Source organism: Ambystoma mexicanum, chromosome 7p (genome assembly GCF_040938575.1).
Source record: "Ambystoma mexicanum isolate Mex_15411 chromosome 7p, UKY_AmexF1_1, whole genome shotgun sequence".
Classification (NCBI taxonomy): Eukaryota; Metazoa; Chordata; class Amphibia; order Caudata; family Ambystomatidae; genus Ambystoma; species Ambystoma mexicanum.
Genome location: NC_090939.1, coordinates 946980892 through 947557607, shown reverse-complemented (window position 1 = coordinate 947557607; position 576716 = coordinate 946980892). Strand labels below are relative to the sequence as shown.

The window sequence follows — 576716 nt, the reverse complement described above, 5'->3', positions numbered from 1 at the left end:
GTTTGTAACAAAGTCATGCCTAAATTCTCTGTTCGATAATTATTGGTACTGGTTCTGAGTTTGTATCAGATTCTCCCATTCCAATTCAGGATAAGGCCTCTGCTTTGCCGTTCTTGCAGCCAGGTCGATAGGTAATCACGAAATCAAATTCAGCGAAAAACAAAGCCCATCGGAGCTGCCGTGATGACTGAGCCTTGGCGGTTTTCAAATACTGTAAATTCCGGTGATCAGTGATCACCGTGATGGTATGTCGAGCGCCAAGCAGATAATGCCGCCAGGCTTTAAAAGCGGACTTTATGGCTAACAGTTCTTTGTCAGTGATTGCGTAATTAATCTCTGGTGCCGAGAATTTTCTGGACCAAAACGCTACGGGATGCAGTTGGTTGGTTTCAGGATCTCTTTGAGACAGAACTGCTCCCATGGCTAGGCTGGATGCGTCAGTTTCGACGACATACGGGAGATCTGGACGTGGGTGTTTCAATATAGGTGCGGAGGTAAACTTAGCTTTTAAATCCTGGAAGGCCTGCTCGGCTTCTTCAGACCATTCAAAACGTTTATTTTTCCTCAAGAGTGCAGTAATGGGTTGTACTATGCGTGAAAATTCCGGGATAAACCTGCGATAGAAATTGGCAAAGCCGAGCATGCTTTGAACCCCTTTTACAGAGCTAGGTGATGGCCATTTGAGGATGGCATCCACTTTTCTTGAGTCCATTCAGACTCCTTTGGGTGTCAGGATGAAACCGAGAAACTCAACTTCTGTGGTATGGAAAACACATTTCTCCAGTTTAGCAAATAGTTTGTGTTGGCGCAGTTTTTCCAGAACTGCCCTAACGTGTTTTCTGTGATCAGATTCCGAAGAGGAGTACGCTAGAATGTCATCGATATAGACGACAACACAAACATCGATGAGTTCCCGAAGGACATCATTCATGAAGAATTGGAAGGCAGCAGGCGCATTGCACAACCCGAAAGGCATTACCTGGTATTCGAATAATCCATATTTTGTACGGAACGCTGTTTTCCATTCGTCGCCTTCTTTTACTCGCACCAGATGATATGCCCCCCGGAGATCTAACTTGGTGTACATGCAAGCGTCCTTCACCTGGTCAAGGAGTTCAGGAATCAGAGGCAGAGGATAACGGTTTTTAACCGTTATCTGGTTCAATGCGCGGTAATCGATCAAGTTCTAAGGTCGCCTTCTTTTTTAGGCACGAAGAACAAAGCCGAGGATGCCGGGGACTTTGACGGGCGAATAAAACCATTGGCGAGGTATTGATCCAAATATTGTCTCAAATGCAGGTTCTCAGGTTCGGTAAGGGCATAAATCCTGCTACAAGGGGGTTGTGCACCGGGCACCAGATCGATTTGGCAATCGTACGATCGGTGAGGAGGTAACGTGTTGGCCTGTTCCTTTTGGAAGACGTCCTGAAAGTCCTGGTATTCCGGAGGTAATTGCATGGAGGCAGAGGTTACAGATGCTAGATTAATCTTCAGGTTTTCTGGGTAGCATGTTTGTGCACAATCCAGGAAGGTTATTCTCTTAGCTCGCCAATCAATTCGAGGATTATGTGTCTCTAACCAAGGAATTCCAAGAATAACCTGAAACTGTGGAGCCATGATTACATCAAACACAACTGCCTCCCGATGGCCGTCAGGACCAATAAGAGTCACCCCAGTAGTGGAATGTGTTACCGGTCCAGAGGCAATTTCAGTTCCATCGACTGTGGTGATGACATCTTTGCTGGTTTTAGGACGGAGAGGGAGGTTAATCCTAGAGGCCAATTCACGATCCACATAGTTTCCAATAGCCCCACTATCGATGTATGCCTTTATTGCATGCAACCGCTTAGGCTTTTCTGGATCTACGAGAACCATTGGCACAATGAAATGCAAGGTCTGAGAGTTAGTTTTCAAGCTCGGCAAGCGGACCCCTACGCTTGTCGGGCTGAGTCGTTTCCCGAAACAGAGTCCTCATGGTTTTTATCAGCGGCTCCTACCGCTTTTCGGGGCGGTTTTGCCGGGCAATCTCGTAGAAAGTGTCCAGAGTTCCCACAATAAAGACATCATTTTAACTGCCGCCTCCTTTCACGTTCCTTTTGAGTTAAGGGTTCTTTAACCCCTCCAATTTGCATAGGCTCAGAGACATCAACTCCCTTGGGGTTAGCATGGGTCTTGACCAACACCCGGGTCTCAAACCTGGACCGATCTGTTTTTCTGTTTTGAAGTCTGTGATCCAATTGGACCACTAAGTCTATATATTCTGTGCATTCTTGGGGCGGATTTACAACTTGGGCCAAGACATCTTTAAGTTCTCCGCGTAGACCTCGATAAAATAACGTGACTCTTTTATCCTCTGGCCATCCCGTTTCCACAATTAGTCTATTAAAGGTTGCAATATAGGATAGGAGGTCCTGATTGCCCTGTTGCAGGGATAGAAGTTCGTTATCCAGAGCCTGCCCCTGAGAGTGTCGAGCAAATAACCTTTCCATGCCTGCTTGAAATCCTTGAAAATCACGGAGAATCGGGTCATCTTGAGTAACCAGTGGAACTGACCAATCGGCAGCGCAGCCGCTGAGATATGACAATACAAAGGCTACTTTGGTCTGATCATTAGGGAAGGCCCCAGGTCTGCATAGGAAGTGCAAACGACACTGATTCATGAATACGGCGAATCGTTTGGGGTCCCCAGCAAAGCGTTCAGGTGGGGCCAGAGGCATGTTTCCAGGTAGATTAATCTGCACAGGGTTACTGGGAACCACAGGAGCGGGGTTCCCTCCGGAACAGGGTAGAGGAGTTTGTCCAGCTTGACCTTGCAAAAGCTGTCTGGCCAGGTCATCAGTTCTTTCCTTTGATATTATTAATTCCCTCTTGAGGGCATTAGTCTCTTGACGAGCGGCATGTACTTCGGCTCGTAATACCCCCAGTAATTGGGACAACTGATCAGTCTCAGAAGTTTCCATAGCGCCTGGGTGGGAATTTGTAGGAAGGCTTCGCGTTCTGTAACGCTCACCTGACTCCCACGGGGCCGCTGGCCAGGTTCGCGCTGCTGTGTCCTCGTCTAAGGTGATGCGCAGGGTTCGGAAGACGGACTGGACCGGGCCCCAGATCTGGCTTGTCTGACTCGCAGAAGTATCCTTCTTAGGGTCTGGAAGGACCAGCTCTCCATCCTGCTTCTGATGCAGGGGCGCGTTGGTATCCAGTTACGTCACTGGATTTTCGGATGGGTGAGAACCAAACTTGCTTGGCTTCCAGGTAGGTTTTCTATAAGTGGTTCCCCTTGTGTCCATGCATTAATGTTCTAATGCTAGTGTCTTTTTCCCCATAGGGGCCGGGGTACGGAATGTCGGGGAACAGGCACCGACCCGAGGTGAGCGGTGAAATCCTTGTGGAAATCAGGTAAGTCTTTAATGAGTGTTTTGGTAATGTCTTTTCATTCACTCATTAACGCTGATGTCTTTTTCCCCTTAGGGACCGGGGTCCGAAAATGCCTGGATACGGCGCGGACCCGAAATGAAAAGGGAATGACCCAACAGGTAAGTCTTGACATGGAGTTTTAGCTTCCCTTTTCCCTTCTTTCGCTCACCTTTGTTCTTGTCTTTTTCTCCCTAGGCGCTGGGGCGCGACTGCGAATCCGGATGGTCGCTGCAGAACATGGAGGCGCCCTGTAAAGGTGAGTAGAATGCGGCGCTGCAGCGATTGATGCGATGTCCTTTTAAAAATAAATGTCTTCCTTTTCAGGATTGTCGGCGAAATGTCTCTGGGATGCAGATTTAGCAGGTGAGGCCTTTTCCTTCTTCTGTTCTCTTGTTCCCTTCCTTTGCAGGTGATTCAGGATGCTGGCAGGTGTGGCAGAAGTCAAGATGCAGGAGCAGACACGGTGAGCGTCCAGCTGCTAGATGCAGAACAACGCGAAGCACGTGTGGCTGATCGGGTGTGGTTTAAATAGCCTTGGAAGAAGTTCCTAGAATGTGTCCTTCCTCCAATCAGGTATGTATCCTTCCCCGACCACGCCCGGGTGGTAAATGAGTCCCACAGGTAAAGTAGTTCCTTTCAGGCCTCAAGGAGGCCGGGGTTCTGCAGCATGGTCTGCATCAGGTAAGTGCACCCTAACACTTTCATAATGAGCCTGGCGCCTATGGCGCCAGGACTGACGTTTTCTATGAGCCTGGCGCCACAGGCGCCAGGACGCTGTCCAAAGGGCCCCTATAAGGGGTTGCTGGGACCTTCCCCGGGGACTTGATGTCCGCTTTCGGGGACGCAGGGCCTGAGCCGGCTCCGCGGGAGCGGGCATCGTGACACGACCCTTCTGTATTCGGCCGGGCTGGACGTAATGCGCATCTACGAATCACTCACCCTGCCAGTAGTCACTTACAACACTGTCAAGACTGCGCTAGAAAACCACTTCATTCCACAGTCGAATGTCGACTATGAAAGATTTTGTTCTGCAGAGAGAAGCAAAGGGAGGAAGAATCTCTCGATCAATTCTGCGCCAGACTGAGAGTGATGGCCAGCACATGTCGCTGGGACAATGACGAGTTGATGATAAGAAACCAGGTCCTCCAGGGCTGCAGCTCAGGTAAATTGCGGCGACAAGTGCTGAGAGATACTAGATAGTGGCCGGACGTACGAGCTGGCAGAATCCAGAGGAGCGAGCATGGACGCAGCGGTTAGGCCAAGCGCGCGGGAAGAAGCTTTTGCCATAAACAAAAGGACAAAGCTGAAGGACAAGTGGGTCCCGAAGACAACGGAGGACAGAGATCCTACAACTCCCGGATCACTCTGCCAAGACTGCGGATATGACCTGCCACATGTAGAGGAGTGTCCTGCTAAAACAAGATCCTGTGGACGGTGCAATAGACCGGGGCACTATGCCCGCATGTGCCGCGCCCCTGCTCCTGTGCCTACACAGAGAGGCCCCGCGAGAGCAAGGGGCAGCGGTTTCAGAAGGCAGCGCAGCATCGCAGCTCTCGAACAAGAGGTACGGAGGTTGCAACTTGCAGAGGAAGAGGAAGAGGAGGAGGAGGACGAAGAAGAAGTATTTTTCATTTCAAACATTGCCTCAGAAAGCAAACGGAAGAGACAACCCAGGTGTGTGGTGAACATACTGGCGTGCCGACGCAGATCCTCATCGACACCGGAGCATCCGTATGCGTGCTGGCAGAGGAACATTATCTAAGACTCCCAGGCCCGCCGGCACTGGACAAGTCCATGGCGAAGATATTCACTTTCGGAGGAGACACCCCGTTGCCACTCAAGGGTGTGTTCGTGTCACCGGTATCGAGAGGGGAAAACACCATCACTCGCTACTCAGCTGCGCTGCATCGGAGGCCCTCAATTTGGTTCACTTTGCATATGGAGTATACCAGATTGACATCGAAACGCTGCTGGACAAGTTCTCGGGCATCTTCGAGGGAATAGGGAAGCTGAAAGCACCCCCAGTACGCCTACATATCGATGAGTCCATCAGACCGACAGCCCTCAAGCACCGTAGGATTCCGTTCCACCTAAGGGAGAAGGTGGAGGAGGAACTCCGATCACTCGTGAATATGGACATTATTGAGAGAGTGGAGGGGCCGACACCCTGGGTGTCACCGATTGTGGTGGCTCCCAAGCCGAAACAGCCCGGGCGGTGAGAATTTGCGTGGACATGCGCCTCCCAAACTCCGCAATCAAGAGGGAGAGGCACATTACTCCAACTCTAGATGACATTATCGGAGAGCTTCAGGGGGCAAGAGTATTCTCAAAGCTGGACCTACGAGCGGGCTACCATCAGCTTGAACTGCACCCGGACTCCAGATTCATAACAACCTTCACGACGCATGACGGCCTATACCAATTTAAACGCCTGAGCTTCGGTGTTTCGTCAGCTGCCGAAGTATTTCAGAACACCATCAGGGGGGTGCTGGCTGGCCTTAAAGGTGTGTTGAACATGAGCAACGACATCTTAGTTTTCGCGGACTCGGAAAGGGAGCACATGAAGAGGCTGGAGAATACGCTCCAGAGACTGAAGAATTTAGGGCTCACCCTACATCGACAAAAGTGCGAGTTCTTCAAGGACCGCATTGGTTTCTTCGGATTTATCTTCCATGCGGCCGGTGTATCACCTGACCCGACCAAAGTCAAGGACATTAGGGAAGTAAGGAGCTTCCTGGGGATGGTAACTTACTGCGGGCGTTTCATCAAAGGGTTGGCGTCGCTGGCAGAACCGCTCAGAGTGCTAACAAGGAACGACGCCGCGTGGAAATGGGGTGCCAGTGAACAAGAGGCATTCCAGACCCTGAAAAACGCCCTATCCGATGGGGACACCATGGCATACTTCAACCCCAAGGTGGACTCGGAGGTAGTGGTCGATGCGAGTCCAGTGGGAGTAGGGGCTGTGCTGCTGCAACCCGATGAACGCGGGGACATGCGTCCCATAGCCTATGCAAGTAAGGCCTTTTCAAACACGGAAATGAGATACTCGCAGATCGAACGGGAGGCGTTGGCCATCCTGTGGGGCTGTCACCATTTCCGTTTATACATCCTGGGCAAACCTGTCGTGGTGGTGACCGACCACAAGCCGCTACTACCCATAATGGCAGGCGTGTCATCTAAGCCGCCCCCCAGGATCGAAAGGTGGATGCTGGCCCTGATGGAGTATGGGGTGAAACTAATTTATCGACCAGGAACCAACAACCCGGCCGACTACCTGTCACGCCACCCCAGCAAGGAAAACTGTCACCGACATTGGGGCGAACGAATGCCACGGGCTGCTGTGTCAGGTGGTGGATGGGTCCCTTCCAATGGCACTCTCAAGAATTCCAATAGCGACGGAATGCTCCAAAGACGAGGTCTTTAGCATCATCAAAACCGCTGTGAGGAGCAGTGATTGGAGGGAGGTGCTGCGCAACAACTCGCGCCTACAAGTAGAGGCCCAGAGAGACCTCCAAGCACTCTGGAAAGTGAGAGATGAACTCTCTGTCTCAGACGATGGGCTAATACTTCGAGGGAGAAAAATCGTCATCCCACGGGCACTGAGGACAAGGGTGCTCGAACTCGCCCACATTGGTCATCAGGGGGTTGTCAAAACGAAGGCTTGGCTGAGACCCAAAGTATGGTTCCCTGACTTGGAGGGGAGAGTGGATAGCTTTGTGAGGACATGTGTGGCATGCCAGGCAGCGGCCCCAGGAGACAGAGCCCCGCCTATAAGGTTGATGGAGCGCAGTAGCAAACCATGGGGGACTGTCCACGTGGACTTCGGTTCGACTGGTCGTGGCATGTACTTTCTGGTAGCAGTTGACCAATGGTCCAGGTACCCCGAGGTGGAAGTGGTCGAGTCGACGGCGACAGAGTTCGCGACGAAGGCGTTGAACAAAATGTTCGCCACACATGGATTCCCGGACCTCCTGTGCTCAGACAACGGGCCGCCGTTCACGGGCAGCCAGTTCGCAACTTACCTCCGGGAAAGGGGGATCCGGCATCGCAGAGTGTCCCCACTCTGGCCGCGAGCCAACGGGGAGGCCTAGAGAATGATGCGGACTCTTAACAAGGTCCTAAGAATTTCCGCCAGTGGCGGTGAAGACCTGGAGAGAAAATTAGTGGAGTTTCTAAGAGAATATCGCACGACGCCCCACCAGTCCACGAGAGTGGCTCCCGCCGAAGCACTGTTTGGACGATGCCCGAGGGGAATGCTACCGGAAGAGGAGGGCTGTCTGCCAGGGATAATCAACAATGAGGGAGTCCAGGAAGAATGGGCCAGGCATAACGACAAAGAAAGTGAACGGAGGGGTCTGCAGGAAAAGGAGGTGCGAGTAGGGGACACAGTGCTGGTCAGAAACCGGCACCCCGAAGGGAAGCTGTCCCTGCCATTTGAGCCGCGCCCATGGAAGGTAACGCATGTGAAGGGCACGATGGTGACGGCAGCCTGCGACCGAGGAACAGTCACGCGCAACCGATCGTTCTTCAAGAGACTCGAAGTGCCCGCTGAGAACGGGGCTCCGGAGGAATCCGTGGGTCGGGAGGAGCCACCTGGAGATCAGGAAGGTGAGCAGAACAGGGACTCCACTGGCTCTGAACGGGAGTGTGCCACTCCGCCCACCACCTCGCCAAGGTACCGGGTCCGCCGGGAGAGATGGCTACCAGGGCATCTCAAGGACTACGTTCTGGACTCAGGTGACTGACATGAGAAAGTGAGGTGAGACTTCAAGTTGTTAATGCGACCGCCCACATGGTCACCAGTTGTGCAGGGGTGCACACCCCGAAAGTTTACACTGTTTTGGTTAAAGTTGAAAAGGGATGTGACGTCCCAGTTTATGCTACCGCGCATGCTCGGGCCTCGCTGTGGACCCGCGCATGCGCAGTAAGAATAAACTGCGTCCGTGCGGCAGTTGCCGCCGGGACGCGTAGCAAGCAACATCGCGTCCCGTGTTCTCCTTACATGAGTGAGTGTGCGTATGCATCTGAGGGCCGCGGAGCCATATGTAACAAGAACTAGCACCAGAGATTTCCTACCTAAAGCATTGGTGCAATGGTAGAACTTCAGACTACAGTGCACAAGGTTCAAAGTCACATTTTTCTTTTTTTTTAAATTTGATTTATAACATCTTCAATGATTGTGAGGCTTTTTACTCACTTGTTTAATGTCTTTAAAGTCATTTAAACAGTAAATTTGGCATCAGCTAGTCCCGAGAGGGGTGACATGCTGTGGCATGCTGGATTTCCAAGTGCTTTCAACCATTCAATTGCTGAAAGGTATGAAACATAAGACAAGAGACTAAGAGGTAAGATGCCTGAAGTAATTTTGAAGCAATTAAAACACTGATTTGAAGCAGATATCTAGGTTTCATGCCACGTTAGAATTGACATTGAAAAGGGACTTTGTGGCCCTGCTGTTTGAATAGGTCATAAGAACTAGCACGAGTGGATTCCCATCTAAACCATTAGTGCAATGGTAGATCTTCAGACTACAGTGCCTGAGGTTGAAAGTTCTAGGAAGCTGTTGGAATTTATATTCTTGTTTTTTTTTATTTGATTTATAACATCTCACAATGATTGTGAGGCTTTTTATTCACTTGTTTAATGTCTTTGAAGTCATTTAAACAGTAAATTTGACATCAGCTGATCCCGAGAAGTGCTTAAACCATAGCTCTCAACTCACCCGCTTTTGGCGGGTGTCACCCGCCTTGCAAAGGGCTGACTCACCCGCCAAGCCTCCTGCACGCCCATTCATTCCAATGGGCGTCTCACCCGCCAAAAACAAAATCGGGTGATTTCACCCGCCTTTGCGAGACAAATGGTTGAGAGCTATGGCTTAAACTATGCATTTGCTGAAAGTGTTTCAATATAAAACAATCCCACAATGATTGAGAGGGTATTTTTCCCTTGTTGAATGTGTTTGAAATCCTTAAAACTGCACATTTTACATCAGCTAGTCCAGAGATTGGTGGCATGCTGTGGCACGCTTGTGGCATGTGCCACATGTCACATTCGGCTCCTACCCCTTCTCTTCACGGGATCACAGGCTTCAATGAGCCCCAAATCTACTGTTTAAGAAAATAAAAATACAAAGTGTAAGAGGGTTAATTTGTGGAGATGCCACTTCTTAAAAGGTATAGTGGTTTCATATGCCCTCCTCCGTTCATACACGCTTTCCTGCTAAAGCTCTTTTAGTTTTGCTACTGTCCGCTTCTCCAAAAACTATCAAATCGTGTCTCTGGCCACCCATGGTATTCTTGGTTCATTCAAACAAGTCCGGGTCATGTGGTCCGATGAAACTGTCGCGTATATGTGTAGCAATTAATGAGCACGAAAAACAGACTCTCTATGTGTTTCCTTAATCGCCCATACTTGTTGCCTGACCCCCACTTCTACACACGCTTGTGCCAACACATAGCACATGTTGGACACGGAGGACAGACTATGGCCTTCCATTGCTCAGAAATGCTCTGATTACTTACCGGTAATCTTTTTACTCCTAGTCCTACTCTTCCTCGTCACAGTACATACATCATGAGGCCCCTGCCTCCGACACAGGACCTTCTTCTGTTTCTTTTGTTCTGTATAACTCCTGCCCTTAACCCACATCATCCAGTTTAACATATCCAAGCCGGAGCATGGGACGTCCCCCGCAGGGAGGGAGAGGAGGTTCGTCAGTACTGTGACAAGGAAGAGTAGGACTAGGAGTAATGAAGATTATTGGTAAGTAATCGGAGCATTACCTCCACGTCCACTCTTCCTCATTCCAGTACTTACATCATGAGGCATACCATAGCTGCAACGGGGAGAGGTCCCAATGAAACACAGAGACAGAAAGTGCAGTACAAAAACTCACTTTTAATTACTCCCAAATCACATCCCAACAGACAAAACCCCAACCCCGAAGGAACCATCCCCACAGGAGGAGACGTTCAACCGATAGTGGTTGAAGAAGGTGCTCTGATCTGCCCAGTTGGCGGCCCTACAAATCTCCTGTAGAGAAACCCACCTAGCATCTGCCCAGGAAACAGCAAACCCCTGGTAGAGTGACCATGAACGTGGGCAGGCACAGGCAGGCCAGAAGCCACATAAGCCATGGAGACAACAGCACAGATCCACCAGCTAATGGAAACCACAGAGGCCTACCGTCCCGCACCAGCAGGGCCAAACGTAACCAAGAGACTATCAGACTGTTGCAAAGGGGCAGTCCGAGCCAAATATTCCAGAACCACCCGCCGCACATCAATGGCATGCCAAGCCACCTCGTCCGGCGTCTATGGATCCTGGCAAAACGATGGGAGAACCAGATCCTGAGTGGTGTGAAACTGAGACACCACCTTAGGCAGGAACTTTGGAACACACTGCAAAACCACAGAGTCTGGCAGAACCCTGAAAAAAGGGGGATGACACAACAGAGCCCCAATGTTCACCAGCCTACAGGCAGACGCAATAGCGATCAGGAAAGCAGTCTTTAGTGTAAGGTGCTGGTTGTCAATTTTTGATAGGGGCTCAAAGGGAAGTCCCTGAAGGTACCTCAAGACAGGGGGCGATCCCAAGGGGGAAGGCCCTTATAAGTACAAGGAAGGGAAAAAGAGAGACCCCGCAGAAACTTCCCCACCAAGACCTCCCTATCCAGGTGACCATCAGAGTCCCCCAAGAGGAATTTAATGGAGGCCCATTGGGAGCGAAGCATGGAGATCGCAAGGCCCTTGTCAAAACCCTCCTGGAGGAATTGGAGAATAGCGGGCATTCCGCAACTCGGGGGGAACCCAGATCACCCACACCAATTACCGAAAGTTACCCCAGTGTCTGTCATATGCCTTCAGAGTAGAAGGTCTACGAGCATTAATGATAGACTCGATCACAGGACCCGAAAAATCCTGGAAGATCAACCGAGACCGTGCAATAGCCGAACCACCCATTGAATCAGTCTGACCCCAGAAACGCCTGCAGGGGACAAGGCCACCTTGGAATCAACCAAGGTTCCCAGGACTGAAGCTCCAAAGGGAGGGGAACCAGCTCCGGCGGGGCCAGAACAGAGAAACCAACAGCACAGTCGACCCACTCTCCCTGATGCACGTAACCACCCGGGGAAGAAGGTGGAGAGGAAAGAAACATAAAGGAGACCCCAAGGCCACTCCACAGCGAGAGCATCCACCCCCTTAGCCCCCTCGGCCAGGAAGTGGGAGCAAAAGAGAGGAACCTCCGCAGAGGGCGGAGAGGTAAAGATGTGTAGAACCGGGAGCTCAAACCGGACACAGATCTCTGCAAACACCCTGTCTGACAGACCCAACTCCAAAGAGGAGGGGAACAGGCGGCTGAGCAGATCCGCCCGACCATTGTCCACCCCCCTGGCATGAGAGTCCACCAGGGACAACAGGTGAGACTCCCGTCAGGAACCTATCTGAATTGCCAGAGCATTCAAGGAGCAGCCGGACCCTCCCTGGCAGTTAACATATGCCAACGCAGTGGTATTGTCTATCCGGACCAAACACTGCCCGGCCTTCCAGAAACACCCTGAAGTACAACAGGGCCCGGAGAATGGCAAACAGCTCTCTCCAATTGGATGAATGATGGACCTCCTACGGAGCCCACAACCACTGGGCTGAGAGGACGCCCAATGTGGCCCCCTAACCCCTTACTCTGGTGTGTGTAGTAAGAGTGGTCAAAGGTGGATGGACCAGGGACACCCCTGCCCAAAGATTCAGAACCTGCAACCACCACAGTAAAGAGGCCCTGAAATCATGACACACCGGGATCAAGGCCTCGTAAGCCTGAGAAGCCAGGAGCCAGTGGGCGAGAAGATAAGACGCCAGAAAACGCAGATGAGCCCAAGGAACCAGGAAGATACAAGACGCCATGTGCACCTGAAGCATGAGCAACAGGCGAGCCGTGACACATTGCCTCCTGAGAACCCTGCCCAGAACAGACAGCAGACGCTGGACCCTCTCCCGGGACAGAAAAACCCTCCCCATCCTGGTGAAAATCTGAGCCCCAATGAAAACCAGATCCTCAGAGGGCTCCATATGTGTCAAGGGCCTGTATGCGGCCGGGGACAGCAGGGGCGTACCACGCGCTCGCGGGCCTCGCAGCAAGTAATACGCAGGAGCCAAGGTGAACTGCAACCTTCTTTATTCATACATAAGCGGCAACTGCCGAACTTCCCTTCCCCGCCCCTCCCCTTCCCCTGACGTCACGTCCTGGACGTCCTCGCGTAACGGCCGCAACGACGGCCGGCCCACACATAACGATGTGGGTGGGCTGACATCTCCCCCCTTTTTAACATGAGGGGTGCTCCCATTTCCTTACCCCATCTCTTCTATCAGGCGGAGCGGCTTGATGCGACTCCTTTGGGGGCGCCTTACCCCGCACGGTGTCGAGCAGTCTCTGGCCTGGGTTGCACCGTCCTTTTCTGTCTCTGACTCCTCAGCGTCTCCCTGGTAGGGTTCCTCTGCGAGATCATTTCCGTCACTGTCTCTGTCCCATTCCCACCGCTCTCCATGATGGGGTTTTACTCGCTTGAATTGCGAGCTGTTTCGGGTGATGGACGTGCAGTCACTTCTTTGTGCTGTGATCATTGTTCCTTTCTTATGGGTGATGACGAGTGGTTCGGGTGCGAATGTCGCTTCTTCCTTCCTGTGTTTGGGTTGTCTGACCCATACCTCATCGCCTGTCTGCATCGGATTTTCTCTCGCCCTTCTCTTTCTGTCCGTTGCTTCCTTCATTTGCGCCTTGTTCCTCTCATCGTTGACTCTTGCATCGCGTTCAAGGCTTGTCGTACCCTTGGGTCTTGGGTCCTCTGGTAGCCTTGTGGTGATTGGCCTCCGGAATAGCAGGTCTGCCGGGCATATGCCAGTGGTGCTGTGTGGTGTGTGACGATACTCCCTGAGTAGTTGATTGAGAGCCTGCTCAAACGGTTTGTTTTGGATGTGGGCGATCTGTAGTGTTCTCTTGATGTTGGTCATGAATCTTTCGACCATGCCGTTTGCCTGAGGCCATCGGGGAGTTATCTTTTGGTGTTGGAATCCCATGTATCGTGCAAACTTCTGGAACTCGTGGCTTATGAAAGTGGGGCCATTGTCTGATTTTATCACTTTGGGGATCCCATATGCTGACAGCATCCGGTCGAGGGCGGGGATGACACTCGATGTTGCACTGCTGTCCACGATCTGGGCGTCAGGGTATCTCGAATGTTCATCCATGCGTACCACGACGTGCGTTCCGTCGTTCAATGGTCGGAACAGGTCCACAGCTAGTTCCTCCCATACTTTGGTGGGAAGCGGAGACATTTGTAGCGGATTTGGGTGTGGCGGCGGAGCTACCTGTGCACATATGTGGCATCCTCCTACTATTGTTTCTACTAGGTTGTCGAGTTGCGGGAACCACACCTTCTGCCGAAGAAGCCGTTTCGTGGCCGCTATCCCACGATGTCCTTCATGGGCCAGGTGTATTGTCCTTTCCCGGAGTGCTCTCGGTATGACGACCTTGCACCCTTTTAATAGTACCATGCCTTCCACCACTGTCAATTCGTCACGGACTAGATGTAATCCTTTGACTTCTTCCTTGACTTCGTCTGTTTCTGTCTTCGCCTGCTGTCTCATGAGGGTCCTCTTGTCCGTTAGAAGGCAATGTCTGACGATGCGTAGTGCGGGATCGACTTCCGACTGCGCCGTTATCTCTGCCCATCCTATGGGTAGTGGCTGTAGGTGGTGAATGACATAGTTAATGTACGCATCTGCGATAGAGGGGTGAGATGCCGTGGATGTCGTGGGGTGACGAGAGAGATAGTCGGCGGGATTGTCCTCCTTTCCGGGCTGGTGCTTGACTGTAAATTGGTTGTCTTGTAGCCTCAAACCCCATCTGGCTATCCTTGGTGGCATGACGGCTTTGGGGTTTCCATAGATGGTCAGGAGGGCTTGGTGGTCCGTGACTATTGTGAATTTCTTGCCGAAGAGAAACAGGTGAAAATATTCGCAGGCCCATACTACCGCCAGGCTTTCTTTCTCCGCCTGTGAGTACGCCTGTTCTGTGGTTGTCAGGCTCCTGCTGGCGTACGCGACTATGTGGGCATTTTGCGAGTCCTCCGGATCTTTTTGTGTCAGGATGGCACCAAGGCCTACCGGGCTGGCGTCTACAATTACCTCGGTGTCGCGCCGGGCGTCGTAATACGCCATGTCTTCTGCCTGTGAAATGGCGCTTCTGATGGCTTCAAACGCCTCTTGACACTCCTTGGACCATACGAACGGCGTGTCCTTTCGCGTGAGCAGTCGAAGGGGGTTGCTGACTGTTGCGTAGTCCTTCAGATATCTAGAACAGTAGCTGGCTAGGCCCGAGAATGAGCGCAGGTCCGTTGTGTTTGTGGGGGGGGTGGCGGTGTTTAGCGCTTCAACTTTTTCCGGGTCCGGCCTCATGCCTTTCTCCGAGAAGATGTGACCAAAGAATCTCAGCGACCCCTTGGAGAATTCGCACTTCGCCTTGTTTAGCGTGAGGCCAGCCTCTTCCATTGCCTGACATACTTGGTGTAGCGCCCTGTCGTGTTCTTCTTGCGTTTTGCCATATACCAGGACGTCGTCTGAATAGTTCAGACACTTCGGTATGTGTCGAATTACTTTGTGGATCTCTTCCTGGAAGATCTCGGCCGCCGACGAGATACCGAAACTGAGTCGTTTGTACTGAAATAGTCCAAGGTGGGTAACGAAGGTGGTGATGTATCTGGATTCGGCTGCGATTTCGATCTGGTGGTATCCTTTGGTTAGGTCCAGTTTTGAAAAGACTCTTGACCCATGTAGAAGGTGGATCATGTCTGTGATCCTGGGCGCCTGGTGTCTCTCTCTCTCGATGGCGGTATTGGCTCGTCGCATGTCGACGCACAAGCGGATGGACCCGTCTGGCGACTTTTTGGGGACTGGGACGATGGGTGAGACCCAGGGGGTGGGCCCAGAGACTGGTTCAATAACGTCCATCTTGATCAGTTTATCCAGTTCTTCTTCCACTTGTCTTTGGATGTTGAATGGAATGCCACGGTAGTGTTGGGCCACTGGTTTGACGAGTGGGTCTATGTGCAGGTGTAGTTTCCGGTGTTTTAGTTTTCCCAGACCGTGGAATAGTTTAGGGAAGGTCTGTTCAATTACATCCGGCTTGGCAAAGTACTTGTGGGCCATCAACTGATAGAGGATGTGTACCAGTCCCATCTCCACCGCAGTCCGGAAGCTTAGGATGCAGCCACTGTCTGCTTCCGTTTTGAGGATGTGCAGTGGGATTCTTGCGGAGTGCTGCTTGTGAGAGCACCACGCTGTTATGGTGCCCTTGCACGGTAGAGGCGTCGTGGATCCATATGGATAAATGTCTATTTCAGCCTTCTTGATTTTGGGAGGTGGAGTTAGTGCTTCATAGGTTTGTTCATTTATGATATTCACCGTGGCCCCGGTGTCGATGAGGAATTTCACTGGCGTGTTGTTTACCGTCAAAGTGAGTATGGGGCTGTGCTGAGTGGCTGTTGTATTGGTCTTGACAGCCCATACATAGCCCTTTTTCCTCCGGTCATCCCCTGATGACGGGGTGTCGCTGCTGGTGGGGGATCGCGTTTCTATGTATCGGACGTATCGTCTTCTGTGAGAGCGACGCGTGTCCTCTGACGATCGCCTATCGTCCCTAAAGTAGTGGCTGGATCTGCTGCTGTCCTCTCTTTTGGTCGGCTTCCTGTCGCTCTCTCCTCTGGATTTGGGCGGGCTTTGTCGGCTGTATCGACGTCTGTCTTGAGTTCGGGGTCTCCCCTGTGCATTCATGGGGGCGTTCTTGCACGTGGCCCTGAAGTGGTCCATGCCTCCGCATGCCGCACATTGCTGTCCCAGGGCCGGGCAGTCCCCGACGTGCGGATATTCATACCCGCACTTGTAGCAGGTGGCCTCTGCGCGTCTCGCGCCCTGGCTGGGGCTTGTGTACAGCTTGTTGACGGATTCTGCGGGTTCCCCTGGCTGTTGTATGGAGACTTTCCCCAGGTTGTCTAGTTGTGAGTCCACGGCGGCCTCTATGCGAGCCAGTGCTAGGATCTCTTCGAGTGATCTTTGTTTTTGCAGGAGCTGTTTGCGAAAATGTTGCGAGATGCAACCTGCAATCACCTGCGATCTGAGGGCTTCTTCGTTTGAATACCTGTGGAATTCGCAGTGTTTTAGTTTTATGCGCAGGCGCATCACGAAATTGTCGATGGATTCACCCTTTTCCTGCCTGGTTGTATGAAATACGTGGCGTTCGTAATCGACGTTAGTGTGTGGAGCGAAGTATTCGGATAGTTTGGTGTGGAGTTGACCATAGGTTACTGTGTCGACGTCGAGTAGCTCTCCGGCTATGTCTCTCACTGCTGGCCCAACCGCCATGAAAAGAGTGTTCTTCAGTCTTGCATCATCGGTAAGTCCTATCGCTCCCGTGTAGAACTTGAAGTCCCTGAGCCATATCGTCCAGCGGGGCCCCAAGTTTGAAGTGTCCCTAATTTCAAAAGGGTTTGGCATGTGGATCACCTGCGCTGCTTCAGTATGAGGGGGCTGATTGTCGCCACTTCCTGGAGCGGCCGCTGCGGTGCTTGCGCCTCCAGTGGACGAGGCGGGTGTGCTAGCGGTGTCTGACATCTTACCCGCTTGCCGCCGTCCGGTGTGCCCTTATCGGTGGTGTGTGTCCGCCCCGCTTTGGCAGCTGCTGGGCTGTGCCTGCTGGTCCTGCTCCTGATGAGGCTGTGGTGCCGTGCTGGCCGTTCTCGTGACCCTGCCGTGACCGTGGGGCAGGGTATTTGCGGCCGTGGGGGCAGTGTCTTCCAGTGCAGCACCCTTGCTGTGTGTACGGGGCGTCTGCACGTGTGGTCCGGCGCCGGCAGCTCCCAGCCGTCGCGGAGGTGCGCCGACGCGCCGAGCCGCACGACTGCGGGCCTCCCAACGGCACACGTGGGCCATGTTATCTCGTCGCCATTGTCAAGGGCCTGTATGCGGCCGGGGACAGCAGGGGCGGCCGGCCCACACATAACGATGTGGGTGAGCTGATAATATGAAACTTCTGCCAGTTCGCCAGAAACCCCCAGTTCTGCAATGACTGGCAAACCAGCTGGAGATGAGCCAGGACCATCGACCAGAGGGCCGCATTGACCAACCAGTTGTCCATGTAGGGAAAAATCTGAATGCCCCTCATGTGCAGATGCGCCACCAGGTGAGCCACCAGCTTGGTGAACACCCTGGGGGCCAAACGCAACCCGAACGAGAGCACTCAGAACTGAAAATGCTGGGATCCCACTACAAAACGGAAGAACTTCATCTGGCAGGGGCGGAGAGACATGTGGTAATATGCATCCTGGAAATCCAGAGACTCCATCCAGTCCCCCCTGCGCAACATCGGGAGAATGTTCTGCAAAGTCTCCATTTCAAAGCGTTCCTTCCGGACAAAGTAGTTCAGAGCCTTGAGGTCCAAGATGAGGTGAGAAACAGCTGTGAGTAAAAACCCAGACCCCGGTGCGGCAAGGGAACAGGCATGATAGCCGCCTTCAGCAACAACTCGGACAGAGCTGTCAACATAGCCAACCTCTTGAGCAGTGAGCGGGGAACAGCAGCTCAAATCATGCAACCCTGGACAGGGGGAGACAGGAAGTTCACTCGATAACCCCTCCGACAGTGTCCAGAGCCCAAGAATCCGAGCACCACCAGTCCCATACCGGAAAAAACAGCCAGAGACGTGCTCCCACCGGGCCAGCCAAACTGTCAGGACTTCTGGGCCGGGCCCAGACGAGAAGAGCGCGGAGGACCATGGCCCCACCTAGGCCTCTGAAAGGAGCGGGAAAAGGAACCAGGGAATGACCTTCCAGTCATTGCACCTGCACCAGAAGATTTCTTGACCGTCAAGGTACACTTCCGCCGTAATTTGTCAGCGTGTTTGTCAACACAAAACACCTTATGCACTTTATCCTCAAGCAAATCACCAAAGAGTTTGGGATAGTCAAAAGGAAGTTTAAGGGCAGCCGCCTTCTGGGAACCCTCTGTTTTCCAATCCTGCAGATGCACATGCCTCCGGGCCGACACACCAGAACCCATGGCCAAGGCCGAGCCACGCACTCCATCAAACGCCATATCGGACAAGAGCAGTGGGGAACAGTCAGAGCCCCTTCCACAGCTCAACTTCCTGAAACCACTCAGTACAGTCTCTGCAGTGTAGGAGCCATAGATATTCGCCCTGAGGGCCAGATGTGCACCAGCATGAACCTTCTTCAGGCTGCAATTCACCCTACGGGCAACCGGCTCCCGGACAGCTTTCTCCTCGGCCGACAAAGGAGCGACCCACCAGACTGGCGAGGATATTATCAACTTCAACAGAGTCTGAGAGCAACGCCTCACCCCCCTTCAACGGGTAGAGCTTGGCAATAAAACAGGCCATGGCAATCTTCTCTGGATCACGCCACTCACAAAGGATCTTAGCCCGGATGTCGGAGACCAAAGGCAGCCCCATCCTCGGGGTATGCTTATACTGTCGAATAGTGGGGTCAGCCCCATCCACCTATACCAAGGGCTCCCAAAACCCCATGCAGTTGCAAACTTGTGGAAGAACTTCCTCCATACCTCTTCCCTGTCCAGATATTTCCCTTCTGCATCAGCCAATGAGGAATGTGAAGCGGCAGAGGAGGCCTGCGCGCCACAAGATGAGGATGATGATGAAGACGACCAACGCCGGCACTCGTGAACAAGCGTGTGGCCATGATGCCGAAGAAGCAACTTTTTTATGTCCTTCTTGGACAAGTAAAAGTGCATCAATTTTTTCTTCTTCCTGCTGTGAAGCTCGGTTGAAGAGGGAGACGAGGAAGAGGAAAGGGCAAGGTGCCTGAGTTTAGCAGAGCGCTTTCACATGGTGTAAGCAGAAGCATAAACAGCAAAAACAGGAACGCCAGACAAAAAAACCTGTTGAACCACGATATTTAACTGCAGGACCAGGAGAAAACCACCAAAGAGGGAGAACAATCACTTAATCCCCCTGGCAACGGGCCGTTACTTCATTGATTAAGTCCAGGCTCCTCCAGAGAAACACTAACAAACCCCCCTGCCCCGGAGGCGGGGTCAACCCGCCCCCAGAAGGCATAAACACCATCAGACCGCTGGACTTGTTCGATCCTGGAGACAACAGCATTCTGTTGAATGGACAGCTCCTGGGGCATACACAGGGCCCCAAGCCAACAAAACACCAGGGCAGAGCCCCTTACTTTAGCCCGGGCCTGCAGGACCCCGAGCAGTGACACCTCTACTCCAGCCCAATGCCAGGCAAAAACCAGGAGAGGCTCTAAGTCCATGCTCAACTGGAGTCCAAGCCCAGCAGGGGAACCGGGAGCATGACGCACCTGTAGGGGCCAAGACCCCACCACACAGCCTCACCAGGGGGCCAGCAAACTGTAGCTCCCCAGAGCCCCGCGCCGGGAACAGCCAACCTGCCGCAGGCAGGAAAAAGAAAACTGGATGACGTGGGTCGAGGGGAGGAGTTATACAGAACAAAAGAAATAGAAGAAGATCCTCTGTCGGAGGCAGGGGCCTCATGATGTAAGTACTGTGATGAGGAAGAGTGGACGTGGAGGTAATGTTGCCTATGGGGTTCTTAGTAGGAACCATATTTCTCCATTACTCTGCCTGCCTATTGCATTAATGTTGAATACATGCTACTGCCTAATGTGTCAATGTTTCAAATCCTTCAAGAGAATCCCCTAGTGGCCACATGAAAAAATGAAAAACCAATAATTCTAAATAAAGTCAATTGAAATGAAATAAAAAGAAATGAAAAGGGCACATCTGCCCAAGTCTAAAGACAGCCATGTGCATCATTGTTCCAGAAAGAATTTTTTTTTTCCTAAATGCAAGCTAGGGGATGCCACTCGTCCCTGTCGTTAAGGCCATGCTGATGGCTCTGGAGAGTGTAGAGCCAGTATTTCTCCTTTTTAGCAAGCTGCACAAATTGAGCATACACATTTCCAATTATGACATGAGGAATGTCCTCATTAGCCTTTCCCCCTTCATTTTATAATCTATCCATTGTCAATGTAAATCAACCCATAATTGCTGGTGTTGTCTGTCTCCCAAAAATGTATTTGTTTTATCCTCTTGTTTTTAACCTGGCATCCCACCCGACCCAGCAAAGACCATGACAAAGACTGTTGAAATTGCAGTGGAGCAAAAGGGTGTGGAGCTAAGCAGGGTTCTTGTACCTTTTTTTTTTTTATTATTAGTTTTATATGGTTTACAGAGAAGAAACCTTTAAAACAGATGGCAAGAAACACTTCTTCCTACTTCTTTCGTCAGCCATATGTTGTTTAGACATTTTGTCAAACAACTCCTCCTACTATCTCGGTCGGTTTTTTTAGCCGAATTTTCAGTTCTTTCAACAGTTGAACTAGACTAAACATGATTTTACGATCAACACCCTCAAACATAGCTTTCCACCAGTCATCAGCAGTGTAAGTGCTTCGTGCCTCAAATAGCGGTCCGAATAACTTTGTTCGCAAGGAGCGAAATTCAGGGCAGAACAGCGTCAAGTGTTTTAGTGTCTCTATCGAGCGTTTACAGAAGCGACATGTTAAGTCGCCAGGTTCCTTATTTAGCCAAGTACTTGTGCGATCTTTTGTCATGAACAGATTGAGCCGGAAGTGCAGATATATTGATCTTGAAATTTGATCGGGGAATTGCATCAGATAGGGTTGTAATTTATCTAGCTCTCTTGCCTCTGGTGGTACTTCTCTTAGAAGACGAGAGCTGAATCTATCGTTACAAGTTTGATGCCAGTCCGCACTCCATAGTTTTCGTTTGGCCTTCTCGGGATTTTCAAGTAAGGTTGTAATGTTAATGTCATTTGCATCCAAAATTTCAGTACATTGCCGATTCCATTTAGCCAGCGTTGTATATTCGGGCTCTAAATCTGGTTTATGTATTATGTTGAATGGAGAGGCTGCGTTAGTGAGTTGTGACTTCCTGTATAGAATTAAAGCATTCCAGCAAACTCTCGCTTGTATGGAGGTCAATCCTAGTTCGAATCTTATGTTGCTAGTCGGGCATCCTTTAGAGATGTGTAGCGCTCTGGTCCAAAAGTTGTTTTCAAGTGTGCTCCATAACTCATATGAGCAGCCAAACATGTTTTCGGCACCATAAATCAGGGTCGGTATTACTTTTTGTCTGTAAAAGTTAATCACCGGTTTTATAGAAAATTTCCCGAATTTTTTGTTTATGCACGCAGCCTGACAAGCCAATTGTTGACATTTCCTTTTGGTGACCTCCACCCAAGGATTGTCATTTATGTGTGCACTTATTATGGATCCCAAATATTTTATATGAGTGGAGATCCTGAGGGGTATTTTTTCCAAGTGCCACACAAATTGGGTTGCTCTCTTTTTGGAGGCCGATAAGTTGCGCAATATCAAGATTTCGCATTTCTTCTTGTTTAAGCATAGCTTATTTTCCGTTACGTATCTTTCTAAGGCATCTAATTTTCGCTGTAGTCCGACCGGTGTAACGTCCAGGATTAAAAGATCATCCGCATACAGCAAGTGACCCAAATGCGAGCCGTGAATTTTAGGTGGAAAAGCCTTTACCACATTTAATGCGTCTCCAATGTCAGAAATAAAGAGGTTAAACACAATTGCAGCCAAGGGACATCCTTGTTTCACTCCTTTATAAGTTGGAATTAAAGGAGATAAGGAGCCTCCTTGGTCAAGTCTGACTTGCATAGTAGTGTTAAGATGGAGCTCTTTTATTGCGTCTATAAGATCTGCTGGACACTTCCAATCTTTGAGTTTTTCCCACAGAATGTGGCCGTCAACACTATCGAAAGCGTGTGAAAAATCGATAGATGCGACGTAGATGGAAGTGTTAGTTCGTATTGACTCCATTTTTAGTAAGTTTAGCAGAAGGGTGTTAAGCCCGCAACCTACGCCTTTAACAAAGCCCGCTTGCCGAGGGTCATTACGATGATTTTTGTGTGCCCATGATTTTAGGGTTTGTTGAAGTTGAGTTGCGTAGATTTTACCTATCACATCTAACAAGGCGATCGGTCGATAGTCTCTCGGGTCAAGTCTGTTTCCCTTTTTGAAGATTGGCACAATTATGGCATTTTTCCAAGATCTTGGGGTAGCTCGTTTTATTTTTATTCGTTCGAAGAGGAGTAGACAGAGCTTTGCCCATTCTTCCGGGTTTTGTTTCATTGTGTAGTTCGTGAGGCCGTCCGGCCCTGGAGCTCTGGATGCATTGGAGTTCGTAATTGTGTTTTTGATGTCATTTAAATCGAATTCCAGAGTCCACGGGATTTTATGCTCAATTGTGCTTTTATGTTCTACTTCAAATGAATTAAACAAGTGCGTATAGTGTTTTATCCAAGTTTCTTGGCAAATCGGAGATACTTGTAGTGCTGTTTGTGGGGCGGCAAGATTGTTTATTACACGCCAAAATTCAGCTGAGTTTTTATTTTTGAGTTTGCACATCATTGCTTCGGAATCATTCTGCAGGATTGTAGCGTAGTGATTATTTCTCCAATTTCTATATTTTTGCATTAAGCGTTTTTTGGTTGCGACGTGTGATTCTTTGTTATTTCTAGGTAACATCCTTATGTCTTTGCGTAAAATTAGTTTTTGTTGCAAGACTTGGAGATCAAACTTGTGTTTGTGCTGTGTTTTTTGTTGTTTAAGCCCTTGTTTGCATTCCACGAATTGGAGCAACAGATGTTGATATTCAGTCTCCCCTGGGATGTTCTCCAAAGCAGATGTAACCGCATTTATATCTTTTGTTTTCAAATTGAGGCGAATTCTTCCAGATCGATACGTGGTATCGTGAGGCCATAGTTGTTGGAAAGTCTGGCTATGGACATTGAACGACATCTTTAGCATGTCGTGATCACTATGTTTCATTTTGGTGATCACGAGTTGATGTACTTTGGCTGCAAGGTCTTCAGACACGAAAAGATAGTCTATCGTAGAAAATTGATTGTCGCGTCTCCATGTGGGCTGTGCCGGGATATCACCCGGTGTGTTCCCATTCAAAAGTGTGAAGTTTCTCAGATTCATTTCGTTCATCCAAAGCTGTCCTGTTTTTTCGTTGACCTTATGATTCACAAAGTTTCCCTTTGATGCTAGATTCAATTTTAGGCAATCAACGTTGAGATCACCACAGAGCAGAACCAAAGGTCTATTTGAATTTTCCATTATGTTATCCAATAAGGCGGTCACCTGGTCTATGAACTTGACGACGCCAGTTTTAGTGTGGTTCCAATAGAGATTAATTATGTACATAGATTCAGATTTGTCTAGGGAGTTAATGCCCACTTTAGCAGTTTGTATATACGGTGAAACATTTTCTGTTTCAATTATTCTGAGTCCACGGTCTTTTTTGACCGCTATCAATAGGCCAGACATAGGCCTACCTTTGGATGGTTTAATGGCTGGATTTGCCACTATCTCAAAGGCAGGCAACAGCGGACAGGTTGTCAGCCAAGTTTCTTGTAGACAAATCAGATCTAGATTGTTCGTCCAAGGAGAGTTGAATAGATGAACAAAACCACGTGTGTTCCATGATCCGAGAATAAAGCACTGAGGTGAACTTCGGTTTGAGCGTTAATCATGGTTTTTGTTGTTTAGGTTTGCAGCTAGCCATGCCCAGTTTCCATCTTCTGTATCGTTCTTTTGAGTTATTCCAGTATTTTTATTCAGCCCATCGACAGTTATTTGAATTTGATCGTTTAAATGTAACTGAGTTATTTCTAGGTCCTTTGGTTTGGTCTCAGTTCGAGATGGTGTGCCAGATTTCAAATCTTTATAATCTTTGTATTTTGTACCCGAAATAATTATTTTCTTTGGAATTTCCAGTCCTTTGTCGTGTGTGTTATTCAGACAAGGCTCTGGAGTTTTATCAACTAGGCTCAATGGATATAGGTCAAAGCCTAGGGACAGCAGTGCAGGTACTGCATCCAGCAGCATCTCGCGAATAATTTTGGAAGCAAGGTGTAGAGTCACCGTGTCGTTTCTTTCTTCACAGTGAAACTCCACTATTTTCACATCATCGGAGTTGAGTGTTCGCAGACTCGGTATTAAGTAGAATAGTTTGGATAAATATTGTCGATTTAAGATCATATTATCACAACAGTCGAGTCTTTCTAGAATAAGTTTTTCAAGAGAAGATTCTTTTTTTGTTGTCTTTGGTTTGAATGTCTTATTTTTAGAACTTAGTTTACAGTCGTCTCTCAACTGTTTGAGCACAGGTAGTCGTTGGGGCTTTGAGCGACCTAAATTAGTCAAGCCACTTATTCCGGTTTCCATGGGTTTGTCGGAAACCTCCGCTTGGCTGGAATCCCGTTCGTGGTCCTTCTGATTTTTTGACACCAACTTGAGCCGCCTTTCAGCTAGTGTTTCAAAAGGTGAGTCAGGATTACCGATTGCCTCAGTGATCGTTCGAGTGACCTTTTTTTCATGCGTGTGAGAAGACGTTGATTGACAAACTACCGATTCGGAATCCGTAGTGCGTAAGGCCGCCAATTTAGATCGTCTTTCACCCATTGTTACGAATGGTGAATCCGGGTTGTTATTTCGATCAGAGCTTGTATCGACAGCACTGATGATCGTGCATGTACGTCGTGTCTTTGTTGATTTTTGAGTATCTGATGATGCATCGGGCCGTTCTTTCTCCATGTTGTCGCTTGGATGGAAAGCTTCCACTCCTGGATGTTTAGAGGGTGAGCTCTCGTTTGCAAGATCTATCAGCTCTTCTATTTGGCTTGTTTCATCACCATCATATATTGATAGATTTATCAGCTCTAGATCATCATCTAAAGTTCTTTCAGGAGAACAGGTTTTAACGTTAGTGTTTCCCGTTCTTTGGGAGGTTTTTGGATTAGCAGGGATGGACAAATTACATCTCGTACCAGCAACTGCTAAATTTACTGTTTTCAGATTTCGCAGAAACTTTCTGGAACCATTTGCACGTCTCGTATTATTGGATGGTAAGTTTTTAGATTTTTTCTCACAGTTGGCAGGCTTCACCACAGCGTGTGTGGGCATTGAGTTTAACGGCTGTTTGTTTTTTTTGAAGATGTCATATACCTCCACTCTAGTGGAAGTCGGTACAGCACTCGGTCTTGTCGGTATTCGGTTGTCGTTTGTGTCCATTTGCTTTGGGACCAGTTTACTTCCAGAAGATGATGCCAATTGGGGGTCGGCGCGTGCAGGATTGCACGGATGGCTGCTAATTTCGACCATCTCGTCAAATGTGGCTATCATTTGCAAGGAAGAGTCCTTGTCCTGAACGTTAGGCAGTGGGATAGCGCACTCATTCTGTGAGTGTATACCAACGGTCTTATTAGCGTTCATATCCGACTGAGTCGTTGTGTTTTGTTTTTGGATCTCTGAGTTATAACTCAGTGTATTTCGGTTTCCTTGTTGTGTTATGATTGTTGCATCAACCGTTCTGTCAGTGTCGCTATGCGTCTTAACAGGGTTGGTTGCTACCGAATTTATATTACACACCGACTTCCCAGGCTGATCTTTGAAAAGTTTTAAAGCTTCTCGTGCTACTTCTGCCAGTAGTTTTTTGTCTTCCGTGTTGTTTGCAGTAAAGCTACAGACCGAGTTTAGAATACAGTCAATTTTGTCGTTAGTAGAGTTGAGTTTAGTATGCTGTTTCGTTTCGTTCCTTTCTAGTTCGATTATTTTTGTGTTTAGGAGGGCAATTAAAGTTGTGAGATCTTTTATGTTTTCGTTCATCTGCTCGTAAAGTTTTAAGAAAGGTGCAATGGAGATTCCCATGGATGCAATGATGACAGCTTGTAGGTCTTTAGGAACAGATGCATTTCGTGGTAGCTCTTGTTTTTTGGACGTACGTGCTTGTTTTGAGGAGTTTGATCGTCTGGAAGATCTAATTTTAGGGTAGGGGCGCTCCATGATCGAGGAGTCAGATGACGAAGTTTCTGAATCAGAAGCATTTTGTGAGTGTAGGTGTCTAGCTATTTTAGAGCGTTCGACATGTTCGACTGAGGAGGGGTCGGAGCTCATTTGGTCATTGAGAAAAACTGCAGTAGAGGTGACTTTTGGCTTTTTTACCTGAGAGCAGCGCAGCGGTGATAGACTATCTGTATTAGTCCAACTGCGTTTTGTTCCAGCAGTTGCTGTGCGGGTGCTACAATGGGGTCCACTTTTTGTCGCTTCATGGTTCACTTGTTCTAGCCGTTCATTTCTAAACATGATGTGCCCTTGATTCGCTGTTTCGACATGTCGATTGTGTTGGAGTTTAGTCATTAGTGCTAGATCAGTAATTAGCTTGTTGGCGATGTCTAGTGAATGTCTACGTGTCTCATGCCCTTGTATTGTAAATGCCTCAGTACAATCTTCCAAGTTAGGTAATGCAGAAAGTATAGGTACATTTCTGATCATGTCGTCTCTTTGTGGAATTTTAGCACAAAAGGTATGTGCTGTTTTAGTTGTTGGTAAAGCCGATACTTCATAGACAGCCAAGCTGTCCTGTTTGAGCAATGCCACTGCATCAGTGGGCATACAACAAGGAGGTAGTGAATTCCCTCTGACACTATCGACCATGATCTCAGGGTTGATGTGTAATTCGTGTAGTTTGCTGTTACAGTCATCTAATTTCATGGGGTTCGTTACACCATTCTCCTCGATGTTTGAGTCCTCATAACACAGTGTATTCAAACGACTTTCATCAATGAGGCTGTGTTTTTGAGTGTGATCAGTAATCATCGTTGTTACTACTGCCTCTTCCGTGAAGTCCGGCGTTGTATTTGCAGAAGAATCATGATTAACATGACAAGCACTGTGCAATAAGCTATCTGAGATGGGGTCAGGGCTGTTAGTTGGATTATGTGGTGGGCACTGCTCAATGGAAGTATGTGTTAGGGCATCATCAGCGTGCTCGACATTTGTTTCCATATTGTTAATATCAACCTCGACCATTGTGCGAGTAGAGTCACCTATCTCAGCAAAGGCTTGTATGTTCAGAGTACTTACAGTTGCTATGTTCAGCTCCCCGCGGGGAGTTACAGCTGTCGTCTCGGAGTTAGAATGTGTATCCGTTGAAGACCATTTCCTGGTTTGTGCGCGTGTCTTGGCGAGGTGCATCAGGGTCGATGAGAGTGGAGCGGTTTGTTTCAAGGAGTCGGCGTACATCAAGCCGCAACTAGCGTATTGTTTGATTCAGGCGGCCCGACCGATTCTCCAGCCGCAGGAACACGCAGAACAGCAAAACAGCACAGTACTCGCCCTTTCGCCGAGGGCTTACGCCGCAAGGGCGGGGAGGCGGCTCTTTTAAAGTCAGCTGATCCTCCTCGTACAGCTGACTTAAAGGCACACGCACCTCCGAAAAGTTATTTTCCACGTCAACACTCCACAGCACACGCGGGACACCGGAGGGGATTCCGCAGTGATTTCCTCAGCAAAACAGCACAGTACTCGCCCTTTCGTTCTTGTACCTTTTCAATGCAGCAGCCCATCTCCAGGCAAAAGGTCAGCCCCTGCGTCTGATGAAGTGCCTAGTCAATGGAGGTAAGGAGAAGAATAGGAAGACATAAGAGTGGAAGACGTCAGTAAGACACCCGAGAAGATACATGATGTGTGGGGTGTTCATGAGAGGTCAGTTGGTGGACCAAGACCAGGAGGACGGAAGATGGAGCGGGGTACTGCAAAGTAAGTGGAGCAGCTGGGTAGGAGTGCAGGTGAGGTATTGTGCATGAGAGAGAGGTACCTTGTGGAAAGAGTATAGCTGCGATTGTGAGAGTGAATGGTAATGGAGGGCAAGTGTAAGAGCTTACTATAGGGGTGAAGAACGGGGAGTAAGAGTGTGATTAGCAGGGAAGAAAAAGAAAGGGAAAAAGTGTGAGAGTAGCAGGGGAAGGGCAGAGGGGGAAAGAGATTTCGGATGGTGGCGTAGTGGAGGGTATACAGAGTGGAAAGGGGAAGTTGAGAGTGGAGGGATGAGGATGAGGAAGGTGCTATAGGTGACAGGAGTATTTGGAAAGCCTGAAGGGTCAGAGGAGGAAAGAGGTTGAAGAGATGGAGTAGGAAGAATGGAGAAGGGGGTGCGTGGGGGAGGAAGACCGTAGAGGAAGTAGGGAGAGTAAAGGATAGGGAGACGTACGATCAGGGAGAGGTGTGAAAGGAAATAAGTGCGTAGGAGAGTTTCTGACAAAAATAGAATGTATTAATTCCTGTGGATCAGTTGGGGAATATTAGAATAGGGCATCAGGAAGGAATCAGATTGCGCAGCAATTTCCAGAAGAGAGGTTATTTTTTTTTTAGAAAATAGGGTTACCGATCTCTAATGGTCCAGACAACCTTGGGTATCACATTGCCCAGCAGCCGAAATGAGCATCGAACAACAACTCAAGAACTTGTTAATAGTACTCTTGAACCATCTATCGGATTTCTGAGTTTTCTTTTTTAACCATCTGTGACATATCCTCTCAGTTCTATTCAAGATTTTTTTTTTTTACTTTCTATAGTCTTTGATGGGGTTTAACGATTTTTCTTTTATTCAAGCATGTCACCATACAACCTACACTGCGATAAATTTCTAGCAAGTTCAAATACAATACAATTTTTAACATTGTATTTACCAAATGGTGCTTATCTTGTTGGTTTAGGGCTTACATTCTATGACAAGACAGAGACGAGCATTATGCTTTACTTTATTACTGTTCCCACAGCAATTCAAAGAAAAACGTATGTATAACATTTTATTTTTATTTTAAACTTTGTAACTTTTGTTCCTTCCAGGGTCTCCTGGAAGTGTAGCAACACAACATAAGGTTAACATAGTTTGAAAAAATGTCCATAACTTATCAAACATTGAAAGAAAAATGTCTTTGAACTACTAGTACCCATAGTCCCCTGGGTTCTCTGTAGTCCTGTATCACCTTCCTTAACCAATCCGGGCTAAGCTGCCCTTATAAAACGGTCTTGTCCCCTTCTATACTCCTCTTTCTTTGTTGCTGATTCCCCAGAGCTAAGTACTTTTGATATTCAGTTAAATAGCTTGTTTGTCAGAAGTTGTATGGAAACGTATCACATTTCTGATTACATACGCTGATGCTTCAACGTTTTATATGCTTGAACTTATATACATAGCTGCTTGCGCACGCACGCATAATTAATACTTAAGTTAGGCAAAGTTACCTTAGTTTTATCTTCCGGGAGTGTCTCCGCTCCACGACCGCGTTCTAGGAAGGAGAACAGGGGCCGGAGCCGGGAGCGAACGCACTTGCGTTAGGTTTCCGGCCCCTCCTCCTGTCGCTGCAGTCTCAGTATTAGGTCTCCATCCTCCCGCTCGGTGGAGTTAGGACCCAGAGGGAGCCGGCAGGCTCAGATCACGCCCCAGAAGTCACTGCACGCGCGCTCAACCGTCATTCCATACAGAACTTTTGGAAAGATCGATGGAGCGGGACGCGAACAGTGGCATTCTGAACATTTTTGCTAAGAAAGCAGTACACAAAGCTCTTCGCCACAGTGCTTGAGCGGATTGGCTTTACACCTGTGAGAGTGACCGAGGCTGCAGCACAGGCAGACCTCTATACACGTGAAGCGGCAGAATCCACTCTATTGAACGTTCGATTTGGAATATAACTGGTGGAGAGGTCTGATAACAGGGCATGGTAACTGGGCATGAAAAAATAAATAACACAAAAAAACAAAAAGAAAGTATTAATAAATAGAGCTGAGGTGCCAGCAATGCAGGAATATGGCACAGTTTACAGAGCCCAGGGGTCTAGGTCTACTACCCCGGAATGGAGTTCAGATGAATGGGCGGAGGAACCCATACACAATGAACAGGATCTCTCGCAGAGCTTTAAGATGGTCCTGGGAGACTCACTCTCTCACACAGTAGCACAAGGTGTGCTCCCTCTTACACAGGGATTAGACCACCTAGAGGCCATTCTGAATAGACAGAAGGCAGAACAGGAGAGATCTAAGAAGAGGACGCTCAGCCCCGGCGAGGGCACCTCAGCGAGACACCCTGACCGAAGGGTTGATCCCAAGGGCAGTAAAAAGGCTCGGCAGAGCATAGACTCTAAGACGCCCCTGAGCCAACCAGAAGGGGTAGGTTTGATGCCCCAAGAGTCAGTTGACCCGGTGAATAGGCTAAAGGAAGCCTTCTTTAAAAGGGCAACAGTGCCGGACTCTCGACCCCTGACCCCAAGGGTGTACAATGTGGGGGAAGAAGTGGATGCTGGGTACACACCGGATGAGGAAAGCTGGGAAGAAGAAGTACCCCCGCATCAACTGACAGAACAGATCCCAGAAGACGACAATTTGGGAAATAGGTTCGGTCCGGAGGCAATCCGGCATCCAAGATCTACAGACTGGGTACCATCACCCAGAGTGGCCCAATATATGACCCTCCACATGAGAAAACCCCTCGACCGAGAGATCAGGTCAAAGATGAGAGCGGAATGCCCCAGGCCCAAGTTGCCAGGTAAGGTCGCAGACACCCCGGATCTTGACCCTAAAATGGTCACTTTTGTCACTAAATCCACCAAAGACATAAGAAAAGGGGTGGACAGAGCTTGGTGGGGTTGCAAAGATAAGCTTTTAGATCTTTCCGGTCCACTTGCAAAAATTATGGACTTAGCCGAAAGGGCTATAGATACAGGCACTCCCGTAGATCCCCAAGTGCTGGCCAACTGGGCCCAGCATGCAGTTTGCCTTCTGGGAAACGCGAATTGCGCTCTTTCGTCAGAAAGAAGATGCGAGGTGCTGTTGAAAATAGACAGCAAATTGAGCGACCTGTCCTCGTACGAGGCAGGGGAAGGCGCGAAAGGCATGCTGTTTGGAGAGGCCTTCGCCAAAGAATTGAGCCAATTTGTGGGCACGTACTCCGCCCTGGAGAAAGCTCAATCTTCTATCAGAAAAATCTTTCCCGGGCGTGTTTTTGCTGGGACAGGGCGCCAGAGGGGTCGGACGGCCGGTCGCTTCTCCGCTCAGAGAAGACCCCAAGGACCGAGGTCCCAGTACTGGGAATCGCGGCAGCAAGATAATTTCTTCCCGACACAAAGCCGCTTTCCGAGGAACAGGGGAGGAAGAGGAGCTCACAGGAAACCCAATGCTCAGGGCGCAGAGCGAAGAAGCGTTGCTACACGGCGAATTATCCAACTTAGCACGCAAAGGGGCGATAGGGCAAGAGACGCGAAACGACCCAGGGTTTATCAGCAATATGTTCCTGGTGCACCGAGGGGACAAAGTCAGGCCTGTAATAAATCTGAAAAGCCTGAACGAATGGATAGTGTATAGGCACTTCATGATGGAAGGGATTCACCTTCTATGGGATCTTGTCAGGACGGGAGATTGGCTAGTCCATCTGGACCTCAAAGATGCCTATCTTACGGCATGGCTACTCCCAAACTCGGGTCCGGGTACCGAAAAATGGGAATTACCGGGCCATGCCAACCTTTGCGGGCCCGGTAATTCCCATTCGTGGGACCCGGACCCGGTGCGTCCCCATCCCAATGATTTGCAGAACATCACCGGAAATATCTTTGGTTCAAATGGAATGCGGAGGTGTGGAGGTTCACATGTCTTCCCTTCGGTCTAGCGTCTGCCCCATGGGCGTTTACCAAGCTCATGAGACCCATACCAGCAGCTATTTGAGAAAGAGGAATAAGAATGATCATCTACCTAGACGATATTCTAATTCTAGGGCAGAGCGCAACACTCCTTCGAGAGCAAGTGGCATGGGTATGCAGCCTAGTGACCTCCCTCGGCTTCATCATCAACGAAGCTGCATCCCGCCCAGCGGATAGAATTCCTGGGGTTCATAATAGACACAAGGAGGGCTTCACTGGAATTACCAGCTCGGAAAGTTTGAGAGATTCGGAAAGAGCTGAGAACAGTTTTAGCGAAGAGAGTTATTTCTCTCTGCAACCTAGCCCACATAGTAGGTCTGTTAGCAGCCTCTATTCAGGTGATATTTCCAGGGCCCTTACACTACAGAGCCCTACAGAGATTGAAAATCAGACATCTCGGAGGTGGACTAGGTTATCACCAATTAGTTTCGCTAGACCAAGACGCCATTACAGAGCTTCAGTGGTGGTTACAGAATATGGAGGCCTGGAACGGCAGAGCAATAGTCGGAGACACGCCAGATCTAGTGATAGAATCAGACGCCAGCAGACTAGGCTGGGGAGCCTATTTGAGGCAGTAAATGATTAAACCTTCCTAGGAGCCCCATGCAGAGGTGCAGGGATCCCGGGCATGGGATGAGAAAACAACCATTAACAATGTTTGGTTTTTAAAGGCAGCCTTATTTTTATTTCTTAAATGGCTTTTTCTTGTAAATTTTTGTCAAAAAAAATTTCAATTAGAATCAAAGGTATAGAGAAAGAGTAAAGCATGGAAAGCACAGTCAAGCACCAGGGTTTTAACGTCACATAATTCAATCAAAAACTGGTAAAGAACTGTGTTGTAGCAACAAAAGAGGAGTTTCACAGTTTTCTAAGTCAGCTTATCACATGTCTGCGTAGCTAATATGCAGAAACTCCTTATGTTTAGCAAGAGAGTGGATTAGAGGTATATGTCATATTACTTCATAATAAAACATAACCTTTTAGTTACAATGCTGTCCAGTATTATATTTTGCGATTCGATTCTTTGCATATAGTAGTCTGGATGGGTTATTGTCACTTCTGTGTAGAAATAGTTTTAATGATAGTGGCCAGCCAAGGCTGGTCCAAGACCGAGAGAGACTGGTCCGACGTCTGTTTAAAGAATAAAGAAAGTTCAGTGTGTTCCCCAATAGTGGTCTTGCAATGGGGAACACTGACGTTTCGATTGATGTTTATTCTCAATCTTCTTCTGGGGCCTTAAATATACAGGTCTCCCTGTCCCCGGAAGCTGTGTGGAAACTCCTTTGCTTTCAGTGGTAGATGGAGGTGCATTGTGCAGTTAGTGTCTTGCAGGAGTGGTCAATGCATCTAGTTATAAGGCATCCACGTGCGTATCTGGTTGCCAGGTTCCAGTGTCTGGATCAAGCCCTGAATGAGGAAAGGCTTGAGTACGGCATGGCTGCGTCCGCCGTCTGCGTGTAGCAATCGAAGGTCCGCGATGTGCTGCTTCCTTCGCAGTGAAGGCATTCACCGAGGCCGAGTGAACTGTTGTGTCCTTCTCAAGATGGACAACATCTCAGCGGTCCGGTACGTGAACAAACTCGGAGGGACATCTTCCAAGATGCTAGCAGAACTAGCCAAAGACTTCTGCCATCACTATTTGGATCAACAGATATCTGTATCAGCAGAATATATTCCAGGCATTCAAAACACGGTAACGGACTGGAATTCGAGATATCTGGTAGACTCCAGCGATTGGAGACTGCTCCCGAGCATATTCGAGCGCATCCAACAGCTGTGGGAGCCCTTAGATCTCGATTTGTTTGCCACCAGGCTCAACACCCAGCTCTCCAAGTTTTACAGTTGGAGGATAGACCCAGAGGCGGCAGGGACAGACGTGTTCTTGCAACAGTGGTCAGGATCCCTCCACTACGCCTTCCCCCCATTCATCATGTTAACAATAGTAGTAGCGAAGGTGAGGAGAGAGCGAGCAGAGCTTGTGCTCATAGTCCCATTGTGGAAGTGCCAGCTGTGGTTTCCAGTAGTGATGGAACTTTCTACGGATTTTCCGAGAGTGATTCCTCACAAGATGGACATGCTGCGGAACCCCGACAGCCAGTTTCACCCGCTCATAGCGGAGGGTTCACTCACCCTGCTGGCATGCCGGGTTTCATGCAACGTTGGGAGCTGCCAGGAATTTCGCAGCTCGCTGCAGATTGCATCAGGAGCTCATGGGCGCCTTCCACCATTAGGAGCTGTGGTGCCGCTTGGGAACGGTGGGAAACGTACTGCACAACCATCAGTGTTAATCCCATTTCAGCTCCTCTAGTGCATATGCTGAATTTCTTAGCACAAAGGTTCGAAGACGGATGCGCCTACAGAACGATAGGAGTCTACAGGTCCGCAATTTCAGCGGGACATGACAAACTGGAGGGTCATCCGATAGGAGAACACCCGGCCATAGTCCGGCTATTGAAAGGTATTAAGTTAAGGAAGTCACCCGAGCCCAAATACTCGGTTCTATGGGACGTATGGAAAGTTTTTCAGTTATTCTCAGATTGGCCAGAGAACGGAGATCTCTCAAGATCACAACTATCGGGCAAACTAGCTATGCTTCTATGTCTCATAGCATGTAGGAGAGTATCAGATGTCAAAGCCCTTGAGATCGATAGAAAGATCTTTTACCCAGAGGGAGTAGCATTCAATGTAGCGAATAGAACAAAATCCAATTCAACGATTATTTCTTATCCATACTTCCCGAAGAATCCAAAATGATGCGTAGCACTGTGTATTAAAGATTATGGGAAAGCCACAGCAGTGTTAAGACCTTCAGGAGTGACACAACTATTAATTGCGCGTAGAAAGCCCTTTCATGCAGTATCGACAGCCACCATAGCAAGATGGGTCAGAGAAGTGATGCAGTGGGCTGAAGTAGATTTATCACAATTTGGCGCACATTCAGAGAGAGGCGCGATGGCATGCAGCGCATTTGCAGCAGGCGTTCCTCTACAAGATATTATGAAAGCAGCTGATTGGTCCAATGAATGTACCTTTAAGACTTTCTATTTTAAACCTGTATCTCAAATTGCAAACAGAGTAATTGATAGCTTTGAACAAGCATAATGCTCGCCTCCGTCTTGTCATAGAATGAAGATTGTCCAGGCTTATAGCTCAGGCAGTCTTAATTCTATTAAAGACAAGGAGGCGAGCATTATATCCCACCCTTAGGAACAAATTGAAGTCATGGATTGTATGATGACCATGTGTCAAGCAAGAACCCACCCTTATGATCACGTCTCTATTGATTGCAGGCGAAGACCAGAAGACGTCTTGATTTCAGCCAACTCTGCAGTATTGTAAGTTGTATAGCGCAGTGTGCAAGGTGACAGTGCACAGCCAAGTCCCTACAGAGACTCGCAGTTGAAGTTGTGGTTGCAATGGTTTTCAAGTTAACTGTTAAAGACACTCAGGCACAGTCTAGCGGCCAAAGAAAGAGGAGTAGAGAAGGGGACAGGACTGTTTTATAAGGGCAGCTTAGCCTGGATTGGTTAAGGAAGGTGATACAGGACTACAGAGAACCCAGGGTACTATGGGTACTAGTAGTTCAAAGATATTTTTCTTTCAATGTTTGATAAGTTATGGACATTTTTTCAAACTATGTTAACCTTATGTTGTGTTGCTACGCTTCCAGGAGGCCCTGGAAGGAGCAAAAGTTACAAAGTTTAAAAAAAAACATTTTTTATATATAAGTTTTTCTTTGCTTTGAATTGCTGTGGGAACAGTAATAAAGAAGTAAAGCATAATGCTCGCCTCCTTGTCTTTAATAGAATCAACACTAGTCTCAGAAAGAAAATCCAGAGGATACAGTTTTGAAATTCTCGTATTCAGGAAGTTATTAAACCTAATACATTTTTTATTTTGTGAGCTTAATCACAATTTAATTTGCACTCAAGCAGTTATTTATTTAACATAGCAGGAAAAGTATTTAAAAACACATCATAATTCCATAAAATTCATACTAATAAATCATTCACACATTTATACTCAACCATACACCATACATCAACCCATTTGTACACCACATCAGTAAATACAAGATAAAAATACATAATCAATATCACAATTCATTAACACTACAATTATTATACAGAAAATATTTTGTATAAAGCACACAGCCCGGCCACAGTAGTTTTTGAAAGTGGTCAGCAATTTAGGATAGGCAAAGGATGGTAGATCTTCACAAATAGCCTTATCCACAATGTCTCTACCGGTTTCGACGTATAAACGTTGTTTTTGTTACGTCTTCATCAGGAGATAACAATATATTTTCTAAAAAATGAAACAAAGAATAAAACATAAATATTCCCTGCAGGAATATATGGACAATGGTGAGAGAGACTCACAGAAAGTGCAAATACATGGCTTCACCGTGCTCAAATTCAAAGTAGATAAAACTACTACTATCCTGCTTATAACTCCAAATATATATATATATATCCGGGGTAGACAGAAGGCGTCGTGTGAGGAGTGCTACCAAGTAAAAATGGTGTCCCCAGGTTAGATGAAAATGGACTAAGACTCAAGAAACCGAATTTTGATACCAAATAAAATGCAAATACAAAAGATAAAGGATAACCTCCACCCATGCACAGAGTCGCAACCCAGATGATGGAGTCTATACAATTGGAGTTAAGGGACAGCCTAAAGTACTGACCTTCAGTGCACCATCCAGAGTAAATCCGTGGTGTGTATTTGTACAAGACTGAAACAACTGTCATGGGAATTGGCAGTGTTCAGAAAGAAGATCCTGCTGTTCAGAATTTTATTGCTCCGATCTATAAGGTGAAAGTACAAATAAGGGAGTCAACAGCTTCAATCAGAAAATCCCAGACTCTGGCCTACAAAGGAAATTCAAAAAATGGCCAGAATGACAAGAATGTATGGGACAGCAGTATTCTTACCCCGGAAAGTCGGGTCACAGAGGATATGTGGGAAGTGCTGATGACGCCCCACCAGATGTTATTAGAGGGGATTGCTACAATGGCCGAGAGAATGGTACCTGCATTGGAAAGGAATGGAACTAGTAAATAATTATATAAAAATAAAAATAATTGTATGCCAATTTAAGAAAGAAAACAAGAAAAGAAAAGAAAAGACAAAAAGAAAAAGAAAAAGACTCTTGCTATTAATTAGGAGTCATAATTTAGCATATTATTGTGAAATGGGAGGGCAAAAAAGGAAAAGAAAAAAGCAAAAGCCACAATTGGAGTTTAAAATGCTCAGATGCACGAAATAACCCATTAGGCTGACTGAGTAATGCCACAGAAAAAGGTTAACCATTAAGCAAGGAGTTCAAAAAGCGAACCAAGCTTACCTAACACCGGCAACAGCTAATGTCCTGGAATTATCCTCAGATGGAAAAACAGGTGGAGAAATGCACTCGAACTGTCCCAGAACTCCACTATAGACCGGAGACTCGCGTCTGAGACTCTGCACTGTTTGAGCCTTTAAATATCCAAACCAGTATTCTACATAATCCCACGTGATCTTATTAGGCGTCTCGCTGTGTTCTATTAAGCGTCCTCACGCTGAATAGCAGCTGACGGACGCTTGCTCCTTGCTCATCAAGGGAAGCACTGAAATTGCTGACCACTCGGGAGCGTGTCAGATTACACACGTTAGCCTCCAGAGTCTACTGCTCTCACTTCTGTGGCTTGGAGGAAACACAATAGTTTTACCTCAGCCCCTATTGCATGCACGGGCTTCACTGTCCAATTAGGACTCTCAGTGAGTCGCAGCTGGCAGTCGCTTGTGGCAAAGAGTATACGCAGCTTGTACTCCTTGCTCATCAAGGGAGGCACTGCAGTTACTGACTGATCAGGAGTGTGTGAATAAATACACGTTAACCTTCAAAGTATACTACTCTCATTTCTACAACTTGGAGGGAACACGGTAGTTTTTTTTCCTCGCCCCTATTACCTACACGGGCTTCGCAATCCAATTAGTCAGGCAACCACATGTATTTACATCATAGCAAACGGCGCGGCCATGGCAATTTCATGCATAATGGCCTGCCAATTTCTAGGACTAGATTTTAAAGCAACCCTCGCCCTACAAACGTGCAGACTGCATCTGGGAAAAGGCGAATTATGTATAGTGCCCTTATAGAATTACAAGATGATGAGAAGATGTATTAGTACCAAAGGGCCATGTCCCAGTATGGTGGTGGTATACCAACAGTCTCCTATATGGGATTTCCCCAGTGGGTGTATCAGCCATATTAGGTGCCTGTGTGCCAGGGTTCTAAAGTATTAAGTCCCTCTGTCAGTGCTTTTAAATTAAAAATCCATAATTCCTCTTTGTAGGCTAGATTTTTTTAAAGTTGTGTCAGATTTTGACCGAATACCTTCTCCACACAAAACCATTCCATCTGTTCTGCTTTATGGCCCATCTCCACATAGTGAGTAACCATTGGGGCATTTAAGTTCCGGGTTTTTATCTTTGAGCGATGCTCATTGATACGGATACTTACCTCCCGAGTGGTTTTACCTATGTATATCCTTTTACACGGGCAAACGATGGCGTAAATTACGTTTTTACTCTTACATGTTGTGAAAGTGCGAAGATCCCAGCTTTTATTTTGCATAAAAAAGTAGGTAGTCTTTCTAGAGAATTTACATGCTATACATGTGGTGCACGGGAAATGACCAATAACTGGTTTTTGATTGAGATCTCGAACCATGGATGGTTTCGAGTGACTTCTACTGGCACGAGTAATTTGTTGTTTTAAGTTCTTGCTTTTCTTGAATGCAAAGAGAGGTTTTTTCAATGTTGTTCCAGATGCATTTAAGATGCGCCAATTTTTTAATATGATTCCCTTGATGGTTTCACTGTGCTGGCAAAAAGTCGATACAAGAACTAAGTCCTCCTTTTTCTTTGCTTGGGTTTTAGGTAGCAATAGTGCCTCTCGATTTGTAAAACGTGCTTTTTTTCTAGATTGCTTTATAAGTCTTCTAGGGTATTCCCGCTCCAAAAGTCTTTGCTCCAAAATCAAGGCATGTTTGGTGAAATTATCGATATCTGTACAATTGCGGCGAGAGACTAGCTGGATGTTGGCTCTCATATTTCAGGGTAGTATTTCTTTCTGTAGCCTTTCTGTGTAATTCCGTATGGAGGACACCTCCTTCGGAAAAGATGGACAAATCCAGAAAGGCAATTCTAGAAGTGGAATATTCAAAGGTGAAATGAATGTCCACGTCTACTGAATTGAGCCATGCTCTGAATGCCAGCAGTGACTCGAAAGATCCCTCCCAAATCATAAATATATCGTCGATATATCTACGGTATATCAAGATTTTTTCTTTATATGGGTTCGAAATATGTAGAATCTTTTCTTCTTCGAGTAGGGCCATAAAAATTATAGCCAAATTCGGAGCAAACGTGCACCCCATGGCCGTGCCCTTGCTTTGCAGGAAGAAATCTTCCTTAAATTTGAAGAAGCTAGTGTTCAAAACCAATTGGGCCGCTTTGCACAAAAATTCTGTTGGAACAGATTGTGGATGAGGTCGCCTATCTAGGATAGTCTTTAGGCTCAGAATAGCTCTATCTTGTGGTATATTAGTATATAAGGCCTCTATGTCCAAAGAGACCAATATTTGTGTGGATGGGTCAAATGGTCTTAATTCAACCAGGTTAATTACATCCCGTGAATCCAATACAAATGTGGGAGTAGCCATGGCCAAAGGTTTTATGAAGAAATCAATATATTTGGATATAGGCTCCAATAAGGAACCACAGCCAGAAACTATTGGCGGCCCGGGAGGATTTTCTACATCTTTATGTATTTTTGGCATAATGTAGAAAAGGGGCGTCCGTTCTTCTGAAAAATTAATATATTCAGTTTCTTTTGTTGAGCGGAACCCTAAACGGTTGCCTTCATCAGTGAGAGCCAAAATCCTTTCCTTAATGAGTTTGGAAGGATCATTAGTGATTTTAGTGTAGTGGCCTGGGATGGACAAAAGTCTCAACACCTCTTGATCGTATTTGGAATCAAGACTGCTTAAGCTGTAAGCCTGGACAATCTTCATTGGCAAGCCTTCATTTTGTAAGTTAAAATGTCAGCAGGTCTGGCTCAGCCCTTTAACTTTTGGAGGTTGATTAATTGTATACCATTCGGTTGGATAAACATTACAGCTATTATTACAGCACTTAGAAATGGGAGCGATTTGGCATGAAGCACAATAGATTACAACTTGACAGTTTTATTAATTGAAACATTCTGAAGTTCATATTTGAATTACTAAGATTTAAAATGTATAAAGGGTAACTACACGCCCACAGGGACACCAAATCGCTGGCTCAAACTCAGTTGATCAAAATGATACAAATAGGACAGTACCCTTAGCACCTTACAAGGAAGGTCTTGATTTTTTGACCATCAATATTGCATAAATGCATCAGCTTGATAGAAAGCTTTTGCGCAATACACAAAGCCTTAAATTTAACTCTGCTCTGTTTTGACAAGCCTGGTGAAACACTAAATCTTTTTGGGGGTGACTATGACAGTAAACAGATGATTCTTTCATTTAAAATAATGAGAATTGAGAGGAGCCTTATTTGGTAATTAAAAACTGATGCTACCCAACTGTGATCAATATATATAACACATCAATTGGATGCAGAGCAAAGCAGATGCTATTGTGCAAGTGAATTATTTCTTACACTATTGTGTGAATTTTTGCTGCCAGACTGGGCCCATCTCCAAATACAAATTAGAAACCGGGTTCATAATTTAATTTACTGGGTGCACACAGGTATATCAGAACCTACTGCACTGATTTAATATAGGAAATTAAGATATTGGATGCATCTTGCTGCAACCCAAAATGTCAAATGTGTCTCACCTGCATCTACGCTCTGTCACAACTAATCTAAAAATATGAGCACTACTTGTTACGCTGATCCTTGAACAAGAAAAATTCATAGTACTCAAATACACATTATTTGCCACTTAACAATATGCTCAAATATTTTCAATTAATGTATTTGAACACAAATTGTGAATTTTGTTTCAAATTAATGTCAGATACAAGGTTCATGATAAGCCGTTGATAGTATGTAACTTGTAACTTGGTGAAAACATGTTCCATATGTACTGCTGGATATGTATGTTGAATTGTAACTCTGGGATCTATATGAATCCTAGGGTTGTCGAATTTTCTTTGTTTACAGTGTTTGCGTTCATGATTAAATTGAATGCTCGAATGGAATTGATTTTGTATCAGTTAAAAAGTGTACATGTAATAATAGGAATTTCGTTTTTTGCACTAATTTGAGAAGATTGTTACGTGGTCAATAAAGTAAATAATATATATTTGATTATTATATATTTTTCATGTTCAAGTATCAGCGCATCAAGACCTGCCCATATTTTTAGAATAGCACAAAGCAGTTTACTCCTACAGACCTTTAGTCAAATAATAAAACACAAGCTTCTTAGCTACACTGTCCTTAGTCCGGAATGAATGTGTGCAAGAGCCTGTGTGCGCAAGATGTACAATTGCCCAAGTGTTTACCTATGCACGAGTTTATATGCTTGTGCCCAAGACATAACATACCTCCATCCCTTCCTCAAGAGTTCCCAGCACCAACTTTCACCTCTGATGCCCAGCTGATTGCTACTGTGGACCAATGAGCCCTCTAATTATTTTTCTTTAAGTGCAGAAATGTTTGCTTTTGTGCTCACATTATTTTCCATGTGCGCAACTGACTAACGATGTTATGGACATGGCCCAAGATCAAACACATGCATAATTAGTGAGCTATCCTCTTTGAAGAGCGTTTTGAAGGGAATTTCTTAAATTCTTTACAAATCAGTGTCACAGCACTTTTTCCAAAAATATATGTAAAAAATAAAAAAACTATATTTGATATGCTATTATAAAAAGGGAGTTCATCACTCAGTCCAAGAATTCAGGATTTGCCACAGTACCTACCAAAGGTTTTCCTGTGCAGAGAATACTGTGTATGCACCAAGAATGCGTTGTATGCTCAGTATAAACACTAGGTTTATTTGTGGCTATTCATTTGTTGACCCTGCTCAGAGACAATGCAGAAAGTGTTTTATGCCATTGGAAAAAAAAACATATTTATTATAAAAAACAAATATCACTTCTCATAACTAATGTAGCTGGAAAAAAAATCAGAGATGATGCACAATGTGCAGATGGAACACTTGCTATTAAAAGGAACGTGTCATAACACCTGCCAATGGGAGTTCATGTGCAGGTTTAATGAAGTAATTAATGGGCCAGGAGAACATGCATCTCAATTTGTGTAAGGATTACAATACCATCAGAATAACTGCATGAGAATATGATGATCAGAATACATGTTGCTATGCTTGCTATTGTTCTATGAGCACGGTTGCAACAACACATTTTTACTCCCTAAAAATGGGAAAATGTGCTCAACAAAAATGGGAAACAACGAACATATAGGAGCCTAACCTCTGCTCCTACCCACAATGTTCCTCTATTATTTTCGAATCTATGACCAGCAGAGAAGTCACATACGAAGGACGACCTCTAATAATATTACTGCTTGATCTTATGAGGAATTTTAAGGAACAAGTTACTTACCTGTAACTCCTGTTCTCCAGCATTGGTATCTTTCACAGATTCATATGCTGTAAATATTCCCCATCGTCAGGCTGGGAATCCTCTGTAAAATAGAGCAGTTTAAATTAAACTCAAATGTCAGTCACTTTAGTGCTCCATTGTTATTGTTTTGGGCCATACTGCCCACAGCCAATAGGGAATACTCACGTACTTCCTCGCCTGTCGGACATATTCAGATTTTTTACCGCACGTTAGTGTTGGGAGTTCTCAAAAATCTTCAACAAATTTATTCTAATTAAATAACATCATTTTGGTATTTCAACAAGAAAGTAGCTTTGTCTTCGATGTCGTTCGACAACCAGCAATGCGGTACCAACGAGACCTCAGTCGAACATTCCTGCTACCGGATATCAGCGAAGACGAGTCAACTACACAGTTGGACCTAACTCATGGTGGTATCCACAAGAAAGTGACTGTTCAGGGCGTGTGCCCGGTGTGGGCTGAAAAACGTTTGTGGGGAGGATCACTACGAGAAATGCCTCTATTGCCTTTACCTTCGCCCGCAACATGTCAAAGGACTGCGAGATCTGCCAGTCTTTCCATTCGAAGACGCTGAAGGACCGTCACTGCCATCTCTTCACTTGGCTGGAAGACGCTTGTGAGGCCTCTGACTCAGCTTCAGTACAAAGTCACGCCTCGTTTCGGCAGGGCAGGACGGCCCAGTGAACCACCTCAAGTAAAGGGTTCAGATGGCAGGACGACCAGGCCATAAGCGAAAAAATGCCAAAGGAAGCCTCAGACAATGGCTCAAGGTCGTCTCACAAGGACCCACCCCCCTCAAAGGTCAGTACCCAAGAAGAGGCAGGGCAGGAAAAGGACCAAAGCCCTTTCCATTAACCCAAGGAAGCATCTACTTCAAGGTCAAGCTCCAACTCTGGTGAGCATTCCTCTCCGACCTTATCGCAATCAGCTACGAAGTCGCCTTTGTCACATTACAGGTCATTTACACCAAAGTCATTGTCCGCAGCTTCTTCGTCTGTGAAGTCAACAAAATTCAAGGACTTGTCATTGACGACAAAAACATTGCTGGCAAGGAAATCATCTACTTTGTCGTCTACGACACCAGCACCGTCATCAAGCAAGATGATAAAACCGTCATCTACTTCAACCTCGACGACTGCAACCACAAGCGTATCGCTGACGAGTGCTTCGTCGACCATACAATCGTCGACATCACAGTCGACGAGTCAAGAAGCTCATCAAACCGCTGTCACCGCAGTTGTTGCCTCATAGTCCCAGAGCCAAGTCTTTCACAGTCAGAAGATGAGGAAGCTGTTGTGTCACACCAGTCATCTTCCCCTAGGGCATTGCCACTGAGGAGTCCATCTTGGGGTGAAGCAAGCCTCATTAGACCACCATCTTTGAACCACTTGTCGTCAGCAGGGGTGCTACAGCCTCTACAACCTTTGCCCCAATGGGATCCTATGCTGTCAACAGCAGTCCAGCATCAGCAGCCATGTCCTCAAATGAATGCATCATTGGGCGTTTTGTCAACATGGACAACATTGGTGGCAACCTTGCATGCACTGCCTTTGAGACCACCGGTTGCCGACATTAACAGGCAAATGCCGTCTGACAGAGAAGGAGATGAGATTCCTTGCCCCCCCCTACCCAAGCCGCAAAGACACCGGTCGGTACCAGAGGTACTGACGGATGAGCGAGCGGAGACTTTATTACTTTAATTTGGTTGCGTGTGAAACTGACATTACATTTTCTCATTCACTGTGGACGTTGCCGGCTGTGGAACAGTCCTTTTTTGATTACTTCTAGTGGGCGTTACCTGCATCACTATCAGTGGCTTCCGGCATCTTAAGTGCCGTCCCACTCGCCCGCGCAGCGGACGGGTGCAGCGTGTGTGCCATCAGCATGCCAAAGACACGCTTAGGGCAAGCCCGTCTGTGCCCGTCCATGCACGGAATGTGCAGGATGCGCAGTACACAGCAAATACTACTACGGTACTATACGGGCTGGAGCGCAATGTGTTGTTATCTTGTGGCCCTCCCAACACCAGCTGGCTCGCAGGCTTTATAAAATCCTCTACTATCTTAAAAACTAAACAGCCTGCTGCGCTGCAGTGTGGACTACTCAATACCCGTTCCCTAGTTGCACACTCAATGGAATGCTATGATTTGTTATCCAATAATGGACTCAACCTTCTGTTTTTAACAGAGACATGGTTGAGAGAAACTTCTGGGCCCACCATTGTCCAGGCTCTCCCTGTCAACTATGAACTGGAGCATGTGGATCGTATGACCCCCCCCATCCTGGGGGTGGGGTGGCCATGATCCATAAAACCAAATATAAGGTGGTATGTACGGTCCCTAAGCATTCCTTAAAAATGGAATGCATTTTGACCTGCATCTTTGCCTCGCCTAGGTTTACTTTTACAGTCCTGTTGGTATATCAGCCTCCAGGGGCTGAGAATGGGCTTCATTACGACTCTGGCGATAGAGTGATAACGGTGCCGGTAGTGCTGCCGGCGCCGTTATCACTCTACCGCCACATTACGAGTTCTGCAAGTGGGGCCGCATTGTACGCCTGGTCAGACCAGACGTGCAGAGCGGCACCTGCTAGCATAACAGGATGCCAACAATGGTCCCATTATTAACGGGACCATTGTTAGCATCCTCCCCATTCCCATTGAGCCCTATTGGGGCTCAAATGGGAATGGGGACGCACCGGCTCCGGGTCCCACGAATGGGAATTACTGGGCCCGCAAAGGTTGGAATGGCCCAGTAATTCCCATTTTTCGGTAACCGGACTAGAGTTTGGGAGTAGCCATGCCGGTAAAAACGGCATGGCTACCTCCAAACTCGTAATGAGGCCCAATGTGTTTTATGCTGAGTTCCCTGTATTGTTACTGGAGCTTAAAAACAAATATCCTGATCTGCTTACTATTGGTGATTTTAATTTCCTTTTAACCCTGCCACTGCGGGGCAGGTTGCCAATTTCATGGCCCTGATGCTGGATTTAGGACTTCCCCAGGGAGTTAATGAACCAACTCATCAACGTGGCAACATTTTGGACCTTGTTTTTGCCCCTTTGACCTCTATTGGCATAGCCTCCCCAAGTCCAGTAATGTGGTCAGAACACTTCTTGGTGCCCTTTTCGATTCTCCTTAAGGTTCCGCCCCCCATTCTGGCTAAGCCTGCTATTCGTAAGCGCAGCTGGCTCAGGGTGTCCAACCCCGAGTTGATCACCTCTTTGCTAGCGCACTGTGGTCATGCTGCGAGCTGTTCCTTGGCCGCACTGGAGGCCTCATTTACAGCTACGGCTGACTCACTGGCCCCCGTAAGGTTATGTAACCAGAGAAACTGCCCCCCAGAACCTTGGCTCTCGAAGGAACTTAGAGCAAGTAAACTGCGTTGCAGGCAGGCAGAGAGAAAGTGGCATCTCAGCTACTCCTGTGAAGCCAAAATCGTCTTTCGCAGTGTTCTCACTGCCTATCATAAAGCAGTCATAAATGCTAAGAAAGTCTATTTCAGCCATATGGTAGAGGGGGCCCTTAACAAACCGAAGGCCCTATTTGACCTGGTCCAGTCGCTTTCCACTCCCGAGAAGGGACGTGCCGTGGTGCCGCCCTCACAGGATTTGTGTGACTCCCTCTCAGCATTTTTTGTGGACAAAATATTTATAATTCTGGATAATATAAAGGAGGAGGCGCCTTTGTCTACTGCTGATATGGCCTTTGTTGAACCCCTCCCTGCTAAGGGGTCATGGTCCACATTTCCCCTTTACTCTAACTCAGACATACAGTCAGCTATACAGCGACTGAAATCTGCTTCCCCTGCAGATGCTATACCTTTGGCTCTTCTGAAGGAAGCGTCTGGTGATCTGATTGCCCATATCACCAGGGCAGTTAACGCCTCATTTGCTACTGGAGTGATCCCGTCCTCACTTAAACATGCTTTGGTCATTCCGTTGCTTAAAAAACCTTCCTTGGAACCCAAAGTGCTGGACAATTATCGTCCCATTTCACTTCTGCCATTCCGGATGAAAGTTTTGGAAGCACTGGTATCCCCCCTTTTGTCCAATTTCCTGGAGTTTTCCCAGTATTGTGACTTGTTCCAATGCGGTTTTCGGAGCAGTCTTGTTATTAGATCTGTCAGCTGCTTTCGACACGGTTGACCAATCACCCTAATCCCCCGTCTCGCTGCGGCTGGCTTGTCTGGCCAAGTCCTGGACTGGTTCTCGGCCTTTCTGGCAGACCTCTCCCAGTCAGTTTCTCTTCCTCCCTTTAGCTCGGCTCCTGCTTCACTCTTCTGTGGGGTCCCTCAGAGATCAGCGTTGTCCCGTATTTTAATATTTATATTAGATCTCTTCTGCGCCTCATTCAGTCGCATGGATTTCGCTACTATTCTTATGCGGACGATACCCAGATTTTGGTCCGACTGGACCTCACTCAACCTGAGACAGCTGCTCGGCTGAGAAAGTGTCTTGAGGAGGTGGGGGCATGGATGACGACTAACTGGCTAAAGCTAAATGGCAGTAAAACCGAGGTCCTGGTTGTAGGTACTACATCTCCCCATTTGTTCTGGACTGCTGATTTTTGGCCCTCATCTCTTGGCCCTCTCCCCATGCCTGTCTTGTCGGTCAGGAATTTGGGGGTAAAAATGTCTGCTTCTTTGGCCATGGAGGAGCAGGTTGCAGCAGTCTGTAAAACCGGCCATTTTAAGCTTTGTGTCCTCCGGAAGGTCCCCTCCTTCATTCCTACAGCATGTCAGGCCCTGGTGGTCGCAGCTCTGGTTCTTAGTGTACTGGATTATTGTAATTTGCTTTATCTGGCGCAGCCTCGTTATTTGATCAATCGGTTACAACTACTCCAGAATGCTGCTGCCAGATCTATTCTTCGCCTGCCTTTTGGAGCCCATATGACCCCACTGCTGAGAAAACTGCACTGGCTTCCTGTTGCAGAGCGGGTCGTGTTCAAGTCCATGTGCATTGGGCATCAGGCTTTCTATGGCATCGGAGCGGAATATTTTCAAGCTAAATTCATGCACTATGTGCCCACCTGTTCTCTCCGATCCCAGTCGGCGTTTCTTGTAGTGGTCCCTCGGTTCAGGTTTTCTCGATCAGGGGGGGCGAGCATTTTCGGTGGCAGCTGCTAAAGCCTGGAACAACCTTCCTCTTGCCTTACGGGGGACCACTGACACTTCGTCTTTTGTCAGCTACTGAAAACAATACTATTCTGAATCAGACATATCTCTAAAATCCTCTTTCATGCTACCAGCGCCATGATGCTTTTGGGCGTACATGCGCTCAATACATTTTGTTAACATAACATAACAGACTGAGCCTGAAGAGGTCATCACTGCAAATGGTGAGCCAGATGAGGTGCCCCTCATGGATTCTCCCCTGATGAAGTAAGAGCTTTCCATGCGCTCATGTCCAGGGTGTCCACGAGAGCTTTTTACATCAACGCAGACAGCAGCGCAGAAAGTTCATCATGGCAATACCTCTACTGGAGGACATCTGGGAGGACGGTCTGGTTGCCATGGCACACCCTGCAACTGCACCTTCAAAGAAAGATTGTTTCGACAAAAAGTACAGGGCTCCAGAGATCGCTGCTGCCTGTCTCTGCACACAGCCTATCACATACTCCGTAGTTTCTGCGGCAGCCAGGAAGAAATCGCCCAACCCATCTTCATCCTGCTCAGTGCCCCCAGACAAGGAGGGAAAACACCTTGACTCCTTTGGCGAGAGAATCATCATGACAGCTGCCACGACTATCAAGGCAGTGAACGCTATGGCCTTATTTGCCCACTATAGTCGCGAGTTATGGTTCGAGTTGGGGCCCCTATTGGAATTCTTGTTGAAGGACAAGACGGAAGAGGCACTGGACATTCTCCATGAGGGTGAGCGTGCGTCTGACCACGTCATCACTGTTTTCGTCGACATCGCCAATACTGGCTATCACCAGATGGGTAATGGAGTGGTCCTACACCGACATGGCTGGCTTAAAAACACAAACCTTAGACCGGATGTCCAATCCCAGGTTAATGAGGCCCTACAGGCCATAAAGACAGACACTAAAACCATTTGCTGGAGTTCGTAAAGTATCCTCCAGACATTCCTCCTGTATGAAGACCAGAAAAATTGCAGCTCCTCCTGATCCAGGAAGTGCACTCTCTGCTATGGAAGGGCGCTATGGAAAAGGTACCCAGGAACAAGCTACAGAAAGGCATGTATTCACACGACTTTCTGGTAAGCAAAAAGGGCTTGCTGAACAAACCAGGGGGTTGGAGACCCATTCTAGACCTAAGGGTGCTCAACAAGTAACTGAATATCAAACCTTTCGCATGGTAACACTGCAACAAGTACTCTCCTAGCTGGAGCAGGGGGATTTCCTAGCGTCCCTTGATCTCGATGTCATAAATCTCCCCCTGTCTCACCTGGGATCGCTTCTTGCTCTGTTCCGTGGGAGGATTCCTCTTGTGGACGGATAGGGTCTTGTATAGACTCGCTCGAGTCTCGTCCGGCTGCAGAGCGCGTTCAGAGTTCTGGGAAGGCCGCTGTTCCAGGATGTCCAGGAAAGTAGATGGCGGTCGCTAAGAATGGGGATTCCAGGAGTCGAATAGAGGGAAAGGGAGAAGGAAGGAGGAAGGAAACCAGGATCTTGGATAGAAGATTCGCCCAACAGCACACACACGCAAATCACTACCTAATGATAGCGTTGAGACGCGCGGGGCCGCGGGCGCGTGACCAATTCATAGGACGTGCCGTGTGCGACGTGAAAAGCTGGTGTGAGGCAAGTCGCTTGTTGCGGCCATGTTGGGAGTAACAAGGAATACAAGCCCCGGCACGATAAGGACCAGGAGGTCCAGAAGGGGCAAGTTCTATGGGTCATGACACTCGAAGATGCATACTTCCAAATTCCTATTCACCTTTCACACCGGCGCTACCTTTGTTTCATGGTGGCAGGAGAGCACTACAAGGCTCTTCCTTTCAGCCTCAGATCGGCCCCTCAGGTGTTCACCAAATGCCTTGCACCAGTGGTCGCTCACCTGCGATGGAGAGGAGTCCACACCCATACTTAGATGACTGGTTAATAAGAGCCCCTGCTGCTCTCTTGCAGAGTTCAACACCGCAGTCACTATCCAATGTCTCCGACAACTAGGTTTCTCTATAAACTTTCCGAAGTCTCAACTGGCCCCCTCTCAGAGAGCACTGTACCTTGGAGCACTGCTAGACACTAGCACTTGCAGAGCCAGGCCCTCACACAAGAGAGTGACGGCCCTTCTTCAGGATGTGCATTGCCTCAGCAAAATCCGGATGACCACAGTCCGCAGCTACAAGTCTTTGCTGGGGATGTTGTCTTAATGCAGCCCACTGGTCACCAACTGCAGACTATGCATGAGACCAGATGGGTACAAGCTTCAGGCTCCTGGGAGGAACGCATTACGCTGACTCCAGCCTTCAGGAAGGGCCTGCTCAGGTGGTCAGTGAGGGAACACATCCTGCAAGGTGCCCCTTTCAGGCTCTTGGACCATCAGATCTCCGTCACTACGGACACTTCCCTGGAGGACTGGGGAGCCCACTGCCAGAACCAGTACAACAGGGGTTTGTGGTCAGAGACGGAGAAGACCCAGCACATCAATCTGCTAGGGCTACAGGCGATATTCTGGGCACTGAAGTCTTTACTCCCGTAGCTCGGAGGGAAAGTGGTCTGGATTTACACAGGCAACACGACGTCCATGTATTACATCTGCAAGCAAGGGGTGAGACTTCTAAGCACTATAATTCAAACAAAGTAGAGCGTCTGAGACAGAGTTTCAAAATTGCAAGCTAAGATTTATTTTTCACATATCATTCACTCGAGCGGACTGCAGGTTCATCCAAGACCAGTATTTCAGGGAGAGTAGAGAAGTGAAGTGCCTGAATGATACATAGCGTCACATTTTATATAGAAATGAATAACATAGGTCATTTGGTATTCATTTGCAGAAGAAATATATATATTTTTTATTGTTTATTGGTTAAACAAGTTAACCTTTAACAAATACAAAAAAAGAATTTCGTACATGATTTCACAACAATTATACATCTGAAAGGAGGAAATGAAAAATAAGGTAAAATAAGAAAAAAAATAAGAAAAAAAACAATTTATTATTCAATTGCTACAATGCTAAAATCAGGCAATACTAAAATTAATTCTATCAGGAATTATTGTTATTTTTTAAATAATTACTACTTATACATAAAATCATACCAAGGAAAGGTGGTGGTCACCTACAACAATGCAAGCACAGGTTTCTTCATAATTAATTGCTAACCTCATCTTCTATACTTAGGGCTTTTATGAAAGTAACAACCACTATTACTGTCGAAGTAGAGTGGCCGGATAAACAAATATCCCAGGAGTTTTCCAACAGATCCGTATCCCCCTCTCTCAAAAACCTTCCTAGGTGTTTCCCCTCATTTCAGATACAGCCGGACTTACAGCAAATATATGGTTCATTGTTTCGAGAATGGATGCATTTACACAGAAACAACAGCCCCCTGATGTCAGACCCAGCAGGCCCCTTCATATAAGGATCTGCTTAGTCGGAATAAGGTTCCATAGAAATCGCAGAAAGGCTCTGCGAACCCATTTCGCTGGATATAGGGCCAAGAATGGGGCTAAGAATCCTAATTTTTTATGGTCAAATCTAAGATGCTCTAAAGAGGCAAAGGAGTGCATTTTTTCAACTGTTGCTATCCAAGCTAACTGGTAAATTCTTTCACCCTTTCAGGGTTGTCACACAATTCCTCAAGGGAAATATGTATAGTTTTTAGAGTTTTGCAGACATATTCAAATAAGCTATTCAGCCATGAACTCTGTTTTTCCTTGAGGATGGTATTCAGATCAACAAGCAACTAGCTGCCCACTGAGCATACAATGTTCCTTATCAGCAAAATACATTTCCACTTTGTCCTTGTCTGCAGGGAGAGGATACCCAAATCGTACCTAATTGCGTCTATAGGGATTGCATTAGGCACTCCCAGCACTCGCTGCCAAACCGAGGCTTCCAAACGTGGGCAAATAGTCAAGAAGGGCTAACAGATCAATATTCATGCCATACAAGATGTTAGGGACTAATTTGCCCGTGTAATATTTGAGTGCTGGTTTGAGGGTTTATTTCCTGTAACGTCCATCGACTCTCATAAATTGATTGGTGAGTAACATGGTTCGATCTTTAACCCAATCCAAGAGCCCTGAGGAGTTCTCTGAATAAGGAACCCCAGGTACACCAAAGATTTGACATTTGTAATGGGCTTTTTTCACAATCTGCCATTTAGGGAAGATCTTTCTTTTACTTTTGGAACAGCACAGAATTTTAGTTTTTCAAGCATTTATCTGGAGCGAGGTTTTCCTCAAATACACTTTGAATTCTGTCAGTAGACGCTACATCCCCACTGGGGTACTGGCAAAGAGGAGGAAATCGTCCGCATATGAAAGCCAACAAGGTCTTTGCTAGCCTATAGCGGGACTAGTCAGTGTTACAGGGGTTAGATGTTCACCCACATCGGACAGGTAGAGGTTAAAAGGGTAGGGTGCTAATGTGCAACCCTGCCTAACGCCCCTACCTGTAGGGATGGTGATGAAAGGCCATCCATACCGTTCAGTCATATCTGAACTTCGGTCTTCTCAAGCAACCCCACCAGGAGTCTTAATAGAGATCCCGGGATTCCCCTCTTCTTTAACTTAATCCACAAACGTTGGCGATCTACAGTATCAAATGCTGCACTTAGATCTATCAAGGCCACATATACTGTCCCGTATTTTCCAATCAAAGCCAGTTGTTGGATCATACCAATCATTGAACTGTTCAGGGAAGTACCCAGACCCCTCCGAAATCCGGTCTGCCACTTTTGTAATCTTCTAGCAGATATGGCCCAATCCTCTAGGTGTGACAGCAAGATGGACGCAAATATCTTGCTGTCAACATCCAGAAGAGCAATAGGTCTATAGTTCAGGGGGTTTGTTCTTACTCCCCTCTTAAATATCAGAACGATAAGGGCTTTGGACCAGGATGATGGAAACTGCTCTCGAGATACCACCTCCTTGAATAGAACACTTAATACTTCAGCCCAAAGAGTGGGGTCATTTTTCAGGAGATAATTGGTGAATCCATTAGGGACTGATTTTTGTTATCACTCCCAAGACGATGTCTGGATTGAAAGCTGCAAGGCTCTTTTCTGCAAAAATTGGAAAGATGCCAAATCCAACTCCCTCGGGAGGAGCATACATGGTAGCAAAGTGAAGATACCAGTCTTTCTCACAGATGGCACTCATCTGCTTTTCTGCCTGAGAGGAATCAATAGAATTCATAAGTTGCCAGAATGCCCTAGAGTTATTTCTCAGGTATCGCAGGAGTGCCTCTGCGTCTTCCCTGAATCTCCTGGCCCTAGTAGATTTCACCCAATTTTGATAAATTTGACATAGACGCCTACGCTGCAAACTGACAGCCTCTGGAGTCAAATCCGGGCGACATCTCAGTTCTTTTCTGAGTCATTTTCTTTTTTGCAGCAAGTACTTAGGCGTGCATGTGCTTAACATCTATCTTGACCCACCCACCCCTTCCCTTGAAGCTTACCAAGGGTCGGATCAGGTTCTCCACAAACTCCTCAAAGCTTGCCATGAACAGTGCCCAAAACTTCCATTCTGATGTTGATTTCTCTAAAAAGATCTCTAAGGAGCATTCTATTATCTAAGACTTAATTCCAGGATAAACAAGTGCCAGATGCATTGGTGGTTAAATTAATCAGATTCAAGTTCACCACTCAAGAACAGGAATTAATCTTAGAGAAGGTGGCTACCAGCCTGTAAATGATCACTCAATGGGGATTAGGAGCTCGACAGTAGATTACATTTCTCAAAAAACCAATCTGTCACAAACATATAATCAATGTTTGGCCATGAGGAGCCATTTGACCATGTCAGGTTTTATGGAATGTCTCCCTGCATTTCCCCGTTAAGGCGGTGCAAGCCAATTCTGCCCAGAGATTTCATCCATTTTACTCCGTTCTGGATTTTGCTGTCACTTCTGGGTGCTTCTGAGGTAACCCTGCTACCCTTCGGAATCATGCAATTTGAGTTCATGTCTCCTGCCACTATTATTTGTTCACCTGATTCGCTGAACACCACTCATTTATTACAGAGGATAGATGTTGCAAAAAGCGGGATAAGTTCAATATCTTCTTGTGCCAGAATTAATAAATGAATGGATCACTCATCGACCAACTTCACGTGGGTTTGGAGAATACCACAAAGGTCATTGACTATATCAATCACCCTGATCTCCTCCTCAGAACGAACCATGGTCAAAAGGACTACATATGGTCTACCATGATCGCCTCTTTTAGCAGGTTGATGATGAATCACACAGTCACCCATAACCGGAGGCAACAGCAACCAGGTTTCTTGCAAGAAGACCACCCCTTGTGCTCTAAATAACTGCCCGACTTCCTGGTTATGAACAACGCCCCTGTGCCCGCGAGTGTTCCATGATGGTATGGAAAAAGTATCTGTGGTATCTGCCTTATTAGATAAACCTATTGGTGGTTAGTACTGGACGTTGTTGAGTAGCCAAGACCAATCATTTTAATTTTCTGAGTCCTTCATTTTTGTGTTTAGAACACTGATGTTCCTTTTTAGTTGCTCATCTGGACCCATAGGCATCTAACCAGACTCTGCTGTGGTGTCAACCACTATTTCATTCACATCAAACCCGAAAATTCTAATGGCTTCTCTTTCATGCATCACCAGCTCGCAGATCAACCTCGAATTGAAGTAAACCACAAAGCGGTCTATGCGCTGTCTCTCAGGAAAGTGGACTCTTCCAATGTCAGAGATTGAGATTCCCTTTAGGTTAAAAACTTCCAAGAGCAATAATTAAACATTACAGCAATTTAAAATGATTGCCATATTTTCTGGGATAACACTTTCAAACAATACAGCCGTGCCCTTATTTACAAGTGGTTTGGATTGTGTATGTTTCAATCCAATAGATTTCGGAATGTTCTTTAGGCTCACCCCAGACGCAGCCCTTATAAACTCCCTCCACGCATTTACTATCCCATCTTGTTGAACAGCCCCTGGTTGTTGCAAGTGACCGGGGCAGGACTACCCCACCCAGGGGGCCCTGCAGTCACTCACATTTCCATCCCCGGATGGGACAATGTGGTGTAGTTCTCTGGGGTAACTGGCACCCCCTGGAGCCTACCAGATATCGGGCTGGCTTCCCAGACACTAGGTTGAGGAACGCTAGATGTCAGGTCGACAGCAACAGGCACGTCATTGGGTGTTGGTGCTAGTACAGGCTGAGTGTCCAATTTGAGTGTCTCCAACACATTGTTCATGATCAACTGGGGAAACAAGGACCCAAGGAAGAAACACAATGCTTAAGAATTCAAGTTAACAATATGTTGCTTTTTTCACTTCTTCTAGATCCTGTCTTTTCCTTTCCAGGGCTTCCTACCAGGGGGTTTAGTGACAGTCTTTTTTTTAGGTTCTGAATCCATGCTAGGCACTGGTAATCCAGTGACTTCTTGAAGGGCTCTATTTCCTGGGACGAGTATCACTTCCCTTGGGGGCCGTAAGTAGTTGTACTTCAGGAGGTGATAATTTCCCCTTTTCTTCTTGGCTATTTGCGTTCTTATTAGTGCCCATAGGTACCAAGTCACACATCGTAATGCTGTCCATTAACTTGATCTCACTAGGGGGCTGAGGCCAAGTTCGATTTGCCAGCTTCACCCCCTTGATGGGCAGACCAACACGCAGATCTTTAGTTCTGCACAGAGGTTAGCTTACATCCAAGATGTCAATGACTTTAGCATTTTGATTAGGGTTAGACAACCCATGAGTAAGCAATAACTCCTTAGCAGTAGCGTGGAAGTTAGCGTTATCAAATTTAGAGAGAAATGATTCTATTAAAACAGCGTTAGATTTTGTCTTCAACTTCAAGCTCTCGTACAGAGAGACCAGTACGCACAGGGCCTGGTTAATTGCCACTAAGGAGTCTGCCCAAGGGGACATCTGGTCATTTTGCCTCACAAACGGAACATCGTGGATACCCTTAATGTCTCACAATGGCGGGGAACTGGTGGTAGAAAGGGCAGAATTAAAGTCTGGTGTGTACCTCCGCCTGTTACGCTCACCTGGTCTCTGCGGAGGCGTTGGGGCACGGTCGTAGCCCTCCCAAGGATAAAACTTCTCTTATCTGTTCCTCCCTCTTTGTCTGTGTGGGGAACTGCGATGATGAGCAGTGCGGTTCCTGCGTGAATATAAGGGGGGGTTGCACGAGTATACAGCCTGTGGTCTCTGACCCCTTCTCCAGACCTCTTCTCCCTGGATGTGGCTTCCCTGGGGTTGCACTACTCTTGAGGCTCACCTGCTGAATGATGATGAGCTCTCTGTCCTGCTGCTTCTGGCAGGGGCGCTTGTTGAAGGGAACCAAATTCCTTCACTGGTCCCTTGTTGTGGAAGTCCAGGCCAGCTGCGACTAGTCTACTTCTCTTGTAGGTAAGTGTTTCCCTTGTTTCCACTTGCCCGCTTGTCTTCCAACTGTTGTAATTATATTTGTAAAGTTTGTTCTCTGTCCTTTGTATGTAATGTCTCTTTTCTCTGCTCTCTCCCCTTGCAGGTGGTGAAGTGGTGCTGGTGGTATCTGTGGTAGAAGAAGCGAGCCAGCGATATGGAGGAGGGAAAGCTGAGGTGGTCTGACAGCTGGTAAGTAGCCTTTAATGGTGCCTTAGGGTGCGCGTTGGGTTTTAAATGCGGTGCGGCCCTCGGTTGGGTGTTTTTGGGAGTTCTAATATTGTCTTGTCTTCTTTTCTTATTTCAGGACTTTGGCTTTGTGGGACAGAGAGCGCAGGTGCTACGGCGTTGATTCGGGATCTACCAAGAAGATGGAGCATTGCTGAGAGATGTGAGCCAGGTCCAGGTAAGGATGCTGTTGTTGCAGGATCATGCACTAAGTAGCTTGTCCAGGCTGCGGTGAGCGTCACGTTGCACGGAGGTGCAAAGTAACATGAAGCGTTTGCTTGAGGAATCAGTGGGTTTATATAGTCTTGTTCCCGGCCACGCCCAGTAGCTCTTGCCTGCCTGCTGCCACGCCCTGCCACACCTGATGAGTTAGCACCTGAAGACCAGGCCTAGGGAGCCATGCCCAATGAGTCAGCACATAGGGATGTTCTCTGGAATAAAGGCTTTCAGTACCTGGAAAGTTCTTGTAAAATAAAAGCACTCCAGCACAGAAGTAAAAAAAAAGCACTCCTGCACTGAAAAAAAGTGTGCACTGAAATAAAATAAAAGCACTCCTGCACTGAAATAAAGTGTTCCTGCTCACATATCTACATGAGCCTAGCGCCAAAGGCGCCAGGACTGAGTCCAGCCAGGGCCCCTGTGTTTATGAGTCCCAAAGGGATGTGAGTCAAGTGACCCATTGCCCCCGTCACTAGATGGTGTGGTTTTTGTGTTGTGGGGCCCGTGACCATGACAGCACTCCCCCTCAAGGCCCCTCTCAAGGGGGTTCCCCCCCTGACCCTGGTTTAGTGGGGTTATTGCAGTGGAACTGCCTGATTAATCGTGGATTGTGAACATGTTCACTGGGCTCCCAGGTCCGGTCATGGGTCCATAACCTTCCAGTCTATAAGGTAGTATAGCTTGGACAGGACCATGTTAGAGTCTAGGATCCTTTTAACTTTGTATTCTGGTTCTCCTTCAACTATTTTGGTATCCGTTGGAGTATCAATCCGCGTACCTGGTCTCCATGGTTTTAGGAGAGAGACATGAAACACCGGGTGGATCCGCATGTGGGCCGGTAATTCTAATTTCATGGCTGCAGGGTTGATCACGGCTTTGATGGAATAGGGTCCTAGGTACCTGGGACGGAAGATTCGTGGCCCCTTCAGAGAAATGTTTTTGGAAGCTAACCAAACCTTATCCCTGATGTGATAATTTGGAGCCTCCTTTCGGTGACGGTCTGCAAACCGTTTCGGCTTTTCTTTGGATCTGGTCAAATGTTCTGCTGCCTGCTTAAGGACTCGAGTGATGGTTTCATGTAAGTTCGTTACCGCTGGCATCTCCAGAGCTTCAAGCGAATCAAAGACACATGTTCGTGGATGTCGACCATATACTGTGTAAAATCGTGCTTGTCCTGTACTGGTGTGGATGGAATTGTTGTATGCATATTCGGCCAACCAGAGTATGTCCTTCCAGGTATCTTCGGTTTGTTGTAACATGCACCTTAAGTACTGCTCTACAGTTTGATTGGTCCGTTCGTTTTGGCCATCGGTTTGGGGATGATGACTTGTGGACAATCGAAGGCCGATTTTGTCGATTCTGCAATATCTCCTCCAGAGTACCGCAGTCTGATATCAATATTGATATGAGTCCATGTAGTCGGACAATTTGTTCCAAAAAGACGGTGGCCAGAGTAGAGGCCATCGGGACCCCTTTTAGAGGAATGAAATGGGCCATTTTAGAGAACAGATCTACGATGACCAGGATGGTGTTGTATCCATTGCACGGGGGAAGATCAGTAATAAAATCCATAGACAGCATATGCCAAGGCGCCGGGGGCACAATCAAAGGACGTAGAAGGCCTGCAGGACTTTGTTTTTGAGACTTGCGCTGAGCGCAAACACCACAGGTTATGATGAACTGGGCAATATCTTTTTGCCAAGTTGGCCACCAGTGATTTATCTTTATCTTAGCTTGAGTTTTAGGCATTCCTGGATGTCCTTCTATTAAAGAGTCATGGAAGTTTGCTATAATTTGGTTTTGCAGGTCTTTATCCGGAACGTACAGTCTCCCTTGAAAGTGCAGTAGATTATTCACGATAGTGTATTGGTCTTCTCTTGACAGCCATTCCTGCTGTTCTGATTGGTTCATCAAATTTTTAGGTCGTCCAAAGTGGCAGTTGCTGTAATCGTGTTCAGGATTCGTTCTTCAGGAATGATTGCCACGGGGTCTGATGTGGTGAACGCCTTTTCGTCTTCGCTCATTCCATTGCGTACTCTGGGTCTGTAGGTAATGACAAAGTCATATTCCGCAAAAAAGAGAGCCCAGCGGAGTTGACGTGATGATTGTGATTTCGCGGTTTTCATATATTGTAGGTTACGATGGTCTGTAATGACAGTGACTGTGTGGCTGGCTCCAAGAAGGTAATACCTCCATACCTTGAATGAGGCTTTTATTGCTAACAGTTCTTTATCTGTGATCGCATAGTTCAATTCGGGAGCGGAGAACTTACGAGACCAGAAAGCCACAGGATGTAATTGTCCTGTTAGGGATCTCGCTGAGACAAAACCGTTCCCATTGCTACGTTGGAAGCATCGGTTTTGACGACGTATGGCAATTCGGGCTGGGGATGCCGTAAAATGGGTGCTGATGTGAATGCTCGTTTTAGGGTCTGGAAGGCTTCTTCTGCTTCTGTGGTCCACTGAAATCGTTTGTTCTTTCGCAGCAGGGATATGATGGGGTGAACAATCTGGGAGAATCCTGGACTGAACCGACGATAAAAATTGGCGAACCCGAGCACACTTTGTACACTTTTCATGGAAGTTGGTGAGGGCCATTGGAGGATGTTATCTACTTTGTGCGTGTCCATGTGTACCCCTCGCGGTGTGAGTATAAACCCGAGAAATTCAACCTCTGTCACGTGAAAGAAGCATTTCTCCAACTTGGTGTACAGCCGCTGTTGTCGAAATCTTTCTAAAACAGCCCGGACATGTCTGACATGATCCTCCTTAGTGGTTGAGTAAATGAGGATGTCGTCGATATAGACGAGTGCACACACGTCCAATAGTTCACGGAGCACGTCGTTCATAAAATATTGGAACGCTGCGGGGGCATTACATAGCCCAAAGGGCATAACTTGATATTCGTAAAGGCCATATTTTGTGCGAAAGGCTGTCTTCCACTCATCCTCCTTTTTGACTGTTACCAGATGGTAGGCCCCTCGTAAATCCAATTTGGTATAAATTTGCGCGTTTGTTACTTGATCCAGAAGTTCTGGAATGAGTGCCAACGGGTACCGGTTTTTTACTGAGATCTGATTGAGGGCTCTGTAGTCAATGCAAGTTCTCAGGTTTCCCTCCTTCTTAGGCACAAAAAATAAGGCAGTGGAAGCAGGGGATTTTGACGGGCAAATGAAGCCGTTGGCTAAATACTGATCCAAGTATGTTTTTAAATGTTGGTTTTCTTGCTCCGTTAGGGCGTAAATCCGACTGCAACGAATCTGGGCTCCGGGTACAAGATCAATTTGGCATTTGTACGTTCTGTGCGGGGGGTAAGGTATTCGCTTGCTCCTTTTGAAATACATCTTGGTAATCCAGGTATTCAGAGGGTAAAGAACTGGTGAGACCTAATACGATTCCTTTCTTTGAACTTGGTTTAGTGTGATCTTTCACTAAGCATTCTTTGTTGAAACAGATGTTAGCACAGTCTGGGGGAAAAGTCAGAACTCTTTTACACCAGTTGATCTTGGGATTATGGGTTTCCAGCCAAGGCATCCCTAATATCATTTGGAACTGAGGAGCACCAATGAAAGGTGATGTCCTCTTGGTGACCTCCCTAACACAGAAGCGTAACTTTTTCGGTATAATGCGTCACTGGGCCAGATAACTGAGATCCATCAACCGCTGTAACATTTTCTGATCTCTGCTTCTGTCGGAGAGGAAGACCTATCCGGATAGCCAAATCTTGGTCAATGTAATTCCCCAAAGCACCACTGTCAATATATGCTTCTAAAGCATGCATTTTTGATGGGTGTTTGTGGTCTACCAAGAGCACCGGGAGAACTAGGTGTGAGGTCTGTATTGGTTCCTTTTCACCGCTCGACAAGTGGACCCCTACGCTTGCCGGGTGTTGGAGTTTCACGAGTCATTCTCAGAGAAATTATCCTGCTTTGCCACAATACAAGCAGAGCTGTTGCTGTCTTCTTTTTTCCCCTTGGTGAGAGGGCTCTGCAAGCCCCCGATCTGCATTGGTTCCGACCATTCATGCAGCTTGGCCTGATTCTCACGGGGTCGCACATAGACCGACCGCCTCTTCAACTCTGGCTCTATCTATTTTCCGATTCTGCAATCTATGATCGAGTTGAATTGTTAGGTCAATATATTTAGCATACCCCTCTGGGGGATTTACTACTTGGGCTAGAACGTCCTTAAACTCCCCTCGTAATCCACAGTGAAAGAGCGTAGTTGTCATGGTCACAGGCCCCAGAACACTACAACCACACCATCTAGTGACGGGGCAATGTGTCACTTGACTCACTTAAGTCCCTTTGGGACTCAAGCACAGGGGCCCTGGCTGGACTCAGTCCTGGCGCCTTTGGCGCCAGTCTTACATAGAAATAAGTAGCAGGAACACTTTATTTCAGTGCAGGAATGCTTTTATTTTACTTCAGTGCACACTTTATTTCAGTGCATGAGTGTTTTTATTTTACTTCAGTGCGGGAGTGCTTTTATTTTACAAGAACTTTCCAGGTGCTGAAAGCCTTTATTCCAGAGAACACCCCCATGTGCTGACTCATCGGGCATGGCTCCCTAGGCCTGGTCTTCAGGTGCTGACTCATCGGGTGTGGCAGGGCATAGCAGCAGGCAGGCCAGAGCTACTGGGCATGGCCGGGAACAAGACTATATAAGCCTACCGATCCCTCAAGCAAACGCTTCGCGTTACTTTGCACCTCCATGCAACGTGATGCTCACCGCCGCCTGGACCTGCTACTTACCTTGTGATCCTGCAACAACAGCATCTTTACCTGGTCCCGAATCGACTCCGCAGCACCTGTGCACTCTCTGTCCCACGAAGCCAAAGTCCTGAAATGAGAAAAGAAGACAAGACAAGGTTACAACTCCCAAAAACACCCAACCCAGGGTTGCGCCACATTTAAAACCCAACGCGTACCCTAAGGCACCATTAAAGGCTACTTACCAGCTGTCAGACCATCTCAGCCCTGCTCCTCCGTACCGCCGGCTCAGCTTCTACCACAGCTACTGCTGGCACCGCTACACCATCTGCAAGGGGAGAGAGCAGAGAAAAGAGACATTACATACAAAGGACAGAGAATTAACTTTGCAAATACAATTACAACAGTCAGAAGACAAGCAGGCAAGTGGAAACAAGGGAAACACTCACCTACAAGAGAAGTGGACTAGTCGCAGCTGGCCTGGACTTCGACGACAAGGGACCAGTGAAGGAACTTGGTTCCCTTCAACAAGCGCCCCTGCCAGAAGCAGCAGGACAGAGAGCTCATCATCATCATCATTCAGCAGGTGAACCTCAAGAGTAGTGCAACCCCAGGGAAGCCACATCCAGGGAGAAGAGGTCTGGAGAAGGGGCCAGGGACCACAGGCTGCATACTCCTACGACCTCCCCTTATATTCACGCAGGAAACGCACTGCTCATCACTGCAGTGCCCCACATAGACTCAGAGGGAGGAACAGACAAGCGGAATAGGGCTTGGCCAGCCTGTGCTTGGAGCATCTGCCTTGCTAAATCATGTGCTGTACTTTCTTTGTCTCATAGTAGGTTGATAAAATGATTGGGATAGAGCACGAGCCCCTCCGTCTCCAAGGATAGTTATAGAATTAATACTATGATGATGGAAGAAATGCAAATTCGGAATTTAATGGACATAGATATTGAAAGTCTAACTGATTTGGGTGAAAAGGACTTAGCTTAGGCTGGAAGGAGGGTTTGTTAGAATATAATAATAATATGCATCTTTCTTAGCCCTACGCTAATACCCTTTTTACGTTAAAAAAGCCCATTCTTTTGGTAATGTTCAAAATGGGGTTGCATTTGTCACTCTTCGAGTAAAAATAAAATGGAAATGTATTCATGGTTTCCTCCTGTCAGTCATTTCAAGAAAAGACTGGGTCCATGTAGAGGGCATGTTTTAGCCACCTGGCCTACACTGATTAACTTAGGTTAAACAACATTAAGGAGAGGTCCTCCTATTCCGTGAAGTTAGAAAGGTTGTTCCAATATGGTTCCATTCTCTTAACTAAATGCCATGTAAAGACTGACTGCATGCACTAAGCATAGGTTAGTTACACATTGAGTCATAGTGTTTAGCCCTTCCACTTTGTTAAACACATGAAAGGTATCTTTTAAAGGTTGTGCAAATAGGGTAACCATTGTTGGGACGAAGGGAAGGTGGATTTTGTATTTAAGGCCTGAAACATAAGTCACTTTCTGTGAACTGGCAGAAAGACTTTGTAATTAACGCCTTAAGCAAAGTGGAGACTCTTGACATAACAATAACATCAGTTGAATATGCAATTTGTTCTGCCTTCTGGGGATTAGGTGTAACATTGTGTATGAGGTCTGAACATATTTTTGTTATTATCTTTGGAAATGGGTAACAAATGACCTATGTTGATGCAGGCTTCATTTCTGTATAAATTGTGACGCTGTGTATCATTCAGGCACTTCACTTCTCCACTCTCCATGAAATACTGGTTGTTAATGAACCTGAAGTCTGCTCGAGTGTATGATATGCGCAAAATAAATCTTACCTTGCAATTATTTGAAACTCTGTCTCAGACGCTCTACTTTGTTTCAATTTATAGCGCTTAGAAGTCTCAAAATGGCACCTGCATTTGAAAAAAGTGTGAGAATACAAGTACCAGAATCCTTAGAGACATGAATGTGAATTAACCTGAAACACCTGAAAAGGAAATGTAACTAGACCCGCCTGAAAAGGAAAAGAAACAGCCTCCCTGATGATTGATGGAGTCAAGAAAACGTTTGGAGGAGAAGACAATTTGTTGCTAGAGCAGGAAAACTTGACTGGGAACCAGAGTGCGCGCCTTGCCATCATTCTTAACATTATGTTCCAGAAGTCCCGGGCTCAAGAACTGCAGCACTAGGGCCATTATGCCTTACTATGGAGAGCCATAAACCTGGTTTTCCCCCTCCCCCTATCAAAGGTAAGATTTGTGCTTTGGAGGGAGTTGTTTCCCAGTTACCTGCAATTGAAAAAAGTGCGAGAATACAAGTACCAGAATCCTTAGAGACATGAATGTGAATTAACCTAAAACACCTGAAAAGGAAATGTAACTAGACACACCTGAAAAGGAAAAGAAACACAGCCTCCCTGATGATTGATGGAGTCAAGAAAACATTTGGAGGAGAAGACAATTTGTTGCTACAGCAGGAAAACTTGACTGGGAGCCAGAGTGTGCGCCTTGCCATCATTCTTAACATTGTGTATGAGGTCTGAACATATTTTTGTTATTATCTTTTGCAAATGAATAACAATTGACCTATGTTGATGCAGGCTTCATGTCTGTATAAAATGTGACGCTGTGTATCATTCAGGCACTTCACTTCTCTACTCTCCATGAAATACTGGTCGTGGATGAACCTGAAGTCCGCTCGAGTGTGTATCATATGTGCAAAATAAATCTTACCTTGGAAAATTGCAATTTAGATAAGATATCATTAAATGAAGGGAAGTCCTGATGACACACGTTGGTGTGTCGGACTGTGTGGGGTTTGTTTTTGGTTTTCGCTGTTGTTGTGGGTTTTGTAATAAAGGTTTGAATAAACTAAATGTTACAAATAAAAATAAATAAATAAATCTTACCTTGCCATTTTGAAACTCGGAGTGACGAGCGAGTGGCAGTCTGTGCAGAAACACCTCTGTTCTGCTATTGCAATCTGTTTCCAGTTGCCCTTGATGCGAGAGAGGAGTTTGAACATTAAAACCACTAGCCATTGCAGGGCGGTGCGGAGTGACCAGCGAGTGGTAGTCCATGCAGTCAGTGTGGACAGCGAGGGCCAAGCTGCTCGAGTGGCGTCTTGCGTCCTACAGCTACTTCCTCTTCAACCTTGGTCTAAGGCGCGGACTGTTATAAAAAAGGGGCGAGTTATGGAAACCCCACGGCTGTTTCCACACGGCCCTGCTTAAATTGTCAGGCTTAAGAACTAGTGACTATAACAAAAACAAATAAGACCTCGCCCCTCCTCTATGTACGGCTTGCGAAGCCGCAAACCTGTAATGCCTGTGACTGATGAAGAGCTACTGCCAGTAGCTAACATCTCACTGCCAGCATCTCCACTGGAGGCCGTATTAATATCTTTGATGCCTGGGAGTATGGAGGGAGAGAGGGGGAGAAACTGATCTTGATCATGCTCCGGCGAGTACTTGTGTTCAAAGTACATGATATTGATCTATTAACTAAGACTACATATCCACTCTGCGGAACATGTGTACAAAGCCAACAATTCAACCTATTAATAGCTTTCTGAACTTTATCCAAAACCTGTAGGTATGAATTATTACAGTAACCATATCTTTTAAACACATCCAAGGGATGAGTATGGGTTACAACATGAGGGGTAAAAGGGAGCTCGGTAGTAGCTTCGGTGTCATTGGGAAGAAGTGTCTTTAAAATATGCACTACCACTAAAATCGTACGAAATGCCAATATTACTATTTGATCTTCCTTTGTCCATAGTTTTTGTGAGCGAGAAGGTAAGGTCACTTCATTGTTTTTCATTTGAATTTGATCACCAAATGGATGCAACTCCATAATGCGGGTTATCTTCAAACCTTATATACCCCATTACCTCCTGGTGTGCACAGGGATCCGTTGCGTAGTTGCAAGGCTGACCCCAATCTCAAACCCGTACTTGTAGGTTTCCAATGAGCACAGACTGACATCAGTAGCAGATCTGCACTTTGTAGGTTTCCAGTGTGCACAGACTGCCATCAGTAGCAGATCTGCACTTTATAGGTTTCCAGTGGGCACTCCTATTCCTTTCTGGGTCTTAGATTATATCTGGTCACTCCCGGGATAGTGTGATCTTCGAACAAGATGGGTGTATTAAAGACTTTTTTCTCAGATTTTGACAGTCTCACAGTGGTGAAAGAATCCTTCATTTCAGACGAAGGAGGTTGATCTCCATCAGAGGGGTAGGGTAAAGGAACCTAAGTGAAGCTAAGTGAAGGAATCCTGAGGGGGTCTTGCCACATCGCTCGCAGGCCACCGATATAGATGGACGCTGTCTGTGAAGTCTGGCTGGTGTATGGTATGCTTGATGCACATAATTAAAATGAATTAGCTTGTAGCTTGAGTTTAAGGATACCCTTTGTGTCTGCCACAGTGTGTATACCCAACTGCCATCCGCAATCATACTCTCCAGTGCCCTTTCCCATTTTTCTTTTGGGGTTGCCTGCCTGCGTGTGTTACAATGATATGATAGGTTATTTAGAACACGCTTAATACCCAGAGGTTTCTATGCGCGGACCCAGGGATCGAACCTGTGTTGCTCCATGTCATCTTGCTTCCTAGGTGAGAACGTTGCCGCTGAGCTATCCTCCTGAGACCGTGTTAATCATGAGTAGGTCCTTATAGATACTGTATACTATCCTCCCTCCACCTTGAGTTTGAATTAACCTGTGTAGGAGTTGCCATGTCGGTGGTTGTTTTGGAAATTAAGGAAATAGTGATTTGGGTGTGTGTCGGAGTCAGAAATATATAAATATGTCTAAAGCTGTGTCAGCACCCCATTCCGGTGCCTGTTGGATCGACAGAAAACTTCCTTCCACAAACAGATCTTGTAGTGTGTCTATCTTTCTAATTCAATAAAGTCAAAATGCAAAACTGCCTTTATCTCTTTTTCACTTTCTTCTTTTTCTGTTTCTCTCTTTCTTCCTTCTCTCGCGCCCCTTATTTCTGTCTACCCTATCCCATCTTAATTTTCTAAATACGGCGAGTTTTGTATATACTGCTAAAGAAACTGGATGTTATTTTTTCTTGCATGATTCCGGTTTTGCTTATTGATTGTTTTACTGTACCGTTTTCTTTTTCTTCTGTCATTCATGTTAAAAGTACAATAAAGAATGTTTAAAAAAAAAAAGCAAACTTCCAATGGGAAGGTAGGGGGATCAACATTTCCAGGGGAGACCGTAGTGCCTCATGCTACATTATGTCCTAGGCATATTATACCATTTCTAACCACATTCTCAACTGTTGCGGTAATCAATGAATTTCACCAAACATTTTCCAATTGTTTACAAATAGCTTTAGCGTGTATGTGGGCAGGTTCATGGGTCACACGCACTACCAGAGGTCCATAGGCATTTGTTAACATTCATTGTTTTTCAGACCCTGTGACCCAAACGCCTTCATCCTGTATAGCAAAGCTGTCTTCACATCCCCTTATTTCCTCTCCAGTGGTCATTGCTTGTATTTCTTTAATGCTAACAGAGGTTTCCTCCATACATCGTAAATCCCGAGCTCTTCTAATATTCTCAGCATTATACATCCCGTGGTATAATCTAACGCTGTTTGTTTAGCTATGGGGTCAGCAAAATCATTTCCTTTATGAATTTCAGTCACTATTTTCTGATGGCCAGCACATTTAAATATTGCTCATTTTTTTGGTAGCGTTCGAGATGACAAGTCGTGATATTAAGCAACCACACTGTATCTTAGTTCCATGTGAAGTCAAAAATCCCCTTTCTGCCCAAAGTTTTCCAAAATGATGTGCTACTCCAAAAGCGTACTGACTGTCAGTAACAATATTTACAGAAAGGTTTTCTGCTAATTCACAAGCACTAGTCAAAGCTAAGATGTCTGCTGCGTGTGCTAAATTAAAGGGTATACGTTTAGTCTCTACTATAGTTTTTATAGTAGTAACCGCATAAGCTGCAGTTGTAGATCTATCAGGCATTTTGAAACATAACCCGTCACAATAGAATTCTCCTTCCGCCTGCGGAAGGGGTGTATCTTGCTTATCAATTCGGCCCTTGGTGTCTTCTTCAGTTGCGAAGATACAATTATGGTTGGCTGCCTCAGTGTCCCCAATACCCTGATTTGGTATGGGTAATAGCTCAGTAGGTGTAACACTTATCTCTGGTGCCCCGCAGGAGTGTCTGGTCCAGATCGCCGGGGATGTGGTCCTTAGTGGTGTGGGGCTTGATCCAAACCACTCCCTTTCCACTGGTCTGCTGATCGGCTAATGGCCCAGTGTACATTGTGGTTGGGAGTGATTTGGTGGTACCTGTCTGCTTAGAGCAGTGTTCTGGACATCAAACTGGCATTAGTCTTCAGTTGCTTCACTGAGAGGGGGTGGCCAAGTCCAGCTGCGGCGCACAATGCATATGAGTATGTGTCCTTGCTTCCGCGCTGCTATGTTCTTCCCAGTAGCGATGGCATGCTTCATTAGAGCTCCTCTGCACTCGTATTGTCCTTGCCTGCTTTGGTCTGTAATAGGGCTGCGCAGAGCGCATTGATAAGCGCCTCTTTAACGCGTCCTTTGGATTGTTCGTAATGTCTTTTCTTTCAAATGCAAGCCGCTCCTTACCCAAGCGTTTATAACGTTCCTTTTATCTCACTTTCAGGAGAAAAGCAGCGCGATGCTCCAGAGTTGCTGCCGCAGAGAAAAACCTCCCTGATGTGCAGATCAAGAGCGGGCGGTTCCGGAATTCTGCCAAACGTAATCTAATCCGAAGTGGGATGTGGGAGAGGGCTGGAGCGCACCGTGAGCACTGCTGTTTGCTTACTTACATTGTCTTACTTTCCTTGGGTGCTGCGGACAGCTGCGGTTGTACCGAGGGCCCTTCTGAGAGTCCAGCTGCAGTTATGGTAAGGTCTCATAAACGTGGATGACTCCCGGATCCTGTTCAGGTAAGTGAAGGAACTGCAACGCTGGTACCGTTGCACGTGGATTCAGGATCGGAAAAGCAAGCATTACACTGATTCTATTCCAGTCAGAGAAAACGCTAAGCGCTGGGTGTGGCCCAGGGTGGGGCTTATATAGCCCTGGGCTGCACCCAGCACCACTAGATCACTAAGGATACTTTATGTGACATGGATTGCCAGGGGGCCATCTTGGTTTTAATGTAGCATCCTGCTTTGGGGGCCATCTTGATGGAAGCTGCTACAAATATTAATACACTGCAGCCTGTGCAAGCCAGCAACCCTTAGAGTACAGTCTCTGCCTGCACTACATGTCTGTGTTCCATTAGGGGTCCTGCTAGCGGGGTTCAGTGTGTTGCAGTGCTTACTTTTGATATGTGGTACAAACAATATCAATTCATATCTGGTAAGTCGGGCTGTAGTCATATATTGGGTCTGAGTCCTATTTAAAAGGACATCAACCGAGTGAGGTATCATTACGGTTAAAGAGTGACCTAAAAGTATACTTTCACATTGTTTTACAGACAAAGTTGCAGCTGCTACTGCGCGCAACCATTTAGGCAATGCACATGCAACAGGGTCCAACGTGGAGGAAATATAGCCTGTGTCAAAACAGCCAAAGCACATCCATTAATTTCATGCACAAACAGAAAGGATTCCTCATTGTAATCCAATGTTCCTAAAACAGGAGCCGAACAAAGTGCTGTGCACAATAAAACAAATGCCTCTTGATGTTCAACAGTCCATGGCACTGGATCCTGTACATTTTTAGTCGAAAGTTGTATCAAAGGTTTGACAATAAGCGAGAAATTGGGTATCCACTGCCCACAATAGGAAGCAGCCCCTATAAGCGCTGTAACTTGCTTTTGGCTGTGGCATTTTAGAACTCGCTTGTACTCCATCAGGTGCTAGATTTCTACCCTCCTTAGATAGGAGGTAACCAAGATATGCTACCTACTGTCTACAATACTGAAATTTATTCAAAGATGCTTTGTGGATCTACCCGAAGAGAAGTGAAGAGAGTGACCAGCGGGCACGGAGAGGACGCAAGAGCAGCAGCTCCGAAGTGAGTCAGTGGACGCCCGGTTCCTCCCCCGCACCTGTCCGCTGCAAGGGACCTGGCACACTAGTGGGGAACGTAGAGTATCTTGAACGACAGTGGCAACCCCAATTTGGAAGCCCAACCTCGCGCCAGGCAGCGGATCACTGGAGAACTGGTGCAGACATTCTGTTGTATTCGGCAGTGGTGCAACCGCGCAGGGTTCTCCGGCGTTGCATGGGTGAAAGGAGCAGTCAACACCCACATCATTCCTGCGAGCCCCGGGGGGGGTGAGTACCTGCATGCCAGATATCCCGTCGACCACACAACTGCCAGGAAGGTAATCTGCTGCATGCCTCTCTGGCGTTAAGAGACCTGCTGCATTTTTGCACTGACGGCGGTGAGCCGCAGCGTGAGCTCCACTCCACCACCCCATAATACGTTTGATCAAGAAAGCCTTGAGGCAGCATGGGTGAATCTACCCTTCCACGAGGGAGACCCAGCTGGATAGGTTGGGCTAAAGAGGCCCCGAACGCCCGTGAGGTGTTCCACGGAGCACTGAAGTGCAGGACAATCGAAGGAACACTAGCAGGGCACTGCTAAAGAACTGCTGGCCCCCAGTAAGCAGTCAATTGCCAGCTGATCGACGCTCCCCAAGTGACTTAGCACTCCAAGGTGAGCCAACTGAAGGGAATGGAAAGCGCCCCCCACCCCCTGCATATACAAGCTCTGTGTTCCCAGGCCCTGCAGCAGGGTCTGCATTTCTTCATATCTGTCCTGATCGCCTGGGGAGCTTGACCCTCCCATTATGCGGCTCCAGCCAACCTGAACATGCTGGGGAGCACTGCCAGAAATGGCTCCAATGCTGATGAAACAGCAAGCTTGTCCCTCTCCCGCTGCAGCTCCAGCCAACCTGAACATGCTGGGGAGCCCCGCCAGAAACGGCTCCAATGCTGACGAAACAGCAAGCTTCCCCCCCCCTCCAGTCTCTGTTGGCTTGACACAAGGGGGCTGAGGGATATCGTAGTTCTCAAGATAGCCTGTCGGTGTATCCCTCCCCCCCAGCCACAAAGAAAGCAAGGGCACCCATTCAGACAGAAGCGAACGGAGCGAGCGTCCCCAAGGCCGGAGAAGTAGCTTTTAGTGACCTTCTGCAATAGCTGGGATCCCCCACTCCATAACTGACACCCACCATCATGTCCAAACACCTCAAGACCCCAGTGGTGATATTTCTGCTATGTTACTCACTGGTTATAAAGGGAAAAAACTAGAGTCAGCGAAATCACCCACACAAGCCACAGCAGGGGGAGTTGGACAAGTGGCCTCCACAGAGGACATCCAAGCGTTCATGATGGATATCAAAGCTGAATTCTGCTCCTGTATGTCGGAACTCACCTCTAAACTCGAGCACACTGACCAAAGAGTGATGGAGGCAGAGCAGCGGCTGGGAGAAGTAGAAGACTTGACTCGGGAGCACTCAGCGTCGCTGCTCGAAGTTCAAGAACGATCCAGGCCCTGACAGATAGAAATGAAATCTTGGAATACAAGCAGGAGGACTTGGAGAACAGAGCCCGAAGAAATAATTTGCGCATCAGGGGGGTGCCCTCTACGGATCCAGACCACAGCCTGGCAGAATATGTAGGTGATCTATTTCAATCCCAAATCTCGAGAAGTCTCAACTCTTGCTGGATCGCACCCACAGACTACGCCCCCGGAGACGACTGGAGACAGAATCTCCCCCGGATGTGATCACCCAAGTTCACTTCTTTACAACGAAGGAGGCAATAATGGAGATAGGCCACTCCCAAGATGAACTGTCGTTTCAAGGATGCCCTTTGCAAATTTACCAGGATCTAGCTGCAGTGACAATGCAGAAACGCAGGGCCCTCAGGTCGCTGACGCTATTTCTACGGGACCAAATTATCTGATATCGCTGACTGTTTCCAACGGCAGTTCAATTCGCGTTCAAGGGGGTCTCTCGTATGATCGCACACCTAGATGATGTAGAAATGATCCTGAACCCCTATTCACCGGAGAAGAGATGGCTCCTCAACTGACTCTCCCGGTGGCACGGAAACCCTCCACACAAAAGCGAGACGAGCAGCTTGGTCAAGAGTCCAGAAGGGTTGCAATACCAGATGATGGGCCCCCGCAACTCAAAGCTTCGGATCATGACTGAGTTGGCGGAAACAGGGAACAAGATGAGTGTAAGAATGGGCTTCACACGGTTGGTGCCCAACTCCAAGGCGGATGTCACCTGAAGGCCCTTGGAGAGTCCTGCCGATTGTTTGGGGCAGGAGAGTAGTTGGAAGTCCACGGTTCAGACTCGGTTCAAGGTTTCTTGTTGTTTTGTTGGAGGAAAAGACAGTTGGAGCACGTACGCAAGAACTTCTATTAGATAAATGGCAATTACTGATCATTTGACTGCCCCCCACTCCCCACCCAATGACACCAGTGGTCAATTTAGAATCTTCTTTTCAGTCACTTTGAATGTTAAGGGCCTCAATTCACTGGTGAAGTGAAAATCCATATTGAAGTGGCTGAAAGACCTAGATGGAGTGGTCATATTCCTTCAGGAGACTCACCTACTTCCAGAAGACTACACCCGTCTTCAAAACAGGGATTTCCTGAAGCAGTTCCTGGCCTCGGACGGCTCCACGAAGGGAGAGACAGCAATCTTGGTGGCCAGGGGCATCCTATTTGAGGAACTGGACTCCATCATAGACCCGGGCGTACGCTTCATAGCGGTGAAGGGGAGGCTCCTGGGCCAGCTGCACTCACTGGTCTCGATCTATGCTCCGAATGAAGGGCAGGAGTGCTTTCTGTCTGACCTAGAATCCGTCCTCCTCCCATACTTGGAAGGCTAGGTCGTCATTGTAGGTGACTTTAATGGGACCCCTAACCCAGACAAGGATAAAACTCATGCGCCTTCCCCCAAGGACTATAGAATTGCTCTGGGAATTGTCCACATGTGCAGAGCCCTGGGAATGGAGGACGCTTGGAGGGTGCTTCATCCAGGGGAAAGAGACTATTCTTTCTTCTCACATGTCCAACGCACATCCTCACGCATTGATCTGCTCCTGGTTTCGCCCCAACTCCTGTCCTTCACAAATAAGGAGGACATTGCCCTGAAAGTGCTCACAGATCATACTACGGTGGTGTTACAGATTAGATCCCGGATCTCCTCTCTTGTCTCCCGACCACAATGGAACCTCTATGATCCAATCTTGGACGATGTGGCGTTAAGAGATGAGGTGGCGAAAGCAATTAAGAACTATTTTCAAGATAACCCCACCGAATTAACCTCCTCGGCCACAACGTGGGACGCCATGAAGGCGGTTATCAGAGGGGTCCTGATAGCGCACACGGCAGCATACCACAGGAGGAAGAAACAGACGAGAACTTACTTGGAGCAAGAGATGCAGGCTATGGAGGATAAATACAAAAAGGGATTGTTCCCGAGGTTCCACACTGCCGTACGAGTGGCCTGTAACAAAATAGAGGCCCTGTATGCGGAGGAGATGGCGCAGACCCTATTATCAGTAAAACAGGCTTACTATGCTAAAAGTAACAGGGCGAATCACCTCCTGAAAGCAAAACTGGCAAAAACCAGGAAGCAGAATTATATTGTTGGCCTCTGAGACCGCGAGGGAGTCATCCACTACGGAGCGCAGAAGCAAATCCAGCTAGGACAAGCATACTTACTGGAGAATATGACCAGTGGGGACAGATCGATTGAGGCACAGAGACAATATATCATGGAGGTTTCCCTACCTCAATTGGCACAGGAAGAAAAGGAAGCGTTGGAAGCCCCGATTCAACAGGAAGAAGTGTAGGCCGTAATAAAATCACTGAAAACCTGTGCCCCGGGTCCAGATGGTCTCTCGTCTCAATTTTATAAGCTCTTTAGATCCCAGCTCTAGGCGCCCCCAACGTCCCTGTTTAATACGTTTTGAGAGACGGGAAGTGTTACCCCCTCAATGCAAAACTCCACCACAATGCTAGCGCTAAAGCCTGGGAAGGATCCGAAGGATTGTGCCTCGTATAGGCCAATCGCGCTCCTGAACATCAATGCTAACATCTACTCTAAGGTGATAGCGAATCGCTTAGCCCCTCTCTTCCCGTGACTGATTAATCCCGACCAAACGGGCTATATACTAGGTAGGGAAACGGGGGATAACCTCAGGAGGGCATTAAATTTCACATAATTGGATACAAGGAACAACCTGAAACTGGCTCTTCTTGCCCTGGAGGCTACAAAGGCATTTCACAAGGTGGATTGGTCCATTATGCACCTGACGCTGGAGTCATTCGCTTTTGATCCCCAGTTCAGGAGAGCGATAGCCACCAACTACTGAGCCCCGAGTACCTTACTCCAGGTTAATCGGGAGCGCTCACCCCCAATGCCTCCAACATGGGACACGTCAAGGATGCCTGCTCTCATCCCCTTATTCGCACTCATTATGGAGCCAATGGCGCAACACATATACGGGGAAATGAGACAATTCAGAGCCTGTGGTACAGGACTCTCCTCATAAGATCTCATTATATGCCGATGATGTACTCTTATCTATTACCAACATCATCCCCTCCCTACAGGCGGCGTTACAGGAACTCTGAGGGTTTGGTCGAGTAGAAGGGTTTGACATCAATTTTGGGAAATCAGTGGCACTGGGGGTGGGCCTCATTACACAGGAGTTGAAGGGCCATCCGGGCCGTCTGTCCAATCCACGGGGACACAACTTCTATAGGAGTACACTTAACGGCTGCTCCGAATGACCTTTATGGGACCAACTTCCCTCCCCTGGTTAAGACCTAGAACAGGACCTGGAAAGGTGGGCGGGTCAAGAAATTTTGCTATTGGCTCAAATCACTGCTGTCAAGATGAACCTCCTCCCCCGGCTTGTTATATTGTTGTTCATCCCTCCCAGTGGAGGTCCCAAAGCCTTTATTAGAAAAGCTACAACGTAAACTGTTGGGCTTTATTTGGCAGGGGAAAGAATCAAAGATCCCGAAGAGGGTGGTGATGGGGGGGTGGGGAGGGTGAGGTCTGGAAGTCCCTGACATACTGAGATATGCCGAAGCAGCCCAACTAACTCATTTGCCCAAGTGGATGGCTGAGCCACCAACACCAAGGTGGATGGAGATATAGCAAGTGCAATATCCTTTACCCTTGCGCTTCTTACCCTTTATTCCGCATCAATCACGTAAGCAATTGCCTAGCCTGCTCTCGACAACAAAGCGTATTCTGAAGGTATGGGATGGGGTCCTGCGGAGGAAGAAGATTGCTAGGGAAATGCGTTCACTCTCTCTGGTTTTTGGTAACCCCAACTTTGCTACAGGCATCCCACCAGGAGCGTTCAGGAGCTGGAAAGAAGGAGGCCTTCTCACGCTGGGTCATTTATTCGCAGAGGACCAGCCGGGCACTTTTGAAGAGTGTGATAAAGAATTTAAATTCACAGAGAAGGATAGGTTCTCATACGCTCAGATCCGCCACTGGATTACGCACCCCGAAACAAGAGAGAAAGCCACACAACCCCTAAGCCCACTTGAACTTAACACGGGGGAAGACAAACATAAGTGAGGGATCTCAAATCTATACAGACTGTTACGAGAGGACCTCCTGTCTCTGCGTCGCCCGGAATATATGTCCTGCTGGGAGACAGACTTAGGCTTGCAGCTAGATGATGTAGCCTGGCTGGAGATATGGGCCAGAGCCCGCGCCTCATCTAAAAGCGGGACGAACAATGAGTGTGCGTTGAAATTGCTATTCCTGTGGTATTACTCGCCCGTACAGATCCACCACATCCAGACCCTGTTCCCCCCTACCTGTTGGTGAAAGTGTGGGGCCCAGGGCTCGTACTTTCATGTGTGGTGGGAATGCCCCCTGATGCATGCCTTTTGGGAGAACATAGTGCAACTGATTCACGACATAACGGGTATTCGCCTACCCCTGTGCCCGAAAACTATATTGCTCTGTGTGAGGAGGTATATCCTAAGGTGGGTGCCCAAGCAAAGCTAATAACTCACTTGCTGCTGGTAGAACGCATCACTATTGCCCGGTGCTGTAAAATAGAGGGCCCGGACATAGGACGATGGTGGATTAAGGTTTGGGATATATTAGTGGCTGACAGAGTATCGGCTGCAAAAGAGGGAAAGTTGCTTCAATTTCAGGCAGTGTGGACACCTCTACTCGAATTCTATCAAAAATTCCCAGCCCTGACCTTTAAGCCACGTCTGGTGAGACTTTATTTGGACCGGAATGGGGGCAATGGAGTGTGATAGAATAACAGGTGATGTGGACAACTGGATACCTGCGGGGGAGATTGGACAAGCTTGAATGTTTTGTATCGCTACAGCGTTTGTTATGTAGTTACATGTGATGTTGATGCTCCAACTATAAAATTATAAAAATAAGTTAAAAAAAGAAAGTGCCATTAAGGTGATGAGTTGCTCCGAGATACTCATTATGGATGCACTATCTATTATTAATTTCAAGTGTTGTAACTCTGCAGTATTCTCTAACTTGCCTTCATCATTTTGTTTCACAATTGCATCCAAAATTACATTCATATCATGCATCTACATATGGGGGGCATACTGACAAAAGGTACTACAAATGAACAAACGAGAAGTCAAGAGTGGTGGCCCATCTAAGAGCAGTACGCGTAATTAATTGTAATTCCTCATCCAACACAAGAGATTCTTTACATGCTGTGATGATAGCTAGTTATTGGACATATACAGAAGTATTATTTTCAGTTTTTAATTCCAATCGAGCTTTCTCTAGTCCTTTCATTTAAACAAATACCTCCCAAAGTCCTTTACCATGTGAAAAGGCATCCTTTTCCGTATGACAAGAGAAGGCAGCTAAATTCAAATCTTGCAATTCCCTAGGAAGTGCCGAAGGCAATTTATGTTCCCACTGGATTCAAATCTTGTCACCCAAACATTCTAACAAAATTACTCTGTAAGGACCTTGGGTTTCAAGTACTCCCTCATTCACATTCCGTCTGACTCTACTCGATATTAACCGAATAGCCTGCTTCCTCAATTTCCTTCGTTGGTAGGCATTAAAGCGCCTCGTGTATTCCTAATAAAAGGTTCTAATTGCTGTGCCCTTTCTTAAGTCAATGGGCCATGTATATATTCACTGGGAGGATCTATGCTGGCATCTGATATGTCATCTTCTATTTCAGGGGCATATTTTGGGGATCAGGAAGAGTGGGAGGAAGTTTAGGGCCTGCAAGCCCTATTACTAATGGGCTCTTTGGTGGACCAATATGGAGGAGGAGGTGCAGAGGGAAGGATATGTTGGCGAGGGTTATTAAGAATATGTCTATTACGGGATCTTGGGAAGTAGTAGGTATAACGGGGTAAATTCCTGTTCTTTGCAAGGGACAATCTCTGTCTATCTCTCGATTATTTCGTGGGTATTTTTGCTGATCATGAACTAAAGCTTTATCAGCCTGTGACATTTGTCTTCGAGCAAATTTCTGTTCAGATTTGACTTTGTGTGGCTTCCTTGCACCAATCACAGATAATATCAAAGGCCGAAGGTCTAGCCTTATTCTTTAATAATACAGATTCTAAATGCTGAATTATGGATACATCAAAAGAGCCATTTTCTAGCCATCGTAAGCTAGGCATATCTTTAGTCTGTTTGTGCCATGAACTGTTGAATACAATTGCCCCTAACCCATATGTGACATACATTTCGTATGCCGGGGTACCTTCTGGGGTTGCAGGATGAACAAATTCTAAGTCTTTCACAGAGCGAATGCAAAAAAGTCTGGAGCAACATTTACAATGTTTACTGGGACCAGACATTATAAAACATTCTGATTTTTCCTGGCAAAAGAAGGTATTTGCAAATTCAGTTTAACCCTACCAACCTAGTCTTATCTGGCAAACAGCTATACTTACTGACAAAGTTCAGTCTCAGTTGCCCTGAGCGAAATATTGCGTGCAATTCGAAGAGCCCCAGCTAGGAGAGGGCGTCTATGGAGAGAAGTCCGCCGATGGAGGCTAGTGTCAGCTGCATGTAATTAAATCTCTATGATGGCAGGGATCCCCGAAACCAATCAGTCCATTTGGCAGGTTCATTTCTGTCACGTCTAGCCAAAGAGCCCTCATCCTCGGTGGAGCCCCGCTTTTGGGTGCGATTTTGAGACTTCTAAGCGCTATAATTGAAACAAAGTAAAGCGTCTGAGACAGAGTTTCAAAATTGCAAGGTAAGATTTATGTTGCACATATCATACGCTCGAGCAGACTTCAGGTTCATTAACGACCAGTATTTCATGGAGAGTGGAGAAGTGAAGTGGCTGAATGATACACAGCGTCACATTTTATACAGAAATGAAGCCTGCATCAACATAGGTCATTTGTTACTCATTTCCAAAGATAATAACAAAAATATGTTCAGACCCCATAGACAATGTTACACCTAATCCCCAGAAGGCAGAACAAATTGTATATTCAACAGATGTTATTGTTATGTCAAGAGTCTCCACTTTGCTTAAGGCTTTAATTACAAGCTATTTCCGCCAGTTCACGGAGGGTGACTGATGTTTGAGGCCTTAAATACAGAATCCACCAGCCCGTCTTCCCAACAACGGTTACCCTATTTGCACAACCTTTAAAAGATACATTTTGTGCGTTTAACAAAGTGGAAGGACTAAACACTATGACTCAATGTGTAACTAATCTCTGCTTAGTGCAGTCAGTCTTTACATAGCATTTAGATAAAAGAATGGAATCGTATTGGACCAGCCTTTCTTACTTCACGGAATAGAAGGACCTGTCCTTAATGTTGTTTAACCTAATTTTATCAGTGAAGGCCAGGCGGCTAAAACAAGCCCTCTACACAGACCCAGTCTTTTCTTGAACTGATTGACAAGAGGAAGCCATGAACACATTTCACTTTTATTTTTACTCAATGATTGACAAATGCGACCCCTTTTTGAATATTACCAAAAGAACAGAATTTTTGATCGCAAAAAAGGGATTAGCTTATGGCTAAGAAAGATGCATATTATTATTATATTCTAACAGGAGGACCAGGTCCCCATAGCTTTCCAGGGAGTCCTAAGTGCTCTGGCATTAGGCCCTGCAACAGAACATGTTCTGGATTCCCATCCATCTACCGGGGATCCACAACACCCTGGCGGACCCCATCAGCAGGAGTTGCGCTCTTGTCATGAATGAAAGTTGCATAAAGAGCAGCTACACCTGTTGTTTCAGGAATGGGGATCCCTGGAAATAGAACTGTTTGCCACAGGTGACAACAGCCACTGCAAGACCTTTGACAGACGGTTTCCTCACCTGGACAGTTTGGGGGGGGCGCCTTTGCGTTCCCATGAGAGGGGACATTTCTGTATGCTTTTCCCCCCCGATTCCTCTTGTGCCACGAGTCCTACACACATTCAAACAGTTTCGGTGCTGACTGATATTAGTAGCCCCTGTGTGGCTGAGGCAGTATTGGTACTCATAGCTCCTGGCTCTGTCAGGGGCAACTCAAATCAGGCTGCCCCCGCACCTCTCGCTCCTGTCCAGGAACCAGGGAACAGTTCTGCACCACGACCTGGCCTCCCTCAATCGGACGGCCTGGCTCCTGGGTTCCTAGAATTTGGGACCCTTTCCCTCCTGCAGACTTGCCAGGGGGTGTTGGCTAAAGAAAGGGCCCCAGCCACTCTAAAATGCTACAACAGCAAGTGGAAGCATTTCCAGGTGTGGTGCAGAAGACATCACCTGCATCCTGAGACCATCAACCCAGAGAAGCTTCTGTCTTACCTCTTGTCGCTAGCGGAGTCAGGTTGACACACTCCATTGAAGTGCACTTTGCCGCAATCTCCAAATACTGCAGGTTCTCTGGAAAGCCTTCCCTCTGGTCTCATTGGCTAGTGAAAGAATTCCGGCGAGGATTGTTTTGTTCATTCCTTCCAGTACAACGCTCCGCACCAGCCTGGGAACTCAACGTACTGCTCATGAGGCTTATGCACCCCCCTCTGAGCCCATGCACCAGGCATCCATCAAGCACCTGTCGTGGAAGACAGCTTTTGTGGTGGCAATTACTTTGACGATACGGGTGGGAGAGATACAGGCATTTTCTTCAAAACCGCCTTATTTGACATTCCACAAGGACAACGCTGTATTGCGGACTAATCCAAAATTCATACCTAAGCTGCCTTCATCCTTCCATCTTAACCAGCAGGTGGTGTCGTCAGTGTTTTTTGGATCCCCCACATCTCCAGCAGAGCGCACCCTGCACACACTGGATGTGGTGCGTGCTCTCAAGTAGTTTGCGGCCCGTACGAAGTCAGTCTGTTTAACAAATCAACCGTTTGTCACATTTGGACCTAGAGGGCAAGACAAGGCTGTCTCCAAATCTTCAATTGCGAGATGGATTGTGACCTGCACATCATTTTCCAACCAGCAGGCGGGCAGACCCCGGGTGCACTCCACTAGGGCAGTGGCTGCGACCAGTGCATTTCTCTCTGGGATACCGCTGCCAGACATCTGCTGCCAATCTACTTGGAGGTCGGTGCACACATTCACCAGCTTCTACTGCATTGACAGTGATTCCGTAGAGGAGTCTAGAGTCGGCAAGGCAGTTGTAAGAAACCTGTTTGCATAAGGTTGATAAGTCTCCTGTGTTAAGTGATACAGGAAGCTCCTCCACCCTTGTGTATTGGTTAATGTTTTTACTGCTTTGTAATCTATTCACAGCATGTGAATTTATGAAAGATCCAATACTGGAGAAGGAACAAGTTACTTACCTGTAACTCCTGTTCTCCAGCATTGGTATCTTTCAGAGATTCACATGCAACCTTCCCTCCGTCCCCTCATGGCTCTTACTGTTACTTCACTGCACTTGCCAAATCTGAAGATGGCCAACAGGGGCAGCGTTAAGGGAGTATTCCCTTTTGGCCATGGGCAGTATGACCCAAAACAACGACAATAGAGCACTAAAGTGACTGATGTTTCAGTTGAATTTAAACTGCTCTATTTTACCGAGGATTCCCAGCCTGACGACGGGGAATATTCACAGCATGTGAATCTATGAAAGATACCAATGCTGGAGAACAGGAGTTACCAGTAATTCATGGGTTCACACTCTCATGAATATTCCCCGTCAGGCTGGGAATCCTCTGTAAAAAGAAAAAGAGTTTCACTTTTACTTCAAAACTGTATTTCTCTAAACCAATCACTAACCTCTGGGTCATACTGCCCCATCCAATGACAGTCCTCTCTCTTAGCTCCACCCCTGGTGGCCATCTTTAGATTTGGTAAGCACGTAAAGTGGCAGTATGAACCAAGAAGAGCCACAATGGGGAAGGCGGGAGGGTTCGTATTTGAATCCATGCAAGATCCATGCTGGAGAACAATAGTTACAGGTAACTAACTTAAAACATCTCCAGCATGGGGTGTGGCATGGATTCACATGCTCATGAATAACAATTCCACAGCGGTACATATATACAACCATGGTAGGCGGCAAGGCTCAATAGAAGTAAAACACTCACCTCTGGAAACAGACTCACCTCAAACAGGTTACGTAGCACCGCTTGGCTGTCTCGGGACTCCTCCCTGAAATCCCTGTTGCTGCAGTAGAACCTTGTGAAGGTTGCGTGGGCACACCAGAGAGAAACGCTGTTGTTGCTGCAATGGTTCTGGTGGAGTGGGCTCTCGACTGGCCAGGAAGCGCCCTGCTAGCCTGTCGATGACAGTGCATGATGCAGCCGGAGAGCCATCTGGAGATGTAAGCCTTCAACAAGGCCTTTCCTTCATTTACAGGTTCAAAGTACAACTGAGTCTCAGAAAATTCTTAATTCGTGCCATGTAGAACTTCAAGGCACAAGCAATGTCCATTGAATGCAAGGCCCTTTCCGCTGGCGATGACGGATTCGGAAAGAAGACAAGTAACACCAAAGGTTTGTTGAGGAGGAATTTCGACGGTACCTTTGGCATAAAGGTGGGGTGTGTACGCAGTGCCACCTTTGAAAAGTTGAAGGACAAGTAAGGCTGCTTGCAAGACAGGGCCGGAATCTCCCCGACCCGCCTGGCAAAGGTGATAGCTACAAGGAAAGCTGTCTTCCACGAGAGAAACTTGAGTGGGGCCCGATGCATAGGTTTGAAAGGCGCTCCCATGAGCTTAGTTAGCACAACATTGAGCTACCAAGTCGGGCCAGGGGCCTTCACCGGTGGTAAAGTCCTGAAGAGTTCCTTGAGGTTCTCCTTGACGAACCTGTGAGACCACAGCAAGGGTCTGCCCAGAGACCTGGTGTACATGGATATGGCGGCGAGATGCACCTTGATAGAGGCGTTAGCCAGTCCTGGTTTGGCCAAGGAAAGCAAGTATGGTAGAAATTGCGGAGCTGTGACACGTACAGGGGTAATCTTCTGCATCCGGCAGCACACAGAGAAGCATTTCCATTCACGTCACGTAGCACTTCAACATGGATGCGGCTCTGGCCCTGGCCAGGATGTCCTTACATTCCGCAGGCAAAGCATATCCTCCAAACTGTAGGGCTGCAGGAGCCATGCCCTCAGGTTCAGACAATCTGGGACGTGATGCAGAATTGCGCCCCCCATCTCTGGCGCGAAGGTCCGGGGACAGCAGCAGCTGGATGGACGGGGCCACTGACAGACGTAGCAGCACTGTGAGTTTGTTGACCACACGTAAGAGGAGTGGAAATGGCGGGAAGGCGTACAGAACTGTCCCTCTCCTGGGAACAAGAATGCATCTCCCATGCTCCTCGGTTGAGGGAACCTGCAGGCAAACCTCTGCCACTTGGTGTTCACCACTGTCGGGAAGGGATCAATTTGGGGCTGGCCCCATTTGCCGAACAGAAAATCCACCTGGTCCTGGCCATGTTCCCACTCGTGGCAAGAACGCATTTCCCTGTTGAGCGAGTCTGCAATGGTATTCTTGACTCTCGCTAGGTGAAACGGGACGAGGAGAAAAACCACAATAAGTGATATTAGTAACCCGGCGAGAGACAATCGGAATGCAACAAGCATTCTGATTGGCTCTCTCCAGGTCCCTACCCGGCCGGGAATCCCTCCGTCGGGATTCCACGGCCTTTGGCCCCGGCGGGGGGCATGGCAACCCCTCAGCCAATGAGGAGGCTCGAAGCGGGGCCATCCCCGCTCCGAGCCTCCCCGCGGCTGAGAGGCTGCCTTTGCCCCCTGCCGGGGACTCGGGTATGTTTTTTTTTTTTTTAAATTCCCTTCCCTGCCTCCCCCACCCACCCCCCCAACTTACCTTCTTGGTCCTGCGTCCCCGGCGGGGGACAAGGGAAGCTTCCAGCTGGGTGGAGACTCGGAGCGGGGCCATCCCCGCTCTGCGCCTCCACACGGCTGGGGACTTCCCTCGTCCCCCGCCGGGGACGCAGGTATGTTTTTTTTTTCCCTTTTCCATCCCGTCCCACTCCCGCCCTCCCAACCCTACTTACCTTCTTTTTGATCCTTTTTCGGGAGCGGACGCGCTGGGAACACTTGTGTTCCCAGCGCGTCCGTTCCCGATGGCCGCCATGGAAAGGGAAAACGGACTCCATTTTCCCCTTCCATGGCGGCGGCCATTTTCTTTTTTTTTTCTCTCGAAACGCTGCAGCGTTTCGGGACAAAAAAAAAAGCTTTTAGTGCCCCAGTCACGCAATTTTTGCGGGCCGGGGTACTAATACCAATAGAACCCTCGCGTCGGGGGCATTACCGACTCTGGTAATGCCCCGGGGTCCATAGATAGGCTTCGCTCGGGTCCTTACCTATGGGCCCCGGGGCATTACCTGAGTCAGTAATGCCCCCGACGCGAGGGTTCTATTGCTTAAATATGATATGGCATTTATAACCCGCCTATACACAAGTATTTTATGGAACAGTTGTTCAATCAAATCACTTAATATTAAGGACTCCAGACAGGCGTGAAAAGAATGCGATGGGTCAGTGTGGGCTAGTTAATTCATAATAAAATCCATGTTCCTTATTTAAGAATACATTTTTTCAGAAAAAAGAAAAAAGAACAAAACAATATGCCATTTTCAAGTACTGAGGAAGACGGACATCAGCTCTTATGGACCTAGATGATATACCTGTTGAAACTAAAGAAAATGGAGATTCACTAATTGAGAGTAGAGGAGTTTGTCAATCTCCACTCTCCTCTCAAATACCTTCAGTTGACCAACACTTAATTTTGCCATAGTGGTGTAAAAGAATTCCATCTTTCTTCCGCTTTCGAGTTGTTATATATTGCTTAAAGCAACTGTTGTCATATATTGTTCCAAACCAACCGCTGATCGGGTGTACAAATTCTATTGTGAATATATTTTGTTATATTCACATTTGCACATGCATATTTTGTATTTTTGTATTTTCTGCACATCACAATAAGAGAATGTTTTTGATATATGTATTAAATTGTTTTAGAACTATGAATTGTTTAAGAGAAACTTAAAAGGGTCTACCATTTGCCTTTAAAAAATCTTTATTAAAGAAATTATTATTCTTAAATAAAGAAGGTGGAATGTATTATGAATTGACTAGTCCACACTGACCCATCACATTCTTTTCACTCATGTCTAGAGTCCTTAATCAGAATTGATTTGATTGAATGACTGTTCCGTGAGGCAACACTTCTTGTGGTTTTTCTAATCGTTACTTCCCCGATGCTCACGAAGAAGGGGACAAACACCCTTTTTTTTTTTAATGTGACGGGGAACATGCCTCGACGAACAGTCTAGTGCCATAGGTCGTGGGCCTCCTTGGAAAGCGGGTCCCCCTCCCACCCGTTTCTGGATGTGGAACATGGTGGTGGGGTTGTCTGTTAAGATCCTCACCACCTTAACCTTCAAAGATGGGAGGAAAGCCTTGAAGGCCCAGAATACAGGCCGAAGTTCCAGGACGTTGATGTGGAGGCCATTCTCCTCTGGTTGCCAGATGCCTGTGGCATGCAACTGTCCGGTGTGGGCTCCCCACCCCTCTAGAGGGACATCCGCGGTGACCGTCTCCTGGTAACGAGGTCCCTGAAACCTCTTGACGAGTTGTGAGCATACGTCCCACCGCTGTATCACCCACCGGAACTCCTCGTTGAGCGAGATCTTGTCCACAAAGTTCTCCGACACCAGCATCGACCTCGCATCCAGGAACTCCTGGAGAGATCTCATGTGATGTTTGCACAGGCGAACAAGGCAGATGCAGAAGGACATCATGCCCAGTAGTGACTTGATGGACCAAACAGTCACTGTCTGCATCGACAAGCACATACTTTGCCTTGTATAGCTCTCACCCTCTCCGAGGGTGACATCAAACACGTCACTGTGTTGAGTTGGGCACCTAGAAACAGCACCTCCTGAGATGGCATCAAAAAAGACTTTGGATAGTTTATGGAGAACCCCAACTACGTTAGCATATGTACGGTCTTTGATGCAAATTCGCCTGCCAGAGCGTATGAGCGAAAATGCACTAGCCAGTCATCCAGGTAGGGGTATAAGTGGATGCCTTGTAGGCGGAGATGTGCTGCCACCGGGGCCCGGCACTTTGTAAAAAGCCCTCAGCCCGATTTCAGGCCAGAAGGCAGAGCCTTGAACTGGTAATGCTGACCTTGAAGTACGAATCACAGGAACTTGTGGTGTTACTTGTGAATGGGGATGTGGAAGTAGGCTTCCTCCATCCAACAACGTCAGAAAATATCTTTGCTCCAGCTGGCTAAGCGCATGTTGCAACGTGGCCATCTGGAACCTTTGGGACGTATTTGTTGAGATCAGCCTCCAACCCCCGGTTTTCTTTCAAACCAGAAAATATCTTGAGTATACTCAGGAGCCCCGTAGACACTGGGGAACGGGCTCTATTGCCCCCTTCTGTAACATGGTCTGCACCTCCTGCAGAAGCTGTGGTCCGTGTTCTTGTAACTGAATCAGCGGAATACAGGGACACCTGCGTTGGAACTCCAAGGTTTGCCCCTGTCCCAGAACATCCAGCACCCATCTGTTTGTGTTGATCTTTTTGTCCAGGGTGTTCTTTTTCCATATGCTGATGAAGTTCACCTGCCTGCCTCGCACAGGTGTGCATTAAGTGGGGGCCCCGAGCCCACGGCTGGTTCAGGCCTGCTTGGTGGGGTAGGGAGAACAGAGCTCTGCACTGAAGGTGCCGCTGCTGTCCTCCGCTGCCTTCAGAGCAACCCCAGTATGCCTTTTGAGTGGAGGTTTGTGAAGGTTGTCAGTATGGTGTATTATAACCCTTGGAAGATCTTCCGGGTTTTCCTCTGGAAAAGAGAAAAGACCAAGGCCGTTGCTGCTGCAAAATTCCCAGGGAGCTTGTTTTTTCCGTGTCAGTCTTTATTGCTTGTAAAGACTTGTTGACTGCCTTTATGAAGAGGTTCTGCCAATCTAGCAGCTTCATCGGAATGTCAGGGCAGATATTTGTTGTCTTCAACCCACCTTGAAGACACCCAGTTCCCCATTTAGTGGAAACCTGTGTCCGCGATGTATAATGATGGCATGATCCAAAGCCGCTTCCACTTCCTGAAAGAGTTCTAGTGCCTCGACCTTCTTGTCTTTGGGCAGGAAGTCCAGAACCGGACCCAACTTGAACCATAGTTCCCGGTCGTATCGGGACAAAATGGCTAGGGCATTCGCTGCCTTGATGGTAGAGGCTGCTGTATAAATTATCCTCTTGCCCATTGCATCCAGCTTCTTCCCCTCCTGGTCCGGAGGTACCATGGTGTCATGATCTCTGCTTCCAAAAGGTCAGGGTTTTCCCAACTCCCTTGGAAGCAGATTCATAACCCAGGTTCCGAGTGCCAACCAGTCCCAATTGGGACCTTTTGGACCCAGTCCTGGCGCCAGTGGCACCAGGCTCATAAATATGCCCAGTCCCAGCGCTGGAAGCGCCGGGCTCATAATGCTTGGGTGGACTTACCTGCAGCAGACCATGCTGCTTACTTGCCTGCCAGTTGAGCCTCTGATCCTCTTCTGTTTGGAACTACTTTTCCTGTTGGGTGGGGCAGGAGCCACTCCCTAGGTTCAGAATACTGGAACTCTTCTGGAAAGCAGGAACTCTTTTCTTACCTAGGCGTGGCTGTGGAAGGAGACACCTAAGCACTACAGGAGGCTATTTAAACCACACCCGATGGATGAATCTTGCTTTGCATTATTCTGCATCCTCTGCAGCAGAACGCTCATCGTGTCTTCTGCATCTGATCCTGGGCCTAAGGAAAAAGGCTTACCATCCTGAATCCAGTCTTCAGCAACACCTATAAAGACAAGAAAGAACAGGTTAGCATTACGGTCTTCAGTGACAGCTCTTCACTTACCTGGGCCATCGGCTGTCACCAACGCCTCGCGCTGCATTCTGAAAGACAAAGGCTTACCTACTCTTCGTGCGCTCCGGAGGTCTTCACACTGCATTCCGGCATCTGAAAGACAAAAGCTTACCAACTCTTCGCACGCTCCGGAGGCCTTCGGCGCTGCATCCCGCATCTGAAAGACAAAACAAGGTGCGTTTAAAGACATTGGGGAACTTTAATACTCACGTGCCATTACTCCTTTCCACATCTAACCCAGTGGGTATTCCGGCACCCTGCAGCCGCTCCGAACTTGTACCTGCAAAATAAAAAGACAGTTAGAGCGCATCGTGAAGCAGGCAACAAGCGCTTACTTACGTGCTTCCAGGCGCTTCTATTCATCACACGGGCTCCATCTTCAACTCACTTTAGCCCGCCATCCACCATCGCCGGAACCCTGCAAAACAAGAGACATTATTACTAAAGACTTTAAAGACATTAGAATTACTCGAAACTTACCGTTCGTGCAGTAAACGACGGACAGCAGTCCTCTGAAGTTAAGAGGCCTGCTCCCCTTATCCAGTGAAGAAACTGGTTACAGCACCCTGCCCCGAGGCAGATGGAGAGCACAGCGTTCACTTACCTAAGGTGAGAGCGTTAACCTTCGGGGTTCTACAGGAGAAGAGAAAGGGAAGAAGAGAGAGACATTCAATAACCCAGTTCATTAATCCCATATTTTCTATCTGCAGACATCTTACCCTTCGAGTCAAACATACAGTGCACAGAGGTCCAGCCCAAAGAGCCAGCCGTGTGTTACACATCACCTTTGAAGATACGGTATACGCCCAGTCAAGACCGGCGCCTCTACGGGAATCAGGTGAGTGTTACAGAATGCAAAGCCTACCACAAAACTCCCGTCCAGGCGCTATGGAAACCTCGGATACCGACCAACTAGCCCAGTTACTTGGGGAACTAAGGGCAGAAGTGCATGCAGCCCGTCAGGAAACGAACGCTCTAAGAAGGGAACTGATTATTTCCAAGGAGCGAACAGATGATCTTGCTAGACAATTGCTACAGTCACAAGCCGGACAGACCCCGTTACCCGCATCTGGGGGAAATCTTTCTTCTACATCCTCTATGAATCCAGTGCAGATCAACCTACCTAGGAATGTACCTCTGGCTCCGCCCGAACGATTTTCTGGTGACCCAAAGAGGTTTGCAGTATTGATCAATCAGTGCCGGTTGCATTTCTTATGCCGGCCAGCAGCCTTTCCAACTGATCAAGCTAAAGTAGCTTTCGTGCTTTCGTACCTTAGTGGCAATGCGGCAGACTGGTCGATCCCTCTAGTAAATCAAGATGATCCGGTCCTCCATGATTTTCAAGCTTTTCAGCTCAGTATGGAAAAACTGTTCGCAATACATTCACAGGGGCAGGCCTTGGACAATGAGCTTCTTTCGTTGCGACAAGGTAATCAAGTCCTTTTGGCTTATATTGCGTCTTTCAACAGACTGATAGTGGAAACTCAATGGCCTGAGGACAAAAGGATTACGCTGTTTTATAGAGGTCTACGTGGAGAGCTCAAAGATGTGTTAGCCCAAGTAGTGAATCCCCCACAAGATTGTTCGGACTATATAGACTTAGTCGTTCAAATAGATCACAGACTGCAGAACAGGAAGGCCGATCGTTCCAAGTTTGATGCTCGAGTATTTTCCAAACCGCCAACTCCTTCCAAAGGAGTAGACTCCGGGGAACCCATGCAAATAGGGGGTCTGAAAGGTCCTCTAACACAAAAGGAGCGGGAAAGGAGAAAACAGTTGCAATTATGCCTCTATTGCGGAAACTCAGGGCACTTTCTTCGAGACTGTCCGGTGAAACCTGCTAAGAAGGCAGTAGGAGCTGCAGTTACCAAAGTTACAAACTCTGAGCAGGGAAACGACCTCGCCCGACAAGAATAGAGGTCCTCTTGCCGAGCGTGAAAACCAGTTCCGTGACCTTGCATTTCGTGATTCCTATGGTCCTCATTAGCCCTGATAATCCAGATCGATTACATGCAATTGAAGCTTACGTCGACAGCGGTGCCATCGGCAATTATGTGGATCATGAAATGGTTTTGAGGATGAATCTAACTCTTTGTCCCAAGGCTGTAAAGGACGTCATTACTACGGTGGATGGTACGGAGATAGCCTCCGGGCCAGTAACGCATACCACTCAAGAAGTGACACTAATAAGTCAAGATGGACACCATGAGAAGATCGTGTTCGATGTGATCAAGGCCCCTCAGTTTCAGATTATCCTAGGAATACCTTGGTTAGAGAAACACAATCCTCTGATCGATTGGCGAGCAAGAACGGTCCAGTTTCCAGAATGTGTCTCTACTTGTCACCCTCCACCTGGTGTTGCACTGGCAGCAATTTCTTCAGAGACTCCCCAGTTACCTCCCGAATACCTAGAATACCAAGATGTTTTCCGGAAGGATCAGGCTAACTCTCTACCTCCTCATAGGTCTTTTGACTGCCAGATAGACCTGATACCTGGATCTACTCCTCCTTGTAGTAGAATTTATGCCCTCACCGAGCCTGAGAACCTTCACCTTCGACAATACCTGGATCAATACCTGGCAAATGGGTTTATTCGTCCTTCCAAGTCCCCTGCTTCTTCAGCTTTGTTCTTCGTTCCAAAAAAGGAAGGAGACCTTAGAACTTGTATAGATTATCGCTCCCTGAACCAGATCACCGTTAAGAATAGATATCCGTTACCTTTGATCCCTGAACTCCTGGACCAAGTCAGAAAAGCATGCATATATACAAAGCTGGATCTTAGAGGAGCTTACCACTTGGTACGAGTAAAAGAGGGCGATGAATGGAAGACGGCCTTCCGCACCAAGTATGGGCTATTTGAATATCAGGTCATGCCCTTTGGACTTTGCAATGCCCCGGCCGCCTTTCAATATTTTATGAACGATGTCCTCAGAGAGCTCATAGATGTGTGTGTTGTTGTTTACATTGACGACATCCTCGTTTATTCTTCATCGGAATCTGAACATCGGAAACACGTAAAAATGGTCCTCGAAAGATTGCGTCAACACAAACTTTTCGCTAAGTTGGAAAAATGTGTTTTCAACGTGACTGAAGTTGAATTCTTGGGATTCATATTATCACCTGGCGGAGTGCGTATGGATTCAAAGAAGGTCGATGCAGTTCTCAAATGGCCATCACCATCCTCCGTAAAAGGTGTGCAAAGCATGTTAGGCTTCGCTAACTTTTACCGCAGGTTTATCCCCAAATTCTCTCGAATAGTTCAGCCCATCACTGCCTTGTTAAAGAAAAACAAACGTTTTGAATGGTCTACCGAGGCGGAACAAGCTTTCCAGGATTTGAAGACTAAATTTATCTCTGCACCAATCTTAAAACACCCTCGCCCCGAACTCCCCTACATCGTGGAAACTGATGCTTCAAGCCTTGCCATGGGGGCAGTTCTATCACAAAAGGACCCAGTAACCAATCAGTTGCATCCCGTGGCATTTTGGTCCCGCAAATTCTCGCCTCCTGAAATCAATTACACGATTACTGACAAGGAACTTCTGGCTATCAAGTCTGCCTTTAAGGCTTGGCGGCATTATCTGCTGGGGGCCCGACACACCGTTACTGTGATTACGGATCACCGAAACCTGCAATATTTGAAAACCGCAAAAGCCCAATCCTCTAGACAACTCCGTTGGGCATTATTCTTTGCCGAGTTTGACTTCATATTTACCTATCGACCTGGTACAAAAAACGGTAAAGCTGATGCCCTTTCTCGGATGGGAGTGGAAGAACACTTGATCAACCCTAAACCTGTACCAATCATTCCCGAACAAAGAATTCTGGGTGTAATCGCCACACAATCCATAGAGGAAGTTAAGGATAAAGCCAGGCAACTTGTAACCCCAGCAGACATACAGAATTGGCATCTGCAAGGAAAAGACTTTGCAGTAAAGGACAACTTATTGTATTTTCAAGAACGATTATACCTACCCAGCACAGATTTACAGAAAGAAGTAATCTCTTGTTATCACGATTCTTTAATGGAAGGACATCCCGGTATAGCCAAGACCTCAGAAAAGATCAAGCGCTACTTCTGGTGGCCGTCTTGGAAAAAAGATATCAGAGACTTTATAATGTCCTGTGGAGTATGCGCCCAAAACAAGAGTCAAAAGGAAAGACCAGCAGGCCTCTTACGCCCTATTGACATCCCACCTCGCCCTTGGCATACGCTTTCTATGGACTTCATCACCGATCTACCTCCATGCTCCGGATACAATACGATTCTAGTAATCGTGGACTTATTCTCCAAGATGGCGCATTTCATTCCGCTCAAAGGCTTGCCAACAGCAGCAACTCTGGCCCGAGAATTTCTCGAAAACATCGTCCGACTGCACGGTTTTCCTTCGGTTCTAATTTCGGATCGAGGTAGTCAATTTATTTCTCATTTTTGGCGAAGTTGCTGTCGGTCGGCTCAAATTGATGTGAGACTATCGACCAGTCACCACCCTCAGACCGACGGACAAACCGAGAGGACCAATCAAACTCTGGAACAGTATTTACGCTGCATGCTGCAACAAACTGAAAAAACTTGGAAAGACATCCTTTGGATAGCCGAATATGCCTACAATAACTCTGTCCATTCTGGAACTGGGAAAACCCCGTTTTTTCTTTTGTACGGCAGTCACCCTCGAACCTCGGAGTTGGATCCCCTCCAAGATCTTGAAACACCAGCACTAGACTACCTGCATTCTACAATCACCCAAGCCTTTAAGGAAGCTGTTTCTCACCTTCAAAGGGCTAAAGAACAATACAAGAAAGGAGCAGATCAACATCGGAAGGAAGCCCCTCAATATCAAGTAGGGGATCAAGTCTGGTTATCCACCAAATATCTACCTCTAAAAGGGCCACGCACATTCAACCCAAGATACCTTGGTCCCTATTCCATCACTACCATAGTAAACCCAGTAGCGGTCAAGTTGGACTTGCCCCCGCACATGAAGATACATCCGGTCTTCCACGTCTCTCTATTAAAACCCGTGCAACTTCAAATCCGACTAACTAAATCTCCAAAACCTATCTTAGTTGATGGGGAACTCGAGTTTGAAGTCAAAAGCATTCTGGACTCCAAGATCTCCAAATCTAAACTATTTTACCTAATTGACTGGAAAGGCTACGGCCCCCAAGAGAGATCCTGGGAACCTGCTGAATATGTCCACGCTCCTCGCCTAATCAAAAGATTTCACCGAACATTTCCTGACAAGCCAAAACCCCCGGAGAAGCCCGGTTTGGGAGGGGCCTTGAGGGGGGGTACTGTCATGATCTCTGCTTCCAAAAGGTCAGGGTTTTCCCAACTCCCTTGGAAGCAGATTCATAACCCAGGTTCCGAGTGCCAACCAGTCCCAATTGGGACCTTTTGGACCCAGTCCTGGCGCCAGTGGCACCAGGCTCATAAATATGCCCAGTCCCAGCGCTGGAAGCGCCGGGCTCATAATGCTTGGGTGGACTTACCTGCAGCAGACCATGCTGCTTACTTGCCTGCCAGTTGAGCCTTTGATCCTCTTCTGTTTGGAACTACTTTTCCTGTTGGGTGGGGCAGGAGCCACTCCCTAGGTTCAGAACACTGGAACTCTTCTGGAAAGCAGGAACTCTTTTCTTACCTAGGCGTGGCTGTGGAAGGAGACACCTAAGCACTACAGGAGGCTATTTAAACCACACCCGATGGATGAATCTTGCTTTGCATTATTCTGCATCCTCTGCAGCAGAACGCTCATCGTGTCTTCTGCATCTGATCCTGGGCCTAAGGAAAAAGGCTTACCATCCTGAATCCAGTCTTCAGCAACACCTATAAAGACAAGAAAGAACAGGTTAGCATTACGGTCTTCAGTGACAGCTCTTCACTTACCTGGGCCATCGGCTGTCACCAACGCCTCGCGCTGCATTCTGAAAGACAAAGGCTTACCTACTCTTTGTGCGCTCCGGAGGTCTTCACACTGCATTCCGGCATCTGAAAGACAAAAGCTTACCAACTCTTCGCACGCTCCGGAGGCCTTCGGCGCTGCATCCCGCATCTGAAAGACAAAACAAGGTGCGTTTAAAGACATTGGGGAACTTTAATACTCACGTGCCATTACTCCTTTCCACATCTAACCCAGTGGGTATTCCGGCACCCTGCAGCCGCTCCGAACTTGTACCTGCAAAATAAAAAAACAGTTAGAGCGCATCGTGAAGCAGGCAACAAGCGCTTACTTACGTGCTTCCAGGCGCTTCTATTCATCACACGGGCTCCATCTTCAACTCACTTCAGCCCGCCATCCACCATCGCCGGAACCCTGCAAAACAAGAGACATCATTACTAAAGACTTTAAAGACATTAGAATTACTCGAAACTTACCGTTCGTGCAGTAAACGACGGACAGCAGTCCTCTGAAGTCAAGAGGCCTGCTCCCCTTATCCAGTGAAGAAACTGGTTACAGCACCCTGCCCCGAGGCAGATGGAGAGCACGGCGTTCACTTACCTAAGGTGAGAGCGTTAACCTTCGGGGTTCTACAGGAGAAGAGAAAGGGAAGAAGAGAGAGACATTCAATAACCCAGTTCATTAATCCCATATTTTCTATCTGCAGACATCTTACCCTTCGAGTCAAACATACAGTGCACAGAGGTCCAGCCCAAAGAGCCAGCCGTGTGTTACACATCACCTTTGAAGATACGGTATACGCCCAGTCAAGACCGGCGCCTCTACGGGAATCAGGTGAGCGTTACACATGGCTGCTGATTATGGGTTCGCCGAGCGCTTCCTGGCTGCAGCCAAGACCAACAAATCGGGCGAAAGCTAAGACCTTAAGCTTCTGTTTGCTGAGTCTGGAGCCCTGTACATCTTGTCCAACCTATCCCGCTTCATCGGGGCAGTACTTGTGTTCGTCATTAGAGCCAGGCCTTCCTCCCAGATGTCATCCAGGAAGGGAACAGACAGGATAATCTTTCTTCCGACTCGGCCCACGGCTGAGCCAATGGCCTTGTTCGACTGGAGCAACGCTGAAAGTCTGCTGTAGAGGTCTTTTTGGTTTTCTTTGAGAAACCACGGCACACCTCATATCCCTCCTCATCTTGGTCTGGATGCAGGTAATAGAAGCATTTATGATGGCGATCTTCCACCAAGACGTTTCTTAATCCACACTTCACACAGATTTTGAAGAGGCTTCAACTTTCCTTCTCTTCAGACAAGGCTGAAAGGTGCAAAGTAGGCCCAAGGCCGGGACTTCTGGAAACTTCGATGATGATTCGACATTGGATGAAGATCTTCACTGGTAGCGGATCCTTGCTTCCGGTCTTTGTCCTTCGTCAAAGATGATCAAGCAAAAATGTTCAAAAATCGAACTATTTCAGACAAAAATATTAAAAAACAACAAAATTAGCTCAGAAAACAACGCGAGGACTCCCAACACTGAAGCATCTGGTAACATTCTGAAGATGGCCACCAGGGGTGGAGCTAAGGGAAAAGACTGTCATTGGATGGGGGCAGTATGACCCAGAGAACTGCGATTGTTTTAGAGGAGAGATACAGTTTTGAAGTGAAAGTGAAACAGTTTTTCTTTTTACATAGGATTCCCAGCCTGACAACGGGGAATATTCATGAGCATGTGAATGCATGTCAGACCCCATGCTGGAGAATTATGGGGATGCTAGAGGCAAAAAACGCAGAACACATGATTATATTGGAAAGCCTTCTGGAGCTGAGAATAGATGTTAGGCAGAAACCTGTGCAGTTCCCTTAGGGACCACTGCAAAGGATTTAGGACTACAGGTGGTTGGCAGTAAACCCAATTGGTAGCAGTCTGTACCACCCAGATTTACCTGGTAGCTGTGGCTGAACAGTCAGACTTCTCTCAAGATGAGTTAGGCAGTATATATAGTATACACAATAGGTACAGAGATACAGTAGCACAAGCAAACACTGACCAGAGCTTTGGTGTAAAAGTATATAATTATTTATTTAAAGACACACTTGTAAATTACACTAGCACAAAGAGGTAAGTAAATTCAACACACAGTCACTATTATATATATACAACCCTAATTACTTATTAGACAAGTCTTAATGAGAAAGACCACTTATTCGCAGACAGAGGTGAGCGCTTAACATAAGATGGCACTAATAAGTTATTAAAAAGGGAGGGAAAAAGGCAGAGTTATGAAAGCACACAAATTTCAATACTTTTCAAAGAACCACAGTGAAGCAGGTTAGGCAAAGTCTACTGGAGAACAAGGAAGTTCAAATGCCAGGCCCACTCTTAGAGAAAGCAAGCAAAATGTGTCCAGGATCACACAGTGCGGTTATGCCCAAAGAGTCTTTGTAGAAAGTTCACAAAAGTTTGAGATCAAGTCAGGAAAAGTTAGTTAACAGGTCCCAGGCTAACCCAGGTTAGAAAGTCGAGGATTTACTGTCACCCCGAACGATCTGTCGCAAGGGAAGCCAGGCGGGACACAATACCTGAAAGTGGGAAGAACGCTCTCCAGACTGGAGATCTCCTCAGTCGTCGGGAAAAGTGGTGAGACGGTTCAGCAGGGCTCCACCGGTGGTGTCGTCATTGCAGGTCGTTGCAGGTTGCCTCGGCTTCTCCCTCCTCAGATTCTTTAGGTCCTGTGGCGACTTCTGAAGTTCCAGTCCCCAAAGCCCTGCTTTTATGCAGAAAACCCCCATTCATTCAGCCTAGCTGTCACTCAAACATGCTAAGTGGTGAGCCGGGTGGCTCACCACTTGGGCCAATCACACAAGAGTGCGACTGAGTTGCCGAGGCAACTCAGTCCAGGGTGCCTAAACCCCCTCCACACCCCCTGTGGTACCCAGACAGAGTGGCACCTCTTTTGGAGGCTTCTGTGCCGAAGCCCGCCAAAAAGTGGAACAAAGGGCTCGACTTGGGTTGGAGTCACAGAAGCAAACACAAACCCCATTTTGGAACCAAGTTTCGGCAACCAGTGAATTTATATTAATCTAATAAACCGGCGGTATGTTCGAGGCTATTTTAAAAAGTGGTAGCCTCGAACAATGGGAAAATTCCATAGGAATATATTCGCGGTCCAATATAAAAAGTAGTATCCACTGCCACCAGCCAAAACTCAGTCAGGGGGACTGGACAGTGCCCCCTCAAAAAACAGACCCCGGGGCAATCGAATTGCCCCGACCAGTACGTCCACAATAGGATGGTTTGTACTGGTTCTGTTCACGATTTGAGACTAGTAAAGCCAATGGTGACTTTACATGCCCTGGGAGACAGTAGTCAGTCCCAGGGTATGGAGTCTATGTTTGGGGGTTGCTACGACACCCCCGGGTTACGGCACAAAAACACATGAAGCCCTATGGGGTAAAGGATCACATAGCCCATAAAACACATACAAAGTCAAAGGAACACCTCAAATCATGTCCAAGAGTGGGAGGAAAAGAGTCTCACTCTTAGCAGGAGAAAAAATAAACCCCAAAAATCCAGGAAAGCTGCTGGGGGACTCACTAGGTTTGGGATATTAGCCTTTACAGAGAATTCTCCCTAACAATAGAAAGAACAGAAGGTGCAGTTTTGTCGATTGTTGCTAGTTTCTTACCTTTAGCAAACACACATTCCTTTTACTTTACTACTGAAACGTCTGGTTTTAGTATTCAACCCCAGGGAGTGTTAACCCTTGCTTTTGCCCAGTGCCCTTCCTTGGCTCCTGTGTTAGCATCCAATTGACAAGACTCTGTAAAAGTGAGGGATTGTAACCATTAAACACTCACTGGGATATTTGCGTACACACAATACTTTACAAGGAAAACTTATATTTTAGGCCTCATCATCATATCATGGACAATTCAAGAATATCCTATATTGTTATGTGGAATTGTACAAGTGTTCAGTGCAACTGTTTTTGTATAGCAGAGAGTAACTGTATAATTTGTTAAGGTCTATGTCCACTGCATCTCTGAAAATGTTGCTCTCACAATTACAGGCTAATGTAAGTAATGCTAAAGTAGGAGATGCTGAGCATGATATTTGCCTACTCAAAATCCTTTGAGGGCAAGTGAATACTTAAAATGCGTTATCTTGCAAGCATATGCTTCAAAGTGCTTGTGTGACATATGTACAAAGAATAGGAAGCATGGGATGAGATTACCCATCCAATTAGCCTGCTTACACGCAGTCCGTATCTGATATTTCAGCTGAAAGTAGGGTTACATGGTGTGGGTGACACCTTTGCTAAAGCACCATGAGGCACAGAAATTAATGGTGCTTGAACACTATTCATATTACAACAAACATAAAAGAAGTGGATTTAGGTCCACCTTTCGAAGAGCCAAGGCAGGCAGAGTCAAAGTTGTCCTGTGATGTCTAGATGTGGCCTTGGGCAGAAGTTAGTCATATGGTACAAGTGTGGTAGAGTCACGTATAGGCATCATAAGTGGGAGGGGAAGTTATTTGGTTAATGTGTGCAGGTATATCTTAGTTAGATCTTCTGTTCATGGGGTCACTTTTTCATATTAGTTTTTAACTTCTTGAGAGTGTATTCTGTTTTTTAGGGTTTTTATGGTCACACTAGTTACAGCAGGGCAAAGTAAATGAGGACTAGTTAGTATAATTTAAACTATTAATAGAGAAAATAAATGTCATAACCGCTGTGGTTTGTGCCTTATTAATTCTTGAGAAGAATGGAATTGTCAGTGTGCGCTGCTATAAAACTCTTTTGACCGGCACCTTGAAGGAAGCTGGGCAAGCGTACATGCACACAGCTTAGAGGGAACATTGCTGTGGACTACCGTACACTAAATACTCTCCTTTGAGGCTTGAGAAAAGCAATCCTCTCACTTTGTTCTAGACTTCTCCAGAATTCAACCTGACAGAACTTCTGAAATCTTCTCATACAATAATCTTCTGGGAAAATGTACTCCGACCATTCCGGACGGCTCAGGGCAACATTACGCTTAATTCACAACTTGATTTTTATTTCAATATCTTTGACAGAGTTCAGTCAAATGTATCTTAACTTGGCTTAGTGTTCACATTCACCACTTTTGCCCCTCACCTTTTGTACATTCACATCCTTCAACATGACTTTCATGTGTGTTCAACATGACTCTCATGTGTGACATGTGCAAAAGGAATGTGTGTCGTAAGTGCCTGTGTGCATACAAGTGTAAGATGTACGATTGCCCAAGTGTTTACCTATACCTGTGTGTCTGTGTTTTACAAACAAGAATGGAGGTCCCTTACTACACTCTCCCAGAATCATGCACTACAGAATACACCACACCTGCCCTTCACCATGCACCTTTGCACCCTCTTTCCCGAACGCACTACTGCACACACCCAGAATCCTTCACATATACACACACCCTCTCAACACACTACCCTACTCTCATACACACCGCGCTCTCGGTCATTCCCATTTACACCCCATCCAACCTACATCCTCCACCCTCATTCCTAAACCCACATCACACCCCACAATACCTCACCACCTCTGAGCCATCCATTCGAATCCCACATACATACCGATCCATCGCCACTACCACTCACCGCACACCCTCCTACTCGCAGACCAGAGCAGGTCACTGGCCCACTGCATACCCCCCTACCAACTACTGCTGCTGATCCTCCAACCTCTTTCCTGCCCTCCCACATCCTCTCAGCGCTGATCCTCTAACTCTCAGACCAGAAGGGCACTCTGGCGTGGCCAGAACCAACTGTTCCCTGCACCGTTCTCACCAACCCATGGCAATTCCCTCCCCTGTGCTCCAAAACACATGCCCCTCTGTCAGCTCAACCCTTGTGCCTACTTTCGGAAACACACCCTGCACCTCTCTCGCCACACCCCAGTCCCTTGCTCCCTCAGCTACAAACCCAGAGACTACCACACAAGGGCCTCAGACCCTCTTTGATATATATGACATTAATAATGCGCCTATACACAAGTGTTTCAAGGCGCAACAAGGCAAGGGAGGGGAAACAAAGGGAGGGCAAGACAACGATCTTAATAGGCCTATTGACATTGAGATCGTGCAAGTGCAGGGGAGAGGGAAGGGGAAAATGTGCCAGGGGAAGGGGAGGAGGAGCAAGTGCAGGAAATAGGATCAAAAACAAGTAGTGCGGCAAGTAGGTGGCAGTGCAAGAGTTAAGTGCCGACAACAAGTGTCTGATAAGTGCAGGTAAGGGACTGCAGGGTTGCAGATACAGACCCAAGTGCAAGGGTTGCCAGGAGGCAGTGCAGGTGTGCAACTGGGCAGACAGCGACCTAGGCCTGAAGTTCAGAGGGTAGCCAGGTGACCAGTGCAGTATCAGACAGGAGATCATCAGGGACGGGGAAGATAGAGAAGGCAGAAGCAAAGAGGAAAGTCTTGAGATGCTTCCGGAACCAAGATGGTTCTGCTCAGGTTTCAGAGAGGCAGGGAGGCGCCAGCCGAAGAGAGAGATCAGCCTCCAACTCGTTGCTTGGAGAAGCGACTGACCCTCAAGGAGGTGGAGGTGGAGGAGCAAAGAGCTCAAGTAGGAAGATATTTCCAAAGAGAGTTGGAGGTATTGCGGTCCCAGGCCCCAGAAGACCTTGTGGACAATGCAAGGGGTCCTAATCTTGATCCTTGCAGCCACTGGGGGCCAATGAAGAGATTTCATTGCTGGAGAGATACTATCCCTGGGCTTGAGGCCAAGGACAAGTCTTGCAGTCCTGTTGTGGATGAGTTGTAGAGGACGGAGAGTAGAGGCAAGCAGATTTAAAAAGAGGCTGTTGCAGTAGTCAAGCCTAGAGAGAGAACCAGAGCTCTAGAGACTGTGAGCTTCTGGGGAAGGAGAGGAAAGGAAGAATACCTCTGAGGAGGTGCAGTTGGTAGTTTGACTTGTTAGAGATGTGAGGAGCGAAGGAGAGAGTGAATCGAAGATGACCCAGAGGTTCTTAACCTCACAGGTGGGAACAGGAAGAGGGCCAAGGGAGGCCAGCCAGAGAGTGGCAGAAAAAAAAAGTGCAGGTGTGCTGCTGAGGAGGATCTACGTTTTACTGGCATTCAGGCAGAGATCATGGGCGGCATACCACTCCTGGATTGCAGACAGACAATCCGGGATGAGAAAAGGAGAAGAGGCGGCAGAGGGGAGTCTGAAAGCGAGCAGAGTGTCGTCCGCATAGCACTGAAAGTTGGAGCAGAGAGCAGCAATGCGGTGGGCGAGAGGTGCCAGGTATTGGTTAAACAACCAGGGAGAAAGTTTAGACCTCTGGGAACACCACAGGTAGAGAGCGAGATAGCGGAGAGGAAGGACCCAAGTTGGACCTGGGAGGGTCGGTCTGAGAGGAAAGAAGTCAGCCAGGCCAGAGCTTGATCAGTGATAACCAGGTTATCACTGAGCCGGTTGAGCAGGATGGCATGGTTGACCGTCAAGGGCAGAAGAGAGATCAAGTAAGATGAGGACAGAGAGGAGATTAGCATCAAGGTTAGAAAGCAGGTCTTCACGGGTGTTAAGCGGATAAGTTTCCGTGCTTCTGGCTGCTCTGAAGCCAGACTGATGGTCATGGAGACAACCAACAGATTCTGTGTGAAGATTAAGCTGGGAGAAGGCCAGTTTTTCCAGGAGTTTGTTCAGGAAAGGAGTAATAGAGATCGGGCGATAGTTAGCCAGACAGGAGGGGTCGGCTGAGGGTTTCTTGAGAAGAGGGTGCACAAGAGAACGCTTCAGTGGCAAAAGAGTGGTTGCAGAAGTCATCCAAGGATGGACCGAGGGTGTCAATGTGGTCCTTGATGGTTTTGGAAGAACCCATTTTGACGTGGCTTTCATAGATCAGACTTGTCTAGAAACCTCATCAGGGGCAAAGAGAGGAAAGGCAGAGAAGGGGGGTGGTGTGGCAGAAGAGGAGAGCGTGGAGAGAGAAGCAGGAGAGGACGAGAGGGTGGACAGGATGTCCTGGGTTTTAGAGATGAAAGGAGAAGCCTGGGCCGCACAGAGGGCTTGAGAGGGGACATGAGAAGTAGAGACTATGGCAGGATTGGCCAGCACCTTGCAGATTTTAAAGAGTGCGGCCGAGTTGTTAGATGCCGCAGAGACACGAGCTTGAATGTGGACTCTCTTTTTGGCGAGTACAGAGAGTCAGTATTGCCTTTGGAGCAGGCGACAGGCCAGTTTGTCAAAGGATGTACAAGATGCCAACCATTTCCGCTCAGCCACCCTACACTTTCATTTAAGGGTGACAAGGTTTTAGCCCATACCAGGAGTTGCCCATGGCTTTTGGCTTCATGCGGATCCTCATGACAGGGGCAAGTACATAAAGCTAGTCAGAGACAGCAGAATGGAGCATGGAAGGGCCTGTGTCAGGGTGTGAGTCAGCCAGAGGAGCAGGAGAGAGAAAGTGGCGACGAAAGCCTCAACTGACACATACTTCGTGGGTCGAATGACCGAGAAGGTGGGTGGCAGTGTGGGGGTTGGCTTTGCTTGAGGGGTAGAGAGAGAGAGAGATGAGAGGAGAAATTGTTCACTCCAGGAGAGAGGAGTTGTGTGAGGTTTAGAGAGGGGAAGGTCTGAGGAGATCAGAACATTAAGAGTGTGCCCTGCAGAGTGAGTTGGGCCATATGGAAGAATAGAGCGAGAAAGTCGCAAAAGAGTCCAGTGGCAAGACAGGAAGCATCCATGTGGATGTTGAAGTCTTCAAGGAGGAGGAGTTGAGTGGTGGTTGAGGCTAGGAGGGAGGAGGAGAGGTCCGTCCATTCGGAGAGGAAGGAGGTGATCTGACCAGGTGGCCAGTAGATAGTAGCCACTGTGAGAGAGTGGCCAGGAGAAGCGAAAGCTTACAGACCAGGCATCCGAAGGAGGAGTAGGCCTACATAGGGATGATGGAGGCAGGAATCCACTCCGGGAAGATCAAGGTTACACCCCCCCCCCGGAACAGTTGGATCTGGGTGGGGAGAGGATCTTGTAGCCATCAGGGAGGAGAGTGTCAAAGCTCGTGACAGAGCTGGATGTGAACCAAGTCTCAGTGAGACCAAGGACATCAAGGTCTAGTTCTTCCAGGAGACAGCAGATGTCAAGAGTGTTTGACCATTGAGCAAGAGTTAAAAGTGGCAAGGTGGAGAAGGTTGCCATCCTTGAAAGACTTCCAGTGAGGGAACACATCAGAGATACTCCCTGCAGAAGTGTAGAAGGAGCCCGAGGATGGGCAGAAGAGGTAGGAGAGGGCAGAGTAGCCAAAGAGCAGGAAGAGGACGCCAGAGGGCACCTTTCACATAAGGGGAGGCTCCCCTCAGCCCAACTGCCCATCCTGTCCTCCAGCACCCTCCAAACAAACACCCTACCTCACACACACTCTCAACCTGTCCCACACTCTTGTCACAACCAACCCAGAGGAATTTTGGGGGCGCTGTGACCAATTATGCACAATCCCTCCTCTGTCCGGCACTACCTCCACCTCCCTTGCCCCGACCACCCCTCCCTCTGCAAGCATTGTCCACCTACCTACCACCATTTCCATCACACCGACCACCCCCAAAAGGCCTACCAGGGCAACCCCCTTCCCCTGAGCTTGGCACGTCTGGCCCTTCTCCGAACCATCGCCTCAACCACCTTCCCCGCTTACCCCCCTGACCCTCTTGCACACTTCCTCAGCACCCAAAACGCATACATTTCAGAGAGAGGAGAAGACCATTGCCCTCAACTCTGAATTCCTCACCAGCCCTGCACCTCTCAATCCACCTCTCCTCTACCACTTCTGCCTCCCATCCCCCCTACTTGAAGGCAGCATCCCTCCCGTCCCTCTCCTTCAACCCTCATCCTCTCCCCCTTTCCCAGCCCCTGTGCACAATCCCAAAACACCTAGCCAGACACCTCTGATCTACCCGCCACCTCTCACCACTACGCCTCAACCCTCTGAGCCTTTCGCTACCAACCAAAACGCCATCACACACCACTACTAAGTCGAAGACCTGTGACCGCCCGCCCTCTCTTCCCAGTCCCTAGCAACCTGGGACCCTCTACACACCCCAGTACAGTACCCCTTGACTACCTCTGTCTGTCATATTACACTGCCCTTCCCAATCGACCCTCTCCCCACCTGTTCTGAGAGTGTCGTGTAGACCGTTGATACCTCCGTCCCCAAGTGACGCACAGGGGAACCAAAAGAACCCCGCTGTGCGACCTTTGGAGCCACAGGTGGGAGATGTTGCTTCCCGGATCCACGGAACCTCAGGAACACTGATGCTGCTGCAGAAAGAACGGGGTTAAGTACTGTGATGCTGGAAATGCATCAGAGGGACAGGGCCTCTGAATCCTTGTCATTCACTGCCTTTTATCGTGTGTTCTGTCATGTTTTCTGCCCAGGAGTCCATTTGGGACTCCTGGCAGTGCAGCTCTCTCTTTTGGTTTTGTGAACAGACCCATGGGATACCCTTATGGCACCCATGGGTAGGGGTACAACCCTGTGCCCCTAGTGTATGTTTTTGGGCACCTGTGGGTGGCCCACAGAGCAGGGTATGGGCTGGTGGCAGCTCCATGCTGAATTTGACAGGTGCTCTGGGTGTCCTCCATTTTGGGATACCCAGGCCCTGCCATTGGGATCAGTTGATGCCTGATAGGAAACAAGATGGCCCCTGTGGCCTCTTGCTTTCTATTGCCTGTTACCTTGTTTTCCCAAAGTCCTGGGAAGCCCTGACTCTGTCCCTTCCCCCTGCCTGGCTGTTGGGTGGAAGTTCCATATATGGTGTTGTTGTGAAGGCCCAGCTAGACTGACTGGAGCCTTCCCAGTGACTGTATGTTGTGGGTACCTCCTGTGGGTGGGACCTGGGTGAATGGAGTGTGTGACCAATATACACTCCTTGTTGTGGTTGTCTGGTTTCTGGCATGAGAGACAAAGACTGAGACAGCCCTGCCCGAAACTGGCCTGAATGCAGTGTGTAGTGTTGAATGGCTGGGTACTTGTCCCAATCCACATTCCTTGTTGTGAGTGTCTGAAAGGGAGGAGTGTGGCCTGAATGCACTGTGCGCCTGATTGGCTGACTGACTGCATGAATGCCCTTCTGTGTGATTGGCTGCTGTGTGTGTGCCAGCAGTGTAGATGAGAGACAGAATAGTATATCTGGGGACCTCTCACCACTGGAAATTGTTCAGAAGCGTTCTGGAGCTGAGTCTCCACTCTAAGAGTAACTGGAACTGCTGATCCTCGATGTCCAGCTGGAAGAAGAAGACTTGCTGCTGCATTTGCTTCAACAGATCTGAAGGTTGCCGAATTCGTCGAGGACTGACCCGAGAGAGGACCTGGTAAGGCGCCCTCTTCCCGTGCTCCGAGGGATCATCGAGCACCGCTACATCTTCGCCGAAGCACCCTGGAAGACAGAACCTCGAAAGGCTGCCGACCCGAGACGGGACCGCCGAGGAGATCGAAGTGAATCACCGGGACATCGCTGCCGTCGAAGTCCATTGCCGTCGACCAGGGTTCGCAGGTTTGTGTAACCGCTGGAGGCCCGTCGAAGTTGTGTTGCCCAGCCGTGGGAACCACTTGACGCCATGCCGCCGACGACCGGAGCCGTCCGCTCCTTGCCTAAGAACATTTGAATCGAAGGACTTCCTCGTCCGCACCGTCGATCGCTTTATCCTGCCGGAGAAAGTCGAGGATGACCAACGCGCCGAGGAGAAACCTGCTGGTGGGTTTCCCGCCACCCAGAAGACCACAAAGACTCGAACGACTCGACGCCCTTGCTGGGCCTCCGTCTCCACAATCTTTGCGGTCCAGAACTATTGTCATTGAGGTGCCCCGCACGCCTCTGCCTTGCAGGACGCCGACGCTCCGACGCCGACGAGCACCGCTTGGACGAAGCTGCCACCTCATCGACGCCGTTCTACCCTGTTTGTCGACGGACGTTCGACGCCCCGTGTCTCCCGCTTGAAAGGGAAGGCATTCAAGAAGGGCCGTCGATTCCCCGTCGCCGAACACCGAGTTCCTCGACCCTTCTCGACGCCTCTCGACGATCCGTGACTCCCGCTTGAAAGGGGGTCGCTCAAGAAGGATCTGTCGACGCCTCTTCGAAGAACTCGACTCCACCAGGTACATTGGGGGGGTAAAAACATTAATAGGAGGGAATAAGACTTGCAGAACAATATATGGACTGGGCTTGTGTTATATCTTCATTTTACAGGTTGCCCAGGTGGGGGGATCTCCACACAGAACTGTGTCTAGTGGTAGGGACCAGTATTCTGCCTATTGCTCAACCATCTTATTTTCTCTCCTCTCTCTATTGCTGGTTTCACTCTATTGATTTGTGTGACATTGTTACAGTATTGTTGATGCACTTTTAATGAGGTCTAATACAAAGGGTGGTACCACTTTAGAATGGTATATATTTGCCATTGTTGATTTTCCTAAGTACAAAGTGAGTTATTATGACAAGTGTACATAACCTTGAATATTGATTATATAAAGACTGTGTTCTAACCAATACAGTGTGTGGACATTCCTTTGTGGGGGCTTGGGGACTAAACTGTACTTAAGAACCAGCCTGCATAACCTCCTGAGAAGCTAGGCCTTGATTGCTTGTCCATTGCTACCGTAATAGATCATCTTGGCTGGGGTCTTCTGTCCCTCTCTTCTACCATATAGGGAGCAGAGGTACAGACACCCCCTACCAGTCTTTACAGCTGGTGGCAGCGGTGGGATGCTTATGGTTTTAAGAATCAGTGTATAACCGTGCCACTTACAAAATATCTGCACTTTATTAAATTAAGGTTTAGTTGTGTACAAGATAACTGCATTACAAACGATGGAGTCTATTGCAAATGGCAAATTGACTCGGATGAGCTTGGAGGCTCTCCAGAGTGCTTGTGAAGCCAGGGAGTTAGACTTTGTGGATAAGTCTAGGGCTGAGCTGATAGCTGCCCTGGTGGACTACCAGACTGATGGTGAAACTCTTGATGAGGGGGGGAATGCAACCAATGAGGACTCTGCCCCTGGGGTTTCTGCTGAATCTGTTTCTGGGAATGCCGCCATTCCTGCTGCCTCTGTTCCAAACCACAGCAATTCCTTGGAGCTTGAGTTATTAAGGATGAAATTGGCCTTTGAATACCGCAAGTTGGAAATAGATGCTGAGCTTAAGAAAGAGGAGTTGGCTCAACAAGTGGAGCTCAAGAATAGGGACCTTGAACTCAAGACCCAGGACACTGAATGTCAGAGAATCCAGCTAGAGAAAGCTAGAGTGGAGACTTCAGCTAAAACCAGTGAGAGTGTCAGGTCCCCAGCCACCAAGTTTATGAAAGATTTGGTTGGTGTATTTGTGGAGGGTTCAGATATCCTCCAATGATTGAAGCGTTTGAAATGGCTTGTGCGATTCATGAGGTTGATAAAAGAGATTGGGCTAAGTGTTTGTTAAGCAGAGTGCCTCAAACTGGATATGACTGTATTCTGAAGCTGAGTGTGGAAGAAAGGGGGCAGTATGAGTGTATGAAATCTGCTTTGATTCCCAAGTTTGGCAATACACCTACCCAATACCCTAGAAGGTTCAGGGATTTTAAGAAAAGAGAGAATGTGTCTTGGGTCGACTGGGTGAGTGCTGCGCACATAAACATGATGGGGTGGATTGATGGATACAAGGTTAAGACTTTTGTTGAATTGTCCCACCTCTTGTTTTTTGAGCATTTTTCTGAAGCCTGTTCACCAGAGCTGCGTCAGTATGTGGCTGACCAGAACATTTTGGACCCCTTTAAGCTGGCTAGGTTGGCTGACAAGTGGGTCTCTCTCCGGGTGTCCCCTAAGGACTCCAGTGGGAAGGACAAGGACAAAGAAAAGGGGGCCTCTCAGAAAGCTGAGGAGTCCCACAAGCAGTCACAGTCGGGTAAACCTAAACCTTCCTCTCCCAAGACCCAAAAATCTAGTGGGGATAAGTCCTCTGTGGGTGGGAATAAGAGTAGTGGTCCACCTGCTGCAAAGCAGGCTCCCAGTGGTTCCAGTACCGTACCCCGCACACCTGGCACTTGTTGGGACTGTGGGGCTCTGGATCACAAAAGGGGTGACTCCAAGTGTAAAGGTAAGGCACTTGGAGTACAGGCTGCTAGTCTGACCTACCCTTACCCAGTGTCTGAGGTGGAGGACACTGTCCTCCCCTCCTCTACCGGGATCACATTTGGTGCTCCGGTAGAGATTTCCTTAGTGTCCCTTGGGGCCTGGGACCAGTATGCAGAAGTACTGGCGACTATCCCACAGAACACCTGTAGGTTTTTGAGAAGTGTCCTCTTGAATGGCCAGCCTTCTACTGGTTTGAGAGACACTGGGGCAAGCATGACAGTGGTGGACAGGACCCTGCTCAAGCCAGAGGACTATGTAGGTACTCCTCTGAGAACCACCAGGTTAGCTGGTGGGCCTCCCAAATTATCGCCTGTAGCCCTAGTCACACTCATGATTGGAGACAAGACAGCAAAGCTTCCTGTCCTAGTTCAGGACAATGTCCCTGCTAACATTCTGTTAGGAAATGATCTAGTAGAGTTGGGGTTGATCTCGGATGGTCTTCCCATGACTGCTGCTGCAGTCACTAGGTCACAGGTGACACCGGGTCTGGCTGTGAGTCAGGTATCCGAGCCAAAGGCGAGGCCTAAGGCAAGAAGAAGGAAGACCAAAAAGGCCACCTCTGTGGAGGGAACACCTTCTCTTCCTGCTGTTCCGACAGCACCCATTGGGATCCATGCTCCGGACGGGCTGGGTCCAGTGGAAAACCCAAACTCAACTCCTATGGGAGAAGAGACAGAAGACTCTCCTGTGGGAGAGGTTCTCAACCCGGAGGATCATCCCGACCTTCAATGCTTGTTAGCTGAAGGGGGACCCTCCCGGGCAGACTTCTGCAAGGGACAGAGAGAGTGCCACTCTCTCGAGGGACTGAGGAAACAGGCCCTGTCCCAGGCACAAGGAGAAGTGCCTAGGACATTCCGGATTTATTGGGAGGGTGAGCTCCTTGTTAGTGAGCCCACTAAGCCTGAACCTGGTGCCCTCAAGAGGTTGGTGGTACCCCAGGTTTACAGGCCCTTCCTACTGCAGTTGGCGCATGAGGTGCCCTTGGCTGGTCATCTTGGGACCAAGAAGACTAAGCAGAGGCTCTCTGCCCATTTCTACTGGCCACGGATGGGAGTAGAGGTGGAGTCCCACTGCAGGACCTGCCCAACTTGTCAGTTGTCTGGCAAGACTGGAGGCAGGGTCATTGCCCCACTACAGCCATTGCCAGTGGTTGGCACACCATTTGAGAGGGTGGGCATTGACATCGTCGGTCCCCTTGACCCTCCCACTTCAGGTGGACATCGGTTCATCCTGGTCTTGGTAGATCATGCCACCAGGTACCCTGAGGCAATACCCCTTTGGACTGTTACTGCCAAGGTGGTTGCCAGGGCTCTCCTGGGCATTTTCACCCATGTTGGATTCCCCAAGGAGGTTGTCTCTGACAGAGGATCCAACTTCATGTCTAGTTACATGAAAACCATGTGGAAAGAGTGCGGGGTAACCTACAAGTTCTCCACCTCTTACCACCCCCAGACCAATGGTCTGGTTGAGAGATTTAATAAAACTCTCAAGGGCATGCTAGGGGCTTTGGAGGAACCCCTAAGGAGGAAATGGGATCTCCTCCTGCCATGCCTGCTGTTTGCTTACAGAGAGGTACCTCAAGAGGGTGTTGGTTTCAGCCCCTTTGAGTTACTCTTTGGACATCCCGTGAGGGGGCCCCTCGCCTTGATCCGAGAAGGCTTGGAAGCCACCCCTCCAGGTCCCGCCAAGCAAGTGGGGGACTATGTGTTAGGCCTCAGACGGAGGATGACACAGATGATGGGTCAGGCAACAGCGAATCTCAAGGCCAGCCAGGAATTGAATAAGTACTGGCATGACCTTAAAGCCTCGCAAGTGGATTGGACTCCGGGACAGGAAATCCTTGTGATGGAGCCTACCAAGCCTAGAGCTTTGGCAGACAAGTGGACGGGACCCTTCAGGATCATCTTCAAGATGGCCGAAGTCAATTATCTGGTTGACATGGGAGCCTCTGGGGTAGCCCCTCAAGTATTCCATGTCAACAGGCTCAAGCCTTTCCACCGGCGAGCAGAAGTCTCATGTCTCTTGCTAGCTTCAGGGCAAGAAGAGGATGAGAGTGAGCCCCTTCCTGATTTGCTGCATAGCAACCCTCAGGATGGCTCAGTAGAGGGAGTACATCTCTCTCCGGATTTGACAACAGAGCAACAGAGGGCCTGCAGGGCTTTACTCCAACAGTATGCCTCTCTGTTTTCACTGACGCCAGGCCTTACACCGTGGTGTAGGCATGAAATTGACACTGGTGACAGTGTGCCTGTCAAAAGCAGGTGCTATCGTATGTCAGATACCATCAAGAACCACATCCAGGCTGAGGTCGCCAAGATGTTGGATCTGGGTGTTATTGAACCCTCAACCAGTCCCTGGTCCAGTCCAGTGGTCCTTGTCCCCAAGGCAAGTTCCCAGGCGGGTACCAAGGATTGGAGGTTCTGTGTGGACTACCGAGGAGTCAATGCCGTCACCAAAACTGACGCGCACCCATTGCCCAGGGCTGATGAGCTCGTGGACACCATAGGTGCTGCCAAATTTGTGAGCACCTTTGACTTTTCCTCAGGCTATTGGCAAATAGCTCTGACGGACCATGCCAAGGAAAAGACGGCATTCTCCACACCTGAGGGACTCTACCAGTTTAGGGTCATGCCTTTTGGGTTGAAGAATGCCCCTGCCACCTTCCAGAGATTGGTCAACCATGCGCTCAGTGGGCTGGAAGCCTTGTGTGTGGCTTAGACGACATTGCCGTCTACAGTTCCACCTGGGAAGAGCATTTGACACATCTGGATAAGGTGTTGCAGGCCTTGAAAAGGGCTAACCTCACTATCAAGGCCACCAAGTGCCAGATAGCTCAGGGGAAAGTTACCTATCTTGGTCATGAGGTAGGAGGGGGTCAAATCCAACCTCTCTCCAGTAAAGTAGAGGATGTACAGAACTGGGAGACTCCCACTACTCAAACCCAGGTGAGAGCCTTTTTGGGCCTCACTGGGTACTATCGCAATTTCATGGCAGACTATGGAACCATAGCTGCACCCCTGACAGCTCTAACTTCACCCAAACAGCCTAGGAAGGTTAATTGGACCGAAGACTGTCAGAGGGCCTTTGATGGTTTGAAAGAAAGTCTGTGTAGGGCACCTGTGTTGTGTGCGCCTGACTACAGCCGACCCTTTATCGTCCAGACGGATGCCTGCGACACCGGAATTGGAGCTGTCTTGTCCCAGTTAGATGACAAAGGGAGAGAACATCCTATCATATTCATCAGTAGACAACTCAAGGGTAGAGAACTTAGGTGGGCTACTGTTGAAAAGGAGTGTTTTAGCATAGTTTGGAGCCTTAGGCGTTTTAGGCCCTACCTCACGGGGTCTACCTTCAAGGTCCAAACAGATCATAAGCCCCTGAAGTGGCTTATGCAGATGAAGGGTGAGAATCCAAAATTGCTCAGGTGGTCCATTAGCCTGCAAGGGCTAGACTTCACCATAGAGCACAGACCAGGGAAGAGTCACGATAATGCAGATGGCCTTTCCAGAAGATATGTTGACCGTCTGGATGAGGGTGTCTATCCCGTGGGAGATTAGACACCCTCCACCTCAGTCTGGGGGGGGGCGACTGTGATGCTGGAAATGCATCAGAGGGACAGTGCCTCTGAATCCTTGTCCTTCACTGCCTTTTATCGTGTGTTCTGTCATGTTTTCTGCCCAGGAGTCCATTTGGGACTCCTGGCAGTGCAGCTCTCTCTTTTGGTTTTGTGAACAGACCCATGGGATACCCTTATGGCACCCATGGGTAGGGGTACAACCCTGTGCCCCTAGTGTATGTTTTTGGGCACCTGTGGGTGGCCCACAGAGCAGGGTATGGGCTGGTGGCAGCTCCATGCTGAATTTGACAGGTGCTCTGGGTGTCCTCCATTTTGGGATACCCAGGCCCTGCCATTGGGATCAGTTGATTCCTGATAGGAAACAAGATGGCCCCTGTGGCCTCTTGCTTTCTATTGCCTGTTACCTTGTTTTCCCAAAGTCCTGGGAAGCCCTGACTCTGTCCCTTCCCCCTGCCTGGCTGTTGGGTGGAAGTTCCATATATGGTGTTGTTGTGAAGGCCCAGCTAGACTGACTGGAGCCTTCCCAGTGACTGTATGTTGTGGGTACCTCCTGTGGGTGGGACCTGGGTGAATGGAGTGTGTGACCAATATACACTCCTTGTTGTGGTTGTCTGGTTTCGGGCATGAGAGACAAAGACTGAGACAGCCCTGCCCGAAACTGGCCTGAATGCAGTGTGTAGTGTTGAATGACTGGGTACTTGTCCCAATCCACATTCCTTGTTGTGAGTGTCTGAAAGGGAGGAGTGTGGCCTGAATGCACTGTGTCCCTGATTGGCTGACTGACTGCATGAATGCCCTTCTGTGTGATTGGCTGCTGTGTGTGTGCCAGCAGTGTAGATGAGAGACAGAATAGTATATCTGGGGACCTCTCACCACTGGAAATTGTTCAGAAGCGTTCTGGAGCTGAGTCTCCACACTAAGAGTAACTGGAACTGCTGATCCTCGACGTCCAGCTGGAAGAAGAAGACTTGCTGCTGCATTTGCTTCGACAGATCTGAAGGTTGCCGAATTCGTCGAGGACTGACCCGAGAGAGGACCTGGTAAGGCGCCCTCTTCCCGTGCTCCGAGGGATCATCGAGCACCGCTACATCTTCGCCGAAGCACCCTGGAAGACAGACCCTCGAAAGGCTGCCGACCCGAGACGGGACCGCCGAGGAGATCGAAGTGAAGCACCCGGACATCGCCGCCGTCGAAGTCCATTGCCGTCGACCAGGGTTCGCAGGTTTGTGTAACCGCTGGAGGCCCGTCGAAGTTGTGCTGCCCAGCCGTGGGAACCACTTGACGCCGTGCCGCCGACGACCGGAGCCGTCCGCTCCTTGCCTAAGAACATTTGAATCGAAGGACTTCCTCGTCCGCACCGTTGATCGCTTTATCCTGCCGGAGAAAGTCGAGGACGACAAACGCGCCGAGGAGAAACCTGCCGGTGGGTTTCCCGCCACCCGAAGACCACAAAGACTCGAACGACTCGACGCCCTTGCTGGGCCTCCGTCTCCACAATCTTTGCGGTCCAGAACTATTGTCATCGAGGTGCCCCGCACGCCTCTGCCTTGCAGGACACTGACGCTCCGACGCCGACGAGCACCGCTCGGACGAAGCTGCCGCCTCATCGACGCCGTTCTACCCTGTTTGTCGACGGACGTTCGACGCCCCGAGTCTCCCGCTTGAAAGGGAAGGCATTCAAGAAGGGCCGTCGATTCCCCGTCGCCGAACACCGAGTTCCTCGACGCTTCTCGACGCCTCTCGACGATCCGTGACTCCCGCTTGAAAGGGGGTCGCTCAAGAAGGATCTGTCGACGCCTCTTCGAAGAACTCGACTCCACCAGGTACATTGGGGGGGTAAAAACATTAATAGGAGGGAATAAGACTTGCAGAACAATATATGGACTGGGCTTGTGTTATATCTTCATTTTACAGGTTGCCCAGGTGAAGGGATCTCCACACAGAACTGTGTCTAGTGGTAGGGACCAGTATTCTGCCTATTGCTCAACCATCTTATTTTCTCTCCTCTCTCTATTGCTGGTTTCACTCTATTGATCTGTGTGACATTGTTACAGTATTGTTGATGCACTTTTAATGAGGTCTAATACAAAGGGTGGTACCACTTTAGAATTGTATATATTTGCCATTGTTGATTTTCCTAAGTACAAAGTGAGTTATTATGACAAGTGTACATAACCTTGAATATTAATTATATAAAGACTGTGTTCTAACCAATACAGTGTGTGGGCATTCCTTTGTGGGGGCTTGGGGACTACACTGTACTTAAGAACCAGCCTGCATCACCTCCTGAGAAGCTAGGCCTTGATTGTTCGTCCATTGCTACCGTAATAGAGAATCGTGGCTGGGGTCTTCTGTGCCTCTCTTCTACCATATAGGGAGCAGAGGTACAGACACCCGCTACCAGTCTTAACAAGTACCAGGCAAATACAATAGAATACAAGAATCACAGGGTCTGAATAATCTTACCTATCCGGTGATTGGAAAACCCTGGAGACCTAGTGAGGGAGGTTCGAGACTCAGATGAGAGGCAGTCCCCAGAACAACGGGGACCGGAGTCACACGTGGATACAGGACAGCCCACCTGAACCAAGGGCTGGAGGCGTAGCGTGAGTCCCCAAAGGGCAATGGCATAGTGAAGACAAACAAAGTTCAAAGGGATGATCCGAAGGCAGATGAGGGACGGGCCGAGGTTCAGCGATGAGTCAACAGTTCCAAGCAAAGGTACAAAGGATAATCCGAGGGAGTCCAGGTGAGTGATCCAAAGTCAAGGTAAATCAGTAGAGCAAAGTCCAGACGTAGCGCCAAACAGAGTTGAAAGACAGCTGAGAAGCGGTGAGTGCTCCGTGCATCAAGCGTTATGTACTATGCGCTTCCGGGTCACGTGACGCCTTCCATCGTCATGTGGGAAACGCCGCTCTGAATCACGACTGTTCGATGCGGAAACGTACTGCCGCCCCTTCTGCTGTGTGCTCTCCTTGGCAACTGCCAAGGCAGGAAGGGCTGCAACCGGACACGTACATTGTACCCGGTACGGAGCTTTCGGTCTTTTGGGGCTGTCATGATCTCTGCTTCCAAAGGGTCAGGACTTACCCAACTCCCTTGGAAGCAGACCCATAACCCCGGTTCCAGGTGCCGGCCAGTCCCAATTGGGACCTTTTGGACCCTGTCCTGGCGCCAGTGGCACCAGGCTCATAAATATGCCCAGTCTCAGCGCTGGAAGCGCCGGGCTCATAATGCTTGGGTGGACTTACCTGCAGCAGACCATGCTGCTTACTTACCTGCCAGTTGAGCCCCTGATCCTCTTCTGTTTGGGACTACTTTTCCTGTTGGGTGGGGCAGGAGCCACTCCCTAGGTTCAGAACACTGGAACTCTTCTGGAAAGCAGGAACTCTTTTCTTACCTAGGCGAGGCCGTGGAAGGAGACACCTAAGCACTACAGGAGGCTATTTAAACCACACCCGATGGATGAATCTTGCTTTGCGTTATTCTGCATACTCTGCAGCAGAACGCTCACTGTGTCTTCTGATCCTGTGCCTAAGGGAACAAAGGCTTACCATCCTGGAATCCACTCTTCAGCAGCACCTATAAAGACAAAGAAAGAACAGGTTAGCACTACGGTCTTCAGTGGCAGCGCATCTCTTACCTGGTCCAGCGGCTGTCACCAACGCCTCACGCTGCATACCTGCATCTGAAAGACAAAGGCTTACCGACTCTTCGCACGCTCCGGAGGTCTTCGCGCTGCATTCCGGCATCTGAAAGACAAAAGCTTACCGGCTCTTCGCACGCTCCGGAGGCCTTCAACGCTGCATCCCGCATCTGAAAGGCAAAAGAAGGTGCGTTTAGAGACATTGGGCAACTTTACTACTCACGTGCCATCACTCCTTCCCACGCCGAAATCAGCGGGTATCCCAGCACCCTTCAGCTTCTCTAAAGCTCCGAACTTGTACCAAGGTAAAAGAGACAGTTAGTGCGCATCGTGAAGCAGGCAACAAGCGCTCACTTACGTGCTTCCAAGCGCTTCTATTCCTCACGCGGGTTCGATCCTCAACTCTCTTCAGCCCGCCATCCGCCATCGCCGGAACCCTGCAAAACAAGAGGTATCATTACAAAAGAACTTTACATAAGTCAAAAGCCATACTCACGTGCTCCTCGGCACCGCTCCACAGCAGCTATGCCTTACGCACTTAAAGACTTTTAAGACATTTGAAGTGCCCAGAACTTACCGTTCGTGCAGTAAACGACGGACAGCAGTCCTCTGAGGTCAAGAGGCCTGCACCCTTATCCAGTGAAGAAACTGGTTACGGCACCCTGCCCCCGAGGCAGATGGAGAGCTCTGCGTTCACCTACCTAAGGTGAGATCGTTAACCTTTGGGGTCCTACAGGAGAAGAGAAAGGGAAGAGGAGAGAGGCACCCAATAACCCCAGTTCATTAATCCCATATTTTCTATCTGCAGACATCTTACTCTCCGAGTAAGACACATAGTGCACAGAGGTCCAGCCCGAGGAACCAACCGTGTGTTACACATCACCTTTTAAGACACAGCATTCACCCAGTCAAGACCGGCGCCTCTGCGGGAATCAGGTGAGCGTTACAGGGGCAACCAAATCAGGTGAGTCTCGAAACCTGGGGGGAGTAGTGTGGGAACCTGGGGAAGGTGTTGTGGAGGTGCTAGCAGTGTTCTGATGTGCAGAGGAGCATCTAACATAGCCCCCCCCCCAACGGCCCACGACCCCGTGGGCAGGACGGGTGATCCCGATGGAACTGGGACACCAACCGAGGAGCGTTAACGTCCAGGGCGGAAACCCAAGAGCTCTCCTCCGGGCCATAACCCGTCCAGTCCACCAAATACTGGAGCCCACCCCTAAACCAACGGGAACCCAGAATAGCCGACACCTCAAAGACATCAGGGGAGGCCAGGGCCACCGGGGCCCGGAGACGGGAGGAATCAGGGCAAGGCTTGAGAAGGGAAACATGAAAAACGGGGTGGATGCGCCAAGAGCTCGGGAGAACCAGGTGAAAAGCCACTGGATTCACAACCTGGGAGATCACATACGGTCCAACAAAGCGAGGCAGAAGTTTCCGACAACCAACCAGGTGAAGGTGACGGGAAGACAACCACACCCGGGAACCCACCGCAAGGGAAGGAGCAGCCAAGCGCTTGCCATCAGCACGGGACTTCATGGGGGCCTTTGCTTCAGTAAGGTGGATCAGAGTACGAGCATGAACAGCAGACAGATCCCTAAGACAAGCTGTGGCTGCAGGATTCAAAGAGACAGAAGCGTCAGGGACGGGCAAGACCTTGGGGTGTTGGCCATAGAGGGCGTAGAAAGGAGAGAGACCCGTAGCAGAGTGAGCCGCGTTGTTGTAGGCGAACTCGGCAAGCCGTAAAACACTCAACCAGGGGGACTGCTGCTGTAAGATAAGGCACCAGAGATACTGCTCCATAGATTGGTTCGTCCTTTCAGTCTGCCCATCAGTCTCAGGATGATAGGCCGAGGAGTACCTGGTATCGATGCCAAGCAGCTTAGTCAAATCTCTCCAAAAACGAGATGTGAATTGCGACCCTCGTCAGAGATAAGGACAGAAGGGAGCCCAAACAACGAGAAAACTGATTCGAAAAACAAGTCAGCCAGGACCGGGGCCGAAGGGATCCCCTTACAGGGGACAAAGCGAGCCATTTTGGTGAATGTATCCACCACCACCCAGATGGTATCAAAACCCCGCACCCTGGGGAGATCGGTCACAAAATCCATAGTCAGTGTGTGCCAAGGTCTTGGGGGTACCGGTAGTGGAAGCAGCAGGCCAATTGGGCAGCCCCTTCGGTGTTTGGCTTGAGCGCAAACAGAGCAGGAGTTGACATAACATTCCACGTCGTGCTTCATAGAGGGCCACCAGCACCAGCGCTTTAGGAGATCCATGGTACGCTTCTGGCCGGGATGGGCGTTAAAGGGGGCATTATGAGACCATTCAAGGGCCAGGTTACGGGTATCGGGCGTGGGAAGAAACAAACGATCATGCACGAAAGGCAAGCTGTCACAATACACCGGATCCCAATCCCGCAGTTGGTCAGAGTGACTGCTCGTCCATGCTCGCACAGAATCCAACAATGAGAGAGAGGGAGTACAGAGACAGATCACGTGACTCTTGCCTAGAACAGTATCAGGGAAGGTTGGCAACGAGACCCCACCCGGAGAGCGTGACAAGGCATCCGCTTTTCCATGAGTGACCCCAGGACGATGAGTGATGTGAAAGACAAAGGCGGAAAAGAAGAGATGCCACCGGACCTGTATGCTGTTGATGCACTTCAGGGAGGCCAAGTCCTGCAGGTTCTGATGATCGGAGTAGACAGTGATTGGATGCCTAGCCCCCAGGAGATGATGGTGCCAGACACAAAAGGCGTCCATGACAGCCAGAAGTTCCTTCTCCGGTAAAGTATAATGGGCCTCAGTACTGGAAAACTTGCGGGAGTGGTATGCCACCGGGTGCAACTTGCCCGTGGTCGGACAGGTCTGAGACAACACCGCACCGAGGGCGAAGGAAGAGGCGTCTGCCTCGACTATGAATGGGAGTTCAGGATTGGGGTGCTGAAGGATCGGTGCGGTGGTGAAAGCGGTCTTCAGAGTCTCGAAGGATTCCTGATGTTCCTTCCGCCACTGATAGGGTACCTGAGGGCTAGTCAGAGCCGTGAGTGGGGCCACAATTGTGGAAAAGGACAAAATAAAGCGCCTGTAGAAGTTGGCGAAACCCAAAAAGGCCTGCAAGGCCTTGAGCGTCTGAGGTATAGCCCATTCTAGGACCGCCCTCACCTTGGATTCGTTCATGGACAGGGCCCCAGGGGTGATGTGGAAGCCCAGAAACTCAACAGACGTTTTATGGAACTGACATTTCTCGGGTTTAGCAAACAGCGAATGTTTCCTTAGACGGGATAAGACCTCCCGGACATGCTGCACGTGGTCATCAAGATCTCGCGAAAAGATCAGGATGTCGTCCAGATAAACAACCATGTACACGTCCAGAATGTCCCTGAATATGTCATTCATAAAACGCTGGAATGTGGCCGGGGCGTTGCATAGGCCGAAGGGCATGTCTAGGTATTCGTACAACCCGTAACGGGTGCAAAAGGAAGTTTTCCACTCATCGCCCTCGCTGTGGCGCACTAGGTTGTACGCGCCCCGAAGGTCCAGCTTGGTAAAAACGGAGGCATGGGATAAACGGTCCAGGAGGGGGGTGATCAAAGGGATTGGATATCTTTCCTTTTTAGTGATGGCATTGAGGCGCCGGTAATCCACGCAAGGACGTAGATCCCCCTCTTTCTTGGGAACAAAGAAAATAGGGCTTGCGGCTGGTGAAGTAGAGGGGCGGATGTGGCCTAGTCGTAGGGCATTCTGGACATACTGCTTCAGAGCCTGTTCTTCCGAGGGGGACAGAGAATAGATCCTGCCCGAAGGAACGGCAGAACCCAGGATTAGTTCAATCGGGCAGTCATATGGCCGGTGTGGGGGAAGCACCTCGGAAGAACCGCGATCGAACACTGATTCAAATGCCTTGTACTCAGGGGGAATTCCGCTAACCACCCCTCCAACAGTATGGGAATCCACAACCATTGATCCACCATCATTCAATGTGAGATGAGCGAGAGCTCCCAGGGCCCGTGATGGAGTATCTGCTTCCTGATGGGCTGGGAGACAATAGTTCTGGCAGATATCTGACTCAAAGAGGACTGTGCCTGTTTGCCAATTAATGAGAGGATTGTGCTCATGCAACCAGGGTATCCCTAATATGATACCGAACTGGGGTGTGGTAATCAGGTCAAAACTTAGCGTCTCTGGGTGAATGTCTTGTATAGTCAATAAGAGGGGGGCAGTTTGGTGCCTAACGGGACCAGAGACTAGGGCAGTGCCGTCTACAGCCTGAACCGGTTCGGGTCGGGTTTTCACCACTAAAGGCAGATTGAGAGAATGGGCTAAGGCAATGTCTACGTAGTTCCCCGTGGCACCAGAGTCGATGTTGATCATGACTGCGTGGGAGATACCCGCAGAGGGACAAAGAGTGGCCTGTACAGAGATGGGCTGAACACGAGCAAAAGCAGGAGAAGCACCCGGAGGTGAGGGCTGGAAGCTCGACCTGGTCTCCGGGTCAAGGGTCGAGCTGTCGGAAAAACCTGGGACTTCTTGGGATGCCGGGGGCATTCCTTAACATAGTGTCCCGTGATGCCACAACAAAAGCATGCATTATCCACCCTCCTACGTTCTCTCTTGGATGTCGTGATGGGACTACATAACCCTCCCACTTGCATGGGTTCCTCAGTGCTGGAGGCGGGAGTATTGACCGCTGTAGGGTGGGAAAAGCCCAACTCAGCCCTGCGCTCTGAGCGACATGCATCTACCTGCAGGGCAAGATCCACTAGTTCTTGATACTGAGTGGGTACGGAGGGGACCACTGATAAGGCATCCTTCATTGGATTACTCAACCCTCTATAGAAGACGACCGCCCGCTTGCTTTCTGGCCATGATGTCTCGGCAACCAATTGGTTGAAGTGGGTGATGTAGTCTATCAAGGCCCCTCTACCCTCGGTTAGTTGTAACAGCTCCAGATCCCTGGATTGTGCCTTGTGTCGGGTGTCGAAGACTCGGGACATCTCGGTAACTAGCAGGTCAAAATCATAGAGAACCGTGCTATTGTTCTCCAGTAAAGGATTAGCCCAAGCGGCAGCCGTTCCGGCCAGGTGAGACAGGGTAAAGGCCGCTTTAGCAGTGGAGTTGGGGAAGGCCAGAGGTCTACACAGGAAGTGTAACTTGCACTGATTGATGAAGGTCCTGAACTTCTTGGGGTCGCCTTGGTAACGTTCAGGAGCAGCCAGGGGAGAAGGGGCTGGAAGGACCACCGGTGTTGGGGCTGGGATACTTGCCACTGGAAGAGGCGTGGCTGGAGCGGCAGCATCCCCGAATTTAGAGTCTGCAGGGAGGGAATGCTGGACACTCTGTATGGAATCTAACCTTTGGTGAATCACGGTGTTTGCCGCGGCCATATCTGCCCTTAATATTGTAATTGCCTGTACTAAAGCAGCTATGGGTTCTTCCGTGGACTCCTGCATTGTTCAACACGACTATACGGCTTCTCAGTCTGTTCTGGCTTGAGTGTCGTGTAGACCGTTGATACCTCCGTCCCCAAGTGACGCACAGGGGAACCAAAAGAACCCTGCTGTGCGACGTTTGGAGCCACAGGTGGGAGATGTTGCTTCCCGGATCCACAGAACCTCAGCAACACCGATGCTGCTGCAGAAAGAACGGGGTTAAGTACCAGGCAAATACAATAGAATACGAGAATCACAGGGTCTGAATATACTTACCTATCCGGTGGTTGGAAAACCCGGGAGACCTAGTGAGTGAGGTTCGAGACTCAGATGAGAGGCAGTCCCCAGAACAACGGGGACCGGAGTCACACGTGGATACAGGACAGCCCACCTGAACCAAGGGCTGGAGGCGTAGCGTGAGTCCCCAAAGGGCAATGGCGTAGTGAAGACAAACAAAGTTCAAAGGGATGATCCGAAGGCAGGTGAGGGACGGGCCGAGGTTCAGCGATGAGTCAACAGTTCCAAGCAAAGGTACAAAGGATAATCCGAGGGAGTCCAGGTGAGTGATCCAAAGTCAAGGTAAACCAGTAGAGCAAAGTCCAGACGTAGCGCCAAACAGAGTTGAAAGAGAGCTGAGAAGCGGTGAGTGCTCCGTGCATCAAGCGTTATGTACTGCGCGCTTCCGAGTCACGTGACGCCTTCCATCGTCACGTGGGAAACGCCGCTCTGAATCACGTGAGCGGACGACTGTTCGATGCAGAAGCATTCTGCCACCCCTTCTGCTGTGTGCTCTCCATGGCAACTGCCAATGCAGGAAGGGCTGCAACCGGGCACGTACATTGTACCCGGTACGGAGCTTTCGGTCCTTTGGGGCAACCAAATCACGTGAGTCTCGAAACCTGGGGGGAGTAGTGTGGGAACCCGGGGAAGGTGTTGTGGAGGTGCTAGCAGTGTTCTGATGTGCAGAGGAGCGTCTAACACCACCACCAACACCAACCTTCCAACGACCATGACCATCCCAGCCCGGCCAACCCCAGACACCCGGGAAAACACTGTCTCCACTACATCTCACAAGGTCATTTGCCCCTCTTCAATGCCCCCTCCGTAGCCAAGAACACATTATGATCTGCTAACCTCCGATAACCCCCATCTTATCTTCATCACCCAAACCTGGTTCTCAGACGACCTTAAGCCTATCGCTCATGTAGCATTCCCACCTGACTACTCACTCATCACCCACAACAGATCTTCCTGAGGAGGCGGATTAGCCATCCTGCACAAAAGTCACATCTCGATTACTTCCACTGAAACACACCCCAGCACAGCTAACTGTGAATCCCTCCTAGTCAAACTCTCTCTTGCCTACTCTCTCACAAAGCTTCCTACTCATCTATAAACCTCCACGCTATAACAGGCACTTTGCCAACAGCCTATGTTACTCACTAGCAGCCATTCTAGTTTACCACCAGCACTCACCCTATTGGGAGACTTTAACATCTGGATCGACCTCCCCAACAACTCCATGACTCTACCCCTGATCGACAGCCTTGAGGCACTCAACCTCACCCAGCATATCAGAGGACCAACACATACTGCTGGCCACACCCTCAACACCATTTTCAACTCTTCCAACATCGACACATCCACCCCCTTACCCCACATCTGGACATACCACTCTGCCATACCATTCTCCATCCTCACACGACCGCCACCCCCCAAGCAATCCTCAACCCTACATCTCACTTCAAGTGCTGGAACAATGTCAAAGTACTAACGGACCTGGCTGAGGCACTGCTAGTGTCCTCTTGTCACTCCCGACCACAGCTAGACCCTTACCCATAGAGCTCTTAGACTTCTGGCTAATAGACTCCCTCATTCCCATACCCCTAAATGGTTCACCCTCCACAGGAGGACTCTAAAAACCCATAACCGCTCTCTTGAGTGCAAATGGAGAGCTTCTAGAACCCCGCCAAGCAAATCAGTACTCGCCCCCACCACCACAGAAACTACAAATCAGAGATCTGAAAGGCCAAAAAAGCGGTTATAATAAAAGGATCCTGAACTGTCGTAGCGGCAGCAAAGAGCTTGACATGGTCATCAGAGAATTCCTGAACCCGCCCTGCACTACAGCCCCGACTGACTCCTCACAAACGGTCCGCAACTCCCTGTCAGGACACTTTCATAAAACCGCCCTAGACAGGGCAGCTACCCTCAACGCCGAACTCTTCCGCTTTTCCAGCCACTCTACACCTGCTCTACCAGACCCAACCTCCCTCCCCCCACCCCCAAGAACCACTTTCTGCTCTTTCAAACCCTATCTCAAGCAAGAGGAGTTTGCAAAACTACTATCCGTCAGCCAACCCTCCGGCTCAGCCCTTGACCCTTGTCCTGCCTCTTTCCTCAAGGAAATCTTCATCTCCACCTGTGCAGGAGTTTGGCGAGGTCCATTCTCAACTGCACCCTCACCTCAGGCAACTTTATAGACTCCTTCAAAACTGTGCATGTCAAAACTCTGCTTAAAAAAGAATCCCTTGACCCTCTACTACCAATCAACTACAGGCCAATCGCCAACATCAGATTCCTGGCAAAACTCATCAACCCCACTGCTTACTCACAGCTCAATGGTTTTGTGGAATCTAACAATCTCTTAGAGTCTGCACAACCAGGCTTCTGTCCTGGCCATGGAATGGAAACCATGATGATCTTTATCTGGGATTACCAAAGTGACAGCAGACTCAGAAGGATGCGCAGCTCTTATTCTTCTTGATCTCTCTGCAGCATTTGACACCATCAACCACATGATCCTCCTTGACAGACTGCATGCCTTAGGAAAACGTGATTCAGCTCCATCCTGGCACCTAAAACCAGGGATTGCCCCAAAAGTGGTACAGCTATGGTGGGGGTCCAAAATATTATAACAAGAATTCCAAAAGCTGTAAAAAATCAATTTAACCTAATTTCTTTTAAAACTCATTCATAATAGGTATCAAAGATATCTAAAAGTTATTTAGTTACCCTGAGTAACCCAAATATATAATCTAACGAGGTAAGAGAAAAAAAGGAAAAAGGTTTTAGTATAGAAATAAATAGTGTGTTTTATTAAATAGAAAGCACACAAATTTACAAAATATTGAAAAAAGATTTTTGGGGGTTGAAAATCAATATAAAGGACAATGCATAAACAAAGAATACCCTACAAATAGATCATCTAAACAGTGAAATACATGTGAGTAAACAAATCAACCCAACAAAGAAGTGAATGAGAAACAACAATAAAATACAAATAATGAATAAATGTACTTGCACAATACTATAATTTTTCAGGTCTGCCATCCTGGAGCACCTCATTCCTCTCTAATAGACAGCAAATCACCCACCTCCCCCTTTTCTCTCTGCTGCATGCCCAGTAAACACTGGAGTACCCCAAGGTGCCTGCCTCTCTCCTTCAACCTTTACTTGACCCGATGGCCAGGATCATCCGCTCACACCACCTCACTTGCTATAACTATGCAGGTGACACAGATCATCCTGAGAATTCCTAAATCGACCACCTACCCCAGCCCTGAATTAGCAGCATGTCTCTCAGACATTGACCGCTGGATGACAACCAAATCTCCTTCTGACCTCAAGTAAAACGGAGATCATTGTATGCATAAAATCTGATCTATTCCTCCAACCGACTCCCTGGCCACCATCACTCAGCCTCCACCCCGCAACCACCACCAATGTCAAAAACCTTGGCTGCACAATGGACTCTGTCCTAACTCTGTCTCACCACATCAACAATACATCCAAAGCCTGTCATTTCCGCCTTAGGATCCTGAAGCGCATCTTCACTTACCTTATCTACCCAATAGACTTGCTGCAATTATGTCCATTCTCATGTCCAGGCTTGACTATGCAAACTCCCTTTACCTGGGTGCACCGGCCTACCAGTTAAACACCAAAGAGTACAAAACTTAGCTGCCAGACTAGTTTTCGCCTTGGGACAAAAGGACCACATGGAATGGAGAAAAAAAACCTTGGCTAGCCAGCCAGTGATGTGGGCTGCACACCCAAATGTCCACCTAATGGTTTCCAATGTTTGTTGTAATTGAAAAGAACAGTAGTACAACTCTAAACACCAGTCTTGATTTATTCACTAATAAATATGATTTTAGTCAATAAATTGCTCACAATTTAGAGGCAGATGTGTGATTAGGCCTATGCATTTCAGACAAACGTGTCCTTCATCAGGGCCTGTACAGTCATCAAGGTAAGATTGATAATTTCATATCATTACACCAACCATGGTACATCATCAAAGTGAAAAAGCAAGATAATGTATCGGCACAAAATAATTGCATTGCAAACATTGCAGTTCACAGACATTTTACAAATGTGTAGCAATACATCATACGTACAATGTGAGAAGCAGGAGAAAGGAAGAGGAAAAAAGGGAAGAAAAAAAAGATGCATGTTAGCTTCAGTGGTTGCAATGGTTTATGAGTCGCAAAGAAAAGAACAAGTTACTCTCTTACCTGGTAACGTTCTTTCGATGGGATGGTCCGACAACGTATTCCATATCCATGACAGGTAATCAGCACAGCTGTGGTGATTACCTGTCATAGATATGGAATACGTCAGAGGACCCAATCCCCTCAAAACTCAAAATCTAATCAAATGTGTGCTAACCTGATGGGGCTATTGGAAGGTGAGGATTTCTGTAGTAGTGAAGAAAAATAATGAAACATTTCTGTGTTGATAGTAATGTTTCAAATTACACTCGCTGCAAGCTGTATGCAACATGGCAGAAGAATTGTCAATGAGTCTCCTCTATATATCTTACCAGTTATGCACAGCTCTATTCTTCAAATGGAGGTCAGTGGTAATTCACGGCAACGGCGTGCGCAAGGCAAATCATCACAGGCATATGATGAGAAACTGACAAGTTCCAGAGGGAATGCTTGGGACTGCTACCGTTAATCTGGAAAGATGTACAAATGTGTGTCAGGGCGGATCATGTTGTTAAATTGATCTGTGCGTCGTGATTCTCACATCAGGAGCAGAGTCTCAGAAAAGTGCTTACCTTAGTACTAAGCAGCATGTCCTTTCGTGTGTACCGCAGTATGCGTGTAGGCTGGTAAGTAATGGAGTGACAACAAGCAGTTGTCATGGAAACCAGAGGAAAAAAAATCTCACAGTTCCTAGGTCGGCCATCTTGAAATGGCTCTACCTATGTGTTACCGGTGGGACATCTTATGTATGGCATTTCACTCTTAAACTGATAGCTCATAGCGCTCCATAAAAAACATTCCGTTTTGTGACCGGAAAATAAAATGGCATATCGTGAGAGGTACGATCTAGTATAACTGCGCACATCAGTGAGACAACTTCGGATATGCATCAGTGTGAGTATGCTAAAAGATGTGAGAGGTATGTTGAGGCTAGTCACAATGAGGATGGATGCAGTAAGTGGTAACTAGTCAGAAGAGGTACGCTATATGTGATAATTAGACACATTCAATGTCTAATTCACTTGTGTGCTAGACTTTTATAGTGGTAAAGATATAATCCTGCTGACTGAAGTTGATACATAATTCTAATGTGCAAAGTAGAAAGGCACCAGGGTATCGTCCATAGGCCTACATATATGTTCAAAATTTGAAAACAATACATAGAAGATGTTAGCCTGATTGTGTCATGATCCGTCGATCACGCCCTTTCTGGTCTTCCTGGTCCCTGGCACATCGGGGGTTACTCACTGTAGTACACCCAAAATGGCCGTATACACGGAATGCAGTCTATCGACCTTTACGTCCTATGCAGCACGTTCTATAAATTAGCCACTCCCCTGCGGTTCCGCGCGTCTCAACGCTACCGATAGCTGTGGCCTGACGTGCTCCGTAGTTTGTTCTCCTGAAATGTGTTGCTTCCTGGTTCCCGGACCTTCCTCCTTCTCCTTTCCTTCTACCTTCCTTGATCCTGTTTCTTCTGCGTTTCGCGCAGACCGCCTCCGTGTGCTGCCTCCATTCCTAGCTTCCTGGAGTTTCCATAGATCCCGGACGAAGAAGCTGAACGAATCCTGGAATCCGAAGACGGCCGAGCGGGCTTGTACAAGACCCGAGCTGCTTGGAAGAAAACCCCGACAAAGGACTCCGCAAAACAGAGAAAACTGGTGAGAAAAGGGGAAACCTGTGACAGATTGAGACGCCACCTGACCGATCTCAATACAGACATGGAAGCGGCCGTCCTTGATCTTATGCGTGGCATGCAAGAGCTGACGACTGAAGTGCAAAACTTAAAGGCGGAAAACGTGTTAAAACAATTGGTGTTATCCCGTGATTCCGCCACGAAGGAGAGTGTAATTCTAGGCGGTGTCATTGACAAGTACGACGGTTCAGCAAAGAGCCTTCGTGGATTCCTAGATTCTTGTTTGGTCCACTTTACATTTAAGCCTTATTATTTTTCTACGCCCAGGGCTAAAGTGGGCTTTATTATTTCACATCTTTCCGGGAATGCCTTGACCTGGGCCACCCCATTGGTTAACTCTGGTGATGCTCTCCTGGATAACTACGGCGGCTTTATAGAGGCCCACAAGACCATGTTCGTACGCCCGGAACAAGTTTACAGTGCCCAGGAACGTTTACTCGACTTTCATCAGGGTACCCAGGATTTGCTCTTGTATGTCACATGCTTCAAACAGTTGGCTAGCGGATTGGTCCTCTGAAGCTTGTTTTACTTTATTTCGAAGAGGGCTAAACGAAGAGATCAAGGACGAACTAGCCAGAGTGGCACACCCCGGTTCCTTTCAAGCCCTAATGGATCTCGCTCTACAGATTGACCTTTCGTATTCAGGAGAGAAAGGCAGAACAAAAGAAAACCAAGTTACCACTCCAGAAAAACCCCATTGGAACCCCTTCGAGCTCAGAAGGCATTTCTACTCCAAGCAATGAGCCTCAACCTATGCAATTAGGGGCCTTTCGTGGACCCGTTACCCCCCAAGAGAGGATGCGAAGGATTCATACTGGATTATGTATGTATTGTGCATCCGACAAACATTTAGTAAGAGAATGTCCGATTGCCCCCCCACGGCGCTCGAGAAACGCCAGCTCCCGATCCTAAACGGAGCGCAGGTTTGGGAGAGAGATGTCTGCTCCACCTTTATTCCATCCTTGAACTCTCCTGGACAAAATTCCTTGGTAATCTTACAGGCCTTCTTGACAACATCCAAGAAAGAAATATACCCCATCCTGGCACTGGTCGACTGTGGAGCTATGGGGGTATTCATAGATCATGAATGGGTCCTAAAACACCATACTCCTTACGAATCCCGGACTATCATGCAACCTGTAGACGCAATTGATGGAAGACCCCTTTCTTCTGGACCTATAACCCTGCAGACCAAGGAGATCGAGCTTGCTATAAATCAACATCGAGAAAGGGTAAGATTTGACATCATCAAGTCAGCCCATTATCCCATGGTTTTGGGAATGCCCTGACTTCAAAGACACAACCCCTTTATCAATTGGGCAGCGGGATCCTTCTTTACTGGGTTCTGAGTTTTGTATGTCCCACTGCTTACATCCAGACCTTGATCCTACACCATTGAAAGGATTTCCTACAACTCATCAGAACACAATCTCAGTCTAAAACATCATCCGGGTTCCGGAGGCTTACCAGGAATATTCCGATGTTTTCTCCTCTGCCATTGTTCAGGCCTTACCTCCCCACAGACCTGAAGATTGTGCTATTGAAACGGAACCTTCCGCGGCGATTCCTTTTGGAAGGATGTTCATCCTATCAGAACCTGAAAAGAAAGCCCTTCGTGAATACCTGGATACAAATCTTGCAAACGGCACCATACGACCATCTAAATCTCCATCAGGGGCCTCCCTGTTCTTCGTTCCTAAAAAAGACACTAAAGAACTCAGACCGTGTCTGGATTATCGAGGTCTAAATCCATGTACTCTCAAGGACCGCTATCCGTTGCCCTTGATCTCAGACATCCTGGAGGCAGTAAGAGGCGCAGTTGTGTTCACCAAGCTGGATCTCAGGGGCGCCTATCATTTGATTCTTATCAGGGCAGGTGACGAGTGGAAAACAGCCTTTAGAACACCCTTTGGGCATTTTGAATACTTAGTCATGCCCTTTGGACTTGCTAATGCCCCAGCGGTGTTCCAACGTTTCATGGATCAAGTGTTCTCGGACATGCTGTTCCTTTTTGTGATTGTCTATCTGGACGATATTCTAATATTTTCGAAGGACCCTCTCAAGCACGAAGAACATGTGAAAGCAGTATTACAACGCTTACGCGAAAATAAACTCCTGGCGAAGGCCGAGAAATGCATCTTCCATACTTCTACTGTTCACTACCTAGGGTTTGTCCTTACTCCCGATGGTATCAGTATGGATCAATCCAAGGTTAAGGCTATTTTATCCTGGCCTAGCACTGCCTCTGTGAAACAGATACAATCCTTCCTGGGCTTGGCTAATTTCTATAGGAAATTTATAACTTCCTTTTCCGAGATTGTCCAACCAATAATTGCCTTATTGAAAAAAGATGTTCCCTTCCATTGGACCATGGCCCAAGAGAAAGCCTGGCCCAACAGTTAAAGTCTGAATTTACACAAGCTCCCATTCTTGCTCAGCCCGATGTTAATCTACCATTCATAGTGGAGACAGACGCGTCCAATTACGCCAATGGAGGCGTCCTAAAACAGCAATTCGAGGATAGCTTGGAACATCCCATCGCCTACCTTTCCCGGACATTAACTCCTAGTGAAACCCATTACTCCGTCCTAGAAAAAGAGCTGCTAGTCATCCGTCAAGCCTTCACAGAATGGCATCATTTACTTCTAGGAGCCAAATTTCCAGTCCATGTCCGCACGGATCATCGAAACCTACAAGTGTTGCAAGCCCTGGAATGTAGGAATAGTCGCCAAGCTCGGTGGGCCTTCTTTTTTGCCCAATATCAGTTTCAGATTCACCACGTCCCTGGAACCCAAAATGTAGTAGCTGATGCACTTTCTCGTCGTCCAGACTATGAACCTCCGGAAGATTGGACGTATCCCAAAATGTTTCCTCAGACCATATTCGTAGTTCAAGCAAACAACCTCCTGGAAGAGATTTGTATGCAAACTCAGACTTCGGAACTTTTGAAAGGAATTACAGAAAGGAATCAATGGAACTTGAGAGTCAAGGACGGATACTTGTTCAAAGATACCAATCTGGTCATTCCTACACAAAAATTACAATAAAGAATAATAAATCTCTGCCATGATACTCTTCATTCCGGTCATCGTGGTATTTCCAACACCCTCCATCTAATACAAAGACAATTTTGGTGGCCCAAGATGAAGACCGATGTACAACTATATATTCAATCTTGCTCCGTCCGTAATCAGAACAAACATGATAACCAGAAACCAGCATTTCTCTTATTACAGCCTACACCACCAACCCGACCTTGGGAAATCATTGCTACTTCATTGTGGAATTGCCGCCTTCTAGAGGTTATACCACTATCATGGTCACCATTGATCTATTCACTCATATGGCTCACTTTACTCCTCTGTATAAATTACCATCCTCCTCAGAACTTGCTGGTATTTTCCTGGAACACATCTTCCGACTGCATGGACTTCCTTCCAAGATCATATCGGACAGAGGACCCCAGTATATCTCTCAGTTCTGGAAACACCTCTGCAGGATACTAGGGATTCAACGAGCTCTCTCCTCGGGATATCATCCCCAAACCAACGGTGTCACAGAACGAGTAAATCAAACCCTTGAACAATATCTTCATTGTTTCTCTACCAAAGTCCAGGATGATTGGTCACTTTTAGTACCAGTAGCCGAATTCGCTTACAATAATTCGGACCATTCGGCTGTTAAGACCAGCCCTTTTTTCTGCAGCCAAGGATTTCACCCTTCGGTCTTACCTTCTGTTCTTCCACACCCTACACCTGTTCCTACTGTCGATTCCTGGATTGAAACACTCATAAATGTTCAGAGAGAAGCCAAGGAACATCTCGAAAGAGCGTGAATCCAAACCAAACACTATGCAGATTCAAGGAGAAGACCAGGGCCTTCATACTCCATTGGGGATAAAGTATGGCTATCCTCGAAACTTCTACCCCGACATCTCAGACCGAATAAGTTGGCTCCCCGGTATTATGGACCCTTCTCTATAAAAGAGATCATCAATCCTGTGGCCTTTCGACTCCAACTCCCGGACTCCTGGAAGAAGATACATCCAGGCTTTCACAAATCCCTGTTGAAGCCTTTCATCCAAACTACCCGGACTACTCTTCGACCTGGACCTGTGCTTGTCAATGACGAGCTGGAATATGAAGTTTCTCGCATTTGTGATTCCCGATATAGATGAGGCAAACTTCAATACCTGGTGGAATGGAAAGGTTATCCACCCAGCGAACGTACCTTGGAACCAGTCTCAAATTTGAACTCCCCCAGATTGCTCAGAAGGTTCCACCGAATACATCCAGGTAAACCCGGTGGAACAGGTTTTAGAAGGGGGCATGCTGTCATGATCCGTCGATCACGCCCTTTCTGGTCTTCCTGGTCCCTGGCACATCGGGGGTTACTCGCTGTAGTACACCCAACATGGCCGTATACACGAAACGCGGTCTATCGACCTTTACGTCCTATGCAGCACGTTCTATAAATTAGGCACTCCCCTGCGGTTCTGCGCGTCTCAACGCTACCGAAAGCTGTGGCCTGACTTGCTCCGTAGTTCGTTCTCCTGAACTGTGTTGCTTCCTGGTTCCCGGACCTTCCTCCTTCTTCTCCTTTCCTTCTACCTTCCTTGATCCTGTTTCTTCTGCGTTCCGCGCAGACCGCCTCCGTGTGCTGCCTCCATTCCTAGCTTCCTGGAGTTTCCATAGATCCTGGATGAAGAAGCTGAACGAATCCTGGAATCCGAAGACGGCCGAGCGGGCTTGTACAAGACCCGAACTGCTCGGAAGAAAACCCCGACGAAGGACTCCGCAAAACAGAGAAAACAAGTGAGAAAAGGGGAAACCTGTGACAGATTGTGCAGGATGGTTAAACAGGATTGTGTTATTACGGATAACTCATTAGGACAAGTATTTACCGATACAATCATTATACATGTAAAGACATTATGAACTACAAAGTGTCCATGAGTCTCCGCTGTAATGCATGGAGTCGCTAACATCAATCAAAATAAATGACTACGAATTATGGCCATTTGAAGTTACATGACCATTTAGTGAACTACTTAGGTCTGTAGTCTGTAATGTATTGACTCGCTAACATCAATCAAAATAAAAAGCTATGAATGATACGAATTCTAAGTTAAATAAACATTCAATGTACTACATTAGATCTGTGATCTGTGATCTCTTAGTATAATCATAAAAAAACAGTTAAGGTCCCATTCTTCATTCATCCCACCTGGAGTGAAAGAATCTAGTCTTTCGATCCAAAAGGCTTCTCGTTGGGCCCTTTTTTCTTTGCATGGATATGTTGACTCTTCAGTTGAACATCTTCGAGTCCTTGGAATCTAAGTTGGGCCACTAAGTGACATTTTTCTATAAAGTGTCTTGCCACTGTTGATTGTGACATCCCGAGTTACGGATAGCGTGCATGCGCGAGCCTCGTTGTGGCCCGCGCATGCTTGGTTGCAATAAAGTGCGCCCGTGCGGCAGTTCCCGCTGGGACGCGGACGAGACAACATCGCGTCCCGTGTCCTTCCTGTGTGCCTGCATGAATGCATGCGTGTGTGGGGTCCTGGGGCCACATAACAACTGGCGACGAGGCGGGACCACCGCCGCAACGTGGGCCCAACACGTGGGTGCAGCGGAACAATAAATCTGCGTTGCTACGCGGTGACACGGAGCGGACCCAGCGGTAACACTCCACGTGGAGTGGCAGTAGCGGCCTGAGAAGGTGCTCGTGCGCTGCCATTCCAAGAAGACGCGACAAATTTTTGAAACCCTGACCGCCCCCAACAATCTGGGGACGATCACAACAACACAGAGAGCGCAAAACGTTTGGGCAGAGACCAAGGAATGAAAACAACCTGATATACCGTAGTCTGAGGTACGTGGAACCCCACCCCAGTCAGGTTTGCGGCCTCCAAATCACCGAGAGGTGCCTGTGCGACCTGTGAGGATGGCGGGAAGTGATGGCGAAACAGAAGCTGCGACAAGAGCGATAAGGACTCAACAAGGGTCACTACTGCCCATGCAGGAATTTGACACTTCTGGCCCCCCGTCCAAGCTAGGCCCCAGGTGGCTACTATGGGTGAAGAAACTAGAAATGTATTTCACAGCCACAGGAACCACCGATGATGACTCAAAAAGAGCGACGCTCCTATATTCGGCTGGGCTAGAGGTGATGCGCATATACGAATCATTCAACTTGCAGATAGTCACATACGCCACGGTAAAGACTGCATTGGAAAACCACTTCATACCCCAGTCAAATGTAGACTATGAAAGATTCCTCTTTTCCAAGGAGAAACAGCGGGAGGAGGAATCCCTTGACCAATTCTGTGCCAGGCTGACATTAATGGCTAGCACGTGTCGCTGGGACAACGAAGAGTCGATGATACGACACCAGGTGATCCAGGGATGCAGCTCAGGCAAACTGAGACGGCAAATACTGAGGGAGCCAGGATGGTCACTGCAACAAATACAAGACAGTGGCCGGACATATGAGCTGGCAGAGTCCAGAGGTGCTAACATGGACGCAGCAGTCCACCCCAGCACACGGGATGTGGCGTATGCCATAAACAAACGGTCCAGGCCGAGAGACAAATGGACCCCAAAGTCTTCTGAGAATAACACCCCTGCCACCTCTGGACCTTCCTGCAACTACTGTGGATATGTCCTGCCACACACGGAGGAGTGCCCAGCCAAGGGTAGGTCCTGCGGACGGTGCAATGAACCAGGACACTATGCCCGCATGTGCCGCGCCCCTGCTCCGGTGACGGTGCAGAGAGGACCCGCGAGGGCACGGGGTAGCGGTTTCAGAAGACAGCGGAGCATCGCAGCGCTTGAACTAGAAATCCAAAAGCTACAGCTCGCGGAGGAAGAAGAAGAAGAGGAAGATGAAGTCTTTTTCATCTCTAACATCGCATCGGGGAGCAAACGGAAAAGACAGCCCAAGTGCGAAGTGAATATATTGGGGGTGCCAACACAAATCCTCATCGACACAGGTGCATCGGTGTGCGTTCTCGCGGAGGAGCACTACCTGAGACTCCCAGGCCCTCCAACACTAGACAAATCCATGGCGAAAATGTTCACGTTTGGGGGAGATACTCAGTTGCCTCTCAAAGGTGTATTCATGGCACCCGTGTCCAAGGTGGAAGTATCAATTAAGGCCAGATTCTTCGTCACAGAGGTTAGCCCACACTCCCTACTCAGTTGTGCCGCATCCGAGGCACTAAACCTCGTCCACTTCGCATACGAAGTATATCAGATAGACATTGAGACACTGCTAAACAAATTCTCAGGCATCTTCGAGGGGATTGGGAAATTGAAAGCGCCCCCGGTGCGACTCCACATAGACTAATCAATCAGGCCCACGGCCCTGAAACACAGACGGATACCTTTCCACCTCAGGGAAAAGGTGGAGGAAGAACTCCGATCCCTTGTCAGCATGGACATCATCGAGAGAGTAGAGGGGCCGACGCCATGGGTCTCCCCGATCGTGGTGACGCCCAAACCTAAACAACCCGGGGCGGTTAGAATATGCGTGGATATGCGGCTGCCCAACGCGGCGATTAAGAGGGAAAGATACATAACACCGACATCATTGGAGAACTACAAGGCGCCAAGGTTTTTTCCAAATTAGACCTAAGAGCAGGGTATCATCAGCTGGAACTCCACCCTGACTCGAGGTATATAACAACATTCACGACGCACGATGGCCTCTACCAATTCAAACGCCTAAGCTTCGGGGTCTCGTCAGCCGCCGAAGTATTCCAAAACACCATCCGGGGAGCCCTAGCAGGCCTCAAAGGCGTGTTGAACATGAGTGACGACATCCTGGTGTTCGCAGCCTCGGAATCGGAACACTTGAAGAGGCTGGAAAGCACCCTCCAAAGGCTGAAAAATCTAGGTCTCACGTTACATCGACAAAAATGCGAGTTCTTCAAGGACCGCATAAGCTTCTTTGGCTTCATCTTTCATGCAGCAGGCGTGTCCCCTGATCCGGCCAAAATCGAGGACATCAAGAACGCTGCCGCCCCACAATCCCCCACCGAGGTGAGAAGCTTCCTGGGGATGGTAACATACTGTGGGCGGTTCATCAAAGGGCTAGCGTCAACGGCAGAGCCGCTCAGGGCGCTGACGAGGAACGACACAGCATGGAAGTGGGGCGCCAGGGAGCAAGAGGCGTTCCAGACCCTGAAGACCGCCCTGTCCGATGGCGACACCATGGCGTATTTCAACCCTGGAGTGGAGTCCGAAGTGGTGGTAGATGCGAGCCCGGTAGGGGTTGGGGCCGTACTGCTGCAACCTGACGAACGTGGGGATATGCGCCCTATCGCATACGCAAGTAAAGCCCTCTCCACTACCGAAATGAAATACTCACAGATTGAAAGGGAAGCACTAGCCATCCTGTGGGGCTGCCGCCACTTCCGCTTATACATCTTGGGCAAACCTGTTGTGGTGGTGACGGACCACAAGCCCTTGTTACCAATACTGGCCGGCGTGTCATCCAAACCACCACCCAGGATTGAAAGGTGGATGCTGGCCCTGATGGAGTATGGGGTACGACTGATGTACAGGCCAGGCACCAACAATCCGGCAGACTATCTATCACGCCATCCCAACAAAGAGGGTCCAGATACAGACATTGGTGCGAGTGACTGTCACGGACTACTATGTCAAGTGGTGGAAGGTTCTCTTCCGACGGCGATATCAAGAGCAGTCGTATCGACGGAATCAGCCAATGATGAGGTCTTCGGCATCGTCCGGGCTGCAATCAGAAGCGGCGACTGGAGAGAGGTGCTGCGGGACAACTCGCGCCGACAAGAAGTGGCCCGGAGGGACCTCCAAGCGCTCTGGAAGGTGCGAGAGGAGTTGTCCATCTCGGACGAGGGGCTCATACTGAGAGGACGCCAAATTGTCGTGCCAAGGACGCTGAGGTCCCGGATACTAGAACTAGCACACGTTGGTCACCAGGGAGTGGTCAAAACAAAGGCACGGTTAAGAGCAAAAGTATGGTTCCCGGACTTGGAGAAAATGGTAGAGAACTTTGTAAAAAGATGTCTAAAGTGCCAGGCCGCGACCCCAGGGGACAGAGCTCCGCCGATCCGATCTATGGAGCGCAGCCAAAAACCATGGGGGACAATACATGTAGACTTCGGATCAACAGGACGGGGCATGTACTTTCTGGTAGCGGTGGACCAATGGTCACGATACCCCGAAGTAGAGATAGTTGAATCAATGGCGACTGAATTCTCAACGAAGGCACTAGACAAGATGTTTGCCACACATGGGTTCCCAGACCTTATATGCTCGGACAACGGCCCGCCGTTCACTGGCTACCAGTTCGCTACCTACCTCAAGGAAAGAGGAATCCAACATCGCCGGGTGTCCCCACTCTGGCCACGGGCCAATGGGGAAGCCGAAAGGATGATGCGGACCCTCAACAAAGTCCTAAGAATATCCGCCAGCAGCGGGGCAGACTTGGAGAGAAAACTCGTGGAATTTCTAAGGGAATACCGCACGACGCCTCACCAGTCCACGGGAGTGGCCCCCGCGGAAGCACTATTCGGACGATGCCCAAGAGGACTGCTACCGGAGGAAGAAGGCCGAACACCCGGAATTATCGACAATGAGAAGATTCGGGAGGAGCGAGTCAGGCGCAACGAAAAGGAAAGTGAACGACGAGGGTTGCAGGAAAAGGAAATGCGGGTAGGGGACACGGTGTTGGTCAGAAATCGACACCCGGAAGGCAAACTGTCCCTCCCATTTGAGCCACGCCCGTGGAAGGTAACCCATGTGAAGGGCACGATGGTAACGGCGGCCTGCGATCGAGGGACCATCACACGCAACCGGTCGTTCTAAAAGAGAATGGAAAATCCAGTCGAGAATGAAGTACCGGAGGAAGCCACAAGCACGGAGGAACCACCCGCCGACCAAGGCGAGAACGGGCAACACGCCCCAGCTGGAGCCGAACCCGGCTGTCCCATGCGGGCCGGGACCCCACCAAGATATCCCGTCCTCCGAGAGCGGAGGTTGCCAGGCCATCTCAAGGACTATGTACTAGACTCGGGCGACGAAGCCGAGAAGACCTGATGGGACGTAAGTGTAACTGCTAACGGCTGTGTTCAAGGCCACTAATTGTTTTGGGGTCCATGCACCCCGCAAGTTTGTGTTCCATTTTTGTTAAAGTTGAAAAGGGATGTGACGTCCCGAGTTACGGATAGCGCGCATGCGCGAGCCTCGTTGTGGCCCGCGCATGCGCGGTTGCAATAAAGTGCGCCCGTGCGGCAGTTCCCGCCGGGACGCGGATGAGACAACATCGCGTCCCATGTCCTTCCTGTGTGCCTGCATGAATGCATGCGTGTGTGGGGTCCTGGGGCCACATAACATTGATGTTTGGTTGTTCCTGATGCAGGTCTTCTGTTCATTCATCCTTATTCTTACTTTTCTTGCTGTTTCTCCAACATAGTAAATGATGGACAAGCATTTGATACTGTTGAACATGTCGCATGATGTTTCAATTGGATTTTTTCACCTGTTCTTGGATGTGACACAATTGGTCCTTTGTTCACATTATAACAATTGCTGCAAGTTAAACAGGGATGTGTTCCCGGGTGCTTATCATGACTTTTAGTTTTTGTTATGTCTTTGGTGTCTACTAGCATGTTCCGGAGATTCTTACTTTTCTGATTGGCAAAAACGGGTGGCTGAGGAAATAGATCTTTTGTTCTCTCATCACTTGTTAAAATCTTCCAACGTTTAGTTATACTTTGTTTGATGTGTCTGTTCTGTATCGAGTATTTTGAGACAAATACTAATTCTAGACTTGCTCGTTTAGGCGTTTTAGATTCTTGCTACACTTTTTATTCGTTTTAGATAGTGCTTTTTGTAAATCTTCATCTGGGTATCCCCTGTGACGTAATTCCTGTTGCAGTATAGCTAATGGTTGTTCACATTTTTCAGGATCGCTGACAATCCTTTTGATCCTAAACATTTGCCATAAGGTAAATTCTTTAGAATATTGGGTGGATGGAAACTTAATCTGTGAAGTAAATTATTCCTATCTGTGGGTTTGGGGAAAAAAGTCATTGATATATTGGATTGTCTTACTTTGGTTGGAACATCCAGGCAATGTACATTTGGGTTACCCGTCTCCATGGTGAACTGTATTCGGATATCTAGGACCACATCTCACTTGCTTTCCAAACCCAACCACTGGCGCCTAATTGAATGCAGGGACACCTTCAAATTCCTATGTAGTGCACACTGAGCGCTGCACAAAGCAGGCCCCAAATTCCAACAAGAAAAAATTACGCCTTGCTGTAAAGACTGGAGGGGGGATGTCTGTACTCCTGCTCTCTATATGGCAGAGGAGAGGCACAGAGGACCTCAGCCAAGATTCTCTATTCGGTAGCTATGGTCGAGCAATCAAGGCCTGGCTTCTCAGGAGGTGTTTCTAAAGTGCAGTGTAGTCCCCAAGCACCCACAAAGGAATGTCCACACACTGTATTAGTTAAAACACAGTCTTTATATAATTAAGGTTCAAGGTTATATACACAATCACATAACTCACTTTGTGCTCAGTTAATCCACAATGGCAAATATATACAGTTCTAAGTGGTACCACAATTATGATCAGATTTCATTAAAGTGCATCAACGGTACTCTGGTCAAATGTCACACATCACTTAATAAAGGTAACCAGTAAAAGACATAGGAGGGAAAGCAGTTGGTTAGAACAACTGGCTGAACACTGGCCCGTTACCTGACACAATTCTGTGTGTGGAGACCACCCCTCCCACCCTGTAAAATAAAGATATATCACAAGCCCAGTCCATATATTGTTCAATTAGTCTTATTCCCTTTAAAATGTTTCTACCACCCCAATGTATCTGGAATAGCAGAGTTTGACGACAGGTCGACGGATCCTTCTTGAGCGGATCCCTTTAAAGCAGGAGCCACGGATCGTCGAGATCCCTCGAAGAAAGTGAACTCGGCGTCGAAGCGGCAGCTTCGGTCCCAGTGGTGCCAGTCGACGATGGAGCGAAGACGTCCTGCAAGGAAGAGGCATGCGGGGCACCTCAATGTCGATAGTTCAGGACCGCAAAGAGTTTGTGAAGAACTAGGGCCCAGCAAGGGCGTTGAGTCCTCCAGCGTCTCTACGGTCGTTGGGTGGCGGGAAACCCACCAGCGGATGCTCCTTGGCGCGTCGACAGTCTGCCCTTCTACAGCGGGATAAGGCGGTCGGCGATGTGGACGAGCGTGTCCGGGAATCAAAATGTCTCATCAATGGAGCGTGCGTCTCCAGTCGACGATGGCACGGCGTCAAGCGGTCCCCGCTTTTGGGCAACACAGCTTCGACGGGGACCCAGCAGTTATGCAAACCTGCGAACCCTGGTCAACGACGGTGGACGGAATGTCCGGTGCTCATCTTCGTTCTCCTCGGAGGTCCCCGTCTCCGGTCGGCAGCCTGTCAAGGGTCTGACTTCCACGGAGCTTCGGCGAAGGTTAGCAGTGCTCGATGGTCCCTCGGAGCATGGGAAGAGGGCGCCTAACCAGGTCCTCTCTTGGATCAGCCTCAACGTCACGGCGGCTTTCAGATTGCGGTGAAGGTAACAGCAGTCAACCTTCTTCTTCGGACTCGGCTTCGAGATTCAGCTTCAGTTTCAATGGCAGTTTCTACTTCAGCTTCTGAACGATTTCTAGCAGTGAGAGGCACCCAGATATACTAGTTGATCTCCCATTCATTCTGCTGGGTCACACTCAGGCAACCAATCACTCAGAAGGACATTCAGCAGTCAGTCAGCCAATCCGACATACAGTGCATTTAGGCCATTCTCCTCCCTCTCAGACACTCACGACAAGGAATGTGTATTGGGACAAGTACCCATCCATTCAACACTACACACTGCATTCATACCAGTTTCGGGCAGGGCTGTCTCAGTCATTGTGTTTCGTACTATAAACCAGACATCCACAACAACAAGTGCATATTGGTCACACACTCCAATCACCCAGGTCCCACCCACAGGGTGTACCCACAACATACAGTCACTGGGAAGGCTCCAGCCAGTCTGGCCTGGACTTCTCTACAATACCATATATGCAACTTCCACCCAACAGCCAGTCAGGGGGAAGCGACAGAGTCAGGGCTTCCCAGGTCTTTGGGAAAACAAGGTAACAGGCAACAGAAGGCAAGAGGCCACAGGGGCCATCTTGTTTCCTATCAGGAATCAACTGATTCCAATGGCAGGGCCTGGGTATCCCAAAATGGAAGATACTCAGAGCACCTGTCAAATTCAGCATGGAGCTGCCACCAGCCCATACCCTGCTAAGTGGGCCACACACAGGTGCCCAAAAACATACACTAGGGGCACAGGGTTGTACCCCCACCCATGGGTGCCATAAGGGTATCCCATGAGTCTGTACACCAAACCAAAAATAGGAAGAGGACAAGGACAGGGAGGCCCTGTCTGTCAGGAGACGGGGTTGGGGCAGAAAGAGGTGCGTGGTGCACCCATGAGTAATGGAACTACAATTCCCAGTAGGCCAAGGGAATTGGGTGTAGTTCTTGATGCGCGCCACTAAGCAGCTGCAATTAATTGCAAGGTGTGCTTATAACGGCCGTCCGCCCGTGCTCCAGTGCTGATGATTGTTGTTGGAGACCACGGGCGGCGACGGCAGTAGCAGCGGCAATGACAGCAGCGGATACAGGCTTATGAGAGACAACGGTGAGGCGGGCATGTGGGCACATTTCACGGCCTCCGATGGGAATGCGGAAGTTAGCATTTCCAGTCGCGTGAGGAGAGTCATGTGTGAACAGACCCGGCTCGCGGCGGTGAGAAGAGCCTGCAACGTTGCCATTTCTGCATCATGTCTTCAGGTCTGGGTGCCTTCTAAGACGCTCGACATCCAGTGAAGTGGTTTCTTCTGCCTTCTTTGTTGCCATGGCTTTGGGCTCGTAAAACCCCACTTCGGTATTTCGGAAGCAGGCATTACGTGCCTTTGGGAGATCCGGTGTCTTTTCAGAGCCTCTATGCATACAGATCTTTTTGGTTTACTCCCACAAGACCTTTCTTTTGGTGAAAACAAACATTTAACAGACCTGTGCGTCTAAGGAGTGGTTGGAAGGGTTGGAGGTGTTGGGACAATCATAAAGGAGTGCCGATAGTACTACCCCACAATTGGTTCACCTCCACATTGGTTACGCTCATGTTATGTACTGTTCTATGTGTATTGTCTGTTGCTTCTGCTTGCCCGTTTAGGGCCATGTGTCCTTGTCACAGTCATTGCAGGGAACTCCCTGTGTTTGTGCCATCCTACTTATGCAATATTATGGTCTGTGTATGAGAAGTTGGTTATTTGTGTTTCCTGTGATTTGAAGTCAAGGCCACTAGCCTCTATGTTACACTTCTTTTGTAAGTCTATCATTGAGTCCCAAATATTCTGGTGTAGAGTAGGCTTGAGGGAGTATTAAGTCAGGAGTATGTTTTCGGCAGGAAGGTTACAAGGGTAGTTTTGGGTTGTTTTGCTATATATGCTTGTTTCTCTCCCCTACCTTACCTTTGTTTTTCCATCCCCTTTCCCTAACTCCGTCTTCCCCCCATTGGCTGCCACGTGGTTCCCTGTATTATTTATATTCAGGCGCCCGTGCCAACCACGGTGGGAGGGTCGATCTATTCGGCTTCTATGGTCGGGAGAGGGGATTGATTTCCCCCTCCATATGCAATATTGACACTGTCCCTCCAATGCATTTCCAGCATCACACTTACCACCCGACTCGCACCCTTCGATCAAGCACTGCCTTCCTCCTAGTGGTCCCTACCTCCAATTCAGCCAGGATCCGAGGATCAGCCTACTCAAACCTGGCGCCAACTTTGTGGAACTTTCTGCCTCCCCGGATTAAACACAGCGAAGACTACATGGCTTTCCAGAAGGCACTCAAAACCTGGCTCTTTGGCTAAAAACACATAAGGGAATGCAGTTAATCATTGGGCCTACCACCATGACCGAGCCTGCCGTGGTACCCCGCTGATTGCAGACCGGATCATAGACCCTCAGGCCTGGCTATATCTAACACCACTACCTGGAGCCTTTGCCCAGACACATGTACCTGACAGAATGTATTCATCACCTCATCCGCAGGAATTCCGGACGCTCTGAGGCCTAGTTATCGATCACCATTAATCAGGGCTGATTGTGCCAGACTCAAAACCCAAGCACCAATAACACTCATAAGCTTGATCAAGGCTATGCAATTAGGCACTATGCAATCAGTCGAAGGAGCATGCCTGCTAATCCTACGCACATGGAATTCCAAGAGCAGAACTAGATACCGGGGGGCCGTCTAGCAGTTATTCTGCTAATCACACCTACCAGTGAATGTATATAGAACTACTTATCGGTAATCTATCTAACAGAACAAGGAATCCAAAATAGCACTTATGAACTTGATCATTTCCCTGCAAACACGCACTACGCTTTCAGTCCAGGAAATGCCCCTGCTTGCTAATCCTACATATCTGGAAATCCTGGAGGAGGATTATATAGTAAGGATGGTTCTAGCAACAATTCCTTGCTAACCCCAGCTATCTGAGAATGTCCTGGCAGAACGACCTATCGTGGATTCCATTTAGCAGAACTGCTGACCGAGGACGTCGCTAACACATGAATTTTGGGACAGATCTGCCTGTCACCACCTGTCAGTCTTCGCCAAAACAATCTGACCTAACAAGAAACAGGGAGTTACCACCCCACTCGAGAGGCACTGGAAGCTCAACAGGAATTAGGTCCCCCGGGAAAACAGACACTCAAATACATCACTATGCCAACTCTTGCCTCTGCACCAAAAATTGGTAGAATGCAGCTACACCCCTCGATTAATTCAGCCTAGCTGCACACATATCATTCTTAAACACCTGCGCCGCCAGAATGCAGATACACAAGTCCATTGGTCTCACTGAACACATTCTACTGATCTTACAAAACCACTGCATCATACCTAGCAATAGTATACATTTAAACATTTGTACAGCACGCATACAGCACTTAGGCATCGAGGCGCTGTTACTTGTGGAGTACTTAGTTATAGGGTGCATACAGCTGGGAAATGCCTTTACATGTTGTTCATTGAAACATTAGGATAACATTGTCAATGTTACAACATTTTGAGGTTTGTCAAGCGATGCATGTGATTTTTGGGTGTGTCAGCCGAAGAGCAGAGTTTTCATAGCTTTGCAGAATGACATGAGAGATACCTCACCTCGAAGCGTAGGAGGTAGGGCGTTCCAGTGTGAGGGAGCGAGGTAGGGGAAGCTAGTGCCCTCTGCTCTGGCTCTCTTCACCATGGGCACACAAAGCATGTTGGCGTAGGGAGTTCTAGTTGGCCTTGTGGAGGAGGCAGCTACACACACCCTATTGCACACTGGCTGCACACATACTGAGTGCACCCAAGCACATTTTACTACATTACTCTCTCTACTGACGCAGAGAATGTTCAACACACAGAACTTTGGAATCATACCTATGGTAAAAGGTGCTATACAAATGCCCAATAACAACATATAAATTAAAGTTACTCACGGTAGTGACTAGAGTACTCAGTCCATAGTACCCTTTCCTCCATCCTTTTGTGCGTCCCCCAACACAGGGAAGGTACCGGAACCTTTTGCAGTGAAAAAAATGAGCTATAGTCACTATGTTGAGTAACTAATTACTCATACGTCCCATCTGCTTTCCTCCATCCTTGTGGGTGATTCCACCGAACAAGAACATAGGGTGGAGCTGCGAAACATGCCTCATATCTAGGACGAAGCAAAAGGTTCTTCAGAACCGCCTGATCAAACTCTGCATCGCGTCTGGAGTGGATGTCCAGTGATTAGTGCTTACAGAAGGCCAACAGAGGGGCCCAAGTAGCCGCCTTGCTGATAACATCCCAAAAAGCATGTCTCTGAAACGCGACTGCCGTGGCCTTGGCTCTGACTGCATGAATCCCCTCACGAACAAATTTGCCCATGGCAGTATACATCTCAGAAATGGCCTGCTCCATCCAACGGGCGATGGAAGCCTGAGAGCAGGGGGAGGAGCCCCCAAGAGCCATGAACAATGCCTCAGACTTCCTAAAGGATTTTGTCTGAGAGAGATAAAACTTGAGGACCCTCTTGAGGTCCAAGGAATGTAGGGCCCTGCGGGTTTGGGAAGAACACCAGCTGGCAGGTCTCCTGATTTAGATGAAATGGAGAGACCCCCTTGGGCAAGAAGTTTGGCTAAGTGCACAAGATGACCTTGTCATTGTGAAACGTGTTGAAGGGCTCGCACAAGGACAACGCCTGCAGCTCACTAACCCTGTGTGCAGAGGTGAGAGCCACCAGTAAAAACATTAGTGTTACCAAGCCATCGGCTCAAAAGGATTGCGCTGCAAAGCTGCCAGGACCACATTGAGGTCCCAGACTGGGTGCGGCCCATGTACCAGCGGGAAAAGCCTAGACAAACCCTTAAGGTGGGCCTTAAACATCGCGTTGGCCGCAGAGAAAACATACTCAGGGGAATTCTTGTAAGCCCCAATGGCCGCCAAAAAGGGCGGCAAGTGCGCACCTGAACTCCAGAACGAGACAGGTGCGTGAACCCCCAATGCTGTAACATGGGCAACAAGGAGTCGTTGTGCAACTCCCACTCATAGGTGTTTAACACCAAGCAGCCAAGCTGGTCCGCTTCTGCATTGCTGTCCCCGTGAGGTGGACTGCTGAAATCCAAACCCCTCCATCAGGGCCCATTCCCAGATAGATACTGCCTCCATGCAGAGGAGGGGGGCGGGCAGGTGCCACCCTGCTTGTTCAGGTAAAATTGTAGAATTGTTCATCATGACCAGAACAGACCTGTCCCTGATGAGGGGTGAAAATGCCTTGAGGGCCAGGGCCACTGCCCTGACCTCGAGCAGAATGATATGCAGGAGGGCCTCCATCCTGCACAATGCAACATTAATCGCATAGCCCTCCAGAATAGCCCCCCATCCCGAAAGGGAGAGTCCTTCATCACCACCAGGATCGGGTGAAGCAGGCCCCCACTGAAACATTGCCCTCTATCAACCACCAGTGAAGACTGGGCAGTAGGAGCGGTGGTATTGGAACCGTTTGACTGAGACCCTGGCTCCTGATCCCAATTGGCCGTCAGGTGGAACTGGAGCCGCCTCGTCTTGAGGCGACCGTGCTGAACAGTGACCGCGCAGGAGGCCATCAAGCTCAGAATGTGCTGGAACCATCATGCCAAGGTGGTTAAATTTGCCAGAAAGTGCCCCAGGCCTTGCAGAGGGACAGAAGCCTCTCAGGTATAGGGGAACACCGACTGAACGGTAGAGTTCCAACGCATCCCTAGGAAGACCAGTTCCTGAAATGGGCACAACTGCGACTTTCTCTGGTTGAGGAAGAACACCAGCTGATGAAGGATATCCACCAATCTCTGACAGGAGTGCACCACCCCTTCGTGTGACCCCACCCACACCAGCCAGTTGTCCAAATAAGGGTACAGATGATGGCCCTCCAAGCGGAGAAGGCCCGCCACTGCATTCATCAGCTTCGTGAAGACACCAGGTGCCAAGTTCAGGCCAAAGGGCAGCACCTTGTACTGAAAGTGGTACGAAATAATTGTGAACCGCAGAAACTTCGATGTGGTTGGTAAAAGGGTACATGGAGGTACGCATCCTTGAGGTCCAGGGAACATATCCAGTCCGCTTCACACAGAGGCTCAACAATGTGCGCTGGAGTAATCATCTTGAAGCGTTCCAGCGGTAAAGACAGATTTAGAAATGACAGGCCCAGGACAACTCTTAGGCTAGCCTGGTTGTTCTTGGTTACCGCACAAATCCTGGTATAGTACCTGGATCCCCAGTCTACAAGAGGAACCAATTCTATCGCCTGCATCTCCAATAGCAAAAGGACATCCCGGAAAAAAGCCACAGATCCGATCTGACGAAGAGGAGGAGAGGATGTTAGAGGCAAAGGAAGAGGAAGACTGAAGCCTGTGGAGCCTACGGATAAGATCCATGGGTTTCTGAAAAGATGGTTTCCAGGTGTCCTGGAACAGTGCTTAATGGCCCCCCACAGGCGAGCTGCATTCCCCGACCTTGACGCCACTGCTTCTTGGCATCAGAGGCGGGGGCAGACGAGGGGAAGCGGAAAAACCTGTGCAACCGCCTCTGCTGCTTCCCTCCTGTTGTCGCTGGGAAACCTGTCTGGCCTCTGTGTACCACGGTCCCAGAACCCCTTGAAGCCAGAGAAAGCGTGTGCTTGTACTCGGTCCTGCCCTGGGACTGAGGTAAGGATTTATGTCCAGGACTTGTCGATTTGAGTGGAGGTTTTCTTCTTTGCCAACTCATCATCGGTTGACGAAGATAAAAGGTCCATGCCCCCAAAGGGCATATCCAGGATCCGCTCCTGCACGTCAGATGAAAACGTAGTGGCGTGCATGCCGTGTGCCAACGGGGTCCCCCCTAAGTCCGGAGCCAAGGACAGCTCCAACAGCTGTTGGTGGGGAGGTGTTGGTGGTACAGGATGAGGTGGAGGGGCCTGAACAACTGGCAGGGCATGGGCTGGGGGAGGGACCGGCACTGGAACCGGCAGTGCTGAAGGAACGGGAGGAGTACCCATAAGAGGGGGCCAGTGCGCAGTCACCTGTGGGATGACCTCCTTCACTATATCCTTCAGGAGACCCTTCATCTGAGGGAAACGCATGAGGAAGAGCAAGCACTCAATAAAGAAGTCCTTGCAAGCCGCTGGGGACCAGAGGCTCGGACCTCCAAAGCATTGGGCCTCTGCTCCTGGTCAAAGCGCTGAGGTGCCTGGGGCATGTAGACGTAAGCCTGCGATGGGTAGATGCATCCCTGAGGAGAACCGATGCTTGTACCGTACAATCCGCTGCCGCTTCCGGAGGGAAGGGGACTGGGAGCATCTTGCAAAGCCCATCCGATGGACGAAAGCACAGGCGGGCCCTGAGCTGGAACCAAGATGGCCGTCAGCCTGGCAGGCTCTGCCACTTGCCTCTCCACCATTTTGAAGCCTTGCACCATGCTCTGGGCGGGAGGGCCCAGAGGCTCTAAGCCACGAGAGGCCTTAGGCCCGGGAGGATACAGCTTGGGTCTTGCACCCAAAGCAGAAGTGTTGACCTCAGATCACTCTGGTAGGCGCTGAGCCCTTGGCCGGCTGGAAGTCTTTACGCCCTGACTCACAACCTCAGAGCGAGCTCTGGTACGCTGGAAGCCCTCAGCACCTGTGCCCGTAGCCATGCTGAATCGTGCAGAGGATAGACTCTTGAAGGTGACACTGGATGATCCCTTACCCCCTGAGAGTCGAAGAAGAGGACGAACTTGATCGCCCTTCCGAGGACACCCCGGTAGGGTCCCTGAGCCCCTCAGCTTGGGAGCCGGTAGCCAGGATGGCCTCAGGTCTGTCCCAGAGCGCCCGTAAGAGCCCCTTGGCTTGGTAGGCAGAAGCCTCAGAGGTCTCGGGCCTGCATGAACCTGCATCTGAGGAACCCCGATCTGTGGGAAACACGGGTAGGAAACGCCACGCTGTGGAGCCAGGCTGAACAGAGGGCCTACCTTGTTTTAACGAGAGGTCCTGGAGACAAAGTCCTTAGGTTCGGCAGAGGAGAAGTGTGGAAGATTTCCCTCCACTGGGACAATAGATTCTTCAGTGCCCTGCGACCAAGAGCGCTGCAAGCCGTCCCAGCAGTGGTCAGGCCCCAAATACTCAAGATGGAGTGCATAAGGGTCCGAGGACGGGAATGAGCAGTTGCATGAGGCACATCTCAAGAATCCTCCTGCGGCCGACATCCGCCGGGTGTTAGAGATTTATAATTTTTATGATTCATCCCCTCCTAGTGTTAAGACGGATTTCTGAACTCTGTCCTGGTGGCGCAGAAGTTCAGAAGGCCAACCTAATTACTTGGAACAGGGTAACCTCTGGACAAGCCAGACCAATCAGGGTAGCGATCGCGGCGGTCAAGACTAGGTCTCAAGAGGGGTGAGGGTGACTGAAAGCCCGCAATGAGCACACAAAGCAAGGACACTTACAAACTACTCCAAACAGGTGTTATATTAAAATATATACACATTTATTCCAAGGCCTTTAAAACAATGACCGTAGCGAGAAATCACAATACAACTCTAGTAAACCACATATACCATACCAATACAATATATATACAAATACAAACAAGTCTCAAGCGTTAGATGCACGAAATGTGTAGTCCACCTAAAAGGGAAGGAAAACAGGCAGTGCGAAATAATGCTTAGACCCAGTCCACCTTCAGATGCACCTAACTAAAAGGAAGTCCGAGCCCTACGAAGAGTGGAGCCTTGTGCTCAAAAGTACCTGCACACGCTGGTACCAACGGGCAAAAAGGGGAGTCTCTTCGAGGGAATCAGGCAGTTCATTTTAGTGCACAAATGAAGAAGAACAGAGTTCCGCGACTCAAGCGCAGCCTCCACTGTGGGCAGAAGCAGAGCGCGAGTACGGAAAGGCGTGCTGTTTTGACACAGCGGGGAAAAGCTATGGGCTCCTGCAGGAGGGCGACCAGTTCCTAGCTATGCTACTCACCGGTCCCCGATGCAAGCAGACCCAGGCTTCTCCGCGTCAGTTTCAGTGCTGGCAGGTTCAGGAGAGCAGGGGACGTCTCGTCGTCATGTAGATTCTGCAGCAGCAGAGTTGAGTTAAAGAGGTCCCAAACGAAGTGAACCCGCACAGTTTGTTACCACAGCAGGGCAACGGAGCGGCCATGTGTATCTCAGCCAAATGTACACTACTCACTTCAGACCTGGGAACGCCAAGTGTACGAATCGTGTGAGAGTGACAAGGACTAGAAATACAACACTACCTGGCGGCGGTTGCAGAGCAAGACTCCTGTGTAGGCTGGTCAGTCTGCTGGATGGCCCAGAGACACTTCCCAAGGCTTACGTGCAGGAGATGGTGAAGATGCCGAGAATAGCTGTTCCCGCTATTCCAAGGGTCGAAGTACCAGTACAGGCCTTCTGGTTCGATCAGAGGTAAAAAGGGTTTCACAAGGCGACAGCAGTGCAGAGGAGCAGTCCTTCAGCGGGTCACCAGCGATTCCTCAGTTCAGCCTCGTGGTTGCAGGATACTTGGCTCCTGTATTCCTTCGTTCGTGAGAACTCAGGAGATCGACATGGTAGTGGCGTTTCCAGCCCCCTCTTATCCACGGTTCCCTTCGCGCCAAAACGGAGGGGACCCAATGGGAGATCCGCTCATCAACACTCACACCATACGTGGACCTATCACGGACCACGGTGGTCCCAGGCATTCACACCACCCTAGACTCTCTGGCACCCAGGATGTGTATTGGGACCAGACATCCCAGCCCACATCCTGGAGGCACACACAAGGCCTGTAGAAGCCCGCGAAAGCATCTGTGTTTCGCAGGAAAGTACATGCCCAAATAAGGAAGGTCCTGGGTCGGCTCGACCTGGGGAAGGTGAAGGGAGCAAGACAGTCAGCGGACAGGACAAAGGAGCCTCGTGGTCTGGCCATTTTGGGAGCCAGGCCACCATTTTGGGCTAAGTGCGAGAAACGCACTTAAAACGCCAAAAGGAGCTCAAAACACAAGAAACGATCGCTGCCACCATTCCCGTCCGTGAATCACTTGCACCGATCAGTTACAATCCAAAAAGAGTATCTAGGGCCTGTAGAAGGCTAGAGACCCAAGAGAGCAGTAACTTAGCTTACAGTGCCCTCTTGTGTCATGTTGCACGAAAGCCGCAACATGATAAAAGAAACTACGGAAAACAGCGTTTCCCGGTACTGACTGTCTTAAGGGCATGTCGGTTTCCCCGTAAGAATGGAGCGAAAGCCCAGAGGAGTGCGGCAGAAGGCTGCACTTCTCTGGCAAAGTCTAGATCCTGGTGAAAACAACAGCAAAAAGTTTAGGGGTTGCCACATGGAAGGAAAATTACCCACAATTACGGAATCTTTACTAACACTCGCCCTTCCCAGACTATGGACAGGGGGAACTAATCCACCCCTGGATGAGTCTCTTGTTCAGGTCGGTTAAACATTCTGGACAACCCATCAGCATTGCTATGTTGGACACCTGGCCTATGCTCAATAGTGAAGTCGAAGCCTTGTAGACTTATGGACCACCTAAGCAACTTTGGATTCTCCCCCTTCATGTTCATTAGCCACTTTAAGGGCTTATGGTCAGTTTGCACAGTGAAGTGGGTCCCATAGAGGTAGAGCCTCAGCTTCCGTAGGGCCCACACAACAGAGAAACATTATGAAACATTCTTTCTCCACTGTGGACCATCTGAGCTCTCTGTCCTTAAGCTGGCGACTAATAAAACCAATAGGGTGTTCCTTACCCTTCTCATCTACTGGCGATAGTACAGCTCCTATCCCAGTGTCAGAGGCGTCCGTCTGCACGATAAAAGGTCTTTGATAATCAGGGGCCCTGAGGACAGGGGCCTGGCACAAGCGGTCTTTTAAGCCATTGAAGGCCTTCTCACACTCGTCGGTCCAAGTTACCTTCTTGGGTTTCTTCGGAGTGGTGAGGGCAGTCAGAGGGGCAGCTATGGTGCCATAGTCTGCCACGAAGTTGCGGTAATACCCCGCGAGTCCTAAGAAGGCTCTCACTTGGGTTTGTGTAGTGGGGGTAGGCCAGTCTTGTACTGCTTGTACTTTACTGGGAAGAGGCTGTATCCTCCCTCCACCTACTTCATGTCCAAGGTAAACCACTGAGCCTTGTCCAATCTGGCATTTACTAGCCTTTATGGTCAAGTGTGCTTTCTGAAGAGCCTGGAGCACAATCCCGAGGTGTTTCACATGGTCTTCCCAGGTGGCACTGAAAACTGCTATATCGTCCAGATATGCAAGACAGAATTCGTCCAACCCATTCAACACATGATTCACAAGCCTCTGGAAAGTGGCAGGTGCATTTTTCAACCCGAACGGCATTACCCTGAATTGGTAAAGGCCGTCTGGAGTAGAAAACGCTGTCTTCTCCTTGGCATGTTCTGCTAAAGCTATTTGCCAATAGCCAGCAGTGAGGTCAAACCTGCTGAGGTACTTGGAGGCACCCAAAGTATCCACCAGCTCATCTGTTTGAGGCAAGGTGTGTGCATCTGTCTTGGTGACAGCATTCAGAGCCCTGTAATCCGCGCAGAACCTCAATTCAGAAGTGCCTGCCTTTGGAACCAAAACCACAGGGCTGGACCAAGGACTACTAGAGGGTTCAATCACCCCAAGGTCTAACATCTTGTTGACCTCGGTCTTAATATAAGACCGTACTCTGTCTGACATCCTGTATCCCCTACTTTTGGTAGGTACACTGACTCCTGTGTCTATGTTATGTTTGCACCAAGGTGTCAAACCAGGCGACTGTGAAAACAGGGGGGAAAACTGCCTAAGCAAACTTTTCACCTCAGCCTGCTGATCAGAAGTCAGGTGAGGGGCCACTCGGACACCCTCAAAGGAGCTATCTGAAGGACCGCTTTGGAACAGGTCGGGGAGAGGTTCAGACTCCTCTTCCTCAACATCTGAAGCCAGTAGCAGTGCTGCGATTTCGACTCTTGGGACGAAAGCCTTCAGCCTATTTACGTGAAACACTTTTGGAGCCTGTCCAGGCCTTCCAAGGTCCACTAAATAGTTAACCTCACCCAGGGGCTCCACCACTGTGTAAGGGCTTGACCATTTGTCCTGTAAAGCTCGAGGCCTTATAGGATTCATGATCAGGACTTGCTGACCAGGTGTAAAGTTGATGAGGGAAGCTTTCTGGTCGTACCAATGTTTCACCAGCGCTTGTCCTGCCTTCAATTTATCACTAGCCAAGCCCATCAGAAGTACCATCCGTTTTCTGAGCCCCAGCACATAATCTACTACGTTGGTAGTAACAGGGGGAGTGGGCATCTCCCATCCCTCTTTGACTATGGCTAAGGGTCCCCGTACAGGATGACCGAACAGACGTTCGAAGGGGCTGAAGCCAACCCCCTCCTGTGGTACCTCTCGGTAGGCAAACAGTAAGCATGGTAAAAGAAGATCCCATTTTCTTCTCTGAGGTTCTTCCAGAGCCCCAAACATGCTCTTTAACGTTCTGTTGAAACGTTCCACCAGACCATTGGTCTGGGGGTGGTATGCAGAAGAGAACTTTTAGGTGACCCCACATTCTTTCCACATAGCCTGCATATACTTTGACATAAAGTTGCTGCCACGATCCGACACAACTTCTTTAGGGAAGCCAACCCTAGTAAATATGCCAAGTAACGCTTTTGCAACTGACTTGGCAGTTACAGTTTTCAATGGGATGGCCTCAGGATATCTGGTTGCATGGTCGACCAGCACCAGGATAAACCTATTGCCTGAGGATGTTTGCGGGTCAAGGGGACCAACAATGTCGATCCCTACCCTTTCGAATGGTATTCCCACAACTGGGAGTGGTACCAATGGAGCTTGGATTGTCGAGCCAACCTTACCAGATAACTGGCAGGAGGCACACCTCCTGCAGTGACTTTCTACTTGCACCCCCATCTTGGGCCAGTAGAAGTGCATGGATAACCTTTGCTTGGTCCTCTTAATACCAAGGTGACCAGCAAGGGACACTTCATGCGCCAACTGCAGGAGGAAGGGTTTTACAGCAAGGGGAACCACCAACCTCCTATGGTCTCCTTCTGTAGACTCTGTGGGCTCACTATACAGGAGTCCACCTTCCCAATGAATCCGATGCATCCCAGGAGGTTCACCCTCAAGCTGGGAGCAGGCCTATCTCCTTAGGCCTTCCAGAGATGGGCACTCACGTTGGCCTTTACTGAATTCGTCCCTATCAGGACCACCTTCTACTAACAAGTCTTTTAGTTGAGGATGGTCGTTGGGGTCAAATACTTCAGGCATCGCCACCTCCTCGTCAGGCCCGGGCGATTGACCAACTTCCTCCACCGCAGTGGTAGGTGAGCTCGGGGGAATATTCTCTTTCCCTCGTCTTGACTTGTTTACTCCTTTCGCCTTGGGTTTCCCCTTCGGCTGGGGCGGCGTATTGGTCTTGGCCAATGCTGCCCGTGCTTGAGACCGTGTGTAGGGTCTTTCGGCAGTGTCTCCTAAGAGCCCTAAAGCTCTGAGATCATTACCTAACAAGACCTTTCCTGGGACGTTTCTCTGAATGCTCACTGGAATCCTGACTGCTGTACCATTTAAAGTAAGATTTACAGGTATTACTGGGAACATACGGAGTGGGCCGTCAGCCAACTTAGTGGGCATCAGAGTAGCTCTGGCAACTTCCTCTGAGTCTACCAAGGTAGAATCCACTACAGTTCGACTGCACCCACTATCCCCAAGAGCTGGAGTATCTACTCCATTGATCAGCACACTGTCTTTAAAGTAGTGTTTGGTATTATCTGGAATCCTAGCATAAGCCTCTGCGACTTTAGGCTCCCAGGAACCCAGGGAAACTAAAACTACCTCAGCTTCTATCCCGCTGGGAAATGAGTCCGAGGAGAAGGATGCTCCTGTAATCTCTTCTTCCTCGTAGGAGTAGAAGGCCAGATTAGCGGAGTGGACCCCCAAACGTCTAACCTTACACCGGGGATCCCCCTTCACGTGGTCAGTTGCTCCACAAGCAAAACAAGATCCATTGGGTCTGTTTACATAGGGAGGCTTATTGTAACCAGAGTTCTGTTTCGGAGGCTGACCTCCACTACCCTGTGAGTTCTCTTGTGTCTTACCCTTATTTTTCTTTTTGTGGCCCTTTTGGGAAGAAGATTTATCAGATTCTCCACCCTCCTTATCTTTGGACTTTTTCCCTTCCTCCTGCTTACCAGGAAGAGTTTTGTCCTTATGGGACACTCGATGTGACACCCATAAATCTGCTGCAATGGCCAGCTTCTTAGGATCTATCTCCTTCGAATCGGCCAAATGCTGCTTAAGCTCCGGGGAAGAAGATGCAAAAATGTGTTCCAGCATGACAAGATTTATCATGCCTTCAAAGGTAGAAACCTTAAAACCTTCGACCCAGCCAGTTAAGTTTTTTAAGGATTCAGTTACATAAGATACCCAAGTACCACCTTCTTTTTTTTTATACTCTCTGAATCGTTTTAAATATTGGGCCGGAGTCTTTCCAAACTTTAAAATGAGAGTTTGCTTTAACATTGCGAAATCAGCTCGCTCAGCCTTCGACATTTCCATAATGGCACTGCAGCCAGAATGGGGCAGTCTGCTGAGTAACCAGGCAATCTTATCAGCATTGTCAACTTGTTGAACTTCGCATGCATACTCAAACGCATTCAGCCAGTCCATAATGTCATTCCTTTCCTCATACACACTGAGCAGATCTTTCGGAAACCGTGGATGAGAGGAGGCCCCAGACCCATGTCCAGGACTCTTGGACCCATTTGCAACCTGAAGCTTGGCCAGTTCCAACTGGTGATCCCTGTATTTCTGTTTTTCTGCCGGTTCGATTTTTAGCTTGACCCTATTGAACTCAAGCTCTTCCTGTAGTTTGGCCATATTGAACTCAAGCTCCTTCTGCCTAAACAGCAGCTCTTGCTTCTTGAATTCAAGCATGGCCTCCCCATCGACACTGGCAGAGGAAACATTAGACATCACATCCTCCCTGTCCTCGTGGTCGCGGTGGATCAGGCCAGCGGCAGAACCGTCGGTTCTACCAGTGAGAGCAGCCCCACCTCCTTCCGCACTGTCCTCAGAAGTTATAGCGTCCAGCTGCGCTTCTTGCCACGCCACGATTCTTTGGATCATATCCAATTTCGTGCCTTGAGAGGAAACACCTCTCTCCGCACAAATCTTTTTCAATGTTTCTGATTTGGAAGCATTTAAAGTTAACAAGGTATTTGTTTCCATACTGTTAGATAGGACTATGGCCTTTTCAAAGTTATACTATAACAATTCACTACGTGTCCTGGTAGGAATAACTTGAAATGCCTTAGTTTGTGCGCAACACTGGATACCTTCAGTCGTATCCCACCGCTGTACACCAATTTGTTAAGACGGATTTCTGAACTCTGTCCTGGCAGCGCAGAAGTTCAGAAGGCCAACCTAATTACTTGGAACAGGGTAACCTCTAGACAAGCCAGACCAATCAGGGTAGCGATCACGGCGGTCAAGACTAGGTCTCAAGAGGGGTGAGGGTGACTGAAAGCCCGCAATGAGCACACAAAGCAAGGACACTTACAAACTACTCCATACAGGGGTTATATTAAAAATATATACACATTTATTCCAAGGCCTTTAAAACAATGACCGTAGCGAGAAATCACAATACAACTCTAGTAAACCAACACATACCATACCAAAACAATATATATACAAATACAAACAAGTCTCAAGCGTTAGATGCACGAAATGTGTAGTCCACCTAAAAGGGAAGGAAAACAGGCAGTGGGAAATAATGCTTAGACCCAGTCCGCCTTCAGAGGCACCTAACTAAAAGGAAGTCCGAGCCCTACGAAGAGTGGAGCCTTGTGCTCAAAAGTACCTGCACACGCTGGTGCCAACGGGCAAAAATGGGAGTCTCTTCGAGGGAATCAGGCAGTTCAGTTTAGTGCACAAATGAAGAAGAACAGAGTTCTGCGACTCAAGCGCAGCCTCCACTGTGGGCAGAAGCAGAGCGCGAGTACGGAAAGGCGTGCTGTTTTGACACAGCGGGGAAAAGCTATGGGCTCCTGCAGGAGGGCGACCAGTTCCTAGCTATGCTACGCACCGGTCCCCGATGCAAGCAGACCCAGGCTTCTCCGCGTCAGTTTCAGTGCTGGCAGGTTCAGGAGAGCAGGGGACGTCTCGTCGTCGTGTAGATTCTGCAGCAGCAGAGTTGAGTTAAAGAGGTCCCAAACGAAGTGAACCTGCACAGTTTGTTACCACAGCAGGGCAACGGAGCGGCCGTGTGTATCTCAGCCAAATGTACACTACTCACTTCAGACCTGGGAACGCCAAGTGTACGAATCGTGTGAGAGTGACAAGGACTAGAAATACAACACAACCTGGCGGCGGTTACAGAGCAAGACTCCTGTGTAGGCTGGTCAGTCTGCTGGATGGCCCAGAGACACTTCCGAAGGCTTACATGCAGGAGATGGTGAAGATGCCGAGAACAGCTGTTCCCACTATTCCAAGGGTCGAAGTACCAGTACAGGCCTTCTGGTTCGATCAGAGGTAAAAAGGGTTTCACAAGGCGACAGCAGTGCAGAGGAGCAGTCCTTCAGCGGGTCACCAGCGATTCCTCGGTTCAGCCTCGTGGTTGCAGGATACTTGGCTCCTGTATTCCTTTGTTCCTGAGAACTCAGGAGATCGACATGGTAGTGGCGTTTCCAGCCCCCTCTTATCCACGGTTCCGTTCTCGCCAAAACGGAGGGGACCCAATGGGAGATCCGCTCATCAACACTCACACCATACGTGGACCTATCACGGACCACGGTGGTCCCAGGCATTCACCCCACCCTAGACTCTCTGGCACCCAGGATGTGTATTGGGACCAGACATCCGAGCCCACATCCTGGAGGCACACACAAGGCCTGTAGAAGCCCATGACCAAATAAGGAAGGTCCCGGGTCAGCTCGACCTGGGGAAGGTGAAGGGAGCAAGACGGTCAGTGGACAGGACAAAGGAGCCTCGTGGTCTGGCCATTTTGGGAGCCAGGCCACCATTTTGGGCTAAGCGCGAGAAACGCGCTTAAAACGCCAAAAGGAGCTCAAAACACAAGAAACTATCGTTGCCACCATTCCCGTCCGTGAATCACTTGCACCGATCAGTTACAATCCAAAAAGAGTATCTAGGGCCTGTAAAAGGCTAGAGACCCAAGAGAGCAGTAACTTAGCTTACAGTGCCCTCTTGTGTCATGTTGCACGAAAGCCGCAACATGATAAAAGAAACTACGGAAAACAGCGTTTCCCGGTACTGACTGTCTTAAGGGCATGTCAGTTTCCCCGTAAGAATGGAGCGAAAGCCCAGAGGAGTGCGGCAGAAGGCTGCACTTCTCTGGCAAAGTCTAGATCCTGGTGAAAACAACAGCAAAAAGTTTAGGGGTTGCCACATGGAAGGAAAATTACCCACAATTACGAAATCTTTCCTAACACCTAGTGAGACCCTCAGCACGTTTTGTTGGACTTCTGGACCTTTTTCTTTAAACCTGAATGAGTGGAGCCTTCTTCCGATCATTTATTCTTTTAGGCTGTCTTTTGGAACTCTATTCTTTGGATTTTATCTGTTCTATGGAGTCTATTTTCTCCATAACTCTTAAAGGCATCTGTATTTTACTATTGCAGAACACAACTCCTTTATGGGCAGTGCTGCTGGGGAGCCTTAGGGTCCTCCTTTGAGATTCTTTTCTTTATCCTAGAGTAACTACAGTTACTAAGGATAGAGCGATATTTTGTATCTCTCCTAAAACAGAGATTGGCACACACCACCTTATTTGGAGTGCCAAAGGGACACCTAGTATCCCCCTTCTCTCTGCGCCTGTGACTTTTTAGTCACACAGACAATCTCCTAGTTATGGCTGGTGGCAGTGGACGTGTTCTACCAACTATTGTGTGATTTTACTACCGCAGGTCATAGCCCCGGTAGTGCATAATAGGGGCACCCCAAGTATCAACTTTGGGGCCTCCCTTCTTTTTTCGCAATTTCTAGCGTGGTTCTACTTTGGTAGAGAACCCACTGGGGGTCTGGCTGTCCTGATTGGACAGCCAAACACCCCTTTCTGTAAATTGCAGAGATTGCAGAGGAGTGTGTGCTGGGACTGTATAGAAATTGAGGCTCCTGGATGAAAAAAAGTCAACCACTGGAAGCTGAAACTGCCTCTAGAACCTGAAGCTCTGCTAGGATAACACTTAACAACAGTTTTCCTTACCAAAAATCACTATCTTGTATGTGTGCAGACTAAATACAATTACTGTATTACTTTGACAGTTCCATCGGTATTACTGTGCACCCACAAACTCCTGTAACAATTGTATTTGTTCAGCAGCTACCAACTAAAAAGTGACACTTTGAAAGTATTCTATTTAACAGTGACTCTTGTGTAAACATAATAAATCTATATTTATTATAAATGTAAGTTTAAGTGTTTCTTTGATTTGCAATTCTAATTGGGTTCAGAGTATTTACCCACCGCTCACATCTTCCTCTTATAAGCCTGACTTCTCTGCCACTCTACCAAGGTCCTTGGGTACTACAGACTGATAGTAAGAGTTGGGGGATCTACAAACCACTGGGGTCTTACCTCCAAGTGGGACTTTAGAAAAGCTCCCCTAACACCACAGGAGGCGACGCACTGAAGGGAAGTTAAATAAGATTGAAAAAAACAAAACAAGGAGAAAAATGGAAAGCTTAAAGTCTCAGTGCTGGCTGCCAGGTCTGACACCATCCGTGTGGAAAAGGGGACTGAGGTGAAGCACCTGAGGGGGGATGCTCACAAGGATGGAGGAAAGGGGACAGGACGTATGAGTACACAGTGGTCATTCTACTGGGAGCTCAAACCAGATCTCCAAGGTAACATGAAACTTAAGTTGCGTCTTCCCAAACCGTTGCATGAGGAGAGGTCCCTTAGGAATGATATAACCTCAAATGTGTGCTTGCCCCTTCTGTCGCTTGAACTTTCCGTGGTACACAACCACCCAAAATATGTAGATTTCCATTTAAACTGTGTGGCTTGTTTTACAGCAGCTTACGGAAATGAGACTTCTTGTGTAATCTGCGGTCCAACAGTTTTTTGCTTTGCTCCACTTTTGAGGAAGATCTTCATGTTGGCTATGGGAAGAGAGGCGGATTACATTCTCCCACCTTCTGGGATACATATGGAAATCCAAAAAGTAAAGTTAAATCAAAGGGCTTTCATAGTGCAAGGGATGATAGATGGTGGGCACTCCAGGCAAGAGTGAAGATTGGTGCAGGAAAAAGCACTGCTAAAGAACATGCAGCATTTGAACCCTAAATCATGTTGTAGAAGAACAAGTTACTTACCAACTGGTAACGTTCTTTCGACTGGATGTTCCTCCAACGTATTCCACATATTTGACATGTAATGTCCACAGCTGTGCTACTTTGGACATTTTTCGGCAGGGGCGTCCTACGTTGATGGTGTCGGTTCGATGTCCCTCGAAGGCCTCCGTCGAGGGCAACGTCACCGGATGTTATAAAAAGGATGCACGGCGCTAGTAGCCTCAGTTTATGTGTTTTCCTCCATAAGGTGTGAAATGCTCGTACACAATGCCTGCTTGACTGCACATAGCCTAGAGGGAACGCAAGCTGCAATAGCATAGGAAATTCTCCAGAAGGGCAGGCTGGTAGGGCGATGTGGAATACGTTGGAGGAACATCCAGTCGAAAGAACGTTACCAGTTGGTAAGTAACTTGTTCTTCGAATGGATTTTGTCCTCCAACGTATTCCACATCTTTGACAGACTCCCAAAGCAGTACCAGAAAATGGAGGAGAGAGAAGAATTTAGAATACCCATTCAGATGGCAGAATAAAGAACCGCTTTACCAAAGGGCATATCTTGACCATTTCAAAGAAGGTAGCAGGCGCTCCTCTCCAGAAAGAACATGGCATGATAACCTGTTCTGAGATGAGAGTTTGCAGCACACGCTTTTTGCTCACTGTACCTTATATCTTGACCATGGAGAGTATCCAGGGAGTAATGTTTGACAAAGTTGTGGATAGAAGCCCATGTCGCTGCGTCACAAATATTCCCAACAGGAACTCCCCGCTGCAGGGCTGTGGAAGTAGCCATGCCCCTAGTGGAGTGAGCTCGCAACCCTTCAGGAGGGTCATTGCCCGCCAATCTGTAACATTCAGTAATGGTGAGGATAATCCACCTGGACAAGGTCTGTTTGGTAACAGCCTGGCCCAATCGGTGTCCAGCGTACCCCACAAAGAGTTAATTGTCCACTCTGACCCTGGACATCCTAGAAATATAAAAGCTCAGATCTCTCTCCTAGGGTCCAACCTATGGAGTCGCTCCTCTTCCTTACCAGGATGAGGAGGAGGATAGAAAGCAGGAAGTACCACTTTCTGGCTTAAATGGAACTCCGACACTATCTTAGGTAGAAAGGAAGGACGTACCCTCAGTACAACCCTATCCTTGATGAACACAGTAAATGGTGGTTTATATGAAAGTGCCTGCAATTCATTCACTCAGCGAGCGGATGTAACCACAACCAAGAAAACCGTGTTGAAAGAAAACAGTCTCAAAGGACAAGAGGGCAAAGGTTCTAATGGAGCACCCATCAGGAATTTCAAGACCAAATTCAGATCCCAAACCGGCACCTGAAACGGGGACGGCGGGAACACCGTAGTGAGCTCTTTTAGAAATTGGGAAATCAAAGGAATCTTACAATAAGAACATTCTTCAGACGAGCGCTTGAAAATAGCGTCGCCAGGTAACCTTTAATGATATCTACTTGAAAGCCCCTGTGTGCCAAAGAAAGCAAGAAAGACAGAACCATGAGAATGGAACACTGAAAAAGGATCGACATTGTGTCCTCTGCACCAGTCCCAAATCGTATGCCAACGGTACAAGGATTTGGTTGCCAGTCGTCTGGTCGAAAGCAACACCTCCATCAAGTCATCCGGGAGGTCCCAATCCTTATATCTCAACCTTTCAGATACCAAGCGTGAAGGTTGAGAATCTTCACCTCTGGATGAAGAACCCCGACCCCCGTCCCTCATGCGCACGAGAGACAGAGAGAGAGAGAGAGAGAGAGAGAGAGAGAGAGAGAGAGAGAGAGAGAGAGAGAGAGAGAGAGAGGATCCTCTCGGTAGGTAAGATGGCATGGAGGGCAGATGGACATTTCTAGAAGGTCCGGGTACCACGGTCTCCTGGCCCAATCCGGAGCAATGAGGATCATGTGGGATCCAAACCTCCTTAACACTTGAGGATTGACAGGGACCGGAGGAAACGCGTACAGAAGTGGGAATGACCAATCGACGACGAATGCGTCTCCCAAGGCTCCTCTCGGGGGAAATTCCCTTGAGCAGAATCTCTTTCACTTCCGGTTGGCACTGGTCAAAAGAGATCCACTTGCAGGGTTCCCCAAAGGCTGACTATCTCCAGAAGGACTTCCTGAGCCAACTCCTACTCGTGAGAAAGCGTGCTCTGCCTGCTCAGAGCATCCGCCGCCGCATTCTCCTCTCTGGCCAGATGTACTGCCGAGAGTGATATTCCTTGCTTTATGGCCCAGAACCAAAGCTGCATCGCCTCTCTGCACAACGGGAGTGACCCTACCCCCCTTTTTTGTTGAGGTAATGCATGGCTACTGTGTTGTCCGTCATGATCAGGACACTTCCCCCGCACAGACGGCAGAAAAGCCTTCAGAGCCAGCCTGATGGCCCTCAGCTCTAACAGGTTGATGTGGAGTTTGGACTCCGACGGAGACCAAGACCGCTGGTGGTCACATCGTTGGCATGAGCTCCCCATCCTGTGGGGGAAGCATCTGTCATTACTGTCACCTCCAGCAATGGCTGCCAAAACGGCTCCCCCTTTCATCAGATTCCCATTGTTGGCCCACCGCAGAAGATCCTGTGAGACCGAGAGTGGAATCTGAACGGGATCCGACATCTTGCCTGAGAATTGTGACCACTGCATCTTGAAGACCCATTGCAGGGATCTCCTCCTCAGTCTGGCCTCTGGCACCCGAAAAATGCAGTATGCCATGAGGCCGAGCAACCTTAAGAATTTGAAAGCCGGAAGACGCTGGGTATGTTGAAATTTGTCCACCATCTGAACAACGTGATGAGCCCTCACCTTGGGAGGCGAGCACTTTCCCCAAGGACGTGTCCAACACAGCCCTGATGTACTGGAGCTGTTGGGAAGGTGTCAGATGTGACTTCTTGAAATTAAGGGAGATGCCCAGCTTGTGGAGGGAGCGGCAGGTGAGGCTGAGATGATCCATTGCTTGCTCGGGAGAACACCCACTGATCAGCCAGTCGTCCAGGTACGGGTAGACGTGAATCCCCCCCTTGCTTGAGATACGCAGCCACTACCAGCATTAGCTGGGTGAAGACCCTCGGGTGGAGGTCAATCCGAATGGCAGGACCCGAAACTGAAAGTGCGAGCAGCCAGCTGCAAACCTCAGGTACTTTCTGTGCTTTGGATGAATCGGCACATGGAAGTAAGCATCCTGTAAGTCCAGAGACACCAACCAATCCTGAAATCAAAGGGCCTGGAGGATCTGAGAAAGAGTGACCATCTTGAACTTGCCCTTCCAGAGGAGTTGGTTCAACCAACGCTAGTCCAACATGGGTCTCAATCCCGAGTCTTTGTTTGGAACCAAAAAATATGGGGAATACCATCCCTTGTTCCTCTCCGCTACAAGCACCTGTTCTATAGCACCCTTCTCCAGCAGGGTAAAGATTTCCTGCACAAGGAGCGGTATCCGGAAGCTTCAAAGAGACAGTCCCTGGTGGATTGTTGTGAGGCCGCTTTAGGAAGGGAAGGCAGAATCCCTAGGCTATTGTATCCAGAACCCATGCATCCGAAGTAATAGCTCGCCATTCTTTGAGATGCTGAGACAGTCTGCCTCCAACCGGCGAACAATGGAACATGGCCTCATAGTTGCTTTGGAGCAGCTGCGGCTGAAGTTACTTCTTACCTGGTAACGTTCTTTCGATGGGATGTTCCTCCGACGTATTCCTTATCTTGATAGATCATCTCCAGCTTGCTGGCCTCAGAAAAAAAAATGTCAGAGGATGCTGCGCGTCGATGTCCCTCGAGCCGATGTCCCTCGACAGCCTCCGTATCGGCGCTGACGTCATCATGCGTATAAATAGACTCGCGCAGCGTCCGTTGCTCAGTTCCATTTTGACGTTAACGGTTGTTTTACATGAATTGTTAATTGACCCAGAAGGAGCGCAAGCTGTAACCACAAGGGAAGTTTTACTGAGGGGATGGATGGGAGGTGGCGATAAGGAATACGTCGGAGGAGCATCCCATCGAAAGAACGTTACCAGGTTAGAAGTAACTTGTTCTTCGAAGGGATTGTGTCCTCCGACGTATTCCTTATCTTGATAGACTCCCATAGCAGTGGTGTGTAACTGGAGGTGGGAGTAAAATTGCCATGTTTCCCTTCAAGAATGGACAGAGTGCAACACAGCTTTGCCAAATCTAGTCTCTTGGCTAGAGGAGAAATCCAGGTTGTAAAATATTGTGAAGGTATGTGCAGACGACCATGTCGCAGCCGCACATATGTCTCGAATCGGTACCCCTCTTTGGAGGGCCGAAGAGGCTGCGATACCCCTGGTTGAATGAGCCCTAAGATTTTGAGAAGGCTCTTTCCCTGCCAGTTTGTAACATTCCAGAATGGCCAAAATAATCCATCTGGAAATGGTCTGTTTTGTTATCGGTAATCTCAATTTGTGTCCCGAGTAACCTACGAACAGTTGGTCTGCTTGCCTAATCCTAGCAAGTCTGCTGATGTAAAAGCTCAAAGCCCGCCTTGGGTCCAGCCTATGCAGCCTTTCTTCCTCTTTCCCCGGATGGGGAGGGGGATAAAATGAAGGTAAGGTAATCTTCTGAGTGATGTGGAATTCAGAAACCACCTTTGGGAGAAAATGAGGTTTCACTTGTAGGACAACTTTGTCTTTATGAAAAATTGTATGAGGGGGTTTACAAGATAGAGCTTGTAATTCGCTCACCCTCCTAGCAGATGTCAATGCCACTAATAAGACAGTTTTAAGGGTGAGAAACCTTAGTGAACAAAAGTGGAGTGGTTCAAAAGGAGTACCCATCAGGACATTTAAGACTAAATTTAAGTCCCATAAGGGAACTTGGAATGGTCTTGGAGGATAGACATTGGTTAATCCCTTCAGAAATTGTATTACTAAGGGTAACTTGAAATACGATGGTTCCTCTGCAGTGCGCTTGAAGATCGATAGCGCTGCGAGATAGCCCTTGATAGTGCCAACCTGAAGGCCCGAATTTGCCAAATCGAGTAGAAAAGATAACACCATTGGTGTACCACATGAAAAGGGGGTTGATAGTCTTTTCTCTACACCAGCTGCAAAATTTGTTCCAACGGCAGCGGTATAAAGTCTTTGTTGCTGGCCTTCTTGCCGAAAGCAACACCTCCATGACGTCATCTGGGAGGTCCCAATCCTTGTATCTCAACCTTTCAGATACCAAGCGTGAAGGTTGAGGGTTCTGATGTCTGGATGGAGAACCTGACCTCCCTTCTACGAGATAAGATTCTCCTTGAGTGGAAGACGAATTGGAGGGCAGATGGACATGTCTAGAAGGTCCAGGTACCACGTTCTCCTGGCCCAGTCCGGGGCAATTAGGATCATGGCTTTCCGGAACCTTCTCAACCTCCTGATCATTTGAGGAATGACAGGGACTGGAGGAAATGCGTACAGAAGTGGAAACTCCCAGTCCACTACGAACGCGTCCCCTAGAGCTCCTCTCGGGGGAAATTCCCTTGAACAAAAGTGATCGCATTTCCTGTTGATGCTGGTGGCGAACAGATCCACTTGAGGGGTTCCCCAAAGGGTGAAGATCTGTTGAAGGACTTCCTAAGCTAGTTCCCACTCGTGGAAGACTGTACTCTGCCTGCTCAGAGCGTCCGCTGTCAAGTTCTTCTCTCCGGTTAGGTGGACTGCCGACAGAGAGATTCCTTCTTGGATTGCCCAAAACCAGAGCTCCATCGCCTCTCTGCACAGAGGCAGTGATCCTACGCCGCCTCTTTTGTTGCGGTAGTGCATGGCCACTGTGTTGTCAGTCATTATGAGGATATTTTTCCCCCTGTACAGCTGGCAGAAAAGCCTTCAGCGCTAGTCTGATTGCTCTCAGCTCTAACAGGTTGATATGTAGTCTGGACTCCGATGGAGACCAACGACCGCTGATGGTCAAGTCGTTGGCATGGGCTCCCCACCCCGTGAGTGAGGCATCTGTGACTACTGTTATCTCCGGTCATGGTGGCCAAAACAGTTCTCCTTTCAAGATGTTCTCCTGGCAGGCCCACCACTGAAGGTCTCGAGCCACCTTGTCTGGAACCTGAAGGAGATCTGTCATTCTCCCTGAGAATTGCGATCACTGAGTTCTTAGTGCCCACTGAAGAGATCTCATTCGCAGGCGAGCCTCTGGCACAAGGAAGATGCAGGATGCCATGAGGCCTAGCAACCTCAAAAAGTCGAAGGCTGGGAGACGTTGGGCATTTTGAAACTTGGTGACCATCTGCAGAATATCTTGAGCCCTCACCTCTGGTGGCAAGGCTTTTCCCAGGGAAGTGTCCAGGACCACTCCAATGAACTGGAGTCTCTGTGATGGTATCATCTGTGACTTCTTTAAATTGAGGGAGAAGCTCAGTTTGTGAAGGAAGTGGCAGACATAATCTAACTGGATCTGAGCTTGTTCTGGAGATACAGCTCTGATCAGCCAATCGTCCAGGTAGGGGTAAATGTGAATTCCTTCCCTCCTTAGACTTGCAGCCACTACTGACATTAGCTTGGTGAAGACCCTCGGGGCAGAGGTCAGCCTTAATGGCAGAACGCGAAATTGATAATGAGAGCCGCCAATTGCGAACCTCAGGTGTTTCCTGTGTTTGAGATGGATTAGCACATGGAAATAAGCATCCTGAAGGTCCAGAGATACCAGCCAGTCCTGGAGCTGGAGGCCCTGAAGGATCTGAGAAAGAGTTACCATGTTGAACTTGTCCTTCCTGAGGAACTTGTTCAATTGTCGTAAATCCAAGATAGGTCTCAGTCCTCCGTCCTTCTTCGGTATTAGGAAGTAGGGGGAGTACCAGCCCTTGTTCCTCTCCGCTACAGGTACCGGTTCTATGGTACCTTTCTCCAGCAGGTCTACAATTTCCTGCAAGAGGAGCGGATCTGGAACTTTCCGAGAGCTGTTCCCCGGTGGATGACTGAGGAATGCGTAGAAAAGGCAGGCAACTTGGCAGGCAACCTTGGGCAACTGTGTCACAAAGGTCGGTGATGTCCTCTTCGTCGGACGAAAAGACAGATTCTCCCCTTTCCCCCAACTCCTCACCTTCCACTTTCTTCTTGGGTTTCCCTTCCTTGCTTCTTGGAGGCTTCTCCTTTTTTTTGTGCAGGTAAGGACGCCCTCGATAGGATGCCACCGTGCCTCTAAAAACAGGGGCACCGGGGTATCCCACCGGGAGCGCCACTCAGGGGAAAAAAGCCAGGAGGCACAAAAAAACCCCTAGAAGGTGTCCTTCTTGTAGGATAAGCGAAGATGATAGAGTGCGCTGGAGGAAGTTCGGTAATGGGAGAGCAATCCAGATGGCAGGCACGGGTCTGGTAGACAGCAGGTCAATAAAGTACCAGGGATAGGCTAAGGCAGTCCGGTAAGCAGGCAAGGGTCTGGAAGGCAGCAGATCAATCAGGTACAAGGGCAAGACACAGGCAGAGGAGAGAGAGGGAAAATGCAGACGAACAGGGAAGGACGAGGAAAGAAGGTACAAGGCTAAGAGGCACAGAGTGAGGGTAAGAAGAAAAGGAGGAAAAACAGAAAGCACGGGAACAAGGGGCGACAAGTAGACGGCGGAGTAAACACCAGTAGCGGGAGAGGCAGCAACACAGGAGGGAACCCGGAAACGTTGCAACGCGTACGTGACCCGGAAGCGGAGTAATTTATACTTCCGGTCGCGTTCGCGTGCAACGACTAGAACGGTGCGGTGATTGGCAGTGAGGGGAAACTCTATGACGGACAAAAACACCAGCAATTCCACACCCGCCAACCCTGCCGCGGCATGACAGTATGCCCCCTCCTAGGCCCCCCCCCCCCCGGTTTGCCAGGGTGAAAGTGATAGAATCTGTGCACTAAAAGTGGGGCATGGACATGAGAGGCTGGTTCCCAAGAGTTTTCCGACCAGTGATATCCCTTCCATCGCACCAGGTATTCCAGTCTTCCCCGGCGGTATCGGGAATCACAAATTTGAGCCACTTCAAATTCCTCCTGGGTCGAAGTAGCGGGCAAGGGGGCTTTTATCTTTTTGCGGGACAAGATGTCTTCATGGAAAGGTTTTAGTTGTGAAGCATGAAACACGGGGTGACCCTTATGAAGACGTTTGGGTAGTTTTAAACGAAAAGCCACCGGGTTGATAGCTTGTATGATCTCGTAAGGTCCCAGAAATCAAGGAGAAAGTTTGGAAGGGTGTGCCTATCGAGGTTGCCTGACACCAAAGGGAGCAAGGGTAGGTCAGCAGAGGGCCGATCTCATTCAGTCACTCTTAGCTGCAAGGCTGCGTTGGCTGCCTTGAGGTTCTGGACCTCCAGGTTAAGATTTTAGACGGCAGCTACAAGTTCCTGTACTTGCTGGGGTGTTGCCATCTCAGTTTCCTGCAGGCGTTGCAAACTGTCACAAAGGTCGGTGATGTCCTCTTCGTCGGACGAAAAGACAGATTCTCCCCCTTCCCCCAACTCCTCACCTTCCACTTTCTTCTTGGGTTTCCCTTCCTTGCTTCTTGGAGGCTTCTCCTTTTTTTATGCAGGTAAGGACGCCCTCGATAGGATGCCACCGTGCCTCTAAAAACAGGGGCACGGGGGTATCCCAGTGGGAGCGCCACTCAGGGGAAAAAAGCCAGGAGGCACAAAAAAAACCATAGACGGTGTCCTTCTTGTTGGATAAGCGAAGATGATAAGAGTGCGCTGGAGGAAGTTCGGTAATGGGAGAGCAATCCAGATGGCAGGCACGGGTCTGGTAGACAGCAGGTCAATAAAGTACCAGGGATAGGCTAAGGCAGTCCGGTAAGCAGGCAAGGGTCTGGAAGGCAGCAGATCAATCAGGTACAAGGGCAAGACACAGGCAGTCCGGTAAGCAGGCAAGGGTCTGGAAGGCAGCAGATCAATCAGGTACAAGGGCAAGACACAGGCAGTCCGGTAAGCAGGCAAGGGTCTGGAAGGCAGCAGATCAATCAGGTACAAGGGCAAGACACAGGCAGAGGAGAGAGAGGGAAAATGCAGACGAACAGGGAAGGACGAGGAAAGAAGGTACAAGGCTAAGAGGCACAGAGCGAGGGTAAGAAGAAAGGAGGAAAAACAGAAAGCACGGGAACAAGGGGCGACAAGTAGACGGCGGAGTAAACACCAGTAGCGGGAGCGGCAGCAACACAGGAGGGAACCCGGAAACGTTGCAACGTGTACGTGACCTGGAAGCGGAGTAATTTATACTTCTGGTCGCGTTCGCGTGCAACGACTAGAACGGTGCGGTGAATGGCAGTGAGGGGACACTATGGCGGACAAAAACGCCAGCGATTCCACACCCGCCAACCCTGCCGCGGCATGACAAACTGTCTCCAATGCCCAAGCATCTGGCGTAATAGCATGCCATTCCGTCAGATGTTGAATTAGCCTGCCCCCTACTGGTGTCTTGTGAGGAGAGTCCTCAGAGTGATTTAGAGGCGGCTGATGCAGGTGCCGAGGGTAAAGAGGCACCTGCTGCTGCGGCTTTTGTATTTTTACCCCGTCCACCTTGGGTGAATCTTTTTTGACCTCTTTGAACTGACTGTCCTCTGCCTTTTCCGAATGCAGAATAAAAGTGAAAGGACTTACCTCTCCAAGAGGTTCCTGAGGGGTGATATGGCGTTTGACAGATTGCAGCTTCCAGGGATTTTGCTGCTGCTTTGGATGTCTGTAACTTTTCTAGGCTGTCATCCGCCTTCTTACCAAACAAAGAAGAGCCGTCAAAGGGCATATTTAAAAGTCTGGCTTGTACATCTGGAGCAAACCCAGACTTTCGCAACCACGCAAATCTGTGGGTTGTAGTACTTGCCGCCATGGCCCTACTGATGCTGTCAGCAGAATCAATGCCAGTTTGAAGAGATTCGCACATTGCGTCTTTACCATCCTTAATGATGTTTAGAAACGCTTCCCTTTCTTCTCCCTCTGGGAGGCAGTCAGCCGCTGATGAAGCACACTCCCAAAGTGTATGGCTGAACCTTGCGAGCGTACAAGTAGCATTAATAGATTTCAACGCCATGCTACATGCAGAAAAAACTTTTAGCCATAGAGTCGAACTAGTTACTCTTACCTTGTAACGTTCTTTCGATGGGATGTTCCTCCGACGTATTCCTTATCTTAGATATAAATCCTTCAGCTTTGCTGGCCTCGGAAAATTTTTTCGCCAGAGGGCGCTGCGCGTCGATGATCGCCGAGTCGATGACCCTCGACGGCCTCCGTGCCGACGTCGACGTCATCCTGCCTATAAAGGCCGCGCGCAGCGTCCGTTGCTCAGTTCCGTTTTGTAGTCCCCAGTAATGTTTTTGGATTAGACTAATCACCTTGAAGGAGCATAGGCTGCAAACCCACAGGAAGTCATACTGCGGGGATGGATGGGAGGGTCGATAAGGAATACGTCGGAGGAACATCCCATCGAAAGAACGTTACAAGGTAAGAGTAACTAGTTCTTCGAAGGGATTGTGTCCTCCGACGTATTCCTTTTCTTAGATAGACTCCCATAGCAGTGGTATTGTGACTGGAGGCGGGAGTAATAAAAGTTATGTTACCCTTCCAGAATGGACAGAGTGTAACACAGCCTTGCCGAATCTAGTTTCTTGACTAGAGGAGGAATCCAGGCTATAGAATTTGGTAAATGTATGTGCGGACGACCATGTGGCAGCCGCACATATATCTCGAATTGGCACCCCTCTTTGAAGGGCTGAGGATGTTGCGATACCCCTGGTAGAATGAGCCCTTAGATTTTGAGGAGGCTCCTTTCCTGCCAATTTGTAGCACTCCAGAATGGCTAAAATAATCCATCTGGAGATGGTTTGTTTTGTTATTGGAAGGCCCAACTTATGTCCTGCATAACCTACAAAGAGTTGGTCTGCTTGTCTGATCTTAGCCAATCTGCTGATATAGAAGCTCAAGGCTCGCTTAGGGTCCAGCCTGTGCAGTCTCTCTTCCTCCTTCCCCGGATGAGGAGGAGGGTAGAAAGAAGGTAATATAATCTTCTGAGTGATGTGAAACTCCGAGACTACCTTCGGGAGGAAGTTAGGCTTCACCTGAAGAACAACTTTGTCCTTGTAAAAGATTGTATGTGGAGGTTTACACGATAAGGCTTGCAACTCGCTAACCCTTCTAGCAGATGTCAATGCTATTAGCAAAACAGTTTTGAGGGTGAGAAGCTTCAATGAACAAGAGTGTAGTGGTTCAAAAGGGGCACCCTTTAGGAAGTTTAAAATTAGGTTTAAATCCCATAAGGGAACTTGAAAAGGTTTCGGGGGATAAACATTAGTTAATCCTTTTAGGTATTGTATTACCAATGGAATTTTGAAGTATGAAGGCTCCTCTGCAGTGCGCTTAAAGATTGATAGCGCTGCGAGATAGCCCTTAATTGTGCCAACCTGTAGGCCTGAATTAGCCAGGTAAAGTAAGAATGACAACACCATAGGTGTACCACAAGAAAAGGGTTCAATATTCTTTTCTCTGCACCAGCTGCAAAATTTGTTCCAACGGCAGCGGTATAGAGTTTTAGTTGCCGGTCTTCTGGCCGAAAGCAACACCTCCATAACATCATCCGGAAGGTCCCAATCCTTGTACCTCAACCTTTCAGACACCAAGCGTGAAGGTTGAGGGTCTTGATGGCTGGATGGAGAACCTGACCTTCCTTCTGCGAGAGAAGATCCTCTCTGTATGGCAGTCGAATTGGAGGGCAGATGGACATGTCTAGAAGGTCCGGGTACCACGTTCTCCTGGCCCAATCCGGGGCAATTAGGATCATGGTCTTCCGAAACCTTCTCAACCTCCTGATCATTTGAGGAATGACAGGGACCGGAGGGAACGCGTACAGAAGTGGGAACTCCCAGTCCACTACGAACGCATCTCCTAGAGCTCCTCTCGGGGGAAATTCCCTTGAGCAAAATCTGTCGCACTTCCTGTTGATACTGGTGGCGAACAGATCCACTTGAGGGGTTCCCCAAAGGGCGAAGATCTCTTGAAGGACTTCCTGAGCTATCTCCCACTCGTGAGAGACTGTGCTCTGCCTGCTCAGAGCGTCCGCTGTCAAGTTCTTCTCTCCGGCTAGGTGAATTGCCGATAGAGAGATTCCTTCCTGAATTGCCCAAAACCAGAGCTGCATCGCCTCTCTGCACAGTGGTAGTGAGCCTACGCCTCCTCTTTTGATGAGGTAGTGCATGGCCACTGTATTGTCCGTCATTATTAGGACGTTTCTTCCCCGTACAGACGGCAGAAAAGCCTTCAGCGCTAGTCTGATGGCTCTCAGCTCCAACAGGTTGATATGTAGTCTGGACTCCGATGGAGACCAACGACCGCTGATGGTCAAGTCGTTGGCGTGAGCTCCCCACCCCGTGAGTGAGGCATCCGTGACTACTGTTATCTCCGGCCATGGTTGCCAAAACATTTCTCCTTTCAGGATGTTCTCCCGACAGGCCCACCACTGAAGGTCTCGGGCTACTTTGACCGGGATCCGAAGGAGATCTGTCATCCTTCCTGAGAACTGTGACCACTGAGTTCTCAGTGCCCACTGGAGGGATCTCATTCTCAGGCGAGCCTCCGGCACGAGGAATATGCAGGATGCCATGAGGCCTAGCAACCTCAGAAAGTCGTAGGCTGGGAGATATTGGGCATTCTGAAATCTGATGACCATCTGCAGAATATCTCGAGCCCTCACCTCTGGTGGCAAGGCTTTTCCCAGGGAAGTGTCCAGGACTGCTCCAATGAATTGGAGTCTCTGTGATGGTATCATCTGTGACTTCTTTAAATTGAGGGAGAAGCCCAGCTTGTGAAGGAAGTGGCAAACATAATCCAGTTGTCTCTGAGCCTGTTCCGAAGATACAGCTCTGATCAACCAATCGTCTAGGTAAGGGTAGACATGAATCCCTTCCCTCCTTAGACTTGCAGCCACAACCGACATTAGCTTGGTAAAGACCCTCGGGGCGGAGGTTAGCCCAAATGGCAGAACTCGAAATTGATAATGAGAGCTGCCAATTGCGAACCTCAGGTATCTCCTGTGCCTGGGATGGATCGGCACATGGAAATAAGCGTCCTGGAGGTCTAGAGATACCAACCAGTCCTGAAGCTGGAGGGCCTGAAGGATCTGAGAGAGAGTCACCATCTTGAACTTGTCCTTTCGGAGGAATTTGTTCAATTCCCGTAAGTCTAAGATGGGTCTCAGTCCTCCGTCCTTCTTCGGTATTATGAAGTAGGGGGAGTACCAACCCTTGTTCCTTTCCGCTACAGGTACCAGTTCTATGGCACCTTTCTCTAGCAGGTCTAAAACCTCCTGCAAGAGGAGCGGATCTGGAAGCTTCAAAGGGTTGTTCCCCGGTGGATGACTCTGAGGGATATGTAGGAAGGGCAGGCAGTAACCTTGGGCCACTGTCTCCAGAGCCCAAGCATCTGACGTAATAGCCTGCCATTCCGTCAGATGGTGAGTTAACCTGCCCCCTACTGGTGTTCTGTGAGGGGAGACCTCAGAGTGGTTTTGAAGCGGCTGATGCAGTTGCCGAAGGTAAAGTGGCTCCTGCTCCTGCGGGTGCGGCTTTCTTTCCCCTACCCCGTCCACCACGGGTAAATCTTCCTTGGCCTCTTTGAGCCGGTCGTCCCCTGCCCCTTCCATATGAGGAATAGTAACGAAAGGACCGTCCTCTCCACGATGATCCCGAAGGACGAAAGGTATTCTGACGGATAGCAGCTCCCAATGACTTGGCTGCTGCCTTGGACGTTTGCAGTTTCTCCAAACTGTCATCCGCCTTCTTTCCAAAGAGGGTAGAACCGTCAAAGGGCATATTCAAAAGCCTGGTCTGCACGTCAGAGGCAAAACCAGACTTCCTCAACCACGCATGCCTGCGGATTGTGGTACTTGCCGCCATGGCCCTGCTGATACTGTCAGCAGAATCTAGGCCAGTTTGTAGGGTCTCGCACATCGCATCTTTACCATCCCTGATGATGTTTAAAAATGCGTCCCTTTCCTCTCCTTCTTGGAGGCAGTCAGCCGCTGATGAAGCGCACTCCCAAAGGGTGTGGCTGAACCTAGCGAGCGTACAGGTCGCGTTAATAGACTTTAACGCCATGCTACAGGCAGAAAAAACCTTCTTAGCCATGGCATCATACTTTTTGTCATCCCTATCCTGCGGAGCAGTGGGGTATGCAGATGTGCTGCCTGATGAGGTTGCAGCCTGTACAACCAAGCTCTCAGGAGTAGGGTGTTTTGACAAATATTCAGGGTCAGAACTAGCCACCCTGTATTTTGTTGACAGTTTTTTATTTACTGCCGGGATAATTTCTGGCGTTTCCCAGTTTGTCAAAATCCTTCTCTGTAGAGCAGAGTGAAATGGAACCACAGGATCCTCCTGTGGGCCCTTGTCCAGTATGTCAGTGAGGTCATCCTGCTGAAAGGCAGGAGAAGGTGCAGACCAACCCATAAATTCTATGATTCTAGACATCAGAGCTCTATATGGAGTCTCCGCATGTTCTCCTGGGTCTGGTTTGATAAATTCTGCTTCAGGAGAAGTGTCCAAGCCACTAGCTTCCTGAAGTGCATCCTGAAGATTTTTTAATCTTCCTTCCTCAGAGGCGAAAGTCTCTGGCTCTGGTGATGTGGTCCTCTGTAAATCAATATCTTGGTCTGAATCCTCCCTTTCCTCAAAAATCGAGGTTAAAGGGGGATACATTGGTTTTTGGAATGGTATAAACCCCATTTCCAATGCAGAAGGAGCCATCATCACAGGCCTTGAAAACGTCGATGTCGTCGACACCGACGTGAAAGTACTCGAAGGCGCCGTGAAAAGCGTCGAGAAATGTGTACTAGGCCTCGAAGAACTCGAAAGGATCGGAGTCCTGCTCGAGAACGACGTCGACGTTCTCGGCGTCGAGTCGGAGGTCTTTTGTCTAACCGTTGGCTGTGGAGTAGCCGTGGTTCTTTCCTTCACCGGCGTCGATATCGGCGTCGACGTCGGCGTCGACTCGATCGACTGATGCGCCGATGGATCCTTCGACAACGGCGTCGATGGCGCCGACCTCTGTTTCGAAGGAGTTTTCGACGATGGCGTCGATGATGCTTTATCTCCCGATGGCTCGAGGCGCTTTCGGGTTGACTTTTCCGCCGGGTACTGCGACTCGCGGCGTTTAGATTTTTTGGGTTTTTTACCCGGGGTATCACCCTCAGCTGTCTTCGAGGGGGACGAGGCCGCTTTCTCGAAGACGCTTAGCATCTTTTTCCTGAATTCCTCCCACTCAGCTTGCGAGCTGCGTTTTGTGGGGCAATGAACTCTCTCAGGAGAACTCGACGAAGATGACGAAGGGGATCTCCTACGTCTCTTCTTCGAGTGTCTCGATGTCGACGAGTGGTGGGAGCCACTTCGTGATCTAGATCGAGAGTGTTTTTTATGGTGAGGAGACGAACGTCTCGACTCTACCGAAGAAGCTTTCGAGGAAGTTAAAGTTGACCTACCTCTCTCGAGCTTCCCCCTACGCTCCTTCAAGGCTTTCGCCGTCATGGAAAGGCATTCCTCACACTCCGAACTCTGGTGCGTGATTCCCAGACACCACAAACAGACCCTGTGAGGGTCCGTCAACGACATTTTCTTCCCGCAGTCTCGGCACTTTTTGAAACCGGACCGAGGGGTCGTCGGGTCGGAGGAGGATGCCATCGATATCGAGGTAAATAGTAGTTATTATATACGTTATCTTGACGAGAACTGAGCAACGGTGTTCCGAGGCACAACGAAGCGCGGAAAAACGGAACTGAGCAACGGACGCTGCGCGCGGCCTTTATAGGCAGGATGACGTCGACGTCGGCACGGAGGCCGTCGAGGGTCATCGACTCGGCGATCATCGACGCGCAGCGCCCTCTGGCGAAAAAATTTTCCGAGGCCAGCAAAGCTGAAGGATTTATATCTAAGATAAGGAATACGTCGGAGGACACAATCCCTTCGAAGTATCTTTTGTCATCTTTGTCCTGTGGAACAGTAGAGTATGCCGATCTACTGCCTGATGCAGTTGCTGCTTGAACAACCAGGGTCTCTGGAGTTGGATGTTTAGACAAAAATTCAGAGTCAGTAGTAGATACCCTATATTTGGCTGATAACTTCTCGTTAACCACCAGGATAACCTCAGGAGTTTCCCAGTTAGCCAATATTTTTCTTTGTAATGCAGCGTGAAATGGAACCACAGGATCCTCCTGTGGGCCTTTAACTAAAATGTCTGTAAGGTCATCCTGTTGGAATGCAGGTGAAGGTGTAGACCAACCCATGAATTCTATAATTCTTGCCATTAAAATTCTGTAAGGGGTCTCAGCATGTTCCCCTGGGTCTGGTTTGGCAAATTCTATTTCTGGGGAAGTATCTAACCCACTTGCTTCATGTAAGGATTCTCGAAGGTCCTTCAACTTATTTTCCTCAGAGGTAAATTCCTCTGGTTCTGGTGTTGCAGATCTCTGCAACCCAAAGGGTCTTTCTTGATCCGAATCCTCCCCTTCCTCATAAATTGAAGATAAAGGTCTAAAATGATCAGACCTTGGAAAGGGCTTAAATCCCATTTTCAGAACAGAAGGGGCTAAATTTGTCATAATTGGTTGGGAAAACGTCGACGTCGTCGGCGCGGACGTTAAAGGCTTCGAAAACACAGAAAAAGGCATTGAGAAGATTGGAAGAGGCCTCGACGAACTCGAGAGGATCAGGATCCTACTCGAGGTTGTCGATGACATCGAAGTCATGTTAGAGGCCCTGGGTATGACCACTGGCTATGAGGTAGTGACGGGCGTGGGTTTGTTGTTTTTCGGCATCGATTCGATCGACCTATGCGTCGATGAGCCCTTTGATAATGGCGTCGATGACGCAGATTTATGCGTCGAAGGGACCTTCGACAATGGCGTCGATGGCACAGTGCCTTTGCTCGAGGGTTTGTGACGCTCTCGAGTAGTTTTGTTCGCCGGGTGCAACGACTCGCTGCGTTTAGATTTTTCGGGTCTTTCACCCAGGGTATCACCCTCAGCTGTCTTCGAGGGGGTCGAGGCCGCTTTCTCGAAGACGCTAAGCATCCTTTTACGGAATTTCTCCCACTCAGCCTGAGAGCTATGTTTTGTGGGGCAGGTGACTCTTTCCGGAGTAACAGAAGAAGACGAGGAAGGGGATCTTCGACGTCTCTTACTTGAATGCTTGGATCTCGAAGAGTGGTGGGAACTGCTTCGAGACCTAGAACACGAATGTTTCCTGTGTCGGCGAGGAGACGAATGTCTCGACTCTGCCGAGGAAACTTTCAAAGGAGTTTTAAGGAACAAGCTACTTACCTGTAACTGTTGTTCTCCAGCATGGGTCTGGCATGGATTCACATGCTCATGAATATTCCCCGTCGTCAGGCTGGGAATCCTCGGTAAAGAAAAAACCATTATTATTTTTGTTTCTGATCTGTCTTTCGTAGTAGTAACCAATCACTGATCTCTGCGTCATACTGACCACAGCCAATGACTGCCCTCTACCTAAGCCCCGCCTCTGGCAGCCATCTTCAGATTTGGTAGCACGTGAAGTGGCAGTATGACCAAGTGAAGAGCCGCAGAGGGGTAGGCGGGAGGGTTCGCATTTGAATCCATGCCAGACCCATGCTGGAGAACAACAGTTACAGGTAAGTAACTTGTTCCTTATCCAGCATGGGGTCTGGCATGGATTCACATGCTCATGAATAAAGAATACATAGCAGTACACACATGCACAACCACAGGAGGTGGCAAAGGCTCAACATTAAGCATTACATCAAACTCAACATTAAGCAAATTTTACCTCCTCACCAGGCTCACCTTAGGCGAACAGGTTGCGCAGCACTGCTTGGCCGACCCTGGACTCCTCCCTGGAATCCCGATCGACGCAGTAGAATTTCGTGAAGGTGTGCGTCGACCTCCACGTAGCAGCCCTGCAGATGTCCAGCAAGGGCACACCAGATAGGAACACCGTGGTAGCTGCGATCGCTCTGGTGGAATGGGCTCTCGGACGGCCAGGCAGCGGTCAATTTGCCAACCGATGACAGTACATGATACAGCCGGAGAGCCATCTGGAAATGGAAGCCTTCGAGAGAGCCTTCCCCTGATTGACAGGTCCAAAGTTCACAAAGAGTTGTGACGTCTTCCGAAAACACTTCGTGCGGTCCACGTAGAACTTCAGCGCTCTAGCCACATCCAGCGAGTGCAAAGTCCTTTCAGCCGGCGACGAAGGCGACGGGAAGACAACAGGCAACACCAAGGGTTCGTTGAGGTGGAAGTCCGACGGCACCTTGGGCATGAAGGAGGGGTGCGTCCTGAGCACTACCCTCGTGTCGTGAAAAGTCAAGTACGGGGCCTTGCAGGAAAGGGCCTGGATCTCTCCCACCCGTCGTGCGGAGGTGATGGCCACAAGAAATGCTGTTTTCCACGACAAGAACTTCAACGGAGCCGAGTGCAGAGGCTCGAAAGGAGGTCCCATGAGCTTGGTCAGCACCACGTTGAGCTCCCACGCCGGGGCCAGAGGCTTCACCGGCGGGAACGATCTGAACAGTCCGTTCATGAACTCTTTCACCAGACGATGAGACCACAAAGACGTCCGCCCCGTGGTTCTGGTGTATCGGGAGATCGCAGCAAGATGAATCTTTATGGACGCGTGCGCCAGTCCAGCCTTGGCCAGCGTCAGTAGGTACGGCAGTACTTTGGGAGCCGTAATCCGTAGAGGGTTAATCTTCTGTGCGTGGCACCAGACAGAGAACCTCTTCCATTTGTGTCCGTAGCATTTAAGAGTTGAGGACGCCCTGGCCTTTGCAAGAACCTCTCTGCAGTCGGCCGGTATGTCGCATCCTCGAAACTCTAACGCTGCAGGAGCCAGGCCTGCAAGTTCAGCGACTTCGGGTCGTGATGGAGGATGGTGCCTCCTTCCCTGGAGAGAAGATCCGCGTCCACCGGCAGCTTGACTGACGGGGACTCTGACAAGTCCAGAAGGTCCGGGAACCATATCTGCCTCGGCCACGCAGGTGCGGCGAGGATCATCCTGCACCGTGACCTCTTGAGCTGGTTGATGAGCCGGATCAGCAATGGCAATGGAGGGAACGCGTATAGAAACAGGCCCTCCCAGGGGAACGAGAAAGCATCGCCCATGCTCCTCGGCTGGGGAAACCTGCTGGCGAACCTCCGGCACTTGGAGTTCGTCGCTGTCGCGAACAAATCGATCTGGGGTGTGCCCCACCGTCGGAAGAGGCGGTCCACTAGATCCTGTCATAGTTCCCACTCGTGGCACGAGCGCAGCTCCCTGCTGAGTGAGTCGGCGATGGTGTTTTTTATCCCTGCCAGATGAAACGGCACCAGAAACATCCCTTGGGCGACGGCCCAATGACACAGATCCTGCGCCTCCCTGGACAGTGCTGGGGACCTGGTTCCGCCCTGTTTCCTGATGTAGAACATGGTGGTGGTGTTGTCGGTGAAGATCCCCACCACCTTGCCCTTGAGGGACGGAAGGAAGGACCTGAGGGCCCAAAACACTGCACGGAGCTCCAGGACGTTGATATGGAGGGACTTCTCCGTCGGGAGCCAAAGGCCTCTCGCGTGCAGATTTTCGGTGTGCGCTCCCCACCCTTCCAGGGAGGCATCCGTGGTCACTGTCTCCTGGTGGCCGGGGGTCTGGAAGTCCATGCCCGCCGTCAGATGCGCGCGGGTGCCCCACCACCGGATCGCTCGTCGGAAACTCTCGTCGAGTGTGATCCTCTCCTCGAAGCTGCCAGTCGTCTGGATCCAGCGCGCGTCCAGGAACTCCTGCAAAGGGCGCATCCGGAGCCTGCACAGGGGGATGAGGTAAATGCAAGAAGACATCATTCCGAGGAGGGACTTGATGGACCTCACTCTGGCCGCATCCGCAACCAGCATCCGCTGCACCTTGCCCAAAATGGCCCTCGTCCTTTCCTCCGACGGATAGGCCAGAAGCGACACTGTGTCGAGCTTCGCTCCCAGAAACAGTGCATCTTGCGCGGGCACCAGGTAGGACTTGGTGTAGTTTATGGAGAATCCCAGGTCCGTGAGAAGTTGGACGGTCCTTGCCGTGTGCTCCACAGCAAGCTCCTTCGTCTTCGCTCGGATGACCCAGTCGTCCAGGTAGGGGTAGACGTGGATCCCCTCTCGGCGCAGATGCGCCGCCACCAGTGGGAGGCACTTGGTGAACACCCTGGGTGCCGACCTCAGTCCGAAGGGAAGGGCTCTGAACTGATAGTGACGCCCTTGGACCACGAACCTGAGAAACATTTGGTGTCCCTTTAGGATGGGAATATGGAAGTAGGCATCCTCCAAATCCAACGACGACAGGAATCGCCCTCCTCCAGCTGACCCAGGACGTGTTGGAGGATGACCATCCGGAACTTCTGTGCCTTGATGAATTTGTTCAGTCGTCGTAGGTCCAGGATGGGACGCCATCCTCCCGTCTTCTTCACGAGGAAGTATCTTGAGTAAACTCCGGAGCCCCGAAGCCTCTTTGGGACGAGCTCGATGGCGCCCTTCCTGAGCATCGCCTTTACCTCCAAGAGAAGTTGAGGGACGTGATGTTCTTTCCTGGCCACAGGGGGGACGCGCGGGCACCTCTTTAGAAACTCGAGCGCGTGACCCTGGGCTAGGGCGTCCAGCACCCAACGGTCGGTGGAGATGGACTCCCACATGCTGACGAAGCTCGCCAGCCGGCCTCCCACCGGGGTGCTTCGGTGGGGGCCCGACCCCACGGCCGGTTGAGTCCTGCTTCGACGAGGCTTTGCCGCCTTGACCTCCTTGGCGACGACGGCGGGGTCCGCCTGACTTGCCACGTCCCCTGTAAGCTTCCTGCGACGACGAACGGGCCGCTTGACGGTAGGTGGAAAATCCGCCGCCGGAACCTTTGGAGGCACCCTGTTTGCCTCCGCCGCTCCGAAAGGGCGGCCGCCTTTGCTGGAGAACCCCAAGAGCCCGGGCCGTCTCCGTGTCTGCCTTGATGGCTTGAAGGGAATCGTCCACTGTTTTCCCAAACAGGTTGTTTCCGTCGAACGGCATGTCCAAGACTCTGGTCTGCATGTCCTGACGGAAGTCAGTAGCCTTGAGCCATCCACGCCGCCTAAGGCACACGCCGTTGCCCAACTGGCGAAATCCAGTGTCAGCGATGTCCGTCGCAATTGTAATGGAGTGGTCCGACGCCACCTCTCCTTCCTGCAAGATCTCTAGGGCATCCGCCCTCTTGTCGTCCTGTAGAAAAAGTGCAGCACGGGGGGCCAGTTTGTACCACAACTCCCTGTCGTAGCGGGCTACGATAGCCAAGGCGTTGGCCGCCTTAATCGTCGTCGCTGCAGACGAGATGACCCTGCGTCCCATCGTATCCAATTTCTTTCCCTCGCCGTCCGGCGGGGAGGTCGATGTAGAGGCCGCGCCCCCCCGCTTTCTTCCTGGCCGCCGAGGAGACGACCGAGTCCGGGGTCGGCTGTGCCCGAAGGCACAAGGGGGCCGCGTCCGGGACCCGGTACTTCTTCTCGTACCGATCCCTTCTAGCCGGCGTCGTGGATGGGTTCTTGAGGAGGGCGAGGCCCTCATCCCAAATATCGTCCAGTAGAGGTACGGAAAGGACCATCTTCCTCTTGGCCTTGCGCCGTTGATAAAGGAAACCTTCCTTCTTCTTCTCTTCCGGTGTAACGCTCACCCGATTCCCGTAGAGGCGCCGGTCTTGACTGGGCGTATACCGTATCTTCAAAGGTGATGTGTAACACACGGCTGGCTCTTTGGGCTGGACCTCTGTGCACTGTATGTCTGACTTGAAGGGTAAGATGTCTGCAGATAGAAAATATGGGATTAAGGAACTGGGTTATTGAATGTCTCTCTCTTCTTCCCTTTCTCTTCTCCTGTAGAACCCCAAAGGTTAACGCTCTCACCTTAGGTAAGTGAACGCTGTGCTCTCCATCTGCCTCGGGGCAGGGTGCTGTAACCAGTTTCTTCACTGGATAAGGGGAGCAGGCCTCTTGACTTCAGAGGACTGCTGTCCGTAGTTTACTACACGAACGGTAAGTTTCGAGTAATTCTAATGTCTTTAAAGTCTTTAGTAATGATGTTTCTTGTTTTGCAGGGTTCCGGCGATGGCGGATGACGGGCTGAAGTGAGTTGAAGATGGAGCCCGTGTGATGAATAGAAGCGCCTGGAAGCACGTAAGTAAGCGCTTGTTGCCTGCTTCACGATGCGCTCTAACTGTCTTTTTATTTTGCAAGTACAAGTTCGGAGCGGCTGCAGGGTGCCGGAATACCCACTGGGTTAGATATGGAAAGGAGTAATGGCACCTGAGTATTAACGTTCCCCAATGTCTTTAAACGCACCTTGTTTTGTCTTTCAGATGCGGGATGCAGCGCTGAAGGCCTCCGGAGAGTGCGAAGAGTTGGTAAGCTTTTGTCTTTCAGATGCCGGAATGCAGTGTGAAGACCTCCAGAGCGCACGAAGAGTAGGTAAGCCTTTGTCTTTCAGATGCCGGAATGCAGCGCGAGGCGTTGGTGACAGCCGATGGACCAGGTAAGTGAAGAGCTGTCACTGAAGCCCGTAATGCTAACCTGTTCTTTCTTGTCTTTATAGGTGTTGCTGAAGACTGGATTCAGGATGGTAAGCCTTTTTCCTTAGGCCCTGGATCAGATGCAGAAGGCACGATGAGCGTTCTGCTGCAGAGGATGCAGAATAACGCAAAGCAAGATTCATCCATCGGGTGTGGTTTAAATAGCCTCCTGTAGTGCTTAGGTGTCTCCTTCCACAGCCACGCCTAGGTAAGAAAAGAGTTCCTGCTTTCCAGAAGAGTTCCAGTGTTCTGAATCTAGGGAGTGGCTCCTGCCCCACCCAACAGGAAAAGTAGTTCCAAACAGAAGAGGATCAGAGGCTCAACTGGCAGGCACGTAAGCAGCATGGTCTGCTGCAGGTAAGTCCACCCAAGCATTATGAGCCCGGCGCTTCCAGCGCTGGGACTGGGCATATTTATGAGCCTGGTGCCACTGGCGCCAGGACTGGGTCCAAAAGGTCCCAATTGGGACTGGTTGGCACTCGGAACCTGGGTTATGGATCTGCTTCCAAGGGAGTTGGGAAAACCCTGACCTTTTGGAAGCAGAGATCATGACATCCGGGCAGAGCTGGAAAAGCTCGGATGCCCTGGCGATCATGGAGTGAAACGATCCAATCTCGTCGGGCGGGGAAGCCCGGGTGGGAGGCGACGACGGCAGATCCTCGTCGTAAACCTCGTCGTCCGTATCCGTCGCGGCCGTGTCAGACCCCATATCATCCCGAGTCGTGGACGGGGAGGAGGGCTGAACAGGGCGCGATGGCTGAAAAGGAGGTGGAGGATGAATCCTTCTTCTCTTAGGGGGAGGGCTCCTAGAAGGGCCTGGCTCCGGGTCCCCCGTCGGGAGCGGTTCCTCCGCTGGTGGTAACGGCAGTCTCGTCCTTATCTCCGAGCATAAGGACTGTATAGCCAACAAAATGGCTGCCGAGTTGTCTTGCGGCACTGGTTGAGGGGATTCCGACGGGCGGTCAGGGGCCCCGTCGGCACCCTCGACGCTATCGTCGTCTCCCATGTCGGGGTCCCTCCCGACAGGCTGGTCTTCTTCCACGCCAACGCTGTGGCTTAAGACTTCGATCAGCTCTTCCTCAGAGGTTGAGGCCGAATCCACGACGACCTCCTGCCCCCCCTTTTTCTTCTCCGTCGGAGGTTTCACGGGGGTCCTGTCGATGGGCACAAAAGAGGACTCCCTCCGCGGTGGCAGGGAGACTCTGAGCCCCGAGGTCGCCACCACTGGTGTAGCCTCCACAGGCTGAGCCAGGGCCGCCGCGACTGTCTCGATAGAGGCCTTGGCCGGATGGATTAAGGCTTTCACCACCTTAGGTGCGCTAACCGCCTTCTTGGGGGGAGGGTCACTGCCTCGCTCTCCCTCCGATGGGGCCTTCGAGCTCGACCGGGGCCTCTCCAGGAGCTTCGCCGGGTGCTCGGCCTTCCTCTTACCCGAACCAGAGCGTTGGCTCGTGGTTGATGGTGCCGGGGAGGATGCGCCCTGCCTGGCGCCCGTAGAGCCCGACCGTTCGGCGCTCCCGGTGCCAGCGGACTTGCGGTGCTTGGCCTTGTGTTGGACCCCTGTCGCCGGGGCGTCCTCAAAGGTCTTAGAATTCCGCTTGGATTTCTTCTTCTTCTTCTCGCCCGACGGGCTCTTCCCTTCCAGCCAGTTGGTGAGATGTTGATGGCGGTCCTTCAAGGTCCGCTCCGACATATTGCCGCAAAACGCACAGTCCATCTCCACGTGCGTCTTGTCCTCATGTAGGCAGTACAGACAAAAGGAGTGTTCGTCTCCTTTAAGACATTCTGAAGCTGGCATCCAGGGCAGACCCTGAACAGCTTTCCGGGCGTCGAGCTTCCCTTCTCCTGGGCCATGACCGAGATGGGCCTGAGAAACTCCTGGAGTCCTCCAAAAGCGTGGCTCGACGAAATCTTCACCCTTGAGGGGCGTAGACGAATCCGACACGGGTCCCCGTTGATCGGATGAAGAAACGGTGGAGCTTGAGGCTCTTTTGACCGAAAAATCGAAGTTTTTGAGAAAAAAACGTGAAAGAAATAGCACTAACGCTCGAGAGCAATAGCACGAGGATCCCAACACTTGAACGTGCGGTAAAAATCTGAAGATGGCTGCCAGAGGCGGGGCTTAGGTAGGGGGCAGTCATTGGCTGTGGTCAGTATGACACAGAGATCAGGGATTGGTTACTACTACGAAAGACAGATCAGAAACGAAACTGATACTGGTTTTTTCTTTACCGAGGTTTCCCAGCCTGACGACGGGGAATATTCATGAGCATGTGAATCCATGCCAGACCCCATGCTGGAGAACTGTCTTACCTCTCTCAAGCTTCCGCTTACGCTCCTTCAAGGCTTTCGCCGTCATGGACATGCAGTCCTCGCACTCCGAACATTGGTGCTCCGATCCCAGGCACCACAAACGGATCCTGTGAGGATCTGTCAACGACATTTTCTTTCCACAGTCTCGACATTTTTTGAAGCCGGACCGTGGAGTCATCGGTTTGGATGAGGAAGCCATCGAGTAAGAGTTGGTATTCGAGGAATAATGAAGAATATATTTTCTGACTAACGAACTGAGCAACGCGATTCCGAGGCCCACGAAGCGCGGAAAAACGGAACTGAGCAACAGACGCTGCACGAGTCTATTTATACGCATGATTACGTCGGCGCCGATACGGAGGCTGTCGAGGGACATCGGCTCAAGGGACATCGACGCGCTGCGCCCTCTACTGAAAAGAAATTCCAAGGCCAGCAAGCTGGAGATGATCTATCAAGATAAGGAATATGTCGGAGGACACATTCCCTTCGAAGAGCAGCTTTGGCACCTCTATTTCCCCAACCACCACGTGTACTTTTACGTTGACCCCTTTGACTGGAAGCTCATCGTGTCCTACCAAAAGAGGAGTAGTAACAAAAAGGAACCTCTCCTCCACTGCTGTCCCATAGGACGAAAAGGTGGAGGTTGACTCACAGCTGCGTTCAAAGATTTAGCAGCAGCTTTTGAGGTCTGCAACCTCAAGGCTCTCGTCAGCCTTGCTGCCAAACAAATGCACGCCATCAAAGAACAAGTTACTTCTTACCTGGTAACGTTCTTTCGACAGGATGTTCCTCCGACGTATTCCTTATCTTTGATAATACGTTACCAGCTTGCTGGCCTCGGAAATTTTTTCTGTAGAGGGCGCTGCGCGTCGACGTCTGCCGAGTCGATGTGCCTCGATGGCCACCGTATCGGCGCCGACGTCATCATGCCCATAAATAGCCACGCGCTGCATCCGTTGCTCAGTTCCGTTTTGTAGCATAAGAAAAGTCATGCCTGAATTGGTTATTGACCTTGAAGGAGCGTAAGCTGCAACCACAAGGGAAGTATCACTGCGGGGATGGTTGGGAGGGGCGATAAGGAATACGTCGGAGGAACATCCCGTCGAAAGAACGTTACCAGGTAAGAAGTAACTTGTTCTTCGAAGGGATTGTGTCCTCCGATGTATTCCTTATCTTCCATAGCAGTGGCATGTAATTGGAGGTGGGAGTGAGAATATTATGTATCCCTTTAGGGATGGACCGAATGTAATACAGCCTTGCCAAATCTGGTCTCTTGAGCAGTGGAGGAATCCAGATTGTAAAATTTTGTGAATGTATGTGCGGACGACCATGTGGCAGCCGCACATATGTCTCGGACCGGTACCCCTCTTTGGAGAGCCGAGAGGCTGCGATACCCCTGGTTGAATGAGCCCTGAGATTTTGGGGTGGCTCTTTCCCTGCCAGTTTGTAACATTCCAGGATGGCCAAAATAATCTGCCTGGAGATGGTTTGTTTTGTTATGGGTAGTCCCAACTTGTGACCTGAGTATCCTACAAACAGTTGGTCTGCTTGCCTGATCCTAGCCATTCTGCTGATGTAAAAGCTGAGAGCTCGCCTTGGGTCCAGCCTATGTAGCCTTTCCTCCTCTTTCCCCAGATGGGGAGGAGGGTAGAAAGAAGGTAAGGTAATTTTCTGAGTAATATGAAATTCAGAAACCACCTTTGGGAGGAAATTAGGTTTCAACTGTAGGACAACTTTGTCCTTGTGGAAGATTGTATGTGGGGGTTTACAGGAGAGAGCTTGTAGCTTGCTCACCCTCCTAGCAGATTTTAGTGCTACCAATAGGACAGTTTTAAGCGTGAGAAATCTCAGCGCGCAAGAGTGAAGTGGTTCGAATGGAGTGCCCATTAGGAAGTTTAAGACTAAATTTAAGTCCCATAAGGGAACCTGGAATGGTTTTGGAGGGTAAACATGAGTTAATCCCTTGAGAAATTGTACCACTAGAGGAAGTTTGAAATACGATGGTTCCTCCACAGTGCGCTTGAAGATAGAAAGCGCTGCGAGATAGCCTTTTACAGTGCCAACTTGAAGGCCTGAGTTTGCCAAGTAGAGTAGAAACGATAACACCGTTGCTGTACCACATGAAAAAGGGTCGATATTCTCTTCCATACACCAGCTGCAAAAATTGTTCCAACGGCAGCGGTATAAAGACTTTGTTGCTGGCCTTCTGGCCGAAAGCAACACCTCCATGACGTCATCAGGGATATCCCAATCCTTGTACCTCACCCTTTCAGAAGCCAAGCGTGAAGGTTGAGGGTTCTGGTGTCTGGATGGAGAACCTGACCTCCCTTCTGCGAGAGAAGATTCTCTGTGTGTGGAAGACGGATTGGAGGGCAGATGGACATATCTAGAAGGTCCGGGTACCACGTTCTCCTGGCCCAATCCGGGGCAATTAGGATCATGGTTTTCCGGAATCTTCTCAACCTCCTGATCATTTGAGGAATAACAGGGACTGGTGGGAACGCGTAAAGGAGTGCAAACTCCCAGTCCACTACGAACGCATCTTCTAGAGCTCCTCTCGGGGGAAATTCCGTTGAACAGAACAGATCGCACTTCCTGTTGGTGCTTGTGGCGAACAGATCCACCTGATGGGTTCCCCAAAGGGCAAAGATCTCTTGAAGGACTTCCTGAGCTAGCTCCCACTCGTGGGAGACTGTGCTCTGCCTGCTCAGAGCGTCCGCTGTCAAGTTCTTCTCTCCGGTTAGGTGGACTGCCGATAGAGAGATTCCTTCTTGGATTGCCCAAAACCAGAGCTGCATCGCCTCTCTGTACAGTGGCAGTGATCCTACGCCTCCTCTTTTGTTGAGGTAGTGCATGGCCTCCATGTTGTCCGTCATTATCAGGACATTTCTCCCCTGTACAGATGGCAGGAAAGCTTTCAGCGCTAGTCTGATCGCTCTCAGCTCCAATAGGTTAATGTGTAGTCTGGACTCCGATGGAGACCAACGACCGCTGATGTCAAGTCGTTGGCATGGGCTCCCCACCCCGTGAGTGAGGCGTCTCTGTGACTACTGTTATCTCCGGCCATGATTGCCAAAACAGTTCTCCTTTCACAATGTTCTCTGGATAGGCCCACCATTGAAGGTTGCGGGCTACCTTGTCCGGAATCTGGAGGAGATCTGTCATTCTCCCTGAGAATTGCGACCACTGACTTCTCAGTGCCCACTGAAGAGATCTCATTCTCAGGCGAGCCTCTGGCACAAGAAAGATGCAGGATGCCATGAGGCCCAGCAACCTCAAAAAGTCGAAGGCTGGGAGACGTTGGGCATTTTGAAACTTGGTGACCACCTGTAGAATATCTTGAGCCCTCACCTCTGGTGGCGAGGCTTTTCCCAGGGAAGTGTCCAGGACCGCTCCAATGAACTGGAGTCTCTGTGATGGTATCATCTGTGACTTCTTTAAATTGAGGGAGAAGCCCAGTCTGTGAAGGAAGTGGCAGACATAATCTAGCTGGACCTGGGCCTGTTCCGAAGATACAGCCCTGATCAGCCAATCGTCCAGGTAGGGGTAGACATGGATCCCTTCCCTCCTTAGACTCGCTGACACTACCGACATCAGCTTGGTGAAGACCCTCGGGCGGAGGTCAGCCCAAATGGCAGAACTCGAAATTGATAATGAGAGTCGCCAATTGCGAACCTCAGGTATTTCCTGTGTTTGAGATGGATTGGCACATGGAAATAAGCATCCTGAAGGTCCAGAGATACCAGCCAGTCCTGGAGCTGGAGGGCCTGAAGGATCTGAGAGAGAGTTACCATCTTGAACTTGTCCTTCCTGAGGAACCTATTCAATTCTCGTAAGTCCAGGATGGGTCTCAGTCCTCCGTCCTTCTTTGGTATGTGAAAGTAGGGGGGAGTACCAGCCCTTGTTCCTGTCCGCTACAGGTACCGGTTGTATGGCACCTTTCTCTGGCAGGTCTATAATTTCCTGCAAGAGGAGCGGATCTGGAACTTTTAGAGAGCTGTTCCCCGGTGGATGACTCTGAGGAATGTGTAGAAAGGGTAGGCAGTAACCCTGGGCAACTGTCTCCAATGCCCAAGCATCTGGCGTTATAGCCTGCCATTGCGTCAGATGGTGAGTTAACCTGCCCCCTACAGGTGTATTGTGTGGGAAGGCCTCAGAGTGGTTTGGGGGCGACTGATGCAGATGCCGAGGGTAAAGAGGCACCTGCTGCTGCTGCGGCCTTAGTACTTTTGACCCGTCCACCTCGGGTGGATCTCCTTTGGCCTCTTTGAGCCGGCTGTCCTCTGCATTTCCGGAATGCGGAATAATAGCGAAAGGACTTTCCTCTCCCAGAGGTTCCTGAGGGGCGAAAAGGAGTTTGGCGGATAGCAGCTCCTAAAGATTTTGCTGCTGCTTTAGAAGTCTGCAACTTTTCCAGACTGCCATCAGCCTTTTTCCCGAATAGTGAAGAGGCGTCAAAGGGCATATTCAAAAGTCTGGCCTGTACATCTGGAGCAAAGCGAGACTTCGCAACCACGCATGCGTGCGGATTGTTGTACTTGCCGCCATGGCGCTGCTGATACTGTCAGCAGAATCGATGTCAGTTTGAAGTGATTCGCACATGGCATCTTTGCCATCTTTAATAATGTTAAGGAAGGCTTCCTTTTCCTCTACTTAGGGTATGCAGTCAGCCGCTGATGAAGCACACTCCCATAGTGTGTGACTGAACCTGGCAAGCTACAGGTGGCATTGATGGACTTCAACGCCATACTACAAGCAGAGAAGACTTTCTTCGCCATAGAATCGTACCTCTTGTCATCTCTATCCTGTGGGACAGTAGGGTAAGCAGACCTGCTGCTTGATGAAGTTGCCGTTTGAACCACCAGGCTCTCTGGGGTCGGGTGTTTTGATAAGTATTCAGGGTCAGCAGCCGCTACCCTATACTTGGCTGACAATCTTTCATTGACCGCAGGGATAACTTCAGGAGTTTCCCAATTAGATGTAATTTTCCTCTGTAAGGCTGCATGGAAGGGGACCACAGGGTCCTCCTGTGGACCTTTGTCTAATATGTCTGTTAAGTCATCCTGTTGAAAAACAGGTGAAGGCGCTGACCAACCCATAAATTCAATAATTCTTGCCATAAGGGTTCTATAGGGTGTTTCGGCATGTTCCCCTGGGTCTGGTTTAACAAATTCCACTTCTGGGGAATTGTCCAGCCCACTTGCCTCATGTAGTGACTCCTGTAGGTCCTTCAGCCTTCTTTCCTCAGAGGTGAAATCCTCTGAAATAGGCAGTGTGGTCCTCTGTAACCCAAATGTTTCCTGGCCAGAATCTTCCCCTCTTCATAAATTGAAGATAGTCCAGGGTACTCTGACCTCTGAAATGGTGTAAAACCCAAGGCAGAAGGAGCCAAACTCGTCATTATTGGGCGAGAAAACGCCGATGTCGTCGACGCCGATGTGACAGGCTTCGAAGGCGCCGAGAACGGTGTCGAAAAAACTGGAAAGGGTCTCGAAGAACTCCAGAGGATCGGGATCCTACTCGAGGACATCGACGACGGTCTCGGCGTCGAGCCGGAGGCCCTTGGAATCACCGTTGGCTGTGGAGTGGCCTTGGTCTTCTCTTTCATCGGCGTCGATGTCGGCGTCGACGATGGCGTCGAGTCGATCGACGCATCGAGGAACCCTTCGACAACGGCGTCGATAGCGCCGATCCGTGCATCGAAGGAATCTTCGACGACGGCGTCGAAGATGGTGCCTTCTTACCCGATGGCTCGTGGCGCTCTCGGGTGGAATGTTTCGCCGGGTGCTGCGACTCGCAGCGTTTTATTTTTTGGGTCATTCACCTGGGGTATCACCCTCACCGGTCTTCGAGGGGGTCGAGGCCGCGTTCTCGAAGACGCTTAACATTTTCTTTCTGAATTCCTCCCACTCAGCTTGAGAGCTGTGTTTAGTGGGACAGGAGACCCTTTCTGGGGACACTGAAGACGAGGAAGGGGATCTTCGACGTCTCTTTTTTGAGTGTCTTGATCTCGACGAATGATGGGAGCTACTTCGAGATCTAGAATGGGAATGTTTTCGACGGCGAGGAGACGAATGCCTCGACTCAGCCGAAGAAACCTTCGAGGAGGTTTTGACTGACTTACCTCTCTCGAGCTTCCCCTTGCGCTCCTTCAAGGCTTTCGCCGTCATGGACATGCAGTCCTCACACTCCGAACAATGGTGCTGGGATCCCAAGCACCACAAGCAGATCCTGTGTGGATCAATCATCGACATTTTTTTACCGCAGTCTCGACATTTCTTGAAGCCGGATCGCGGCGTCGTCGGTTCCGATGAAGATGCCATCAAGAACGTGAAGTTATTATTCAAGTAGATATATGTAGTTATCTGACTGAACTGAGCAACGACGTTCCGAGGCCCCACGAAGCGCGGATAAACGGAACTGAGCAACGGACGCAGCGCGTGGCTATTTATGGGCATGATGACGTCGGCGCCAATACGGTGGCCGTCGAGGGACATCGACTCGGCGGACGTCGACACGCAGCGCCCTCTACAGAAAAAATTTCCGAGGCCAGCAAGCTGGAAACGTATTATCAAAGATAAGGAATACGTCGGAGGACACAATCCCTTTGAAGGGCATCGTAGGCCGTGTCCAATCCTGACTGAAGGGATTCACACATGGCATCCTTGCCATCTTGCACAAGAGCAAAGAACCCATCCCTTTCTTCCCCCTCAGGAATATGCTCAGCCGCTGGAGAAACAATTCCACAGTGTGTGAAAATCTTGCTAAGACACAAGTGGAGTTGGCCGATTTCAGCGCCATACTCCCCGCAGAAAACACCTTGCATGCCCAACCATTAAAGCGTTTGTTGTCCCTATCAGGAGGGATGGTAGGGTACGCCGCCTGAACCACCAAACTCTCGGGAGTGGGGTGAGAGGAAAGGTATCTGGCGTTGCTACTGGAAGGGTGGTATTTTTAGTTAACGCTTGTTAACCGCAGGAAGAGATTCCAGGCTCTGCCAAGCAACCGCCACCCTTTTCTGCAACGTCAAATGAAAAGGTAACACTGGGTCAGTGGATGGACCTTGATCCAAAATATCAGTTAATTCATCCTGAACAAATGCCTCTGGAGGACTAGACCAACCAAGATATTCAGTAACCCTAGCCATCAGTCTCCTACAAGAGGACTCAGCATGAGCCCCACGCTCAGGCCTGCCAAACTCCACCTCATGAGAAGTGTCCAAGCCACTGGCATCATGGAGTGATTGACGTAACTCTTCAAACTGACTGTCCCTGGAAAAGACAGGAGCCACATCAGGCTCAAATTACAAATCTGACCTCTCCTCATCCTTGTAGATATTATCGAGAGGAAGAAAGAACTCCTGGGAGGGTCTGGAATCCTTAACAAGCATCACAGACTTGGAAGTAGCCTTCCTTGGAGGAACCACAGTACCAGGGACCTCCTTCGGCAAATTCTGGCCAAAAGACCCGAAGGTGTCGAGGGCGCCGACGGCTTTGGCGTCGACAACAGTACAGAGGGCTGGCGGGAAGGCAAAGCCTCGACATCCGTATGCCGGAGTTGACGCCGACCTCGAGCCCTTACTCGATTTCGGCGGTTTCACCGTGGATGAAGACCAAGACCTGGATGCAGCACGTCTCTAGCGATCAACCTGAACCTTGTCCGAATGGGACCACAAAGGTTCCCGATGAGTTTCGCGCAGAGGACCCAGGCACGAAGGCGCACGAGCCACAGACCAAGACCGTTCCCTGCCAGCTTCTTCCAAAGGCGTGGACGGAACTGTGCCCTGGGATTGAAAAATCACCTGCATCTGCTCCCTGTGATCTGCCCATTCCTCCGGAGTCGAGGACTTGGTGCGACAAGCCACGAGGAGGATGAATTTCAGGAACCACTCCGGGACCGAGATCCCCAGGACTCCTTCTGAATATTCGGTGGATATCCCCTTTGCAGATTTACGGGACTTACTGGGTTTAGAACCCATACCTACCTGTAACTTCCGCCTTATGCTCCCACAAGGCCTTAGCAGTCAGCGAGTGGCATTTCGAACAGTCGTCGGTGTCATGACTCTCGTCCAGACACCACAAACCAATGTGGTGCTGGTCCATAATGGACATTTTAGACTTACAGTCCCAGCTAGTCTTAAAGCCAGACCGGAGTCGGAGGGGTCGAAGAAGACGACATATTCAGGAGGAATACACAAGGCACACCGAGTTCTGGAAGCAAACACGTTTGCGGAAAAAACGGAACTGAGGCTAGAGGCGCCGTGTGTCCTATTTATAACATCCGGTGACGCCCTCGATGGAGGCCTTCTAGGGACATTGACCCGACACCATCGACGCAGGACGCCCTCTGCCAAAAAAATTCCTAAGTAGCACAGCTGTGGACATTACATGTCAAAGATGTGGAATACGTTGGAGGACACAATCCACTCGAAATGCAGAACTGGAAAAAACATTTATGGGTGTAACTGCACATCCGAAGTGTAATGCCCTTGTTTGGTTTGAGCGTAGAGAAGGACTGAGACTGAGTCGGGACAATGGTGACCTCTTACATGTGCCTCCGCACATTTTTCAAATGTTATTCTACTGCACAACATGATCCCAGGATCACAGCCTACAAGCATGTGGAAAGGGGACGAGAAATAGGAGTAGATACATTTAATATACAATATGAGGTTGCTAACAAATATGAAATTTGACAAAAACTTTTTTTTAGGGCTACACCAAAACAAGCTATTCAATTGCTATGGAAGACATCAAAAAAAAATTTTCATTTTTATTTATTTTTTTACACTTTATGATCAAGTACAGAGTTACAATAATGCAACATATTCCAAATGATTTTTCCTTTTTTACAAAGTTTACAGAGGAAGGGATAGACAATATTTAACAGATTTTGTTTTACAGAACAATAACTTAAATATCGTGTCCTCGTAAAAAATAACCTGTACCTTTTCAAAACATTCAACTGAAACATCCAATTTAGATATATTTATTGAACAGATTTTTTAAGGAATTAATTCTAGTTGATAACTTAGGTCAATACAATAGCAATAACTACAGTATCATTTTGCCTTATACAGACGGATTTAATTTACAAAACCCATTTGTACAAACCTCTTTTACTGTTCTGTATGGGTTTGAACATTGTGCCTTACAAAGTATTTACAAATGATCTGAATGTATATCGAATAAACATATGGTATATTTTAAAACCTATGCATTTTCCTTGTTTTTCAGCTTTCTTTGTGAAACGAAAAACATGGTTGAGGAAAAAATGGCAAACAGTTTACCTACAGCTTGTAATATAACCATGTGTTGTGTACTAACCTCAAAGATCCAGCGTACATCCATTTGTTTTCAGGAGAAGGTAAGTTAATGAAATAACCATACACAAAATTAAATTGCAAACACTAATTTAACAAAATAAAGCAACACTTTAATCAGCAAAAGCAGTGTTTCAACTAAGCATCAAATAGGAACAAAGACATGACTAGCAATCACAAGCACTAGATCAATAATCTCTTTATTCTGAATTATTTTCCATTTACCCCATTCTGCTTTCATTATGAAGAGAAGACTAGGGTGAGAATGACTGAAGTACAAATGCAGCCTTCGAAGGAAATGTTCTGTACTTTACCTGCTTTTTAACTAACATTTAAAAATGAATTCAATGACATTTGTGAAAACGTTCTTATTTTAATATGTGGAGACATAAAACACTTGGCAATGCATATTCAGTGTCCCTCTGATTTTTTTCACTTTAAAATAGCTATGCACTGGGTAAGCTATAAGCCACAGTGAACTATGAAGCATACTTTAACCAGAACTTGCCTGCACAGCGATCTTCTACCGATACACATGCTAAGATTAATATGCTGTCAGGTTAAGAATACTTTGTAAAAATGAGAATTTTTTTAAGGGTAAGCCATGCTTATCCACACTATGGGGCTCATTACGACCCTGGCGTTAACCATGGCGCTATTAGCGCCATGGTTGACGCCGGTATTTTACCAACTCCGCCATGGTGAATGGCGGAATTACCGCCCCATTCCAAGGTTGGCGAGGCGGTAATTCCCCATTCACCATTGGCCCTTCCCCATTCCCATTTTTGCCCCCATAGGGCTCAATGGGAATGGGGAAGGCGGTAATTACGGTACTGCAAAATGTGGTACCGTAATTACCTCGTAAGTCCCTTTGCGGTTTCCTTCGTTAACGGCTGGTAAAACCAGCCGTTAAGGTCGGGACACCCAAAGGGACCTCGTAATCAGGCAGTAAGGGTTTAACGGCCCCAACACCTTTTACGGCGCCGTTAACCCCTTACCGCCTGGGTCGTAATGAGGCCCTATGACCATAACCTGCTGACATTTTTGTTTGCTTTTGGAATTAGAATAGGAAAGCTTGAAAGAGAAGGTTTGAACTCCTTTAAATTAAAAACGTTCAGCATAGAAATGTATTTCAAGTAAGTGACATTTTGTTCTTCAGGATTCCGTGTTGTATTGATTCACATGTCTAGGACACATCAACCCTCAGTAAACATACAAATGTAGCAAGGGTATTGCAGAACAACTGTTCACTTGCACTGGATTTTAAGAACAAAGAAATATTCTCCCCTTTAATATCCTAGTTGTGAAGCTTATGAAGAGGTTTTAAAAAAGCTATAGTCATATTTCCCTTTTGTAGCATGATCTTTAGGACAAAGGTGGTTTGCATTTTGAGAACATGACGCCAGAGACAACATGATAAAAATAGCTTTTTTCGGAATCCTTATGCATAAAAGATGGTGTTGTTTCATGAAGATTTGGCCATATTGGAAAAAAAAGCCTTTTTATCATCAGTGAAATGACAAAGCTGAGAGGCACAAGGCATTTGATTAGGTAATAAAATGGAGAAATACGGTGACAAATATCAAAAAATGATTTGATTAAGGAATTTTCAGAGGAACTCTGAATACACATCACCCAATTTGTCATTGTTTCAACAACTCTATCTTAATTGAAAGTTCAGAAGAAAATGCATATGTACGTTAAAAAAAGAAATGCCTCCATCATTTCTCAGAAAGGGTAAAACAAAACAGTGATCACCATCATATTATAAACATTAAGAAAATAAACAGCGGTGAAAGATTTGACTGTAGCTAGACATCCTATGTGTTTTTTCAAAGTGGCTAAATGACAGGAACATAGAATAGAAACAAAATTGGTGCCCAGAATGTAGGCCTTTTGAAATCTTTTCAACGTCAAAGATAATTAAATGAACGGGCTACCACTTATGTTAATAGACTAAACTAAAAGAAAATGTACAAACGGTTGCAAGAGTCTCCCCCTGTCACTGTAGCCATTCTTAGCATGTTCATCTATTGATAATCCAATGCCAGCAGGTACATCAGTGTGCAGCTATTCCACAAGCCCTTATTTTAATCAAACATGAACATTTTGTAGCTTTGCACTGCCCATCACTTAACAAGAGCTAATGTTTTTGTTTAGCAAGCATAGAAGTGTGAGAAGCCTCAAACACATTTTTTCTCAAGACCAAAGCAGGATTAATAATCTGCAAATCAATTAAAGCCACTGCACGTTTTGGCAAATCAGCTCACTCATCACAGACAGCCCATCCCCCCCAGACATTGCTTTAGCCCCCCCCCCTCACTGCTAACTGGATTCAATCGATTAGGGTGCTCTTGAAAATTGTTTTCCTACACCTCCCTACCTGTTGTAGAATGCCCTTTACTTGGGGAAAACTACAAAGGATGGGATTGCCAATTTAACTTGAATCTCACAAAGTTCTCTTAAAGCCAGGAGCAAGTGTACTTAACTGGCAAGCTGTGATACAGCTGGACATTGGTGTATTGCCTTTCTTTATATGAAGAGCACCAACAGATGCAAGGCAGCCACACCAGATATTGGCTCTCTGCTATCACAGTTCCCAATAAAATGGAACCGGAACGTCAAAGTATCAAAGGTTAGCCACCGTCTTCCTCTGACAAATGATTTTGGGAAGTAACATCACTGTTTGATATCAGAACCTTATTTTAAAAGACACTAAGTTCCAAGTGACCGGCGAAGGTTATAAAGAAGCCTGCCTCATGACCACAAGGTCATTCTTATGGAATCTTTATAGAGAGCATCCAGGGCTACTTCCTCTGTGATGTCTAGTGTAGATCTACAGAGACAGACCACCTTTACAGGAAAGAGTTACATCCAGCCATAAATTACTGTACCCAAAGCCATTTCCAGACTGCCAACTCGCTTCCTATTTTCTTAAGGTGTATTTTGTTCAAGGAGCAATGTGAATATTTTACATTTTAATATATAGGGATTTTATTCCCCCCCCCCAGTTAAACAGCAAAAACAATTAAAGTTGAATACAATCTGGCCTTGCAGGTCAAAGCAGGGCATGCTCAGTAGAACAGCCCTGAGCAACATTTAAGAGTGTCAAACTAACATGGGATTTTCCCATGGGTGAATGGGACCAGGGGCTTTACTGGTGATGGGGCAAGTAAACATAACATAATCCAACCTGTGTCGGGATTTGTTTAATTTCATGGATATGACCAATTTAATTGATTGACCTATGATTTAAACTGTTGGTTTTGGTAATTGACAAGACATAATTAGAAGGCAACAGAAGTTTAACTTAATAGGTTTCGATTTGGGGAATCAGCAGTAATAACTGTTGGTCATGGTTAAATGGTGAGGCTTTTGTCACTAAAGGGTGATTTATACGCTGGAATTCACTTTGGTAGGATGTTAGGTCATAGGTGAAACAATGTATTTAAAAGTTATTTCAATGTGTATGCCATTACTACAAGAACATAAGGCAATTGTGACCCTATAGTCTCCTGTTGAAACTAATGTTCATTCTGACTACCCTATATGACCCAGTGTGAATTCTGTCATAAATCAAAGAACACATTTAACATTTTCAATAGTATGCAGTACTAGACTATTTATTCATTGGTGCAAAAAGTCACTGGTGTTCATGCATTTGAAACACTTTTTGGTGACTTGCATGTATTACCATTTGGAGAAAATACTTACACATGCAATGTATACCCCCTGCAAACTAACCATCTTCCAAGCCATGTCTGTAGCTACAGGTATCGGAGACAACAAAAATACAAAAGAATGTTTGCAACATTCAAGAAAAGTAGGAGAACTACTGAGAACGTTTAACTACCATAAAGACCTAAGAAAATTGAAATCCTAGCAAAAGCATGCCCTTAACACCTTTCAAGGCAAAAAGTAATCTGGAATCAAATTGAAAAGAATATTTCTACAGAAAGAAAAACTGTTACTGTATGAATATTGGTGGTTTGGGGTTTACTGCACTTCGAAATAATGTAGAACGCCCATAATCTTCAATCAATGAGATTTTTTAGACATTTTATTAATGACAGCTAATTTAAATGTACAATTGGAAATTGGAACTGGAAGGTAGACAAATATTGCAGTTAAAAACATATTTGGAAAATTGAATATGAGGCATACGCTCATTTGTTTTACATATTGTTGCCATCTTTTCCTCATCTATTAAACAAACTGAAGTGGAATTCAAAGACATGTTTGACAGAATTTGAATTAAAAAGTTTAACTTAATCAATTATCCACGTTTATTTCAGCAATGAATTGAAATGCACAGTATTTCTTGTTTTCATTTTGTTGATTTGCTTTAAAATAATTTCTCACTTTGCCTCATCCTTTATAAGATATTTCGGTCGTTAAAAAAGTCTGTGGGGAGAAAACTCAAGGTGTTCCAGCATCTTTGTTGTGATGTCTTATAATATGCTGGTTTTTCTCTGATGGTCGCCGAAAACCTTTCTTACAGTAGTCACAACGGTGAGGGTAGTCTTTTGTGTGAATGGAAATAACATGTCGTTTGAAGCCAGAGGCATCTGTAGTGCTATACTCACAGTGGTCACACTGGTAAACCTTTCTGCCGGTATGTATTTTCATGTGTTTTTTTAGTTCGTGTTGGTGCTTGAAGCCTTTTCTACACTTCTTGCACCTAAATGGAATTTCCTTGGTGTGAACAGACAGAATGTGGCGACTGAGAACAAATGGATCAGCAATTTTGAAGTCACAATGTCTGCACTGATGCATTTTTTTACCTTTGTGAGCGGACATATGTTTTTTCAGTTCCGATGGACGGTGAAAGCCCTTGTCGCACATTTCACAGTTATGTGGGTAATCCTTTGTGTGCACTGAAATGATGTGCCGTTTCAAGTCACTGGTGTTTGCGCTTTTGTGATCGCAGTGCAAACATGGATGTAATTTACTGTCTTGGTGTACAAGTATGTGATCCTCCATGTCTTTGGTATCACTAAAAGTCTGAAAACAAATGTCACATTTGAAAGGTAGCTCCTTGCTGTGTCTAGTTTTCACATGAGTTTTCAGATTGGAAGAGTCTGCCGACCTGTAATCGCAATGCTGGCACTGGTAAGGCTTTTCGCCTGTGTGGATGCGCATGTGTTTTTTGAGTTCCGAAGGGTGGCGGAAGCCTTTGCCACACTCCACACATATATGGGGAAAGTTCTTGCTGTGGACAGCTAATAAATGACGACTAAGCAGTCCTTGCTCTGCTGTTTCATAGTCGCAGAACTTGCATCTGTTCATTTTAGTGGCTGCCTTGTCCCTGTGCACCATCTGATGTGTGAATAAAGCACCAGCATGAGAGAATTCTTTCCCACACTCGTCACACTCTATGGACTTTTCAGATTTGATGGTCAACTTGTGGCTCTCCAGGTGGTTATGTAAACTTGCCTTTTTGTTTGTAGTGTAATCGCAATCGGTACAGCGGTACTTTTTTTTGGTGAGATACTCCGGGTGGTTTTTCATATGCCTCTTTAAAAAACCTCGAGATTTAAACTTCTTTCCACAGATCATACAAGGATAAACAGTCAGTGGATGGCCATCCGGACCAATGATTATTGCTGTTGAAAAGAAAACCAAATAAAAATAAAATTATTGAAACTGTTTGCATCTTAAGAGTTCAGTGTCACATAACAGGAGTAAACATAACAGAATACCCAGAGAACATTCACTTTTCTTACATAAGTACAGAGCTGACGCAATGGGCCTCATTAGGAGTTGGTGGGTGCAGTATGAACGTGCTGGTAATTCTGTTTACTGGAACGTTACTGCACCGGCCAACTCCAGGTCTGCTGGTGGAGTGGCCGGAATTACCTCCAACTCAGAGTTGAAGTAATTCCGGCACCCCACCAGCAACAATTGCAGTCATTACTGTCACTGGTGCACGTAATACCAGCAACTCTCCCCATGGAGTCCTATGGGGAGTGCCCTTACTTGCACTCAGAATCTGGTGGTAATTCCAAAATGTATGAGGTCCAACGTCCCAGAACAGTTAGTACATTGCAGGAGAGGCATGAAACAATGCTGATTATACTTATAAAACCAAAAGTATTTTAAGAGCATCCCCAAAACTATCCTAACAATCGTGGCAAAACTAATAAAAACATGGAAAATCTATAGAGAAGCACCAAAATGGGTACTGTGCAAATGAATAGGACTTAGCTGGTTGCCAATTTCTTGGTCTTAATTCTGGGATAATCTCAGCAAGAAAAAATGTGATGGCTTATAACAATCCCAGCCTTCTTTGCTTTGGTGAAGATAAATACCCTGGATCCCCAAATTCCTTTTTTCGCGAACAAACCATTACCTTAAAATGAAAGTTTTCCCCCATTTACATTTCAAGCAATGCACACTCAAAAGAATTGTGTAAGTGTAACTAGGTGCACTTGTAGTATAAGGAGCAACTATAAAGATGGCAAACCCTAACAGGTGTGCTCTGAATGTGGTGCGAAACCAGGTGGCACTAGTATGTAATTGTGCGTTTTATAGAGAACCTTCAATAGAAACAGTTTTTTAAGCTTTATGCAGGAAAGCACTACTTCCAATGTGGGAGCTGAACAGCGGTCTTAAAGCCCCTGGTAGACGTAAAGCAGATTAGAAATGGTTACTAGAACATATCCAGAGTGGTAAACTAAATGAAAACATTCATTTCATTAGCTCAAATGGACCAAAATTGCACAGTGTATTTTCTTACCTAGTAAAAAAGGTACCAGACACCTCTTTTAAGCACAAATGGTACCGCTTTAAGAAACTGTGCAGAAAGGTCCACATACAAGGACTTCCTGTTTAACTGTGAAACTGAAAGTTGGGCCAGCAGCTAGCCTTCAGACGATTTGTCCAGTGTCAGAAATCTGGTAGAAAGTTAGCAGCTGCAAATGTGAGATGCTCACAGGCATCTCCTGACTTGCTCCAGTGCAAATTCTTGCGAATGAGGTATATTACTTTTGTGAAAAAGAAGCAATAAAAACATTTTCTGATTACAAAAATGCATTATACTTGCTATGAAATCATACATGTGGATCAATATACAAGAGATAACCGCATAGGCTTTATTTTTTATCATGGATATTTGTAGTATTGTATGTATACAGTACCCATGCCACCAGGCTAGGGTACTGTATACAGTACCCATGCCACCAGGCAAGGGAAAGGAAGTCAAAACATAGGTTGTGCAGGTAGGATAGGTGAGGAAACAATTTATTTCACTGAATAAAGAATGCTGATTGAGCTTAAAAAACAGACTTCATCGCGGTTTGAAATGTCAGAGCATCATATTCTGAGAGGTGGGGACAAGCAGTGTGTAGGGAATCGGTTACAGAATTGGGAGGGTCCTTCTCCCGAAAAGTTGCATCTGCTCTGGGGCCCTCAGGGTTTTGGAGGCAGGACTTTGACGCCAATGCACAGGCTTCTGGACCAGGAAGCAGGCCTTTAAATCTGTGTTCTCCTAGACAGGTAGTAATTTCAGTGATTTTATGACTGAGATATTGGAATACCTTTTAAGGGTGCAGACAAGCAGGTCACATGGCTTTCAGGCATACAGTGAGAGTATGCATTTAGACTTTAGGCCACTGCAGTCATCAAGGTTGGCCATTACTAATGCAAGAAGAAGCATTATCTATCATGCGTGGAAATAGTGGGCAGGAACCTTTTGCAGATACCATGGGTTGTAGCATGCCACTCTGGTCACCACGTTTGCTTGAAGCTGTAAGGGCAGGTCAGCACTGTAGATCATACCCAGTTTTCGCAGTGTTTTGTTTCAGGAGAAGTGGGAAAGGAAAAACTGAACAGTAGATGTGGAGCTAAAAAGTTATTTAGAAAAACTGGAAATCTGTACTCCCCTCAAGGTATCTTTCAATAGACACACGCTTTGCATATTTCATTATTCCATAGACTTGAAATCAGTGGTACTTTAAATAGAAAGTAAGATTAAAAGAGCATTTCAACTACTACACTTTGGGTGCACTACAACAACCCTGACCTCCTGGCAATAGGAACCCAACCTTTGGTATAAGTCTGTACTACACAGGTTGGTAGTGTGTTGAGCAGCCAGGTTTATCTCAAGAGGGGTCAATGTGAGCTGTAGGGGAGTTACAGAGATTCACAGTGACACATATTCAAACAAACTCTTACACAAAAGGATCAGTGCGAAAAGGAACATATTTTTTTTCCACCGCCCACGGGGACTGGCGTCAGCCTCCAGTCGCCTCCTTTGAAGAAAGGGCTTATAAGGTACTACCAACCATGAAATGGTAGGTCTTTCTGGCGCAAGAAGGAAACATTTTACACATTTCTCAGCCCTTTCAGGAATTGAATAACGTAGGGCATTTTAAAATAGGATATCTCTTCTGAGGAGCGCTTGAAAATAGATAGTGCTGCTAAGTATCCCTTTATAGTGCCAACTTGGAACTCCAAATTGGCCAAATGTAACAGGCAAGAGAGTACCATAGGAGTATTACATAGGAATGGATTCACATTCTTGTCCCTCCACCAGTTACTGAACTTGTTCCAACAGCACAGTACAAGGAGTTTGTTGCTGGTCTTCTGGCCGAAAGCAAAATCTCCATTACGGCATCCGGGAGGTCCCAATCCTTATATCTCTGCCTCTCAGAAGCCAAGCGTGAAGGCTGAGTGTTGTGACCTCCGGATGGAGAACCTGACCTTCCTCTTGCGAGAGGAGATCCTCTCTTTGTGGAAGACGTATTGGAGGGCAGATGGACATTTCTAGAAGGTCCAGGTACCACGTTCTCCTGGCCCAATCCGGGGCAATTAGGATCATGGTTTTCCTGAACTTTCTCAACCTCCTGATTACATGAGCAATCCTGGGTACTGGAGGAAACGCGTACAGTAGTGGAAACTACCAGTCCACTACGAACGCGTCTCCTACAGCTCTTCTTGGGCAGTACTGACCGCACTTCCGGTTGACCCTGGTCACGAACAGATCCACTTGAGGGGTTCCCCAAAGGGCGAAGATCTCTTGAAGGACTTCCTGAGCTAGTTCCCATTCGTGAGACACTGATCTGCCTGCTCAAAGCGTCCGCCGCCGTGTTCTGCTCTCCGGCTAGGTGAACTGCTGACAGAGATTCCTTCTTGCATTGCCCAGAACCAGAGCTGCACAGTGGTAGTGATCCTACGCCTCCTCTCTTGTTGAGGTAGGAACAAGTTACTTACCTGTAACTGTTGTTCTCCAGCATGGGTCTGGCATGGATTCACATGCTCATGAATATTCCCCGTCGTCAGGCTGGGAATCCTCGGTAAAGAAAAAACCAGTATCAGTTTCGTTTCTGATCTGTCTTCGTAGTAACCAATCACTGATCTCTGGGTCATACTGCCCCCAGCCAATGACTGCCCTCTCCCTAAGCCCCTCCTCTGGCAGCCATCCTCAGATTTGGTAGCACGCCAAGTAGCAGTATGACCAAGTGAAGAGCCGCAGAGGGGTAGGTGGGAGGGTTTGCATGTGAATCCATGCCAGACCCATGCTGGAGAACAACAGTTACAGGTAAGTAACTTGTTCCTTCTCCAGCATGGGGTCTGGCATGGATTCACATGCTCATGAATAAAAGAATACATAGCAGTATACACATGCACAACCACGGGAGGTGGCAACAGGCTCAACATTAAGCAATACAAAAACTCAACATTAAGCATCTCTTACCTCCTCACCAGGCTCACCTTAAGCGAACAGTTTGCGCAGCACTGCTTGGCCGACCCTGGACTCCTCCCTGGAGTCCCGATCGACGCATTAGAATCTTGTGAAGGTGTGCGTCGACCTCCACGTAGCAGCCCTGCAGATGTCCAGCAGGGGCACCCCAGCCAGGAACGCAATGGTAGCAGCGATCGCTCTGGTCGAATGGGCTCTCGGATGGCCGGGCAGCGGTCGGTTTGCCAACCGGTGACAATGCATGATGCAGCCGGAGAGCCATCTGGAAATGGAAGCCTCCGAGAAAGCCTTCCCTTGATTCACAGACCCAAAGTTCACAAACAGTTGTGACGTCTTCCGAAAACTCTTCGTGCGGTCCACGTAGAACTTCAGCGCTCTAGCTACATCCAGCAAGTGCAAAGTCCTCTCGGCCGGCGTCGAAGGTGACGGGAAGAAAACTGGTAACACCAAGGGCTCGTTGAGGTGGAAGTCCGACGGCACCTTGGGCATGAAGGAGGGGTGCGTCCTCAGCACTACCCTCGTGTCATGAAAAGTCAAGTATGGAGGCTTGCAAGATAGGGCCTGAATCTCTCCCACTCGTCGTGCAGAGGTGATGGCCACGAGGAACGCTGTCTTCCATGACAGGAACTTCAAAGGCGCCGAATGCATAGACTCGAATGGGGCTCCCATGAGCCTGGTCAGTACCACATTAAGCTCCCAGGCCGGGGCAGGGGCCTTCACCGGCAGGAATGATCGGGATAGTCCTTTCATAAATTCCTTTACCAGGCGATGAGACCACAAGGACGCCCGTCCCGTAGTCCTGGTATATCGGGAGATGGCAGCCAGATGTATTTTTATGGAGGCGTGAGCCAGTCCAGCTTTGGCCAGCGACAGTAGGTACGGCAGCACTTGAGGGGCCGTAATCCGCAGAGGGTTAATCTTCTGTGCACGGCACCAGACAGAGAACCTCTTCCATTTATGACCGTAACACTTGAGAGTTGAGGACGCCCTGGCCTTTGCAAGAACCTCTCTGCAATCAGCTGGGATATCGTACCCTCCAAACTCTAGTGCTGCAGGAGCCAGGCCTGCAGGTTCAGCGACTGTGGGTCGTGATGGAGAATGGCACCTCCTTCTCTGGGGAGAAGATTCGTGTCCGCCGGCAGCTTGACTGGTGGGGACGTTGACAAGTCCAGAAGGTCCGGGAACCAGATCTGCCTCGGCCACGCCGGTGCGACGAGGATCATCCTGCATCTGGACTTCTTGAGCTGGTTGATGAGGCGGAGCGGCAACGGAGAGAACGCGTATAGAAACAGGCCGTCCCAAGGGAGCGAGAAAGCATCGCCCATGTTCCTCTGCTGTGGGAACCTGCTGCCGAACCTCTGGCACTTGGAGTTCGTTGCCGTCGCCAACAGGTCGATCTGGGGTTTGCCCCATCGTTGGAAGAGTCGATCAACTGGTCCTGGCACAGTTCCCACTCGTGGCACGAGCGCAGCTCCCTGCTGAGTGAGTCTGCGATGGTGTTTTTTATTCCTGCCAGGTGGAAGGGAACCAGAAACATCCCCTGGGCGACGGCCCAGTGCCACAGATCCTGGGCCTCCTTGGATAGGGCTGGGGATCTGGTGCCTCCTTGCTTCCGTTTATAGAACATCGTGGTGGTGTTGTCGATGAAGATCTTCACCACTTTGCCCTTGAGGGACGGAAGGAACGACTTGAGAGCCCAGAACACTTCTCGGAGCTCCAGAATGTTGATGTGGAGGGACCTCTCCTCCGGGAGCCAAAGGCCTCTTGCGTGGAGGTCTCCGGTGTGGGCCCACCAACCCTCCAGAGAGGCGTCCGTTGTCACCGTCTCCTGAAACGCCGGGATTTGAAATTCCGTGCCTGTCGTGAGGTGAGCACGGATGCCCCACCATAATATCGCCCGACGGAACTCCTCGTCGAGAGGGATCCTGTCCTCGAAACAGCCCCTCTCTTGGAGCTAGCGGCCGTCGAGAAACTCCTGTAGAGGATGCATCCGAAGTCTGCAAAGGGGTACAAGATAGATGCATGAGGACATCATCCCGAGGAGGGACTTGATGGACCTCACCCTGGCCACGTCCGTGGCTAGCAGGCGCCACCCCCTTGCCCAGGATGGTTTTGGTCCTCTCCTCTGAAGGGGAGGCCAATTGCCCCACTGTATCGAGCTTCGCTCCCAGAAACAGTGCTATCTGCGATGGAACCAGGTGGGATTTGGGGTAGTTGATGGCGAACCCCAGCTCCGTGAGCAACCGGACGGTCCTCACCGTGTGTTCGATGGCGAGGTCCCTTGTCTTTGCCCGGATTAGCCAGTCGTCCAGGTAGGGGTAAACGGGGATCCCCTGCAGACGCAGCTGCGCCGCCACTGGTGCCAGGCACTTGGTGAAAACCCTGGGTGCGACTTTAATCCGAACGGTAGGGCCCCGAATTGGTAGTGGTGTCCCTGAACCACGAACCTGAGGAACTTCCTGTGCCTTTTTAGAATAGGGATGTGGAAGTTAGCATCCTCCAGGTCCAAAGACGATAGGAAGTCGCCTTCCTCCAGCTGTCCCAGCACGTGCTGGAGGGTGACCATCCTGAATTTCTGCGCCTTGATGTACTTGTTTAAGCGACGCAGGTCCAGGATGGGGCGCCAACCGCCTGTCTTCTTCTTGACGAGAAGTACCTTGATTACACTTGGAGCCCCGGAGCCCTCTGGGGACGAGCTCGATGGCACCTTTGAGCATCGCCTTTATCTCCAACAGTAGTTGAGGGACGTGATTCTGCTTCCTGGCCACGGGAGGAATGCGAGGGCACTTCTTTTGGAATTCCAGCGGGTGCCCGTTGGCCAGGGTGTCCAACACCCAACGGTCGGTGGAGATGGACTCCCACACGCTGACGAACTTCGTCAGCTGGCCTCCCACCGTGGTGCTTTGGTGGGGGCCCGACAACCCTGGAGGCGGCCTTGCCGCCTTGGCCTCCTTGGCGACGGCGGCGGGAACCCCCTTGCTTGCCGCGACCTCTGTAGGCCTCCTGGGAAGAGGAGCGGGCCGCCTGGCGGTAGTGGAGGAGCCACCGCTGGATCCTTTGGAGGCACCAAGTCTGCCTCCGGAGCTCCGAAAGGGCCACCGCTTTTGAAGCACTCCCAGGGCCCGGGCCGTCTCCGAGTCGGTCTTGATGGCCTTAGTCGGTCTTGATGGCCGAGTCGGACTCATCCACCGCCTTACCAAAAAGGTTGTTGCCGTCGAACGGCATGTCCAACACCCTGGTCTGGACGTCCTGGCGAAAGTCTGTCGCCTTGAGCCATCCTCGTCGTCGGAGGCAAACCCTGTTGCCCAGTTGGCGAAATCCGGTATTGGCAATGTCCCTTGCCACCGGTATGGCGTGATCCGACACCACCTCGCCATCCTGCAGAATTTCTAGGGCCTCTGCCCTTTTGTCATCAGGCAGGAAGTCTAGCAGGGGAGCTATCTTGAACCAGAGCTCCCTGTCGTAGCGGGCCACGATCGCTAAGGCTGCCTTAATCGTCGTCGCCGCCGACGAGATGACTCGTCGTCCCATAGAGTCCAACTTCTTGCTCTCGCTGTCCGGCGGGGAAGTGGAAGTTGAAGCTGCCGCACCCGCTGCCTTCTTCTTAGCCACTGCCGAGACAGAGTCCGGCGTGGGCTGGGCCCTGAGGCACAAGGGAGCGGCATCGGGGACTTGGTACTTCTTCCCGTACCTGTCCCTCTTGGCTGGTGTCATGGAAGGGTTCTTGAGGACAGCAAGTCCCTCCTCCCAGATGTTGTCGAGTAAAGGCACCGCGAGGATTGTCTTCCTCTTGGCCTCTCGTCGTTGGTACAGAAACCCCTCCTTGTTCTGTTCTTCAGGGCAGAGCTGTCATGGCGTGGAAAGAGCCAATTTCGTCAGCTGGAGACGCCCGCGGGGGCGGGGGGATGTCTGCTGTGTCATTGCCGCCGTCATCGTCCGTCTCCGTCGCTGTATCCGGCGCCGTATCCTCTCTAGGGTCCTGCGAGGGGGATGAGGGGTCCACCGGTCTCACAGGCACGAAGGGCAGAGCGGGGTGGACTCTCCTCCGCTTGTTCGGAGGGCTTCCCGACGAGCCTGGTTCTGGATCCTCCGTCGGGGTCCGTGGTAATCTCGTCCTTATCTCGGTGCATAAGGATTGGATTGCCAACAAAATGGCCACCGAGCTATCCTGGGGCTCGGGCAATGGCTGCGACGGACGGGATGGCCGCTCCACTGGGCCCTGTTCGTCGTCGTCATTGCTATCTTCGATCACGTCAGCAGGGACCCCCCCTGGGATCGAACCTTCTCGAACCTCTCGTTGAGGCCTATGAACCTCTCGTTGAGGCCTAAGGACCTCTCGTTGAGGCCTATGGACCTTTTGTTGAGGCCCTTCTCGGTTTCCACCAGTTCTTCCTCAGAGGCTGATTCCGAGTCTGTAATGGCCACCGGCCCTCCCCCCCTCTTTTTCAGCCAGGGGCTTCACGGGGGTCTTAGCGATGGGCTGGAAAGAGGAATCCCTCCGCGGTGGCAGGGATACTCTGGGCTCGGCAGGCGTTTCCACAGGTGTAGTCTCAGCCGGCTTCGCCAGGGTCACAGCGACTACTTCGGTAGAGGCCTTTTCCGGGTGGATCAAAGCCCTCACCACCTTAGGTGCCTCCTGGGCCTTTGCCTTGGGGGGGTGTCAGCGCCTCGCTCCCCCTTCGAGATCGACCGGGTCCGCTCCAGTGGCCTACCCGGTTTCTCGGACTTCCTCTTCCCCGAACCAGAGTGCTGGCTCGTAGTCGAACGTGCTGGGGAAATAGCGCCCTGCTTGGCAACCGAAGAGCCCGACCTTTCGGCGCTCCCGGTGCCCGCGGACTCGCGGTGCTTGGCCTTCTGTTGGGCCCCCGTCGCCGGGGCGCCCTCACAGGACTTGGAAGCCCGCTCAGACTTCTTCTTCGCCTTTTCACCTGCTGTGCCCTTCTCCAGCCAGGCGGCGAGGCGGGAACGACGATGTTTGGTCCGTTTCGAAAGGTTCTTGCAGAACGCAGTCTTTCTCCACATGCGTCTTGTCCTCATGAAGGCAGTACAGACATCGCAAATGCTCGTCCTCCTTGAAAACGTTCTGTAATCCGCATCCAGGGCAGCACCTGAACAGCTTGGATCCGGGCGTCGAGCTTCCCTTGTCCTGGGCCATGTCCGTTGAGGTAGGTCGCAGATCTTACGGAATCCTCCAAGAAGTATAAACTCGACGAAAACTTCACCCTTGAGGGGCGTAGAAGAATTCCGAAACGGGTCGCCGTTATCGGAAGTAGAAACGGTGGAGCTTGAGGCTCGATTAAACCAAAAAATTGAGAAAATCTCCTGAAAAAAACGTGAAAACGCAGTAAAAAACTCGAGAGCTAAACACGAGGACTCCCAACACTTGAGTGTGCGGTAAAAATCTGAGGATGGCTGCCAGAGGAGGGGCTTAGGGAGAGGGCAGTCATTGGCTGGGGGCAGTATGACCCAGAGATCAGTGATTGGTTACTACTAAGAAAGACAGATCAGAAACGAAAATTATACTGATTTTTTCTTTACCGAGGATTCCCAGCCTGACGACGGGGAATATTCATGAGCATGTGAATCCATGCTAGACCCTATGCTGGAGAAGTACATGGCTACTGTGTTGTCCATCATTATCAGGACATTCTTTCCCCGTACAGAGAGCAGGAAAGCTTTCAAAGCTAGTCTGATTGTCCTCAGCTCCAAAAGGTTGATGTGCAGTTTGGACTCCGATGGAGACCAACGACCGCTGATTGTAAGATCATTGGTGCGGGCTCCCCACCCAGTGAGTGAGGCGTCCGTCACTACTATTATCTCCGGCCATGGTTGCCAAAAAGATTCTCCTTTCAGGTTATTGTCCTTGCAAGCCCACCATAGCAGATCTTGATCCACTATGGCCGGAACCTGCAAAAGATCTGACATATTCGCCGAAAATTGGGACCATTGAGTTCTGAGGGCCCATTGAAGGGATCTCATCAAAGTCTATCAAAGTCTACCTCAGGGGACGTATCAAGGCCGCTGGCTTTTTGAAGGCATTCATATATATCAGCCATTTTAGAATTAGGGTCTACTAATTCTTCAGGGACATCCCTAGTCCCAAATTTTACTCCAGCCGGAGTAACATCCTCTTCAGAGGATTGCTCCTCAAAAATGGAAGACATTGATCTAAAAAAATCTTGTCTAGGTTGTGGCTGGTACATCGGTCTCGGCTTCGACAAGGGTTTCGATTTTGGTGCCGGAATTATCGATGGCCTCGATAACGGCTTTGAAGGCATCGAGGTCATCAACGCTGGCTTCGATAACGTCAAAGGAGGCTTTGATGCCGTCGAGGGAGGTTTCAACGTCATCTTCAAGGTCGGCTTCGAGAGCGCCTTCGCAGGATGTGTCAAAGTAACCTTCGACATGGACTTCAATGGCGGGTGGATTCCCGACGCCATCTTGACAGCTGTAACCTCTGATCCACCGGTAGGTCTGATTTTTTATTAGGAGGGGGGGAAATATCCTCCGATGACACCCTTGACGACTTGTCGTCGGATCTCGCACGTCTGGTCTTTGACCTGCCTCTGTCACTTTTGGAGTGAGTAGGGCCATGGCCTCCACACAATTTTTTTGAGGGGGTCTGGGCCGCATTCTAGGGGATGACTCTTGTGTCAGCCGACGAGGAGGAGGAAGGAGGAGATCAGTGTGGTCTCTTAGGTTTTTTCAACGAAGACGAGGAAGATTTCCTCGAACGACTTCTCAATCTCAATTTCCTCGAACTATGTCGAGACGTTCTACCCGATTCCCTCGATTCCTTTAGTTTTCTCGAAGAAGACTTTGAGGATTCCTCCTACACCGCCAGTTCTCCTCTACGTTCCTTCAGACCCTTGTTGGTCATTGACTGACAGGAGCCGCACTCGTCGACCCGATGGTCATGGGCCAAACACCAGAGACAATTTCGATGGGGGTCGGTGATCGACATTTTCTTCCTGCACTATTTTTTTTTAAGCCAGTTTTGGCCATGGAAGGATTCGACGATGAAGGCATAATGACTTGAAAAACTGAAACGCCATTTTCGTGCCACGAAGCAAGCTATCGGAAAAACGGAACTGAAGCTAACTGGCGCAGCTCGAGCCCTTTATACTACGGATGACGATATTCAACGGCAGCCCTCGGCTTCGAGCACAGTGCCCTCTGGTGAAAAATTCTCGAAGCAGCAAGCTGGAAGATACGAATATCTAAGATGAGGAATATGTGGGAGGACACAATCCTTTCGAACAGGGTTTTCCAATCCTGGACAACCACTAGTCATCACATTCATCCAGCAACAGATGTTCAGGCGCCAGAGAATGTGGACTGGGACCAGACAGCCCCAGCCTCTGGCACACCACACAAAGCGCACTTGTCCACGAAAGCCACAGTTTTCCTAGGAAGGGGATTTCCATAAAAGAACAATTGTAATTATACAAGGCATTGCCTAACCTGAAAAGGCAGGAAGAAGGCCACGGAACAATATGGGCAAAGAACAATCGAAAAATCTTGTGGGCTGGCCATCTTGGGTTGCTAGCCATCTTTAGAAGCAATTTGCTGTACATGCAAAAGTGCACAAGAAAAATATGAGAAACTAACAATCATACAGCTGCCACAAGCTTGTCTTAGGCACATTGTCAAAGTAACCAAAAAGCTATTATCTAAAATGTAATAAGGATACACAGTATGCTAACCGCACTTCACTATAAGGTGATGTGTGCAATTGTAAAAATACAAGAATTCATAAAAAGAGAGAGAGTCTCTCAGTACTGACTGTATAAGGGACTAGTCCGTTTCCTCACAAGAATGAGAAAAACAGGCAAGGGAAGTAAAGCAGAAGGCTTTACTGACCTTCAAAACGTCAGGACAGGGAGCACACCAAGCAAAAAGAATGGGGCTACATAGGAATCCATGGATGCAAAGGTACAAAAAGAAGATCTTTCCTAACAGTGGGAACAAACAGTCTTGACCCATGCTCGAGGATGCATGCCCTCTCACCCTTAGGAAGGTGTCACTGGACCAACAGGTGGACTGACCAGCTCTCTCCTTGGCTACCTTGCTGCAGCAGTTGCCATTCCGAGTGCATCCTTGGAACATGGAGCATTTTCAACTTGTACTACAAGATGCCCACTCCTGCATTTTCACCCTTTGTGCATCAACTGGAGCCGTGCAGGGCCTGCACATTTGTTCATCCATTGAAGATTGCTTGATCATGGTGACACACGTTGGAATCAGTCTTCTCTTTGCTCCCTGGAGGGGCCATGGTTGTCGCCTGCAACACAGAGACTTCATCTTTTCTTTGCAAGGGTGTCCAGCTGGAAGGTGCCTGGAACCAAGATCTAAGCATCGCAACCGATCAAAACTAAATCCTGCATCCGAAAGTGACCTCTGCTCCCGTGACCCCTGTGCCTTCTTCAATCAGACCAAGAACAGAATACGGTCTCCTCAGCATATTCAGGAACCTTAGAAGTTGTCTCTGGACAAATCGTAGTAAGTGGGTAAGTTACCATAACTTTTCCTTACCCCCCTCCTGCCCATAGGGTAACATAGGCGTAAAGTAATGTCCCTAATTCACTCTTTAATGGCTGTGGTCAGGGCCCTTTTAGGCGTATACAAGCTTATGGATTGAGCGAGTTTACTTATTTATTGGAAATTTGTATGGCGCCAAGTGTTTCAAGGTGCCACAAGACAATTGCGGAGGAGGTGGCAAAACTTTGCTTATCTTTTGGAGCTATATCATAACCACTGGCATTATCCAATAACATAGTAGACCTACTTGATAACTTTGGAACTCATGACTTTAGGACACAAAGCCCAAAACCATCTTGGGCTGGACTTATTAAGCGGTAGGGAACTGTTTGTAGTTGCCTTACAGTGTCTCCACTAAACTTTATGCATCCAACTACTTGCCTGGTTTACAACGGTCATTGAATCAAATGCAATTTTTTCTTCTCCTAAGGGTGAATGTATATATCTCTTTTATAGTAGGTGTGCGATAAAATTTGGCAAGAAGGTTTCCTTCCTTCAATTTGTATCTTTTTATACTTACCCCTCTAATTGCAATTATTGCCGGTGCTCTGTCGATTCATTGTAGTCTTAGACCACTCTCACACACCCTCCTAAGTCTAAGCCTTACTGCTCTGCTACCTACCTTAATTGGGTTTGGCTATAATTCAGCATCGCCCCTGTGCACCATAACAGGTTGGACTGCCACTATTCCCCCCATGGTTGAATTTGGAAATCCATCTTAACAGGCAATATAATCTAAAATGCAATGTTCAGAGATGTGGCAAATTGAAAGAGTGAAAACCTAGTCTTAAGAAGTCTTTAGCCTTGCAGCTAAATCCAAAATAAAACACAAAATGTTCCAAGCCAGCAGAAGAGCCAACACATCCTAGTTTTAAATGTCTAGCCCTGTTCTAGAACACAAAAGAAATGCATTTCTCCAGGGAAGGTTCTGCCAGGCCTACTCAGTCTCGACTCTCCCTCAGCCGTACAGCTTTCATTTTAAACATCTGGAACTCTCTCAGCTATCTGGTTTCTCAGACTTCTCTTGAAGGCTTCTATTCTGCCTCTAAGGTTGCACTGAGCATTCGTTCAGCGCTGCCCTCTACTGTTGGGCTTCTGCCCAATGTCTGGTACTTCACATTACCAGGAGGGTCTCTTGCAGACCTCTCACTTCTCAACAGTCCTGTCAGGTCTCTCCCTGACCTCAGGTTCATTAGTATTCAGAGTTTAGGCCTCCCATACACACCTGGTTTCTCTTGGATTCCCTTGTTTAAGCCTGTAGACCACTGGGTTTCTCAACATCTCAGATTTAGGTCTCTCCTAGACCACTGGCAGGAGTTTCACACTTCTTTGAGTGTCATGGTATTGTTTGTTTATAAAGCACCTATACACAGGCAGTGTTTCAAAGCGCTAAAGGAGGTTGGGAACATGGGGAAAAAACAATAGTCACGCAGAGCCCTTGAAATTCTGAGACGATAATGGAGAGAGCAGAGAGTTAGGTTAGCAGGGTAGGGGCAGAGAGAAGGAAGAGGAGACGAAGAAGGTTTTGAGTAGTTTCCGGAATTTAAGAAGATTAGGTTCGAGACTGGAGGGTGGCAGGGAGGTTATTCCAGAGGAAGGCGCCTGCTGAGGATAAGGATCTACCTCCAAATCTCTATTTTTTATTTTATTTTTATTTTGATATTTATATAGCGCATAAAGCCTAGAGGCATCTAGGCGCTTTAACTTAAGAATATGGTTACAGTAAGTTCTTGAAGAAAACAAGTTACAATAGTTACAGACCAGGCATACATGGACCTGGATAGTGTAAAAATACATACTTGGAAGAGCTCACCTCTTGTTGTGGGTAACTACATCAGGGACATAATAGTTACATTTAATACATACTTGGGAGAGCTCACCTCTTGTTGCAAGGAACTAGGGCAAATACACAGTGCCTACCCCATGTTGCAGGGTGGCAGCAGCACACGGATGCGAAGTCCAGCAATGGGCAAAATAAATGGTGCCTACCCCATGTTGCAGGGCAGCAGCAGCACACAGATGCGAAAGTCCAGCAATGGGCAAATACGTGGTGCCTACCCCATGTTGCAAGGCGGCAGCAGCATGCAAATGCAAAAATGAATTGGGGGCACTATCGGGCTTGGAAGAATGGGATGCGGGGAGGAGGCGGGAGGACATCAAGGGCAAGAAAAGGTGTGGGGGCACACACAGCATCACTGGCAACCAGGGGGGGGGACAGCCTCACTGGCGACCGGAGGGGGGGGGGTTCACACACATCATCACAGGCAACCAGGGTGGGTGGGGGGCACACAGCATCACAGGCGACCAGGGGGGTGTGGGGAGCACACAGCATCCCAGGCAACCGGGGCGGGCTGGGGGGCACACACAGCATCACAGGCGACCAGGGGAGTGTGGGGGGCACACAGCATCACAGGCGACTGAGGGGGGTGGGGTTGGCACACACAGGGAGACCGGGGGGGGGGCACACACAGCATCACAGGTGCCCAGTGGGGGTTTGGGGGTGGGAAGTGTACCTCTAGCGGACAGGGGCTTTAGAAGTGCATAAAATGCGACTGGGGGGGAGGGGGTTTAGCACACACAGCATCACAGGTGACCGGGGGGGTGTGTGGCACACACAGCATCACAGGCGACCGTGGGGGGGGGGGGGTGGACACCCAGCATCATAGGCGACCGGGGGAGGGTACGCACAGCATCACAGGCGACGCGACCGGGGGGGACACAGCATCACAGGTGACCAGGGAGGGCACACAGCATCCCAGGCGACCAGTGGGCGTGTGGGGGGCACACACAGCATCACAGGCGACCGGGGGGCACACAGCATCAGAGGCAACCGGGGGGGGGGGCACACAGCATCACAGGTGACCGGGGGGGGGGCACACAGCATCACAGGCGACCAGTGGGAGTGTGGGGGGCACACACAACATCACAGGCGACCAGGGGCAGAGGGCACACACAGCATCACAGGCGAGCAGGGGGGTGGGAAGTGTACCTGTAGCAGACAGGGGCTTTAGGAGTGGGCCTTGGTCAGGGGGGACGGCTAAAGCCTGCCAGTCCTCAGTTGGACAGAAAGAGGAAGTCAGTAGCCAATGGCAAAGCAGATGAGGGGTGGAAGGCTGCTTACCCCCACTGCCTCACACAAAGGGATCCAAGTCGGCCATCTTGGAAGTGCCGTAGGTCGCAGTGAATGGCAAGCAACAATCAGGGCAAATCGAGAATCAAGACGAAAAAAGGCAACCACCGGTAGCCTGAAAGAAAGGCAGGCAGCGCGCTTGTAATGCGCAATAAATGCAGTAATTTTTTCAAAAATAAAAGCTTTACCAAATATCTGATTTTCAAGTTGCAAATTCCTTCTTTGAGGCCCAGGATGTGTAGTGAGATTCCATAATTCCACCTACCTCGTTGCAGCTCTGCTTGGAGAACCGGATCACTCGCAGACGTTTGGCAGTAGAGGGACAGTAATTAGGTAGGAAACATTGCAGGTAAGTAGGTCCCAGGCCCCGGAAAGCCTTGTGGACAATGCAGACGGTCTTGAATTTGATCCTTGAAGCCACAAGGAGCCAGTGGAGGGATTTCAGCACCGGAGAGATGTGATCCCTGGGTTTGAGGCCAAGGATAACTCTTGCGGTTCTGTTCTGGATGATTTGTAGAGGGCTCAGCCCAGACGCAGGGAGGTTGAGGAAGAGGCTGTTGCAGTAGTCCAGCCTAGAGAGAACCAGGGCTCTGGAGACAGGGAGCTGCTAGGGGAAAGTGAGAAAAGGTAGAGTGCCTCTAAGGAGGTGTAGTTGATAGTTAGATTTATTTGAGATGTCAGACATTTGAGAGGAGAAGGAGAGAGTGGAGTGGAAGATGACCCCAAGGTTTTTGGCCTCACAGGTGGGGGTGGGAGAGGGGCCAAGGGAGGCCGGCCAGAGTGAAAGAGGAAAAGCAGAAGCAGGGTTCCCCATTGCAAACAATCTCAGTTTTACTGGCGTTGCGGCAGAGGTCGTTTGCAGCACACCATGATTGGAGAGCAGACTGACAGTCAGATATGAGTGAGGAGGAGGAAATGGCTAAGGATAGCCTGAAAGACAGTTGCGTGTCATCCGCATAACACTGGAAATTAGAGGTGAATATGGCTATCACGCGTACCACGGTAGCCATATAGACCGTGAATAACCAGGGGATAGGTTTGATCCCTGGGGAACACCGCAGGTTGAGAGAGTGATGGAGAGAAAGGCTCCAAGTTCCACCTGGGATGGGTGGGCAGAAGAGAACAGAGGTTAACTGTGCCGGAGCCTGACCTGTGATTCGCAGGGTGTCACGAAGACGTGCGATCAAGGTTGTTGTGGTTAACTGTGTCAAAGGCGGAGGAGAGATCAAGGAGAATGAGGACAGAGGGAGTGTTAGTGTCAAGATTTGAGAGCAGGTCTTCACGGGTGTTCAGAAGAGCAGTTTCAGTACCTCTGGATGCTCTAAAGCCAGACTGATGGTTATGGAAGCAACCAATTGATTCAGTGTGGAGGTTCAGCTGAGAGATAGCCAACTTCACAAGGAGTTTGCCCAGGAAAGGAGTGATAGAGTTTGGACGATAGTTTGCCAGAATGGAGGGGTCAGCAGAGGGTTTCCTGAGCAGAGGGTGCACAAGGGAGTGCTTAAGAGCAGTTGGGAAAACTCCAGTGGAAAAGGAGGGATTGCAAAGGTCTGCCAAGGTTGGGGCGAGGGAGTCAATGTTGTCCTTAATGGTTTTGGAGGGGCAAGGGTCCACTTGTTTGGATGACTTCTTCATAGACCGGACTGGTCTGGCGACCTCTTTGGGTGTGACGGGTGAGAGAGAGGAGAGGTGAAGTGGAGGTGGGGCCAAGGCATCCACCAGTGTTGGTGTGTGCTGTGATGTGGGGGGGAGGGAGGAAAGTTTGTCTTGGATTTTGGTGGTGAAGTGTGCTGCCAGGGTAGAGCAGAGGTCCTGGGAGGGAGTAACAGAAGAAGAGGCAGCTCTAGGATTGGCCAGTATCTTACAGACTTTGAAGAGTTTGGCCGTGTTTGATGCCGCAGAGATGCAGACTTGAATAAAGGCTCTTTTCTTGGAGCGGACAGCAAGTAGGGACTCTGTCAAAGTGGCCACCTTGTACCAGGTTTCCGTCTCCCCGTCTAGGTAGGGAGCGTAGAGGAGCATATCATTCTACAGGTCGCCTGCTGCTGGATTCATCCAGCATCAGCCTTCTTTAAAATGCCTTAACGGCATAGGTCTTTTTGCAGCACCTCACAATTGGTTGGAGTTACTAGGGTATTATATGAGAAGTGGGCATTTCCCCTTAATTGTCTTTCAAACATATAAAAAACACCTTCTCCACATTGGTTGTTTGCCAGACTTCTTCTCTACTGGTGGTTCTGTGGCTTTATAGTTTCAGTGTGAAGCTGGTGCCATCTTGAATTTCCCCAGTAGCAATTCGCTGGCTTGCAGTGTTCTGTGTTCCACCAAGCTTGGGGAGTGTAATGCACCAGCTTTGCTGTTTTACTTTGCGGCCTGGCCCTTCCGCTTTTTGATTCTTCTTCATGGGTAAGCACAAGAAATGTTCCCATTAAGGTTTGTGGGCTGTGTGTTTACTGGAGCAGCCGCAGTACTTTTCTTTGGGGTCTAAATCCGCGTGGGTTAATACCATGTCTTAGAAGAAGTAGCGAGACGGTGGAACTCCGCCTCTTTCACTCTCTGGGAGACAAAGGATAGTGGTCGGAGCAACCCAGTTCCTAGGGTAGGTATCTGCAACCAGTTGTTTTGGACTGCAACTCCCATCAACACTTGGCAGCATAGTCAATGACGAGAGTTCATGGAAGCCATAGTTCAAAACATCTGGAGAGCTACAGGGTGAAAACCCTACCTAGGGGCTTGCTTCCCTCAAATAAAATGTGGGGTTGTTTACTCGCCAAACATGTCAAACTGAATACTATTGAACACGTTGCAGTAACAACAGAAGGTGGCACAAGTTTCACAAAAGTTGGAAACAATAAGGAGCTGAAGTAAGAGTAACCCTATTGTGTGTTAGAGGGTTTCCCATGCACATACGAGTGTGAGCATGGGAACAGGAGATCATACGAATGTAGTAAGCAGCCTGGCAAATTTAGTACCACATAGTTGTTGTTCCAAGGATTGTTGCTCCAGAAGCTTTCAAGAGAGATCTGTAAACCAAAATGAACACTTCTTGTGCATGGTCAGTCTCTCTTAGCACAGAGTTTATTTTACAAAACTGCTGAAAGTTATGATGGTGCTGTAAGGAAGCATGGTATCAAACATTGAAGACAGACACAAGTGATCACAGTTCAAGAGTCTTTACTGTACTTGAACAGGTTGGTTGAACGCCTATCTAACCCTAAATCTAAGGATGGGAACAAGCTAGGACCATCAAATAATAATAACGCAGTACTAGTGGAGTCTCTATCAAAATAAAAGGGTCTTTACTAATGACAGGGGAGTTTTCCTAAAGTCCTACTGGCAGTAAGACTTTAGTAAGCTAGTCCAGTGGTTTGTAGATCTGCAACTCTTAGTATCAGTCTGTACAAGCTCAGGACCTTGGGAATGTGGCAGAGTAGTCAGGCTTACCTTAAGAGGAAGATGTGACCTGTAGGCAAGTACTCTGAATCTTAGTTAGACAGGCACAGCAACGAGGTATTTACACATAGATTTATATAAAAGATACATATGTATTATATTTACACAGGAATCATGTTAAATACTTCAGACATTTACGGTAGAACACTAAGGAATACTAGATAATACACTTCAAAGGGCACTTTCACTTTTGTGTTTGTTTGCAGTTACAATTGTAGCAACGTTAGAAAGGGAAAAGACAAGGTTATTGTATAATCGGTAATTGCGCACTCATGCGGTTTTCAACCGTTCATACAGTAATGCATTTGCTCTACAAACAGATATAGAAAAGTCACTTAAAAAGGGAGGAAAATTATTGGTTAGTGCAACATAAACTTAATTCAAGGTTCTAGAGACGGTTTCTATGCCTGGCAAGTATTTTAAGTCCTAAAGGAACTTCGGAGAGGGCTTGATGTCTTGACAAACAGCAAATGATGAAGAGTTCCTGTGGATTTCTTCCAGTGTGTAAATATATTGAAGCAGCAAGTTAACAACTAACAAAGGAGACCTAAAACGGACTTGTGAAGGGGGCACAAGCAGCAGCTTGGGTCAAAGGTAGGAGGGCGTGCACTCCAACACTTGGGAACAACTTCTTGGAATCAGGTAAGCAATACCTTTTTCCCCACAAAACCTGTGGTTTGAAGAAACTGTTTGTGTTGGCACCTCTGTGATGTAACAGCTCGGAACCCGTCCTCTGGATTCCTTGGTCTGGTGACGAAAAGCAGGACAATGGACGGTGGGAGGACCTGTAGCACGACTTTCAGCAACTTCTTGGTTCACTATGCGGTTTTGGCATCTTTTCAGCAGCACCAACAAAGGATACGGATCGACCGGTCAATCATCTTCGCTTCCTGCAGTCCCACACTCTGGTGGGGGGGTCTCGGCGAGTTGGATCGGATCTATGGAGTGTGCTTACGGGCTCAGCAGAGATTGGGACAGATTCAGCCTTTCCACAACGATGCACTTGAAATGGGGAGCTAGTCTCCTGGTATTGGGGTTCCGCAGCTTTGGAAGCTCGTAGGACCTCGGGAGATGGCTTGTTTCTAAGTTAGTCTTGGGACTGGTTGTTTCCACCAGCCAAAGGGAAGGAGTCATCCTCTTCGGAGCTCCGCTGACACATAGAAAACAGGGTCAAGACAGCAGTGGTCTCTTCACAGTCTTGCAAAGGGTCTGCAGGCACCTGTTCGTCGTCTTCGGTTACTTCCGTTTCCTGTGGTCGACTACACTCCAGAAGCCTCACCTTTAATACAGTTCCAGCACACACTCCCCTGCAATCTCTCGCAGCATTTTACAGAAGAACAAGTTACTTACCAACTGTAACGTTCTTTCGACTGGATGTTCCTCCAATGTATTCCTCATTTTATGATAATTCGTTATCGCCAGCTTCACTGCTTCAGAAAATATTTTCAGCAGAGGGTGCTGTGCTTGAGGTCGTGGCGTTGATTGTCCCTCGACAGGCTCCGTACCCTGTCGATGTCACTGATAGTAAAGTAGCTTGAGCCGCGCCTGTTGGCTTCAGTTCTGTTTTTTCGATGGAATATTGGAGGAACACCCAGGCGTGCCTCATGACTGATGCACTCTTCGTGAGAGGAAAGTGGAAGAAAACGCAAACTGTACTGCGGGGTAGGTTGGGAGGGGCGATGATGAATACGTGGGAGGAACATCCAGTCGAAAGAACGTTACAGTTGGTAAGTAACTTGTTCTTCAAATGGATTGTTTCCTCCCACGTATTCCTCATTTTATGATAGACTCCCATAGCAGTGGCAATTTTGGTGGTGGGAGTACTAGATACTGTTTTCATGGACGGAATGAAGTACCGCCTTGGTAAATAACCCCTCATTGGAGGAGGAAGCATCTATACAATAATGCTTGATAATGGTATACATTGATTTCCATGTTGCAGCTGAACAAACATCCGCCGCAGGAACTCCCCTCTTCAGACCCGCAGAAGTAGCCATCCCCCTAGTGCAGAGGTCTTCAATCTGCCCTGCGGGCTGATGTTAAGGCCACAAGAAGGACAGTTTTTAATGTTAGAAGCCTCAAGGGACAAGAGTCTAGAGGCTCAAAAGGTATACAAATTAGAAACTTAAGTATTAGATTTAAATCCCAAGTTGAGACATGAAAAGGTACTGGAGGTTATACGTTAGTAAGCCCTTTCAGAAATTGAATGATTAATGGAATTTTGAAGTAGGAAATCTCTTCCGAGGAGCGCTTGAAAATGGACAGCGCAGCAAGACATCCTTTAATTGTTCCAATCTGGAGCCCCAGATTGGCTAGATGTAATAGGAAAGAAAGCACCATTGGGGTCTCACATTGAAAAGGGTCCACATCCTTATCTTTGCACCAGTTACTGAACTTGTTCCAACAACATCGGTACAAAGATTTCGTTGCTGGCCTTCTGGCCGAAAGCAAAATCTCCATAACATCATCCGGAAGATCTCAATCCGTGTATCTCAACCTCTCAGAAACCATGCATAAAGGTTGAGTGTCTTGACCTCTGGATGGAGAACCCGACCTTCCTCTTGCGAGAGAAGATCCTCTCTTTGGGGAAGACGTAATGGAGGGCAGATGGACATGTTCAGAAGGTCCGGGTACCACGTCCTCCTGGCCCAATCCGGGGCAATTAGGATCATGGTTTTCCTGAATTTTCTCAACCTCCTGATTACTTGAGGAATCACGGGGACTGGAGGAAATGCCTACAGCAGTGGGAACTTCCACTCCACTACGAACGCGTCTCCCTAGAGCTCCTCTCGGAGGAAATTCCCTTGAGCAGTACTTTTCGCACTTCTGGTTGATCGCGGTAGCGAACAGATCCACTTGAGGGGTTCCCCAAAGGGCGAAGATCTCCAGAAGGACTTCCTGAGCTAGCTCCCACTCGTGGGAGACTGTGCTCTGCCTGCTCAGAGCGTCTGCCGTCGTGTTCTGCTCTCCGGCTAGGTGAACCGCCGATAGAGAGATTCCTTCTCGTATTGCCCAGAACCAGAGCTGCATTGCCTCTCTGCACAGTGGTAGTGACCCTACGCCTCCTCTCTCGTTGAGGTAGTACATGGCCACTGTGTTGTCCGTCATTATCAGGATATTCTTTCCCTGTACAGAGGGCAGGAAGGCCTTCAGCGCTACTCTGATTGCCCTCAGCTCCAATAGGTTGATGTATAGTTTGGACTTCGATGGAGACCAACGACCGCTGATCGTCATATCGTTGGTGTGTGCTCCCCACCCTGTGAGTGAGGCATCCGTTACTACTGTTATCTCCGGCCATGGTTGCCAAAAAGATTCTCCCTTGAGGATGTTGTTGCAAGCCCACCATAGTAGATCCTGAGCAACTGCGCTCGGGACTTGCAGAAGATCCGACATATTCCCTGAGAACTGGGACCACTGAGTTCTGAGTGCCCATTGAAGGGATTTCATTCTCAATCTGGCCTCTGGTACTAGGAAAATGCAGGATGCCATGAGGCCGAGCAACCTCAGAAAATCAAAGGCCGGTAGATGCTGGGCATTCTGGAACTTTGTTACCATCTGCAGAATGTGGAGAGCTCTCGCCTCAGGAGGCAAGGCTTTTCCCGAGGAAGTATCCAAGACTGCTGCGATAAACTGGAGTTTTGGGATGGTACCATGCGGGACTTCTTGAAATTGAGGGAGAAGCCCAATTTGTGAAGGAAGTGGCAGGTGATCGAAAGATTTTCCTGAGCTTGTTCGGGAGAACGTGCTCTGATCAACCAATCGTCCAGGTAGGGGTAGACGTGAATTCCCCCTCTCCTGAGACTTGCTGCCACCACCGCCATTAATTTGGTGAAACCCCTCGGGCAGATGTTAACCCGAATGGCAGAACTCGAAACTGATAGTGAGAATTGCCAATCGCAAACCTCAGGTACTTTGTGCTTGAGATGGATTGGCACATGAAAGTCAGCATCCTGAAGGTCCAATGATACCAACCAGTCTTGGAGTTGGAGAGCCTGAAGGATCTGAGAAAGGGTCACCATCTTGAACTTGTCCTTCCTGAGGAACTTGTTCAAGTTTCTTAAGTCCAAGATGGGTCTCAATCCTCTGTCCTTTTTTGGGATGAGAAAGTATGGGGAGTACCAACCCTTGTTCCTCTCCGCTACAGGTACTTGTTCTATAGCACCTTTCTCCAGCAGGGTTAAAATTTCCTGCAACAGGAGCGGACCTGGAATTTTGACAGAGTTGGTTCATGGTGGATGGTTCTAAGGCCTTTTTAGGAAGGGTAGACAGTAACGTTCAGTTACTGTTTCTAGTGCCCAAGCATCTGAGGTAATGCCCCGCAATTCCTGGAGATGCTGAGCGATCCTGCCTCCCACTGGGGTTTTGTGCAACAAGGTCTCAGAGTGATTTGGAGGCGGCTGCAGGAGCGGCTGAAGGCAAAGATGCTGATCCTGAGGCTGGTTTCGCACCTCTTCCTCGTCCACCACGAGGGACATTTCCTTTGCCTCTTTGAAAAGCCTGTCCTCTTCCTATACCAAAAGAGGAGTAGTACCGAAAAGAACGACCCCCTCCAGGAAGATGAGCCGGAATCGGGTTTTTGAGGCTGACGCATGGAGGCGCTAAGAGATTTAGCTGCCGCTTTTGGGGTCTGAAGTTGTTCTAGGCTTTCATCAGCCTTACTACCAAACAGCCTCGAGCCATCAAAAGGCATGTTGAGAAGTCTGGCCTGTACATCTGGTGCAAACCCAGACTTCCTCAACCACGCAAATCTGCGTAATACAGTGTTCACAGCCATGGATCTGCTGATACTATCGTATCGGCAGTATCCAGTCCAGACTGGAGGCATTCCCCCATTGCCTACTTCCCGTCTTTGACAATATTCAGGAAGCTTTCCATTTCCTCGCCTTCCGGAATATGATCAGCCGCCGCTGAAATGCAGTCCCACAGGGCATGGGTAAAACTGACCAGGGTACAGGTAACATTGGTTGACTTAAGAGCCATACTACCTGAAGTAAAAACTTTACGGGCCCAAGCATCAACTTTTTTATTCTCTCTATCCGGGGGGATAGCAGGATATGCAGTCTGTCTTGAAGTAGATGCTGCTTGAATAACCAGACTTTCTGGAGTGGGATGTCTGTTAAAATATTCAGGATCAGAATCAGCTGGTCTATATTTTTTTGGGAAAATTACTGTTTACAGCAGCAATATTTTCAGAATTTTCCCAGTTCTTCTCCAATGTTCTCTGAAATGCCCAATGGAAGGGGAGAACTGGATCCTTCCGAGGACCCCGAACAATTATGTCCGTCATATCGTCCTGTTCAAAAGGCTCTACCCCAACCCATTTATTCTATCACTCTATTCATCAGACTCCTGTACCCTGAATCTGCATGTTCTGCAGGGTCAGGTCTAGCAAACTAATTCCGGTGACGTGTCAAGGCCACTAGCAGAATGCAGAGTCTCGCACAGGTCTCTCATTTTAGATTCTGGGTCTATAAGTTCTTCTGGAACTTGTCTGGTGCCATATTGCACCCCAAAAGGAGAGATTTCCTCATCCTCAGAGCCGGATTCTTCATAAATCCAAAACATAAGACTTACAAAAGTCAGATCTTGGTAATGAAGTAAATCTCCTCTCTTCCTCGTGATTTTTCGTCGAAGTAATGGAAAGATTCTTCGAAGGTGTCGAAGGAATCTTCGACGACCCCGATGAAAGCTTCGACACAGGCATCAAAGACGCTTTTGGCTTCGATGTCGAAGCTGCTGGCCCAATGGCGTGGACGAAGTCGTGGAAGTTTGATGTGGTATCGGAGAGGTACTTGACTCTCGAAAAGTCTTCGACGACTTGGCGTTGACTCGAGTTTTTCTAGTATCCTCTATACTACTGGGTTTTACCACAGTAGTTCCCGACTCCCCTTTGTCGTCCAATAGATAGACAGGGGTACGGCTCTTCTGAGGTTTCTTTGAGGGGGTCAAGGCCGCATTCTCAAATACCTCCATCATCTTCTTTCGAAATTCCTCCCATTTTCTAGGGGAATCCGATTTTGTCGTGCTTCGTACCACTTCGGTTCATGAATCGGAAGATGAAGGAGATCTAGGTCTCGTTTTCACTCTCTTAGAAGAGGAAGATGAAGAGCGCCTCGACCTACTATGAGATCGAGATATCTTAGAGTGTCTATGACAATCCGATTCTTTCGAATCGCTGTTTTTTTTTAATGTTTTTTAGCCGAAGCCTTCGAAGAGGCCTTGGAAGCTTCCCTCCCCACCGCCAGTTTACCTTTCCTCTCATGAAGGGCCTTCTCCGTCATTGACTGACAGGAGCCACAGTCGCCGATTTGATGATTAGAACCGAGGCACCAGAGACAAACGCGGTGAGGATCTGTGATCGACATCTTCGATCCGCAGTCAATACACTTTTTAAACTCAGTCTTGGGTGTTGAAGACGACATTTTCAGAAGAAAATTTCAAAGCGCGCCCTTCGAGAGCAAAGCAATCGGAAAAACGGAACTGAAGCCAACGGGCGCGGCTCGAACTACTTATCTTATCAGTGACGTAGACAAGGTACAGAGCCCATCGAGGGACAATCGATGCCACGACCTCGAGCACAGCTCCCTCTGCCGAAAATTGTTGCCGAAGCAGCGAAGCTGACGATAACGAATTATCATAAGATGAGGAATACGTGGGAGGACACAATCCATTCGAAAGGGACGTTTGGCTGTCCAATCAGGACGGCCAGACCCCCAGTGAGAGCTGGTCCTATTCAGGCACTATGGCAGACAAAGGACAGGGGGTGGAAGACTCCTCCCCCACTTCCTGCCTGCCCAGACACTCTGGATGATAGGCAGAGATACCTACCAGTTCCCGCCAAAGGTAAACACACATACAGACCTTCCCCCTCCCCGGAATGCTAGAAGAAGGACTAAGAAAGAACAACCACGTTAGTAATGGTGGAAAAAGAAGGGAGACCCCAAGTTGGTACTTAGGTGCCTCTATTGATATGATAGTTTATTTATATATAGCGCCTATACACAATTTGTTTCAAAGCGCTTCAAGGCAAGGGAGGTAAACAAGGGAAAATACAATGACATTCTTACAGGCTATGAACAGTAAGAATGTGAAATTAACTATCGTACTCGGCCCGGCGACATTTCAGATAGTGCAAGAGCTAAGGAAGGGAGGGGAAGAGTGCACTACCGAGGCTATGGATATAGCCTGTGGTATAAGAAATTCATAAAATATGGTAGAACATGTCCACTGCCACCAGCCATAACTAGGTGATTGTCTATGTAACTAAAAAGTCACAGGAGCAGAGAGGAGGGGGATACTAAGTATTCCTTTGGCACTCCACTGAAGGTGGTGTGTGCCAATCTCTCAGCCAATACAGTTTTGGAAGAGATACTAAATATCTCTCTATCCTCAAGAATTGTAGTTTACTTAAGGATATAGGAAAGTAAACTTAAAGGAGGACTTTAGGGGTCCCCAGCAACAGTGCCAATAAGGAGTTGTGTGCTGCAGTAGTAAAGCACAGATGCCTTTAAGATCTTTGGAGTAGACAGACTCCATAGTACACATAGATGTATAAAGGAGAGTTCCAAATAAGAATGAATGAGTGGAAAAAGGCTCCACTCATTCAGTATTAAAATAAAAGGGTCCAGAAGTTCTGCAAAAAGTGCTGGGGATCTCGCTGATATAAATGGTGTGGGACAACAATGTATGCAAAAAGAAAAGTGTTCAAGAAATGTTTTCAGCATGGGACAAGGCGGCACGCGCGAGTTTCGCACACACTCTGGCTTCTCTGCCACGAGGATATGGTTCAAAGCATAGGTATCAGCGCCTTCCGCCAAAGTCTCTTTCCCAATAAAAGCCTCTTATTGCAGAGGGCCTGACGTACCAAACAAGCACCAAAGTTCCTTTCTTATCAGGATTTTTACATTCACAAGTTCTCTGGTCCACTGTTCACCCTGGGTCTCCCTCCTTCAGGTTCAGAACCCCTTTTACACAATGTTCACAATTGTTCTCCCTTGTTCAAGCTCGGACCCCTTAAGCACAATGTTCACAATTGGTCTCTGTCATTCGGGCTTCGGACCATGTAATCTCACTTTCTAAGCTTTCCTCTTTGCAACAAAAATGAAAGACTTTCGATTGCGTGATGGATTTTGCTTATAACGTCACAGGGCCATTTCGATTCACTTAATTTCTCATTCTCATCTTTTACGGTCGCTTCTGCCACCTCTTGTATTGATACCTCACAGAGACCTTCGATTTGGCACACTCTCAGTGCTGCACCACTCTGTCACTGGTATTGTAGCTTTCTCTGTTAAAGTTCAAACATCCATCAGCAATTAAGCTTTCCTCGCTTCTTTCATCACACACGTTACTAATCTTCGTTCTTGCGCTCTTTATACAACGTTGCTGCTTGCAACCTTGACTTCAACAAAGACCAGTCTTGCATCAGTCTCCCCAACTTATTGGCTGTGTTGATCTTTCTACTGCTGCTTTGATTCTGGAGCCAAGGACGGAACCACAGCGGCTGCTGCTCCTCCCAGACTAGGACAGCCAGGCAGGAGGGCCATCTGACACACAATGCAGTATTCTTCGGTTTGGTTTCCTGGCCTTACGCTTTTTAATCTGAAGGATTCTGGAAAGTAATGTTTTCTCGCCGGAAAGGTCAAGGGTATCTCCCTCCTTGCGCACCCTTCTTGGTATGCAGTCTTTCTCCCCTCGTTCAGCTAGCGTCTGGAAAATGCTGTTCCTTTGTGTGCTTTTCCTTGCTCAGAGTGTGCTCTTGTGCGCCACCTTTTATCCATGTGGGGAAGCTTAATGGAAGTCAGGTTTGAGTGGTTAGTAGTAATTGCCTGACCTTGCCTGACCATAGTAATGGGACATGTCAGGTACAATGCTCGGATGCAAGTGTTTTCTACGGGAGCGGGCTGTCCATGTGTGAAAGTTTTCTTGAAGGGAAAGGGGGTTGGGGAGGGCGGAGGGGTAAAGTTGCCAAATATCCTACCGGGTAGGAGGAGTAAAGGTGTTACAGGGAGGATACCGCGTATCGCCATCAGGTGTCCCACTCCTTGACCCCACACCCAGGTGATCCTGCCGCACTTGTCCACCACAGTGTCTGGATCTAAAGGCGACCACCTGAACGAGAGATCCCTGGGGACTAGCGGGGGAGACACCTTCTGGTTTCTCACAGTGTTACCAAGAAGACTAAAGCATGTTTGTTATCTCTTTCTTGAAAGAACACCATCATGACCCTATAGAAAAGCATTTTTCTCTCTGTGATCTACACTAAAGATGATTTACTGGAGTATCTTTAATGGAATGACAAATAACTCACCTGTCTGGAATTGTCTGTTCTCAAGTCTCCTCCTTTTTTTAGGCCTTTGTTTATCCAGTCTCTCCAGATCATCAGACTCATCAATGTGCAAGAGAGCACTAGCAGTTCCGTTCCTGTTCTCAATTCCATCCGTATTATTGCCTGAAGAAAATTAAGTTTTCAATGAGGAACACAGATGACTGCTATGAACTTGATCAGTCATTAACAACAATGTCTAGAGGAGCAACATTGCACGTTTACCAGAAATGTTGTTATCCACAATAACCACTCAAGACCCGCATAAAAATATTTATGTATTTAAATTACAATCAAATGAGTAATGTTTTAAAAATAAACTCCCATTATATATTTAGAATGCAAACAGTACAGATATACACTGAAATATTCATGCTAACAAATATTTGCTTGTTGCTGCTTTCATCCTATAGACTTCTAATGGACACTCTTTCTTTTTGCTTGTTTTGACTCCTGACATATAGGAGGGAAGTAAAGACTTCTGCTTTACTTTGTGCTCATTTTTTGGAGAGACTGATCAGTCCCTAAAACCATCAGTGCTAATAGACTGTCTATCTTCATAGATTTCTTGTATATTTACCTGCACAGTGAAGTGTGGTCAGGATACTTTGTAAAGGTAAAGGCATAGAGTCAGAGGTAAAACGAGTTTCCCAGGGAGCCAGAACAGCCAAGGTTAGTTGAGAAAAGTCTAGGGGAGCTAAAGATCATCTTTGCAGGTAAGTAAATGCCTTGCACAATGTTTTTAGAAAAGATTGCTGAAATAAAATCACTTGAAGGGCCACAAGCTGTGAGGCTTGTGAGGGGCAAGGCTGCAAGCAACTCTGCAAGGGCAACCAAGACAAGTCTCAAATGAGAACAAGTAAGGCTACACCACAAGAGGCAAGTCCTCTTAACTTTACAGTACCTTGGGTTAGAAGAAATGGTTCTAGCTGGCTTCTGTTCCTGTGTGGCTCTGCAGATCCTGTTGTTCCTGGGCCTCAGTCGTGGGGACAAGAAGGAGGATGTCTGGGGACTCCTGCAACACAATGGGAAGGTCGGCGGCAGCAAAGGCCAAACTTCAATTCAGAGTCACTTTGCGGTTTCAGCTCCTCACGTCTACAGAAAATAGCAAAACTGTGGTTCAGCATTCTGTTGATCTTCCTGGCGCTTGGGCCTGACTTAAAAGCAATGCACTTGATGTGTTCCTCTCCCTAGCACTTCGGTTCCAGCAGCAGCAGCAGTGGAAGTACAGCCAGCTTCGAGAAGATGTCCAGACAAGTTCACTTTGGGGTTGACTGGTCCCACCAACCCAAGGGGAGAAGTTGTCCTTGCAGGGCTTCTCTAGTCGAAACAAATTTGGAGCTTCAGCACAGCGGCAGGGCTTCAGCGGGCAAACCAACGGTCCAGGAATTGCAGCAGGCATCTCTTCCAAGTTCTTCTTCGGATTCCTTCGTCCAGTGGTCGACTCTGCCTTCCAAGCCAAAAAGCCTCACCTTTTATGCAGGTTTCTCCCATTCATTCCAGCCTAGATGTCAATCACACAGTAGGGTGGCTGTCCTACAAGGACAGCCACCCGGCCAATCACCTGTGGGTGCATTCCTGTAACCGAGGGGATTAAGAACAGGGGGTTTTGGGCATCTAAGTCACTTCATGCCCCGGCCAGACATACTGGAGCCAGAGGCGGGTTTCACTCGTGAATCTTGCCAAAGACAATCCCAACAAAGGGGCCAAACCTGGTTTGGCGCACGGAGTAAATCTCAAGAAGGACCTTTCCAACAAGAAATTGCGAAGAAGACTGGGGCCATTTTGACAAAATGGGCACCCATGGGTGCCTTACTGCAGCTGCGGAAGCAGCCCGCTGTAAAAGAATACAATGGTTGTAAAAAGTAAACCACTGCCACCAGCCATTAATCATAGAAAGGGTAACATAAAAATGTTACATGAGAAACTAGACAAAGGGGATACTAAGTACCCCTCCAGCACCCTATGGTAAGATAGTGTGTGCTCGGTCTAGAAAGTTACAAAATATAAGTAAAGTCAATTTCACTTCATTGCTCTTGGAAACAGTAGTTTCATCAAGAGAAGGTATTTAAACATTTGGGAAATCTAACAGACTTCCCTGTGCCACTGCACTGAAGGTGCTGTATGCCACAATGCAAAGATGATGCCTATGGAATTTGTCAGACTCCAAAGTCAAAAGAAACAGAGACCAAATCACAGAACAATACATTAGAGTGGGGAAAAAGGTCTCGCTCTCTCTAGGTTAGAAATCAAAAGTCCTAAAGTCTGGCAAAAGAGCTGGGGTCTCTAAGGTAGAAGGGAATTAGCACATTTCTGAGAATTCTCCCTAACATGCACCATATCACAAATCTTTTCCACTTATTAAAATAACAGTGCCTGGTGTTGGGTTTTCATGCCTCCTTAAGGATATCCATACACCGTTGTGGAAGGTTTAAGTGGCCAAACTCTATGACTTCAGGAGCCAAGCTGCCAAATTCATGGATTGTGGGCGTGGGTGGAGGGATGCCCCCTTGTGTTCTGTCAACATGTTGTAAGGGCACAGGAGCTTGATTGAGTTGCATATCGGCAGTTTGAGCAGATGTGGAAACGAAGGCTGTGCCACCCACATAGGAGCAACCAGGATCAGAATTACTTGTTCCTCGTGCATCTTGTGCACTATCCTGCTGAGTGGTATCGAAGAGCCTTGAGCACTGCCAAGAGTTCCAGGAAGTTGATATGTCTTTGGGCATTAGCATGTCTCCACTGTCCGTGGGCTATGTGGTGAAGGAAGTGAGCTCCCCAACTGGCGAGTGAGGCGTCTGTAGTTAGGATCGCTTGTGCTGGTGGACCGCAAAAAGGTTTTCCTTTTAACAGGTTGTCCTTGGACCACCAGCCAAGAGCCCAAACCAGGGTTAGCGAAACAACAACTCTCGTTGATGGAGAAACCCAGATTGAAGAGACGGTCTATTGTTCTTTGTGTATTTAATCTGCAAATTTGAGGAGATTCCCCGGTGATTAGCCAGTCGTCCAGATAAGGGTATACTGGGATGGACTTTCTTTGCAGGTGTGCTGCCACTACTGCAAGCACCTTTGTGAATACTCTTGGTGCTGAGGCGATGCCAAATGGGAGTACTTTGCACTGGTAATGCACTCCCGCCATCCTGAAACGCAGGTACTTATTGTGAGCAGGGTGCATTGAAATATTAAAGTATGCATTTTTAATATCCAAGTTGCCATTTAGTTCCCCCGTTTCAGGAGTGGCATCACCTCCTGGAGTGTGGTCATACGAAACTTTTGTGGTTTGACATATTATTCGGAGGGCACAAATCTAGTACTTTGGCACAAGGAAGTACGTTGAATAAATACCCTTGTTTACCTCGTTTGCCGCAACGATCTCTATGGCGTTCTTGTCGAGTAGTGCCCTTTTTTCCTCCAGCAGTATTTTTTGCTATTCTGCTGTCTTCTTTTTTTATTTGATTTGCGCAGGCTTCAGGGCGCCAAAAAGCCCAACAAGGGAGGGATGAGAGCAGCAGAAATAAGGTACAACCCTGGCATCCGCAGGAAGGGCTTAATCAAATAGGCTAGTTTTCAGCCCCTTTCTAAATTTTAATAGGTCAGTTTCTGAGCGCAATTCCTTAGGCAACTGATTCCAAAGCATGGCACCACAGACAGTAAATGATCTGCCCATGCCTCTAGCTCTTCTACTTCTAGGAATAGAAAGACAAACCAACTCACTTAGTAAATCTATAGTGATGTTGAACTTTGACACATTCTCTCAAGTAGTCGGGAGCTTTACCATACAAACATTTGTGGACGATTGTCTTGGCGGGCAGTAGGGTGGTCTTTGTACCAGTTCGATACAATAGCCGCCTGCCACGGTGGACAACACCCATTTGTCCGTTGTTATCCCCTCCCATGCGTGGGTCAGTTGGGAAATTCAGCCTCCTACTGGAGTGGCATAGGAGGGGACCTGAAACAGCATGTCATTGTTTGGGAGGGGTTGAGACTCTCCCAGGTGAGTTCTGTCCCTTTTATTCCCTCTTTGAAAGTTGGACGATGAACCTTTTCCTTGTGACCGGGCCCAGAACGAGGACTGTCCTCCTTGAGAATAGCCTGAGAAGCCTTGTGCATTCTGGTCCCGAAATCTCCTAAAATTTGGGGAACCCCGTTGGGAATAGGATTTGTTTGTTTTCTGCCCAAGGGATTTAAGAGTGTTGTACTCCTCCATGGCACTCTTGAGGACATCCTCTATGGCCTTCCCAAATAATACATTTGGGTACACTGGCATGTTTAAGAGGGTTGCTTGAGTCTCTAGCTTAGATCCTGACTGCCTAAACCAGGCATGCCGCTTAATGAGTGTTCCCTCCGCTATGATGGGTCCTGCGTTATCCGCGGCATCAAGATTGTTCTTCAGGATGCAGTTCAAGATTTGCTTTCCTTGTGAGATAGTTTCAAGCAGTTGAGCCTTCAGTGGTTCTGGGACGGTTTCCATTTGGCGTTCCAGCTCATCCCATTTATGGCAGCCGTAACTAGCTAACAGTGTTGTATTGTTAGCGATTCTTGTTTGGTATGCTGCAGAGAAGGTGACCTTTTCTCCCAAACGTGTATATATATCTTCTTGCTCTCCTTGTCTGGCAGGGCTTCTGCCAACGCCAGGGGAGTGCCTGCCCTTTTTCTGGTGGTGGTGACCACTAGAGAATCTGGTTTGAGCTGACCCCTACTGCAGGGGCTCGGTGGGTGCAGGTCTGAATAGCTTCTCTATTCTCGGGTTGACCGCCCTCATAAAAGTAGGAGTTACTAGGGATGGCCGGATACGTCTCTGTACTGGCTGCAGGAGAGGTATAAACTGGGTGGCGGACCTCTTGTCCACCAGGATATCTTGTCGACCTGCGTTTCCTGAGTGTCGATATTGAAATGTTGCGCTGCCTCTAGTAGCAGTTGGTTGTACTGGAGTTGAGTGTCAACTGGCAAATCTGCTACAGGCTGGTCCTCATGGTCCGGCGACTGAATATGTAAAAGTCGTCATCATCATCATCGTAAAACTGGTCTTGGCCATAGAGGTCCCCTTGATACCCTTGGTCTGCTTGGTCATCATAATAGGAGTCCTGAGAGGGGCTTGATATTGAGACGTTTTGGAATACTGAGGCAGGATTGCCTTAAGCAGAGGTGCTTGGCTGGGGCTCAAGGCGAGACTTTTTGGCAGGAGATGGCTCTGCTGATGCCCCTGGCTGTGAGACGTCTCTAAAAACTGTCAATTGGTCAAGTTGTTTGCAAAGACTGGAAGGGGGTTATCTGTACTCCTGCCCTCTATATGGCAGAGGGCTCTAAGCGACTGTGCCTTCCGCCATGTTCCCACCCTCCTTGAGCGCTTCGAAACACTTGCCTGTGGAGAGGCGCTATATAAACCAACAATACCATACCAATACCATACCAGAAGCACAGACCACCCCAGCCAAGGTGCTCTATGTGGTAGCAATGGACGAGCAACCAAGCCTTAAGCTCTCAGGGGGTGATGCATGCTGACTCTTAAGTACAAGCGCCCCACAAAGGAATGTCCACACACTTATGTGCTAACACAGTTCTTTAAATAAAAATAAGGCTCAATATATATATAGACAATTTAATAACACACTTTGCACTTTGGCAAATCTAATAGGGCAAATATATACAATGTCTATGTGGTACCACACTTAACTATTGACTCCTTTAAAATGCACCAACTCCTGACAGTTCTAATGGTATACAAATCAAACAGGAATGTATATCAGCATAGGACATAGGAAGGAAGACAAGTTATTTTAAACAATGGCAGAATACTTTGTACAACTACCAAGACACAGTCCTGTGTGAGGATTCCCCCCAACCCCCCCACCTGGGCAACCTGTAATAAAGTGTATTAACAAGTCCAGTCCATATATGTTTAAATAGTCTTCTTTCCTGGTCATAAATGTTCCACTACCCCAATGTACCTGAGTTTATCAGAGTTTCTTCAACGGCTCGTCGATGGGTTCCTCGCGAGTGGACTCCCTCTAAAGCAGGAGGCACGGCAGTCGAGATTCCGCTAAGAAAATTTGAACATCCATCGTCGTTCAGACAGCAGCTTCGAAGTTCGCGGTGCTGGTTGACAATCCATCGTGGACGTCCTGCGTAGACGAGGCATGCAGTGTACCTCGATGACAGAGTTCGGTGCCGCAATGAGGACTCTGTGACGAGCGTAGGTCTGGCAGCAGGCGTCGAAGATCGGGACTCGACCGCAGCTGGATCTTCACTCGTCTGCGTCTTTGTGGACTTCAGGTGGCGGGAAACTCACCGGCGGATTCTCTTCGGTCGTCAGCGACCCAGACTTTCTCCGTGGGACAAAGCAGTCAACAGTGATGGCAAGGGAGCCCTTTGTTTAAATGTTCTTAGACAGTGGTTGAGTGTTGCGGGTTCGGTCGTCGAGCAGCTGAGCGTCAAGCTGTCCCCGCTTTTGGGCAACACGATTCCGCAGGCTTCCATTGGTCACGGAAATCGACAGCCTTTTGAGACCGGCTTCCAGGGTACCTTGATGAAGATCAGCTTCTGCACGATGTTCCCTCGTAGCTCGGGTAAAGGTCTCCTAGCCAGGTACTCTCTTGGATCAGTTCTTGACAGACACGACAGCTTTCGGATTTCGTCGACAGAGAGCAGCTGCAAACCTTCTTCCAGCTGGGCTTTAAGGATAAGCAGCTTCAAGTTTCAACTTCAGCTTCTGAACAAAATGGTGAGAGGTCCCCAGATATACACATTGGTCCCTCATACACACTGCTGAGCCAAGCTCTACCAGACAATCAGACAGAAGGGCATTCATGCAGGCAGGCAGCCAATCAGGCTCACAGTGCATTCAAGCCATTAATTTCCACCCTGACATCCATAACAAGGAATGCGGATTGGGTCAAGCACCCAGCCTTTCAGCACACCACACTGCATTCATGGCAGTTTCAGGCAGGGTTGTTTCATTTTTTGTATCACACACACAGATACGAGGCACCCATAACATGAAGTGCATATTCGTCACACACTCCATTCACACAGGTCCCACCCCAAAGGTTATGTTAAAGGTACTTATAAAGCAGACCGTCACCAACGGAATTGGTCCCCAGGCGGATCTGTAAACAGGAAGGAGGGCAGGTAGGGTTAATCGGGAGCAGGGGAGTAGGAGAGTGGGAGAGGTGGTGTGCTGTTGGCATCTTCAGCTCGGTATACACCGGGTGCTGGGCTTTGGTGCATGTATCGAATAGAGCGAGACCTCATGTGCTGTAGGTGCTGTTTATGTGTTGTTGATGCGATGTGGTGAAGTGAATGCAGATTGCTGGGAGAAAAATGGTTGTGTGAGTTTTGTGTGGGTTGAGTATGCAGAAAATTGAGGGTTGGGATTAGAGTGGTCTGTATCCTGATTCTGGTACTTCTGGTTCCGTTTGAGCTTTATTCCTGTGGGTGGGCCGTCTCGTTGTGGTGGTGCTGTGCGGATCCAGCTGTAACATAGTGAATGTTGTATGGAGTGATGGGTGTGTCTGAAGCTTTTCTTCGGGTGTAGAGCTAGGTTGGTACTATCTATTCTCTTGTTGTCTAATGTAACACTGGTCAGTTGAAGCTTTGAAAGGTTCAGGGTCAGAGTGCTGTTGATGAGGCGTCCTAGTGCATCAGTCTTGGTCGGCCTGCGTATTTAGTTGTTAGTTTCCCTCTATCATGACTATCTGTCAGTTAGTTCTTTCGTTTCCGTGGGGTGATTTCCTTAGGGCTATTTAGTTGTAGTTTGCGTGTGATGGCGCATTGTGCTTCTCGCTGTGGCTTGATGAGTATTGTGTAATGTGGGCGCCTATTCCGTTTCTCACCCTTAGGATGTGAGCTAATGGTAAGGGTTTCCTATTCCCTTGCTGTCTGCCGAGAATAGGTCTGTTGAGAATGGCTATAGTTTAGGGTCAGGGTCCTATTGTACCCACAACATACCAGTCACTAGGAAGGCTCCAGCCAGTCTGGCCTGGACTTCCCCATAATACCATATTTGGTTCTTCCACTCAACAGCCAGTCAGGGGAAGGGACAGTGTCAGGGCTTCCCAGGACTTTGGGAAAACAAGTTAACAGGTAATAGAAACCAAGAGGCCATTTTGTCTCCTATCAGGAATTCCTGATCACTGATTCCTATGGCAGTGCATGGGTATCCCAAAATGGAGGATACTCAGAGCACCTGTCAAATTCAGCATGGAGATGCCACAAGTCCATAACCTGCTCTGAGGGCTACACACAGGTGCCCAAAAACATACACTAGGGTTACAGGGTTGTACCCCCTACCCCAGGGGTGCCAAGGGTCTCTGTTCACCACAACTAAAAAGAGGATTGGCAGCCCTACCAGGAGTCCCACATGGACTCCTGTGCAGAAAACAACACAGAACACACATAAGGGAGTACAGGACAAGGACATGGAGGCCCTGTCCCTCCAATGCAATACAGTGTTTGTCCATGAAGTCCACGAAACAGGACATTCTCCCTAAAATCTTATTAAACTGTTTTTGGTGTAAAATGGCATGGGGGCGGGAAGCTCGAAATGACAGGTCTGGGAGGGAGTGACACCCTTTACAGTGGTGTCTTTATGGCGCATAGTCCCAAGGAGGGTCTCTATGGGGTTAGAAAAGTATCTAGGTGTCCTTTGCGGTCAAGGGCATCAAAATGTTGTGTTTTTTCAGCGACATTGCTTTAAGTAGTGAAGAACTGACGGGTTACTTAATTATTGGTGGTATTTTCGGCATTTTCGTTGGAGACACCTGTTCTTCGTCACGCAAAAGGAGGGCCTTTTTATATGCGGTGTCTGAACCGACCTTCACTTTCGGTTTTTAGGAAATGCCATGAGGCGAAAGCATGCACGATGGGCCAGAGGACAGTGAGGAACCTGAGACTTTATCCCCGGTCACCGCATGGGCCTCGACGGTGTCGCTGTGAGTCGGCCGTGGGGTATGTCCTTAGTGTGTTTGCATTTGTGTGCCTTGGCCGCTGGGTGTCTTCTCCATCAATAGATGAAAGGAGAGGATGAGATAAACATTCTCTAAAAGAGGTCAGTATAAAGAACCTCCCCCCTCTCTCCCAACTCTAATGGGCTGAAGCCCGAAGAGGCCGTAAAGGTCACATCTGGTTGTCGATCGATCTGTTGGCGATGTTCGTCAGGAGCCGTTGAGTGGTTGAGCAGTCGTGCGGCAAGGCCAAAAAGGAAAGGAAGCAAGTCTACAAGTACAACTTTAGTTAATCAAAGGCATCAGCCTGGAAGAGAACTCTGCATTTGCGACCGACTTCGATGGCGGAAAAAAAACAATCTGAGGGACCTCGACGCGTGAAGGACCATGGGCACAGTACACATCACACGAGGGATAGTAATATTGAACATGCCCTGTCGACGTCTGTTTTTGAGTTTCGAAAACAAATCTTGTAATACTCTGCCACTTCCACTAGATGTCAGACTATGCAGAGCATGTGATCTAAGCAGATCCACAAGCTCCAGAAGGGAATAGTTTCTTACCTGTAACTCCATTTCTCCAGCATTGGTCTCTTTCATGGATTCACATGCTTAGAATATTCCCCGTCGTCAGGCTGGGAATCCTCGGTAAGTTATATAGACATTTTCCATAGGAAAAATTCTGACACTTTTGTGTCCTATCTATGTCGTTTTGGGCCACGCACGCCGGCGCCACTAGGACGTAGGGGTGTATATATAGCTTCGCCCCCGTGGCTCTCTCAGATTTCAGCCCCCAAAATAGTATGGGGGGGATCTCTGGTTTGCATGCTCAGGGGAGGCCGGAGGGCGCATGTGAATCCATGAAAGATACCAATGCTGGAGAAATGGAGTTACAGGTAAGAAACTATTCCCTTCTCCAGCATTGGATCTTTCATGGATTCACACGCTTAGAATAGATTGTATTGCAGTATCCCCCAACATTGGAGGCGTGTATGCAAACCAACATCACAACAAGCACAGTGCCCACTTACTATGGCACCCCATTACATTATAGCATGTTCACTGAAAAAGACACACTTTAAAGCATAGTTGCCGAAGGATGCAACCCCACTTGGGGCTTACCTTACTGGAACAGGTGACATAGTACTGCCCGCCCCATCTGTGTATCTTCAGCATGTTGCTGTGCGAGACAGTAATGTTGGGTAAATGTATGTGGTACCGACCAGGAAGCTGCCTGGCAGATATCCCCCAGCGGAATTCCGGACCACAAAGCCATCGACGACGATGTAGATCTTGTCGAATGGGCCCTTGGACGCTTTTCTAGCGGCTTTCCGGCCTTGGAATGACAATAAGAAATGGCCGAAGACACCCATCTGGATAGTCCTTGTTTTGAAATCGCTTTACCCCTAGCTGCAGGACCATAAGCTACGAAGAGTTGTCTCGTGTCTCTGAAGCTTTGAGTGCGATGGAGATAACATTTCAAAGCTCTTTTCACGTCCAATGTATGGAGAGTCTTCTCTGCCACTGAAGACGGTGTTGGAAAGAATGTAGGCAACACTATAGCAGTGTGTTTATGGAACACAGAAGGTACTTTAGGTATGAAGTGCGGGTTAGTGGTCAGCACGACTTTATTACTGAAAAACCTCAAAAACGGAGGGTCGATCACTAGAGCTTGTATTTCCGACAGGCGACGAGCAGAAGTAATGGCCACCAGGAAAGCCAATTTCCAAGACAAAAATGTTAATGATGTCGATGACATTGGTTCAAAAGGGGGTTTCATCAGGGCTGCCAGGACCAGGTTCAGACTCCAGATCGGAAGAAACTTCTTCTTGGGAGGAAAGGTTCGAAACAACCCTTTAAGGAAGTGTTTAACTAGGCGGTCACTGAACAGTGGAGTGGAATGTCTCTTCCGGGTAAATCTCGAGATGGCAGCTAGCTGCACCTTCATGGATGAGACAGATAACCCTTTATTTGCCAGGAGCAGCAAGTATGGTAGGAGTTGTTCCGGTGTGATCGCCCGCGGGACCAGACCTGGTTGACCTGCGCACCATATGCAGAACCTTTTCCATTTGTATGTGTATGAAGTGTTCGTGGAAGGTGCCCTTGCGGCTTGCAAAATACGACGGCAATCCGCTGGAATCGCTAACGCGCCAAACTCGGCGAAATCAGGAGCCAGGCCGTCAGACCGAGGTTGTCCGGGTCGTGATGCCAAACGGTCCCTTTCTCCTGAGACAGAAGGTTGGGGATCTTCTGGAACCTCATTGGTTCTGCCGCTGAGAGGTGAAGTAGATCGGAGAACCACACTTGTCTGGCCCAATACGGGGCCACCAGGATGTCAAGGATATCTGTGGATCCATTGCAGAATCCGACGGATGAGAGTGAATGGGGGGGAAGGCATATAGAAAGTTGCCCGTCCACGGGAAGGAGAACGCGTCCCCTAGCGAGTCTTGTTGTGGCCACCTGCTCACGTATTGGGAGCATTTCTTGTTGTCTCTCGTCGCAAAGAGATCGAGGGCCGGATGACCCCATTCTGCGAAGACACGGCGCAGTTGCTGATCGTTCAGTTCCCATTCGTGTAGACAATTCATCTCTCTGCTGAGAGCGTCTGCTTGCACATTTTTCCCTCCTGGTAAGTGGAACGCCAACAGATGTATGTCGTGTTGTAGGGCCCAATGCCAGATCTCCTGGGCTTCCGTCGACAGGCTCCTGGAGCGAGTTCCTCCCTGCTTCCCTAGATAAAACATGGTTGTCGTGTTGTCTGTCATAATTCTCACCACTGAGCCCTTTATCTGTGGCAGAAAGGATTTTAGGGCCCAACGCACCGCCCTCAACTCTAGCAGGTTGATGTGGAGGGAGGACCCTTCCGATGAACAACGACCCTGAACCTGTAAGGAGTCTAGACGCGCTCCCCACCCAGTTAGAGAAGCATCTGTGACCACTGTCTTCTGGAACACAGGCTCCACTAAGGGCATTCCCTTCGTTAGGTGTATGGAGATTCTACACCATTGAAGCGCCTGCACGAGCTGGCCGTTGATGGTCAACTTGTCCGACCAGCGTCCTCGACTCTGTGCCCATCGATCCGCCAAGAATTCCTGAAGAGGCCTCATGAAGAGGCGACAGTTGTCTATCAAGGGTATGCAGGACGACATGGTCCCCAGCAGAGACATGTACCTTCGTACTGACACTCTGGGGTCGACCTCCCATTCCGATGCCTTTTGTTGCAGTCTGTGAATCCTTTCGAGGGATGGCTTCACCAGTCTCGACTGTGTGTGGAACTCCGCCCCCAAAAAGACCAAGGTCCTTGAAGGCTTTAACGAGGACTTGTCGAAGTTCACTGCGAAGCCCAAACGTTGCAGGAGGGACAGGGTGGCATCCAGGCTTTCTTGTGCCCTTTCTGGAGACAGCCCCCTCACTAGCCAATCGTCCAAATAAGGGTACACATGGTGACCTTCCTTTCTTAACCAGGCTGCTATTGGGGCCAGACATTTGGTGAACGTCCTGGGGGAAGATTTTAGGCCGAACGGGAGGACTTTGAACTGATAGTGGGTTCGTCCAATGACGAACCGCAGAAATCTTTTGTGCCGTCGACGCATCGGGATATGGAAGTATGCGTCATGAAGGTCTAGCGACGACAAATAATCTCCGGGTTGTATCGACCGGATCACCTCCTGAAGCGTCAGCATTTTGAATTTTAAATTCTTGAGCAGTTTGTTGAGCGCTCGTAGGTCCAGAATGGGACGCCATTTTCCATTTGGTTTCTTGACGACAAAGTACCGGGAGTACACTCCCTGTCCTTTTTCTGCCACCGGGACCAGTTCTATAGCCCCTTTCTGCAGCATAAGCGCCACCTCCTGTAGTAGTATTTGAAGGTGGGGCTGGGCCGAGAACACCGGTGGAATGTGTGGTGGCTTGCCTTTGAACTGTAGAGAATGTCCCAGATGAATCGTGTCCAAAACCCATCGGTCTGTTATGCGCTCCGACTCGTCGATGCGACAAGACTCTCGGCTCCCCAGGACGCCCTGAAGCACGTCATTGTTGGCTCTTGGTTTGTTTATCTTTCGTCGACGAAGGGTAGGCACCCCGCCGTCTGGAGGTTTGGTAATCTCTGCCTCTACGAGAAGATTGGGCTGCACGCCTGTAGCCTTGGGACGAGTAGGAGGGTCTGCTGAAACCTCGGTCTCTGGATGAACCAAACCAGGAGTTACCAGAGGCCCCTCTGAAAGGACGAAAGGAACGAAAATTCCTACCACTCTGGAGGGCTCCGAGTGACCGTGCCGTGTCAGTATCCTCTTTCATGCCCTTCAAGGCCTCATCAACTTTTTCACCGAACAGTTGCTCACCTTCACACGGCATATCCAAGACTTTATATTGCACCTCCGGTCTGAACGTAGTGCACTTGAGCCAGGCTTGTCTACGTAGAACTACGCCATTATTGATTTGCTTAAAACCGGTCTCGGCTAGGTCGACGGCAATGTTTATAGCATGGTTGGAGGCCTCCTCTCCTTCCCGCACTAGCAACATTGCGGACTTTCTATGTTCCTCGGGCAAATGCTCCAAGATAGGAGCCAGTCGGTGCCACATTTCCCTGTCATACCTAGACATAATCGCCAAGGAGTTGGCTGCTTTAACTGTAGTCGTGCCGACGGACAGCACCTTCTTGCCGAAAGCGTCCTGCCTCCTGGCCTCGTTGTCTGGAGGGGTCGTGCATTTATGTTGAGACCTGGCCTTTCTCGCCACCGCCGCCGATACCACCGACTCCGGCGAAGGTTGAGACGTCAGGCACTTGGGAGTTGATTCCGGAGCCTTGAACTTCTTCTCCAACTGGCCTTTCACTGCCGGTTCAGAGAACGGGTGCTGCATGGTCTTCAGGCCCTCTTGCCAGACATGATCCAAAATCGGGATGGCGAATATGGATTTCCTTCTCTTGCCCATATGATCAAAAAGAAAACAATCCTTTTTCTCCTCTTCAGGGACTAGGCCAAACTCTGAACACGCCTTACTCATCATGGCATGGAATGGACCCACGTCGTCAGGTGGCGATGGCTGTGCTGGGCGTCTCTGAGCTTCCATTTCCGCTTCAGAGTCCCAAGTTGGGTCCCTTGAGGGGGATAATGAAATGTCTGAACCTGATCCCTCATGGTCAGAGTCCTGCAGTTCCCCTTCTTCTTGCAGGTTAGGGCAATCTTCTGGCGCGTGGGAAGCGGCCGTAATCCTGGTCGCCGAGCGAGGAGCCGGGCCCGGCTCGTCGACGAATGGCGTAGACTGTCTCTGTGTCGGGGCCCCAGGCTGGGGTATTTGTGTGTCCAAACGCTGTAATAGTTTTTGTAGCGTATTTAGCACCTCCAAGGACAGAACGCCTGGGGGTTCAGTAATGACGAGGAAGTAGGGATGGAACCCACACCCAAGAGCGACATCGCGCTGGTTGGCTGCAGACCCAGATCGATTGGGTGCGCGACTGTGTCGCGTTCCTCGTCAGCCGACGAGATGGAGAAAGTCGCCTCTGGTTGAAGCAGGGCCTCCGGCGGGACGGGATCGAAAACCTCCGGTTGCCATCCCATCGACGGGACCACCGTCAACGATATGCTTCCTACTGCCGCAGCCTGACACGTAGGAGGAGCCGCCGATGATGCAGAAGTCGATGAGCGGGTCGTCGGCGAAGCCAGTGGCCTAGGGCCTTGAGGTGTTCCCGCCGCTTTTGGGGCTGACTTGCTGGCCGCGGCCTCTCGACTCAAGGTAGACTTATGACGGTCTCCTGAGGAGGATTTAGATGGATCTTTTCTCTCCTTTTTAGATGAGGAGGAGGAAGATGACGCCTTGTGTGAAGAGGAGGAGGCCTCCGAATATTTCTCCGAGGGTCGTTTTTCGGCCGACTCCGAGGTTCATTTTTCGGCAGCACGTGCCTTCTTCGTCGGGGGTTCCGACTTAGTTTTTGAGGCCGTGGAGCCCACCTCCGATGCCGGGTACGCACCCGCTCCGTCATTGAGCCAATCAACCAGGTGTCTTTTTCGATCTTTGAGGGTTTTCTGGTAGAAACCCTGACAGATTTCACAAGTGTCCGCTGTGTGGGGATGATGAAGGCAGTAAATGCAGTCCATATGACCATCCCCTTCGTACACCTTCTTAAGGCCGCACGTAGCACACGGACGAAACAACGCCTTTCCAGACATTCTCTTAAGAAGAACAAACAGTCGCAGAAGTAGAAAGAACAACCTAACAAAATAGCAGATACGCGAGGTAATCCCACCACTTTGGAAGACGGTTGAATCTGAGAGAGCCACGGGGGCGGAGCTATATATACCCCTACGTCCCAGTGGCGCCGGCGTGCGCGGCCCAAAACGACGTAGATAGGACACAAAAGTGTCCGAATTTTTCCTATGGAAAATGTCTATATAACTTACCGAGGATTCCCAGCCTGACGACGGGGAATATTCTAAGCATGTGAATCCATGAAAGATCCAATGCTGGAGAAATAAGGTTATTTTACTCACCTGTGAATTGGTTGTGCACCAAAGGTAATGCTGTTGGTTTCACTTCACTATTCCTGTTAGGATAATGTATGAGTGTCCCCAACTGGGTCTTGCTTCCCCAGTCCAGAAAAAGTCTGCGAGTCTTGGAATAAGTGTTCCACTGTTTTGAAAAGTATATTGTCGTGTTGATCTTACTATGTGTGCTAGTTTGTAAACTAGTTTATTACTAGTTTGTAGTTTACTAGTTTGTATGCAGTACCCTCTGGCACCACTACGCAGTACCCTCTGGGACCACTACACACAACTAGGAATACAGATGTAAGCAAAACCAACCTTTGGTATAAGTCTGTACCACACAGTTTTTGGTAGCGAGCTGAGCAGCCAGGCTTATCTGAAGACGGAATGTGAGCTTGTAAGGGTGTTACACAAAGGTCTACAATGACAAGTATTCAGATAGACACTTCTACTCAAGGTTTCTTGGTAAAATACTTCTTAATTTATTACACAATCATTTATAAAGCATTCACTAAATGAGGCAACCACTATCACAAAAATTAAACTACAATACTGATTACTAAGCAGTTGAGCTCCCTTGAAGTTGGAGTCAAATAGCATTGAAGTAGGAGCAAAAAGGCATAAATTAATAAAGCGAATATTACAGTTACTTTAAAACAGTGCAAATAATTTGAGTTCATCAGAGGAGTTGAAGAACAAGATGAAGCTGAAGACTTCTGTTCCTGGCAGTTCCTGCAGATCTCGCTGTTCCTGAGCCTCAGTCGTGGGGACAAGAGGGAGGACGTCGGGGACTCCTGCACGGGGACGGATCACAAAGCTGGCAAATTGGTAAATCTTCGATTCCGGTTGCTGTTCTACAAGCACACAAGCTGGTGTCCTTCTCCCTGGTTAATCCTAACCAGCTCTGAGAATGGTATCTAGGTGGCTTACGAGTTGATTGGTCCTACCAACTCAAAAGGAAGAAGTCGTTCTTGAAGGGGCTTCTCTGTCGAGATGAACTTGGCGATTCGGGCCTGCAGCAGGGCTCCACCGGGCAAACAAACGGTCCAGTAGTTGCAGCAGCCGTCCTCTTCCAGCTCGTCTTCGGTTCTTTCATTCCAGTGGTCGACTCTGCCTTCCAAGCCAAGAGACTCGCCTTTTAAACAGTTTTCTCCCATTCATTCCAGCCTAGCTGCCACTCACCCAGTAGGGTGGCTGTCTTTGCCAGACAGTCAGCCAATCACGCCACAGTGCATTTGGGTCTCCTAGGAGACTAAGCACAAGGAGTTTCAGGCATCACCCTCACCCCAGACACTCAGATGCCAGAGGCGGTCTTCAGTCCTGAAGCCCGCCAAAGGCATAGAAACAAAGGGACCAAACCTAGTTTGGCGCACAGAGACAAACACTAGAAGGACCTTTCCAAAAAGAAATGGCGAAAAAAGAAGACCGGGACCCGTTTAAACAAAGGGGGCTTAGGCGCCATCTTGAAAAACATGGCACCCGCGATTTTTAGCTACCGGTGTTCGCGTCAGGAAAAATCATGGTAGTTTGTTGTAAAACCACTACCACCAGCCATTTCAATAGGAAAGGGTAGAATTGGACTGCTACATGAGTTTCTAGACACAGTGGATAATAGGTAACCCCTCCAGCGCTCTATTGTAAGATAGTGTGTGCGGGGTCTAGGAATTTAAAAAGACTAGTAAAGTCAATTTAACTTTACATTCTCTGGGAAACAGTAGTTTATCCCAGAGAAGGTATTTAAACTTTGGGACAGCCTAAAAAGCTTCCCTGTGTCACTGCACTGAGGGTGCGGTGTAACCCACATGAAAAAATGATGCCTATGGAGTTATCTTAAAACACCAGGATCAAAGAACACAACAGTAAAACACACATCAAAATACACAAGAGAGTGGGGAAAAAGGCTCACACTCGCTCCAGGTAAAAAAAACCAAGTCCTCAAAATCCAGCTGGGGGTCTCTAAGGTGAAGGGAATTAGCACATTTATGAGAATTCTCCCTAACACTATGTGATTTCTTGCTGAGCGTCATGGTACAACTGATAGGGTCTACTACCCTGGTATTACAGAAAGTAATCTAAAAGTAACTGTTGGTTTTGACTCCCCTAGAACTAGTGTTAGGTGTTCCAAATTGCTTTGGTCTGTTTATCTTCGAGCACAGTGTTGTGCGTTTCTATAATGTGTTTATATGATCTTTGATATTACTTATTTGCCCAAAGATTTATCTGGGCCTACTTGTATTTTTACTTTTACAATACATAGTGTCAGTGTTTCTTTGGACCATTTGTATTACAATTTCATTGTACTGATTCAACAGCCCTCTCTCCCTCCTAAGATAAGCCTGGCTGCTCGGTCTACGCTACCCTGAACTCAGGTGGTACACTTAAGAGTTGAGTCTTGTACTGCCTGAGTAGAATGGTTTTACTAAGCCCTTAGTGGGACTTCAGAAAAACTGTCCTGACACTCTGGACACGGATTTCTTGCTTCTGTAGGGTCCTCTGTATGCCCATGAACATCTGGCCCAATTCGGACTTTGGAGGACCATGCACTCACAAGTGGTCGAGGTATCCCGGGTATTGGGCTTCTGCAGCCTTGGAAAATTGGGCATAATAGAGTTTGTCTTGAGGCTGGTTGGTCCCACCAGCCTAAGGGAGGAAGTCGCCCTTTACGGGTCTTCCCTGTCGATTCGAAAACTGGCACTTTGTGGTCAAGGAGGGTGCTGCTGGCATCTTCTCTCATCTTCTGCTTCGAATGTTGTCCTCCAGTGGTCGACTTTGTCAATCACCCAGCAGGGTGGCTGTCCTCCAGGACAGCAGGCGGCCAAATGGAAATGGTTTCAATCAGGCACACCTAGAGACAAAGAAGTTTCGGGGCCCTCCATCACTTCCTGCATTTCCAGACGCACTGTAGCCTGGTGGGTTCCAGGGCTGAAGCCTGCCAAAGGCAAATCACACAAAGGACTCAAACCTGATGCCAACAACAGAATAAAAGCCCAGAATAAACGAACAAGAAATGGTGAAAAAAGAACACAGGGGACATTTTGAGAAAATGGTCACCCTGGGGTGCAGTACTGCAGCTGAGGTATCAGCCTGTAGATACATGTCACAAGGTAGAAAAAAGGAAACCACGGCCACCAGCCATTCAAGTGAGTTAGTGTAACAAAATGTTACACAAGGAATGGGTTAAAGGAATTACTACATAAACCCAAAGCACTCCACATAGGGTGGCGTGTGCTGGACCCATAAAATAAAGGTAACTAAGACAGTGTCATCTTACTATTCTTGGAAAGTTCACCCAAGAAAATGTAGTTAAACATTAAGAGAAGTTCAAGGGACTTCTCAGTGGCACTATACAAAAGGTGCTGTGTGTTACAATGCAAAAGCAGATGCCTGTGGCGTTTACCACACTCCATAAAACAGTAAGGAACATAGAAAATCATAATCAGGAAAACACACGAGTGAGTGAGAAAAAGGTCCCACTCACACAGGAGTAAAAAATAAAAAATCCCAGAGTCCAGCAAAAGAGCTGGGGGTCTCTAAGGTTAAAGGGAATTGGTACAGAAATGAAAAATCTCCCTAACACCTTGTGAGAACTACAGTTCCCAAGGGTAAAACGGATCTTTGGCTCCCTTTTACATTGTATTAGGTGAGACCAGCACCCCCACCTTATGTGGAGTGCCGGGGGATACTGGGTATCCCCTTTCTCATTCTAAATGTAACATTTATGTTACAAGGCCAAACGTACCTTTAATGGCTGGTGGCAGTGAACCTTTTAATTAATTTGGTGCACGTTTACCGTGTGCTGTTTCCACAGCCCCGGTAAAGGCATCCATGGGCGCTCATTTTACCAAAATGGCCCGGTCTTTTTTTGCCACTTCAGTGTTCCTTGTCCTTTCTTGTTCCTTCCCCTGACCTCCAGGGGGGGGAAATTCCTGTGTGTTAACTTAATCTACGGCGGAAGTCCTGTGGACTCTCCGCAAAGTCTATAGAGAGTCTGTGAAGGCAGGAAGGGAGGGAGGAGTCCAACTCTTTGTCTTCCAGCCTGACTGAGAGAATCCAGTTCAAACTGGGCGGCTGGCTGTCCTGAAATGACTACCCCACGCCCCGCAACCCCTACCCCCAGGTTTGAATGATGCATGGCTGTTTGATTGGTTGGGTTCCTGCATAAAAGTCTGATCCTGAAAGCTGAAGAGAAAGTCAACCACATGAAATGAAACCGAGGAGGATGAAGAAGAAAACGTGGCTGAGACGATTTCCAGAGACCGGAGAGTCTGCTATTACCCTTCCTTCCAATCTACCTGGGGACTCTGGTGACTCCGACCCAGAGACTGGTGAGACGCATTAGACTCAAGAAGACCTGCATTCTGAGCCATCCCACATCAAGCTGCGACCTTGTTGGGCAGCAATACCCAGATACCCTGGGACCTCGAGCCATTGTGCGGTGCACAATCTTCCCAATTCCGAATCTTGCTGAAATTTTTTGGGCATCCTGTTGGACCTCCTGTTAGGAAAGATTGTAAGCAGTACCCTTTGGGTGCACTACAACAACCCTGACCTCCTGGCAATGGGAACCCAACCTTTGGTATAAGTCTGTACTACAAGGGTTGGTAGCGTGATGAGCAGCCAGGCTTATCTCAAGCAGGGTCAATGTGAGCTGTAGTGGGGTTACACAAGATTCACAGTGACAAGTATTCAAATAAACTCTTACACACAAGGTTTCTTGAATACACAATTATTAATTTATTTATCAGTCAGGTACAGTAAGCCTTCTTCAGAAGGGGGCAATATAATAGTAACACTCCAATATACGTCACAAAATGCACACTCTTATTTCTAAATCAGTACGTACCCTTTTGGGATGTCCTACATACACAAACTACACCCTCAGGTGACTTCAATAACTAGGGTGCTGGCTGGGGACATATCACTGCTGCATTTAGAATGTTCTTAGACTGTCAAAAGGAAAAGGTTATTAGAACAAACAAGAGACCACAAATATTATCAAGCAGGCAAATACTTTGGGATCCTCCAATAAAAGTCATTCAGTGAAACAGGCCAAGCCAAAGTCAATGGGCAAACGTCTGTATGGGCTGAAGCACTTGCAGGTAAGAAAAGTCTTTGCACAATGTTTTAGAAGTCTTTGAAGCAAAAGAAGAATCAATGTAGGATCACAAGCTGTTTAGACTTATGAGGGGTAGAAGATGCAAGCAACTCTACCACAAGAGGTAAGTTCTCTCAGACTTTTACAGTACCTTTATATTGAAAAAAAAGGGCAGCAGATGACTTCTGTTCCTGAGCAGCTCTGCAGATCTCACTGTTCCTGGGCCTCAGTCGTGGGGACAAGAGGACTTCTGCTGACTCCTGCACTGCAATGGGATGGTCACTGCTCGCAACTGGCAAACTTTAAACAAGTGGCTGTTCGGTGTTTCAGCTCCTCGCGTCTACCGCAAATAGCAACACCGCGGTTCCTGGCTGTCGAGATGGGCTTTCCTTGCTTCTGGGGTCCCGCACTTTGTTGAGGGGGCTCAGGCTCGGTCAGTGCTGCTCCTGGGAGTCCCGGAGTATCTTTCTGGAGCTCTTGGCCAGCTTAAAAGCAACACACCCAAATTGGTGTTCCTCTCCCTGGCTATTCCGTTTCCAGAAGCAACTCTGTGGAAATTCAACCAGCTCTGAGAGGATGTCCAGGTGGCTTACTTTGGAGTTGATTGGTCCCACCAACTCAAAAGGGAGAAGTCCTTGCAGGAGCTTCTCTGTCGATCCAAATTTGGAGTTTCAGCACAGCAGCAGGGCTTCAGCGGGCAAACCAACGGTCCGGGAGTTGCAGCAGGCATCTCTTCCAAGTTCTTCTTCGGATTCCTTCGTCCAGTGGTCGACTCTGCCTCCCAAGCCAAAAAGCCTTGCCTTTTATGCAGCTTGCTCCCATTCTTTCCAGCCTAGCTGTCAGTCACCCAGCAGGGTGGCTATCCTTGCGGGACAGTAAGCCGGCCACTCACCACAAAGTGCATTTGGGTCTCCTAGGAGACTAAGCACAGGGGGTTTCGGGCACCTCTCTCACTTTCTGCTCCCGCCAGACACCTTGGAGCCAGAGGCGGGTTTCACTCGTGAAGCCTGCCAAACACAAAGCGAACAAATTGACCAAACTTGGTTTGGCACGCAGAGTAAATCTCAAGAAGGACCTTTTCACAAAGAAATTGATGAAAAAGAAGACCACGGCCATTTTGACGAAAATGGCACCCATGGGTGCTTTACCGTGACTGCGAACGCAACCCACTGTAAAATCCCATAATGGTAGTAAAACGTAAACCAGTGCCAGCAGCCATTCACAGTGAGGAAAGGGTATAAAAATGTTACATGAGAAGCTAGACAAAAGGTATACTAGGTAACTCCTCCAGCACCCTATTACTGCTCTAGGAAACAGTAGTTTATCCCAGTGAAGGTATTTAAACCTTTGGGAAATCTGAAAGACTTCCCTGCGTCACTGCACTGAAGGTGGTGTGTGACATAATGTAAAATATGATGCCTATGGAGTTTGTCAGACTCCATAACCAAAGAGAAACAGTGTACAAAATCACATTAAAATACATGAGAGTGGGAAAAAAAGGGTCTCACGCTCTCCAGGTAAAAAACAGCAAGTCCTCAAAATCTAGCAAAGTTGCTGGCAGTCTCTAAGGTAGAGAGAATTGGCTAATTTCTGAGAATTCTCACCAACACCTCCAAAGGTGTGAATCGAGTCCGAAAAGTTCCCTCATCAGAGTACTGGACCTTGCAAACGACAAGAATACGACCAGAGATATGCAGTCTTCTTCCTAGCTCATGAAAGGGTGCCAAAACCACAGAGCCGCATCCAGCAGTGAGGAGACTCTTGGTTGGAGCATTCTCCAGTGATCCCTGCTGCAAAGTTCCTTCCAAAGTGTTAGGGAGATATCATTTTTATGCTTCATCCCCTCTCCTCGTGAGACCCCCAGCACTATTTGCTGGACTTCTGGGCTTTTTTCTTTCAAACCTGAATGAGTGAAGCCTTTTTCCACTCATTCATTCTTGTGGGCCCTGTCTTTTGGAACTCTATTCTTTGTATTCTACCTGCACTGTGGAGTCTGTCATATCCATAGCTCTTAAAGGCATCTGCGTTTTCACTACTGCAGCACACTGCTCCTTATGGGCAGTGTTGCTGGGGACCCTTAGTCCTTTTTCTGTATCCTCAAGTAACTACAGTTCTTGAGGATAGAGAGATACTAAGTATCTCTCCCAAAACTCTATAGTATGAGAGACTGGCACACACCACCTTCAGTGAAGTGCCAAAGGGATACCTAGTATCCACCCTCACTCTAGTCCTGGGACTTTTTAGTCACATAGACAATCTCCTAGTTATGGCTGGTGGCAGTGGACGTGTTCTACCAACTATTGTGTCATTTTAATAGCGCAGGCTATGTCCATAGCCTCAGTAGTGCGCAATAGGGGCACCCAAGTACCAACTTGGGGCCTCCCTTCTTTTCACGCCATTACTAGCGTGATTGTTCTTTGTTAGCCCTTGTTTTACCATTCTCGCCAGTGTGTATGTTTTGCCTTTGGCGGGAACCCTTGGGTATCCCTGCCTATGCTCCAAAGGGTCTGGGCAGGCAGGAAGTGGGGGAGGAGTCATCCACCCTGTCTTTTGTCTGCCACAGTGCTTGAATAGGAGCAGCCCCTACAGGGGATCTGGCTGTCCTGACTGGACAGCCAAACGCCCCTTTCTATAAAATGCTGGAACTGTATAAAAGGAGAGGCTTCTGGAGTGAAAAGCTGAAGTAACCGAAGAAGACGACGACCAGGGATGCCTGCAGACCTTTTGCAACACAGTGAAGCGATCACTGCTGAAATGACCCCATTTTCTGTGCGACAGACAAACTCCGAAGAGGACGACTCCTTCCCTTTGACTGATGGGAATAGTCCTAAAACAAACTTTGAATTGAGCCATCCCCCAAGGTCCTAAGAGCTGCGGAAGCCCAATACCAGGAGACCTTCTGTCCATTTGAAGTGCATCATTGTGGAAAGGCCGAAACCGTCCAAATCTTTGCTGAGCCCTTAAGGACACGCCAGAGATCTGATCCAACTTGCCCAGACCCCCTCATCAGAGCGTGGGGGTTCCATGTGATAATTTCCTCGCAAAAATGTCACCATGCAAAAAGTTTGCCGAAAAATTGCAGTTTTTTGCTGAGACATTATTACATGAACAATGCTTTTTTTGTTCTTCTCGGGTAGCGTGGTGTCCTTTGAAGTATATTCTAAAGTATTCCGAAGTGTTCTAGTGTAAAGATATGAGGTATTTAAAGTGATTCTGGTGTAAATATAATATAATGTTTTATATAAATAAGTCTAAATTGAAGTGTAAATGCTTCTTTGATGTACATGTCTGGGTTCAGTGTACTTACCTATGGCTCACATCTTCCTTTTAAGATAAGCCTGAATGCTCTGCCACTCTACCAACATCCTGAGTTAGTACAGACTGATAATAACATCCCGAGTTAGTACAGACTGATAATAAGAGTTGGGGATCTACAAACCACTGGGATAGCTTACTAAAGTCTTACTGTCAGTAGGACTTTATGAAAACTCCCCTAACAAGATTAACAGCTCTTTTGGGAAAACAGTACATATTTGACATTGAGGCCCTCTCAAACAGGCCACTGGCGTCTCTATTTCCACTTTTATTTCAGAAATTAGAATGATGTGGACCACCATGTGTATTTTGTAATAAAAACTAGTCAAGAGTTAGGAATTAAACATTGTACAATGAAAGAAAACATTATTTGTCTCCATTTCTTTCAGTTTCTTTTGTACAATTTGGACATTTCCGTTCAAAAATAAATAAATAACCTGATTTTGGATGCAAACGTTGCAACGCTAACCCCATACTTATGTCTATCAAATATATCTTTAAATATTATTTAACCCAAACCCAGTTTTAAAATTCTAAAACATACCATATGCTGCAGCCCAAGCTACAGGCATAAATGTTTTATTAGAATCGTTATCCATCTGCTGTTCATGAATCGCAGCTGCATCCTCCTCTCCAACAATAACTTCCATGTAAACCTCGTCAGCAATTTCCGTGACGTCTAAGAAGAAATGGAAACATTAATTGGTAATCAAACACTTCCTATGCTAGTTCCATTAAAACTACACACTCCTCAATGCAATGTGGTATTTATACTGAATATTCAATACCACTTTTATGCAAGAAGTATTTTAAAGTAGCATAAAAATAATATGTGAGCACTAGAGGTAACACTCAGAGGGTCCTAAAAAATCTCAACGCACAAGTGGAGCCAGAACTAAGAGGACTACTCTGGATCGGCTGTCCATCTCAGCAGATATCACACAGTTTTCACCTTCAGAATCCACAGACCTCTGAACAAATGTAGATCTCATACCTTGAGGCACACATACCTTGAGACACACATACAAATATGATTCGATGTTGCTCCCATTGTACTGTATTGTATTTGTTATTTATATGATAGGATAGGTTTTTTATAATGTGCTTAATACCCAGGGTTTGAACCTGTGATGCTCCGTCTCGTCTTGCTTCCAAGGTGAGCATGTTGCTGCTGAGCTATCCTCCCAAGACTACAGCACCCTTTCCCCATTTGTATGGCCTCAATGGGCATTGTGGTTGTAACACCCTTGGTGACCAGTCCATATGTGGGAGGTTCTAAGAGTTAAATTAAAGATGCATGTGTGCCTTTTGCCATAGCATGTTGGTGCTGGACTGCCCATGTGGGCATGACAAGGACCGATATGCAAATGGATATTTCCCATCTGTGAAAGGTACAGTGAGCAAAAAGTGTTGGCTGCGAACTCTCAAAGTGGGGAAAAACCACATAACAGGTTATCATGCCATGTTCATTCTGGAGAAGGGCGCCTGCTACCTTTTTTAAAAATGTGTTGCCAGGTTAGGACATCGGTGGCTGGCTAGGCACCAGTAAGCAGCCCACAGGTCAGGCATGTGGGCAGGTGCCGTTGGTGGTTTAGGATAGACCGATAGTGCTGGAGAATCGATGTGTGCCCAGCTAGACTGAAATTTGTAAGCTGACCTTGTCAAGAGGGGGTAGAAACCCCACACAGCTTGGCGCAGGAGGCCTACCACAGAGAGATCCAGAGGTAGATGGGGACAGTTGAGAGGGCCCAAATTCCTGTACCACCACCCTCGTGTCTGACTGTCTGTATGCAGACTGCGGTTATCTCAAGCCTTCCTCCAAAATCAGATACTTTCCAGTAATTTTCAGTTGCTTTTAGAGACCCAGCATCCGAGCCAGAATGCTAGAAAAACCATCGAGATGTAAACCTAGAGAAGAGAACTGAATTTTCACCAGACCACAACAGTGATTAAACAACCACAGAGAAGGAAGATGAGACAATGATGCAGATGCTCACCGTGATGGAAAGAGGGAAATCTGCATGGAGAGACGGCCTCCCTATGTTGCAGACAAGAGGACCTTGTGGAGCTGCCAAGCAACACAAACAAGTCTGCCTGTGAGAAACCTGAAGGAGTCTCACTTACTAGTCCCAGGGGATCTGCCATCTAGGTGGCCAGGACACGCCCATCGCTATTGGGGGCGGACCAGTGCGTGAGGATCACCTGGATGGGGGTCGAGTGGGAGGCTGACGGGTGAGACGCAGTATCCCCTTCCTTCTAAAACCTTTTCCCTATCATACCCTGTAAGATATTTTGAAGCTCTACCCCGCCTCCTTTTCGGATACAAGCACTTTCTTACACCGTAATAGACAATGGACTGACACCAGAGCTGTTTACCAGACATGTCCCAACACAAGGCTCAGGCAGAGTCAGGCAACTGACAATAACCACGCACACCGGACGGCCCTTTATCTTCCACACAGGGACAAAAGGCCGAGCACGAGAGCACACTTCGAGCAAGGCCGAACTCACAAGGAGACCGCTACACCAAACCAGCAGTTCAAACGGAGGAGAAAAGCAGCGAGATTTGGAAGGACGACAAAGAGGGAACTGCCCTTGCCCTTTTCAACTCAGACCCGTGAAGCCTCCGAAAAGGGAATTACGAGACCGGGAAGTGCACCTGGCATGTGGAGTGACCAATGTTAATGGTGCAGAGAGGCCGCCCACATTGGTAACACAGGCAGGGAGGCACGCTGGCTACAGTAGTACCGTTCTCGACTCCAGAAGCAAGCCAAGCCAGCGGACCCGACACAAACGGTGAGTCAGTAGAAGCTGATAACGAACCGAATAGTCTAGAGCCCAAGGTTGCAAGCAGCAACATTAGATGAACGCAAGAACTTGAGAACAAAGAACTTGTGTGTGTTTGAACTTTTGGGGGAAGCCCAGTGAAGGGCCAGCTGCAGAGTGATCAGGTGCTGCAGCGGTGCTCATTTGAAGGACTCTTGCTGGCCTCATTTGCGTTGAAACACAAGTACCAGAAGGCCCTAGGAAAAGGTGGCGTGAGGTGTCAGAGTGGTCCTACAAGGGTCATGTCAAATCCCTTGTACACTCGAAAGTCTCTGACCCATTGCCAAGAGAAAACTAAGGGAAGTGAATTCTGCATCGTGATAAAATAAAGTGAACTCTATATTTGGCAAGTGTGAACCTGAGAGAGGGATGCCGACAGAAAGCTAGGAAAAGGGAATACACACTTTTTGTTGAGATTAAGCAAGTCATGAACTGTAATAGAAAATCATGAAACTGTGTTAAAGGTTCTTTATTGCAAGCTACATTTAAAAGGCTGTAGTGAACCCGACGGAGGGAGGCTTATTTAGCAAGAAGGATCCGAGCCCAGCAGAGGGAGATCTAATGGGCGAAGAGCAATCACCAAGGTACAAGGTTACCTGTTTGTTTTTTACGAGTAGGGGTGAAGAATAAACCATCCTTGAACTTTGATCACTTGTGTCTGTCTTTACTATTGCCACCATTGTTCCTTACACGCCCCACAGCCCACTGGGTATGAAACAGAGAACCCAGCATAAGACTCCGGAACACATGCAGGAAGAAGTTGGGGGGGGGGGTGGGGTAGAAAGAAGAGAGAGAGACAGACTGAGAGACACGGCCCTAAGGCCCACAACAACACAAACATCCTTGAACCGCCTCTGAGACAGAGTGATTCTTGTGCCATCTGTGAAAAAAACCATGCATAGAACATGCCGGCCGCCAAGATCCACCTGTTGAATTCCACCTGATGCTCCACTGAAAAAGAGGTTTTTGATTCAGCTCTTTCCCATGCCAACCCAGTTCTTATTAGGCAACTTTGAGTGCAAGCGTTTATTTGAATAAATGTAATTGTGAAACTCTGTGTTACAACCTTTCAGCTCACATCGACCCCTCTTGAGATAAGCCTGGCTGCTCAGTCACTACCAACTTGTGTAATACATGCTTATACCAAAGGTTGAGATAACTATTGCCAAGAGGACAAGGCTGGTGCAGTCTCCCACAGGGTACTGCATACAATCTTGCCTAAGTTGAGTCTGTTACTCTTTTTAGGTATGCAGTAATAAAAATTGCGGCAAAAACGTCGCCTTTACAAAAAAATCACGGCACAAATGCAGTGGTTTAACCCGGTAAAGGTGTACCCCATTATACCATTTAAGGGGAGATGGAGTTGCGGGGGTTTCCCCTGCTCCCCTTAAATGGTATAATGAGTCTGGTGGTTGCAGGGGTGTCCCCCGCATCCTTTACATGGATTGCGGCAGTAAAACCACAGCCTTTTTGCCACGATTTTAAGACATGGAACCCTCTTTTTATGGGGGTCATTTTTAAGACTCTCCATAGGGTCCTTTTAATATTATCCTCTTTGACAACTTTTGGTATATACCTTTTTATTGTCACAGTGTTGTCCTTTTACTTTCTCTGGCTAACCTTGTGAGAACTACAGTTACCAAGGGTAGAAAGGATATTTCTATCACTTCTACATTTTGTTTGATGAAATCAACACACCCCACCTTATGTGGAGTGCTCAGAAGATACAATAGATCTCCTTTCTCACTAGCAATGTAACAATTCTGTTACAGGGACAAGCTTATCTTAAATGGCTGGTGACAGTGAACCTTTTTACCAATTCGGTGTACCTTTACGGCAGGCTGTTTGCACAGCTGTGATAAAGGCACCTATTGGTGTCCATTTTACCAAAATGGCCACCGTCTTCTTTTTTTGGTTGCCATTTTCACGCTTCTTGTCCCTTGTTGATCTTTCCCCTGGCCTCCAGGGTGGGAAATTCCTTTGTGTGATTTTTATCTTCAGCGGGAGACCTCGATCAAGCCCACCCAGGCTCCAGAGTGTCTGAAGGCAGGAAGCGAGGCAGGAGTCCAAAACCCTGCAATCCTTTGTCTTCCAGCCTACCTGCGAGAATCCAGTTCAAACTGCGAGGCGGGCTGTCCTGAAAGGACTGTCAACCCTGGGTTTGAATGTTGCACGTCTGTTTGATTGGCTGGGTTCTTGCATAAAAGGTCTGATCATGGAAGCTGAAGAGGAAGTCGACCACTGGAACCAAATCCAAAGAGAAAGATGAAGAAAACGTGGCTGAGACGATTTCCAGCAACCAGAGATCCTGCTTTGTAACCAGAGCCTGCCGTTACCCTTCCTTCCAAGCGACCTGGGGACTCCAAAAACGACTACCTGACCCAGAGCCTGGTGAGATCCACTGAACGCAAGAAGACCGGCATTTTGAGCCATCCCACGTCGTGCTGCGACCTTGCAGGTTGCAATACCCAAATACCGTGGGACCTTGAGCCAGTGTGCGGTGCACAATGTTAGGGGAGTTTTCCTAAATTCCTATTGGCAGTAAAACTTTAGTAAGCTATCCCAGTGGTTTGTAGATCCCAGAACTCTTAGTATCAGTCTGTACTAATTCAGGACCTTGGGAGAGTGGTAGAGCCGTCAGGCTTATCTTAACAGGAAGATGTGAGCTGTAGGTAAGTACACAGAATCTAGTTAGACATGAACAGCAAAGAAGCACTTACACTTATAAGTTATATAAGAATATATATTTATTATATTTACACCAGAATCCTTTTAAATATGTTAGATGTTAATACTAGAACACTTAGAAATACTTGATAATACACTTCAAAGGGCATTTTCACTTTTATTTTTGTTGGCAGTTACATTTGTAGCAACATTTGAAAGGGAAAAGACAAAGTTATTGTATTATCGGTTACTGTGCACTCATGCAGCTTTCAACGGTTTATACAGTAATACATTTACTCTGCAAACACACAACACACATAGTAAAGTCACGAAAAGGGACGAAAATGGTTAGTGTAACATGAGCTTGGTTCAAGGTTCTAGAGAGGGTTTCTTCGCATATAAGTCCTTTAAGTCCCAAAGCGCAACCCTAGCTGAAGGAAGTCCGGTGAGGGCTTGAATTCTTGACAAGCAGCACATTATGAAGACTTCCTATGGATTTCTTCCAGTCTCTAGTATTAATGAAGCAGCAAACTAAATAACAAGTGCGACCTTAAAAAAGGGACACAAGCAGCGGCTTGGGTTGGAAATAAGAGGGGGTTGCCCTGGACATCTCTGTGTACTCAACGCTCTGGGGCGACTTCTTGGTATCAGATAAACAATACCTTTTCCCCACAGTACCTTACGTTAGAAGAAAATGTTTGTGCTGGATGCTCTGCGATGTTGCAGTTCTGGACACGACATTCAGATTCCTTGGTCTGATGACTGAAGGCAGGACATTGGACGAGGATCTCTTAGCAGGAGCCTCCAAAGAGGACCGGTAGCACGACTTTCAGCAACTGCTTGGTTCACTCTGCTGTTTTGGCGAATCTTCTGTAGCACCAAGGACACAGATCTTCCGGTCAATCTTCTTTGCTTCCTGCAGTCCCACACTCTGCTGAGGGGGGTCTGGGCGAGTTGATCGGATCTCTGGAGTGTCCTTACGGGTTCAGCAAAGATTTGGACGGATTCGGACTTTCCACGACGATGCACTCGAAATGGGCAGCCAGTATTCTGGTATTGGGGTTCTGCAGCTCTGGAAACTCGTAGGACATCAGGAGGGTCCCCAGCAAAACTGCCCATAAGGAGCTGTGTGCTGCATTAGAAGAATACAGATGCCTTTAAGAGCTATGGAGTAGACAGCCTCCATAGTACAGGTAGAACACAAAGTACAGAGTACCATACGACTGTGCTCCACTCATTTAGGATTTAAAAAACAAGGTTAAGAAGTCCAGCAAAAAGTGCAGGGGGTCACACTAGGAGAGGGGATGAATGAAGCATAACAATGATAAATTCTTTCAGATAGACGGAAACGCCATCCCAATCTCCAAATCAGTAAAAATTCTAGGAGTTTGTGTCGATGCCTTCCTCATCAAACAGGTTAACGCAATAGCTGCCTTATCAGCCTACACAACAAAATTAATGTCAGCAGACGCTTCCTGTTCACTGATAGCTGCCTAACCCTAGCCAGAGCCCTCATCCTCTGAAGACTTGACTAACGTAATGCCCTCTTTGCAGGAACATCCACCAGTAATGTAAAGAAAAAAAATCAAAGTTTTCCAAAATAATGCTCTTAGAGCAGCCCTGAACATCCAGAAAAAAGACCACATCTCTGCCGCCAGAAGGAGTGCCCACCAACACCCTATCCGCGAGAGAACCTACTTCAAAAGCCTCACCATTACACATAAATACCTAGCCAACACAGCCCCCAAATACCTCACTACGAAATTCAAGAAAAGCCAAGCAAACAAACCAACCAGGACCGCCTTGTCCAACATGCGCCTTATACCCAAATTCAAACTGCAAAAATCTAGAGGCTGCAGCTTTCCTCTAGTCGCATCTAAACATTGGAACGCCCTTCTGACACTTCTAAGAGCCAATCCTCCTATTGGTCATTCTGCAAAAAACACAAAACTTGGCTGTTCTCACTAGATAACTAATGCCCTTAGCATACCCGCTCAGATCCTGTTTGCCAAGAAATGACTTACTGCCAAGAAATGTTAACTTGCTATCTGTAACTGAACTATGCATTGTATTCCTAAACTCGCATTGTATAATGTAACCTAAGAATGTCGATAAATGTCTGTAACAGCGCCCTGATGCCTACAGGATTGGTGCGCTATACAAATATACAAATAAATAAATTTCCCTAACACACCCTTCCTGAACCTAAGCCTTGACTGCTCTGCTACCTCACCCAGGTTTGGCTAACCTCTAGGTTTCTTCGCTGTTCACCATAATAGGGTGCCCTCTCAAAATCATCCAAACTGATAGATAACCAAAATTAGCCCAAACAGTCTGCTATGAAATTCCAGCAATACCTAGTGATGTCAAAAAAGACCACTGCCTGGGCAGGGATCAAAAGATTAAATATGCAGGAGCTAGAAGCTGCCCCTGGGTATTATGATAAAAACTGTGGAGTCATCACTGATTGTTAGGATAGTTTTTCTGTAGTCCAACTAAGGGCTTAGTAAAACCATACAACCGAGACAGTACACAATTCCACTCTTAGTATATTATTTTAGTTTTATGAAAAACGTTACACATTTACATCAACAGATTACATCAACAGTTACGCTAAAAACGTTAAAAATGTTCAAATTTTTAAAACTTTTTTAAACTTTGGCTTACTCACATTACATCATCTGATTTTCTATTCATCATAATTCAATTCGCTAAGTGCACCAAGTACACATAAAATATACTCAATTTACACTCTCATTTTACACTCAATCATTGCATCATGAATTCAGTCCATCTCATCATCTTCAATCTTTTACAACTCATAACTATGGCACCTTTAGCCTTGGATCGAATTGGACCTCTTATTTGTTAACATTCCCACTCTTGCCATTATACTTGCGTTACAGTGATCATTAATTGGGCTTAATAAATTTTGAATGCTTGTCCACAATTGATAAAGCCTTATATGCACTTCTTGTGATTCAGAATTCAAACACTATATGCAGAAAGAATCACTTTTGATGTTATCATAGTAATGTACTAAGTGGCCCATGATTGTCATGTATTCAGTTCCTAAGACGGGACACTGAGAAAGTACATGTTGTGGTGTCTCCAGATTATTTTGTTTCTTGCAGATTCTGCAAATTTTCTCGTCCCTCAGTATTTTTAGTTGTGCCCCAATCACCGCTAACAGAGGCAATTGATTGGTTCACAATCTCAGTCGGAAGGATCTAAATGCTGTACTTGGACATTTTCTTAAATATGCTTGGGTCTGTAGATACGTATGTACCATTCCAGCCACATATTTGTGGCTGCTTAATGATTCTAAGTGTTCATAATTACGTACCCAGTCCCAGGTCTCAATTTTCCTTATAAAGATTTGCTTCAGTGTCTCATATGAGTCTTTTTTGAGTAATCCGGATACCAATCTATTGTCATAAATAATGCCTCAGTTAGCCTCTCAGAACTATCATTCTTACTATTTCTATCTTCCAGCAGTCGCAGCAGCTTACATTGTGGGGTCGAGTGGATTTTTAAATGGAAGATACTGCAATTCTTCAACAGAGTGCCTTTCAATGATGTTAATCCCAGTTCCAGGCGTATGTATTGAAATGGGTTTGTTGGTTTGAGTCCTTCTCCAAAATCGGCCTTCCATTACGTCTAACCAAGATAGGTCTTTCATTGCAAATACTTCCAAACCATATAAAATCATAGGGCAAAAACACTGTTTATATAGTATTTTGATACCTTCACATGTGAAACCAGCCGTGTCTCTAGCAAATTTTACGATGTGCTTGGTTAATCGTATTGCTTTTATTTTATTTTCAACTCTGTTTATATAGCGTATTATTACTCCCATTTAATCCAAGATATGGATAGGTATTCACATATTCTATCTTGCCCAACACAGTTACAAAATCAGGGTGAGAAGCACTTTTTGTTGAAAAGACTATTATTTTGGTTTTACCCATATTTATTTTTAATTTGTTCTCAATTGCATATTTATTTAAGGAGGTGAACATAGCTTTAATACCAAAATATGTATAATTCATCAACACTAGGTTGTCTGCGTAAAGCAGACAAGGTACGGACGACCCTCCTCGTTTAGGGTAGCATCCAAGCATAGGTGCTAGCCCACTCTGGCAAGTCAACCATATATAGGTTGTAAAGTGTTAGGGAGAATTCTCAGAAATTAGCTAATTCCCTCCGCCTTGGAGACCCCCCAGCAACTTTGCTGGATTTTGAGGACTTGATTTTTTTAACCTGGAGAGAGTGAGACCCTTTTTCCCACTCTCTCGTGTATTTTAATGTGATTTTGAACTCTGTATTTCTTTTGGTTGTGGAGTCTGACAAACTCCATAGGCATCATCTTTTACATTGTGTCACACAGCACCTTCAGTGCAGTGGCACAGGGAAGTCTTGCAGATTTCCCAAAGGTTTAAATACCTTCTCTGGGATAGACTACTCTGTCCCAGAGTAGTAAAGTGATATTGACTTTACTTACATTTGTAACTTTCTAGACCCAGCACACACTATCTTACAATAGGGTGCTAGAGGGGTTACCTAGTATCCCCTTTGTCTAGCTTCTCATGTAACATTTTTTATGTTCCCCTTTTCCCATTGAATGGCTGGTGACAGCGGTTTCGTTTTAACTACTGTGGTGTGCATTTACCGCAGGCTGCATTCGAGGGAGCTCCGAAAGCAGCAGCCTTTCTGCCGCCTGCATACAAAATGGCAGGCGGAGCTCGAAAGCCTGGCAAGTGGGGGATGCAGACCTCTGCGAATGACTGACCAGCGTTGGGGGCAGACCGGACCACACAGTGACGGACCTGACTGGGGTCCCCCACCAGCCCCCACATGCAGGCTTAACAGCGCTGCACCTTCCTGAGGCCCTCCGGTCCCGACGCGGCACCCGCATTCGTTCCGGTGCCTGCCGGCGGCCCCACCCCCGCTCCGAATGGGCTCCTGAGTGCATGCGCTGGTGCGTGCCCCACGGGCGTGTGACAGCGCTTGTGGGGAGGAATCCCTCTGTCCTCTGCAGCCCCCCGGATGCCTGGAGGCTCGTTCTCAGGTGCGTGCAGTGCAGGGATCTGAGACGGGCTCTGTGCCCTTACAGCAGGATACACGCCTGAAGGGCTTGACCTCCCGAATCGGCCATCCCGGATCTCCCAGGTGGGACCCCTCAGCGTGGCAGGTGTGCCCCCCTTCCCACCCCCCCCCCCCCAATACCACTCCGGAACACCTCTGCTGCAGAATAGAGGGGGTTGCAACTGGTTCCGCTGCTAGCAAAGAGAACTTAACCTGCGGGGGGCCCCACTCCTCTGCCGGGAATCGTACCCTGCCCATCAAGAACCGGACTTGGCTGGCCCTGCCTGGACACCCCCGCTGGGAGCTAAGATCTTTCAGAAGCGGCCCTGCCCTCTTTTGGCAGCACTTCCCCTCCTGGGGCGCCCGGCCCACCCTGCCTCCCCCACCGCCTCTACATAACGGTGGGGCCCTCAGTGCACGGACTCTCTCGCCCAGGCAAGGATTGGCCGCGGTGGGCAGCAACATCCTCCACGCACAAAGCGAAGCTAGCAAGATCAAAGGGTCCATATCCTTCTGCCCACCTCAAGTCTCGGACGGCCTTCCCCGGTCACCCAAGCTGAACATTGAGAGTCATTGGTAGCCCCCCCCCCAGCTCTTCTCACTCTGCAGCCCATTCTTCCTGGGGCGCCCCGGCCCACTTTGCTCCCTCTCTCATCGTCACAGCAGAACAGCGATCTGCATTCCAAGGCAGGGGACTGCAACCAACGGAACCAGTGAGACTGCCAAACACCAGCGGCAGATCCGTGCTGCCCGCCTCAACACCCTCCACCCACACTTCGGAGGGACCTCAAGTCCACCTAGGGAACCAGATCTGTAATGATGACGAAGCAATCGAAGGCGGGCAAGAACTCAGACATCGTAGCCATGTTCTCGACGACAAAGGGAAGAAGCTCGACCCTCTGAAAGCCACCCCAACAAAAGCTCAAGAAGACCGGGGCTCCCAAGCTACTAAAAAGGACATACTGGCCTTCATGGCCGACATTAAATCTGAAATCAGATCCTGCATGACGGAGCTTACTACCAAGCTAGAACATACGAATCAAAGGGTGAACGAGATGGAACAAAGGCTGGGGGAGATAGACAACCGCTCTCAGAACCAGGCAGTCGCGTTGGGGGAAATCCAAAGCTCTATACCATCCTTACAGGACAAGTACGAAATCCTTGAGTTCAAGCAAGAGGATTTGGAAAACAGAGCGTAACAACCTCTGAATCCGCGGGGTTCCATCCTCTGTGCCAAAGACCTAGCTGAATACGTGGGGGACTTCTTCCAAGCCCAGCTTCTGCACCTAGATAAACCACAACTCCTTCTGGACCTCACCCACAGATTGCACCCACGACGAGGGGTGGACTCGGATCTCCCTCCAGGTGTGATAATAAGGGTACACTTCTTTACCACAAAAGGAGGCAATCTCAGCTATCAGCCGCACCCGAGATTAACTTTCTTTTCAGGGGTCACCTCTTCAAATATACCAAGAACGCTCTCTACTCACCCTCCAGAAGAGGAGGGCCCTCCAGCCCCTGGCGCTCTTCCTGCAGTAGCAGCATATTCGGTACAGATGGCTGTTCTCAACCGCTCTACATTTCTCATACAACAGCACTCTACGCAGAATCAGCTACCTTGAAGACGCGAGCAAGATCATGCGACCCTCCGCACCTGCGGAGGACACATCACCAAGATCGGAGGACCCGGTGGACCGGGAATCAGAGGCTCTTCCAAAGCCTAGACATTCCTCATAGTCCAAGGTCCCGCGAAACAGAAGGAGAAACTAGAGCGCAAATAGAGTCCCTGCTGGAGGGTTGCCCCTCCTGGGGCTGTCCTCCAAACATCGTTGCGGAGATGCCTCGCCGTCCTTCATACAGCTGCAGATGATCACGTTCGACGCAGCGGGCCCCGCCCCCGGCCCATGCCCAGTACCAAGGTACATTCCATCTTCTGAGTCCTTGGAACTCCATGACTTTTGTATTTCCACAATTGGCCCTGTTGGCCAAGGGGATGGCTACATTTACAAAATTGGGCCCTCCACCAGTTAAAGTTACGCTCCTCCGTTGGGCGCACGTGTTAAAACCCCAAGGGCAAGGTGACTTAGGGCCAACATTCCTCCGGGATGCCGGCTAATCAACATCTCCCCAGCACTACCCCCCCTGAACATAACAGCAGGGGCGGATCAAGCACAGGGACACAGACCCTAAAGTTCCTTACGCTGAATGTTAATGGATTGAACTCTCCCGCTAAACGGAAATCGATCCTGAAAAAGCTCCAGGACGAGGACGCAGCAGTAGCTCTGATACAGGAGACCCATTTACTTACCGAAGACTGGGGACGGCTCCGCTCTAGGTGGTTCCCACTACAATTCTTTGCTTCAGGGAACTCCAAGAAAAGCGGCACGGCAATTCTTTTCAGAAAGGGCCTGAACCCTCAAATCCTGGACACCAAATCATGCCCGGAAGGCCGATTCATGGCTGTCAAGTGTCAACTGCTGGGAGATATATACTCCTTTGTCTCAATATACGCCCCCAACACTGGACAATCGGCTTTCGACGACGCAGTGGGCGCCACCTTATCTCACTTTATCGAAGGCCAAACTATAATCGGGGGAGACTTTAACGGAGTGCCGGACCCCACGAGGGACAGATCCCCCCTACTCCCGGAGACTGCCCTCAAGCACTTAGCCTCAAACGCCTGTTTAGAACACTCGAAGTGGTAGACTCATGGCGGATCCTCAATCCCACTGAAAAAGATTACTCCTTCTACTCCTATGTCCATCCGAGGATAGACCTCCTCCTGACGTCTGCTCAGGTGCTCACCTACACCGTAGAGTTAGCCATCGGCCCCCGGATTCTGTCAGACCATGCCCCAGTAACCATGGAAATCCAAGCACACATTCCAAAGCCCAATCCCCCCCCAGATGGGCACTATTGTTACGCTCACCTGGTTCCCACAGGGGCGTAGATCGAACCCGGACAGCTGTGGCCTCCACCAGCGTGAAGCCTAGGGCAAAGATGACCATCTGGACGGACCGCCTTAGTCTTGTGAGCTTGACTCGTAGAAATATTCTCCTGTAGATGGAGAAAGGTATTTAGCCCCGTGGGTGTGAATGCAGACCCCCTCCCTGCTCCCGTTCTCCCTCTTGCCACCTCCGATATTCCCAGTCAGTGTCCTCACCTTATGTTTTTGATTGGTGAGCTCTCCATCCTGCGTGGCATGCAGGGGCGCGTAGATACCAGTTACTTCACTGGTTTTAGGTGCTGGAGTTCTGGACGATTATGGAGTCCGGAGTTTGCCAAGTTTAAAGAGTTCAAAATGTCCAATGTTCACTCTTGCACTTCCCTGTTGATTTGCGGGGACAAATTCTGTTTGGAGGTTGCTGGCGGCGTTCAGGTAAGAGTCTGTATCACCCAAACTATCCTGTAAAGGTGCGTGAGATTAGCTCACTGTCTTTTCCTTTTTTCCCAGATGCGGCGTATTGAAGGATAAAGCCTCCGGTGATAATCAGGTAAGTCTTGAAATATAAGTGATTGTCTTTTAGTCTCTTTAGGCTCACCTTGCTATTTCTTGTCTTTCCCACAGATGTTGAAAATCACCAAAAAAGGTGACGGAGGTAGCGCCGAGTCGGAGATGCTGTGGCCTGTGAAAATGGAGCGGCGCTGCAGCTGGGATGCGACGCATGCCGGAAGAATGTCCCTTCAGGCTCGGAGTGATGCAAGATCCGAAATCAGGTGAGGAATCAGATTAAAGTCTGTAATCTAACCTCTTCTCCTATTTTCCTTTCTCTCCAAGGGGCTCCGTGTTCGAGGCGGGCGTGGCTGGATGCAGGTTTGCAGACACGGTGAGCGTTACACTGCTAAATGCAGAATAACGCGAAGCGTGTGTTGTAGATCGGGCGTGGCTTAAATAGCTTTCAAAAAGTAGTCCCAGGTAAGAAGTCCCTAGAACCACACCCGAGTGAAAAGTAGTCCTTGTGGAAAAATAGTCCCTTTCAGGTCTCACGTTGGCCTGGATGCATGTGCAGCATGGTCTGCCTGAGGTAAGTGATGACTATGAGCCTGGCGCCTTAGGTGCCAGGACTGAACCCTGATAGCCCCTAGCGCGGGCTTCTGAGGTTTAAACAAATGTCCAGATGCCTGCTTCCGGGGCGGATGGGCTTGGTCCAGCTGCCCGGGGGTAGGCATCATGACAACTATATGACCCAATGCTTAACGAAATCCCGCTCAGGGACCTGATTGCAAAAGCGATCATAAACTTTCTTAAGGAGAACCCGGTGGAAGACACCTCCCCCGCAAATACTCGGGACGCCTTAAAGGCGGTGATCATGGGTGAACTAATCGCACAAGGGGTGGCATTTCAGCGCAACAGACGCCAGGCCTGCCTAGCTTTGGAGGAGGAACTCAAAACAGCGGAAGAGACTCATAAGGAGAAAGGCTGGTTCCCCCAGGACACAGCGAGCCATCAGCATCGCCAGGAAAAAACTAGAGGCTCATTAGGCCGAGCATACAGTCCACCTTATGGCCAAAGCCAAACAATTCTACTACGCCAAGAACAACAAGGCTAACAAGCTGCTGGTAGCCAAACTAGCTAAAGCAAAACGTACCAGTACCATCGTCGAGACTCACAGGGGATAATAAAATATGCGGAACCCGAAAAACTACACGTGGCAGCAGAACATCTGTCCCAGGTAATGGCGGCACCCTCCCAGAACCGGAGCAAACAAAGGGAGTACCTACGGAAGGCGGCCCTCCCCCACCTGCACGACTCGCCTAGAGAAAGCCTGGAGGCCCCAATTACAGGTGAGGAGGTTGATGAAGCTATTAAGTCCCTCAAACCCCGATCCCCAGGCCCGATGGCTTCTCCACGGGATTTTACAAAATCTTCAAACCCCAACTGAAATCCCCCTTGGTAGCACTCTTCAATTCCTTCAGGGAAACGGGGACGGTCACCCCTTCAATGCAAGAATCCACCACAATCCTTCTGCCTAAGCCAGAGAAAGACCCGAGAGACCCGGGCTCTTATAGGCCGATAGCCCTCCTAAATATCGACGCCAATCTATATTCCAAAATCCTGGCTAACCGTCTGCCCCACGTGCTACCGGAGCCAATACACACAGACCAAACAGGTTTTATCTTGAATAGATCTGCAGGTGATAACGTGCGCAGAACCTTGAACCTGGTTGACCTAGCCACGCGCAACTCCCAAGGGATGGTGCCGATGGCCCTTGATGCCACCAAAGCCTTTGACAAGGTGGACTGGTCCTTCATGCAGCTTATGCTGGAGGCCTTTGGATTTGGTCCGACTTTCCAGACAATGGTCCTGGCTAACTACAAAGCACCAAAAACCTCCTTAGGATTAATGGTTCCTTCTCCACCCCGATCTCCCTAACCTGCAAGATCAGACAAGGCCGCCTCCTATCCCCATTGCTGTTTGCGCTCATTATGGAGCCATTCGCCCAAAGGATCAGACAGAACACCCATATCAGGGGCCCTCACTCCATTCGGTCACAGCACAAAATCGCCCTATATGCAGATGATGTGCTGCTCATGAACGCAGAACCTCGCACCTCACTACAACATGCCCTAGCTGAAATAGCGATTATTGCGAGGTCACTGGCTTCACCATTAACTTTTCCAAATCGGTGGCCCTGGGCATAGGTCTCACCCCGGAGAAGCGGGAGGCCCTGATCCCAATGTGCCCGATTACATGGAAGAGAAAGTCCATCCCCTACTTAGGGGTCCAGATTCCGGCAAACCCGAGGGATACATTTCAAGCCAACTTTCCCAAACTCTTCAAAGATTTCGAGGATGACTTGAAATGCTGGGCATCCCAGGAAATCTCCCTAATGGGTCGTATAACGGCCTGCAAAATGAACCTCTTACCAAGATTCCTCTACGCCTGTTCATCCCTCCCGGTAGCAATCCCAACATCCGACCTAAATGAGCTGCAGAAGAAGATGCTCCGGTTCATCTGGAAAGGCAAAAAAGCCAGAATCCCCCAAAAGACACTAACAGGGGACGAAAGACTAGAGGGCCTGGGGGTCCCCGACCTGCAGGCCTATAGGGCAGCTCACGTCCGCGCCTGGCAAATAGCCTTGGACCGCCCAAGATGGGTGGAACTTGAGCAGGCACGGCTCCCGCTCCCCCTCAGATTTCTCCCACACATTCCACCAGCCCTTACAGAACACGGGGAGGGTCTTCTGCTGGCAACCAAACCTACCCAGGCCTCCTGGGACTGGGTGTTAAAACGTAAGGGGGTCCCAAGGGGACAGGGCCCCCTATCTTCAATTTTCCACAACTCAACCTTCTCACCGGGGACGCACCCGTGAAACTTTCAGAAATGGATTGAGGGAGGCCTCGAAACCTTGGGCCAAATATATGAGGAGGCCCTCCCCTGTACATTTGAGCAATGTAAGTAGCGGTTCCAACTTCGAGAGGGACAGGTTCACATACTTTCAGCTACGCAATTGGTGCTCACATCCGCAGACCCTCCAAGCAGCTACGCGCCCCCTCACAGCCTTTGAACTAACCCTCAAGGACCTCCCATCACGAGGCAGAATATCTACTCTATACAGACGTTTTTCGGAGGACTTCCTGACCACAAGGACCCGGGCTATGGCTCCGCGGGAGACGGACTTGGGAGGCCCATAGGATGACCAAGCCTGGGTGGATAGCTGGTCACCAACTCACAAAGCATCTACCTGCATCACAAATAGAGAATGCACGTATACAATTTTACTGCGCTGGTACTACTCTCCGCTCAGGAGGGGATGTGGCCGCCCGGGCTCCTTCTTCCACATGTGGTGGGCATGCCCAAAGGCCCAACAGTTTTGGAAACAATGCCCGACGGTCATCGAACAAATCACCCGGACCCCACTCCCTCTCGACCCTGGACCCGTTCTCATGGGGACCCCGATCCCAGGGACATACCGGCGCTTGGGAAACAAAGCTAAACTATTAACCCAATGCCTCCTGGCAGGGAAAATAGTGACTGCCTGCTTCTGGAAGGCCCCAGAGGGCCCCTCGATGATCCAACGGTGGGGAAAACTATGGGACATCCTGATTGCCGAAAAGGTGACAGCAGCAAAAGCCGGAATCCTCCACCGCTTTCAGAACATTTGGGCCCACATGCTGGAATATGACCCGAAATTCCCCGCTCTGACCTTTAAGCCCACTAACGCCCAGCGAGTCCTGGGGGACCACGACGCCACCTGAAAGGAGAAACACAAAACAAGGTGAACAGTCCGAAGCACAAGCGTTTGGGAAACTCATCGGTACTGTGGGCAGGGGGGGGGCCTCGGGAGGGGGGACATCGAGGGGGAAGAAATAAATGTCATGCTATGTGTTGCATTTGCTTGTAAACTTGTTACCTTGCCTTGGTTTAAAATAAACATATTTAAAAAAAGAATATTTGTGGTCTCTTGTATGTTCTGAATAACCTTTTCCTTTGACTTATTACTATCCGATTCTAAATGCAACAGTGATATATTAATGTCCCCAGCACCCTAGCAATTGAAGTCACCTGTGGGTGTAGGTAGTGTATGTGGGCCATCCCAAAAGGGTATCTACTGATTTAGAGATATTAAGAGTGTGTATTTCCTGAATTGTATTTGATTGCTACTATTATATTGCTCCCTTCTGAAGAAGGCTTATTCTAACTGACTGATAAATTAATAACTGTTTATTCAAGAAACCTTGAGTGTACATGTTTATTTGAATCCTTATCACTGAATCTCTTCCCCTACAGCTCACATTCACCCCTCTTGAGATAAGCCTGGCTGCTCAACACGCTACCAAAACTGTTTAGTACAAGCTTATACAAAAGGTTGGGTTTCCTATACCTGTAGTCAAGAGTTGTTTGTAGTGTTCCCAAAGTGCAAACTTTGCCTAACAAAATGAAGCGCTGCCAGAGGACAGCCTTGTCGCACTCCACTGTAATTATCAATGGATACTGTGGTGCTGCCATCTACTGATAGCCTTCTGTACCTTGGTGTATACTTTCCAAAATATTTACCAACCAGGGTAGACATCTCCAACTCTTAAGTTTACCCCAGAGTCTTTGCCGATCTACACTATCAAATGCGGCGGAAAAGTCAATAAAGACAACATATACAGTTGTTCCTGCAGCATGATGTGTTTCATTGATGATAGAATCTAGTATTCTTAAATTATGGGTTGTGCAGGCACCTGTCCTAAACTCTGTTTGCGTGAAGTGCAATATGTTTCTATTGTTTAGCCACTTCTGTAGCATTTGACAGACAAAACTTGAAAATACTTTACAGAGACATCAAGTAATGATAATAGTCTATAATTTTCTGGGAGGCAACGTGCTCCTTTTTTGTATACTGGAAGTATTATCGCCTGATGCCATGCCTTAGGTATTTGTTGGGTCTGGCATACTTTATTAAACAAAACACACAATATCATCGCCCATTCGTCTGGGTTTTGTTTAAAGATAACATTTGCTAGGCCATTGGGTCCTGGTGCTCTGGAATGTTTCAGTTTATAGATAGCTATCTTTACCACGTCCACAGTGAATCTGATGGATTCTTTCTGCACCTTCTGCATTATGGTTTAGTCTACAATTCACCTCATGTTTATCCTGTTTCTGCTGGAGGTAGGCTATCCATGTACTTTCTTGGATCGGATTCACCATGGATTTGTTTGCCTCTCTTTTAGCTCCAGTCAATTTAGCCCATATGGTCTGTGTTATTGCTATGGAGTATTTTAATCATCTGTTGCCAGTTTTGATTATGGATGAAATGTTTCTGGTGTTTTAACCACGTTTGGTAGCAACTTCTTTTGTTCAGTGATCACACAATTCTAGCCCTGTGTTCTATAGCTTCCGCAACTTTTAACGCATTTTATGTTTTGCGTCACAGATCACCTCATTGGATATGTAAGGGTTTTTGTTGCATACCACCTGCTTCTTTATATTGCTAGTGCCCAACTTCTTTGTTATGTTGTAAAACTTGTTTTCAATTTCGTCTACTGTAAAATTACCAGGTGACTCACCGTAGTGACCACCTTACTCCTAGTCCATAGTCCCCTTTCCTCCATACTTGTGGCCATCTGTCCGTCCTGTGGGATGGGACCGGAGCACTTTGTAAAAAGCATCCACATTTTGTTTCTAAAATGTGTCCCTCCTCTCTTTCCTGCGCAGGGCCCGGCACATGGCCGTAACCCCGCCCACCTTGGCTCCGCCCCGCGCATCACCCACTTGCATCCTCGGAAGATTTTCTTCCCTTTTTTCCTCTCTGGCTCTCGCTAGCGTTCGTTTACGTCTGTCTAGGGGCCTCATTACACGGATGGCGGAGAACCATGGCGCTATTAGCGCCATGGTTCATGCCGGTAAAATACCGGCACCGCCTTGGCGGAAAGGGGAATTACCGCCCCATTCCAAGGTTGGCGGGGCGGTAATTCCCCCTTCCACCATTGCCCTTCCCCATTCCCATTTTTGGCCCATAGGGCTCAATGGGAATGGGGAAGGCGCTAATTACGGTACCGCAAATTGCGGTACCGTAATTAGCTCCCTGGGTCCCTTTGCTGGTTGGTTTTTAACGCCTGCAAAAAGCAGGCGTTAAATCCCCCAACCCGCAAAGGGACCTCGTAGTAAGGCGGTAAGGATTTACCGGTACTGGTATTTTACTGGTACCGGTAAATCCTTACCGCCATCCGTCTAATGAGGCCCTATGTCTTTCAAATTAGACTTTCCAGACTGTTCTTCGTGTCACCGTCGCTTCGCGAGGGCGGATCCCCATCCTCTTTGTTGTGTTTGGGTCCGGAACACCGTTTGGACTCCTGTTTTTACTGTGACCCCCTTTCGGTCCGGACACTTCAACGTCGGTTGGAGCGGGGGGAGAAGGTGTTCCGACAAACTCCTCCTTCGCATTTTCAGGCTTTCATCGACGAGAAGAAAAAACGTCCAGTAAGTTCTTTACTTTTCAGAGCACCCCGACCGGGGGATACCTTCCCGGGTTCCTCTCGGTCCGGGAGGGGCGTTGATCGCTCTGTTACTGGGGTTCGCCCTGAGGTGCCCGTTGGGCCTAATAAGGGTCTCCGTAAGGGGCCTGTGAACACTGGAGTACACTCCGAGGCCCCCTCCTGTGGGGGCTGTTTGTAGACCCTGTTCTACTGAGTCGTGGGGGACCGGAGTTCGCTCTGAGGCCTCTGTCGGCTTCCCTCAAAAACAAAACCGGGGTGCGCCCCAAGGCCTTGGCTGGGCTTGTAGTTACCGAACGGATGTTCGAGGCCCGCACAGAAAAGGCTTTTACCGGGCCTGGGTCCGAGGTCCCTCGTACAGAGGCTAAAGCTACCAACAGTTCTGAGAGGCCGGTCAAGGCTTTGTCGGTGAAAGCGCACCGTTCCCGCTCTTGTGGTGACACCAGATCTGTTGAGGGGGCAAAGAAGCAAAGTTCTTCTTTTACCTTGCAGTGCCGAGGTCCTTCCTTCGAAGGCTCAGTTGGCGGTTGGTATGTCACAAAAACATTCCAGGCCTCATAGTACCGGCTCGGCCGATGTTCCTTATGTTAAGGCTAAGATTAAGACCCCTGATCCATCGACGGGGCCCCCTGCCTCACTTCCTCATGTGCCGCAGTTCCCCTCAGATGAGGACAAAATGGCGCCCGTTCCCGCCACGACCACGGCGGCCATTTTAGGTGCTACCCCTACAACTACGCCATCGGTTTCTGGTGTAGGGCTCAGTCTCTTGGGTGCACCCAAGGTCCCTTGTGCGCATCCTTACTGGCCGGTTTATGACTGGAATGCCCGTATGCCTCTTCCGCACAATGTTTCGTTGCCTGCGGGGCCGGCTCCTTTGATTTATGTGGAGGTCCCGAAACAATCTCCCAAGGATGCCTTTTTCGGTAAATTTCAATCGCTTATGCGCACTGACCCCATGAGGGAATATTTCAAAGGGCTTTTCAAGGAGATTTGTCCACCGGCACCTCCGGCTCCACCTGTCTCTCCGGTGGTTCCGCCGGCGCCTCCCTTGCCCGTGGTGCCCCCCCCCCTGCTCTCCTGCCTTTGCCTCCGTTGTCCCCAGTGGACAAGGCAGTGCCTGACACGGCTCAGCAGGATCCTGACCTGTCAGAGGACCCTCAAGGCAATCAGGACAACGAGGACCTTCCCCGCTCTATCAGAGCCTTCCATGACCGGGTACTGGACATGATGAGTTTCTTAGATGTTCCGGTGCCCGAGGCACCCGCTCCGCAGGAGGGCGTGCTTTCTAGGGCATTCACCCTGTCTCCTTTGGAGCGTACCGGCCTGTTCTTGCAGAAGGACGTTCTGGCCGAGGTCGGACGAGTCTGGGAAAAGCCACACTCGGGACTTTTTGTCAATAAAAAGATTGACGCGAGTTACAGGTTGCATTCTTCGGAAGAGGTGGCCCTGTCGTCTTGTCCGCCTCCCTCCTCCACAGTGGTGGCTGCGGCCACCTTGCAGTCCAGGCCTGCAGCATCCTCTTCCATGACGGCTACTCAGGTACTGGGAAAGGAGGACAAGCTCCTCGACTCCCTCGGGAGGAAAATCCTCACCAACTCGGCCTTGCAGCTCAGGCAGGCCAACGCCGAATTGATATTGGCGGGAGCTAACATGCGGATGTGGAAAGGTCTGTCGGAGTTTGAGGAGCACATCCCGGTCGAGAAGCTGGAAGATTTCAAAGGAGGCCTTTCCGATGTCAGGGTCTTGGCCCAGGATCTCCTGGAGGCTGCGGCTCATCACGTAGACACCTCGGCTAGGGGCCTGATTCTTGGGGTTGATACCTCACGGCAGGCGTGGCTGCATGCCAATAAATGTTCTTAGGAAGTGCAAGACAAGCTGTTGGACCTTCCATTCAATGGTAAGGAGCTTTTTCATTTTACTGATGTAGAGCTCACCAAAACCAAGGATAGCACTCAGACGGCTAAATCATTGTCTGTTCTGGTTAAAGCTCCTTTCAAATCCCAGAGACCGTTGTCGCAAAGTCGACCTTCCTCTGGGTTTAGGGGCTTCCTCAATGCAAATCTCGCAGAGTGGATACTCCTGCGGGGAATAACTGCCGTAGACAACAGCGTACGCGGTTTTTCTCCCGCTCCTCAGTCTCCTCATCAGGTTCAGGTGGCACCGCCACCGATAAGCCTGCCAAATGAAGGTTTTCTGCGCTTGCACGAGACCCCGGTGGGAGGACGCATTGCGTCTCATTGGGAGGCGTGGCAGACCATCACAGAAGACAGATGGGTCTTGTCAGTCTCTCGAGCGGGCTTCCGCTTACCTTTACCCCCACCCCAGCCCTCAACCCTCCTTTTCAGCTGTCGGGCTCACCCTCCCTCAAGGCCAAGGTTCAGAAACTTCTGGACCTCAGAGCTGTGGAACCCGTTCCCCTTGGGGAGCGAGGGGAGGGCTTCTACTCCCGGCTGTTTACAGTGCCCAAACCCAACCAGGCTGGCCTGCGCACCATCCTAGACCTTTCCCAGTTCAATCTTTTCCTACCCCAAGAGAAATTCAAGATGATCACGCCCGGCCAGATTCGCTCCTCTTTGCAGATGGGCGATTGGCTCAGCGTGGTGGATCTTCAGGATGCGTACATGCATATCCTGATTTCGTCTCCAGGGTATCCATGTGTATCCTTATTTGGACGACTGGCTCTCACGCAGCCCTTGCCCGTTGGCAGCAGCGGGCAACCTCCAGTCTCTCCTTCAGCTCCTGTTCCATCTTGGGCTGTCGGTGAACTGGCGGAAATCCTCCATGACGGTCTCACAGTACCTGATCTTCCTGGGTTTTCGTTGGAACACGATCGACTGCAGAGCGTATCTGACCGGGGACAGAATGACAGATCTGTTGGCCACGTGTCAGATGTTTGCGCAGTCGGAGAGCATCTCGGCCTGGTGGTTCCAGAGGCTTCTGGGCCTCATCGCCTCGTGTGTGCTGGCTCTTCCTCTTGCTTGTCTCAAAATGAGACAGACCCAGATGGCTCTTCGGAATTCATGGCGTCAGGCAGTGGATCCGGATTCCATGCGGATAATGATTCTGGATTCCATGAGAGTGGACCTGGATTGGTGGTCATCTCTCAGCAATCCTTCTGGGGGCGCTGGGTTTTAGGACCCGGTCCCCACAGTGACGATCACAACGGACTCCTCCCTCCTCGGGTGGGGTGCGACGTTAGATCTTCTTCAGGTCTCGGACCTCTGGTCGCCTCAGGACAAGCTCCTGCACATAAATCATTTGGAGCTTCTGGCGATCTTGCTAGCGCTCAGGGCGTTCAGACCGCTCATTGTCAACAAGGCGGTCCGCATAAGAACAGACAATGTGGTATCAATGTATTACATAAACAAGCAAGGGGGAAACAAAGTCTCCCCCCGCCCCCGTGGACCTGTCCATCCAGATTTGGGAGTGGGCCGTGCTTCATGGTGTCTGGCTGCTTGCAGTGCACATCCCGGGCCAGCTGAATGTCACAGCGGATGCCCTCAGCCGGCGGACAGTGGTCAGCTACGAGTGGGAGCTGAAGGCGGAGGTCCTCTCATGGATTTTCTCGCGTTGGGGCACACCGGAGGTGGACCTCTTCGCTACGGCTGTAAACAAGAAGCTTCCTCAGTATGCCTCCAGAAGGGGGCTGGGAGCCTCCTCTCTGGGGGATACTCTCGAGATTCCATGGCACAACATGAGAGCTTACGCCTTCCCGCCTCTGCCTCTAGTTCATCGAGCAATCTGGAAGTTGAAGAACTCTGAACTGTTCCCTTCTACTGATAGCCCCGTGGTGGCCATCCAGGTTTTGGTTCTCAGAACTTCCCCCCTGTCGGTGTATCCGCCGATCAGGTTACCAGTAACTCCCGATCTTCACCAAGGGGAACAACAGATGTGGCACCCCTCCCCACAATCACTCAGCTTGGCGGCATGGTGCCTGAGTTCAAGTCTTTAGAGCATCTGAGTTTGTCTGTGGATAACATGCGCATTATCCAGGCAGTCAGGAAACCCTCGACCAGATCTCAATACAGGAGTAAATGGCTCAGGTTCTGTCATTGGTGTTTGGAGAAGAAGTTGGATCCAAGGGTGGCCACGATTGACACGGTGCTGTCCTTCATGTCCTCCCTAGCAGAGTCAGAGGTTCATGTTCTCTCATGCAGGACTTATCTCTCAGCGGTTTCCGCTTACCTTTCTACAGACCGGTGTTCTTATTCTCGAACTAACCCAGTGGTGAACGCCTCTACCCTCCGGTTCGTAATCCGCACCCGCCATGGGACCTAAATGTAGTCCTGACGGCGCTGTGCCATAAACCCTTTGAACCAATGGCTACGGTAGACCTCAAGTACCAATACCGGTCTTGGAAAGTGTCCTTTCTGGTCACCGTTACGTCAGCGAGGAGAGTGAGTGAGCTCCAGGCATTGTCAGTGGAGCATCCTTTCTTGGTCTTTCACAAGGACATGGTAGTCCTTCGGACAAACCCGGTTTTCCTACTGAAGGTAGTGACCGATTTTCCATCTGAATCAGTCTATCTCCCTTCCGGTCTTTTTTCCGAACCCTGCCTCAGAGGCTGAAAGAGTTCTGCACTGTCTTGATGTCCGAAGAGCTCTTCAGTTCTACCTGGACAGGACTTCCGAGTTTAGGAGTTCTTCTCAACGTTTTGTGACCTTCGGTAACCCTCAGGGCAAGCCGGCTTCTAAGGCAACTATTTCCAGGTGGATTGCCGCCTGCATCACGGAGTCTTTCATCGTCCAAGGGCTGAAACCTCCTAAAGGTATCCATGCACACCTGGTGCTTTTCACTCCAGAAGCCTCCCCTTTTCTACAGTTCCAGCGCAAACTCCTCTGCAATCTCTCTCAACATTTTACAGAAAGGGGTGTCTGGCTGTCCAGTCAGGCCAGCCAGACCCCCTGTGGAAGCTGGACCTATTCAGGGAATCTGGCAGAGAAAGGACAGGGGGATGGAAAACTCCTCCCCTACTTCCTGCCTGCCCAGACATTCTGGAGCCTAGACGAGTATACCTACTGGTTCCCGCCAAAGGCAAAACACACACACACTGACCTCCCCCTCCCAGAATGGTAGAAGAAGGGCTAACAAAGAACAACCACGCTAGCCATGGCAAAAAAAGCTTTGGCGCCTTTTCTGCAGCACCAACAAAGGACACAGATCGCCTGGTCAATCTTCTTCTCTTCCCAGATTCCAGCCGAAGACAAAACTTCCACTGAGGTCGTTCCTGCACAGAATGGCAGGGAAAGACCTCAGAAACAGCAAACACACAAGAAATGTCGAGAAATGAAGGATCCCACCATTTTCAAAAAACGGTGGCCCTCCTGTCCTTTGTTGGTGCTACAGAAAAGGCGCCAAAACCGCACATTTAGAAGTTGCTGAAAGTCGTGCCACAGGTCCTCCTTCGAGGAGGTCGGGTCCAGCGCTGCAACATCACAGAGCATCCAGCACAAACATTTTCTTCTTACCTAAGGCACTGTGGGGAAAAGGGTATTGCTTACCCGATTCCAAGAAGTCGCTCCAGAGCCTTGGAGTGCACGTATAGGTGTCCAGGGCAACCCCCTCTTACCTCAGACCCAAGCCGCTGCTTGTGTCCCGTTCTCAAGTTTTAGGCAGAATTGCATGCAGTACCCTCTGTCACAGGTTTCCCCTTTCTCACCTGACTTTGATGTTTACTGGAATTCTTGGAAGGAGTCTTCTTGCGTATGGTTCGGGATTTGTCCAACCCAGCGCGAGCGTCTTCGGGTTCCAGCGTGTGTTCAGCGTTCTACATACAGGGATACTTGGAATCTCCAGAAAGTCCAGGAAACGAAGGAGGTGTACTCGGAGGCGGGTACACAAGATCCGGGATTCAGGGCAGAATAAGGAGGAAGGGACGATTGAGGGGGGAAGCAAGGGTCCGGGAACCAGGAATCAAAGAGTTCAGCGACAGCGAACTACGGAGCACACGTTTAGCCACTGCAAGCGGTACCATAGAGGCGCGGGGTCGCGGCCTCTTTATAGAACGTGCTACGTCTGACGTGGAGGTTGGTGGAGAGCGTTCTATGTTAGACGTCCATGTTGGAAGTACTACGGAGTGCAAGCCCCGTTGTGTCAAGGACCAGGAAGTCCAAAAGGGACGCGTCCTATGGATCATGACAGCAGGCCTCCTCCAAAAACCTGTCCCACCAGGTTTGCCCGGGTGTATGAGATGATACCTTCTGAGTAATCTGGGGGTATTTAGATTTGAGATAGGTTCCCAAGTGCGTTCACTAGGAGGATATCCTTTCCACTCAACCAGATATTGAAGTTGACCCCGTTTGTACCTGGAGTCGCATATTCTGGATACTTCATATTCCACTTGGTCATCCACAACCACGGGGTTGGGTCTGAGGGACTTCCGGGAGGACTGGATGTATGGTTTTATTAAAGAAGTGTGAAAAACTGGATGAATCTTCTTCCAGGTGCCTGGTAGTTTGAGTCGAAAGGCCACTGGGTTTATGATTTCTTTTATGGAAAAAGGGCCATAATACCGGGGAGCCAGCTTGTTCTGTCGTAGATGTCGGGGCAGTAGTCTTGGGGAAAGCCAGACCTTATCGCCTACTGCGTAAGGGGGTCCTGGTCTTCTTTTGGAGTCTGCATACTGCTTGGTACGGTTTTGGGCTCTTTCTAGGTGCTCTTTGGCTTCCTTCTGTACATTGATGAGGGTCTCGATCCAAGAATCCACTGTCTGATATGATCTTGGAAGGAAGTCCAAGCCAGTACTGAGGAGGACGGAAGTTTATATGAGGGTGTAAAGTGAGCCATATGAGTGAACAAATCAATGGTGACCATGATCGTCATGCATCCCCTGGAAGGTGGCAATTCCACAATGAAGTCCGTAGCAATAATTTTCCAGAGCCTTGTTGGTAGCGTGGGCTGTAGTAAGAGACCCGCCGGTCTCTGGTTGTCATGTTTGTTTTGACTACAGACTGCGCAGGCTTGTATGTACCGATGTATATCAGTCTTCATTCTAGGCCACCAAAATTGTCTTTGTATCAGACGGAGGGTGTTGGTGACTCCACGATGTCCGGAGTGAAGGGTATCGTGGCAGAGGTTTATGATCTTTTGCTGCAAGTTCTGCGTAGGAACGACTAGACCATTGTCCTTGAATGGATATCCGTCCTTAGTTTTCAGGTTCCATCGATTCCTTCCTGAAAATTCCTTCCAAAGCTCAGAAGGCTGAGTTTGTATTCTAATGTCTTCTAGGAGACTGGTTGCTTGTGCCACGAAAATCGTATGGGGAAACATCTTAGGGAATGACCGATCTTCAAGAGGTTCGTAGTCAGGACGTCGAGATAAGGCGTCAGCAATTATGTTCTGTGTCCCAGGGACGTGATGGATCTGGAACTGGTACTGGTCGAAAAAGAAGGCCCAACGGGCTTGACGGCTATTTCTACATTCCAGAGCTTGTAATACTTGAAGATTTCAATGGTCTGTGCGGACCTGGACAGGATGTTTCGCTCCTAGAAGTAGATGACGCCACTCTGTGAAGGCTTGACTGATGGCTAAGAGTTCCTTTTCCAAAACGGAATAATGGATCTCGCTGGGAGTTAGAGTCTGTGAAAGATAAGCAATGGGATGTTCCAGATTGCCCTCGAATTCTTGTTTTATGACTGCTCCAATGGCGTAATTAGAAGCGTCCGTTTCCACTAGAAAAGGACACTTTATGTCAGGTTGAGCCAGGATGGGAGCTTGTGTGAATTCTGTCTTTAGCCGTTGGAATGCTTCATCTTGGGCTATTGTCCAAAGGAAGGGAGTATCTTTTTTCAACAATGCAATGATTGGTTGAACTATCTCTGAAAAGGAAGATATGAATTTCCGGTAAAAGTTAGCAAGCCCCAGGAAGGATTGGATTTGTTTTACGGTAGTCAGAATGGGCCAGGATAGAATGGCCTTTACCTTTGCGTGGTCCATCCCGATTCCTACTGGGCTAAGGACAAATCCTAGATAGTGAACAGAGGAGACATGGAAGAGGCACTTCTCGGGTTTAGCCAGGAGTTTGTGTTCACGTAGCCGCTGTAACACTGCCTTAACATATTCCTCATGCTTAAGATGGTCTTTAGAGAATATTAAGATATCATCCAAGTATACTATGACGAAGAGGAACAGCATATCAGAAAACACCCGATCCATGAAGCGTTGGAAGACCGCTGGGGCATTTGCAAGTCCAAAGGGCATGACCAAGTACTCAAAGTGACCAAACGGTGTTCTAAAGGCGGTTTTCCATTCGTCTCCTTCCCTAATACGGATCAGATGGTAGGCTCCTCTGAGATCCAATTTCGTGAAGATTACGGCTCCTCTTACTGCTTCCAGGATATCTGAGATCAAGGGCAATGGATAACGATCCTTCAGGGTGCATTGATTTAGACCACGATAATCAAGACAAGGTCTGAGCTCATTAGTATCCTTTGTAGGAACAAAAAACAGTGAAGCTCCAGCTGGAGATTTGGATGGTCGCATGGTGCCATTTTCAAGGTTGGTATCCAAGTATTCACAGAGAGCCTTTTTCTCAGGTTCGGATAAGATGAACATCCTTCCAAAGGGAATCACAGCTGAAGGTTCAGTATCAACAGCACAGTCTTCAGGTCTATGAGGAGGTAGGGCCTGAACTATGGCAGAAGAGAACACATCGGCGTATTCCTGATAGGCTCTAGGAACCTGGATGATATCTGAGACTGAGTGGGCCTTGCTGGTCTGCCGATGTACATTCCGCAGGTGTCGGCGCGGAATCCAGGAGTAGGCAATGAGACATGCAATGTTCGGAACCCAGGAACAAGGAACCTGCTGCCCAGTTGATGTATGGATTGTGCCTTTGTAGCCAGGGCATACCCAACACCATTGGGAAATGGGCAGACTTTATGATGTCAAATTTAATCTTCTCTCGATGGTGGTTTATTGAGAGCTCTATTTCCTTGGTTTGAAGGGTTATGGGTCTTGAAGAAAAGGGTCTTCCGTCAATTGCTTCTACAGGTTGCATGATGTCTCGGGTTTCATATGGAATGTGGTGGTTAAAGACCCAATCAAAATGTATGAATATCCCCATGGCTCCACAATCCACCAATGCCAAAATGGGGTAGGTTTCATTCTTGGATGGCAATAAAAAGGCCTGTAAAATCACTACATTGTTTTGTCCAGGAGAGTTCACCGATGGAATAGATGTGGAGCAAACACCTCTCTCCTGAAGTCGTGCTCCATCTAGGATCGGGAGCTGGCATTTCCCAAACGCTGTGGAGGGGCTAAAGGACACTCTCTCACTAGATGTTTATCTGAGGCACAATACATACATAACCTTGTGTGGATCCTTCACATCCTTTCTTGCGGGGATATGGGTCCACGGAAAGCCCCTAGTTGCATGGGTTCTGGTTCATTAACAGGGGCAGGAGTAGGATCAGACTCCGAGGAGGTCTCTATGGGAATTTTCTGGAAGGGCATCTTGGTTTTCTTCTTCTGTGCCTTCCTTTCCTGGATACGAAAGTCTATCTGCAGAGTGAGAGTGTTAGGCAGAAACCTGTGCAGTTCCCTTGGGGACCACTGCAAAGGATTTAGGACTACAGGTGTTGGCAGTAAACCCACTTAGTAGCAGTCTGCACCACCCAGATTTACCTGGTAGCTGTGGCTGAGCAGTCAGACTTCCCTCAAGAAGAGTTAGGCAGTATGCAAAGTATACACAATAGGTACTCAGATACAATAGCACACGCAAACACTGACCAGACCTTTAGTATCAAGGTATATAATTATTTATTTAAAAACACACTTATTGAAACACTCCAGCACTATTATTGTAAATCACTCTAAACACAGTTACTATTATTAAATATACATCCCTTATTCCTTATCAGACAAGTCTTAGTTAACACCACTTATTTCCAGACAGAGGCGAGCGCTTAACTATAGATGGCACTCCAATAAGTTAACGAAAAAGGGAGGGAAAAAGGCAGAATGTAGGAAAATACACCACACTAATATTTAAGAACTCTTAAGCAAGGCAGGAAAGTCAAAAGTTACTTGTGAGCCAAAGTCCATAGGCCGGGCCCACTCTTGGAGAGAGCTGGGCACAAATGCACACAAGATCACACAATGACAACAGGCTAAAAAAGTCTTGCAGGGAGTTCAGAAAGGTTTTAGGTAGGCTCAGAAAAGTTTAGCCAGGGTGTCCCAGGCTAACAGGTTTGTAAGCCGGGGGCTAAATCTACCCCGTCGAAACACGGTACCATAAGTGGAAAGGATCCTCCAGCGGGGGCAGTTGTTCCTGGCAGTGGGTGCAAGTCGCGGCGTCGTCCAGAGGAAGAGAAGATCTCGACGTGGAGGAAAGATGAAGGTCGTTGCACTGCCAGGGAAGAAACCAGCCGTGGAGTTTTCCGGTTAAAGGTACTACCAATTGATTCGCGGTAGTGGTAAAACGTGGTATCACGGTTGCCGGGGTGCTTGGCACAGGCAAGGCGGCCACGAGATGCTCCAGGAAGCGAAAAAGGAAGCAGACTGGTTATCCCCACCAGTCGAAGGAAGAAGACTCTCCGGGCTGGAGTTCTCCTCTGTCGTTGGGAAAAGTGGTGAGACGGTCCAGCAGGGCTCCACCGGTGGTGTCGTAGAAGGTCGGCTCAGCTCCTCCCTCGTCGGATTCTTAGGTCCTGTGGCGACTTCTAAAGTTCCAGTCCCCAAAGCCCTGCTTTTATGCAGAAAACCCCCATTCACTCAGCCTAGCTGTCACTCAAACATGCTAAGTGGTGAGCCGGCCGGCTCACCACTTGGGCCAATCAGGATGGAGTGCGACTTGAGTTGCCTAGGCAACTCAGTCCAGGGTGCCTAAATCCCCCTCCACCCCTCCTAAGTACCCCAGACAGAGTGGCACCACTTTGGAGGGCGTCTGTGGAGAAGCCCGCCAAAAAGTGGCACAAAGGGCTCAACTTGGGTTGGAGTCACAGAAGCGAACACAAACGCCATTTTAGAACTGTGTTCTGGCAAAAAATACCAACCGGAGAATTAATATTAAATAAACCGGCGGTATGTTCGAGGCTATAGGAATTAAATAATTAAAGTTGGTAGCCTCGAACAATGGGAAATCCCATAGAGATATATTCGCGGTCGAATATAAAAAGTAGTATCCACTGCCACCAGCCAAAACTCGATCAGGGGGGACGGAGACGTGCCCCCTCGACTAACAGACCCCGGGGCAATCGAATTGCCCCGGCCAGTACGTCCACAATATGATGGTTTGTACTGGTTTGAGACTAGTAAAGTCAATGGTGACTTTACATGCCATGGGAGACCGTAGTCAGTCCAAGTGTATGGAGTCTATATTGGGGGGGGTCACTATGACACCCCTGTGTTAGTGCACTGAGGGTGCTGTGTAACACACATCACAAAAACACATGAAGCCCTATGGAGTAAAAGACCCCATAGCCCATTAAACACATCTAGAGTCAAAGAAACACACTCAAATCATGCCCAAGAGTGAGGGTAAAAGAGTCTCACTCTTGGCAGGAGAAAGAAATAAACCCCAAAAATCCAGCAAAGCTGCTGGGGGCCTCACTAGGTTAGGAGGTTCAGCCTAAACAGAGAATTATCCCTAACATATGGGTCCACGGAAAGCCCCTAGTTGCATGGGTTCTGGTTCATTAACAGGCGCAGAGTAGGATCAGACTCCGAGGAGGTCTCTATAGGAATTTTCTGGAAGGGCATCTTGGTTTTCTTCTTCTGTGCCTTCCTTTCCTGGATACGAAAGTCTATCTGCAGAGTGAGATCCATAAGGGCCTGAAATTAACCTGGGCGCGCCACTCTGGTTAGTTCATCTTTGATGTCTTCATTTAGCCCTCTTCGAAAAAGAGTAAAGCAGTCTTCCGAGGACCAATCCGCTTCTTTAGCCAATTGTTTAAAGCATGTTTCAAACGTAAGCATGTCCTCTGAGCCTTTTTGGAACTCAAGTTGACGTTCCTGGGCACTATACACCTGTTCTGGGCGGTCAAACATGATCTTAAGAGCCTGTATGAATCCATCGTAGTCATCCAGGAGGGCATCTCCGGAATTAACTAAAGGTGTGGCCTAGGTTAATGCATTCCCGGAACGGTGCAAAATTATAAAGCCCACCTTAGCCCTGGGGGTGGGAAAGTAGTAGGGTCTAAAGGTAAAGTGGACTAAACAGGAGTAAAGGAATCCATGAAGGGTTTTTGCAGACCCATCGTATTTATCAACTATGCCGCCCAATAATACACTTTCCTTAGTAGCGGAATCACGGGACAAGACTAATTGTTTTAATGCAGCATTCTCCGCTTTCAGATTCTGTACTTCAGTCGTTAATTCTTGCATGCCGCGCATGAGATCTTGAACGGCCGCCTCCATGTCCGTACTGACTTCAGTTAGAAGGCGTCTCAATCTGTCATAGGTTTCCCCCTTTCTCACCTGACTTCGATGTTTGCTGGAATTCTTGGAAGGAGTCTTCTTGCGTACGGTTTGGGTTTTGTACAACCCCACGCAAGCGTCTTCGGGTTCCAGCGTGCGTTCAGCGTTCTACATCCAGGGACACTTGGAATCTCTGGGAAGTCCAGGAAACGGAGGAGCTGTACTCTGAGGCGGGTACACAAGATCCGGTATTCAGGGCAGAATAAGGAGGAAGGGAAGATTGAGGGGGGGAAGCGAGGGTCCGGGAACCAGGAATCAAAGAGTTCAGCGACGGCGAACTACGGAGCACACGTCTAGCCACTGCAAGCGGTAGCATTGAGACGCGCGGGGGCGTGGACTCTTTATAGAACGTGCTACGTCTGAAGTGGAGGTTGGTGGAGAGCGTTCTATGTTAGACGGCCATGTTGGAAGTACTACGGAGTGCAAGCCCCGTTGTGTCAAGGACCAGGAAGTCCAAAAGGGACGCGTCCTATGGATCATGACACCCTCACGGACCACCACATACAATTAGGACTACAGGTGTAAGCAAAACCAATCTTTGGTATAGCAGCCAGGCTCATCTCAAGAGGGAATGTGAGCAGGTCAAGAGGTTACACAGAGGTCTTTCAATCACAGTGGTTCAAGTAGACACTTACTCTCAAGGTTTCTTGGTAAAACACGTATTCATTTATTACACAATTTAGAAAACATTAATTAGAAGGAGGCAACTTAATATTATACACAAACACACTTCAATAGCAAACCAATATGTTTCTGAACAAATTAGGCTCCCCTGAAATAGGAGCAAAATGGCATTTCGGTTACTTTCACTGGAAGTAAAAAGGCATAAGTTAGCAGAATAGATCACAAATACTTTCTTAGGCAGTGCAAATAATTATAGTTCACTAGAGGACTCGATTCAGTTCAATAGGCCTACGCTAAAGTCAATGGACTAGTGTCTTGGATAGGAAAGAGCAGTTCTTGTAGTAAACGGTAAAGTATTTGCCAAAGTTCTCAGAAGTAGTTTGTACGAAAAAGAATCATATGTTGGGTCACAAGCTGATTAGGCCTGCAAGTTGTGAAAGTTTCACAAACTTTCACCGCGAGACAAGCGTTCTCTCAATCAGGTTGGCACAGTACCTTAGTATGAAGCAAAAGATGCAGCTGAAGACTTTGGTTCCTGGCAGCAGTTCCTGAAGATCTCACTGTTCCCGAGCCTCAGTAGTGGGGACAAGAGGGATGACGTTGGGGGGGGGGGGGGCTCCTGCACTGCACATGAGTGTCGGAAAACTCTGGCAAAATGGAGTCACTTCAGTTCGAGTAGCTGTTCATCAAACACACAAGCTGGTGTCCTTCACCCTGGTTAATCCTAACTAGCACCGAGAATGGTATCCAGGTGGCTTACGAGTTGATTGGTCCCACCAACTCAAAGGAAGAAGTCATCCTTGAAGGGGCTTCTCTGTCAAGGTGAACTTGGCAATTCGGACCTGCAGCAGGGCTTCACCGGGCAAACCAACGGTCAAGGAGTTGCAGCAGCTGTCCTATTCCAGCTCGTCTTTGGTTCTTTCGTTCCAGTGGTCGACTCTGCTTTCCAGTCCAAGAGACTCGCCTTTTAAACAGTTTTCTCCCTTTCATTCCAGCCTAGCTGCCACTCACCCAGCAGGGAGGCTGTCCTTGCCAGACAGTCAGCCAGCCAATCACGCGAGAGTGCATTAGGGTCTCCAAGGAGACTAAGCACAGGGAGTTTCGGGCACCTCCCTCATTTCCAGCCCACCCCAAACACTCAGACGACAGAGGCGGTCTTCAGTACTGAAGCCTGCCAAAGGCATAGAAACACAGGGACCAAACCTGGTTTGGTGTGTAGATACAAACACTAGAAGGACCTTTCCAAAAAGAAATGGCAAAAAAAGAAGACTGGCACCTGTTTAAACAAGGGGCTTAAGGCGCCATCTTGAAAAACATGGCTCCCGCGATTTTTAGCTACCCGTGTTCGCGGTCAGGAAAAATCATGGTAGTTCGTTGCAAAACCACTGCCATCAGCCATTTTGATAGAAAAGGGTAGCATCTGACTGCTACATGAATTTCTACACACAGGGGAGCTAGGTAACATCTCCAGCACTCTATTGTAAGATAGGGTGGGCTGGGTCTAGTAATTTAAAAAGGGTAGTAAAGTCAATTTAACTTTACCTTCTCTGGGAAACAGTAGTTTGGAAGTCTACAAAGACATACCTGTGTCACTGCACTGAGGGTGCTGTGTAACACACATGAAAAGATGATGCCTATGGAGTTATCTAAAACTCCATAATCAAAGGAAACAAACAGACAAAAAACAGAATTAAAAGTTCAAAGTCCCAAAGGTCAGAAAAAGAGATGGGGGTATCTAAGGTAGAGAGGAATTCGCACATTTATGAGAAATCTTCCTAACATAAAGGCCGTTTTGATGTCTTCTTGGCTAGTTATTAACTTGCTGCTTCAATAACTCTAGACACTGGAATAAATCCACAGGAACTCTTCATTATTCGCTGATTGTCAAGACTTCAAGCCCTCTCTGACCTGCCTTTAGCTAGGGTTGCATTTTTGGACGAACTAGAACCTTGAAATAAGATCATGCTACACTAACTAACCATTTTCCTCCCTTTAAGTGACTTTACTATATGTGTTTGCAGAGTAAATGTATTACCGTAAAAAACCACGGAAACCCACATGAGCAATAACCGATAATACGATAACATTGTCTTTTCCCTTTCTAGCGTTGCTACAAATGTAACCGCGAACATACACAAAAGTGAAAGTGCCCCTTGAAGTGTATTATCAAGTATACCTAAGTGCTCTAAAACGTCTGAAGTATTTAAAGTGATTATGGTGTCAATATAATATATACTTTTTATATAATTATAAGTGTAAGTGTAAGTGCTTCTTTGTTGTGCCTGTCTAGCTAAGATTTAGTGTAATTACCTACAGCTCACATCTTCCTCTTAAGATAAGACTGACTACTTTGCCACTCTACCAAGGTCCTGAGCTAGTACAGACTGATACTCAGAGTTGAGGACATACAAACGACTGGGATAGCTTACTAAAGTCTTACTACCAGTAGGACTTTAGGAAAACTCCTCTAACAGTAAGGACTTAATCACAGCCATACACCATAGCTACGAAACGCCATCAAACACTGGTGAGCCTAGACAGAAGCAATGGGAGCCCCGGGGCAACCGACAGGTGTACAAACAATTGGAAACTTGTTTTGAATATAAAATGAATATAAAATCAAGTAATATAGAAAGACTGAATTTACACAAGTCTCCATATATGAAATGTTGTTATGGGGAAATGTTATCATAAGCAATTGCACACTAATGAAGAAGTTGAAATGCAGGATCTGTAAAAATGTTCATATTCTGATATGTCAATATGGGGACAATTGAAACAAGTATTGCCACAAGCCAATGAATACTAACAACAATATTTAACAAACAAAACTTGAAGAAGTCTTCATATATGAAGTTGGAACACGTAAACACTGAAGCCAATAATGTATAAACAGTGAAGGAGTACAACTGTGTTATACTGTGAAAAGGGTTTCTGGCAGGAGAGTATACCAGGAGATCATCTTTAAGAGCTTGCTGTGTAGAAGAGACACGTTTGCCATCATTTAAAACATCATTGCTGGGAAAATATAATTTTCATCATTCTTAAGAAAGTGAGACATTTCTACTACTCTTAAGGAACCATTGTTTGGAAAATACTTTTTTCTCATCATCCTTAAGAAAGTGTTAAACCACTATTACTTTTGGTTGCTGTTTAGAAGAGATATGTTTGCCATCCTTACAAACACCATCGCTTTGAAAATGTACTTTATCATCCTTAAGAAAGTGCTATGTGGAGGAGACATTTCTACTAATCTTAAAGAAACATTGTTTGAACAGGAGACTGTTAATATTCTACACGAGACAATTCAGCGGAACTGAATCATCACTTGGATGCAAGGATTGTTTTGCAGAATGTATATACTTAGTTTTTGCACACGTTTTGGCTGAATCTGAAGCAGAGACATTTACCATGCACCTTTTGTTATTCATTTTTAGTGAGAGGGTCAGATATGTTTTGGACACAAGAACAGTTTGCCTAATTTTAAAGACGAGACACAGATGGATCTTTAGTTTGGATTTCATAGGCAGGGAAACTCTCTTTAGGATAGGGAGAGAAAGGCCTCTATCCAACCCCTTTTATTTTAATAAAATGTCTAATGTCGAAAACATTAAAATTTTGTGTCCACCTCTCATTTATGACCTCACAGTATCCAGCAATACCCAGTGACCAGGAGCTACCACTGAGGAACAAGGAGCTTTTACACAGAATTCTGCAAATCTAACATCGACATAAGATGCAAACGTATCATTTGTCCATTATTTATGTCCCCTTCTGTTTTAAATGTCATGTAATGTTTATTTATAGATTCTCCCAAATGCACAGTTAAGTTCACACAGGTGTGCCCAGCCCTACAGATAAGGGGTGTATCTGCCACTTTGACTCTCTAAATATAGGCAAATACTCCCAAAAAATGAAAATAGGGAGTAAAAAAATGGGAAACGGATGCATATGACCATGTGCCACTGCTTTCACTCGCACAACTCCATGGATATGTTTGGACCATCAGTGCACATAGTAGCACAGTAAGAAACTATTATTACTGCGTGATCGGAAAAAGTGAACATGTATCTTTTAATCCGTATTCAAACTGGGTGTCAGTTTCTCAGTTAAAACATTTTTATTTGCTCATAAAATACTCCCATTGGGAATTCAACGTACATTTCTACCCCCTAATTCTACTCCCAACTTTAAAAAATAGAAAGTAAAATACTCCCACTTCAAAATCTTATCTGGAGCACTGGGTGTGCCTGTTCGGCATCAGAAGGCCTTTTAAGCCAAAGGTAGCTCCTGGTAGATGTAGAGGTCAAGCTAACCAGGCTCGTCTATGCTACAAGAAGGAGCTACATATCTCCGAGCTCCCCTCAGTGCTGGGTGTGGGTTGAAGTGGGCTCAAAGTCTTGAACCACCTGTACTCTATTGGGTAGAGGCTACATTGTGTCCTCACTGACCTCATGCTTTAATTAAGGCATTGATTATTAGAATTGTTTTTGCTGGTTTCCTACCACATATTTCTGGGATATCCTTTTTCACTTTGTTTGGACCTTACTTTTTGAAACTAACAAAAGCCTTTACTTCTCTTGATTTGTGCTTATTTTTATGGGGAGACTGATAGTCCATACGACCATTAGTTCTGAGAGACTGCGTCTCTCTTTATTGATTTCTTGTATTTTTACAACTGCACACATCACCCTAAAGTGAAGTGCGGTTAGGATACTTTGTATCCTTATGATTCTTTCTTTTGTAACATTTTTTCTTTTGTAACTTTTGTGTTACAAATACAAAATGTCCAGGATGGGCTGATGGCAGTGAATATTTTCCAACAATGTTTGAAACGTTTCCCTGGTGCACATTTTCAATTACCGCAAACTAAGCGTGCCTAGCACTCTAAAATGTCTGTACCACAGGAATGTTAGCCTGTCCATTGGCCATATTGCTTTTTGGCATTCTTCCTGCTCTGTCAGGGGGGGTAAATGCATGATATAGAATGCCCTTTCCTGTGGAAAGCTGCTGCTTTAACAGGTAAAGGGGTGGTCTGTGTGTGTGGCCAGGTGGGGGCTAGGACTGTGTGGTCTCAGTCCGCATCTTGATTATCTGAATCTCTGTTGCTGGGCAGATTGTGTGGCCAGTGGCTATACCATTCGTGGACCTGGGCAACCTTCAACTCTGAATGTTGGATAAAAGGAAGACTCCAGCAGCCATTCACAGATGATCATTGGACAACCCAACGAAGAAGTGCAGCCGCTGATGACCCGAGGATGAATTTTGCAGCTGAACAGCATCAACTCCAGTAAAGTCCTGTTGAAGCCCTGCTCCTTTGCCTGATGTGATGAAGACACTTGACAGTGGTTCGACACCTGGAACTGTGGGAACAACCAATCTCGACCCCCTGCTCGAGGCTCTGTGCATTCTGAGTATTCAAAAGTGTCCCAATTGGTGAACTGATCAACTCTATCCTGGGATACTTTGCTGCAGATGTCGCTTTTACGAGTACATCCTTGGAACTTAGAGAAACTTCAGCTCGAACTACAAGATGCATGGTTCCATGTGTTAATATCCCTGCAAAAATGTCGCAATACAAAAATATCACCATATTTGTGCGGCGATATTGACCCATGGATCCTGCGGGGGACACCCCCGCAACCCCTGCATTATTTTAAAATGTGCAGTTGACACCCCCGCAACTCCCACTCCCACAAAATATCCTCCCCAAAAATATCGCCTATGGCGAGACAAACGGCCATATGTACGGTGATATTTTTGGTAGGGATACCGATGCATGCGCCTGCATTTCAGCCTTTTTGCATCAATGGAAGGCATGCAGGACCTGTTCCTTCATTCGTCCATTGAAAATAGGCTGCCACAGCTCGACCATGGTAAATCCTGTTGCAATCTGTCTTATTTGCTTCCTGGAGGTTCCCAGTGTCGCCTGCTCCAGAGAAGTCTTCTTCATTTCGTCCCAAGGGTGTTCAGCTGGAAGGTGTCTGGAACAGATTCCAAAGCACTGCGATAGATCCCTGTAGAGGGAAACAACCTCACGTTGAAACCAACAAAACGTCGAAAGCAAGAAAAGGCCAGAACATCAACAAATCAACAAGAAGGAAAAACATAATGGATAAAAAAATCTTGCAACACAAAAAAAGAACTAAGGCAAGGAATCGGGCAAGGACACACACACACAAAAAAAAAAAAAAACTTTTCTATCCTTTTTAGCCATTAGTTAGAAGGAGACAAGCAAGGATGCATGGGGCAGGCCAAAAGCAGCAAACACACTGATCCCGGTTTTCGGTTTTCAAATCTTTAAAGGTGTATGGCAAATGACAGTTCTGAACCCACTAGTTTGGAAAGTGAAAGGATCAGATTTAATATTAAGATACACAATTGTTCCCTTATTTTCTATATCAGGAGTTGATGCTGAGGGTACGACGGTGGGATGTTTTTTTGTGTTTTTTTTTTAACCGCAAATCACATTTTTTGGGGAGGTTAGAAAAAAATATAAATTGGGTGTTCTGGAATATATAAATAATTAAAAAGGGATGGAGGGTTTAGGGGCACCCCCCAAAAATAATAAAATAATAAAAATTTGATGAGTTTTTTCATAAACAAATCTGCGGTAAAACACCCCGCGAAAGAACATCCCGCAATGAATTGACATGGAACCGATGCTGAGGCTCACTTCCAATGCTCTTTTAGAAATGTCAGGGTTGTGCATTCAAAAAAATCCTGGGTCAATTAGATCATTTTGTTCTAAACCAAGGTACTTGCCTAAATCTTCATCTTCATGTTGGCCATCATTCACAGTCATGTAAACCAATTTTTCTCGAGATACGCGTCCAACTGTGTTTTTCTCCAGCAATTCAACCCCGTGATCAAGCTCAGAGTCACTCTCCACAATATCTACTGTGCCACCTGCATGGAAAGAACAAAACTGGGGGCTTGTTGAATTTGTCAAGCAAAAAAATAAAAAAAATTACACACCTAACAAAATGTTAAAAACATAGCATTGCTTAAACCCAAATCTGAAAAGATACCGCCTCTATGCCACCTTATCACCTGTGTCAACAATGAGCAAATATGATTCATCAGCCATAAAACTCAAGAAAGTAGACTGTGGCAGATTTTCATTTGGCTCAACAGGTCAATATAAGCACGTCCTTTGACATAATGTTACCTTATAAAATGATGTGCACAACAGTATTAATCCTTGGTATAGGCAGGGACACTCGTCCTTTAATAATACTAAGAAAAAAAAAACATTGGACAAAGGAGATTGAAAAACTATGCCCCTAATGTTGTACAGTCACAAATAATAAATTGTAAAATGTATCATTACATAGGTTTACCTTTGATGTTTGGTGTGTGCATATATATATATATATATATATATATATATATATATATATATATATGCGTCTAACAGTACTGTGCCAATCCTAAACATCCACTCTACCAAATCACTCAAAAAATATTGCCACAGACATGCCTGAAATGGAATACACCACAAAGACTACATGATTAAATACTTTCTGAAAGGATGGTCAAAGAAAGTTAAAAATAGTCTCTTGTTTAAGTTCCTCTTTGCTTTGTTTATTAACTGTGCATTTTACAAATATTTTTATTTAGTTTTAATAAATTTCAGGGTGGTGCTATTAATATATACATTTTCTATTCCCCATAATTTTACGTTGCTTGTGGTCTGAGTTTTCACTGCCCTTAGGGATGCTATCATAATCAATAACTCCACTGTCATAGTCACACAAACAATCTAAAGGTGCCGTATGCCAAAGACCATTTGTGATGATTTTGTCACTGGAATGACGAGAAGTCCTGCGTCATATCTGAGGTATCTGTTTGGCCTGTAGCGTGCACGTTTATGCTGCAGGTATTCCGGTCCTATGTTGTGGAGAGCTTGGGGTGTGATGCACATTGCCTTGAAGGTGGATTGTCGCCTGATCTAAGGATACGAAGGGCGGTGTCATGTGTTCTCTAGGACCTAGGGCTAGGAGGAGCCTTGCAGCGATGTTTTGTACCCATTGGGAAATGTCTTAGCTGTGACGCATAGTCTAAGCATAAAAGAATGATAGCAACGATCGCGGAGGCTGTGTGTGGGAAAGTCATATAGGGTAAAAGACGGCAGAGAATGCAAATGTGTAGGTAGCAGTTTTTTGTCGCAGAGCTGATGTGATAGGGTCAAGTCAGCGTCCATAAAGCATCGGAGCATTTTTACTGTGTTGGAGGTCGTGGGCAGTGGATCTGGAGGAGAGGGCGGCCGTGGGGTGCGTTGGTTTTGCCTTGGTTGAGTAGGAGTTAGATGGCAGTCATCCAGTGTCTTCTGAGAGACGTTTTGAGAAATCACAGGAGGAAGAAGAGTGGTCGTTTGGGATTTTGAAGACGATTTGGGTGTGGTCTGTGTAATTATAACAGGATAGGCCATGGGATTGGATGAGTGCGGGAAGGCGTGTTAGGTAGAGGTTAAACAGCAAAGGGGACTGTGACAAATCAAGGATTCGTCCGTTCCACCCAAGGGGGAGCCTCCCCTTTAAGGCTAGGGGGGTGAGCCCACTCTGCAAGACCCTCCCTGGAGGTCTAGGCAAGTGTGACGTTACTGGGAAGAGACCCTTAGAGGACAAGGACTCCCGTTCCTGTGAGGAACTCCCTAGATTATCCACCATAGAAGCATATATGGGACTATCAGATATGAAGAACATTATCAGATCCAGAGATTTGGATGAAGACAAACTAAAATACATCATTATATACAAAGAAAAGGATCTGTCTCTGTAAGGAGAGCGACGTACATATAACGGAGACTAGTAGACTAAGGACGGACAGCATGCCTAGGAGAGAGACGAGCATAAGCTGGGGAAGTCCCCTGACAGCATGATGCCTATTGGAGGCGGAGCCAAGGAAAGTTGCGGAGCCTGCGAGTCAGAGAAGTCCTGAATGCCAGAGGAAAACACTGGAAGCAAAGCGTTTTTGGGTAGAGAGAGAAGCCGAGGCAGAGGGTGTCCTAATCACGGTGGTGGCGTGACCACGACAACTTCGTGGTGGGCCGTGTGCATGTCAAACAGCGTCAAAACCACCCAGCTGGGGAGTCAACAATACACCCTGCTACACGCACCAATACATGGTCGCAAGAGAGAATGAACAGAGGTCGGGACACCAACATTGGGAAGCACGAGAACCAAAGCAGAGGAAGAGAGCTCGAGCGATCGCTGAGCCTGATAACATTCCCCTGCAGATACTAACATGGAGAGCAGGAGAACCGGGAGGCCGGCTGGGGGAAACATTATGGAATGGGAGAAACCCGTCCCAGTGAAACTAACGAGATACTGAACATAAAGCCATTTAAGTGGAACTGTGTTACTGCAAGAAAAAGACCAATGAATATGCCTGAAAGTCATTGAGAACTGGGCACAAACACCATGGGAAGAGGAGAACGTACCCCATGGTTTGCGAAGTAAAGAGGAGCAAACCAGAGAGAGAATTTTATAAATATGAATTTGAAGTGAAATCAGGGGAACCATATAAAAGTATCGATAATCCAATGGAGCAACCCCAGGAGAGGGGGGAGGTAAAGTCACAAGAAAATATACCCAACTCAAGTAGCCCTGGGTTACACAAGTCAGAAAGGCATACACGCCTAGATAAGTATAAAATAGAATGCTAAAAAGGAGAGTCTAAAAACTGTACCTAAACAGAGGATAAAACCAAAGTGTATTGTGAAAGAGTTACATGAACATATCAAGATAGTGGCAAGAGACTATTTAAAGATATCACAATGGAGAACTTCGGAGTAAATAAGACATTGCCATAAAAGACAGTCTCCTAATGTAATTCAAGTTAGTTAAGATAGTGGTAGGGTCAGGTAGAACTAGTTTTGGACAGTGGACGACTGACTAGCACCTTTAGTTATTTTTTTATAGGCAGGGATACCCCTTTACCAATAGGGAAGCATAGGCCTTATCCTTAATATTTTAATAAACACCAGTAAAAATGTCCCTCAAGTGTCTTGCCTCCTTTTTCTGACCCACCACAGGACAGAGGCACGGCACTCCATGGGCGACCGGACGGATAGTCAAGGAGAAAGGAGGCATGTGTACTATTTGGAATCTGTTGGAAAGGAAGGAGGATGTCCACTAAGAGCTGCGTCCCTTATGCCAAGAGTGTGTAGTCTGTCCATTGGGGTGGAGTGAAACAGAAATGTGATGGCTGGAAGGTTTTGAATGAATCATAACCACGGGGAAAGCTCTGGGCAACCCTCCAGACCATCGTTTTTCAGCCTGCCAAGCCATTACAGAAGGGGAAAATCCATATGCAAATCAGGCTTGGTCCTACCCCAAAAGGAGCAGTCCAGCCCGAAGTGCTAGGTCACATCCATTCTGCATGAGACCACAAGCACCCCCAGACATGTTTCAGCCTTGTTGGGCGTCATCAGTGAGGAGTAGGTCAATGGTGTTGAAGGCTGCTGAGAGGTCAAGTAAGATTAGGGCGGCACAGTCTTCTGTGTCAGAGTGTCTTTTGAGATCATCCCCGATGTAGACAAGGCACAATTCAGTTCCTCCCAGGGGTCTGAAGCCGGATTGGGAAGAGTAACAGATCTGGTTGGTTTCTGTAAAATGATATAGTTGTGAGTATGCTGCTCGGTCGGTTAGTTATTATGGGTTCATAATTGGTCAGGACAAGGGAGCTGAGTGAGGGATTTTGGAGCAGGGGCTTGATGTAGGCGTTTTTGAATGGTGCAAAAGGTAACACCCATAGGTGAATACCAACTGCCACTACAATACTTAAAGCAATAACTTGTTTTTTCAGATTAATTTCCACATGCATAAACAACAGGAAGACATTGATACTTTAGAGAATAGCGGATTCAAGTATCCCAGAGGCTAAATCTGCACTTGAAAAAATGAACACAGAAATGTCAAAATTTCAAACTTTGACATTAGACAAAAAGATCTGGAAACTAAAGGATATTGCCAATTACAAAGAAGAAATTACATATCCTTATCTAGTTCCGGGTTTCTTTCAACAATATAACCCTAACCAGACCAGTTGGAATGGGCAGTCGTAGTCAAGACCACAAAGAAATAGAAAGTTTTTAAGTTTCTCCAATTCCTCCAACAGTAGCGATTCAGACAGCTCTGTAAATGCCCCAAATGCTAGTGGAACTATCCAACCTCAAAGGGGACAACATCAGTTTTTTCAACGACGGGGAAATCGGGGAAGAAACAGACAGTGGGGCAACCATGCCATGCGCACCGGGAAATGGATCCGGACACAAACCTGGTGACTCCCATCGTCAATCTGAGCAAACATACACTATTGCCAGACGAAATACAAGTTCTGTCTAAAGGGTTATCCTTTGTTCCTGTGTCAAGAGCAGACACTTTTCAAACAGAGGTTGAAATGCGCAATTTTTTCCGTATGATCAGACTTAGATATTTCTTCCATGACAAAAACGACCCAGTACCCGATAAGGACAATAGATCGGGAAAAAAACCTCCCTCCAAATTTACACCATTATCCTCTATGGTATCCCCGGAAATATTAGCTTTTGAAAACAAGATCTTGAGAGAAATGAAATTTCTATGTGCTAATAAAAACAAATGCCGAGATAATCTCTCTAAATCAGAACACCTAGCTTTGAAAAATTTGGAATCTAAGCCCCTTTTCATAATAAAGCCGGCTGATAAAGGAGGAGGGATTGTGCTTTGGGGTTCTGACCTCTATAAAAATGAGGTGGATAAACAACTATCTGACCCTTTAGTGTACAAACTCATTCCATCAAATCCGACGTCGAAAATCATGGAAGAAATAGTCAGCCTGGTTACATATGCGGCAGATCAAGGGTGGATCAATGATGAAGAAAAACTTTTCCTGATCAATAAAAATTCAGTCACCCCGGCCTTCTATTGTTTGCCCAAGATACATAAGCATGTGACTACCCCTCCGGGGCGACCGATAGTGTCAGCCATTGGCTCACTGTTAGAACCCCTGTCCGTATATGCCGATGTGTTCCGGAGACCGTTCTTGAATCAAATGAAATCATTTATACAAGACTCGACTGCAATGATAAAAATTTTGGATTCACTCACAATTCATTCCGAGGATATTTTCAGCACAGTTGATATAACATCTCTCTACACGAACATACCACAGATGGAATGCATAAAGCTTATGTTAGTACTGCTTGAAACACGGGCAGGTAAACGACATCCCTCAGCTTTTATAGCTGAATGTATCCATATTGCCTTGATGAAAAATGTCTTTATCCATGAGAATTCTTTCTTTCAACAGCTGAACGGTACCAGCATGGGGGAAACTTTTGCCCCTGATCTGGCTAATTTATATATGGATCACTTTGAGAAAAATCATGCAGGACAATGCATTACTTACCGTAAAAGCATTTCTGATGGTTGTATCTGCTTAGTTTCACATGCTGTGCATAGTCTGACATCCAGTGGTCACTGCGGAGTATTGCATTTTGTTTTTCGTAGTCGAAAAGGGGACGTCGACAAGGCGTGTCTGTAACACTATCCCTATAGTGACTTGGGGTGTACCCACAATCCCTCACGCGTAGAGGTGCCTCTGTTTGTATTTTTTCTGCCCTCAGGGAGCCTTCTAGACGTGAGTGAGTACAGAAAAGAGAGATATAAAAAGATGTCTATGTTCCTTCCATCCGAGCGGGGAGGAAGGGTGGGCGCATGTAAATCTAAGCAGATACAACCATCAGAAATGCTTTTACGGTAAGTAATGCATTGTCTTCTGATGTTTGTTAATCTGCTTAGAATCACATGCTGTGCATAGACTAGCGAGCAGTACCCGGAGTTGGAGGTGGGTTGTGAGAAGGAACAGTAGAGAAAAGATGTCTTAATACTGCTTGTCCCACCTGGGAATCAGATCTAGAGTGGGCATCTAGACAGTAGTGTTTTGTAAAGGTGTGTACAGAAGTCCAGGTTGCCGCTTTGCAAATGTACTCAAGGGGAACATTTGCAATGAATGCTATGGATGTCCCAGTGCCTCGAGTAGAGTGTGCTCTTGGCTTGAAGGGTAGTTCTCTCTTAGCAAGAGAGAAACCGAGAGTGATGCATTGAACAATCCATCTAGATATAGTGGACTTTGAGAGTGCATCTCCTTCTCTTCCTGCTGCCACCGAGACAAATAACTGATTAGTCTTTCTCAGTGGTCTAGTTCTTACCATATAAAACACGACAGCTCTGTGCACATCAAGTGTATGCAGGCTTTTTTCTCCCAAATTTGAAGGGTTTTGAAAGAATGTTGGTAGTTCTATTGACTGGTTGACATGGAATTTCGAGATGAATTTCGGTGCAAACCTTGGGTGTGTGCGTAGAACCACCTTATCTTTGTGAACTGTTACAAAGGGGTCAAGAACAGAAAGAGCCTGTAGTTCACTTACTCTCCTAATGGAGGTGATAGCTATTAGGAAGGCGGTCTTAAGAGTGAGGTCTTTAAGAGTTGCCTTGTGCATGGGTTCAAATGGTGAGCCCATGAGCCTGGTAAGTACCACATTTAGGTCCCAGCCGAGAGCTGGGTTTGCTATCAGAGGGTGTATTCTCTTTACTCCCTCCATAAAGGCTTTAATAACTGGGACTCTCCACCATGACCCTTTAAGTTGGGAAGTGGTGTATGCAGAAAGTGCCGCTAGGTGGACTTTAATAGAATTGAATACCAGACCTCAGTCCAGTAAATGGGTCAGGTACAGAACAATTTGTGTGGGAGAGCAGTCAACAGGGTTGATGTTTCTTCCTCTACACCAGATGACAAATCTCTTCCATTTGCTAGAATAACAGTGACGAGTGTTAGGCTTTCTAGCCTCCCTGAGGATGTCCATGCATCTCTGCGGGAGTTGTAAATGTCCAAATTCTATGATCTCAGGAGCCAGGCTGCTAAATTCATGGTCTGAGGGCATGGATGCAGTGTCCTGCCCTTGTCCTGTGACAGCATGTTGTACGGGCAGGGAAGTTTCACTGGAGGAGATAGAGACATCTCCATCAGGTGAGTGAACCATGGCTGCCGGGCCCACATAGGGTCCACTAGTATCATGGTAACTTGTTCCTGGTGCATCTTGTGCACAATCTTGTTGAGAAGGGGAGTCGGGGGGGGGGGGGCGTAAAAAAATTTCCCTGACCATGGAATCGATAGACCGTTCCCCTTGGATTGGTTCTGGGGGTACCTGGAGGCGTAATCTAGGCATTGTGAGTTCTCCAGGGTTGTGAACAGGTCTATTTCTGGGAATCCCCATTGTGTGAAAACGTTGAAGACGATGTCTTCGTGTAAACGCCATTCGTACTCTGAGGGCAGAGGGAAGTCTCTGCTTAGTTCGTCTGCTAGCAGATCGAGTTCCCCTGGTACATGCGGTGACAGTAGGAACATGTGTTTGAGAGCCCACTTCCAGATGTTCTGGGACAGCTTGGACAGTCCTTGAGAGTGAGTGCCCCCTTGTTTGTTGAGGTAGTACATGGCTGTGGTGCTGTCCGTGAGGACCGTCACTGTCTTCGCTTGTAGGGGTGTCTGGAAGGCTTTTAGTGCCTTGAACACAGCAAGTAGCTCCAATAAGTTTATGTGCTTGGAAGCTACGCTCGGAGTCCAAACTGCGTGAGCAGTCTGATGGGATAGGCGAGCCCCCCATCCTGTAAGGGATGCGTCTGTGGTTAGAGTGGCTTCCACTGCGGGGGTGGCGAATGGTTTCCCTATTACCAGGTTTTCCTTTGACCACCACCGTAGCGAGAGAACCAAGGCCTGCGAGACGACCACTAGATCGTCCCATTGTCCGCTGGCCTGACATCACTGGCTGTTGAGCCACTCTTGCATTGGGCGCATGCGCAGGCGCGCGCGGGGTACCAAATAAATACATGACGCCATCATTCCTAGCAATCGCGTTGCTTTGCGTACCGTCACCTCTCGACCTGCTACATATTGAGAGATCTGAAACAGCATGTTTTGGATCCTCTCGTTGGAGGGGAAGACAAGGCCGTCCTTTGTTCGAATTAGAGCTCCTAGGAATTGTTTGACTTGGCTGGGGTCTAGGCTGGACTTCTCGTTGATGGAGGAGCCCAGTTGGAACAAAAGGTCTACAGTCTTTTGGGTATTTGAGAAGCATGTTTCGTAAGAATCCCCTGTTATGAGTCAATCGTCGAGGTAAGGGTATACTGGGATGGACAACCTGGCAGGTGGGCCACTGCCAGTACTTTCGTGAATACCCTCGGTGCTGATGCTATCCCGAAGGGTAGCACTCTGAACTGGTAGTGTTTGCCCTCTATCATGAACCTGAGTTATTTTATGTGCGCTGGCAACATTAAAATATGAAAGTATGGATCTTGCATGTCCAGTGCTGTCATGTAATCTCCTTGTGATAGCAGGGGGATCACTTCCTGTAAGGTCACCATACAAAACTTTTGAGGTTTGACAAATTTGTTCGCGCAGATCTAATACAGGGCGCATGGTTAAGTCCTTTTGGAGTACAAGGAAGTACACTGAATAAATACCTTCCGTTACCTGAGATAGAGGCACGACCTCTATAGCTCCTTTTTCCAGTAGCTGGTCCACTTCTTGTAGAAGGATGGCGAGGTGTTCTGGTTTCATGCTTCGTCCCCTTGGGGGTCTGTATGTTGGGGAACTGTTGAATTCTATACAGTAGCCGCGGGCTATGGTTGATAGTACCCAGCGGTCTGAAGTTATTTCCTCCCATGCTAGAAGAAAGGATGTTAACCGGCCCCCGACCAGCGATGCATGGGAGGGGACCCGAATCTTCGAGTCATTTGGTGTTGTTGGCTTGGGAACCTCTAGGGGTAGAACCCCGACCTCTCCCTTTGCCACGGCGTTGTCCTCTCTGGTTGTATTGGCCACTGGTGCCTTGGTTAGAGGACCAGTTGTTTGCAGAGTATTGCTGCTGCTGATTTTGCTGCTGGCGTTGGCCTCGAAAAAGCGCCTATTGCCATAGCCACGTTTGTTAGGAGGCCTAGAAATCTGGTCTAGGGTTTTGATGGTGTCAAACTCTTTCTTTGCCGTTTCTAGTGCCTCATCAACCGCCTTTCCAAAGAGGTTGGCATCTTCTATAGGCTTGTTGATTAGAGATGCTTGTGTTTCAGGTTTAAACCCCGAATTACGCAGCCAGACATGGCGTTTGAGGAGTATACCTTGGACTAGGGAACGGCCAGCCGTTTCTGCAGCATCCAGAGTGTTTTTCACAATGCTTTGGTTGACTAGGGTCCCTTCAGTAATCGTGGCCAGAAGGCGTGTACGTAGGGGTTCTGGTACCTCCTCGGCGTCGTTACATAGCTTGCTCCATTGTGCGTCTGCGTAACTTGCTAGCAAGGAATTGTTGTTTGCAATCCTTGCGGAAAAAGCAGCAGAGGCTGTGATCCTCTTCCCCAGGGCATACAATTTTTTGCCCTCCTTATCTGGTGGTGCTTCGCTGGTAGACAGCGGGACCCCTGCTCTTTTCCTTGTATTTGTCACCACTAGGGAGTCTGGTACAGAGTGGCCCCTGACGTACAACGGGTCTGAAGGGGAGGGACTGAATAGTTTTTCTATCCTCGGGTTGACCCCTCTGACAAACGCGGGTGTAGATAGTGAAGGGATAATTCGTCTCCTTACTGAGGCGAGGAGGGGAATGGTTTGGCTGACAGGGGGTTTCTCCTTGATTACCTTCTCCACAAAGTCAATGTCAGGAGAAATCTCCCCAGTGTCTATTTCGAAATGTGCTGCTGCCTTGCGTAGTAGTGCATTAAATGTAGGTTGATCGTCTAGGTGACGTGTTCCTATTAGGCGAGTTCTCGGGAGGGGACAGGTTTAGTACATCAGGGTCTGAAAATGCTGATGGGGACTGCCAGGGCTATGAAGCACCTTCCTCTGGGTCTTCTCCGAAGCCCCCCCCACCTATATCTGGATTTTCTTCAAAACCCTCTTCCTCTAGGTTTTGTTCCTCTTCGTTGCCTAAAAATTCGTCCTCCTCCTGAAAGTGGGGGTCCTCTTCAGTGAGGTCATATAAATGTATATCCACTTGGGAGGGATTAAACATCCTAGGGAATTTAGCACTGGGGTCCATCTGAGGTCCCTCTCTTGCCCTCTTGGGTGGTGGTAGGTTTTGAGTCTCCATAAACCTCTCCATATTCTCCATACAGAAGGAGTCTCTCCAGGGTCTCATGAGGTACCCCTGAGCAGTCCGAGGGGAGGGCTGGTAGGGGGGGGGGTCTTTGGCCTGAAAACGCTTTGACCTCTCCCGTAACGTCGAAGAAAGGTCTCCGTCACCGTCTGAAAAGCCTTCTGGTAGGCTAGGAGTCCCTTTAGATGAAGGGGGCAGTTCCTGCTTCCTTCAGGCCTTTTCAGCGTTTCTCTAGCCTTCTGAGCAGTATTCAGCTTTCGCCGTCCGCTTCTGGCTATCGGCGGAAACGATCCTCGCCAGGCTCTCAACGACTAATCTGTCTGTGGAGGGCTCTGGTATTGACGTTACGGGCATCGCGCGTTCTACGGTGACGGGCGCTCTCTGACAGAGCGCTCCGTCTGGCGGTTTGGGGGTAGCGCCCTTATCTGGGGGAAGCCCAGTCGCTGGTCGCGTCTGCGGTTGCGAGGGGGGCTTAAGACTCTTACGGTCTGAGGAGGACGCCGGTGGAACCTGCGTCTCCATTGGCGCTGATGGTTTCTTCGTCTTCGACGAAGAGGAGCCGTGGGTTATGTGTTTATGGGAGTGTTTTTTGTGTGCGTCAGTGTCGCCGGGGTGTTCATCCCCATAAGCAGGGCGTGAGCCGAACTTGTCGGGGCCGGGGACAGACGAGGAGCGCTCCTTAGAGAGGTCTACGACTTCCATAACGGATGTCGGATTATCACATTCCTCGTCACTTTTTGCGGCGGTGGGGGCTGAGGAATCGGACCTCGACATGGCGTAGGCCGCCCACCTTTTGACCCTGCGGTCCTTTAAAGACTTAGGCGTAAGAAGCTGACAAGCCGCGTAGCCGTCTTCCTTGTGGTTGAGGGGCAAGCAACGGTTACACCGTTTATGCTGGTCTTTCCAGGTAAGCTTGCCCTTGCAACGCAGGCAAAACCTAAAGGGTGTCCTCTCCATAGCTGAGGAAATATTTCACTGTGATAACAACCCCGAGGGAAATGGAGGGGAAAAGGAAAGGCATTCTCAGAGAGAAACAAGAAATATCCCACGACCCCTCTCTCCCTACTGTCTATGGCCGGCGAGGCCAGGCCACGTGTTCGGCAGCGCCGAAGGATCTCCTCCGTCTCGTCCCCGCCGTTGAAGTTCTTACTTAGCGGAGAAAAGGCTTCGCAGCTACGTCGAGAGAGGGATCTTTTGTAAATATATATTAATAAATAATGACCAAAGGTCGAGTAAATGAATTTGCAATGTCTCTCGAGGAGCTCTGCGTAAAGGCGACTAATATCTGGGCGGAAAAAAACAATCTGAGGGACCTCGACGCGTGAGGGATTGTGGGTACACCGCACGTCACTATAGGGATAGTGTTACAGACACGCCTTGTCGACGTCCCCTTTTCGACTACGAAAAACAAAATGCAATAGTCTGCAGTGACCACTGGATGTCGGACTATGCACAGCATGTGATTCTAAGCAGATTAACAAACATCAGAAATATTGATAACAATCCTTTTGAAAATAATATCCGAGCTTGGTATCGCTATATTGATTATATCTTTATGATCTGGCGAGGCACAATGGAAGAATTAAAGTCCTTTGAAATCTGGTTGAACCAGCGTGAGGTGTCCTTGAACTTCACTTGTGAAGCTAACAACACAAACATTTCTTTTCTGGATCTGTTGAAATATCGCAGACCAAATAATCAAAGTGGCACCAGTTTATACAAGAAACCGACACAAAAAAACACCTTGCTCCACTTTGGTAGCTTTCATCCGGAATCACTAAAAGAAAATTTACCTTTTGCCCAATTTTTACGTATCAGACGTAACTGTTCGGAGAAACAAGACTTCAAAACTCATAGCGAGGTATTGAAAAACAATCTAAAATTAAGAGGATATCCCCCTCGTACCATCAGACGATCCAATAAAAGGCCGGCCAACACTCAGAGGATTGATTGCCTCACCAAACAAGATAGCACCAAACTGGACAAAATAACTTGTGTAACATCATTCACTCCTGTGAGTAACAACCTGAGAAAGACCATCTTGAAGAACTGGAAGATGATTAACACCGAGTCCTTTTCCATTCTTCCCCCCCGTTTTGCTTTCAAACGGTTACAAAACATTGGAGACAAACTGGTACACACATATCCTAGATTGCCCACTAACTCACCCACACAATCGACACTCTGGAGTCTCCCCCCAGTTGTGGGCCACTATAAATGTGCTAAATGTCTTATGTGTAATTATACCAAAAATACTAAGACTATTTATTTGAAAACTGGTTTGGAAACTAAATGCCTTCACCAATTGTACAACAAAATGGGCCATTTATTGTATAATTTGCCCATGTGGTCTTGTATATATCGGAAAAACTAAAAGAACTGTGCGGACCAGAATAGGAGAACATCGGTCCTGCATAAAAAATGGCAGAAAAGACAAACTGCTAGTGGAACACTACCAAAAAATGAAACATTCTTACAATGACATACTATGGTATGTGTTACAAACCGTGGATGCACACCCCGGTGGGGGAGATAGGGACTTAAAACTGCGAAAGTTGGAACAAAATTGGATCCACAAACTGGACTCTGAAATGTGGATTAAATCTATATATAGAGTGGAAAATTTTTGTCCTCATATAAAACTCCCCTTTACTAAACCAATAGGGCATCAATATAGACAATCTGTTCCCCTCTCTTAAAAAGACTGAAATATCCCCATTTCACTGTACCTTGTTTTGGGATAGAGCAATTTATATTCTAATCCCTATAGTGGGAAACCAATATTCCGGACATTTAACAATGGCCGCCATGTTAGATCACAATCACTTACCGCGTACACCTTGTCGCGATGACACCAATACGCAGCGTATTAGAAATACAAGGCAGGTCATGTGATCGAGTAGCGATCGTTTGTACCTGCACACGGATTTTGAAACGCTGCAACCGCGCCTGAATAGAAGTAAGTGCGTCCGTGTCATATAATCATTGCCTCACTTAGGGAGTTTTTCATTATACAGCTTCACTATATGTCGTTTCTTTGAATTTATTTCCACAGAACGCTCGAATTATAAGAGCATTTGACAAGAGAACTTCCCATACCAATTTGGTAACAAGAAGCATTTTCTAAGTGTACCCACGAATAAACACATCTGGGAACACATAGCCCCACGGGCTTAGCAGGAAGGTGAAGGTAGGAGTAAATACCCACCATTCGTTTTCCATTGGAACAATTACGCTAGCTGAAACATATAGTCACCTTTCCCTTGTATACACTGTTTCCAATGCAGCTCGATATGGTGCCGGCTGACACTTGATGCATTCCTTTGTCACTATGGACACATCCGTTGCAGAAAAAATAGATACCGCCCCCATACTTCTTGGAGCGTCGGTTTTGAGGAAATATGAAGGTATGATTATGGTTGGAAACCACCACTACACAGATACACATATAAGGTATTGTTTCTTGTGGATTACATTAACGTACGTATGCTCCACAGTTTGGAGTATATAATCAGCCATTTTTTGACTTTAATATAATGAAATTACTATTAGACGAACTAAAGAAGAAAAATAGATTAGGGCAAGCAAATCGGGTCCAAATAACACCAAGTGGTATATCTATTATTGAATATCGATATATCTATGATGCACATGTAACAATGAGTGAAATGGTTGGAAATATTAAGAAAGATGAGGCAGTATTTTTAAATGATCATCCGTAATGAAGTTGGTTTTTAAAAATGATATATTTGTGTTTTTCTGTTTAGATACACTGGCTAATATAAAGCATTCCTTGTGAAATACATGACATCAAACACCAGTTGTCTTTTGGGTGTCCTGACGAAAGCCTTAGTTGGATTACTAGACGTCCATGCGACAACAAGCTTATGCATATCATCTTGCGGTTTGACGTATATAAGGCTGGAAACAGAGTCACTTCTGGCGACACTTTCCCCATGGGGGCTTTGTGCGAAATTATAAACAAATGCCTGCTTATTGGGAGTCACTTTGTTTTACTAACACCACCTAAATGAACTTTGACAATTGCTAATATTTAAATGTTTTTGTATACAGTGTTCAACTGATTGTCGTTGTATGTTGTGATATATTGTCTTTTTAAATAACTGGACTCTTTGGTGGTCCTTGCTTTTTAGCATACATCAAAATAATAAAACGAAAAATATATTTTTGCAAAAATCTGCCTTTGTGCATATCTTGTGATATTTGTTGCTACACAAGATTTTGACCTATAGGTGCCTCATGTTAATCTAAATTTCCTGCCTACACTTGTCACATCAATAGGTAGCTTGTTTTGGGACACTCCTGTGCTGCTTATGTATTACAGGCCACATCCCACAAGCCCCTAACAAAAAAGTGGTCTCCCTTTTGCTCATATAGCACTACCCACATGCATAAGAAGACATACTTAAAACTCCAGGAAGAATTACCCTTACTAAACCTGGGTCTCATCGAAAATAGTCAACTCTGGAGTAAGGGAAACATGTTGTATACAAAACTGTACGTCATCAACAGTGTATAAAGAATTGACTAATCTATATAGAAAAAGTATCATTCATCCAGATATAGGACCATATAGGGCTATAAAAAAGAAACTGTGGTTCTGAATAATGCTGTTCTCAAAACTAATATTCAAAACAAATTTCTTTATACAACATACAAATAAGACAATTCATGGAGTAGTTTTGCTTAAGAGACATCACATATGGAAACCATCCAAATGATACATTTGAGACGCATATCAACTCAGTTAAAATAAAAACAAATGGATCAATTGAATTAAACATTTACAGCACACCAAAAAATACCAGAGAATCATGAAATTATATGATTCACAGAAAAGTGACAGGCAATTCATTACTATTGATAGGACTGTAATAATTAACTTATGCCTTTCAATTTTCAATATAAATATTCCCTCAGAAGAATAGTCTCTATGCACAACAAGACAGAAAATGAGCTGCTGGTCTCACCTTTTCTATTATACATGAATAATGTTTTTATTACACTTGCAATGCATTTGTTGAAGGGTTTTGCATTGCAAATATTTATCATACAAGCTAAATGAAGGTGCAAAACCCACCTGAACCAATCCATTAGAGCTTTTTCTTAGTATACAGTAGATTTTAAAAAATATATTAAAGTGAGACAATGATAGGACAGCTTGTTCAACTCTCACCTATATCTTCTCCTGGATCAGCTTTGAAAATGTAAACTTTAATGACTTCAGAGCAACAGTCGTCTAACTTCGAAGGGTCATCCTCCGATTCCATGGTCATTTCTGCAGAACCATTCTGGTCAATTTTATCTGCATCGTCCACTACAAAAGGCAAATACATTATACGTTAACAGTTCTAGACAGCACAAATTGGCAACAGCGCTAGGAGATGCAAAATATTTTAAAGTATAAATCTTATTCTTTCTCAGTTTGTGAATGTAGGTTTCGTTAAACACATCTAGCACATCATTTACTTATTACATTATTACTGGCTGGTAAGTACTTAATGGGAATTCAAAATAGCATCAACAATTTTCATTAAGCCCAGAAGGCAGACAAACAACTTCTACTATCCCAATTAGCCCAGCATTACCCATTTCTATCATTTACAATCAACACAAAATTGACAGCATTCAAAGTATCCAATTAGCCCATCAATACCAGTTTGAGACCATAAAAGCAACCGTATAGTCGAATGATATAGGCCAGAAGCGAATCACATCATGTGACAAACATCGCAATCCAAGAATCGTCAATGTAACAAAAGGGCGTCCATTTTGTGAAATGTCGGCCATTTGCTTTTTTCTTTTCTGTCAAAGCGCTTTGCAAATGTACTCTATGTTTTAGACTCGCACACCGTGCAAGGCCACGGCTTGAACACTGAAATACTAACACAGACAGGAATGTCTGTCAAACTGTGCAGAAATACATCGTTTTCCTCTCTCACCAAGTCCTTGAAGTCGAGCAGAAGCCGCATCTAATCAGTAGTCCAGGTGCCGGTTTGTCGTGCAAGCGCTGTTGTAAAAGGCAGTTAAACATGAATTATATTCTCCTAGCGGTGCTCCTTCGCGGAGAGTGGTATTTTCTGCTTCAGAACTATCTAACCCTTAGCTCATGAGCCGAAACACACAGATAACGTAGTAAGGAATGTTTCCCTGCTAAGAACACAAAATCCTTGCTGAGCCAGAGCTCCATGTTCCCTATAACAGAAAGCTGTGTCTGCTGCCTTTGCTAGAATAACTATGTTTTGACTGAATGAAGACTTGTCATAATTGTCAATCACTGAACCCTAGCCTGTATGACATGTATGAGGGTGGGTCAAATTGCCTTAACAAAGGATAGGTCTAATGTATATATTATGCTGCTTGAGCACTGTTCACTCTCACGCATCTCACAGTGTTTGGGAACACACGTCGTGAGGTGTTGAGACCCAGTCGGCCGACTGAGAAATCTATGAAATAAACCAGACTTGTTTGGAAAACGAACCTTGCGTCTGACATGTCATTGATATATGGCTATTGTGCCTTAGTTTCAATATGCTGTCTTTATGGACTAGCAAATATGGCACCCGAACAGGGACGCTCCTACTAATGCTCCATCGTATACGTTGAAGTTGAAGGCAAAAACGAGTCCAGGACGAAGCCGTCGAACCGGGATCGGAATGTGTTCGGGTCGCCCCTCTAGAAGTGATGAGACTCCTCCGCAGATCTGTACACAGCTGATCCCTGATCGACGAGCAGCGCCCAGAGAGCATCAAGGCTTGGGTCCTGGAACGAGGCAGATTGAGCCCCAGGTGAGTTGTGCCGCGATTCTTAAACGCCCTGATATTGGTAGAGAGTTGCACTTGCAAGTTCAAACGCCCAGTGTTAGAAAAGGGTAAGAATTAACCATGTCTGGGAAATTTAGTCTAGTGAGTTTCTTTTCACTGCGGTAGACAATCTTTGGAAACTGGCCAGGTCGTGCCACCCGAAGGGTCGCCGGCAAATGAAATGTATATCAAGTATGTTATAAGGGCAATAGTGTTTAATGCGATTTGGCATAGGCAGACCAGACGTGCATCAGACCTTCAGTGGCCTAGTAATGGGAGCTTTGAATTAGCACAGATAGAACACCTAGAATCAGTATTGCTACGCAAAAAAGGCCCGACCCGCAGCGTTCGACGTTGTAAGAGACTGGAGGAAGGAAGCTAATCTCTGTTTGAGAAGTAGGGAGAAAGACGCACACAGACATAAAACAAATGTAGAGAAAGCGCTAGAGCATGATCAGCATCAGCAGAAGGAAGCCATTAGGAACATGGACAGGGCTTTTCAATTAGATGTACAGAAAACATATCCATCGCAAGATTTGCATACATCAGATGAACTAATAGACAAAACATTAAATGAGCGAAGAAATGAACATCAAAATACTGACCCAGTTGCACCTCCTCCTTATGTACCTCCCATTCCTGTTATTCCATCTGCACCTGCAGTAAGCAGTTCCTCTCCCCTGTGCCTGTGACATAATTTCCTCCACTGCCTCCAGAGCATGAGTTAGCCATTTTAGCAGGTACTTCTACAGAGATGGGGCCTGCTCAAGGAAATATTAGACAGACTCGTAGTATGATTAAAGGAAGTAAAGAAGAACTGAAAGAATGGGCCGAAACGTATATTGATGAAGACAATGAAGTGGCTGTGCAAAGTTCCATATCTGATCATAGAGGCCTTGGTGAACAGCAGGTATTGTTGGAATGCATGGGGAATTATCCTGTGAAAATATGGGGTGATTTGACCGATACAGTGGTACCGCAAGAGTTGCGCGATTTGGTTGTTCTTTCGAATTTGCGAGATAATGCGACGAAAGTATGAGAACACGTAGGCCGAATATTTGTGTTTAAGTGAGAACTTGATAGATTGCATAAAGAATTATTAAGAAAAGATAAAGCGCATAGGTCGTATGTCCAGCAACGGTTTTTACCACCGTTGAAACCCGCTAGTGAAGAGATGCAAATTTGTACGCAAGATGCACTTAGATGGATTACGGATGCCGCCATTTCCCCAATTGAAGTGCATGATACGTTTAGTCAGTATATACCAGAAATGCAGAGAAAGGTATTAGAGGTTATGGTAGAATACCTACAGGATGAATGTATGAAGAATAAGATATGTTGTGCCGCTGATCTAATGACAATTTATAAAATAGCATTATAGCCTGAAACTGGAACAACTGCTTGTTCACTTGATTTAGCTTTGTTGCTTAATAGACGAACAAATGTAGAATCCTCTAGTTTGCAATTACCCATGAGAGAGGTGCCTCCCACGTTTGTCCCGAAAGTAGAGATTGCTGCTGATGGAGCAGCTCCAGCGCGAACGATAGAAGCTCATTATATCGCACAGTTTGTACATGTCCTTTTTTCTAGGCAAGAGGTAAATAGTATAAAGCAGACGATCCCTGATATTAGGAAAAACCCGGCAGGATTCTATAAGGAAATTTTATCTGTGGTGAATTCATCTGTTTTTACATTGAGGGACATTGATTTACTGCTTCCCGTGATTCTTCCTATAGACATATGGAAACAGGTTACTGACACCAGTAGGAAGTTTTGGCCCACCATCTATGCCATTTGAAGTCATCCATTTTGATTTCATAGAAATGGAGAGGTGCCAAAACTATAAGTATGTCCTTGTGGTGGTCTGCGCATTCAGAAAATGGGCAGAGGCCTATCCCCTGAAAGATTGCACAGCTATGTCCACAGCTAAAGCCATGCTTAAAGAATATTTTCCCCGATTCGGGCTACCCCGTGTCATAGGGTCAGACAATGGGCCGCATTTTATTGTGGCCGTGATATTGCAAATTTGCGCAGGTCTTCAAATTGATAAACAATTCCATTCGGCCAGACACCCGATGAGTGCCGGTATGGTAGAACGCCAAAACGGTATCTTGAAAAACAAGCTGAGCAAAATTTGCGCAGGGAGCAATTTGAAATGACCCGATGCACTACCCCTAGCTTTACTTTGCATGTGAACAGCTGTATAAGCGAGGACTGGTCCCTCCCCTTACGAGATCGTGATGGGGAGACCAGCGAATGTCTGGAACGTGCCCCAACCAAAATGGTTGAGGGATATTGAATACCCATTACTTATGGATTACTGCCAACAGTTGTGTTTGATTCATGAGCAGGTGCAGGAGGCGCTTCCTGTCAGATATACTAGCCCAGGACATTGTCTGCAGCCTGGCGACTGGACTCTGGTGAACATTTTGTAAAGAAAATCTTTGCTTGCACCGCGCTGGACGAGACCCTTCCAGGTGCTACTGGCCACGCAGACTGCAGTCCGAGTGAATGGCCGCGAGCACTGGATCCACGCAACACACACGAAAAGAGTTCCGTTTCCTTTGCCACGTGAGAAAGAGATTGATGATCCTGATGTCGAAAGAAAGACAGCTGTACTTGATCACAAAGATACCATCGCCAGTTCCCTGTCAGAAGTACTTCCTAAGCCCGAGAAAGGGCCTGGTGTTACGCTCACCTGGACCCCACAGGGGCGTCGAACGGAACTGGACTGCCACGGACTCCACCAGCGTGACTCATAGTGTGGTGATGGCTGACTGGACTGGCCCTCCTAGTTTCGTATGCTTGACCCTTAGGAATAATCTCCTAAAGGTAGGAAAAAGGATTTAGCCACCTGTGGGCGAGAGGATGCATGCACTCAATTGTTCCCCACTGAACACCTCCTGTATTCCCTTTCACTAGCCTCACGTTATTGTTTGAAAAGATGAGCTCTCCATCCTGCATGGGGGGCAGGGGCGCGTAGAAAACCAGTTACTTCACTGGTCTGAAGGAGTTGGGCGAGTTCCAGACAACTGATGACTCCGGGGTAAGTAGCATATAGTTCTTTAGAGTTCAAAATGTCTGTTATTTACTCTTGCCCCTCTTTTCTGGAAGCAGAAGCGCTTAGGTATGAGTCTGTATTTCCCAAACTGTCTGGTGAAAAATAATGATCCAAATATATTTAACTTACAACCTTTTGTCTCCCTACAGGTGTGGCGTAAGAAGAAATGGTGTGCAGAAGAAGAATGCCTTCGGCGATGAACTCAAGTAAGTATCTTGCGGTGAAAGAAGATTGTCCTTGTTGGCTATTGGCTCACCTTGTTATTTGTTTTGTCTTTTCAGATGCCAGGATTTTGGCCACGAGGAGATGGAGACTGCGCTGGGTCGCGGAGATGCTGTGAAGACTGGCGAGTATGGTGCGGCGCTGCAGCTGGCGAATCGACGCGTTTGAATTCAGGGTCTCTTTCTCGATTCGATGGTGCGGCAGCTCTGAGAACTGCTGCTGATAAAATGGTAATGTCCTTGTTCTAACTTTTCCTTCTTCCCCTTCTTTCTAGGATCTGGTCTGAGGTCGAGGCGGGCGTGGCTGAAGACAGGATGCTCGGCTTGCAGGCACGGTGAGCGTTACCCTGCAGAAGGCAGAATAACGCGAAGCGTGTGCTGTTCATTGGGCGTGGTTTAAATAGCCTTCAAAGTAGTCCCAGGTAAGAAGTCCCAAAACAACACCCAAGCAAAAAATAGTCCCTAAAGAAAAGTAATCCCTTCCAGGCCTCACGATGGCCTATGCTTAAGTTTCTTGCAGCATGGTCTGCATGAGGCAAGTTTGACAATATGAGCCTGGCGCCGCACCCATATAGCTCCTAACTGGAATGGTGGGAATCCCAGTGGGTGCTTGGATGCCCGTTTCCTGGGCAGATGGACTTGATCCTGATGTCCAGGGGCAGGCATCATGACACCTGAGGAGATTGCAACGAAGATACAAAGGCCAAAGTTGCCTCAACTTTGTCCGACTGCTGCCTCATCATCACTCATTGCATCACAAGCTGGCACTGATCCTGCATCTGGAAATGAGAGTGCATTGTTCATACTGTACCCGAGCTGTAAGGTACAATCTACGTTAACAAAATCGGAAGTGATTAGCTTTTTTTCCGCCTTTGTTCCTAGGTCATGGATGAAGCTGGGAACGGAGGCCTAAGGAAAAGGAGCGTATGAGCTATATCAGTTGAAAGCTCTGACACAGTTTCCCAGTGCTACCATTGAAAGTGAAGGGTGTTGCAACCTGGCACAGACAAGCGGGGGCAAATGGTACCGACACTATAAAATTGATACTTGCTCCTGCCTTTTGGAGCTCTGTGAAATCTAACATCGGCTTGCTGTCATCTATAAGAAGGCTAGCCTGGACTGGCCTGAACGTTTGTTGCTAACGTGTGTTGCTGTGGAGAACTTTCCCGACGGACACTGAAAAACTTTTCCTGAAGATAAATATTACAGACAATGCCTATATTCACTCCTGCTTCCTCCTGCACCAATGCAGTTGATGATATAGAGATAGAGATTAAGCCTACTCCAAGAACGACTTGGTTCGGAAAGAATGTTAATCTAATGTTTATGATACCGCTTTGCATTTTGATTACACTGATCCCAATATTTTGGTATCTGGAGAATGTGCTTCCCTTAACTCTCTCTTGACTGCTACCAATGCTCCTACTATGAGCAGCCCAGTACATGTGCTCTTTTATACTCTTACTTCACAAGAAGTGAAACATAGAAAAGGGTATGCTAATAATACATTATTGCTGATTATGAATATGACTCATGCTATCTTGAATAGGTCCAATTGTTGGGTTTGTTTCTATTTATCCCAGCACAGGGAAAAAGGAATGGGTTGGTATGTACATCCTTTGACACTTATTACCGCCTGTTATGCTTCATTAAGAGCGATATTTTTTGGAAAATGGAATGATAGTGTCACTGGTTAGTTTGATAGAACAAACATAAATGAATTTGAAAGATTGGTATTGGAACTGTTGGGTTGTTCTGTATTTACAAGCAGAAGCAAAATAACACTGGTAACAACAAGTCCAGTAGATTCTCTAGGCCTTACCCGTCCCTAATCACTTTTAAAATGGCTCCGGTAGGAAACAACGATGATGTGCCTCCCTCCTTTACTATTAATCATAGCCCACGTTCTGTCCCATTTTGTTTACGGAAAAAAGGTTCCTACCCAGTGGGAACATTTACTAGATGCATGAATATTGCTGTACTTGAACAAGAAGAAAAAACATTATATATAGGAGGTTCTGTCTATTTTATATGTGGAGATCAGGCCTGTCCATGGTTACCTAGAACTTGGGAAGGGACCTGTTATTTAGGTATACTTTTACTTGGTGTATTTCTTTTCAAAACTTTTGAAATAGCAAAATTATCTAGATCTCAGCCACGACGAGATGATACCGCAGGACAGATTACTGGGGATATAGCGAAATCACTTATACCATTTTGGGGACAAGTAATAAACTCATGGACTATAAGAAAACTGTCCAGTCCAGGGTGTTAGAAAAAATGATAAATGGGACAACAGATAAACTCTATAATATGACATTAGAACAAAAGGCAATCAGATTAATTGCACTTCAAAATAGAATGGTGCTTGATATAATTTTGGCTGATCGTGGAGAAGTATGCAAATAGGTGGGGTCAGCGTGCTGTGTATTCGTAAGTGACTCCTCCCCCACGATATTTGAAGCAATTAAAAAATTGCATGTCCTAAGCTCTGAAATCCATATTCGCATAGGTGGTTGGAATCTGAATACAAGTTCATGGCTTTGGGAACTGCTACGATCATGGGGATGGAAACTAATTGCAATTTTGATTATGATATTTGCTGTTGCATACAATGCCTGCCAGTCCTCTGCTCTCAACTTTCAAATGAGTGTGTACATGCAATTAGTACGAAACCTCCTCGCATGTTAAGTGAAGGTGCACAACACGAAAATGAAATAATGAAAGAATTTTTGGCAATTGATATTTCTGAGGATGATTATAGCGACATGGGTAGTTTGGAATTGGACACGTGGTCCGATGAAGACGCGATGTATGGATGATGCTATTGGCTTAAGGCCAAAAGGAGGGTTTGTTAGACCAGAAAAGCAACCCTATAGTCGAATGATATGTATAATATGTTGGCCAGAAGCGAATTGCATCATGTGACAAACATCGCAATCCAAGAATCGTCAATGTAACAAAAGGGCTTCCATTTTGTGAAATGTCAGCCATTTGCTTTTTACTTTTCTGTCAAAACGCTTTGCAAATGTATTCTATGTTTTAGACTCGCACACCGTGCGCGGCCACGGCTTGAACACTGAAATACTAACACAGACAGGAATGTCAAACTGTGCAGAAATACATAGTTTTCCTCTCTCACTAAGTCAAGTCGAGCAGAAGCAGCATCTAATCAGTAGTCCAGGTGCTGGTTTGTCTTGCAAGCGCTGTTGTAAAAGGCAGTTAAACATGAATTATATTCTCCTAGCGGTGCTCCTTCGCAGAGAGTGGTGTTTTCTGATTCAGAACTATCTGACCCTTAGCTCATGAGCCGAAACACACAGATAACGTAGTAAGGAATGTTTCCCTGCTAAGAACACGATATCCTTGCCAAGCCACAGCTCCATGTTCCCCATAACAGAAAGCTGTCGCTGCTGCCTTTGCTAGAATAACTATGTTTGGACTGAATGAAGACTTGTCATAACGTGTCATAAGTGTCAATCACTGAACCCTAGCCCGTATGACATGTATGAGGGCGGGTCGAATTACCTTAACAAAGGATATGTCTAATGTATATATATTGCTGCTTGAGCGCTTTTCGCTCTCGCGCATCTCACAGTGTTTGGGAACACACATCGTGAGGCGTTGAGACCCAGTCGGCCGACTGAGAAATCTAGGAAATAAAACCAGACTTGTTTGGAAAACGAACCTCGCATCTGACGTGTCATTATGGTATATGGTTATTGTGCCTTAGTTTCCATATGCAGTCTTTATGGCCTAGCATTTCCATCGTGCTTAGTGAACCTACTATTGCCAGGCATTCACTCCATTTTCCCTTGAGCGTTGTCCTCTTAGTTGCTGCTGCCAGCTCTGAATTGTTCCAGGACTCGACATGCAGCAATGGGAGGATAGTTTTCATGGCACTAGCTCCAGGACACAATAAGGCATGGTCAACTCCTACCAATAAAACGTTTCCTGAAGGCTATAGGGATGGCAAGAGGACCAACAATGTCAACTATTAATTAATTAATCTTTTATAAACACGCATAACACCCGGGACCAGTTTCTAAGAGCAGAACTGGGATGCTGACCTGTGTTGCCCTGTGATGTCTTGCTTCCAAGACAAATGCCTTGCCCCTGTACTATCCTCCCGCCCCTAACACTACCACTACCTTCTCAAATAGAACTCCAACTAAAGTGCTCTGAGGGTCCTACTGCAGAAGGCAAGGTCTAACTCAACCAGCCATCAGTGTTCCCAAACAGCTGAATCTATGCGTCCTTTATACTAGCCTCCCAATAGTTTCTATGCCACAAAGGGGACTTGCTCTCTAACACGGAAAAGGCCTGCCTGCTCAGTCCTTCTGGAAAGGGACGCAGCACTGGGCTGGTTGACGACCTTCCTATCTGACGGACCTTCCCAGGTTTAACTGGGCCCTTTCCGCTCCTCCACCACACGCTCCACCTGTGGCGTCCCTCAGGGCTGCATCCTCTCGCCATGGCTCTTGAACATCTACCTTGCCCCTCTGGCCCACTTGATCTCTACCTTCTCTCCTCACTTCCTCGGTCTACCTTTAACTTCTCTTTGCCCCCTTCAACCTGCACTTGCCTTTCTGGGCCACTGACTAGCCTGGTGGGGTGTGCATCCCTACCGAGCCTGGTCCAACCTCGTCCTTTCACTTAGCATGTGGTCTTCACTCCCTGCATCCCCTGGCACTTGCCCACCTGCACTCCCCTTAGCACTTGCCTACCCCCCAGGGGCCCTTTTCTCCACCCTCGCACTAATCTGCCTCCACCTTCCTTCACATCTCCCTCTCACCCCAGCATTATCCCTTCTCCCATTCTGGCACCTCCCTCTCCCCGCCCCTCCCGATTCACCTCCCCTCTCCCCGGCACCTCTTGCTACTGCACTTGCATGATCTGAATCACACAAGGCCTAGTAGGACCGTTATTGTTGTTTTCTTCACTGCCCCCGGCCCCTTTTTATGTCTTGTGGTCGCCTTGAAACACCATTTGTTGTACTGGCGCGTTATAAATACCCAACAAAATAAATATAATTAAACTCTGTAGTTCTGGAAAGTCATTGGGGGGGGTGGGGGGTAAGGTCTTCTAGGTCAGTTCGAATCACTTTTTCCTCTCCAGAAAGATTTCTGAGCAGGTTCACAAATCTCACAAAAACCTTTAGGCTTTATGTTTAGAGGAGATTTCTTTCCTCTCTTGGCATTGCATTTACCCATTGACTCAGGCTTAGTCTTTGCCACAGACTGAGGTTTCTTGGTTTGACATCAAGTAATCTCCAGTGGTGTTAACCAGTACCACCATACTAGATCATTACAAACCACTGCCTGAAACTACTGCACACTGACAGGTAGAGTTTGAGTCATACCATTCACTTTAAAAAGGACAGGTGGAATTTACAAGGGGGCAATCAGCAAGCTGAATATACAACAGAGGAGCCTTAGCACACTTCTCTCTACAGTAGCACACTTCTTTTCTGAAGTGCTGGGCCCTGTGTCTCCAACACTGGTGGTTTCCTAGCCTTCTGTACCCCATAATGTAGTCCCTAATATTCAAAAGGGATTCAGTTGTAACTATTACACTTGCTTGCCGAGGCCCCCCCAGACACCAAGTTAACTTCTGCTTTAGTAGGAGAGAAGGCTGCGCCTGTCAATACTACTCTATTTTCGTGAAAGAAAGCAAAGTTGATGGTAGACCCCAAGGCTTTACCCTTAACACGTGGGGTCTTCCCACATAGACCTGCGCCCAACTTAATAAGTAATAACCAAATAACTTGGTATATGGAGACTTACTAGAACCAGTCTCAGCTTTTGCAGCCAGCACATTACTAATCTTATTCTAATGCCAATGCAATTTGTGTTTGAGGGAGGCCCTGTTTCAAAAGGATTTTTATCTGACCCAGCTGTATGCTTCTTTATCTCTCAAGAATTGTAAAAAAGCAACTGTGTCCTTTTGGCTAACCCTATGGGACACCAACAGGTCAAATGCTACTGCTTCTGATCTAACTCCTCTGAAACATCCAAACAGTTATATGTGATCTTACTGACCACAATTACAGAGTGGTACATTTCATTGTGGAAAGAACACTTGAAAACTCTAATTCAGTGTTGTGGACGGGGGTGGGCATAGGAGGGGAGAGGTAGAGGGATTGGAGGATTTCCCCAACAAGCCCCCCCCCGTTTTTTAACCCTAAAATGTCACCCTAATACCATCCATTTTAACCCTTTTAACCCACTACCCTTTATTTGTTTAATTATTTAATTAATTAATGGTTGCCGGGTTTTTCAGGGTTTTTGTCCACTCTGAAATTTACCAATCTGTTTTGTTTCAGATATTTTGACTGGATACCGAGTCAAACATGTGTTTGACCAGGACCATGCCTTCAAACATAGAACCCTTGTGGCCATCACTACACACATTACATTCCTGAAGGAACAATTTATCCGTTAGGGGGTTTGAGAAAAGTACTGTCTGAGACAGCACTTCGAATGCCCACCTTGGATGAACATGGTTACACTACTTCGGTTTAGTCAGAACCACACAAGGGTTTGGTAGAATGGCGCATAGCAAGTTTTAATCTAAGGAGGGAGGAGGGTTGTAGTAAGGTGCAAAGAATTTAGAGCATACACTTGGCTCCAAGAAAACATTAACACTCTTAGACGTTATATAAAAAAAAATTGTTATTTATGTTTGCACCGTTGTAACTTTCAAGTCAAGTAAGTACTGGTAACACAGTAAAACAACAGAAGACCACTTGTAATATTCTTGGGAGAATAAACTACAGTTGTGATCACACAAGAATAGCTTTTTCAGTAACACATCACATAGTAAAACCATCTGAAACATGCATGAAACATTTCCCAAACTCTTACAACTTTTAGTAACTTTGTTCCAGCCTGTCTTAAAGAGTCCAACCCTATTTTAGGATAGTCTCACAATGTTCAGAGGGGACAATATGCCAAAAGTGACCGGTGGGTGGGCAGAAAAGGCAGGGAAACAGAGTACAAGGTTCAAAGTGGCAAAGTCCAACAGGATCTACTCTTGGTTTTGAAAGTAAGTAAAACTTAGTTTTCACAGGTCAAGGAGGCCAAGATGTTTCTCCTTGAAGGGTTGCCCCAAGGACCAATGTCCTAAGGCAGGATTAGAGGCAGGATTAGAGTACAATGAGTTTCCCACACCAATGTAACTATGGAAACCTGGAGGGGTGCAATAAAGTCCTACTGGCAGTAAGACTTTAGTAAGAGACTGGCAGAGACCGAGGAGGATCAGAACAGAAGGAGAGAGTCCAGATTAGAAAGTAGGTCTTCTCGGGTATTAAGGAGCGCAGTTTCAGTGCCTCTGGCTGCCCTGAAACCGGACTGCTGGTTATGGGGGCAGCCAACCGATGTTCTGCTGATGTGTTCTCTGGGAGGAAGGCCAATGAGCAGGCGTGCTGCTGCGTTTTGGATTCCTTGCAGTTTCCTTAGCTAGAACGCTGGTGCGCCTAGATAAAGGCAGTTTACAGTCTAAGCGGGAGAGGACGATTGAGTCGGTGAGGAAAGGTCAGGTATGGGAAGATACGCCTGAGGGTGCGTAGGTGGAAGAAACAGGTTCGGAATACGGAGTTGATGTGTTGGGAGAGGGATGAATCCATGTCCAGCATGTCTGCCAGGAGCTCCAGGAAGTTGATAAGTCTTTGGGCAGTATCAAGTGTCCACTGTCTGTGGGCTGTGTGGTTGAGGTAGTGTGCCCCCCAACCGGCGAGTGAGGAGTCTCTAGTTAGGATCCCTTGGGCTGGTGGAGCGCAAAAAGGTTTTCCTTTTTAACAGGTTGTTCTTGGACCACCAGCAAAGAGCCTGGACCAGGGTTAGCGAAACAACCACTAGATCATCCCACTGTCCACTTGCCTGAGACCACTGTTTCGCCAACCATTCCTGCATTGGACGCATGCGCAGGTGCGTGTGAGGATCTAAACAAATGCCAAGAGGCCATCATCCCTAGCAAGCGCATTGCTTTAAGTATCGTTATTTGTCAACCAACCTTGTATTGAGGTACCTGCAGCAGCATATTTCGTACTCTCTCACTCAAGGGGAATGCTAGCTCCTCTGAGTCTACAATAGCCCCCAGAAATTGTTTTGTTTGACTGGGGATTAGACTTTTTTCTCGTTGATGGAGAAACCCAGATTGAAAAGGAGGTGTATAGTTTTTTGCGTATTTAGTCTGCAAATTTGAGGAGATTCCCTGGTGATCAGCTAGTCGTCCAGATAAGGGTATACTGGGATGACTTTCTGCACAGGTGTGCTGCCACTACTGCAAGCACCTTGGTGAACATTCTTGGTGCTGAGGCGATGCTGAATGGGAGTACTTTGAACGGGTAGTTTACTCCTGCCATCTTGAAAGGCGTGCATTTTCTGTGCGCAGGGTGCATTAAAATATGAAAGTATGCATCTTTCATATCCAATGTTGCATGTAGTCCCCGTTTCAGGGGTGGAATCACGCCCTGAAGCGTGGTCATGCAAAACCTCTAGTTTGACATACCGATTTGCAGGGCACAGATCTAATACTGGGCGCATGGTAAGGTCTTTCTTTGGCACAAGGAGGTAAGTTGAATAGATACCCTTGTTTTTTACCCGGTTCGCCAGAACGATTTCTATTGCTTCCTTTTCGAGCAGCGCCTTTTTTTCCTCCAGCAGTATGGCTGTTTCTTCTGTCTTGGCAAGAGGTAAGGTGGTTTCTGAATCAACGCTATGCAGTACCCGCTTGCTACGGTGGACAACACCCAATTGTCCAATGTTATCCCCTCCCATGCGTGGGTGAATTGAGAGATTGGCATCCTACTGAAGTTGCATGGGAGGGGAGATGCGCCTATCCCAGGTGAGGTTCTGCCTCTTTCATTCCCCCTTTGAAAGCTGGACGGGGAACCCTGGCCTTGAGACTGGTTCCAAGACGAGGACTGTCCTCCCTGAGAGAAGCCCAAGGAACGTGGACCGCTCGGTCCACAAAATCTTTTTGAGTTTGGGGAACCCTGTTGGAAATAAGTTCCGTTAGCCAGCTGCCCAAGGGATTTAGGAGTGTCGTACTTGTACTTGTCCTTGGCACTCTTTAGGGCGTCCTCTACGGCCTTACCGAATAGGACGTTTGGTTCTACTGGCATTTTCAGGAGCAGAGCTTGGGTCTCTAGCTTAAATCCTGACTGCCTAAGCCAGGCATACCGCTTAACGAGGGTCCCTTCGGCTATGATGCGTCCCGTGCTGTCCGCCGCATCAAGGTTGTTCTTCAGGATGCAGCTTGAGACTTGCTTGCGTTCTGAAACAGTTTTAAGCAGTTCGGCCTTCAGTGATTCTGGGACGGCCTGTAGTAGTTGTTCAAGCTCGTCCCATTTGTGGCAGCCGTAACTAGCTAACAAGGTTGTATTGTTGGCAATTCTTGTCTGGTATGCTGCAGAGGAAGCTACCTTTCTTCCAAATGTATACATTTTTTTTACTCTCCTTGTCTGACAAGGTCTCTGCCAACGGGCCCCTAATGTACAGGGGGGTTGGTGGGAGTGGGCAGGAACAATCTTTCTATTCTTGGGTTAACCGGTCTTGTAAGACTAGGTGTTAAGAGGGATGGTTGACTATGTCTCTGTATTGACTGCAAGAGAGGTATGAACTGCATTGGCTTCCTTTTTGTCCCCCAGTATGTTTTGCACAAAGTCCTTATCGACTTGTGTCTCCTCGGTGTCGATGTTGAAATGTTCCGCCGCCTTTCAGTAACAATTCATTATACTACAGTTGGTTGTCAACTGGCGAGTCTGCAACCGACTGGTGTTGATGGTCGGGCGACTGTACTACATAAATGTCTTCATAGTCATCATCGTAGTACTGGTCTTGATCCTGGCTATAGAGATCCCCCGGAGACCCTGCTTGGACATAATATGGGCTATGCGATGGGTCTTGATATTGAGAGATGTCTTGGGGTGCTGAGACCAGAGTGCCTAGAGCAAAGGTGCTGGGCTGTGGCTCAGGCGAGATTTCTTGGCAAGGGGTGGCTCTGCTGATGCCCCCGTCTGCGAGGCATCTCCGAGAACTGTTAACTGATCTGGGTATCTGTCCATAAAGTCCACGAAACAGGACATTCACCCTAAGATCTTGTTAAATTGGTCTGGTGTAAAACAACATTCTGGTGGGAATCCCAAGATGACAGGGCCCTGGGAAGGGGTTACATCTTTAGTAGGGGTGGCTTTTGTGTGAAGGCTGTCTTTATGGCACATAGCCCCAGAGAGGGTGTCTAAGGGAGTGGAAAACTCCGTCAGGGTGGCCTCGGGAGTTAATGGCATTGACATTTTTTGTTTTTTTCTGCAACCTTCCCTTTAGAAGAGATGCACTAACCCGTTTTTGAATTAGCGCTTCTATTTTCAGCTATTTTTTAGGAGACGCAGAGATGCCTTTCGATGCCTGTTCTTTGGCGTGGGAAAGGAGGGACTTTTTATTTGCAGTGTCCAAACCAACCTTTTTTTCGGTTTTCGGGAGCTGTCAATAGGCGAAAGCTTGCACGAAGGCCCAGAGGACAGCGAGGAACCGGAGGCTTTATCCCCAGTCACTGCAAGGGCTTCGAGGCTGGACACTGTCTTCGAGAGTCGACCGTGGGGTATGTCTTTAGCGTGTTTACGCTTATGTGGGCCGCCGGGTGTCTTCCCCATCACAGGACTGCCAGCCTGCTTTTTGGAGTCGGGGGGCCTACACTTTGGGTCCGGACGGATCCTAATCACCCTCGGCACCACTCATGACTCCGTAACTGCCCTCGCTGGAGTCTTCCGTCACGTCTATGGAAACCTTGGCCTGCATAGCTCGAGCGGCCCAGCGTTTCGTACGACAATCTTTTCGGGTTTTCGGCCGGAAATGCGGACAAGATTTACAGTGCTTTTCGGCGTGATCATTCGGTAGACATTGGTTGCACACCAGGCGCGTGTCTTTCCACTGACATTTTCGACGGCAAGAGGGACAAAATTCAAATGGGGTTTTGTCCATTATGTATAAACAGGGCAGTTGGGCGAAAAGAGAAGAAAGGGGTTAATAAGATAAACATTCTCTAAAAAGGTAGAAAACCTCCCCCCTCTCTCCCTACAATACTGGGTCAAAGCCCAAAGAGGCCCGTAAGGCCACATCTGAGCATCAATCGATCAGTCGTGGACGCTGTGGGTGTTCGTCAGGAGCCGTCGAGTGGATGAGCAGTCGGAAGAAATTCGACCAATATTAAATTTTAGTAAATCAAAGGCATCAGCCTAGAAGAGAACTCTGTATTTTCAAACGACTTCGATGGTGGCAAAAAATTATCTAAGGGACCTCGACGCGTGAAGGACCATGGGTACAGTTGACGCCACACTAGGGATAGTATTACTAATCACGCCCTGTCGACCTCAGTTTTCAAGTTTCGAAAACAAATCTGGTAATACTCTGCAACATTTACTAGATGTCGGACTATGCAGAGCATGTCATCAAAGCAGATCCACAAGCTCCTGAAATGTTTATTACTGAGTAGTGTGTGGTAAGATCACCTGCTAGTTTCATTTATTTTACTGTGTTTAAGGCTTAGAATAAATATTTGTATTTTTATACATTCCTGTCTAAATTGAAATATTGGGTGCTTCAGTGTGAGGACTCATTGTGGATAACCTCTCGGACTTCCCCGTTCCCTATAACTAAGGTTGCCTCCTAAAATAGATCTGCCAGAATCTAGAAATCCATTTTAAAAATGGCAACATCCTTATCGATCTTACTCCCTCCAGGTAAATCATAGCCTGGGGTCTCACAAGAAATAGTATGGTCAAACAGAACATAATGTCTTCCAACCGCCCAAGTCTAACTTGCTCTTACCCCTCTTATATTACGAACCCTTATATTCTTTCCTTCCTTTCCTTCTACTTTCCTCGTTCTCCTCCTCCCACTCTCCATTTTCGCTCTCTCATATGTCCCTCCAATGTGATCTACTTCTACCCTCCACTGTCCACTCCCATTACTCTCCACTCCCACTACTCCCCTTCTATCGCACTCACCATCCTCTCACTCTCTCATTTCTCACCCAGTCTCACTTACTCCCCTACTCTCTTGTTAAGTCTCACTCTCTCACCTTACTCGCCATACACACCAAAGTACCACTTTCTCTTACTAACCAATGCCTCCCGTTGAACACTCTACTTGTTGCCTCTATTCTCTGCTTAACATTCTTTCCACTGCCATGTATCTTGGTCCTGCCCCTTGATCTCACCCAAAATACCCACACTCATCTCTTTCACCTTCCCCTCTTTATACTGATTGATCTGGAATTAAGCCATCTCCAGCCCATCCTATGCTCACCTGCTCCCGTGGGCCAATCCCCATCTGCCTTTTATAAAGGCCCGGGGAGGGATGGGGTGGCCGCACAGAGCACAAACTGGGTGGAATGGGCTCCACTCCCCCCCTGCAGGTGATATATGGAAGCAGGGTGGAGCACAAGATCACAGGACCTTGGGCTAGCGTGCTAGACTCCCAAAAGAACACTTTAAAGGCAATGGGATGGGGAGGAGTAGTGACTAAAGAGGCACCCATCTGGGGAACGCAGATTTACCAGAAGTGTACAAACTGGGTATGCAAAAGAAGTGGCAGGAGAAGGGCATTCGACAAAGATATTGTGGCACAACAACAGCAAATATGGTTACAACACACAATGTGGGGTGAGTGGGAGAGAAAGCTGGAACATACAGGAAAGGTTGCCAATAGAGGCCAACCTCTTGGAGTGGGAGATCAAGGGGTAAGTGATCACATAGGCATACCAGATACTTAATAGTTTTACATCCAAGCCGATGATCAAGTTGAGAGGAGCATGGAAAGGGAATCTGGGACCTTTGGAAGAAGACGATTGGGTGGAGTCACTGGGGTCACCAATAGAGGCAAGCATAACCCTACAACTACGACTGATACAGTACACAGTATTACATAGGGTGGACTATAGCAGGAACCGCCTGCAACAAATGGGGCGGGCAGCGGACCCCTTGTGTCTGAAATGCGGGGTGGGAGTGGATTCCTTTTACCACATGGTCTGGGAATGCCACAAGATTGAGTGCCTTCTGGGATCGGTTTTGACATAAGATAGGGGAAGCAATACAGGACTGTCCTAGGGTTGTGCTGTACATGTATGGGGGAGGCCGATTCAGTGCTTGGGACAAAAGTCCTCACCAGGACGGCCCTGACGCTGGAAAAAAAAATGCTGCCGACAGAATGGGGTACCACTACACCCCATAACTTTCACAGGTGGATGAAGGGATGGACTACTGCGAGGAGTTGGAGAAAACGGTGCCTCAAAAATGTCAAATAATATGGGACCGATGGCGAGATGAAATACCCCCGATACGCAACTGTCGGGAGGGTGAGATAATTGAGGTGAAACAAGGGTCAGGAGAGAAAGGGAAGGTGGTATGGGAAGAGTGAGGTGGGGCTGTGATGCACAGAGAATTTGTATCTGATGTGGTCGACCTTTGGTTTATCTGGTTAAAGTTGATGATTGTAATACTTGTAAAGAAAATAAATAAAACTGGTTTCATAAAGTAATGATATAAAAAGGGTCCGGTATACACTGAGAAACATAACGTGTCATTTTACCCCACCCCTTCCAATGCAGACCTATTGGTGCTTTGTGATTTCAGCCTGATGTTAGGATCGCCATTCTCAGCGCCCCCAGTATGCCATGGAGAGGCAGTGGCGTTGTATGTGTGTTGTAAGCTGTGTGCTTCATAGCTTTGGTTCTCGAGTGTCACACTCTCTTGTAGGTTGTAGAGTATCTCCCCTGCTGTCGGGACTTGTGGTAACTGGAGTCCTTGAAGCATTCCTCTCTCTCGTGGGTCGTGTAGTGTCTGGTTCGCCGCAGAGGGGCCTGAAATGGGGGGTGGAACGATATATGATATGATTTTTTATTTATAGCGCGCCTATACACAAGTGTTTCAAGGCGTGAAAAATCACACACTTTAATACTATAATATTAAAAGATATAACACATCTTTAATATTAATATTAAAAGATGTGTTTATCTAATAGGGCTTGTACAAATCAGTTAACACAATAGTAGAGCTCCTCTGTGTGGCATGTGCAGCTGATGCTTCTGGACTGGATAGGTTAACGCAATAGTGGTGGCAGACACATACGTACTTGGTTTACTCCTAATTTTTAGGGAGCTCTGACAATATATCCTGCCTGAAACATGTCCTCTGTAGGGGATTGGGTGCCGCCACCTGCTCCATGATGCAGGGTACAGGGTGTGGTTGCAACACCCCCCATATGAGTCAGGGGATTGTCACATGGGCCTCAAGGCACCTACTATAACTTTAAGGTGGAAACATTGTGAAGCCACAACTGGAAATGTAACAATTGCGAGGCCCACTGGCTCTGTAAAAATGCCCCCTGCACTGCAGAAGGCCCAAAGACCTGCGATCAAAAACTGAGTGGGCCTCACCTTGTTATTACAGGCAGTTAGAAGCCGCAGGGGGAAGACGGCACTGACTGTCGCAGTCTTTCCCACACAGCACAGAATGTAATCTCCAACATGCATGCAGAAACAGAGTATCGCAAGATGGAGGAATTATCTTGTAGAGGCGCGGTCCCCATTGGGGCAATGACAACACCTGAATGTGTTCAACCTTTTAAGAATAGCCTAGCACATTCAAACACATAATAGCTCACAGATGCAACTCGCTACAGATGGCCCGGCCACAGGGGAGGGTTAATAGCCTTATGAAACTCGTGAGGAGAAAAAGGTTTTTGACATCAGACGAGCAATTTTGGAGGCACTTAGAAATGGGAGAGGCTTGTATTAAGCGAGACCAGCGCTCCCCACCTTATGTGGAGTGTTGGGGAGATACTGAGCATCTGCTTTCTCATTTTAAATGCAACATTTATGTTACAAGGACAAACTTATCTTTAATGGCTGGTGGCAGTGAACCTTTTTTAATTACTTCAGTGCACCTTCACCGTGGGCTATTTGCACAGCCCCAATATGGCACCTATGGGTACTTATTTTACCAAAATGGTCCCAGTCTTCTTTGTTCGCCATTTTAGAGTTTCTCGTCCTTTCTTGTTCCTTCTCCTGACATCCAGGGCGGGAAATTCCTTTGTGTTAACTTTATCTTCGGCGGGAATCCTGTGGATTCCCTGCCCAGGCTCCAGAGTGTCTGTGAAAGCAGGAAGCGAGGGAGGAGTCCAAACCTCAGCAGCCATTTGTCTTCCAGCCTGACTGCGAGATTCCAGTTCAAACTAGGAGGCTGGCTGTCCTGAAAGGATTGAATGTTGCAAGGCTGTTCGATTGGCTGGGTTTCTGTATAAAAGTCAGATCCTGAGATTCCAAGATGGCCGCCGGACTGTGAGGACGCACTCCTCAAGTCCTCCGTGCAGGCCGAGAAAAAGGTGAATATAGCGGCGTACGAAAGCCCCCTAAGCAACCGAGGGGGAAGCACAGCAGGACGTGGACCGTGCACCCAGACGACATACGCCTGAGCGCGGTGTCCGGCGCAGGCGACGGGGCTTGCTACACCCGGGCACACACCCAGCAGCGAGGGCGAGCTAGCCCTCTGGAGGCCCCGGAGAGGAGCGGGAAGACCCGAAGCGGCAGCAACCGGCAGATCCACTTGCTCGGTCGCAGAGGACCAGCGGAGGACCAGCGGAGACAACCCCGCCACCCCTCCCCCCAAGCAACGTAGCCTCGAGCCCTGTTAGGGGCCAAACCTGTGGCGGCAAAAAGAAGATCGGGGGTGGAAGTTCCCCTCCTTCCGCCCCGCAACACATCTAGGCGGCGCGGAGAAGCCCGCTGGTGGCCTAGGAAGGAGACAGAGGTGACGGACAGCCCGACACGCTCGGTCGAGGACGACCAGCGAAGACACTCCCGCCCCCGGACAACGCAGCCCCAAATCCCGTTACGGGCCAAACCTGAAGCGGGAAAAAAAAAAAAAAAAGGGCTCGGAGGTGGAGGTTCCCCTCCCCCGGCCCTACAACACTTCTAGGCGGTGCGGAGAAGCCCGCAAGCCAGGACCAGTGGAGGATCAGTAGAGACACCCCCGCCCCTCCAAGCAACGAAGCCTCGAGCTCCGTTAGGGGCCAAACCTGTGGTGGTAAAAGAAGATCGGGGGTGGAAGTTCCCCTCCTCCCGCCCGGCAACACATCTAGGCGGCACGGAGAAGCCCGCGAGCTGCCCGTCGGTGACCCAGAGAGGAGACGGCAGTGACGGGCAGCCCCACACGCTCGGTCGCGGGCGACCAGCGAAGGCTCCCACATCCCAAAGCAGCGAAGCCCCGAGCCCGGCCACACCAGGGGCAGTGAAGGATGATCGGAGGTAGGAGCTCCCCTCAACACGCCTCAGCGGTGCGCGGAGCCCGCAAAGTGCCAGCGGGAGACCTCGGAGGGAGGCAAGAGGTACTGAGACAGCGGTGACGGGGGCCCCACGCGCTCGGTCTCCCCCGCCTCCAGACAACGAAGCCCTGAGCCAGGCTGCACCGAAGGCAGCGAAGCTGATCGGAGCAGCGAGTCCGCCTCCCCCCGCCCTACAGCACGCCTCACTGGTGCAGAGAAGTCCACGTGGGGGTACCTTTCCTCCCCCCGCCCGACAACGCACCGCGGCGGCGCGGAAGGGCCCGCGAGTGCCGGTGGCCCCTGCAAAAGGAGCACATACTGAGGGGTGAGTGACCAGAGGGAGAGAGCGGTGTGAATATAGGGGGGAGCTGTGGGCGCTGGGGGAAGGCCCGGGATACGGAATCGGTGGGGTGCGGTGGTGGGGGAGAGGGAGACACTGCTGAGGTTGGGACCCTTTCTCCCCCCGCTGTGGAAGCACGGGAGCGGACACCGGGCACATCCAGTGCCCCAAGTTCTAGAAGTTTCCAATCTGAGCGCGACATGCCCCCCCCCCAGGTTGCTGACACCCCTGAAGCCGTGGAAAAGCGAACGCTCGCCCGGAGGAGCGGTGAGATATAGGAGGTCGGATTTGGACCAGAGGAGGTAGCACATCATGAGGCGCCAGGCAGTGGGTGACTCCCACCCATGATATTACACAAGGTGTTTGGGCTAGAAGGGGTGCTGTGAGCAGAGCACGCTAAGAGCATTTAAAGGTTCCCCCTAAGTCTGCGCCACGCTAGCAGCCCATTAACTGGCCACTGGAACCATGAGAGGCACGGAAATTTCCGCCTAGGCGCCCAAAAGGAGCTGTGATCCAGACCCTTGATCCACAATTCCGCAAGGGACACCTAAAACGGAAGAAGGCAACGGCTGCAACACCGAAACTCGCACTGCCTCGGGCAAACTAACCGCCGACAATAGCTGCCTGCCTCAGATGCCAGGTACCAAATCCAAAACGGGCCCATCAAGAGCACGGACCCCGGCCAGGCCCCAGGAGGGACAGCTTGAGAAGTGCTGGCGACAAAGAGGCTGTACGCAGGCTGACTCGCCCTCTCCTCCCCCAGCGCCACTCACTGAAGCACAGGCCCATCCTACTAGTAACCGACAAAGACGAACTGTTAAATTGCTTGAAAGGTATGGAGGCTAGGATGACAAAAGCCTTCCACTCTCAAATGGAACAACTTGGGGAGGACCTGAAATCGTCCCTCCAGGAGGTTAACACGGATATGGCAGAGATGGGTGAAAGTGTAGACATAGTGGAAAGAGGCCTCTCGAACATCACGGAGGAGACTAATCAAAATAGCCTGCTTCTAGACCAGCTGGCAACCGCAACAAACAACTTGGAACTCCAGGCGGAGGATCTAGAAAACCGCTCGAGAAGATCCAATATCAGGGTAAAGGGCCTGGCGGAATCAGTACTGGACAAGGACTTTAGAGACACTATGCAACTCTGCTTCAGCAGCCTACAAGCTGATGCCCAACCTGAAACTATAGGCTTCGACAGGATTCATTGAGTGGGCCCGATACGCAACGAACCAGGGTCACGACCCAGAGATGTCTTAATAGCAATGACATCGTATGGTCTGAAGGAAGAGGTGCTACACGCGGCAAGGATGAACGGGGACCTCACGATCAACGGGTCCCGCATACAGCTATACCAAGACCTCGCCCGAATCACTCTTCATAAAAGGTGGCTAATGCAACCACTCATGAAAGCCCTTCGGACACACCAAATCAGATATAGATGGTTGCACCCGTTCAGCCTTTCATTCACATGGGAAGGCAAACAGAGGAATATCGGGAACTGTGCAGAAGCTCTAGCTCTCCTATACTTGGAGGACGAACAGCAGGAGGCACCCGAGCGCCCTCGGCCAAACGCACCTGGCCAGTCAAGCAAACCATGGGAATGGTCGACGGGGAGAAGGCAAAGACGAGGAAGAATGGGTAGAACTGGCAGCACCCAACCGGTTCAGGTTTGTGAACCCAAAGGCACACCAGACCCGAAGGCAGCCAAGCACACAGACAATGAGTGAAGCGCCACCTAAAAGTGAGAAGACCGCAAAATGACTCTGAAGCGCCTGCACCGAGGTAGGAGGTCATTCATCTTGGAAGCAGGGTCAGAGTAAATCTACTCCTGACCATTGTGAACTGGGGGGACCCTAGAGGCCTTACATCTGTTGGTTCAGCGGAGGAGCCCATTTGGGGCCCAGGCCTCATACTCTCCCAGGATGGAGGGGATGGGAAGGGGGCGGGGGATGTTTGAAGATTGGGAAAGCAAGGAACCAAAAAACTATGAGCAAAAATGAGCCACCTCCACAACTGGGTTTAAAAGAAAGACAACAGACAGTGGGAAAATTCTGTAGCAGGATACAAGATCCAATATGCCGAACCACATCTCCTAGAGAGCAATGGTAGAAGTGAATATAATCTCGCTTAATGTCCAGGGCCTGAATTCCCCTGCTAAAAGACGATCGATTCTGAGTAGGCTGGAAACCATGCAAACGAAAATAGCGATCCTACAGGAGACACACCTGCTCCAGCAAGATGAAAGAAGGATGCGTAGTAGATCATTCCCTTTCCAGTTTTTCGCCTGAAGCCAGTCTAAAACGAAAGGGGTGGCAATCCTATGTAGCAGGGAGTTGGACTGCCACAAACAACATGTCATGAAGGATCGGAAAGGCAGATACTTGGGTGTGAAGGGTACCATCAATGACCAAACGTACACAATTATATCAGTATATGTCCCCAATGAAAGACAGGACCAGTATATCCCCAAACTACTCCAGAAGATCGGGAGCTGGTGTGAGGGCAGAGTGATAATAGGTGGAGACTTTAACTGCGTCATGGACCCAAAAATAGATCAAATACTCCCCCCGACAGCTGCAGACCAGCGAAATAGACAGGCCCTGAGAAAACTCTTCATAGACTTGGAGGTGATAGAGCTGTGGCGGTTCTTCCACCCAGAAAGCACGGAATATACACACTACTCGGCGGTACACAGGGGATATTCTAGAATTGACATGATCCTAGTGTCTTCCACCCTGATCCCCTATATCAAGAAAATAGAAATCGTGGTCCAATACCTCTCAGATCACGCCCCAGTGGTAACCTGCATTGAACTGCAGAAAATAACGAATAGGCCCCGCCCACAATGGAGGCTAAATGAAACAATCCTGAGGGACATAGCGCTCAGAGCACATATGGAGGAAGTCATAAGTAATTACTTCCTGGAAAATGACAATGGAGAGGTGGACTGGCGGGTAGTATGGGATGCGGGGAAAGCAGTTATTAGAGGGGAATTCATAGCTCAAGCAACGCAATACTACAGAGAGAAAGCCCTTACAACGCAGAAATTAGAAGAAGAGGTAAGAAATGCTGAAAAGCTCCATAAAACCTGTCAGACCCCCAGAACCTGGTGAGACCTAAAAAAAGCTAGATCCAAATTAGAAAACCACATGGCGGACAGAACAGCGCAAATACCGCTAAACATTAAACAATCATATTACATACACGGGGGAAAGTGAGCAAATTCTTGGCAGCCAAATTACGCAAACAGAAGGCGCGTAACCACATCACCCGGTTAAGAAATAGTAGTGGGGATTTGCAAACGGGAGATAATGAGAAACTAGAAATGATGGTCTATTTTCACAAAAACCAGATGTCTAGTGGGAACCTGAACGCGGCAGAACAAGTGTCCTATCTGTCAACCATAAAACTGCCACAGATTTCCGAACAGCAAAATGAACAATTAGGAGCCCCTTTCACAACACAAGAAGTGAGTGACGGGATTGCAGCATTACCTAGAGGAAAGGCACCCGGCCCAGATGGTTTAGGGAACAGGTTTTACAAAGTATTCCTGACACAGCTGACAACCCCCCCTCACTCGCCGTTTCAACTTAATTAGGGATAAGGGAGCGGTCTCAAAGGATATGGGACACTCAGTCACAATCCTTCCCCTAAAGCCGGGGCAAGACCCGGTGGAATGCTCCAGTTACCACCCCATTACCCTCCTCAATACTGACGCAAAACTATATGCAAAAATACTCGCAAATCGGTTGGCGACAGTATTGCGTGGGATAATACATAGAGACCAGGCGGGCTTCGTACGGGGAAGACACACTCAGGATAATGTCAGGCGGGTAATTGACATCATAGACTGGTGCACCAGGGGCGTCCAAAAATTCGCCATCGCTGCACTTGATGCCACACGAGCATTTGACAGCAAAGACTGGGAGTACATAAGTCTGGTTCTAGAGGGTTTCGGCTGCGGGCCGACATTTACTAAGATGGTTCTGGCTAATTACCAGCATCCTTCTACACACCTAATTGTAAATGGCTACACATCGGAAAGACTTAATATCCGGAGAGGTGCATGGCAGAGGTGTCCCCTCTCCCCTCTTATATTCACCATGGCAATGGAGCCATTTGCCCACAGGATTAGGGAGGACCCAAGTATTAGAGGGGTGCGTACAGGGGAAACCCAACATAAGATTGCCCTATATGCAGACGATATTATGCTCTACATGGCAGATCCAAAGCACACGTTACCCAGAATAATCAAAGAACTGCAGAAATTTGAAAGAACATCAGGGTTCACAATAAATTATGCAAAATCCAAAGTACTGAATGTAACCGAGGGTAGAGAGAATATAACTTACCTAGAGGAACGCTACCCCCTGCAGTGGGAAAAACAGTCCATAGAATAACAAAAAACCTGCTCAAAGCGAATATCACTCCCCTATGGAAGCGCCTGCAAGGAGACTTGCAGAGATGGGACGTCCAGGAATTAGCATGGTTTGCTAGGATAGCGGCTATAAAAATGACCTTGTTACCCAGACTACTGTACGTGGTAAGTTCCACCCCGGTGGTGATCCCCCCCGGCAATGATCCAGCAACTCCAAAAAGCAGTGTTTAAATTCATCTGGGGGAATAGGAAGTCGAGAATCCAAAAAAAGATCATGATGCGCCCAACACTTATGGGGGGGTTAGGAGTGCCGGATATAGGGAGATATGTCTTAGCTGCCCAGTTGGTGCCAGCACTGAAATGGGCAGGTAGGGACCCCCTCCCAGGGTGGGGGGAAATAGAACAGTCCGCGACGGACATCCCACTAAGTATGCTACCATTCCTCAAGCCAAAAGCACGAGAGAGAGGAGGTATCCTATTGGAAGCGACAAAAACGACACTTCACACCTGGGATACGGCAATTCACGGCAGGGGGCTCAAACTAGGCCTCAAACTAGGCCTGGGTCCAATGTCCCCTATAGTACATAATCCTGATTTTACGCCTGGGCTCCAACAAAAGTTCTGGGACGGTTGGCAGGGAGCAGACACATTGTCCTTACGAGACTTGTACCAAGATGATGCCCCACTTTCCTTTGAACTATGCAAACAAAGATTTGGCATCACCAAGCATCACAGATTTAAATATATAAAAGTGCGTCACTGGATCTCACACCCAGAGGTAAAACATGCTGGATTACGCCCCCCAGTAGGTCTAGAACTCATGATACGGGAGGGGACACAGGAAAAAGGGATCACTAGACTGTACAAGTTACTCGATAAATCGCAAGCAGATGAAACCCTCCAATATATGAAGGACTGGGAGCGGGACATAGGGGAGGAAATCACACAGGAAGAATGGAGTCAAATCTGGAGAAGGGCTCACAAACTATCCAAATCCACGGCAATCAAAGAATCAGCATATAAGATATGCTACCAGTGGTATCTGCCCCCAAGTAGAATTCATGAAATGAACCCCACGTATCCTTCAGACTGTTGGCGCCAGTGTGGAGAAAGAGGTGACCTATTCCACATGTGGTGGTCATGCCCGAGGATAAAAGTGTATTGGAAGGAAATACTGAGTCTAATCAAAGACATAACAGGCGCAGACCTACCACAATCCCCTAAGGTCATTCTGGTGGGCGCAGTGTCAGAAGGAATATACGCAGCTTCAGGGAACAGAGCGGCTCTTATCACCCACCTACTGTCTGCAGCAAGGATGACAGTGGCCCAACGATGGAAGACAGTGGAAGGTACTACAACCCCATGGTGGTGGATGAAAGTATGGGGAGTTATGGCGATGGAGAACATTTGCGCCACAAAATCAGGGACATACCTGAAATTCTTAGCCATATGGGATCCACTTCAAGACTATGTGGGGGAAAGGGAGGCTCAATTCTTTAAACCCAGGACTCTAAACATTCATATCAGATAGAGAAAGCAGTAAACATGGAGGAGCGATGAGCTCAGGAAACGGCTCTGCTCTGGTTATAACCTTGATTCAGTTTGGTTCAGATAAACTCTAAGGGAAAGGGGTGGGATGGGTGGGCGAGGGTGGGGATACTCGGGGGGGGGGGGGGGAGGAGTTGGAAGACAATAATAGTCTTGATGCCAAAGTTTAAATAGGTTAAATAATTTGTTTACACAGATGATAATGGTTGTAATACTGCAGTAACCAAAGGCTAAATGTTGTCTTTCGTATAAAAAAGAACAAAATGAAAATAAAGTTGGTTAAAAAAAGTCAGATCCTGGAAGCTGAAGAGGTAGTCGACCACTGGAACCAAAACCAAAGAGGAAGATGAAGAAACGGCAGCGGAGACGATTTCTAGCGACCGGAATGCCTGCTTTGTAACCAGAGCCTGATGTAGCCTTTCCTACCAATCGACCCAGGAACTCTGAAAAGGACGACCCCGACCCAGAGCCTGGTGAGACCCACTAGACTCAAGAAGACCTGCATTTTGAGCAATCCCATGCCGTGCTGCGACCCTGCGGGCTGCAATACCCCAATACCCTGGGACCTTGAGCCATTGTGCAGTGCACGGTCTTCTGAATTCCGAATCTCGCTGAAACATTGTGGGCACCCTGCTGAATCTCCAGAGGCACGATTCAGGTCTGAAAAGTCCCATCACCAGGGTGCTGCACCTTGCAAACAACGAGAATCCGACTAGCGATATTCTGTCTTTTACTGTGCTCCTGAAAAGGTACCAAATCCACAGAACTGCATCCAGTTGCGAGGAAACTCTTGCCTGAAGCCTTCTGCGTCGATCCCAGTTGAAAAAGCACATCCAGAGTCCTGTCTTCTGTCCTTCTGACAAGGCATGCAGTGCCTGGGATTTTGGCTACAGATCCTGAAGTCCTCCTGCTGCAAAACAATCTGCTGTGCCGGGGTACTGTGCTGGCTTGGACCTCAAGTCTCTTGTGATTCCTGTGTAGTTTTGGGGTGTTTTGTGTGATTGGGAGGGCTCTCGTCCATGTCATCCAGACCCACTGCTGGAATTCTCCTAGGGTGTCTACTCTGAAGTCCCTGGATCCTCAGTTTACTCTGAAGTAAAATACTTACATGTTCCAACAGTGGAACTCTGAACTTTCCCTGCAATTGAGCACCATCTCACCTTGCCTATAGCTGGCTCCTAGACCACTAGGGTCCCTCTTCTGCCTCTGAGAGAGCTTAAGTACTAGAATTGGGAAGGGTTGGATACTTTAAAGGGTCTGCCTTGAAAAGTAGAACAAGTGTTGAAAAGTGTACTTACTTGTACTTACTTACTCGAAGAGTGAATAGTTACAAAAAGTTATTACTTACCTCAGATATGTTCTCCCATTCTGAAAAGTATATATAGGATTTACTTACCTTAAATAAGCGGTGTTCCGTATTCTCAAAGTCATACTTTCCTTAGAAACTGTCTCGCCATTCTAACAGAAAGTAGAACGAAGGTTAACTTACCTGTGAATTGGGTTCCCCTCCTCACAAAAATAATGATGTTGGTTTCACTTTATTATTCCTGTTAGGATAATTGTAGGAGGGTCCCCAATTGGGTCTTGCTTACCCTGACTGCTGTTAGCCTGTCCAGAATAAGTCTGCCTAGGTCATACTTTTAGGTTCCTGGTAGCTCCTTACAAAAATATATAGAGGTTTTACTTAACTTGCATAGCTGTGTGCCATCCAAAAATAAGTTAACAAGTTATTGCTTCCCTTAGTCTGTGAACTGAAAAGCAACTGTCATTGAATATTATATCAAAAGGGTTTACTTACCGGGGGCGCTGTTGAGCAGCCATGGTAATGGCTGCTTAATCCGAGAAGCTCCGTGACACGCATACCCTGACCGAAAATCCTTTTGTCCAGGGAACTAACTATTTACAGCAACTGCATCACACTGGGTCAGAACGTATGCGGCACAATCTTGCCGAATCCTGAGCACTGCAGCCAACATACATGCCAGGCAACACGCGACTTATCCAGCACCGGCCCGTTGCTAATATGAATGCTGAGTCACTAAATGTAGAGGCAATACACACCCGACTGTGAGAACATTCCGGACCACCCACCCAGATTTTAACCACCACCTGTCACTAACAGGACCTTGGCCCTACCACAGGACTGAGCAGGGACCGGCCGCAGTAAAATTCAGCAACATAAGGATCGGGCCTGTAGTAGCCATCAAGTTAGGACGGCTGGGAAGAAGGACTCAATACACACGCCAAAAACCACGCGAGATATCCGGTACTGGGCCGTTACTAATGCAAATACTGAACTCAACTATATAGGAGAGCGCTGCATACCGGATTGCAGGCACATTTATATACTTAGCCAGATTTCAACCGTTTCCAGTCATCAATGTGACCCCGGCCCCATCAGAGGGCTGAGCTGGTACCGACCTCAGCAAAATACAGCAGCCTACCCTACATGTAGCCACTCTCATAGATTGTATTCAGACCACGACACCCAAGCATAACAGCGACAAGGTGTAGGTGGATCTCCCCCTTCATGCATGGCTAAGTATTGGTCACCCACTAAGGCAATGCTCTGAACAAACTGTGAAACCAACATACTCGCTCAGCATCATTACTAACAAAGCTGGTGCCAGTGCCTGCGTTACTCACTGTGCGAATAGGGTATACTAACCTGAAACACCACTAGGGCCGCAATAACACTGCTCCCCAATAATAACCTAAATACATATTGGTTGGGGACACCTCTCTGGTAATGACCCGAGGGGGGGCCAAGGGCAGCAAGAAGGGCCCTATGGATGCTTTTGCAGGCACCTCTCGGCCTGGTACCGACCCCGCCAGCCCACAAGACCCACCCTCTGATGCCTGCTCCTCCACCAACACTGCAACTGACCCATACATGACCGCAATGCAGGCGCGGTTCGTGGCAGTGAACGCCAAACTGGATGATATTGGTTCAACAGTGAATTCAATCAAAGCAAAGCTCAAGAAGAAGAGTGGTCGCATTACGCAAGCCGAGATTCAGGTTGGGGACCGGGAAGACATGGTTACCATTCACGGAAAGGACATTGAACAGATTAAAAAAGAAGAGCTGAAAACTGTACGGGTGAAGTGTGATAATTTGCAATTGCGGTTGCGTCGCAATCATGTCAGGATAGTGGGCATAGTGGAGAAACCACTGAATACTCCTATGGAGACGTTTATAGAGGACATGCTATGCGCCTTATTCCTGGAGGCTCAATTCTTTGTGCAATTCCTCGTAGAACGGATACACTGCTCACTGGCTCCAACCATCCAAGCCTGGCGCCAACCCCCACACACAATTACTGTCCACCTCCTAACTTACTAGGTCGACTTGATACTCAGAACGTTACGTGAAAAAGGTTCCCTACAATTTGACTCAACCAAGATACAGATCTACCAAGACTTTTCAACTGGAGTCCAGATGGTCCTGCACAATTTTGACCAAGTGAAGCACGCTTTACGAGATAGAAAAATACCATATGCCATTATTTTCCCTGCTAAATTACAAATACAACACGCAGGAAGATCCCTCTTCTTCGAAACTCTGGAGGACGCCTCACCCTACATTGAACGCACCATTCCAATGCCTCCCGACATTAACCGATTTTACCTACATGAAACTAAATCTATCTAAATCTATTACCTACATGAAACCATACGAAGCTGCTCTAAGTTCCCCACTATACAATAAACTATACCTTGAGACTCACCATATTGTGGTTGCGGGAGCGCCAGACAATGTTGCAAAGTTCTTTCTGACGTTCGCAGGACGTCTCCCACTGTTTAGAGACAGGTTTGTTGGTTATGGGATAACACTGTCATGTTGGGGTTACAGTGAGAGTGGGGGTTGGAGGGGGGCTTATTAATAGGTTTAAAACACAGAAAATGGCAGTCACGCACTAGGAGCGTTGGTCGGATAGCTATTGCAAGGTCACTGAGGTCATAGATCCCTGTTTGTCACATGATGGGGAGTGGTGGACAGTCCATTAGGTTACTCACATGGAATATCCGTGGGCTGAATAATCCCATCAAGGCCAGGAAAATATAATTATATGCCAAAAGACATAGAACACAAATATTGGTGCTGCTGGAAACTCATGCGTTAAGCAGAGTGGTCGACTTGTTTGTACGTAGCTGGGGCCCCCAGAGATTTGCAACCAGCTATTCCTCACAATCTAGGGGGGTTCTTATCCTTATTCATTACTCACTGGGCTGTAGGTCTCAAAAACCACTGTAGATCCATTAGGCAGGTATGTCATTATCTGAGGTGACTTGCATGGGCAACCCACTATATTCATTAACACCTATAGTCCAAATATAGATGATCCAGAGTTCTACCTCAAAATCATGCATCTGATAACCCCCCATTGATAACACCTGGGTACTTTGGGGCAGGGACATCAACACCATTCTGAACCCGCTGTATGACAGGACTTCCAGAAATCCTTGCACATTAACAAAAGCGGCTCAGGCCATTACCCAGTCAATGGGATACCTACCCTTGATAGATATATGGCGGGAGCTACAACCCCAAGACGAGGAGTTCACTTTCCATTGGTCCATACATAACTCGGGATCACTCATCGATTGTAACGCTCACCTGATTCCCGCAGAGGCGCCGGTCTTGACTGGGTGAATGCCGTATCTTCAAAGGTGATGTGTAACACACGGTTGGCTCTTTGGGCTGGACCTCTGTGCACTGTATGTCTGACTCGAAGAGTAAGATGTCTGCAGATAGAAAATATGGGATTAATGAACTGGGGTTATTGGGTGCCTCTCTCCTCTTCCCTTTCTCTTCTCCTGTAGAACCCCAAAGGTTAACGCCCTCACCTTAGGTAAGTGAACGCCGAGCTCTCCATCTGCCTCGGGGCAGGGTGCCGTAACCAGTTTCTTCACTGGATAAGGGTGCAGGCCTCTTGACCTCAGAGGACTGCTGTCCGTCGTTAACTGCACGAACGGTAAGTTCTGGGCACTTCAAATGTCTTAAAAGTCTTTTGTAATGATATCTCTTGTTTTGCAGGGTTCCGGCGATGGCGGATGGCGGGCTGAAGAGAATTGAGGATCGAACCCGCGTGAGGAATAGAAGCGCCTGGAAGCACGTAAGTAAGCGCTTGTAGCCAGCTTCACGATGCGCACTAACTGTCCCTTTTATCTTGCAGGTACAAGTTCGGAGCTTTAGAGCAGCTGAAGGGTGCTGGAATACCCACTGGATTCGGCGTGGGAAGGAGTAATGGCACGTGAGTAATAAAGTTTCCCAATGTCTTTAAACGCACCTTCTTTTGTCTTTCAGATGCCGGAATGCAGTGCGAAGACCTCCGGAGCATGCGAAGGGTAGGTAAGCCTTTGTCTTTCAGATGCCGGAATGCAGTGCGAAGACCTCCGGAGCATGCAAAGAGTAGGTAAGCCTTTGTCTTTCAGATGCCGGAATGCAGCGCGAGGCGTTGGTGACAGCCGATGGACCAGGTAAGAGATGCGCTGCCACTGAAGACCGTAATGCTAACCTGTTCTTTCTTTGTCTTTACAGGTGCTGCTGAAGACTGGATTCCAGGATGATAAGCCTTTGTTCCCTTAGGCCCAGGATCAGAAGCTGAAGACACGATGAGCGTTCTGCTGCAGAGAATGCAGAATAACACAAAGCAAGATTCATCCATCGGGTGTGGTTTAAATAGCCTCCTGTAGTGCTTAGGTGTCTCCTTCCACAGCCTCGCCTAGGTAAGAAAAGAGTTCCTGCTTTCCAGAAGAGTTCCAGTGTTCTGAACCTAGGGAGTGGCTCCTGCCCCACCCAACAGGAAAAGTAGTCCCAAACAGAAGAGGATCAGGGGCTCAACTGGAAGGTAAGTAAGCAGCATGGTCTGCAGCAGGTAAATCCACCCAAGCATTATGAGCCCGGCGCTTCCAGCGCTGGGACTGGGCATCTTTATGAGCCAGGTGCCACTGGCGCCAGGACACGGTCCAAAAGGTCCCAATTGGGACTGGCTGGCACTCGGAACCGGGGTTATGGGTCTGCTTCCAAGGGAGTTGGGCAAGTCCTGATCTTTTGGAAGCAGAGATTATGACAACACCCCCCCCCTCAAGGCCCCTCCCAAACCGGGCTTCTCCGGGGGGTTTTGGCTTGTTAGGAAATGTTCGATGAAATCTTTTGATTAGACGAGGCGCGTGGACATATTCTGCAGGTTCCCAGGATCTTTCTTTAGGACCGTAGCCTTTCCAGTCAATCAGGTAAAATAGTTTAGATTTGGAGATGCTTTTGACTTCAAACTCGAGTTCTCCGTCAACTAGAATAGGTTTTGGAGATTTAGTTAGTCGGGTTTGAGGTTGCACAGGTTTTAATAGAGAGACGTGGAAGACCGGATGTATCTTCATGTGAGGGGGCAAGACCAACTTGACCGCTACTGGATTTACTATGGTAGTGATGGAATAGGGACCAAGGTATCTTGGGTTGAATGTGCGTGGTCCTTTTAGAGGTAGATATTTGGTGGATAACCAGACTTTATCTCCTACTTGATACTGGGGGGCTTCCTTCCGATGTGGGTCTGCTCCTTTCTTGTATTGTTCTTTAGCCCTTTGAAGGTGAGAAACGGCTTCCTTAAAGGCATGGGTGATTGCAGAATGCAGGTGGTCTACTGCTGGTGTTCCAAGATCTTGGAGTGGATCCAACTCCGAGGTTCGAGGGCGACTACCGTATAAAAGAAAAAACGGGGTCTTCCCAGTTCCCGAGTGGACAGAATTATTGTAGGCATATTCGGCTATCCAAAGGATATCTTTCCAAGTTTTTTCAGTTTGTTGTAGCATGCAGCGCAAATACTGTTCCAGAGTTTGATTGGTCCTCTCGGTTTGTCCGTCGGTTTGAGGGTGGTGGCTGGTCGAAAGTCTCACATCAATTTGAGCCGACCGACAGCAACTTTGCCAAAAATGAGAAATAAATGGACTCCCTCGATCCGAAATTAGAACTGAAGGAAAACCATGCAGTCGGACGATGTTTTCGAGAAATTCTCGGGCCAGAGTTGCTGCTGTTGGTAAGCCTTTGAGTGGAATGAAATGCGCCATCTTGGAGAATAGGTCCACGATTACTAGAACAGAGAAGTAAGGCAGAGAAAGAAGGCTCCCCTGCTGACGGAGCTGGATCCTTGGAGCCTTTCCCAAGGAGCAGGAGCTCCACAGTGACATTGCGCCCTTCAAGACACCTTCCCTCTTGATGTATTTACTGCCAAGACGAGGAGGTAAGTTGCAGGCACATGACCAGCTGCCTCAACTCCCTCTTTACTTCGACGCTACGAGTGCTAAATCTTGATCCACTGCAATCTAATTTCGAAATAGCCCTGAGCTGCAATCTAATTTCGAAATAGCCCTGAGCTGCAATCTAATTTCGAAATAGCCCTGAGCTGCAATCTAATTTCGAAATAGCCCTGAGCTGCAATCTAATTTCGAAATAGCCCTGAGCTGCAATCTAATTTCGAAATAGCCCTGAGCTGCAATCTAAGCTCGAATTTGCTGTGAACCACTATTCCAGCCCATATACATTTTAGTTTCATTGTTGTTTACGGTGCCCACGGCCGTTTTCACGTGTGTTTGGGCCGAGTTGCACTATCCTAAGATGGCCGCCGCCAGAAGTGCACACAGCGCCTGATCCTGTCCCCCCTTGCTGCCTGACTTCCTCGCCCTCAACGCTGTGATTGGCTGCCTTTTTGACCAATCACAAGCAACCGGCAGGCGAGAGCCGGCCAGAGAAGTAAGGCAGAGAAAGAAGGCTCCCCTGCTGACGGAGCTGACAGAGCGCAACAGGCGATAGGCGCCTGCATGCTGTCAATAATCCTTCTGCTCCCAGAACATACCAGGCGAGTCCTCCATACCAGACGGCCAACCCCTCCAGAAAACTCCCTCGAAACTTTGTCACGACCTGCTACTTGCCAAGTCCTTTGCTGCTTGCTTGTGCCACCACCCCAGACTCATAATCATAGAACGACTCTGAACCTTTTGAACGCTACCCCACCAGATGCTGCTCCACTGCACCCTTGCTTTGTACCTTAGGGTTACGGACTCCATTGATGTGTATCGTGTCATTTGATCGGCAACTAGTCCATACCCGATCTGTTTATGCACCATGGTTGTGCCACACTAACTGCATTGTGCCCTTTGGTCGCTATAGACCACTCTGACCATTGTGTTGTGCCTTATGGTCGCCCTCAGACCACATTGACTATTGTGTTGTGCCTCATGGTCGCCCTCAGACCACATTGACTATTGTGCTGCGCCTTATGGTCGCCCTCAGACCACATTGACTATTGTGTTGTGCCTTATGGTCGCCCTCAGACCACATTGACTATTGTGTTGTGCCTTATGGTCGCCCTCAGACCACATTGACTATTGTGTTGTGCCTTATGGTCGCCCTCAGACCACATTGACTATTGTGTTGTGCCTTATGGTCGCCTACAGACCACACTGACTATTGTGTTGTGCCTTATGGTCGCCTACAGACCTCATTGACCATTGTGTTGTGTCGCGCCTTATAGTCGCACACAGACCACTTTGACTGCTGTGTCGATCCTTATGGTTACACGCTGACCACATTGAACCAACCTGTGTTGTGCCTCAGGTCACTAACAGACCACACCCGCTACCCTGAGTACTAGCGACGCCTCCCATCATGTATTGGTGCCTATCGACTCTCATCCACCTACTGTATACATATAGTAGACACTGGATTAGCCAACCCAACCCTCACTCTAATCAAGACACATTCTCTAGCTCATATACGGTAACCACTACCCCTTCCTCGTGGCCCAGCTCCATGACTCCTGCAAATCCGTACTTGGACGATCCAGCACTCTGGATACGCCACTTTGCCACAAGACCAATACCTAACCAACCTTGTACTACCGCTAAGAGAAAAACTAGACTGAATACCAGAACCAGCCCACCTACCTCTCATGTCTCTCACCAGCCCTTCAGTCATACCTGCCGTGATACTATCAATACCTACCCTTGCACGACTCTCAATAGAAACTCGAGGCTTGGTTCGCGGCTGCGCCTCGCACCCCAGCACTTACACGTTGGAACCATTAACACAGACACACACACTAGCCACCTCACTATACGCTCAACCTTATCTCTGGCCTACAATTCCGCCTACGACAGCACACAGTCTCACGACGCTACGTCATCTGCTGCCACCCAACCTAGTCTACCTTGTGCCTTATCAATCAGGAACCAAAAACTAGCATCTAGATGCACACACTGGTCATACCACACTAACAGCCCTGTACCAGACAACATCTGCAACACCAGCTCTCACAAACCACATCCTCCTTCGACACCCACCCCCGACACACATCAAGACAACGCCACTACGGCCCCTAAACAACAAGACAACGTTACACTCAAAGGTGCTCTGATCAACGCACGATCTATCCAAGCTCATGCCCTTGATATTGCTGATCTCATTGTCGCAGAAAACCTGGACTTACTTGCAGTCACGGAAACTTGGCTGCACGCGGCCTCTGGTCCCTCTCTGTCACTAGCCATCCCAGACAACTACTCCATAATCAGATGTGACAGGGATACTAATCAAACTAAGGGCGGCGGCCTAGCCGTCATATTTAAGAGCGCGCTCAACATCAGAACCGCAAACAGCCTTCAGTTACTCTCAGCTGAATCGCTTTCTCTTAAACTGCCTATCTCCCCCAATCATACAGCCACAGTCCACCTCATTTATAGGCCCCCTGGCCCCACATCTTCATTTGTTGAAGACATTTCCTCTTTCCTAGCATCTAGTGCGAAGCCTAGCTCCCAAATTATGATCATGGGTGACTTCAACCTGGGTTACCTGGACAAGAATGACACCAAAGCCACCGATTTAGCAAATGTCCTGTCTGACTTCGGCTTCACACAACATATCATGGAGCCCACCCACATCAAGGGCCGTACTCCTGATTGGGTTGCCGACTTGAACTGCGCCCTCAATGATATCTCTGTATCCTCCTGCGCTTGGTCCGACCACCATTTAATTTCTTTCTCCATTAACACTAGCCCTCTTGAGGACTCGCAAAACCTCGCTCCACCCACGCTCACACGGAATAAAAAAGACATCACCACTGAGAAACTTCTACCACTCATCCTCCCTTTGTTGAGCGCGGCTTCCGAGTCGTGCTCTGACCCCACAGTGTTAGTAGACACTTATAATCGTGTTATGTTAAAAGCCCTCAACACTATCGCCCCCATCAAATTGCGTAAACAAAAACCGCGGTCCAATTTGAACTCCTGGTTCACACCGCAGCCACGTGACCTACGCAAAGAAAAAAGAAAAGCCGATGTCTTATGGAAAAATGCCCCGTCCCTAGCCAACAAAAACAACCTTACGTCTGCCACCCTTGCTTATAAAGAAGCTATCCTCTCGGCTAAAAAGGAAGCATACAATAAAAGAATCACTCAAGCCCGCTCTAACACCAAGGAACTCTTTAAGATACTCAAGGAACTTGAGTCCCCTATTGCTCCTCTCGATAAGTGTATCCCGGACACTGAATGGTGCACAAATATCCAAAAAGCTCTTCTAGACAAAATTACCACTCTCCAAACTAAAATCAATGCAAAAAAAACCCACCTCTCAGGCTCAACCAGCACCACCTTGAATCATAAAATCCAGGCGCCTAAACAAGATCTTAAACCATTCAGCTTCTCTCCCCTTTCTATCAAGGAAGTAGAAAACATCATAACTAAGCTAAAACCTTCCAATTGCCAAGGTGATGCTTGCCCCGCCGTCATCATTAAGGAAGCCGCACCTAAGCTCGCCCCATTTATTACCTCCTTCATAAATGCCTCCTTTGAATCATGTACCGTGCCTGACAACCTCAAGGATGCTTGGGTCATACCTTTAATTAAAAAAGCCAATCTGGACCCTAGCAACCCTTCAAACTACAGGCCCATCACCACCGTGCCTTATCTGCTTAAAATCCTCGATCGCGCAGCCTATCTCCAAATCCAGGAGTATCTCGAACGCAACAATCTACTAGGGTTGAGACAATCTGGCTTCCGTCCCAGGCATGGCACTGAGACAGCATTACTAGATCTAAAAACCCAAATCGAGGACCTGAAAGACAAGGGCAAAATGGCGCTCCTACTCCTCCTTGATCTCTCAGCAGCCTTTGATCTGGTCGACCACCAAATCCTCTGTCACCATCTCAAAATTGCCGCCCATTTCTCAGACGCAGCTACTTCTTGGATCAGCTCATTCCTTGCTAACAGAACCATGAGGGTTTTCTCTCCACTAGCAGCGGCTGACCCATCCCACGTCCCTTGTGGAGTCCCTCAAGGATCCTGTGTATCCCCCACACTTTACAATGTGTTTACTAAACCACTCTTTGATATCCTTGACTATCTGGGTGTCTCTTACACTAATTATGCGGATGACACCCAGATACTCATCCCTATCACGGGTGATTTTGTAACCGACTCTAAATCTCTCAATACAGTCTACACCGTCATCCAGGCCTGGATGGCTAATCACGGGCTCTGCCTGAACGACGAAAAAACGGAGTTAATCATCCTGGGCTCCCAAACTAAACTTTCGAAACTCGACACCAACTATAAATCCTTCACTATTGACGGGAATGACATTAAAGTGGCCAATGTCACCAAAACTCTAGGAATTTACCTCGATTCCACACTGTCCCTCATTCGACAAACTAATGCAGTTGTTTCTGCATCCTCTTACACCTGCAAATTGATCACAGCCTGCAGACCATTCCTGACTCCGGACAATTGCCTGACCCTCGCGAGAACCCTCATCCTGTCCAAAATCGACTATTGTAATGCCCTCTACCTTGGGACCAGCCAAAGAAATCTGAACAAACTCCAGGTCACGCAAAACAACGCCATAAGGGCAGCACTCAACATACCTAGACGGAACCACAGTTCCAATTTTAGACGCAACATTCAATGGTTACCCATTTCCCACCGCATATCACTCAAATCACTTGTGCTCACACACAAGGCTCAGAACAATGCAGCTCCTGCCTATTTAGTATCACGCTTCTCGCAACACACAGCCATTAGACCCTTGAGATCCGCCCAGATTCACACATTGGACATCCCCAGCTTCAAATTACGCTCGGCGGGAGGGTCGAGTTTTCCGGTCCTTGCTGCCAAGCTTTGGAACTCACTTCCTAACGCCCTAAGGAACATTCCGCACTGCCTCGAATTTAAAGCCAAAGCGAAACTTTGGCTACGAGAACAAGATACCTCACCTTCCACCCCTGCATCCTTCAGCGGCTAGTGCTTGTTTCTGCACGGCTGTCTGCACATTGTCACTCCGGCGCTCTCATTTGCCTAACGCATCTAGGTTCGCCTGCCTAGCGATTCTGCTGTAATTTAAACGGATCTGATGTATACTTATCTTGCTACCTGTAACTGCTCTCAGATTGTACCCTTCTCCTGTAACTGGGTGCTGCTACTATGTTGTTACTATCTATGTTAATATCACCTGTAACGGTATACTGTATCACCCCTTCTGCAACCTGTAACCTCCTTTCTGTAACTTGTAACTTCCTCCTAAACATGCGCCCGCAAGCCTCTGGGCAAGGTGCGCAATATAAATAAATAAATACAAATACAAATATAAATACAAATACTAGGATCGTATTGTATCCGGAGCATGGAGGTAGATCGGTGATGAAGTCCATAGAAAGCGTATGCCAAGGGCGAGGTGGGATGTCAATAGGGCGTAAGAGGCCGGCTGGTTTTTCCTTTTGACTCTTGTTTTGGGCGCATACTCCACAGGACATTATAAAGTCTCTGATATCTTTTTTCCAAGACGGCCACCAGAAGTAGCGCTTGATCTTTTCCGAGGTTTTGGCCATACCGGGATGTCCTTCCATTAAAGAATCGTGATAACAAGAGATTACCTTTTGCTGTAAATCTGTGCTGGGCAGGTATAACCGTTCTTGGAAATATAATAGGTTGTCCTTCACCGTAAAGTCCTTTCCCTGCAGATGCCAATTCTGTATGTCTGCTGGAGTTACCAGTAGCCTGGCTTTATCCTTAACTTCCTCTATGGATTGTGTGAGGATTACACCCAGAATTCTTTGTTCGGGAATGATAGGTACAGGTTTAGGATTGATCAAATGTTCTTCCACTCCCATCCGAGAAAGGGCATCAGCTTTACCGTTTTTTGTACCAGGTCGATAGGTAATTATGAAGTCAAACTCGGCCAAGAATAGTGCCCAACGGAGTTGCCTAGAGGATTGAGCTTTTGCGGTTTTCAAATATTGCAGGTTTCGGTGATCTGTAATCACAGTAACGGTGTGTCGGGCCCCCAGAAGATAATGCCGCCAAGCCTTAAAGGCAGACTTGATAGCTAGAAGTTCCTTATCAGTAATAGTGTAATGGATTTCAGGAGGCGAGAATTTGCGGGACCAAAATGCCACGGGATGCAACTGATTGGTTACTGGGTCCTTTTGTGATAGAACTGCCCCCATGGCAAGGCTCGAAGCATCAGTTTCAACGATGTAGGGGAGTTCTGGGCGAGGATGTTTTAAGATCGGTGCAGAGATAAATCTAGTTTTCAAATTCTGGAAAGCTTGTTCCGCCTCGGTAGACCATTCAAAACGTTTGTTTTTCTTTAACAAGGCGGTGATGGGCTGGACTATTCGAGAGAATTCAGGGATAAACCTGCGGTAAAAGTTAGCGAAGCCTAACATGCTTTGAACACCTTTTACGGAGGATGGTGATGACCATTTGAGAATTGCATCGACCTTCTTTGAATCCATACACACTCCGCTAGGTGATAATATGAATCCCAAGAATTCAACTTCAGTCACGTTGAAAACACATTTTTCCAACTTAGCGAAAAGTTTGTGTTGACGCAATCTCTCGAGGACCATTTTCACGTGTTTCCGATGTTCAGTTTCCGATGAAGAATAAACAAGGATGTTGTCAATGTAAACAACAACACACACATCTATGAGCTCTCTGAGGACATCGTTCATAAAATATTGAAAGGCGGCCGGGGCATTGCAAAGTCCGAAGGGCATGACCTGATATTAAATTGCCCATACTTGGTGCGGAAGGCCGTCTTCCATTCATCGCCCCCTTTTACTCGTACCAAGTGGTAGGCTCCTCTAAGATCCAGCTTTGTATATATGCATGCTTTTCTGACTTGGTCCAGGAGTTCAGGGATCAAAGGTAACGGATATCTATTCTTAACGGTGATCTGGTTCAGGGCGCGATAATCTATACGAGTTCTAAGGTCCCCTTCTTTTTTTGGAACGAAGAACAAAGCTGAGGAAGCAGGGGACTTGGAAGGACGAATAAACCCATTCGCTAGGTATTGATCCAGGTATTGTCGGAGGTGAAGATTCTCAGGCTCGGTGAGGGCATACATTTTACTACAAGGAGGAGTAGATCCAGGTATCGGGTCTATCTGGCAGTCATAAGACCTATGAGGAGGTAGAGAGTTAGCCTGATCCTTCCGGAAAACATCTTGGAATTCTAGGTATTCAGGAGGTAACTGGGGAGCCTCCGAGGAAATTGCTGCCAGTGCAACACCAGGTCGAGGGTGACAAGTAGAGACACATTCTGGAAACTGAACCGTTCTTGCTCGCCAATCGATCTGAGGATTGTGCTTTTCTAACCAAGGAATTCCTAGAATAATCTGGAACTGAGGGGCCTTGATCACATCGAACACGATCTTCTCATGGTGTCCATCTTGACTTATTAGCGTCACTTCTTGGGTGGTATGCGTTACTGGTCCGGAGGCTATCTCCGTACCATCCACCGTAGTAATGACGTCCTTTACAGCCTTTGGACAAAGAGTCAGATTCATCCTCAAAACAATTTCATGATCCACATAATTGCCGATGGCACCGCTGTCGACGTAAGCTTCAATCGCATGTAATCGATCCGGATGTTCAGGGCTAATGAGGACCATAGGTATCACGAAATGCGAGGTCACGGAACTGGTTTTAACGCTCGGCAAGAGGACCTCTATTCTTGTCGGGCGAGGTCGTTTCCCTGCTCAGAGTTTGTGACCCTGGTAACTGCAGCTCCTACTGCCTTCTTGGCTGGTTTCACCGGACAGTCTCGAAGAAAGTGCCCCGAGTTTCCGCAATAGAGGCATAAGTGCAGCTGTTTTCTCCTTTCCCGCTCCTTTTGTGTTAGTGGTCCTTTCAGGCCCCCTATTTGCATGGGTTCCCCGGAGTCTACTCCTTTGGTAGGAGTTGGTGATTTGGAAAATACTCGAGCATCAAACTTGGAACGATCGGCCTTCCTGTTCTGCAGTCTGTGGTCAATTTGAACGACTAAGTCAATATAGTCCGAACAGTCTTGCGGGGGATTCACTACTTGGGCTAACACATCTTTGAGCTCTCCACGTAAACCTCTATAAAACAGCGTAATCCTTTTGTCCTCAGGCCATCGAGTTTCCACTATCAGTCTGTTGAAAGACGCAATATAAGACGCAATATAAGCCAAAAGGTCAATATAAGCCAAAAGGTCTTCATTACCCTGTCGCAATGAAAGGAGCTCATTGTCCAAGGTCTGCCCCTGTGAATGTCTTGCAAACAGTTTTTCCATACTGAGCTGAAAAGCTTGAAAATCATGGAGAACAGGATCATCTTGATTAACTAGAGGGATCGACCAGTCTGCCGCATTGCCACTAAGGTACGAAAGCACGAAAGCTACCTTAGCTTGATCAGTTGGAAAGGCTGCTGGCCGGCATAAGAAGTGCAACCGGCACTGATTAATAAATATTGCAAACCTCTTTGGGTCAACAGAAAATCGTTCGGGCGGAGCCAGAGGTACATTCCCAGGTAGGTTGATCTGCACTGGGTTCGTAGAGGATGTTGAAGGAAGATTTGCCCCTGATGCGGGTAACGGAGTTTGTCCGGCTTGTGACTGTAGCAATTGTCTAGCGAGATCGTCTGTTCGCTCCTTGGAAATAATCAGTTCCCTTCTTAGAGCATTCGTTTCCTGATGGGCTGCATGCACTTCTGCTCTTAGTTCCCCAAGTAACTGGGCTAGCTGGTCGGTATCCGAGGTTTCCATAGCGCCTGGGTGGGAGTTTTGCGGTCGGCTTTACGTTCTGTAACGCTCACCTGATTCCCGCAGAGGCGCCGGTCTTGACTGGGTGAATGCCGTATCTTCAAAGGTGACGTGTAACACATGGTTGGCTCTTTGGGCTGGACCTCTGTGCACTGTATGTCTGACTCGAAGAGTAAGATGTCTGCAGATAGAAAATATGGGATTAATGAACTGGGGTTATTGGGTGCCTCTCTCCTCTTCCCTTTCTCTTCTCCTGTAGAACCCCAAAGGTTAACGCCCTCACCTTAGGTAAGTGAACGCCAAGCTCTCCATCTGCCTCGGGGCAGGGTGCTGTAACCAGTTTCTTCACTGGATAAGGGTGCAGGCCTCTTGACCTCAGAGGACTGCTGTCCGTCGTTAACTGCACGAACGGTAAGTTCTGGGCACTTCAAATGTCTTAAAAGTCTTTTGTAATGATATCTCTTGTTTTGCAGGGTTCCGGCGATGGCGGATGGCGGGCTGAAGAGAATTGAGGATCGAACCCGCGTGAGGAATAGAAGCGCCTGGAAGCACGTAAGTAAGCGCGCTTGTAGCCTGCTTCACGATGCGCACTAACTGTCCCTTTTATCTTGCAGGTACAAGTTCGGAGCTTTAGAGCAGCTGAAGGGTGCTGGAATACCCACTGGATTCGGCGTGGGAAGGAGTAATGGCACGTGAGTAATAAAGTTGCCCAATGTCTTTAAACGCACCTTCTTTTGTCTTTCAGATGCCGGAATGCAGTGCGAAGACCTCCGGAGCATGCGAAGAGTAGGTAAGCCTTTGTCTTTCAGATGCCGGAATGCAGTGCGAAGACCTCCGGAGCATGCGAAGAGTAGGTAAGCCTTTGTCTTTCAGATGCCGGAATGCAGCGCGAGGCGTTGGTGACAGCCGATGGACCAGGTAAGAGATGCGCTGCCACTGAAGACCGTAATGCTAACCTGTTCTTTCTTTGTCTTTACAGGTGCTGCTAAAGACTGGATTCCAGGATGATAAGCCTTTGTTCCCTTAGGCCCAGGATCAGAAGCTGAAGACACGATGAGCGTTCTGCTGCAGAGAATGCAGAATAACGCAAAGCAAGATTCATCCATCGGGTGTGGTTTAAATAGCCCTTTGTAGTGCTTAGGTGTCTCCTTCCACAGCCTCGCCTAGGTAAGAAAAGAGTTCCTGCTTTCCAGAAGAGTTCCAGTGTTCTGAACCTAGGGAGTGGCTCCTGCCCCACCCAACAGGAAAAGTAGTCCCAAACAGAAGAGGATCAGGGGCTCAACTGGCAGGTAAGTAAGCAGCATGGTCTGCTGCAGGTAAGTCCACCCAAGCATTATGAGCCCGGCGCTTCCAGCGCTGGGACTGGGCATCTTTATGAGCCTGGTGCCACTGGCGCCAGGACAGGGTCCAAAAGGTCCCAATTGGGACTGGCTGGCACTCGGAACCGGGGTTATGGGTCTGCTTCCAAGGGAGTTGGGCAAGTCCTGATCTTTTGGAAGCAGAGATCATGACATCGATCTCTGGTTAATCGCACCTGACTGGACCCCCGATATTACAGAATGCACAATCCTCCTGCACAATCCTCCCACGCACTCTCTCAGATCACTCGCCCGTACTACTTGACATTCAGCAGACACAATTAAGCAAGAGCCCCCAACTTTGGAGGATGTCCCCGGCCTTTCTCTGCGATGCTACTGCAGTAAGACCGCTAAGGATAGAGGAATTAGATTTTTTCTTACGTAATGTGGGTACAGTAGACCCTCTATCCACGGTGCGGGAGGCTTTTAAGGTATTGGCTGCGAGGCCAGATTATATCCAAAGTACATGGCTCCCTTCGCACTATCCGCAACGACCTCCAAATGACCGAAGCTAAAATACGCACACTGGAAAATGATTATGCACTAGATCCGAAGGAATCAACACTGGCTCAAATCCGCATACAATTTGATATGTTTTATAAATTAGCTGACAGAGATCCTATATGTCACTAAGCCTGCTAGAGTGAGAAAATATGGCGAAGAAGATAAGGCCAGTAAATCACTGGCAAGACTGATCAAAGCTGAACACTTGAGACAACCAATCGTCAGTTTATGCGACCAAAATGGGGAACTATGTGTGGGAGAAACTGCTATTAACAACGTGTTTGCCGAATTTTATTCCTCACTGTATACCAATAATGACACCATATCTGTATGCAAGCTCAACAATTATACATTTGCAACCCCACTCCCCGTTCTACCATCAGAGGTAGCTGAAACTCTGGAGGTCCCCTTTACCACTGACAAAATAATTTGCGCTAATTAGGACCTAGCTGCTGCAAAGGCTCCCGGCATGATGGCTTGGGGATTGATTTATACAAATGTTACATGAACTTGCCCCCAAACATCTAGCACTATGGAACGAGGCTGTCAGAACAGGAACTCTTCCTTCATTGCTGCGTGAAGCGGTCATTTCGGTCTTACTTAAGCCACACAGACCCAGGCAGGAAGTAACATCATACCGCCCACACTCTTTAACCAATTTGGATGCCAAAATATTCGCCAAAGTCATTGCTAACCGCCTACAGTCCTTCATGTCCTACCTGGTACACCCTGATCAATCAGGAGTCATACCCGCCAAATCGACCTCTCTGAAACTACGTAAATTATTCGCTATAGTGGCCCAACTAGATATCAAATCCAAAGTTATTGCAGCATCACTAGATGCTGAGAAACCATTTGACACTGTGTCATGGAAATTTATGTTTGCCATGCTAAAGCGTTTTGGGTTTGGCCCACTATTCTGGAGTTATATTCAAATTCTTTACACCAACCCTAGTGCTGTGGTACGAACTAATTATACCTCTCAAATAAATTCTCCCTAGGTAGAGGCACGCAATAGGGATGCCCCTTCCCCCCTACTGTTTGCCCTTACCATTGAACTGCTAGCCGCATTAATTCGGTCTCAACACTTGCATAAAGGGGTCCGTATTAATGGCCCCCCTCAATTGATCTCATTATACACAGAACACACCCTGTTGTATATTCGTGACCCCAAAATCAATCTCGCCCCAGTCATGAGGAATGTCCACGAATTCTCCATATACTCCGGATATAGAATAAACAATACCAAATCTGAATTACTGTCTCTTACACCAGCCACGACACAACCCGATAATCTGATGGGATTCCGTTGGTCATCAACATCCATCCGATATCTAGGCCCTGCAGTGTCCATTGATTGCCGTTCCCTGTACGCAAATAACCACACACTATATCTACAGCAGCTAGAAACCAAGCATAACATTTTGAACAAACTCCCGATATCAATCTACGGGTGAATATTATTATTGAAAATTATTGTCCTACCTAAACTGCTACACCCATTTAGTAGCATTCCAATATGGCCTGGGAGTTTTTTTTCTCCAAATTGAAATCCATGGTCTCCTCGTTTGCTTGAAGTACAAGGGGGGCTAGAATCAGTTGGGTGAGGCTAACTGTGCATTACGAGAATGGAAGCCTCTCTGCACCCGACTTCGAGGTAGATTATATGGCCGCCCACTAAACACAATGCACTAGACTATGGATTTCTCGACCCCTGGCACTCAGTTGCGGCAGCAGCAAAGAAGTACAGCCAGTTGGGGAAGGTCCTCCAGCAAAGTTAGTCATTGCTCCGGGCTTCTCTAGTCGATTCGGGGTTTGGAGCTTCAGGACTGCAGCAGGCCTTCACCGGGCAGTTGAACTGTCCAGGAGGGTGCAGCAAGCTACTCTTCCAGATTCCTTCATCAGATGTTTCGTCCAGTGGTCGACTGTCTTTAGTTCAAGAAAAGCCTCGCCTTTTATGCAGGTTTATCCCATTCATGCACAGCGTAGCTGTCACTCACAGCAGAGTGGCTGTCCTGCAAGGACAGCCAGCCAGCCTGCCAGCCAATCAGCATTGGGTGCATTCAGGTAACCAAGGAGACTAAGGACAAGGAGTTTCGGGTACCTCCCTCACTTCCTGCCCTGCCAGACACACTGGAGTCAGAGGCGGGTTTCAGCACTGAAGCCCGCCAAAGGCAAAAACAAACAAAAGGGTTAAACCGGTTTGGTGCGCAGAGTAAAACCCAAGAAAGCCCTCACAAGCAAGAAATGGCGAAAAAAGAAGACAGGCCATTTTGACAAAATTGGCACCCATGGGTGCCCTACTGCAGGTGAGGATTCAGCATGTGATAGAAACTCACAATGGTAGGAAAATTAAACCACTGCCACCAGCCATTTAAATTACTGAGGGTAACAAACATTTTTACATGAGTAAGTAGGAAAAGGGGCTACTAAGCAACCCACGTAAGATGGGGTGTACTGGACCTACATAGGAAAAACAGGTACGTAAAGTCAATGTCACTTTACTACTCTTGGGAACAGTAGTTCTCCCAAGAGAAGGTATTTAAACCTTATGAGAAATCCAAGGGACTTCTCTGTGAAACTGCACTGAAGGTGCTGTGTGTCACAATACAAAAGTAGATGCCTATGGAGTTTGTCAAACTCCAAAAACAAAGAAACAGATTCTAACTCAGATCAAAAATACATGAGAGAGTGAGACAAAGGTCTCTCTCAGTCCAGGATAAAAATTAAAAGTCCTAAACGCCAGCAAAAGAGCTGGAGGTCTCTAGGGTTGAAGGGAATTAGCACAGAAATTATAATTCTCCCCAACACTAAACATCAGGGACACCTAGGATCAACATACCCAACTAACACAAGGTGACATGTTCCCTAACGGGAAATTTGTGACACTAGCCGACTTCATGTCTAAACTGGGACAAGGACCATTGGGGGCCCTTCAATATCATAGGATGAGAGCATCATTTTGCAGGCGCCGGCCCTCATTTCCTAACGAACCAGAAGCACACATTCATAACCAGCCTTATGACACCTAACGGAATTACCAGTGGAATCTCTACATTTTACAAAACAATACAGGCACATATCCCCCCTCGCAATCCCATGAAGGGTACATGGATGCGGGACTTGGGTCTGGTCATTCACGAAACACAGTGGACCAATTAACCAAAACAGTGTCAATCACAGCTAACTTAAGAGTGATCCAATTCAAGATCTTCAACCACTTGCACCTCACTCCCCAAAAAGTGGCAACGTGTTCACCCGCATCTCCAAGATGCCCTAAATGCCCGGCTGAACAAGCAAATTCATTCCACATGTACTGGCATGTCCTCCCATACTTTAATTCTAGAAGCAGGTGTCTGAGACTATAGAAGACATCCTCGAGATCCCCATCCCTCTTTACCCCGTTAAACACCTGCTTCGAGACATTGGAAAGAACCCGGTTGAGACACGTAGATTATTCAATGTGGCTTGTGCAGTTGCAAAAAGGAATATACTAGAAAGCTATAACTGCATCAACGTTGAAATGCTGGATTAAGGACATGATATATGGGAATGAATGCCAAGAGGGCTTTGTTCAAAATGTCTCTCTCACCAGCCGGGCCAAGAGACATCTGGTCACTGCTCAGAGCCTATATGGCAGAATTCGAGATCAGAACCCCTAATGGGTCTTGAGATTCACAATAGATATATGAAATGTATGTATCCAAGATTGGTCAGTACATTAAATTACAGTGGTACAAAGTGCACAGCACTCCATGCTTTGACCATCTTACAAATAAAGTTTTTTAAAAAAGGGTTTACTTACCTTGAGTATAACTTTTTTAGTTAAGAGTTACTGCTTCCCTTCGTCTGTGTACTGAAAAGCAACTGCAATTGAATAGTACACCCCAAGGTCCAACTCTCCTAGAATAATGGTTATCCTGAATCAAGAGTTATAGTTGTTTACTCTTCCTAGAATAAGTGTTCCACTATTCAGAAAAGTATATTGTCCAGTTGATATACAAAGTGATTGCTTGCTGAGCGTCACAGTATAACTGACAGGGTCTTCTATCCTTGTATTACTGTTTATCTCTACCAATGCTAACAGACAAGTCTCATCTTTCAGAGTAATACCCCAACCCAGCAAGTGATCACCACATCCTAGAAGTTCAATGGATTCCACACATCAAACCCTCTCCAGAATATAATAGGCAAGCAGCAATCCTCAACCAAGACAGAAACCATCTCATATGGCAGCCATGCAAACTAACATTACTAAAGCAACAACTAGCAGGTCCTCTAACAATTGAAAATGCAGCAGCAGTCTTTAACTATACTGATTGCTTAAAAATAATTACACATTCATATCCAAAACGTAGGTTGCCCAGCCTTTAAACATACATAATCTTGGGACAAAGATATCTTCGACCTCAAAAAAAAAAAAAGAAAAAAAAAAAAAAAAAGGAAGACTGAGAACTCTTCCTCCTTCAACTCTTCCCCAACAAAGAACTAAACTAAAAACTAAAAAACTAAATATAGAAACACTATCAAGCAAATCTTGGCAAGCAAAAAACAAAGTAATGCAGAAAGGATGTTGAATGCTCTACTCTCTAAATCTACTTCTCAGATATGGAAACTTATAAATAATGCAGATAGAACTGAGACCTCATCCTTACAACTAAACACCATAAGTGAACAGGGGTGGGCAACGCATTTTGAGTCCCTTCTTAGCAAATCTACACCAGAAACACCTTTTCCACCTACCCCATTACCGGACCTCTCCGAAATTACTTTAGAAAAACTAGATATCATTCTCATGATAAAGAAACTAAGTTCATCAAGAGCTCCGGGGCCAATGCTACCTCAAAACATACAGATCAGTGGGCCGTTATACTACAGATGATTTTTAACAGGGTAATTCTGACAGGTCAGATTCCACCGTCCTGGCAAGAATCCATTATTATTCCGATTTTTAAAAAAGGAGACAGGTCTAACCCTACAAACTACATGCCTATAGCACTCCTCGATGTGCCAGGCAAAATCTTTGGCAGACTTGACCTCATGACATGCCTGAATGAAATAGTCTCCTAGATAAACATCAATCAGGTTTTACTAAAGGATTAGGTACCCCACTAAATCTAATTATTTTTTCAGCAATCAAAAAGCAGGCCACCTTGTTAAAACAACCAGTTTAAAAAAAAAAAAAAAAAAGATTTTAAACAAGCCTTTGACTCAATATGGTGCAAACCTTTATGGAAAAAACGTTTTAACGCCAACTGTCCACCTCACTTATTTTATATGATACGATAATTTTACACTAACACCTCAATCAAAATAAAGCTTACGACAGATGGCTTATTATGTAAACCCATCCTAACCAGTGTGGGCTTGAAACAAGGATGTATTTTTGGCCTCCATCCTATTCAACTTTTATATAAATGACATATACAGAGCATTTGAATCAGTACGTGCCTTCCCACCAAAATTAGGGTCAAAAGAGTTAGCAGGGCTTCTAGAAGCCGATGATTTGGTCATACTAGACAGAACTTCGATAGGCCTTCAGAGAAAACTTGTGGCCGTAGATGCATATGCTCGGACTAATCATCTAATCATCAATACTTACAAATCAAATATCTTAGTTTTTCACCATCACTTGCCTAAAAGTGGCTATAAATTCACTTGGACATTATCACAAACCCCATTGATGATAATTACACATTACAAATATATCGTCATGAATCTAAAACACTCATCCATCGGACTTGCCCTGCAAAAGCGAACTTCCAGAATGAAGTTTTTAACAACTCAAGGCAAATCCATTTAACTTAAATATGGTAGCTTCTCTTATAAACCATCGATAATATTCTATAGAAGAAAAGTAATACCCGTTATCACGTATGACACACACATGAAACTTCCAAAAAATACACTCATATGGGAAGTATTAGAGGGCGCCTATTGGAAAAAATGTTTACCTCTTCCCCTCAGTATCCCAACAGCTGTAATCAGATATGAACTAGGTCTGTCATCATCAGCGGCAATCGTCTCATGGCAACTTCTTGCTGCCTACAGAACATTTCTTATTACACCATCCAGCTCCAACAATCTCATTCATGCCCTAAAGGCAACTCTTGATTCCACTCACATTGGACCACTCCAAACATGGAAAGTATATTGCCACTCACTACTCAGTGAGGCTGATATTACTGTAGACCTATTAATAGAATCCCTGACAAAGCCAAATAAAAGCTATGGCTCTGGGACTGGCGCCTAACATGAGAGAAGGGCAATTCCTACACCATTTTTCAACTTGGACCATTTCTATTAAAACCATTAGGTAAACTCACAATGCATCTAGCCCAATTTCAGAGTCCGAAGTATGGCATGTCAATTCTACATCTCCACATGAACCTGTGGCCAACTAAAGCTAGATTAGCGATATTTAAATAATGTTGATTTTGCAAACTGACTGAGCACTAACGCTACAACACTTAATCACTGAATGCTCAACTCTCATGGAACCAAGACAACAAACATACCATAAGCAGTTCAGTGAATTTAAAATGATAACAAAAGAGCAAATGTGGAATATATTTAATGCAACCAGGATCTCGCTCAATATTGGAACAATAACATTTCTCCTTGCTCTAAATATAACAGAAAACCAGGAGATTACTTGAACAACTCCTATAATTTGTAGTCTCCATCAATGATGCATCACTCACATCATACATCACTGTAAATTGATTTCAAACTGGTGATGCTGCTATTTCAGTTGAACTGTTCTGCAAACTCTGCTTATCCCCTAAAGATAGGAGAATATTTGCACACCTTTGCGAGATGAAATGCCGTAATATTTCAAATTTCTCCAATTCTAAACCGCTAGAAAAATGGACTCATTACTCTGTAAAATGCCCAACCCATCTCTCAGTATAGCAGGATGCAATCTTATTTTAAATATATTGGAAATAATGTTTTTCATTCAACTTTTAGAAATCATAATGCTGTTCCATTATGAAATTGTTTTTAATCCAAGATACTGATTGTTATGGAATAATGACCAATGTCAACTTTTAGAAATCATAATCCTGTTTTAATATAAAATGTTTCTAATACAAGACACTGATTGTTATGGAATAATGACTAATGACATAGATTTGATCTAAACGAGATTTGATTTTAGTATGTTTCCTTAACAACCCTCGACTGTTGGCTGATAACGCTACATTTTTGTGCGCATATCCTGACTTAATTCAAACATTATGTCGACCTCAAGGTTTATAGGGGATTACCGCGCAAGTCCATGATGGGTCTCAATCCCCCCATCTTTCTTGGAAATCAAAAAATAAGGGGAATACCAACCCTTGTTCCTCTCCGCCACAGGCACCAGTTCTATGGCGCCTTTCTCCAGCAGGGATTGAATTTCCTGCGCAAGGAGCGGATCCGGGCTCTTCAAAGAGAGATTCACCGGTGGATTGTCTTGAGGCATCTGCCGGAAAGGAAGACACTAGCCGTGGGTTATGATCTCCAGAACCCACACATCTGAAGTAATGGCGCACCGCTCTGCAAGATGCTGCGACAGCCTTCCCCCAACCGGCGAACCATGGGACATGGCCTCATGACTGAGCTGAAGCGGCTGCGGCGTTGCCTGAGGGCAAAGAGGCAACAGCCCGAGCGGCCTTGGCACCTCGAGTACCTCGTTTTCCACCTCGGGCCCTCCTACGGTGGCCCCTTTGACTGGCAGCTCCTCTCGCTTTACCAAAGGATGAGTAATAACGAAAGGAACCTCCCCTCCATTGCTGTCGCCTAGGACGAAAAGGCGGAGGTTGGCGAACTGCAGCGCCCAACGACTTCACTGCAGCTTTGGAGGTCTGCAACCTCTCCAGGCCCTCGTCAGCCTTGCTGCCAAAAAGATGTTCCCCGTCAAAGGGCATGGTGAGGAGCCGGGCCTGCACATCAGGAGCAAACCCCGACTTCCGCAACCACGCAAACCTGCGTATCACGGTGCTCGCCGCCATGGACCGGCTGACGCAATTTGCCATGTCCATACCCGACTGAACGGCCTCACACATGGCATCCTTGCCATCCTGAACCATGGCAAGGAAACCATCCCGTTCGTCCCCTTTGGGAATATGTTGAGCCGCTAAGGAAACAGTTCCACAGAGTGTGCGTGAAACGTGACAAGGCACAAACGGAGTTGGCCGCCTGAAGCGCCATACCACCTGAAGAAAACACTTTCTGCGCCCAGCCGTCAAAACGCTTGTCATCCCTATCGGGAGGGATGGTAGGATACGACGCCTGCTTTGCCGGGGCCGTAGCCGCCTGCACCACCAAACTCTCCGGAGTGGGGTGCTTGGACAAGTAGCAGAGGTCGCTACCGGCTGGGTGCCATTTTCGCGGCAAAGACTTGCCCACTGCCGGGAGACTCTCCGGAGCAGTCCAAGCCGCTGCCACCCTCCTCTGTAAAGCCATATGGAACGGCAGTACCGGGTCAGTTGGCGGACCTTGGTCGAGGATATCCGTAAGGTCATCCTGAAGAAAATCCCCTGGGGGAGCAGACCATCCCAAGTACTCGGTGACCCTGGACATACGGCGCCGGTACGAGGAGTCGGCATGAGTGCCAGGCTCAGGCCTACAAAACTCCCCCTCCGGAGAGGTGTCCAGCCCACTGGCATCGTGCAGGGACTGCCGCAGGTCCTCAATTTGGCTATGGCCCGAGAGAATCTCGTCCGGCACCGTATCCGGAACCATGCCATCATAAGAGCCCTCATCCACCTCTGAAATAAACTGAAGCTGGCGGTAAGAAAGCACAGAATGTGGAACAAAGCCATGCTTGACCTTTGCCAGAGCCTTTCTAGGTGGTTCCACCGAGCCCCGGGGAACCCCCGTCGAAATAGCCTCGAAAGGCGCTGAGGGAATCGGCATCGACGCCGAACGCGGTGCCGACAGCATCGATGGCGTCGACACAGTCCTCGAGGCCGGAGCACCGAGCGTGTCCCTCGACAGCCTGGGCGCCGATGGCGTTGATGACTTCTTCGGAGGCAGAGCCTCGAAAGAGTCAGTCGATGACCTCGGCGCCACCGGCATCGAAGTCTTCCTCGAAGATACCACAGATGCACACGATCTCGAGCACGTCGAGGACTGGGACCTGGAACGGGCATGACGAGAACGATTCCCCTTGTCCGAGCGGGACATCTCCCGCAAATCGTGCCGACCACCCGAGCCGGAAGGCGCACGAGCTGTGTCTCTCGACTGATCCCGACCGACCCCACTCGGAGGCGCGGACGGACCAGTGCCCTGCGATTCGAGAATCGCCAACATTTTCTTCCCGAAGGAAGCCCATTCCTCTGGCGTCACATGCTTGGTGGGGAAAGCGACCCGCCGACGGGCGAAGTCTTCGGATGAGGACGGGGAAGGCGACCGATGATGGCGCTTCCGGGAGTGCCTCGAAGAGGCAGAGGAGTGGCGGGACCGACTCCGGGACCGAGACCCACTGGACTTTCGACGACGACACGGAGAGTCGCCCCACGAATCATCCGTCGAAAGCCCCGCAGACCTCGACTTCCGTGGCTTGGACACCTTACCTACCGATAACTTCTTCTTGCGCTCCCGCAAGCCTTTGGACGTGAGCAACTGGCAGTCGACAGTCATCCGTGTCATGGGCCTCCCCGAGGCACCAGAGGCAGGCGTTGTGCGTGTCTGTTACCGACATCTTGGACCCTCAGTCCCCGCACTTCTTAAAGCCCGGACGCGGTGTGGAAGACTAGGTAGACATCTTCACGAAGAAAGACTTCACAATACGAACAGGTTCGAAGAACCGAGAAACAACAGGAACTCCAAAGAGTCGAGGCGCACCGAGATCTCCGAAGCGAACATGTCCGCGGAAAAAACGGAACTGAGGCTACGGGCGTCGTGCGTCCTACTTATAACATCCAGTGACGTCGGCCGTCAGAGGAGGTCCTCGAGGGCGGCGTATCGACGTCATCGACGCAGGAGCCGAAGATTTTCCGAAGCAGCACAGCTGTGGTGATTACTGTCATAGATATGGAATACGTCAGAGGACCCAATCCCCTCGAAAACGTGTCATGCTCTTTCTATTGATAACAAACAATTGTAACTCAGTTATGAACAGTCACAGCAGGTACTTCATTTGAACAAACGTTGATCCTTTGCTAATGTACTATGTCGATCTGTTGAAGAAGTTGACATTTTTCTACTAAAACAATTTCTAATAAAAAATAAAATTACTGTAATGTAATCTGAAAGTAACTTGTAGTTTTACTCCCCAAGAATAGGTGTGCCCTATACTGAATGTGTATACAAAGGTCTGACTTCCCTAGAACTACTGTTAGGTGTTCCAAATAAGTTTATATGCTTTGGTCCGTGCACCTTCAAGCATAGTGTTGTGTTTTTATAATTGCTCTTACATATAATGTGATCGTACTTATTCCCCCAAGATTTATCTGGGCCTACTTGTATTTAAATAAACCATTTATTTGTACAATAAATAGTGTTTTAGCGTTTCTTTGGATCATTGTTCATCGAAATTTCATTGTAGTGATTCTACAGCCCTCTCTCCCTCCTAAGATAAGCCTGGCTGCTCGGGCTACGCTATCCTATAGTCGGGTGGTACAGCCTTATACTAACAGTGGAGCCTTGTACTGCCTTAGTTGAATGGTTTTACTAAGCCATTAGTTGGACTTCAGAAAAACTGTCCTAACAGGTTCCCTTGTTTTTGCCTTAGGGTCCAGACAAGTCTAAGCCTGCTGCTCCTTATCACGTGCAGTCAGAGTGAGCCACTCTACCAGTTACTTGCTCAGAAGGATGGTGTTTCCCCTAGATTTGTGGCAAATCCTGCAACCATTCTGTGCACACTCCAATTGGGAAGTAAGTTTGTCTAAGTGGCATTTCCTGCCTTTTCTGTTTCTTCCATTGTTGCTTTTCTATACTTATAGGTTATCCTCTCATTTGCAGTAATCTATTGTGTACGTTTATGTACAATCCCCTTTTAGGTTAGAGGAACCTGTCCTCCATTGAGTAACTGACAGAAGGAGAGGTGAAAGAGGAAGTATATAGGTGGGGTGAAGAGAAGACCAGACAGGAAGGCACATATCCGAGGCTTATCGAGTGTGCGAATGAGTTAGGAGGTTGAACAAGCATGACACAAAGTGGCAAGGACGTATGGCACGAGCTAATGAGCAGTGAAAGAGAAGCCATTACAATGTATGAGCAAACGTTGGATCAGCAAGGAGGAAAGCAGTATAAGACTGGAGGGCAAGTATCGCTGTATAGTGAGATGACCAAGGGCCTAGAGAACAGTCTGTGGAGGTTTTTAAGCTGGCTCCCATCTGGTAGAAGCTGTGGGCTCTTTGGAGACAGTGGCCAAACAGGAGCCAGAGGTGGGAGTTTTGGGCCAGCCTACACCATTACCAAATATCGACAAGCTGAAGAACCGCTTACCACAAAGTTTTGTTATTTATCACTGAGGGTTGCTTATTATACCGAGCGATACCCAGAGAAACTCAGACTTTCAGAGACCTGGGCGTTGAAACTTGTAAACCCTGAGCACCTGGAGAGAATGCCATTCTGAACCCCATTGTTCTGCTGTTGCTTTGAGGTCCATACAGTTTGAACATCAGATTGCCTTGTGGTTATAGATGGCGGTTGGAGGTGGCCTTCGATGAGCCATCTCTGTGTGGGTGCTATGAGGAGAGTACAGAAGGTGCCCAATGTTTTTGGGACTTTGCAGGAGGTATGCACTGACAGTCCAGCTTGTGCACCTCAGTAGGTTGTATTCAAAACAGACTCATCTGCTCTACAGCCTGCATTTTTGAGAAATGTTTAGTTTTTTTATACTTTGCCTGCCACCCATTCTGTGCCTTTGTATTTTGTGGGATGGGATGGCTTTATATTTTCCTGCAACTTGCAGGTCTGCTGGGCTTTCACTATTCTGCTATTCCTGATTACCATCACATGTTCTCTATTCGATTTTCTTTGTTCTTGTTCAGTCTTTTCGGTTCTCTGTTGTATTATGCCATAATTTCTCAAATTGTACCAGCTAATTAAAATTTGACCATCCTTTATGAATGACCCTAAAAAAACAGCCATTCAAACATATTTCTGGTTTGTGCCATTTTGGAGAAAACTACAGTCAGGCAGGCTGATTTTATGTAGGACAGACTGAGTAGTAGAAGTTAATCAACAGAATTAGTTCATTCAACTACAAGCTGAAGTAAATGTCACTAAAATCACACAATACTAGTTAGGAATTTTAACTGAGCACAAGGATTATTTTCACAGCTAAACTACCATCTACTCATAATCCCCTTGAAATGTAACCCTGAAACAATGCAATTCCAGAACACTCACGAGAAATCATCAGGTAGTCGTCACAGTTGCTCTTGCTGTCTTCATCTTGGCACTCTACGGGGATGCCATCAGCATCGATAACAGCTTCAGAGACACAGTCAGTAACAAGGACCTCTTCTGAAATTACGTTGTTCGCCAAATTATGAGACACAATGTCTGTTTCTAAGACATCATCCTGAACGACGTGCTCTAAACTGCCATCTTCATGCAAGTGCATTACCTCGCCTGTCAAAACATGTTCTGATACAGACATGGACTCTGATGTAATGTCAGAAACCAAGACGTCATCTGGAACACTACAATGTGCCAACGAAACCTCATCCACCACTTCAGTATCCAGTACCTGGTTAGGAATAATGATAGTTTCAGATACATTGCCTTCATCACCGATGTCCGAGCACTGAACATCCTCTATCACAAGGTCTTCAATTACATCCTGGATTACTACAGAGTCTGGGTCATCCGGGGCAAAGTTATGCACAGTAATGTCAGAGTCCATAACGTCAGAAACAAATACAGTTTCCTGAATTTCCACAACAATTCGATGATCCCCATCAAGGTGTGCCTCTGCGCCTGAAGAACAGAAAAATAAAGCTTTAAGAACAAACAAGACAGTCAATGAAGATATGCATTGTAGACATTTTTTCCGGTTAGGAGCCTGCATATGCAAATTAAACAATAATATAAATTGACCTATGTCGCAACAGAAAACATCAAACCTTGATGTCTACATGGAAAGACTCGAGGGGGTATCTGTACTTCTGCCCTCTATATGGTAGGGTAGACGCACAGAGCACCCCAGCCAATGTTCTCTATATGGTAGCTATGGACGAGCAACCAAGGCTTAAGCTCTCAGGAGGTGATGCAGGATGATTCTTAAGTGCAAGTCTCCAAGCCCCCAAAGGAATTTCCACACACTAGGTTATATGCCAACACAGTTATTTATATAAAAATAAGGTTCAGAGATATATATACAATTCAATAACACCCTTTGTACTGTGGTAGTCCTTCTATAATGACAAATCTATACAATTCTATGTGGTCCAACACATGGACTTTAGATTCCTTTAACATGCATGCATTGCTGGCAGTTAAACAGCACATTACCCGGTATTGATACCGAACTTGCGCTACAAAGTGTGTTTTTCTCCAACCTCTCACAATGCACCTTAAACACCTCAAGTGCACTAAGTCAAACCAGCCCCATCATAAAACAGAATGCCATAGAAGAACAAGTTACTTTTTACCTGGTAACATTCTTTCGATGGGACAAGCCGGTCAAGTGGCACAGCGAGTAGAGCGCTCGCTTTGACATCTGTGCAGAGCCTGTTAACGCAGGTTCGAATCCCGGCTGGGCCAAACTCAGCCTTTCATCCTTCCGAGGTCGATAAATGAGCACCACACACCGTGGGTAATAATAAGCAGCGCTCAGATACCTGAGGGTTCGTAGCGCTATATAAATGGCAAATTATTATTATTATTATTATTATGTTCCTCCGACGTATTCCTTATCTTGATAGATCATCTCCAGCTTGCTGGCCTCGGAATTTTTTTTTCATTAGAGGGCGCTGCGCGTCGATGTCCCTCGAACCAATGTCCCTCGACAGCCTCCGTATCAGCGCCGACGTCATCATGCGTATAGACAGACTTGCGCATCGTCCGTTGCTCAGTTCCGTTTTGATGTTAACAGTTGTTTTGCATGAATTGGTAATTGACCCAGAAGGAGCGTAAGCTGTAACCACAAGGGAAGTTTTACTGAGGGAATGGATGGGAGGGGCGATAAGGAATACGTCGCAGGAACATCCCATCGAAAGAACGTTACCAGGTAAGAAGTAACTTGTTCTTCGAAGGGATTGTGTCCTCCGACTTATTCCTTATCTTGATAGACTCCCATAGCAGTGGTGTGTAACTGGAGGTGGGAGTAAAATTGCCATGTTACCCTTCAAGAGTGAACAGAGTGCAACACAGCTTTGCCAAATCTAGTCTCTTGGCTAGAGGAGGAATCCAGGTTGTAAAATCTTGTGAAGGTATGTGCAGACGACCATGTGGCAGCCGCACATATGTCTCGAATCGGTACCCCTCTTTGGAGGGCCTTTGAGGCTGCGATACCCCTGGTTGAATGGGCCCTAAGATTTTGAGGAGGCTCTTTCCCTGCCAGTTTGTAACATTCCAGAATGGCTAAAATAATCCATCTGGAAATGGTCTGTTTTTTTATCGGTAATCCCAATTTGTGCCCTGAGTAACCTACTAACAGTTGGTCTGCTTGGCGGAGGTCAGCCCAAATGGCAGAACTCGAAATTGATAATGAGAGTCACCAATTGCGAACCTCATGTATTTCCTGTGTTTGAGATGGATTGGCACATGGAAATAAGCATCCTGAAGGTCCAGAGATACCAGCCAGTCCTGGAGCTGGAGGGCCTGAAGGATCTGAGAAAGAGTTACCATCTTGAACTTGTCCTTCCTGAGGAACTTGTTCAATTCTCGTAAGTCCAAGATAGGTCTCAGTCCTTCTTCGGTATTAGGAAGTAGGGGGGGGGGGGGGGGGCGGGGGGGGGGGGGGTTACCAGCCCTTGTTCCTCTCCGCTACAGATACCTGTTCTATGGCACCTTTCTCCAGCAGGTCTACAATTTCCTGCAAGAGGAGTGGATCTGGAACTTTCCAAGAGCTGTTCCCCGGTGGATGACTCTGAGGAATGCGTAGAAAAGGCAGGTAGTAACCTTGGGCAACTGTCTCCAATGCCCAAGCATCTGACGTAATAGCCTGCCATTCCGTCAGATGTTGAGTTACCCTGCCCCCTACTGGTGTCTTGTGAGGAGAGTCCTCAGAGTGATTTAGAGGCGGCTGATGCAGGTGCCGAGGGTAAAGAGGCACCTGCTGCGGCTTTTGTATTTTTACCCCGTCCACCTCGGGTGAATCTTTTTTGACCTCTTTTAACCGACTGTCCTCTGCCTTTTCCAAATGCGGACTAAAAGCGAAAGGACTTACCTCCCCAAGAGGTTCCTGAGGGGCGATATGGCGTTTGACGGATTGCAGCTCCCAGGGATTTTGCTGCTGCTTTGGAGGTCTGTAACTTTTCTAGGCTGTCATCCGCCTTCTTACCAAACAAAGAAGAGCCGTCAAAGGGCATATTTAAAAGTCTGGCTTGTACATCTGGAGCAAACCCAGACCTTCGCAACCACGCAAATCTGCGGGTTGTAGTACTTGCCGCCATGGCCCTACTGATGCTGTCAGCAGAATCAATGCCAGTTTGAAGGGATTCGCACATTGCGTCTTTACCATCCTTAATGATGTTTAGAAACGTTTCCCTTTCTTCTCCCTCTGGGAGGCAGTCAGCCGCTGATGAAGCACACTCCCAAAGTGTATGGCTGAATCTTGCGAGCGTACAAGTAGCCTTAATAGATTTCAACGCAATACTACATGCAGAAAAAACTTTCTTAGCCATACAGTTGTATCTTTTGTCATCCCTGTCCTGTGGAACAGTAGGGTATGCCGATCTACTGCTTGATGCAGTTGCTGCTTGAACAACCAGACTCTCTGGAGTTGGATGTTTAGAAATAAATTCAGGGTCAGTAGTAGATACCCTATATTTGGCTGATAACTTCTTGTTAACCACCGGGATAACCTCAGGAGTTTCCCAGTTAGCCAATATTTTTCTTTGTAATGCAGCGTGAAATGGAACCACAGTATCTTCCTGTGGGCCTTTAACTAAAATGTCTGTAAGGTCATCCTGTTGGAATGCAGGTGAAGGTGTAGACCAACCCATGAATTCTATAATTCTTGCCATTAAAATTCTTTAAGGGGTCTCAGCATGTTCCCCTGGGTCTGGTTTGGCAAATTCTATTTCTGGGGAAGTATCAAACCCATTTGCCTCATGTAAGGATTCTCGAAGGTCCTTCAACCTATTTTCCTCAGAGGTAAATTCCTCTGGTTCTGGTGTTGCAGATCTCTGCAACCCAAAGGGTCTTTCTTGATCCAAATTCTTCCCTTGCTCATACATTGAAGACAAAGGTCTGAAATGATCAGACCTTGGAAATGGCTTAAATCCCATTTCCAGAGCAGAAGGGGCTAAATTTGTCATAATTGGTTGGGAAAACGTCGACGTCGTCGACGCAGACGTTAAAGGCTTCGAAAACCCCCAAAAAGGCGTCGAGAAGATTGGAAGAAGCCTCGAAGAACTCCAGAGGATCGAGATCCTATTCGAGGTTGTCGATGACCTCGAAGTCATGACGGAGGCCCTGGGTATGACCACTGGCTGTGAGGTAGTGACGGCCGTGGGTTTGTTCTTTTTCGGCATCGAAGACGGCGTCGAGTCGTTCAACCTATGCGTCGATGAGCCCTTCGATAATGGTGTCGATGACGCAGATTTATGCGTCGAAGGGACCTTCGACAATGGCTTAGATGGCACAGTGCCTTTGCTCGAGGGTTTGTGACGCTCTCGAGTGGTTTCTTTCGCCGGGTGCAACAACTCGCGGCGTTTAGATTTTTCGGGTCTTTCACCCAGGGTATCACCCTCAGCTGTCTTCGAGGCCGCTTTCTCGAAGACGCTAAGCATCCTTTTACGGAATTCCTCCCACTCAGCCTGAGAGCTATGTTTTGTGGGGCAGGTAACTCTTTCCGGAGAAACAGAAGACGACGAGGAAGGGGATCTTCGACGTCTCTTACTTGAATGCTTGGATCTTGAAGAGTGGTGGGAACTGCTTCGAGACCTAGAACGAGAATGTTTCCTGTGTCAGCGAAGAGACGAATGTCTCGACTCTGCCGAGGAAACTTTCGAAGGAGTTTTAACTGTCTTACCTCTCAAACTTCCCCTTACGCTCCTTCAATGCTTTCGTCGTCAAGGACATGCAGTCCTCGCACTCCGAACATTGGTGCTTCGATCCCAAGCACCACAAACAAATCATATGAGGATCTGTCAACAACATTTTCTTTCCACAGTCTCGACATTTTTTGAAGCCGTACCGTGGAGTCGTCGGTTCGGATGAGGAAACCATCGAGTAAGAGTTGGTACTCGAGGAATAATGAAGAATATATTCCTGACTAACAAACTGAGCAACGCGATTCCGAGGCCCACAAAGCGCGGAAAAACAGAACTGAGCAACTGACGCTGCGCGAGTCTATTTATACGCACGATGATGTCGGCGCCGAGACGGAGGCTGTCGAGGGACATAGGCTCGAGTGACATCGACAAGCAGCGCCCTCTACTGAAAAAAAAATTCAGAGGCCAGCAAGCTGGAGATGATCTATCAAGATAAGGAATACGTCGGAGGTCGCAATCCCTTCGAAACTAATTTATCTAGAATGAAATCACCCCCAGAAGCCAAATTGAATCTGGCCCTACTTAGCACTAGATCTCTTGTCAAACAAACCATCGACGTGCATGATTTCATCATGGATCATAAGGTGGATGTCATGTTCATCCCAGAAACTTGGCTTTCTGATGCCCATGGACCTACAATAGAGCAAGTAACTCCTCCTGGGTATGCCTTCTTCGGAAAGCACCGAAAGCAAGGTGTTAAGGAGACTTCTCAGAAATGTGCGAATTCCTCTCTACCTTAAGAGACCCCCAGCAACTTTGCTGGATTTTGAGGAATTGAATGGAGAGAGTGAGACCTTTTTCCCCACTCTCTCGTGTATTTTAATGTGATTTTGAACTCTGTTTCTTTTAGTTGTGGTTTAGTCTGAAAAACTCCATAAACATCACCTTTAACATTGTGTCACACAGCACCTTCAGTGCAGTGGCACAGTTTTCCCAAGGTTTAAATACCTTCTCTTGGATAAACTACTGTTTCCAAGAGCAGTGTAGTGAAATTGACTTTACTTACACATAGAACTTTCTAGAACAAGCACACACTATCTTGCAATAGGGTGCTGGAGGGTTACTTAGCATCCCCTTTGTCTAGCTTCTCATGTAACATAATGTTATGTTACCCTTTCCTTGAGGATTGGCTGGTGGCAGTGGTTTACTTTTAACTACTGTGGTAAGGTTTTTCTTGAGATTTACTCTGCGCAGGTTTGGTCCCTTTGTTCATTTTGCCTTTGGCAGGATTCACAAGTGAAGCCCCCCTCTGGCTCCAGGGTGTCTGGCGGGGATAGGAAGCGAGGGAGGTGCCCGAAACTCCCTGTGCTTAGTCTCCTAGGAGACAGGAATGCACTCTTAGGTGATTGGCTGGCTGGCTGTTTGGCAAGGATGGCCACCCTGCTGGGTGACTGACAGCTAGGCTGGAATGAATGGGAGAAACCTGCATAAAAGGCAAGGCTTTTTGGCTTGGAAGGCAGAGTCGACCACTGGACAAAGGAATTCGAATAAGAACTTGAAGAGGTCGCCTGCTGCAACTCCCGGACCGTTGGTTTGCCCGGTGAAGCCCTGCTGCTGTGCTGAAACTCCAAATTTGTATATCGAAAGAGAAGCCCCTGCAAGAACGACTTCTCCCTTTGTGTTGGTGGGACCAATCAACTCCAAAGTAAGCCACCTGGATATCCTCTCAGAGCTGGTTGAATTTCCACAGCAGTCGCTGCTTGAACCAAACAGCCAAGGAGAGGAACACCAGATTGTGTGCGTTGCTTTTAAGCTGGCCAAGAGCTCCAGGAAGATCCTCCTTACTCCCAGGAAGCAGGACTAACCGAGCCGGACACACCCTTCAACAGAATGCGGGACCCCAGATGTGAGGAAAGCCCATCTCGACAGCCAGAAACCGCTGTTGTGTTGTTCTGCTAGTGTTGCTATTTGCGGTACACGCAAGGAGATGAAACACTGAAGTGCCACTTGTTTTTTGATAAAATATTTTATTGTTTTATAAGTACATATAAAACAAAACAAATACATTAACTCTTAGTCAATACTTTCAAACATACAGGTATACATTTATACTTGGCTTTGGCTCTTTTCCGTATAGTCTATGAATATTGTTGTAGTGCGCAGGTTTCTAAGCTCATCACGATCGTCTGAGTGAGTCATTTTCAGCAGTTCAGCAGAATTTCGGTTCTTTTGCGCCATGCCCTCAGATATCCTCCCATCTTTGCCAGATCTTGGTCGCTTTCCCCGGGCACCCCCTTGTGGTGTACACTCTCCTTTCCATTGGTATTCACATGTCTACATCCGTTACCCATTTTTCGTATTGTGGGGATGAGGCCGAATCCCATAATTGGGTTATATTCCTTTTTGTAAGGCCTGTGGATGTTGCAACCAATGTTTTTGGAATCTGGATTACTCAATATCTTCGTCTATCCCTAGTATTAACAGTTTGGGGTCCATTGGTATCTCCCGACCAATCACTGTTGCTAGTCTGTCGCAGCATTTCTGCCAGAATATTTGGATTTGTGGGCATTCCCAGAGGATGTGGAAGAAGGTCCCTCTCGTTTGGCGACATCGCAAACAGTTGGGGTCTGTTGCTCTTCCCCAATGATGCACTGCCTCTCTGGGATAATATACCCAGTGCAGGATTTTCAGTTGGATCAGTCTAATTCTGGCTGAGATTGCGGTTTCCCTGAGATACATGAGAGCAGTGGTCCATTCCTCTGGTTGGATTGGGCCCATGTCACTTTCCCATTTATCTTTCAGCCCTGTGAGTTCTGGTGTGGCAAACAAGTTAATTGCGTTGTACATTGTAGAGGTTATATTGTGATCAATTCTCTCCATCACTGTTTCTTTCAACCGGGGTACACTTTGGAATGTTGGGGAGGTCCAACTCACTTGTGGCGAGTGCATGTCTCATTTGCCTGTAATGAAAGTGTTCTGTGGCGGGAAGATCGAAATCGTCCCTTAGGGCTTTATTTCTCCGTTCTCTATCATGTCTTCTAGTCTTCCTATCCCGGCTTCTTCCCAGGCTGCACATTTGGGGAGTTCCCAAAGTTCTGGCAGCTGCTTGTTGCGCCACAGGGGTTGTTTCAGTGTAACCTTGCCTTCCCAACCCAAGTGTTTATGTACATCATCCAGATCCGTGTTCTCTGTGCAGATAATGCAAGCGGGAATGGGCGATTTTGTTTTTGATAAAGCCCTTCTATCGGCGTGGTCCCCTGCATCACTGGAGTTTCTGCTCTGTTGTGCGGTAGCGTTGGGTCATTATGTAGGACGTCATTTATGACTGACATATGGGCTCCCCAGTAGCATGTCTGTAGGTGTGGGAGACTGATCCCTCCCTCGCATACGGAGCGCTGTAGAGTTTTAAGTGTGATTCATGGGTGTCCTCCACTCCACAAGAGTTTCCTCAGTGTTTCATCTAATTTACAAAATTCTAGTTTTGGTATATACACGGGTGCATTCTGCAGGATATATAGGAACCTGGGTAGTGCCAGCATTTTGAACAGGGCAGCCCTTCCTAGCATGGTGAGTGGGAGGGACATCCAGTGTTTCATATCATTAATGAATCTCTTATCGGGTGCAGGTTTTTCTCTACGTACTGTGTTAGGTCTGTCGTGATCTGTATGCCAAGATATCTAAACTGTTCTTGCGCCGTTTTGTATGGACAGTTATGTAGATCCCCTGCTTCTAGTCCTTTTATCGGGAACAGTAAGGATTTAGTGTAATTGACTCTTAAATACTTACGGGTCCTTTAGCGGGTTAATATGTTTGTGACAATGGGGCATGAAGCTACTGGGTCGGTTAGATAGATCAGGAGGTTGTCCGCATATAGGGAGACTTTGTCCTCCCAATTCTGTGCCCAATAAAATCCCCTCCAAGCTCGTGACTCTCTCAGCATAATCGCTAGTGGTTCAATTGCCAATGCGAATTTCCAAAGCTTTATACAGCGTGAGGACCAGCCATTTACCCTGATTTCTGCCGTCGGTGCATTGTAGAGTAGTTTGACCCAATCTATAAAGTGGTTCCCAAATCCCATCTTGCCCATTATGTGCCACAAAGCCTCCCAGTGGACCGAGTCAAAAGCTTTCTCAAAGTCAATAGTGAGGAGGCTAGTGAGTCTTGTAGTGATGGTGCTTTTTCAATGGCAGCTTGGAGCCTGTGAATGTTCATCCGCATGGATCTCTGTGGCATGAAGCCGCATTGGTCTGGATGGACCAGGGAGGGTATCACTGTCTGAAGCCGATTGGCCAGTATTTTTGCCAGTATTTTGGCTTCTGTGTTTATGAGCGAGATTGGTTGGTAGGAACAGCATGCGTCCGGTGGTTTGCCTTCTTTGTGTATCACCACTATGGCAGCTTTCCTTAAGTCTGGCGCAAGGATTCCCTTTTCCTTGGCGCTCAAAAACATTTGTAGCATGTGGGATGCGACCTCTGCAGCGCCAATTTTCTTCCATACCTCCACTGGGAAGCCATTGGGGCCAGGAGTCTTCCCATTTTGGAGCTGCGAGATGGCTGTGGTCAGTTCCTCTTCAGTCAATTCGGCTTCGAGATGCGTTTTCGTTTAACGTTGGGATGGTTAATGAGTCCAGTATGCTGGGATCTGTTGGTGTCGTAGGCGGGGCGTACAGCGTTTCGTAGTAGGTTGCGAATGCCTCCGCGATGTCTGGGTCGGTGACCCATTCAGTGTTTGTGGTGCTTATGCGACGCACTTGGTGGTGTCCCTCCTCTCTCCTCTCCAACCATGCCAGCATTTTGCTGGCCTTATCTCCTGTCTCGTAGAGCCTGGCGCGCATGGTTCTATGCGCTTGTTTTGCACATGTTAGGGCCACATTGTGCAGTTTCTTTTGTGCTATTTGCAGGGACCTGCTATCTATCTCCGCTCCCGTACTTGTGAATTTTATCTCGGCGCGTTTCACCTCTTGTTCTGCCTCGTCTACATCTTTCTTATGTGCAGTTGTCCAGCTCAGTATTTCGCCTCTTAGAGTCGCCTTGTACGCTTCCCACACTATCTCCTTGTCGGCCACTGAATCTTGGTTCAGCTCAAAATAGTTTGCAGTCGCTTCCCGAATCTTCTCCGTTAGCTCCGGGAATCCTAGATAGTATGCGTTCAATCACCATCTCGGCGGAGTCTGAGGTCTCTCTGTTTCCAGCATCATCGTGAGTGGGGAATGATCTGATATTCCGCGGGGATGTAGGGTTGCATCCGTTACCTTGTGAATGTTTTTGCCAGGGAGGAAAAAGTAGTCCAATCTAGACATTGATGCATGTGCGCCCGAATGAAACGAGAATTGTCTCTCCGTTGGGTGTAGGTCTCTCCACACATCTTTTAGTCCCAGTGCTGACGTAAAAGTGGCAAGTTTGGTTGGTGTCGACGGGTTCCTCCCTTTTATGTGTGTACGGTCATGTGTGATATTCATTACTTCATTGAAGTCTCCGCCCACCACTAGTGTATCTGCCGGATTATTGGCTATTAGCGGAGTAATTTCTTCCAACAAGGCTGTCATGAGTGCCGGGGGGTAGGGGGAGTAAACCGCTAGTATGGCTAGGGTTTGGTTCCATAGTGTGCCCTGCATGAAAACAAATCTTCCACCAGGATCTTGGGTCAAATTGGCTATGTCGATTGGAGTCCTTTTGTTTATCAGGATTAATACCCCTCTCGAGCCCATGGAGAAGCCTGCGTGGATCGCCGTCTTGTACTTAGTTCTTTTGAGGAAGTGGCATTCGGTGCCTGCCAGATGTGTATCAGTGAGCAGCACTAAGTCTGGATCATGGCGATTTATGTATTGTGTTACTAGCCATCGTTTTATACTGTTCCCCAGGCCATTCACGTTCCATGTCATGAAGGCGGGTTTTCTTGCATTATTTCCAGCTGCGGGCATCAGTCTTTGGATTTAGTTCTTTGTGAGGATAGTCATCTCTCGCAATCTTCATGTGCACACTGCTGACTGTAGTCTGCTGCGCCAATTGCCAATTGAGTACCTGTGTAACTCCCAACTCCCCATACTCCATCCCCAACTGAAGGTTCTGTCGCCCATTGAACAAAATGTTTAACTAGTTGAATTAATACTGAGTGCTAAAGTCTCTTTGGTATTAGGAATACCTCGGCATGCACTTCGCGTAACTTGGGGGTTGTGCGGTGCTGGCTTGTGGGCCGCCAGCTTTCATTTCACCAGTTGCTATAGCTGTTAGGCGATTTTCTCTTAATCTTGTGTCATGTCGATGTACCATTGTCGTCCGCTCATGCCTTTATTCATCTTGTCTTTGTGGTATCGCCTCCATGTCTTGTTGAAGTATTTCTTGTGGGGGCTCATTTAGCCTCGGTCGGTTTCCTCTCGGTTCACGTCTTTTGCGTTGGCCCCAGTCTCCTTTCAGATTGGTCTCCGCCCAGGTCCATGCTTCATTAGGGTCTGTGAAGTGCGTCGTCGTCCCATTATGATATATTTTTAGCTGTGCTGGGAACAGGAGGCAGTATTTCACGTTCAGTGTCTGTAAGCGTTTTTTAAAGGGATCAAAGGATTGTCTCATTTTCTGCACCTCCCTAGTGAAGTCCGGGAAGAAGCCTATCCTGGAGCCGTTATATGTTATTTCGCCCTTTGTCCTGGCCATGTGCAGCACCGCATCTCGGTCTCTATAATTTAGGATTTTTGATACCAGAGTTCACGGTGGTCCACCAGGTGTAGGTCTGCCCGTTGGAACTCGGTGTGCCCTTTCTATCGAGAAGAATTTCGATAGGGTCTTGGGAGCATATAGATCTGCAATCCATTGCTCTAGGAACAATTCCATGCTTTCCCCTTCAGCCTTTTCAGGCAGGCCAAGAATACGGATGTTGTTTCTCCTTGACCTGCCTTCTCCCTCTTCCACTCTGTTCTCCAATATTTTAATGCGTTCTAATGCTCTGTTCATTGCCGGCCCACATTTCTCAATTCGTCCTCTGCGACTGATATCCGAGTCTCAGCCTCTCCGGTGCGGGACGAGAGTTTCTGAAGATCATGGCGCAGCAGGGAGACCTCTGTGGAAATGCCATCCATTTTCACTTCCATAGAGGTTCACGAGTTGGAAATGGCGTTCATCACATCTTTTAGGGAGATGTTTTCTTCAGAATTTTGTGAGTCTTCAGACCTGCCTGTTTCTGCCGTGGGGGGTAGAGTGGCAGTTGTGTATTGTTCCATTGTGCTTTGGTTGGTCACTTTTTTAATCTTGTCTTTGCTCATTGTAGCAGGTGTTTGTGGCGTGTTATTGCTGTAAATGATGCCGACTTTCTTATTGGGACTCGCCGTGTGGGGGTGGTTTCGTTCTATGGATCTTGTGTCTTGTAAGGAGATTAGTATCCTGACTGTACCCCTCGTCTTCGCAGGTCCCCGTTTGGTTAGCTCAGTAGTCCCCTAATTGTTTTACTGCAGGTGTTGTTTTAGCGCTCTGCGCACAAAATGGTTCGCTCTGAATGTGGACTAGCCTCTGGAGCTGTACAGCTTCATTTTAGTGTCTGTGGGGATTTTGCATCATTCAGTTTGGGTATTTCTTCGGAGTGATCCATTCTCTCTTTGTAGTCGGATAAGCGATTTCCCTTGTCCCTTGTTCCCTGTTAGTTAGGAGTTGGTGCAGGGTGTCTGCTGCCTGAGGGTTCGACCGGGCCTTTTCGTTCTTCTCTCCCGGTGCAGTAGTCAGCTCTAGTTGTCTGTGTGCTAGGCCAGTGTGGTCAACGGGCCAAAAGGAAGAGGGGGTGGGGGTAGGGGTAGGGGAGACTTTCCCCACCTTATTTGCAATGAGATTCCTTCAGTTCAATGTTCGGCAGCTGTGTCCCACCTCCCCCTCTCCTTACCGGTTCTCGTAGGGATGTCGGCGGGCGCTCAACGTAGTACAAAGCGCCCGCAAATGCCCACGAGGGGCCTAGATGTTGCAGACCGGTCCGTCCTCGAAGCAGATCAGGGGGTAAGGGCCCGCTTGTTCACTCCTCAGGCTCTCCAGTTCAACAGTGGGGGCTCGGGGGGGCCACACGTGGCGGCAGCACAGTGGGTCTAGAGGTGCAGCCAAAGAGAGTTCAGCGTCTATTTCCGCAAGGCGCTCTATGTCGTATGCCTCCAACCACACAACGTTTCCGGGATGACAGCTTTGGTGCCGTGTCCCAGTGCCTTGGGCGGCAGTCCTGCCGTCCAGGAAAGCTACAGGCTGGTGTGTGTGTCGTCTTTCTCTCCAGATGGGGGTTGCGCTTCAGGCACCGGAGCATATGCTTCACACAGCATCCATCAAGGGGGATCGTGCACTCCTCGCTTCCGTTGGTCACAGCCGGCTGCGATGGAAAGCGTGGGTTGCGATCTGGGCCGCCTCCATATCGAGGGAGCTGCTGTCTCTCTCTGCTCACAGCCCCTCACGGGCTTCAATTCGTCACTCCCCGTGCGCGAGCACAGCTCACCTTGGGTGCAGCTATGGGTCTGTGTCTTCCGCGGAGACTGCAGTGCCCCAGGTCCGGGCGGGATGGAGCCTTCACACCGCTGGTTCTCTTCTCGTCGCCGGCAGCCAGATCTTCTTTTGGCGCGGGACTGTGACAGGTCGCAGTCCAGGGGTCCCGCGGTTGGTCGCAGGAGCGATCCTGTTGGACGACGGCAGTCGGGAGCCGAAGGGGAAGCCCAGTCTCAGGAGTCCTCAATAGCTTAGGCGCAAGGAGGCGCGGCAGCGGGGGAGGAGGGGAATCACAATCCCCTCGTCGGCGGGCCGTGGCGACTCCTACCACCCTCCGCACTCGGCAGCCATCTTGATGTGGGTTTGGCGCCGGTCGCAGTCGGCTTCGGTTGCCGATATCTCCGGTTCTGCCTCACACTGCCGTCAAATGTGGCCGCGGGTGTCCGCCACTGGATAATATGTTTTTCTTTCCAATCTGATACGATTTTTGCAGGATTTGTTTAGGATTCGGCTGGCAGCCACGGAGCACCGAGGAATCACGTCCTCACAGTGTGCTAGTTGGCCACACCCGATGAAGTGCCACTTGTTTGAAGATTGCCGGTTGCGGTCGGTGACCGTCCAATTGCAGTGCAGGAGTCCCCAGAAGTCCTCCCTCTTTTCCCCACGACTGAGGCCCAGGAACAGTAGGATTTGCAGAGTCGCGCAGGAACAGAAGCCATCTGCTGCACTTTTCTTCAACCTAAAAGGTATTGTAAAGTCTGAGAGAACTTACCTCTTGTTGTGCCACCTTACTTGTCCTCTTTGGAGACTTGTCTGGGCTGCATCTGTAGAGTTGCCAACAGCTTCTTTACCTCACAAGCCTATATCAGCTTTTGGCCCTACTTTGATTTTCTTCTTATTCTACAAAGACTTCTAAAACATTGTGCAAGACTTTCACTTACCTGCAAGAAGTGCTTCAGTTCACCTTGACTTTTGCTAACTTAACATTGGCTGGCCTTGCTCCCTGAATGACTCGTCTCTCCTCTGCTCATTTGTTGTGTCTTCCTTCCAGGAAGGGATTAACTAACTTTGCATTGGGGGTTACCAAAAGTACTTAGCTGCTTCAGAATATTTGTGTGATCTCTTCTTTTGCTCTAATAACCTTTTCCTTTGACCTACTCCTAAGTCTGATTTTAAATACAACAGTGATATATTAATGTCCCCAGCACCCTAACAATTGAAGTCACCTGAAGGTGTAGGTAGTGTTTGTGGGCCATCCCAAAAGGGTACTTACTGATTTAGAAGACTAATAGTGTGTATTTTTGAAGTCTATATGTGTGTTGCTTTATATTGCTGCCTTCTGAAGAAGGCTTACTCTAACTGACTATTAAATTAATAATTGTTTAATCAAGAAACCTTTTGTGTAAGAGTTTAATAATGATACTCACCGAAGTGACTACCTTACTCCTAGTCCATAGCCCCCTTCCTTTCCTCCATACTTATGGGACATTCCTCCTTCCTATGGGACGGGACCGGAACACTTTGTAAAAAGCATAACGTTTTTCTAAAATGTATCTTCCTATTTTTACGCGGGGTACTTGGCCGTAACCCCGCCCTCCTTAGCTTCGCCCAGCGCACGCCCATCAGTCCTTTTCTATCGCCAGGTCTGAGACCTTTCAGCAATAACAGAGGAACCTTATTAGAGTGGACGGCGGGCGAGCGTATGGAGGAAAGGGGACTATGGACTAGGAGTAAGGTAGTCACTACGGTGAGTAACTTTATTATACTCCTATGTCCCGTCCCCTTTCCTCCATACTTATGGGAGATTCCCAAGCACTCCTCACAGGAATTACGGGTAGATGGAAACTCCTTACTGAAAAAGGTTTTCAAGCACAGCTTGGCCGAACTGAGCATCAGCTCTGGAGCTCAGGTCTAGACAGTATTGCCTACAAAAAGCCGATCGGGAGGCCCACGTAGCCACTTTCGCGATGGTCTCCAAGGGAACATACTTTTGGAAGGCAACGGCAGCCGCCTTGCCCCCCACAAGATGAGCATGAATCCCTTTTGGAGATTGAAGACCTTGAACAGTGCAAGCCTCCGCAATACAGGCAGCAATCCATCTGGAGATAGTCGCTTTCGAGGCCAGCTTACCTTGCGGATTACCGAAAGTCACCAAAAGCTGAAAAGAGATCCTAAGCTCAGATGTTCTGTCCAGATAGAACTTAAGAGCTCTTCTAACATCCAGGCAATGCAAAACATTTTCAGCCTCTGAGGCTGTGTTTGGGAAGAAGACAGGCAAGGAGATTGACTTATTCAGATGAAAATCAGAGACTACTTTTGAAAGGAAGGAAGGATTCGTCCTCAGGATAACCTTATCCTTATGAAAAACCAAGAAGGGATGCTCCACCGACAAAGCCTGGAGCTTACTCACACGCCTTGCCGAAGTCACAGCCACCAAGAAGGACATTTTCCACGAAAGGTACTTAAGGTCGACTGTAGCCATGGGCTCAAAAGGCTTATGGCACAATGCCGTAAGGACCACATTCAGATCCCACGTTGGATGCAGTTTTTAACAGGAGGGTAAAGGTGCACAAGGCTCGCAAACTATCTTTTAATGACTGGATTTGACAGCAAAAAAGAGCACTGATCCATGGACAGATAAGCGGCAATGGCCGACAGATAAGTTCTGCAGGACACGACATGAATGCCAGACTCTGCCAGATGTGAGGCAAAAGACAGAACCACGTCGATCGTAGCCTCCCTGGGGTCCAGCTGCCTAGCTAAACACCAGTGGCAGAACCACAGCCATTTACTTCTTTACTGAGATCTTGTCAAGGGTTTCCTGGTCGCCTGAATAATGCGCATTTTATCTGCAGACAAATTGAGGCGCCCTAAGGATCTGAAGCAGCCACCAGGCCATCAAGTTCAACGATTGTGGGGAGGGATGCCTCAACTTCCGATCGCTCTGGTGAAGTAGGATGGGAACCAACGGAAGCCGGATTGGCGCGCACATACCAATAGATGCTGAAGCTCTGAAAACCAAAGCCTGGCCGGCCCCCACAGTGCTATGAACAGAAGGGAACAATTCACTGTGCCCCTCAGCTTGCAAAGCGACCAATGAATCAGAATCAGAGGCAGAGGTGGAGGTGGAAAAGCGTAGGCCCTCATGTTGTGCCAGGGAATCTCGGGAGCATGCCCCAGAAAGGAGGCTCCCAGCCCGTTTCTGGAGGCATACAGGGGAAGTTTCCTGTTTGTCGACATCGCGAAGAGGTCCACATCCGGAGTTACCCAACAACAGAAAATCTGTAAGAAGACCTCCGTGTTCAGTTCCCACTCGTACCTGACCCATTGTTCATCTGCTGAGGGCATCAGCAGTAACATTCAGCTGGCCCAGGATGTGTACTGCCACTAGCCAGATACCATGCTGAACAGCCCATTCCCAAATCTGAATGGCAAGATCCACAAGAGGAGGGACTTGGTAGCCCCCCCCTTCTTGTTGATATAAAACATGGACACCACATTGTCCGTGCGGACACGGACCACTTTGTTGACAATGACAGGCTTGAACGCTTTCAGCGCCAAGAATATCCCTAGGAGCTCCTGGTTATTTATATGAAGCTGTCTGTCCTGTGGCGACCAGAGATCAGACACCTGAAGAAGATCCAACGTTGCACCACAACCCAGAAGGGAGGAGACCGTTGTGACCGTTAATAGAAGACAGGGGTCTTGAAAAGCAGCGGCCACCAACAGATTGCTGAGAGAAGACCACCACAGGAGGTCTGTCCTTATGAAGGATGGAACCAAAATCATTTGAGTCTGGATCCACTGCTTGGCAGAGCTCTGAAGAGCCATCTGCGTCCTCCTCATCTTGAGAAGAGGAAGGGCCAGCACACACAAGGCCATGAGGCCCAGAAGCCTCTGGAACCACCAGGCCGACATGTTGTCCGACTTCATAAACACCGGACACATGGCCAACGGATCTGCCATTCTGTCCCCGTTCAGGTATACTCTGCAGTCGATCGTGTTCCAACGAAAACCCAGGAAAATCAAGTCTTGAGACCGTCATGGCGGATTTCCGCCAGTTCACCGACAGCCCAAGGTGGAACAGGAGCTGGAGGAGAGACTGAAGGTTGTTCGAGGCTGAGAGCGGACAAGGACTGCGTAGCAGCCAATCGTCCAAATACAGATACACATGGATACCCTGTAGCGGAAGATAAGCTGCGATGACCGACATCTTCGTATAGACTCGTGGTGCCGAGCTAAAAAGCCAAAAGGGAGCACGCAAAACTGGAAATGTTCCTCCCCCATGGAAAACTGTAGGTATTTCCAATACAGAATCCAAATAAGGATATGCATATAAGCATCCTGAAGGTCCACCACGCTGAGCCAGTCGCCCGCAAAGAAGAGGACTTTATCTGGCAGGGCGTGATCATCTTGAATTTCTCTTGGGGAAGGGAGAGATTGAACCGGGAAAGGTCTAGGATGGTGCGCAGACCAGCCTGGTTGGGTTTGGGCACTGTAAACAGACGGGATTAGAAGCCATCCCCTCACTCCCCTAGGGGAATGGGTTCCAACGCCCTGAGATCCAGAAGGTTCTGGACCTCGGCTCTGAGGGAGGGTGTCCCCGACTGTTAGAAGGGGGGATTGGAGGGTGGGTCAGAGGGAAGGGGCAAGCGGAAGCCCGCCCGAGCAACTGACAAGACCCTCCGGTCCTCGGTGATGGTCTGCCATGCCTCCCAGTGAGACGCAATGCGCCCTCCCCCCGGGGTCTCGTGCAAGTGCAGAAAACCCTCATTTAGCTGGTTTCTCAGTGGCGGGACCACCAGATCCTGAGGAGGAGGCCGGGGATCGAGAGAAAAACCGGCCTTGTTACGGACGCCGACAGGAGTTTCCGGTTGGAGTATCGACTCTACGAGTCTTCCGATCCAGAAACCCTCGAAAACCAGAGGAAGGCAGAGGCTGCAAAGATGTCCTCTGCGCCCTGAAAGGTGGTTTCACCAAAACGGACAGGGACTTGGCAGTCTGAGTGCTGTCCTTAGTCTTGGTCAGTTTGACGTCTGTCGACGAATGAAAAAGCTCTTTGCCGTAAAAAGGCAGGTCCAGAACTTTATCCTGCACCTCTTTGGAAAACTTTGTGGCATGAAGCCAGGCCTGACGAGAGGTGTCCATGCCAAGCATGAGGCCCCGGCCGAGGTGTCAACATGATGCGCCGCAGCATCAAGCATATCCTGCGCCAGGACCCTGGCATCTGACAAACAGGCTTTAAAATCATCTAGTTTATCCGCGGGGATGAATTGCTCAAACTCTGACAGACCTTTCCACATTTTTATATTCGCCCCCGCTAACACAAGCTCCGCGTTCGATTGACACAACTGCAGGGCTAAATTAGCAAAGATCAAGAAGCTCGTCCTCTTTGGCCAGAACCTGGGCTGCCGTGGTAGATGATGCTGAAGCCGGTCTGGATTGTAACGTGGCAGTAGCCACCACCGTGGAGGAAGGGGGCGGACAAGACGCTAAGGCTACCTCTTCCGAAGAATGAAGCCTATAACAAGCGTCAATTTTTTTGTTAACAAACAGTCCAGAGTGTGGTTTCTCCCAGACCTTACGGCCTCGGCCAAAATGCCCTTCTGGAAGAACAAGCCGGTACGCTCCAGAGGAAGGTGAACGCCCCAAAAAGCACCCATTTCTGGGGAGCGGGTGCCTCGGGTACTGGAACATCCAGAAGACAGATGTCCAGCACCCGGTCATGGAAGGTTCTAACTGAGCGGGGCTGGGCCTCGCTGTCCTGATCCCCCTGTGTGTCATCCGACACAACCGGGTCAAGCTGCTTTGCATCTGGCCCTTCTGAAGATTTGTCCACTGGAGACAAGGGAGGCAAAGGAGGAAGAACTGGAGACAGGCCGGCCGGTAAAGGCGGAGCTGCCGGAACCACCGGTGCCGCGGCTGGAACCAACGGTGCAGGAGCCACTGGAGGGCAGATTTCCCCAACCAAACCTCGGAAATACTCCTTCATGGGGTCGGAGTGCATAAACGTTTGAAATTTTCCGAAAAAGGTGTCCTCCGCCGATGGTTTAGGTGTGGCAAGAGGGGCCCTCTCATGAGCGGGGTAGCTCCAGGGGCATAAGGGAAAGGGCTGCCAAGAAGGTCCTTCTCCACCAGAATCAACGTAGATTAAGGGCGCAGATGTCGCAGGGAGCGAGGCGGTGTCCGGTAAAGGCATCTGAGCGTTCCAGTCAAACACTGGATGGAAAGGATGCGCGCAAGGAAAACTATGTTCACCTGAAAAACCGCTTCCAGCACCAAAATGGCATAGGAGTAAGGGAGGCATCCAAAATGGCTGCCGTAGTCTTGACGGGAACAGCCGCCATTTTGTCATCTCCTGAGGAGAACTGCGACACATGTGCGAGTGAGGCAGGGGTCTCCACAGGCGGGTCAGGGGTCTTCATTTTAAACTTGACACAAGGAACCTCAGCAGAGCCGGTACTGTGTGGCCTAGGATGTTTCTGAGACATGCTATCAGCCAGATTAGCCTCCAACGTAGGGTCCTCGGCCACGCCGGTTAAAGAGGAATTACGGTCAGAGACCTCACTCTGTGCCCCCTCAACAGAACCGGTGTCACCGCCCGAGTGGAAACAATGAGGAGTACACCTCACCGACAAGACCTTTACAGGCCTCTCGGAACTGTCGGTCACCTTAGCCTCAAACAGAGGAACCACTGACTTGAGTCCGGTAACAGCGCCCTCAAGAGGTGCCTCGAACATTAGTTCGGTACAGAAAGCCTCAACGGAGGCCTCAGGACGTACACCAGTGTCTGTATGGGAAGCTCCAGACAAGGAGACCTCGAAGCAAGCTGCGCTACCTACCGCCTCAGTAGAACTGGGCCCACAAACAGCCCCCACAAGAGGGGCTTGGATTGTAATCCGGTGTCGATAGGCCCCTTACGGAAACCCTTGGAGAAAACTCTGGTACACTTTTTAGGCCTAGAAGACACCTCAAGGGGAACCCCGGTAACAGAGCTCTTGAAGCTCCCCCCGGACTGAGAAGGAGTCCTCAGGCCGGGATGCCCTAAAAACTAAAGAACTTACTGGGCATCTCTACTTCTCGTCGATGAAGCTCTGAAAATGCGGAGGAGGAGCGCGCTGAAACACCTCCTCCCACCACTCCAGACGACGCTGAAGAGCCCAGACCAAAAGGGAATCGCAGTAGAAGCACAAGTCCCACCGGTGATCCAGACCCAAACACTCTAAACAAAGAGGATGAGGATCCGCCCTAGCGAAGCGTCGCTCACACGAAGAACAGTTTGGAAAAAAATAAACAGAACAGCATAGATTGACTACTACGTGACGGCTAAGCCGGAGCAGGAGAGAAGGATACTGGAAGGAAAAATCTCCCAAAGATGCAAGTGCGTCCAGTCCCGATCGTGTGGAGAAAAGGACTGATGGGCGATGCACTGGGCGGAGCTAAGGAGGGCAGGATTACGGCCACGTGCATTACTCTGCGTAAAAAGAGAGGAAGGACACATTTTTGAAAAATGTGGTGCTTTTTACAAAGTGCTCTGGTGCCGTCCCATAGGACGGAGGAATGTCCCATAAGTATGGAGGAAAGGGGATGGGACGTAGGAGTATATTTGAATACTTGTCACTGGGAATCTCTGTGTAACGCCCCTACAGACCACATTGACCCCTCTTAAGATAAGCCTGGCTGCTCAACACGCTACTAACCTGTGTAGTACAGACTTATATCAAAGGTTTGGTTCCTATTGCCAGGTGGTCAGGGTGGTTGTAGTGCACCCAAAGGGTACTGCATACAACCTTGCCTAACAGAAGGTCTGGGAGGAGGGGTCGCCATCATATGCAAAAAAAGAGCTTGGTATTTACGAAGTTAAAATAGAAAGGTATGGTTGCGATTTACTGCACGTTAAACTTATTCGGAACTTTAATCATACCATTAACTTCGTATTACTTTAATCGACCTCCTGGAGAATCGGCAAGGTTCAATGACGACCTTATAAATGTCCTATTCTACATATCTACTAATTCGGCTCTGGTATTGTTAGGAGACCTGAATCTCTGAAAAGGACACTCTAAAGATAAAAAAAGCTTTGAGAAATGCCTTAAGAACAACAATATAATTATCCATAACACTGGCCCAACTCACATAAAGGGGAATACACTTGATTGGGTGGGGAGTGGCAATACCCTCCTTACAGAATTTATAACTACACCCTGTGTATGGTCCGATCACTTCTCTATTTATGTCAACTTCAGCTCCCGTTGCCTTTTAAAAAAAAAAACAGCACAAACCTGTGTGTAAAGTTAAAAATATAAATTATACGGTTGGCCACCAGGGGGCGCACAAATGAGGAACTCCTCCGTGTGAGCTCCAGACCCACGGATCCCAAAAGTGATCTGAGCTCCCACTTTTGACCCCCACCCGTGCACAACAACGGCAGCCCAGGCTGTACCGCAACCCCTGTGGGACGAACGGACACCAGGCATGAGAGGCTGTGAGCACGCTATCCCCGCGGCCGCCTGTGCAGTGACGACCTCAGGCACCTCGTCAAGCGGCAGGAAGCTGCGACAGGGGTCCTCTCCCCACCCCGAAACACGCAGAGTTGCCCAGCGAGCCCCGTGGCCCCATCTCCCCCCGAGGCACTCCCAGCCCGGGATCAGGAGTCGGGTGGCGGGTGTCTACCCCTCCACCCTATTTAAACACTGGACCCGAGTCACGGCGGCAGGGGACGCGCACCATCCCCCATAATATGCCCGAACACGCTGGCCCTTATGGAAGGGCACAGAAAACCTGGACCTTGCCCACACCCCTGCTCCAGAAGGCCCCAAGGGCCCATATAAACTCAGCTCTGGAAACCCAGGAGGGGGAGACTCGACCCTCGGCTGCAGCCACTGGCCCTACTGCAGTCCCTGTACCCTGCACTGCATTACCCCAGGCCCAAAACCATAGAGTTCAATGACTTCTAAACTGCCCCCAATTATAGGCGCCCAACAGCCTGCCTTACGCCACGCTCCCCTTCCCACTACAAGGGTGCAGCTCACAACCTTGTGAAGAGGACCAGCTAGACACCCCCTGCAGAGGCATAACCTCCCCCAGGCACTGACGCAAGAGAATCAACGGTCGTCTGACCATCCATGGAGGCAGCAACACGCATAGTGCCAAAAAACCCTTCCCATCTGCCATGCGAGGTGCGGACTGGCGTTCCTGGACACGTTGCAAACGCCTGAGGTACCATTTGCAAAATCTTAACTGAATTCTCTGTCAATGGTCACAGCACACAGGCCAAGGAGCTTGTGCCTGCACCAAAGCCAACGCAGAGGGTTGGGCCCCCACCTTTGGGGCGTGTGCCCTCCTCTGTGCGACCGCCAGTCCTCCATCCTACCAAGACTCACACAGACAAACGTGCCGGCGACGAGAGGAAACGGAATACCCGTCTGTGTCCCCACCCAGACTTGAACCAGAGTCATAGCCCCCTGCTAAGGGACCTGTCTCAAGCAGCTCCACCAGTGGCTACACACGGGCCTGCGCCATCACTGGAGCCCCCGTGACATCGCATTTAACCCAGCGAAAAAAGCCAACTCAAAACGAGGGTAGGGCCCCTGGACCCAGGGCGTGTGCCTCCTCCCATCCTTGGGCCACGGATCCATAGAACGTCCTCCACAGCGCCTCACAGCACACTCCAAAGTTCACACAACACTGCAGTGCAGAGTGTAAGGCCCCCTCTCCAGGGGCGTGTGCCTCCTCGCAGGCAAGTACCATATGAACATTAAAAGCAAATTGGCCAGATATGCATATACCCCGCCACTTCCGGACCCAGAGCCAGGAACCAAAATGTCGCTGGACACCTCGGAGATGGGAGCGGCAGCCACCAAGGTGGGCAACGCTGCCCTCCTAAGTGAAATCCGAAACATGGGAGCTAACCTCGGCGGCAAAATTGATAAGATGACCCAGAGAGTGGATAACATCGAGGAGAGATTGGAGGGTGTTGAGAACAATCAAGCCTCGATGGATACCCTGGAAGTACAATTGGACCTCAGGATACGCAACGTAGAGAAGAGGGAGGATGAAATTCGCCTTAAGATAGACGATTTGGAAAACAGAGAAAGAACAAGTAACTTACGGTTTTTCGCGATTCCGGAGCGCGAAGGGGAAACAGAAGAAGACCTCAAACAAATGATACACAATATCATCAAAATCCTGACAGCTGACGAGGACATCGACAAACTCAAAACCGAGAGAATACATGGAGCCGGCGGCCCACCAGGCGGCCCGAGGTCGGTCCTCACCAGATTCCATAGATATCAGGACAGAGCAAGGATACTCGCGAAAGCCAGGACCGGGGGCTCCATCACCCTTGGAGGGGCTCAAATCACCATCTTCCAGGATCTATCCTCGTTCACCCTGGCCCTGCGACGCCTCTGTAGTCCCCTAACGAAATGGCTCAAAGACCGAGGCACAGGATATAGGTGGGGATATCCCTTATCCTTTACGTTCGAGCATGGAAGCAGGAGGATACTACTCCGCTCGGAAGAGGAAATTCGATAATGTATCGCAGACCTCCTTGGAACAGGCCCAAAAGAAGGAACACGAGAGTACCCGGTGCAGGATAGCGCAAGATAGGAACTCCAGGCCCCGGGAAGGAAAAGAGTCAAGGGATCCATAAAGTATCCACGACCAAATGACGCGCCAGACAGTAACAAATGATACTGCCCACTCAAGTCCTGAATTTCAAAGTTGCTCACCTTGATTTCGCTGGCATGCAGACTTATCAACACTCTGGAACTCGGCACACCCCAGCTTCTGGACCCGAATCGTAGCATGCCCGCAGCCTGGAACACAAGGATGAGCAGCCGGTAGACAATGAAGCCGGAAACCGCATGTATCATTACATAGATCATTCTATAGTGAAAGTTGTTGTTGTGTAGTATAATGTTGTTTTATCACAATGCTTGAAAGAAAGGGGTTAGGGGGCTCAAAACGTTATAATGGTAATAGTTGTAGTCGGGGTCGTGCGGTTACAACCCTCACTGGTGGTCCGATAGTAGACCGGCTGTATACACCCAGTTCAACTCGGACGCCACCGAACCAAAATCCAGACCCTCGTTGAAATAGCGAAGAGCTAAGAGCCAGAACTGAGGGCTACGGGTATTATGTTTAATACCTTGAAAGGGAGGGAGGGAGGCTAAAAATTTCACAGCCCCAGTTTGTTGGGGGCATTTCCCAGGCTACTTCAACTGAGGCGACTTCTCGCGACAGGCGACACAACATGATGAGCAAATCTAAAGGGCACACCACTGATCAACGGACATGACAATCCAGGTGACAGGCATGGAACACTTAAAATTGGCACACTGAACGTCAAAGGGCTAAACTCTCACACCAAAAGATTGCTAGTCTCCAGAGAGTTCAAGAGGGTGAAGCTTAATATACTATTTTTACAAGAAACCCGATACAGCAAAGGGGAAGAGAAGAAAGTCCTATATACCAAAGCAGGCTTCGAATATTAGGGCTCAGGCCCGCTCAACAAAGCTGGAGTCGGCATCTTAGCCAACAAAGCAATCCGGTTCGAACTCCTAAAAACCTGGGCCGACGTAAGTGGAAGAGCACTTGTATTGGTTGGCAAAATACATGGTACCGACATCACACTCGCAGCCATATATGCACCCAACACCAGACAGTCCACGTTTCTACAACAAACAGTCCCCAAAGTCATGACTGAAGCGGAAGGCGAAGTGATCCTGGGAGGCGACTTAAACTCGTGGATGGACCCAGATCTGGATAGACAAGCAGGCAACCCTCTTGTAATCGCTCCATCTGGCCCCGGTCGCCTACAGGTCGCGGGCATGATGGACGCCTACAACCTTAAAGACGCATGGAGACACATGAATCCGAACCAAACGGGTTTCACTTTCTACTCCATACCACACACTACCTTCACTAGAATTGACTATATATACACCTCACCCCAGAACTTACCGAGGCAATGGCCGAATCCAACATATCTCCTGTAACATGGTCGGACCACGATATGGCCACAGTCACCATCGACCGGGTGGCCCTCTCCCAGAGGAGCTCAAAATGGTGATGTAACGAGACTCTCTTTAAAGACCCGACTTTTCGGGACCAACTAGAGCGGGACATCACCCAATACTTTGAACAAAACAATACAGGTGACACCTCTGTAAATACAGTGTGGGAGGCGGGCAAAGCCACTTGGAGGACTAAACATTAAAGAGGGGGCAGCTAAGAAAAGAGAACGCCAACTCATAGAAAACAGGCTCCGCAATGAAATCACTCAACTCGATCTCATTGCCCAATCCTCAGGCCCCGACAGACTCCAAAAAATTAAGCAAGCCAACAACAAGAGGGAGGAACTGCGACAGCTAGAAACTGGAAGCATCGTGCACAAACTCCAATGCCTCAAACAGAAACAATATGAGCACAGAGTCAAGGCAGGTGCCTTACTTGCTGCAAGACTCCGAGGGCAACGCAGAGAGAGATGGGTTCCAACGATACACAACGAAGACGCACCTCACGGACATCATCCTCCCAATATTCCGGAATTCTTTGCGGACTTCTACGAGAAGCTATACACCTCAGATGCTGCCCCCCACCTGGAGGCGCTCACAGAATACCTGGGCAAAGTGTCCCTGCCATCCCTCCCCCTGGACATAGCACAAACCATAGATGCCCCAATCACAGGAGCGGAAATTGATGAAGCGATACTTCCAGCGGGGAAAGCCCCCGGAAATGATGGCTATACAGCAGGATTCTACAAGACTTTCAAAGACGCCCTCCTCACATTCATGGTTGAGCTCTTCAATAACATTATCCAATCTGGCGTCACACCTAAATCCTTCTCAGAAGCACTAATAACGGTCATACCCAAGGAAGGGAAGGACCCCAAGCAGTGCACTTACTACTGCCCAATTTCCCTCCTAAATATCGACACCAAGATTTATACGAGAGTCCTCACCGCGCGGCTTGAGTCACACATGCCAGCGATAATCCACAACGACCAAGTGGGTTTCATCCTTGGTACACAAGGCACGGATTCTACCCCAGAAACCCTCCACCTCCACGATGTGATGTTTTTAGAAGACATTCTTGACAGGAAATTCCAACCCATTATAGACTCCATAACCTCTTTTCGGCAGACGATTAGCTATATTGCACGATTTCATTAGACTGATTAAGGCTTCAGGAGCACTTTCTACACCCTTCAGGAACCCCCGCTATGTAAATTAACATGCCAACAGGGGTGTAACCCATAGTAGGTATACTGAAGGCAAACTCCAGGGTGGCCAAACCACCAACTTGTGTAAATGTTGCAGATGTTTCTTCCCTTGCTGAGCCTGGTGACCCCTCAGAAGTATGAACCGAAGGGAAAGGACTTCAGAACGATTTCACTACTGCAGGTGTGAATGAGGCTTTGAGTCCCCCCCCCCCCCCGGCTCTGTGGTTAGCACATTATCCCTCAAGGCTAATCTGAATCTACTATTGCTCTAATAAATAATGCATGTAACGTTTGAAAGAGCATGTAAACCATTTTATCACAACACCATGCTTACTCTCCTCTTTACACCACCATTCAACTAGAACACAGAGATACTATGACACCATTTGGTTTAGCTGTTCTCATACCAACACCTGCCTCATACGCCACATCACCCCAACTAATCACTGCTGGCCTCACACCCCCCAGCCAGGCGTTCTCTTCAGGCCTAACGCAGCCAGAACCGGTCTGTATAAAACCTGCCAGAACGAACACATACCCCTGATCTATCAACCACCACGCATACCGCTATGAAACAGCTATTACACGAATGCCACACCAGCTGCACACATATCCGGTGCTCACAAGCACCTTTGACTCCCTCTACTCTCTCTACTGACTTGAACTTCGGTTCCCGAGGGTGTTCAACCTACCAGCGCCTTCAGACCATACCAATGGTACATATATGCAAAATAACAACCTCATACATGAGGCCCAAAAGATGCCGAATACACCCGCATTATGCAGTTTCGATGGATGCCGAGAAGGTGTTTGACAGAGTTGAATGGCACTTCCTGGAGGCCACACTAAAGAAAATAGGCCTGGGCCCCACTCTCCGACGAGGGATCAAAGCCATCTACACGACCCCACGTGCATCTGTAGTAGTGAACTCCCAATACTCACGCTGGTTCCCCCTCAATAGAGGAACAAGACAAGGTTGTCCCCTATCGGCAATACTTTTCGCACTATCGCTGGAACCGCTTGCCCAAACGCTTCGAGCAGACGCCGGTGTGGAGGGGATGCGAGTAAATGGCAGGGAGTATAAGCTGGCCCTGTATGCAGACGACATCCTGCTTCATGTAATAAACCCAATGTCATCAATCCCCCGAGCGATCCACCTGATAGAAAAATATGGCACACTCTCTGGCTTCAAAATGAACAAAACCAAATCTACCCTTTTCCCGCTCCACGAACCCTCTCCAGAACGCCAAATAGAACTCGAGCGCCTAGTGCTAATCATCGGAGGCCCAAAAATGAAATACTTGGGGGATCAACCTAACAAGGGATCTCGAACTCCTGTATGAAGCAAAGTTCCCCAGCTCCTCGACACCCTTAAAACGGATCTCACAAAATGGAAACCCCTTACAATCTCCTGGATGGGACGTCTAAATGCTATTAAGATGGTTAGCCTCCCACGCTTCCTATACCCCTTCCAGGTTCTGACCATCACAATCCCGGACCAATTTTTCAAATCAATGAAGAAGGCCATATCAGAATTCCTATGGAAAGGCAAGAAACCCAGGATACCCTATGAGACCCTGATTCTACCGAAGGAACAGGGAGGTGTGGGCCTCCCTGATATAAAGGTGATGATATTATCAGGCGACACAGCTCAGAATCCTGATCCCACACCTGCGTGACAGAAAGGACCTGCAATGGGTTCAGTTGGACAATGATATTCTAACCCCCGCCCGCCTGGCGGAATGGTTATGGGTCCCCAGACCGAAAAGATTGCATAACCACCCAATTCTAGGGACATTGTGGAACATATGGAAGGAAGGGAAAGGAATGTCTGGAGTTAACACGTGGCCTTCCCCCCCTGAGCCATCTCTGGTCCCCTGGAATCAGAGAGGAAATCCCTGAACACGCCAGATACCAAGCCTGGTTTGATGCTGTGCTTGACAGAGTCGGCCAGCTGTGGAGAAACGGAAAATTCATACCTGTGACAGAACTAGAAGAAGCTCTCCAACTACACCAGATTCCGATTTTCCTGTATCTCCGATTGAAAGGTGTATTATCCAAGAGAGAGTGGAAGGACAAAACGCAGAGGGGGCTCACACCTTTCGAGACTATTTTGGATAAGACCACCACAAATACAGGCCTAATAGCACGCATGTACAGCGCTTTGATCTGCAAGGAACAAACCACAAGTCCCCGCCTTAAAGAGAGATGGGAAAAAGATTTCGGCAGAGAATTTGATCTGGAGGCCTGGGACAGAATCTGTGAAACACCATGCAGGATATCAATTGCATCCCAATATAAGCTGCATGCAATAAAATTACTCCACAGCTGGCAGATTTTCCAAAATGTTTCAGACTTCTAGCCCGGGGTGCTGGCGACAATGTGGCATGGAAGCGGATTACTGGCACATGTGGTAGGCCTGCCCCAAGGTTCGCATTTACTGGCAAGAAGTCCTGGGATGGATCAAACAGATAGATGGCATAGAAAGGGAAGTATCCCCCTTCTAATTCTCTTTGGCCTTGAAGAAGAGGACGATGAACTGCTTACAGTTAAAGGGCTGATATCCCCCCTGTTATTGGCGGCGAGAGCGGGCCTGGTCATCAAATGGAAATCTCCACACCTTCCAGTTAAAAAAGACTGGATACAGATCGCAACAAACATCTACACTATGGAAAAAATTACGGCAACCCTCCACGACAAAGCCGCACGACACAAAGAGGCCTGGAGCGACTTTGCCAGTCACTACATTGCAGGTTCAGCAGCGAGCGACCCGACGCACCAAGGGAGTTAGAATATACGTTACCTTGTTACGAGCTGAGCAGCACAGGATACGCCGCCAGTTTAACATGCCTGTCACAAACACAAACTTGATAATCCGCAACCAATAAAAATTTTAATTTAAAAAAAAAAAAAAAATAGTAATTATCAGACCATTAAGGCAGCTGATTTATTAGCCTGTATGAATGCCTTAATGAATAAAACAGAGGATTCAGACGGCCCGATACCCTCATAACCAGTTATAACAAGGATATAACCATTATGTTAGATAGATATGCCCCTTTGAAAGCAAGAAACATTACAGACACTCCTAACCACCAGAAATGGTTCAACTCCTGCTTTACCGCAACTAAAAAGCTAGCAAGAGACAGATGGAGCATGCTTGGCTGAAAGATAAACCCCCCCCCCCCCCAAGTAACAAGGCTGCCTGAAAACTTAAGGAAAAAGAGTACAAGACCAAGATCATTGAGGCGAAGTCTAGCTTTTACAATGATCAGATAAATCAAGCAGGAAACCAAACAAAATAGCTTTTTAGACTCCTTAGATCTTGGGAAAATCCCAGAGCTCTAAACCCTATTATTAAACCTACCAAGGATGTCTGCATGCAATTCCAAAAAGCTTTCTCAGACAAATTGCAGCATGCCCAAAGCAAGATTAGGGAAGATTTGGCTAAGCAGGAGCTACCGCTGATACTTGTTAAATTAGGTAGCGAGCAAGAATGTTAGGAGGGGGGCAATATAATGATTAATGCAGAAGTTCAGAGTCAGGGGCACTATGGTTCAGCAGCGAGCTATGCAACCCCCTATGGGGTTTGGATTCTCTGCTATGTCTATCGCAGAAATATCCTCAAAGCCATGCATCCTACTAGTTGCCCTGGAGACCTCCTTCTGTGTAAGATAATTTTGGAACACAAGGACTTCATTGTGCCATTCTTGTGAAGATTTGTAAATGCCTCGTTTAGATTTGTGTTATTCCACACTCAATAAAAGATGGGGCAGTAACTCTGCTTCTGAAGACGGTGGGTTTGGACCGAAATTATGCTGTTAACCTATGACCTATTACTAACACATTGTTCTTTTTGAATTGATTGACAAAGTCGCAACTATACAATTACAATCCCATATTTCAGCGAATGGAGTTTTGAATGGCAAGCTGTCCGGCTTTAGAAGCTTTTGTGGCACGGAAACTGCCTTATTGAACTTGCAGACTCATATCTTGGCCATGCTGGAGAAGAGTAGATCAGGCTGCTGGTCTTATTAGACCTATTGCCAGCTTCATCTCCGCTTGACCATAGACTCTTGATGGATAGGCTGGCCTCTGTGGAAGGTCTGTCAGAGGAGGCGGTCCGATGGTTAAAATCATTTCTGTTGGACCTGAGGTCAAGGGTCTACTGGGGTGAAAACTCATCTGAAGTGGAAATCACCATATTTTGAGTCCCGCAGGGGGAATGTCTATCCCCTTTACTATTTAAAATATATATTATTCCTCTCTGTATGGAACTAGAAAAACTGGGACTTTTCTTCTCAATTACGCAGAGGACTTCCAGCTGTCTCGAGATTAGTGGGAACTATGAGGAGGATCAGGGAAAGTTGAACCGTGTCTACCAGATTATAAAGAGTTGGATGTCGAAAAACCGGTTATGCTTAAATGCAGCCAAAACAGAGCTCATGATATACGGATCACAACATGCTAGAGAGAGAGTCTGAATCAGTACTTTGATAGCTTTCTGATCGATGGTAGTCAGATAAAAGTCACCCCTAAAGTGAAAACTCTTGGCACCTACATGGAGGCCAGCCTAAATGGGCGATGTTCAGAAACTACAAAACGTACAAAATGCTGCAGTACACATTGTACATCAGATGAGTTGAAATGAACCCACTTCTGCAGCTCGGAGGGAGCTTCATTGGTTGCCTGTCACGGCCAGGATTCTTTTCAAGCTACTGACAGTATGCCATAAATGCGTTTTTGGATCTTCACACCAGTACCTTAAGGAAAGGGTAAATATCTATCGACCCAACAGGGACCTCCGATCTGCGAAGGCCTGTTGCCTACAAGTTGACGGTATAAGAAGAGCACAAGGAAACAGCGGTGCATTTCCAGTCTTGGCAGCCCGGGCCTGGAATGAGTTGCCAAAGAGTCTTTGTAAGGAGAAGAACCACTTGATCTTTAGGACATTTTTGAAGACCAGGCTGTTCAAATAACACTCTTCAGGTCAAGTTGGTCTGCTGCCCATTGTAGGGGATAGCGCCTGGATGCCCTCGGCTTTGCCGCTCTAGAAATACACTAACATGACATTAACATAATAGAGCATACAAATCATTCAGTAAGGTGTATCAACATAGATAATAAGGAAGGAGGCAGGCTAAGGTTAGCAATGGCAGAATGCTTTCTTTGGATATAGATGCACATTCTGAATGGGGATCTTCCCACCTGAGCAACCTGTAATAAAAGAATAACAAGCTCAGTCCATAAATGCTCAATGAGCCTTGCATCTTGCTTGAAAAGTTCAACCACCTCGAGAACCGAGGAAAAGTGGAACACTGGTGCCGATACAGCAGCTTTGACCTTCACGGTACTCTTTGATGATCGTGTTCTCGATGGTGGAAGCCCTGGGAAGGCGAGGCATGCGGTAGACCTCAATGCAAAGTGTTCGGAGCCGCAAATAAGACTCCATGGACTTGAAAGACCTTTGGTGGTGATGGATGCAGGCCCGGCAGCGAGCGTTGCGTTCAGCGGTCCTCTGGCCTGTCGGTGCTGCAGCCACGGCACGTACCTCAGGATAGCTTCGACGATCGGGACTTGACCACGGGCTGGACCTCGGATCTTCACTCAGTCAGTGTCCTCGGGGCATCTTTGTCGGCTTCTGGTGGCGGGAAACCCACTGGCGGACTTTCCTCGGTAGCCGGCGACCTCTGCTTTCTGCGACGGGACAAAATGATCGGCTGTGCGGGCAAGAGCCCTCTGTCATATGTTCTTAGGCAAGTTGGTGCTTTCTCGGCTCTTGGCATCGAGCAGCAAGGCGTCCCCGCTTCTGAGCGACACGATTCGACAGGCTTCCAGCAGTCACAGAAATATTCCAAACCCTGGTCAACGTCCATGGACTTCGACAACCCTCGATGTCCAGGCACTCTCTTCAGGATTCTCGGCAGAACACTTCTCAGGATGTCAGACTCACAGAACTGGCTTCCAGCGTGCCTCGAAGAACAGCAGTTTTTCCATGATGGTCCCTTCGTAGCTCGGGGAGAGGTCTCCTAGCTAGGTCCTCTTTTGGATCAGTCCTTGACAGACTCCACAGCTTTAGGATTACATCGAAGGAAATGCAGCAGCAATCTTCTCCTCCAGCTGGTCTGCAAGGATCTGCTTCAAGTTTCAACTTCAGCCCCTAAACAAATTGGTAAGTGAGAGGTCCCCAGATATAGACATCTGTCCCTCATTCACTCTGGCGGAGCCAAGCACAGTCAGCCACTCACACAGAAGGGCATTCATGCAGGCAGCCAGTCACAGTCAATCAAGCTCACAGGCATTCAGGTCATTCACTTCCACCCAGACACCCATAAAAAGGAATGTGGATTGGGGCAAGCACCCAGCCTTTTAGCACACTACACTGCATTCATGTCTGTTTCAGGCAGGGCTGTCTCATTCATTGTGTCACACACACAGAAACCAGAGGCCCATAATATGGAATGCATATTGGTCACGCACTCCATTCACACATGTCCCACCCCAATGGTGTACCCACAACACACAGTCAATGGGAAGGAGGGTGCTGGAGAGCCCGGCCAAGGAGGGCACCACAGAGCGCAGCCAAGATGGCTGCAGGCTTGTGAGCTCCCAGCACCAAACTAAGATCCGGATACCACCCTGTCATTTTCTAGGCCTATCGAAATGATTTAATGAGGCCGCGACCTATAGAAAGATCTAGTGCATAACTCTGTAAAACCCTGAGTCTGCAGGACCCCAGGAAGCCAAGATAAGAACAGCGATGCCAGAGCCCACCTGCACCGTAGCCCTTGCATCGTGGAAGCCGACATGCTCCGGAGAGGAGGCAGTTCCAAGGAAGAGACAAACCCACATGCAGTGGCGCACACATCAGGTAGAAACAAGCCCAGCAGTGAAGACCCGCACCAATGAGGGACGCGAGATAAGGCACAGGAAAGTCACCTACCCAGTGGAGGACGGCACAGAGACATCCGGGACCGGTGGCAACGCTCCTTAAAGTGACACTCGACCTGACAACAGCCTACCCAATTAAGGAGCGGGCAGCGGAAATAACAACGGAAAGTTGCGGCAGCTAGCTAACCGGCCTGCCTAGACCACAGTGAGGCTCCAGCTGCGCTCGGGACAGCCTACATATCACCTGGAGGGGACGCATGGAATCTCCCGACATTTCCGGATAGAAGGCACGGCCCATGCCAGGGGAATACGTTCCAGCGCAGCAAGTAGAAAGACCACAACAGTGCAAAGGACTGAGCCCACACAACAAGGTATGTGCTTGCAAGGGTCCACTGGAGATAGAAGGACCCTGGGGAGCTGGACTGGAACCTCTCCTACCCTCTCACCCCTGAGGATTGCCTGCAACAACTAGTGGCAGGGTGGAGCTCGGCCCCTTCCCAGGAACTGTCGGGCCCCATCCCCTGCATGGATCATGAGAACTTTCTGGTTGAGGAGGGACCCAGGATTGAGATGCTGCTCAGGGATACAACTTCCCCTCTCTTCATTTGACAGAGGAACAGACTGGCACACCTTGTTAGGGAGAATTCTCCAGAATGGCTAATTTCCCTTACCTACTGAGTCCCTCAGCAACTTTGCTGGATTTCTAGGATTTATTTTTTTCACCTGGTAAGAGTGCGAGCCTTTTTTCCCACTCTTACATGTGTTTTGCTGTGTGTGTTTAACATGTTTGTGTTCATAGACTGTGGAGCGTCACCTACTCCATAGGCATTATCTTTTTATTGTGTGTTACACAGCACCTTCAGTGCAGTGACACAGGGTTGTCTTTTTCAGACTTCCCACTTTAAACTCAATTTTCTGGGACGGACTACCGTCTCCCAGAACATGTAAAGTTGCCATTGAATTTATTAGTCTTTTTAAAATCACAGACCCAGTACAAACTATCTGGAAAGGGTTAATAGTTATGCCTTTTTGCCTGTTTCTCATGGTACATTATTTCGTTCCCTTTTCATTAAGATTTGGCTGGTGGCAGTGGTAACTACCCTATTTTTCCTAGGGCGGTTATTTTAAATAGCCTTGGTATTGTTTTAGGCTATCTTAGTAGCCTCGAACTTAAACCCACTGGACCATATTTATTTTTATACGGTTTTCGGCTGGGTTTATTCGCCATTAATTTTTGTAAAAGTCTTTCACGTGTTTTACTCTGCGCGGCAAGCCAGGTTTGGTTCCTTTGTTCGCCGTCCTTTGGCGGGCTTCTGCACAGAAGCCCTCCTTTGGCGCCTGAATGTCTGAGGGGGACAGGATGTGAGGGAGGGGTTTGAGACTCCCTGCACAGGGTCTCCTTGGAGACCCATGTCGCACTCTTGTATGATTGGCTGTGGCGACTGCTCCGGCTGTGTGATTGACAGCCAGGCTGTGTGAATGCAGGAAAACTGCATAAAAAGCAGTTCTCTGGGACTGAGAAGGCAGAATCGCCACTGGATCGAGAGAACCGAAGAGAAGCGGTTAGTAATTTAGCGCAGAAAAAAGAGAAGCAAGGCCCCCTGAGCGGAAGACCACTGTACGCTAGACAAGAAACTCCACTTAGACACCCCCACCTGGACCACAAATAATGAAACCATGGATCTACGAGACGGGTGCACTGGAGTCACGAGACCACAACAGCATTCCGAGATAAAAGATGTATAACCAGCTACAACACAGTATACAGTCTTGACAAAATATGGATGCCTTAACATGCAAGGTGGACCATATGCAGGTCAGTCTTGACAAACATGGGGAGAGATTGGACGAAACCAAAGGGGGGATTTCGGCGGTTACAGATGAATCGACATCATCTAGAGACATGGTACAAGTGAAACAGGCAATAAAAGAACAAGCTGAAAAACAGGACTTATTATCAAGATCCAGGAGAAACAACCTGTGAATAATAGTGGTGTCTGAAGCAGTGGCACGAAGGAACATGGAGCACCTAGTTGAAGAGCTCCTGAGAGAAACAAGGGGAACAGAAGATTTCTCTGCTCTATTCTTTGTGGAAAGAGCACACAGGATACCAAGCCGCAAGAGGCCAATACCCGGGACCCCCGCACCCAATAATAGCGCGAATGTTGAACCATCAGGACAGACATCTAGCTCTCTGAAAAGCAAGAGACAAATGGTACTTTGTCATATAAGGGAGACACCATAAAACTCTTTGCGGGTGTCATTTTTAAGACTCTCCATAATGTCTTTTAAAAGTTATCCTCTGACAACATTTTGGCAATAAGTGCCTATTGTTGCTGGGTTGCCATAGGGGATCCCTTTTAACGTTCTCTGGCTAACCTTGTGAGAACTACAGTTCCCAAGGGTAGAAAGGATCTTTGGATCTCTTTTACATTGTATTAGTGAGGCCAGCACTCCCCACCTTATGTGGAGTGTTGGGGAGATACTGAGTATCTGCTTTCTCATATTAAATGTAACATTTATGGTACAAGGACAAACTCACCTTTCATGGCTGGTGGCAGTGAACCTTTTTATTAATTCGGTGCACCTTTACCGCAGGCTATTTGCACAGCCCAGTTAAGGCACCCATGGGTGCTCCATCTTAATTTATTTGCCATTTTAGTGTGCCTTGTTCATTCTTGTTCCTTTCCCTGACATCCAGGGTGGGAAATTACTTTGTGCGATTTTGATCTTTGGCAGGAGGCTCCAGAGTGTCTTTGAAGGCAGGAAGCGAGGGAGGAGTCCAAAGCTATGCAGCCCTTTGTCTTCCAGCCTGAGTGCGAGATTACAGTTCATACTGGAAGGCTGTCTCTCCTGAAAGGATTGCCAAACTTCCCTCTCCACCCCCCAAGTTTGAATGTTGCATGGCTGTTTGATTGGCTGCATTCCTGCATAAAACTCTGATCCTGGAAGTGGAAGAGATAGTCGACCACTGGAACCGTACCGAAGAGGAAGATGAAGAATTTGCAGCTGAAACGATTTCCAGCGACCAGAGAGCCTGCTGTGTAACTGGAGCCTGCTGTAGCCCTTCCTTCTAATCGACCACCCCGACCCAGAGCCTGGTGAGACCCATTAGACTCAAGAAGCCCTGCATTTTGAGCCACCCCACGCCGTGCTGCGACCTTGCGGGGCTGCAACGCCCCAATACCCTGGGACCTTGAGCCAATGTGCGGTGCACGGTCTTCCAAATTTCACTGAAACTTCATGGGCATCCTGCTGAATCTCCAGAGGCACGATTCCAGTCAGAAAAGACCCCTCACCAAGATCTTACACACAACGAGAATCGGATCAGCGATATTCTGTCTTCTGTGCTCCTGAAAATGGCACCAAATCCACAGAGTAGCATCCAGCCGCGAGGAAAACCTTGCCTAGAGCCTTCCCTGTGATCCTTGCTTCAAAAGTGCTTCCAGTGTCCTGTCTTCTTAATGAAGGAATTCAACGACCAGGTTTTTGGCTACAGATCCTGAAGTCCTCCTGCTGCAAAATCTTCTTCTGTTCTGAGGCACTGTACTGGCTTGCGTATTTACTTACTTTGAGTATCTCATGATTCCTGGGTGGTTTTGGGGTGTTTTATGTGATTGGGAGTCCTCTCGTCCAATGCACCCAGGCCCCTGCTGGAATCCTCCTAGGGTGTCTTCTGTGAAGCCCCTGGACCCTCCTCAACTCACTCTAAAATACTCACCCGTTGAACAGTCTTCCTTAGGAACAAAAGGACTTTTGCTGCTTAAGAACCTATCCCAACACTGCCTGTTGGACACTAGACCCTAGTGACCCCCCACCCCACCCCCCTTCTGCCACTGAGAACACTCATGCTCCAAGAATAAGGGAAATACTTTTAAAGGCTTGGGCCTTTTGCGTAGAAAAGAGGATAAGTGTTTAAAGGTGACTTACTTGCAAAAGAAGTTGGTTGGTAACTGTAATTCAGAGAGTGAACAGTTTCAAAAGTTATTACTTACCTTAGAAATGTTCTGCCATTCTGAAAAGGATATGTGACATCTTTCTTTATTAAGAAATTGTTTCGCTATTCTAACAGTAAGGTTGTATTACTCCCCTCTCCCAAAAGTAATGCTTTTGGTTTCACTTCACTATTCCCGTTAGGATAAATGTGAGTGTCCCCAACTGAGTCTTGCTTCCCTTGATTGCAGTTAGCCTGTCCAGAATAAGTCTGCATTAGGTTTTACCTACCTAGAATAACCTTGAGTCATTCATAAAGTGTAACACTGGGTTTTGCTTTCCCTGGTCTGTTTTACACAGACACAAAAGAGTCTTAGGTTTACACCTGCCTTTAAATTGCTTATAGCTCCTGTAAAAAGTGAATAGGTTTTACTTAACTGGAGTAGAACTGTTATCCTAAAATAAGTTAGAGTTATTGCTTCCCTTAGACTGTTAGACTGTGAACTGAAAAGGCACTGTAATTGAATATTACACCCGAAGGTCCAACTCCCCTAGAATAACTGCTATCCTGATCAGAGTCATAGGTTTATACTGTTCCTAAAATCAGTGTTTCACAAGATCAGAAAAGTGTATTGTCCAGTTGATATTACTATGGGATTTCTTGCTGAGCGTCATGGTACAACTGATAGGGTCTACTACCCTGGTATTGCTGAAAGTAATCTAAAAGTAACTATTGGTTTTTACTTCCCTAGAACTCCTGTTAGGTGTTCCAAATAAGGTTATATGCTTTGGTCTGTGTACCTTCAAGCATAGTGTTATGGTTTTATAACTGCGGTTATATATAATGTGATAGTACTTATTTACCCGCAGGATTTATCTGAGCCTACTTGTATTTAAATAAACTATTTATTTTTACAATACAAAGTGTTTCTTTGGACCATGTGTATCACAATTTCATTTGTACTGATTGTACAGCCCTCTCTCCCCTCCTAAGATAAGCCTGGCTGTTCTGTCTACGTTACCATGAACTCAGGGGGTACCGCTTATATAAAGAGGCGAGTCTTGTACAGCCTCAGTGAATGGTTTTACTAAGCCCTTAGTTGGACTTGGGAAGGGAAGGGCAGGGAGTTTGCATGTGAATCCATGGAAGACCCATGCTGGAGAAGAAGAGTTACAGGCAAGTAACTTGTTCCTTCTCCAGCATGGGGTCTTGCATGGATTCACATGCTCATCAATACAATTACACAGCAGTGCATATACAGAACCACAGGAGGTGGCAAGGCCCACAGAAGCAATACACTTACCCCTGGAACAGACCCACCAGAAACATTGCTTGGCCGACCCGGGGCTCCTCCCTGGAATCCTGGACGATGTAGTAGAATCTCGTGAAGATGTGGGTAGACCTGCACGTAGCAGCCCTGCAGATGTCAAGAAGGGGAACACCAGAGAAATGCTGTCGTTGCTGCAATGGCTCTGGTGCAGTGGGCTCTTGGCCGGCCTGGAAGTGGTCTGTTGGCCAGACGATGACAGTGCATGATACAGACAGACACCTGTATATGGAAGCCTTAGACAGGGCCTTACCGTGTCCCACAGGTCCAAAATTGACAAAAAGATTAGCCATTTTCTGAAAGCCCTTAGTGTGTGCCACAAAGAACTTGAGGGCTCGAGCAACGTCCAGCGAAAGCAAAGCCCTTTCAGAAGGCGTAGAAGGGTTTGCAAAGAAAACTGGCAGAACCAAAGGCTTGTTAAAATGAAAGTCCAATGGAACCTTTGGAATAAAGGTGGGATGAGCCTGCAGTTCCACCTTAGTCAAGTGGTAGGACAAGTACCGCTGCTTACATGTGACGGCCTGAATCTCCCCAATCCACCTGGCTGACACCAGGAAAGCAGTCTTCCATGATGGAAACTTTAAAGGGGCACAACACTTTGGTTCAAACAGGCTCATGAGCTCGGACGGGATCACATTCAGTTCCCAAGCCGGGGCACAAGCTTGCACTGGTGGAAAAGTCTTGAAGAAACCCTTGAGGAACTCCTTGATGAGCCTGTGCTACCACAGGGAGAGCTCACCTGAAGCCTGTGTGTACCGAGATATGGCAGTCAGATGAACCTTGAAGCCAGGCCAACTTTAGCCAGCGAGAGCAGGTATGGAAGGAGCTGCAGAGCCGTTACCCGCAGCAGCGTGTTCTTCAGCATCCGGCACCATATTGTGAAACGCTTCCACTTGTACCTGTAGCAAGACAATGTAGAAATGTAGGGGGGGCCCTGGATTTGGTCAGGATCTTCTTGCATTCCAACGTATGGAACAGTGCCCAAATTCTAGGGCTAGGCCTACAGGAGTCAGGCCGTGAGGCTCAGTGACGCCGGATAGTGGTGCAGGATTAATCCTTCTTCTCTGGAGAGGTTGTTAGGAAGTGGAGGCAGCTGGATGGCCAGGACTACTGATAGAAGGAGAAGGTCCGAGTACCGGAACTGCATTGGCCACCCTGGTGCAATGAGGATCATCCTTCAGTGTCAAAGTTGAGTGTGTAAATCCCATGTAACAGTAGTGGAATCAGAGGGAAAGATGCTGACGGGCCCCCCCCCCAGAGGAGGTGCCAGAGGCACAGCCTACACAGCGGGCTGACCCTCTGGCCACACCACCCTGGGGTTGGTCAAACTCCTCTCATCCCTTTGGAGGCGCAAGGGGCGTCCCCCAGGGCCAGACCTATCCAGTCTCGGGTGCCTGGGGGCGCACATAAGGCGGGGGCTGCAATGGTTCAGTCACTTTGTCAGCAACCCCCCACTCGAAATTCATCATCATCCTGTTGATTCCACTCACTGTGAAGTCAAGGATGCATCTTCTAGGTAAATATGTTTTGAGGCAAACAAGACCCGCCATTGAGAGCAAAGCACCCCCTGACCTTTGTTAAGGCACAAGGGTCATGAATGGCAAATCCTCCAGTTGGCCCCAAGACCCTGGGGCTTCAAGGGGTTGCCCATACGGCCGCCGAGCCGTTGTGGTTTGTCGTTTAATGTGATTGAGCGGTTGATTTCAAATACTGGATGCAGCAACTGAGCCGTTTTGTTTATCTTATTATGCACCAAATCGTATGATCTTTGCTTAATCTATATTATAGATGCAATATATGATATATCAGAGGGGGGGCATGAGATCTCTAGACTGTATGAGATGGTGATGGCAAAGGTCGGGAAGGATTTAACACAGTTGAGACTGGATTGTGAAGCGGAAGTAGGAGCCCCGATAGAGGATGGGATGTGGGAACGTGCCCTGGGGTACCACAAGAAGGTGTCAAAGAATGCGGGGCTAAAACAAATACACTGTATGTTACACACAGGGCTTATATGACACCTCAGAGGATATCCAGGTTTGAAAATGCTGGACGACAAGCATGTCCCAAATGTGACGAAGAAAAGACTGACATGGTACACCTGTTTTGGTCATGCCCAGTGATCGAGCGTTTCTGGGGTGAAGTGGCACAGACACTGGTGGAAAAGGGGGTTACAATCATTATAGACACAGCCTGGGCCTGCTTGCTGGGGGGGTTCCCCAGATCGCAGAAACTTAAGCATATTGGTAAATTGAAAGATCTAGCATATGTGCTCGCAAAAAGAAGGATTGCCATGGGATGGAAGACATGTCACAGGCCACGGGTGGAGGTGTGGTGCAAAGAGTTGCAGAAATGGGCGGAGGCAGAAACCATGGTATGGCAAGAGGCAAGCAATGTAGGGGGAGAAGAGGAGGCGGGAACCCTGATGGCATGGAAATCATTAATAGCGGAATTGTTTGGAACAATACAAGACCTGACAGAATCCACGGAAAGGGAGACCCCACCACAGGCGGCAGATACAGAGTGTGGAATAAATAGGCTCATAAAGGGGGGCGGAATGTGGGGAGCAGTGACCGATAATAAGGAATGAACAATTGAACTGTTGATATGTGCACTGCGTGTTTGGTTTTTATTTTTCTGTTTGGTTGAATAAAATCAATAAAAATTAAAAAAAATTAAAAAAAAATCTTTGCTTAATCTATAATACATGTTTCAATTGTGATACGGCCGCCGAGCCATGGGTTTATCCCTTTGTGCAAACTAGTTTTCAGTAACCACGTGGTGTGCATGTTTTTCAGTGCACACAGGTTTTTGTTTCTCACCGAATTGTATGATCCTTGCTTACTCTGTGAGGTATGTTTCAAATTTGGTGCGGCCGCCGAGCCCTTATGTTTATCCCATTATGCACCGACTCGTACGATATGCTTAATCTGTAATGCAATGTCGTATGTTATGCCTAATCTGTAATGCAACGTTCAATATTGATGCAGCCACAAGCCGTGGTCTGATCTCTTGGTACAAACAAGTTTACAGTACCCGTGTGGCGTGCAGGTTTTCGGTGCATACTGGTTTTTATTTCACAGCCTTGTTTAGGGCTACCAATGTAGGCCATTGTGGTTGAATATCTCAATGCATGGGGGTTGATTCTCTCAAAGTACAGTGCCGCAATGCGCGTAAAACATTTGGCTTTGCCACGCTTTTCTGATTGTGGTCTTGTCAGTCGCTGTGCGGCCCCATTGATGTTTAGCTAGGAACGGTTAACGACAATGACAATTCTGTTTTCAAAAGTAGTGCCTGGGGGGGAGGGGGGGGCATTGCACCATCCGGTGGGTAGTTTTATTGGATTTTGTACGCTGTGCTATCTGGGCAGACTCCTAGGATGGTGCTATAGAAAAAGTGTGCAAAAATGTTATATACAAGGTGAGGGCACGGCAGCGATTTGGGGACAAAAAGATTTGCAGAGGGCAGGTTTTCACGCCTTAGGGGTCACCTTGGTTTGCAAGGTGGCCGTGCCAACCCATACCCATGCCAAAACCTGACCCGCGTTTATCTTTGATTATGTAATGGTTGGACTAATTGGAAGTAATCAACTTGGTGTTTTAATAGTTGTATATTTTGGTTTTAAATGAGCAGAGCTGAACTAAAAGCGATCCCAAACATGCATTGTTTTTTTAATTTGAAATAATCTATTTTTTGTTCCAATTTTACAGTTACAAATTAGAATTAGGAGTCCCTTATAGGTCTATGTGTAGAGAATGTAACACTGCCTTCCCAAAAACACCTTCCCAGCCTTAGGACAAGTCCAAACTATAATGCTTGGTGAAAGTGTGGACTGAGGACCATGTTGCTGCTGCACATATATCCAGAATAGCCATGCCCCTGGTCAAATGTGCTCTGGAACCGTCAGGGGGATCTTTTCCAGCAAATCTGTAGCATTCAGAAATTCATAGGATGATCCACCTAGATAAGGTTTGTTTTCAGACTGCCATACCCAATTTATGGCCTGTGTAACCAACAAAAAGTTTGATTGTCTGGTCTTAATTTAGACATCCTGGAAATGTAGAAATGTAGAAGCGTAAGTGCACATTTTGGGTCAAGCCTGGGTAGCCTCCCCTCTTCCTTTCCAGGATGAGGTGGTAGATAGAAAGAAGGTAGAGTGATTTTTTGAGTTAAATGAAACTCGGACACAATTTTTGGTAAAAAGGTACGTTTAACCTTAAGGACCACTATCTTTAGAAGACTGTAAGGAGGTTTAAAGGACAAGGCTTGAAGTGCACTTACCCTACAGGCTGATGCAAGAGCCACTAAAAGGATGGTGTTTAAAGTTAAAAATCTTAAAAGGACAGAAGTGGAAAGGCTCGAATGGAGCCAGGTTAGTGCCAAGGCTCCGAGTATTTTTTACTCCTTGCGTATGCTACGACAAGTCCTGCCATATGTTCCGAGCAGTGACCATGCCATGATAGTGGGGTCTCTGGTAAACTCACACCTGGACTATTGTAATAGTCTTCTTGCTGGAATACCTGCCAAACAACTCCAGAGACTGCAAAGAACCCAGAATGCAGCAGTTAAACTTGTGGCCTGAAAAAATATGATCATGTCTCTGGTGCACGTTGCTCTCTGCATTGGTTGGCAGTGGAAGACAGGACTACATTTAAGATCGCCTGCCTCATATATAAGAGCATTAAGGGACTTACCCCAGCCTATTTGTTAAATAGGCTTTGTCGGCATCAACTGTCCAGGCTATTGCGTTCAGAGGTTCAATTGCTGTTGAATATTTCCCATTCTCGATGTGTGACTAGGGGTGACAGGAGATTTGCTGTCTATGGCCCATGACGCTGGAATAGCATCCCCTTGAAATCACGTCCTTAGAATCGGTCCGTAGGTTTCTTAGGGCTCTGAAAACCTTCCTTTTTAAAGAATGTGACCTCTAGATGTTCCATTTCTACTTTTGTCCCCTCTTCCAGTTGTCCTTTTTTTCCAATCTTTTTATGTATCATGTGCTCATCTCTCAATACCAACTGTGCCTCTATACGATTCAGTTCTTCTTTGTGCGCGTTATAAATAAATCAAATCAAATCACATCAATAATTTCAGAACTTGGTTGAGATCCCAAACCGGGCCTTGAAAAGGGCACGGAGGACAAACGTGCATCAACCCTTTCACGAACTGTACAACCAGTCGAATCTTGAAGAAAGATACCCCTTCAGAGGAGTACTTGAAAATAGATAGCGCTGCTAGATACCCCTTAATTGTGCCAACTTGGAGCCTCAGATTGGCCAGGTGTGACAAGAATAACACCATAGGTGTACTGCATGTAAAAGGGTCCACATTCTTATACCTACACCAGCAGAAGAATGTGTTCCAACATTAGCGGTAGAAGGATTTAGTTGCTGGCCTTCTGACCGATAGCAAAATCTCCATTATGTCGTCCGAGAGGTCCCAATCCTAATATCTCAATTTCTCAGAAACCATGCGTGAAGGTTAGTTTCTCGACCTCTGGATGGACCTGACCCTCCTCTCTTGAGAGAAGGTCCTCCCTTTGTGGTAGATGTATTGGAGGGCAGATGGACATGTCCAGAAGGCTTGGGTACCACATGCTCCTGGCCCAATCCGCAGCAATTAGGATCATGGCTTTCCCAAAATTTCTCACCCTCCTGATGTGAGGAATGACGGGGGCTGGAGGAAACGTGTACAGGAGTGGAAACTCCCAGTCCACCACAAATGGGTCCACTAGAGCTCCTCTTGGTGGAAATTTCCTGGAGCAGTACAGTTCGCACTTCCGGTTGACATGAGTCACGAACATATCCACCTGAGGGGATCCCCAAAGGGTGAAGATCTCTTGAAGGACTTCCTGAGCTAGCTCCCACCCATGGGAGACTGTGCTCGGCCTGCTCAGAGCATCCGCTGCCATCTTCTCCTCTCCAGCTAGGTGAACTGCTGATAAAGAGATTCCTTCTGGAATTGTCCAAAACCAGAGCTGCATTGCCTCTCTGCAGAGTGGTAGTGACTCTACACCTCTTTTGTTGAGGTAGTACATGGCCACTGTGTTGTCCATCATTATCAGGACGTACTTTCCCTGTACAGGGGGCAGGAACGCCTTCAGCGCTAGTCTGATTGCCATCAGCTCCAAAAGATTAATGTGTAGTTTGGACCGATGATTGTCAGATCATTGGTGTGGGCACCCCACCCCGTGCGTGAGGCGCCTGTCACTACAATTATCTCAGGCCATGGTTGCCAAAAAGGTTCTCCCTTCAGAATATTTTCCTTGTAGGTCCACCACAGAAGGTCTTGTGCTACTCTGCTTGGAACCTGAAGAAGGTCCAACATCCTACCTGAGAACTGGAACCATTGAGTCCTGAGAGGCCACTGGAGAGATCTCATTCTCAGGCTAGCCTCTAGCACCAGGAAAATACAGGATGCCACGAGGCCGAGCAACCTAAAAAAAAAAAAAAAATAATAATAATAAATAAATAAAATCGAAGGCCAGAAGACGCTGGGCGCTCTGGAATTTGGTGACCATCTGCATTGCCTTGATCCCTCACCTCGGGTGGCGAGGCTTTTCCCAAGGAAGCGTCTAGGGCAGCTCCCATGAATTGGAGCCTTTGAGATGGTATCATGTGGGACTTCTTGAAGTTGAGGTAGTAGCCCAGTTTGTGAAGGGAGTGACAGTTGAGCTGAGATGTTGCAGGGCCTGTTTGGGAGAACGTGCCCTGATCAGCCAATCGTCCAGGCAGGGCTAGATGCGAATCCCTCATCCCCCGAAACTCGCTCCACCATCGCCATCAATTTGGTGAAAACCCTTAGGCAAAGGTAAGTCCAAATGGTAGAACTCGAAACTGATAATGAGAACCGCCAACGGCGAACCTCAGGTATTTTCTTTACCCGTGATGGATTGGCACATGAAAGTAAGCATCCTGAAGGTCCAATGATACCATCCAGTCCTGAAGCTGGAGGGTCTGAAGGATCTTAGAAAGGGTAACCATCTTGAACTTGCCCTTCCTGAGGAACTTGTTCAAGTCTCTCAAGTCCAAGATGGATGATCCCCAAGGCCTTTTAACCCTAGGCAACTGTTTACAATGCCCATTCATCTAATACCCTGCCATTCTTTCAGATGCTCTGAGAATCTGCCTCCCTCGGGGGTTTTGTGGAGTAAGCCCTCCGAGAGGATTCAAAGCGGCTGATGCAGCGGCTGAGGGTAAAGCAGCCGCTACCTGGGCGGTCTTAGCACCTCTTCCCCATTATCCACGGGGGAATCTTCTCGGACCTCGTTGATTCGACAGTTCTCTCCCGCTTCCAACTGAGCAGTAATAGTGAAAGGACCTGCCCCTCCAAGCTGTACCAGTGGGGCGAGTTTGTGGCTGACTAATTGCAGGTCTAAGGGATTTGCCTGCTGCTTTGGAGGCCTGTCGCTTCTATAGGCTCTCGTCAGGCTTGCTGCCAAAAAAATGTGTGCCATCAAAGGGCATTTTAAGAAGTCTAGACTGCACAACTGGAGCACGGTGAACCATACCATCCTGCTCAACCATCTCTGTGATAACCTGGGTATCACTGATCAGGCTCTGGCCTAGCTGACCTCTTTCCTCTCTGATCGATCCTCCCAGGTCCAACTTGGGTCCTTCCTATCCTCCATCTCCCTCTCTACCTGTGGTGTTGCCCAGGGGTGTAACCTCTCGCCTTGGCTTTTCAACCAATACCTGGCAACTCTTGCCCACTGCATTGCCATTTTCTGCTCCAATTTCCAGTGCTATGCTGACGACACTCAACTCATTTTCAGGCTGCCCTCGGCCACCTCTGCTCCCTCTCTCATCTCCGATTGCCTAACCGCCGTTCATGATTGGTGTGCGGCCAATGATCTTTGTCTGAATGCCAGCAAGACCGAGATCCTCCTCATCAGCACAGTGTAACAATGTCGCATTGTCATCAACACACCTGAGCCAGCAGGTAAGTTATATGGGTTTATTAGTCATGTAGTACAGCAGGAAACACCGGCACATCCTTGCCAGCCAGCTCTCTATCTCCAACTGTCCCCCATGGAACACATATTCAGATGACAACACTCTAAGCACAGTGACCTCACCACATTCCACTGACATCACCACTGCAGGGAAGACGCATGAGGAAAGACACTTATTATAACACTTCTCCCTCCCTTACTTTAATAATAGGACACACCAACATTGGTAGAGTACTAGTCATTCCCATACACAAAGTACCATCCTACACAATACCGATACAGATACGCATGGCCACCACGTACCTGCCCAGCAACACCCAAGCTCATATGAACACGAGACCCAACCTCAGGAAACGGTCCACATGAAGCCCATTCACACACCAAGGCCAACAACAGAGCACAAACACTCTATAAAGGTTCAGAAGCGCACTGACACCATTGAAACTATCTCCCCACTAATAAAACCCCAAGCATAAAACAGGTGGAAACATAACCTTGCACAATGACTCCTACTCAAACGGAACACAGATCCACCCTACAACACAATAACTACCCCTTGTCCACCAAATCACTCACAACAGAGGAGCCCACCGACATGGAATAAGGGCTGCACCTCCCTTCTACTGAACTGGAATAACAACTCGAGGAACAAAACAATAAAACAAGAACTGCACCTGCTTCAAGCTGCCCCTTGAAGCCTAGGGCCTGCCACACCCCAGCATCCCCAATAGCGGATATCACCCTAACAACCACGACCCTTCAGTGCACCTACATCCTTCCGCCCTGTCTGCACCCCAGGGCACCAGGGCTGCCACCCCCGGGCAATAACCCAACTCAAATGAGCAACAACAAGCACAACTAACATCAGTTCAAAAACCCTTTAATAAGGCAATACTTAACTCTGTCCACAACCAACTCTGAAATTACAATGAAAACTAGGTCCTGTGAACCAACCCACAAGCTCACAAAAAGGATCTAAAAGGACCCCTAAATGCGTGCAACCTGCACACCACACCTAAGACCACAGGACCCCTAGTCCCTGCCAAATAAAGTACACTTTACACACCCCAGGACCCCTAGTCCCTGGCAAAAACAGTACACCTCTACACACCCCGGGACCTCTAGTCCCTGTCAAAAACAGTACACCTCTACACACCCGGGACCCCTAGTCCCTGCCAAAAACAGTACACCCCTACACATCCCGGGACCCCTAGTCCCTGCCAAAAAAGTACACCACCAACTAATGTGGGACCCCCAGCACCAGCCGGAATACCATGGTGGTAACACCCACCAAAACGTCCAAAAATGGCACCCACCACCTTAAAGTGGGACCCCTAGTACCTACTAGGCTACCACGATTGTTACCCCACATACGCACCAAAACATGCGCACAACATGCGCTCTAGGACCACACACACACCTCAACAACAAAAGCCCCACAAGACACCGTGAATATCACTGCACTCTAATCCAATGGCGCATGTTCAAACGACACAAAAACACCAACATTATTGCTGAACACTTCATACACTGGTGTGTGTTAAAGAACATTTCTTTACTTGACGTGGCAAAATGGTTAAAATTGCCACAAGGCGTAACTGGCAAAAAAAAAAAAATACGCCAGCCACGTTCAACGCAAACTAAGATCCCAAAGAATATTAGTCAGAGTCAGTTTCTCCATAAGTCCCAGAGCATAAATGGCCCTACCCCCCCCCATTCACAATCAATAATATTACATGGTGGAGAGCACTTCTCCAATGCCCGAGGCCAAACCCTTCCTAGGAGAAAAATGATGTTAACAGGAATACATGGCAATGCACTTCGAAATACTTTGCGAAAATATTACATTAAAAACGAAAACGGGCCACAACATACATCCACACACTCACTTGCCGGCCCAACACCAAAACTGGACTAAACAACACACAAGACACCGCCACATTGGCCTTAAACATGGCACAGAACACAGCGAACATTAAAATTTTTCTCCTCGCACAGTCTGCCATGGGCCACTCCTCCTGGGCTCCGACCACACATTAGTTCTACTCACGAAACAGGCCAAATCCAAATACTGCTCCTGAGATCTACACGTTGTCCACGCTGTCCTCCGAACCCCTCTCCTTGAACAGCTCCGGATGACAGCTGGCACATATTTCCGCAAACCTCAGGACTCCTGCAATCCACGGGCATTCCGCATGACAATTCATGCCAATCACAGCATTCTGTAAGTCCTCCACGATGAATGTGCTTCCCGATGCGACAGTCCTCCTCATGTTAGCCCCAATTAACACAGCACTCGATTTGGCTTCCTTTACGGACCAACAACATCCCACAGGAATCACGTGATCACGCTCGCCGCTCCATGGACACGCAGCGCTTTTCATTGTCTTTGTGCGTCCCCGCTCAGGCGCTGGAACGCCTGTTGATGACTCGAAGACGTCATCATTCAGCAACACACTCCTCAGCGTACACATCTCGAACGCTCTCTGCATGGCAATTAACTGGAGACCCAGGCGCCGAACTTCACTCCAACGATCCTCCTGCAACGGCGCTCGACCAGCGACGTTGCAGTTTCATCTTGATTGGGCACCCAGCAACGTGCACCGGTACCACGGCACTCCAGCTTGCCCAAATATGGACCTCATACATCGCAAGGCGAATCCGTTATTCGGAGAGTCGTCGCCGCCGCCGCCGGGCTCCTCCCCTCCTGCACGGGGAACACAGGAAGCTTGCTCAACTGAGGAACAGTAGACCTCCACACCAGGCTAGATGGACCTCGTGTAGATGACTGGGCCACCCGGCCGCCAGCCACATTGGGGCAAGGACACGCTCCACTTGTCCTCCAACGTCTCCTGGGAGAGCCGAACCTCGGCCCCCCCCCCACCGGCCTCCGCAAAAAAACAGCAAGAGTAGGCAGCAAAACACCACTGCACTGCTGACCTACCTCAAATCTCTCTCCACACAGATTTGAGGACCCTACACCTCCAGGGCCCCGGCTCCTCCGCACAGGAGCCTTCTTCCTCAACACCACCCGGCCTGCTGAGCTGCAACTCCGGTCTGGACCTCCAGAGCTACACAGCTGGCTGCTTTCCAGGACGTGGACACTTGGAGGGCGGTGTCCTGATCAACTGCTGTCCCCTCCACGACAGGATCCCATCCTCGTCGCCAGTGTAACAATGTCGTATTGTCATCAACACCTGATCCAGCAGGTAAGTTATATGGGTTTATTAGTCATGTAGTACAGCAGGAAACACCGGCACATCCTTGCCAGCCAGCTTTCTATCTCCAACTGTCCCCCATGGAACACAGATTCAGATGACAACTCTCTAAGCACAGTGACCTCACCACATTCCACCGACATCACCACTGCAGGGAAGACACAGGAGGAAAGACCCTCATTATAACACTCACCTTCACCCTGCTTTCCCCTCACTCTCTGGCCGGCCTCCCTTGGCCCCCCTCATACCCGCACCTGCGAGGCTAAGAACCTCTGGGTCACCTTTGACTCCACACTTTTCTTCTCCGCCTACATGTCTGGTGTCTCTAAAGAGTCAAACTTCCTACTGCACCTCCTCAGAGGTACTCTGCCTTTCCTCTCCTTCCCCCAAAAGCTCACTCTCCCAAGCTCTGGTTCTCTCTAGGTTAGACTATTGTAACAGCCTTTTTCTAGCCTCTACTCTCCGCCATCTGCAACTAATCCAGAACAGGACTGAGAGACTTGTCCTTGGCCTCAAGCCCTGGGATCGTAGCGCTCTCCAGCTCTGAAATCTCTCCATTGGCTCTCAGTGGATGCAAGATTACAATCAAAACCCTCTGCATTGTCCACAAGGCTTTCTGGAGCCTTGGTCCAAAATACCTTCAGCTATCTCTCTGCAAATACCTCCCCTCTTGAGCTCTTCAGTCCTCTACCTCCAACTCACTCTGGGTCAGTCGTTTTTCAAAGAAATAAGCTGGGGGTAGATCTCCGTCTTCGGCTGGGGCCGCCCTCTGAACAGCCTCCCTGCCACTATAAAACTTGATGAGAACCATCTCCGGTTCCGGAAGCACCTCAAGACCTTACTCTTTGCTTCTGACTTCTCTTCCACTCTCCCCTGCTGATCTGTTCTCTCTTGGCACCGTGCACCTGGCCACCCTCTGTCCTCCGGGCCCAGGTACCTGCTCACCCTGCCACCATCCTGCACTGCCTCCGGGCCACCCCTTGCACTGGGGTCTGTATCTGTACCCATACAGTCCCCACCCCCTTTTTCTTCCTGCACTTATCAGACCTGCCCTGTCTGCTGCCTTAAACCCAGCACTTGCCACTTGCTGGCTGCACTACCACGGTTTGTTGTCTTTATTATTTATTTATTTATTTATTTATCTGTTTCTCCTTTGCTCCACACTTTCCACTTCTCCCCCCTCCCTTTCCCATGCACTTGCGTGTTCTCAATATCACTGGGCCTAGTAAGATCGTCGTTTTGTTCACCCCCGTTTCCCTCCCTTGCCTTGTCACACTCTGAACACTTTGTATGAGCGCGATAGAAATAAAATATCAATATTAGTATCAATAGGCAGGACCTACACTCCAGTGTTAAATGAGCGGATCCAAGACACCACAGACACACTCAACGGGGATCTTTAAGGGACATTTTCACCCAGCAGTCGTGACATTTTTTTAACCCCAATCTCGGAGTTGATGATGCCGACAATGCCATTTTACTATACAAAAGGTTTCCTGTGAAAGAACTGAAGCACGCCAATCTTCCAAGGCGATAGCTCTTGTAGAAAAACAGAACAGAAGCTAACGGTTGCTGCGTGCGCTATATACCCTCGATGACGTCGACACAGAGACAGAGTCCCTCGAGTCGACATGCATCGATGCACAGCGCCCCCTGCTGGAAGACATTTCCGAAGCAGCTAAAGCTGGATATGGAGATATCATAGATTAGGAATACGTGGGAGGACAAAATCCATTTGAAACTATTTTACAAGAGTTATTAGTGAAAGAATTGTGTTTCCAGAGCGAAGCCCGAAGGAGTTTATTTAATCTTACACAGGAATAAAATTCCAGTGAAGATTTTAAGTGGGAAAATCTACCTTAAAGAGTAGTCGTGTGTGACTAATTATGGTTTCACGTTGAAGACTAAACCTTGTAATATCCTGAACTGACATTCTTTATTCTATGAAGATGCGATATTGAAGAAAATAACAAGCAATACAAAGCCAAGAGGCCAACCCCTTTTTACAGTGAAGCAAGTACTGTTTAAACCCCTCCACCTAATATATATGAAGTTGTCAACTGTCCAGTAACTTAAATCCAAGTGTGGCATTGTTACCCGAAGCTGGGAGAGTGGCACTACAGCTTCTGGGTATTTACTTAGACAGAAAAGGTGTGAATAAGTCTGGGGAAGAGGAGTTTGGTGCTTGGAAAGAACGTTGGGGAATTAAACTGTAATGATGAAGACTGCTGAAGCTGAGAGGAAGTTGGCCTTCTAGACAGTGGCAGGTTACCCTTGGTGGCAGACAGAAGAGGCAGAGAGACTGCCCCCTTTTTGGAAGTCACAGAAGGGACAAGTTCCTTGACTACCTGTAGAGGTCGAAGTGTCTTGTCAGCTCATGCCTAACAATTCTGAAATATAACACTGAAGTAGAAGTCTCTGGACTGTGGTGGCGTATAAAACTGTCAGTGTATGATATAAGATGCAGCATTTATAATGTGCATGTACAAGTGTTTCTAGGCGCGACAAGACAAGGAGGGGGAAACAAAACGGAGGACAAAACAATGATCGTAATAGGCCTTGTGTCATTCAGATCGTGCAAGAGCAGGGAAGGGGTATGGGAGAAGTGCTGAGGGTAAGAGGAGGATGGAATATGCAGGCCAAAGGAGAAAACAAGAGTGCAGTCAACAGGTGGCAAGTAAGTGCAAGAGACGGGACTGTAGGGTTACAGATACAGAGCACAAGTACACGGGAGCCAAGAGGCAGTGCAGGATTGCAGCTGGACAGGCAGGGACCTGGGCCTGAATTCAGAGGGTGACTAGTGCATGAAACAGGCAGGTTATCAACAAGGGAGAGGAAGAGAGAAGGCAGAAGCAAAGAGAAAGGTCTTAAGTTGCTTCCGGTCCCGGAGATGGTTCTGCAAGTTTCGGAGAGACAGGGCGGCTGTTCTAGAGGGAGGCCCCAGCCGAAGAAAGATCTGCCCCCAACTCTTTGCTTGGAAAAGCAACTGACCCTAAGAGAGTTGGAGGTGGAAGAGCGAAGAGCTCTAGAAGGCAGATATTTAGGAAGAGAGAGTTGGGGGTAGTGTGGTCCCAGGCCCCATAAAGCCTTGTGGACAATGCAAGGGGTTGTTATACTGAAGAGGTTTGGAGTAGCGGCATACTATGGGACAAAAGTGACTGTTCTCATAGTAACAATAGTAGGAGGGTAGTTCAGAGGAAAACAGCAACCCAAAGAGAAGCATCCTGACAATTATACTGAATTTACTACAGAGATCCTAATCAATTGTAAAGTTGTAGAAGAAGGAATTCTTTATCTATCTATTCTTTGAACTGTGGCAACCAATATTGAAGAGGAGATATCCAGGATTACCAATTGGTGTCATTTTCTTGGCTGGAATTGGAAGGGGATCTTTCCAACCAAAACCCGGAGAGCTGTTACCGGTCTATTTTTGTTTGATGAACTTTTTTTGACTTGGAACTTACAAGAACTGGTTCAAGACTTTCTTTCCTTTTGAACATGTTGAAGTTGGCTTTAAAACCCTGGGGAAGGGATTCGCCCAGGACAGGTGAAGGTCATCCAGTCCAATTCTTGTTTATTATCTTATGTTGCTTTAAGTATTTTCTTAAAATGTTTTGTTGTTAAAGTGAGCGCCAGTTTACCTATGTTAAGAGTTGCTTCCTTTGTCTTTAAACTAGGTAGGGACTTCCCTGATAGAGTAGGGTAAGCAAGGATTTGTTTTGGAAACTTTTATGTTAAGAAAATGTCTAAACTTGAGAAAACTACAAGCAGTTGTCGGCCTCGCATTACTGGCCCTTCACACCAGGAATAGAGTAAAACCAACAGTGTCAGGTGGCAAGGAGAGCACAACTCTGGGACTGGGTAAGCAGTAATACAGGGTGTGGCTGGCGGTTTACCAAGGTGGTGGTTGTTCATGTTGTCCAGCAACCACTGTGGGCCCAAGCAATGGTACACAGATGGAGATGAGCCCCACAAACCCTTGAGAAAGCGGATTACTTATAATTTGGATATTCCTAAATCAGTGGTTAACCCCAGAGGGGCAGACGATAAGGATACCTACGGTTGCTGGTGATGTAGGGATCCCACAACGTCCCTGGGCATATATTCAGGCTTCAGCAGAGGGAATCAGCTTGGGAAGATCCCAAAGAAGGGCCGATAAAGAAAAGTTGAAAAAAGCCCTCCAGAGAGGGGCCAGACACGAGGACGGACTGGGAAGGCGATTTCTGCAGTATGATCACCGGAATTAAGGCAACACAGATAAGGGAATACTGAACCAGAACGATTGCCTGTGGTCTCTGTTGTGACGATTTGCATATCGGATCAGCTCAGAATCTTTAGGATCCTGGCAGCAAAGGGGCACCTACTTTTTGGTCGAGCGATGAAGGCATGGTCAGGAGCTTCAGGGAGACTATGCCTTCGAGCAGAAGCTGTGTTCCAGTTTTCCCCACCAGATAGGGTCGAAAGGAGTGCAGCAGAGGGTTCCTTCCCGCACAGTGAAGCACACAATAATTATACTTGGATAGGTAAGTACAAACATGCTCTATTCATTAAAGTCCCAAACTCTCGAAAAATGAAACGAGCAAGGAGTATTATCACAGAACACTCAGTTATCAAACATATATACAGTCACCTTAGGTTTGCAGATATGCATACAATAACGTATTCAACTGAAAGGAAGTATGAGGCAGTAAGGGAAACCAGTTCACAAAAATAATGCCCTAACTGTATAAATCCAATCCGTATGTAGAATGGGCCTCATGCCCAAAGGTCACAAAGCTTCTTCTAGGAGACGAAACAAATGTAGGAGGAGTTCTTGCGGTGGTGAACATTTTTCCAGAAGACATGTTAATAATATTACAGGTAAGTACAATTATTTTCCTATGCTTTAGAAGAGCTTTTAGAATAAGCATTCAAAAAGCGATGGAAGAAACCAAAGTGTATTGTAAGGTTTATTATAGGGCAGACATGGGGTATTGCAAGTACTCAGCCCCCCCACACCCTCATCCCAACCCCGGACTTCCAATTTTCTCAAGTGGCTAGGCAGATCGACTGGGAGTAGCTGGAGGTAGGTTTTCCTGCCGTTGGCTCCAGTAGAAGATGTACAGATGCTCTGGGTGCAGAGAGGATTCCGGTCGGGTCCAGGAGATGAATGCAACCCTTTTCAACAAAGAATTTGCAGCAGGCACGGATGCAGGCCTTTTAGGAAACTCCACTGGACTGAGGAAAGCTGGTTCCAGCGACAGTCACTACAGACAGACGACGGGTACTCATATTTAGCACATGCCCTCATGCTCCAGTCGCGGTCGAAGACCTTCCAGGACAGGATCCCTTGATGCTGGGTAACTGAAACTTGTCAGGAAGGCAACTTGTGGCACGAGTTGGCAACCACCATAGTTCCAGACAAAAATGCAGAACAGCAGCGCTTCGGTTGAGGTAGCCCACTGGAGAGCTGGTTGTTCCACTGGGTGGTACAGGGACGATTCTGAGGGTTCAGGAACGTTGGGTCTCGAGAAGACATTGAGACTGGTTGGGTCCACCAGTCCAATGGTTGAAGCACCCCAGAGGGCCTTCGCACACCAGGTAGTCTAGCAGGGCTTCACCAGACCAAATACAGGAAGGGTCACAAAGCCTCTCCGGAAGTCATCTACGGATCTTCAGTCATCTGCTCTTCTACACAGGATACTTGGCTCCAACGCTGATCTGAAGAAATGTCTGCAGGAGTCCTCTTATCCCAAATCCTGGCTGGAAGCAAGTCCAAGCCCACCAATGGTAAGTATCTTCACCATTCAAACAGCCAGCAGTGGCCCAAACAGGGACCACTGTGGGGTTTCACAGATGCATATGCTCCAGACTTGACCCCACAGATGTGGAGTGTGTCCAGACACTCCCACCCACTTCTTTGGTCCAAATCCCTCCACTGGCTCCCAGCGACTTCAAGGATCAAGTTCAAGTCTCTCTGCATAGTCCACAAGGCTTTCTGGAACTGGGGCACGCACTATCTACAACGCTCTCTGCATAAATACTCTCCTTCTAGAGCCCTCCGCTCAGCCTCCTTCAATTCTCTGCGGGTTAGCCGTTTCTCCAAGCAGAGATTTGGGGGTAGAACTTTATCCTCTGCAAGTGCCTTCCACTGGAACAGCCTCTCTCGGTCTTGAGCCGGCCCTCCCCAAGACCTTCCCCCTTCTGTTCCTCTTTCCCTCTCCCTCTCCCCTGCTAAACTCCTTTCTCCTCTCTTCTCCTTCCATCCTCCATTATCCTCCCCAACCCTGCTCAGTTTCTCCGACTGGTCGCCTTGTGCACCTCCAGAGCCTCACAGGTCTCAGGCTCCCCCGCCAGTCCTACACTTGCCTCCGGGCCAGACTCGCACTTCTGCACTCGGAATATGTTCCATGTGAGAGGCAACCTCTCTGCACCCCCTGATGGACTGGGCGCACTTGTTCCCCCTCTCCCTCCCTCGCACTTCCCGTCTGCGCACTTTCACAACCTTGAATGCACTAGGCCTAGCAAGATCGTTTGTCCTGTCCTACATTTGTCTCCCCTTCCCAGCTTTGTTGCGCTTGAAACACTTGTGCATAGGCGTATTATTGATGACCTATCATCAATCAATCAATCTGAATGTCGCCAGGCCTAGTACGGTAGTTTATTGTTCTATATGTCCTTTTCCCTCTCCCTCCCACCTCCTCCTCTCCACACTCCTCGTCATGCACTTGTACTATCTGACAAGTCGTTAGGCCTAGGTCAGTAGCTTATTGATTGTATGCTCCCCCCCTTCTCTCCTTCCCTCCTGTCACGCACTTGCATCAGTAGGAATGCCTCAGGCCTAGTATGCTAGTTCATTTTGTTAGATCATTCAGAAACTTCAAGGCCTAAGAATGATTACTGTATTCCTTTCTTCCCCTTCCGCCTTGAAAGCTTTGAAGCACTTCACTTGTGTATAAGCGCTTTACAAATAAACAATTACAAACACAAATGGCATGCAGTAGCCTGCGAAAGCTGCAGCTTTCCCAGGCAAATGCATGAAAATATAAGGGATTTCCAGACCTGAGAAGGCAGGAATAAGGGCAAGAAACAATATGGCCAAAGAACAAGACACAAATCTCGTGGCACAGCCATTTAAGGGCACTAGCCACATTTAGTAGCCAGATGCAGTAAATGTGAATGTGAAAACTAAGAGTACTGCGACAATGGTAAAAATGTAACTGCTGCCGTCAGCTTGTCTTTAAGCACATATAAAAGTAACCAAAAATCCCCAGTGTAAAAGACAAGGATGATCCAAATGTATCCCCACTGCACTTCATTGTAAGATGCTGTATGCACTGTTAAAAAGTTAGCAAAACAGGTCAAAAGTAAAAAGACAAAAAGGGAAACTGTTTTCCAGTACTGATAGTCTGAAGGACTGATCAGATTCCCCATAACAAAATGAGCAAAAGGCCATGGAAGTGTCTTCTCTGTAAAAAGCCAGGACAGGTACAAAAACAAAAGCAAAACACAGAGCCACACACACTAGGTCAGTATTGACAATAAGCTTGACGGAGAGAGAAAAAAGTCACAAACCCGGAAAAGGCAGCAGAAAGTGCAGGGGCTGCCCCATGTGGTAAAATAACAAAGATACTCACTGTATTGACTACCTTACTCTAGTTCATGGTCCTCTTTCCTTCATACTTTTGGGGCATTCCGCCCATCGGGATGGGATCAGAGCACTTTGAAGCATCAAACACTACTTTTTGACCTCCTTTTATTTTTACGCAGGGCCACAGCACGTGACTGTAACCCCACCTTCCAGAGCTCAGCCCCACTCATCGTCCGTCAGTCCTTTTCTATCGCCAAAGTCGAGGGACCATTAGCAAATAGAGGAAATTTTTCAGAGGAGAAGGCAGACGGGCAAATGGAGGAAATAAACATAACATAATGTAGTCACAACGGTGAGTAACTTTGTTATACTCCTTTGTTATACTCCTACGTCTCGGAAGGATAGCTCAGGGGCAACGCGCTCGCCTTGGATACAAGATGATGTGGAGCAACACAGGTTCGATCCCCGGGTCAGCGCTTAGAAACCTCTGGGTATTAAGCACATTATAAATAACCAATTACAATTACATCCCGTCCTATTTCCTCCATACTTTTGGGAGATTCCCAAGCACCAACCATAGAAATGGGAGGATGGAAATTCCCTTTACTGGAACAGGTTAAGAATTGCCTAGCCGAACTACGCATCAGCCCGGGGAGGTCAGGTCAAGAAAATAGTGTCTACAAAAAGCTGAGGGAGAAGCCCATGTAGCAGCCTTAGCTAAGGACTATCCAAGGGACATATTTCTGAAAGGGAACAGCAGCCGCTTTGCCGCAGATCAAATGTGCAAAAGCGCGCTTTGGGGCCTGAAGGCCTTGAACTGTATAAGCCGCTGGGATACAGGAAGCAATCCATTGTGAAATTGAAGCCGGTTTACCTTTTGAATCACCGAAAGAGACAAAGAGTTGTGGGGAACTTCTGAAACCGCTTGTTCTGTGAAGATTAAATGTCAGAGCCCTTCTGACATCCAGGGTATGGAGCACCCTTTCCGCCTCCGAGACAAGGTCCGAAAATAAAACCTGGAGGAAGATCGACTGCTTTATTTGGAACTCTGAATTTTTGGAAAAAAAGAAGGTTGAGTGTGAAGCACAACCTTATCCTTGTGAAAGGTCAAGAACAGATGTTCGACAGAAAGCTTGAAGCTTGCTTATTTTCCTTGCGGCTGTAACTGCAATTAAGAAGGCCACTGTCCAGGAGAGAAGAACAAGTTACTTACCAACTGGTAATGTTCTTTCGATTGGATGTTCCTCCAACGTTTTCCTCATCTTAGATGTATTCCATCCAGCTTTGCTGCTCTTCGGAAATCTTTTCGGCAGAGGGCGCCGTGCGTCTAATCGATGGTCCCTCGAAGGCCTCCGTCGAGGGTGACGTCATCGGGTGTATAAGTAGCACACGCGGCGCCCGTTGGCCTCAGTTCTGTTTTTCCCCTTTTTATCTTTGATCTTGTACTGTGTAGATTGTGCCGGCAGACAGGTATGAGCCTTGCGAGATTTGAGATGGCAATAACCGGGAAAATCTACAGAGGGGTAGGCTGGGAGGGCGATGAGGAATACGTTGGAGGAACATCCAATCGAAAGAACGTTACCAGTTGGTAAGTAACTTGTTCTTCGAGTGGATTGTGTCCTCCAACGTATTCCTCATCTTAGATAGACTTCCAAAGCAGTATGGACAATTCCTCTGGAGGAGGGGGTAGATTTTTCGATACTCTTAGATGGCTGAGTATAGTACTGTTTTTGCAAAAGTTAGCTCCCTAGACTGGGAAGCATCCAGGTTATAGAATTTTGAGAAGGTGTGTAGCGAAGGCCAAGTTGCTGCTTCGCAAATGGATTTTATTGGAACACCTCTTTGATGGGCCGTGGAGGAGGAGATGCCTCCGGTGGAATGAGCCCTTAACCCTTCCGGAGGGTCTTTTTGAGCTAGTCTGTAGCATTCTGAAATGCAAAGCACAATCCAGCGTGAAATGGTCTGTTTTGTTACCGATTGACCCCGTTTCCTTCCTGTGTAACCTATAAACAGCTGGTTGTCCACTCTAAGTCTGGAAAGTCTAGAGATGTAAAAGCTTAAAGCTCTTTTCGGATCCAATCTGTGTAATCTTTCCTCCTCCTTCGAAGGATGGGGTGGAGGATAGAATGCGGGTAAGACAATTTTCTGACTTAAATGACAATCAGATATTACTTTCGGTAAAAATTATGGTTTCACCCTCAACAAAACTCTGTCCTTATGGAACACAGTATAGGGTGGCCCAGAAGACAGTGCCTGCAATTCGCTCACTCTTCTTGCTGATGTTAGAGCAACCAAGAAGGCCGTTTTCCACGTTAGTAATCTTAATGGACACGTGTGCATAGGCTCAAAAGGAGCACACATTAAGAATTTTAGGACTAAATTTAGATCCCAGATCAGTACTTGAAATGGGTGAGGAGAAAACACATTAGTGAGTCCTTTTAAGAATTGTATTAAAGGAATTTTGAAGTAGGAGCATTCTTCAGATGAGCGCTTGAAAATGGAAAGCGCCGCAAGGTAACCTTTTATTGTTCCTATATTCAGACCTCTATGTGCTAGGGTCAGAAGGAAAGCTAATACTTCCCGAATAGAACATAGAAAAGGATCGACATTCTTTTCTCTGCACCAGTTGCAAAACTTTTTCCAACGGCAACGGTATAGAGACTTTGTTGCTGGCCTTCTTGCCGAAAGCAACACCTCCATAACGTCATCTGGAAGGTTCCAATCCCTGTATCTCAGCCTTTCAGATACCAAGCATGAAGGTTGAGTGTTTTGACCTCTGGATGGAGAACCTGACCCTCCATTTGAGAGAGAAGGTTCTCTCTCTGAGGAAGACATACTGGAGGACAGATGGACATGTCTAGAAGGTCCGGGTACCATGTTCTCCTGGCCCAATCCGGGGCAATTAGGATCATGCGACTCCGAAACCTTCTCAGGCTCCTGATGACCTGAGGAATGATGGGAATCAGAGGGCACGCGTACAAGTGTGGGAAATTCCACTCCACCACGAACGGGTCCCCCAGGGCTCCTCTCGGGGGAAATTCCCTTGAACAATACCTTTTGCATTTTCGGTTGAATCCGGTTGCAAACAGGTCTACTTGAGGAGTTCCCCAAAGGGCGAAGATCTCTTGAATGACTTCCTGAGCCAGTTCCCATTTGTGGGATACCGTGCTCTGCCTGCTAGGAGCATTTGCCGTCATATTCCCTTCCCCGGCTAGATGAATTGCCATTAGAGAGATTTCTTCCTGAATCGCCCAATACCAGAGCTGCATTACCTCTCTGCACAGGGGTAGTGACCCCACACGTCCTCTTTTGTTTCGGTAGTGCATGGCCACTGTGTTGTCCGTCATTATCAGGACATTCTTTCCCCTGACAGATGGCAGGAAGGCCTTCAGCGCTAGTCTGATTGCCCTCAGCTCTAAAAGGTTGATATGTAGTTTGGACTCCGATGGAGACCAACGACCGTTGATTGTCAAATCGTTGGCATGAGCTCCCCACCCCAGGAGTGAGGCATCCATCACTACTGTGATCTCCGGCCATGGTTGGCAAAAAGGTTCTCCTTTTAGGATGTTCTCTGTACAAGTCCACCATACAAGGTCTTGTCTGACCTTGTTCGGAATCTGAAGAAGATCCGTCATTTGACCCGAGAACTGGGACCACTGAGTCTTTAGGGCCCATTGAAGGTATCTCATCCTCAAGCGTGCCTCTGGCACCAGAAAGATGCAGGATGCCATGAGGCCAAGCAACCTTAAAAAGTCGTAAGCCTGGAGATTTTGGGCATTTTGGAATTTGGAAACCATCTGAAGAATGTCTTGAGCCCTAGACTTGGGAGGCGAGCTCTTTCCCAAGGACGTGTCTAATACAGCTCCTATGTACTGAAGCTGTTGGGAAGGTGTCATTTCTTGAAATTGAGGGAGAAGCCCAGTTTGTGGAGGAAGTGGCAGGTGACTTTCAGATGATCCAGTGCTTGCTCGGCAGAACGCGCTCTGATCAACCAATCGTCCAGGTAGGGGTAGACATGAATCCCCCCCTCTCCTGAGGTGCGCTGCCACCACTACATTAACTTGGTGAAGACCCTCGGGACGGAAGTCAACCCGAAAGGCAGGACTCGAAACTGATAATGTGAGTCGCCAACTACGAACCTCAGGTATTTTCTGTGTTTGAGATGAATCGGCACATGAAAATAAGCATCCTGGAGGTCCAAGACACCAACCAGTCCTGAAGTTGAAGGGCCTGAAGGATCTGAGAAAGGGTAACCATCTTGAACCTGTCCTTTCTGAGGAACTTGTTCAAGTTTCTTAAGTCCAAGATGGGTCTCAGTCCTCCGTCCTTTTTGGGGATCACAAAATAAGGCAGTAACCTTGGGCTATTATTTCTAGAGCCCAAACATCTGAAGTAATGGCTTGCCATTCATGCAGGTGCTGCGACAGCCTGCCCCCTACAGGTGTTTTGTGATGCAAGTCCTCAAAGCGGTTTTGTGGCGGATGTTGCAGCCGTTGATGGCAGAGAAGCTGCAGCTGGAGCTGGTTTAGCACGTTTTCCTCGTCCACCACGAGTGGCCTTTTTCTGGCTCCTTTGACTGGCCATTCCTCTCACCTTTCCATATGAGGTGTAGTAACGATAGGATCGTCCACTCCATGACTGTCCTTGCGCACAAAAAGGCTGAGGTTGCCTAATAGCAGCTCCTAAATATTTGGCAGCTGCTTTTGAGGTTTGCAACCTCTCAAGGCTCTCGTCAGCCTTGTTGCCAAAAAGGTGAGACCCGTCAAAAGGCATGTTCAGAAGGCGGTTCTGTACGTCCGGGGCGAAACCCGACTTCCGTAACCACGCAAATCTGCGCATTACCGTGCTAGTGCCCATGGACCTGCTTACACTATCTGCAGTGTCCAATCCAGATTGAAGGGATTCCTGCATGGCTTCTTTTCCATCTCTAACGATGGCTAGGAACCCTTCCCTTTCTTCCCCTTCTGATATGTGCTCCGCCGCCATTGCAATGCACTCCCAAAGAGTGTACGAAAATTTTGCCAGGGCACATGTGGAGTTGGCAGATTTTAATGCCATGCTCACGGCTGATAATACCTTCCGTGCCCAATCATCCACACGCTTATCGTCCCTCTCTGGAGGGATAGACGGGTATGCAAGTTTGTTAGAAGCTGTGGCTGCCTGTATGACCAGACTCTCGGGAGTTGGGTGTTTGGACAGATAGCCAGGGTCGCTACCGGCCAGGCGGTATTTTGAGGCAAGGGATTTATTTACCGGAGGAATAGAATCCGGAGTTTCCCAATTCTTAGCCATCCTATTTTGCAGGGCTACATGAAAGGGTAGTACTGGGTCTTTGGTTGGACCATGGTCCAATATATCTGTTAAATCATCCTGGATGAATTGAGCTGATGGTCTAGCCCATCCTAAGTAATCTACTACCTTTGTCATTAATTGACGGTATGATGGACTGGCATGCTCTCCTGGTTCTGGTCAGCCAAAGTCATTTTCAAGAGATATGTCAATGCCACTTGCATTGTATAATGATTCCACCAAGTCCCTCATTCTGCTTTCTTCTGAAATCAAGCATTCTGGGACATTTGGGGTGAAAAAGTACATTCTCCTCATCAGATCTCTCCTGTTCCTCAAAAATTGAGGTCAGGGATTTGAAAAACTCCTTTCTGGGGAGAGGCTTGAAAACCTTCTCTGGGAGAGGTGGAGGAAGAGGTCTAGTACCTGGCTCTAAGGACAAAACAGGTTTTGTAACCTTATCCTTCTCTTTTTCTGGCTTCCCTGGCTTGACTGGAGCCTTTGGCACCAAGGGTTTCGGCGTCAACATCGATAACGGCGTCGACGACAGGGTCTGCTTCGAGGCGACCTTCGAAGATTTTCCCTTCGAGGTATGATGGGTCTCGGACGGCGTCGATGACCTCGAGCGGTCGACTTGACTCGAGCGTTTTTCACTTGACGTCCTGGATGGTTTCCTATCCTTCCTTTTTCGATCACCCGGGCAGGAAGGCGCGCGAGTGTCGGAGCAATGACGCTCCCGGCCGGCTTCCGAAGAAGGCGTGGACCGAGGATTCGCTTTTTCAAACACCTCCATCATTTTGACCCTGAATGCTTCCCACTCTTCGGCAGACGAATGTTTCGTGGGGCATTTCATCTTTTTTGGAGACTCGTCTGACGACGAAGTGGAGGGAGACCGGTGGCGTAGTTTCTTCGATCTTTTTGACGAAGACGACGAGCGATGGGAATCGCTACGGGACCGCGATCGATGCCTTTCGCGTCGAGGAGAATTCTCCTCACGGGATCTCGACTCGACGCTAGAGGTTTTTCGATCGGTTTTTCGACCTACCTGTAGCTTTCCTTTCCTCTCTCGCAAGGCCTTCCTCGTCATCGCCTGACACTTCGTACAGGCCTCCATGTCGTGGCCTTCTCCGAGGCACCACAAACACTCTCGATGAGGGTCCGTGATCGACATTTTTGACCCGCACGATTTGCACTTTTTTAATCCTGATTTCGGGGTCGTGGTCGGCGTCGATGACGAGGAGATATTTCGTTATTATATATTCTCACAGAACTCGAGGCGCGCCGAATGTCCGAAGCAACGTATACTGCGGAAAAACGGAACTGACGCCAACGGACGCCGTGCGTGCTACTTATACACCCAATGACGTCACCCTCGACGGAGGCCTTCGAGGGACCATCGACGACATCGACGCACGGTGCCCTCTGCCGAAAAAATCTCCGAAGAGCAGCTGGATGGAATACATCTAAGATGAGGAATAAGTTGGAGGACACAATCCACACGAAACGTAAGTTCTGCAGTGGCGAGTGGTTCGAATGACTTGTGACACAGAGCGGTAAGGACCATGTTTAGATCCCATTTTAGGTAGGAGGCCTGACCGGTGGAAAGAGGTGAAGTAGACCTGCAAAATGCTGCTTGATTACTGGGTTTGTTAGAGAAAAAGAGCAACTATCAGTAAAAAGATAAGCTACAATGATTGACAAATATGTTCTGCACGATAAGACGTGGATGCCAGAGGCCGCAAGGTCCGATATAAAAGACAGGACAGTCAATAGAAGCATGTTGAGGATCAAGCTGATTAGCAAGACAAATGACAAAAATGAAGCAATTTATTTCTGTACTGCGTTCTTGTAGAAGACTTGTGTGCCAGTTGGATTACGCGCATTTTATCCTCAAAAAGGTTAAACTCCGCTAAGGCCCTGAACTCAGACACCAGGCTGCCAAGTTGAAGGATTGTGGGGACGGGAGCCACACCTGGTGATTGCTCTGGTGCAGGAGAATGGGGATCTGCGGTAACCTGATTGGGTCACATATAGAGAAGTGCTGATGTTCTGAGAAACAGAACCTGGCTGTCCACCAAGGAGCTATGAACAGAAGAGAACAGTTGGAGGCACTCCTGAGCTTCCAGAGTGATTGATGAATCCACGGCAGAGGAGGAAAAGCTTAAACCTTCACGTTGTCCCACGGAATTTCGAGCGCATCCCCCAAGGGAGATGCTCAGAGACTGTCCCTGGAGGCACAGAGTAGCAGTTTCCTGTTAATTACAGTCGCAAAGATGTCCATCGTTGGAGAGCCTCATGGCTGGAAATGTTTGGCAAGAGCATCGCTGTTCATTTCCCACTCGTAATTCGCCATAGACTGGCAGCTCAGGGAATCTGCTGCAACACTGTTCAGTCTGGGAATGAGCACGCCTGTAGCCAGATATTGTGTTGGACTGCCCAATTCCAAATCTGGACGGCTAGCGCCACCAGAGGAGGTGTCCTGGTTCCCCCCCTGTTTGCTGACATATAACAGTCACAGAATGGTCAGTGCGGATTCGCACTACCTTGTTGAGGATAGGCCAGAAAGCTTTTGATGCCAGGAAAACCGCCAAGAGTTCAAGGTAGTTTATATAACACATCCTGTCTTGGGGTGTCCACAGATTGTAGACCTCGAGATAACCCACCGTAGCTCCCCACCCAGAAGGGTCCTGATCATGACCTGCGGTGAAGGCTCCTGAAAGGAGGTTCCCACCGAGAGATTGTTGGAGGTTGCCCACCATTGAAGATCCGACATCATGGAAGATGGGATCGGTATCATTTTGGAGCCTGGGTCCACAGTTTGGGACCAGCAACTCTCAAGCGCTAGCTGTGTGTGTGCGCCTCATTTTTTATCTTGCAAGAGGCAGAGCTAGAAAACATGAGGTCAAGGAGTCTTTGAACCACCAGGCTGAGTTGAGAAAAAGATGGCACGTGGTTGACAAATCCGCAATTCTGTCCTCTGTTAGGAAAACTCTGGCTCTGATGTGAGGCCCAAATCAGGATGTGCATATAAGCGTCTTGAAGATCTACCACACTGAGCCAATCGCCCTTCTGGAGAGAGGACCTTATCTGGCTGGGTGTGATCCTCTTGAATTTCTCATGGGGAAGGAAAAGGTTGAAGATGGAGAGGCCAAGGATAGTGCGCAGGCCAGCCGGGTTGGGTTTGACCACTGTAAACAGACAGGAGTAATAGCCATGCTCTTGCACACTCAAAAAAGGAACAGGTTCCACTGCTACGAGGTTCACAAGTTTTTGTACCTCAGCTCTGAGGGAGGAAGACCCAGTTTGCTGAAGAGGAGGGTGAGATGGTTGGGTATGAGGAAGGGAGAGGCGGAGGTCCGCTCGGGTGACAGACAAAACCCATCAGTCTTCTGTTATGGTCTCCACACCTCCAGATGAGACGATATACGTCCTCCCACCGGAGTCTTGTGTGACCGATGGAAAACATCACTTGGATGATTTATCGGGGCAAAAGCTCCCGTTGCAGAGGAGGAGGTTGAGGACCGAGAGAAAAACCAGTCACTCAGTCTCTGCGGCTTGCGTCGAGGCCCACCAGAGGAACCTTCTGCTCGGCATGCTCGACCCTCCTGGAAACCTCTAAAACCTGAAAAGGGTCTTGTTTGGGTTCCCGACCTCTGTATTTAGGCCCCTTTAGCCGGAGGCTGTTTTGTTAGGACTGACAAAGACTTGGCTGTCAATGTGCTTGCTTTTGTCTTGTTGAGTTCCTCGTAGGTGGAGGAGGGGAAAAGGGCTTTCCCTTCCAAAGGGGAGGTTGAGTACTTTGTCTTGAACCTCATTTGAGAACTTTGTAGCATGAAGCCACGCCTGGCGGGAAACGTCTATTCCGACCAGAAAGCCCCGAGTGGGTGTGTCCACATGATAGGCCGCTGCCTCCAGCAGGTCCTAAACCAGAACTGTTGCATCAGATAGGCCTTCTTTACAATCCTGTAGCCCATCCTGTGGGATACAATCTTGGAATTCTGAAAGCTCTCTCAGTTTGTTTTTTGCAGCTGCCAGAATGACTTCAGTATTCGCATGATGCAGCTGAATACCAGCATTGGAAAAAACTTTTTTCTGATGCCATCCAGAATTTTGTCCTCCTTGGATAAGACCTCTGAGGCAGTCGTGGAGGAGGTTGAAGAAGGCCTAGCCTGGAGTGCAGCTGCTGCTACTATCGTTGATGAAGGAAGCAGGCAGTTAGCCAAGGGTATGTCCTCTGATGAGTGGAGCTTGTAGCGAGCATCAATCTTTTTATTTATATGCTGCCCGGAATTAGGTTTTTCCCAGACCATAGGGGCTTCAGCCAACACATCTTTTTGAAGAAAAAGACCTGTGCGCTTCCTGTGAAGTAAGGGTTAACGCTCCTGAGAGAACTCCTTGTGGAGCCAGAGGCTCGGGTATTGGAGTTTCAAGCAACGCCATTATATCCAAAACCCGGTCATGAAAAGCTCTGACTGAGTGGGGCGGGTCTTTACTGTCCTGGTCCGCATGTTCCCTGTCTATTTTGGTGGGAACAGAAAACTGATCCGCGATACATGGTACTTCAGACACCTTGGGCATATCCATTTGCACTGTTGGCGTCGCAGGGACCGGTGAAAAAGTAGGCAATGGTGGCAGTGTATGAGGGAGCGCCACTGGATGCGGAGGCATTACCGGAACCTTCTGAGGAGGAGGCGGCACAGGCTGTGTCTCGAGAGGCTTAGGATATATTTCTTTGAACAGATCCTTAAAGTAAGCCTTCATCAGATCGGAGTGCACGAGAGCCTGGAATCTGCCAAAGAACACGTCCTCAGAGGAAGGTCTAAGCAGAGGAGTGGGTAGAGGCTGTTCTGGAGGGGCAGATCCCCAAGATTGCTTTGAGGCAGGTTGCCAAGATGGCCCCTGTCCAGCTGGATCCACATAAGCTAAAGGAGCGGACATAGGACGAAGTGAGACTGTGTGATGCAGTGGAAACCTTACATGCCAGTCAGTTGGTGGGCGAAAAGGGTTTCTATTATCATGTTTTGTGGAAAAGGCTGCTCGGCCACAAACGTAGGCCCTCTTGTCACAGCCGTTGAAAAGGTTGGCTTGCAGGAGCATGTCAAAATAGCTGTCTCAGGCCGCCTGGGTTGGGCCGCCATTTTGTCTGCTGAAGCGATCTGCGTCACAGGTTTTATGTGAGGCCAATGTCACCACAGGAAGGAGCTTTGGAGTCAGTTTTAGTCCTCTGGCAGGGAACCTCTGCAGAGACGATACTCGAAGACCTGAGTATTTTTCAGCCTCTTTAGCCTCAGCAGAAGTATTAAAGGCATGGTCTAGTAAAACATTTTATTTAAAAAATAGATAGGCAACATAAAAAAAAATACTAGCATTCTCTTTTTTAAAACTTCCTATGTAAAATTTTGAGCTATTCAAGCTCAAAATTCGCCAAAGCAAGCACATGGCGTATCCATTTTTTGAAATGGATGCCCTCCTGTGCTGGCTTTTGCTTTTGCGGCACTAATGAAGGAAAAGCCAGCCAGCTGTAGTAAACAAAAGCTACAGCTGGGTGGCTTTCCCTTCATTAGTGCTGTACGCGGAGGACGGGGACCGGAGACCAGAGCAGGAAAGCTGCAGCTGAATCTCGGTAAGTGCTATTTATTTTTTTTTAAAAAAATAAGCACTAGCTGCGTGTTTTTTTTCTAAGTTTTCCGGGCTGGAGGAGCCCGGAAAACTTCAAAATAAAACCGCAGCTTTAAAACGTTGTATTTATGTTTGCGGTCGCTTTTGAAGCGACCGCAAACATAAATACAACGTTATTGTGTTGGAAAACGCTGCGGTTTTTCTTTCCAAGTTTCTCAGGCTCCTCCGGCTCGGGAGAGCCCTAAATGGGAAAGCAGATTTAGGCAGAAACATTGCGGCATTGCGGAAAACAACCGTACAAGAGCCACTCAGACCCCTTCCTGACCCAGAAGACCCGGGGAGGAGTCCCTGGCTGGAGTGCCCTAAAAAGGAAGGAACTTACCGGACACTTCCTTTTTTCGTTGCTGTATTACTGTAAACGAGGTGGAGATAGCCGTTGGAACACTTCCTCCCACCTGACAAGCCTACTCTGGAGTGCCCGGACGGAGAGCGAGTCGCTGTGGAGACAAGAGTCCCACCGATGTTCCAGGCCCAAGTACTCCAGGCAATGGAGATCTGCCCTAGCAAAGCGACGTTAGCACGAAGAACAGAAATTGAATCCCTGACGCTCCGGCATAGACAGAGGTGAAGAAGACCGTGGAACCTGAGCAGGAAGTTGAAGGACAAGAGGGACAAAGAAGAAAAAATCCTGACGATGCAAGTGAGTCCGATCCCGCGCGGAGAAAAGGACTGCAGGGCATGCGCGGGGTTGAGCTCAGGAAGGCGGGGTTACTGACACGTGCAGTGGTCCCGCATAAAAATAAAAGAAGGATAAAATGTAGTTTTTGCTTCAAAGTGCTCCAGTCCTGTCCCGATGGACGGAATGTCCCAAAAGTATGGAGGAAAGGGAAGGGTATGTGGGCTTTCTGCCCCAGAACTCTGCAGCGACAACGTAGCTTGCAGTTAAATAGCAGTATTGTAACAGTGGCCCTTTCCTCTTGGGAATGGTTACCATTTTATTAGTTAGGTGAAACTGCCAGAGCAGCTCTGTCTGCCTGCCTACAGCACTTAACCTCAGGCCTGCTCCCTGCCTGCCACTATTTCCTCTCAAGAACACCTGATACTAACTGCCTACCAATTTAAATCCTCCTACCCCAGCACTTACCTCCTACAATCTGCTAAGAGGCCCGCCCCGGAAATGGGCGCTATGGAAATGAGAAAAGGAGGAGTAGTTCCTTGGCCATTTTGCATGACAATCATCCTTTTGTTAGTTTTTTTTCTTTAACTAGTGCAACAGTTGCTAAACTGTTTCACAACTTAAGAAAGCAATGCTATTGGCATCACAGAAACCAATTGTAATAGCTATACTCTACTTACTACTGACAAAATGAATACCCACTAGTGGCATAACATGCCTAAATCATCTTGTCCTTGAGAACTAAGCAACTTTCTAAAGGGCCTTCACAGTTTACTAATATGAATCAAAATCCAGTTGTATTACAAAACTTGCAAACGTAAACAGGAACTAAAAGAAGTTCAGCACTGTTTTAAGGCACAGTGTTTGCTTTCTCACCTGCTGTAGCAAAGTAGGCATTAGTTGGATGAGTCTGCAGCTGAAGCCCAGCTTCATCTTCCATGGCCTTTAATTCTCATCAGTCAAGGCTCCTGCCAAGAAAACAAAGGATTTCAAAAGAGAAGTCTACAAAGTTAATTAATGAGAGAAGTCTACCAAAGCTAGGCAGCCCGGGTTAACTTCAAGTCCACCTGATTCTTCCATTAGCAAAGGTGGTAGAGCAGTCAAAACAGCAGAGTCAGGAGGGGAGCATGGTGGTTAACGGAACACTTTACGATATTCAATGAGGACTTGTCCACAAAATCATGCAATATTATAAGGCCAGATGTATGTTTGTCTGATGCAGTCATGCGCAGTAGAGACTGCCTACTTCGCCTGTTGTCACTGGTAGAGGGAGCTGTTGCCTTAGAAATATATACTGCCAGATGTAATATTAACACTCGGAAAATGTCTCTCCTCACACGCTTTGGCCCGTGTACACAGGCTTTCACACTAGTAGACCAATGTATAACAAATATAAAATTTACCAGTAATCTACTGTAGCTTCTATCTACTTTAAATCACATGCTTTGCACAGGCGGCCATCTAGTGGTTGGTGCAGAGTATTACATCTTGCTTTTTTTAATTTGAAAAATGGGCGGGTACAGGTACCCATGATCCTTCTCACGTCGTCCTCAGATGGTTTGCTTTCTGACATGTGAAGTTTTCTTCTTTTTTTAGTTATATATATATATATATATATATATATATATATATATATATATATATCCCATTCTACTCCCGTGTGGGGAGGCTTGCCACAGGCATGCGATCCCAAGCAGATACAAGCTACAGAAAGCCATTTACTGTTAAGTACTATTTGGCTTCTGGAGCTTGTGAATCTGCTTAGATTCACATGCTTTGCATGGATTAGCAAAAAGTATTTTGTGAAGGTGAGCTGAAGGGGTAGAAGTAAAAAGATGTCTTAAGATTGCTTGCCCCACCTGGAGGTCTGACTTTTGACTGTGTCCACAGAACAGCATTGTGTGAAGGTGTGTACTGAGCTCCAAGTAGCTGCCTTGCAAATGGTCTCCAGTGGGACATTTACGAGAAAAGCAAGGGTTGCTACTGTACTTCTTGATGAATGGGACCTTCGTTTAAATGGCAGTCTCCGGCCTCTCCCCGTCAAGTTGGATCTCCTTAAATTCCAGACCTTCCTCTTCTCCTCTGCCTTCTCCCTACCGCTCCCCGGCTAACCTCCGTTTTCTATCTGCTACCACCTCCGCCTGCTCAGCTTGCCGACTAGTCGCCTGGCTCACCTCAGAACCTACAGGTCCCAGGCACCCACACCAGTCCCTGCACTTGCCTCCGAGTCCTTGCACTACTTGCAGCATTACACACTTCCCTAAGAGATAACCTAAGAGATAACCTTCTGCACTAACCCGGCCCTCCTGGACCAGGCGTAATCCCTTCGCCCATCACCCGCACTTCCTGTCTGGCACTTCCACAATCTGAATGCAGCTTACCCAGTATGTTTGTTGTCTATCTGTTCCTTGGTCTCCCCTCGCCCCCCGGACCCCTTGCATTGTGCACCTGAAACACTTGTGTTAGGGGCATATTATAAAAGGCAACATTACCTGTTCATATCCCCTCCTATCCTAACCGCTGGTCAAGCACTTGCATTATTGTCAGTGGTTATGCTTGTACCCCCTTCTTGTCTCTGTCCGCCCTGCCCACAACCACCTGGCAATGCACTTGAATTAGCAGAAATGTTGTCAGGTCTAGTAAGCTTATTATTGTATATCATTCTGAAATTACCCAGGCATAATGAATGATTGTATCCCATGTTTGAAGCACTCGTTTTGTGTATAAGCGCTTTATAAATAAACAATACAATATCTTGTTATCTTTGGAGTAGCACATTTGCATGCATCCGACAATCCACCTAGAAATAGTTGCCTTGGTGACTGCATTCCCTTCTCTGTCCATTTGCCATGGACACAAAACGTATTTTTCGTATGTCTTTGATTTTGTCAAGATTGTACATTACAGCTCTGCGCACATCCAGTGTATGTAGGGCTCTTTCTGGTTTGCTTTATGGGTTTTGGAAGAAAGCTGGTAGTTCAATTGATTGGTTAATATTGAGTTTTGACACGAATGTTGGGAAACCCGTGAGTGTGTTCCCAACACCACTTTGTTTCTATATATAGAGACAAATGGTTCTGAAACTGATAGGGCTTGAAACTCGCTTATTCTTCTAGTTGACATAATGGCAATGATGAAAGCTACCTTGTACGTTAGCTCCTTCAGTGAAGCTTTGTGCATGGGTTCAAGAGGTGGGCCCATGAGCTGCGAGTACAGTATTTAGATCCCACCCTCCTAGAGGATGGATATGTTAAACGTCTTGTGTTGTGTTGTGATGTTGCATAGGCTACTAGGGCTGCTAAGTGTACTTTAAGTGAATTATATGATATATGATTAAGACATTTATAATGCGCCTATGCACAAGTGTTTCAAGGCGCGACGAGGCAAGGGAGGGGGAACAGAGGGGAGACAGACAACGATCTTACTAGGCCAGGTGTCATTCAGATCGAGCAAGTGCAGGGGAAGGGGGAAATGAAAGTGCGGGGGATGGGGAGAGTGCAGTACATAGGATAATAAATAACAAATAAATAAAAGAACGCCCAGCTTGTAGCAAGTGCAGGGTGAGTGCAGACAAAGTGCAGGTGGGGGGACTGTAGGGATACAGAAAACAGTCCTCAGGTGCAGGGGTTGCCAGGGAGGCAGTGCAGGCGTGCAACTGGCAGGGCATGGGCCTGAGATCAGGCTGCTGGCCAGGTAACCCTGCAGTAACAGTATCAGCAGGACTTCAGCAGGGGAGGGGGCGAGAGAAAGCAGAAGCAAAGAGGAAGGTTTAAAGTTGCTTCCGGAACCGAAGATGGGTCTCCTCATGTTTCAGGGAGGCTGTTCCAGAGTGAGGCCCCAGCCGAAGAGAGAGATCTATCACCAACTTGTTGCTTGGTGAAGCGACGGACCCTGAGGGAGTTGGAGGCGGATGAGCAAAGAGCTTGAGGAGGGAGATATTTAGGAAGAGGGAGTTGAAGATATTGGGGCCCCAGAAGGCCTTGTGGACAATACAAAGCGTTTTGAACTTAATCCTTGCAGCCACTGGGAGCCAGTGCAGATATGTCAGTCCTGGAGAGATACGATCCCTGGTCTTGAGGCCAAGGACAAGTCTTGCAGTCCTGTTTTGGATAAGTTGCAGAGGGCGGAGAGTAGAGGCAGGCAGATTTAGAAAGAGGCTGTTGCAGTAGTCTAGCCTAGAGAGAACCAGAGCTCGGAAGACAGTGAGCTTCTGGGGGAAGGTGAGGAAAGGAAGAATAGCTCTGAGGAGGTGGAGTTGGTAGTGTGACTTCTTGGAGACGTCAGAGATGTGAGGAGAGAAGGAGAGTGCGGAGTCGAAGATGACCCTGAGGTTTTTAGCCTCACAGGTGGGAGCAGAAGGAGGGCCAAGGGAGGCCAGCCGCCAGAGCATGGCAGGAATGGAGGGAGTGGGTGTGCCGATGAGGAGAATCTCAGTCTTACTGGCATTAAGGCAGAGGTCATTGGCGGCACACCACTTCTGGATAACAGACAGACAGTCAGAGAGGAGGGAAGGAGAAGAGGAGGCTGAAGGTAGCCTGAAAATGAGCCGAGTGTCATCCGCATCGCACTGAACGTTGTGGCAGAAAGCAACAATGCGGTGGGCAAGAAGTGCCAGGTAGAGGTTGAAGAGGCAGGGAGAGAGGTTAGACCCCTGGGTTACACCAGAGGTAGAGAAAACGATAGCTGAGAGGAAGGACCCAAGTTGGACCTGGGAGGGTCGGTCAGAGAGGAAGGAAGCCAGCCACGCTAGCCAATTCCAATAGGTATATATGGTATAGTACCACATCTGCAGCTGAGCAATCTATAGGATTGATCTTTTAGACTAAAAAACAAATCTCTTATATTTATTGAAGCAGCAGTGTCTGGTGTTTAGTTTTCTTCTTCTCTGATACCAGTCCAGCTCATGGTTAAATGCAGATGCCCGAAACCTATGCCTTCAAGAGCCAGCTGATAAGTTGGCCGTCTGGGCTGTCGGGTGGGTTACCTGTTTGTTCTTCTGTGTTAATAGGTCTTGAATTGGTATAAGCTTGATTGGTGTACATAGCAACATGTGCATATGGTGCGAGTACCATGGCTGTCTTGCCCACATCGGTGCAATGAGTATCATTGTTAAGTTTTCTTGGTTTAATTTGTGAATTATCCTGTGCATACATTGTGTATAGGCGCAATATAAATAAACTATCATATCATATGTGGTATTGAGGGGTGGATGCAAATATACCTGTGGGGAATCTAGATGCAAAGTCTTGGGATTTTTTTTTTGGTTTCAAATAGGTCTACTGTTGCATGTTGCAAAAATCTGTTTCAGCGTATTGGTGTTGAGTTCCCACTCATGTTCCGGGTTTAGGAGCCTGTTGATAAAGTCTGCCAGGCAGTTGTGCACTTGTGCAACATGTTGTACTTCAATGGAAATGTTTTTTTGTATGCACCAGTTCCAAAGGTTTTGTGCTGGGGCGAGTGTGGGTGACTCGGAATGTATTCCGCCCAGTTTGTTGATATAAATCAGTGTGGTTGTGTTGTCTGTCTGTATGAGGATGTTCTTCCCCTCTAGGACAGTATGAAAGGAAAGAAGTGCCATTTTTATTGCCAAGAGTTCTAACCAATGTATGTGGTAGGTCTTCTATTTCGTTGACCACGTCCCTTGAGCTGTGTGGTGCTGACAACGTGCTGCCCAACCTTCTAGAGAGGCATCTGTTAGTGTAACCTGTGGAAAAATGGTCTTCCTATGTTCATATTGCTTACTGACCACCAAAGACGTTTACAGTTTGCGGGACTACCACTAGATTTTGTTGTGTACTTGTATGTCCTGCTGTTTGGATATGTGACTGGGCTCGGAGGGATGCCTCAGAATGATCCACTCTACTGGAAGCATGTACCCGATATTTGGCCTAGGCTATGTAGTCTTTTGTTCCCTTTTAGCCCAATCTAGAGTGACATCTGTCGCTGGGCCAAAAAGACATTGGTGTCATAAATCACCAATGTATCAACTGAAAAGGATACGGAAACCAATAAAGGATACAATTTGGTAGGGCTCTTCCGGATCCTATTTTCACAAGACTTGATTGTATGCAGGTCAAATTAGACCTTCCAAATGATACAACTCTCTGACTGGATAAAACAGGCAGAGAGATGGATCACTGGAAAGGGCGTGGGAATTATGTAGGAAGTATGCCTAGGATAGATAAAGTATCATAAGAAACTGTCCCAATCGAATTACTAAGATAACACAGTTTAGCATTAATTCAGACACTGACCTTATGGCAAAAACTGAAGTAATCCACAAAGGTTCCTTGAAGAAAACCAGGAGTTGAACAAATGACAAAGGAAGGGAAGACTTATCCCGAACGGCACGAGGCTCTCGCTAGATACCGGGTTGGTGCACCACAGGATAGCGTCCAAAGTACTGTGCACAATAACCTTCAAATAGTTCATGAAATACTTCCTTTCCCACGATGAACAAAAATTAGAATTTCACCTGTTAACTATCACAGGTACCAAAGGTTCAAAATAGTTCAGAAAACCACGTGCAGGATTGAACGCGATAGAATACACGCAGCCAGGCCAGCCGCGCTTGAAAACAGCGTCCGCGTGTAGATATTTAGCACGCGAACAGGATACACGCAGCTCAGGACAGCCGCGCTTGAAGACAGCGTCCACGTGGAGATTTAACACGCGAACAGGATTCACGCAGCTCAGGACAGCCGCGCTTGCAGACAGCGTCTGCATGGAGATTTGGCACGCGAACAGGATTCATGCAGCTCAGGACAGCCGCGCTTGCAGACAGCGTCCGCGTGGAGATTTGGCACGCAAACAGGATTCACGCAGATCAGGACAGCCGCGCTTGCAGACAGCGTCCGCATGGAGACTTGGTACGCGAACAGGAAACAAGCAGCTCCGGAATTAGCGTGTGGAGGAACACGCTCAAAATAGACCAAAGAAGTTGCTGAAGGGAATGCGAGAACGCAGGTCCGGAGTTCAGCTACCAAAACGCCAAAATTGACTTAATCAGAAGCAGCGATTGGAGTTTCCATGCTGCTTATGTACGCACTGCCGTGATACACGTGACGGACCTAAGTCACGTGAAATTTAACGATGTGAAAAATGCAGACGTCGTTTTCCGGGCAATGCATCGAACAACCTCCCTTTTGAGTAGAATGGTCTAGTGGTTCTATGGGGGTGTAACTCATTTTGTATGGAGAAGTCGTTCCTGGTCCAGAGGTATGTCCAGCAGGAATGACAGTGCCACCCCCCAAAGGAGCAGCCTCGCCCCTTTTCGAGTGGAATCGCCTTAATAAAGCTGGATCATGAATGTTAGACAGAGGTTCCCAGGAACTATCCTCGGGACCATAACCTTTCCAATCCACCAGATAAAATGGTTTCCCAGACCGTAACCTCATGTCCAGAATATCATGTACTTCATATTCGTCTGACCCTTTCACAGAAATAGCAACAGGCCGTATAGGCAATCTAGTAACATCCGAACATGGTTTGATGAGTGACACGTGGAATACAGGATGCACTCGCCACCGTTGTAGCAAAGCCAGACGGACAGCAGCCGGATTTATAACGTGGAGCACTTCATATGGCCCGATGTATTTAGGCAACAATTTCTTTTTACCGGGTATCCTCAAGTTTTTTGTGGACAGCCATACCTTCATACCTGCTTTGTAGACAGGTGCAGGGATTCTATGAGCATCGCCATAGGTCTTGTCTCGTTTTTTAGCTTGCTCCAATTGCTGCTTAACTTTCTTCTGTAGACTTTTAAGATCTTTAAAATTACGTCCTGCTGCAGGAGTATCCAAAGACAAACTGGAATCCAAAGGAATGGAACGCGGGTGTTGCCCAGACAAAGCATAGAAAGGTGAAGTACCTATAGCACTATGATAGGAATTGTTATAGGCGAACTCTGCTGCCGGCAGAACATTGAGCCAATCTGACTGAAACTGCAGGCACAAACATCGCAGATATTGTTCCATAGTGCTATTGACTCTCTCAGTCTGTCCATCCGTTTGAGGGTGATAAGCACTAGACAATCTGTCATCAATTAGTAATGCCGAATTTAGTGCTCTCCAAAAACGTGACGCAAATTGTGAGCCCCTGTCAGTGATTATCACTGAAGGTAGACCAAAAAACCGGAATATATGCCGGATGAATAGATCAGTCAGACCAGCAGCTGTTGGTACACCAATACAAGGGATGAAAAGCGCCAATTTTGTAAAGTAGTCCACCACCACCCATATGGTATCGTAGCCTTTATTTCTTGGAAGTTCAACCACAAAATCCATTGATATCATGTCCCATGGTTTTTTGGGAACAGGTAGAGACTGGAGTAAACCCACTGATTTGCCAGGAGTGTTCTTGCATTGACTGCATACCGAACATGTTGAAACATAATTTATAACATCTTGTGTTATAGACGGCCACCAACACCATCTTTTCAGTAACTCTAGAGTCTTCTTCTGTCCAGGATGGGCGGCAATTAATGAATAATGACCCCAACTGAGGGCCTTGTTCTGAGTGGTACCAGTTGGTAGATAGAGTACTCCTTGTTTAAAAGGCAAACCATTGTATATATCAATATTCAATTCCTGAATCAATTCACCCACTCCTGTAACTCGTTTTTTAGGGAAGGTTGTGCAGAACAACTACATATCACGTGATCTGCCAACAACTTATTTTGCACCGATGATTCTTCTTTCACCTCTTCACCGATGCGAGACAAAGCATCCGATTTGACATGTTGTCTGGCAGGGCGATAAGTAATTTGAAAATCGTATTAAGCAAAAAAAACATGCCATCTGGCCTGTCTAGCTGTAAGACATTTCATAGTTTTGAATGACTGAAGATTTCTATGATCCGAATACACCACCACCTGATGTTTGGCCCCAAGAAGATGATGTCTCCATTCTTGGAAAGCATCCTTGATTGCAAGTAATTCACGCTCAGTGACAGTATAGTTTTGTTCATATGGGGTAAGTTTGCGTGAGAAGAAAGCAACTGGATGCTCCTCCTTAGTTTCTGCACAAACCTGCGAGAGTACAGCTCCTGTAGCGACACTGGAGGCGTCTGCTTCAACGATAAACTGACCATCCGGAAGTACAGGTGCAGTGGTAAATGCTTCTTTTAACTTCTCAAAAGAAGCTTGGGCATTCCGGTTCCAACAGAATGGAATTTTAGAACTAGTTAAAGCTGTCAATGGTGCCACTGTTTTGGAGAAAGAACGAATAAATCTGCGATAAAAATTCGCAAATCCTAGAAATGACTGTAATGACTTGACATTGTGTGGAACAGGCCAATTCAATATGGCCTTCACTTTGGAACGACTCAATCGAACACCTTGATTGGTAATGTCGTAACCCAGAAATTCCACTTCTTGTGTATGAAAGACACATTTCTTGGCTTTAACAAAAAGTTTGTTCTCTCTCAGTCTTTGTAAGACAGCTAAGACGTGTTTAACATGTTCTGGAAAAGATGATGAATGTATCAAAATGTCATTCAAGTAAATCACCACGAATTGATCCATCATATCTTTGAAGATATCGTTCATGAAGAACTGAAATGTGGCGGGAGCGTTACAAAGACCAAAAGGCATCACTAAATATTCATAATGGCCATACCGCGTCTTAAAAGCGAATGCGAACCAGATTGTAAGCACCTCGCAAATCCAATTTAGAGAAATACTTGCAAGTTCCTAATTGATCTAACAGAACATTAATCAGTGGTAAAGGATACTGATTCTTTATGGCGATGTCGTTAATAGCCCTGTAATCAATGCAAGGCCTTAGATCTCCTTCCTTCTTTGGAAGAAAAAATAAAGGAGAGGCAGCCGGCGATTGAGATGGCCGTATAAATCCCATATCAAGAGCTTTATCGATGTATTCTTTCAAGACAACATCTTCTTTGAGAGTCAAAGAATAAACTCGACCAGTAGGAATTTTAGCTCCAGGAATTAATTCAATTGGACAATCACACTGCCTATGTGGAGGCAGCCGTTCTGCCTGACCTTTGTCAAACAAATCAGCAAAATCTGCATATTCACTTGGTATATGTGTACCGCTCTGATGCACCACACTGATAGTGGAAATTCCCACAATAGAGGCCAACATATGTGATTTATTTGACACCACCTGGCTGGTAAAGCAATGTTCGTTGCAAAAAACGGAAGGATATTGGATCAATCCCGTAACCCAGTCTATGGCGGGATTATGAAGAGTCAAACAATTAAGTCCAAGTAATATTTTGTATTGAGGAGCCGCAATGACATCGAAAACTATTTCCTCCGAATGACCATTTGATAAAGTCATCTGCATAGGTACAGTCTCCCGAGTTACCATACCGGAAATCAAGACTGATCCATCCACAGTATTAACAGTTTCTGGTTTGTTCTTGTCTATAAGGGGTATAGAACATTTCTTGGCATATGTGATATCGATGTAATTATTAGTGGCTCCAGAGTCAACCATAGCCTTGGAAGCCAAGTCTTGATCATTGAAACGTAAAATCATCTCAACAGCTATCGGAGCTATTGTGTAGGAAATGTAATGGAGTCCGATGTAACACTCGACACAGGGACTCCTGCTACTGTCGAGTTTTGGCGTTTCCCGAAGGCTTATTTGGTCTTTTAGGACATGCCGCCAATAAATGCTCAGATGAACCGCAATACCTACATAAGTTATTTTTCCTTCGGTTCTCTCTTTCGGTTCTAGACAACCGGCCTCTCACCGCGCCAATTTGCATTGGTTCAGGATCATTCGAAGAAGGTGCCGGTGTATCAGAACGAACTGGTGCATGAAGGAAAGGTTTTCTCTCTCCTTTGCGGGCATTTCTTCGGGCATCAATTTTTAAGATTAAATCAAGAAATTCTGAAAAACCTGTAGGAACAACTGGGACCGTGGACAAGGCATCTTTGAGTTCTTCTGAAAGACCCTTGTAGAAAACAGCCGTCTTCTTGTCTTCCGGCCATTGGGTTTCGGCTGTTAATTGGTTAAATCGTGCAATGTAAGCCAACAGAGGTTGAGTACCTTGTTGTAAATTCAGCAACTCCAGATCTGTGGCTTGAGTAGCGTAGCGCATATCAAAGACTTTGTTCATAGCAGCCAGAAGATCATCGCAATCGTACAACAAGGGGCTATTTGATTCCAATAAAGGATTTGCCCAAGCAGCAGCTGTACCCCCCAAATGGGAAAGAACAAATGCTGCTTTAGTAGTTAGACCAGGAAATTAATTAGGCTGGCAAATAAAATGAAGTCGGCACTGATTAACAAAAGTTCTGTAGGTTTTAGGATCACTTGTGAACCTTTCCGGGGGAGCCAATGGAAACTGTGTGGGCATAACCACTTTAAGAGTTTCCTGTGATAATGATGGTGTCGTAGTCCCAGATCCAGATGCAGTGGCTACTGGAACCCCGTGCTCCCTGAGGAGTGGCATGCATGGCATCTTGCATAACATCCATTCGATGCCGTAGCACGTCCTGTGCCGTAATCATTTCATTTCTCAAGTCAGTGATTAACTGAGTCAAAACAGTTAAAGGATCCGTACCCTCCATGGCTTCTGATACTGTCATAAATCACCAATGTATCAACTGAAAAGGATACTGAAACCAATAAAGGATACAATTTGGTTGGGCTCTTCCGGATCCTATTTTCACAAGACTTGATTGTAGGCAGGTCAAATTAGACCTTCCAAATGATACAACTCTCTGACTGGATAAAACAGGCAGAGAGTTGGATCACTGGAAAGGGCGTGGGAATTGTGTAGGAAGTATGCCTAGGATAGATAAAGTATCATAAGAAACTGTCCCAATCGAATTACTAAGATAACAGAGTTTAGCATTAATTCAGAAACTGACCTTATGGCAAAAACTGAAGTAATCCACGAAGGTTCCTTGAAGAAAACCAGGAGTTGAACAAACGACAAAGGAAGGGAAGATTAGTAAGGGAGACTTATCCCGAACGGCACAAGGCTCTCGCTAGATACCGGGTTGGTGCACCACAGGATAGCATCCAAAGTACTGTGCACAATAACCTTCAAATAGTTCATGAAATACTTCCTTTCCTACGATGTACAAAAATTAGAATTTCACCTGTTAACTGTCACAGGTACCAAAAGGTTCAAAATAGTTTAGAAAACCATGTGCAGGATTGAACGCGATAGAATACACGCAGCTCAGGACAGCCGCGCTTGAAGACAGCGTCCGCGTGGAGATTTAACACGCGAACAGGATTCACGCAGCTCAGGACAGCCGCGCTTGCAGACAGCGTCCGCGTGGAGATTTGGCACGCAAACAGGATTCACGCAGCTCAGGACAGCCGTGCTTGCAGACAGTGTCCGCGTGGAGATTTGGCACGCAAACAGGATTCACGCAGCTTTGGACAGCTGCGCTTGCAGACAGCGTCTGCGTGGAGATTTGGCACGCGAACAGGATTCACGCAGCTCCGGAATTAGTGTGTGGCGGAACACGCTCAAAATAGGCCAAAGAAGTTGCTGAAGGGAATGCGAGAACGCAGGTCCGGAGTTCAGCTACCAAAACGCCAAAATTGACTTAATCAGAAGCAGCGATTGGAGTTTCCACGCTGCTTATGTATGCACTGCCGTGATACACGTGACGGACCTAAGTCACGTGAAATTTAACGACGTGAAAAATGCAGACGTCGTTTTCCGGGCAATGCATCGAACAACCTCCATTTTGAGTAGAATGGTCTAGTGGCCCTATGGGCGTAACTCATTTTGTATGGAGAAGTCGTTCCTGGTACAGAGGTATGTCCAGCAGGCATGACAATTGGCCTGTATTTTGTGAACATTGCTCTGCCAGACACTGCTGTATTATTTGCATTCTGAGACGTGCATTTGTATTATGACTATGCATGACGCCATCATACCTAGGAGTCTCGTACATTTCCCGTTAGCATCTGGCCTGCTTTGAACAAAGGAATGAGGATTGTAAGGCTTGCATTCTCTCGTATTGGATACGCTGCTGCAGTCTGTGTGTTTATTACTGCCTCTAGGAACACCTTTTCCTTGCTTGGGGTGAGGCTTGACCTCATTTAGTTGATTGAGAAGTCTAGTCTATCGAGCAGGTTAATGGTGTGTTGGGTGTGTGCCAGACACGCTTGTGCATTCCTTCCCGTTATTAACCAATCGTACAGGTAGGGGTGCACTGGGATTGCTTTACGGCGCAGCTCTGCCGCAATCACTGCTAGCACTGTGGTGACTACACAAGATGCTGATGCAATTCCCAAAGGAAGGACTTTGAATTGGTAATGTTTGTTTAGTATCTTAAATGTGAGGTACTTTCGATACCCTTGAACATTGAGATATGAAAGTATGCATCTTTGAAATCTAATGTAATGTAGATCCTCGTTTAAAAGCGATATGACCTTGTGAGGGGTTGTCACCAGATATTTTTTTGCATGTCTTATGTCTAACACTAGCTTCATAGTTTTGTCTTTCTTGTGAACTAGAAAATAAAACAGAGTAAGTTCCTGTGTTTACCACTTTTCCTGGTAACTTCTTCTATGGCTCCCTTTATGTTGAGCCCCTGGATCTCCTCCTAGAGGACTTTTATATGTCCCTGTGGTATTGTCCTTGTCCTGGGTTGTTGATTGTGCTGCTTGTTATCATCGTGATGCAATAACCCTCTTCTATTTTGCTTAATACCCATTTGTCTGATGTTATGCCCTTCCATGTGTGTGTGTATACGATGTTATGCAAACCCCTACTGGAGTTGCATGGGAGGGGACTACTGCTGGGCAGTCATTTTACGCCAGGAGCTGAGTCTGTAGAGGTATGCCCCCTGCCACAGTCTCGTCCTATGTGGGATGCCGCTAAGCCTAGTATCCGCTAGTTCCCCGAGTGTAGGTGCTTTGGTAACTCAATGTGTAACGTGTTGTGTACTTGAATGTCCTGCTGTTTGGCTGTATGACTGGGCTCGAAAGGGCCGCCTTCCTCAGAAATATCCCCTCGATTGGATGCATATACCTGATATTTGGCCTAGGCTTCTTAGTCCTGTGCTCCTTTTAAGCCCAATCTAGAGTGTCACCCGCCGCTGGGCCAAAAAACAGTTGTCCCTTAGTGGTTTGTCCATTAGGTTGGCTTGTGTCTCGATTAAACCAAGTGCCTCTGAGCCAAGCATGCATCTTTATAGTGCTAGACCCTACAACTATTCTTCTCACCAGGTCAGCATCATCTAGGCTATTCATAATCACGGCATTAGTTGAGTATTGACTGACAACCTGTTCTATTTCATCCCATTGGTCTCTGGTGCTTCTGTGGTGCATCTTGCCATGAGTTCTTTGGCAATATCAGACCTTGTGGGCAGCGGATGTGGCGATCTTCCTTCCAAAGAAATCCAGTTTCTTACTCTTGTCGGGGTAATATTAAAGCGGTTTAAAAGGGGCACTCTACCCCTTTTTCTAGCTGTGGTTGCCACTAAACAGTCAACCCTCTGATGGCCCCTTATGCATAGGGGATTGCTAGATTTGTATTTGTATTTTTTTTATTTATAATGCGCACCAAACCCAGGGGTAGCCAGGCGCAAAGGCAGCAAGAGGGTTGCAAAACTTAGTTACATACAGTAGGGTGAGGTCCGGCTGCGGTTACAGTGCCGGACGTATCACGCCAAATAGGAAGGGTAGAACATAAACACTATAGGCAGTACTATATACATATTTACATTCAATGAGGTAAGGAGCCACATGGTAGTGGCGCATCTGGGCATCGGAAGGTCATTATGAGTCGAGTGATTTGAGCCAGTGGATAGTCCTGGCTCTGAACTGGTGGTAGGGTAGGTCCTCCCTGCAGGTAAGAGGAAGGGAGTTCCAGAATTGCGCTGCTTTTACTGGGAAGCTATTACCTACAAACATTGTACGTTTGAACCTGGGCACCAGAAGAAGGTTGGAATTGGCCGTTCGAGGGGCGAGAGAGTGTGGGTCTAGTAAATCTGGCGATGAGGTATTGAGGGGCCGCTTGGTGGAGGCATTTATGAATCAGAGATACCGATTTAAGGAATATCTTATCCTTGGTGGATAGCCAGTTGACAGATCTTCTGGAATCTGAGATATGGGCTTTCTTCGAGATACTGAGGGCCGCTCTAAGGGCGTTATTTTGGAGGATTTGGATTTTATTTGAGATATATTTGTTACAACCTGCGTATAGAGCGTTGCAGTAGTCCAACTTGGACAGGATCAGCGCCCTGGCCAAGGTGGTAGAGTTGGTGGGGGAGAGAAAGGGTTTGGCTGCCCTAATGAGTTTGCAAGTGTAGGAGGTGGCGGAGGCCATTGCATTCACTTGTTTTTTTAATGTAAGGGCGGAATCTAGATAGAAGCCGAGGGTTTTAACCTCCTTAGCTACCTTGATCTTGTTATCATCAATTATGAACGATGAGTATTTGTGGCCCAGCTTGTTGAGGTAGTGTGTAGAGCCTAGAATAAGGAGTTCCGTCTTGTCATCATTCAGGCATAGACCGTGTGAGGCCATCCATGCCTGGATGATGAGGTATACTTTATTAACGAAGGCCAAATCCTTGTCGTAATCCCCCGACAACGGGATGAGGATCTGGATATCATCGGTGTAATTAGTGTAGGTGATACCCAGATCGTCTGGATCATCGAAAAGGGGCTTCGTGAAAATGTTATAAAGAGTAGGGAAGACGCAAGATCCTTGAGGCACGCCGCAAGTGATAGGTGTAGGGTCGGCTGCTGCTGACAATGAGAAGACGCTCATCGTGCGGTTATTGAGGAAGGATTGGATCCAATTGGTTGCTTCTTGAGAGAAGTGGGCAGCTTTTTGCAGATGGTTGCACAAGATCTCATGGTCGACCAGATCGAAGGTCGCAGAGAGATCAAGGAGTAGCAATAGTGCTGTCTTACCCTGGTCTCTCAGCTCGTCTATCTGTGCCTTGAGATCCATAAGTGCAGTTTCGGTTCAATGCTGTGGCCTGAAGCCCGATTGTCGGACGCCTAGGAGATGGAAGTGCTCAAGGTAATGTTGGATCTGGTGGTATGCTATTTTGTCGATGATTTTAAGAAGGAACGGTATTGTGGTAATGGGGCGGTAGTTCGTTGGAGTGGATGGGTCTAAATTCGTTTTTTTAAGCAGTGGGAGGACCCAGGACTGTTTTAAATTATTGGGTACGGTGCCTGATGTGAAAGACGCATTTATTAGTTTGGTAATAAAAGGTGCAAGATCACTGGCTGCATCCTTAATCAGTTGAGCGGGGCATAGGTCTCCATGGCAATTTGAAGGTTTGAGGGTGAGAATAGTATTTTCTACCTCTTTGGTGGATACTTTATGGACATTGAAGTGGGGGTTGTGTGCGCTGGGGGGGATGATTGAGTCAGGTGAGCCTTTTTATGGGAGGCGGTACTCGACTTAGTAGAGGAGAGCAGAGATTCTTTTTTAATGCTTATCTTAGTCTTAAGGGAGTAGATTTTGTTCGTTAGGGCATTTTGTATGCCCGTGCACCAGTTTTTATTTTTGATACACGAGTCGGGCACTTGGATCGGGGATTCAACCTCTTTAAGTATTATGAAAAGCTCTCTAGTGTTAGATTTAGCTTGTGAGATTTGCGTACTGTAAGACGTTTGTTTGGCCAATATCATTTCTTTTTTATATTGGGAAGCTAGACTGCTAAGGTTTTTTTTGTTATTTTCTGAGGGGTAAGCTCGCCAGATTTGTTCACAGCGTCGCTTTTCCTGTCTGAGGGCTTTAAGATGAGGCGAAAACCAGGAGTTGATGTGTTTCCGGGGCGTGCTCTTTTTTAGCTTCAAAGGGGCTATGGCATCAAGGGATGAGAGCATGATTTTATTATAGATGTCCACCATCGTGAATGAATCTGTATGATCCGGGATGGCATTCAAGGTTGGTGTGATTAGCGGGATCAAGTTTTCGGGGGTGATGTTTTTTTTATTTCGGGATTGGAAAGCTGGAGCTGTGCTGTTAACTTGTGCGGGGGTTGCCTCTAGGGTGAACGAGATCAAGTAATGGCCTGTCCAAGGCTGCGGGAGTATGGCAGAGACTAGGACTGGGCAGTTGTGCACAGCTAGCCAGTCCAGAGTTATCCCTTTGATATGGGTGGGCTCAGTGATCTTCTGGGTGAAGCCCAGTTCCTCTAGGGTGTTATTGATTGTACTGGCATTGGCGTCTGCGGGGTCGCTAAATCCTAGGTTAAAGTCTCCTAGTAAGATGCGTTGTGAGGAGTTTTTAAGATTGTTTGATAAGAGGTCTGTGAGGTCTTCTTCAAATGACCCTAGAGGGCCCGGTGGTCGGTAGATAAGGTGAATGGAGATGGATTGAGTATTAGATAGTGTTAACTTGGCGGTTAGAGATTCACAGGAAGTAACATTAGTGGGTGATTCAATTGTAATAGGGAATTTAGTTTTGGCTATGATAGCAAGACCTCCGCCTCTAGAGGTGGTGCGATCAAGTCTTAATAGCGTGTAGTCATCTGGTACCGCTAGCATAATTGCAGGGCCTGCCGTCGGGTGAAGCCAAGATTCGGTGACCGCTAAGAAGTCCAAGTCTTCGTTGTGTAGCAGGTCGGCAATGTCTGATGCATGGGCTACCATGGAGCGGGTATTTATTAGTGCACCCTTAGTCCCGAGATCTACTAGGTTTAGATGCTGGTCTATACCTCTTTTCTATCCTTGGGTTCACTGGTTTCGTCTGCACTGGATCGGCTAAGGATGGGCTGACTCTTCAGTGTGCATTTAAGTAAATAGATGGATTGCGAGATTGAGTAGGATGTCCTCAAAGTCCATCTCTTCCTGCGGTTCTTCTGCGTGGATATTAAATGTTGTCGCTGTTCTGTTTAGGAGATCTGCATACAAGACTTGGTCCCCCGTAGAAGAGGATGAGATTAAGGATTCTACTTGTTCTGGGAATGGGAGAGTTTAGTCCTCCAGGTCTATCTCATCTGCATTGTAGTATATGTCCTCTTCTACCAGTTCCTCCTTCTCATGAATCTGTTCAGAATTGGGTGGTACTGTTTTCTGTCTCTTGGGGCTGTATTCCAGGCCATGTTCGCCCCTTCGCTTTTTTTGTGAAGCTATCACAGAATTCCATGAAGGGTTCCATCTTTCCCATAAGGAAATTGAACCACTCCCAGTGGGCTAGTTTGTCGTGGATCTAGGAGAATGACTTCCTCCTCCTCAAAAATCAGACCCTGCAGACAGGGAGATACCTTTATTCTGCATAGCAGAAGAGAATGTGCATTTTCCATCCATGGTTGGTGTTCCCTACACTCTAGATGCAGAGGATTTGAGGTTGTATTTTAGGCAGTGAATCTTCCCTAGTCTTGGACGTTTGCTCAGGTGTCCCATGTTTAGGTATGGATGTAGAGTGTTCAGACGTGGTACTACGTTTATGTGTCCCCTCGCCCTGTTCCTTCAGCGTCTTAGTCTTGAGCACCAAAGTGGTGTGTGTCTTTCCCACGGTGTGTCAAGCCGAGGTATTGTTACGGTGCTGTGGTCGAGCGGTTGGACAAGTGTTTTGTTCAATGCTCGTCAGACTTCCCTTTGGGCTTGGGGTTGTGTGCACTCTTCTGGATGCCAGGGGTTTTCTCTACAGCATTAGCCGACATCAGACCTATGGAGTTGAAAGCCAGTTGCACAAAAACTATTTGGGGTTCCTCCGTCTCTTGCTCTTCGGTGTACCTCTCGAAACCAATGCCCGCTTACTTTGCTCGAGATCTTCTACAGTAGTGGCAAATCTCTTTTCAGCACACATCGCAAGGGCTGCCCACCTCTTTGTATGATGCTCTTAACATTTCAGGTCTAAAAAGCCTGCAGGCTTTGCACCAAGATTCGTTGTGGTCTTTTGGAAGGCAGTTATTACACACTTGGTGTGTGTCCTTCCAAGGGAATTTTGTGTTGAACCTTGGGCAGAACCTAAACAGTCTTCGCCATCGGGTAGCCAAGAAACGAACGAGCTATTGTGCGTAAGTGCATCTGTAATAGGCTTTAAAGGCATTCTCTAAAAACACGTGTGTGTATGGGGTATAATATAGCCCTCCCCACTCTCCCTAATGCATCATCTTTTGGGCATGTTAGGCCTTTCGGGGTTTGATTCAGCATCTAGAGATGGTTCATAGCACCAGTCTATCGTCGTGGGATAGGCCTCGGTTAGGTCTCTGTGTTCGATCCGCGTGCGCTTCCTCGCAGGAACTCTGCATTTTGCATCCAACCACGGTGGCGGAAAAAAAACCATGTCAGGATGTCAACGCAAGAAGGATCATGGGAACCTGCACATGCAGAGTAAGGATAGTGTTACAGGTACGCCACTGTCAACACCCATTTTTCAAATTTGAAAAAACAATATGTAATTGTCTGCGCCAACCAGTAGGTAGCAGCCTATTTACAAGCTCCAAAAATGGGATTTATAAGGTGCAAACCTAGCTGGGAAGCAACAAACCACTGTGCACAGGAGATACGCCCATGGGTTTATAAGAGAAGCAGCGATGGGTGAGGAAAGCAAGGGCGGGAGTAGCTCCTGATGGGGAGAGGCAGGGTTGAGTGGAACGATAAGTGACTGGCAAAATGTTTTGGAAGATTAGTGTCTTCTGGGCCTTCTTCAAATGCAGGCTAGTAAGGGGAAGCCTTTAAGTCTTATTACTCACCGTAGTGACTGCTGTACTTCTAGTCCATGGTCCCCTTTCCTCCATAAATTGGACTCTGACAGGAGGGAAAGAATTTTATTAGGGAAATGGGGGGGCTGGCGTATGAAGAAAATGGAACTATGGACTGTGAGTACAGCAGACACTATGGTAAGCAACTTTCTGGGGTTGCAAGGTACTAACCTAATACCTAACTGAAAATGTTCTTCAGAACAGCTTGCCCAAATTGGGCCTTTGCACTTGAGCTCAAATCCAAACAGTACTGTTTGCAGAAGGACGATGGAGAGGCCCATATAGCCGCCTTTGCAATCAGATCCAAAAGGGACATCCTCTGAAAGGCCACCGACAGCGGCTTGGCCATGGCCAAATCTAGCAAGCCCTTGGGTTGAGGCAGCTTTTAAATAGCATAGGATTCAAAAATACAAGTTAAGACCCAATTTGCGATGGTTGCTTTAGATTACAGGAAGCCCTTATTCGTTTGCCCAAAGGTTACCAGACGCAGGGTAGATGTCCTAAAACCCTTGGTTATTTGCAAACAAAATTTTAAAACCATCCTCACGTCCAAGAAGGGAAGAACCCTTTCCGAGGTCAGATTGGGAAACAAAACAGGAAGAAAAGCTTCTTGATTGATGTACTCGGACATCACCTTCGGCAGAAAGGAAGGGTGAGTTCTGAGTAAGACTTTGTCTTTATGAAAAACCCTGGGTGGTTCTTCGGCTGAGAAGGCTTGAATCCGGTTTACGTGCGGAATTTAGGTAGGAACCCAGATCAGAAAGCTACATCCTGCACATCTCTACTTTTTTTCCAGAAGTCGCCAGGCTAGAGACTAAAGAAGAGATATCGGCTAAGAAAGCTGTCCGCTGATTCTTTTCTTTCTTCAGAATCCAATAGCAGGACAGGAGCCCTTTCTCTTTTATTGCGATCGTTTGGAGTCTTTTCTTGGCTCTTGAAAGATGTGCATTTTGTCCTCTTAGAGTCCAAGATGCCCCAAGACCCTGATTACAGATACATTGCAGCAAAGCTCAGCGGCTATGGGGAGAGGTGCAGAATTCGCTCAGTTTCTTGATATACAACATCGACATAGCACTGTCCATCTTTATTCATGCTATTTTGTTCGGGATATTCAGCGAAAATGTCTTTAGGGCTAAAAATATCACCTTCAGTTCCACAAAATAGATATTTTGACTCTGATCCACCAGAGAGCCGACACCTGGAGGGGGCCCAAAGTCACTCTCCAACCTACGAGGGAAGAATAGATTGTGATGCCGACCTGATGTGTGAGAGCTGCAAAAGGCAAATTCTGTGAACTAGACCAACAAATCGGGTTCTGTCTTATAGCATGAGGAATAGCAATTGGTTTGTTCTGTGGACCTGAATCCTGAGATCGGGAATCTCCCAAAGTCTGATGAGATTTGTGGATTTTCTGTCTAGCCAGAGTTACAGCTTGCATGCGCGAAGCCATGAAGCAGCCTCTGAAATCACCATGCGCTGATAGTGTGAGAGTGCAGGAAAAAGGAGCATGGGTTCTGAATATTCACAATCTACTGTGCCATTGGAAAACCCCTTGCCAGGCGAGTCTCCCATCAGAAGCCAATGAAGCCAATGAACATCAGTGCTTGTCTGACCGTCAAGGACGACTTCATCCAGTAGCCCAACAGGCCCAGATTGAACAGCAGGTCCAATTTTTGGAGGCCTTGTCCTCACCCACCACTCATCCAAGTAAGGATATAGATGGACCCCCTAGAGGCAAAGGAAAGCCGCGACAGCCGACATAATTTTGGGAAACATCCTGAGAGAAGAATTCAGGGCAAAGGGGAGTACTCGATATTGAAGTGGAGACATCTAAGGCAAAAGTGCAAAAACCTGAAGTGAGGAGCCCAAATGGGATTTGATAAGCATCCCTTAGATTTACTGCACAGATCCAGTGTCCCCGTTGAAGAGCAGACCAGATCTGAATGACCATCGAGAAGATGCAGGTTGAAATCTACCCAAACCAAAACAGTGCTGTGATCCTAAAACCCCCCCCTGGCATAGGGTGGGATATACGATTCCTATGAAATGACACCATAAAGTCAATAAGACAACTGTGAACAGGGAGGATAATAAACTGATATGGGCGGAGTCTGAGAGTCGTGCTGGTCATTCGCTTGCATAATACACAAGAGTTTATTACTTCTCTTTTTTATTATAGGGGTGTAGTACTTCGTTTGTTTCTGGCTTCCTTCCTGGCAGCCATTTCCACTTACCTTGCAGACTTTTTTCAATTTTTCTGCTGCACCTGTGTGACCTCTCCCCGACCCCCTACATATCCCCACCCTATGCCAGTGATTGGCTGTTGCACTCCAGGGACGGACGATGTTTACGATATGATATTTATAACATGCCTGTACACAAGTGTTTCTTATTCACACCCAGTAGGGCAGCCCACTGCCCGTGCAGCCCCTTCGGCTAAGGGCCTGTTATGCTTGAGCTAAAAACATGGCGCTGGTGCGCAGTGCATTCTGGAGGCACTCAGAGCCATAATGGATATTTATTCCATGCCTCAGTGAAAAGCTGTACTTACTTTGCTGAGAGCTGAATTTGCTTTGCTGAAAAACATGCTTTCCAAACCTGGTATGCAGCCAGTCAAGGACATTCTGCTGGGAAAGCTGGTTTTGGTATGTCTTGCTATGAGTTATGGAACTGTTTTCCGTGGCGTTTGTTCTTAGGAGAGGAGGGAAGCGCTTTGCTCCTTGAGGTTACTGTCGGTTGACCCAGCTGGCAACCAACGGTCACTTATCAATGCGCAAGCGCATTGCTAGAAGGTTTGAGAAATTGCCACCCCTGTTTGAGCAGTGCATATATGCGGAACCCCTCAGCGGTCAGACGAGATAAGCACAAAGACCTCAGTCGGAAGAGGGACGCCTTTGTCCGACATACCTGTGGGCTGTTGTGCTCTCGGCCTGGCTGTTACCGGGGTCTTCCAGCCGCTTCTGGCGAGATGAGGGATTCAGTTACGCCTACGGTGATGTATTTTCTTTTGAATTCTCTGTCTTTTCTGTGATTTGTTTCTGTGTTATCACTTGTTGCTTCCAAGCTATGAATAAATAGCCGTATAAGTGCTCATTATTTCACTAACTGCGTATTTGGCTGTGAGTTATTGCTTTGCCTACCTGCGTTCAAATTATTTTTCTTTGCTCTACACATGTACTGGTGTTGAAGTGTCCGTGCACATTAGAAGAGCAAAACAGGGCCCCAAGGCAAAGGGCAGCTCCCAAAGAAGCAGCTCCAGACCGTGCTTGCCGTGGTTCACATGAGAAGCCAGTAGCCAGCCGTCAACCAGCAGCGACTGACAAGATAAGAGTGGTCTGGTTGCAGAGTACAGCAATCACTGTACTCCAAAAAGTCCTGCCTCTCTTATTACCTACACCACATAGCAGACCAAAATCAGGCAGCTAGTAAAGAATACCCCTATCGCTACTGTGCACCAACCGTTCAGTGGTGTTATTTACTGTTGTGTGCCATACTGGTGTTCTCCCTCTATCCAGATATTCAAATCTAGGGTTTTTCCACTTACCAAATTCTAGGTGTTGTTGCACTTACTGCTGTGCCAAGATCTAAGGTGTTGTTGCATTTCCTATAGTGCCCCCATCTTAGGTGTTTTTTTTTTGCCACTGTCCAGGTATCACAAATAGAAGTGTTGTTGCATTCAATTTTATGTCTCTTTTCCCATTGCCCAGGTATCGCAAATCTAGGTGGTGTTGTATTTGCTACTGTGCCCCATTTTTAGAAATCCCAAATCTTGGTGCTGTTGCATTTACTACTGGTGTGCCCCCATCTTGGGTGCTTTTGCCACTGTCATCACAAATCCAGGTATCACAAATCTAGGCGTCTCAACCCCCTCCAACCATCCAATTACAGGCCCATCTCCAACACCAGATTCCTGGCGTAACTCATCAACCGATATGCCTACTCTCAACTCAATCAACTCAACCTTTTTGCTTAATCGCACAGTCTGGCTTCCGGCTTAGCCATGGAACTGAAACCACACTGATCTTTATCTGAGATGACCTTAAGGTGACAGCAGACTGTGAAGGCTGTGCCGCTCTGGTTCTCCTTGATCTCACAGCTACCTTTGACACCATCAACCACTCAATCCTCCTCGACCGGCTCCACTCACTTGGAATCCCAGACTTGGCACTCAACTGGATTGCCTCATTCCTTAACAACAGGAAGCAAATCACCATCGCCCCCCCCTTTTACCCCTTCAGCTTGACCAGTGAACACCAGAGTATCCCAGGGCACTTGCCTCTCTTCGCTCCTTTTCAACCTCTACATGAGCCCGCTACCAGCGATCATCTGCTCACACAACCTCACCCACACCCGATACAATTATGCTGATGACACCCAAATCATCATGAAAATCCACAAGACGAGCTCTGATCACCCCCCTGACCTAGCATCTTCCCTCAATGATATATACCTATGGGGGTCTACAACCACCTCCTTCTCACCCCAGAGAAAGCTGAGATCATGCTATGTGGCAACATAGCTCTACTCCCACAACCACTCCCATTGCCTAGTTCCTCGGCACCGCCAACCCCTTTCCCCCCCCCCGCCCCCGACACATTTAAAAACCTTGGCTGCATATTGGACTCAGACCTAACCCTGTCCCACCAGATCAACAATGTATCCAAATCCTGTCACTACCAGCTCAGACTTATAAGACGCATCTTCCCTCATCTCTCCTTCCCCAACAGAGTGACTTCTATTATGTCAATTGTCATGTCCAGATTATACTATGCGAACGACATGTACCTGGGTGCTCCAGCATACCAAATTAACAAACTTCAAAGTGTCCAAAACTCACCCGCTAAACTACTCCTTACACTGGGACAAAGGGACCACATCTCACCTGCTCTCCGCACCCTCCACTGGCTACCTATTGAACAAAGGGCCACCTTCAAAATCCTGTGCAACACCCACCGAGCAGTGCACAAGGGTGGGCCACCATACCTCCAAGAGAAGACTATGCACTATCGCCCAACACACAGTCTAAGATCAAGCACGGCCCTCCTACTCATAATCCCAGCCTCCAATTCTGCCAGACCTGGAGGGTCAGCCTACTCTACGGAACTGGCTACCCCCTCATATTTGGCACAACCAGGACTACATGGCCTTTGGTAAAGTGGTAAAAACATGGCTTTTCCCAAATCCTTGAAAAGGTCTGCCCATGGCCAACTTCAGCGCAGAATATCCCAAGAAGCATCAAACAACCCAACTCAAAATCCCTAAAAGGACCCTGAAAATGGCCTCTCCAAGTCCAACTACAGAGTGTCACGAAAAGGACTGGCCTTCCAAAATAAATTATCATACCGTCAACGGTCAGGAGCCACCCACGGACAACCACAGACAGTCATTCATACCATTATGCTCACTCTCCTCTTTACATCAACAAACCATAGAACGCAGCTACACCCTTCGATCAATTCGGCTTAGCTGCACACACACCTATATCGCTCATAAAACACCTCAACAGCATGGTAGAACACAGCTATACCCCAAACACACACAAAAAAGAAAAAAAAGAAATCAGCTTAGCAGCACACATTCTCCCACGCATGCCTCATGGCAGCGAGAATGCAGACTTGGAAATGACCCTCCTTGCTGCGCACATTACACTGATCTCTCACATCCACTGCACCACACTTAGCATTAGAACGCAGCCAACCTGTGAAACCCACTCTGGCTGCTCACATAACACGTGCACCCAAGCACTATATGTTACACTACTCTTTCAACTGACATGGACCGCGGTCCCCAAGGGCGTTCAACCAACAGTGCTTTGAGCTCATACCAATGGTACATAAAGCGCTATACAAATGCACTATAACATAACATAGCAGACATTGGAAAGGGAAATCCTCCCTCACTGGCTTTAGATAATGCTTGTCCCGACAGTTCCTCCAAACGGACATAAGCTTTAAGACTGCTGAAACATTGCTTTTGAAGGCTCTCTGGTGCACAGAATGATGGCCATCTAAGCCTCCATCTTGGATTGCACCAGCCTAAACCGGCGATAGCAATAGACCCTCATTCTTAACCGGAAATGCGCCAGGGGGCATTGGCCTCACACTGCCTCACCTGAGGAGAACTACGTCTGATGTTGTCAACCAGAGTGACTGAGGACGACTGCGGAAGAGGAGAACCACATGACGACAGCAGACTGCCTAGAGATGTGAACATTACTGTTTTACTATTGGGGGGGGGGTGCAGACAGAGGCGGTTTGGGTTACTTTGGGCGGTGGGAATCGAATTAGATCATTCCTAAAATTCCAAAATGGGCCTTCTCTCATCTGGCCAGGGAAAGGCAGGCACAACCTGTTCCTGATCCTGAGGGTGGTATTATGCGGGAGGATCACATGGGAGGGGACTCATGTCAAGGGGGGTGGGACACCTCTTATGAACATGAGGGAATCATCCAAACACCCTAATGGCCTATTGTAAACAAACTGACAATTTGAACATAAACATTAAGGACTTCAAGTCCCATAATACTAAAGTACTGGGATGAGGAAGAGGGATTCACAGTTGATGAAGTATAATGAGCAGAATAGTTGTTGTGGCAGAAAGTGCCTGAGAGGGAACTTTAAATATATAAATGAGTTTCAGGTGCAGGTGGAGAAGGAAGGAGGAAAATGATTGTGCAGTAGTGGCGTTAGCAGGACTACGTGTGGGAAACAATGTGAAAGCAAAAGGAAGCTTGGTCGTGCAGAGTGCATTGGGGTAAGCGACTCTGAAGGAAGCTACACTGTGTGGGAGACGAGCTCCCTACACACTGTAGTGTTCCAGTACAGAAGTTACATTGGAGATCACACAGAGCTGTCAGAGCTCCTTTGAAGGACTGCCCGTACTGTGGCAATCGACCGGAGCAGACAAGAGCATAGAAGTAACCGGAGAGCTCTGCAACAGCACCAACGAGTCAGGAGGAGACGCCAAGGCATACCCATGAGTTGGTCTGAAGCAAGTGACTACGAGCCACTCCGAAAGACACTGCTAGATGTATATGATGATTTTGAATACCAAACATGAAATAAGGCAAACTGGTCACAACTCTCCTAACTAGGGATACCAATTAGGGAAAAATTTTAACCTGCATTCTAAAAGCCGCAGAAGAAGATAGTAAGCAGAGTGGGCGCAACTCTTCTAAGAAGGGATATCAGTTGGGAGACCATTGTAACTTGCATTGCCAGCAGCCAAGGAGGTTGCAAAACCATAAAACAAAGGCTGAATGAAAAAAGTCCTCCTTGTATGAGAGATCAAGGCGAGAGAAATGCAACCTGCATTCCCTACGGCTGAAAGGCAATAAAAGAATATTATAGAGACAGCAAGGAAGCAATGCCCTTTTTGGAATACCAATTTGGGAAGAGCTGCAAGCCAAGAGACTATAAAGAGAAGCAGTTGTTGTTCAAACCTAGCTCAGAATCCAGGTGTGGAGAGTTTTGGGACAAGTATTACCACAGAGTACAATTGTAGTAGTGGGAGTTTAATTCTGGCAGGCGAGTGAACCAAGAAAGGAAACAACAGTAGTTAGTCCTGGCAGGCGAGAGTATACCAGGAAAGAACAAGATTATTTTAAGTAACATGGTTGTGGTAAAAAGGTGTGATGGAAAAGAAGTGTTGACTCCATCACCTTGTCTTGATGAACTGTTGTATTGTTGAAGGTTTTATTTTATGTATTAATTTATACCGCGCCGCAGCCCACAGGCATCGGGCGCACCAAGAAGACGAGGACATTTTGAAATCAACACAGGACAAAAGTTTGCTCAGTTTAACTGTTTAGGCTACTATCATGTGGTATTTATTTGAAACAGTGCGTTTTCAGCTTTTTTCTGAAAATGTTATAGTTTCTGTCAAGCTTTAGGTCAATTGGAAGGCTGTTCCAGTTTTGGGCTACGTTTACAGGGAATGATCTGACCAGGCCATTTGAGCGCTTGAATGCCGAGCATTTGATCAAAGTCTGTGTTTCAGATCTTAGAGATCTTGGGGGGTACATATTGACTGATCCTCTCTTTAAGATATGCAGGGGCCTGTCCAAACAGGCATCTATGTGCTAGCGCCAAGACTCTTGAGAGAGACCCTCTCCTTGACAGCCAGCCAATGGAGGTCCATTCTATCCTTAGTGATGTGGTCTGTCCTTTTTTCATTTTGATTATTCTTACAACATTATTTTGAATAGTCTGACACTTGGTCAGATACCTTTGGCTTTCACCAGCCATCAGGGCATTTCCATAATCCAATCTCGATAAGATTGTAGCTCTCGGTATGGTAGCACTGTTTTTCTCATTTAAGTAAGGTCTGATGTCCTTAAGCAGTCTGAGATAATACTGGCAGTTTCGGTGCAAATGTGCCACTTGTGATTCTGCCCGAGACAGGCTTCTAAATATAAGCCAAGTGTTTTTACTTTTTTGCTGACCGGTAGGACTACGTCCTTGATGGTAAAGGACAAACTCCGATCCGAGTTTGACTTGAGCTTGGCTGGAGCCAAAAATCATCAGCTCCGTCTTCCTCCCATTCAGGCACAACCAATTTTGTGCCATCCAAGTTTCAATGATTTTATAGGTGGCTTCAACCTTGGCACTGTCAATGATATAACACACACTCAAGCTCAACCACCTGCTGAGTGTCATCTGCATAGTTGGTAAAAAAGACTCTGATGTTCTAGAGTACTATGCAGAGAGACACCACAGATATAAGTTGAACAAGAGCGGGGAAAGACACGCCCTGCGGCACACCACAGCCGATCAGAGTTTCTATTGAGAATGCGCCCCCCAATGGATTTTTAACCTTAGAGAAAAAAGAGATTATCCATTTGATTGCCTCTGGGGAGGCATTAGCAGTGTTTTCCAGAACCCACTGAAGCTGCTTATGATCTAACAGATCAAAAGCCGCACGCAAATCCAGTGGAACAAAGAGGCCAGTTTGTCCTCTGTTCTTGATGGTCAACATGAGTCTGGAGGTCCAGCATTGTGGTTTCTGTACTATGGGCTGCTCTAAAGCCCGGCTGCTGCTTATGTTAGATGTCTTTTTTCAAGAAATGTTTGAAACTGCACCGTGGCTACTTTATCCATTATTTTCAAGAGAAAATTACAGCTCGTAATCGGACGTAGGTTTCCTGGATGTTTTGGGTCTTGGCCAGGTTTCTTCACTAAGGGTGTAATAGTAACATTTTCAGTACTTCTGATATTTTTCCTTCCCGAAATGAGGCATTCACCATCATTGTGAAAAGGGGTGCGAAGATGTCCTTATTTTCTACAATAATGTTTGGAGGGATAATATTCTCTGCACATGTTGTGGGTTTCATATCTGTTAGAAATGTAACATCTCACTCGTGCTTATGGGTTGGAATTTGAATTGATCTTGGCCTCTCGTGGGTTTTAACATCAAGGGAGTAATTAGTTGCTCCTGTAATGTTATTTGTGTTTCTTGAATTATTTCTCTAGATTTTTTAATTGTGTTTGTGAATGCTTCCTATACTCTATTGCAGTGATCTTGTGATGGAGTGACTTGTGGAATAAGTGCTTTAGGTTTCTCAATGGATTTCAATATGTGAAAAAGTTTACTAGCAGAATTTGATGCTTCTGTGGTTTGTTTAATGAAGACATTCTTTTTAGTTTCATCAATGCACTTATTATAGTGTTTTTCTGTTTCCTTCCACTTGTCCCTATTAGTTTGCGATGGCGATTTCAGCCATAAAGCCGCGTTCCTTCTTTTTTTTTTTTTAACTCAACTAGCCTAGGATTGAACCCATTTTGTTTACTCCTAAGCCCCGCCCCATTCCTCGGTACATTTGGGGACATTCCATCTAGTGGGACGGTACCGGGGCACTTTTGTAAAAAAAAGCATCAAATTGAAAAATGTGTCCTCTTTTTTACGCGGGGTACTGCACGTGGCCGTAACCCCACCCTCCTGAGCTCCACCCCACGCAGCGCCCTTCAGTCCTTTTCTCCATGCGGTCGGGGCTGGGCACACTTGCATCACCAGGAAGACATTTTTTCTTCTTTCCCGTTGTCCTTCTCTCCTGCTCCGGTTCTGCCGTCCCGTAGTCCTCTGTCTATGCTGGATCGTTTGGGATTTGTATCTTGTTCCTCTTGCGAACGTCGCTTTGCTAGGGCGGAACCCCATTCTTTCTGTTTGGAGTGTCTGGGACCGGATCACCGTTGGGACTCGTGTTTCTACTGCGACTCCCTTTCGGTCCGGGCACTTCAGCATTGTCTTCGTCAGTGGGAGGAGGTCATCCAGTGAGTTCCTCCACAGCATTTTCAACTCTTCATCGACAAAAAGAAGAGATGCCCAGGAAGTTCCTTACCTTTTAGGGCACCCCGGCCGGGGGGACTCCTTCCCGGGATCCTCCATGTCGGGGAGGGGCTTCAAGTGCTCTGGAACCAGGGTTTCGCCCAATAGACGTACCGGGGGTTTTTTCCGAGGGTTCCTGCGAGGGGCCTGCCGAGACCGGATTACGATGCAACGTTCACCAATCAGGTGCTAATAGCCAGCCCAGTTGTGCTGAGGCTTTGGGTACCGAAGTTCGCTCCAAGTTCTCCTTGTCTGGAGCTTCCCATACCGGGGTGCGCCCTGGGGCCTCTGTTGAGGCTTTCTGTACCGAACCACGGTTCGAGGCCCCTCTTGGGCGAGCTATACAGACCAGACTCTGTTCCGAGGTTCCTCTCATTGAGGCTAAGGTGTGTACAGACAGAACTGAGAGAACCGTTAAGGTCTTGCCTGTGAGGTGGATGCCTCAACATTACCGCACTCGCAGCGATACCGGTTCTGTTGAAGGGGAATGGGGGAAGGTCGCTGACCGTATCTCCTCTGTTACCAGCTTTGCCAAGGTTCCTCTATTGGAGGCTAATTCAAGGGGCCCCTTCAGGATGTCCAGTAAACATCCGAGGCCCCACAGTACCGGCTCTGCCGAGGATCCTTGTGTCAAGGCTAAAGTTTCGATCAAGTCCCCTGACCATCCTGTGGAGATACCCGTCTCATCCACACGTGACGCAGTTCTCTTGAGGTATGGACAAAATGGCGGGCCTTCCCTCGAGGTCTACGGTGGCCATTTTGGATTCTTCTCTTACACCCACGCTATCGACGATGGGTGCTGGAAACCTTTTTGTTGAACAACTGTTTCCACGAGTCAGTGCGAATCCGTTCCACCCTTTTTATGACTGCCATGCTCGGACGCCACTACCGCATACTGTCTCCCTTCCTGGCCGCCTGCCTCTTTACGTTTGTGGGGATATGCCCCTTATGAGCGGCCTTTCCCACCAGAGTGTCAAAATCTTTGTCGGAGGATGCCTTTTTCCGGATGTTTCGGAGACTTATGCACTCTGGCCACATGAGGGAGTACTTTAAGGGCCTTTCTTGTAGCTCTTTCACCAGGTTTTCCCCTGAGGTGACCCAAGGACATAACACAGGCGTACCAGTGATTCCTCCCAGGGTCCCGACGGACCTGCCAGTACCTGACATTGTTTCGAGGTTCACCATCACGGTGCTAAAGTCAAGCCCAGTTTGGCTGGGTGCTGGGATACCAGGGTTCACCCTGAGGTCTCCCATTTCTGGAGCTTTCGCCGCTGTAACCAGGTTGAAACCTGAGGTTCCTCTTGTGGAGGCTAAAGTCTGTACCGAGTCCTGACTCATGGTCCCTTTTAAGGGAGCTTTACGTACCAGGTTGAAACCGGAGGTTCCTCTTGTGGAGGCTAAAGTCTATATCTGAGAGGCCTTCTCAGAGTGTCTTGTTGGTGAGGTATTGTCCTCAACCGTCCCACGCTCATGTCGTGGTGGTACCGGTTCTGTCGAGGAGGCAAAGAAGGGGGTCACAGACCGCATTCCCTCTGGTACGGGCTTGTCAGAGGTTCCTCCGTTGGAGGCAAATTTTGAGATTGGTTCGACGATGTCGACTTAACATCCGAAAACACCCAGTACCGGCTCTGCCGAGGATCCTTGTAAGGCTAAAGTGTTATTTAAGTCCGCTGACTCTCCCGAGGAGGCAATTGCCTCAGCTACGCATGTGACGCAGTTCACTTCAGGTGGCGACAAAATTGCGGCCCAACCTGCGTGGCCTACGGCGGCCATTTTGGATACCTCCCTTACACCTACGTACACAACGTCTGGTGCTGGGAGCATTCCTTTCGGCAATAGTAACCCGTTTGGCCCTTCTTTTGACCAGCGTGCTTGGGCTCTACTGCCTCATACTGTCTCACTCCCTCCTGCTTTTACTCCACTGATCTAGGTGGACCCTACCGGTGGTGGACCCTCCTGGCAACAATCCTCCTTGGGTTCGGGGGGTAGGTCCCTTACGAGCAGTTTCTTCCTCGTCGGTACCTAAGCCCTCGGCTGAGGATGAGTTTTTTGGGAAGTTTCAGATGCTCATGCACTATGACCCTATGAGGACGTATTTCAAGCGTCTTTTCACTCTGTTCCACCCCGGCCCCGGCTGCTCCGATTCAGTTTTTCTTTTAAAATCTGAGGCGGTAGGCGTTGCGGACCAGTCTTCTGTTCCTGCCTCGCTGGGATGACCCTTAAGCGAATGAGGATCGCAATGAGCAGCCCCGCTCGGTGAGAGCATTCCATGACCGGGAGGGGCCTGTGTAGCTCTGTTACCAGGGATTCCCCTGAGGTGCTTCAAGGGCCTAATAGGTGCACCAGAGTGTTCTCCGAGGGTCCCTCAGAGGACCTGCCAATACCGGACATGGCTCCTAGGTTCTCCATTTGGGTGCTAAGGCTCAGCTCAGTTCGTCTGTGGCTCTGGATACCGGGGATTCCCCGAGATCTCCGTTCCTGGTGCTTGTCACACCGAGTCACGGCTCGGGGCCCCTCTTGAGGGAGCTATATGTCCCGGGTTAAAAACCAAGGTTCCTCTAAATACAGTACCGACGGAGTTGAGGAATCCTCTAAGGGTCCTGTCGGTAGGGTACATTCCTCGACCGTCCCACGCTCAGGGTTGTGGTGGTACTGATTTTGTCGTGGGAGCAAAGAAGGTGATCAGCAACAGGCCTTCCAGTACCGGCTCTGCCGAGGTTCCTTCATTGGGGGCCAATTCTGGGTCAGTTCCTAGGTCGTCCACTAAACATCCTAGATCTGCGAGCACCGGCACGGCCGAGTATCCTTGTTTCAAGGCTAAGTGTTTCTTAGGTCCCCTGACTCCCCTGAGGGGACAGTTGCTGCATTTTCTCCTATGATGCAGTTCTCTTCAGGTGTTGACTAAATGGCGGCCCAACCTCCTTGGTCCACGGCAGGCATTTTGGATACCTCCCTTACACCAACTTTCGTGACGACTGGTGCTGAGCAGCTTTTCCACGCTATGTGGACATCAAAGACTCGTTTGTCGGTCCTGGCGACAGCTAATGCCCCTTGTAAGAGGTCAGGGTCCCAGACTCAGTCCTTCTCTGGGATCAGGGGGTTTCAGGGTCGCCGTGCACGCCGATGTGAAACTCCTGTTGGTAGCCCACCTAAGCGGCAGCGGCAAGGTGGTTGGGCTTTCTCTCTGCCATCAGCCTCCTCTACAGGGACAGGTAATCTCCCTGCCGACAAATGACCAAATTATATTTTTGTCGGTCACACTACACTTCGGTGGGAGGACGAATCTCGTCTCATCTGGAGGCGTGGCAAACCATCACCGAAGACTGGTGGGGTTTGTCCATCGTTTAAGCAGGTTTTCGCTTGGCCGTTCCTCCTACTCCACCCTTCAAACCTCTCGTCCAACAGATTGGGATGCCCTCCCTCAAAGCAGAGGTACAGAAACTTCTATGCCTCAGAGCGGTGGAACCGGTTCCCCTCATGGAGCAAGGGAGGTGCTAATACTGCTGTCCTTTCAGAGTGGGCAGGCCAGCTGCGCACTATCTTCGGTCTTTCCGAGAGGGATTCAAGTTTATCACGCCCTGCCAAATAAAGTCCTCTCTTCGGAAGGGAGGTTGGCTCAGTGTGGTGGTCTTCCAGGATGCGTAAATGCACATTCTGACTTGGAGCCAGCATATGAATTATCTGCGGTTCTCCGTAGGAGCAGAACACTTCTGATTTGAGGACTCCTTTGGGTCTCGACTCAGCGAGACGCACAAGAACTCCTCTGGGGGGCCCTGCAGCGGTCTCCCAATACCGGAACTTCTTCCAAGGTTCCCCATTTGGGGCTAAGGCTGACCCCAGTACTGCTGTGGTTTTGGATACCAGGGTTCACCCTGAGGCTTCTCCATCTGGAGCTAGCTGTACCGAGTCTTGGCTCGAGGCCCCTCTCGAGGTGGCTATAAGACCAGGGTTAAACCTGAGGTCCCCTGCTTGGGGCTAGATCAGTCACCAACAGAATTGAGAGTCCCTCATCTAGAGTTCTGGCTGTAAAGTATATCCCTAAGCATTTCCGCGTGTGCGGCCGTGGTGATACCAGGTCTGTTGAGGGGGGCAAAAGAAGGCGGTGATGCAACTCAGATCTTCCAGTACCGGCTCTGCGGAGGATCCTCCACTAGAGGCTAATTCTGGGGAAGCCCCTGACGTGTCGAGTAAACACCCTAAATCTGCCAGTACTTGCTCTGCCGAGGTTCCTTGTTTCAAGGCCAGGATGGCACGCAAGGCCCCTGACTCCCCTGGGGAGACTATTGCTCCACTTGCTCCTGTGACACAGTTCGCCCCTGGTGTGTGATAATGGCGGCCCAACCTCAGTGGGCCACGGCAGCCATTTTGAATACCTCCCTTAAAGTGAGGTGGGCAACGCAGATTCTCCTCTCCTTGTGTATCTTGCCATACAAATTTGGGCGGGGCAATCCAGTATATTGTTTGGCTCCACACATCCCGGGTCACCTCAATGCGACCGCAGATTAATTCAGTCGCCAGTCGCCATCGGTTACGAGTGTGAAATGAACAGCAATATCATCTCCAACTTTTCCAGCAATGGGGCACGCCAGAGGTGGTCCTCTTTGCAGTTTGTGGGTCAACATGAAAGCTCATCCTTTCCCCTCATTGCCTCCCATCTATTGGTCACTCGGTAAGCACATCAAACCGTTGCCAAAGCAGCTATGTGGGTCCCCCCCGCACTCCCAAATCAGCTTTTGGTAAGCATTACTGCTTAGACCTGAGCTCCAGAGCCGATGCTCAATTCGGCTAGGCTGTTCTTAAAAACCTTTTTCAGTAAGAGGTTCCATCCAACCGTATTTCCTGTGAGGAGTGCTTGGCAATCTCCCAAAAGTATGGAGGAAAATGGACAGGGCGTAGGAGTATAATAAAGTTACCGACCGTAGTGACTATCTTACTCCTAGTCCATAGTCCCCTTTCCTCCATACACCCGCCCACCGTCCCCTCTAAGAAGTATCCTCTATTATTGCTTAAAATGTATCAGATCTGGCTATAGAAAAGGACTGAAGGGCGATGCGGAGCTCAGGGTTACGGCCACGTGCGGTACCCCGCGTAAAAAAAAAGAAGGAGGACACATTTTTCAATTTGATGCTATTTTACAAAAGTTCTCCGGCCCCGTCCCACTGGGAGGAATGTCCCCAAAAGGGGCCTATGGACTAGGGGAAGATAGTCACTATGGAGAGTAACTTTGTTAGTCTGTAACCAGCTTGTTCTTAATGGGTGCTATTTTATCCATGAGTTTATGAGGGACTGTTATACTTCCCGATGATCTTTTCGCGTGTCGTTCATTGTTATTTCTTCCATGATAGTTTTGAGACAATCCTGTAAATGTGCGGTGTATACTTTCTTATAATTCCTGTTTGAATATTTTTAGATGTATTTTCATGCTTCAGTTGGGCATTTTTTTTTACAGTCATTAAGAAAGATATCTTGAAGTGGTCTGTCCAAATGCAGGGGGGAAGTTTTTCCCAAACCTGCTTCTAGGTTATGAATAGTGACCCAATCTAGTTGGTTGCCACTGGTGATTGTCGGTTCTGAGTGCAGGACTGAAGTCAATGTTGTTCAACGCCCTTTCCAGGTCTATTGCCTCCTTGTCCTCTGGGTTTCCTTTCCACCCACTGAAGTCGCCCTTTACTAATGATGCTGTGTTTGGGCCTTTCAAGTAATTTAGCTGTTGGATCAGTTTGTCATTAAAGTCTGAATTAAATGAATGGATTTGCACTTATTCCAAATAAATCCAGAATTGTGGTCTTTAGTCACAGCAATAAAAGGGTCATTTACCCCCAATGGGCGATGGGAGGTCATCCTATCATAAGGGTTGAAGAGTTGGTTTATTTGAGCCATAAAGTCTATGTCTCCCCGGCAGTTTGCAAAGTGGACCGGTATATTCATAATAAAATCTTACAACTCATCCCCCAGATGAAAAAAGTACTCAGGAAATATTGTAGATTCTCGTTCCTCCCATTGATTAAATACTATCAAGCAAGGGTCATTATTGTAGTTTTGTATGAGTTAGAGGCAAAGCCCCTTTTGTGGAATGGAAATTGGCAAAGATGGGAGGGTCTTATTTGGAAGAAGGTTCTCGGGCTTCCTAGGAGTTTACCAATGTCAAGTCTCAGATTTGAATTAGGCCTGAGGTCATTAAAGGGTCAAGCAGGATGGAAGCTGATTTCTCTCTTCCGACTTATTGTAACGGCAAATGAGGGGACACTATATGCGGATATTAAAGCCCATCTTTAGAATTTGAAAACATTAATAAACCTGAGAACTTGGGTAGAGGAGGAACTGGTTAAAGTAAATTTAGATACCACAACTTTAATTCAAAACCCAATGAAGGTAAAAAAGCTCTGGGATGAAATGGACTGGATACTTACAACTGACAATATGCGTTCTTCGGCATGGACAAACCCATTTTTGAAAGTTGATAAAAAGCAGGGTTTCTTGGCAAAATATTTGGTAAAGTTTCCAGACTGGAAGATTCCAAATAATGTCCTCAGAGTACACCTAAATGTAGCTCACACTGGAGAGGTCCTCTCGAAGAGGGAATTGGGGGACACTTCCATTATGTTATGCGATGTCTGCCAAAAACCCAGAGAACAATCGCTGAAGCACTTGTTAATGGACTGTGATGGTACCTTGCCGTTGAGATCCCTACTCTTCGCTGGATTTGGGGTTGGATCGGAGCGCTTTCTTCCAGAGCTATTTTGGGATAGACTGATCTCAGGTCATGTCCAGGCATTTACAATAGCAGTGGTACAGGTGCTGGAAAGACATAATATAGTTTGCTAAATATGCAGTGCATTATCGTGGCTCTTTTAGGATGGATTCATGTGTGAATTTTAAGTGGATTTTCTGTTTTAACATGGGTCAAGAACAATTGCTCAGACATCTTTTTATTTTATCTAAATTGTGATAATTATGTGTGTTCTTTTGTAAAAGGTTTGATTAACCAAACACAATAAAAAAATGTTTTCAAAGTCTAAATTAAGACGAGGGGTCTGTAGATGACTACATAAGGCAGCTATTAGGGGTCGATGTGTGTTTCAGATGCAAGACTTTGCAACTTTGGCAGTCTATGGTAGAGGAGAACATGTGTATAGTGTCCCTGACTATCACAGCTACACCTCCTCCTGTCCCCGTTTCCCTGTTCTTATGGTGGATTGTATAGCCTTCTGGTACAGCCATATCTATAGTGGGGCCGCTAAGGTCCTGAAGCCAGGTTCCAGTCAAGCAGAGTAGATCTCGTCATCAGTAATTAAGTCATGAATACAAAGAGTGTGTTTGTTCATCGATCTAGTATTCAGTTAACACATTTTAAGCTCTTTGTTCTCTGTTCCTGTGGTAACTGGAGTATCTTATGATATTGTATGCGTAACTTTCCCCTTCTTTGGTGGTCTATGTCTATTCTTCCTTTGAAGAAGTAGTACGATTATTGAGCTATCCTGACTAAAGTGTTTCTTTTGAAGAAGTAGTATGATGTTCTAACAAATGGTTGATCTTTGAGAAAAAAAACTATTGTCCGGAATTATGGACTTTTGAAAAAAAAGAATTTTGTTTTGCCAAGCAAGAGACTGTGGAAAAAATGACAGTTGTTTCGATTTATGAACAAACCTGAGGAAGAGAGACATTCACTTTGCAAATTGAAAGGATATATTGAATGGAAAAGACCTTTTTTGCTACGTTCAATGGAACATTGTTATTGCACATAACTTTCTTGAATCTGAACTTTCCTCAAGATATTCCTGCATTGATCCAGGGGAAGGGAGTTCAACCCAGGCCAGAAAGGACTACTTTCTAAAGCTTTCGAGATTGAAACGATGTGTTATTTTGTGGAACTTAAAGGAATAGTTCACTTAAAAGTTTTATTGGCTCAAAAGATGGGCCGTGATCAAAAATATATATAGAATATATTTATTAAGAAAGTTCCTATGTAAACTTTTGAGCAAACGAGGGTCAAAGCGTTTACATGGGAGCATCCATTTTGTCATTTCAGGCAGCCTCCTCAGCTCACGTTAAGTTCTGCCCTGGCGGCACTAGACAAGCAGCAAAAGCCCCCTTTAAGACAGCCAAACAAACCTTGTATAATGTTGTTGTGTATACCAGTCTGAGGGTCAGATAACCTATGGACACTAGGTCATTTTTCTTTAGTCTTCGTTTGTTAGGCAGGGCCATCCTTCTTAGGCTAGGGAATGATGGGCGTTTGGCTCACCCTTTTTATTTAATAAAATGTCATTTTGTGAGAAAAGTTTACCTTTGTGTCCATCTCGCATTTCTGACTCCTCAAAATGGTGCCAGCGGCTCTGACCTGTTGCACAACGCTGCAAGCCACCGGACACCGAAGGGTTCCATCGGGATACCCCCACAAACGCTCAAAACTATAAAGTAGGAGACCTACTTGAACATCTCCATAGGGGGCTTCCAGGGGAGGAGATCAGGGCAGCTGAGTGCATGAGAGGCTGCACAGGGAAGCGAGGGTCACGTTTGTAACTAGGGAATGGGCAACGCCGGATGCAATAGGTTTAGGGGATGGATGTTTTTGTTTGTACAGCTAACCCATTTCTCCCCTCATACACAGCACCTCTGTAACTTAGCGGAAGGCACAAGGTCATTCCACTCACATATAACACAAACACTACTGCACAACACCTCTGCCATAAGAATTAAGCAACCTTTAATGACAAAATTCCAACTGTAACTTAAAGGCATGGCCTAGTAAAACATTTTATTTACAAAATAGATAGGCAACATAAAAAAAAAATACTAGCGTTCTCTTTTTTTAAAACTTCCTATGTAAAATTTTGAGCTATTCAAGCTCAAAATTCGCAAAAGCAAGCACATGGGCGCATCCATTTTGTGAAATGGATGCCCTCCTGTGCTGGCTTTTGCGGCACCAATGAAGGAAAAGCCAGCCAGCTGTAGTAAACAAAAGCTACCGCTGGGTGGCTTTCCCTTCATTAGTGCTGTACGCGGAGGACGGGGACCGGAGACCAGAGCAGGAAAGCTGCAGCTGAATCTCGGTAAGTGCTATTTATTTAAAAAAAATAAATAAGCACTAGCTGCGGTTTTTTTTCTACGTTTTCCGGGCTGGAGGAGCCCGGAAAACTTAGAAATAAAACCGCAGCTTTAAAAACGTTGCATTTATGTTTGCGGTCGCCTTTGAAGCGACCGCAAACATAAATACAACGTTATTGTATTGGAAAACGCTGCGGTTTTTCTTTCCAAGTTTCTCAGGCTCCTCCGGCTCGGAGGAGCCTGAGAAACTCGGAAAGAAAAACTGCAGCGTTTTCCAACACAACCGCGTTGTGTTTCTTCCTGAATCTGCTTTGCCATTTGGGGCTCTCGGGCTCCCCACGGGGAGCCAGAGAGCCCAAAATGGGAAAGCAGATTTAGGCAGAAACAAAGCGGCATTGCGGAAAACAACCGCATTGTTTCTGACTGAATCTGCTTTCCCATTTGGGGCTATCCCCAAATGGGAAAGCAGATTCAGGCAGAAACAACGCAGCATTGTGGAAAACAACCGCATTGTTTCTGCCGGAATCTGCTTTCCCATTTGGGGCTCTCGGCCGTTTCCTTCTGTTGGGGCTGCAGCCCGGAGCGGCACAGCGGGTTCGGAGGCTCGCGCTGCCTTCACAGGTGGCAGCACGTATTAGAGCCGCCTCAGGAGAGCGCTGCGGAGGTCGACTTCAGCCCCGCCAGCCCTCATCGCCCTCCAAGAGCAGGGGCCCCCACCGGCGACCAGGGAGAGCGGAGACCCCCCCCAGGAGTGCCCACAGCAGTCCTCCCACCCCCCCCCACATCGGGCCCTCCCTGGATCCAGTGGCTGATGGTGTGATGTGCCAGGGGAGCACTGGAGCCCCCACGAGGTGAGCGATTGCCCTAGTGATCCAACTAATATCAGAGGCAAGGAGGGCCTGCCACTTGTCTATCACTTCACGTTCACTGCCTGGCCCCACGGTAGTGAACGCCCGCCCAGGGGCGACCGAGCCCGGAGCTGGGACTGGGGGTGACGGGCCCCCACTGGCCTTGAATTCGAAGACTATCCTGAACAATCCCCCACCCCAAAGGTGGGCGTGGGGCCTGGCAGGGAGGACCCCTTTAAAAATGTTTCTGTTGCTAAGATTGGGGCTTTTGGGAGAGGTCCTCGCGGAGGAGTGATGGTCCGGGAGGGCCTATGAACTGGAAGGAATCCCTGCAGAGATACCGTCGCTCGTCCCCCGACCCCCCGACTCTCCCTGATATGGCGGCCCGACGCATCAGGAACTGACAGACACTAACCTGGTCACCAAAGGCATGGTCGCCCTCCTGGAGGAGATCAGAGGCTTTAGGGCTATTATAGCGGTACGACTGGACAGCTTGGACAAAAAAGTGGACAACATAGATGACAGGGTTCAGGCGCTGGAAAACAACACGCCCTCGAATGATATCTTTGAGACGCAATTCGACATGCGCTTGGCGGAGCTCGAGAGGAGGGAAGAGAAATGCTCCCTAAAACTTGACGATTTGGAGAAGAGGGAGCGTCGCTGTAACCTGCGGCTTCTAGGCTTTCCGGAGCGTGAGGGTGAAACGCAGGGAGACATCATAAAAGCTGTTAATGCAGTGGTGGGATCACCCTTTGAAGGGGCTAATACGAACGAACCAACTATTGACAGAGCCCATAGAGCAGGTGCAGCCAACAGGGGCCCCAGGTCCATTCTTGTACGTTTCCACTACTTTGCAGAGAAAAGTAAGATTCTGGAACCAGCTCGCAAGAAGGGCCCAGTGGATTGGGAGGGGGCCCGAATCTCGGTGTATCAGGATTGGTCTGCTTTTACCCTGGCAAGGCGTCGGCTCTGCTCCCCCCTGACGAAAATGCTTCACACCCAGGGGGTCCGGTACAGGTGGGGATACCCCTTTTCACTATCCTTTGAGCTTCAAGGCTACAAGTATGCCCTGGTTACGGAGGACGACATTCACAGGGTGTCGGGGGAGCTCCTGGATGATCCGAATATGGAAATGGGTGAGCAAGAACGCGAGAGAGCCCCAGCTGGCCCGAGGGGGCCGAGGGCTCAGCAGGAAAGGCGCAAAGTCCTAGGCCACAGGACATTCAGAAGAGTGGCTCCGGCATCCCCGGATCAGCCCAACTCTTGAAGAGCCCCCTGGGAGCTCGATGATTAAGCTTGTGCTCAATTCTGTGAGTGGGGGTGCAGCGCATTTGTTCTTAAATTGGTTGGGGTGAGGCGGTGGGGGGGGGCTCAAGTTGTTGATTTTGAGGAGTTAAAGAGCCCGGAGGGGGGAGACATTGGTGGCCTGGACTGGCGACAAGATGAAGCCGATAATCAACCAGGCGTTCAGGGGGGAGAGGGGTGGTGAAAAGTTGGGGTTTGTTTATTGGGGATTAAGTTGGGACATGCCAGGCTTTCAGGTTTATTTTGCGTCTATAGGATTGTTTCTGGGCACCAGCAGGGTGCGCAAGCACTACGGGAGAAATGACATTTCGCGCTCCACAGAAGGAGCCATGAGCTTCTACCATCGCTTTGATGGAGGATTCGCTTCAATTTTTGACAGTGGGGTCATTAAATGTACGTGGGCTTAACTCTCCTACAAAAAGGTCGTTGGTGGTGAGAGAATTTACAAGGCTCCGGCTTCACTTCCTATTTGTACAAGAAACCCATTGGGTTGGGGGCAAGGAACCAAAGCTAAGGGCAAGGAACATTGATCAGGTGTATGTGGCGTCCTTCCGGGCTAAAAAACGCGGAGTGGCCCTACTGGTCTCTCCCGGAGCCCGTTTCGTGGTCAAAGCTCAGAAGTCCAACCCGGAAGGACGATATATAATGGTCAAAGGGGAGTTGAGGGGCCGACTGTTCACTCTGGCTTGCATATATGCCCCGAACGAAGCGCAGGATAGCTTTTGGGAGGAGATGAAAGGGAAAATCATGACTTTTTCCGAGGGCACTCTACTGGTGGGTGGGGATTTTAACATGGTCCTTTGCCCTGAAAGGGATAGGAAGTCTGCCAATCCATGCCTTAACTCGCGACTCCATAAAAAACTGGCAGAAGCTTTCCAAGCAGTCAATGGGGAACTGGGCTTGAGCGATACACATCCCATTAAGTCAGACCGAGACCCCGACTTCACCTTCTATTCAAAGCTGCATGCCACATTCTCTCGTATTGATTACATTCTGGTCGATTCCACGCTTCGGGGTGAGGTCACGAACTCGGGGTGGAGATTGTCCCGTGGTCGGACCATGATTTGGTTAGGATAAAAATGGGTATTCCCCCGCTCGTGTATCTGGGTCCCAGTGGAGGTGCAACGACCTCCTTCTGCATGACAAGGATGTACGCCAATCCCTCTTAAAAGCTATTAAAGATTACTTCTCTAACAACGACAATGGGGAGATGGGAGTTTGGGAGGCATTTAAGGCAACCATTAGCGGTACCCTCATCGAGATAGGTTCGAGGAAAAAGAGGGAGAGGGGCCACAAGGAGAAATTACTGAGGGAAAACATAGATACTATCCAACCGGGGGGGGAATTGAAAACGCAGATGTTCCCTGGGCAATGGGAGGAGTTACAAAGACTGCGCGCTAATTTGGCAGACCTCCAGGTGGGACAAACGGAAAGGAAGCTGTCTTTCCTGAAACAGAAATATATGGAAAAGGGGGAAAAAGCGGATAAGATATTGGCTTGGCGGCTTCGCAAGCTTACAAATAGTAGGAGGGTGAATTCCATTTGCACCCCGGATGGGGAAATCGACCGTGAAGGATAGTAAGATAGCTGAACAATTCAGACAATATTATGAACGGTTGTATTGTTCGGAGTATGTAGGGGATGGTGTTAAGTAGTCAGCTGGAGACAAACAAGGTTTTCTTTCACAGCGGTTTATTGCACAACAAATTCTGGTCACAGATCAATAAATTCAGCCAACTGATGACGGTTCTTATTCACCTCATAGGCACAGGCAATCTGCCTTACTTTACTTGCAACTGCCGCTACTGGCCTTAATTAGTTCCAAGATAACAGCCAGGCGATTACAGGCTTTTCACTCTTTAACCTGTCCACCGGCCAAGAAAACGAAATTAACACAATGTCAATAGTATACACTTCACCACTCCAAATCCTTCTTCTTAGACGGCCGTTTCTCTCCACTGGAAGGTCTTGAGCCTTGGACCGGGTACGGTGTCAATCTGTGAACTTTCCGCTTACTACTAGTAAGCCCACTCGTATTCTTGGCTGGTCTCACTCCACTCGGGTGCGGCGTCTCTCGCCACGCGCTGCTCCTGAAAAAGAAGACGCCTCCTGAGTCTCTTGGAGTTAGATTTAACTCTTGTCCGGCCCCTCCCCGTAATCAGCCCCATGTGTTCTCAGCAACGGTTTTAACACACCTGATTCAGATTCCCCACCTCCTCCCTGCTCCATCCACTGTGGGCTAACCCTGTACTTTGTTTGTGTTCGGGCGGTTTTAACATAAGGAAACCCGGTTCTCCCTTTCCTTTTTTTCCCTTTCTTTACCGATCGGTGTGCCTCCCCCCTGATGCAGTATTTCGTGGGGCATTTTGGGACCTGTAGTTTGTCTCTTTTCATTGATGGTCAGCACTTGACGGGACTCTTCCTCAACCCCCTCCTTGCTCCTAGTATCCAGGGCGGCTGCCACTGCTTCCACCTCACATACTCCCCCCAAGGACCCATGCCATTCGGGCAGGTCCATGGCACGTGACAAGTAATCAGCCACCATCTGATATTTTCCTGGTTTATGTACGGTCACGAACTGGTAAGGCTGTAGCGTCAAAAATCATCTCAGAACTCTATGGTTTGAGTCGTTTTGTGTAGCCAACCATTTTAGTGGTGCATGATAGGTAAAAATGGTAAACCGTCCACCCAGTAGGTAATATCGAAGAGACTCAACAGCCCATTTTATGGCCAGGCATTCCTTCTCCAGCGTTGAATACGGAATCTCGTGTGGAAGCAACTTCCTACTGATGAAGGCTATGGGGTAAAGGTTTTCCTCAGTCCCCTAGGACAGCACTGCTCCTAAACCACATCCCGAGGCATCCGCCTGCAAATAGAATTCTTTTGAAAAGTCAGGACAATGGAGAACAGATTTTGTGGAAATCATCCGGATCAACTTCTGGAATGCTTGCACTAACTCCGGGTTGATCTGTAGGGGGCGGTTGGTTTTCAGCGCATCTGTAAGCGGTGCAGCTATGGTAGAAAAGTGTGGCAAGAATCTCCTATAGTACCCCACAAACCCCAAGAAGGCTCGAATTTCTTTCCTAGTTTCGGGAGGCCTGAGCTTCTGTAGGGCTTGAATCTTGTCCAAAAAGGGGGTTATCACCCCTCCCCCCACTGCATACCCCAAGTATTTGGTTATGTGTGCTGCCAGTTTAGTCTTTTTGGGGGGAATGTACAGACCAGCCTCTTTTAATGATTGTATTACTTGGGTCAAATGTGCCAGGTGTTAATTCCACGTATGGCTGTAGATCACTATGTCATCCAAGTAAGCCGCAGCATATTCTTCGTGTGGTCTCAAGATTGTATCCATGAATGCCTGGAATGTGGCTGGTGCCCCATGCAAACCAAAGGGTAGGACAGTGAACTGAAATAAGCCTTGGGGTGTCGAAAAGGTTTTCTCCTGATCTGATTGGTTGAGGGGTATCTGCCAATACCCTTTGGTTAAATCCAGGGTGCTCAGGAATGAGGCTGAACCCAGTTTTTCTATCAGTTCATCAATTCTGGGCATCGGGTAGGCTTCACAGCGGGATATTGCATTCAACTGCCGAAAGTCCATACAAAACCTAGTAGTACCATCAGGTTTGGGTACTAGGACCACTGCTGAGCACCATGCGCTTTTAGATGGCACAATGGTCCCCAATTCGAGCATGTTATCTATTTCCTTGGCCATTTACCCACGTTTTGACTCCGGAATTCGATAAGGCCTGAGCCTTACAATTTTCCCTTCTTCCGTGGGTATAGAGTGGTATTCCTGAAAAAGTCCCAGCCACCTGCTTCAAGGTATCCAATAATTTGTTCCTTTGGGATTCACTCAACTGTTACCCCATTTCCACATCTTGAAGACTACTATGGCTATTAGGGACCATTTGTTCTGAGACTGACATGTCTGAGAGGGTTGAACATAATATGTCTGTTGTTCCTTCTTTCCATAGCTTGAGCAAGTTAATGTGATAATTCTGAAATTTATTTTTTCGTTCGGGTTGTTCCACCTCATAGTTTACAGGTCCCAATATTTTTGTTATCTGATACGGGCCCTTCCACTGAGCCAACATTTTGTTTGTGTGGGTAGGCAGCAAAACCAATACCTTATCTCCTACCTTCAAAGTTCGAGGTTGGCTCTCTTGATCATAATACTTCTCTTGTCTGTCTTGGGCCCTCCCCAGGTTTTCTTGAGCAAAGTCTCTCAGTTTACCTATATGTTCTTTTAGGTCATTAACATATTCGGTGAGTGAGGTTTCCCCCTGTTGTTCCCAGGTGTCTTTTAGTAAGCCCAGTATGGACTTGGGCTGTCTTCCGAAAAACAATTCAAAAGGGGAGTATCCGGTTGAGGATTGCGGGGTATCCCTTAGTACCATCAACACCCAAGGTAGAACCCGATCCCATCCCAACCCTGTGGGGCTGGTGGCTCTTCTTATCATCTGTTTAATAGTTTTGTTATATCGTTCCACCAACCCATCCGTTTGGGGATGGTACACGGAGGTTTTCAAGTGTTGAATTCCTAAGGTCTTACACACCTCCTTCATAAACACTGACATGAAGTTACTCCCCTGGTCTGTCACTATCTCCAGGGGAATTCCCACTCGAGCAAAGAATAGCATAAGCACATCGCATACCTGTCTTGCTGAGATTCCCCTTAAAGGGAAAGCTTCGGTATAGCGAGTGGCATAGTCCACAATCACTAAGAGAAACCGGAACCCTCTACTGGTGGGCTCCAATGGCCCTACAATGTCCATCCATATTCTCTGGAAGGGTTCCCTAATCAGAGGCATTCTTTGTAGAGGTGCTCTAGCCGGTATATGATGACTAGTTTTTTGACATATGGCACACTCTTGACAATATCTAGCTATTTCCGCATATACTCCAGGCCAGTAGAAATTCTGCAACACCCTTTTCACCGTCATGTTTTCCGCTAAGTGCCCCCCTGTTGTGTGGTCATGGGCCAGTTGGATCAGAGTTTTCCGGTATGACTAGGGAACCAGCAATTGCTCCCTCTCCTGATTATCGGAACCTCGGGTCACCCTATATATTAGCCCTTGGTTTTCCTTGAAGTATGGAGTAGTAACTAGGGTCCCACTCATTGCTTGTGCTTGTTCCCTGGCCCTTTTTAGGGTGTCATCCAGTCCGGTTTCGGTCCGGAGCGAGGGAAGATGATCTCCCACTCGCCAGTCTATGAGGGCAATTTCCATTCCTTTTCCCTTGTTCTCTTCCATATGTTTTCTCTGGCTTTTTGTGAGCTTCCCCCTTCTTATTGGTACCCCGATCTCTGTTTTGGCAAATGGAGCTTCCTTTAAACTTTTATCGAATTCTGGAATATCTGTCCCTATTAGTACCGGGGCCGGTATGGCCGGAATAATGGCTTCTTTAACTGGTATCTCTTGTCCCTGTAACCCCAACACAACGTCTTTCGTAGGGTACCTTTTTACGTCCCCATGCACACATTTAATGTCAATGGTTCTCACCTTTCCTGGATCTTGCTCACTCACATGCGGTTGTATGGCCGTCTGTCTACTACCGCTGTCCATCATGGCTTGTTGGGGACGTCCATCCATCGTTACCTCTATCACATAGGGCAGTTTCTTCCGATATCCTAGAGCTTGTAATGTTCCAATGTCCATTGGTTCTGGCTTGGTTCTTCTGGCACAGAACCAGGCAATATGGCCCCATTACCCACATTCGAAGCATTGGGGTGCCTGTCCCTTTAGTACACTGGTTCCGTTGTTGGGCTTGGTGTCTGGCCTATTCCTGGATTCTTGGATTGGTCTCCTGTAATTGCTGCGCATAATAGGAGTTTCGTTGGAGGTCCTCGCTGGTAGTGTTGTGAATGTGCAGGGTGTTCCGGCTTTTTGATAGGAGGTGGCCACATCTATGGCTTCTGACAGAGTAAGGTGGTGATGTTGCCTTACCCACCTTTGTATGGGACTCGGCAGGGCGTCAATGAATTGTTCCAACATTACCTTTTCCTTAATCTGTCCAATCGTGGCTGTGTTGGGTTGTAGCCATTTTTCCGCTAAATCCTGTATGCGGTAGAACAGTTGCCTGGGGCTCTCTCCGGGTTTCAGTTTGGTTTCACGAAACTGGAGCCTGTAGGACTCCTCATCCATCCCCAGCCTTTCCAACACTGATTTCTTGATGTCCACATATGGGGTGTCCCCTGTGCGATTGGCAGCCCGATAGGCTCCCTGCATTACTCCAGTAAGCAAGGGCGCCAAAAAGAAAGCCCATCGGTCCTGTGGCCATTGTGCTGCTCGGGCTATTCTTTCAAAGTTTACAAAGAAATAACTAGGATCATCCCTTGCCTGGTATTTTTTAAGTACGGTAGGGGGAATAGCTGGATGTGCCCGTTGGTTAGCCATCGATTCACCCAGAATCCTCAATGCTTCTCTTCCCTGTTCTTGAGCTGCTGTTTGCACTTGTAGAGCCTGTTGTAGGGCCTGCCGGTCCGCCTGGGCTTGATGTCCTTGTACTTGCACCAACTGCTGTAGTTGCTGTTGGCCTTCAGCCAATGCTTTTAACACGGCTTCCATGCTGCTGGTGATTTTGCGTTCCTCTGTAATCCCACCGCTGCCACCACTGTTAAGTAGTCAGCTGGAGACAAACGAGGTTTTCTTTCACAGCGGTTTATTGCACAACAAATTCTGGTCACAGATCAATAAATTCAGCCAACTGATGACGGTTCTTTTCACCTCATAGGCACAGGCGTTCTGCCTTACTTTACTTTCAACTGCCGCTACTGGCCTTAATTAGTTCCAAGATAATAGCCAGGCGATTACAGGCTTTTCACCCTTTAACCTGTCCACCGGCCATGAAAACGAAATTAACACAATGTCAATAGTATACACTTCACCACTCAGAATCCGTCTTCTTAGGCGGCCGTTTCTCTCCACTGGAAGGTCTTGAGCCTTGGACCGGGTACGGTGTCAATCTGTGAACTTTCCGCTTACTACTAGTAAGCCCACTCGTATTCTTGGCTGGTCTCACTCCACTCGGGTGCGGCGTCTCTCGCCACGCGCTGCTCCTGAAAAATAAGACGCCTCCTGATTCTCTTGGAGTTGCATTTAACTCTTGTCCGGACCCTCCCGCGTAATCAGCCCCATGTGTTCTCAGCAACGGTTTTAACACACCTGATTCAGATTCCCCACCTCCTCACTGCTCCATCCACTGTGGGCTAACCCTGTACTTTGTTTGTGTTCAGGCGGTTTTAACATAAGGAAACCCGGTTCTCCCTTTCCTTTTTTTCCTTTCTTTACCAATCGGTGTGCCTCCCCCCTGATGAAGTATTTCGTGGGGCATTTTGGGACCTGTAGTTTGTCTCTTTTCATTGATGGTCAGCACTTGACGGGACTCTTCCTCAACCCCCTCCTTGCTCCCAGTATCCAGGGCGGCTGCCACTGCTTCCACCTCACTGATGGGACCGAGATAGACCGTTTCCTGGACTCCCTCCTGATCCCGGGCCTCTTTCCTGACAAGGCATCAACTCTAGAACTCCCCGTAACTGCACAAGAGATAATAGACACCATATCCTCTCTGAAGAGCGGTACAGCCCCGGGGGATGACGGGTATACGGTCAAGTTTTACAAGACATATCAGTCCACTTTGGCCCCGTTCATGGCTAAGATGTTTAACTCAGCATTGGAATTGGGCACCCTCCCTCCCACGATGATGTCCGCTCTGATAGTTGTGCTGCCCAAAGAGGGGAAAGACCCCTCCCAGTGTCAATCATATCGCGCTATATCCGTCCTTAACACCGATGTCAAGATTTTGGCCAAACTTTTAGCGAACAGGCTGGGGAAATTCCTCCCCTCCCTAGTACATGGAGACCAGGTGGGCTTTTATTCCAGGACGCCAGGGATCAGATAACATACGAAAGACCCTGGATCTCATGCATGAAGCTTCAAGGCAAGGGGTGGAGGGCCATCTCCTTTCACTAGACTCGGAAAAGGCCTTCGACCGCGTTGAGTGGCTTTATGTGGGTAAAGTCCTCCGAAAAATGGGTCTGGGAGACAACTTTTGTGGATGGGTCTCAACACTTTACAATAGCCCCTCAGCAAGAGTGTTGGTCAATGGCGGCACCTCGGAGCCCCTGGCCCTATCTAGGGGCACCCGGCAGGGATGTCCCCTGTCACCCCTTCTATATGCTCTAGCAATGGAGCCCCTGGCTATAGCGATCAGAGCTCACCAGGGAATCACAGGGATTAGATGTGACAACTGCGACTTTAAACTCTCCCTGTTCGCAGACGATCTTCTGGGCTACCTGACCAACCTTTGGGATTCTCTCCCCCGTTTATTTGGACTCATCAACTACTATGGTACCTTTTCAGGGCTCAAAGTAAATACGTCTAAGTCTACCATTATGCCCATGGGCCCCGGGGACCACAATATCGGGGGTAATTCCGAAATACTGGGAGTAAGAATAGAGCGGCTATCCACCAGGTATTTGGGGACCACCATTCCCAGGGATCTGTCACACCACTATCAATGCAATTTCCCAGGGATCTTGGCTAAGATTAGCAGTGATCTTAAACGATGGGCTCCCCTTACACTCTCTTGGTTTGGGCGTATGGTCACGGTCAAGATGAACATCCTGCCCCGCCTACTTTATCTCTTTGCGGCCCTCCCCGTGGTGATCCCTGAGGCCTTCTTCGAGGCACTGCAGTCCTGAGTTCTCCAGTTCATTTGGGATGGTAAAAGATCAAGAGTCAAATTTTCTACCTTGACTCTTCCTAAGTCTCATGGTGGCTTTGGTCTCCCGGACTTTAGGCTATACTACAAAGCAGCCCAGCTCCGGGTGATGCTAGAGCACATGAGAGATGACCTGGGGACATATTGGACTTTCATTGAGGATGTCCACACCCACCCGAAAAATGTTAGGGACCTATTATGGCCCCCCCCTAAAGCCCTCCCCACCCACCTCAGAACACACCCTACACTGGCTGCCCTATGGGCAGTTTGGAAGCCAAACAAGGACAACAAACTGCTGTCTTCCTGGCCTTCCCCTTTAACGTCACTGTGGGCCCCCGGAAGGCGGGATGGGAGTAAATGGTGAAAAAAAAAAGTCATTTATGTTTGTTTGATGTACTGCTGACAGGGACTGCTCGTGCACCCTACCTCATGTGTATGATGTTAATAAAAAACAAAGTTAAAAAACAAAAAATAAACTTCCCATTATAATCTGAGGAAGAGGAAATTGAATGAAGTGGCAATGGTGAGAGAGAACCACCTGTACGTGCACACACCAACAGGTAGAAGTGGCTAGTAGCGATGGAAGTGAGGAGTTTTTTTTTTATTTTTCCTCGCAGGCATCATTTATATCATGTTCCAACTGAAGACTCTACTTGTGCAGCCCAAGAAGCAAAATAGTTTAGGTCAGCCCTACGTGATTTAGTATCCAACACGTACCAACATACCTACAGATAAGTGGTGTATTGGCCACTTTTACTCCCTAAAAAAAGGCAAATAAGCCCAAATAATAAAAATAGGGAGTAAAATTACTCCCAACTAAAAATGGGAAACAGACATATATGACCTTGTGCCCCTGATTTCAACCATAGAACTCCATGGATATGGTGGGACCAATAGTGCATGTAGTACCACAGGAAGAAATTGCCATTATTACTGCCTGATCGGAAGAAGTAACCATGCATCTTTTAAGGTCTAAGAAAAATTGGGTGCAAAGAAATCATTATTACAAATTCCTTTCCGTTTTCCAGTTAAAACAAAGTTTTACTCGCTTATAAAATACTCCCATCGATAACTGGATTTACATTTTTACTCCCAACTTTAAAAAAATAGGGAGTAAAATACTCCCACTTCAAAATCTTATCACGGGGACTGCATCTATTGGAGAGATGGTCAGAACATGAACGTTTGAGATTGGGATAAATGTCTTCGGGCACGCACCAGAACAGTACCAATTCTAGCAATACCTAACGATTTCCCTTTCTGGGAATTTTTGCCAGCTTGGGGGACGGGGCGGAGAGTAGACCTATAGGCACACAAACTCCCTCAGAAGCAAAACTTGCAATATGCACAGGTAACAGATCTCGCTGCAATAATGGAATACACTAGATGAGTGTGCGATGCCATACAATTTTAAACTAATGAGGCAAAATCACCATCATTGCCATACCTGCAAGGTGCTTGTTCCGACACGACTGCACAGTGCCAATTTGCACAGTCTGCCTGGCTAAGTGGGCCGGCCCTTCAGGGAGACAACACTGGGTTTACTCCAAGATACGTTACCCACAATTCGAGGCATACCTTGCCTGCATTACTATAGGAGGAATAACTACTGCCAGGCAGGTCAGCATATTTTTACTCGATCGTTGCAAGCCCTGGCACAACTGCACTTGTAGGCTACCTGCACGCTCTGCCATACCTCAGTCAAGAACAGTTAAGGATCTGTGTCATCGTATGGCCAGTAAACCTGTATGGAGCGGGGGAGTGAGAGATTCCATACGAGTGTTAATTGGGCTACAGTAGTAGGGGTTACCCGCCTCTTCCTTGTTCATATGGGTGGAACTAAATGATCACTTTCATTAGAGGGAAATTCACACATGAAATTGGCATACACAACTGTCTCTGAACTGAATATCACCGACTGTTGGGTATGTAGTAATCTGCCACATCATTCAGAAGACACTCTTCTTGCAGTTTCTAATGTGGCAGTATGGAACCAATCAGATGTACTCCTAAGGCCGACAAACATGACCATCTCTAAGGGCCAAAATAAACTATCAAGAATGCAGCGTATATCCCACTCACCGAGTGGAAATAGGAGAAAGAGCAGGGAGAAGGTTGTGTAACACAACAGGATGTAATTTCACAGCTGAACTGCTTGCAGATGGCACCAGCCGGTTGACAGGGAAGGCGTAGGAAAACAATACAGTTGACTAATACTACCGACCCTGTGTTAAACCTATTGAAAATCCAACACTAGTAAATGAACCATAAGAGCACCAAGTACTTTCGGGCTTCATCCTACAGAACATCTCCAGCAACTTTAAACAAGGTAAGGAGTTCTAGTTCAAACCGCCAGAGGGGTGGTCGAGAGGAGGCAGACTAAGTGGTGCACTTGCTTAGCCACTCAGGAACAGAAGGTTTTCACAATCACAAAGCATGGTGCAGACTTCCTTCAAGATTATGCCAACACTAATCTGAAATTCTGTTGTGGTTATGTTGGTCTGTTAATTGTTGGGGGCCACGTTAACTGATATAGGGCCTCATTACACTGAAGGCGGAGGACCAAGGTGCTATTAGCACCTTGGTCCATGCCGGTAAAATACCGGCACCGCCTTGGTGGAAAGGGGAATTACCGCCCCATTCCAAGGTTGGCGGGGCGGTAATTCCCCCTTCCACCACTGCCCTTCCCCATTCCCATTTTTGCCCCATAGGGCATAATGGGAATGGGGAAGGTGCTAATTACGGCACCGCAATTTTGCGGTGCCGTAATTAGCACCAAGGTCCCTTAGCGGGTTGGTTTTTAATGCCTGCAAAAAGCAGGCGTTAAAGCACCAACCCGCTAAGGGACCTCGTAGTAAGGCGGTAATGGTTAACGGTCACCGTTACCATTAACGGTGACCGTTAACCATTACCGCCTTCCGTGTAATGAGGCCCATATAGTATTTGTTTTGTTATGATTATTCTGTTCTAGTAATGGTCAAGCAAACTTTGGTAAAATTGTTCTGGTATATTTATACTGGTCAGGTAACGGTCTAGCAACCATCTGTAAAACAGTTCTGGCTACAGGTTAAACATTTATTTCATGGAATGGGAGACAGGGTTTCCCTATTAATAGGGCTAGATTAGGACATGGACACAGTGAGAGCCCAATCCCTTCAAGGATTACTCAGCAACGTCTCTGGTTTGTACACCCGTATCCTCTCAGGGCCACAAGGAAAGTGCTGTTGCAGTATGAGTGGAAGATGACGCATGTGAAGATTTGAACGAGTGGCTCTAAAACAAGGAACATGGGCATAGGCCAATCAAAGCAGGTGTTGTTACCAACTAAAGACACACCTGCTCACTTTGTGTTATCCAAGTACAGTAGTGCCAATGCGAGTGTATCAAGGCCTGGCACTATTTAGTGGGAGAATAGAAATACACAATTTCCACTCGGGGGAACCTTCCATATGAGATGGCTATCCGCATTTAAAGTGTATTAGAATCAAGGAATCGAAAAATGAATCCTAGACAAGCTTCGTTTAAAGAGGCTTCCAAGCGGCATAACACGTCCAAAATCAGCTAATTGAAGAATTCCAATGAGAAGCTACAGGGAAAATTAAACACTTAACAAATCGGGAGGTCATAGAAAATAGACTGCCCCCACAGAGTATAGATGACGAGCAGGATGGGAAAAAAAAAAAAACGCAGAAGCCGTGAGACTTTCTCACCATTGTACGTCCGCGGGCTCCTAAGGGAGTGCAGGTGGTCATTCTGACGGCTCTGTTTGTGGAAGTGTTTGTGGAAGTGTTTGTGGAAGCTCCAACCCTAACCCCCTACGGTATTAGTGGTCTGGCAGCCTACAGGATGCGCACAAGAACCTCTGTACCCAGTATCGACAGAAGCCACTGGCCCTAGGTGCTCAACAATACCTGTTCCTTCCCCTTCCTCCGCATCCTTGAGTGGAGGAGGTACAAAATATGGACAGGACAGTATAATCTTTGAGGTGCCAGTTAGGCAGGTCCCGACGGCGATAGGAGGGGACAATGAGAAGCGATTCCATGCCTTATGGAATTCAGGTGAATTGAGAAACCTGGCTATAGAATTTAACATCTCGGAGGAGTCTCAGAATTTCATTGAGGAGCTATAAAATTGTTATTCAATGTTACAATCCTGCCTGGGCTGACCTGAACTAGCTCATTAGCATAATTATGCCTCCAGTGGTTAAACAGAGACGCACTCTGCAGTCCCAATGGCCAGTGGCACATCCTAGAATAGAAGACCCATTAGAACAAGCCTGGAATAGAATTGTAGCAGCTTTCCCTAAATGTGTGCCAGAAATGGTGAAAGTTAAGCAACTGCAGGCAAAAATTAAGTTACTCACCATAGTGATTTGAGTACTCCTAGTCCTTAGTCCCCTTTCTTCCATCCTTGTGGGCATTCCCAAACATGGGGATGGCACCGGTACATTTAGAAGCAAAAAATGTAGCTTGCCCTTCAAATTTAGTATAGCATTCAGGGCGTGGGCACGGGTGAGGGAACGCCCCGCCAAGGCCTGGTCCTCCGTCACCTCAGCTCAGCTCCCTTTGATCACATCAGACACTTAGATACCTGGCTACAATTGGATGGAGTAAAGGGGTCTAAGGACTAAAGAGTACTCTAGTCACTCCGGTGAGTAACTTTAATTACTCATACATCCTGTTCCATTTCCTCCATCCTTGTGGGGGATTCCACCAACAAGAACATTGGGTGGAGCCGTAACAACCTACCCCCTATTTAGGATGAAGCAAAAAGGTTCTTCAGAACTGCCAGACCAAACACTGTATCGCGCCTGGAGCTGGTGTCCAGCGAGTAGTGTTTACAGAAGGCCGACGGAGTGGCCCAAGTATCCAACTTGCGGATGACATCCCAAGAAACATGTCTCTGAACTGCGACAGCCATGGCCTTAGCTCCGACTGCATGGGCATGAATCCCCTCAGGAACAGGTTTGCCCATGTATGTGTATGCCTCCAAAATGGCCTGAACCATCAAATGTGCAATAGGAGCCTTGGAAGCCTGAGAGCAGGGGAAGAGCACCCAAAAGTCACAAACGATGCCTCAGACCTCCTTAAGGATTTTGTCTGAGAGAGATAAAACTGGAGAACCCTCTTGAAGTCCAAGGAATGTAGGGCCCTCTCTGCTTCCGAATGCGGGTTCGGGAAGAACACCGGCAGGCAGATCTCTTCATTCAGATGGAACGGAGAGACCACTGGGCAAGAAGTTAGGGTGAGTGCGCAAGATGACCATGTCGTTGTGAAACGAGGTGAAGTGCTCACACAAAGACAATGCTTGCATCTCACTAACTCTGCGCGCTGAGTTGAGAGCCACCAATAAAACTGTCTTTAGTGTCACCAAGTGGATGTCCACAGAGGCAATCAGCTCAAAAGGCTTGCTTTGCAGAGCTGCAATAACCACATTGAGGTTCCAGACCAGATGCAGCCTATGCACCGGAGGAAAAAGCATAGACAACCCCCTTAATGGGAATTTGTGTAAGCACCAATTATATTTCTATATTTGTATGGCCCGCCTGGCCCAAAGGCATCTGGGCGCATTTCTTACAATATGATATGCATTTATAATGTGACTGAACACAAGTGCTGTGGCCGCCAAATACGTGCAGCAAATAACCACCTGAACTCCAGAACGAGCCAGCTGTGCTGAAAAGGCCAGTACGTCATCCAGAGGACAGGTGACAGGGTCCAGACCATTGTAATGAGCCCAATGGCAGAACCTAGTCCATTTGCTCTTATACTGGAAATGAGTCGAGGGTCTCCTGGCCTGCTGAATGATGTCCCAGTTGTCATCTGAAAACTGAGCATGCTGAAGCCTCAGCTGATCAGGAACCCGGCCGCCAGGGCCAGCTTGGCTGGGTCCAGATGTTCCACTAACTCGCCCTGCTGCATTAGGAAGCCCCTGCTAGGGATCAGATGATGAACGGGACCCCGGGAGCACAACTGCAGCAGATCTGAAAACCAGGGTCTCGAAGGCCAGTGGGGGTGACCAATATGAGGCTGCAACCTACAGAGGTCCGGAACTTCAGGAGGGTCCGTTGTAGCAGAGGGGTGGATGGGAACGCATAACACATCCGGCCATGCCAACAGATCTGGAAGGCGTCTGCCAGTGACCCCCGATCCTGACCTGCCCATGCATGACGCAAATTGGGGGCACTTGCCATTCAGGGGAGATGCAAAACAAATCTAGGTCTGCAAACCCCCAATGCTGAAACAGGGGCAAAAGGAGTCATTTAGCAACTCCCACTCATAGGCGTTGAACCCCAAGCGACTCAACTGGTGCACTACCGTCCTCACAAGGTGGACTGCCGAAATCGAAATCCCCTCGGTCAGTGCCCATTCCCAAATCAAAACCGCCTCCATGCAGAGATGGGAGGTTATGGGGTGAGGGCGGAGGGGGTGTACGGGTGCTACCCTGGTTGTTCAGGTAAAACATCGTAGAATTGTCCATCCTGACCAGAACAGACCTGTCCCTGATGGGGGGGTAAGTATGCTTGGAGGGCCAGGCCCATGGCCCGGAGCTCGAGCAGATCGATATGCAATAGGGCTTCCATCCTGGACCATGCTCAATGAATCGCATAGCCCTCCAGAATAGCCTCCCGACCCGAGCGGTAGGAGTCAGTCTTCACCACCAGGGTAGGCTCCGTTCAGGTGAAGGGTGCTGCAACTGAGACATTGCCCTCCATCAGCCACCAATAAAGATTGGGTAACAGGAGCACTGTTATTGGGATCCTATCTGACTGATACCCAGTCTCCTGATCCCAACTGCCCAGCAGGTGGAACCACCATGCCCAGGTGGTTGAGTTGGCCAGAAAGAGTCCCACCACCTTTCGGAGGGACATAGGCCTTTCGGGCGTGGAGAACACCCACTGAATGGTAGTGTTCCAACGCACCCCTAGGAAGACCAGTTCCTAAGAAGGGCATAACTGAGATTTCTTCTGGTTGAGGGAAAACCCCAGCTGTTGAAGGATATCCGCCAATCTCTGGCAGGAGTGCACCAGCCCTCATCAGCCAGTCGTCCAAATAAGTGTATGGATGATGGCACTCCAGGCAGAGACAGCCCGCCACTGCGTAGATCAAATTTGTGAAGACACGAGGGGACGAGTTCAGGCCGAAGTGCAGAACCGTGTACTGAAAATGGTACGACAATTGTGAACCGCCAAAACTTCTGATGCGGTTGATAGATGGATACATGCAGGTATGCATCCTTGAGGTCCAGGGAACCCATCCAGTCCCCTGCACACAGAGACTAGGCTTTGTGTGCAAGAGTAATCATCTTGAAGAGTTCCAGCAGTAAAGACAGATTTAGAAATGACAGGTCCATGACTACCATCAGGACAGTCTATTTGTACTTGGGTACTGCAAAAATCCTGTAGTACTAACCGAAGCCCCTTTCTACATGAGAACCGGTTCTCCAAGAGCCAAAGGACCTCCCGTAAAAGCGTCGGGCCCCAGATCTGATGAAGAGGAAGAGTGGATGTAGCGACAAAGAAAGAGGAAGACTGAAACCTGTGTAGACTACGTGTAGGATCCACGGGTTGCTGAAAAGACGCTTCCAGGTGAGCTGTGTTCTGACTTGGTTTTGTCAGGATGGCCAAGGACTTTCTGGTTTGAGCGCAGGTTTTCTTTTTTGTCAACTCGTCATCGGTAGACGAATGAAAAAGGTTCACTCTCTCCAAAGGCAGATCCAGGATCCGTTCCTGTACGTCAGCCGAAAACTTAGTGGCATGCATCCACGCCATCCTTCTCATCTCAAACCAAAGGCACAGCCCTTTGCTGGCTGTGTCGATATGGGAGACCAAAGACTCAATGGAGGTCCTGCGCAATGGCCTGGGCATCTGCCAGCCTGGCCTTGAAGGAGGCGTGCTTGTCCGAAGGGAGGTCGGGCAGAAATTCCCGAGCTCCCGCCACAGCTTCTGGTTAGCCACAGCCAATAGGGCAACAGCATTGGCTTGCTGAAGATTAAGTCCTAAAATGGAGTAACATTGCTTTTCCAAGGACTCAAGGACCTTGTCGGCTTAGAGAGGCAACTGGACGTAGCGCCTGTGGTGGAAAATGACTAAGACAATGGTTTAGAATACGAGGCCGCAGCCAAATGGGGCTGCGGGTGGGAGGCAAGGGCGATTGGCTCCCAGTACATCAGCCTAAACCTGCTGTGCAACTTCTTGTTCATAAAGGCGTTGGCCATGGGCTTCTGTCAGACCTTCACCTGCAGGGCATCTTTCTGGAGGGGGATGTCAGCCCAGATCGTGGTGCGTTTCTCCAAGACCTCTGCTAGCACTCCCAACTTCCCCGGGAAGAGGGACCCCTCCTGCCCCCCGCAAGGGCTCCACGAGGCCCTGAAGGCAGTCATGAAAGGCCTTAATGGATGCTGAAGGCTCATCGTTCTGGGCATCATCGCCCCCCCCCCCTTTTCACAGACCGAGGGGAATCCGGGCCCTTGGACACAGGTGCCAGCAGGGTCCCCCAGGTCCAGAGCCACAGACGGGTCCAACGGCTGTTGAGGGGGAGGCAGTGGTGGTACAGGAGGAGGTGGAGGGGTCGGAACGACTGGTAGGGCCTGAACCAGTGGATGCATGGCACCGGAACCAGAAGCAAAGGAGGAACGGGAGGAGTACCCAGAGGAGGGGGCCCCGGCGGTGCCACCTGCGGGATGACCTCCTTCACAATGTCCTTTAGGAGCCCTTTCATACGAGGGGAAGACATAGAAGAGGAAGCAAGTCGGTCCTCACAAGCCGCTGGGTCCCTAGTGGCCGGCCCTCTGAGGCGCTCGCTCATGGTCAAAGCAACTGGTGCATGTAGTCGTACAGCTGTGATGGGTAGATGTAGCTTTGAGGGGACCAAAAACCTGCACCATAGGATCAGATGCCACTTCCAGAAGGAAGGGGCCTGGGAGTCATCCTACAAAGCCCAGTCGATGGGCAAAAGCACTGGCGGGCCCCGAGCTGGATCCAAAATGTCTGCCTGTTGGCAGGCTCTGCCACGTGCCGCTCTGCCATTTTGAAGCCTTGCGCCACGCCCTAGCCAGGTGGGCGCAAAGGCCCTAAACCAAGAGAGGTCTCAGACGAGAGAGGATCTTGCACCGGAAGTGGAGGCGTCAACCTCAGAGAACACTCTGGTAGGCGCTGAGCCCTCAGCCTGTAGTCGTAATGCCTCTGGTAGGCTGGACGCTCTCGACACCTATTAGCAACAAAACCTTCACTTTCATTTTTGATCCCTAACATGCCAGAGAAAACTTACTATTAGGCTCTCTACCCCTCATACAAAACGGAAAAGTGAAAATTCCTCTCACTATGGGGCGCTGTACGAATGCTCTATAACAAATCACACGAAGCGGCTCAACAGTCCATCTCATTGGCCAAGGCCACTTGCACACATTCCCCAAAAACTCTATTCAGTCTCTGCCATATTCTGGTTAATATACAGATGAAAACATCCACCCAAAACCCAATTTGTCACAAAATTCCAAACTCCTTCGCCTTAAATCAAGGACCATTATCACTAAGCACCACTACTGCATTGCCTTCTCCCCTAAAGATTTTTTCTAAAAACATAAGGACTTTCCTTGATGTGATCTTATCACCATTGCCACCTCTGGCCAACGTGAATACCTGTCCACCAGTACCAACAGGAATCTATTTCAGGGATCAAAATTACTATTGGATACGCAGGAGCTAAAGGTATCCAGAATTAGCCATTGAAAAGGAGCTACCACTGGGGAATGTGGAGCTAGTACTTAAGAGATCTCCACATAAGATGCAAAGATATAATTGTGTCCATTATTTATGACCACTTGTGCTTTAAATGTTGTATAGATGTATCCTAATGTTAATTCATAGATTTTCCCAAATGCAAAGAGTTAAAAGGAGCCAACAAGTATCTCCTGGCAGATCTTGCTGTTAAGATAAACATACTCTCCCATACAACAAGCAGGAGCTAAATAGCTCCTAGCTGCTCCCCTCAATTTGGAACCTTGTATTTCCTTGTCTGAATCCTTCATAAGGACCCAGATGATCAATTCCTAACTCCAACCATGGTCCCTTTGGCACAGGAATGGGAGTCAATGGCAGAGTATTGGTTACCATATTTTTGTCACAATTTGCACACATATATGAAGTATTCTCTTCACCTGCGCATCCATCGCCGGCCACCATTGTCTCTCTCTTACCTTCTGTTTTGTTATTGTAATTCCAGGGTCACCCTTGTGGGCTAATTGGATTATCTGTTCTTTCAATGTTTTAGGCGGTATTCTCTTAAACCCCCTCATAATCCAACCCTTTTCAATGGACAACTCATCCTTAACCATGAAGTACCCTTTATACTTTTCCTCAAATTAGGCCTTTTCTGTTCCCTCAACAATCCATTCTCTCGCCTTGTTAAGCAAATCAATTTCACAGGCACATTCATCCCACAACTCTTACCAATGCCTCCAAAACGCCATATACCTGTTTCTATATTAACATTCCTACTCATCGATAACCGCATCCTAGATAAAAAATCTGCCACACAATTCCTTTTCCCTGGCAAATATTTCACTTCACAATTGTATTCGATCAATCTCAGTACTAATCTGGCAATTCTGGGAATCGCTTTGGACATTCCTTTCACCGTTAAAACTTCCACTACAGGTTTATGACCCGTCCTCATCACAAACTCCTTTCCCCAAACATATTGCCTGAAATGTTCTACTCCCAACAACATTCTAATAGTTTTCTTTCAATCACTGAATAACGTGTTTCAGTAACCATAACAGCTCTAGATTCAAACATTACTTTCTTTCTCGACCCAGATCCTTCTGGGTTAACACTGCACCCAATCCTCTGCAACTCGCACCCACAGTAATTATGCACAAAGCCTCCAAACGATGGTGCCTCTATTATGTTTCTTTTCATCTTAACAGCTAGTTCATGACTTTCCATTCACTCAAACTTCTTCATAAATTCCCTCAAAGGATGAGTAATTTCAGCCAGCCTGCAATAAATGTATAGTAATGCTCTGCCAATCCAAGGAAAGAGTACAACTCTTGTTTATTACCGGGTGTTAGGCAGAATCCTGTGCAGTTCCCTTAGGGAGCACTACAGAAGATGAAGTGTACAGGTATGAGCAATAAATCCCCTTTGGCATCAGTCCATACAACAAAGATTTAGTTGGTAGCTGTGGCTAAGCAGTCAGACTTATCTCAAGAGGGAGATGAGCAGTATTCAGGGTTTACACAATAGGGCTATAGCCCTATGGTACAAGGAAACACTGACCAAAGCTTTGTATTAAAAAGAATATATATTTATTTTACACACTTCTAGTTCAACACATTAATCACAGTTAATAAAGAAAGTTAAAATCAGTCAAGAAAAGTATACACAACTCCCTAGTTGAATTGCAGACAAGTTTGAGCAAGAGTGAAAACTGAGCAAAACGGCACAGTGAAAACCAAACACAAATGGCACTCTAGCAATTTCTCACAAGGGAGCGAAAGTACAAGTTATACAGAAATATATTCTTAGGCACCCTAGCAACACCTTCCCAATAAGTTTGTGAACAAGTTTAGGCAAGGCAGTACTTTAGCATAGAGAATCCCTAAATGAAAACCGAGCAAAATGGCACTTCACAAGTTTTAAAAGTGGGAAGGAAAAGGTGGTTATAAGAATTAGGTGCACCAACACAATTCTAGTTGAGAAGCAATCTAGAGAAGGCAGTTCTAACAAATTCAGCCAGAGTCAATAGGCCTGTGCCAGAGTCAGTGGTACAGGGCAAAGAGCCCAGGAGCAAAAATGCTGCAATCAAGTCTTTGGTTAACGATTCGAAAAGGTGGATGCAGAAGGTGAGAGACAATTTACACGATAGGGGCGACCAACCCAACTGTTGGTAAAGGATTTAAAACACGTTTGGCACTACCACTCGAAAAGGGAGGCCTGGTGGAACGAAGTACCTTAGAACGAAGAAGAGGCTCCTGCGGTGGCAGTTGTTCCCGGTAGTTCGAGGGATCCAGCAGAGGAAGAGAGGCTCTCGTCGTGGAGGAAGGTTCGAGTTACTGCACTACCCAGGGATGAAACCAGCCACGGTGCTGCCAAACGCTCCTTTAAATAGCGGTCCGGGTGGATGGCTGCCTGGCTATCTGGCCTCCAAGTGGAGGGCACTGGTGATTCGACCAAGGCAGGTCCGGGAAGGCGATTGGCAAACTGGTTGGCCCCACCAGCTCAAGGGAAGAAGGCTCTTTCGGATGAAGATCTCCTCTCATCGTGTGGAGAAAAGGGGTGCGACGCTGCAGCAGGACTTCACCCGTGGTTCAGTCGTTGCAGATGTCTTTGGCTTCTCTCCTCTTCGGTTCCTCAGTTCCAGTGGCGACGTCTTGCTCTTCCAGTCCTCATGACCCTGCTTTTATGCAAAAAGATCCCCATTCATACAGCCTAGCAGTCACTCACACAGTGGAGTGGTCATCTTGACGGAAGAGCCTCCAGCCTATCAGGGCAGAGTGCGACCTGGGTTGCGGAGGCAACCCTCTCCAGGGGTCCTACTCCCCCTCCCACACAATGGACCCACCCCAGACTCAGTAGCGCCAAAAGGAGGGCTTCTTGGCAGAAGCACGCCAAAAGGACGAACAAAGGATCCCCGACCTGGGTTAGGAGTTTAAGAAAGACACGAAAAAGAATTTATATAAAAGTTCTGGCAATTAAAACCTACCCGAGTAAAGTTAATATAAGAATAAACCGGCGGTATGTTAGAGGCTGTCAGAAAATGTGGTAGCCTCGAACAATGGGAAAATCCCATAGAGAAATATTCGCGGTCGAATATTTTTATTAGTAACAACTGCCACCAGCCAGAAACTTTTGAGAGAGGGACTGTACGGTACCCTCTCGAAAATGAACACCAGGGAAAAACTATTAACCATTTCCAGTACCTCCATAGTAAGATGGGTTGTACTGGTTTAGTTCATAAAAATTGACTAGTCAAGTCAATGGGGGACTTTACATGCCCTGGGAGACAGTAGTCAGTCCCAGGGTATGGAGTCTATGTTTGGGGGTCGCTACAACACCCCTGTGTCACTGCACGGAGGGTGCTGTGTAACAGGTGTATAAAGATGGTTCTTATGAGGGTGAGATAAACCCCTTAGACATTAAACACAAAGAAATGGCTAGAACACACATAGCAAACATGCCTAAGAGTGAGAAACAGGGTCACACACTTAGCAGGAGAAAAAAACAAACCCTTCAAATCCAGCAAAGCTGCTGGGGGACTCTATAGGTAAGGGAAATTAGCCTTAGAATGAGAATTCTCCCTAACACCGGGACATGGTGTTATCTCATATAACCCAAGTGATCCACTTCTGGCATACCATATTTGCATTTGATATGCTCTAGTGCGAGACCTTTCGCTTCCAACACCATGCACAACCTTCTATTATGTAAGGTCACCCTGAAACGCTTACAGTCCCACCATCTCTCCAAACGTGTGTCATTATTAAACCCGTGCATTCTTAGATCATGATACATGCCAAAAGCTGTAACAAACGTGGTGTACTTGCTAGATTCCGGATTTGATTGGATCTGATGCTATACTGCAGACAAATCGATTGTGGAAAAAGTATCTGGACTTCATATCAAATTTACATTTTCGGATATCACCGTTAAAGGCTACTTCACCACAATCGCCTTGTTCAATTCTCTTGAATCCATACAAATCCTCATTTTACTATTGGGTTTTATGGGATCGAAATTAAGATCTGATAAGTAGGAGCCAAAAGGAGCTTATGGGTATCTAGCGTATGAGGAGCTAGTACTTAAGAGCTCTGCAAATCTAACTTCCACATAAGATGCAAAGATAATTGTGACCATTATTTATCAGCCCCTGTGCTGTAAACCTCGTACAGTTGTGTTTCAATGTTTGTCCCAAATGCATTTACATGTTTGTTCGGCAGAGGGCCTGGGCAGCCAAAAGTAGCTACTGGTAGGTTGTTGTCAGGCTAACCAGGCTCTTCTAGCTCCTATACAGGAGCTAAATAGCTCCCAGCTCCCCTCAATTTCGAACCCTATTTTCTAGCTATCCCAATTGGAAAAACCCATTCCGATTCCTCTACTTTTCTATTACTTCTTCCCTTTTTAGTCTGTTGAGTTCTTCCTTAACATCGTCTCTTAACGCAAAAGGTATATCACTCACAGCACGCGACATCGGCTTGACACCTGCTTTGAGCTCAATTGTGTGACAATATCCTTTATGCTTCCCTATTCCAAATACTCAAAAGGAAATAATTATCTTTCTTTACCCTTAATGTACTCACAAACGTGATTGCCATCACAATCGACACAGACCCTTTGCTTCCTGGATTAAGCTTAATTTTAAAATGTGGCTTAATACTCCCAGCCTAGAACATTTACATCATTTTAGCAACATATACTTTCATTTCAGTTAGTCGTCCTTTAAATTCAATTAATGCTTTTCTAGTTCAAATCATTTTAATTACTAAACTTTCAAAGTCTCCAGGATCTCTTATGTCAATTTTCTTTCGGGTTATAACCCTTTTAGATAGTTCTTCCCATTCGTAATAATAGTGTCTGGTGAACCCCTGAATCCACTATGAACTCAGAATTCACTCCATCAATTATAAACATACTTTTCGGAGGCCCTTTTTTATTGCCATGCACTATCGTTACTACTTCCACTTCTTGCTCCTCTTCTTCAACCTCTTCGCCTTCCTGCACCGATTTTATTGCCCTGCTTTATTTCTACACACAGCTCCAAAATGGCCTCCCTTTCCACAGTTGGAACATTTTCAGGTTTAAAGTGGGCCATTTTTTTAAAAATGTGTAACAAGTTCCTTTTCTTACTGCGATAACAGTTTCCCACAAATGTTTTCGTTGTTTCCACTTCTTGCTCTTTCAACTGTGTTTTTTCAAACATCCTTGCTTTTACTCTTCTATTTCCCAACCGACGTGTGCTTCCCTTCTTGACTACTGTAACATTTGTCAGTTTCTGCAAGTCTTTATTCTTTTCCTTTAAGGCTTTAGTACTAATCATAGTATTCTCCATCTTCCTGGCGATTGGAATGGTCTCTTCCAATGAAAGGTCACCACACACCTATAACCTCCCTTGAATAACACTACTATTCGTTTCATATGTATTATAATCTGATCTCTTACGAGGTCATCTTACGTCAGTCCACTGCCGCAATTGCATGTCAAGGTCAACTTGAAGACTGCTCACATAATCATCCACAGGCTCATCCATTTCTTGTTTCCTCTAATAGAAATAGTATCGGTTCACTTTAACATTAGCATTAGAATAATAATAATATGCATCCAGGGACCTCAATGTCAGCTCACATGTATTCCATCATCTTCCCCTGACCTCAGTCCCTATAAAGTTGCTGTCCTTCTGGGCCCAAAGAGTGCAGCAATAACAACTTGCACGTTTGAAATTCTCATTTTCAATTGTTACAATATTGCCCAGTACTCCTTCCACTCCATCCACAGAATGTGAGGCTCACAAGGCACTGTCAGGAAGGGCTGGGGTGGGTGAATGACTCCCCCCTGCATGTCATTTATCCTTGACAGTCTAGATTTGCTTAGAATGATTTCTTCAATTTACTCAAATTACTCCAGGAGTACTGGCACGAAGAAGAGAACCAATGATTACCCTGCACCGACAACGAAGAGGGCACACTTCAATAATGATGATTGTCATAATCAAAAGTACTGACAATAATTATTACTCTGTAAGAAAAGGATGATGAATAATGATAAAAATGGCTGTATGTTCACACACGTTGCTAGGTCCTTCCGTCTATTGTTATTGTGCACTTCCTTGCACAAGCACAGCCCATCTAGAGGTCCTTTCCTCTCCAACTGTTTCAGGCACCGGCTCCAACTGTAGTCTGCGTTTGTGCTCCCAGCTCAAATGTCACACACGGCTGCTCTAGCTTCTCAAACCCCTGTGCCTTGGGCACTTTCACTCACATTGGCGCACAGAGGTACTGCTTGCATCACTGGAAATATATACGGGAAGCACTCCACCATCAAAGGAGTGCCGTAACTACAGGGTCATCTTCTGCTTTTCACACATCGGTCATGCATCTGCACGCACGCGCGTTGTTCAGCCACTCGTCGCCAATTGATGTCAGGAGTCCACGCAGGTAACTACATGCACATTTTAATAGAATTTACATATATTAAAGATCTACATCAAAGACATTTACTAAAATTATCCTTGCCCCTGGAAAAGGAGGCTTTTTATATAACTAAGATTTAACGTACTCCTGTACCTGGCAGTGACAGGACTTTGCTTAAAAATAGAATGGAAAGAGGACTCCCCCGAATTTTATCTGAAGGTCCTCATGATGATAACCCCGATAGGGCACGCCAAAGTGCTCTGGGGCGGAGATTTTAATACAATTCTGGACATGGAGCTAAACTGAACCACGGTAGGAAGTAGAAATCTTACCAAATCCGCTTTAACAATACACCAGGCCATGATCACAATGCCCCTCGCAGACGTATGGAGAGAGTTACGTCCCCTGGAAAAGGAATACATGTTCTACTCGTACGTACACTGATCCAGTTCACGGATAGATTATTGGCTATGCACCCCCGACCTCATAACAGCCGTAACATCATGCAAGATACAACCACGCACAATGTCTGACCATTCACCGGTCCTTCTCGAACTGACACAATCCACCGCAGAACATACAACCCGTATATGGAGGATGTCCCCCGCGTTACTGAGAGACCAAAGAATGATAGAACACTTCAGAACAGAAATTACCTGCTTCTTCGAGCGAAACGCAAACTCTGTGAACTCCAAGGCAATCATTTGGGAGACCTTCAAAGTTTGGTTGCGCGGCCAACTGATGGCACAAGCTCACGGAGTACTGAAAGACATAAGGAGAGAACTGGACCACACTGAACGAGAACTCAGAGCACAGGAATATGTACAACCCACCAATAATGACGATGACCACCTGCAAAGCATTGCAGAACTCATGACAAAATACTGGCCGAACGTGGCATCTTCTACATGGCACAGCCTATAAGAGCCAGAAGATACGGCGAGGGAAACAGAGCTGGCTGCACACTCGCCAACCTCATCAAAGCAGAGCAAAGAATGAGACATATTACCAGCATAACGGACACAAACGGGAAAGTGCGAACAAAAGCTGCCGACATCAACGAAGTGTTCCAGATATTCTACAATGAACTCTGCACCAACAAGGACCAAGCCTCCCTAAAAGAACTACAGGAATACATAGATTCAATTCCCCTTCCTCAACTGGAAGACTAAGACAAAATAACCCTCGACCTACCAATAACTACAGAAGAACTAGGACAAGCCATAGCAGACTTAAGGGCGGGCAAAGCCCCCGGATCGGACGGAATCCCAGCCAATCTCTATAAAATATTTGAGGAACTAGTCCCCAAGCTACTGGAAGTCTGGGAAGAGGCTATAAGCAAAGGGTCACTACTGAACACCATGAAAGAGGCCATCATCACAGTTCTCCTTAAGCCCCATAAACCACCACAAAATCCCATGTCATACCGACCACTATCCCTAATCAATTCGGATGCCAAGATATACGCCAAAGTGATCGCAAACCGACTCATAAAATGCATGAACACACTTGTACATCCCGACCAATCGGGGTTCATCCCTACCAGATCCACCGCATTAAATCTGAGGAGATTCTTCGCCATCACTTCACAACTAGACCCAAAGGCCAAAACAATAGCAGCCACACTAGACGCAGAGAAAGCATTTGATTCTGTGTCCTGGAACTATATGTACACTATACTCAGCAAGATGGGATTTGGCCCAGTATTCATTAAATATATACGTATCTTATACACTGATCCCAGAGCAATGGTCAGAACAAATAATTCTCTATCCCCAAGCTTCACACTCGGTAGAGGCACTAGGCAAGGCTGCCCACTATCCCCCCCTTATATTCGCACTCACCATAGAGGGCATGGTGGCCAAACTGAGATACGAACACGCATGGAAAGGCATTTGCATAAGGGGACCTCCCCAATTTATTTCACTCTACGCAGACGATACAATGCTGCATGTCAGAAATCCGGAAACCAACCTACCACCGGTAATGCAAGAAATAGAGACATTTGCTAAATACTCAGGGTATCGAATAAATCAGAAATTATCCCACTCACCACATCCACAGTACAGACCCCAGCCATTGCACAATTCAAATGGTCACCGACCACAGCCCGATATTTAGGAATCATAATGGCCACAGACAAGCAGACCTAATACAAGAACAACTATGAACCATACTTAATACTATTGGAACATAAACTAAATGTATGGGACAAACTCCCAATTTCCCTATATGGGCGAATAGCGCTACTCAAAATGGTGATAGTACCGAAACTATTGTACTTGTTCTGTAAAATACCCATTTGGCCAGGCAAACTGTTTTTTCAACAACTTCAGAGACTGGTCACTAGGTTTGTATGGAACGGAGGTACCGTGAGAATCAATTGGTCCAAACTTTGCGAGAAATACGACACTGGGGGCTTGGCAGCCCCAGACTTTCTACTATACTATCAGGCCTCCCAAGCCCAATTTGCAAAATACTGGTCAGACTACACCGAGGCGTACGCACACATACAAGCTGAAAGGTTTGCGGCAGCCCCCTACGATATAAGAGCAATGCCCTACGCCAAAGCACAGAGAGACCGAGGCGAAGTCAACCCAGTAGGCTCTACAGTCTGAGCATGGTCCAACCTAATGAGCAGAGTAGGATGCGATAACCCATACTGGCCACATACGCCGCTGTAGCACCATCCAAAGCTCGAACCCACCCTGGACACAATCCTTCAAAAAAAAAAATGGGACCCAGAGAAAGAAATGCACATAGGAGACCTATAACCCGATGGGAAATTCGCATCCCTATGCACCGTTCATGCAAAGGTCGGGTCCGGGCTGTTAACCACGATACAATATCATAGACTTACGCCACGTGCAAGAAACAATGGCCATCTCTACCGGAAGCCCCACCTACCCATCAATTCTTGACCGACATCATGACGCCAGAAGGCTTCAGGGGCGGAATCTCTACCCTCCACAACGCAGTACAACAGCACACCCCATCCAAAAACACAATGAAAACCAAATGGGAAAGAGATATGGGCATCACCATTGAGGACAACCAATGGGCCAAATACTGCCAGTTCACCAAGGCAATTTCTATGTGCACCAACCTTAGACTGATTGAATTCAAAATATTAAATCATCTACATATCACTCCCAACAAAGTCGCCAAATTCGATCCCACAACCAAACCGGAATGCCCAAAATGTCACACCCAAGGGGCAAACCTTTCACATGTACTGGGACTGCCCTCCTATATCAAGGTTTTGGGGTGAGGTAGCAGACACAGTAAGTAATATTTTTGGACACAGGATCACAGCAACTCCACTGAAATACCTACTTGGGGACATTGGGAAGGCCTCGATCAAAACACGTCGCCTGGTCACAGTCGCTGGTGCAGTTGCCAAAAGATGCATACTTGAAGCCTGGAAGGCAAATCACCCTCCCACACGACAGGCCTGGATGAAAGAACTGATTTTAGTACAAGAAACTGAAGAGTTATACGTGCAAAGCGTGGCGTCGGCCTGCAGGCCAAAAGATATCTGGGCCCCATTAAGGAGGTATCTTGGACCACCTTTCCGACACATCAGGAGATGAATCCTCTAGCCCAGCCATTGACCTAGCCAGTGAAAACCCAGGTCCGCCATCGACCACAGACTGAAACCTAAAAGAAAACCAATGACACAAACAATATGAAATGACCCCCAGTCCGAAAATGCAAAACTTGATGTATGTCTAAATGCAAAACAAGTATGTTATATGTGATGCACTTGTCAAATCTTAAAATAAAGGTTTAAAAAAAATAAAAGGACTTCCAAGATGGCGGCCAGCACGGGAGGAGGTACGTGACGGTTTCTCCCGGCCGGGGCCGCGGTACAGAAGCAATATACTGAAGCTTTTTGGTTGAGCAACAGCCTACAACCGACTATGACACGAGCAAGCTGGGGCATAAATACGATGAGCGCAAGCGGTGCTGCGGGCGGCTGTCTGTGTTGGGAGTCCGCGCTGGTGTGAGGACAGCGGGCAAGAGGGCGGGCGCCCAGGGGAGAGTGGTCCGAGCGGGGCGGCCGACTATCAGACTCCGCCACGTAGCGCCCGTTACATCAGAGGGGACCTCGGAGGGGGCAGGCGGCTCTGAGGGAATGTCAACGGCTGCTGGGCCGGCTTTCTCTCCCCTCCGGACTCCGTGGAGAGAGGCCTGACGAGACCGGGCATTGCTGCGCCGGAGCGTTCCACAACGGACGCCCGACACTGGGCGTGGTATCAGAGGATCGAGGCCCTCGGAAGAGCCAACAGAGGTGGGGCTGTCGGCTGGACACAGGGAGGGGGCCCAGGAGCGGACACGGCCCCTCCCCCCCAGCGGCCATTCCATCATCGGGCGTGTGCACGTCCCATCCAGCAGCGCATCACTCCCGGACCAGAGCATGCAGCCGTGAAAGAGACAGAGAGAGCAGCAGCTAAGTGAGGGGGGCCTGGGAGGAGTCCCCAGGGGCACATATCCTCCTCTGCAGCACTCCATCAATAAAACGCGGGGTGGGGGCATGGGGGAAGAGGAGATCGGTGCCTGCGTCATAACAAGGAACTGCACCGATTTCAAAACCAGTGGGGTATTTTTAGGGGGCCGACAGGGGGAGCTCGAGATCAGAAGGTTTTATGTGACCTGCAGCCCAATTCGGGCAAAAATTGATCGGGGACTTTTCACAACCCCAGAGTTGAGAGAACCACCCCTCCCCCGCATGCTCCAGTGATCATCTGACCATACATCAGGGTAAAGGATCCATCAGTGGCACGATAGATTTGGCAGAGGGGCAGGCTTTAATGTCCAAACCGAGGATGAATACCCCGGCACTCTCCCAGTCTCCGCGGAACCAAAATAGAAACCTTAGACAATTGTGGTCCACGCAAACAAGGAATTGCTGTCCACAGATTCTGAACCAATTCAGGAAGGTATGGCGGGGAACACGATGAACAAGACGGAAATGCAGGAGTGCTTCAAGGAGCTTCAAGCGCAGCTACTCAGCTCTGTACAATTTCAGTTCAAACTGCTTCGGGATGAAATGAAGCAGTCCATCCAGGAAATTAAACAAGACTTAGCTAAGCTGGAAGAACGGACGGATATCCTGGAGAGGCAAGTGCAGCCGGTAGAAGAAGGCACACATGCGACCGACGAAACCCTCGACTGAATAGCCCAGGTCACCACCTTCCTTGAAACCCAATGTGAAGATCTAGAAAATAGATCGAGAAGGTCCAATATTAGGATTAAGAACTTGCCGGAATCAATAACAGATGGAAACCTCATGGGGACAGTCACACAATATTTCTCTGAGATCTTGGCAGACGCGTCGGGTCAGCAAGTGAAAATTGACAGACTTCACAGAGTGGGCCCCAAAAGGATAACTGAGCAGGGAGCGAGACCATGGGACGTCCTGGCTGCCATAACATCCTATACCAAGAAGGAGCAGATACTCCGCAGGGCAAGGCTCGGAGCGCCAAAAAGAATAAATGGGCAGGAAGTATATCTCTACCAGGATCTTGCGCAATTCACCCTGCTCAAGAGGCGGCAGATGGGACCGGTGGTCCAGCACCTGAGAAGCAACAAAGTAAAATATAGATGGACGTTCCCTTTTGGTCTCTTCGAATGGGATGGCGCACAACACATAGTCACCACGTGTGAAGAGGTAGAAAAGATCCTGGGAATTCAAAGCGAAACAACTAGAGCACAATCGCTCCCACAAAGAAGAGCGCAGTCCTATGCGCGCAAGAAGGCTGGTCAACGGTGCAGAGAAAAGGCAAGGGGCGGAATCGTAAATTAAGCAAAAATTCCTAGGATCCAGTGCACAGATGGGAGGACAATAAGAAGGCTAAGCTTTATCTCAACCCAGGAAGCAAAACATAAGGAGTCTCGACCGAAATGTCATCGGCAGGCCACGACGAAGTGTCATTCGCAACGTCTGGAATACCTAGTGGGGTTTAAGATTCCCCACAACTTTTTACCGAGGTGGAAAAGGGGTCGGGTGCTCTGGACAATTCGTCTGTGGGCGTTGAGCTTCCCGGCCCTTCCTCGACGAACAGTTTGGTTATGGAGGTAAAATGGGATCAGGCTAAAGGGACTTATGAGAACAGAAAGGAATGGTGGTGTGGGACCAGGGTCAGCAGAGTTTCCCATGATAGGACCACCATGGAGCAGGTGACTAATCTTTCTCAAAATATCAGAGGGATGAACACACCAGCGAAAAGAGCCAAGTTGGACAGGCAGGCCAAGAGATGGAAGGCGGATATCCTTCTATATCAAGAGACCCATATAAAGCGGAGCGACAGAGCCAAGATCAAACTAAGGGGATACGCGAAAGTATTCCAATCGAACGCAACCAGGAAGAGGGCGAGAGTTCTTATTGCGGTGCGAGACAATATCGCCATGAAGATCCAAGATCACAGGGAAGATTTATTTTCCTGAACGCTCAACTAGGAGGAAGGCGCATCATCCTGGCGGCTGTGTACGCCACCAACACGGGACAGGAAGGTTTTCTTAAAGAAACATTGGTATCCCTGGAGAAGTTTGCGACAGGATATATAATCCTCAGTGGCAACCTGATCATGGCCTGGTCTCCCAGCTTAGATAGAAGTGCTAATACTTGCTACGATACCAAAGCCCCGTCAAAGTCCCTAAGAAAAGCATTTGAGGCGCTGTCCTTGCACGACCTTTGGCGGGCGAAAAATGGAAATGAAAAGGGATACACGTACTTCTCCCACGTTCACAATACACAATCCGCAATAGACTATATTTGGACTTCAACCAGGCTTGACCGGAAAACGAAAGAGATGCAGCACGGCCAGATCTCACTTTCAGACCATGCACCTCTTATGGCAACAATGGCTCTGGAGTCACGTGAGGTGTGTCTGTGGTCCTGGAGGTTCCCCGAAGATCTCCTCAGGGACGAGGTGGTGGTGGAGGGGATAGAAGAGAAGCTACAAACTACTTCAGCAAGAACGACACAGAGGAGATTTCACAGGGAGTGCTGTGGGACGCCTTTAAGGCAGTCTTGAGGGGAGAGCTGAAAGCGCTCAAAGTAAGACGAGATAAGCAACTTTCCCAGTGGGAAGAAGAGCTGGAGCAGAAAATAGAGGAAGCAAGGAGGGAGGTGTCAAATAACCCAAGTAGAGCAACGAAAAGAGCACTGAAACACGTTCAGGGCCAACTCAACCTGCTGGAAACTAGAAAGGCCGAATCGGCCCTGCTCAAAACGAAGCAAAAATATTATATGTATGCCAACAAGGCTGACAAACTCCTGGCGAGGGAGCTCTGTGAAAAAACTTGCAAGGGGAAGATTCTAGCGTTAAAAAACGAACACAGAGAAACTGTAACAACGAACGCAGAAATGGGGGAAGTAATGAAGGACTACTATCAGGCACTATATAACTCAGCGAATCCATCAAGAGAAGCCCAGGAAGCATATATGGATCAGATAACCCTGCCCAGACTGTCGGAGAAGTCCAGATCCCTGTTGGAAAGAGATATTGAATAGGCGGAAGTCGCGGAGGCCATTAAGAAACTCCCTAAAAATAAGGCTCCGGTCCGGGCCCAGAGGGCTACATGGGCACATTTTTATAAGTATTTCCAAAGGGCCCTAATCCCAAGACTCACAGCCCTATATAATATGTTCAGATCGCAAGGCGATCTTACACCATCCATGAATGAAGCAATAGTGCTATTTCCTAAGCCTGGTAAAGACCCATCGCAGCCGTGCTCCTATCGCCCGATAGCGTTGATCAATCTGGACGCTAAAATCTACACTAAGATCCTGGCAAACAGGCTCTCCAAGCACCTCACAACACTAGTGGACCCAGACCAAGCGGGCTTCATCCACACACGACAGACAATACAAGGCGGGTGTGTCACCTTATTGAGAAAGTTGAGCACTCAAAATCAATAACACAAGCAGCACTTGTCGCTTTGGACGCTGAAAAAGCATTCGATACGGTGGAGTGGTCGCAGCTCTTCCTCACGATGGAACGCATGGGGTTCGGGAGGAGGTTTATGCAAATGGTTAGGGCTAACTACAGGAGCCCCTCGATACGAATTTCCCTGAATGGAACCCTCTCATCTAGGGTGGCACAATCCAGAGGCACAAAGCAGGGCTGCCCTCTGTCCCCTCTTCTCTATGCCCTCCTTCTTGGAGCCATTCTTGTTGAAAATACAGACACATCAGCTCATCCGAGGGATCCAAATGTGCGGCAAAGAACACAAGGCCATGGCCTTTGCAGATGACATGTTGATAGCCCTTACGGAACCAGAACATTCCCTACCAGTGCTAATCCAGGAACTTGAGGAGTTCGGGCACGTCTCAGGGCTCAAAATAAATAAGAATAAATCAGAAATCCTAAATCTCTCGGGAGACCGGGGGACAGTATCCACTTTATCTCAGAAATTGGAAATGAAGTTAGCACAAGAAGGTATCCCCTACTTGGGGATAAAATTGACCCCATCAACAACCAAACTGTATTCAGCGAACTTTCCGGCCCTGCTCACCCTTCTTCAGGGTTTATTAGAAAAATGGAGCCCACTCAACACGTCGTTGTGGGGGAGGATCTCCACGTCAAGATGACCATTTTACCGAAAGTCCTCTATTACTTTCAAGCACTCCCGCTGACGCCGCCAAACTCCTTTTTCAGGGCCTTGAACAGAATGGTCTCCACCTACGTTTGGCAGCGGAAGAAACCCAGAGTAGCCATGACAACGATGACAGCCCACACATGGGAGGGAGGGATGGCACTGCCGCACTTTCGAAGATATCATGAAGCTTCACAACTGAGGGTTATGAAGGAATGGGTGGCCAGCTCCCCTCAACAAATCTGGGCTAAGCAAGATGTCGCAGTTGCGGGGACCCCACTTTCCAACCTCCTGTGGAACAAAAAGAGCCTTAGGCACCCAAACACCAAAATCAGTGTAGTCATGTGAGCAGGCCTAGAGGCCTGGGACTCGGCAGTCAGGAGAGGAAACATCACCACGATCCCGTCACCATTCACCCCGCTGTTTGGAAATCCGGACTTTCCCCCTGGTCAGAGTCCCAATGCATTTGCCGCCTGGGAACAGGCGGGCTTCTCCAAGATCAAGGACATGTTTGAAGGCCAAGACATAAGGTCATTCGAGGAGTGTACACGCGAATTTGGCATTCCCTCGAAAGAAGCATTTCGGGAAACACACAATTGGTCCATTGCTTAAATACTCCACAATACAAGGAAGCAGGGACAAGACCATTGACAACATTCGAGACGTTTCTGATAACAGATTCAGGATCCACCAAGCTGATTTCGAACCTGTACTCACTCCTGAACGAACAAGGTGAGGGCGTCAGATGGGCCTACATGAAAAGGTGGGAACATACACTAGGGAGAATGATTCCGAGGTCCCAGTGGCAGGACGTCTGGCGAGAGTTGCCGAGACTCACATGGTCAATCCAGCTCCGGGAAATGTGGCAAAAAGTTCTCCTGAAGTGGCATCTCTCCCCGGCAAAATTGCAATCAATCTACCCGCACTTTGACAGGCTATGTTGGAGAAGCTGCCAACAGCGGGGAGATTGGATACATATCTGGTGGCAGTGTGCAGCACTTTCAGCTTTTTGGATGGACATCAAAACGCAAACGGAAAGAATGGTCCAGGGAGCTAAGGAACTGAGGGAGGGTGTGTGGCTGGCGGGGTTGTGGGACCAGGCGAGAAGATCGCATACCAGGCGTCAACGGAAAGGTCTGATGGTCCTCACCATCGCAGCATGGTTGACAATAGCTCAATGCTGGAAGAAGAGGGAACCTCCCATGCAGCTCCAATGGCTCCAGAAGGTATGGAACTTTATAGCAATGGAGTGGATGACAACCAAAATACAGGGCTCCCCAGAGGAATTCCAGGAGATGTGGGGAGACATTCTGCAGTATCTTCAAAGCGACTACATGCTCCAATGGTGCCCACATAAGATAAGACTATTAAACATTCTTTGAATCATCATTTCCAAGACATTCTAAATGCCACTTTCCCAATTGCCTCCATAGGGGAACGAGGAGGGTGAGGGAGTGGGGATGTTGGAGGGGGGGGGGGGGGGCGGAGTTATGAGTTGTTCTGTGTTGTACTTGAAAAATAATCAAAATTATTTAAAAAAAATAAAAATTGAATGGAAAGATTTTCACTGTAGAGAACTTGGAAACACACATATTGGAGACTTTAGACACCATATCAAATGCAGGATTAGATTTAGGTTAGGTTTCATATTGTTTCAGCCACAATATAGGCACTCTAAGTGCAGACCCTGGAACCTTAAATTAAAGCAGCACAAAAGATTTGCTCTAGGAGAGGAATAAAAGCTGGCAGAGGCTGAAAAAAACATGTTTTTCACCATATCAAATGCATTACATTGAAAAATGCAAGGGTTCTATTTTTAAGTATATTTGTACATAAAATTTAGAACCCATAATGTCAGATAATTTTTGGATTAGATGCTGGTCTGGAGAGAAAATGTATTGTTATCAAGTGCACTAATGGCACTTTGGACACAAATTATTAAATGGATTTTATTGTTTAATAGAAAAGATTGTTAAAATCATTGACATTCTTGCTTTTAATACTTGTAGGTTGTTGAATGTATTTGAAGTAATTGTTGTCAAACGTAGAAAGTTATTTATTTATATACAGGCGGAACAATGTTCTTTTGATCTCAAAAGAACGTACATTAGATAAGAAATGAGATTTGACGGGAAGCAGCAAGCTTCTTGCAATGGGGCGAGTTTGAAGGACATTCTGACCAGGCTGTGCATGAGAGTAAATGGAAGAGTCACTGGGGAGAATACATAAGTGGACACAGGGATCGAAATTAACATTGGGTAAGCAGGAGCAAAAAGCAGCTCCTCTGTATCCACCATTAACCATTGACCAGGAGCTACCACTGGGGAACGAGGAGCTAGTTAGTACATCACGCATTGCAAATCTAACTTCCACAAAATATGTAAACGTATCACTTTGTCCATTATTTATGACCGCTTAGGCTGTAAATGCCTTATTGCTGTGTCCCAATGTTATAGATTGTCCAAAATGAACAGTTACATTGAAATAGGTGCATTTGTTCTGCATCATTTGGCTTGGGGAGCCAAAGGTAGCTCCTGGTAGCTGTTGCAGTCAAGCTAACTAGGAGTCAAGCTAACCAGACTCTTCTAGGCTACAAGCAGGAGCTAAATAGCTCCCTGCTCCCTTCAATTTCGAACCCTGTGAAATACATAGATTAAGGACAACGAACATTTTAAGGGCCTGATTCATGGATTCTTTGCGCCAAAAAAAACAGGATTTGTGCGCCTTTCTGCCCGCAAATCCCTTTTTTTTGGCGCAAATATTTTTAGTGCAGGTAGGTGGTACGGGCCAGCTGTGCTCATGATGGGTGAAGTGCTAGAGTGGAGGCAGAGGAAGTGAAGGACAGAGGCAGGTTAGAGTCAAGGGAAAATGTTAGCTAGCAGGAAGACGAGACATAGGTTATAAGGGTAATTCAGAGGCAAGGAGGTAGCCTTTTAGTTTGTTTTTGAACAAATCCGTGTGGACTGTGTCTCTGATGTCCAGGGGAAGAGAATTCCACGCAAGTGGAGCAAGATAGAGTGGAAGCACAGGGAAGGCGAAGAGCCACAAGGGTAGTCGAGGAGACAGAGCGGAATTACAAGACAGCTTGTAGAATTAGATAGAGGACTGGATGTCCTGCCATGGAGATATTTGTGAACCAGGAGAAGAAAGTTAAATCTGACCCTGTTCTGCATAGTCAGCCATCCAGCTGAAGAAGAGAAGAGGTTACACTGTTTCACTGGATTACACATTAAATTAAAAAATATATATTTTTAAGTAAATCATCCCGTGTTTTTGCTGTATGCGACAGCAAAAATCTCTAAAATGACCAACTCTCCAACCAACAAAAAAGAAAGCCGCACACTGATATAAGGGTTGTGCAGTTTCAACCAACACCGCTGATTTTGATGTGTCTGAAAGTGCTCTTCCAACTTGACCATGACTAGAGAATCTCTTCTAAGGACCCTGTAGTCAGAATCTCTATACAAATATAAAAAGGTTCCTTGTGTTCTCTATTCTACAATGTATTATTGAATTTCAAAACACCATGATCGTAAATTGATTTTTTTTTTCTTGAATGTCACACGCATGGTTTGAAAATTAAGATTTGATAAGCAGGAGTTAAAAACCACATCCTGGGTGTCGAGAATCACAGAGTAGGCTGGAGTTTCTGCCGGGGAACCAGGAGTGAATACACAGTGCACCGCGAATCCGCACTGTGAATCCAATTACCAGATGAGATGCACATTTGCATGTGTTTTCTTGGGCATGGCTTCAACATGCCCAGACTCACCATGCATTGAATAATCTCCAGACTTGCCCCTCTTGCGCAGAGAACACCTCCTCTCTAGCCATCTCTGCTCTTGGCACTGCAACCCATGGAATACACTTGAATCCCACAATCAATTTGGTCCAATTATACACATATTTCCTCTACATTTTCCTTCTCATGCCTCCCTGTGCATCTTATTTGTCTCTCGCCCTCATCCCAACAATCTACCTAACGTTGCTTCACCCTACCACAACTGAATGTTCTTTCATACTCCAACTTTGCCTTTCTGACAAGCAAAGCCCTTCGAAGCCATAAACTATGGTAGGAGGTGCTATACCAATGCAAGATAACATAACTAACTTTATGTCCATTATGTAGGATTCATCATGTTTAAACGTGTGATAGATGTCTCACAACTCTTCTTTATAAGCATTCTCAAAAACTCAGTTAATGTCACGTATACATGTTTGTAAGGAATCAATTGCCTAGGGAACCAAAAGTAGCACCTGGTAGCCGTTGGTTTCAAGCCAACCGTGCTCTTCTAGGCTAGAAGCATGAGCTAAATAGCTCTCAGCTCCCCTCAATTTCGAACCCTGACGTGGATCCCATTCTAAGAGCTTGTGACTAATCTGCAACCATTTTTTTTGTTTACTTCTTTCCGTGTCTGGACTGGGAAAAAGTTAAGCTATTATGAATTAGGCAAAAACACTTTTTTTTTAAGTACATGCATCATTTTATATGCAACATATTTATTAATTTTTGTGATTTTGTACAGCGCAAGCATGCAGCAACTGCTTTTTAAGGAAAGACGAACGAGGGGAATAAGGAAGGTAAAGAAGAACCAAATAATAGTAAGCCCTGCGACAAAGGCACATGGGTCCAGTCAACAAGCGCCAGAGTACAAGAAGGTAGGGAGTGGAAACCACACCATGCATAAGCGTGTAGGTTGCAGTGGCAAACGGCACGACGGCCAGAGGCATTGGTGGAGAAGGATCACAGGAATAAGTACCATAAAATCCAGAGACGGTAACTGGTTTAATGGGAATGGAGAAAGAGGGTAGGCAGTCTACATCAATGGGGAGGACACCTTAGACTGTAAATTTTGATTTTCCATAAACATGCAGAGCATGAAATGCCCCCAATTTTCTATCTGACTTTTGAGGTGTCTTTAACCTGTGGTGGGATTTCCTTCTGGAAGAGGAGGGTTTGATGTATTTTAACACTGCGTGCATTTAATGCATTACACTGCATGCAATTTTAATGCAATCACCATACCAATATGTATCCATGTCAACGTTTCGTTTTTTGTTTGTGCATTTACTTATGTTGCACAACCCGAAATATGTTTAAATGTATGAACTAAGAAAACCTAGTTTTGAACGCAGCACTGCCTCTTCTCCCTAAATTGAATCATTTTCTGCAAAATCGAGGTTTGCATTGATCCCCAGTTAAAAGCCGCCTGGATGGTCAAGGTGCAAGTTCATTCAATGACAACTCTGCATTGCAGTCATTTCTTAAAATCAATAACGTAGGTGTCTAGCAGAAAATAAAGACATCTAAACAAAAACTGAAAAGATTATTCGCGCTCTTAAGCATGCAAATAGGGACAAAAGACAATGAAACCCATTGCATAATATCGATATATTGATAAACAAAAAGGGGACAGAGATTTTGTAGTTTTTACTTCAAAAATATGTATTTACTTTCCAGAGACCTGGTAACTGAAGTACATACATTGTAAACAATTCTAATCCAGATATCTAATTTTTAAAAAACAATGTAAAACATTGTTCGCCGTGACAATGTCATTTTGCACCAGGGCGTATCTAAACAAAAATGTCTTTGATATGGTGGGAATCCCCTTTCCTGAATCCCCAACCACTACATAGCTGAAAAGTATCTAATTAGATGCCGAAAACACCCATGACTAAAATCTTAGGCAGAACGAAAAGACAACACTATGGTCAAAACGAAGTGACAAAATGTGGCACTATGTGAGTTTGTCAATCGTAAATCCTGCCTCCGCATATCATTATCAATATTGCTAGGTTGAGCAGCAAAAAGATCTGAACGACAGCAATCGACTGTGACTTTGCTTTGATATGCCTCAGCTCACGTGTGTTTTCCCCGCCCATTACTTTGGAAACATAACTGAGCATGCACAATTAAACCACACGAATTTGGTTGAGACGAGACAGTGGCGAAGGGACCACGGAAAGAAGGCGCGAAATAACGCTATCTGCCTTTCAGTCAGTCAAAATGACGCGTCGGGGGAGGTGTTACGTGCGCCAGTCAGTTCCTGATTAGACACCTGCCCAGTTGCGCACCTCACGTTACTCAAAGCAAAGGTTCAACAGACAGCGGCTCTATGATAGGCAAAGGTTTCAATCCCCTCTCTTTTGATCTTAAAATCATAGTACAATTATGTTTGTATATAGTGCTTTAAATAAAATATGTACATCCTGCCCCTCCTCCCCACAACAGCGCGCTCCTGTATGCAAGATGGCGCCTGGCCCCTCTGCCCCCACCGCATCAAAAGCCCAAAAGGGGAGCAGCCATCTTGGTGTAAATCAGCATCTAACGAAGGCAAACCAAGAAAACGGTCCAAATCAAAAGTACGATTTTACCACGCACATAAAAACACCAAATTTACTGCGCAATTAAAATAAATAAAGCAGAAAGACACAAAACGGAGGGTCAAAATATGTTGCAATGCAATCACCGGCCTGCAGCGGCCCTTTTGTTTTGGTAATATGCGCGAGCTGCCCTCCCACCGAGGCCTAGCTGCGGCCTCCTCGGGGCCTTGTGCACCCGATGTAGGCCTCAAACGTACTACTACCGGTGGTCAGCCTACCGACACCCCACCCGATTAACTGCCGTCCGTTCCATAAAGACAGTAGGTGCCGCAGTGACCGCTTCGCCGAACCTACCTACGCTTGGGCCGCTAAACAGTTGCCGTTTCCGCCGCTGGCCTGGTCAGCTTACACAGGCCTCTCCGTTTCTGGCCTAAAAAACGCCGCTCTTTTCACGGTACCCACGGTTCGGAAAGCGTACATGGGCCGATAAAGAATCCCCGACTTGGTGTTTTTTTGCCTTCCGTTGGGCGGAGGGGAGCCGAAGGTGGGGGGAGAGCCCAGGAGAAGGGAGGGGCCGAGTGTCTGCAGCAGCTCTGAAGCGAGAGAGGGCGGGGAACAAATCACCCAAGCGGCAGGCTGCAGCTTCTCCCGGAGCAGGCCCAGCCGTCAGAGCTGCGCGTCACGTCACGGGGTGGCCTAGGCCCCAGGCGGTAGACGCGGTATTGAACAATCCGTCTGGTCTGTCGGTCGCCGTTTTCAGGCTCCGTAGCGAGATGCCTCTGTCCGTTGTAAATCTCCCTCCACCACTGCAATGCGGTGCTAGCCCTCGTTTTCGGTATTTCGGCGTCTTGGCTCAAAATAAACGAATGGAAAGGCCTTTGAACCGACGCCAAGGAGATAGAAATATCGGTTCCGGTGTTTCTCCCCCGACAATTATTTTTGACATTGCAGTAGTTCAGTGTCTAAATACTGTTTTGCTGGCCCCTTGAATGGGACCCGAAGGCTGCCTTTCAAAAAGGGATTACGGTGACTGCATATGTTATTAAATATAGCAGATATGGCATGGGGGGTCTGCAGCAATATTATTACTCAAGGGGTGGAGGGTGCTTAGCTTAAACACGTTTAAATACCACTGCAGTAAAGTAAACGCAACCCACTGGAAGAAGTTGATTGGAGAAAAAAAAGTACTTTTTGGCAATTTATGATGTGAAAGCCCTCTATTACGTCAATAAATACATTAGCGATTGTTGATATATGTGAACACTTAAATGCTTTTTTCCTAAATAACGTGCAAAACAATAGCTTCATTTTTAACAATGACTATTACCGACAAACAAAAGGGTTGGCCATTGGCACTTTTTACGGACCCTGGGGCACTTTGAAGAAACACATCTACAACTACAGAAGTGACTCAGTGCACATTTACGTATATGGTGTAGACATGTCCTTGATATATTTTTAATTTGGGAAGACAAATAATCAGAATTTAAGGATTATACGAGTTCCTAAATTACAATGATTTTGCGTTGTGTGGTAACATAAACCCAACCTCGGTATGTTTTTGGATCTCACAATCTATATGAAGAACAGCAAGTTACACAGACGCACCCCTTTCGAAAGCCCACAGAGGTTAACTCAATCCTACATGCTAGTAGCTGTCTTTGTAAATGCATAATACACAACATCGCTATGGGAGAAATAATTGTAGCACAAAGAAATTCCAGTGAAGACGATATTACAAGAGCAGAAACTGAGTATGTTAACAATAGATTCAAAGACAGAGGCACAGACAATGAACTTAATGTTTTTCTGTGACCAAGTTGGGATGAGGAGCTACAGAATCACGGATAGAATCATTAAACAAGCAAGTACAAAAGCCTTAACCAAACCAAGAAAGGACCTTATAACAGGCAAACCTTTGGGATAGAAGAAACGGGACACAAAGGAGCCTGTTAAATGTATTACTAGTTACATTAAGGATAGCTTCCGTCTAGTAAAAATATTGAGAAAACATTGACATCTACTTAAATACTCAACCAATATAATGAAGAAAAACCAAGCATTGTTTACAGACTGCAAGGCTTCAACTGTCTGCAGTAAATTATGTCTTAGTTATTTGCAGGATAAAGAACAGAATGAAAGTTGACTTCATCAAGGAGAAGTGAGAAGACTCTTCGTACCTGGCCATAGACCAGGTGAAATAGAAAATCAGAGGCAGCAACGAAGAATTGAATTTAAGCAAATTGGAAGCCAAATACATTTGTAAGCAGAGAAGAACACTGCATGGATCAAAAGCAGACAATTCACTTAGGGGGTAATTCATAGAATTCAGCGCACAAGTAGCGCATGCGGCTTGCGCAAGTGTGCGTGTGCGAATCCCTGCGCCAGCCGCGTGCACTAAAATCCATTTCCGCGCGTATTCATGGATTCCAGCCACCAAAACCAGCCCTGGCGCACAGCGACCCTGCAGCAGCGCCAGTTACGCCCCCAAGAACGCCTCTAGCGCAGGGAAAAGCCATCAAAATCCCCAATCCAGCGCAAAGGGCTGCGCTAACCCTGTACCAGCACGGCAAGCGGGCTACGTGTATCATTGGGGTGCGTGGGAAGTTCCACACGCGATTGGCCCCGTGCGAGCAGGGTACGCATATTTCAGGGGTGCGCAGGAAGTTCCACACGCAATTTCCACAGGGTACGTGTATTTCAGGGGTGCGCGGGAAGTTCCACACGCGATTTCAGCAGGGTACGTGTATTTCAGGGGTGCGCAGGAAGTTCCACACGCGATTTCATCAGGGTACGTGTATTTCGGGGTGCGGGGGAAGTTTCACATGCAACATCAGTATGGTACGTGTATTCCAGGGGTGCGCGGGAAGTTCCACACGCGATTTCCGCAGGGTACGTGTATTTCGGGTGCGCGGGAAGTTCCACACACGATTTCAGCAGGGTACGTGTATTTCAGGGTGCGGGGGAAGTTTCACACGCAACATCAGCAGGGTATGTGTATTTCAGGGGTGCGCGGGAAGTTCCACACGCGATTTCAGCAGGGTACGTGTATTTCAGGCGTGCGCGGGAAGTTCCACACGCGACATCAGCAGGGTACGTGTATTTCAGGGGTGCGCGGGAAGTTCCACACGCGATTCCATCAGGGTACGTGTATTACAGGGGTGCGCGGGGAGGGCCTACCCCGCACATGTCCTGCAGGCACCCCATCCACCATGGCCATGCCCCCCAGCCAACCCACATGTCAACTTGCACTACTGCCCACCAACCCATGTCTCCCACCACCCCCACCCCCCAGCACTGTGGGGCACCTGCCAGCAGGCCCCCACCCATGTCCAGCTCATGTTCCCCACCACCCCTACCCCCCAGCATTGCAGGGTCACCCTCCACCAGGCCCCACCCATGTCTCCCACCACCCCACCCCCCAGCACTGTGGGGCACCTGCCAGCAGACCCCCACCCATGTCTCCCACCACCCCCACCCCCCAGCAGTGCAGGGTCACCCACCACCAGGCCCCCACCCATGTCTCCCACCCCCCGGCAGTGCAGGGTCACCCTCCACCAGGCCCCCACCCATGTCTCCCACCACCCCCCAGCAGTGCAGGGTCACCCTGCCAGCAGGCCCCCACCCATGTCCAACTCCTGTTCCCCACCACCCCCACCCCCCAGCAGTGCAGGGTCACCCTCCACCAGGCCCCCACCCATGTCACCCACCACCCCCACCCCCCAGCAGTGCAGGGTCACCCACCACCAGGCCCCCACCCATGTCTCCCACCACCCCCACCCCCCAGCAGTGCAGGGTCACCCTCCACCAGGCCCCCACCCATGTCTCCCACCGCCCAGCACTGTGGGGCACCTGCCAGCAGGCCCCCACCCATGTCCAACTCATGACCCCCACCCCCCAGCACTGTGGGCCACCTGCCAGCAGGCCCCCACCCATGTCTCCCACCACCCCAGCACTGTGGGGCACCTGCCAGCAGGCACCCACCCATGTCTCCCACCACCCCCACCCCCCAGCACTGTGGGGCACCTGCCAGCAGGCCCCCACCCATGTCCAACTCATGTTCCCCACCACCCCCACCCCCCGGCAGTGCAGGGTCACCCTCCACCAGGCCCCGACCCATGTCTCCCACCACCCCCACCCCCCAGCAGTGCAGGGTCACCCTCCACCAGGCCCCCACCCATGTCTCCCACCACCCCCACCCCGCAGCACTGTGGGGCACCTGCCAGCAGGCCCCCACCCATGTTTCCCACCACCCCCACCCCCCAGCACTGTGGGGCACCTGCCAGCAGGCCCCCACCCATGTCTACCACCACCCCCACCCCCCAGCACTGTGGGGCACCTGCCAGCAGGCCCCCACCCATGTCCAACTCACGTTCCCCACCACCCCCAACCCCCAGCAGTGCAGGGTCACCCTCCACCAGGCCCCCACCCATGTCTCCAACCACCCCCACCCCCCAGCAGTGCAGGGTCACCCTCCACCAGGCCCCCACCCATGTCTCCCACCACCCCACCCCCCAGCAGTGCAGGGTCACCCTCCACCAGGCCCCCACCCATGTCTCCCACCCCCCAGCACTGTGGGGCACCTGCCAGCAGGCCCCCACCCATGTCTCCCACCACCCCCACCCCCCAGCAGTGCAGGGTCACCCTCCACCAGGCCCCCACCCATGTCTCCCACCACCCCCACCCCCCAGCAGTGCAGGGTCACCCTCCACCAGGCCCCCACCCATGTCTCCCACCACCCCCCAGCACTGTGGGGCACCTGCCAGCAGGCCCCCACCCATGTCTCCCACCACCCCCACCCCCCAGCAGTGCAGGGTCACCCTCCACCAGGCCCCCACCCATGTCTCCCACCACCCCCACCCCCAGCAGTGCAGGGTCACCCTCCACCAGGCCCCCACCCATGTCTCCCACCACCCCCACCCCCCAGCAGTGCAGGGTCACCCTCCACCAGGCCCCCACCCATGTCTCCCACCACCCCCACCCCCCAGCAGTGCAGGGTCACCCTTCCAGCAGGCCCCCACCCATGTCTCCCACCACCCCCACCCCCCAGTAGTGCAGGGTCACCCTCCACCAGGCCCCCACCCATGTCTCCCACCACCCCACCCCCCAGCACTGTGGGCCACCTGCCAGCAGGCCCCCACCCATGTCCAACTCATGTTCCCCACCACCCTCACCCCCCAGCAGTGCAGGGTCACCCTCCACCAGGCCCCCACCCATGTCTCCCACCACCCCCACCCCTCAGCAGTGCAGGGTCACCCTCCACCAGGCCCCCACCCATGTCTCCCACTCCCCCCACCCCCCAGCAGTGCAGGGTCACCCTCCACCAGGCCCCCACCCATGTCTCCCCCCCGCAGCACTGTGGGGCACCTGCCAGCAGGCCCCCACCCATGTCCAACTCATGTTCCCCACCACCCCCACCCCCCAGCACTGTGGGCCACCTGCCAGCAGGCCCCGACCCATGTCTCCCACCACCCCCACACCCCAGCACTGTGGGGCACCTGCCAGCAGGCACCCACCCATGTCTCCCACCACCCCTACCCCCCAGCGGTGCAGGGTCACCCTCCACCAGGCCCCCACCCATGTCTCCCACCACCCCCACCCCTCAGCAGTGCAGAGTCACCCTCCACCAGGCCCCCACCCATGTCTCCCACCACCCCCACCCCCCCAGGACTGTGGGGCACCTGCCAGCAGACCCCCACCCATGTCTCCCACTACCCCTACCCCCCAGCAGTGCAGGGTCACCCTCCACCAGGCCCCCACCCATGTCTCCCACCACCCCCACCCCCCATCAGTGCAGGGTCACCCTCCACCAGGCCCCACCCATGTCTCCCACAACCCCCAGCACTGTGGGGCACCTGCCAGCTGGCCCCCACCCATGTCCAACTCATGTTCCCCACTTCCCAGCACTGTGGGGCACCTGCCAGCAGGCCCCCACCCATGTCTCCCACCACCCCCACCCCCCAGCACTGTGGGGCACCTGCCAGCAGGCCCCCACCCATGTCTCCCACCACCCCACCCCCCAGCAGTGCAGGGTCACCCTCCAACAGGCCCCCACCCATGTCTCCCACCACCCCCACCCCCCAGCAGTGCAGGGTCACCCTCCAACAGGCCCCCACCAATGTCCCCCACCCCCCCACACCCCAGCAGTGCAGGGTCACCCTCCACCAGGCCCCCACCCATGTCTCCCACCACCCCCACCCCCAGCACTGTGGGGCACCTGCCAGCAGGCCCCCACCCATGTCTCCCACCACCCCACCCCCCAGCAGTGCAGGGTCACCCTCCACCAGGCCCCCACCCATGTCTCCCACCACCCCCACCCCCCAGCAGTGCAGGGTCACCCTCCATCAGGCCCCCACCCATGTCTCCCACCCCCAGCACTGTGGGGCACCTGCCAGCAGGCCCCCACCCATGTCCAACTCATGTTCCCCACCACCCCCACCCCCCAGCACTGTGGGGCACATGCCAGCAGGCCCCCACCCATGTCCAACTCATGTTCCCCACCACCCCCACCCCCAGCACTGTGGGGCATCTGCCAGCAGGCCCCCACCCATGTCTCCCACCACCCCCACCCACCAGCAGTGCAGGGTCACCCTCCACCAGGCCCCCACCCATGTCTCCCACCACCCCCGACCCCCAGCAGTGCAGGGTCACCCTCCACCAGGCCCCCACCCATGTCTCCCACCACCCCCACCCCCCAGCACTGTGGGGCACCTGCCACCAGGCCCCCACCCATGTCTCCCACCACCCCCACCCCCCAGCAGTGCAGGGTCACCCTCCACCAGGCCCCCACCCATGTCTCCCACCACCCCCACCCCGCAGCAGTGCAGGGTCACCCTCCACCAGGCCCCCACGCATGTCTCCCACCACCCCCACCCCCCAGTAGTGCAGGGTCACCCTCCACCAGGCCCCCACCCATGTCTCCCACCACCCCCAGCACTGTGGGCCACCTGCCAGCAGGCCCCGACCCATGTCTCCCACCACCCCCACACCCCAGCACTGTGGGGCACCTGCCAGCAGGCACCCACCCATGTCTCCTACCACCCCTACCCCCCAGCGGTGCAGGGTCACCCTCCACCAGGCCCCCACCCATGTCTCCCACCACCCCACCCCTCAGCAGTGCAGGGTCACCCTCCACCAGGCCCCCACCCATGTCTCCCACCACCCCCACCCCCCCAGGACTGTGGGGCACCTGCCAGCAGACCCCCACCCATGTCTCCCACTACCCCTACCCCCCAGCAGTGCAGGGTCACCCTCCACCAGGCCCCCACCCATGTCTCCCACCCCCCCCACCCCCATCAGTGCAGGGTCACCCTCCACCAGGCCCCACCCATGTCTCCCACCACCCCCAGCACTGTGGGGCACCTGCCAGCAGGCCCCCACCCATGTCCAACTCATGTTCCCCACTTCCCAGCACTGTGGGGCACCTGCCAGCAGGCCCCCACCCATGTCTCCCACCACCCCCACCCCCCAGCACTGTGGGGCACCTGCCAGCAGGCCCCCACCCATGTCTCCCACCACCCCACCCCCCAGCAGTGCAGGGTCACCCTCCAACAGGCCCCCACCCATGTCTCCCACCACCCCCACCCCCCAGCAGTGCAGGGTCACCCTCCAACAGGCCCCCACCAATGTCCCCCACCCCCCCACACCCCAGCAGTGCAGGGTCACCCTCCACCAGGCCCCCACCCATGTCTCCCACCACCCCCAGCACTGTGGGGCACCTGCCAGCAGGCCCCCACCCATGTCTCCCACCACCCCACCCCCCAGCAGTGCAGGGTCACCCTCCACCAGGCCCCCACCCATGTCTCCCACCACCCCCACCCCCCAGCAGTGCAGGGTCACCCTCCATCAGGCCCCCACCCATGTCTCCCACCCCCAGCACTGTGGGGCACCTGCCAGCAGGCCCCCACCCATGTCCAACTCATGTTCCCCACCCCCCCACCCCCCAGCACTGTGGGGCACATGCCAGCAGGCCCCCACCCATGTCCAACTCATGTTCCCCACCACCCCCACCCCCCAGCACTGTGGGGCATCTGCCAGCAGGCCGCCACCCATGTCTCCCACCACCCCCACCCACCAGCAGTGCAGGGTCACCCTCCACCAGGCCCCCACCCATGTCTCCCACCACCCCCGACCCCCAGCAGTGCAGGGTCACCCTCCACCAGGCCCCCACCCATGTCTCCCACCACCCCCACCCCCCAGCACTGTGGGGCACCTGCCACCAGGCCCCCACCCATGTCTCCCACCACCCCCACCCCCCAGCAGTGCAGGGTCACCCTCCACCAGGCCCCCACCCATGTCTCCCACCACCCCCACCCCCCAGCAGTGCAGGGTCACCCTCCACCAGGCCCCCACGCATGTCTCCCACCACCCCCCCCAGTAGTGCAGGGTCACCCTCCACCAGGCCCCCACCCATGTCTCCCACCACCCCCAGCACTGTGGGGCACCTGCCAGCAGGCCCCCACCCATGTCCAACTCATGTTCCCCACCACCCCCACCCCTCAGCACTGTGGGGCACCTGCCAGCAGGCTCCCACCCATGTCTCCCACCACCCCCACCCACCAGCACTGTGGGGCACCTGCCAGCAGGCCCCCACCCATGTCTCCCACCACCCCCACCCCCCAGCAGTGCAGGGTCACCCTCCACCAGGCCCCCACCCATGTTTCCACCACCCCCCAGCAGTGCAGGGTCACCCTCCACCAGGCCCCCACCCATTTCTCCCACCACCCCACCCCCCAGCACTGTGGGGCACCTGCCAGCAGGCCCCCACCCATGTCTCTCACCACCCCCACCCCCAGCAGTGCAGGGTCACCCTCCACCAGGCCCCCACCTATGTCTCCCACCACCCCCACCCCTCAGCAGTGCAGGGTCACCCTCCACCAGGTCCCCACCCATGTCTCCCACCACCCCCACCCCCCAGCACTGTGTGGCACCTGCCAGCAGGCCCCCACCCATGTCTCCCACCACCCCCACCCCCCAGCAGTGCAGGGTCACCCTCCACCAGGCCCCCACCCATGTCTCCCACCACCCCCACCCCCAGCACTGTGGGGGACCTGCCAGCAGGCCCCCACCCATGTCCAACTCATGTTCCCCACCACCCCCACCCCCCAGCAGTGCAGGGTCACCCTCCACCAGGCCCCCACCCATGTCTCCCACCACCCCCACCCCCCAGGAGTGCAGGGTCACCCTCCACCAGGCCCCCACGCATGTCTCCCACCACCCCCACCCCCCAGTAGTGCAGGGTCACCCTCCACCAGGCCCCCACCCATGTCTCCCACCCCCAGCACTGTGGGGCACCTGCCAGCAGGCCCCCACCCATGTCCAACTCATGTTCCCCACCACCCCCACCCCTCAGCACTGTGGGGCACCTGCCAGCAGGCTCCCACCCATGTCTCCCACCACCCCCACCCCCCAGCACTGTGGGGCACCTGCCAGCAGGCCCCCACCCATGTCTCCCACCACCCCCACCCCCCAGCAGTGCAGGGTCACCCTCCACCAGGCCCCCACCCATGTTTCCACCACCCGCCAGCAGTGCAGGGTCACCCTCCACCAGGCCCCCACCCATTTCTCCCACCACCCCACCCCCCAGCACTGTGGGGCACCTGCCAGCAGGCCCCCACCCATGTCTCCCACCACCCCCACCCCCCAGCAGTGCAGGGTCACCCTCCACCAGGCCCCCACCTATGTCTCCCACCACCCCCACCCCTCAGCAGTGCAGGGTCACCCTCCACCAGGTCCCCACCCATGTCTCCGACCACCCCCACCCCCCAGCACTGTGGGGCACCTGCCAGCAGGCCCCCACCCATGTCTCCCACCACCCCCACCCCCCAGCAGTGCAGGGTCACCCTCCACCAGGCCCCCACCCATGTCTCCCACCACCCCCACCCCCCAGCACTGTGGGGCACCTGCCAGCAGGCCCCACCCATGTCCAACTCATGTTCCCCACCACCCCCACCCCCCAGCAGTGCAGGGTCACCCTCCACCAGGCCCCCACCCATGTCTCCCACCACCCCCACCCCCCAGCAGTGCAGGGTCACCCTCCACCAGGCCCCCACCCATGTCTCCCACCACCCCCACCCCCCAGCAGTGCAGGGTCACCCTCCACCAGGCCCCCACCCATGTCTCCCACCCACCAGCACTGTGGGGCACCTGCCAGCAGGCCCCCACCCATGTCCAACTCATGTTCCCCACCATCCCCACCCCCCAGCACTGTGGGGCACCTGCCAGCAGGCCCCCACCCATGTCCAACTCATGTTCCCCAGCCAACATGTCATCACAATCTAGATCCCTGGTCCCTATGGTCAGCCTCCAAATGCAAAACTCCCACCCGAGTATTGCATCCACCCACTCATAATTGGCAATTACATGACAGAACACCAATTGCAAGTTCCGAAACAAACACATTTCACTCACATACACCCAATGGGTGTCAGTGAATCTCAAAACCCATATCATGATATGCATGAAACCAATGAGATACTACACATTGAAGTTCGATAAAAAAATAGGTATTAAAGGAAACATAAATAGAATCAAAAATAAAGAAACAGAAATGGGAATGTACAAAAATGAAAAGAAGCATGTCCGTGAAAAAAAGCAAAACCAAAAATCATAATCCAAAGTAATGGTGTCCAAAGTCACTGCCCACAAAACAAAATCCAATGGGAAATAAAATTGAAAGCCATTGCTCCATGGTTAAAATGTGAAAGAAAAATACAATCCAACAGTGAACTATGTACATACGAACAAGCCAGGGTCCATTATCCCAACAAAAGAAATTAAACCTATCTAACTACACTAACTAATAAAATAAACTATATACAAAAATGTGGGCAATGTCCAAAAGGTCCAAAATAAATTTTAAAAAAAAGGAAACCTAACACTACCTACATAACTATGTACAAGGGCAGCGGGCTAGTTTGACGGCTCACTTTTGGATGTCCCGGGCCAGGGCATCATCGAACCCCTGCTCAATGTCCCGGAGGCGGTCCTCCTCCATGGGCCCGAGGGTCCGCAGGGCCGTCAACATGTCCACCTCCAAACCCCTGCAGATTGCCTCAAGGCACTCGGCCCACCTCAGGGCCCTCTGCATGGAGTTCTCTGCCCTGACCATTGTGAGCCGTGCCTCTTCCGCCCGCTGCCGCTCCGCATCTATGGCGTGGCCCAACCGTGCCACACGGAAGACACTCTCTGTCCTGGGTCCTCCTGCCCTCCGGCCGATGCCTGCCCCTCCGATGTTGAAGGCCCCGAGCCTTCATGGCTCCCACCACGTTGCTGCTGCTGCTGTGCCTCTGCCCGTGCACTGCCTCCTGCTGCCTGCACATCCTCCGCCGGCTGGGGTGCAGTCGTTGATGTGGCCACCCCTGCTGGACGTCCGACTCCCGACTGTGACAGGGATGCCTCCTCCACCAGCCTGGCCGCACCGTCAGAGGCAGCTCCACAGGGCACCCAGGTGACGGATGGGTGGGAAGATGGCACGGAGGACGACTGGCGCGTAGGGGGTTCAGTTGAGGAGGGGGTCGTAGCAAGCCCCATCATACAGAGGAATCCGGCCTGGGTGACCTGTCCCAGCAGGCTGACGTGGTCAACGAGCCATTCGAGATGACGTGCAGTCTCCTCATGAAAAGACTGCAGGTCACCTCGCATGGCCCGTTGACGCAACGCCACACCAGTCAGGACAGGCTCAACCCGGACCCGGATAGCCACGTCCGCAGGCAGAGGAAGGCCAGTTGTCGTTTGCTCATCCCCTGCCTGGAAACGGGTCTGGACGTAGGCATCCCTGCTGGTGCAAGATGATGCAGGGACAGGATCAGGGACAGTATTGCACACAGGCACCTCCGCGGCGGCCTGTGCTGCCTCCTGTCCCTGGTCCTGCACTGCACCACTAGCACCAGTGGGATCCCCACCTCCAGACCCCGTCTCTGTTGCTTGCACGGCCTCCTCCTCCACCAAACCCCCCACCAACCTGTATGACTCCGTGCCATCTTCCCCCGTTGGGCCCTGTGGGGTCCCAGCTGCCCCTTCTGCTGCCGAGGAGTCCCACTCCAACCTACGCCTCTTGGACCTCCCCCCGGCAGCTGTGGCCTGGGACGCGGCACCGGACTCCTCACTCCCCGACGAGATGACAACATGGGAGGGGAGCCGGGCCTTGCGTCTCCGGCTGGCGTTGGGATCCCCGCCGCTGTGCTCCACAGCACCTTCTCCGCCCTCTTCATCAGTTGACGCTGCAGACAGGGAGAAATAAAACACAGGCATCAGGGCACTGTACAATGGACACATACACACATGACAGTTGTACATGAGTGGCATTGGCAAACCTCAGACATGCCATCACAATCCCCAACACACATGTCATTTCAACTCGCACACATGAGCCATACCACAGCCATATCGCAACTGCCAGCACCATCCATACACATACAACAGCATGAGCAGGCAAAGGTGAGCCAGACATCACATGCAACACAGGAAGTGCACCACACATGTACACACACCACCACACTTGCATGCATGTGTACACCTCTGCCAAGTGTCGCAGTGTTCAGATGGGCATCCATGTCACATCTGCCAATCAGGCTTCCACATACCGCTGTCACATGCATCCATGTTGCAGCACTGTTGCACCCTTGTCAAATACACACAGATGCACATGTACACAATGCTGATACATGCAGCTGAAAACAACATACATGCGTGACATCACGGACATGTCTACTTACATACATATTCATCCAAACATGTGTGCCCACACAACTGCATTTGGCATGCAAGCCTACACACACAAGCACCATCCATGTCTCACACATTCCAGTCCTTGCATGTGTTAGCCCCAAGGCCCTGTACACCCCCACCATACTCGACCCCATACAAACAGATGTGCAACCTGCACACTACTGAAAAATCACCACACGCACAGCTCACAATCAGGATGCATGTACACTTACCGCTCGACTCCAGACGGGTCTGCCTCTCAAGGACCTGGACGTGGAGCGCTGGGGATATGCATTCCAGGACCCTCATCTGTTCTTCCGACAAGTGGCCCCGGCGCCCCTTGGCATCCGCTGCCTTCAAGAGGCGCCGGGCCTTGTTCAGGGTCCTGGACCTGAAGTCCTCCCAGCGCTTCTTGACATGTTGAAAGTCGCGGACTGCCACCCCCTCCGCGTTGATGGCAGTCACGATGTCAGTCCAGATCCAATCCTTGTCGGCGCGGGAACTTCCGAAGAGGGCATCATACTGCCCCAGGACTTGCTCCACCAGGACACCAACTTCGGTGGCACTGAAGCTGGTGCCCCTCTGCCTCTCTGGCCGGGGGTTGTCAGTGGTCTCAGATGGTGTTTGCCCCGACATGACAACCCCAGAGGCAGGAGTGGGTGGGCAACTGGGTCCTGGGGCTGGGCTGTGGAGCGATGGAATCCCAGTCGGGAGTCTTTGGTTCCAGCAGGGGTGGTCACAGCAACAGCACCCCTGGCTGATGTGCAGGCAGCAAATGGCAGGGCACGTGGGCAGCAGGCAGTCAGGCAGCAGCAGATGGCAGGTGGGAGCGTGCTTGGGGCTCTGGGGGGCAGTAGTTCGGCCTTCTGGAAAGGGGCGTGGTCTTCCATGTGCTTACGAGTGGCCAGCTTGATACGGAGTAATTTGGCACGTGAAAATTCGGCACGTCAGCGTGTAATTCGAGGAAAGGCCCTTAGCGCGTAAGCGCGTCTGCACGCATACGCAATTTCATTGGACAGAAGGCCCCTGAAGCGCAAGCGCCCCTGTGACGTGACGCGCACAGGCGTGCATGGGCATTTCAGCGCGCGTGAAAAACTGCACATCCGCGTGTAATACGAGGAAAGGGCCCATGCGCGTAAGTGACGTGATGCGCGCATGCGTTTCCCTCAGCACAGGTTAAAGGTGAGCGGGCCCAGCAGTTCGCTATACGTGCCTTTCGTGGAGACCGACGTGTGTTGCTGCTTCCTGTTGATTCACGCGCCATCACAACTTCACAGCTATCAAGGACGTATCTCTTCTTTTGGCGGGGGTATTGGCTACGCGTGTTTTTCTGCATTGCGCTAGTCAGACGGTGAGTCGCACACGCTCTTTTTCCCACTGCGGGTGCCCCTGTGTATCGCACCCATTTTCGATGTCATAGTAGCCTGCGTGTCCCACGCGTACGCATTATTCATGTTACTGGGTGCCACCGTGTACTGCGGGAGGTTGAATCCACGCACGTAGGCTGCAGGGTTGCGTGCACGGTTTTACTGCAGTTTTGGGGTGCCCGAGCGTTGGCTGACCCATCACCACATCACCGGGGTCACATACAGCCTTGCAGGTGCAGGGGGGCTGTTAACATCTTGCTTCCCACCCCCTTCACCCCAATTGCCCAGGTCAATTGTGGTGTACACCTCCCATTGGCACCACTCCATCTGTGCCAGCACTAGTAGTAGTCCCATCAGTGCCATGGTTGGGAGGCCACCAAAGGTGAGGGGCGCCTCAGCTGGGCGTCCTCCTCGTGGCGGGCGTGGTCGGGGACGTGGCCGTGGTGACCAGGGAGTAGGGGGACTCCAGGGTGTCCAGGGCGGCCACAGAGGGGGAAGAGGCAGGGGTGCGCCACTTGAGCACAATGTTGTGCCATGTTTCGGTGCAGTCATGCCACCACCCCCTGTGGTTGCGGGGGATGCAGCTCCTGCATCTGGCACTGGCACCCGTTTGACCCGGCAGTCCGTTCCATCGACTGCCACGGGCCCAAGGGTAGTGGTAGCTGCAGGTGCAGCTGTGGACACCGCCACCCAGGCTAAGGGTCTGCCAGCGCAGGCTGCGTTGGCACTTGAAGAGCCCATGGTAGATCTCCAACAGGCCAGGGGGGAAACCATAGGAGCAGGCCAGGGCTGCTCAGACCAAGACACGTGTCCCTGGGGCAGTCATGTCATCTGCTGCCCCGAACAGCCGGGTGTTGGCAAGTGCAGGGGCAGATGCACCCAACAGAACCCCGGTTGTGAGTCTGCCAACCAGGACCGTTGCGGTCAATGACCCTGCCACAGCTGATGTTGCTGCGCAGGGTCCATTAGTGGGCACCCAGCTGCCACTGACACAAGTCAGGCCTTTGGTCATCCCTCCACCTGCCACTCCCTTGGCTCAATCCACCGAACCCACTGGCCATACTGGTCAGGGCGACATTAGCCAGCCAGGGTCTGCGCCACAGTCCAAGAGGAGGAAGGTTGCACCTGCAGCACAGGCTGGGACCCCACACACAGCCACGACCTCCTGCACGTCGAGGAAGAAGCCTTTCTGTAAGCAGGAACTGGACTTCCTCATGGACTACGTGCGGGGCCACAGCCGTGACATGCTAATGGGTGCCAATAGTCAGACTACGGCTGCCCAACGTGACACCCACTGGAAGCATGTTGCGGAACATGTCAGTTAATTCGGCCATGAGGTGCGCACTGCGCAAGAGTGCAGAAAGCGTTGGAATGACATCAAGCGCAGCACTAAGGTTAAGCGTGCCTCTAATTACAACTTGACTCTGGTGACTGGCGGTGGGCCTGCACCAGAGGAGGAAGAGCTCACTCCACATGAGGCTCTCGTTGCGGAGTTCATACCACCTGAATTGGTCGAAGGAGTGGGAGAGATGCTGGACTTTGATGCGCAGTCCAGTGAGTGTTGATGCGTGTTTATTGAGGACGTGTGTGTTTCACTTGTGGGATGTGTTGTGCATGATTGCCGCTACATGTGACGTGTACATGGTTCAGATGTGTAAGTAATGCAATGCTTCCGTCATGCATGTCTCCTCTGCCTGCATGCGGGACTCCATGTAGGCATGCTCCCTTGCCCCTCCTCCGCCACTCTGCACCCCAGTTCCACCTTTGCACTGGTCTGCTTCAATCTTGCCAATGTGTACTTTCTTGTTCATGTGTCCTGTGTAGATGCTAACTTCCAGCGTAGAATCTGCCAGACATATGCCGTGTGGTACAGCCTTAGTACTCGATGCAGAGTATCTCACTTGTACTGTGCATGGGTCAGATGTCCCGCAGGGACATGAGTGCCCATTCATGCTCCATGTGCATTGCACGCATGCCCCTATGTGTCCTTAACTGGATGATCACTGTAATACAAGTCCTTGGTTACATACATTGCCTGCCATCTCATCAGCCTTCCCATGTCAACTGTGGCTCAGTCCTGCGATGCACACATGTTTAGGCTCTGACAATCTGTGTGGCTCACAGGCCTCAGGCTGTTCAATGGCCAATGACTCTGTCCAACTCTTGTTGTGTCTTCTTCACACGTGGGCGGCCTCCAGAGTTTTCATCATGTGTCCTGCCTACTGTCCCAGCATCATTTGCAGTGTTGTCACTTGAATCACATTAGGCTGTTGATGCCAGTCAACACTGCCTGTCAATACACAGGTGTATGGTCAGCCTTTTGATACCATGCTAGGCATCCCTGCTTTGGTACTGGGGTGGAGGGGTGCTTGGCTTCTAGATATGGTACACATTGAATGCACAATGCACGTGATGTCTGAATTTGACATTGCACTGCCTTCACATTTCCTGGCACACACAATGGAGTCCTTGTACATGTAGGTAGTGAGTGGCGTACACATTTTCTGCACTGCATAGACCCACTTCCATGGAAACTGCCACCTTTCAACAGGTCTGATCACAGAAGCATTCAAAGTTGACCCAGCATGCATGCCAGGTTATATGTTGTGTGTCACATGTCTGCCGGATGCGTTTGCTGTCGGTGTGTGTGTGTGTGTTGTGTGCTTCTGACATGTGTAGTGAACTTTTTTCTCTCTATTTTTCAGGTGATGATGCAATGGAGGCGGAGGATGGTGTTGTCATGCCAGACACAGGGTTGGTACCACCACATCAACCCAGCACTAGTCGGGGTCGTGGGGTGGTAGGCCACGAAAACCCCCAAGTGCTGCAGTCCATCTTGTCTCTGGCTGCCTATGAGTCCAGCCTTGATGACGACTCTGACGTCCATGTTGAGTTGGATGAGCATCAAGTCCATGTGTCAGGGGTGAGTGATTCTGATGTGGACACTCCTCTGTCTGCGACCCCTGCACTGAGGGATCAGACAGTCTTGATTCCTCCGCCCGTGGTGGATCGGGACGCAGGGTCACCCTCCACACCAGTCACTGATGTGCCTGGGACATCACGTTGACGGGGGCATGTAGTCGTGCAGCCGCGGGCGGTGCCAACACAGCGAGGACCCCCGGTCCTTGGGTCCCGCAGGGGTCAAGCCCGGCAACGCAGTCGCCGCGCGCAACCGCAGTATACTGAGTGGGAGCAAGACATGACTGCCAATTCCGAACGGCAGGGGGCAGCAATGGAGAACATCGCTGAGAGCATGGAGCGTGTGGCCCGATCTGTGCTCCCCCTGCTAGGCAGGTGCTTCTCCAGCAGCAGGCGGCACGGTCCACAGCCCGCTCGCTCAGGCTGGGCATGGTGGCCTCAGACAGGGCACGCCAGGCTGAAATGTCTCTGCGTCAAGCAATTGCTGCTCACGCAGAGGTGCACATGGATGCCCTGAGGGAGGAGTATGCTTCCCTCAGATCCACTCTGGGTGTCCTTATGATGTCCCAGAGGCAGCAGGCAGAGGAGAGGTTTGCACAGCTGGAGCGTACCATCTCGGCTGAGCTACAGGCTTGCCGGGAGGTGCAGCGGTTGTCCAGCCAGGCCTTGCAGGAGGAACTCCGTGTTACACGTGCTACCTTGCAAGAGGAAGCACGTGTATCACGTGAGGTTCTGCATGCAGACCTACGTCACATCGCCACACAGAACCAGGCTCACCCGTCCGGCAGACTTGCTGCCAACGAGGGGCAAGCTGCGGCTAGGCGTGGCCAGGCTACTGTGCCACGTCCTCCTTTACAGGATGAGCCAGACTCGGACGACCATCTATCTCCCACATAGGTCGGGCTGTGCAGGCGTTGAGCCCATGGAGGTTTTTTTTTTGGCTCAGCATCATCGCATGTGGATGTTGAGCAGCACCCTGTACCTCCCCCCTCCTGGGTGCCTCCCCTCCCCCCAGGGTCGTATGTGGCCATTTTTGATTTTTCTTTTAGTTTAGTTAGTTAAGTTTCTGTTTGATAGTTAGTTTTATTAGGTAATGTAGGTTTTCCATTGTTAGTGTAATTAGTTAATAGTTGATTTAGTTTAAAATTGCTAGTCTATTGTGCTTTCATGTGACGGTGCGGTGCTTTGTGGCTTTTGAAGGCATCCACTGTCTGTTCCAGCTGGGCCCTTCAGGCTTGTCTTGTGTATGTGTTTGCTGCTTGGGGTCCTTGACTCACATATGCCACTCCTGCCTCCCTTATCCATGGGCTCGCAAGGATGGTTTGGTGTTACAGAATTTTACACAAGGGCTTTGGACTGTCATATCTGTGGCATGTCTGGTGCTGTGTGACTTGTGTTGACACCCCTAGTGGGGATGATTTTGGTGTTATTGTCCACTGTTCAGCTTTTGCTAGATGGGGTGTGTCATGATTAATGTGTACATTAATTGCTATGCATTGTGTAGTATGTTTCATATCTTTACTGTACACGTGCTTGTTGCAATTCATGCTGTAGATAGTGTTCCACACTTTGGATGTGAAAGATGGACTGATGGTGTGATTTGTGATGTGACTCTCTGACATAGTCAAGTAATGAGATGCCTGATGAGACACACACAGATGACTTTGAAGCATTAATCATGTGTTTCATGCCCTTTCTGCAGGGGGATGAGCCTCCAGAGCACTTTTGACAGCAGACATGGCCCATTGGACGACAGAATTCTGGACACGTTTGTTGGTGCCCACATGCACATGTGTGCACAAGCAGAGGCACAGGGATTGCAGACCCACATCCTAGAACTGCTGACATGTTCCAAGGAACTCCAGGCAAGGTGAGCAGTACAGGGGGGCCACGACACAGCAAAGCTTGCACCAGGCGAGTTGCACATGCAGGCTTAGTCACAGCACTGAGGGTGAGCTTAGACGAATATTGGTGTTGAAGCACACAATGCAGCTCAGATGTGTTGGTGGACTGATGGCTGTTGATTGTAAGGTTGCCTGGGACACATGCAGGGGCAGTGGCACATACCCTCCGGTACACCAAGGTCCATTGAGGCACTTGTATCAACCATGTAGCCTTCCGAGACATGGAAAGGGGCAGCTCACAGGGACATACAGCAAGGGACATACTCGGGTGCAGTGCATGTCTTTTCCATGTACTTTATGATAAATGCACTGCCAACTTTGTTTCGGTCATGGTGGTACGCAACTTGCTCAGAAGTCATGGCTTGCTATATGGGTCTGTCTGCTTACCCAGGGAACATTGCATGTTGTGTAAATTGTGACACATTGGTGTTCCATTTGCCACGCACCCACCGGCGGCTGACTTACTGCATTGACTGTGTATGACCCATCACAGGGGTGATGTTATATATGGGTACGAAGCATCTACACCAGATTGTCTGTTTGTAGAGTAGTTTGTTGCTATGGGGCATGTTTGGTGTTGTGTTTTTGTGTAATTGGCACGTACAGGTTGTTGACTGTGGCTCTCTTTGCAGCATTGCAGTGCTCCTGTAACCGGACCTGAGAGTGCGCAGGCAGGAGGCCAGCATTCAAAACCAGAGCTAAGTGTCTTGTTGTTTTTCTTTCAAACTGCTCTGCATAGGCTTGCTGGGGAGTGTACTAATGCATGGATGTATGTGTGGTTCAATTTGGTATGTTTTCTCCCCCTATTCACCCGTAATCCTATGCAATTTTGAACCCTGTACCCTCTACCCGGTGTTCCTGCTTCCCGTACCTATCCAAGCAACGTTCCCTGACCCTCTTTCCCCGCTGGGGTTGCGGATGCCTGTGTAAGCCCCGAACCTGCAGGCGCCAAAACCCTAGAGGGGGTGGTTGGTTCGTACCACTCCTGAGCCTGGACTACAGAAGGCCATGACAATTATGTCCAAGTTTGTTTGGATTGTGTATGTGTTCATGCAGGTAGTACATTTTTTCGTGCATTCCCTAGTTTCATGTGTCATTCCTCCTCCCCTCTCCTGCCACTCATTCCAGTCATCCAGTGTGTCAACACCTGTCCCGACTGCATATCCCTGAACCTCCTTCCCCACCAGGGTCTCAGGGGCCTGTGTGAGTTTGACCTTGCAGGCACCCGGGACATGGTGGGGGTGGTTGTTTCGTGACACTCCCGCGCCCGTACAGGGGACCTGTGACAGTACACATCCGTTCATGGTGCATCATCCTATGTCATGTACCACACATGTTTCACATCCTGTTGTGACATTGTTTTACTGTGCTACCTTGGTTGTTGCATCATTGTGGTAGTACTTGGCCTTTGTGAGGTACTGCTACGTCAAGCCATCTACTGGAGGGTGTTCTGGTTCGTTTTTCTGGCCTGGATTTTGTGATTTTGGATATGAGTGTGGATTATGAGGGTGCAGGCACCTTTTTACACACAAGGTGGGAGATGGTGACGAAGGGTAAAGGTGATCCTGTGGCCAGGTGGAATTGAGGTTTGAAGGCTCCATGACCCAGGTGCAGTTGTTCAGTGGGTCATGGTCATTTGTGAGGGAGGGGGGGTTGTTGTTGATAGTTGCCTTGCCCTGCAGTGTGATGGGAACTCTGACATTGTAATGGTGGTATCCTATGTACATGTTGTGTTCTGCTGATCAATGCCTGTTCATGTGTTGTGTTTACCTTTCAGGTGCGAGGGGATAGTTGTGGTTTGACATGCTGAGGTGTACACATGGTGAATGTTCACATGTGATGTGTAAAGAACACTAATGGTCACTTGAGTGCACATGCATATGTGGAGTGCATGTCCTTGCAGAACCACACACTTGCACTCTGATGCACTACATGTACTCCCACCCTTGCATATCCACGTGTACACTGTTTGCCTTCTGGTGCCCACTGTGTCCCTGCAGCACATGTTCTGTGACCGATTATGGATCCTGTACATGCCTAATTTGCTGTTTGATGTGGTCTGTCACTTAGATGTGATGCTCAGGGTGTGCATCACATACAATGGCTGTTCACTGTGCTGTGCACTGAGCAGTGTGTTGCAGGAGTAGGACACAGCACACATGAGCTACAGTGTTGATTTCGCAATGCACAATGTGCATGTAGACAAGCATTCATTGTTATGTTACGTCTACAACTCTTGTAATGCATTTGGAAATGACTTATTTTGGGTGGGAGATTTTGTTGGTCTGTCATTTCATCTGATTCCGGGTCAGGCATCATTGTCTGATGCCACTGTAGATTTAGGACATGGCAATGTGTACCTTGTCGTTACTGTGTTGGTGTATGGGTATTGCTTGCCATGTCATGTTGTGGTTTGGGAGGGTTTGAGTGACATGACAGTGATGGCCATGGCCTGTTTTGCAGGTGTGTGTGATGCACACCTTGGATGTCAGGGTCATCCGCTTCTCAGAGCAACTAGCTGGGGGTAGATCTCTCTCCGCGGCAGGGCCCTCCCTCTGGAACAGCCTTCCTGCCTCACTTGAACTTGAGGGGAACCATCTCCGGTTCTGGAAGCACCTCAAGACCTTCCTCTTTGCTTCTGCTTTCTCTCTGCCTCTCCCTTGCGGAATTCTTCACTGGAACTGCACTGGAGCTGCAACTGGGCCACTCTCACTGACCTCGGTCCCTGGCCCAGCCACTCTCCACTTGCACTGCCTCCCTGGCAACCCCTGCACTGCGGTACTGTCTCTCTATCCCTACAGCCCATCCTTCCCAGCACTTGTCTGCACTTACCTTTGCAGTTGCCACCAGCCGACCTATGTCGGTGTTTGGTCTACTTCCCCTATACTGCACTCCCACCTCCCCCTTGCACTTTTCCCTTCCCCCTACCCCTGCACTTGCACAATCTAAATGACACCTGGCCTAGTAGTACCGTTGTCTGTCTTCCCTTGTTCCCCCCTCCCTGCCTCATCGTACCTTGAAATACTTGTGTATAGGCCATATCATGTCATATGTCACATGTGTGCCGTTTGGTCACACGGGATAGCTTGTGTTTAAGTAGCTAGGGATGCAGACGATGTGGCACTTCCATGGCAACTATCTCAGGGTGGTAGGGTTGTGACAGTTGACTGTCTCTTTGTCATCATCGATTGTCACCTGGTATGTGCCAGGCCTGTGTGCACTCCGCAGGGGTGGGAGTTTAGGTGAAAAATGTGGCCACAAGCTGGGTCCGGGCTTCCTCGCCACGTGCCCTGTCCCCTCCCATGGGCAGAGCCTGTGCCTGTGGATGTGGGGGCACCACCATGTCCACCGGGACGCCCTGCCGTGTTGCAACATTGTGCAGGACACATGCTGCCACAATGATCCTGCACAATACTGGTGGTGCATAGAGTAGTTGCCCGCCAGAGCGGTCAAGGGAGCGGAAACGTGACTTGAGCACTCCGAATGTGCGCTCCACTATGGCCCTGGTTGCAATATGGGCGGCGTTGTATCTTACCTGGGGTGGTGTGGTGGGGTTCCGGATTGGCGTCATCATGTGGTTGCTCAGAGGGTAGGCACTGTCCCCTGGGGAGGTGATAATAGTTGAGATTATTAGGGTTTGGGTATTTGTCTGTGTGTGACTTGCATGCATGTGCAAGGGCATTTGTACTGACCTAGGAGCCATGTGTCGCCATGCTGACCAGCTTCCAGGGCCCGGCTCAGGGCGGACATTCTGTATATGAAACTGTCATGGGTGGAGCCAGGGTAGTTTGCATAGACAGAGGTGATGATTCCCTTTGCATCGCATACCACCTGTACATTGATGGAATGCCAGTGCTTGCGGTTTGGGTAGATGTGCTCAGTGGCTCTAGGTGGACGTAGGGCCACATGGGTGCAATCTATGGCACCAAGCACTTTGGGGAAGTGTGCCACCCTGAAAAAATCCAGGACAACGGCCTGCCTTTCTGCGGGTGTTCTGGGCATGTATATGTGCCTGCGGACTGAGGGGCGCGCTGTCATGATTGCCAGTACCTGGTGTAGGCAGCGTGACTGCGTGGCCTGTGAGACGCCCCCCACTATGGCAGTAGTCCGCTGAAATGACCCAGTGGCCAAAAAATGCAGGACATTGAGCAGCTTCTCCAAGGGGCTCAATGCTTGGGAGCAAAGGGTGGGGGATGTAAGGTCATCTTCCCACTCCCTGACCAGGTCTAGGATGATATGGGGTGGAAACCTATACCTGCCATAGACCTGGTCGTCAGGCATCCCAAAAAGGCTTGTCCGTGGTGCGAAAATACGTTCCCTGGCTATTCTCCTCCTCCTGTGGTGTCCCACGATCAGTGCTGCGACAAATGGGGCATTCATCGTAGCTGTATATACGCGTTTGTTGTTTGCGCGCACTTTTATACTGTGCGTGGGGACGCTTCCGCCTGCCTTCGTGTGGCGGACGCGTTGCCGCCTGTGCGCGTCTTTTGCCGTGCGCGGGTTTCCCGTATTCGGATCCATGAATACGGGTTGTTTGCGTGCGTGTGGGCGTTCCGTGTAGTTCCCTGCAGTACTTCCCCAGTTACGCCTTCTTTTTCATGCGTTGTTCCCCATTCCGCGTGTTACGCCCACTGTTCTGCCCACTTTGGTTGTGTGCGCCGCGCTATGTGCGCTTTTGCTGTGCGCGTAGCGCATGCCGTGTATGCCTGCGTGCTCCATGGCTGGATTGGGCGCACGGACAGCGGGAAACACGCGCAGCGTCTTCCTTGAATCGCACGCGTGGGCGTGCGCTGCGTTTCTCACGCTTGCACTCCCTTGCGCCTGCTTGCGCATGGATTTTCGGCGCACGTTTGTTCCATGAATCGGCCCCTTATTGTTTTTCTGTGACCCAAGTTGAGATGAGGAACTATAGAACCAAAACATTACAGGATGTGTGCAATATAATCTAAATGTCTCCAAATTGTGTCTTAAAACGGTTCCATCTGAACAACAAGGACAACTAGGTCCCCACATACATAGATCAACTTTTATGTTTTTTTGTTTGCGACTCCAGCTAACCTATATCTAAATGATACAAGCGAGTTAGGGTGTATAGTTTTCGGCTTTGGCTAAGAATTGTTTTTGCAACCATGTAGATTCATTGCAAAAGATTTCCTAAATTATCACTCTTATCCATTTCTGTATATCTCTAACATACTACATATGCAAACTGGGCATTTGTAGTATTACAAGCATCATTATGAGAACTAGCATACTACTGGAATACTTACATAAAGACTCTACAAAGGATTGTCAAAATAATTGGAATGTTATGCTTTTTAGAACACAAATATTAATACCAGTGAATCACATATATTCAATGTACACTTGCAAGTTATGGAGCTCAAATTTGATAGTGTCATATGAGGAACACCAATGAATTTCATATTATAAGTCTCAACATAACTTGTCTCAAGTGACACTATTCCCATGTCATGCCCCTTGTGATCTTGCTCATACAATGTCCCAGTTTTTCTTAACAAATGAACTCTGATATGTTACGCAACGTCATCATGTTTATGAAACCAATCAAACACAACCATCTTCCAGAAATATTTTCTTTCTTATAACCCCAAATGTTAGTCTTTATTTTTAATGTTAAATATGTAATATATGCTTTCATATCACTAGAATGACATGTAACCAGCGATAGCTATGTAAACATACAATGTCATGCACACTGTTAGGTAAGATTTTCATAGTAATGATACATGTTCCTGACCTGTGTCAAACGCAGAACATTTTTGCTTTTACTAGTGGATTATTTTTCCTTATACCTCTGTGAGTGGGAACATTTTCCCACACTCACAGAATCGTTAACTCTTTTTAAGACTCTCCATAGTATCCTCTTTGACAACTTTTTTGGCAATGTGTCTATTGTTGCTGGGTTGCCCTATGGGCTCCCCTTTTAACTTTCTATGGCTAACCTTGTGAGAACTACAGTTCCCAAGGGTAGAAAGGATCTTTGGATCTCTTTTAGAATTCATTAGGTGAGACCAGCACCCCGCACCTTGTGTGGAGTGCTGGAGAGATAATGAGTATCCCCTTTCTCATGTTAAATGTAACATTTATGTTACAAGGACAAACTTACCTTTTAATGACTGGTTGCAGTGAACTTTTTTATTCGGTGCACCTTTACCGTGGGCTGTTTGCACAGCCGCGGTAAAGGCACCCATGGGTGCTAATTTTTCCAAAATGGTCCCGTCTTGTTTTTTTGCCATTTTAGTGTTCCTTGTCCTTTCTTATTCCTTCCCCTGACATCCAGGGTGGGAAATTCCTATGTGTGATTTTTTTTTTTCTTTTCTTCGGCGGGTGTCCCGTGGACTCCGCGCCCGGGCTCCAGAGTATCTGTGAAGATAGGAAGCAAGGGAGGAGTCCACAACTTTGCAGCCCTTTGTCTTCCAGCCTGAGTGCGAGATTCCAGTTCAAACTGGGAGGCTGGTTGTCCTGAAAGGATTGACAAGTTTGAAAGTTGCAAGGTTGTTTGATTGGCTGACTTCCAGCATAAAAGTCTGAATCTGGAAGCTGATGAGGTAGTCAACCACTGGAATCGAAGAGGACGTTGAAGAATTTGCAGCTGAAACGATTTCCAGCGACCAGAGAGCCTGTTGTGTAACCGGAGCCTGCTGTAGACCTTCCTTCCAATCGACCTGAGTATTCCGAAAATGATGACCCCCGACCCAGAGCCTGGTGAGACCCACTTGACTCAAGAAGACCTGTATTTTGAGCCACCCCACGCTGTGCTTCGACCTTGCAGGGCTGCAATACCCCAATAACCTGGGACCTCGAGCCATTGCGCGGTGCACGGTCTTCCGAAACTCCTTGAGCATCCTGCTGGATCTCCTGAAGCATGACTCCAGTCCAAAAAGTCCCGTCACCAGAGTGCTGAACCTTGCAAACTTTGAAAATCCGACCAGCAATATTCTGTCTTCTTCTGTGCTCCTGAAAAAGGCGCCAAATCCACAGAACCTCGTCCAGCCACGAGGAAAAACTTGCCTAGAGCCTTCCCTGTGATCCTTGCTGCAAAAGGCCTTCCAGTGTCCTGTCTTCTGTCTTCTTGATGAAGGAATTCAACAACCAGGTTTTTGGCTGCAGATCCTGAAGTCCTCCTGCTGCAAAATCCTCTTCTGTGCTAAGGTACTGTGCTGGCTTGGGTATTTACTTACCTTAATTCACTTGTGATTCCTGTGTAGTTTTGGGGTGTTTTCTGTGATTCGGTGTCCTCTCGTCAATGCACCCAGGCCCCTGCTTGAATCCTCCTAGGGTGTCTTATGTGAAGCCCCTGGACCCTCAACTAACTCTAAAGTAAAATATTCACCTGTTTGAACAGTCTTCCTTAGGAACCCTGACTTTTGCTACTTAAGAACCCATCCTGACACTGCCTGTTGGACACTAGACCCCTTCTGCCACTGAGAACATTCATGCTCCAAGAATGCCTAGAAAAGAGAATACATGTTTAAAAGTTACTTGCTTGTAAAAGAGTTGGTTGGTAGCTGTAAGTCTGAAAGTGAACAGTTACAACAGTTATTACTTACCCTAGAAATATGCTGCCATTGTGAAAAGTAGATATAAGTTTATTTTACTCACCTGTGAATTGGTTGTGCCTCTTAGCCAAAAGTAATGCTGTTGGTTTCACTTCACTTTTCCTGTTGGGATACATGTATGAGTGTCCCCCAACTGGGTCTTGCTTCCCCTGACTTGCTGTTAGCCTGTCCAGAATAAGTCTGCATTCGGTTCCACCTACCTAGAATAACTTTGAGTCATTCATGAAGTGTAACACTGGGTTTTGCTTTCCCTGGTCCGTTTTAGACCGACACAAAAATAGTTTTAGGGTTACACGTGCCTTTAAGTTGCTGATGGCTCCTTTTAAAAAGTATATATGTTTTACTTACCTTGAGTGTAACTGTGTTATCCTAAAATAAGTTAGTTATTGCTTCCCTTAGTCTGTGAACTGGATAGCAACTGTAATTGAATATTACACCCTAAGGTCCAACTCCCCTAGAATTACTGTGTTATCGTGAATCAGAGTTATAGGTTTATACTGTCCCCAGAATCTGTGTCACTAGATCAGAAAAGTATATTGTCCAGTTGATATTACTACGAGATTCCTTGCTGAGCGTCAAAGTACAACTGATAGGGTCTACTACCCTGGAATTACTGAAAGTAATCTAAAAGTAAGTATGGGTTTTGGCTTCCCTGGGACTTCTGTTAGGTGCTCCAAATAAGGTTATATGCTTTGGCATGTTTACCTACAAGCATAGTGTTGTGTTTTTAGAATTGTGGTTATATATAATGTGATAGTACTTATTTCCCCCAAGATTTATCTGGACCTACTTGTATTTAAAGAAACCATTTATGTTTACAATACATAGTGTTTCTTTGGACCATTGGAATTACGCTTTCATTTGTACTGATTCCACAGCCCTCTCTCCGTCCTAAGATAATCTTGGCTGCTCTGTCTATGCTACCATGAACTCAGGTGGTACGCCCTTATACTAAGAGTGGAGTCTTGTACTGTCTCAGTTGAATGGTTTTACTAAGTCCTTAGGACTTCAGAAAAACTGCCCCAACACACACTATATTAATATACATTTAAAATGGCACCACGTGCACACTGCAGATCTCCAAGTCAAGCTGAACATGACTGCATGAAATTTCAACCAACATGATCCCGTAAATTAGCTATTTTAACATAATTGCTACTCAGAATATAAACCAAACTAAAACCTACCCGTATCTAAAACTATATTATATTGTTTAGATTATACTGAGAAATTAGAATTTCCTGCTGCAATGTGCACCAATCTGGCTAAACAAGCATTCTGACCTACTGAGGTAAATGCACATTTTATAATCGCAAGTCTGTGAAACTTGTTTCATTTTGGTTAAATTATATACTTTATAAATGCAAATCTCTCTATATTTACAGATTTAACTTTGGAGAACTAGAATTGTGAAATCTAAATCGTCTTAATACAAATATTAAAAAGGAATGATATCAAACACTTACATATATAGATGAGCAGACTATACACTCATATTAGATTTTTAAAATTAATTTTTCTATTTTACTTTGCATTTATTTCAATGCTCGAAACCCTGAGACATCTAGGCGCTCGTAACAGAAAGTGCATAGTACAATTTGTGAAGTATAAGAACATGCATATTGGATCAGTCAGAGTTGGCGTGCGCACAAGCATCATACAGACACAGTCTTAGTGCAAATGTCAGGTAGGGTGGATGCTGTTAGGAAATAATTGATATAGCCACACTGAGTGAGACTATACAACACTTATCTTCTTGGTATTAGGTAACCCACCTTTTGGTATAGGTCTGTACTACAAAATTTGGTAGTGTGACTGAGCAGCCAGGCCTATCTCAAGAGGGGTAAATGTGAGCTGTAGACCTGAACAAATTAAATCTATAAATACAAGTATCCAAGCAACACTTAAACTCAAGGTTTCAGTTATAAATAGTTATTTGTTTAATTAACATTAATTCTTAAATAAGCATTCTTTAAAAAGGGCAATTTGTGTAACAATGTAAATATACTTAAAAATTACTTTTCAGCATCAGATCAGTTAGTGGATAATCTTTGGATATGCTTCTGACACAATTCCTACACCTTGAGGTGACTTCAATCACAAGGACAGTAATGGCATTTATATATCGCACTAGTTATACTTTGCAGATTCTGAGGTTGCAGAAAGGAAAGATTTAGGGAAGAAAAAGGTTAAGCAGGTACTCGGTAATTGTGAGGACAACTAAATCTTCCATTGTAATCTAGACAAGTCTTTCCCAGCAGTAACAGTATAAAACAAGTTACCACCTATGAGGGACAAAATAATATCAGTCAATGGACTAGACGAGTCTTCAGGGAGCCGGGACAGCCAAAGTCAATTGGAACACAGTCTATGAAGCTGAGGCACTTCTTAGATCATAAACAGTCTTGCACAAAGTTAGAGAGTTTGTAGAAAATCACTTTTAGGGTCACAAGCTGTTAAACCAGTGAGAAAAAGAGTTGGACTCAACTTTACAAGTAAGCAAATAATTCCCAACTGAGAAAAGCACAGATAAAAAGACAATGAGGTAATTATCCCAAACCTAAACAGTACCTCTGGTTGGAAGAAGAGTGGTCCAGCTGGATTGTCTTGCTACAGTGGTGCAGACCCTTGTTCCTGAGCCTCAGTCGTGTGGACAAGAGGATGTCTGGACGGCTCCTGCAGCGGTACTTGGGAGGTCGTCGGCAGCTACAGGCTCTTTTCGGTTCAGCAGCACTTCATGGTTTCAGCGCTTAGCAAACAGCACAGTTGTGGATATCGGATACTGGTTGGGCTTCCTTCACTCCTTGGGTCCTGCACTCTGATGAGGGGACTCGAGCTCTAGTCGTCCTGCTTCTGGAGGGTCTTTAGGAGACTCCTGGAGCTTCTAGCCGGATTCATTACCGCATCAGACTTTGCACTCGACTACGGATTACTCGACCCCTGGCTTTTGGTTCTTACAGCAAGAAAGAAGTACTGCGAGTCGGAGAAGATGGTCCAGTGGAGTTCGTTTTGGGGTTAGTTGGTCCCACTAACCCAATTGGAGAAGTCGTCCCTTTCGGAACTTCTCTGTCGAAATGAAAAAGAAGTTTCAGCACAGCAGCAAGGCTTCACCGGGCAATTCAAAGGTCCAGGAGGATGCAGCAAGCTTCGCTCACGGTTTCTTCGTCGGGTATTTCTCCCAGTGGTCGACTCTGCCGCTAATCCTAAAACCTTCGCCTTTTAAGCAGGTTTCTCCCATTAATGCACAGCCTAGGCTGTCAATCACACAGCAGGGGGGCTGTCCTAAAAGGACAGCCAGCCAGCCAATCGGGACTGTTTGCATTCAGACATTCTTAGAGACAAAGGACAGGGGAGTTTCGGGACCCTCCCTTACATCCTGTCCTTCCAGACACCCTGGAGCACGCCAAAGGCAAGGCAAGGCAAACAAGTGCTCAAACCTGGATCAACGAACAGAGTAAAACCCAAGAAAGACCTCACAAAGAGAAAATGGTGAAAAAAGAAGTCAGGGACCATTTTGACAAAATTGTCACCCATGGGTGCTGTACTGCAGCTGAGGGTTCAGCCTGCAGTAGAAAAGCACAATGGCAGGAAAAATTAAACCAATGCCACCAGCCATTTAACGTAGTGAGGGTAACATAAAAATGTTACATGAGAATGTAGGAGAAGGAGCTACTAGGTAACCCTCCAGCACTCCGCATAAGATGGGGTGTGCAAGATCTACAAAGAGAAAATGTAAGTAAAGTCCATTTCACTTTACTATTCGTGGGAATTGTAGTTCATCCAAGACAAGGTATTTACACCTTGTGACAAATCTAGAAGGATTTCTCTGTGACACTGCAATGAAGGTGCTGTGTGTCACCATACAAAAGGTAGATGCCTATGGAGTTTGTCAAACTCCTAAAACAGTGAAAACACATAATCCAAATCAGGTCAAAAACACATGAGGGAGTGTGGAAAAAAAGTCTCACTCACTCCAAGGTTAAAATTAAAAAGTCTGAAGTCCAGCAAAAGAGCTGGGTGTCTCTAAGGTTGAAGGGGAATTAGCACAGAAATGAGAATGCTCCTTAACAGATGCATACACAGAAGAATCCTCACCTCAAGAGGGGGAGGTTTGAAGAAAAAAACAGTAAAAAGCAGTGCAAGGTAAGCAGTAGTAAACAGTAGGTTAGAAAATCAAAGCGGCGCAACATGGCAAACCCCTGTGTGCTATAGTCACAAGAACTCACAGTGGAGCGTGTAGCACTTGAAGGCAATTGGGGGAACAAATGAGCGGAGGAAATACAATGTTATCAAGAGACCTGGAGGGACCAGTACACAATATGGACCTGGTGGCACAAGCTAGTGAAACCGCGCCAGGGCTGGCTACTTCAGTAGTATGCAACCTTAGTGCAAGGGATTACCCAGGAGACACAAGAGATAGAATAAAGTCAATTTTAGGGCAGTCTTGGTGGACAAAGTCTTGCGGCGCAGTTAGCAACATGCGCCATGCCACTCTAAGGCAGCATGCTCGGAATGAGTCGATAGGAGGCAATAGGCGGGAGAACCGTTTTGGTGCAGGAAGGACAGCAGTAATGCAAGGGGTGTTGAATCCCTTACCTAGTTGTACCACCGATGGGGCATCAGGTAGTTGACAAAATCCAAGCTGTGTCAGAGTAGCTCTATGGTTTACATGATGATGAGAGTAAGTTTAAGTGGTATAGGCGGAGTCAGGCGAACAAGAGTAGGGCAGCGGGATTGAAGCGATTGCCGGACCAGGCCAGACGGGTATTCGTGTGCAAGGCCTTAAACACTGACCTTTGCAGGGGGCTGGCATGGCCTGCCGGCTCACCCTGGTAGGCTGCATATCAAGTGCAGGTCTCCAATCGCATGACTGCAGAGGCAATCATATGAAAGGGCAGGCTGGAGCAGCTGTAGTCATTGTGGCGGTGGACATTTTTAAATGGCATGTGTAAAAGTAATTTGCAAGCGCAGGAGGGCTTACTTTGCAAGCATGGTCCCTCAGAGTGGAGCAGAGGGTCTGGAGGAAGACCTCTGCAACAAAGGGCACTCCTATACCTCGATTTTGTATGACCCGAGCCAGACAGTTAATAATAGAACTCTATGCGCTCTCTGACAATTTTCTAGTTTGAGAAACACTGTACTCGAATTTGAAAACATAGGAACTCTTTGTATTAGCCTTGAAAAAGCCTTCGGGCGATTCACATGTCCATGATGTCGGCTAATGTGACGTTTTGTATTTTTTTTAATCTTCTATGCCATTCACACATGACTTTATTACTTCTAACTTCAATTAACGTATATAGACCTGATTTATTTGTAAGCTTCCCAAGTATTTGATACCATATTGCAATTGGGATCATTGATATATGAATGAAGAATCAAAGCTACGATTCCAAGATGGCGGCCGTATGGAGCGCCCCGTGACTGACGTGCTACTGAACCCCGAGACCAATTAAGGGGTAGCCCCAAAGCAAATGGACCCCTCCCCAGGTGATTTGCAGCGTTCCGAAATGCCCATGGACTGAGCACTATGAGGTGCGCCACCCCGAAAACCTGAAGCCCAGAGGCGTTCTGACTCGCTTTGGAGGCAAGGCATGGAAAAGCGGCCTGTGCGGAGCAGCTCACGCTACAGTGAAGGAACGGGCAGAGCACTGGGAGACACGTAGGCAGGACCGCAAAAGAACCGGGTCACCATTTCCAAGGAGGTGCAAAGCGCCAGGGTTCCTGTAAGCGGCCAGGAGGTGGTGAGGAGCTGCAGAGATTCTCTGGTGCTGGGGAAGCTCGGGAGGGACACAGAGCACAACCCCCTTCAAGCAGAGGAGGAACCCAGATGGACACGAGGTGATGGCCGGGGAGAGCAAGGTGAGCCATCACAAAGAGGGAGCGCGGGTCATCCGCGCACGGATGATCATGCTTCCAGCTCTGGTGGTCCCCGCCCACCCCAGCACAGTTGTAAACAAAGCAGTGCGCTGCACTTCCACTCACAGGGGAGCCACTCTGATCCAGTCTGATCCAAATCAGGCCATAAGGTCCACAGACTGGTGCCCAGGCAGTGAAACACAAAGTTTCTGTGAACGCGGTGTTTCACCCCCATTAAGGCCCATGGAGGCCTGACCGCCTCTCCAAAAACTCTAATTCACGCCCCCCAGTGGAGCAGGGGGTCTAGGGGGCCTGGGAGACCTGTGGCAGCATTGGGGTGCTTCACATCATAAAAGGCAGGTGCTCCCCTCCCTTGAGGGGGCAATGTCAAAATCCAGGGGGAGTGATGCCCCACAGAAGGCACAAAGAAAGCCCAGGAGGTCGGCATTCAGAGGATGTGGGGGTGAGGATCGACCTCCCCTCCACCGTTGGTGGCCCTGCAGGAGAAGTCAGACAGTGAGGACCCCTCACAACCCAAAATACAAGACCAAGCAGTTATGCATGCAATCCTCAAAAAATTCTTCATGTAATTTGGCGACAAAATTGCCAAAACTGTCCCAACACAAATGGACAAAATAAGAGAGGATCTGGCAGCTGCCCTGCAGGAAATTAAAACTGCCATAAGCAAAATCGAGGAGAGGATGGACACCAATGAAAGCGCACTCCAGGAGTTGGCAGATGATGCCAGGAAGTCAGAGGTGCTGTTGGAACAACTGGCGAATGCAATGAACAATCTAGAATTACAGATGGAGGACCTAGAAAATAGGTTGAGGAGATTTAACATCCGTATAAAATGCCTGCCTGAAGACGTTCTTGGAGGAGGAGACTGCAACAGAGGTTCGACTGAATAGGGTACACAGAGTGGGCCAGTGTAAATCAGTTCCAGGGCTCAACCAAAGGACGTCCTGGCAGCCTTACACGATTACACCGCGAAGGAGAAGATCTTGGCAGCCGCAAAGAACGCAAATCAAGTATCCTACAACAGGGCGGACATCTTATTATTCCAGGACCTATCCCTAACACCACTGGCAAAGAGGAAACAAACTGCCCCAGTTACTACAGCCCTCGGAGACAAGGACATTCGCTATAGATGGAACATCCCATTTGGGATGGTATTCGATTGGCAAGGGAAACAGCGACAGATTGGCTCGCTGGAAGAGGGGGCAACATTGCTGGGCATAGAGGAAGAGGAGCAAGCAACAAGTGCATCTACTACAAGCGCCCAAAGCCAACCAAGAAGCTGGGAATGGTCAAAAATGTGATCAAAAAGAAACAAGAAGGGGGGGGTACCAACCCCAGTTAAAAGGCCCAGCGCTCTGAGGGCGTGAGTGTCATCGCACAGTTCGGTAGAGGACCCACTGGGTGGAGAAGCTTAAGGAGGAACGAGGGACACATTTCTACAGATAATGCCTGGGGAGGGCGACTAAGGGTGGTCATGAGGGCGACTAAGGGTAGTCATCCCATTGGTCTCAGGGTGTGGTGGGGCGATGTGGAATCAACATAGGGGTTTTAAGATACCCTGCACACAATCCTGGTGACATCGGTAGATCACCTCCGCGGATGGAATCCGTGGTTAGAGTAGCATGGGTGGCCTACACCAGGCAAGGGAGGGGGATGGCGGGAGGGGATGAGAGGGGAAGTAAGGGTGGGGATAGGGGCAATCAAGGGGGCCGGACAGTGGCACCCACAAAAGACACCTATGGGTTATGAACAACCTTGCAACGGGGTGGGCAACTGCGTACAAACACACTCCACTTCAGAAACGCATTCTGATGCATGACGCTTAATATCCGGGGTTTAAATACCCTAGTCAAAAGGCAGAAGCTGGAAGGTCTCCTCTTTAAATTCCAACACAACCTAGTGGCTCTCCAGGAGACCCACATCATGAGACAGGGCAAACACAAGCTGAAGCTAGGGCAATACCCCACGATTATGCAGGCTAACGCAGGGGGGAAAGGGCAGGTATACTCATTGCATTTAAATGAGACACACAAGTGTCTATTCTGAAGTCTCTCGCAGACACGGCTGGTCGTTACTTATTTCTCCTCGTACAACGCACCCTCTTTCCTTCCTTTCCTTTCCAGGTCCCCTGGGAGGTCCTTACCAGACTAGGAGGTAATGGAGTTAATCATCTAATAGAATATAGATAAAAACAGGTTTTAGGATTTTTCAATGATAGTCTTCCCGGACGATTTACAACAGCGGAACATTGATTGCAGTTACAATTTTCCTGTGATCTCTTCCTTGCATTTTGACAATAACGTCAAACAAATTACTCAAAAGAACAAGATCAACAACTTGATTTTTAAACAACTTTGTTTCATTTTTACAATAACACTAAAGAAAAATACTCCCTGTTATATAAATGTACCTCTACATCTAAATACTTTTTATTCTGCTTTTCTTTTCCTTTCTTCTCATTCTTCCGATGGTTCCTCTGTTTGATTTTCCTTTGGCTCATCAATCAGCTGCAAAGTGTGTCTGGGGTGACAACCTTTTAACTGATTAATGTGGACCCATTTCTCTTCTGACAGCTCTCCTTTGGGGATGCGGATCCTGTAGGCGACAGGTGAAAAAGTGTCTACAATTTCAAAGGGATCATGCCAGGAGGGGAGGAATTTCATTTCCTTAGTCTGGTTCCTCTGAAAATTGTACAAGTAGACCCTGTCTCCTACTTAGTATTCTTTTTTAGTTGTTTTTAGGTCATAGTGGGTTTTCATCCCCTCTGCCGATTTCTCCAGATTCCGCTGAGCGTACTCAAAAGCATGCTGAAGGTGTTTTCTTAGATTCTCAACATATTCATGTGTTGTGGAGGCGTTACTCAGTGTCTGCTCTTGTGTTCTATAGAGCAGATGTTGGGGTAGCACCATTCTTCATCCAGTCATTAGCTCAAAGGGAGACATTTTGGTAGCAGAAGATGGTGTAGATCTGATAGCCATCAGGACAAGCAGTAATCGGATATCCCAACTAGGCCCAGAATCTGCCACAAACTTCTTAAGAATGCTCACAATGGTTTTATTGTACCTCTCAATTCCCCCACTAGAGGATAGGTGGTATGCAATATGGAGGTTTCTCTTAACCCCAAGTATCTCCCACATCTTTGTCATCACTTTGCTGTTGTAGTGACTTCCTTGGTCTGACTCAATCCTTTGGGACAGGCCAAAATATGAGAAGATGTGGTTGATCATCAGGGCAGTGGCTGTTTCTGCCTTGCAATTTGGGGCCGGGAGACATTCCACCGATTTTGTAAACAAGCATGTTACTGTTAACATGTGCTTGTTCCCCCTAGAGGAGCGAATCACGGGCTTGATGAAATCTACTTGCAAATCTGACCAAGGCAGTGTCATCCCCCCTCTTCTGGAGAGAAGCTTGGTGTGTGAATGAACTTGGCTGAAATTGGGCACACACAAGACACCCCTTCAAATATTGGTCGAGGTCCTACCCCATGTGTGGCCAGTATGCGACCACCCGCAAGATTTCTAAAGTAGTATGAAACCCCTGATGACCGGCTGTGGCCGCGTCATCGGCGTGACTTAGCATCAGGCTTTGGAATGCGGTAGGTACCACCCACTGGTCATTTCCAGAGATGGATCTCCTTACCAACAAACCGTCTAAGATTCAGAAAATTTTGGGAAACTTCATCAACATCAACACCCAGAGATCCTCTTTCCCAATGTAATCGGTTTCCGTCAGTGGATAGTTCAGAGGGTCCTCAATGTGTTGGTAAAATTTCCCATAATCGGATCCTCTTTTTGTGCCGTGAATAAATCAGAATCTGCAGTCTCCTTACTCCGCTGGGCAGTTGAGAGTTCATTGTGAGCAAGTGTCTGGGACCTGGTGACAGCAGTGACCTGGATTTCCCCCAACAGGGACTCAATCTCAAGGAGATCCCCCTGGATGGCTCCGGTTTTGGCCAACTGATCAGCCAGGTCGTTTCCAATTTTGTCGGTTACCTCTATTCTGGAATGACCCTTAATCTTTTTCCAATAGATGGTCATCCCATTAGAGGTGACCAGATCATCAATATTTTGTATGAGCTTGTCATGCTTGAGTGTTTTATTGTTTGCACACGGCACGCCTCTGGTTTTCCAATTAATCAGGTGCTCCACAAACCCGTTCCGGACATAATCTGAATAGGTGATTATGACTAGTACGTGGAGTCAGTGTTCCACGGCAGTGAGGATGGCCTGGTGACTCCCATCAACTCCGCCACCTGACTACTCTGGGGACTGATCCTCTACCCAGTGGAGGGCTCCGGGGCATCATTCACCCAGGCATTCCCAACGCCGGCCACCAGCTCCTTTTCCCTGTTGTCAACATGGTAGGAGCACCCGTCCACATAAACTGTGGGCATCCCCTGGCACTTGTCGTCTTCATAGACCTTGTGTGGGAAATTCTGGTTAGCCTCCATTTTGTCTTTGGTTTTGAGACTTTCGTCCTCAAGACAGTTTTCTCAGGCACAATCATGCAAATCGGCAAACTTTGCGCGAGGGGACTCTTCTTGTTTTGGCCATATCTGACCTCCACAGGAAAGCCTTGCATGCATATTATCCAGAAAGTAATTCTGGAATTACTTACATTTCCTGCCTAGATTTTGTCACATTGGAGGTATTGCAAAGGCTGTTGCGGAGTCTCCATGATGATGTGCCCCCCCTGGATGAATGGGCGGTCATTTTTCAATGCCCACACTGTTGCCAGGAGTGCCTTCTCGCAATCGTTGAATTTTTCCTCCACCGGGGATAAAGTCTTACTCGCATAGGAGATTACTTTATTGACCTTGTCATGCTTTTGATATAATACTGCTGTTAAGCATGTATTCGAGAACCCTGTCTCCAAGAAGAACTTCTTGTTTTTGAAGGGGTAAGCTAGAAAAGGTGCTTGTGAGAGACTTCTTTTGAGTTGTTTTACTGCCTTGGCTTGTTCTGCACCCCACTCCCACTTGACCCCCCCTTTAACAGATTGACGAGGGGTCTCGTGACCTCTGCATAATGCTCAATGAACTTCCTACTGTAATTACTCGTTCCAAGAAGACTTCTTAGTTCGCACAGATTTGTGGGGTCTTTTAGTTTGAGTAGTGCTTCCACTTTTTTCACCTGGGGACAGAGACCGTCAGGGGTGATTTCATGTCCCAAGAAGTTTACACGCGTCCTACACCACTGTGCCTTCTGGAAGGACAGTTTTGCTCCGGCAACTTTCAACTGGGTAAGAACATAGCAGATTTCCGCTATGTGTTCCTCCACAGTTGAGCTTTTATTCAGGACATCATCCACATAGGCCAGGTTACCCCTTTCGCCCCGGCATGGACTTATGTAGAAAGATGTTGAATGAATTGCCAAAGTTTATGTATCCAAAGGGAGTTCGGGTCCATGTGTACTGCTGCCCCCCGAAGGTGAAGGCCAGCTTATACTGGTCCTCCCTACTGACGGCACGGTCCAGTATCCATTGGTCAGGTCAATGGCGGTGTACACTTTTGACCCTTGGATCTGGGCCAGTCCCTGGTCAATGTAGGGAAGAGGCCATCGGGACATGTGGACCCGTTTGTTCATCTCCCTGAGGTCTGCGCAAAGTCTCCATGGGTCATTTGGTTTTAAAATCCCCAGTACCGGATTATTAAAGGTACTGTGGACTGGACAAATTATCCCACAGGACTCTAGGTTTTTTATGATTTCTGTAAGGGACTCCATAGATGCGAGTGGCAAGCAATATTGCCTCACGAATACAGGAGTCATTCCAGGGTCCGTGGGAGTTTAGGTAGAATGTATCTCGGTACGACTGCAGTCGTACAAGTCCACAGCAAAGGTATCCTGAAAATCCCAAAACACATGTTTCAACTTTTGCTTTTGTTCCTCAGTCTCACAGGCATCAGCAAGGTTGACCTGTTCTTCAACCATCTGTCTGAAGCCTGGGAAGACCTCGGGTTTTCGCAATCTCAGGGGCGTCCTCCAGCTGTGTGGAGAGAACTCTGGTGAGGGTGTTGACATGGATAGAGGGTTTCAGGTAGGAGAGGCAGTCATTGTGGACCTGGAATATCACCTCATCCTTCCTGATATCACAGGTCACCTCTTCCCCCCGGTAAGGGCAGGAAGAGTATACCAGGAAATTCCCCCCTTGCTGGGTGAAGATCTTTTCTGGCGGTATGTCATTGTCATAGTCATAGTCATAGCAGTCATTGGGAATTGGTCCTATGATTTCATTTCCTAAATCCATGGAAAAATGCTGGTCATTAGCCGCCATTCCTTTAAAGGTGTCTGCGCCCAGAGTGATACTCCTAGGGTCACTGTTATCCACCAATATTGGAATGGTGTTTTCATCTAAGTTAATTAACCCCTGCTGTTGGAGATGGGAATTGAGGTGTACATAAGCATCCGGGTTTTGGAGTTTCTGTCCTCTCTTAATTTTTAAGTAAAGTGGGAATTGTCGGGCCGTCTTGGGATGGTAACCTCCTCTCCAATTTGAATTTCAACTGCATACGGTAGCAATTGAGCTGACCGAAACGCCTTTCAAGAATTATCGAAGCCCATAGGGATGCCCCCTAGTCGGGACCAGGCTTTGTAATTTATGAGGTCCAAATTAATTGCGAACCGATTGAGCATGTCACTGCCTAAATAGAATGCAGAGGGGACATCTGGCATGACCCAACAATTATGCTCAATGTTTTTTATCACCTATGGAAATATTTAGCATACACCTGCGAGGCAGGAACTGTTTGGAATTGGGAGTTGCCAGACCCACTTCCCACTTATCAACTAATTTAAATGTGGGAATGGCCGGATCGTTTGGGAGTTTCCTGAACAAGGCTTTGCTGATGATGCTTTTTCAATTATTCAGGCATACTCTGGCGAGAACAGGCTCCTTCCCCTCATTTAACTGAATAGGGTGGAACAGCTGTTCACCCATTTTCTCAATATCAGCCAAGCTTTGAGCTTGTTTTTCATCACTTTTTACTACAGGACTTGAGTTTTCAAATTGGGAATCGGTATAAAATGTCAAGGTATTTCCTTCCACTGTGGAATGGCACTTAAAACTGGAAGGAAGTTTTATTTTCAGGAATGTACAGAAATTCCCTTCACCAGTTTGTTGTCCTACAGCAATTACAGTAATGTCAGGTATTTGGTTGTTTTGAAAATGGAACTCAATTTGGTCAGATCGTTGTTCAACCATGTGGCATGTGCCATTTAAACTGACATAGTTGATGCTTTGTTTTAATTTTAGTGGACGGGTAGCCTGAGTCCAGAGGACTTTGTTCACACAGTCTATCAGGGGGGACAACCTCCGAAGGAAGTCATTTCCTAATAGACAAGGGGGTCCCTCTGGAGTCACAACTATAACCGGGTGTTTCACTTTGTGTCGCCCAATTTTAATTTCCAGATCCACAGTCACCTCGACTGGAATTTCATTCCCGTTGAAGTTCTGGAGTTGTCCAGGAAGAGGGGTAAGAGGGATCTGGTGTCTCTCCCCCGCTCCTTGAATTTAGCTGCTCAAAGGCCCTTTGGACAGAAGAGTGGCTTGGGATCCAGTGTCCACCAGTGCTAGAAAATGCACATTGCTCTTGCACTCGGACGGGGGCATAGAACCAACTTTCTTTCTCCTCCAAGGGGCAAAGAAAATGGGCATTTTGGGAAAGCTGGGCGGTTAGTTTCTTTATTTTGGACTCCGACACAGTGGGATTTTGGACAGTTTTCTGTGTCGGAGTTCGGGAATCTGTAAAGAAAATGTGGCATCCTGTAATTGGTGGGATTTTGGTATCCCCTTTTTCCCCTATCTCTATGCTGTCCCCCTTTACCAGGAGACAGTCACTAGAACCGGTTTGTGGGGAAGATCCCTCATTTATTGTTATGTTCTCTGGATGACATTCCTGGGGTTCAGGGACGGGTGATTCTGAATCAGTCCCCACACCTACCCAATCTGGGTTATGGTCTTTTGTGACCCATTCTCCTTTGGGAGGAATTTCCCCCATCCTTGAAGGAGAAGACTTTCTTCCCCTTTAAACTGGAGGACACTGACTTCCTCCACAAAATGGGTCTTTTTTGGTCTCTTTGTTTCTCCTACCCACCCTCTGTTCCCTGGGTTGCAGATTTTCGGGGGCAGGAGATTTAAGTTCCAGTTCCGGGGTCTCTAGGGGCTTTTCACAGGTGAGGAAGGAAGCTTCCTCTAGGGCTTTGCATCCCCCTTCCTCCCGTGCCTCCTTCTCTGGAACCGGTTGGTTATCAGGGCTCTCTCCCCGTCATTGTTCCGGGGTGCCAGACCCTCGGTTTGAGTTATTCTGAGTCGCCATGTTCATCTGAGGGTTCTGCTGAGCCCTCAACATGCAACTCAGATATTGAGTTAGGTTTTGGACCTGGCGCTCCAGTTGGGACATCCGCTCTGGATGGTATGGGGGTCTTGAAACATCTCTGGGTGGCTCTCGGGAAGGGTAACTGTCCCTTCTCCCGGAGTAACCGGGGTAATGGGGGTTTCCATGGTAGCCCTCCACCCTTGGCCTCCCCACTCCTAGATTTGGTGGTGTGGACTCCTGAAAGCGGGGAGAGTAAAGAGGGTTGTGCTGCATATTGGGGTTTTGAGGGTACTTAGTGTCAATAATGCTTAAGGAGGAGGAGATCAATCCTCTCTCCCGAACCACAGAAGCCGAATAGATCGACCCTCCCACTGTGGTTGGCACAGGTGCCTGATGTATACAAGACAGGAAGCCACGTGGCAGCGAATGTGGGGAAGACGGAGTTAGTGAAAGGGGATGGAATGACAAAGGGAAGGAAGGGAAAAACCATATGCAAACATGGAGGATAAAACCTAAAAAACAGCTTATGCCTAACCCAGCGATTCCTGACTTAATACCTCTGACATACTACCGTACACGCCCAGATCTTGGCATAACACTTTAACTCGTAGAACATGACGTAACTCCCATGAACTCACAAACACATTACATAACACATGGAACTTAGTATTAGTTACTGAAAATGAAAGCACACCCTCAATAACCAGTTCTGGTTACACGTAACATCAAACATTGCATAAACATATGGCACGCACATAAAATTGGCAGGACATGATGAGGACGGAGACACATGGCTCTACTAGGGCAATCCAAAGAAACAGATCATGAAACATACATTGCACAGCCTGGAAACATCCACATGAGGGGAGTATGTGTGTCCCAAGCCCTTCAAAAGCTATTTAGCATTGCCCCTCACAAACTAAACTCAGTCATTTGCTGTTCTGACCCCATAGGTGCCTGTCTTGGAACAGTCTGAAGGCAAACATTGAATTGGGTGCAGAAACAATATTCTAATCCAAAAGAAAACCTAGAATGCACTTAACTGCTTGTCTGGACGCCTCCTGAGGACGTCCGTACCCAAACCATGTGCAGCCGCAAAATGAAATGGAATAGTCGCCTTAATCACTGCCGCGACTTGAGCATTAGCAGAATCACTTCCCACATCAAACAAACTCAGTGAACACTTAACTGGCTGTCCGGGCGCCTCCTCCGGCTGCCCCAGACCTGAAAGACATGAGCGGGAAAGGCTTCATCAGTTTCCTCACCGCCTCAACTAGACGTTTACTTCTAACGTCTCCTCTAGGGTTCCGTTTTGCCTGTCAGAACTCGTCTTCAGTCTGCTGCCAGCATCGCCGCCACCGCCAGTACTCTTCAACTTTAATCATCAGCACCGGAGCACGGGCAGATGGCCGTTTATACACGCCTTCCTGATTACTGGCAGCTGGCGAGTGGCACGCACATGAAACTACACATTGTCCCAATGCTTACTGGGAAATATAGTTTCCAACCTCATTTACGCACCATAAACCTCCTTCTACTCAATCCATGACCCCGACAGTACCTCCTCTCCCAGGGCTCTTCCCAGGACCTGCCTTTTCAGGATGTTGTAAATGGAACAGTCTTACCAGGCGTGGAGCGTTAACCAAACTGGCAGGTTCGCAAGAACAATCTTCCAGTCCATAACCCGCCCATTGGATCAGATACCACAAACCTTGCTGTCTTCTCCTTGAGTCCAAAATTTTCATCACCTCATACTCTGTCTGACCCTCCTTGTGAATGGCTGGAGGTCTCTGCACACGTGTTCCAGGCACTGCGGGTTTAAGCAAACACACATTGAATACTGGATGTATCTTTAAAGTTTTAGCCAATCGTAATTTCACAGCAACATCTGACACACAATGCACAATTTCGTAGGGTCCAATAAACCTGGGGGCAAATTTGCGAGATCTTATTAATGGCAAATTCTGTGTGGACAACCGTACTTTATCCCCCACCTTGTACTGAGGGGTCTTCCTCCTTTTCCTGTCTGCATATATTTTATATTGTGCCTTTGCCTGTTTGAGATTGTCTCGAGCCTTCTGTCTGATGTTCAGAAGCAATTGTTTTCTGTCCTGGAGTACTGGCGGGTTCGTCACTTCAGGTAACTGCTCAGGCAACATCTCCTGTACCTGTCCATACAAACACTCATTAGGAGCAATCCCCAATGATGCATGCTCCGTATTATTGTAAGTGAACTCAGCTAACCATAACGCCTGAACCCATGACTCCATACCTTCATGTAAATAACAGCGTAAGTATTGTTCAAGCGTCTGGTTGACCCTTTCCGTCTGCCCATCTGTCTGAGGATGGTAACTAGTGGACAAGGCACAATTAATTCCTAACATCTGACAGAAGGCGCGCCAAAACTTAGAGGTAAATTGCGGACCCCTATCTGACACAATACTGCGGGGTAAACCGTGTAGCCTGACCACATGTTGAAGAAATAATTCCGCCAACTTTCCTGCTCCTGGAATTCCTCTACAAGGCACAAAGTGAGCTTGCTTAGATAGGTAGTCCACCACCACCCATATAGTGTCCTATTGGTCATCCGGAGGTAAATCTGTGATAAAATCCATGGATATATGCGTCCATACTTTCTCCGGAGTAAGCAATGGTTTAAGTAGCCCTACTTTCTTCGTGTGATCAGCCTTACTTCATACACATGTTTCACATCTTTGCACATACTTATGTACATCCTGTCTCAAATTGGGCCACCAAAAATATCTCTCTACCAGAGTCTGTCTTTTTACTGCCCGAATGACCTGCCAAGGGTGAATTATGGCACCAATGCAATGCTTTCTTTTGTAGATCCAAGGTGGGCAAATATAATCGTCCATCATGATAGGGAAGCTTATCTCTGATAGTTGCCAAAGGCTCATTCACTCTCCAATCCCGATTCCTTGGCTTCTTCATTTCCTGTTTTACTTCATTCAATAACTTGGTCACCACAGCTCCAACCACCCTTTCCACTGGAATTATGGGCTTTACCTCAGTCACCATATTCTTTAGATTTTGCTGGTGGGATAAGGCATCTGCTTTTCCATTTCTTTTCCCCGGCCTGAAGGTCACCACAAAGTTAAACTCATTGAAATATTGCCTCCAACATAATTGCCTGGGACTCAATGTATGGGCTGTCTTGAAATACTGTAAATTTTTATGGTCCGTCACCCTCAACACCTTATGCTTTGCTCCCAGTAAATAATGTCTCCATTCCAAAAGGGCTGCTCTAATAGCGAGTAGTTCTTTATCGGTGATGGAGTAATATTGCTCAAATTGAGTGAGTTTTCTTGAATAGTATGCCACTGGATGCCAAACCCCTTCTTGATCCTTTTGAGATAACACTGCCCCCACCGCCACATTTGACGCATCAGTTTCCACTTGAAACATTTTCTCAGGATCAGGATGCCGTAATACTGGTGCTGACGTGAACGCCATCTTTAATTCTTGAAAAGCCCCTCAGCTTCTGGACTCCAACAAAAGTTTGCCTTTCTTGATAATTTTGTTATAGGTGCAACAATCTGGGAGAAATTGGTAATAAACCGTCTATAGAAGTTGGCGAAACCCAAAAAAGACTGAATATCTTTAACGTATTGGGGTGTGGGCCAATCAAAAACTGCTTGTACCTTTCTTTTGTCCATGATTATTCCTTCCGGAGTCAATACGAACCCCAAAAACTCTACCCATGTGGTGTGAAAGGCACATTTCTCTAACTTTACGTATCACTGATAGTCCTGCAATTTTCAGCGCAGCCCTCACATGGCTCACATGCTGTTCCTTTGAAGTGGAGTAAATCAAAATGTCATCAATATACACAATAACAAAGTTGTCCAAAAACTCACTGAATACCTCCTGCATAAAATACTGAAAAGCCACAGGAGCATTACATAAACCAAAAGGCATAACCAAATACTCAAATAAACCAAACTTGGTCCGGAATGCAGTTTTCCACTCATCCCCTTCTTTGACACGAATCAAATGATATGCTCCTCGTAAATCAAGTTTTGTATACACCACTGCTGTCTTTACCTGATCCAGCAGTCCTGAAATTAAAGGCAGTGGATATCTGTTCTTTACAGTCACCTTGTTCAAAGCGCGGTAATCAATGTATGTCCTAAGAGTTCCTTTCTTTTTTGGAACGAAAAACTATGGAGATGAGACTGGTGACGTGGAGTGTCGAATAAATCCCTTCTTCAACATCTCATCTAAGTACTTACAAAGATGTTGATTTTCTGTTTCTGTCAACGCATATATCCTACTACAAAGCAATTTAGCCCCTGGTTGTAACTCAGTTACACAATCATAAGGTCTGTGAGGCGGCAATCTCTCTGCTCCATCTTTATCAAAAACATTCACAAAATCTTGATATTGCTCAGGAACCGTTAATCCCCCCACCCCCACAAACTTAGATGCAGATGGCTGGTCTGCCAAAAATAAAGCAGGGCCCAACTCCTCTTCCATATGGCCCATACATTCCTGATTCTCAAAAAATACCTCCTTAGTAACCCAATCAATCCTTGGATTATGCTGTGTTAATCAGGGAATGCCCCTAATAAGACCAAACTGGGGTGCTGCTATCAAATCCAAGACAATCTGCTCCACGTGGCCTGACCCAAACCTCACTCTTATAGGTTGAGTTTGCTGACAAATGGGTCCTGAAATTAAAGAGGAACCATCCACCGACTGCACCCCTTCCACCTGCTTTTTTTCTCTCAATGGTAACCCCAACCTTTTAGCTAAACTAATGTCAATGAAATTCCCGGTTGCCCCAGAGTCCCCCATAGCTGATACCATCTGTTTTGTACATGCAAAAAACAAAGTTACCAAAATATACAAATTGGAATTACCCTTTCGTGTAGTAGTTGCTACCCAAGTAGGGAACCTTCCTACCACTGAGCCTGACACCTGAGTTCCCCCTAAGGCCGGCCCAATCCTTTTCCCGACTCCCCCTTGTTCTTTTCTCCGCCAGTAGCCTTCTTTGGTGTGGTTGGACAGGTGCGTATATAATGCCCTGGTTGCCCACAGTATAGACACAAATTATTAGCCTTTCGCTGCTCCTTTTCTGCTATCGATAGTGGACCTCTAACCCCTCCGATCTGCATTGGTTCTCCTCCATTTCTGTTGATTTTTCCTCTATCCAATCTTACAAACGGTACCACCTCTGGTCTTTTCCTGTCTCCCTTGCCCTCATTCATCCGATGATCCAACATTTAAGCCAAATCAATCATGGCCGTACAATTACTGGGTTGGGGCTCCACCTGTGCCATGGCATCTTTCAATTCTTCTCTTAAACCTTGATAAAAACAGAACTGTCTGTTTATTTTCTGGCCAATATGTTTCAATGACCAGCCTATTAAATTGTGTTACATAAGAAACCAAATCTTGTGTACCCTGTTTTAATGCCAATAACTCTTTGTCTTGTGCTAAAGAAACTTCCCTGCGGTCAAACAATCGATCATATTCTGCCAAAAAATTGTCCCCGTGATATAATAACGGGTCATCCTTCTGCACCAATGGCATAGCCCAAGCTGCCGCATCTCCTGACAAATATGTTATTACAAATGCGGTACTCGCTTGGATAGTCTCAAATGCTGAAGGTTTACACAAAAAATGTAACCTACACTGTGTCAAAAACATCATACATTTCTTGGGATCCCCTGAAAATCTTTCATGGGCTGCCAATGGCACACTACTTGGGGGTTGGACAATTACCGTGGGTGCTCTAGCAGCTACTCTTCCTGTAGATGACCCTGCTTCCTCCAACGGGGTCCCCTGTGCTACTAATCCATGCATCTGTGTCTTCAATGTGCTAGATTCCTGTCTAACATGTCCTAATTCTACCTGAATGTCTTGTAGTGCTTTTAGCACCTCCACTAACGAGGGAGGGTTCTCCATTTGGCCTGGGTGGTTCAGAAATCCCAAAATCGGGGGCTGATGATTCTGTCAATAATGCGTAAGGAGGAGCAGATCAATCCCCTCTCCCGAACCACAGAAGCCGAATAGATCGACCCTCCCACCGTGGTTGTCACGGGCGCCTGATGTATACAAGACAGGAAGCCACGTGGCAGCCAATAGGAGGAAGACAGAGTTAGGGAAAGGGGATGGAATGACAAAGGGAAGGAAGGGAAAAACCATATGCATACATGGAGGATAAAACCTAAAACACAGTTTTGCCGAACCCAGCAATTCCTGACTTAATACTTCTGACATACTACCGTACACCCCTAGATCTTGGCATAACACTTTAACTCGTAGAACATGATGTAACTCCCATGAATCACAAACACATTACATAACACATGGAACTTAGTATTAGTTACTGAAAGCACACCCTCAATAACTAGTTCTGATTACACGTAACATCAAACATTGCATAAACATATGGCACGCACATAAAATTGGCAGGACATGATGAGGACGGAGACACATGGCCCTACTAGGGCAATCCAAAGAAACAGAACATGAAACATAACATTGCACAGCCTGGAAACATCCACATGAGGGGAGTATGTGTGTCCCAAGCCCTTCAAAAGCTATTTAGCATTGCCCCTCACAAACTAAACTCCGTCATTTTGCTGTTCTGACCCCATAGGTGTCTGTCTTGGAGCAGTCTGCAGGCACACACTCAATTGGGTGCTGAAACAATATTCTAATCCAAAAGAAAACCTACAATGCACTTAACTCCTTGTCCGGACGCCTCCTGAGGACGTCCGAACCCAGCAATGTGCAGCCGCAAAATGAAATAGAATAGTCGCCGTAATCACTGCCGCGACCTGAGCATTAGCAGAATCACTTCCCACATCAAACAAACTCAGTGAACACTTAACTGGCTGCCCCGGATCCGAAAGACATGAGTGAGAAAGGCTTCATCAGTTTCCTCACCGCCTCCACCCGACATTTACTTCCAACGTCTCCTCCAGCGTTCCGTTTTGCCTGTCAGAACTCGTCTTCAGTCTGCTGCCAGCATCGCCGCCACCCCCCGTACTCTTCAACTTTAATCATCAGCACCGGAGCACGGGCGGATGGCCGTTTATACACGCCTTCCTGATTACTGGCAGATGACGAGTGGCGCGCACATGAAACTACACATTGTCCCAATGCCTACTGGGAAATGTACTTTCCAACCTCATTTACGCACCATAAACCTCCTTCTACTCAATCCCTGACCCCTGACACCTAGAGAAGAAACGGAACCCAGAATTTGGGGGATTACTGCCCTCCTGAGGGAAGTTTGGAGGGAGGTTTCCTGGGGCTGTACTCACCTGATTGGATCCCCCCCTTGGGCCAGAGGAGTCCACATGTACCCCAAGATGGGTCTGTTGCCCTTAAACCTAGGGCTGATGTAATTGGCAGAGTTAGGGGGCACATTTGTGGGGTACCCTACCTGACTCCCACCTGTTTGTGATTGGTCAGAGGGTCTTCTCTGCCTGTGATTTGGTTGGTTTTGTGAAGGTGTATTTTTAGGCCCCCCATTTCTAGGTCCAAAATGTGGGCAACCTTCACCTCTGCCACCTTGGCGGCAGTGGGGGTGTTGGTTGGTTTTCTTCAGGCTTTTAGACCTCGTATATCCGGGTAGCTTGCTCTATTACCCAGTCCAGGGTCCTGTCATCATGGAAATCCCGTACCAACTGGCTCATGATGCACTTTGGGAGTGCATGAAAATAGGTGTTTATAAATTCCCTACTATTCGTGTGCACCCGCCTAGTAGTTTGCGCAAATCCCTGTTTTAGTTCCTGAACAAATTCTCTTGGGGCCTGATCCCCTCCACACTGCAGATTGTATGCCGCCTTGCAGGCCTCCTGGGGGTTTCTGTGCGTGGAGAAGTGCTTCAAGATGGCTGCCTTGTAGGTGGACCACCTTGAATGGTTCTGGTCTTCCAGCCCAGCAAAGAAGCTGGAGTACTCTGGTGAGAATGTCCATTTTGCGAATTCTATACAATTCTGATCATTTTTAATGTCAAAAGATGTCATCATCTGTTCATGTAGCTCCAGATGCTCCCAGACAGAATATTTGGCATTCTTGTGGTACAAAGTCATTCAACTCCTGATAGCTTTTATCTGTCTGATGGGGTCTTTCACCAGATTTTCTTTTGTTTGTTAGCCTTCTTTTGCCACTGCACCTGAGTCCATTCGCCCTCAGACTCAGAGCTGCTGCTATTTGAGGTCCCACCTTTTTTGTAAACTGGTGGACATGAAGTCAGCAGTGCCTTGGGCATACACGGTGGTAAATGGGTTGGAGGCCCTTGGTACAGAGGGTATAACACTGTGATCAGGGGTTGCCCTGCCACTCTCTACCTGTTCGGGCTCCCTCAAGTTTTGGTTCAACATAGCACACTCTTTCTTTTTCCTACTTCCCAAGTTTTTCCTTCTCAGCCCCTACCTCGTGATAGTAGGCAAAGGCCTGAGCCTTTTGTTCTGCTATCAGGGCTTGACTGGGCTTTATTACCTCTCGTTGTGTTGCTACCTGGCTCTGGAGTCTCCTGATCTCATCACAAAGGGACTCATTGTCTTTTTGTGCTTCTTGTATTGCCTGGGAACACTGAGACCATTTTTGTTGCAGGAGATGCATCTCCTGTTTCTGCACATTTTTGGCTTGGGTGGTCTCTTCCAGATCACCTTTTACCTGTCTCATCTGCCCCATTACATTTTCATATTCTGCTTTTAGTTCAGTCAGTTCCTGGAGGTCTGACTCTCTTTTCTGTAGGTCTATTTTTTTTTTTTTAAACTTGTTTTTTATTAACATTTTAGTATAGGCAATGTGCAGAGAAAGCAAAAGAGAATTCAAACAAATTCAAGCAAATACCAACAATTAACCGAAGGAAAAAACCCGTCCACCCCCCCCACCCCCGGTTTCCCCCCGGATTCCAGGAGCAGTAAATTAAGCTTTATCCTTTTTGCGACATGACATCGGCAGCAGTGAGAGTTAAGCCCATGGGATCTTATTTGAGTTCGACCTCGATCTGTTCAAATCTCTCACCCCTTCATGGGTCAGAGTCCTCTTGAGGAAGTATGATTCCAAGTAGTGCCATACTTCTGGGGCACCAACCTCTGCGTGTCCCTTCCTTCAAAAAAGTTAGTAAGGATGCCCTGTCGGATATAAATTTCATATGTTGTCCTTCCATGGAGTATGTAAGCCATTCCATGGCCACGATCGACCACATTCTTGCCACCCACTAGTGCTCTTGGGGGGGGTCTTTCGACTTCCACCTGCGCGCCAATGCCGTTGCTGCAGACATCATCATAGTGACATACACTATACGGCCCGATTTCGTAGGGATGTCCATCAAGGCCCGGTATAGGGCTAACATATTGAGCCCCCTGTTTCCACTCTCCGTGACTCCCAGTACTTGTTCAATGGCCTGGTTAATAGTACCCCAAAATATATTCAGTTTTTGGCATTCCCACCAGATGTGGGCCCATGAGCCCCTTTCCCTGCAGTCCCTCCAGCAAAGCGGAGAAGATCGTGCAAACATTTTGTTTATTTTGACCGGGGTTAAATGCCACTGATACATCAGCTTTAACCACATCTCCTGGATCTGGAGGGACCTAGTGAGTTTCGGGATCTGCTTCCACAGTTCTTGCCACCCTCTCTCCTCTATTAGGGTGCCTGTGTCAGTCTCTCATTTCCTCATGTAAGCTCTATGCGGAGGACTTTCCTGTAGGTCTATTTTTAATTTGCACAATTCCTGGTAGAGGCATCTTTTTCCTGATACAGGGGGCCAAGCTGTTCAGTCAATTCATCTCTTTGTTGTCTTATAGCGCCTAATTTCTGGCTCTCCTGGTCAAATTCTGTTTGAGAATGGAGTTCCTTCATAATTAATGTATTACTTTCCTCTTCCAATTGTTGGATCTGATGCCCTGAGCAGGCTTTATTCTATACCACCTGTTGGTTTAATTTTAGTTGACTATCTTTTAGGGAATCAACCTTTTCCTGACACTCCTCTTTTAATTTAGCTAATTGGGCCTCTTGTTCTGAATTAGTTAGTTGCTGTACTGCCAACTCCTCTTTCAGCTGTTGGATGAGATTTCTCAACTCTGACACAGAATTGGTGGCATTTTTTCTTCTACCTGCTTTAATTCACCCTGGGTTTGATTTAAGAGGCCAGACTGGTTTTGTGCAAAGGTTATGCTTTCTTGGTATTTTTCTTCCATAACCACCATTTTGAGGTATATATAGGCCGTGAGTTGGACCATTTCAAGCTGCTCCTATTTAATATTCGGAGTCATGTAAAACTCAGTCAAGGCTTGATGTAACAGGCCGCTGTCCTGCCACACATCCGGTCTTGTGGAGGTGACCTGTTGCATTATGCTGGATAGCCAGACTTCCTGTTCCTGCTCTGCCAATTCCCCTTTAATGAATAGTTTGGACAGAAGGTGCTGCCTAGCCATGTAAACCTCGACATGCTCATTATGAAAAGTGTTCTTCCTTTATTTAATTATCTATGCAAGGGCAAATCTGTACCCGTTCTTGCACAGTTTAGGGTTAACTTTCCTTTATTTTTATACACACGCCTGATATTTAGGGTATACGTTTTGGGATGGCGCTTTTACAGTGTAACACAGTTTTCTAACCACCAAAAGTATCACTACCTTTTCTGGGTTAGACTGCTGTGTTAAGCTGTCACGGGTGGAAACACTAAGCTCAATCACGCATGAGCCCCCACTGTGTTACGGTTTTAGAACACGGCACACTCCAGCCAGGGAGTCTTTCCACTGACAATGAATGCGGCGCACAATAAAAATGCTTTATTTTTATTTGAACCCTGGGTTCTTGGTTTGAGTAGGCACCCAACCCTTCTCACACCCACCTTAACAAATACCCCTTGTCACAATGGACTATGAACAAGGCCGGTGTGTAACAAGGAAATTTTGATTAATTTTTAGAATTCAAAGAAAATCAAAATTAGGGCAGCACCCACCACTGTGTGGCAGTATACATGTAAAAGTCCATACATGTAAAAGTCCTGCAATACAGTTACTTCACACTCCTAACATAAGATACATAGTCTTTGATAGAAACGGAAACAAAATTACTTTTTTTCAAAATGAAAGATAGCATACAGGTCAAGCACTCCCCCTGCAACACTTCGCCCAAACACCTGCTGACTAAATTCTTTGTGGATGGAAAGCAGTAGCGAGGAGTCAGAAAGAAGAGGGACAAATCAGATTTAAACTTCATCCCACCACCCCAATATTGGAGGCCAGAAATGAAAATGAAAACCCTCAAAAGGAGCAAAATGGCATACTCAGATTCTAGTTACTTATATATCAGTTTACAATTGCGGTATGATAGCTAGGACAGAAATGTGTGTGTGTACACTTAAATGATAAGGATGTTTACAAACTACTGAACAGGGCACAAAGGCAACGTGACACAGGTCAGAAAATCGATTTTGGGAGGAAAACAATGCAGAAGAGAACACACACGGCAGAATTGCAACTCTTATTTTACACATGCTTTAAAATGACAAGCAGCTAAGAAAAGGGGCTTAGCCTGCAAAATCGGAAATTGTTTTTTGGAATGAGAAACAAAGGCACATATCAGACAGGATTCTGAGGGAAAGGGAATATTGTTAATGGGATAATGGGCCTCATTACGAGCCCGGCGGTAACCGCGGCGGTAAAACCGCCTGGTTACCGCCGAACCCGTATTACCATTCCGCCTCCGTGATTCCTGGAATTACCGGGGCATTACAATCCCGGTTTTCCGGGAATCACGGAGGCGGAATGGTGTTAATCCCCATCGAGTCCTATGAGACTCGATGGGAATGGGGATCATGGAAACACCAGCAGCATCTTGTAATGCTGCCGGTGTTTCCTCGTCCGCCTGCAGGCAGGCGGTGTTAAACCCGCCAGGTCAGACCTGGCGGGAACATCACCTCCCGCCTGTAGGAGTCGGACTCAGGCGGTCCGGAAACAACGGTGGCGGCGGGTTTACCGCCACCGTTATTTCCAGACCGCCTGGGTCGTAATGAGGCCCAATGTTTGTGTTTTTATGGGAAAAAGGCAAACCGGAATTTAGAGAAAAGCACACTACATGGGCAAATTCTGTTGCACAATGACAGGTTCTACTGAGGCTATATTTGAATTACTATATTATTAAAGAAAGGCACTCCGCGCAAGGGGCTTAATTTAACCAGCTCGCACTACATACCTCCTTATAGGGGAATTAATTAATTTATTTCAAAAAGGTACTAAGGACTTACACAGATGACTGAAAGCATTATAAAAGGAATACGCTAACAGATATGGACTAACCGATTCTTCTAAGGAAAGGTGAACAGATGACACTGACAATTAGGGATTTTGTATGGGATTTCAGTAGGATTTGAAAAGGATGCAAGGGTAAAAGAGCAGGATATGCAATTTTTGGGTACTGGGTGATATGATACTTACAAGATAAGCTTGAGCTTGAGAATTAAGACAGCCAGCAAGTTCTCTTGACAGCAGGGCCAAGGAATCTGGCCACTGGGACAGCGGGGGCCAAGAGGTCTGGTCACTGGACAACTGGGCTCTCCTGAATGGGATCAGCTGGGCAAGATCTGGTCACTGGGCTCTCCTAGATGGGATCAGCTGCCTTTGAATGGGATCCGGTGGGCAAGGTCTGGTCACTGGGCTTTCCTAGGTGGGATCAGCTGCCTTGCCTCCTTTCTCCCTGAATGCTTGGGTATGGCTGGATCTGGAGGGGTGGTTCTGCCTGGATCTGGATGATCCTGCTTGGATGGAATCAGCTGCCTCTGGATCTGTTGTTTGAGTTTTGAATATCCTGTGTGTCTCTGTCTCCTGCTTATATAACCAAGGTGACATCATAGAATTTTACAATCTGGGCGGGGGGAGTACTCTGGACTTACCCCTCTTCTGGGATAGGCCAGGCTACTGGTGTTCCCTCCTCCCTCCGAGCTGATTGGTTCAGGGTAAATGACATCATTTTATGTGTCTGCATTTATGACTTCCTTTGTCTGTTTTTACCAAAAGAAAGTTATAGAGCAACACTTCAAATCTATACTAGTCACCATCATAAGAAACAGATATGCAGATTCCATATTTCACAGGGAATCTGACAGTCTGATCGCCAACTCTATGCGAGGTAGCATCGCTTTTGGTCACAATTTCGCCATTTGTAGGAGAAACATAATATTTATAATTCGATTTCGCATATTTTCACCAAGTTTTATGTCTGTATCTTTTATACTTCACCCAGAAATGCATTTGTCCTGCCATTCCAGTTCCCCAGGTGCTAGGAACATGTGCTTAGTCTCTTTGGGTTTGTCCATAACTCACATAAAATGATGGCATAATATAAGATTACTGCTTATTCAGGGCGTTGGGAGAAATGTCTTAATATAAAAAAGTTCTTTAAAGTTAATGTGCTGGATTAGTCACATGTGTGGGCGCTCCTTCAAAACCCCCACTGCCAAATTGTCTTCCCCAGGTTCAGTCTGAACAAAGGGTTTCCATGACGCCCTTTGAAGCCATGCAGTTGGTCCTGGGGATGGTGTCAAAGGAAATCACACCTCTTGGTGAAAATGCTAGTTCCTGTTGGGTCCTTTGTTCCTTTCTGTAGGGATGCAGGCCAGTCTGACAAGGCTGTGAACTCCCACACTTTGGCCTTTCATATGCCCATGGGGGCTGGTTCACTTGTGGAGGTAATTCTTTTCCCATGGGAGGCAGGGCACCTTTGAAGTAAGTGCCTGTGTCAAACCTGTTCTGCTGGTTTCAAAGTTATTTTTATTTCTTTCAACAGAAATGGCTGCCTCCATACCGGGTTCCAAGACCGGGTTCCTTCAATGAGGAATTACCGGGTCATTCCAACCTTGGAGGACCCGGTAATTCCTCATTGAAGGAACCCATTTATATTCTTATTTCAGCCCCAATGGGGCTCAACAGGAATGGGGAGGGAGCTAATAGTTATTTACAGGCCCGTTATTAGCTCCCTGGTCCCCTTGCAGGACCCGCAAAGGACATCTGGTCTGACCAGGCGTCCTTACCGGGTCCCGCAAGGGAACCTTGTAATAGGACATCCCGTAATTAACAGTGCCGGTCCCGTACCGGCACCCTTCGTTACGGGAGCGCCAGGGTCATAATGAGGCCCCAAGTCTTTTTGGGAATAAATCTCATACACATTTTAGCAAGACCCCCATCCCCACATATTTAATCCCATTTCTGTGTGAGCACAGGCTGTAATTGTATTTCACTTTTAAACCGCATTCTCCTGATTTGTAAAAGCACTGCTTTACACATTTTTTTTTTTATGTCAAGTTTACAAATGCGGTTTCTGCCGCACACAGTTTCTTATGAATTAACCTTCTGGAGGACTTTTACAGGTACCGTCAGTTTCTGGACACAGAGAGATATACTGCCAAGCATTTCATTTTCATGGGAAAAAGGAACACAGCGTTATTTCTTTCATTTATTGCAGTTTGTGCGCGATGGTTTATAGCAAAAGAAAATGTTAAGCGGAAAACCAAATTATTTGCCTTTCAAGTGATTTCCCAATACATCAGCTGTTCTGGAAATGTATTGCCTCCCTTCTTGGTACTCAGCAGAAACAAAGCATGCGAGGGTGGGTTTCCATGAAGGGCACAACTTTGTGATGTTTTAAAATGAAATCAAGAGCAAATTGAAAAGCCGTCTTGGATGTCATGTGTGCAGCTTTATTATTGAGAAAACAGAATAGCAAATGTGGTGCAGTTCTGCCTCTAGGTCATTTTTAGACGATTTAAATGGAGGTAAAACAATGCAGAGCACTTCTTTTGGTGGCATTCTTGTGTTCAGTGCTCGCCACACATATGCGCTATGGAAAGAAAAGCGCTGCAGTTCTTCCGCATTATTTCAATGCAGTTTTTGTTTGAAGGATATTTCTGTAAGGGCCTTAAATGTACCCCACATTGCACACGGCATCTTTCAATACAGTGCAATAGGGATACTTTTCTATCACCGTAGAGTTTGAAAACAATGATTGTAGGTTGCTATTTTTTATTGTTCAACTTTATTGAGATTTTCATCATTGTAAAACACGATACCCTCACATCATCCAGATGCTTCTCTCCCACCCCTCTCCCTCCCCCTTTCACATTAACACTAACACCCGATCCAAATCAAACCACAAATATTCAGGTCAGCCCCGTTTGATCCACATGAAGACCTGATTTTCCCTCTCAATCCTCTTTACACATGATCGCCCTATTCTTACGCAGTCCAAAATAGTCCAAAGTAGTTGCCCTTCTCCTCTTCGTCCATGTTCCTATCATCTTCCTTCACAACCCCTCATCCCCCTGCACTCCCTCCCATAGGCATATCCCTGGCCCAGATTTCCTCCCATTCCATTTCTTTATTCTCGCCCGACGTGTTCTTCCCCATATTTATCCATTCCTTCTTGCTCGGGAGTGATACCCTCTTCCAGTGCATTGTTAAATATGCTCTACCTGCTAACAGCAAAAAATGCAGCAGTTTCTACAGACTGCTATATTCCCCCTCGCCCCCTTCTAAACCAAATAGGACCAGTAGCGGTGACTTCGTTCTAGGGACTCCTTCCAGCTCCTTGATTCACCCCAGCACTTCAACCCGTATATCTGGACTCTCGCACAACCACACCACATGTGCCAATATTCTGCTCTTTCCCCCATTCATGCCAGCAGAGAGGGCTCATCCCCGGAAACATCCTAGAGATACGCACTTGGGTCATACTGTCATCTGTGGAGTAGTTTAATCGCATGAAGTTTGTACTGGGATGCGATTGAGACTCTATATGCCTTGCAGCACATTTTCTGCCATAGCGTTTCATCCAACTCCACACCTAAATACCCTTGCTACTTGATCGTGAGCTTCTCCATGTTCCCCTTCCCAGCCTCCACCAAGGCCCCCTACAAGGAGGAGATCAGTCCTTTCATGTCCCCTATTGAGTCCAGGACTTTCTTGAAGGGGTGCAAGCTCCCTCTGTACCAGTTCCCTCCAAGGCTTGGCAGTAACTACCCCCCTCAACTGGAGGTACGAATACTGACATATTCCCAATAACCAATGCCTCTTCTAGGTCCACCAGTGAGATAAACTTACCATCCCTCCACAACTGCCTCACCCTTTCCAGTCCCGCCTCAAACCATGACGGAAATCTGTCCAGATTCGGGATCTGCTCCCTCACTCCCGGGGCCCAAAGATGACTCCAGGGAGAGGGCCATGTCGTTACACCCTTCATCTCTGAACCCTTTCGGCAAATATTCCAAATAATTCCTAAAATGGGGTGTTCCCTCATCCTTCTCGGGAGCAGCTCCCTCAGCGCCATATCCATTCCCCCACCGTAGCTGGTCCAAGATGAAAATTGTCCAGCGCTACCCATTGACGGTCCCTCTGGTCCCTCAAATGCAGAATCAGGGCCCCAAGGTGTGCTGCCTTATATTATAAATACATGTCCGGGAACCCTACTCCACCTCTTTCCTTTGGGAGCACCACGGTCTCATACCCTACCCTGGCTTTCGTTCCCTGCCACAAGAATCTCAGGAGACGACCCTTGACATCACGGAAGACAGGGTCCGGCATTTGAATTGGAAGTACCTGGACTAAATATAGGATTATGAGGCGGAAGTTAATCTTTATAGTGTTCAGCCGTCCCAACCAGGAGATTGCCAATTTTCCCCAGTTCTCCAGATCTCTGAATAGCTTCTCTAGGAGAGGTGGTAAATTTGCTTCATGTAAGCCCCCCTTTCTCTCATAAGATGTATGCCCAGATAACATAACTTATCTCCTCTGACCTTCATCCCAGCATGGCTATTCTCCTCAGATCATTGTCCCCCATTTGTCCAATCGGAATAAGCTGGGCTTCCCTTTGTTAATTCTAAAACCCGAGAGCACTCCATTTTGCTCCACAATTTCCACCACCGCTGGGACCAAAGACATTGGCCTTCTGAGGTGTAGCAAAACATCATCAGCATATAGCCCCAATTTGTATTCCACGTCGACACTCACAGGAATGCCTTCCGCTCGGGGGTCCTCACACCACCTCTGTGCCAAAGGCTCCATTGAAAGACCAAAAAGTAACGGTGAGAGGGGACAGCCCTGTCTCGTGCCACTTCCCAACCCACACCATTGTGAGAATTTCCCATTAACAGCCATGCAGGCCTCTGCATCCCAGTAAAGTGCTACAATACCTCACAAGAACGTGGCCCCTATCCCAAACTGAACTAGAGCTGCCTTCAAAAACTCCCAATCCACTCTGTCAAATGCTTTTTCTGCATCGACGGCTAGAAGCATAGACTCCCCCCATCCCCTCTGCCTCGGGCCTCTTCAATTAAGTGTAGGGATTTCTGCTCTTTGTCTCCCCCTTATAAAATCCACCTGGTCGAAATGCACCAACCGTGGCATATCCTCATAGAGTCTTGTGGCTAGGTCTCGCATAAATATTTTCACATCCACATTGAGAAGTGAGATTGGGCAATAGGAACCACATACCCATGGGTTTCTGCCCTCTTTGTGCATCACTGAGATAAGAGCCCATACAAAATTTTTAAGGGCCCGACCCGTGTCCAAGATGCTATTAAACAACTTAACTAAGTGAGGGACCAAGGCACCTGCAAATGTCTTATAAAACCGGATTGCCAACAAGATCTTGTCTACCATAATGGGGGTATCCATTTCTAAGGCTTCCTCTGGGGTCAGCGTTGGTATCGACATTTCATCTAGGTAGGCCCGGTCGGTCCCTTCCCTTATATAAACTTTTGTGAAAACTGTAACGCTCACCTGATTCCCGTAGAGGCGCCGGTCTTGACTGGGCGTATACCGTATCTTCAAAGGTTATGTGTAACACACGGCTGGCTCTTTGGGCTGGACCTCTGTGCACTGTATGTCTGACTCGAAGGGTAAGATGTCTGCAGATAGAAAATATGGGATTAAGGAACTGGGTTATTGAATGTCTCTCTCTTCTTCCCTTTCTCTTCTCCTGTAGAACCCCAAAGGTTAACGCTCTCACCTTAGGTAAGTGAACGCCGTGCTCTCCATCTGCCTCGGGGCAGGGTGCTGTAACCAGTTTCTTCACTGGATAAGGGGAGCAGGCCTCTTGACTTCAGAGGACTGCTGTCCGTCGTTTACTGCACGAACGGTAAGTTTCGAGTAATTCTAATGTCTTTAAAGTCTTTAGTAATGATGTTTCTTGTTTTGCAGGGTTCCGGCGATGGCGGATGACGGGCTGAAGTGAGTTGAAGATGGAGCCCGTGTGATGAATAGAAGCGCCTGGAAGCACGTAAGTAAGCGCTTGTTGCCTGCTTCACGATGCGCTCTGTCTTTTTATTTTGCAGGTACAAGTTTGGAGCGGCTGCAGGGTGCCGGAATACCCACTGGGTTAGATGTGGAAAGGAGTAATGGCACGTGAGTATTAAAGTTCCCCAATGTCTTTAAACACACCTTGTTTTGTCTTTCAGATGCGGGATGCAGCGCCGAAGGCCTCCGGAGCGTGCGAAGAGTTGGTAAGCTTTTGTCTTTCAGATGCCGGAATGCAGTGTGAAGACCTCCGGAGCGCACGAAGAGTAGGTAAGCCTTTGCCTTTCAGATGCCGGAATGCAGCGCGAGGCGTTGGAGACAGCCGATGGACCAGGTAAGTGAAGAGCTGTCACTGAAGACCGTAATGCTAACCTGTTCTTTCTTGTCTTTATAGGTGTTGCTGAAGACTGGATTCAGGATGGTAAGCCTTTTTCCTTAGGCCCAGGATCAGATGACACGATGAGCGTTCTGCTGCAGAGGATGCAGAATAACGCAAAGCAAGATTCATCCATCGGGTGTGGTTTAAATAGCCTCCTGTAGTGCTTAGGTGTCTCCTTCCACAGCCACGCCTAGGTAAGAAAAGAGTTCCTGCTTTCTAGAAGAGTTCCAGTGTTCTGAATCTAGGGAGTGGCTCCTGCCCCACCCAACAGGAAAAGTAGTTCCAAACAGAAGAGGATCAGAGGCTCAACTGGCAGGCAAGTAAGCAGCATGGTCTGCTGCAGGTAAGTCCACCCAAGCATTATGAGCCCGGTGCTTCCAGCGCTGGGACTGGGCATATTTATGAGCCTGGTGCCACTGGCACCAGGACTGGGTCCAAAAGGTCCCAATTGGGACTGGTTGGCACTCGGAACCTGGGTTATGGATCTGCTTCCAAGGGAGTTGGGAAAACCCTGACCTTTTGGAAGCAGAGATCATGACAAAACCTACAAACGTTTCCACTATTCCACCCCTGACGTCTCCAGTGTACCCCCCCCCCAATCCCTCCACCCCCACTATCCACCTATCGGCACACTAGCTTCGCAGTCGTGGGCCCAGGAGACATATATATATATTTTGTGCCCTTTTTCATAATATTTCTGCCTCAGGAACTGGAGCTTTCAAGTTATTATTCCCTCTTCCAGAAGCCGAAATTCCTCCCTCTTTTCCCTCACCTCCTCTGCCCATGCACCCGCTCCTCCTCTGAAGCCTGAATTCACCCTTTCAGAGCCCCTGTCTCCTTCTGCAGCCTATTCTCTAAGAAAGTCCTCTGTCTCTTCCTACGAGCCCCTTCTCTAATCAACAGCCCCTGCCACGTCACCTTCCCGTAATCTCAAAGCGTTGCCTGACCCACTTCTCCTGTGTCGTTTAAAAGGAAATACTCCCGTATCACCTCCTCAAACTTTTCCCTAAACATCGGATCCTTCCAGAGGGACTGGTCACACCTCCACATAGAACTATTTGAGCCTAGATCAGTCCATGACAAGTTTAGGGACACCATGTTGTGATCGTACCCACCAATCACCCCAACACACACTCATGTCCCCTCTAAAATTACTCCTTTCCAGGGGGCCACAAGGATATCAGATGGTGTGGTTGACCACCTGCCCATGTCTCACGCCTAGCGTATCGCCTTGCCATGCCCTTCAGCCAGCTAGCTGTCCTCAAGAATGGGCCCACTGTCACGCCTATCCTGGTAGGGCCACCACTTTGTTCACAGGAGCCCACCTTCGTGGGGGTCACACCTCACCCTGGTTCCTATAATCATATGGGACCAGAGGGGCCCGAGCATCTGGGCCTCTCCTCTGTCTCCCACTGTGTGCCGAGCTGAGATCTCTTGGGCCCACCCGTCGCTCACCTCCTCAGCAGAGATGCAGCTCTTTCTGGTCCGCATTCTGATGGGTGGGGAGTGTAAGAAACTCAGAGTGGCAATAGTAAAGACAGATAGAAGTGATCACAGTTCAAGGGTGTTCATTAAACTGTAAATGCAGGGTGGGGAAAACACCTAACCTAAACCTAAATCTAAGTTGGGAGAAAGCTTCGACCATCAAATTAAAAATAAGGCAGTCCTTGTGGTGTCTTGTCAAAATAAAAGGCCTATAATAAAAAAAGAAACTATTGCCAACTTCTTACAACTAATTACAGAAAGAGTGTGGGATAGGGTTTTCAAATAAAGAAAGAAGTGTTCACAAATAATAAGTCTGGATGTGATTGGCAGGGGTTTCCCTCCCCCATGTTTTGAACATGGGACAACGTGGATCTCCTAAGCACAGCATACACTCGGGCTTTCCCAGCACGAGCTGACAGTTCCGTACCAGCTATCAGGTTCTTTCATGGTTAAGTCTATTTTCAATAAAAAGTCTCTTGCCTTCGAAGGCCTGATGTATTCAACAACAAACAAAGAGTTCCTTTCCAAATAGACTTTAGATGATGGCTTTTCACCCCTGGATCTCCCTAGGTGAGACTCGGACCCAAATGACAAGGGGGACAAATTCACTTCCCTGGTCTTACAATACTTCTTGCTTCCACAAATCTTAATGTCTTTTCAAATAATTTACTGTGGCCATCCCTCGGGCATTGCCCCTTTTCGTTAGCACCCCTCTGCTGGGTTCACTCTTGCCAACCTTTGCAACACACGGTTCATGTGCTAATTTCACCAAGCGGGATTCACCTCCCTTTCCTTTACAATCATCTGTAGGTCAAAGACCTTCGATGGTACAGAGGATTTTACAAGACCCTTTATGACCACTTTGACCTCTTTTCACATCTTCTCAAGGCCTTCTGGTAATGGTAGTTTCTACCTTCGGGTAATTGCCCAGAGATTCCTGTGTGAGCACCCACGTGGTGTCAGACTCCTCTGTTGCTGGTTTTGCCCCCTTTTCATCAATAGTTTCTGTAAACCTTTCAAAGTTCAAATTAGCCGTTGGCTACTTTTCGTTCAACACAGTTCGGTTTCTTATCGGCTCTCCCCTCGACTCACCGGCTGCGATGAACCGCTTGCCTTTTTTTTCTTTGGAGTCAAGTTTGGTACCACAGTGACAAGCGTCTCTCCCCGGGTTGGTAATCAGCAGAGGAGGGTCTTGTGTACGGTTGACATCTGCTGCAGCACACTCTGGCTATTGTTTGCAGTCTTATGATTCCTTCTCTGGAGGTTTCACGGGCCTTGGTCGGAAAGGGCAAGGTCGCTTCTCCCCTTGTCACCCTCTCAGTATGCGCCGTCTTTCTCCATCTCTTGAACTGCCATGCTGAGTTAGCTCTTACGTCGTGCCTTGGTCGTCCTGTGCTATCATGCTGCACCTTTTATCCCTGTGGGGAAAGGAAAGGGCCCTCAGGTATGTGTGATTCTGGTCAATTGCCTGGCCCTTGTATTGGGACATGTCAGGTAAACGGCTCTGGTGCTAGTCCGTTGTCTTTCGTGTTGTGTGAAAGTGTTTGTGTCGGAAAAGGTGCGTGGGGCAGCTTTTTGGAATATCCTACATGGTAGGATGGGGAAAAGGTGTTGAAAGAAGAGGGATACGGCATCACACCCGTCGGTGTCCCACTCCCACTCGCTGAGGACCCCCCATCCAGGTGATCCTCCTTCACTGGTCAACCCCCTTTGGAATATCCTACATGGTAGGATGGGGAAAAGGTGTTGAAAGAAGAGGGATACGGCATCACACCCGTCAGTGTCCCACTCCCACTCGCTGAGGACCCCCCATCCAGGTGATCCTCCTTCACTGGTCAACCCCTAGGAACTGGATCCAATAGCGATGGCCGTATCCTGGCCACCTGGATGACAGATCCCCGGAGACTAGCTAGGGAGACACCTTCAGGTTTCTAACAGGAGCCATACACTGAATGCCGGCCAGGCACTCCTCTGGTGGTCGGACCACGGCGTTGCTGCTCACACCCTTTTCCTCAAATGAGCCCTCACCTCGTAAGCCAACCGTAACAGATTGCACAGCATTCAGCTTGAGTTCTTTATCAGCACTTTTACTTTCCCGAGGGAGTTCTTTCCGTTGCGTAGCTCCTCGTCAAGTGACCAAAATCACTCAGGATTTTGTGTTCATGCCCCTTACGTCTTCCCACACGTTTCACACCAGCAAGACCCCACCTGGGGGGTCTCACTCCACTTTTACACCCGCCAGCATGGGAGCATCGTATTCAGGCAGCGTTCATGAGCGCACCCCCTTGGTGGCTTTGTTGGTTGCTTTTTTTTTCCTTCAAATTAGGTTTTATTGAATTTTATTTTTCCCACAGAATCTGATAAAATGACATGGACAATGTTAAAGAAAGAATACGTAGGTATTGCATACTGTTACAGTACATCGTGAGGTAAAATGAAGAGTCCATAACGAAAATGAAACAACAGAAGAACCTTTTGCAGGGTATGCTCTGAGTGGCCGTACGGCTTGTCGCTGCCAGATCCTGGATGGCTGGCTAATTTCCCTACGCATTTTCCCCCCACTGTGATGTCACGTGTCACGGGAGACCGGGTCAAGTGTCAGGGGTTGGGAGCCGGAAATAAAGGAATCACCAGAACTGGCAGTTTGGCGCCAGCCCGGGTTTATGCACTCTATCAAGTGGTTGTGTGTTATTTCGCTCTGCGCAGTAATCTCCAGGCCTGCACAGGCTTTGAGCCTTCACCCGGGGCTCTGCACCACGGAGGCCTCCAACATCACACTGGCGAC

The 576716-nt window shown here is 48.2% G+C and overlaps 1 protein-coding gene across 5 annotated transcripts; it reads right to left on the bottom strand.

The window, feature by feature from the left end:
* Window positions 1-195698: 195698 nt before the first annotated feature.
* ZFX (zinc finger protein X-linked) lies at window positions 195699-513772 on the bottom strand. 5 transcript variants are annotated; one of them, XM_069637285.1, is made up of 8 exons: window positions 513466-513772; window positions 433063-433154; window positions 363289-363861; window positions 305527-305667; window positions 289970-290113; window positions 250200-250334; window positions 225808-225948; window positions 195699-197276 (listed from the first exon to the last, which is right to left on the bottom strand). In XM_069637285.1, exons 2-8 carry the CDS (start codon window positions 433124-433126, stop codon window positions 196090-196092), a joined length of 2385 nt encoding a protein of 794 aa, XP_069493386.1. In that variant the 5' UTR covers window positions 433127-433154; window positions 513466-513772; the 3' UTR covers window positions 195699-196089. The 5 variants fall into 5 exon arrangements, with proteins under 5 accessions (XP_069493386.1, XP_069493387.1, XP_069493389.1 ...); XM_069637286.1 differs by lacking the exon at window positions 250200-250334 and having other exon boundaries at window positions 513466-513657; XM_069637287.1 differs by lacking the exon at window positions 433063-433154 and having other exon boundaries at window positions 195956-197276; window positions 513466-513586.
* Between the last annotated feature and the right edge of the window lie 62944 nt (window positions 513773-576716).

What these genes read in the sequence shown, in the direction of transcription:
- ZFX (XM_069637285.1), bottom strand. Translation starts at nt 433,126, where the DNA reads ATGGAAGATGAAGCTGGGCTTCAGCTGCAGACTCATCCAACTAATGCC. An exon ending in CGACTACCTGATGATTTCTC is followed by an intron (nt 305,668 to 363,288) that starts GTGAGTGTTCTG and finishes TGCCTTTTGTAG; the next exon opens with TGGACGATGCAGATAAAATT. An exon ending in TGATCCAGGAGAAGATATAG is followed by an intron (nt 290,114 to 305,526) that starts GTGAGAGTTGAA and finishes CTTTCCATGCAG; the next exon opens with GTGGCACAGTAGATATTGTG.